The 546,125-nt window shown below is 40.1% G+C and overlaps 1 protein-coding gene and 3 pseudogenes across 2 annotated transcripts; 3 read left to right on the top strand and 1 right to left on the bottom strand.

The window, feature by feature from the left end:
- Positions 1–3,435: 3,435 nt before the first annotated feature.
- LOC148773225 (cardiotrophin-like cytokine factor 1 pseudogene) lies at positions 3,436–6,142 on the top strand (annotated as a pseudogene).
- Positions 6,143–109,282: 103,140 nt separating this feature from the next.
- On the bottom strand, positions 109,283–321,387 carry GLRA2 (glycine receptor alpha 2). Of its 2 annotated transcripts, none has more exons than XM_088833656.1 (9): positions 321,320–321,387; positions 319,057–319,190; positions 273,845–273,912; positions 266,123–266,346; positions 246,621–246,703; positions 243,441–243,578; positions 241,079–241,293; positions 144,358–144,507; positions 109,283–109,561 (listed from the first exon to the last, which is right to left on the bottom strand). In XM_088833656.1, the coding sequence occupies exons 1-9, from the start codon at positions 321,385–321,387 to the stop codon at positions 109,283–109,285; spliced, it is 1,359 nt and encodes a 452-aa protein (XP_088689782.1). The 2 variants fall into 2 exon arrangements, with proteins under 2 accessions (XP_088689782.1, XP_055249573.1); XM_055393598.1 differs by lacking the exon at positions 273,845–273,912 and adding an exon at positions 273,682–273,749.
- A 10,728-nt stretch (positions 321,388–332,115) lies between these two features.
- On the top strand, positions 332,116–350,612 carry LOC129534961 (sorting nexin-9-like; annotated as a pseudogene).
- A 23,818-nt stretch (positions 350,613–374,430) lies between these two features.
- LOC129534870 (large ribosomal subunit protein uL4 pseudogene) lies at positions 374,431–375,670 on the top strand (annotated as a pseudogene).
- Positions 375,671–546,125: the final 170,455 nt, after the last annotated feature.

The following is a 546,125-nucleotide window of genomic DNA, read 5'->3' as shown; positions in this document are numbered from 1 at the left end:
CAGTGGCCACGCCTCTGCACTCCCAATGCAGGGGGCCCATCTTTCATCCTTGGTCAGGGAACTACATCCCATATGCCACAACTAAAGTTCCCATGCTGCAGGGAAGATAGAGGATTCCTCGTGCCACAACGAAGACTTGGTGCAGCTGGATAAACAAACTAGAGAGTAGCCCCCACTCCAACTAGAGAAAGCCCATGTGCAGCAACGAAGACCCAGCACAGCCAAAAATAAATAAATATAATAATTCTTAGAGAACACTTTATTTAAAAAAAAATGCAAAAAAGAAAATGCTCAGAGAGTTACACATACACAAAGAAAGAAGTTCAAACCAAAGCATTTGGCACGGTAAGAAGGGATCTAAAACATTTAAATCATGCAATTTTGAAATACTTATTAATTGAAATTGATTATCTGAATTATTTACCTATATGGTAAATGCATAATATTAAATTTGCCATCTTAATCATTTCTAAGTGTACAGTTCAGTTGTGTTAAGTATATTCACGTTGTTGCGCAATAGATCGCTAGAACTTTTTCATCTTGTGAAACTAAAACTATATTCATTAAGCATGAATTCTCAGTCCTCCTTTTCCTAGCTCTTGTTCTACACTAATAATTCTCAGCCATGGTTGTTGATAAGAACCACCTAAGGACTTCTTAGGGCTATGCTGACCCTAAGCCTCACTCCAAAGATTCTGATGCAGTTGGTCTGGGTTCTGCCTTGGGCCTTCGCGTCAGTTTAAAATCTCCCCCAGTGATTCCGATGTATAGCCAGAGCCAGCGCCTTACAACGAGCAGAAAGTCAGCTTGACCATTTCAGGGGGCACGGCTTCACAGATTTCTCTTTGTCATCTTTCTCTTCGTAATGTAACATGCTTTCATGTACATACAAATCATCTGAGGATCTTGTTCAACTCTACATTCTGACTCGGCAGGTCTCAGGTCGGGCCTGAGACTGCATGTCTGACAAGGTCAAGGGTGATAGTGGTGCTGCTGGTTCATGGACCATACTCTGAAAGACAAGGTGATAAGCAACTTTATGGTATTGTTAAAGTCAGGACTTTTGTGTTGGGGGAAATTCAAGTTTTCAGATATCTTATTGTCCTTCCATAAAATCCTCACAGTCTACTGTGTTTTCTGGTTAGCTAACTGCAAGGTCATCCATCTCTGGCACTGTGCTTTCATTGGTACAGATTCTACACAGAAGTATTGCCGTGCATTGTCTATGTCTCAACACCTTTGGTGATGAAAGGAAAGCCAAAGAGTACATTAGCTTACTCTTACTTCCTTCTTTGCCATTTCCCAATTTAGATTATCTTCCATGCCTTATATCCATAATCATTGTGGAAGGGTATCTTCTCTTTCATTCCAAAGAATGAAAAGTTATGCCAAATACTGAAACAATGGAAAGGCAATGATTGTACAATTCCAGATGACACCTTTTATCCATTAGGTCTTCTATTAAAGGAACATCCAACACAAAACAAACTTACCGTGGAGGAGATGTCATGGTTCCTGTAACTGGTGAGAGGTGTGCAAGCTTGAGATGGCTTGATTCAGCAACTCAGCAGTATATTAAGGTGTACATCTTCACACACCAGGCCGTCTAGAAGGAGGAAGCTTACAGAGAGTGAGGAACCTTCTTTTCCAAAGCATAATCTCTCCTCATGTCTTGCTGCCCACATTCAGCCCTGAAATGGCCTGTGGTCATTGGAATATCCTGTATTGATTGGCTCAGGCCTGGGTTATGAAAGGGAGATTTACCTGCTTCCTGTTTACTACTATTTAAATGATTTTGCGTAGGCATTTGTTATGGATTGAATTGTGTCCTCCCCTCACCTCCCCCGCTCTTCCCAAGACAGATTCAGGTCGTAATCCTTAGTATCTCAGAATGTGACTTAGTTTGGAAATAGAGTTGTTACAGATGTGACTAGTTGTTGTTCAGTTGCTCAGTCATGTCAACTCTTTGTGACCCCATGGACTGGAGCACACCAGGCCTCCCTGTCCATCACCATCTTCTTGCTCAAACTCATGTCCATTGAGTCAGTGATGCCATCCAACCATCTCATTCTCTGTCGTCCCTTTCTCCTCCTGCCTTCAGTCTTTCCCAGAATTAGGGCCTTTTCCACTGAGTCAGCTCTTCGCATGAGGTGGCCAAAGAATTGGAGTTTCAGCTTTAACATCAGTCCTTCCAATTAACACCCAGGATTGATCTCCTTTAGAATGGACTGGTTGGATCTCCTTGCAGTCCAAGGGACTCTCAAGAGTCTTCTCCAACACCACAGTTCAAAAGCATCAATTCTTCAGCACTCAGCTTTCTTTATGAAGTCCAACTCTCACATCAAAACATGACTACTGCAGAAACCATAGTTTTGACTAAACGGGCCTTTGTCAGCAAAGTAACGTCTCTGCTTTTTAATATGTTGTCTAGGTTGGTCATAGCTTTTCTTCCAAGGAGCAAGGGTCTTTTAATTATATGTCTTTAGTCACCATCTGCAGTGATTTTGGAGCCCAAGAAGATAAAGTCTGTCACTGTTTCCATTGTTTCCCCATCTATTTGCCATGAAGTGATGGGACCGGATGCCATAATCTTAGTTTTTTGAATGTTGAGTTTTAAACCAGCTTTTTCACTCTCCTCTTTTACTTTCATCAAGAGGCTTTTTAGTTCCTCTTTGCTTTCTGCCATAAGGGTGGTGTCATCTGCATTTCGGAGGTTATTGATATTTCTCCCGGCAGTCTTGATTCCAGCTTGTGCTCATCCAGCCTGGCATTTTGCATGGTGAACTCTGCGTATAAGTTCAATAAGCAGCTTGACAATATACAGCCTTGACATACTCCTTTCCCAGTTTTGAACTAGTCCCTTGTTCCATGTGAGTGGGTGTAATTTTTAAAATTGTGGAAACTAACATGGAATTGATATCTTTTTGTTTTACCATGTAAAAATGTTTTAAAAAATGGCTCCCACACCTGCATCATTTTGTAGGACAGAATATACTGATGCTAAAAATATAATCTTAGAATGCACATTATTTAAACCGAATAAATTTAGTTTCATAAAAAAAGTCACCATGTTTCTTAATTGTTCTCAATCTCATTGTGCAACACACCAATGGAAACCTAGGGACTGGCCCTTGTCAGTTGATCGGTGTTTAGGAATCATAGATGGGAAGTTTTGAAGGAATTTATGTGAGCATGTGGCACGGTCTGCTTTTTCTTTTACATCTATGGCCCTGTTAGCTGTTTAGAGGCTGGATTGTAAGGGACAAAGAGTAGATTGAAGAGTAGCACTGAGGAGATTGCCAGAGTGGTCTCGGCATGAGATGATGAAGTATTGGTTTAAATTGGGATAAGTAGAACTGAGCCGGGCTGGACTGGGCTGGGTCAGGCAGCGAGAGTCGCTGCTCCCTTGGTGCTTGGCTGGAGCCCACCAGGCTGTCCATGTCGGGGAGCCGATGGCAGGGGACTCATTGGGGATGCTCTCGTGCCTGTGAATCTTGCTCTGGCGCCTCCCCCACCCCACCCCCACCCAGCCCTCGTCTGCATAGAAATCCCAGGGCCTGGCCTCTCCATCTAGAAAACCCGTGATCTCACTGGCTACCTGGACACCAGCTCCACAGCTTGGCCGGGACCTGTCTGAACTACCTGAGCCGCACCCCCCTTCAACGAGCCTGACTTCAACACACCTCCGCTGGGGGCAGAGACTCTGCTCAGGCGCTCTGTCATCCTGGAGGTGTGGCGAAACCTCAGGGACGAACCGCCGCTGACCCAGAACTACGAAGCCTACAGCCACCACCTGTGCTACTCGAGCGGCCTCACCCTCGAGGCCGTCACTGTCAAGCAATGCCACAGCCTGGGTGCCTCTGCCACAGCTGGCTGCCTCTGCACCAGCCTCTAGGGTGTGCTGGGAGACATTGTGGGTGTCACGGCAGCTCTGGGCTACCCACTGCCCAGCCTCTGCCTGGGACTGAGCCCACCTGGGCCCCTGGCTCTGCCCACAGTAACTTCTTCCAGAAGATGGACAGCTTCTGGCTGCGGAAGGGGCTGCAGACCTGCCTGTGACACTTGGCCAAGGACTTCAACTGGCTTAAAAAGAAGATGCAACCTCCGGCCACTGTAGTCATCCTGCCCCTGGAGGTCCATGACTTGTAACCTCTGACCTTCCTTTACCACCTTCTCTTTTCCCTCCTCCTTCAAACCCTGCTCCCATGTTGGGAAGGAGAAACCTATACGCCAACACTCATTGAGCCAGGACACCGAAGCCATGAGCCTTTAGCCCCCCTGGACTTGGAAGAGGATGTGATTCAATAAGACCTATCCACTCCCAGCCTTCCTGACTCCTCCAGGCCTGGGGAAGAGGTGCAGTAGGCCCCATCCCATTTCCACCTGATGTGATGCCCAAAGGAGCCCAAAATGATTGGTGCAAGGCTCTCATAGCTTCATGCTTCCTGCGCACTACTTGCCAGCATCCACCCAACTCCTCAAGTGGCGCTTCCAGGAAGTGTGCCTGTAGGGAAGGGAGTGGGCCACCATCTCATGTACCTTTCTGGCATGAAGCCCTTTGGCTGCCATCCTCTCCTTAGATAACTCAATATATCCAATTCAGGAAACACACATGGTAGCAAGTCGAAACAGGAAGAGATGGGATTAAAAAGGGAAGAGGTGGGGTCTGCGTTGGAGGTAATACTGAAAGCAGAGTGGGAGGGACAGACCAGACACAGGGGTCACCAAGGCAGTTGGTGTCACAGGGTGGCAACCAAAGGGCATTGCTAAGGATTTTCTTGCCATCTTCAGGACCCTTCCCCTCCACCCTCTTTCCCAGAGTGTGTGGGTAGTCAAGGCTGAGAAGGGCAACCATAGCCACAGCCACAGAATTTCATCAAAGTTTATATTGCAATAGCATTTTGAGGCGTGAGGACAGCTCCCCCAAGCCCTAGACCTCAGCCCCACCCACTCATGACTCTTCAGTTTATTTATTTATTTGAAGATGTTATATATTAGATGATATTTATTGCCGAATTTCTATCCTTGTATTAACAAATAAAATGCTTGCCTCAGGAAAAAAAAATTGGCAAAGGTAAAAATGAAGAAGTATGTGACAGAGATACTTAGAATGTATGGTCAACAGGACTTAGTTTTTGATTTATTAATAATTCTTAAAAGGAGAGGCATTGCAATCACTGGAGTTGAGTGTGTATACACACACATACACATGCCTTGACTTACCCTAGACCTGAATCAGAAGGGTCAACCTGGCTGTATGCATTTTTAAAAGCTACAAGTATGAGTCCGTTGTTCACCATTGTTTAAAAACTGATTCATAGATGGTCAGCAGAAGGAGAGGGGGTAACCAAGGAGTGCTCCCAGGTTTTTGAGTTAACGATAGAATGGACATGAATCTGAGCAAACTCCAAGAGATGGTGAAGGACTGAGAAGCCTGGCGTGCTGCAGTCTATGGGGTCGCAGAGTTGGACACGACTGATCGACTGAACAACAACAATGACAGAAATCGTGGTAAAGAATAGCTTGAACTCCTTTAATGAAATTATTTCATTTTATGAAAACAGTATTTTATTGAATAGGCTGAACTCAGTGTAGGCAGTCTTCTTGTTTCTGGAACATCCCTATAGCTTCTTTGGTATTTCTAATACTGAAGAGCAATCTCATTTTCAAGTGTTGAAAAATTCATTCCAATCCATTATCCGCAAAATGAGACTATATAAGAAAGCAAATATAGCATAATTATAGTAAGAACAAAAAAGTACTCCTAACAAGGAAGGTGCAAGACCAGAATGAAGGAAACAAATACTGCTAAAGGACCCTCCCCTCCAAAAAAATTAGTAGTGACACATCTTTTAAAATAGAAACTCAATGTCATTAAGTTGTCAGTTCTCTCTCTGTTCGTTAATGGATATAACCCAGTTCCAATAAAAATACCAGTAGATTTTCTTTGAAACAAGTCGTCCTGATTCTAAAGTTTCTGTGGAAAAATCTGCAAGCCAGAAAACTCTTGAAGATTCTGAAAAAGAAAAGCAAGTGGAGAGTCACCCTACTGGTTATTAAGATGTATAATAAAATTGCTCTTGTTTAGTCACTCAATTGTGTCTGACTCTTTTGCAACTCTATGAACTGTATCCTGTCAGGCCCTCTGTCCATGGGATTTCCCAGGCAGGAATACTGGAGTGGATTGTCATTTCCTTCTCCAGGGGAATCTTCATGACCCTTGGATCAAACCTGTGTTTCCTACATTGCAGGCAAGGTCTTTACCACTGAGCCACCGGGGAAGCCCATATAGTAAAATATCAATGAGGAAAAACGTGTTTCTGGTGTACGCATAGACACACCAGAGTAGAACAGAACAGAAAATTCCGAAATAGAACCAAATGCTTATAAGAATATGTACATTGACAACATTCCACTTCGGTGAGTAAAAGGTGATCCTAGGAAATCCAAGTAGCCATCTGGAGAAGACATGGGAGAATGTGCCCATTACCAGGATCAAAGTTTCAAGTATTAAAAAAGGAAAAAAAAAAACTAGATGAAAATAAGGGATAACTTCCAAAGATTATCAATTTATTTTACAAAGTCCAGAAGCCATAACATTCAGTCACATAAAAAGAAAAACTCAAAACATCTTTATTAAAAAATAAAAAGACAACATGGGAAAGATGTCATTTGTGATCTGGCTTAAAATAAGGACTAACATCTGCAATACAGAGAAGATATCTTGAAAATGGTAAAGGGAACATGTCAATAGGGAAAATGGTGAAGGAAAAAATGAGTGGAGAAGGAGATGCAAATAAACGTTTTAACAACATGTGCAACTTAAAGCAAAAAGAAAAATGTATCCATAAAACTGGACTTTCATTAACAACTTTCAGCTCTGTGATGTTGGTAAACTTTGTGAATGTATGTGTTGTTTCAGCAATCCTAAACCTTGAAATGCATGCTGGAAGAAACTTTCAGACCGGTAGGAAGTTTTGTACATAAAATTCAGTCTACAAATGAAAATAAATAGCAAATACACCTAGTGACAAAAAAACAAACTCTGACTTTCATTTAGCAGTAAAATGAAATACATTTCCACTCTCCCAATGGACAAAACTGGATACACTACAAAAGACATTTTAAAGGATTCAGAGAGCTGTGCAAAGACTGGATGAACTGACATTACAGAAAAGGGAGAGTTGTTCCAAAATGACTCGATAATTGCTGGTCCTTTGTTTATCTCGGGGCAGGCTGTAGATCACGCTTGTTCCAGGCAAAGGGCTTCTGCTTGAAGACAGAGAAGTCAGCAGCCTTTTAGCAGTTGCATAGTACCATAATGACATTGAAATATTAAGGGGCTCTAAAGGCGCATAGTTTTCACCTTGGAATAGTTTCATCTTCGGTGGCTGTAAAAGAAATGGAGGAGCTAGCACAAAACCTTTTAAAAGACAAATATATGAAATATCTTTCAGTTGTACAGTGCTACCAGAGAGGAGCATTTCTTTAAACACATGGTGAGTTTCCCCTTAAAGATATTTCCCAAGTTTTAAAGCTGAGTGAAGTAGGAGGCTAATGGAGGCTGAAAACCTCTGAAAGTCAGAACTATCCATTAGCTTCTAGGGCCAAGGAGATCTGTATTTCTGCAACCTATGAACAGGAATATACTAGGAGACAGGGCCTTACAAAGTTTGCAGTATGTTCCAGATCAAGCTGAATTTCTGATTGGATTGAGTTTATTAGCTACTCACCTTAATTGCATAATAAAAGGGAAACCCTCTTTTCTGTGAAACTTCTGTGGTTTTTCTATTCACACTATCTGGCACAGAGTTAAATTTCTAGATGAGCAAAAAGCAACACTGGCAATTAAGAGGGAAAAAATAGATGTGGATCTATGGATGTTGCTGATACTGAAGTTAGCTTATAAGAGTTCTAAAATATGTTATAGAATATATTTTACATAGAGGATAAGGACAAAAGAGATGAAAGAACAGAAAATTTAAAATGATTGGGATGTCTAAATAATCAAAACCAAAGTTTAGAACTGAAAAAGGCAGTGTCTACAATTTAAAGCATAATGTATGAGTTTGGCATCAGAGGGGACATGGCAGGATGTAGGATTAGTGAACTGGGATATGGGTCAATGGAAAATGCTCAAACTGAAGCAGAGAAAGAGTGGAAAAAAGATTAGTGTATAAGAGACATGTAAGACCTACTCAAATGGTTTAACATTCATGTAATTCACATTCCATAGGAAAAAAGAATGAGGCAAAAGCAATATTTGAAGAGGTCATAGTTGAGAATTTGTTTGAAACTCATTCAAGACATCAACTCAGGGACTCAAGAAACAAGAAACTGCACTTAATATGCGTTAAGGAAAAACAGCTGATAAAGTCAAGTGGAAAATCTGAAAAGGGGTTAGAGAAGAATACATTGCCTTCAAAAGAACAAGAGTATAACCAACAGCCAGTGTCTTATAAGAAACATTGAAACCCAGAAAGCAATGGAATTTCACCTTTAAACTGCTTATAGAAAATAACTGAACTGAAAACTATAGATGTAGCAAAAATATGCTTCAAAAATGAAAATAACATACATACATTTTCAATCAAAGACTAAGGGAATTCATTGCCAGCAGACCTGCTCTAAAATATTAAGGGGATTTCTTCAGGCAAGAACAAAATGATGCTGTATGAAAACATGAAAATTACAGGAGAGAATGAAGAGCATATTCAAAGATAAATAGTAAATATACATGAATCAATATTGTACAAAACAGTTATTGTTATGTCTTCAAATTATTTGTAGAATTAAAATACATGATGACAGAAAAGTGACATTACCAAGATGGCAAAGCAGGACACCCAAGCCTCTGTCTCCCTCCAGAGAACAACAAACAGCAATCCATAAACAAAAATAGCTATGGGAGTACTCAGGAGTCCACTTAGGAAGCTTCAGCAACACACTGGACCACTAACCTGAGAATAACTATATAAAAAAAGAGTAGGAAGAACAGTTCCATTTTGCCTGCATCATTCCAGTCCCAAGTGAACACTGGTCAGTGCCCAGAGGGAGCTCCCTGGCCCAAAACAGTTCCCTTTGCTGGGAGAAGAAGAAAGGAATGAGTGATGAGTGACCAGCTTACCCAGCCTTTCAGGATACTGCACAAAAGACCTGCTTCATTTCATGCTACCCAGAAACTTGCATAGTTGTGACATCTAGAGATGGCTAGGAATATGGAAGATGGGCAGGGGCTACTGGTATCAGCCATGCAGTGGGAGTGAATGTGGTTCCCAGTGACCTGCTCTGCAGATGACCCCAATAGCCTTTGCCACTTGCGGACCCCTGCAGCTTGCACCACTGAGTACCTCATCACAGGCCCCAGCAGACCACTCCCCAGAAGGTCCCAAAAGCTTTTGACATTGAGGAAACCAATGGCCAGCACAGCCACCGTGGCCCCCTGCAGCTTCTGTTCCTGAGGGTTTCATTTTGCCTTTGCAGACAGACGCCAGCTGCCTGAGTCCCTTCCTGTTTTCCTCTGTCTTTGCCCAGAACTTGCTGCAGGATGTCCAGGACCCAGAATCTGCACTGGCAATTAGACACAAATCCCACTCCAGTAGTCCTTGCCTGGAAAATCGCATGGACAGAGGAACCTGGTGGGCTGCAGTCCATGGGGTTGCAAAGAGTCGGGCACGACTGAGTGACTAACACACTTGTGATGGTGTGGGTGCATAATGCCAACTTAGGTCCATGCACTACCACCCTTTGGCTACCTGCAGCTAGCCCCAGTAGATGCATGAGGGTGTGCCGAAAGCCCAGGCAACTCAGCTGCTTATATGCCTGGAGCTGGCCCTGCCTCCTTTGACTGGACCTTACTGCCATGCATGTACCTGCAGCTAGCTCCTGCCGCCACATGAGGGCACATTAAAGAGCCTGGAACCCTGCAGATACTTCTGTGTCCACCATTGGCCCCAACCCTGACATTGGCCCTTGTCCCTGCATGTGTCCCCTCAGCTGGCTTCCACCCCCACAAAGGCACCTACAGCCAATGCCCATAGTCGAACATGTGCACACCACCAGCTCTGGCCAGAACTAATACCAGTCCCAGACCCTCACTTCTGGACCTGGAGGTATCACTGAGGACCCCAACATCCATTGTAGCCACCAGATACCCTGCAGCTCTCACCACAATGGATCCTGGAGTTGTCAACTTTGTGATCAACGACTGATTGAGTCGATGAGATGCTTTGCACCGCCCCAGACCCAGAGACACCACATGCCCCCACACTTGGCACCTCACACCACTCGACCAAATGCCACAGCATGCACCAGCATGCCCTGAGTCACAGGTGAAGGTTTTCCCTTACCAAAATCAGTCCATTAAATCTGGAAGAGGCAACTACTCTGAGTACACAGACAGACAAGGTTTCACAGAGCACAATGAGTTGAGAAACATGACACCACCAAAGGAATACAGTAAACTTCCAGTAACTGATTCCAGAGAAATGGAGATCCACAAACTGCCTGACAGGTAGTCCAAGATAATTGGTCGAAAGTTCAGAGAGCTATAGATTGACAATTTAACAAAAGCAAGGAAAAGATCCAAGAACAAAATGAAGTTCAACAGAGAGACAAAAAACATTAAAAAAAGAACAAATACATTTTGGAGCCGAGGAATATAATGATTGAAATTTAAAAATGCAATAGACAGTTCCAACAGCAGACTTGATCAAGAGAAGTGAACTGGAAGACATTTCATTTGAAATTATCCAGTCAGAGGAAAGAAAAGAATGAAAAGGAATGAAGAAATCTTACAGGACAACTCAAGCCAATTAATATTATAGAAATCCTAAAAGGAAAAAATAGAAAGGAGCAGAAAGCTTATTTAAAGAAATAATGGCCCCAAAAGCCTCAAATCTGGGGAAAGATATGGATGTCCAGGTACATAAAGGTCAAAGGTCCTCAATCAGGTTCAACCCAACCAAGGCTTCATTGAAACATTGTAATAAAACTGTCAAAGACAGAGAGCATTTTTTCCAGAGAAAGCAAGATCAGCAAGAGAAAAGAAGCTCATTACATACAAGAAAAACCACATCCCAATGCCCAGCCCTCAACATAAGTAGGTTTCTCAGCAGAAATCTTGCAGACCAGGGAAGAGCAGGATGGTATATTCAAATTGATAAAAGAGTAATCTGCCAGCCACAAATACTTTGCCCAGCAAAGTTGAGGGACTTCCCTATAGCTGAGATGGTAAACAATCTGCCTGCAATGCAGCAGACCCGGGTTCAATCCCTGGGTCAGGAAGATCCCCTGCAGGAGGAAATGGCAACCCACTCCAGTATTCTTGCCTGGAGAATCCCATGGACAGAGGAGCCTGGCAGGCTACAGTCCATGGGGTCACCAAGAGCTGCACACGACTGAAGTGACTAACACACACATACAGCAAAGCTGAACTTCAGGAATGAAGGAGAGAAAATTACATTCTTAGGCACACAGAAGCTGAAGGAATTCATCACAACTGGACATATTTACAAGAAATGCTAAAGAAGTTCTTCAAGTTGAAAAGAAAGAATGCTAAGTAGTAACATGAAATCATATGAAAGTATAAAACTTACTCGTCAAGGTAAATAGTCAAATTAAGAGTACACTAATATTGTAATGGTGGTATCTGGCTCACTTATAACTTTAGTGTAAAGGTTAAATAATGAAAGTATTAAAAATATAGCTGCAATAATTTGTTATTGGATATGCAATATAAAAGATGTAAATTGTCACATCAAAATCATTAACTGGAAAAGCAGTGTACTCTGGGTGAGAATGTAAATTGATACAGTCACTTTCCTCAAAAAATTCAAAATGGAAATTTAATTGGAATTAAAAAATTCATATTATCCATCAATTCTCACTTCTGGGTGTATATCCAGAGGACATAAAATCAGTTTCTGGAAGAAACATCTGCAATCTCATGTTTATTTCAGCATTATTCACAGCAGGCAAGATATGTCCATTGATGAATGAATAAAGAAAATGTTACATTTATGCAATCAAATATTATTAAGCCTTAAAAAAGAAGGAAATCCTGCCATTTGACAACATGTATAACCTGGAGAACATTATGCCAAATGAAATAAGCCTACAGAGAAAGAGAAATATCACATGATCTAACTTATATGTAAAATTGTTTAAAAAAAAGAAGGAAAAAGTATTGAGCTTATAGTACCAGAGAGTAGATTGGTGTGTACCAGAGGCTGAAGGGCAAAGGAAAGGGAAAAGTGATTGATCAAAGGGTACTAAATTTCTATTATAAGATGAATAAGTCCTGGGAGCCTAGTGTATAGCATGGTGACTGTAGTTAACGTATGTTTGAAATTTGCTAAAAGAGTAGATCTCATGTGCTCAAATCATAGAAGAGAAAACTAACTACAGGGAGGTGATGGAAATGTTAGTTAGATTGTGGTTATCACTTCACACAATATCAATATATGTTGTACATCTTAAAATACAATTTTTTAAATTTATTTATTTTAATTGGAGGCTAATTACATTACTGTATTGGTTTGGCGATACAGTGACATGAATCTGCCCCGGGTGTACATGTGTTCCCCATCTTGAACCCCCTTCCCACCTCCCTCCCCATCCCATCCCTCTGGGTCATCCCAGTACATCAGCCCCGAGCATCCTGTATCATGCATCACACCTGGACTGGCGATTCGTTTCACATATGATAATATACATGTTTCAATGCCATTCTCCCAAATAATCCCACCCTCGCCCTCTCCCACAGAGTCCAAAAGACTGTTCTAGATCTGTGTCTCTTTTGCTATCATTTGAGAAAAATAAGTATATAAATGATTAAAATAGTAATATAAAATGCATTGCAACAATTACAAAGCAGTCTGGAGGGAAATGGATTTTAAGACTGTTAGGGACTACTGAAACAGCAGTGTAAAGCAACTGTACTCCCAATTTTTTTAAAAAATGAGTATTAGGTTCTAAACATATCAGGAAAATGAAAAAAATAATAGTTTGTATTAGGCTATAGTAAGCCAAAAAAAGCATTTTGTAATCTATAAGTTAAACACTAAAGATTAATAGTTGTTTGGATGGCTCAGAAATTCCACTCCTAGGTACTTGAACAATGATATAGATTAAGTTCATAAGCATACTATTGTATTGAACAAAAACATAAATGAGTAAATAATTTATGATTTTATCTATGTGAAGTTCTAGAATAGACAAAATTAATCTATGACTGGGAAGATGTTAACTAGAAAGAGTTATGAACTTTCTGCGACGATAGAAACGTTGTAAATCTTGATTAGAGTGACGGTTACATAAGTATATAATATACATTTGTTAGAAATCATCAAACTGTACCTTTAAATCTGTGCATTTTATTTTATGTAAATTTACCTTGATAAAATATTATTGCTAAAACAAATAGGGAAAGAGTAGTCAAAATGTTATTCATTAAAAAGAAGGCAAGTGAAAAGGAAAGAAGGAACAGAAACCAGATGGGCCAGATAGAAAACAAATACAATAGTAAGATTTTGTCGTTGTTGTTCAGTTGCTTATTTGTGTCCAACTCTTTGCAACCCCATGGACTGTAGCATGCCATCCTTCCTGTCCTTCACTGTCTCCCGGAGTTTGCTCACACTCATGTACATTGAGTCAATGATGCCATCCAACCACCTCATCTTCTGTCTCCCCCTTCTCCTGCCCTTAATCTTTCCCAGCATCAGAGTCTTCTTCAATGAGTCAGCACTTCATGTCAGGTGGCCAAAATATTGTAGATAGTATAGTAAGATAGTAGATATAAATCCAACAGTGTGTCAGTAATTGCATTTAATGTAAATGGATTGAATATTCCAGATAAAAGACACAAGTTGTTATCGTTATTTGTATATTTCTTAGTTTAGGTTTGTCTGTCTTATATATAAGAGTTACACTTTAAATAGTAAGATACAGAAAGGTGAAAAGTAAAAGTATGGACAAAGATATACCATGCCAACATTAAGCCAAAGCAGGCTAGCATAGTGATGTTAATCTGCAGACAGTAAGAATAGAATAATTTTCCAGGTTACATGTTGTCTACAACTGTAGAATACACCCACATATAAAGTTAACACTGAATATTATGTGATCCCCATTTTCACAGTGAAAAACTACCATGGTTCAGGTTTGTGAGAGAGCATTGTAGAAAGAGCAAGCAATGTTTTGCAGAGTCATTAGAGGGAAACAAACTTGGAAATATAGTTAATGGGAATTTTCGAGAGTTGAGAGTCATTTCTCTCAACCCCACACCTGGCTTTAGGAGAGCTCAGATCAAAAATTAATACTTCCAGAACCCTGTGAATTATTTGCAGTGAGTATCAAGTCTTACAGTTGTTGCTGTTCAGTCACTAAATCATGTCCGACTCTTGGCGACCCCATGACTGCAGCCCACCAGGCTTCTCTGTCCTTGTGGTGAAGTTTACTATTTTTGTGAACCCTGCATGGTTCATCGTGGCTTTATTTACTCTCAGCTAATCATGTATGTTATTCTGATTTTAGAAAACAGTCTAAGTTCAAATCTGGGACCCACCACTTTATAGCCAGATATGTTAGGCTAGTTATTCAACCTCCAGGGGCCCAAGTTGCTGTCTGAAGCTCAGCTGAGCTAGGAAGAGCTGAGCTGCCAGGTGTTAGAGTGGCTGATGAAGACAGGCAGCCAAAGAAAAGTAGCATTCAAGCATTTACTCACCTACTGTGATAGTATAAGCAAGAGCAGAGAGAGCGCCAGCGACCTACACTTCCATTTTCCACCGAGGCAGGGCCCACTAGGTGAATCAGCACAGGGAGAGGGGTCATCTGCCTGCTGAGGGAGGCCCACACAAGGGGCTGCTGCTGCTCTATGGACCTGGAAGGGAGAAGGGAAAGGCTAGGAGTGGAAAAGGACTGAGTCTGAGTGGAGGAAAGTGTGTTCAAGGATCTTGTCTTCTTCCCCTGATAAAGAGGTCTCAGGGGAGGCACCAGAGGAAGGCCCCAGATAAGAAGGAGGCCTCTGAATCAAGGTGCCTGGACTAGGGAGTCAGATACACATCAGGACACCCGCCAGGTAAAGCATTTGTAACTGCCTGTGCTTGGGTCTGAAAAATCATGTGTAGGCTTTTGGCCAGAAGCTGGACTCCTCAGTTTCGACTGTAAACTGGGGGATCATAAATGGAATGATGGGGACTTCCCTAGTGCTCCAGTGGTTGGGACTCCACAATTCCAATGCAAGGGGCATGGGTTCAATCCCTGATCGGGGAGCTGGGATCCTACACGATCTATGGACCAGCAAAAATTGAAAAGAGAAAAAAATGGCATGATACATATAAAATGTTTAGGTGAACTCCTGGTTCAGTTCAGTTCAGTTCAGTCACTCAGTCGTGTCCGACTCTTTGCGACCCCATGAATCACAGCACGCCAGGCCTCCCTGTCCATCACCAACTCCCGCAGTTCGCTCAGACTCATGTCCATCGAGTCGGTGATGCCATCCAGCCAACTCATTCTCTGTCATCCCCGACTCCTCCTGCCCCCAATCCCTCCCAGCATCAGAGTCTTTTCCAGTGAGTCAGCTCGTTGCATGAGGTGGCAAAAGTTCCACATGATAAATTCCCAAGTGTCTATTATTTTAGTGTTGTTAGTGTTACCCTTGAGTTAAAACTCCTTACTTGTGATGTTGTGATATATAATAAGAAATATATATATATATATAAATATATGTGTGTGTGTGTGTATATATGTACAGTTTACCTTTGAACAACATGGGTTTGAACCTCAAGGGTCCACTTATGCTAGGATTTTTCTCAGTAGTAAACACTGCAGTATTACGTGATGCTTGGTTGGTTGAATCCAGGAATCCAGAAACAAGGATATGGAAGGATGGCTATAAGTTACACTCTGATTTTTGACTTTGAAGAGAGTAGGCGCCCCTTGCATTGTTCAAGGGTCAACTGTATTTAGTCTTCATCCTCATTTCTGGCGGGCTTCCCAGGTGGTGCTAATGGTAAAGAACCCACCTTCCAATGCAGGAAACATAATGAAATGTGGGTTTGCTCCCTGGGTCGGGAAGATCGATTGGGAAAGGAAATGGCACCCTATTCTAGTATTCTTGCCTGGAGAATGTCATGGACAGAGGAGCCTGACTGGATACTGTCCATTGAGTCGGAAAGAGTCGAACGGGAATGAAGTGATTTACCATGAACATAAGCCTCATTTCTGACACAGAACTCCTAAAATCCTTGGAATTTCTGGTAAGTACAGTTCAGCTGTTCACTTATATTCAGCTCTTTGTGACCCCATGGACTGCAGCACACGAGGCCTCCCTGTCCATCACCAACTCCTGGAGCTTACTTAAACTCATGTCCATTGAGTCGGTGATGCCATCCAACCATCTCATCCTCTGTCGTCCCCTTCTCCTGCCTTCCATCGTTCCCACCATCAGAGTCTTTTCCAGTGAATCAGTTCTTTACATCAGGTGGCCAAGTTATTGGAGCTTCAGCTTCAGTATCAGTCCTTCCAATGAATATTCAGGACTGATTTCCTTTAGGATGGACTGGTTGGATTTCCTTGCAGTCCAAGGAACTCTCAAGAGTCTTCTCCAACACCACAGTTCAAAAGCATCAGTTCTTCAGCGCTCAGCTTTCTTTATAGTCCAACTTTCACATTCATACATGGTTTCTGGAAAAACCATAGCTTTGACTAGACGGACCTTTGTTGGCAAAGTAATGTCTCTGCTTTTTAATATGCTGTCTAGGTTGGTCATAGCTTTTCTTCCAAGGAGCAAGTGTCTTTTAATTTCATGGCTGCACTCACCATCTGCAGTGACTTTGGAGTTCCCCAAAATAAAATCTCTCATTGTTTCCATTGTTTCCCCATCTATTTGCTGTGAAGTGATGAGAAAAGGCAGAGGAACCAGAGATCAAATTGCCAACATCCGCTGGATCATCAAAGAAGCAAGAGAGTTCCAGAAAAACATCTATTTCTGCTTTATTGACTATGCCAGAGTTTGACTGTGTGGATCACAATAAACTGTGGAAAATTCTGAAAGAGATGGGAATACCAGACCACCTGACCTGCCTCGTGAGAAATCTGTATGCAGGTCAGGAAGCAACAGTTAGAACTGCACATGGAACAACAGACTGGTTCCAAATAGGAAAAGGAGTATGTCAAGGTTGTATACTGTCACCCTGCTTATTTAACTTATAAGCAGAGTACATCATGAGAAATGCTGGACTGGATGAAGCACAAGCTGGAATTAAGGTTGCCAGGAGAAATATCAATAACCTCAGACATGCAGATGACACCACCCTTATGGCAGAAAGCAAAGAAGAACTAAAGAGCCTCTTGATGAAAGTGAAAGAGGAGAGTGAAAAAGTTGGCTTAAAGCACAACATTCAGAAAACAAAGATCATGGCATCTGGTCCCATCACTTCATGGGAAATAGATGGGGAAACAGTGGAAAAAGTGGCAGACCTTATATTTGGGGGCTCCAAAATCACTGCAGATGGTGACTGCAGCCATGAAATTAAAAGATGCTTACTCCTTGGAAGGAAAGTTATGACCAACCTAGATAGCATGTTAAAAAGCGGAGATACTGCTTTGCCTACAAAGGTCTACTCAAGGTTTTTCCAGTAGACATGTATGGATATGAGACCTGAACTATAAAGAAAGCTGAGCACTGAAGAATTGATGCTTTTGAACTGTGGTGTTGGAGAAGACTCTTGAGAGTCCCTTGGACTGCAAGGAGATCCAACCTGTCCATCCTAGAGGAGATCAGTCCTCAGTGTTCACTGGAAGGACTGATGTCCTGAAACTCCAATACTTTGGCTACCTGATGCAAAGCACTGACTCATTTGAAAAGATCTTGATGCTGGGAAACATTGAAGGCAGGAGGAGAAGGGGATGACAGAGGATGAGATGATTGGATGGCATTACCGACTCAATGGAAATGAGTTTGAGTAAACTCTGGGAGTTGGTGATGGACAGGGAGTCCTGGCATGCTGTGGTCCATGGCATCCTGAAGAGTTGGACATGACTGAGTGACTGAAGTGAACTGATGGGACCAGATGCCATGATCTTAGTTTTCTGAACGTTGAGTTTTAAGCCAACTTTTTCACTCTCCTATTTCACTTTCATCAAGAGACTCTTTAGTTATTCTTCGCTTTCTGCCCTAAGGATGGTATCATGTGTGTGTCTGAGGTTATTGAAATTTCTCCCGACAATCTTGATTCCAGCTTGTGATTCATCCAGCCCGGCATTTCACATGATGTACTCTGCATATAAGTTAAATAAGCAGGGTGACAATATACAGCCTTGACGTACTCTTTTCCCAATTTGGAACCAGTCTGTTGTTCCATGTGCAGTTCTAACTGTTGCTTCCTGACCTGCATACAGATTTCTCAGGAGGCAGGTCAGGTGGTCTGGTATTCCCATCTCTTTAAGAATGTTCTGCAGTTTGTTGTGATTCACAGGGTCAAAGGCTTTGGTGTAGTCAATAAAACAGAAGGTGATATTTTTCTGGAACTCTCTTGCTTTTTCAATGGTCCAGTGATGTTGGCAATTTGATCTCTGGTTCTTCTGCCTTTTCTAAATCCAGCTTGAACATCTGGAAGTTCATGGTTCTTGTAATGTTGAAGCCTGGCTTGGAGCATTTTGAGCATTACTTTGCTAGCATGTGAGATTAGTGCAATTATGTGGTTGTTTGAACATTCTTTGGCATTGCCTTTCTCTGGGACTGGAATAAAAACTGAGTTTTCCAGTCCTGTGGTCACTGATGAGTTTTCCAAATTCGCTGGCATATTGAGTGCAGCACTTTCACACCATCATCTTTTAGGATTTGCAATAGCTTGAGAAGGCAATGGCAAGCCACTCCAGTACTCTTGCCTAGAAAATCCAATGGATGGAGGAGCCTGGTAGGCTGCAGTCCATGGGATCACTGTGAGTCGGACTTGACTGAGCGACTTCACTTTCACTTTTCACTTTCACACATTGGAGAAGGAAATGGCAACCCACTCCAGTGTTCTTGCCTGGAGAATCCCAGGGACAGGGGAGCCTGGTGGGCTGCCGTCTTTGGGGTCGCACAGAGTTGGACACGACTGAAGTGACTTAGCAGCTGGAATTCTATCACCTCCACTAGCTTTGTTCATAGTGATGCTTCCTAAGGCCCACTTGACTTTGCATTCCAGGATGTCTGGCTCTAGATGGGTGATCACACCATCGTGGTTATCTGGGTCATGAACATATTTTTTGTATAGTTCTTCTGTGTGTGTTCTTGCCACCTCTTCTTAATATCTTCTGCTTCTGTTAGGTCCATACCATTTCTGTCCTTTATTGTGCCCATCTTTTCATGAAATGTTCCCTTGGTATCTCTAATTTTTTTGAAGAGATCTCTAGTCTTTCCCATTCTATTGTTTTCCTCTATTTCTTAGCTGTGATCACCAAAGAAGTCTTCCTTATCTCTCCTTGCTATTCTTATCTTGCTTTGCTATTCTTTGGAATTTCCTGTAAAGAGAGATACAATTGTTAAGGGTCTTCCCTGGTGGCTCAGAGGTTAAAGCATATGCCTGCAATGTGGGAGACCTGGGTTTGATCCCTGGGTCCGGAAGATCCCCTGGAGAAGGAAATGGCAACCTACTCCAGTATTCTTGCCTGGAGAATCCCATGGACAGAGGAGCCTGGTGGGCTACAGTCCATGGGGTTGCAAAGAGTTGGACAGGACTGAGTGACTTCACTTTCTTTTGTTAAGTTAATGAAGTGACCTTTGGACTGCGCTTAAGGATGTGGGCTGGTTGTCAGTGGAGCCAACCTTGTGATTGGAGGGTTGGAAGGTTCAGTCCCACCTCCAACCTCCCCTCCCCTGTAGAGGAGGGGCTGGAGGTTGAGTTCCTTAGCCAGTAGACAGTGATTATATCAGCCTTGCCTACCTAATGAAGCCTCCAGGGTTTGGGGAGCTTGCAGGTTGGTGAACATGTGGGAATTTGGGGAAGGTGGCACCTGAAGAAGGCAAAGAAGCTCTGTGCCCTTTCCCCATACCTTGTCATATGTGTTTCTTTCACCTGGCTGTACCTGAGTTGTATCCTTTTATAATAAATTGGTAAGCTGGGGAGTATATTGGAGAAGGAAATGGCAACCCAGTCCAATATTCTTGCCTGGAGAATCCCATGGACAGAGGAGCCTGGCTATGGTCCATGGGGTTGCAAGAGTTGGACATGACTTAGTGACTAAACCACCAGGCAGTAAATGGGTTTCCTGAGTGTCCTACACTGTGCCATCTCACATCAGATGCCAGTCACAAGCCCAAGTTATTAGACTTTTGTACAGAGAAGGAAATGGCAACCCACTCCAGTATTCTCTCCTGGAGAATCCTATGGACAGAGGAGCCTGGCGGGCTATGGTCCATGGGATTGCAAGAGTCAGACACGACTTAGTGACTAAACCAACAACAGAATTATTATTCCTCTTACCAACCAGTTACATATCAGATGTTCCCATGACCCCTTCCTTGGGTTCCATCAGTTTGCTAGAGATGTGTGAAAACCACCGCCCCCACACTTTGAAATTGGGTCCAAAAACCCAAGAGACTTGTAGTTGCTTATGGGTGTGTGCTCAGTCACTCAGTTGTGTCCGACTCTTTGTGACCCCATGGACCGTAGCCCTCCAGGCTCCTCTGTCCATGGGCTTTTCCAGGCAAGAATACTGCAGTGGGTAGCCATTTCCTTCTCCAGGGGGTCTTTCCATCCCAGGGATTGAACCTGAGTCTCTTACGTTCCTGGGTTTCCCTGGTGGCTCAGTGGTCAACAGTCCTCCTGTCAGTGCAGGAGATGCAGGTTCCATCCCTGTGTCGGGAAGATCCCTTGGAGTAGGAAATGGCAACCCACTCCAGTATTTTTGCCTAGGAAATCCCATGGACAGAGGAGCCTGGTGGGCTGCAGTCCTTAGGGTCAGAAAAGAGTCGGATAGGACTTAGTGACTAAACAACAGCAACAACAGATAGATCTTGTTCCTAATCTCTGAAACCTGTGTCTATTTCAGTGATTGCAGACACCGAAGAGAAGAGAAGGCAGTGTGGCCAAGAGGGCAGAGAATAGAGTGGTGCAGCCACGGTCAAAGGATGCCAACAGCCAAGTTTATGATAGTCTGATTCAATAGCCAGAAGAAACTCGTTCAGAAACTAAAAAAATTACCCCTTATGAAGAATTAGGTGATTGAAACAGAGTTCGGAATAAGATTTTTTCATCGATGATCCTTTTATAATATCTGTTTTGTTAAACAAGGTGAGTATATTTATGTTTAAAATGTAAATCGTAAATCTTTGCTTTAATTCAAAGATTTCCTCTCTTCACAGCTCAGGCTGGGACCCTAGTCATGCAGACCACTGTGAGGAAGGGGAGTGGACAGTATTCTGGACTTCCACTTGCTCCACTGTGCCGGCTGGCTCCTGACGTGGAGATTCAAGACAAAGAGCTTGGCTTTAGCACAGTCTGGCTATTGGTACCTCTGTCCAGGCAGCTGGCCCAACTACAGACTCTTCAACTCCCCACTTGTTTGCATGAGCTCTTTGGAGGCCTTCACCCTGCCATATTCCAGGACCAAGGTGAGAAATGACTTCCTATGATTCCCCTATATCTCCTTCCCTTTGAATCTTGAAGCTGGATGCAGTTCCCACAAGTCTTCCCAGGCTGAATAGTGCTGACTTCTCTTCTTGTATTTACATCACAAAAGGAGTTCAGTAGCTTTTACACAACAATGAAAATGAGTTTCAAGAGTATATTACCCACCTTAGGCACTCCATTCAACATCTGCCTTAACAGGTGATCTATTACACAAGCAGTCAGAAAGTTCTGCCCTTTTCAATGCCAAAAAAAGGCAAAATGTTTCCCAATTCCTTTCAGTGACAATATGTTTCCCAATTCCCTTCATTTATGTCACCACCACCTTGTTCAGGCCACATCTTTCACCTGGATTGTGGTGGTGGCTTCCTAACATTGCCTGCTTTGTCGTGCTCTGGTCCAATCTACATCCCAAACAGTAACCAGAATACTCTTTTCAAATGAAAATCAGATTTTGTCACCTCCTGGTTCAAAACAATTCAGATGCTTCCCACTGACCTCCTAGTGAACCCCTTGACATGATTTTACAAGACCATGGTGGCTGGTCACTATGTATAATACTTCTTCAGCGTTATGTGGCATCCTCCTCCGCCTCCCCCACTGCTGACTAATCATCCCATTCCTTCTTTCCTAGTCCTACCCTCTTCTTTATTTTCCCGTTCTGGCAAATACTCATCGATCAATACCTCTTTCTTCCTCTCTCCCTATCTGGGCTCCCCTCCCAGCCTTCCCCCGTCTTGTTCCCTATCCTGATGCAATCCTCCCTCCATTCCTGACTGGTGTGCGTCCTACTTCTCTGTGTCACGATTCAAAGCCAGTTGATGGGAAAAGTCTTTGCTGATCCCCTCAGGACTAGGTTAGAGTCATGGTTCATATATTCCCACAACTGCTGAACTAATTCTATTGTATTGTAATACCCATCATGTGGGAATTATAATTTCCCATCTCATTTGTTCTTTTTTGTTTGTTTGTTTCACAATTAGAAAGGAAGCTTGTTGAGGGCATGGACTTTTAAGAATTTAATCAATAGGAGGTACAGAATAAAAATGTGATCATTGGAGGTCACATACATGAATAAAACCTAATAGAATTTAATACCAAAAGTAGCTGAACTATTCAATGCAAGAAAGTGGTAATAAATAGCATTTGTAGGGTACAAATCCAGTTAGACCTAGATTTAACCTCCTTGAAGGTTAAATCTAGAAACGACAACTGAGAAATGTAGATGGAAATAATCTCAGCTGTCTAAATTTTTACATAAAAATAGTCTTTTATTACTAAAATACATTTTATTACAGTTGTATAAGATGTTAACGTAAAGAGAGTTTGGAGGACTGGTATACAGGAACTCTATATAGAAACTCAGGGCTTCCCTGGTGGCTCAGGTGGTAAAGAATCCGCCTGCAATGCAGGAGACGTGGGTTTGATCCCTGAGTCAGGAAGATCCCCTGGAGAAGGAAATGGCAACCCACTCCAGTATTCTTGCCTGGAAAATTTCATGGACAGAGGAGCCTGGCAGGCTACAGTCCACAGGGTTGCAAAAGAGTTGGACACGACTGATCGACTAAGCACATATAGGAACTCAGATTTTAAAGTTTTAAAAATGCTTTTTTTGCCTCCATTCTTTCCTTAGCTATGTAATCCCCTTCAAAAAAATAAATTCCACAAATATGTCCAGACAAAAAGAGAACAGTTTTCAAAGTTAATACTGATCTATAAATTCAGATATACATATTTGAAGTACCTAAAATATTCTATTCATTGATTTACTAAAGTATATTTTGATCTGTTACAAATTTCTTTTATTTCTACAAAGATAAATGCAAATACAGAAAATTGATATTTTTTGCCATAAACAGCTTTGAGTCTCAAAATTCCATAATGCCTACAATGGCTAAAATATTATTTAGGTAAGAAACTGTCACATCAATTTAGTTGAAATATACTACAATTTTACCACAATTCAGTAGTAGGTTATATGCCTCAATTACAGAAAACCCTTGAGAGAGGAAAAAAAATCACATGAAAAGTGAAGCCCCATACTGAGGGTATAAGCTTGATAAAAGCCAGTAAAACAGGGAAAAAGACATCTATCTAATTTCATGTTTTCATTATATATATATATATCAGTTCAGTTTAGTTCAGTTCAGTTGCTCAGTCGTGTCCGACTCTTTGCGACCCCATGAATCACAGCACGCCAGGCCTCCCTGTCCATCACCAACTCCCGGAGTTCACTCAAACTCATGTCCATCAAGTCGGTGATGCCATCCAGCCATCTCATTCTCTGTCGTCCCCATCTCCTCCCACCCCCAATCCCTCCCAGAAAATGTTGCCCTCTAACAAATTAACCCTCTGTCATACAGCTGACAAATGAGAATGACATATGACATGACATGGGACTTCCCTGGTGGCTCAGATGGTGAAGAATCTACCTGCAATGCGGGAGACCTGAGTTCAATCCCTGGGTCGGAAGATCCCCTGGAGAAGGGAATGGCTACCCACTCCAGTATTCTTGCGTGGAGAATCCCATAAACAGAGGAGCCTGGGGGGCCACAGTCCATGGGGTCACAAAGAGTTAGGCATGACTGAGCAACTAACACTTATACTTTCATGACATGACATAGAAGATAACAGAATAAGATAAAACATTGAATGTGATATATGATATATATAACCTAATTATTTAAACAGATGATTATTCCAGAAGGTTCTCTTTTAGTGTGCTACAAATTCGTATAGTCACATGACCAGGCCATATTAAACTAATGTCAAGTGATATTCAGTTCAGTTCAGTTTAGTTCAGTCGCTCAGTCGTGTCCGACTCTCCGCGACCCCATGAATCACAGCACGCCAGGCCTCCCTGTCCATCACCAACTCCCGGAGTTCACTCAAACTCATGTCCACAGAGTCGGTGATGCCATCCAGCCATCTCATTCTCCGTCGTCCCCTTCTCCTCCCGCCCCCAACCTTTCCCAGCATCAGAGTCTTTTCCAGTGAGTCAACTCGTCGCATGAGGTGGCCAAAGTATTGCAGTTTCAGCTTTAGCATCAGTCCCTCCAATGAACATCCAGGATTGATCTCCTCTAGAATGGACTGGTTGGATCTCCTTGCAGTATAAGGGACTCTCAAGAGTCTTCTCCAACACCACAGTTCAAAAGCATCGATTCTTCGGCAGTCAGCCTTCTTCACAGTCCAACTCTCACATCCATTAAGTGGGGCTTTTCTTATTGTCTGGGGTGTCCCATAAGCCCCCAGAGCTGAGGCCAACAGGTGTCAAATGTCTAGTCACTCTCTTGGCAGATGATGACTGAATCACATAAGTGGTTGGTTCAGTGCCCACCTCCTACTTCCACCTTATTCAGGAGAAACCCAGAGAGACTTATTAGAAAAATTAGCAGTTTCTCGAAAAGCAATGAGAACAACCTGATATTTTTGTTTTCTTCCTCATCAGGAAGAAAACATATTTGGGGACATGGGAGCATAGGACTAGGAAAGAAGGAATAGGATGATTAGTGAGCAGTGGGGGAGGCAGAGGAAGATGCCACATAATGCTGAAGAAGTATTATACATAGTGACCAGACCACCATGGTCTTGTAAAATCATGTCAAGGGGTTCACTAGGAGGTCAGTGGGAAGCATCTGAATTGTTTTGAACCAGGAGGTGACAAAATCTGATTTGCATTTGGAAAAAGTATTCTGGTTATTGTTTGGGATGTAGATTGGACCAGAGCACGACAAAGCAGGCAATGTTAGGAAGCCACCACCACAATCCAGGTGAAAGATGTGGCCTGAATGAGGTGGTGGCAACGCAAACGAAGGGAATTGGGAAACATTTTGGCATTGAAAAGGGCAGAACTTTCTGATTGCTTGTGTAATAGATTGGCTGTTAAGACAGATATTGAATGGAGTGCCCAAGGTGGGTAATACCCTTGAAACTGATGTTCATTGTTGTGTAAAAGCTACTGACTCCTTTGGTGATGTAAATATATAGGAGAAGGCACCACTATTCAGTGTAGGAAGACACGTGGGAACTGCATGTGCTTCCCAAGATTCAAAGTTAGGAAGACTTAAAAACTTGGGCTAGAACGACCTCTTCTGCAAACCAGTGGTAGAGACAGACAATGGGATCCTATAAATACAGTGAGTGAGGAAAGGGGGCTTGTGACCAGAGACCAGGGAAGGTTTTGGAGTTTATGGAGAAGGGCTGGTTTAGGCATAGTCTATGGCTTTAGCTAGAGGTTCCTCCCGAGCTATTAAGGTCCATGATGTGGCAAGCCTCGTAGCCTGAGATGGGCTGTTGACCAGACTTTGCAGCAGAAGTCAACTGTACAGAACTTGTTTACAACTGCAAAATTGTGGGAGAACTCTGACAGAAAGCAGTTCTCTACTTGCTTCTTTACTGAGTGTTTGTATGAAAAACTAAAACCGTACTTTGTGTCCTGGTCCCACCTCTGGGTAAGGCCCTCGAGGCTGTGGTCAATTGCGGGGAGATGTAATATGGAGGGAGGAAATGGACTTGGTGTTACCAGCAGGGGTAGAGCCTTGAATGTTTAATTGTTCATGTCTGGATTGTCTTCAGTGACGAGGAAACAGGTGACACTGGTTCTAATTGGGTGTTAGGAGTGAAGGAGAAGGAGGAATAAAGGATGTTTCTTAAGATTTTGCTTTGGGATCTGAGTCAACGATGGCACCATTCCCAGACATGTGGAATTTACTTTCTATCTATGTCCTGTACTTGGCTAGGTTTTTATGTCTCTATCCAGATACCAGTTAGTAACTAATATTTGCATAGTGAGTTACCATTTGTCAAGAGTTTTCACGCATTATCAAATGTGGTGCTTTCCAGTGTCCTAGAAGTTCACTGGGCAGTCCACTATTTCTCTTTATTATGATAAGGAAATTGAAGCTCAGAGAGGTGGAGTAAGTTGCTCAAGGTGGTGAGAATTCCAGCTGAATATTACCACCTGAATATTGAACTCAGTTCTTCTAATTCATTTGCTTGGTCCTTTATATATCCATTCTTTATTTCTTACACAAATATTTACTGGATGCTTCCTAGACCAGTTAACAGGTACTCTCCGGAGATACAAAGACGGACATGAAGGTCCTTTCCTGAAGGTCTGGCGCAGTCAGATGTGTTCATACATAAGAAAAACATGAGTAGATTTCTCTGAAAGAGTAGAGGCTTTGTAAGGGCGCAGAGGAGTTCACGTGAATGATTTGTAGGAGATGTCAGATGAAGAGGGAAGAAAGACACGCCAGGCAACTACTTTTTCTTACTACATGTTCTATGGTTCTCTGATTTCAGAATGTTGAATATCACTGAGAGAAGTGTGGAGTTAATGAGACTGAATTTTACCTTTTATGAAAAATTTGGAAAGAAGGACTGAATTGAGGTAAAGCATTGTTTTATACAAATGGTTAAATATAATGAATAAATTCTTCCTTTAAAGTTCTTTTTTTACAAGTCAGCTATGCAATAAAAGGAATTACATTTCCAAGATGGGTAATTTTCTCTATTGTATTTCACAGTTTGAACTCAGAATACTAAACATTCCTCCAAATTACAAAGCAGAGGAAATAGAAGTTTCATAACTAACAAATGAAAAAATCGCAACTGTTCACCAGGGTAGAATGGAAATATATTTGGAGCAAGTGAAAATATGGTGGTCCTGTTGATTCTTGGTGGAAAAATATTATGACATTTCTATGCGAAGAGAAGTTACAAAGTTAGACATTTCTATCCTAATTCAGTTTGAGCACTATTCCTCTCCAAAATTAAATGGTATAATGTGCCATCCATTCATATTGAATTGGATGGCCTCTGGATTTTCTTGCATCATAATTTCTGTCATTTCTATACCTCCACACCCATCTTTTTGTATCAGCTAATGGATGAGAGACCACCACTACCTTCCCTCTCCCAAGCCCTGTGCTGCCTCTAGCACCACCGCTACCATGAAGATTTCTCAGTCATCCCACCTCTCCACAACCCCTTCTTCTCTTTTCCCTTTAAGATATGAATCTAATTACTTTGCTGTTGGTAGTAACAGTAAGATCTTCCTTGAAGAGCATTGTCAGAAGTGGCAAATGAATCATCAAGTGGAAAGAATCTGATTTAGACTGACCCATCTCTGAAGCCAGAACCCTGCCGGTGACACAGGGCGTGACTCTGCTGTGGACAGAGGGCATCTGGGCTTTAGTCCTGGCTGAAATCCTAACAGGGCTCTCTTCCAGGGTGGTCCACCTCAGTTGAATCTAGAATGCAAACACTGAGGCCTTCCTTTGTCTCAGTAAATGTTGACCAAGTGAATGAGGCCCTGGAGCAGACCCCTAACCTGTCTGGTTGTCGCTTACCACATTGGAAACGTTCCTTTGAAGGCTTCTCTGTCCCTGGAAATGAATTAATATCTGTCACTCAAATGGTTTGATCTATTTGTTGGTAAATCCTAAACTCAGAATTAATAGCCTCTCCTTCTGTGTCTCCTCCCCGCTTTCCTCCCTTCCCCTCCTCCTTTCTCTTTCGTTCATAACAATAGACCCTTTGCATTCCCCGGCGTGCCATCTCAAGAACCCATGAACTCCTGGGAACTGCTCTGGACTATAATTTTTCCTGTTAATCCTCATAGAAGAGAGAATAGAGAAAAAGCAAACACAAAACAAACACCCAAACAAAACACAAAACCAGGAAACAAAACCCAGGTCCCTCTGGCTTCTTCAGCCAATGGCCCTTTTTCTGTGTCCCATCTATTCTTCAGTCCTGTCAGTTCTTCTGTTTAACAAACAGCCTCTCAGATCAACTCCTTCCCACTTCCAGTTCCAGTCCTCATTATTTCACATTTTACTTATTACAGTGAACTGTTCCTTGGTCTTCCTGACTTTGCTTTTTGCTCTTTTGTTTTCTCTGTTCTGTTGCAGATTAGTCTCCCTGGAGATCTATTTTTGTCTTGATTATCTCCTTTCTTCCTGGTGAGTAGGAGAGGGTGGAACCCTTTGGTGTACTAACTCATGCAGAGTCTCCCTCCAGGCACTCTGAGTCAGCCATCCGAGGGCCCCGGGTCACCTGGCTGCTCTGCTTCCCACTCCTGACACCCACATCTAGACCTGCAGTGCCTAAAGCATAGCCAGTTTTAGTTTATTTAGTTTTATTTGATTCGTTTTTAAATTTAAGAACTGAAGCACTTTTGTCAATCTGGATGGAATATTAACAGGAAATTATTTTTAGTATTTGATTAAGTTATGGGGAAACTTTTTATGTATATGTATTTGCAACAACTCGGGTAGGTGAATTCATCTTTTCAATTGTAAATTTTACAGAATCTAAGTGCAGATTATTTCTGATGAGTTTAACATCCAAATTGAAGTATGCTGTTGTAAGAATGGGTTAGCATAAGAACGGCCATCTTAGAGGCCGGAAAAACCATTTTTACTGAGTATGTGACTTCAGGGAAGAAGAACTAGATAAAACCTGGGAGACGAGTTAATCTTAAGTACCAAGAATGTGGACTTTGCTTGCTGCTTGTAAAACCAAAGTTACTCCATTTTAAGATAAGGTTGTTTTTAAGTAAAGATTCCTAAAATTGTTTTTGAGTAAGGATGTATAATGACCCCTGGATCAAACTCTACCCATGGAGGAAGATTCCTCCGTTTGAACAACAGAAAAGGGGGGAATGTAAGAATGGGTTAGCATAAGAACGGCCATCTTAGAGGCCGGAAAAACCATTTTTACTGAGTATGTGACTTGAGGGAAGAAGAACTAGACAAAACCTGGGAGACAAGTTAATCTTAAGTGCCAAGAATGTGGGCGGCTGCAACACTGAAAATTAGGTAAACAGGTCTGATAAGTTTATCTCGTTAAGACACCAGGATAGAGATATGCACAGCTGTGTGTGTGTGTGTGGAAAATTCCTGTGAGTTAGGTAATTTAGGAATATCATGATTTGAAAATGCTATATAACCCCTTGGCTCTGAGTGCTCGGGGTCCTTGTTGAAACCCGCTGCGTCGGGCGGACACTTGGACCCCAGCTAGCTGGAAATAAACCTCGCTGTGTGTCTTGCATTATCATGAGTGTCCTCTGTTCCTTTGAGGGAAGGGCGACTCCAGACTCTAACAGCTGTAAGTGTGGACTGAATGTTAGATTTCAGAGACTTAGTACAAAAATGTAGAATATGACATTAATAATTTTTGTATAGAGAGTACATACTGAAATAATATTTTATATGTATTAAGTTAGATAAGATATATTTTAAAAGTGAATTTAATCTGCTTTTTACTTTTTTTAAATAGGGCTGCTAGAAAATTTTAAATTATACATGTAACATGTATTATATTTCTATCAGACAGTGCTAGTCTAGAACAATTGGGCCATTTTATTTATTCTCTCTTCAATTTAGATTTTCCAGGGCAGGTTAAATTTTTAATATTTACTGTAACCACCCCCTCCATCTTCATAAATAATTCATAACTGTTAGATAACCTGTTCGAGTGAATGATTTAGAAAATGTGATCTAGGCTTCCAGCCCCTTCTAGTGTTTTCTAACATTGTTCTCTGCATCTGAAACATCTAACTGAGATGATCTGTCCCACCCAACCTTGACCATTCTTGACCACATGCCATGGGTTGATGTCTCCTATCTCTTAATTCCCAGAGCATCCAGATTTGGTTTCTACGCACTCAGATTCACTGCCACCCTCCACACCACTTTGTATTGTTCTGACTTCTTACATGTAAAACTTTCCTTCTCTTCTAGAAAATTCAGTCACTGAGTCAAGCATCATGCTTTCTCTTTCATTTGACCCATCTAGCAGATTTAAACTATGATTTCCTTTTTGGGCAACACAAAGGCTCAATAAGGACCAGTGCAAGAATATTCCATATAGTTGAATTGTACCGTTACCAAGTTGCCAAATATTAAACTTGGCAATTATAATTAATTAAGGAAATATGTTTATAATTTTGAAGATGCTCTGTAGTGGAAAAGGAGTTTGCCATGGAGTCAGCAAGCTAAGATTTTAGTTCTATTCCTGCCTCCCTGGGCACCTGACCTTGGACAAGTGTACTTCACCTTTCCAGAACTTTCTTCATATAGAAAATAGATTAGCTCTAAGATACATTGCAATTCGCATGTTTTTATAAGTCTGTGATGGAAATCTTTCTCAAATGTCTTGCATACTACTCTGAATTTTTAAAATAGAACATGCTGAGCAGAAATTAGCATTTTTTAAAATGTCAGAGTCATTATTAGGGGTGTCAATTATTATACACTGACAGTGTAATGCAGCTAACCAGAGCAGTGGTTTGTATTTGTTAATTAATGTCTGCTCTTTAATGTCCTTTTTTTAATGTCAGACTGTCACCTGTCACTTATTGCTAACGCTGGTCTTGCCTGTATTAATACCTTCCCTGTCCTCATCCCAGGTAATTTGCGATTCCTAACCTAAAGTGATGTTGGGAAACCCGATCATGGCTTGTTTGACTTCTGTCTGAAATTGGGAATTTAGTCCCTCAACAACCATTTATTGGGTCTCTGTACCTGTGTGCAAGGCACAAGATGGTGCAGGGTCTGAAGAAGAAATCATTTGTGAACCATCTACACAGTGAGAAAAGTGTGTGAACTTCAGTGCAGAGGGTTTATAGGCCTTTTCTTCACTTGTTAGTTTCCAGCTCCTGTCCTGATGGCCAAGTTTCCCAGACAGGTCACCTATAGATAATAGAGGGCCTAAAATAATAATGGTTAATCAACACAGTGAGGAACTCTCACAGTATGCAAAGAGACAGAACAGAACAGAAAGTCAAGATAGGTTCCATGTGTGTGCTTGAATTAGATATATACAAAAGTAGTTTCGAGACAGAAAAGCATGGGCTATTTAGTGTCTCATTCAATTCCTACAAAAAAACCTTGTGAACCAGGTAACACTATTCTCCCCACTTTATAGATTAGACAAAGAGAGGGTCTGAGATTTGTCTAAAGTCTCCATGGTAGATCTGGGAGAAAGTATATTATCGTTGGTCTGTTTCTCCCCTTCCTTAGTACTGAGTCCCATTATATGTTAAATGATCTGAACACTTCTAGAAGTCTATAGAAGCAAATAGAAAAGCAGTTCTCAACCAGTAGTAATTTACCCCCCAGGGACATTTAACATTTAAAAATGTCGAGAGACATTTTTGGTTCTCCAAACTGAAGTGGGAGAGATGTTATTGGTATCCAGTGGATCGAGACCAGGGATACTGCTAAATGTTGTGCAATACAGGACAGCTCCCAAGGATGGTCCAGCTCTAAAGGTCAATAATGCCAAGGGTGAGAAACCTTACAATAGATAAAAAGAAAGCTTAGTCATTCTCTACTACTGTGGATTGGATTAAAATGAATAATTGTTTGAGGTCTGTTTTTCTTTCTTTTTTTTTCTTGGTCACGCCATACTGAAGCAAGGAACAAATAGGAGGAAGGTGGGAAAGAGCTTCTGATGCTTGAAAATACCTGGATACATTTTTATTTTATCTTTTCTATAGAAATATGAGTAAAATCTAAAGATCTGCTACATTTCTGTAGCAAACGATAATAATATTTGCCACCGAGATTTCTCATCTCTTTTGGGGCTGCGGTAAGGGGTGGGGGGCGTGTTCAGCACATGCCTCTTGCAGTTAGGTGTAGTCATGTGACTGAAGTGGGAATTATGGGTGGAAGCCTGTTCATGATTTTCTATGCTCTCATCCTAGACCACAGCAACCATGGGAGTGTATATTGGTATGGAGAAACCATAATATCTAAGCGATGTGGAAAACTATACCAGTGGAGAACAGCAATCCTGCCCAGTCTCCAGGTCTGCTGGACTTTGCATTAGTAATAACCAATCTTTTATTGTGCTATATTATTGAGAATTTTGAAATTATTATTGTAGTGTGTTCTAACTTATCCTGACTAATACATCCAAGTTAATTAGCAAGTACTGTGGGATTCTTGAACCCCACCCACCCAGCCCTGCCAAATTTCTGGGCTGTTGCTTCTGCCTAGGGTTTCACGATGTATTGATATTTTAAATACGGATTCATTCACACTGCCTTCTCAAATTCCGGTTAGCATTGAGGTCCTTGAAAGATGTTAGTCTTTATAAAACTCCAGTGAGTTGACAGTAAGCACCAAATGTTCTCACACATAGTTTCTGGGACTGCGTGTGAAAGAGTATATTTTTTAGACTTTGAAACATACATTTTTATGTCTGAAATGATTTTTGTTGACATTAAAATATGTCCTCAATTGTGACATCTCAGGCTTGATGGCTTTTACCTACTCATTATATAAATTCTGTTATGTAAGCTAGAATGTAAACCTTATTTCGTTTACCTGAGTTTCTAGATTAGAGATTGTGAAAATTCTTGGACAATGGTAATCAACCTCTCGTCTTCTGTTCCACACATTTCTTTCTCTCTAATTTGAATCACAACCATGTCATTATTTCTCTCACCTGTTGGAAACAGTTTACCTTTTTTGGTAAGGTAAGTCTTCAGAAACCAAAGACCAATCTTTTTAGGTTATCGTCAGTCCCCTTGTAACGTTACTTTATATCTATGATCCGGTATGCTTTTTACCACCCCCCTTCTATAAGTTGATCCATTTTAACTTATGTCTAACATATTTATTATTGCATTTATTTACCTGCTCAAAGCATCTATTTACTTCATAGCAATCCTTTAATTTTACTATGAGCTATAAGTGTAACATAAGGGTCAGCTGCCTATAGGAGTTTCTTCTCCTTTTCCTGGGATGTCAAGTAAACTGCCCTGAAGTGCAGTCCCTTGGGTGGGAGAAAATCTAACTTGCTGACTAAAGACATCCAGGCTGTTCTGTGCACCTGACTTTCTTGTGGTCGGTCCACACTGTGGCCTGTTCCCCTGTCACCCCTGGCCAGACAGGGCAGCACTGTCTGTGTGTACACACCCATCAGCAGACTCTTATGGAAGGTGTTGGGGCACCGGAGGGAGTTATCAACAACTCAGGACAGTCACGATGAGCCATATAACATTGCATCACGGGCACGCTGCTTCTGAAGCATGCTGTGGCCATCCTCATTACTGGGAATTCCTCGGTGGGTGTCTTTCTTTTCAGACATAGCATGTCACTGTGATACTGGGCTCTCCTTCATTTTCCCACTCTCCTAACACAGTCTCTACCCTCCTCCTTTCTCAGGGCTGTCCCTCCATCTCTCTCAAGCTCTCCTCACCCCACTCCTTTGAAGCCCAGAATCCCCCCTCTAGTATGTCCTGCACTTTGATTTTCCTAATCTTTAACTCAACCCTAGTCCAGCTTCTTTAGTTTATTTCTTGTTCTGTATATGTTTGGCCACGCAGCTTGCAGGATCTTAGTTCCCTAACCAGGGACTGGACCCCTGCTCTCAGGAGTGAAAGCATGAGTCTTATTTTTTTTTTCAATGCTCAGTATATGGTTTTATTATCAACAACCAGGACTGACTTGAATTGACAACTGATTCTGTTATATAATAGTTTCAGGAAGAATTGGTACAGAGCATTGTTTATCAAACTAATATTCTCAAATATGTAAACATCTCTCCATATTAAATTCCTTATGGAAAGCATCCCTATCTAGCAAGCTACTTACTTGCTTATTTAAGTGTACATATTGTAATTAGAATGTATTGAAAGGTTATGTTACTTTGTGGGAGTCTTACTAAGATATCATGTGGATCAGATAAATATTTGGGTGGCTGCTTTAAATTTTGTCTAAATGAAAGTCCTTTAGGGATATTGATCTATACTTTTGGCACCAACATCTTATAAATGTCTTTATGTTAACATGGCACCTAATCTCTTTCTGAGAAAAATCTTAGCTCTTTCTGGGATTTATTTCTTGGCCTGTCTCTGCAAGTATCAAAACTTATTTTCAGGAATACGTGATTTTTCAACTCCTTGTTCTAACTTGTAATGCTTAGTTGAACCAAAGCATATAGCTGTGTCCTTCACAGGAGCATAGAACAGCTATTTTCCAACTGATTTCAGGAAATATAACCCCAACTTGTAGCTTCATCAAAATTATCAAATCCTTATTTAAGAAGGATTGTCCAAAAACATGCAGTTTATTGATTCATTTAGGTGTTCTGAAATTCATACCTTGACTGCTGAAAACTACATTTTTATGCCACATTGTTTTGACTTTCATAAAATTGCTTTTACAAAATTGTGTTTTACTTTTATCCTCTGTTCATCTTGAAGAATAGAATACAGAAGAGTTCGGTGAATCCTGCTAATAACAATGATATGTTGATAATAATCATGATAATACTCATTATTAATTCTATGATGATAATTCATGAATTCGAAAGCATGAGTCTTAACCACTGCATGACCAGGGAATTCTCCTGCTTCTTTATTTGATAAACTTCAGCCAGAGATTCTGCCAAATAGAGGCCATCTACTCTGGGTATACACCCTTTAGAACCACAGGATTTCAGATTAGTGTTTTCTTTCATTTAGCACATTGTTAGAAATGGAAGTTCCTAATTTCTAGAACAAGAAGAAAGCTATATGAGGCCTCCAGGCATTTGAGGAGCATGAGAAGGAGTAGAGAACTTCGTGGCAAGAAAAAATAGCATGTGAGAGCACGAGAAGCTTGTTGATCTGTAGCCGATGGGGTCAGAGTGGTCAGGATGGCCCGTGCAGTGGAGGCTCTTGGGAAGTATCATGTGGGGGGAAAGCTTTTGAAAGAAATAAAGGAGCAGAATGCCATGCTCAAAACTACATCCTAGAAAGATCACTCTGACTTGGGTGAGAGGGCCACAGTGTCGAGTCAGAGAGAACAGTTATAAGACTTTGATCGCAGAAGGAGCTATAGCGACTTCCCTGGTAGTCCAGTGACTAAGACTCGGTGCTCCCAATGCAGGGGGCCTGGGTTCGATTCCTGGCTAGAGAACTAGGTCCCACGTTCCACAGCTAAGAGTTTGCATGCTCAATAAAGATTCTGCATGCTGCAATGAAGATCAAAGATTGAAGATGCTGAGTGCTACAACTAAGACCCTGTATAGCCAAATAAATAAGTAAAAAGTTTTTTTAAAAGAAGGAACTATAAAATGAGACAGCTGTTGCAGGACAAGGGTAGTGGTGTGAAGTGGATTTGAGAGCTATCGTGCAGTGGGATTGAAGGGGCCCTGCAGCTGTGTGGGCAGATGAATCAGTGAGAGGATGAACCTGGCTTGAGCAGAGGAGGGGTGCTGGTGCCCTCTCTGAGGAGAGGTAACACGGAAGGAGGAGCACTCTGCAGGGGGTGGGAGTGGGGGAAACCATGGATTCGGTTATGCCCATGGTGCATTTGAGGTACCAGTGCCGCCCTCTCAAAGATGTTGAATCAGCAGCTGTAGACCCTCAGATACCAGCACCCATGGATTTAGCATGGTTGGTTTTGAATGTTCTTAAGGAGCATGACGGGGCTTCCCTGGGGGCTCAGACAGTAAAGAATCTGCCTGCAATGCAGGATACCCAGGTTCGATTCCTGGGTCAGAAAGATCTCCTGGAGAAGGGAGTGGCAACCCACTCCAGTCTTCTTGCCTGGGAAATCCCATGGACAGAGGAGCCTGGTGGGTGACAGTCCATGAGGTTGCAAAGAGTCAGACACGACTTAGCAACCAAACCACCACCACCACCACCAAACATGACACTGCTCTACAATACAAATGTATATCCGGAGGCGACGGGTGATGCTTAAGGGCGAATCACTGGTGCTTAAGGGTGAATCATGTAGTCTAGGAGTGAGACTCACACATCTACTTTTTGGGAGATCAGGAGAATTCAGAAAGGATGGGTTCAGAGATAAAAGCCAGAAGTGGTGGCTAGTATGGTGAGAAGGAGGAGACAATAAATACCATCTGAGCCTATGGAATCTGAGTGGACAGAGTGACATAGAAAAGCCACTATAAAGTCAGCATTGGAGCTTGGGTGGTATCAAGACAGGAGCTGTAGGTTAGCAAAACAGAAGTGGGATCCCTTTTGCCAAACTGCAGCCTTTGATGTCTTGATTTCTTACCTCTGCTAAATTGTGTGGAGCCAAGAAGCAGGCCCTTGCCTTTTGAGTTTGCTCACCTTTCTTCCAGGCACCCCTCACGATTGGCAGAGGCAGGTAGTTGTTTAACAATCTGCAGAGGGATTGAGGTAATGAATTTGGAAAAGAGGATGAAATCTAACCCGAGTCAGCAGAACTATATCTGTTATGTCTGTGTGCCAAGGATGGAAAGCAAGCATGGTGTTTGAAACCAGGAACATATTAATTTTTTACTTCTGACACTTTTTCTGATTTTAACTTTACAAATATCTACATGATATTGCCTGTGCCTTCCTCCCCTTTAGCCACCCCCCCAAAAAAAACTCTGCATGAGTTTCTTCTCCTCTCCAACACTCTTCTACCCCCAACCACACCCCCCACCCTACCTACACACAGCCAAAGTTATTACTGGATAATTTAATTTGGAAAGGCATTTCAAAATGTAATTTCTTCATTGATGAGGAAACACATGGTGATCATTTTAAAATATTGAGTGGCGAAGGAATTCCTGAGGTCTTTAAGACAACAGATTAAACTGGAGTCTTGTTCTGCAATAACATTTGCCGGGACCAGGTTTATTGCTGAAATCCAAGTGGCATGTCTGTTTTGCCTCAGCTCCGTATATGCCCATGGCTAATCAACAGACAGGTCTCGAAATTGCTGGGTAATCTGCACATCTTGTCCCTAGGAATAAATATCACTCCCTTTGGGAGAGCTCAAGGCTGAATGAGTCATAACCCAGTCCTTTTGGTGTGTACAAAACAAGTAGCTTTCTTGGAGTCAGAGACAAATTCGTGACTGACTCTTTTCCACCAGTGCAAATGTCTTGGCTCTCAAAATGAAGCTTGGTTTTTATATCCTGGAATGAAGAGAGTTTATTCAACTCTTAGCAGGACCTCGATCTGAAGATAACAACATTGGTGCCCTAATTTTTCCAGAATTTCTTGTATTCACTGCACGCCAAATCTTTTCTTCTTCTGAAATATATTTTCAAGGGCTATAGTAGGAACCACTGCCTGGTGACTTTAAAGGAAAACACTCATTGATTTAAGGCCTATACATTTCTTGAGTTGTTTGATTGCATTTCAGCTTAGAAAGCAAAAGAGGGTACCAAATTCTATTATCTAATATTCTTATTCATTTGGATGTTCTGTAGTCACATGAATTGATTTTAGCCCAAACAGAATTTGTCATTTCTTTCCAGTGTTGCTTCTCCTCCCATAATTCTTGTCCTAATAAATAGTACCACCACCCATGCACATATCCAGTGGAAAAGAATGGGAATTACCCAAGACTCTGCTTCTTCAGCAGTCTCCAAGTTCTCTCATTTACAGAGTGAAGTAAGCCAGAAGAAAAACACCAATACAGTATACTAATGCATATATATGGGATTTAGAAAGATGCAAATGATAACCCTGTATACGAGATAGCAAAAGAGATACAGATGTATAGAACAGTCTTTGGGACTCTGTGGGAGAGGGTGAGGGTGGGATGATTTGGGAGAATGGCATTGAAACATGTATGTTGTCATATGTGAAACGAATCACCAGTTCAGGGTCAATACATGTTACAGGATGCTCGGGGCTGGCATGCGGGGATGACCCAGAGGGAGGATAAAGGGAGGAGGGAGGTGGAAGGGGGGTTCAGGAGGGGGAACTCATGTACACCCGGGGTGGATTCATGTCAATGTATGGCAAAACCAACCAATATAATATTGTAAAATAATTAACCTCCAATAAAAAATAAATTAAAAAAACCCAAATATTTATTTTTACTTTTCAATGTGCTGGATCTTTGTTGCTGCTAGGGGCTACTCTCTATTTGCAGTGTGTAGGCTTCTCATTGTAGTGGCTTCCCTTGATGGGGAGCACGAGCTCTCGGGCATATGTGCTTCAGTGGCAGCAGCGTGTGGGCTTACTTGCCCCATGGCATATGGGATCTTCCCAGACCAGGGATCCCCTGCATTGACAGGCGGATTCCTAACCACTGAACCACCAGGGAAGTTCTCCATATTCTCCTGATTCTATCTCTTTAATTTCTTATTTTCTCCTCTGCTTTCCCACACCAATATAATTAAAGTCCCCACCATGTCTTACCTGATCTAAGGTAATAGTGTTCTGTCAAACTTTCCTACTTTCAAAAGCTTACCATCCCGGATCTCAGCAATCAGCCTTGTGGTCCTTACAAAATGACCCTTCTATGTTGCAAATCTGATTGTTTTATTACAACTTAAGACCCCTCGATGGTTTCCAATGACTTGCTCCTTGGAAGGAAAGTTATGACCAACCTTGATAGTATATTAAAAATCAGAGACATTACTTTGCCAACCAAGGTCCGTCTAGTCAAGGCAATGGTTTTTCCCGTGGTCATGTATGGATGTGAGAGTTGGACTGTGAAGAAGGCTGACCGCCGAAGAATCGATGCTTTTGAACTGTGGTGTTGGAGAAGACTCTTGAGAGTCCCTTATACTGCAAGGAGATCCAACCAGTCCATTCTAGAGGAGATCAATCCTGGATGTTCATTGGAGGGACTGATGCTAAAGCTGAAACTCCAATACTTTGGCCACCTCATGCGACGAGTTGACTCACTGGAAAAGACTCTGATGCTGGGAAAGGTTGGGGGCAGGAGGAGAAGGGGACGACCGAGAATGAGATGGCTGGATGGCATCACCGACTCTGTGGACATGAGTTTGAGTGAACTCCGGGAGTTGGTGATGGACAGGGAGGCCTGGCGTGCTGTGATTCATGGGGTCACGGAGAGTCGGACACGACTGAGCGACTGAACTGAACTGAACCGAGTAATGTCTGAACTCTAGTGTAACTGCCAAGGCTTTTCCTCTATGACCTGGTCTCTGCCTTCGCTCCTTACCCCATGGTCTGACATTCTGCTGTGTGACCCAGTGTTTCAGCCACATCATATGATGCCATGCCATCCTATGACTTGCCAGGCCCCATGGCCTCACCATTCCTTTCATGTGCCCTGCATATTCCATTCTCTGCCTGGAGGGCCCTTCCTCCTCCCCTCTGATGGGGAAACTCCTGGTTATCTTTTAAGAACATCCTTTCCTTGGTAGCAGCTACCTTGTTTTTCTCGAAAGCACTCACATTACCTTACAGTGGTACTATCTGAAATGTCCTGCTTTGCTGTCAGTCTGGGAATACCTTCGGGAGGAGCCATGATCCATTTCTCTTTGACCCTCATGCCTAAATAGCCACAAGAAGAGACTAAGACAGGTCATGTGGCCACAGTCCAAAGGTTTCAAGGAAATTACCAAGCTCTGAAAGGAGAATAAGCCACAAAGCTCTTCTTATTGTCCATCATACTCTTTTCTTTGTGTTTCCGAGGGACTGGAGTCTTTGCACTTTATTTTCCCTAGCAGGCACCAGTGGCCTGGGGACATAGTGTTAATAAAAAGAAGTGGAGATGGGGTGGCTGTGTTAACTGTGCAAGGGGCTAGTGGTCTTTTAGATGAAAGGGAATTTGGGAATCATGATTATGCTTTGAGCTCTGTTTTAATCCCCCCCCCAACAGAAGGATATGCAGTTTTGTTATGATCTAATACACATGCTGCTGCTGCTGCTGCTGCTAAGTCACTTCAGTCGTGTCCGACTCTGTGTGACCCCATAGACGGAAGCCCACCAGGCTCCCCCGTCCCTGGGATTCTCCAGGCAAGAACACACATAAACACATACAAAAACATATGTGAGAAAAACAAGTGAAAAAGACATGGTTAACTTTCCTATACTGCAGGCATTCTGATGTTTCAGTTCTAATTAGTCTAGCCTGGTCTATTCTGTTTTTTAAACATTCTGGTTACAACCCAGCAAGTGATGTTTCAATTCTCCAGTGGGCCAGGATCCCTATTCTGAGGAATCCTGTTGCCAATGCGGCCTCTCTCTGACTCAGGTACCTGCTTAAATGTAGATGAAGACAGCCACATTCCCAGAGGCCCTGCTGACAAATAGCTGTTTGTGGGAGGGAGCCACGCATGGTTGGTGGCATCAGTATCAAACTGAGGATGACAATTCCTTGCAGTTTTAGAGAACTGAAAGAAATGTGCAGTGCAGCTCAATTCTGGCTCTCCCAAGAGCAGAATACAATTGCCTGATTAACAGCTCCTGAGCTCAGTCACTGGAACCGCTGATGACTGACTCTGGTCATAGGGATCTGGAAGCCTCCTCTATGGCTCCAGCAGTTGAGACCGCTTCCAGCAGCCACACTGGGCGGGGATCAGTCTCATCAGTGTTGTACCCCTGTTTTGGTAATTTCCACTGCTGTGGTTCACTGTGCATACCAGGCTGACTGACAATTAGTGACTGAGTATGTAAACAAAGCCCAGACAGAATTTAAATCCCTTACTAATGAGCAGTGATGTTTGTCAAGAGAACATTGTTGTTTTTTCCATTGGATTTCACCTGCAGAAATCTTGTTTGGTATTTTCACAACAACGTGAGAGGGGAAAAGGAAACAGAGATCAAGGCAGAGGCAAGTAGCGCAAAATGACAAGTAGTAGAACTTTTAAGCCAAGTCATAAATGAACTTAGTTAATCATTAGTTAATTTAATCTAATTATTTATTAGATCAAAACATGTATCTATTGTTCTTCCAAGCAGGTACAGAATGTATATAAGTTCAGTGGAAGAGGAAATTTTAGCTAGTATCTATTTCCCATGCTTCCTGTATTCATTTCCTAGAGCTGTTGTAACCGAGTACTACCAACCAGGTGGCTGAAAACAATTGAAATGTGTTCTCTCGCATTGTGGAGGCGAGAAATCTGAAATCAAGGTGTCAGCCAGGCCCTAGGGGAGGGTCCTTCCTTGCCTCTTCCTGACTTCTGGTGGTTTGCGCAGTCCTTGACTTTCCTTGGCTTGTAAATGCATCGCTCTAGTATCTGCCTCTGTCTTCACGTGGCATTCCCCTGTGTATCTCTGTTTCCCCAAAGTATTTGTCTCTCTGTCCCTCTCAGCACAGGGTGACAGTTGTTTGAGAATTGTTATACAATTCTCAAAAATTTCTCAGTCTTCAGGTGAAATTCACAGGCGTCTGAGCCATTAGACATGAGAATCCTCCACAGACCTTTCCTGGATCACAACCTTTCTATTCCTGGCTTTTGCTGAGATGGTTGGTTGGATCCATAAACCATATGTACAGTCCCTTTAACAAACTGTTGTCTGACCACACTCTTGGTGTTCTTACATACTTTCTCATTTTCTGCTGCTCTCTGAATTGGCTGAAAAATTTCCAAATCAAGGGCTGGTCACTTTTTGCTGATCAGTTCTTTCTCAATTTGTCCCTTTGCTCTAGCATTTTATCATAAGCAGCAAGGAGAGCACCTTCCACACTTGCCCTAGATATCTCCTCAGCCAAATATCCAAATTGATCACTTACGAATTCTCCTTTCTATAAAACTCTGGGACACAATTCAACCAAGTTCTTTGCCTCTTTTTAACAAAGAACATCTCTCCTCCACTGTCCAATGACATTTTCCTCATTTCCATCTGTGACCACACTAGAGGCACCTTTAACGTTCGTATTTCTGTTACCATTCTGTTCATGATGACACTGTGTATTCTCAGAGATAATAGAAGCTTTCTCTACTGTGTTCCTCATATCCGTCTGAGCCTTCACCAGAATCACCTTTAATGTCCAGATTCCTACCAACCATCTCTTCAAAGCAGTCTAGGCTTCTTCTGTCCAGCTCTTCAAAATCCCCCAATTTCAAACAGTTTCCACATTTTCAGGTATTTGTTACAGCGACACCCCACTTCCACATACCAAAATTTATATCTGTCAGGGATCTCCAGAGAAACAGAACTAGTAAGATGTATACAGATAAGTCACATGTTTGTTTGTGTGCTCAGTCATGCCCGACTCTTTGTGACCCCATGGACTGCAGCCCACCAGGCTCCTCTCTGTTGGATTTCCCAGGCAAGATACTGGGGTGAGCTGCCATTTCCTCCTCCAGGGGATCTTCCTGACCCAGGGATTGAACCCAAGTCTCTTGCATCTCCTGCATTGGCAGGTGGATTCTTTACCACTGCACCACCTGGGAAGCCTGCAGATATGTTAATCTGTATCTAAATATCAAATATCCTCATCTATATATGTATATCTATCTGTCTGTCTAGTTTCACAGGATGGAAACACAGGCAGCAGTTGATGTTATAGTCTCGAGGCAGAATTTCTTCGTCAAGAAGCCTCAGTTTTTGCTCTTAAGACCTTCAATCCATTAGATGGGACTCAGTCACATTATGAAGGGTAAGCTTAAAGTCAAGTGATTACAGATGTTAGTCACACCTACAAATACCTCCACAGAAACATCTAAATTAGTGTTTGATTAAATAACTATAGCCTAGCCAAGTTGATAAATAAGACTAGCCATCACACCCCCAAAGTCAGACTTGGTCATATTCTGTTATGAATTATTAGTAAGTATCTGATCCTTTATAAACTTGAAGTATCATTTGCTAATATGTTTATTTATGGGAGAAAGCAAAGAGGAACTAAAGAGCCTCTTGATGAGGGTGAAAGAGGAGAGTGAAAAAACTGGCTTAAAACTCAGCATTCAAAAAACCAAGGTCATGGCATCTATGGGATGCCGTCACTTCATGGCACGTTTGTTACTTCATGGCAAATGGATGGAAAAAATAGTGGAAACAGTGACATATTTTATTTTCTTGGGCTCCAGAATCACTGCAGAGAGTGACTTCAGCCACAAAATTAAAAGACTCCTTGGAGGAAAAGCTATGACAAACCTAGACAGTTAATTAAAAAGCAGAGACATCACTTTGCTGATAAAGGTCTGTATAGTTAAAACTATGATTTTTCCAGTAGTCATGTACAGATGTGAGAGTTGGACAGAAGGCTGAACACTGAAGAACTGATGCTTTTGAACTGTGATACTGGAGAAGACTCTTGAGTCCCTTGGACTGCAAGATCAAACCAGTCAATCCTAAAGGAAATCAGTCCTGAATGTTCATAGGAAGGACTGATGCTGAACCCGAATCTCTGATATTTTGGCCACCTGCTGTGAAGAGGCAACTCATTGGAAAAGACCCTGATGCTGGGAAAGATTGAGGACAGGAGGAGAAGGGGGTGACAGAGGATGAGATGGTTAGATAGCATCACTGACTCAACGGACATGAGTTTGAGCAAACTCCGGGAGATAGTGAAGGACAGGGAAGCTTTAATGTGCTACAGTCCATGGGGTCACAAAGAGTTGGACATGACTTAGTGACTGAATAACAACAATAAGTTTGAGGCTTCATACTTAACCAGAAGTCTCTCATATTTGTTTTACTTTATAGCCTTTCTTTGTGATACATATGATTTTGAAAATTCTAGGTATTCAGTGTTCTTCTCTTGAGTATCAGGCCTCTATGTAAAATATATTGCTTGGTTTTTCTCATTAAGAAAGCATTTTGACTATTTAAAAAAAATTAATGAAACTGAGTTCTTTATCAGAGGAAGTTTTCACACCCACTGGCATGATATGATGCAACATTAAGGCTGGTGAAATCCAAATCACAGGGCTGTGTGCTTGCTCGCTGAAGGCTTACTATTAAGAGACAGAAGAGTGGATGCATATGCTAGAGGAAACACTTGGCTGCCCATTAGAATTACCTGGACAGCTTAAGAAAATCCCAGGCTGATTTAATCAGAAGGGCTAGGGGTGGTAGATAGTCCCCCCTCCTTTCTTCAAGAGGTAAAACTTAATTCCTTCAGCTCATTGAGAGTGAGCTGGACTTAGTGACTTGCTTATACCAAGAATATTTGGCTGCAGTGACTGTATGTGACTTCCAATAATACTGTGTCATAAATCACTGTGAAGCTTCCTTCTGGCTTTTTCTTTTTTGAATCACATACTTTTGGAGAAACCAGCTACCACGGTCATGAGGACACCTAAGCAGCCTGAGAGAATCTCATATTATGAGACCTCCCATCAGCAGCCAGCAAGGAACTGGGGCCTTTGTGATGGTTAATTTTATGTGTCAGCTTGACTAGGACACAGGTGCTCAGACATTTGGACAAAGTTATTCCGGGTGTGTCTATGAGGATGTTTCAGGATGAGATTAACATTTGAATAGATAGACTGAGGAAAGGAGATTCCTTCCCTAATGTGGATGGGCTTCATGCAATCAACTAAAGACCTGACTAGAATAAAAAGACTAAGAATGAACTCCTCTTGCCTAATTCCTTGAGCTGGGACATAAGTCTTTCTGCCTTCAGAATCAAACTGAAGCAGTTGTTCTTTTGGGGTCCCAAGCATGCTGGCTTTGGAACTGTAACTGACACCATCAGTTTTCCTGGGTCTTGGGCTTTCGTACTTGAACTGGAACTACAACTCTTGTGGATCTCTGGCTTTTCGACTACAGATCTTGAGACTTCTCAGCCTTTGTAACTGTGCAAGATAATCCTCCATTTTATATATACATTATATCCTATTGGCTCCTCTCTGGAGAATCTTGTATATTGCAGTCTTCTGCCAGTAGCCATATGAGAGAACCATTTTGGAAGCCCCAGTCAAGCCTTCAGATGACTGCAGCCTGAGCTGACATCTTGACTGTGGTCTCATGAGAAATGCTGAACCAGAACCCCCACCTATGCTATTCCCATATTCCTGATCCACAGAAACTGCACAGGGTAGTAAATGTTCTTTGTTTTAGGCTACTAAGTGTTGTGATAATTTGTTATACAGCAATAAATGACTACCACACTAGGTGATTCCAATATGCAGCCAAGTTTAAGGAGCACTACCTTATTCTTCTGTCAGTAAAAATCATGAAATACCTGCTTTTTAGGCACTCAAAGGGATCTTGAGCACTTACTTATATTGTAAGGGGCCTGTCAAATGTCTAGGTAAAGCCACAGATCTGTAGTGCTGACTTTTCTTTGCTTCTGAGTCTTTTCCAGTTTCATCCTTATGTCCAAGCAGAGCCTCCCATCAGTGAGCTTCATACCTAGACCATATTACAATTCCCTGGTCCTTGTCTCTTTGTAGTCAGAATTGATTTCCCAGCTCTAGTAATTCTGTTCCCTCATGTTTGGGTGTAGGCATCTTTGTGTTTGGGACGGGGCAAAAGCCCTTTGAAAGACATAATACTGTTCTAAAATTTTCTGCTGATTTGAAACTTTCCTCTTGATTTTCAGAAGAAAATTCCACAAGAAAAATAATAGATGCCACTAGACACAAATTCTCTTAATTTTCTTGTCATCAAACTGCTTTTGCGCCCAATCTTCTTTCTCTGGCTGTCATTCTTAAAGAGATGTCTTTCATAGGCTGATATTGCCACCTGTGCTGTGCATCACATTGTCTCCCCCTGTTCTCCAGGGCAGGTCCACATCCTCACTGCTCCCTTTCTAGTAGCTTCTTCTCATTGAAACTAATTGTGATTGAAGACTGAACTCTTTCCCCAGCTGAACTGTAGTATTCTAGAAGGCAAGAGCAGTGTCTTGTTAATGAAGAGTCATTGAATGCATGAGTGAATGTATTAATTTTGAAAATACTGAGGCATTTAATAGATAATAAAGTTACTCTTTTTTATTGTCTACTCCCAAATTTGTATTTCATTTTCTTGAAAGAAAAGCTAAGATGGAAATTACAGCCTCTTCACCAGAGATATAGTAAAGGAAGCTACAAAGGTATTAAAACAGAAATGTGTCTGGTTGGTGGTCAACTACCAATTTGGCAATCTAATGGCCACTTTACAGCATTTAAAGGATCATATTGAAACTGAGAAGCTGGAGACCCAAGACACTCTTTCTTTTATTGCTACATAAATGTTCTTGATTTTTCTTTACTTTGCAAAGTCTGAAAGTCACATTCACTCAAAGAGCCTGATGAAATTTTTCCTAGAAAGTAGAGTAACAGACGTTAATAGGTGTGAGAATCACTTTAGCAGGGTGGTTACTGTCTCTCTCTTTCAATCACATCATTTCTTACATTCTTGTGGAATGTAAACTACAAACTGGCTGCATTTGATTTTTCCATCACACCCAATGCTGTACCTATTCTCTCCTCACTCTATAGGCTTTTCATGGAAGAGTCAGTCACTGCCGTGGCTTAGAGAGGGTCAGCAAGACATAGAGGAAAGAATGTAAACTTTGTATTTAATAAGAGTTAGTTGAATCCTGGTTCTACTGCTTAACTAGCTACATAGCTTTGGGGAAGTGATTTAGTCTTTTAAAATTTCAGTGTCCTCATCAGTAAAAATAATGTACAGCTCAGAGTTGTCATGGACATTAAATGAAATAATTTTGAAACCATTTATTATGGTGGCAATTTCTTTGCCTTCTATATTCACAGATGACTTACAAATCTGTATAGCCTCACTTTTCTCCTTAGATCCAAACCCATGATTGTAACTGCATATCTCAAAGGTATCTCATAAAGGCATCTTCACCACAGTAACTCAACTCATTATCTTTCCTTTCATCCTTTCTCCTCTGTTGTTCTCTAGTTTAATTAACAGCAGCATCACTCAGTCATCCAATCTAAAAACCTTTGCATTATCCTCTAGCTTTAATTTTCCTCTCCCTCAGTCTTAATCCCCAGGATCTGTCAGTCAACAACCGGTTGATTCAGCCTTTAAAATTATAACATGTCCTCTTCCTCCCAACTTCTGCCTTGATTCTGACTCTGGACTCTTCAACCTGGACTATTGCCTGGCTCCTGGTAAACAGAAGCATGCCTCTCATTTGATTATACACAAGACACATTTGTAACAGTGTCCTTGAGGACCTCAACATCCCTTGTAACCTCTGTGATCCCTTTACATTGTTCACCAAGGACCATGTATTGGTTGATGCTGTGGTCCCTGGTACCCAGAACAACTAAGTCACCACAGCCCCCCAGAGACAGAGTCTCTGTTTATGCCTGCACCTGGTACCTTTTACCACGAGGCACAGGGTCATTGCATAAACCAGTACGCCCCAGCCACATTGGAGGTCCTTATTTACTAAGGGCAGCCAGTAAAGTCTGGGAGAGATGACTGCTTCTTCAAATGTGTAGACACCTATGGAAGTATACTGGGATCAAAAAGATTCAGGGAAATATGACTCCACCAAAGGGATATAGGAAACCTCTAATAACTGACCCCAAAGAAGTGAAAATACAGGAATTGCCCAACAAATAATGCAATAATTCTTTAAATAATTGAGTAATTATTCTAAAGATGTTCAAAGAACTAGAAAGCAACACAAATAATTAATGAAATCAAGAAAATAATACAAGAACAAAATTAGAAGTTCAATGAAAAGATGGAAAAAAATAAAAGAACCTTTGGAGCTAAAAAATCAATGACTGAACCAAACTTCAGTGAGAGATTCAACAGCAGATAGGACCAAAAGGAGAAAGAATCAGTCAGTTTAAAGACAAATCATCTGAAATTATCTAATCAAAGGAACAAAAAGAAAAAAGAATGAGGGAGTTTCCCTGGTTGCCTAGTGGTTATTATTCCAGGGTTTCATTGCCATGACCCAAGTTCAGTTCTTGGTCAGGAAACTGAGATCTCACAAGCCACACAGTGTGACCAGAAAAAAAAAAAACAACTAAGAGTGAGAAAGAAAAAATAAAAGAAGTGAAGAAAGCCCATGGTCCTTAGAGACACCATTAAATAAATAATCTATGCATCATTGGAGTCCTAGAAGAATAAGAGAAGGAGAAAGAGGGTATAAAGCTTATTTAAAGAAATAATGGCCAAGAACGTCCCAAACCTGGGGAGAGACTTGGAAATTCAAATTCATGAAGCTAATGTTTATTTGCTCAGTTGTGTCCGACTCTTTGAAACTCTGTGGACTGTAGCCCACCAGGCTCCTCTGTCCTTGGTATTCTTCAGGCAACAACACTGGAGTGTGTTGCCATTTCCTTCTTCAGGGGATCTTCCCGACCCAGGGGTCTAACCTGTGTCACCTGCATTGCAGGCAGATTCTTTACCTGGTAACCCATGGGGGAAGCTCATGAAGCTAACAGGCATCCTCAAATTTCAATCCAAAGTGGTCTTCTCCAAGATACATTATAATAAAACTGTCTAAAGTCAAAGATGAGAGATTTTAAACAGCAGAAAAAAAAATTCTCTCTTGTAAGTGAACCCCCATAAGGCTGTCATTGAATTATTCAGTAGAAACCTTGCAGACCAAGAGAGAATGAAATGATCTATTAAAAGGATTGAAAGAAAAAAAAGCCTACCAGTCAAGGATAGTTTACCCAGCACAGTTGTCCTTAAGAAATGAAGGTGAAGGCTTCCTTGGTGGCTCAATGGTAAACAATCCCCCTGCCAGTGCAGGAGACAGGGGTTCAATCCTTAATCCGGGAAGATCCCACATGCCACAGAGCAATTAAATCTCTGCACCACAACTACTAAGATAAAGAAAGATGGCAGAGTAGAAGGATGTGTGCTCATCTTCTCTTGCGAGAACTCCAAAATTTAAAACTTACTGCTGAACAGCCATTGACAGGAGAATGTTGGATCCTACCAAAAGAAGATAGCCCACACCCAAGGTCAAAGGAGAAGCCCCAGCAAGACTGTAGAAGTGGCAAAATCATGTTTAGAATCAAACCCCATAACCGCCAGTGATGCTTGGAGGGCTCAAACAAAACATTGTGCGCACCAGGGAACACCCACAAAGACTGAGCCAGACTTGCCTTTGAGTGTTTGAGTGTCTCCTGCAGAGGTATATGTCATCAGTGGCCTGCCACAGGGGCAGGGGCTGTGGGTGCAGCAAACCTGGGTGTGGCATAAACCCTCTTAGAGGAGGTCACTATTAACCCTACCATAGAGCCACCAGAACTTACACAGGACTGGAGAAACAGACTCTTAGAGTGCACAGACAAATTCTTGTGCGCATCAGGACCTAGGAGAAAGGAGCAGTGACCCCACAAGAGACTGACCCAGACTTGCCTGTTAGTGTCCAGGAGTCTGGCAGAGGTGTAGGTCAGCAGTGTACTGCTGCAGGGTCGGGGGCACTGAGTGCAGCAGTGCTTGCATAGGACCTTTTGAAGGAGGTCACCATTTTCTTCATTACCTCCACCATAGTTTTGTCTCAGGTCAAACAGCAGGGAGGGAACACAGCCCCACCCATCAACAGAAAATTGGATTAAAGATCTACTGAGCATGGCCCTGCCCATCAGAACAAGACCCAGTTTCCCCCACAGTCAGTCTCGCCAATCAGGAAGCTTCCATAAGCCTCTTATCCTTTTCTGTCAGAAGGCAGACAGAATGAAGACCACAATCACAGAAAGCTAATCAAACTGATCACATGGACCACAGCCTTGTCCAACTCAATGAAACTATGAGCCATGCCCTGTAGGACCACCCAAGATGGATGGGTCATGGTGGAGAGTTCTGACAAAACCTGGTCCACTGGAGAAGGGAATGGCCAACCACTTAAGTGTTCTTGCCTTGAGGACCCCATGAGCAGTATGAAAAGGCGAAAAGGTAGGACACTGAAGGTTGAACTCCCTGGGTTGGTAGGTGCCCAGTATGCTACTGGAGATCAGTGGAGAAATAATTCCAGGAAGAATGAAGAGACCGAGCCAAAGCAAAGACAATGCCCAGTTGTTGATGTGACTGGTGATGGAAGTAAAGTCTGATGCTGTAAAGAACAATATTGCATAGGAAACTGGAATGTTCGGTCCATGAATCAAGGAAAATTGGAAGTGGTCAAACCAAAAGATGGCAAGGGTGAACACTGACATTTTATGAATCAGTGAACTAAAATGAACTAGAATGGGTGAATTTAACTCAGATGACCATTGTATCTACTACTGTGGGCAAGAATCCCTTCGAATAAATGGAGTAGCCATCATAGTCAAGAAGAGAGTCCAAAATGCAGCTCTTGGGTGCAATCTCAAAAATGACAGAATGATCTCTGTTCATTTACAAGACAAACCATTCAATATCACAGTAATCCAAGTCTATGCTCCAACTAGTAATGCTGAAGAAGCTGAAGTTGAATGGTTCTATGAAGACCTACAAGACCTTCTAGAACTAACACCCCCAAAAGATGTCCTTTTCATCAAGGGGATTGGAATACAAAAGTAAGAAGTCAAGAGATACCTGGAGTAATAGTCGAATTTGGCCTTGGAGTACAAAATGAAGCAGGGCAAAGGCTAACAGAGTTTTGCCAAGTGAATTCACTGGTCATAGCAAACACCCTCTTCCAACAACACAAGAGAAGTCTGTGCACAAGGACATCACCAGATGGTCAATACCAATATAAGATTGATTATATTCTTTGCAGCCAAAGATGGCAAGCCACTCCAGTACTCTTGCCTAGAAAATCGCATGGACAGAGGAGCCTGGTGGGCTGCAGTCCATGGGGTCGCTACTAGTCGGACACGACTGAGTGACTTCACTTTCACTTTTCACTTTTACACATTGGAGAAGGAAATGGCAACCCACTCCATTGTTCTTGCCTGGAGAATCCCAGGGACGGCGGAGCCTGGTTGGCTGCCATCTATGGGGTCGCGCAGAGTCGGACACCACTGAAGCGACTTAGCAGCAGCAGCAGCAGCCAAAGATGGAGAAGCTGTATATAGTCAGCAAAAAGAAGACCGGGAGCTGACTGTGACTCAGATCATGAACTCCTTAATGCCAAAATCAGACTTAAATTGAAGAAAGTAGGGAAAAACCACTAGAACATTCAGCTATGACCTAAATCAAATCCCTTACAATTATACAGTAGAAGTGGCAAATAGATTCAAGGGATTGTGTCTGATAGACAGAGTGCCTGAAGAACTATGGACAGGAGGTTCATGACATTGTACAGGAGGCAGGGATCAAGACCATCCCCAAGAAAAAGAAATGCAAAAAAGCAAAATGGTTGTCTAAGGAGGCCTAACAAATGGCTGAGAAAAGAAGAGAAGCAAAAGGCAAAGGACAAAAGGAAAGATATGCACATTTGAATGCAGAGTTCCAAAGAATAGCAAGGAGAGATAAGAAAGCCTTCCCCATTGATCAGTACAAAGACATAGAGGAAAACAATAGAATGGGAAAGACTAGAGATCTCTTCAAGAAAATTAGAGATACCAAGGGAACATTTCATGCAAAGATGGGCTCGATAAAGGACAGAAATGCTTCCTAACAGAAGCAGAAGATACTAAGAGGAGGTGGCAAGAATACACAGAAGAACTGTACAAAAAAGATCTTCATGACACAGATAACCACGACGGTGTGATCACTCACCTAGAGCCAGACATCCTGGAATGTGAAGTCAAGTGGGCCTTTGGAAGCATCACTATGAACAAAGTAGTGGAAGTGATGGAATTCCAGTTGAGCTATTTCAAATCCTAAAAGATGATGCTGTGAAAGTGCTGCACTCAATATGCCAGCAAATTTGGAAAACTCAGCAGTGGCCACAGGACTGGAAAAAGTCAGTTTTCATTCCAATCCCAAAGAAAGGCAATGCCGAAGAATGCTCAAACTACCGCTCAGTTGTACTCATCTCACACCTAGTAAAGTAATGCTCAAAATTCTCCAAGCAAGGCTTCAACAGTACATGAACCGTGAACTTCCAGATATTCAAGCTGGATTTAGAAAAGGCAGAAGAACCAGAGATCAAATTGCCAACATCTGTTGGATCATCTAAAAAGCGTTCCAGAAAAAAACATATACTTCTGCTTTATTAACTATGTCAAATCCTTTGACTGTGTGGATCACAACAAACTGTGGAACATTCTTAAAGACATGGGAATGCCAGACCGCCTGACCCGCCTCTTGAGAAATCTGTATGCAGGTTAAGAAGCAACAGTTAGAACTGGACATGGAACAACAGACTGGTTGCAAATTGGGAAAGGAGTATGTCAAGGCTGTATATTGTCACCCTGCTTGTTTAACTTATATGCAGAGTACATCATGAGAAACGCTGGCCTGGAAGAAACACAAGCTGGAATCAAGATTGCCGGGAGAAATATCAATAACCTCAGATATGCAGATGACACCACCCTTATGGCAGAAAGTGAGGAGGAACTAAAGAGCCTCTTGATGAAAGTGAAAGAGGAGATTGAAAATGTTGGCTTAAAACTCAACATTGAGAAAACTAAGATCATGGCATCTGGTCCTATCTCTTCATGGCAAATAGGTGGGGAGACAGTGGAAACAGTGAGAGAGTTTATTTTGAGGGGCTCCAAAATCACTGCAGATGGTGATTGCAGCCATGAAATTAAAAGACGCTTGCTCCTTGGAAGAAAAGCTATGACCAACCTAGACAGCATATTAAAAAGCAGAGACATTACTTTACCAACAAAGGCCTGTCTAGTCAAAACTATGGTTTTTCCAGTAGTCATTTATGGATGTGAGAGTTGGACTATAAAGAAAGCTGAGTGTGAAAGAATTGGTGCTTTTGAACTGTGGTGTTAGAGAAGACTCTTGAGAGTCCCTTGGACTGCAAGGAGATCCAACCAGTCCATCCTAAAGGAAATCAGTCCTGAATATTCATTGGAAGGACTGATGCTGAAGCTCCAATACCTTGACCACCTGAAGTAAAACGCAGATTCATTGGAAAAGACTCTGATGGTGGGAAAGATTGAAGGTAGGAGAAGGGGATGACATGGCTGGATGGCATCACCGACTCTATGGACATGAGTTTGAGTAAGCTGCAGGAGTTGGTGAAGGACAGGCAATCCTGGTATACTGCAGTCCATGGGTTCGCAAAGAGTTGGACATGACTGAGCGACCTAACTGAACCACAACTATTCAACCTGTTCTCTAGAGCCCAGAAACTACAACTAATGAGCTCATATGCTGCAACTACTGAAGCCCATGTGCCCTAGAGCCTGTGCTTCACCCCAAGATAAGCCACTGCAATGAGAAGCCCATATACTGAAACTAGAGAGTAACCTGTGCACAGCAACGACCTAGCACAACCAAATATGAATAAATTAATTTTAAAAAAAGAAATGAAGGGGATATAAAGACTTACCACTACAGCCCCCTTATATTAATGCTGAAAGGAGGTCTTCAAGCTAAAACGATAGCTTATAAATTGACAAGATGGAAATAAGTCCTCACCTATCAATAAGAAAATTTAAGTGGATTAAATTCTCCAATTAAAAGGTGCAGAGTAGCTGAATGGGTTAAAAACAAAACCAAACTATATGCTGCTTACAGAAAACTCATCTTCAGGGACACAGATAAGCTGAAAGTGAGAGGATGGAAGAAGTTACTCCATGAAAAGTTGAAATCGGACAGAGTCACTATATTTACATCAAGTGAAACAGACTTTAAGTCAAATACTGTAATAAGAGATGAGGTAATTATAAAATGATAAATGGATCAATTCAGCAAGAGAATGCAACAATTGTAAATATATATCAACCCAATAGCAGACCTAAATATATTGAGCAAATAGTAATATCTGAAGTAATAAGCAGTGATAAAAAATAGTAAGAGAGTTTAATACCTTACTTTCAAAATGACCTAAGTGTCCATTGACAGATGAATGGATAAACAAAATGTAGTATGTATGTATACAATGGAATATCAGTCATAAAAAAGAAAATCTAGCCATTTTTGATAACATGGATAGATCTTAAAGGCATTATGCTAAGTGAAATAAGTGAAACAGAAAGACAAATACTGTACAATCTCACTTATATATATCGAATCTACAAACATTGAACTCATGGAAACCGTGTGGAATGGAAATTATCAGGGGCTGAGGGGCGGAAGAAATTGAGGGATGTTGGTCAAAGCGTTCAAAGTTCTATTTATAAAATAAATCAGTTCTGGGGATCTAATATACTGCATGGTAACTATAGTTAAAAATATTGTATTTTATACTTGAAAGTTGCAAAAGTAGACCTTTAATGTTCTCCTTGTAAGAACAACAGCAAAATGGTAACTATTTGAGGTGAAGGATGTGTTGACTTGCCTTATTGTGGTAAACATTTTGTGATATATACGTGTTAAATCATCACATGATACACCATAGACTTACACAGTGTTATATATCAATTATATCTCAATAAAGCTGAAAAAATGAAGGAATGAGAATTCATGTTAGAGAGACTTTCCTGGTGGTCCACTGGTTAACACACTTCATGCTCCCAATGTAGGGGTCATGAGTTCGATCCCTGGTTGGTTGGGGAACTAAGATCCCATATGGTGAGCAGCGTGTGGCCAGAAAAGAAAAATGAATTTATGTAAGAAAAATCTGAACTTTAAGTTCCTTATCCAACAACATAGATCCTAAATGGCACATTTCCTTTTTTTAATTTACAGTATTCCAAATGGAAATATTATTTATGACAAAGTGTCCAAATTACTTCCAACTTACTTTTTGTGTTTTAAACTCTTGACAAATCAGAACTCCTTTTACAATGAGGCAATAGGTCTATTTTTTTTTTAAATGAGGCATTGATATTGAAATCCAGCCCTTGATCTCTGTTGGCCAGCAGGGTTCAGTGTATATATTCATCCCAGAAAATGGCTTAGTTTCAGGAAGGACAGGTCAGCCAGGTGGGGAGGGAGAGTCATGTTCTAACCAAAGTAGGGCATGATGACTTCCATGGAGAGCCTTGCTATTTCTTCAGATCAAACATATTCGGTGTCATGAAAACTCTTCTCACTAAGGTGTGCACATATTTCTTTTGAGATTGATGCTTTTGCAAGGAAAGTACAAAATGACAGTGTCTGAGAACAGCAGTTTTAGCAGGATATCCCTGACCCAGTTAAAGAGACTCAAATCTTAGGCAAAAATCCATGCTCCCAATTTCCTTGGCAGTTCTATGACACATTTGAGTGGATGCATTATAATTTTTAAACCTTTCCCAATAAAAATATGAATATAAATGTAAGATATTTAGGTATAACATGGTTGTCATCCATTTTTTGTTTTTGCCATTCTTACCCTGGAAGGAATGGAGGCTGCTCTAGAAACCAGGCTATTAAAATGTCCCTTTGTCAAATGTGTTAACAAATGTAATTTATTCATATAAAAGAGGACATGGAATCTCAATAGCTGCCTTAGGAACAAAAGTTATATTAACAACTGAGAGGATTATAGGAGGGTTTATCACTGCTTTAAGTATAATGAACACACAGAACATATCTTTTGACAGTCTGGGTTATAGTTTTAGCCATTGCAGGTTGTAGTTTTCTCACGCTTTCTTGAAGGGGAGCCGAGAAGCAACAGGGTTATCTCTCAGTTCCAGCACGTCCACCTTCTAAGGAACTCTTTAGAAGATGTTTTTAGTGCCCATGTCACTTCCCTCGCCTGCTTCTAACTTCAGCCATTTCTGTGTCACACAGTTCCTTGCACATGCAGATGAGTCACAGCAGCATGTATATTAGTTTACTAAGGCTGCAGTAACAAAATCCCGTGAACTGAGTGCCTCACACAACAGAAATGAATTGTCTCACAGTTTTGGAGGCTAGAAATTCCAGATCATGGTATTGACAGGCCACGCCCCCTCCAGAGGTGCTAGGGAAGGTCTGTTCCTGGCTGCTCTTCCAGTATCTGGCAGCTCCTTGGCTTGTGGCAGCAGAACTTCCATCCTCACGTGATATTCTCCTTGTGTGCTTATTGTTGTTCTTTAGTCACTAAGTCACGTCCAACTCTTTGTGACCCCATGGACTGTAGCCCACCAGACTCCTCTCTCCATGGAATTCTCCAGGCAAGAATCCTGGACTGGATTGCTATTTCCTCCTCCAGGGGATATTCCTGATCCAGGGATCAAACCCGCATCTCCTGCATTGGCAGGCAGATTCTTTACACTGAGCCACCGGGAAAGCCCAATCTATGTCCAAATTTCCTCCTTTTTCTAAGGATGCCAGTCATGTTGTATTCAGGTGTATCCTAATAGCCTCATTTTAATTTGATTACCTTTGTGAAGAATCTGTCTTCAAATAATGTCACCTTCTGGAGTGCTTGGAGTTAGAATTTCAACATGCAGAGTTTGTGGGGGAACACAGTTCATAGCAGCGTCACACCTTAAATACACATTGCTTTCTGTCTCATGGCCTTATCAGAGCTGAAGCTGTGGAAGCTGCTGGGCTCAGAAGGTGAAGCTGTTGACACTGTTGGTGCAGTCCTCAATCAGTCAGGGACAGGACCCAGTGAAAAAATGCACCAGACTCCTCTCATTTTGATGGATTATTCTGGCACGTATTCCATCTTTTCTCAAAAGTCCTTTTAAGACTGGGTCCCAATTGCTACAACAATAACTTCAGCTACAACAATTGCTTCAACAGTAACTTCACACCCAGATGATGACTTTCTCCCCTGTCTCACTGTTCTTTTCTCTTACTATAACTTCTTGGGATTCCCTCAAACAAATCACCAACACTCTGCTGGCATGATCTCTTTGTCTCCAACTCTGCTCTGGGGACTATCCAAACAGCTGCTTTTTCAATCTTCAGTAGAAAAGCTAAGCAATCCCCTAAAAGGTTACATGTCAAGTTATGCATGAAAGTAGTGCCTCTGATTTGAGCTTCTCAGGTGGCTCAATGGTAAAGAATCTGCTTGCAATGCAGGAGATGCAGGTTTGATCCCTGGGTCGGGAAGATCCCCTGGAGAAGGAAATGGAAACCCACTCCAGTATTCTTGCCTGGGAAATCCCATGAAAGAGGAGCCTGGCGGGCTACAGTACATGTAGTTGCAGAGTCAGACACAACTAGTGACAAAAAAACAATGACAACATTACTCTGATTATGATATTAACTATGAAAAGTTATATTTTTCTACTCTTCATAAGTGTGGCATCTTGCTAGTATGACTATAGTAGATGTGTAGAAATGACTTTATTGCTGATAATACCTACCCCTATTTTGGCAGGTGAGAAAAACTGAAATTCACAGAGTATAATTGATAATACAAGAAGCTTGAAGCAGAGAGAGAACTAGAACCTAGATTCTCTGATACCTAAAGTAGCATCTTTCCCTAGTTAGTTGTCACTACGTAATGTCCGACTCTTTGTGACCCCATGGACTGCAGCACACAAGGCTTCCCTGTCCATCACCAACTCCCGCAGCTTGCTCAAACTCATGTCCATTGAGTCGGTGATGCCATCCAACCATCTCATCCTCTGTCGTCCCCTTCTCCTCCCGCCCTCAATCTTTCCCAGCATCAGGGTCTTTTCCAATCAGTCAGCTCTTTGCATGAGGTGGCTAAAGTATTGGAGCTTCAGCTTCAACATCAGTCCTTCCAATGAATATTCAGAACTGATTTCCCTTAGGATCTCCTTGCAGTCCAAGGGACTCTCAAGAGTCTTCTCCCACACCACAGTTCAAAAGCATCAGTTCCTCAGTGCTCAACTTTCTTTATGGTCCAACTCTCATATCCCACTACATATTTAATTCCTGTTGCCAGGAATACTTCATATGTTCATAAATGTTCCTTTTAGAGGGTGTTTTACATGCTTTTTAATGTAATGGAATATAAAATTTGTAAAGACAGGGAGGATTCCTATTTATATTTGTGAAAAATGGGATAATGTCTTTTATAAAATGGATGCTAATTAGATATAACATTAGTCCCATAATGGCACAGATTTTTGTCTGATATGTTCATTGATATGTTTGAAGAACCTGGGATAGTGTATGGCACATAGTAGGCATTTGACAAACATCTCTTGAGTGAACAAATACCTGTAGACATGCTTGAAAGACAGGAAATAATTGTTTCTGTCTCTTTTGCCTTCTGTTACAGGACCACCTAACGTCCATTAATAATAGCACTATCATACATGTCCAAGAATGTTCAACATTGTTTACATATATCTATGATCTGATTTAATCCTCACAATATCCATATAAGATAAGGAAACTAAGGCTTGGAAGAACTTCAGTTCAGTTCGGTCACTCAGTCATGTCCGACTCTTTGCGACCCCATGAATCATAGCACGCCAGGCCTCCCTGTCCAACACCAACTCCCGGAGTTCACTCAAACTCATGTCCATCGAGTCGGTGATGCCATCCAACCATCTCATCCTCTGTCGTCCCCTTCTCCTCCTGCCCCCAATCCCTCCCAGCATCAGAGTCTTTTCCAGTGAGTCAACTCTTCACATGAGGTGTCCAAAGTATTAGAGTTTCAACTTTAGCATCAGTCCTTCCAATTAACATCCAGGACTGATCTCCTTTAGAATGGACTGGTTGAATCTCCTTGAAGTCCAAGGGACTCTCAAGAGTCTTCTCCAACACCACAGTTCAAAAGCATCAGTTCTATCACAGAGCTAATGACTGACCCAATCATGTTTTGATCATGTGGCCTCTGATTAACGTAACTTAGATAACTGTGTTGTTAATGCAATAGAAAATGAGGACACAAGGAGGTTTAATCTCTATTCATGAATTAAGCAATCATCTTGCAAACAAATCATTCCATTCTCCAGGGGATATTCCTGAACCAGGGATCAAACCTGGGTTTCCCACATTGCAGGCAGATTCTTTACCATCTGAGCCACTAGGGAAACCCGTTTGAAAGGTGTATGATTCAATCCAAGATATTTCTAAACATTGCATCTGATGGAGTGTGATGACTCTACATAAAACCAGAAAGAGCCTTTATTTTTCCTCACTGAGTTGTTGCAAGTCTGCTAGGAGTGAATTCTATTAAAGTAAAATTACTTTCATTGTCATAATTCCTTTTGTTATTAAACACCACTATTAATTGTTGGTTTTCTTGGCCCAATTAATTTTTTTCTGAGGAAATAATGTTCTACCAAACAATGGCAAGAAAATAAAATCTCCTTGTGACAATTTTATAGCCTGAGAAAATATACTCCAGAAATTAAGTCAAGGTTTTGGCCTCAACTGTGTGGCTTTGACAAGTTCCTTACCCACCCTCTGTCGTCAGAATGAGATGGCTGGATGGCATCACCAGCTCGATGGACATGAGTTTGAGTGAACTCCGGGAGTTGGTGATGGACAGGGAGGCCTGGCGTGCTGTGATTCATGGGGTCGCGGAGAGTCGGACACGACTGAGCGACTGAACTGAACTGAACTTACCCACCCTAAATTCCAGGCTCTGTGTCTGTAAGATGGGATCAAAAAAGTACTCAGCTGTTAGTGTTGTGTTATTAAATGAAATCTTGAAACCAAAATACTTTGCACAGGAGCTGGCTCTTAAATGTAAATGCTTAATAAAATATTGCCACTGCCCCACCACCGCATCATCATATTGAAGAAAAGTTCTTTATAAATGACGTAATACCATTATTTGTTTGAAGAAAGAGTGCCTTTGCTACAGTATGGATGGTTCCTCTGGGTCTGAAGATACAACATAGGAAGTGAAACTAATCCAGATGAATTGCGTTCCTTCTTAGGTGATTTAGGGCCTCACCATCTCCTACAACACAGTAGCCACTAGCCACACGTGACTCTTGAACACTCTAAATGCAGCTAGTGCAACTGAGGAACTGAATTTTTAATTTCACTTAATTTTCATGATTTAAACTGAAACTTAAATAGCTGCTTGTTTCTAGTGACAACCAGACTGGACCCTGCTGTGTTTTGTTATGTTGGGGATGAGACTTTGCAAACCTTTGCCAGGCTCTGCCAGTAGGGGGCACTAGAGGGAGACATCAAAGTTGGGAGGAGAAGGCACCTGTTTTTCCTGTCCACTTTAGTTCCTGTCAGTTAGTCACCACAGCAGTGGTTCTTCAGTCTGACAGTGGCGGTTGGTTTCAGCACTTGCCACACTCCTAGTAATATGCCCGTTTGGACCCCTCAGAGATATCAGGACCAGCTGGACGGTGCCCGCCCCTTCCACCAGGTCTGGCTTCCAATTCCGTGGGACTCCAAACCTTTAAATTCCGATAACTCTAACCTCTTCTATAGGGACAGGTTGCTACTTTAGTTTCTTACCTTTCTCTTATGGTTTCTCTGACAACAGTTCAGTCAGTTCTCTAGATTAAATCTTTTCTATTAAAATACCTGGCATGGACCTTCCTGATACCAGCCTCCTGGGATCTCAGTCTGTGTGGGGCATACTCCTGCTATTTCAGCCAGTTGCAACTCCAGCCCTGGGACTTCACCTGGAACTTCACCTCTGACACAATCCAGCCAGATTTCCCCTTTTTTCCTACTAATTCTTAACCTCACCTTTTAACCAAAAAAATTTAAGGTTTATTTTAACCATACCACCTTCAGTTTCTGTTTTTGTTGCTTTTCTCACTGGGTCTCAGTTTGTTATTCATGTTGATTTTCCATTTTCTTTAAATTGAGTTTTTACTTATTACTATTTTTGTTTTGTCTTTTTATTTTCTCCTGTCTTATTCTTGACTTCCTCATTTAAAGTCTCATCTATTTCATTTATTTATCCTTCCTGTTATTTATTTTGAGTGGATTTATTAAAAAAAGCTTTAAAATGAACAAATTAACTTTCTTTTGTTTTTAATTTATCGATTTGTCTTTGCTTTTTCTCTGTTCTTGCCTTCATATATGCTTTATTTTTGAATATTATAGTAAAATACATGCAACGTAAAATTTACCATCTTAACCATTTTTAAGTGCACAGGTCTATGAATTGAATACATTCATGTTGTTGTGTAACCATCACTACCACCCACCCCTGTAATTCTTAACATCTTGTAAAAGGTGAAACTATACCCATTAAACAATAACCCCATATTCTCCCCTCCCCCCAGCCCCAGGCAATCACTATTATACTTTCTACTGTTATTGCTTTGACTACTTTATGTACCTTGTATAAATGGAATCTTATAATATTTATGTTTCTGTGACTGGCTTATTACACTTAGTGTTCTCCAGGTTCATCCATGTTCCTGCATATTGCAGAATTCCTTCCTTTTACTGGCTGAATAATATTCCATAATGTGTATATCCATTCCTCTGTCAATGGATACATGAATTGAGTCCACATTTTGAGCTGTTCTGAATAATGTTGCTGTGAGCATGAGTGTACGTCGTATATGCTTTATTTATTTATTTCTGGCCACACCGAGTCTTTGTTGCTGTACGCGGGCTTTGATGCACATGGGCTCAGTAGTTTTGGCCAGAGGGCTTAGTTGCTCCGTGGCATTTGGAATCTTCCCGGACCAGGGATTGAACCCGTGTCCCCTGAATTGGCAGGCGGATTCCTATCCACTGTACCACCAGAGAAGTCCTGTTTCATATATGTTTTAAATGACCTTTCATGAAGAAAGCAAGAAATGGGGGAGTGTCAGAGGGCACTGATGAGAGAATACTTTCAATGCTGAAGGAAGTGGAGGTATTCCTTCCTCTCACATCCTTGCTTTTAATTCTCTGACTCCCCCTAATGGAGCTCCCAGCCCAGGGTGGCGTGTTCTCCCAAGAAATTCACTATATAGTGACCAAGGCCATATATAAGTTACCTCTCTTCAGAATCATAACCCCCATTTTGCCTTTGACCCATTTTCTTCATTGAAGCATTTTGCATGCTGACCTTTCTCATCATTCAACTCACTGGGCTCTAGATCCATTATCTGTGAAATATATTATCATTGGATTCGAGACAAGGCCTTCTGGTGTCACAAACGTGGAGAACTTGGCACTAAGGAGTTGGCAGCTGAGGCGAGGCTGAACCCGTGGTGTTCTCAGGTGGTCGTAAACTTGACGCTGGTAGAGGCCCGATAATAGATTACGTGGCTGCTTCTTGGACAATTTTACCCAAGTCTGCTGCCTGCCTACTAATTATGGAGCTCCTTGTCCTCACTTTCTTATCAGGGACATGATAAGGCTCATTCAAGGTACACTTTTCCTCAGCAACCTTCCCTTGTCACAAGGGCCTGAGAGAGACTAGATGAAACAGGCATTAGCACAAATGGGAGTTTAAAATAGTTCCTGTCCTTTGGGGGAGGTCCTTGGATTTGTCAGGTTCCATTCTTGGCAACCAATGACAAGGAGAAGGACCAGACCCCACCACTGTTAGGTGTTAGGTCCATGACCCCACAGCTTCCACTTCAGGGCCAGGAACAGTCCTCTCAACATATCAAAGCTACTGGGGCAATGCTTTTAAAAACTTTTGATTGGTTTTGTTTGTTTGTTTACTATTGTCTGGTAGTAGATGCTATCTATCACCCAGGTTTCCTTGGGGACTGAAGCACCAACCCCCTCATCTGCTGGATGCCGAAGTCCCTTTTTGGGAATTGCCTTTCTCTGAAGAGAGCCACATCACAAGGGTCACAGCCCTTCCTCAGGGACAGCCACAGCTGTTGATTAGCTGATGCAGTAGGAATCCCTGGCCCCCTTGCCTTGAGGCAGGACCCTTTAAGGGACCGTCTCAGTTTCAGATTGCTTCACATATGCTCGCCTAAGGCCAAGGTTGTGAAAACATTGCAGTTAACTTCTGTTTGTGCCCAAACCTGCTTTCCTCATACCTTTACGTGTGTTCCCAAGAGCACTCCTACAACCTAAGAGATCTGGTGCCAGAAATGATCTGAGGAAGCTCACTCTAAAATAGAACTTGGAAGGTGGGATTATTAAACTTTCAAAGGTGGCAAACAGGGACAGGATGCTTTTATATCCTGCAGCCAGTTAGGAGAGAAATTGGGGTGACATCACAGCACAGCCCTGCCAGAAGCACTGACCTTCCAAGGGAGAAAGGGGGCTGTGTCCCAAAATTGCTTCAGGAGCCAGCCAACATATGGTGTTAGGATCCACAAGGGAACTATGGTACTGGAGCTTGAGAGTGCTGGATTCAGGAGGAGAGAGCAAAAGTTTGGATTCAAGAGAGGGTATTGATTTGGGAGCACTGTCTGAAGGCTCCAGGGGACACTTTGATCTTAGCCCAAGGAGACCCATTTCAGACTTCTGACCTCCACAATTGTAAGGGAATAGATTTGCGTTTTTAAAAGCCACCGAGTTTGTAGTAGTTTCTTACAGCAGCAATAGGAAACTCGTACTGATCCACACATGTATTGCTAACGTAACATATCTGCATCCATGGGCATTTGCAGCTGCTGCAAACAGCTGAACAGTGAACAGGCAAGTGTCTGACTACTCCAGAACAGTAGTCAGTAACTCCTCTAGTTATGCCCCAGCATTCCCATCCTGAAATATGTATTGTTTTTTATTGTGCATTACAGTCTTTTTTATTCTTTATATATTCTTTTCTTTTGGGTTCAAAATCCTCAAGATCTGTTCCCAAAAATATCCCTCTGGTTTTCATTGCTATAATTTAACAAATTCCTAAAGGTCTCCCATTATAGAAACCTTCTGTTAAGTTTGACACCATCCTCAGCCTCTCTCCCAGGGCATGCTGAACTCTGATTATGGTTGTTGACTGAGTGACAATGATTGGTGGGCTACAAAATATTAATTTGTTCTATGAAGGCACACACTCAGGCAATGTAGTAAGCATTTCTCTGCGCAAGGGTAGGAGAACTGCTCTGCAGACTCACGAGGCCCAGTGGGAAGCACTTCATGGGGAATTGGGGGTTCAGAGTATTCGTCAAAGTGTTCTAGGTATTTCCATTCAAATTGCTAAAATTGCACTCTTTCCAGAGCACTGTCTTCACTCACATCAAAGACATGGCAGGGCTATGAATTCAACTGCTACTGTGATTCAGCAGGCAACTTGAATGTGATCAGACTCAAAGTCAGAGTTAGATTTTTGGGTATTTTATTTTTATTGCTCTAAGAAAGAAAATGTTTTAAAGCATGTTACAGAAAGTCTTTGATTTTAATCTGTACCTCAAGGTGAAAGCTTAGGCATATGAGGCTTTTGTTCTTCATGCTTTCAGTTTGGCACTGCCATCCGGAGCCTCCTACCCTTTAGAGGGGACTGTCTGTGCACGTTCTGCTGGTTTCCAGAGTCCCTGGTGGCATCGAGTCCAGCTGCCCTCAGTAAGGGATATGAGTCCACATACTTTGTTGGCTGTTTCTCTTTTCCATTCTTTCTCTCTCTTCACACTCCTTCACTCCCACTTCCTGGGGTCACCTCCAAAATAGACAACCTGCACCCCCAAACCTTTGCCTGAGCCCTACTTTGGGGACACCCAAAACTAGGACCCTAGTTTGTTGAACCAAACTCACCCCACTGCCTGTTTCTCTGTAGCTCGCTCGTGAGCTGTGAATGATTTTCATGTTAAGTGGTTTAAGAAATCAAAATATTTTGTGACATATGAGAATTACATGAAAATCACATTTCAGTGTAAAGTTTTATTGGAACACGGTTGCACTCGTTAGGTTTTGTATTATCTATAGCTACTTTTGTGCTGCAGAACCATGTTGAGTAATTGTGACAGAAACCATCTGACCTCCAAAACCTCAAATAATTCTTATCTAACTCTTTACGGTGAAAGCTTGCTGACCAATGAATCTGGGCAATACATGTTCTACTAAAATTTAATTATAACACTATCAGGTATACACTAAAATTTAACCTTCTATGTTACATCAGAATCAATTATTTCAGAATATTTTAGGCATTTAAAAAGTTTAGATGTATTTCTACCCAATTATCATTAATAACTTACTTTTTAGGCCTCAGACTAAGATTTAATGTTGTAATGTCTCTCTTCTTGTTATATGTATAGCACATAGACTTAAAAAACCCAGAAAATGATTTCAGTGTTTAACCTTAAGATTTACTTCTTAAGTAATCTTTTTGAATGCTTGGCACATAGTAGGCAGGTAGGGAATAGTCAGGAGAAGGTAATGGCAAGCCACTCCAGTACTCTTGCCTAGAAAATCCCATGGACAGAGGAGCCTGGTAGGCTGCAGTCCATGGGGTCACTACGAGTCAGACATGACTGAGCGACTTCACTTTCACTTTTCACTTTCACACATTGGAGAAGGAAATGGCAACCCACTCCAGTGTTCTTGCCTGGAGAGTCCCAGGGAAGGGAGAGCCTGGTGGGCTTCCGTCTATGGGGTCACACAGAGTCGAACACGACTGAAGTGACCTAGCAGAGCAAACAAAGAATGACCATACTTTTCTGAGAGACCAAGTGTCGATAGTTTTCCTTTCATGTTAGAAACTTAACTTGTTATAGAGAGAAGTGTTTCACTCTGTAAGAATTTTTCATTTTCCTTTATTACATTTTGCTGTACTTGCAAGTTCCCCATTACTTACTAATACACTTGGAAAATATCCAATAACTTACTTTTAGTATCAACTAAGATAAAAAGTCTCCTGATGAAAGTGAAAGAGGAAAGTGAAAAAGTTGGCTTGAAGCTCAACATTCAGAAAACTAAAATCATGGCATCTGGTCCCATCACTTCATGGGAAATAGGTGGGGAAACAGTGGAAACAATGACAGACTTTATTTTTTGGGCTCCAAAATAACTGAGGATGCTGATTGCAGCTATGAAATTAAAAGACGCTTACTCCTTGGAAGGAAAGTTATGACCAAACTTGATAGTATATTAAAAAGCAGAGACATTACTTTGCCAACCAAGGTCCGTCTAGTCAAGGCTATGGTTTTTCCAGTGGTCATGTATGGATGTGAGAGTTGGACTGTGAAGAAAGCTGAGTGCCGAAGAATTGATGCTTTTGAACTGTGGTGCTGGAGAAGACTCTTGAGAGTCCCTTGGACTGCAAGGAGATCCAACCAGTCCATCCTAAAGGAGATCAGTCCTGGGTGTTCATTGGAAGGACTGATGCTAAAGCTGAAACTCCAATACTTTGTCCACCTCATGTGAAGAGTAGACTCACTGGAAAAGACTCTGATGCTGGGAGGGATTGGGGGCGGGAGGAGACGGGGACGACCGAGAATGAGATGGCTGGATGGCATCACCGACTCTGTGGACATGAGTTTGAGTGAACTCCGGGAGTTGGTGATGGACAGGGAGGCCTGGTGTGCCGTGATTCATGGGGTTGCAAAGAGTCGGACACGACTGAGTGACCGAACTGAACTGATCTGGACTGAAGTTTTATTAATGAGGGGATTCCATTTCATGGAGAATTCTCACACTTACTAAAAAAAAAAATGAGGATAGTTTTCCATCGCTCACAGGCTCCATGCAGATTCCTTAGTTGGTCCTGGATGCCACCTATCTTGCTGAGCTTATCTCCCGCGATCCTCCAGTTCAATGTCCTTTTATTTTGAGAAGCATCCCCAACCTCCCTGGCCTCCACACTATCTCTTTACATTAGGTGCCTCTACCAGCAGACTTGGGGACAAGGATTTGTGTGCAAGTGCTTTCTTAAGGAAGTGCTCTCAGGAGAAAAGGGTAAGGGGATGGGGAGTGCAGTATGGGGAAGAGTGGGATTATAGGTAAGCTCCCATAGAGGGTACTCCAGCCTCATCCCATGGGGGCGCTCTGCGGTGGGCGTTGCTTCTCAGCCTTTGCCTTGCCTTGAGAGCAGGAGCTAGACTTCTGCACTTTGAGGAGCCTGAGTTACTGGCTGAGGGCTGCTCAGGGCCAAGTAGAATCCCAGGCACTGTGAGCTTTCCATGTGGGCAGGCCAAGTGACTCTTGGCATCTAAGGATGTCTTCTAAACAAAGTCACAGGTACATCTGTTATGAGCAGAACCGTGCCAAAGCTAGGGAAGGGTGCACAGAAGTGGTATGAGGGATCTCAGTTTCTGTCACATCATTTCCTCCAGCATGTCTGCTGTGTGGCGGGTACCACCTTCTACTTCCTAGTGCCATGGGAAGTAAGCCCTGCAAGTGAATCTTGGCTCCCTACCCAGCCAAGAGACTTTGGTCATGTTTAAACTTCTCTTAGTCTCTTAGACTGGGCTTCTTTAAATAAGCATAGTTCTATATACCTTGGAGGATTACTCTGCAGATTAAAAAAGATACCTAGGAGGGCTTCCCTGGTGGCTTAGTGGTAAAGAATCTGCCTGCCAATGCAGGAGACACGTGTTCGATCCCTGGTCTGGGAAGATCCCACATGTGGAGGGCAGATAAGCCCATGTGCCACAACTATTGAGCCTGTGCTCTAGAGCCCGGGAGCTGCAACTACTGAGCCCACTTGCTGCAACTACTGAATCCTTTGTTCCCAGATCCCATGCTTTGCAACAAAAGAAGCCACTGCAATGAGAAGCCCGTGCAACTAGAGAGTAGCACCTGCTCTCTGCAACTAGAGAAAAGCCTGCAGGCAGCAATGACGACCCAGTACAGCCAAAAATAAATAAGTAAAGTCATTAAAAAATATATCTAGGAAGCTAGCACATAAAAGGTGTTCTGCACACGTCAAATCTGAAGTTGTCCCACTTTGCCAATGTCTGGCAACTCGTACTCTCTCAGCCATAATCTTGAATTAGTCTCTCTTCTGAAACACATGGAATGAATGAAGAGCTTCTCTATTTAGTCCAGTTAAACACCATCCCCAAGGATGCATCATTTGTAATTGAGTTAAGCAGAACTTCCCAACCTCTATTGACATTTTGGACTGGATAATTCTTTGTAATGAGGGGGGCGGGGGCTGTGCTATGCACTGTGAGATATTTATCAGCATCCTCGACATCTACCCAGTACATCCGAGTAGACCTCCCTCAAGTTATGACCACCCAGAATGTCACCAGAGATTGCCAGATGTCCCCTAGGGAGCAAAATCACTTGTGGTTGAGAACCACTTGATGACAGAAATTCCTAGGAACTGTGCAGAGTTGATTTCAGTTTTGGAAACCATGCAGGTTGAATAACAGCAGGACTTTTTAAATTCTGGAAACATTTTCCTCCTTTTTCTCTTTAAATAATGCAATTTTGGTGCATCATTTTGGTGTTTTGGTTGCTGCTGTTTCACTTTGTTTTTGACATTGGAAAAAGTAAAGGGGAAGAAACTCACATATTTCAAATTCAAGAATTTGAGGAGCCATGCTTTGAGCAACATCTGGATCTCCGAGACCAGAGAGCTCGCATATATCATATCTTGAGTCTCTGAAGGAGCCAGGATTTGAGTGGAGACTGCCTTGCTACATCCAGTATTTGAGAAGCAACCATTGACAGACTGATATTGGATAATGATTGATTGTTTCCTTGATAACATTTTATTGGGGACAAGAGGAATAGAATGAATGTTATTGGGTCAGACAGCATGTGCCAATTTCTTATTTAGAAGGAAAGATTGACAGTGTTTTCTGACTTTTATTCTAATGAGGCATATCTAGGAGTAAATATTTCCATACCAAATGTTGTCTAGTAATCTTATCTTTATATGACCTATGGATTCCAATTTCAACTTGTTTCAGTCATACTTGTCAAAGAGAAAGCCAGAGTAATTGAAATCATCAAATTACTATAATTGTAACTTTATCCTAATCCGGTAATTATCCCCTTAATTCAGTTTGCACTGTTGAATATTTATATCTCTATTAGGAGCAGATAGAATTGAAAAAAATATTGAGTGTTGCAAATTTTAATCTCAGGACTCTGAACAGGTACAGAGTCATTACTTCCTCTTTCTAGAAAAATAATTTGCTGTTTTCATGCTTTCCCAAAGTAATGATAGGTAACTGCTGAGAAACTGATCCCAGCAGGTGCCCTAATAGGTAGACCCCTGGGAAAAACCAGCTAATTTACACTACACCATACCTTCATTTAAGAGAGGCTTTTGAATTTGGGGGATTTGGGTTTGTAAACCTTTAAATATTTCAGCACTATAATGATTGTTTTTATTTTGGTAAACCTGCTTTTAGACCTGGGAGTGCCTGGCAAGGTTTCTGAAACAACCTATTCTTACCTGTGGGAAGGCAGAAATATCTGCAGAGAGCAGTAGACAGGGCCAGCGTCTCTGACTACCCCCCTGTAAGGATCTTGTAACTACCCAGATGAACCTCACATGAGTACCGAGGACTCTGCCTGCTTTTCTTCCTCTTTCTACTTCTTTTTCCAGCCTCTTCCCCTAGCTTCATCCCCATGACTGCCCAAAAGCCTGCCCATTCTGGTCCAGATGGCAGGTCTTCAGCCCCTGTGTTAGCAAGCCCCATTTTGCTCCAAATCCTTATTAGGTTCACAGTGGTATGCCTACAAATAAACACCTCCATCTCTTGCTAACGACCATCACTATCCACAGCTCTACTTTGATGTTTTCTTATGAAAACTGTTTTAATCTGGCTACTTGTTGTTGTTTAGTTGCTGAGTCGTATCTGACTCTTTTGGGACCACATGGACTATAGCCCACCAGGCTTCTTTGTCCATGGGATTTCCCAGGCAAGAGTACGGGAGTGGGTTTCCATTTCCTTCTCCAGGGGATCTCTCAGACCCAGGGATTGAACCCCTGTCTTCTGTGTCTCCTGCATTGGCAGACAGGTTCTTTGCCACTTTGTCACCAGGGAATATACAGTATTTTATCTTTCTGCATCTGGCTTATTTCACTTAGCATAATGTGCTCCATTGGTTCATCCATGTTGTCACAAATAATAGAATTTCCTTCTTTTTTAAGGCTCAGTTCAGTTCAGTTGCTCAGTCCTGTCCAACTCTTTGTGACCCCATTGACTTCAGCATGCTGAGCTTTCCTGTCCATCACCACCTCCTGGAGCTTGCTCAAACTCATGTCCATTGAGTTGGTGATGCTATCCAACCATGTCATCCTCTGTCATCCCCTTCTCCTCCTGCCTTCACTCTTTCCCAGCATCAGGGTCTTTTCCAATGAGTCAGTTCTTTGCATCAGAGGCCAAAGTATTGGAGCTTTGGCATCAGCATCAGTCCTTCCAATGAACATTCAGGACTGATCTCCTCTAGGATTGACTGGTTTGATCTCCTTTTAGTCCAAGGGACTCTCAAGAGTCTTCTCCAACACCACATTTCAAAAGCATCAATTCTTTGGCACTCAGCTTTCTTTATGTTCCAACTTTCACATCCATACATCACTACTGGAAAAAACATAGCTTTGACTAGACGGACCTTTGTTGGTAAAGTAATATCTCTGCTTCTTAATACGCTGTCTAGGTTGGTCATAGCTTTTCTTCCAAGGAGCAAGAGTCTTGATTTCATGGCTGCAATCACCATCTGCAGTGATTTTGGAGCCCCCCAAAATAAACTCTCTCACTGTATCCATTGTTTCCCCATCTATTTGCCTTGAAATGATGGGACTGGATGCCATGACCTTAGTTTTTTGAATGTTGAGTTTTAACCCAGCTTTTTCACTCTCCTCTTTCACTTTCATCAAGAGGCTCTTTAGTTCTTTGCTTTCTGCCATAAGGGTGGTGTCATCTGCATATCTGAGGTTATTGATATTTCTCCTGGCAATCTTGATTTCAGCTAGTGCTTCATCCAGCCGGTCATTTGACATGATGTACTCTGCAGATAAGTTAAATAAGCAGGGTGACAATATACAGCCTTGACATACTCCTTTCTCAGTTTGGAACCAGTCTGTTGTTCCATGTCCGGTTCTAACTGTTGTTTCTTGACCTGCATACAGATTTCTCAGGAGGCAGGTCAGGTGTTCTGGTATTTCTGTCTCTTGAAGAATTTCCCACAGTTTGTGGTGATCCACGCAGTCAAAGGCTTTGGCATAGTCAATAAAACAGAAGTAGATGTTTTTCTGGAACTCTCTTGCTTTTTCTATGACCCAGTGGATGTTGGCAATTTGATCTCTGGTTCCTCTGTCTTTTATAAATCCAGCTTGAACATCTAGAAGTTCTCGGTTCATGTACTGTTGAAGCCTGGCTTGGATAACTTTGAGCATTACTTTGCTGGTATGTGAGATGAGTGAAATTATGCGGTAGTTTGAGCATTCTTTGGCATTGACTTTCTTTGGGATTGGAATGAAAACTGACCTTTTCCAGTCCCGTGGCCACTGCTGAGTTTTCCAAATTTGCTGGCATATTGAGTGCAGCACTTTTATGGCATCACCTTTTTATGGCTAGGTGATATTATTAATGCATTGTGTTTTTATAACACATTTTTCTTTGTTCATTCATTGGTTAATGAACAGTTTGGTTGCTTCTGTATCTTGGCTATTGTGAATGGTGCTGCACTGAACATGGCAGTTCAGATACCTGAAGAGACAGATTTCATTTCCTTTGGATAAATATTGTGGTTGCTGGATCATATAGTGGTTTTATTTTTAGGTTTTAGAGCTACCTCCATACTGTTCTCCTAGTGACTGTACAAATTTATACTCCCACCAACAGTGGGTTGGTGGGAGGGTTCCATTTTCTTCACACCCTTGCCAACACTTGTCACCTTTTTGGTAGTAACCCTTCTAGTAGGTGTGAGGTGATATACAGATAGTATGTGTTGAAGTATTACTGAGCAATATAAGACAGATTTTCCCTCCCTCCCTCCATGCCTTTGTTTAGATGTGAGGATCTTACTGTGTGTTGAGTATCCTCTAAATTGTGGTCACAGCCTTTCCACAGATAACTCTTTCTCCTATTCCTCCCCACACCCTTCATGTCAGCCAGACTGCTTTATGACTACACCTTTGTTGCCTTTGCAACCTCTTCCAAGACTCCCAGAGCCTCTCATTTTCTGATTCGAATAGCACTATTTTGATACTTCACCTTTCATAAGAAGTATATTCAGAGTACTCACAACCCTCGCCTTTCTTAACTTGAAATGTTTGTTCAGACTTTCTTCTGAGCTGAAGTTTTGTGCAAGGCATGTGTATGTCCTAGAGCTAGCTCTTCAATCATCATTGAAGTGGGTTTCACTCGACTGCTGTTTTTTAAAACACCTTTTAAAAATAACCTCTTTGTAAATTGCTATATGCTGTATAAGGTTAAAGAAAACTGAAAGTGAATCAATGAAAAGAATCACACAGAAGCCCAATGATGCTGTCCTTGCCTAGCTTATAGACTTGGGACAACTGCTCTTTAAATGTTTGCCTAAATAAAATTACCCCTTATTGGAATTACATAAAGTTTTGATTGTTAAGTCAGCAGGGTTTTACTTTATTTTCCCTGTTTTCTCTTCTGTTTTCATTTAGTATTAACTCAAAATTTGATGTTTTTTGAGGGAAGGACACAAATTTGATTCATTCACCACATTACATATAGGTGCTGACTAATTTATTTAATGGTTAAGTGAATTGTCTTATGTTAGTTTTCCCCAAAGCACCTCCAAAATTTATTGAATGAACAAATAAATGTGTGATTACAGAATGAATAAATGAAAGAGTATAGAATAGATCAATGACCAAAATGTTTTCAAAGGAGAAATTTTCATTTTTTTTCATGGAAAGGCATTTTATTTTAAGTGTAGCCCTATATGCATGTCAGTCCCAACCAACCAAAGGAGAGATTTTCTAAGTACCAGAGAATTATAGCAATCTGACTTGTCAGTATAACAAATTGTTCATTTCTGTTTCTCTTGAGCAGGATATGTCAGCCTTGGCATGGATGACATTTGGGGTCAGATAGTTCTTTGATGTGGGAGTGGACTGTCCTATGCACTGTAGGATGGTTAGAAGAGTCCCGGGGCTCTTCTCACTAGATGCTGGTAGCTTCCACCACCTCTGGCCCCCATTTTGACAACTAAAATTGTCTCCAGAAATTTCCAGGTGTTCACTGGAGGGCAGAACCATCCCAGATGAGAACCACGGGTCTGCAAATCCTTCAGTTCCCCATTTCCTCCTTTCTCTCCAGCAATGTGTTTACTAATATATTTATCGTTTTGAAACATCTTTCCATTCCTCCAGTGGCTGATTGGATCCTGGTGGCTCTCTCAGTTGTCTAATGTGCATTTGCCATTCCCATCTTTGCTTGAGGACTAGCAGGAACTCTTATTTACAACAGACATTGCTTGCCTGTCATAAGCATTTTGGGGTTGAATCAAGCTGTCAGGCTTTGTTATGTTGAAGCTGCCATTACCAACTTCAGTAAGCAGGAACAACAAAAACTGCCTTCTGACTCCTCTAACCAAGAGGTCCTGTTAGACAGATCTAATTCAATCAGATAGATACTGAGGCATTTCAGTAATAAATGACGAGCTCAGCTGTCATTTCTGAGTTGTCTTCTTACTTTTGACTAGAGAAGGTGTTTGCTTCTTATATGATGGAACCGTTCTTGGATTTTGTCTCATTAGAGAGACAGGCTGACTGGCCAAGATAATGGGTAGACAGTTATCTATTGCATTAGTCATTATCTACTGTGTAACAAAGAACTCCATATCCTTAGTGGTTTAAAATAGCAAGCATGTATGATCTCAGTTTCTGTGGGTCAGGAATTCAGGAGCAGCTTAGGCAGGAGATTCTGGTTCACAGTCTTTCCCAAGGTTGCAATCAAGATGTCAGCTATGGCTGCAGTGAGATGAAGATTTGATTGAAGCTGGGCAGAGGAGTTCATTTCACTCACATGGCTGTTGGCAGGTTGAGTTAGCAGATTGTGGAAAACAAACACAAAAACAAAACGGTTACATTTGAATTTCAAATAAACCACAAATAATTTTGCAGTATAACTGTGTTACAAGTAATATTTAGAACATACTCAAATTATTATTCATTGTTCATTCATTATTATTATTGTTTATTCATTATTATTATTGTTTATTCATTATTATTCATTGTTTATTCATTATTATTATTATTCATTATTAGTCATTCAAATTTCTGGCAGTCCTTTTTGCATCTGACAGCCTTATTGGCAGAGGGTCTCACTTTCTTTGCTGTCTCTCTCTAGGGCTTTTTTAGTGTCCTCATAGCATGGTGACCAGGGGTTCCCTGGTGGCTCAGATGGCAAAGAATCTGCTTTCAATTCAGGAGACCCAGGTTTGATCCTTGGGTCGGGAAAATCCCCTGAGAAGGGAATGGTTACCCACTCCAGTATGCTTGCCTGGAGAATCCCATGGACTGACGTCCCAAAGAGTCGGACAGGACGTACTGACTAAACAACAACAGCAATGGCATGGTGGCCAGCCTTCCTGAGAATGAGTGTCAGAGAGGTGGAAAATAAATTGTCTGTTTTGATCTAGCCTCAAAAGTCACATGTCATCATTTCTGTCAATTTCTGTTGGTGACAGACCAACTCTGATACTTTCATTGGGGCTTCCCTGGTGGCTCAGGGATAAAGAATCTGCTTGCAATGCAGAAGCTGCAGGAGACATGGGTTCGATCCCTGGGTCGGGAAGATCCCTTGGAGGAGGAAATGGCAACTCACTCCAGTATTCTTGCCTGGAGAATCCCATGGACAGAGGAACCTGGTAGGCTAGAGTCCATGGAATCACAGAGTCGGACACGACTGAAGCAGCCTAGCAGCAGATACTATAATAAAGCGCTGCAGTGCACAGCCCTTAGCAAGTGGCCATTGCTGTGCACCAGTCAGCCTGTACAGCCTCACGAGGCAACAGTTACCACGAGACCCTTAATGGTTGTTCAGCCATTGGTCAGTGCCACAGTGGGCTCCTACCCCAAGCGAGCAGCTGTCCTTGAGTCGTGGTCCTGCTCAGCCACTGGTCGGCACCGCACTGGGCCCCTCCCCTAAGTGGGCAGCTGTCCCCAAATGACCTTGGTGGGCCAACGGTCAGAGAGTGGCGGTCTGCAGGTGGAGACTGAGGCAACGGGCGGATCCCAGCCTTCTGAGGGGGCAGTTAGTTCACCTGTCCTCCAGCCAGCGGGTGAGCTGGGAGGGCTGGGGGGCCCAGGGGACAGGCTGGGGGCTGTGTCCTGGAGGGCCTCAGAGCCCTGGCCAAGGCCGCCCACTGGCCGGGCCCAGGCCTTGAGATGGCAGTGACCTTCTCCTGTCTCTGCGACCTAATGGCAGCGGCCATCTGCATGGGTCACAGACTGTGGGTCCTGACTGCCCCCCGATTTCGGCTACCTGAGGAGCCTGAGGGCTGGCAGGGCCCTGGGCGCCTGGCTCCCTCAGCGAGGATGGCTAAGCGAGATCTGGGGACCCTGCCCCGAGGGTGCCGCCAGCTGAGATCTGTCTCCTCCGCCAGGCCCGGCACTGGTTGGAAGGACCCAGCCTGGGTGCTGGGTGAATGCTTTGGGGCAGGGTGACCAGCCGGCGCAGGGACCCCCTCCTCTCAGCCAGGACTTGGAGCTCTGAGGGTGAACGTTGAGTCTTGGGACCTTGCCCTTTCTTGTCAGAACAGAGAATAATACTTGTTTGGTGGAGGTTTGCAGGAACTTTGTCACCTGACCTCAAGAACAGGTCTTGACACCAAGACGTTTGCCCCTCCCTCCCCATCCTAGAAAAGGGCTCTGCTGAAAGCTTTTGGGGAGTTGGGGTTTTTAAGGCATGAGCCACCCATCACTTTCCAGGGCCCTGTAGTAAACCTTTCCGTGCTCCGAATTCTGATGTTTTGGTATTGTTTGGTCTCTCTGGGTGTTGGGTACACGGACTGGCATTTTGGTAACACTGCAGCATGGGAGGGGTTTATAGAAGGATCTGATTATAGGTACCATCTTGGAGGCTGGTTCCCTCATCTACATTGTGCAGTTTCATGGCTAGTAAGATGGTCCTCAGTCTCCAAATATTACCCTACAGTTTTAGACCAGATTCTAAGGTAACCCCTAGTTGAGTTATGCCTTTGTATCATACCCTCCCTTGGGATGTGGGCAGAAGCTAGGACTTTCGTCTAGCCAAAAGAATATGACAGAGGTAATGAGATGTCACTACCTTGATTAGGTTATGTTATATGGTCAAGGAGATGAGATTTTATTTGCAAAATTCTTTTGCATTGTCTGAGTCCCTCTTAGCCTACTGAAACAAGAGACTCTTCCCTTGCTGGCCTTGAGGAAGCTGCCCTGTTGAGATGTCGGCTAGAGAGTCTGACAGGGAAGATGGGTGGGCTTTAGGAGTAGAGAAAGTGGCCCTTGGATGACAGTCAGCAAGAAAGTGGAGATCTCAGCCCTACAGTGGCAAGGGACTAAATTCACCCAACAGCTGTGTGAGCTTGGGAGAAGATCCTGGGTCTACTGGGAGAAATACATCCCTGGTGACATGTTGACTTATGCCTTGATCGTGAGGCCCCAGAGCAGAGGACCTGGCTAAACTGGACTTGTGATGCACAGAATCTCTGAGAGAATAAATGTGTGTTGTTTTGAGCTGCTAACCGTGTGATTTGTTACAAAGTGGGAGAGCACTAGTTCATCCTTCCTGTCTTTTGTGCTGCATTAGGGCTGACAGTCTACCTTCGGGAGAGTATGATTAAATCTTACTCCCTTTACATGCCCTCTATTAAGCAGTGTGCACTTTCACAATGTGCCTGAAAAGAGATAGAAAGTCAATTTGCAAAAGCTTGATTCAACAAGTAGTTGTAATTAAATGTGGAGAGTTTGTTAAGATAAGTGAACAACAGTGGGACTGTGAACGTACGCAGGGTTAGTTACAATAAGAGGAATTCAGGAAAGGGCTTCTGGAGGAAGGGATTGTACAAGCTGGAAGAATAAGTCATTTAGGCAGAAAGAAGAGAAGGCAGAGAATTTTTCAAAAGTGTAAACTATTGTGATATGGTAGAAAAAGTACACAAATCCTGTGTGTGGCTTGAAAACGTTTCACAAAGTGACCACCCATGCAACTATCACTCAGCTCAGCAAACAGTACTCCCTGCCTCTGAGGAGCAACCCCCTTGCTCTGCCCACCCCCCTCCCCTTCCCATTCCAGAAAGTAATCTGTCCTCTTTCTCTGCAAGGGTAATCTGGTCTTGACTCATAATGCCATTGTTTAGTTTTGATGTTTTTGTACTTTGTACTTTATACTTAGACTAATATAGCCTGTGCTCTTTCTTCTGTACCTGAGTTTCCCCCCAGTTTTGTTTGTGAGGTCCATTCCTGTTGTTGCATGTAGCTGCAGTTACTTCTTTCTCATGGCTGTGGAGTATTCCCCTTTAAAGAAAAGACCACTTTTATTCATGCTCATCTGGGTGATATGAGTTGTTTGCCATTTGGAGCTGTTACATGCACAGTGCTGCTATGAACATCCTTGCACAGGGCTTTGGTGAACTACAACACATGCTGAGTAGATACTTAGGAGTGAGATTGGGTCATAGGATAAAGGCATTGGCCTTTGAAGTCAAGGAGTGGGGCTTCTAATGTGGTTTACAGGCTACAAAGCAATATAACACCAGCCTACCTTTCCAAAGTCGATTTAGACTACCCTCTGAAATATAAGTATTCAGAGGAGAGGATAATCTACAGAGATGTCAGAAGGGTAGCCCAGTGCTAGATTGCTCCCTGCCCTGCAAGCCAGGTTTGAATTCAACTTTATTCCAAGGAAAAATTTAAAGGCTTAAAGTAAAAAATACATCTTCCTGGCTAAGTTTTAGAGAATGAATTGAAAGGAAGCAAGTCTGGTATGGGCAGACAAATTGACTATTTCAATAATTGTGAACCACAAAAGTATTTGATCTTGAAAGAGTTTATTGAGTCTGGTGCTGATATTTTCTGGTAAAGGACTTTACATTTAATCATTGATTTTTCCTGGATCAGCCAGAAGACTTAGCTGGCATTTTTCATGAAAGAATGGGGAGGTTCGTGGAGCTGCTGGTTTGCTTTTGTTGAGTATAACGCATTTCTCTAGTAGGCAGACATTCTGCAAATGCTACTGTAAAGAACACAGAAAAAGCCTGAGGGCCACTGTCCAAGTGCCTGTGACCATGATTCCAATGCTTTAGTAATGGAAGTGCAGGCCTGTGCTTGGGCAAAGAGGGCATCCTGTATTCTCTCTGGTTAGACATGTGTCTCCTCCATGCACTGAGACAGTTCCATCTAAAATGAACTTTCCTCATGTTAGGATTAGACTGCCCGCAGTGTGCTCTATTTATTCACCCCACCCAGGGTGAGCCATTATGTCTACACTCTGCACACCTTTCGAGCACCTCCTTCTTCACTCTTTTTATAGGAAGCTCACTCTTTAAGGAAGTCCATGCCTGTCCTTACCAGCAAGGATCGTAGCTGTCTGAAACCTGTTTCATGTCTATTCCCCGTGTATCCACTATCCACCCATCATCACCCTCCACTCATTTCCCCTAGTCTGTCATAGTTTTTCTCTCCACCATTCACTAAATCCCATCCACTCTATCTCAGAAAACCCTTTCAAGACCAATGTTTGCTTTCCACACCTACTGCTGACTTTCTACCCCTTTTTTCAGGCACTTACCTTCTCTTGAATGACTTGGACAGAGTGACTCCAGATGACTTCCTTGCCCAGGCTCCCTACCCTGCTTCATTTTTTTTCTTATGTCAGGAAAATAATGTCTTTTGGACACTTTCCTTCCACCTACACCACAGTCAGGATTCACTTTTAGAGTTTCTGAGACTGTTACTGCCCATTCTATAAAACCTATGGTCACTATTCAGAAAAGTGAAGAGATACATGAACCGAGAATAGACTTACTTCCTTGGGGCTCGTCAAAGGAGGCAATTGTTTCTTAGCAATTCTAAAAGTTCAGTCTTTGCCCAGATGTCATAATCATGCTGAACTGAACTGAATCCATTGTCTACACACCTTCCCCCAGTCTGTGAAGGCTTAAGTACCGGGACTCCCTTCAAACCCGTTCCTGGTGTTATCACTTGGGCACTGTGTCCCCAACTCCTTCTGATCTCTCACCCTGTACTCAATCATAAACTGCTCCCCATTCTATTTAAAAAGCTTATGTCATGTTAGCCTTTTTACTTCTTCTTCCATGCTTTCATCTAGGCTCTTATCATCTCTGGAATCATCTGCAACTGACCTCCCTGTCACCACTCCCCGCTTCTGTAATTTATTTACAATTATCTAGACTCTTCCACAAATACTAAACTGCTATGTTACTCTTTAAAACTTTTGAAGATAACCTCTGTAACAATACATATATTTTATTTCTATTTAATTGTATTCATTGTACAGATATACTGTGCTGTGCTGGGCTTCGTCACTGTCGTGTCTGACTCTTTGCCCCCCCATGGAATCTAGCCCGCCAGGCTCCTCTGTCCATGGGGATTCTCCAAGCAAGAATACTGGAGTGGGTTGCCATGCCCTCCTCCAGGGGATCTTCCCAACCCAGGGATCGAACCCAGGTCTCCTGCATTGCAGGTGGGTTCTTTACTGTCTGAGCCAATAGGGAAGCCAAAGAATACTGAAGTGGGTAGCCCATCCCTTCTTCAGGGCAACTTCCTGGCCCAGGAATCAAACCAGGGTCTCCTGCATTGCAGGCAGATTTTTTTTTTACCAGCTGAGCTGTCAGGGAAACCCCATATAGACATACTACATTTTGTTTATCCATATATTCGTGAATGAACATTTCAGCTGTTTCTAGATTTGGGGGATTATGAATAGTGTTTCTATAAATATTTGTGCACAAGTTTTTATTTGAGTACCTTCTATCGGTTCTTTTGGGTATATATTAATACCTGGGAGTAGAATTGGTGGTTGTATCATAACTCTGTGTTTAACTTCTTGAGTAACTACCACAGGGGCTACATTGTTTTACATTCCCCTCAGGGCGGTATTGATCTCAGCGAGGCAGCAGCAAGCAGTGGCATGGAGTGAGATCTTAATTCCCTGCCCAGGAATTGAACCTGGGTAGCCTGGATGAGAACCAGGAATCCTAGCCACCAGACCAGCAAGGGCTGGAGGCTAGAAACTAACTTTCCCTGGATCTTTGCTTCCGGTGAAAAATGCATTTATCATGGAGGCTGCTGCTGCTGCTGCTGCTGCTGCTAAGTCGCTTCAGTCGTGTCCGACTCTGTGCGACCCCATAGACGGCAGCCCACCAGGCTCCGCCATCCCTGGGATTCTCCAGGCAAGAACACTGGAGTGGGTTGCCAGGCAGAAACTGTAAATTCAGGTACAAGTTTATTATTAGAGATATAGCACAGCAACCAGTGGGAGAGTACCTGGAGAAATAGTTTGTTTAGTTGAGATAGAAGCAAGGCAGAGATGCACACTGGGAGAGAAAGGGTGTGGGTGTCCCCTTTAGTGAGGAGGAGTGCAGTGAAGAGAGAGATAAGTCATTTATATTGGTCAGTTCTTCCGGGTTTTTGTCTTCCTTCAGGCCAATGATCTGGTTTCTTTTTCCACACCTGACCTACCCTGGGACCCTCCCCTGGGATGTGCATGCATCCCTCAGCCAAGATGGATCTCAAAGTGAAGGCTTCTGAGATAAGCAAGACTCATTATGGCCTCGACTTTCGACCCACAAAGAGCCTTTCTGCACATGTCTAGTGTCTGGCATGTCCCAAAAGAATGGGAGAGCCACAATGAGATACCATTTCACACCAGTCAGAATGGCTGCTATCCAAAAGTCTACATGCAATAAATGCTGGAGAGGATGTGGAGAGAAAGGAACCCTCTTACACTGTTGGTGGGAATGCAAACTAGTACAGCCACTATGGAGAACAGTGTGAAGATTCCTCAAAAAATTGGAAATAGAACTGCCATATGATCCAGCAATCACACTACTGGGCATACACACCGAGGAAACCAGAAATAAAAGAGACACGTGTACTCCAATGTTCATTGCAGCACTGTTTATAATAGCCAGGACATGGAAGCAACCTAGATGTCCATCTGCAGACGAATGGATAAGAAAGCTTTGGTACATATACACAATGGAGTATTATTCAGCCATTAAAAAGAATACATTTGAATCAGTTCTAATGAGGTGGATGAAACTGGAGCCTATTATACAGAGTGAAGTAAGCCAGAAAGAAAAACACCAATACAGTATACTAACACATATATATGGAATTTAGAAAGGTGCAAATAATAACCCTGTATACGAGACAGCAAAAGAGACACAGATGTATAGAACAGTCTTTGGGACTCTATGGGAGAGGGTGAGGGTGGGATGATTTGGGAGAATGGCATTGAAACACGTATGTTGTCATATGTGAAACGAATCACTAGTTCAGGGTCGATGCATGTTATAGGATGCTTGGGGCTGGCATGCGGGGATGACCCAGAGGGAGGATAAAGGGAGGAGGGAGGTGGGAGGGGGGTTCAGGAGGGGGAACTTATGTAAACCCGGGGCGAACTCATGTCAATGTATGGCAAAACCAACCAATATAATATTGTAAAATAATTTGCCTCCAATAAAAAATAAATTAACTACATAAAAAAAAATAAAAAACAAAACAAAAAAAAAGAATGGGAGAGCCGAGATCCCTTAATCCTTTACTCAGACAGGATTCTGCCCTTCTTTGTCCTTGACTATTACCTTAAGGTGTTTACAAGAGACAGCCACTAGCTATTTACCCTGTTTCTGTTGTTACTTCCATTTTGGAGAGCAAATGGAAGTAAATGCCTCAGTTAGAGCCCACCTATCTTTTGCCTCAGGAAATGCAAATAGGAGGCTGCTTGTAAATGTCTAACCTGCAGCCCAGCAGCAAATGGCACCATAAACGAAGTGAAAATACAGGGCTTTCCAGGTGGCTTAGCGGTAAAGAATCTGCCTGTGATGCAGGAGATGCCATATGTCCCATCTCTGGGTCGGAAGATCCCCTGGAGGAGGGCATGGCAACCCACTCCAGTAGTCTTGCCTTGGGGAATCCCCTGGGCAGAGGAGCCTGGCAAGCCACAGTCCATAGGGTCTCACAGAGTCAGACATGACTGAAGCAACTGAGCACGCATGCAACGTGGAGCCCATCTATTTCCTGCATCAGTATGCCAGTTCTAATATCTCTACATCATTGTCATCTCTACATCTCGTATCTATAGCTGTTATTTTCTGTTTAATTTTTTATTGTAACCATTCTAGTACATGTGAACTGGTACCTCATTTTGGTTTTGACTTGCATTTCCTTAATGATTAATGCCATTGAGCATCTTTTCATATGCTTATTGGCTTTTTGTACATCTTTTTTGAAGAAATGTGTCTTCAAGCCCTTTGCCCATTTACACATAGATTTATCTTTTTTTGTTGCTGTATTTTAAGAGTTCTCTCTGTATTCTGGATATGAGACCTTTATCAGATACATGATTTGCAAATATTTTCTCCCATTCTGTAAGTTGTCTTTCACTTTCTTTATTTTTAAAAATTTTTTGGCTGTGTTGGGTCTTTGCTGCTGTGCACGGACTTTCTCTAGTTGTGATGAGCAGGGGCTCCTCTTCATTGTGGTGCAGGGTATCTCATTGTGGGCTCTAGAACATGGGCTCAGTTGTGGCACACAGGCTTAGTTGCCCTGTGGCATGTGGAATATTTCTGGACAAGAGATCAAACCCATGTTCCCTGCATTGGCAGGCAGATTCTTTACCAGGGAAGTCAAGTCTTCACTTTCTTTATAGTGCCATTTGATGCACTGCTGCTGCTGCTGCTGCTGCTAAGTTGCTTCGGTCGTGTCCGACTCTGTGCGACTCCATAGACGGCAGCCCACCAGGCTCCCCCATCCCTGGGATTCTCCAGGCAAGAATACTGGAGTGGGTTGCCATTTAGTTCTCAATTTTGATGAATTCCAATTAATCTATTTTTTCTTTTGTCGTTTGTGTTTTTGGTATCATAACTAAGAATATATTGCCAAATCCAAGGCCAGACCTACTTTTAATTTCCGTTTCCCACCAAGAACCTTCATCCTGTAGATCGACTAACCAAAGTGAATCTCTAATGAGTCCCTGGATATGCAGCTTCCTTTACCTGGCAAATCTCTTCCTTTCCTTCCAGATCCAATTCAAATATCACCTTAGTGAATTCTCAATGTCCACAAGGAATGTTGCTTTTTCAAATACCTGCCTCCTTCAGGCACTGATCCTGTCTCTGTATTCACCTGGTATGTAAATTTATCTGTGTCTTTTTCTCCTTTTAAGGTTATGGTGCTTTGAGCACAAGGATGGATTTTGTTGTGCTGTGAAGGCTGTCAGTTCAGTTCAGTTGCTCAGTGGTGTTCGACTTTTTGCAAATCCATGGACTGCAGCATGCCAGCCCTCCGTGTCCATCACCAACCCAGAGCTTGCTCAAACTCATGTCCATTGAGTCGGTGATGCCATACACCAATCTTATCCTCTGTCGCCCCCTTTTGCTCCTGCCTACAGTCTTTCCCAGAATCAGGGTCTTTTCCAATAAGTCAGTTCTTCGCATCAGGTGGCCAAAGTGTTGGAGCTTCAGCTTTAGCATCAGTCCTTCCAATGAATATTCAGGACTGACCTCTTCTAGGATTGACTGGTTGGATCTTCTTGCAGTCCAAGGTACTCTCAAGAGTCTTCTCCAACACCACAGTTCAAAAGCATCAATTCTTTGGTGCTCAGCTTTCTTTATGGTTCAACTCTCACATCCATACATGATGACTGGAAAAACCCTATCTTTGACTATATGGGACCTTTGTCAGCAAAGTAATGTCTCTGCTTTTTAATATGCTGTCTCGGTTGGTCATAACTTTTCCTCCAAGGAGCAAGCATCTTTTAATTTCATGGCTGCACTCACCATCTGCAGTGATTTTGGAACCCAAGAAAACAGTCTGTCACCATTTCCATTGTTTCCCCATCTATTTGCCATGAAGTGTTGGGACCGGATGCCATGATCATCATTGTCTTTTGAATGTTGAATTTTAAGCCAGCTTTTTCACTCTCCTCTTTCACTGTCATCAAGAGGCTCTTTAGTTCCTCTTCGCTTTCTGCCATAATGGTGGTGTCATCTGCATATCTGAGGGTATTGATATTTCTCCTGGCAATCTTGATTTCAGCTCGTGCTTCCTCTAGTCTGGCATACCCTTAGTAAATGCTCCGTTTGTGGAATGAATGGATGAATAAGCATTTATGAGAAATAACACATTCTCTTGTCATATAGTTTTAAAAGCCATATAAAATCTATATGTTTTGTGGAAAGGGGAGACATTTCCTACTGCAAGGGTCAGACAGATACAAAACTTATTGAATATGTGGCATTATCATTTGCTACTTAACACAAATCTTCTCAGCTCACCTACTTCCTGTGGTCCTTTTTGGAGACCCTCCAATTCTCTAAGGCTGCTTATGACTCTCTTTACATGAAAAGTCAGGAGAAGGGAATCTCAGAAGAGATCTAACCTATGCTTCATATTTCTAAAGAGGTAGTCCACATCTTATTTAATTTAAAGCTAGGGACATGCTATCAATAAGGGGGAAAAAGTTAGTCATGGGATTCAGAAACTCTTTCGCAGAAGTATATATAAAATGAGTGCTATCCAGCTGCCTGAATTTTTGTATATTTCCTGATTCCAAACATAGTTGTAATAAGACATAAGACTAACTTTACCTTTGCTTCTTAATTCTTTCTTCTTTTGTTTCTCTTCAGTATCTCATGCTCTCTCTTATTCTCCACTTTTGTGTTAGTATTGGGGTAATTAGATTATGCTGTCAATAGAATATCATTTTGTGGACTTAGGTTTTTGTAGTTCGTGATGTTGGGAACATTACCTTTCAGAGGAGCAAGATCTACCCATCTACATTGATAGAGCTCTTCTTAGGTTGAGATGAGATGTGGCTCAGACTTTATACTTGGGCAGCCGTGACTTCACAGAGAAGCTGTACCCTATGTGGTACTAAGCTCAGCTCCTTGTGAAGTAGCATCCATGCCCTTGTGAAGCTGTGGCAGTGTAACCCTTGTGGTATCTTCCATTGTTCTACACGATTCTGCTAATTCACAAAAGCCCTTACATCTCTCTAAGGGGACTAGAGAATGACAGGTCACTCTCTAGCCATGGTAACAATCAAACCTCGGAATAGGATCAGTTTTATTCATCACTAATTACTCTCTGAAGGGCAGCCAATCGGCAACAATCTCACACTTTGACAGTCAGCTGATGGAAAGCTGGTGATTCTTCACATTTCTGAGGCTGACCACTCCTGTCTCTTTGACAAATGTAACCTGAACAAACCCATCCCCTAAATCAGCAGTTTATTATTCTCAGGGAGACTCTACCTGACCTGTAAAACTCTCCCTTACTTATGTAAGAAAGAAATTTAGGCTTTTGGTTTCAGACATTGTGTGACAGTCTTATCCTTTGTCAGCTTTCCATTGTGTCTTGAATGTCTGCCTATGCCAGTATTACAGAGTACTATCTATATCTATATAGGATATATCATGCTAAAAACAATAGTTATGGAACATAAAGGTATAGCTATGCTATATACATGATGCTGTCTTTTCGTTACTGAGCACGAATCAAAGTATGTTTTACACAGTCACCGGTTAAGAGAGGTATTATATCTCTATAAGGGGATTGGATAAGTATTTCTTGTATTCAATTTTTAAATGCTCTCTGTTCTTGTAGGTTGATTTTTTAAATTTTAGTTTAGAAAAGTCAAGTTTTTAAATTTCAAATATGGCCTTTGGGCCTAACTCAGCCTAAAAATGTGCTCTTACAAATACTTAAACCAACATTTAGAAGTCTGGAAATTTTGCACTTAAGTCTAGATTTTGTTATTTATATATATAAAAAAAAATCAGCATGGTATTCCAGGGCCTCCACTGCTACCTAGCAGCACTGAGCATCAGGGAAGGGGAGGATCAGTTTCCGTTTATCAACATTCTCTCTGTGTTGTTTTTCTTGTAATAGGGACCTATTACTCTGCACAGAGGTTTCTGTCATTCAGTTATCTGTGTTGAGTGCATTAAAGCTTCAGCGGGTGAGCATTCCAGTTCATTTACAGCCTTTAAAGTGTGACCCCTTTGACCAGACAAACAATCCAGGTGACAAACCCTTTCCTAGTCAGCTTGTGTTATAGATCCTTTCCCTTACTAGTATTGCATCTTCATTTCAAATTCTTTCAAGTCATACATTTAGGTGTTTGTATATTACTGTTTTGGAGGCTTTTGTCTTGTCATTTCTTCCATTAATAGCAAATTTTCTTTCTTAAAAATGACAACAACAATTTTATCCCCTCATTGAGCTGCTATGATACATTGTGAAAATGGCTACAATTGTTCTACTTCCACCCATGAGAGTACTCTCTCTCACTGACTCCAGGCTGGCCTCATGACTTCCTTAAGTCATCCTTGTCACCCCAGCCTGTGTTCAGTGAATTTCCAGACACATGAAAGAGGGCATCCTAGGCCATCCAGCCTCAGCCAAGGTGGCCAAAACCAGAAGAATTGTTTAGCTGTCTTGCTGAGTTGTGAGAAATGATAGATTTTTCTTCTAATAAATTTTTGTTTTAAACTTCTAAGTTTCAGTTCAGTTCAGTTCAGTTGCTCAGTCGTGTCCGACTCTTTGTGACACCCTGAATCACAGCACACCAGGCCTCCCTGTCCATCACCAACTCCTGGAGTTCACTCAAACTCATGTCCATCGAGTCAGTGATGCCATCCAGCCATCTCATTCTCTGTCGTCCCCTTCTCCTCCCGCCCCCAATCTTTCCTAGCATCAGAGTCTTTTCCAGTGAGTCAACTCGTCGCATGAGGTGGCCAAAGTATTTGAGTTTCAGCTTTAGCATCAGTCCTTCCATTGAACACCCAGGATTGATCTCCTTCAGGATGGACTGGTTGGATCTCCTTGCAGTCCAAGGGACTCTCAAGAGTCTTCTCCAGCACCACAGTTCAAAAGCATCAATTCTTCGGCGATCAGCTTTCTTCACAGTCCAACTCTCACATCCATACATGACCACTGGAAAAACCATAGCCTTGACTAGGCAGACCTTGGTTGGCAAAGTAATGTCTCTGCTTTTTAATATGCTATCTAGGTTGGTCATAACTTTCCTTCCAAGGAGTAAGCGTCTTTTAATTTCATGGCTGCAATCAGCATCTGCAGTGATTTTGGAGCCCCGAAAAATAAAGTCCGACACTGTTTCCACTGTTTCCCCATCTGTTTCCCATGAAGTGATGGGACATGTTGAGCTTCAAGCCAACCTTTTCACTCTCCTCTTTCACTTTCATCAAGAGGCCTTTGAGTTCCTCTTCACTTTCTGCCATAAGGGTGGTGTCATCTGCATATCTGAGGTTATTGATATTTCTCCCGCCAATCTTGATTCCAGCTTGTGCTTCTTCCAGCCCAGTGTTCCTCATGATGTACTCTGCATAGAAGTTAAATAAGCAGGATGACAATATACAACCTTGACGTACTCCTTTTCCTATTTGAGGGATGGTTTGTTATATAGCAGAAACTAACTTGTACAGTCTAAGTCAAAGAATGTTCTATTACCAAAAAGACCTGCATTTTTCAAAAATGTCAGTATCATAGAAGAAAAGAAAGACCAAAGGACAGTTCCAGATTGGAGAAGAGTAAATATGCATGAAAATTAAACGTAACACGTCATACTGGATTAAGTCTTGGACTGGGTGGGGGAAATGTTCTAAAAGACATTGATGGGGATAATCGAAAAAATTGAAATTTGGGTAATAGAATAGATATTTGTGGCAGTATCAATCTTATTATAGTTGGTAATTATACTGTGACTGTAAGAAAATGTCTTTGCTCTTAGGAAATAAACACTGAAGTGTAATGAGGTAAAGTGACATGATTTACACAACCTACTCTCAGAGAAAAATAGCAATAATTATATTTTCTGTTAAAGAGTAAGTAATAATAATAATGTGTATGAGAGAGAGAGAAAGGAGAGAGGGAGAGAAGGAGGAGGAAGAAAGTGGGAGGAAGAGAATTATAAAGCAGTTGGGGCAAATGTTAAAAATTGATCAGCCTGGATAAAGCTATATAAAGGTTTTTTATACTATTCTTGTTTCTTTAAGTTAAAAAATATTTTTAAAAAGAAGAAAGGAAGAACTCAACAATTGAAGAAATAAAATATTAACTGATATAGCTTTCTTCAGAAACCCTTAACAACATTATCTCAATACATTCGTTATAGGCCAAAGCCAAGATAGGAATTTATATAGACATCAGATCTAGGGGCTTATGATTTAAATGGGAAATGGAGGATGCTAGAATCTTGTTCATTTTATGCCCAAGACATGTGGAGGTCAACAGAAGCTCTTGAAGAGGTAGTGAAGAGGCTGAGGGAGAGGGGGCAGAACATCTGGATTTTTGTCTTCTTTCTGCCACAACTATCTTTATGTTTTAAAGCAAGTTACTCAACTCTCTTGGCCTCAGTTTTCTTTATAGATTACATGGGAAAGTAATCTCTCAAGGGTCCTACTAATGCTTGCATTTACAAAATACTTATAAAATGAAGCCAAATGTGTTGGTCAGTGACTTCAAGTGTTATAATCTCAGTGACCCTTTGTTACTATGTAATAACTACACAAGTCATATATTTATGGTTGTAGATAGGTGCCTCATTACATATATAGAAGTATAGTGGGCATGGGCTTGAGTTATTGCATGGTTCCCCCTGTAGATTATCCTGGTGGCTCAGAGGTTAAAGCGTCTGCCTCCAATGCAAGAGACCCAGGTTCGATCCCTGGGTCGGGAAGATCTCCTGGAGAAGGAAATGGTAACCCACTCCAGTATTCTTGCCTGGAGAATCCCATGGAAGGAGAAGCCTTGTAGGCTACAGTCCACAGGGTCGCAAAGAGTCAGACATGACTGAGCAACCTCCCTTTCTTTCTTTCCGCCTGTAGAAGCTAGGCTATCTGGGGTGATATTAGCAGAGAATGACTTTTACATGATCATGATGTTGGAGGGCCTCATTGGTAATCGGGGTAAATGATATAGATTGCAAAGACTGGCATTAGCCAGGATCAACACCTTCTCCTCCCTCTCAATAAACACACATACATACAACGCTGCTGCTGCTGCTTAGTCGCTTGTTGTGTCCGACTCTGCGACCCCATAGACGGCAGCCCACCAGGCTCCTCCATCCATGGGATTTTCCAGGCAAGAGTACTGGAGTGGGTTGCCACTGCCTTCTCCTACATATAACCCTAGCTCCCCAAAATGACACAGGAGAGAAGAATCGCAATGACAGAAATGACAGGGTGGCATATGGAACAGAAAGACACGTTATAATCTGGAAGACATGTAGTGGAGTGCCCATAGGAAAGATTTGTATTTTTAGCAGCATTAAAACTTAGCCCAAATAAGAGTACCAATGTCACTGTGTAACAGTGTCTTGGACCCTTTTGTTATTGTCAGGGATTTGGGATATATAACACAAAATGGCATTTTTTAGAAAAGTGGTAGATATCTCTGGTTCTTGGTACTCTTCAGCCTTGTTATGCATCCTAACCATCTCATCTCTCTCTTTATGGCTTGCTTTCACATTTCTCTCATCCTGATCCTTTTTGCACCCCACCCCTCTTTAAAGGCTGGTGGCACTCAGGAGCAATATTTAAACACTTTGAGAGTCTCTCAAGGGGAGGATGCTATTTGTAAAAAACCTTTTTATTGTTGTAAGTACAGCTTAATGACTTTTCACACACTGAATGGACTTTGTCGCTAGGCACCCACCCCCGTTTCAAAAGAGGACACTACCTGCATCCCATAAGCTGTTCTCACTCTATTCCTAGTCAATGGTTCCCTCTGAAGGTAGCCATCATTCTGACTTCTCATAGCATATAAATTTTGTCTGCTTGGAACTTTATAATTTATTTGCACATGACTTTTATGGCCCAAGACCTTCCATGCCATCTTACATGAAACTTACACTGCTTCTGAAGATGCTGAGGTTTAGAAGGGTTAAGTAAACTGTGCAAAGTCTCGTATTATTTGGATTAGAGCAGAGATTAGAACCCAGCCTGACTTGACTTCAAAACCTGTTGTTGTTATTTTAAATGATACCTTACCATAAGCTTACCATACATCTGATCTCAGATTTAGAGCTATGCCAGACTATTTTCATATGATTTAATGATAAATGGTAGTATCTTTCCAAGCAATGCTCTTTATTTTATTGGTAACATTTCTAGCTATAAAAACTTTTAATGTGTGTATTATCTAGAAATGCTGGGAAAAGAAAAGAATGCAAAATGGTAGAGATCTGTGTTCTCTCTGTTCCCAGGTGAGTCAGAGATGCTACTTGTTTCCCCCAAATTTGAGCTCCCTTGTTGTAGTGTTGAGTTGGTGCTGGCAAACCAGAATCTATGTTTCTTATCTTGGTTGTATCTATTGGAATCACATGACAAATTCTCACTACAGAAATGTATGTGATAGTGATGTGTGTCATCTCCAGGCATAAATGGTTCAAAGCTGGTATTCCTCCTTCTCCCTGTCTTTTTCTGCATATCAGACAGACATAGATAATTCAGTCTGGGCCTTTAAGTCCATGGTGATGCTGAAGCCATCAAGGGAGTCTGAGTCCCAAATCACAGCTTGAAAGAGGTGAAAGCTACCTGCGCATCAGGAATGCCCATTTGGACTTTGCAGGAGTGAAGAACAATAAACTTCTGTTGTGCTAAACCTCTGAGATTTGGGGACTTGTCTATTACAGCAGCTATTGTTGCCTTAGGTCTTCCAAGGTGGCGCTAGCGGTAAAGAACCCACCTTCTAATGTAGGACACAGAAGAGACGTGGGTTCCATCCCTGGGTCAGGAAGATCCCCTGGAGAAGGGCATGGCAACCCGCTCCAGTATTCTTGCCTGGAGAATCCCATGGACAGAGGAGCCCCGTGGGTGGACTATAGTCCATAGGGTTGCAAAGAGTTGGATACAACTAAAGTGACTTAACACACAGAGACACAGTTACCTTAACTAATACACATGGGACATCTCCAGGCTCATCTCATCATTTCCTCCTACTTCCATCATTTGGATTCTGGTACTTTGTTCGTGGCTGAAATCCTAAAGACTTAATTCCCTGCCTTTTCTTACTGGCTAGAATCATAGGAAGTAAATGCTGTGCACTTGTAGGGTCCTGATCTGATCATCTTTGTGAATCATCTTAAGCCCCATTATTTATTGCGTGTGCTGTGACAGTGTGATGTAATTTAATGTAATTTAGCCTTTGAACCTCTTTGTTCTTTGTGAAGAAAGCCATTATAGAATGAAAAAAAAGGCCTTTTCAGTGGCAACAATAGAAAACTTAGTGGAACCTTTTTTATATATATCCATGAATTTGTACAGCTCTTTTATGCTTTTCAAACTTCAGGCCTCACAGAAGCTTTGTGACATGGGACAGGCAGCTTTTATTATCTCCAGTGGGCAGTTGGAGAAAATGAAGTGCAGAGAGGTTCAGTCATGCTGAACTAGAAACCAGACTAGTGACTGCAGTCCACTGTCCTTTGACTCCTCTCTGATGCCGTTATGTCTATGTCAGGAGTCAGAGAACTATGGCAGAATCTACCAAACCTCATTATGATCGGCTATTATTACATTTAAGATTCTTTAATCTGGGTCTGAAGAATTAGTAATTTAAAGAAATCAGTTTCCTAATAATTTCTTTACTGTTGACTTCTTGTGGGTTAATTTTACATGTTAGTTCGCAAAACCTTATTAGACTATCACAAGGCTGTGTTGTACAGCATTGTAGATGGATCACAATATAACCATATCTGGCAGCTCATATGGTCATAACAATGACAATACTCGTCACAAGATCTGGGTAAGGATTTTGGCACATTTTAAGCACATCTATCTGTAGATGGAAGCCCTTCCTCTTTTCTTCTACTTTAAGACTGGGAAACAAGCAAGTTTCCCAAATTCTGATGCTCACTAACTCTTTCTGCTGGCCTTTTTCCTTTTTTCCTCCCAGTTTTATTGACATGAGGTTGACATACAGCACTGTATAGGTTTAAGACGTACAGTGTAATGATTTAACTTATATCATGAAATGATTGCAAGTTTAGTGACCACCCATCATCTCATACAAAATTAAAGAAATATAATTTTTTTTCTCATGATGAAAACTCATAGAATTTACCCTTAAGAACTTTCATATGTAACAGTAGTGTTAATTATATTTATCAAGTTGTTTATCACATTCTTAGTATTCATTTATCTTATTACTGAAGTTTGTGCTTTTTGACTGCCTTTTATCCAGTTCTGCCTCCACTGCCTACCCATTTTTCTTACTTCCAGATTCATTCTGGCTGCCTGCTATAAAGTTTAATGCAAATGTTCCTTCCTTGGTTTGTCTGTCCACCAAGATTTGCCCTTTTTTCTCTGCTGACTTCTCTTCCTTATAGGTACAATTTCTTTGCAAGGCCTTCCCACCCTTAGCTTTCACATGATCTTCAAGTTAATTGACCAAACCATGAAGATTTTAATTCCCATGAGGTGCTGTCCCATCACTGTTTTTCTGTCATATGCCCCTTGTATGTAATGCAATGTATGTAATCCAACCTACTCTTCCTAGCCCTGCTTGAGCCTCACTTTGTATAATCAGAGTTTCTGCAGCCCTTCTCATATTCCTGTCCTCTAAACACTGCCATGGGATGCTGCAGAAGAGCCCTGGAGAAGGGACCAGGAGTCCTGGCTGTACTCTGACACTTCCAAGGACTTTGTGGCCCTGGGCAAGTCACATAGTGCTTCTGAGCCTTGGTTTCCATTTCTACAAAATAAGGGCATTTGGCTGATGACCTCAAAGTTCCCTTCCAGAAAGAAATCCTCTGAATTTAGGCTTGATTTACTATGATGGGATCCAGCCAATTTTGGGGCTCGTGCCCTGTTTAGTTTTCTATAAACACCAGAGCAGATTCAGAAAGTCTTGGTTCATTTCCTAGCAGTAAGTTCCTAAGGATTCAAATCAGTTGAGCTCTTTGGGGAATAATTTGTCATGCATTTAATCTTTCTTCAGCATTCATTTACTGAATGTATTAGTTATCGCTGCACAACAAATTTCCTTAGAATGTAGCAACTTAATACAACTAACATATATTTTCGCCTAGTTTCTGTGGATAAGGAATCTGTACAGGGCTTAACTGGGTCCCCTGGCTCAGAGTCTCTTACAAAGCTGGAAGCAAAGTGTCAGCCAGGACCACAATCAACTCAAGGCTCAAACAGTGGAGGATTTGTTCCCAAGACCATGTATATGATTTGGCAGCCTTCAGTTTCTTATAGGCCTCATAGGGTCTGAAGGGATTCAGTTTCTTACTGGGTATTGACCAGAGACTTCCCTCAGATCTGGCCACATAAGCCTTTCCATAGGGCAGTTTACAACATGGAGCTTGCTTCTTCAGAGCAAGTAAATAAGAAGAGGAGAGAGAGCAAGACAGAAATCACAATCTTTTGTAACCTGACCCCTGAAGTGACATCCTGTCCCTTTTGCCGTATTTAATTTATTACTAGAGACCAGCAAAGAGCTGTCTGCTTTTTCCATTGAGTTGTGAACTAATTAAAAAGTCAGACAGATAGGTAAGGCAGATGGGAAGGCCAAATGCAGACATCTGTTGCTTAATACTGGTTTTCTGTTAGTTAAATTATATGTTCTGCACACAAATTCTAAAGGAGCCCTTTCCCAATTATTTTAAATGGGAAAAAATATTATGTATTACAAATCAACCCATGCCCCCAACCAACTAAAGCACATTAAAATGCCCATATGTAAAGATCAAACTGTCATATCATGAGGTAAAATGCTTAAAACATGGCTTTCTTGACACCAATAGTTAATATGATTGTTAACAAGCAATTGCTTTGTCACAGTCACCTGTTAGTGCCAGCAACATCCTAGCCCTCTGTTGACACTGTGGAGAACGTCACAATGTCTCTGCATGCTTCTGATTCATCCAAACTTGATTTATTCTAAATGCCAATTGTATTAGGAGTGAAACTTGAGAACATTTCTCATGCACTCTTTTGTTAAAAAGGTTGTATTGATTTTTAAGGCATAAATGTAATTTTTTAATACAACCCTCATTCCCCTGTAAAGTATTCAGGTGAAATTTCGATATTAATAACCAAGAGACATTTTCCTGAGAAAACATTAACCAAAGATACATTCTGTGTGGTATATACCTGTGTCACTTTTTTTTGCAAATAGTGCTGATATTGGAAAATGTGATTTACATCTGTGGGTGAGCAGGCTCTAAAAGTCTGCTCTGTAGAATTATTCAGACTTATCTGTTGAGTCATACATCATGCTGAAGAACCGTGGGCTTTCCCTAAAGGGAAATGTTGAAAACATTTCCTTTATGGGAAACATTTCCATTATGTTGAAAGCATATGGCAAGACCAGAGCACAACATGTAATTTTGGAAGATCAGCCATTCCCCAAGAGAAAGGAGAGAGGAGCAGGCAGGAAAACACTTTCGAATTTCCCAATCAGATTCAGTCACTTTTCCAGGAAGGAGCTGAGAGAGGCCAGAAGAAATACCCCAGTAAGTTCTCTCCACGTGTAAAGAAAGCCCCTGAGTTTGGGAGATAAGACCCTTGCTACAAATCCTATAGTTCTAACACTTTACAAACATGAATCTCACAATGGTGTTGCAAATCAGGTGTTGCTATCATTATTGCCATTACAGATAGAGAATTTGAGACTGTAAGAGATTAAGCAACACGTCAAAGGACCTGGGACAAAAAGGGACAGAGAATGACACATTTGAGACTTGAACCCAGTCCTATCCAATGCTAAATCCTATAACCACAGAGTGATAATACTGTATTGTTTTGCGTACAATACTTAAATCTTGATTGTAACCACAAGTGAAATGTTTCTGAATTTTTAGCTGAGAACGTGGTGAATTTAGACCAATTTTAACTAGTAAAAAATTGTATCCGCAATTCTAGGATCTATTTTGTTTATGTCTTTGTCTGCTGCTAAGCTGCTAAGTCACTTCAGTCATGTCCGACTCTGTATGACCCCATAGATGGAAGCCCACCAGGCTCCCCTGTCCCTGGGATTCTCCAGGCAAGAACACTGGAGTGGGTTGCCATTTCCTTCTCCAATGTGTGAAAGCGATGTCTTTGTCTAGGCCAGAAGTTTTCCTCCTTTGCTTAGGTTATGTTCAGCAGTAGATGAATCTTATCAGGTTACAACAGGAATATTTCATTTAAAAACTTTAGAGATCACCTCTCTTTCATCTTTGTCTGATCTCCTTTATACTTTGCAGCCGAAATTATGTACTGAAATGCAAAATCAATCTTGTTCCTCCCCTGCTTAAAACCTTATAATGGCATACCATTACTTACAAGAGAAATCCCAAGGTCCTTAACCAGGCATGCAACTTTATATTTTTCATCCTTGCTTTTTTTTTCCAGACTTATTTCTCATTCCCATTCCAGAATAAGAGCCAGCCATTTTAAGTTATTTGCAGCTGCCATAGTTTCTCTATGAAGGAGGATGTGGAACACTAATAATGAGCACTGAATGATTTAGTAAAAATATAACCATAGAATCAGATCCCCAAAAGGTCTCAAATACAGCTCCAACTTGCCCACTAAGTGCCCCAAAGTACCCCTACAATATTAATAATTAGTTAAGACTGTTTCTTAAAAATCCAGAGTCCCCAGTCATCAATTTCAAGGCTTTTACTGTGTTTAGAAGTGACCATACGCTCCCAGCAAAAACATCGGATTGTGTGTTTGTCCAACTAAATGGGAAAAGTGAATGTCATTGTTGGATTCTGAATAGTTTGGAAGGCAAAGAAGCTGAGAAGATATAGGTGGAATCAAGGAAAAATCATATCCTCAGTGGGGCTAGAAAGGAAAGTGGGACTATTAAGTCAACCTTAATTCATTTTTAATCTGAGGTTTAGAGTTCTATTACCCCTGCAGTCAATGCACAGACTGGATGGAACCACGACACAGTAACTTAAGGTTGATATGTAGCCTGGTGGTGTTGTCTTGCCACTTCATTAACAGCTTGTTAAACCAGTCACCAAAGCCAATAAGAAAATTCCTGGTAAGAGGGAACCAATAGGAGCACCATGCATTGAGCATATTGAATGCCACTTTGATATCTCCCAGAATTCACTAACAGATTTTTTTTTTAGCCTATCTTGATGTGTGATGTTCTGATATTTGCATTCTGCAGACTCTTATATATGAGCCCATTTTAATGACACTGGAGAGCAAAAAAGGGGGAAAAATATAGATCCAGCCAAGGCTTTCTTGAGATCAATACCATAATTACATTTTAGACCCTCCAGGTATTAATCTCTTTTCTTTCAGAAAAGCAATTCCATTTTCCTAGCATTGGTCTTTTAGAAATATTACTGCTTCTTCATGGCTCTGTTGCATTTTTTTCCCCTTGAGGGAGAAGGAAAAGCAAGCTTTTCTTTTCACTGTCTTTGCTCCTATAGCCCTTCTCTTTTTTTAAATTGAATGTTCATTCATGCTCTAAAAAGACCATGCACAGAGAAAGGGCTAATGTGACAATGTTTTATAATATCAGCAGCTTGAACATAAGCTGTTTTCAGTGCTTTCTGACACTCCTTGATTTCATTATTTTATTTAGCAAATGCTGTGTTTTTTCCTCTAAAAATAATGCTAATACTATTTGTTAAGCACTTGTTATGGACTAATGGTTTTTCTAAACACTTGACGTGAATTGACAAATTTAAATCGCATTAGAACTCATGAAATAAGTACTGTTTTCACATTAGAACTCCAACGCACGTAGAGTTTGGAACCTTTGCCCAAAGGCTCATAGCTAGTAAAGGCAGAACTAAGATTTGATCCCAGGCAGTCTCACTCTAGCACCTGCATGCCCAACCACTAAGCTATATCTGGCTGAATCTGTATGTATATTACACTGATACATGCATAGAAGGTTGTAAAAAATTAAACAGTTGGTGCGTATACTGGGTTGAATAGTGTTTCCCCCAAATTCATGTCCACTCAGAACCTCAGATTGTGACTTTGTTTTGAAATTGGATCTTTGTAGATATAATTAGTTAAGATGAGGTCATACTGACCTATACTCTGAAAACTATAAAACACTGATGAATAAAATTGAAATTAATGTAAAAAAATGGAAAGACATCCTGTACTGTTGGATTAGAAGAATTAATATTGCTAAAATGGCCATACTACCCAAAGCAATCTACAGATGTAATGCACTCTCTGTCAAAATACCCATGACATTTTCCAGAGAACTAGAGCAAATAATTTTTAAAAATATATGGAAGCACAGAAGACTAACTTGCCAAAGCAATCTTGAGGAAAAACAAGAAAGCTGGAGGTATTATCTGTCCTGACTTCAGATTATACTACAAAGTTATGGTAATCAAAGCAGTATGGTACTGGCACAAAAACAGACTTATAGATTAATGGAACAGAATCGAGAACCCAGAAATAAACTGAGGCATCTAATCTACTACACTGGAGAAAAGACAATTTCTTCATTAGTGCTGCTGGGAAAACCAGACAGCTACCAATAAAAGAATGAAATTCCAACATTCTCTCATACCATATACAAAAATAAACTAAAAATGGATTAAAGACCTAAATTTAAGCCTAGAAATGATAAAACTCCTAGAATAGAACATAGGCAGAACACTCTTTGACATAAGTTGTAGCAATATTTTTTGGAGCTATCTCCTAAGGCCAAAGAAATAAAAGCAAGATCAAATAAACAAATGGGACCTAATTATACTTAAAGGCTTTTTCACAGCAGAGGACACCACTGATGAAACAAAAAGACAGCTTATGGAATGGGAGAAAATATTTGCAAATTATATGACCTATAGGAGGTTAATATTCAAAATATATAAACAGCTCATACAACTCAACATCAAAAAAACAAACAGCCCAATCAAAAAAAAAAAAAAGGGCCAAAGACCTGAATGGGCATTTTTCAAAGAATACATACAAATGGATAACATGAAAAGATGTTCAGCATTGCTAATTATTAGAGAAATGCACAGCAAAACTACAATGAGATATCACCTCATACCTGTGAGAACGGCTGTCATCAAAAATAACATACGCTGGTGAGGATGTGGAGAAAGGGAACCCTTGTATACTGAATGTAAATTGATGCAGCCAATGGAAAACAGTAGGGATGTTGCTCAAAAAAACTAAAAACAGAAGTACCATATATCTGAAAAAAATGAAAACCCAATTTTGAAAAGATGCATGCCCCCTAATGTTCCTAGTGGCGTTATTTACAGTTGCCAAGATATGGAAGCAACCTAAGTGTCCATCAACAGATGAATGGATAAAGAAGATGTGGTGTGTGTACACACACACACACACACACACACACACACACACACACAAGATTACTACTCATCCATAAAAAGGAATGAAATTCTGCCATTTGTAGCAACATGGGTGGACCTGAGAATATTATGCTTAATGAAATATCAAATACCATATGATATCACTTATATGTGGAATCTAAAAAATAAATGAATATGTATGTAGCAAAACAGAAACAGACTCACAGATACAGAAAACAAAGTAATGGTTACCAGTGGGGAGAGGGAAGAGGGGAAGGGTAATATAGGGATATAGGATTAAGAGATACAAACTACTATGTATAAAATAGATAAGCAACACAGATATGTTGTATAGCACAGGGAATTCTAGATGTTATTTTGTAGTAACTTTTAATGGAGCATACCTATAAAAGTATGGGATCACTATGCTGTACACTCGAAAGTAACATAATATTATAAGTTGACTATACTTTGAATTTTTAAAAAAGATGAGCTCATACTGGATTAAGGTGGCCCATGTACAGTGTTCTCATACGCAGATAGAGTTTTGGAGAGAGAGAGAGATGCAGAGAGAAGACAGCCATATGAAAATGAAGGCAGAAATTGGAGTGATGCAGCACAAGCCAAGGAATGCCAAGGATTGCCAGTCATCACAAGCCGTGAGGCAAGGAAGGATTCTTCCCTAGAACCTTCAGAAGAAATGTGGCCTTGTTCATACATGGATTTCATGTTTCTGGCCTCCAGAATTGTGAGAGAATAAATTTCTCTCTTAATAAATTAAGCCACCTAGTTTGTACTAATTTGTTATAACATCCCTGGGAAACTAATGTAGTACCTTTGAAAGTCTCAGAGACTGTAGGGGAAATGGATGAGGAAATAAATAATTTAAATGACATGATAAAATCTGCCAAAAATAAATATACTATACCCATCATAGGAGAAGGCAATGGCACCCCACTCCAGTACTCTTGCCTGGAAAATCCCATGGACAGAGGAGCCTGGTGGGCTACTGTCTATGGGGTCGCACAGAGTCAGACACAACTGAGTGACTTAGCAGCAGCAGCATACCCATCATGATAATTGTATATATAATTGTATATAAATGTATATCAAGATCACTTTTATATTAAAGATGCAAAAGAACATGACTAAGAGCACAGATTATGCAAAAAGAGTGACTGAATTTGAATCTTGGCTGTGACATTTGATTTATAAACTTTGTGCTCTTGGCAAGTTACTTTACCTCCCTGTGCCCTACTTTCTGCATCCCTAAAAGTTTTCAGATACTTTTGACATCTGTGGTTTCATTTTAGTCTCACAGCATCCTTGAAAGGTGGGCAGGTGAGGCAAATATCATCATCATTCTGCAGACACTGCTAAAACATAGTGTTGTTTCCATTTCTTTATCCCTAGAATGATAATGGCAATGATGATGATTGTTGTCATGCACCACATGCACAGATCAGGCTAGGATCTCTGATGGGAAAACATTCTTCTCTAGTTTACAGGAGAATAAACTGAGGCTATGAGAGAAACTTGCCCAAGGCTACCATGGCTGTGATCACAGGATGATCTGGCAGAATTTTTTTGTGAAAGCAATTTGTAAACTGTCCTGGTGCTGCACAAATGTTAGTTAAATACAGCAAAAGTCCTAATAACTTCCTCCCACTGAACCTGGTATGCCAACTAAAACATTTTCAACACTTCAACCAGGAAAATAGTCTCCTGTCTGTATTAGGTCAAAGTGAAACAATAAGACTTCTGTTTCCCCCTTTTACCAAAGATGTTTGTTCAGACTGACTATAGAAAGGGTCTTTTTACTCTTGGGCTTTTTTATTTTAGATGATAATTTAAAATTGTAAGAGTTAACGGTAGACCACACAAGAATAGATTTCATTCACAGGTGATAGATTCTGAATGATGTCCTAAATGAAATAAAACATTCATTAAAAGTGGACATACAGGGAAATTAGAATTACTGTTTATTCAGGTACCAATTAATTTACCTCTTACCTACAGTTGTAAAAGTAGATATTATTATGTTATATATATTTTACAATATATTTAGTACTGTGTCTTAGAGACATTAAAACTTTGCCCAAGGTCACCCAGACAAAAATGAGACAAAGGGAGAATCTGAACTCAGTTCTCACTCCACAAACTATGCCTTTACAACCATGCTAACTGCCTTCCAAAATAATGGGCAAATAATTGCATAGAGGTAAAGTCATTTGATGGAATTCCAATTGAGGTATTTCAAATCCTGAAGGATGATGCTGTGAAAGTGTCGCACTCAATATGCCAGCAAATTTGGAGAACTCAGCAGTGGCCACAGGACTGGAAAAGGTCAGTCTTCATTCCAATCCCAAAGAAAGGGAATGCCAAAGAATGCTCAAAGTACCGCCCAATTGCACTCATCTCACACACTAGTAAAGTCATGCCCAAAATTCTCCAAGCCAGGCTTCAGCAATATGTGAACCGTGAACTTCCAGATGTTCAAGCAGGTTTTAGAAAAGGCTGAGGAACCAGAGATCAAATTGCCAACATCCGCAGGATCATGGAGAAAGCAAGAGAGTTCCAGAAAAACATCTACTTCTGCTTCATTGACTATGCCAAAGCCTTTGACTGTGTGGATCACAATAAACTGTGGAAAATTCTGAAAGAGATGGGAATACCAGAACACCTGACCTGCCTCTTGAGAAATCTGTATGCAGGTTAGGAGGCAACAGTTAGAACTGGACATGGAACAACAGACTGGTTCCAAATAGGAAAAGGAGTACGTCAAGGCTGTATATTGTCACCCTGCTTATGCAGGTGTGTCACACTTCTATGCAGAGTACATCATGAGGAACGCTGGGCTGGAAGAAGCACAAGCTGGAATCAAGATTGCCAGGAGAAATATCAATAACCTCAGATATGCAGATGACACCACCCTTATGGCAGAAAGTGAAGAGGAACTCAAAAGCCTCTTGATGAAAGTGAAAGAGGAGAGTGAAAACGTTGGCTTGAAGCTCAACATTCAGAAAACAAAGACCATGGCATCTGGTCCCATCACTTCATGGGAAATAGATGGGGAAACAGTGGAAACAGTGTCAGACTTTATTTTTTGGTGCTCCAAAATCACTGCAGATGCTGATTGCAGCCATGAAATTAAAAGACGCTTACTCCTTGGAAGGAAAGTTATGACCAACCTAGATAGCATATTAAAAAGCAGAGACATTACTTTGCCAACCAAGGTCCGTCTAGTCAAGGCTATGGTTTTTCCAGTGGTCATGTATGGATGTGAGAGTTGGACTGTGAAGAAAGCTGATCGCCGAAGAATTGATGCTTTTGAACTGTGGTGCTGGAGAAGACTCTTGAGAGTCCCTTGGACTGCAAGGAGATCCAACCAGTCCATTCTAAAGGAGATCAATCCTGGGTGTTCATTGGAAGGACTGATGCTAAAGCTGAAACTGCAATACTTTGGCCCCCTCATGCGACGAGTTGACTCACTGGAAAAGAGTCTGATGCTGGGAGGGATTGGGGGCAGGAGGAGATGGGACGACAGAGAATGAGATGGCTGGATGGCATCACTGACTCGATGGACGTGAGTTTGAGTGAACTCCGGGAGTTGGTGATGGACAGGGAGGCCTGGTATGCTGTGATTCATGGGGTCACAAAGAGTCGGACACGACTGAGCGACTGAACTGAACTGAACTGAAAGTCATTTAAAGGAGAAAAAGTTCCATTTCTGTTTCTACCTGAGATACATGGAAAAAGCTGGTGGGATATTTTAGAAAGGAACCAAGATAGCATTCAGGGGATTTTGCTTTCTGAGCCCAAAGTTATACCTATATGCTGTGTGGTATGAGGCATGTCACTAATGCTATGTGTCTTGATCCTGTCAAGTTCAGTTCAGTTCAGTCACACGGTCATATCCGACTCTTTGTGACCCCATGGACTGCAGCATGCCAGGCTTCCCTGTCCATCACCAACTCCTGGAGCTTACTCAAACTCATGTCCATAGAGTTGGTGATGCCATCAAACCATCTCATCCTCTGTCATCCCCTTCTCCTTCTGCCTTCAATTTTTCCCAGCATCAGGGTCTTTTTAAATGAGTCTTTTCTTCTCATCAGGTGGCCAAAGTATTGGAGCTTCAGCTTCAGCATCAGTCCTTTCAGTGAATATTCAGGACTGATTTCCCTCAGGATGGACTGGTTGGATCTCCGTGCAGTCCAAGGGACTCTCAAGAGTCTTCTCCAACACCACAGTAAGCATCAATTCTGCGGCACTCACCTTTCTTTATAGTCCAACTATCACATCCATACTCGGTTACTAGAAAAACCATAGCTTTGACTAGACAGATCTTTGTTGGCAAAGTAATGTCTCTGCTTTTTAATATGCTGTCTAAGTTGGTCATAACTTTCCTTCCAAGGAGCAAATGTCTTTTAATGTCATGGCTGCAGTTACCATCTACAGTGATTTTGGAGCCCCCCAAATAAAGCCTGTCACTGTTTCCATTGTTTCCCCATCTATTTGCCATGAAGTGATGGGATTAGATGCCATGATCTTAGTTTGCTGAATGTTGAGTTTTAAGCCAGCTTTTTCACTCTCCTCTTTCACTTTCATCAAGAGGCTCTTTAATTCCTCTTCACTTTCTGCCATAAGGGTGGTGTCATCTGCATATCTGAGGTTATTGATATTTCTCCTGGCAATCTTGATTCCAGTTTGTGCTTCCTCCAGTCTAGCATTTCTCATTATGTACTCTGCATATAAGTTCAATAAGCAGGGTGACAATATACAGCCTTGATGTACTCCTTTCTTGATTTGGAACCAGTCTGTTGTTCCATGTCCAGTTCTAACTGTTGCTTCTTAACCTGCATACAGATATCTTAGGAGGCAGGTCAGGTGTTCTGGTATTCCCATCTCTTTCAGAATTTTCCACAGTTTATTGTGATCCACACAGTCAAATGCTTTGGCATAGTCAGTAAAGCAGAAGTCGATGTTTTTCTGGAACTCTCTTGCTTTTTCAGTGATTCAACAGATGTTGGCAATTTGAACTCTGGCTCCTCTGCCTTTTCTAAATCCAGCTTGAGCATCTGAAAATCATGGTTCACGTCCTGTTCAAGCCTCCATTTGCTTACATATTGTCTTTGTTTTCATACCATAAGAGCAGGGTTGAGTAATGTTAGTAGAGATGGTATGGCCTACAAAGCCTAACCCTTTTACTATCTGGCCTTAAAAAGTTTGACCACTCCTGGTCTAGGGAAAGAGTGCCAGGCAGAAGAAATAGTACCAGCAAAGGCTCTGAGGTAGAAGTGTGGTTGGCATGTTTAGGCACTGGGCACTATGCCTGGAGGGAGGGGGTGGAAAAGGGTTGGGGTGGGGGTCAGATCATGTGACCACAGTGAAGGTTCTGACTTATTCTCTGAGTAAGATGGGACACCATTGGATGTTAAATGTAGAGTGGCATGAGCTGATTTATGCCTGGAAAGGAGCTTTCTTGCTACTGTCTTCCTTTTATCTCTTCTGCCTTTCTCACTCGGAGAAGGCAATGGCAAGCCACTCCAGTACTATTGCCTAGAAAATCCCATGGATGGAGCAGCCTGGTAGGCTGCAGTCCGTGGGGTCGCTAAGGGTCGGACACGACTGAGCGACTTCACTTTCACTTTTCACTTTCCACTTTCACACATTGGAGAAGGAAATGGCAACCCACTCCAGTGTTCTTGCCTGGAGAATCCCAGGGACGGGGGAGCCTGGTGGGCTTCCGTCTATGGGGTCACACAGAGTCGGACACGACTGAAGTGACTTAGCAGCAGCAGCAGCAGCCTTTCTCACTGCCCTGCCCCAAAAGCCTTCTCCTTAGAAAGTAGGGCTAGCTTAAGAAATGATTAGCCATGGAAGGGATGCAGGCTTGATTAGTTCTAATCCTTGCATGTGAAGAGTCTCCTAGCTCTTGATTCTATCGTTTTTGAGGACCGGGAACTTCTGAGAGACTTCAGTGTGTGTGAGGACTGACCGAGCTGTCTACTCCACGACCAGTCCTACTGGGAAAAGGCTGGTGTAGCACACTCTTCACAAAGAGCAACCCAGAGCTTTGCTCTCCTCTTTGAAGACACATTCACCTATTTATGAATCATTTATGCTAAACTAATAGTGAACTTTCTAAATTCTGGTCCATGGTCTAAAAACATCTAATACATACTACCCTCACCTTGGAGGAAGCTGAATTACTTATTATTTTTGAGATGCATTTTCACCAAAGTAGTAATATTGCATCTTTTCTTTAGTAAGGACATGTGTGACAGTGTGAAGGTCATTTTCCCTCCTTCAAAAATGGGAATAAATACCTTCTAAACTAAATTCCATTGGTCTTTTTTTCAACTCCAGTGTGTTTTGGATCATTCAGTAACACAAGACATATACTCTCAGTGAACATATTCTTAATACTATATGCACCATTTGAACTACCTCTCTTAGGCATTTTCAACAGAAATATTGTATGCTGTCCTTTACCAATATATTTTGTTATCCATGAGTGTGGGTCATTGGACAATGACTTTTTACTTTCCAGGCTTTTATTTTCTTAGTGTGGTCTCCAGTGGATCTTCCCAACCCAGGGATCAAACCCAGGTCTCCCACATTGCAGGTGGATTCTTTACAAGTTGAGCCACAAGGGAAGCCCATGGATATAGTAAAAGGAAATAGTCTGAGGAGTTAGGAAACAAACATGGCAGATGTTCAACCTCTAATATGATAGATGACTTGAGTGAGGTATATGATTCATGGAGCTTCTGTTTATTTATCAATTCTTTGTGATCTGGCTACCTTGGACTATAATTAGAATTGAATGCTGTTGTAGACATAAAATCATGTTGATTTGTTGAAAGCACTATATGAATATGAAGTTGTGGTGCTATTTTCTACTTTGTGATCTGTGAAGAGTGTACATTACTTGAATCATTCAGTCTATACTGAAAAAATGAGAAAAAAAGCCAAACCCAAACTGGTAAAAATAAGAAAAAGTTTAAAGCAGAAATTAAAAGTAATTTAAAAAGAGAATTTGCCAGATATATGGCTTAGCTTATATTCATTCAACAAATTGGCTTTAGGCTTAAGCTAGGAGATGTGAAAGTCCTAAAAAATATTCCGAAGATTCTTTTTTTCTTTTTCCAAAGCAGTGAATCATATGATATGGAATTTTATGTTGTGTTTTGGTTAGAACCTACTTATTTGATATTAAAGGAGTAAGCAAAATGTAAAGTGATATTCATTTAATCTTTATGGAAAATTTGCTTTCAGAATTTGACAGTTTTTTTGCAGTGGCATAGATGCAGCATGTGTGTGTATGCTCAGTTATGTCCGACTCTTTGCGACACCATGGACTGTGTCCTGTCAGGCTTCTCTGTCCATAGATGAGGAGCTTAGTGCTAATACTGTTTGGAAGGATTTTTAAAAATCAACAACCAGTCTGGTTTGTAGAATCTGTTTTGGACCAAGGTTTATGAGAGTGCCATAAAGAGTCTTAAGCCTTGAATCATCTCAATCTGTTCTTAAAACCAAGTGGTAGGAATTGAAAAATGTTTAAAGTCAAATCCCCAAGTAATCCATTATTTGAAAAACGGTAGCAGTAGTTGGTTACTTCTCCTTGCTTGATTGGAAAAAAACTTATGTAAACTTTGTCCACCAGGCGCAGCATAACCTCCTTCACCAACTTTTCCCTTAGTGATAGTAATAATACTCATCGAGCTTTTCAGCTTTGGCAGGCAGTGCAAAAAACCCTTAGAAACATAACCATTTTATTCCAGAAGCTTCCAATCTAGTGAAAACTGGTGGTAAATTCTTTTCCTCAGAGCCATGATTTTACTTTTGAACTATTTTCTTATACTACTGTGAAAGAAAAAATGTCCTCAATTCCTCCATTATAAGGGAATTATATATTTTGTCAGAATATGTGGTGCTTAAAATCTTTCCCTTGAGATTTTATTTATTTAACCCAAATTCAAGAGTGATTTCTAATGAAAGACAAATTCCATATGATGTAACTTATGGGTGGAATCTAAAATACAGCACAAATGAACCTATAGACCAAACAAAAACAGACTCACAGATATAGGTAACAGATTTGTGGCTGCCAAGGAGGAGGGGAGGAGGGAGAGAGAAGAATTGGGAGTTTGAGGTTAGTAGATGCAAACTATTTTATATAGGGTGGATAAACAACAAGGTTCTAATGTGTAACACAGGGAGCTGTATTCAATATCTTGTAATAAACCATAATGAAAAAGAATATGAAAATGAATATATGTATATGTATAACTGAGTCACTTAGCTCTACATCAGAGATTGACACAACATTATAAATCAACTATACTTCAATTTTTAAAAAAGTTCTTCCCATTGAATGTGGACTATAGAGAAAAGTCAAGAACACTTCTTGCCATCTAGGATGTCTTTACCTACTTCCGTGGCTGGCAGATACATTTAGAGGTGAATATTTAAACATTTTTTCTAATGTGGGGACTACACCCTCCCTCTGAAAATTATACAGTCAGTATACACTTTGATTAGACATGTTTATTTACCTTTGGATTTTCCACCAAGTGTCTCCCCATCCCACCATATGTAGCCTCAGGGCTCTTTCTAGTACACTTATGGGGTCAGGCCCATCTTTGGGAGGTATTTTAAGCCTCAATTTTCTACTTTTCCTTGGGAGCAAGAGATTTGAGACCAATCTAAGACTTTACCTTATTTGTTTGGGAAGGAGTGAGCAATAAGACAGAAATAGTGTTTCGGGAAAGAGGCAAAAAACATGGCATTAATCTAGCTGAGGCTAGGAATTGTGTAGCTTCTTACCCAGTGCAGTACAATTCATAATTATAATACTAATTTTATTATTATCTGTTAGTTATTGGGAATTTACTATCTGCTAGACACCAAGTTAATGGCTTTACTTGCATTTTTCTCAGTTTATCCTCTTAAAAGTCTCTGAAATAGGAGCTACTCAGAAAAATCAGGTAACTTATCCAAGGTAACCCTGTTGATAGGCGGCTGAGCTAGTCTTTCTATCTCTAAAATTCATGCATTTAGCCATTCTGCAATATTACTTTCTATGGAAATGATTCAATAGTTGAATAGTTTTAAAAGGCCATAAACATAAGCTTACGAATCCACATCTTCCTGAAAATTTTATGATGGATACCTTTAGTTAAGAAAAATCTACAAGGGCCAAGAGGAGTTACCTCTATTTCACTGGGGTTCTCGGAATTATTTTTCATCATGGAACTCTATTTCTGACAAAAGCAGGATGGATAGGTGGACAGGTTGATATTTTAAATTTCTTTTCAGTTTGGTATTTTATGATTCCTAAGTGCTCTTGGACGGAGAAGGCAATGGCAAGCCACTCCAGTGTTCTTGCCTGGAGAATCCCAGGGATGGGGGAGCCTGGTGGGCTTCCGTCTATAGGGTCACACAGAGTCGGACACGACTGAAGTGACTTAGCAGCAGCAGCAAGTGCTCTTGGAAGTGTTCTGTATCTCATGTCCAGTATTAGCTCCTGCTTACAATGACACTAATGCTTCCTTGTCTCCGTTTCCCTGTTTCTACAATAAGAATGATGTACTTTTTCTTTCTTCATGGGGATACTATGAGCTACATTTTTATATTACAACAAAAGTATAATAGCTATGTAAGTACTTCAAGTTTATGAGGAAGACCAGAAACAAAAATCTAAATTACCATTCTCATCTAAATTATTTACATTGTAATGCAAAAGTGGAAAGATTTAGCTTCTGTGGCACACTTAGCTTTATTGAAATTGAACAAATATTTTTAATAACCCCTTTTACAGCACATGTAAAATTTAATTTTTTCATTATATTTTTTACAGGTTGTCTTTTATCTGAGTAAGCAAAAATACGTCTTTTTTTTTTTTTTTCTTACTTAAAACATGTAGCCAGGATTCAAACCACATAGCTCTGGTACCAAAAAGGAAACAGGTTATGAAAATCACAGTACAACTTTAAAATTCTTTAAATTAGTTAAAGATATTTCAAACAATATTCACTTGGATTGACAGTAGAAATCATGGGTCAGTTGACATTAAGATTAATAGTTACACCTACAATGAAAGCAGAAATGGTAAGTTCAAGCTAATAAGAGCTACATTGTTCAGGACACATCATCTTCATAAATACTGTAGCTGAGAGGCTGCAATGGCTAAGTCACACTTGAGCACTTAATTGCACATAAATATAGGCAAAGCGGAGAAAAAATTGTTGTGTGCTAACTTGGATCTAAAAGAAAATGGGCATTCATTTTCAAGAGGGCATATGATCAAATCAGTTTCACAATATACAATTCAAATCCCCAAATTGCATCTAGGAAAGAAAAAGAATATTAAAATGCACACTTACACAGACAGTAAAGTAGAAACCTGTTCTTTGTGATTGGCATGTATTATTATTTTCTCAACAAGTAGAAATTATTTATGACCACAAAAGGATTTCTCAGGTGAAACACTAATTACAGACATTGTAAAGAACATAGCTCAGGAGGCTGTTTTAAAAACAAGGCAGCATTTTCCTGAAAAAGTTTGGTCCTCAACTCACTATAGGCTAGTCACTATGGTCAGATGGTAAGCATTTTCCCTATGTGTGTGTGTGTGTGTGTGTGTGTGTGTGCACATGTGTACACACGTGTGTTCAAACTCTTTTCAGTACCAGAATTAGTCCAAACCAAACCAAAAAACAAATAGCCCTCAAGTACTTGACCTTGCATATCATGTCTGATTAATGCATCATCTGAAAAAGCAATGATAAAGACTATGAATGTAATTATGCTCACGTGATTCTGCAAAACCTTAATTTTGTGCAAACACTTGCCTTCATTGCCCGGATAACTTATCTTTATTCATGTAGGTGCCAGGAAACCCACCCCCATGATCCTCCCTCCCCCCTCCCCTAGTCTTTTCCTCTGTCAAAGTGATATAAAGACAATTTCACTGTGTATTTGCAAGCACAGCAGTTAGGCAAGAAGGTCCCAGGATCTGAAGAGCACATCTATTTCTTATGGACATCTTCATGCCGAATGATCTTGTATGTGATCCAGTAAAAGATGTTGAAAATGAGGAAGGCCAATGGGAAGGCAGCTCGAGAAATCGTGTCAATCCTTTTTGCCCGGTCCACAAACTTCTTCTTGATGGCATCTGCATCTTTGGGGGGCTGTGGGAGCTGGTTGGCAGGTGTGGCCTTGACAGATGTTCCATCTTTCACTTGAAGGCAGTGACCCATTCCATAACCACTGAAATTAAAACGACTTTCACGAGTAACATCTTCTTCCTGGGAGAATAAAGACAGAGGAAGTACAGATTGGTTGTCAGTCAAATCAGATGGAAGATGCTTAAAATTCTTCAGAAGTAAAAGGATAAATCACAGTTAACTGGTAGGTGGGAGGCTTTTGGAATGGGGAGTTGTCTTTCAAGTTCAACTCAATTATGCATGGAACAGATATAGTTCATTAACTTTTCAGGCTCAGAAATTAAGGGTAAGAATAATGACTCTGTGGTCATTTTAATTAAATGAAAAATAGAAACACCTATATTATATTCAGCACTGACTTTCCCGAAATCTAGATTATTAATCCACAGCTTTGGATAGATTTGTTTTTAAAGCCAAGTCTTCAAATCCCAGTACTGTACTCTAACTTTCTAAAGAGGACAGTTCATTCATTCACTCATTCACTTAATCATTCATTTACCCATTCATTCATTCAACAAAGCATTTACTGAATCCTCGTCATGTTCCTGAGCTGTTGTGGCCCATTCACAGCCCAGTTCCTTCCATTAACCTTGGCTTTAATATTAGTGTTAGATTTAAGATTAACTCCTTAAATGTATACCTTTCACCCCTCCAACCCTCTAGTTCATCTCAGGTAGATAGCAGAGATTAAATATTCATTCTTTGGTGTTCAATATTTCTACCATGGCTAATTTTTCTACTGTCAGTTTTTTACATTGCTTCTTTGGCTATTCGTCTCTGCTGCTACTGCTAAGTCACTTCAGTCGTGTCCGACTCTGTGTGACCCCATAGATGGAAGCCCACCAGGCTCCCCCGTCCCTGGGATTCTCCAAGCAAGAACACTGGAGTGGGTTGCCATTTCCTTCTCCAATGTGTGAAAGTGAAAAGTGAAAGTGAAGTCGCTCAGTCGTGTCCGACCCTTAGCGACCCCACGGACTGCAGCCTACCAGGCTGCTCCATCAATGGGATTTTCTAGGCAAGAGTACTGGAGTGGCTTGCCATTGCCTTCTCCGATTCATCTCTACCATATTTAAAAATATGTCATTTTAGCTCATGTCAGTACCTCATTTCTACATAACTCAGATAAAAGACTGCAAAGTTATAACCTCTGGGTAAAGAGAAAATACCCTTCACAGAGACAAAAGTATGGAATTTGGGTGTGTGGTTGGGTTGAAAAGGTAGGATTGAGATGATCTGCTTAATAAAAATTTAATTCTAAATAGTCATGGATTGAATCATCTGCAACTAGATTAGTGCTTTCTACAATACTGTGCCACCCTCTTGACGCACCAAAGATATCACAGTCTTTATCTTTCCAGAGAATAATATTATGTTAATTAATTTGGTTACATTTTTCCAAAAGACAGTAAAATTCGGTATTTTATTTCATCACTGTTTATTGCATGTCAGTTGTGCCTTCACAGATATAAAAGGTATACTGAATGAAGGACTTCTTAAAAAATTTATTGGAGTTTAGTTGATTTACAATGTTATATTAGTTTTAGGTGTAGAGCAAAGTGACTCAGTTATACATCTATGTACATCCATTATTTTTCAGACTTTTTACCCACATAGGTTATTACAGAATATTGAGTAGAGTTCACTGTACTATACAGTAGGTCCTTGTTGGTTATCTATTGTATACATAGTAGTGAGTATATGTTAATCCCAAGCTCCCAATTTATCCCTGCCCCTCCACATTTCTCCTTTGGTAACTGTAAATTTGTTTTTGAAATCTGTGAGTCTGTTTCTGTTTTATAAGTAAGTTCATTTGTATCATTTGAATGAAGGACCGTTAACATAATATTAGTGAGGGAGAGCCCAACTGTAACCCAAATGGTACAACAAAGACAAATTTAGGTTAGCAAAGTCAGGCCAAAGCTCTTCTAATAAAATAACTGTAAAACTACTCCTTTATAAAACCATCTTCCCAGTACTTTTATGTATTTGAGACAGTCCTTCACAAGTTGGTTCAGGATACTCTGTCTCATTTCTTAACAAAATGTAAGTAGGATTTTTCATTCAACAATTAGTTGTTGAGTGTTGAGTTTATGGCAAGCATTTTGCCAGATGCTGGGAGACAGTTAACGAAATTGGACAAGAGCCCTATCTGCATGGAGCTTTTAGAACCCAGTGGAAGTGGCCAAACTAAAGACATTTCCATGTAAGGGATGTGGCTAAGAAAACCCAGCTGGATATTCGACTGCTGCTATGTGCTCAGCTCTATAAGCTCTATAATAGAGACTTCAACTGGCCTCAGATTCAAATAGTAAATCTGCTTTCTTTGTCTTAAAATGGGAATGATATATTTTATAGGTGCAAAAGTTTCAAATAAGTATTTAAAAATGTGGAATAAACAGATACATTAATCATTACAGCATCATTGAAATACTTATTAGTTAGCAAGTAAAAAAAACACACAGGTCTGTAGGAGGAGGGAATGTGTTAGTTATGAGTTACAAGCAGTCTTATTCTTCCTACCTACTAACTTGTAATTAGATCTGAACCAGTGTGTGAGAGAAATAGAAATGGTGTCAATTGGTTTAGTAAATAGATCTAGACTGGGAATTTGGCTGTTTGGGTTCTAAGCGTGGCTCCAAGGGTTATAAGCTGTGTTTTTCTTAGGCAGGATACTTATTCTTTCAAGACTCGGAGACCTCATGCCAAAATATTGAGGCTTGACTAGGTTTGTGGGTCTCAGCTTTGGATGCTAGGGAAATTTTGCAAGTTATATTTATGCCTGCTTCCCCTCCCAGCCTCTTCCAGACCAAGTGAATCACAATCTCTGGGAATGAGAACTGAGAATCCAAATTTTTTTTAAAAAAATCCAATGTCTCTAATACAAATGGTTAGAAACGAGTGGCCTAGATCAGCTCTAATGTCCAGCTCTAAAATGCTGAACCTAGTCTATGTTATTAAGTCTAAGATAACTTTTTAAGTGAAAATCAGCTCTCAAAATATATTTCCCCTTATCCGCCTAAAATTACTGTGCTGTTTTCCCTTTCCATATCTGTAGAACCTTACAAATTGCTGTTCTGTATCAACACTTAGAAATTCATGATTAAGTGTATAGTTCACTGCCTGAGTGAAATAAGATTCTTTTCAAATTCCTGGGTCCCTGAAGAAATAAAAAAGAGTAATTAGCTGGTAACTCGTTTTTAGCACATGAAATAAAAGGAAACCTACATACATCCATGTTTTTTTTCAGACTGACTCATTCATATGATTCCTGTTGTCTATTGACATACTGTGAATGGACAGCTAAAGAGGTTAACTCGTTCAATTAACTAGCAGAACTAGAATAGAATAATTCCGGATTAGGTTATTGTTATATTGTACATTGCCATGCAAACTCTAGGTGCTTAATAAATGTTCATTGGCTAATGAACAAAGGAAGTTTTAAGAGAGTTTTCTCTCTGCTTGAAAATACTTTCCCTTTCCATTCAATGGTATTTCAAATTATACTTCTGAGCATAGTTACAACTGATTAAATCAATTCTTTAAAATTATCCACCACAAAATAAATCTGTCATAGGTAGAAATTATTATTTTTCATGTGCAGGAGATATGAATGCTAGTTTAAGGGTATTCTAATTTACCATTATGACTCATAGAATGCATTTTAAATATAGAACCTTAAATTACCCACATCAAAGGGCTTGATTCAGAAAACATAATTGCAACCACTTTGAATTTTGGTGTTATAATGAATGACTAATTGCCTTTATAGCAGGTTCAGAATAAAATGCTATGGTAATATGGCAAGATTCCTATATGAAGGCAAAATGGAGATGAGCTTGAGTCATGGATAAAGTAAAGCCGAAATAAAGAACAATCTGAAGGCACAGCTTAGTTGAATGTATTCACCGGGAGAGTTGGTGTGATCCTTTCAGTGAGGAAATAATTGCAGGCATATATTCTCCATTTCTTCTAATTAGCCAGGAAACTAATTACTTAATTATTGCTGCTGACCTGCCATCTTCAGTATCTTTGGGCAGTGAATACTTCTAGCTCACTCTGTTTTGTTATTCGCCGATTCAATTTCATAGAAAATGAGTCATCCTGTCGAAGTTTCAATACATGCAATTTCTGTATCCCACTTTGATAAAATCTCCTTAAATCCTGTTTACATAGGAAGAACTGCCATGACACTATGCAATTCATTGGAGACTTATCATCTTATTTTACTTAGCCATTGGTTTTACTTATTATAAGATTTACCCATTCCTGTGTTTGGAACTCTTGTCTAGATGTGAAATTGAACCTAAAGCTCAGCAGAATTGCATGGTACTGAATTGTTTGTTATAAGCAAATAATTTCAATATAATTAAAGATTATGGGATTCATGCAGTGAAAGATTTCAGTGGGACCAGTATTTCTAATTTTTCTTTTATGTCCTAAAAAGGAGGAAATAAAAGGACTCCTATAAACTGAGGTGGGGGAAAACTCCGTTCCATTTCTCACCCAGATTCTTTGATTGAATCTTCAATCTTCTGGGCCAGCATATGGCCCAGTTGGAAGTGAGAGTTGCAGTGAGCTTCAGTCAATGCAAGGACATAATGGAGTCTTCAGCCCTACTTAGGAAACAGTGTGAGTCCAAACACAAGTAAGTTTTCCCCAAGAGAGTCACCTGAGCAAATGAAGCCTTGCATGTGTGCTTTGTTGCTCAGTCATGTCAGACTCTTTGTGACCCTTTGGACTGTGCCCGCCAGACTCCTCAGGCCATGGGATTCTCCAGGCAAGCATATTGGAGTGGGTTGCCATTTCCTTCTCCAGGGGATCTTGCTGGATCTGGGACTGAACCCACATCTCCTGTGTCTCCTGCACTGCTGGTGGATTCTTCCTGCTGAGCCATCAGGGAAGCCCAGTTCTAGGTGGTGCTTAATTGTAGACCTGCTGATTTCTATCACCTAGACTTGGAGAAGCGGGATGGCTTTGAGAAATTCCCAATTCTTATGGCCTCAGTTTTCTTCTCTGTATCACAGGGACTTGGGAGTAGATGCGAATAATAGATACCATGTATTGATTATAATTATAAACCATGCACTTAAAACCACAGTCAATTCTATCACCACACTGTCCCTACAAGTCACAAGGTTTCAGAGGAAACTGAGACTGAGGGAAGTTATATGGTTTCCTGAAGTTATATTGCTAATAAATGTGGAAGCTGAAGTTCAAATCTGATTTGTCAGATCGCCAAACTCTCTGATTCTGAACACTCTGGAAGTCTCTGATTTTTATGAATTTGTCTCTATCAGGCCCCAAATGACTTCCATTCAAGATTATAGATGAAGAATCCAATCGAAATTTGTGGAACAACTGATCTAAAATAAAGTAAGTCAAATATAATCCCTTGTTGCTTAATGATGTGGCGAAATGAATTAAAACTCTTACAGTGTCATTTGGGAGTCCCAAAAGAAAGCCATATCAATGGATCATCTCTTTTTCAATGTAGGATATCATTATTACTGATTTTTCTTTTTAATTTATTTTTAATTTGAGGATAATTGCTTTACAATACTGGATTGGTTTCTATAACCTCCTCTTGAACCTCCTTCCCACCTCCCATCTCATCCCATCCCATCCCTCTAGGTTTGAATTCCCTTAGTCATACAGCAAATGTCCACTGGCTACCTATTTTATATATGGTAGTGTATATGTTTCCATGCTACTCTCTCCATTCCTCCTATTATTATTGATTTTTGAAGGAGAATGAACTTCTGGTGTTCATTTCTTGAGCACTTGCCATTTATGTATTCATATTTCCAGCAAATAATTCCTTGAGCACCTATTATGTGCCAGGTATGTGGTGAGGATACAGCAGTGAACAAGGAGATGAAGTCTCTTCTTTTTTGGAGTTTACATGCTATTGGAGAATACAAGTAACAAGTAGAGAAATCATGTGTACACACACAAACACATATTTATACATATATATACATATACACAGTTAAGACACTCCCACATATTTGTGTACACACACACACACACAGATAACGATGAATGCCTTGAAATAAAACAATCAAGGTAAGACACCTAAGAGAGATGAAAGGCAGAGAAATGGATGTTTTAGATTAAATGGTCAGAAAAGTCCCGTGGACATGCCAGGCACTGTGCCATTTGCCAGGAATCCAGTGACAAGCAAAACAGATCAGACTCTTGCCTTCAGGTAATTCCCAGCCTTGAGATGAAGACAAACATTTATGAAAGAATCATATGAATACAGAATTACTAACTATGATAGGGCTCTGAAGGAAAATTATAGGGTGATATGAGAGCTTATTAATAGTGGTCCTGGTATGATCTGGCAGATAAGAGAAGCTTTTCCTTGGGGAAGTGATATTTCATTAGAGGTTTGAAAAAATGAGAAGCATTAAAGAAGGGACAGCAGAGTTGGGAGATGTCTAGATAGGAAAGTTTCCTGCAGTTGAGAGATGGTAGGATGGCCCATGGAATGCAGAAAGAAAGTGGGGTGAGAAAGTTTCAGAAATGACCAAGGACTGGATCATATAGGGCCTTGCAAGACATGGTGCTGGTTTAAAGCCTTTTATTAGGAACCAAGAGAAGGAAAAAATGAGTAAGACCTTAGATTTTCGGGGGGTCATGAGAACTGAGGAGAATGATATGAAAGAGATTCTTGAGATGTGTACAAAGGTTTATTGGGGCTCAGGTGAGCCTGAAGCCTTTAGAGTTGGTGAGGGTATGAATGGTAATATTATTGAGAGATATACAAGTCAATCTTGAAATCATCTATAATTCCCTGAATCTGAAAGAGAACTCTGTAGCTGCCTATTGATGTTTAGAATTCGTTTCCAATTTTTTTATTATTATTTAAAATTTTTGCTTCCCAATCATATTAAAGAATAGGTAGACAGAGTCTCTGGATTGTGATAGCTGATTCCCACTACTGTCTTCATTAACCAGAGGATAAGCTCTTGAGAGTGTGCCTGAGTCATTTCTGTACCCTTCTTCCCTGGCACAATGCTAGGCCTATGAGTTATTCTAAAACCGTGCTTGGAAAGATCCTCTTGATTCTGAGAAAAGTCTCAGAAAGGATGTGCTCCCTGGGGGCAGGGAGGGAACAGCAATTGTCTCCTAGCTGATTTCCATTTCCTGGTCATTTGCAGTCCTTTCTGCGGCCTCTGGGTCAGTCTTGCCCAAAGAACTTCCATCCTATCCCTTTCACTGCAGACTCACTAGCCTTGACATTGTAGAGGAGACACTGGGATAGAATCTAAAAGGCTCAGATTGAATTCCCTCAGTCTCTCAACATTTTTGGTCTCCAATTTCCTCTTTAAAATAAAGACATTAGCCATTTGGCCATTTTCTGAGTTTGAGTATGGGACTATAATGCTGTCTAGTATATTGCCTCGAGACTAATCTCTAGCTGGTTGATATGCTTAAGACTTTTCTTCTCAACTACAGACTGGACAGTAGGCAAACAAAGATCTTAATGTCTTCTTACTCCCCCTGCCCTGATGCCTTCTGGTAGAGTTGGCCTTGTGGGCAGGCATATGTGCAGTCACACACACCCCAGTGCTTTGAAGGGTCCTATACTTGGTTTAATGCTTTGCTGTAGCCATCTTGAAGTTCGTAATGGTTTTTGAACAAGCATCCCATGTTTTCATTTTGTACCAGGTCCCGCAGATTTTGAAGCAGCCCTACTTTCTGCTCTAGTGAAACTGAAGGAATGCACATTGCTTCCATTCCTGGCTTAATACTTTTCAACAGTTTCTCATCTCCTTAATGACCACTCCCAAGCTCCTTTGTGACTTTCAAGGACCCACTATGTCTTGCCTTATACTTGATTCTCTCATGGTATTTCATGGTCTTTGGCTTAATTTTTTTGCATAGAATAGTCCTCACCTCCCTCTACCTGGTGAGCTCCTGCATGTTCTTCAAGACTCTACTCATCTCACTCAGGATGCCTTTTCTTGGCCCCTGTGCCTGGGCCATGGGTCTGTAGCACTGAAGCTGCCCGCATAATGGAACCTACTGCATCATACATTAAAATTAGCTGCTTATATGTCAGCCTCTTTTATGTGACCTTCAAGTGTAAGGACCCAGTTTTGAATACCTTGATTGCCCCAGTACATAGAACAATACCTGGCTAAAGTTGCCTGTGTTGAATACTGTTGATACCTCAGCTGGTAAAGAATCTCCCTGCAATGCAGGAGACCCCGGTTTGATTCCTGGGTCCGGAAGATCCCTTGGAGAAGGGTTAAGCTACTCACTCCAGTATTCTTGGGCTTCCCTGGTTGCTCAGTTGGTAAAGAATCTGCCTTCAATGTGGGAGACATGGGTTCAATCCCGAGTTGGGTAGATCCCCTGGAGGAGGGCATGGCAACCCACTCCAGTATTCTTACCTGGAGAATCCCCATGGACAAAGCCCTGGCGGGCTACAGTCCATGGGGTCACAGAGAGTCAGATACAACTGAACGACTAAGCACGTATATAAGATAAATGCTTCTTAGATGAATTTTGGAAAAATATTTCATGATATAAAAAATGCTTTCCTAGCTTACTTATTGCATGGTCTGTTTTTCATATTGAATTTATAGAAAATTAGGGCAAACCTAAACTCCACAGTGCCACTCAAGAGTTGAGGTATTTATGATCTATATTTGAAACACTGTCCATTTTTTTTCCAGGGTTAACCTAGTGCGTAGACCAGATACTGTGAAAATATATAAAATTAGATCCATCTTATTAACAATCTTAGCAAAAAATGCATACTTCTTTGCAAAGAAAATAAATGGAATAGACAAGCCAGAATACAAAGAAATAGTTTTTCATTTATTCATCTTACTCACAAATCAAAATAATAAAGCTAGGTAAATGAAAAGCCAGTATGTTTTATATACATGCAAGTATTTCACCAAATAAATGAGACCTTATCAGTTATTACCTATAGCAAAGACTAAGGAATATTTGCACAATATTAAGGGTATTTGAATTCATATGTAATCCATTTGGGTTTGATGAAGAGAGAAAAATTCTTGTAGATCTACAGTCATCACCGAACATCTTTAAGTTTTAAGTCTTGAAATTTTAATTAATAGAACATTTTTCTTCACAAATCTCTTTAAACAAACACCTGCACTGCAGTGCTCTGCACCATTTGCCTGTCATTACACAAAATCTCTTTCATCATCTCAATCACACATTTTATTTTACAAGCTTCTGTATGTGTGTGTGTATATATATATATATATACACAGAAAAAAGGCAGCAGAGTTTCTTATTTAGGACAAAGGTCACTTCTAATAACTGGGAAAAGATATGCGGGCAAGAGAGGACAAACAGGATTCAGCTTTGGTATGAGCTGGGACTCCAAAATTGCTGTTGCCACAGCCTGCAGATGCCTTGCAAGAGTTAGAACACTGGGAACTGAGCTGGGCTAAGACTCCTAGTTATCCATGAAAACCCATCTTTCTTTCTTCCATTAGTGGGTCTTTCTTGAGGTCAAGGTTCCTTACCTATAGCATTGTTGACATTTGGGGCCAGGTAATTATTTTTGTGGTAGAGAACTGTGTTGTATATTTTAGGATATTTAACAGCATCCCTGGTCTCTACCTGCTACAAGAAGTAACACAGTTGTGACAATGAAAAATGTCTCTTGACATTGCCAAATGTCCCTTGGGGGGCAACACTGTGCCTACTCAAGAAGCTCTGCTTTAGTTGTTCATATATGTGCATGACTGTATCTAGCCTCCCCTGCACCTGGCGGGGGGTGGGCAGCGCATGTTACATATCTAGTACTGGGAAGTCTAACCAGCTCAATCTCCAGACCAGAGTCTAGGCACCTCTTACCAGCTCCTCCACTCCATGTTGGTCTGAGCCATCTTACAGTGGTTCATCAGAATCATTTCCACCAGAATCACAGTGATCATCTTCTACCTGATCCCCTGGCTTCTAGACCCTCCTTCCCAACAAGAATGTCTATTCTTAATCCAGCAACTAGAGGGATCCTGTTAAAATGTGAGTCAGGTCAAATCTTCATGAGCTAAAACCTCCAGTGGTTCTCACTTCAATAAAATACAACTCTTTGTAATGTCCCATTTACTTCTCAGGGCTCAGCTCTTATTGCTCTCCCTCTAGTCCGGGTGTCAGCAAACATTTTCCTTAAAGGGCCAGGTGTAAATATGTTAGACTTCATGGGCTATCCTGAAGATATAGGTCCATTTAATGCATATTTTGCATCTAATTTTCTAAAGTGAGCTATATACTTCACTCTACTTTGGACCACACCTCACCTCCAGCACTCTATTTTATTTTTAAATAGACTGGAAGTAATTATTTTAAAATAATTGACTTTTGACTCAAAATCTATAAAGCAGAAATATTTTCACTTAATGTCACCTGCAGTCTTAGAAAGTAGTTTAGAAATCAGTAACATGGTTGTGATGTTTCAGTGCCTCAAGAGGGAAGCAATGCCTTGCATATGGAAATTCTTTTCTAGTAGTCTCTGTTGATTCTGGTCTGGCCAGAATGCTCAGAAGACACACTAAAGTCTAAGAAGCATGAAGGTGAACATCTTCCATCTGGAGTATGAGCTATTCAATTATTAACATAGTTTGCCATCTGTTCAGGGTGTAAGCAAAGCGAGTGTTGAGACTGTCTACACAGCACAGACTGGAGGGGACAGGTGATCAGAGGGTGAGTCCACTGCCAAACTAAAAGCAATGACAAGAGAAACAACAACCCACCATATCAAACACTCACTTGCTTTCTAATGTGAATGACTGTGACTGCCAAATTCTTCAGACTATTGTCATGGTTTGATCTCTATATGTAACATACACACTTGGTGTCAAAAAGTGGTTACTGTGTAAGATTATCTGTTGTTTACCTGACACTTCCACTCCTACAGAAGTGCCTGCCTACAGCTGGAAAAAACTACATTTCCCAGAATTCACTCCTTGATTGGTTCCAGGTAAGGGTTTGCCAGTGACAGGAATTTGGGAGATCTGGAAGGTAGAAGGGAAGGAGAGGCCATTATTTGGGGAGTGTTTGGGGGTCAGATGAGGCTGGTTTGTTGGATGAAGTGGCATTCCACACCTTTCTACGGGCTCCAATTTTATGATCCCGCTTTGGAGGCGAAATATGGTAGCTTCTCAGATTTTCCTGTGAATACCTGCGAATTTTCCTGTGAATACTTCATGAGAAGTTCAACTTAAAGTTCTGTCTTCTGACTGTAGCCTTCCAGACCTTCCTTTCCCCAGGTATTCTTATATTTATATAAATTGAAATTTCATATTTATTTATTTTTTCCTAGGAGTATGTATAGTGTCTCTGTTTTCCTGACTAAACACAGCCAGATATAGATATATAGGTAATCTAGGCTTCCAAGCATCTTGATGCAAGTTACTGTAGTTTACTTCAATTAAGGTTTATTGAGCATCATAATGTACCAAGCATTGGAAAGAAATAAGGGTACAAAAGACAGTCCTGCCCTTGAAGTCATTGTGGGATTGGTGGAAGAGGTCTAGAATATGTGGACCAGTGGCTTTCAACCAAGAGTGATTTTGCCCCCCTACCCCCCAGGGGACATTACACAACGTCTGGAGACATTTTTGGTTGTCACAGTGGAGCAGAGGGTGCTTTTGGCATGTAGTGAGTAGAGGCTGCTAGTGCTGCTGCTGCTAAGTCACTTCAGTCGTGTCCGACTCTGTGCGACCCCATAGAAGGAAGCCCACCAGGTTCCTCCATCCATGGGATTCTCCAGGCAAGAACACTGGAGTGGGTTGCCATTTCCTTCTCCAATGCATGAAAGTGAAAAGTGAAAGTGAAGTCACTCAGTCGTGTCTGACTCTTCGCGACCCCATGGACTGCAGCCCACCAGGCTCCTCCGCCCATGGGATTCTCCAGGCAAGAGTACTGGAGTGGGGTGCCATCGCCTTCTCCAGGGTAGAGGCTAGAACACTGCTAAACACCCTACAATACACAGGACAGCACCTCACAACAAAGCATGAATTATCTAGCTTCAAATGTCAATAGTGCTGAGGCTGGGAAACTATGATTCAGACAAATGATTCCAGTATAATGTGATATCTGCTACCTGGTAAAGGAATGTACAGGCCACAAGATGTGATAGAAGAGGTGATGTTAGGCTAGAGTAATTAAAGGAAAGTTAGATGGCAGGTTTTTTCTTTAATAATACCCTGGAATGCACTGCTTCTGGAAGAATACATGAATATCACAGATATGTTATAGAATGTAAAAGCACTGTCATTTGGTTCACTGACCCTGCTTTGTAGTGCAACTAAACAGCAGCTCAGAGACACCTGTCTGTGCTAGTTAGCCAGGTGAGCTGACTGTGGCTCAGATCATGAACTCCTTATTGCCAAATTCAGACTTAAATTGAAGAAAGTAGGGAAAACCACTAGACCATTCACCTATGACCTAAATCAAATCCCTTACAATTATACAGCGGAAGTGAGAAATAGATTCAAGGGATTAGATCTGATAGACAGAGTGCCTAAAGAACTATGGACAGAAGGTTTGTGACATTGTACAGGAGGCAGGAATCAAGACCATCCGCAAGAAAAAGAAATGCAAAAAGGCAAAATGGTTGTCTGAGGAGGCCTTGCAAATAGCTGAGAAAAGAAGAGAAGCTAAATGTAAAGGAGAAAAGGAAAGATATACCCATTTGAATGTAGAGTTCCAAAGAATAGCAAGGAGAGATAAGAAAGCCTTCCTCAGTGATCAGTGCAAAGAAATAGAGGAAAACAATAGAATGGGAAAGACTAGAGATCTCTTCCACAAAATTAGACATACCAAGGGAAAATTTCATGCAAGGATAGGCTCAATAAAGGACAGAAATGGTATAGACCAAACAGAAGCAGAAGAGACTAAGAAGAGGTGGCAAGAATACACAGAAGAACTATACAAAAAAGATCTTCATGACCCAGATAACCACGGTGGTGTGATCACTCACCTAGAGCCAGACATCCTGGAATGTAAAGTCAAGTGGGCCTTAGGAAACATCACTACGAACAAAGATAGTGGAGGTGATGGAATTCCAGCTAAGCCATTTCAAATCATAAAAGATGATGCCATGAAAGTGCTGCACTCAGTATGCCAGCAAACTTGGAAAACTCAGCAGTGGCCACAGGACTGGAAAAGGTCAGTCTTCATTCCAATCCCAAAGAAAGGTAATACCAATGAATGCTCAAACTACCACGCAATTGCATGTATCTCACACGCTAGCAAAGTAATGCTCAAAATTCTCCAAGCAAGGCTTCAATGGTACGTGAACCATGAACTTCCAGATGGTCAAGCTGGTTTTAGAAAAAGCAGAGGAACCAGAGGTCAAATTGCCAACATCCTCCGGATCATCGAAAAAGCAAGAGAGTTCCAGAGAAACATCAATTTCTGCTTTATTGACTATGCCAAAGCCTTTGACTGTGTGGATCACAATAAGCTGTGGAAAATTATGAAAGAGATGGGAATACCAAACCGTCTGACCTGCCTCCTGAGAAACCTGTATGCAGGTCAGGAAGCAACAGTTAGAACTGGACATGAAACAACAGACTGATTCAAAATTGGGAAATGGGTACATCAAGGCTGTATATTGTCACCCTGCTTGTTTAACTTATATGCAGAGTACATCATGAGAAACGCTGGGCTGGAAGAAGCACAAGCTGGAATTAAGGTTGCCAGGAGAAATATCAATAACTTCAGATATGCAGATGGCACCACCCTTATGGCAGAAAGTGAAGAAGAATTAAAGAGCCTCTTGATGAAAGTGAAAGAGGAGAGTGAAAAAATTGGCTTAAAGCTCAATATTCAGAAAACTAAGATCATGGCATCTGGTCCCATCACTTCATGGCAAGTAGATGGGGAATCTATGGAAACAGTGAGAGATTTTATTATTTCAGACTCCAAAATCACTGCAGATGGTGACTGCAGCCATGAAATTAAAAGACACTTGCTTCTTGGGAGAAAAGGTATGACCAACCTAGACAGCTTATTAAAAATCAGAAACATTACTTTGCCAACAAAGGCCCATCTAGTCAAAGCTATGGTTTTTCCAGTAGTCGTGTATGGATGTGAGAGTTGGACCATGAAGAAAGCTGAGTGCTGAAGAATTGATGCTTTTGAACTGTGGTGTTGGAGAAGACTCTTGAGAGTCCCCTGGACTGCAAGGAGATCCAACCAGTCCTAAAGGAAATCAACCCTGAATATTCATTGGAAGGACTCATGCTGAAGCTGAAGCTCCAATACTTTGGCCACCTGATGTAAAGTACTGACTCATTAGAAAAGACTCTGATGCTGGGAAAGATTGAAGGCGGGAGGAGAAGGGGACGACAGAGGATGAGATGGTTGGATGGCATTGCTGACTCAATGGAAATGAGTTTGAGCAAACTCCGGGTGATAATGAAGGACAGGGAGGCCTGATGTGCTGCAGTCCATGGAGTCGCAGAGTCAGACATGACTGATCGACGGAACTGAACTTCAGTATATTATAACTGTATATAGCTGTATATTCAGTATATTATGACTTAAGTATATTATAATCTTTTTGTATCTTAATGATTAAGGATTTTTTTTTTACAAAGGACAGAAAGCTCATCATGACAACTTAAATGGGGAATTTATTTAAGAAATGACTATAAAAATATTGTAAGAAAATCTGAAGAGTCTTTACCCTTTAACGGTAAGAAACCTGGATTCTAGATCCAGTACTCCTGGTTTCCACCCTTGGCTCTGTTACTAACCATTGTGGGAGCTGGATCAGTTACTTAGATCTCTACGTGCCTCAGTCTCCTCTACAATAAAAAGGAGAATAATGGCATCTTCCTTTGGGAATTTTTGAAAGGATTCGGTGAGCTAATGCACATTAAAGGCTTGTATATAAAGGCTATAAAGGCTGGTGTATAATATGTAATCAGTAAATGTTAACAAGAAGGATGATATTGATGAAGGTGTCAGCAGGGCTACCCAGTCGAGGAACTCTAGTGACCATGTCAGGAAGTGAGATTTATTCACATTCTCTCAGGGCGGTCATTCTCCCACATTTCTGCTTTTCTTCTTTTAGCTTCCTTTCAGTCCAGTTCAGTTCAGTTCAGTCACTCAGTTGTGTCCAACTCTTTGCAACCCCATGAATCACAGTATGCCAGGCCTCCCTGTTCATCACCAACTCCCGGAGTTTACCCAAACTCATGTCCCTCGAGTTGGTGATGCCATCCAACCATCTCATCCTCTGTCATCCCCTTCTCCTCCCTCCTTCAATCCCTTCCAGCATCAGGGTCTTTTCCAATGAGTCAACTCTTCATGAGATGGCCAAAGTATTGGAGTTTCAGCCTCACCATCAGTCCTTGCAATGAACACCCAAGACTGATTTCCTTTAGGATGGACTGGTTGGAACTCCTTGCAGTCCAAGGGACTCTCAAGAGTCTTATCCAACACCACAGTTCAAAAGCATCAATTCTTTGGTGCTCAGCTTTCTTCACAGTCCAACTCTCACATCCATACATGACCACGGGAAAAACCATAGCCTTGACTAGACGGACCTTTGTTGGCAAAGTAATGTCTCTGCTTTTTAATATGCTATCTAAGTTGGTCATAACTTTCCTTCCAAGGAGTAAGCATCTTTTAATTTCATGGCCGCAATCAGCATCTGCAGTGATTTTGCAGCCCCCCAAAATAAAGTCTGACATTGTTTCCACTGTTTCCCCATCTATTTCCCATGAAATGATGGGACCAGATGCCATGATCTTAGTTTTCTGAATGTTGAGCTTTAAGCCAACTTTTTCACTCTCACTTTCATCAAGAGGCTTTTTAGTTCCTATTCACTTTCTGCCATAAGGGTGGTGTCATCTGCATATCTGAGGTTATGATACTTCTCCCGGTAATCTTGATTCCAGCTTGTGCTTCTTCCAGCCCAGCATTTCTCATGATGTACTCTGCATATAAGTTAAATAAGCAGGGTGACAATATACAGCCTTGGCGTACTCCTTTTCCTATTTGGAAACAGCCTGTTGTTCCATGTCCAGTTCTAACTGTTGCTTCATATAGGTTTCTCAAGAGGCAGGTCAGGTGTTCTATGCATATTTCAACTGAGCCACCCCAACTTCAACTCTATGGGAACCTTTTCAGTGCAAGTCTTTACTATTATTAGACCACTCAAAATCTTGAAAGAGCAACTGTTTTGATATCCCAGTTTTGGACTGTTGTCCTTGAATCATTCGATAGGAAAGGGGGTAAGAGATACAGACAGTACAGCCTGAGTGCGGGGTAGGGGGGCAAGGGAACCTTTCCAGGATGCTAAGTGTTCCTGAAAGCACACCAAATGAGGAACCATAGCGGGAACAAGAGAGGCTGGCCTTGAAAACAAATGAGCCCGGTTCATATAACAGGTGTTTTCAGAAAAGGGAAGATTCTTTGCACTAATGATTCCAAGGTCGCTTATCAGAAACAATTGGTTGACATTACAGGGAGACAGAATTCAACTCAATGTGTGGAAGAATTTTAAACAACTCTGTGCCTGAACATGGAGCACAACATCTCAGAAGGTACTGAAGTTTTTGTTGTTAGAGATATTCAAGTGTTTGATCATTTGTTGGCAATGTTGGGTATCAATGTGGGTTAGGGGACGAGATGACTTCTTATGTACCTTCTGATTATGAGAGTTTCTGGTTGTATATGCAAATTGCTAAGAGGTCCAGGAGGGCAAATCACATTGAAGGTGCTGATTCAAGTGCTGGAAAGATGTACTTAGTAAGCTGTGCCCTGCTATGACCCTCATTATCTCCCAGAAGTTTCTGGTCATTCGGATCCCATTTTGAGAAATTCTGCTCTAATATAATCAGCACACAGCAACAGTTTGGTTCTGGTGTATTTTCTCTTTTGATATCTTTGATGTGCATACTATTCTATGTCATGATTTCTAAGGGTTTCACTTAAGCAGCAAGTCCCTTGCTGCTGTTATCATGTTGAAGAAGATTATAATATGTAATATGTGTGTGTTAGTTGTTGAGTTGTGTCCGACTCTTTGCAACCCCATGGACTTTGTAGCCCACCAGTCCCTCTGTCCATGGGATTCTCCAGGCAAGAATACTGGAGTGGGTAGACATTTCCTTCTCAAAATATATAAAATATATAATATGGAATAATTAAAAAAACTGAAAATAGTAATGTGTCACCTCATATTATGTGAACTAGGCACAGAATGGATGTGTTTTTAGAGGTCTGCACGACATGTTTGTGGAGGTCTCTCTTTATCATAGCCAATTTTGACAGCCTAGAGGCTCCATACTATAATAACAGCCTTCCAAATAGCCACTTCTTTCTTTCTATTCTTCCCTCACGCTGCTCCATTTCTGCTGAAAGCTGCTCCGTGGGAGACCAGTCAGTGCCGTTGGCTGTCAAAGTTTGGCAAACTGTTCATTTCTGCAGGGAGCTCAATAAACTTACAAAGTGAGAACTCTGTCCACAGAATTGGACCTATATTTGGTCTTGCCCTTGATCCCTTCCTCCCAACTTTGAAGAGGCAGGTTAACATCATGATGAAATCACCCAGGTGTGACTTGGAGAAGCCTTAGGAAGGTTTGACAGAGGGGCAGTGAGGCATATCCTGAAAAAAGAGACGTCCTTGGTCCATCACTTCATTGCTTTGCACAGTTGCGGAACAAACACGTTTTCTCCAGGTGAAAAACTGTAAACCTACTTTCTGTGACTGATCATATTTTTTTTTTAGAATTTGAATGATCCTCATAAGCTAGATCTACTATGTTGAGTATGGATGGACTATAGGTTCTGTGTGAAAATTAGTAGCAAATGAAGACTGTAAACCAACAGGAGGCACTTTCCTGTTGCTTCTTCCAAGGACATGCAAGGCAGTGAAGTGAACCAGAAACACAATCTATGCTCCATTCTTCTGGATGACTGTTTACCTCTGTAGATCATCTGTGCCTCAGCTTTCTTCATCCTTCCCTGAAACCATTTATTCACTAGCACTTCAGCTGTAGCTTCTTGTAAGCAATTCTTGCAGAAAAAAATTAGGAAAAAGGAAATGGAAAATAACAGAGTTTTTTAAGTATCTGTGCTGCATTTCCAAGATGTCTCCTCCTTCTCTTTCATTACTATGGTTACCAGATCTGAGATTTCAGGCAGAAAATTGTCTGTAGGCCCAGAGGGAAGATTTATTGCAGTAAACTCAAAGATAGAGATTGGGCACAATTTGCAAGTAATACTGGAATCCGTTGATCTAATTGTCCACCAATCAAGTTTCTAATTAAGAGAGTGTACGTGAGGGTAGGTAGCATAGCACATGGCATGTAATGGAGACTCTGCCTCCGTTTCCTTTTCAAAGATGCCAATGCAATAGTTATAATCAGAGTCAAAGAGGAAAACTTAAGTGGTGATAAGAAGATACGTTTTCATAGAAAATTTCATAGAAATCCTGAGTAGATGTATCTCTTCCCCCCAGTGTATGCCTCCTTATGCCACAGCTTCCATGCTACAGACACAGGTTACTTCCTGGTGAACCCACAGGGTCTTGGGCACCACAGTCATCAGGTGGGGTGTGGATGGGGGCTGGTAAGTAGGGCAAGGGGCTCAGTGCTTTGTGGTGAGGTGTAATAGTGAGTGCAAGGTAAGCTGTCCCTGTTGTCATAGCAACCAAATAAGGACCCTGTGCTACTGGAACTTGTGACTGAGTCTTAAGGGTATTTGAGAAAGTTTAGTCCACAAAAGCTCAGATGAACTTGTTTACCTAACCTGCTGTACCCTGAAGTCACTTCTTTGCTGTGACCCAAGATAGAGCATATATTTTCCATTACCAGCCAGGACATACACACACATTCCAAACACATTGATATATCTAACAGAAACAAAAGGTTTGCAAAGTGATATTTAATTTTCCAAAACAGGATGCACTCTATTTTCTAATTTTTTTCTGATTTTTATTTTGCAAAGAAGCTGGTGGTAAGCCACTGAACTGATTTGATGTCCCACAAGTCACTCACAGCCCACAATTTGAAAAGTAGTATGTTTAATGGCCTTGGTTGGTTTCTTTGCTATCATTATTCATTTATCACTTAGTTACTGAGTATGTGCTGTATGATAGGCATGTGCTATGATAGGTACATGCTTGTCATAGTAAAATTTAAAAGAGAGGCTTTCAGATCCACAGAAGAGTCCTGACCAAGAGTCACATGTTCTGTTTAAACACATAGCTGCTGTTATCTGTCATGCTTAAAAAGGTGCTGCGGTTTCACAGGGAAACTGGGAGACAGCCTGCTGTGATCAGCATGGTGGTAGGCCCTGACTTCCTGCTGAGCCCTAGACTCTACCTACATACAGCTTTTGTTTGATTTTACCAATGAGGTAGCAGTAAATGCTTACAAGTTTTTAAGAACCTCTCAGAGGAAACAACATTTTGTTACAAGAAATAAGATCCAGTGATGAAAGTTTCTGAATTCACTTTTCTGGTTATCCATGAACTGATAGTTTCCCACCAGGATAAACATCCAGATCCTGTTTGCACAGATTGCCAGGCCCTTTATAATCAGGCCCTAACAGACTGTTTGAGTTTCATTTTCCATTGTTTCTCATGACATACCCTTTGCTTTAAAAATTCTCTGTTCCCTCAATAACCCAGACTCTTCCTCCTCTCTGGGCCTTCCCATGTCCTCTTCTCTTTCACTTGTCTGCCTGCTGAATGACAATTCAACCTTCCATCCTTAGCTCGAGAGTGATAGCTCCCTCTCAGAGGCACTTCCTCCTGCCACCTCTAGCAGTAGCCACACCTTTTCCCTATTCGCTCCCTTTTTTAGTAGTTGTGAGCCTACATGCTTCCCTTTTTTAGTAGTTGTGAGCTTCCTTCTTATGCACTGAACAGTAGGCAGTGAAATTAATAAAAATAATATGCAGGGTTATTTTCAAGAGTCAGAGGAGCATGTGGAGATACTTTTACATCAAGAACTCAATTATACTATTCCAGGTAACTGTCTATTCCTTTCCCCATAGATTTTTGTGTGGGGCTAGAAGTCAGATGCCAGTGGGCTGGATTCTTGTGAAGACATAATTTTGGATCTTTAAAATGCCCTGCATAAGAAATGACATAACTTCTAATGACTTATTGCTGACTGGTTTCCCACCTTCAGGCCACTGAGCAAGGAGCCCTGAGTTGAAACCAGCAATTCATTCAACGTTTCTCAAGAACCTAGTATGTACTGGACAATGTGACAGGCTCTTCAGATTGAAAGATGAATGATAGCCTCTGTTGTTTAGAAGATTGCTGATGACCTTTTCCTGTGGGCTTAAAAAGAAACAAAACAGACAAAGGAATAGAAAGGAAAAATTTGATGAATGTTGGCTGTGTGTAAACAGGCACTGTGGTTTGCGTGTGAAAAGTGAAAGTCTCTCAGTCATGTCTGACTCTTTGAGACCCCATGGGCTATACAGTCCATGGAATTCTCCAGGCCAGAATATTGGAGTGGGTAGCCTTTCCCTTCTCCCAGCCCAGGAGGGGATCCTTCCAGCCCAGGGACTGAACCCAGGTCTCCTGCATTGCAGGCGAATTCTTTACCATCTGAGCCACAAGGGAAACCCAAGAATACTAGAGTAGGTAGCCTATCCCTTCTCCAGCAGACCTTCCCAACCCAGGAATCAAACTGGTGTCTCCTGTATTTCAGGCATATTCTTTACCAAGTAAGCTATCAGGGAAGCCCCATGCATAATCTTTATTGTTGTTACGTCCTAAAGTCATGTCCGACTCTTTGCAACCCCATGGACTGCAGCACACCAGGCTCCCCTGTCCTCCACTATCTCCTGGAATTTGCTCAGATTTATGTCCATTGAGTCAGTGATGCTATCTAACCATCTCATCCTCTGCTGCCCTCTTCTCCTTTTGCCTTTGATCTTTCCCAGCATGAAAGTCTCTTCCAATAAGTCAGCCCTTGTCATCATGTGGCCAAAGTATTGGAGCTTCAGCTTCAGCATCAGTACTTCCAATGAATATTCAGGGTTGATTTCCTTTAGGATTGACTGGGTTGATCTCCTTGCTGTCCAAGGGACTCTCAAGAGTCTTCTCCAACTCCGCAATTCAAAAGCATCACGTCTTCAGCACCCAGCCTTCTTTATGGTCCAACTCTCACATCTGTATATGACTACCAGAAAAAAACGTGGCTTTGACTATACGGACCTTTGTTGGCAAAATGATGTCTTTGCTTTTTAATACACTATCTAGGTTTGTCATAGCTTTCCTTCCAAGGAGCATGCATCTTTTAATTCCATGGAGTACATCACTTCAAAAAGGTATTTCTACCCTAGGCTTGTTACTCAAACTGGGAGAATACATAGGAATCCTCACCCCTTATACTAGTGCAGGAATTGAGAATAACTAATAACAAATGCACTTTCCCAGTTGCAGACTGTAATCAACAACTCACCGGAGTTGCTGGTGTATGGACTCCATCTTGACTGTCCTCTAGATCAATACTTCTCCAACTTTGATGCACGCGAGCATCATTTGAGGCCGAGATAACATAGCAATTTCCGGGCCCCAGCCCAAGAGATTATGACTTCGTAGGTTAGAGCCTGAGACTTTTCCAACAATTGCGTGCGAGGTAATGCTGATGCTGCTAGTCCAGAGACCCATTCATTGGGTAATGAGGTTCCAGAGAACTTCTAAAATGCCTTTCAGTAATAAAATGCCATGTTTGCCTCACACCTTTGCTATAAATGTGTGCATAATCATGTCAAGAACATTAACCCCACAGATTCCATGTTGGGGAACTAGTCATTGAAAGTTTAACAAACAGAACATACTTTATAAGGATATTTTTAGATTGAAAATGCAAGGCTTCTTTTTTTTGGTCCTTGGATGGAAGTTTTCTTCTTTCAAGATGAAGACAGTGAAACAGTGCATGTTCTCTTCAGTCATTTAGCACTTTTTCCATATTCTGCCACATGTTTGCACAAAGTGTTTAAAGAGGATTTCATAGATCATTAATTAAGGTAACAACTGCTTCCTTAGCAAGCAGGATTTTGAAGAGGTTGTAAATGCTTGCCTGGGAGGTAGGCGGCATGTTTATTTTTTGTCTTAAAGGTTGAGGGGTTTAGATGTGGCTTTAACAGACCTGAGTGGATTAGGAATTTGGACTTAATTGTGAAAACCAGCAAGAAAAAATAAATGTCATGGTGCTTTGTAATTTCCCTATATCATCAAGGTAAAGAACTGGTGCTTGTCAGGGGTATATAGTCCTAAAATATTTTTCAGATGTTCCTTCTTCCAAGTTTTTTCTATTTTGTTAGTTATTGTGATTGACTGTTCTTTTAGAGCATGCAATATGGAATTCCCTTTTGCAAAAAGAAAAGTGACTCGCAGAAGCAGCCTTGCTTCTTAATTTAATCCCTGTCTTTTTATTGCTTTCCTCTAATTCTTTTATCTCAGGCTATTTCCCATTATCTATATTTTCTTTACTACCTTCCTTCCTACTGGGTCATATCTGACTCTGATTTTTTTCTCTTCAAAATTATTGTTTTCCTTTGCTTTGAGACTATTTTAATGATTGATTCATTCATAGACCCAGTTTAGATGTATTGCATACCTTCTATAAGCCATCCTCAAAGTTTGCCTTTGAGATGCTTATAGTCCAGGGAGAGACAGAAAATGTGTCTATGTACATATGATAGAGGCTGTCATGATGATATGACAGAGGCTGTATGTAAACACTGTGGATGCCTCACCCATGTCCCTACAGTACTCACTGTACTATCATGGTTTTCTGCTACAAGCTCTGTTCTACCTTGTTGTGAGGAAAAGGGGAGTGTCGTAGGCCCCAAAAGCATGCTCAAGTTTTGCAGGGCAAGCTGGCAATACTGAGGGCTTACTCCAGAAACAGCCCTCGGTTAATAACAGTTGAGGGAAGGGTGTAAATATCCCAACTTCTTCTTCCCTCTGAGACTTGTTCTACACTGGCTCCCAGGGATTCCAAGAGTGGGACTTTGGGCTTAGCAGATGCAAACTATTATATATATCAGATGGATAGACAACAAGGTCCTACTATATAGCCTCTTGATGAAGGTGAAAGAGGAGAGTGAGAAAGCTGGCTTAAAACTCAGCATTCAAAAAACAAAGATCATGGCCTCCGGTCCCATCACTTCATGGCAAATAGATGGGAAAACAATGGAAACAGTGAGAGACTTTATTTTCTTTGGCTCCAAAATCACTGCAGACAGTGACTGCAGCCATGATATTAAAAGATGATTGCTCCTTGGAAGAAAAGCTATGACAAACCTAGACAGCATATTTGCAGACTAAGGTCTTTATAGTAAAAGCTATGGTTTTTTAGTAGTCATGTACAGATGCAAGAGTTGGACCATAAAGAAGGCTGAGTGCTAAAGAAATGATGCTTTCGAACTGTGGTACTGGAGAAGACTCTTTAGAGTTTCTTGGACAGTAAGGAGATCAAACCAGTCAGTCCTAATGGAAATCAACCCTGAATTTTCATTAGAAGGACTGATGCTGAGGCTGAAGCTCCAGTACTTTGGCCACCTTCTTTGAAGAGCCGACTCATTTCATAAGACCCTGATGCTGGGAAAGATTGAGGGCATGAGGAGAATGGGGTGACAGCAGATGAGATGGTTGGATAGCATCACTGACTCAATGAACATGAATTTGAGCAAACTCCGAGAGATAGGGAAGGATGGTGAAGACTGGCGTGCTGCAGTCAATGGGGTTGCAAAGAGATGGTCACGGCTGAGTGATTGAACAACAACAAGCCTTTGGAGAGGCAGAAAAAGGTGTTCAATTCAGTTCAGTTGCATAGTTGTCTGACTAAGAGAAAGGGAGAGACCTTAAAAAGCAAGATTCTCAAAGGATGACCCTACTCTAATTATAGTTCAATGGATTCCCCATTTGCTTAGATTTGTTTGGTGGTTAGGCTTAGTGGTAGTGACGTCTGCATTTCAGCAGCCTTCTTTTAAAGTCCATTTACATTCTAATTGAATTGGCAGGGTCTTTATTTTGTAGGTAAGAAGCGATTTATTAGAATAGGGTGCTTCCGAGGCTTACAAGCAAACAGACTTGAGGATGGAGTTGGCGGCGTCTTAATGGGCTCTCTGACTTTGAGAAAAGTGGTCTTGTGCTGACTGACTGTGGCTAAACCACCTCTTAGCAGTGGGAGGTAAAATGGAAGAATTCAGGTTACCTTTAATCTTTCTGCTTCTCTTGTGTAGACACTGTAGAGTAAAACCACAAATTCATTGTTTCAACTCTATGATTATAAAAATAGCTGTACATAGGTGACAGCTTGTTGTGCAATCTAATTTCCCTTTGTGAAAGAAAGATAAGAGGAGTAAAAATATGGGAGGGGGCATGTTGGCAGCCTATTACTGTATTCTAAGATAGTTGATTTTAATCTGTAGAATGTGTGTGTGTGTGTGTGTGTGTGTGTGCTCAGTAGCTCGATTGTGTCTGACTCTTTGCAACTTCATGGACTGTAGCCTGTCAGGCTCCTTTGTCCATGGAATCTTCCAGGCAAGAATACTGGATTGGGTTGCCATTTCCTACTCCAGTGGATCTTCCTGACCCAGGGATCGAACCCATGCCTCCTGCATTAGCAAGCAGATTCTTTACCACTGTGTCACATGGGAAGCCCAATGTATAGAATATGTTCTCTCATAAATTAAGCAAAACCTTTCTGATCCTGTCCATAAAGGATACACATACCTTAGAGGTGAAGAAAGTGGATACTCAAACAAGCAATCACTAAACATATAACTTAGCACATGCTAGGGCCTGTTGTCGGAGCTTTACCCATGGAAACTCATTTTCACCACAGTCCTATAAGATAAATACATTTTAACTCTGTTTACAGATGAGAAGACTGAGGTACAGAGACTCTTTTTGAAAAGTAACCTGCCAAAGTCACATAACTGGTAAATTACAGAGCTTCTGTTTGTATGTTGGTGGTTCAAATCATCTTGCAGAATACCATCCTCAAGGTTACTCTGAGACTATGATCAGAGTAGTGAAACAAAACAAGACCACTTTATAATGTTCGCTAAGCACAGATGAGAACAAGGTCATTATGGCACTCAGAAAATACTCAACATCTTTCTTTCAGTTAAAATGAGTGATTCCTTCTTCTTTACCAAATAAAATTTTATTCTAACTCTAGTCTGCCCTCCTATAAATAAGATTTATTGAGATACCTAATCCTAGAATTTCCCCTGCTTTCTGACAGCATCCAGTCTAGAGCAGACCTCTGTTCCCTTAGACTTTCTTCCAAAATTGCCCAGTTTAGAGTCCTCTCTATAGTACACGTTCTTCCTTGCTGCAAAGAACAGTAAGCCTAACTTAACTACTGGCTTGTTCTTGGTGGCCTTTGCTTGAAGGGCATTGGCACCTATTTGTCAGTGTTAAAGAGCTAGATGTGGTAGCTAATTTTCCAGATGACTAAATCACTATCAAGAAGATTAATGCCATCTAAAAAATGGGCCAAATTCAAGGAGGTACAAATTGTAACAACAAATATGAAGTCCTTTGTTTAGGTTTGGAAAAAATCATGCACATAATTAGGAACAGATAACTTGACAGCTACTTGTATTAACAGGAAAAAAGACTCGGGAAATGAACAAGCATTAGCAACATCAAAATGAGTCAAATGCGGAATATGACTACTAAAAAGCACTGCTGTAGTGTACTGTTCTATGAAAAGTGCAGATAAACAGAGGGGATATTACTGGTTTTCTGTGTTACATCCTGATCATGCCTGGACTGTCACATTCTGTGACTCATACTTCAAGATGTCACTAGCAAACTACAGAAAGGGTGGCCAGTATGCTGAGGAGCTATAAGCCGTATCATAGGAAGGACATGATCAGTTTAGCCCAGAAACTTTGAAAAGGCCTTCCAGGTTCACCATGCTTAAGTGTTTAAAGGGATGTCTCCAAGAAGAGAGGAAGTAGACTTTGGTCCTTAAGGAGGAGTATTGGTCTCACTGGGGACATTCCAGGACCCCATGGGTGTGAAAAAGCCACTCCTGGATGAACATCTGCTCTGGGTCCTTGTCTTATGGCCTTCAGCAGTAGGACTCGTATCCCACTGGGGTGGGAAGATCCAAGGGCTTTGAAACATTGGGGAGGAAATAGTGCAGAGCTTCTGGACCTACTGAGTGGAGGGACAGGGCTTCTTCTAAGTTGTTCTCCCCCTGAGGCATGGCACTGGGATTTGAGGCTAAATCTTGGATAATAGTAAAATAGTTACTGTGCTTGTAGGTTTATTCTCCTCTAATAGGTCAATGGGGCTTCCCTGGTGGCTCAGAGGTTAAAGCGTCTGCCTCCAATGTGGGAGACCCGGGTTCGATCCCTGGGTCGGGAAGATCCCCTGGAGAAGGAAACGGTAACCCACTCCAGTATTCTTGCCTGGAGAATCCCATGGATGGAGAAGCCTGGTAGGCTACAGTCCACGGGGTTGCAAAGAGTCGGACACGACTGAGCGACGGAATGGAATAGGTCAATGGGAAGATGACTGGTTGAGAGCAAGACTCAGGTATTTCTAGGTACAGTGTCCTAAATAATACCCACAATACATTTCAATTTCGTATTCTTCTGTAAAACATGCAACAAATGGGTAGAAACCGACACCTTATAAAACGAACAAATTAGGTAATATGGATGCTTGAAAGAATGGCATCCTTTTAGCCCTATAGGATCAGGAAATTATTTTTTTAATTGAAGCATAGTTGACTTAAAATATTGCATTAGTTTCAGGTATCCAGCAAAGTGACTCAGTTAAATGTATACATATTTCAAATTAATAAGAAGTTATCTTTTGAGAAATTAGAAATTTAGCTAAGAATTGAAGGACAGATAAATGATAGGAGGGAAAGAGAAAACTGCAAAAAAATGAGTACTTTCCCAAGTTACTTTCATGTGAGACATTTTTGTCAGGGCCTCACATTCTTACCCTGTTGTCCAATTAGGTTAAGGCCTCTTATTTTCTTCTGGGGAGACTGAAGTCTAAACAGTGTGTTTACAACATTCCCTTTAAAAGTTAGCTCAGCCTTAAGTGGCTTCGAAGCCATAACCGTGTTCTCAAACAGCTTCGATTTCTGTTTAGTCACTGAAAATAAAAAAGTCAGGGCTCTCTGGGTAATTGGAAACCTCTGAAATCAGGCACAATGCCAAAGTCAGGAGTGGTGTGGCCAGATATAAAAAGACAGGGTGAGTGAGGCACAAGTGAGGCTTTAAAGTTCTTATGGGACAGTTGTTAAACTATCACATGGTGTGAAGACTTACTGGAGCTGAGAATATAACATAAAAATAGGATTTTACTACACAGACCCTGGGTATTATCTTCTAATAGACCAAGGTTGGCCCAATCATAGGAATTTGCAGGATCTGTCAGTGAAGATCTTGGCTTGATTGTTACTGAGAAACTCAGCTTTGATAAAATTGGCTGCTTTTTGAGATGTAGAAAAGGAAAAGCAAATGCACCTAGTTGCAAATTGCCTGGCCCCTCCTTGAAAGTGACCCCATTTCATAACTTGTTCAGTAAGCACCAGATACTCTTCCCACATAAGTAATTGTAGTCCCAGGGGCTCCCTCCATAAACACCTTCCTTGAATAAATCATCATGCCAGTGTCACTTTGGGACGTAATCTGTTCTTGGATATCCTTAAGCTGTCTAAAGAATCAACTGTATTGTGCTGGGGAGGTCAGTTTCCTAGTGGGAAACTAGAGTTGCCCTTTTTCACTGGAAACGTTGAACATTTAAAAATGGTGGCTTGATTTTGTTTTATATTCAGGCTACAACCTAGTAGGGTCTATGAGAATTTAATAGTTCGTCACCAACTGGGCTGAAACTAGGGCAAGGTGAGTAAGGTCTCGGGTGCAAAATGTAAGGGGTGCCAAAACCCCAGTACTTCAGGGCATTATTTTAATGCAATATTTGAAAGATTCCTTATTAATGCAAAAATCCGTGGTGAAAAAAAAAACAGATTTAAATAAAAACAAGATCTGATCCTGTACTCATGTGACTAATTGCACTGGCCTCACTCCAACCTCATCCCTGATGGACCAGCCTTAAAAAACATAATAGAAAATATTAGGGTACATTAGAGACGTTTAAGTGTATGAGTGAGCGAGAGATCCTGGATCAGAATGTAAGATGTAACACATGAACTGTGCACAGCAGCAGCTGAGGTCAGGGACACTGGAGGCAAGTTGCCTGCATGTGTGGCTTTGGTTGTTTTACTTAATCTCTCAGCGCTTTCCTCTTGTCATCTGTAGGATGGGGATAAAATACTGCCTTCATTACTGACAGGGTGACCACATTTTATCCCAACAAGGATAGTTTTGATAGTGGAAAGTGGCACGGACCATCCAGCTCTATAATGATGATGCTTTTTTTTATTTTGCAGTAATTATCAAATAATAAAGCAATTACAGATTTAAATGATCAAAAAATCACAAAGCCATTCAATTATGAGCATTCAGATGCCCACAGCAAGACTGTTCAGCCTCTATGATGATGCTCTCATGTTCACCGAACCTATGATTTTCCCGTGTTTTCCACTGACCCCATCAAGTAGTTGCCTAGTGGCTTAATGGGTTTTGCATGCCATGTCATGAGCCAAGGCTGGTGCCCCAAATGCTTATTAGCAGGACAGCAGTATCTCACCACTGACAGACCGAATGAAAGATTTATTTATCCCCAGCCTCTTTTGTCTGAGTGCACTTCATTTTATCAGCAATTTCTGTTCCAGTTATCCTGGAAAGAGTTAGTTCTGACATTGCTTTTGGAAAGGTTCAAGAACAGAGGCCACAGATGGTGATTCTTTTTTTTTTTTTAGATTTCAGCACATGTTGAAGTGAGAACTTGTGTACTGCACCTGTATGCCCCCACCTCAGAAGATCGCACCATGACAGAAAGAGTAAAGGTCCACCAAACCCATCTCAGTTATTTTAATGCAACTATTAATAGGTGTTTTATTTTAGAACTAATAATTCAGGACAAATGCCAAATTACACGGGGCATCAGAAAAATAGGCAGAACTAGAACTTTCTGTAGTAAGCTGGCTGTATGATCACGGCACTCACAGTTGTGGGGATTAAATCAATTCCTGTATGGAAAGTACCTAGATTAGTGCCTGGTTTATAGTAAGCCTTCAATCACTGTGAGTTCTTGTTACCATTTTTTGTTAACATAGTTTAGACTGAAAAAATTTGAAAAGCACTGGCTTGGAAAGATGTCATTTCCTAAGGGATAAATAATTGGAAATGCCTCCTCCTCTTTTTTTTTCCCCCAAATTTAGTTGTCAATGGTAGAAAGAGCCTTGACTACAAAGGGACACACACCTGCTTGTTGTTTTAATTAAAGTTTTAAATTTCAGCTTAAACTTTAAATTCATAACCACAGACCTCAGAGGCAGTCTCCCACTACATCTGCCTCAGCATCCAGACCCCATCTCTCTCTTGAGAGCATTGGTTTTTTTACTCTCCCAAACTACTATTTAATGTCATATCTCTTTCCTACTTAAACTTTCTATATTCCTTCTTTCCATCCCATTTTCAGCTTATAACTTCCCTGATAATCCTTGGAAATGATAGGAGCAATTAGGAGTTCCTACATTGTACCGTCATCAAACTGCCAATGGATCAGCACCCACAGCCTTTTGTCTGTATAGTGGTAAAGCACATGGTCCCTGGAGACAGTATCATACTTCAGGTCTTGCTGTGCTACTTCGTGGCTCATGAGCATGGGCAAATTATTTAACTGTTTTGGTATCCTCATGAATGAATTGACCCTAATTTAAGTCATTATTAAAATGGCTGAAATATCTGTCCCCATGTAAGGCTAACCCTGACCCTTGGCTCTGAATTGTCAACCTTTCTTCTCAAGGTGTTTTTTCCCCCTTGAAATTCTGGTGTTCTTTCACTGCAGTGTTGATTTTTCCCTTCTCGCTACAGTATTCCTATTGTTAAACATGTTCTTTTATCTTCCATTTTGACAAAAGGTTCCTCCCATTATCCCACATTATCTTCCATGCTATCTTCTAGGCTCTCCTGCACAGCAAAGGCAAATGGAAGTGAAGTCTAAACTCTGCCATCATTTCCTTTGTTCTAGACAGGCTTTTTAAATGGTGGAGTGTTCCATTCTCAGAGCTTTTTTTCTTTCCTTTTCTTTAAGGAATGATTTCATTACTCAATGTTGTAATTAAGTTACCCCCCCGCAAACTTTATGATTGACAAATAACAGTTGAGTGTATTTAAGATGTACAGTGTGAGGTTTTGCTATAAGTGTACACTGTGAAATGATTACCACCATCAAACTAATTAACATATCCATCACCTCACATGGTTACCTTTTTTGTGAATTTACACTTAGGAGATGATCTTACCCAGTTTTGTGGATTTAAAACATTGTTTGCTGGTTACTCTCAAAGATCCTTTTTCAGATTTCTTCTCTCCCTTAGGTGTGTTTATGTATATAATTACTTGCTAACCCTACTGGCATGTCTTACAGGCATCTAAATTTAATGGCATCAAAATGACCTGAGTTCCACCCCAAGTCTGCAGTAGTCCGCATCTTAAACACTACCTACCAGGTTGTTGAAGCCAAGAATCTGAGACATATTCCTCTCTTTTCCTCACCTCCCCACATCAAATGCATCAGCATGACCTGTTGGTTTTACCCCAAAAGGATAACCACTAGAATGTAAGGTTCATCATGGAATTGCATTTTGTCTGTGCTGTTCAATTATGTATTCTAATAATGTATGTAGCTCCTGGCACACAATATGAATCAAATATTTTTGGAATGAATGAATGAATCTTGACTCTGACCACTTCGATGACCAGAACAACAGTCTATGCCAGCAACACGTCCCCATATTTCTGTAATAGCCTCCTGACTGATCTGCTGCTGCTTCTCATGAACTACCCACTCAACATCCTGATATTACTATGTTGAATCTAGCCAGTGATTCTAATCCAACCAGAATAGAATCTATTCTTTCATGCTGGTCTACAAAGTCTTATATGAACTTGAAATTACCATTCCTCCAACCTCATTTCCTACTCTTTTATCTTTCTCGTTCTCTACCACCTGCTCTAATACTGCCCACGTTTCCCCCAAACAACCTTATTGTAGGACTCACTGGGATACTTGTGAAAGGCAGTAATGCTCAGTGACCTCCCTGCAGACTCTGTTTCACAAGATTTGGGGTGTGACACTCTCTCTATTCTTCACAAGCATTCCGGGTGACTTATGATAGGATACAGATACAGCCTAAGAATCCTCCACACAGCATTCCATGAAAGTATTCCCAGTTATTCAGAATCAGGGAACAAAATGAAACTTCTTTCCTATTTCTGGTCTGGGAGAGCATACAGTCAGTGGGTAATTACTAAGCTAAACCAGGGAATTCTGAGAATACAATTTATGTAACTGTAAGGAGAAGGGGACGACCAAGAATGAGATGGCTGGATGGCATCACCGACTCTGTGGACATGAATTTGAGTGAACTCCGCGAGTTGGTGATGGACAGGGAGGCCTGGCATGCTGTGATTCATGGGGTCGCGGAGAGTCAGACACGACTGAGCGACTGAACTGAACTGAACTGAACTGAATAACTTTACATTCTAGTAATCTTTCCTGAGTGGCACATGTGACCTCAAACTTCTGCCACTTTGTGCTAGACACCTATGGAAGAGGTTCAAGAAATGGTTATCACCAACAGGGAGGTGAAAATTGAGAGAGGCTTGATATTGACCAATGTGCAGCAAAGGGCATGCATGTGTGTATTGTTTCCTGGGATGAGGGAAAGAGAGAAAGAGGGCAGCACACAGGATACCAGCCCAGAGTATGTGAAGGAAACATTTTGGCACATGCTGTAATGACTCAGTTTTTACACATATAAGCTTGTCAATGTAAGCAACATCTAAATTGCAATGTTCGAACTTCCTTGGTGGTCCAGTGGTTAAGAATATGCCTGCCAATGCAGGGGACATGGGTTTGATCCCTGGTCCAGGAAGAGTCCACATGCCACAGGGCAACTAAGCCCATGCTCTGCCAGTAGAGAAACTACTACAATGAAAAACCCATGTACCGCAACTAGAGAGTAACCCCCACACTCTGCATCTAGAGGAAGCCCTTCGGCAGCAAGGAAGACCTAGCACAACCAAAAATCAATAAATAAAAATTTAAAAAATAGCATACCTTACAATGTTCAGCTTTACATCTAGGTATTTGGAAGCATTAAAATTGACAATGAAACATTTTTGTTTTTGCTCCGACAGAGTAGTATGTAACTATGGCTTTACCAGTGGGTTCAATTAATCATTTTTTAGGGGGAGGAGATTTTGAGAACTATCTTTCATCTCCTGTGTAAAACTTTAACTTCAGTTCTCTAGTGATATCATTACAGGCAGTAATGTTCTACATACCAAAGAGCATATTTCTCTCCTGGAATCTAAAACTGAAAACAAGTGCAAGGCTTCTGGAGTGCTATATGAAATTGAATTATAAACCAGACTGCTGCTGCTGCTAAGTCACTTCCGTCGTGTCCGACTCTGTGTGACCCCATAGACGGAAGCCCACCAGGCTCCCCCGTCCCTGGGATTCTCCAAGCAAGAACACTGGAATGGGTTGCTTCCCAAATGCGTCTGCATATAGAATTACCTGGGGAGCTTCAGAGATGCTCGTGTGCCCCATTCCGAGACTGAGATTAATGGGTATGAGCTATGACCAAGGTTTGGGATTTTTGAAAGATCTCTAGGCTATTCTAATGTGCAAGAAAGTTTGGGAACCACTGAAGTGGAGATTTTGAGCCATCTATTTCCAACTTCAAACTTCTAGGTAATGTAAATTTGGGGTTTCTGCATTAAAATTTAAGTTGAGACAATGAAATCAGTCTAATTGGATTTATCAGGTTGAAATCAACATGATTAGGGACCTTATTTACATAAAGCCAAGCAATTCATGAAAAAGTCAAAATAGTTTTGTGCGCAAAGACACACAAATTATTAATGTTAAAAACAACAAGGTTTTAATTTTGTCAGATGGAATATATATCTTGGACTATAGTTGCTAGGCTGTAGCAAAACACAAGGCTCTCAGTTAGATTTTAATTTCAGATAAACAAGGAATAATGTATTAATATAAGTCTGTTCCATGCAACATCTGGGATGTACTTATACTAAATATTGTTTATCATTTATCTGAAATTCAGGCTTGTGTGCCCTATATATATTTTAATTGGAGTATAGTCAATTTACAATGTTGTGTTAGTTTCAGGTGTACAGCAAAGAGATTCAGTCATACATATGTGTGTATATATATGTAATCTTGTTCAGATTCTTTTTCCATTATCAGTTATTATATGATACTGAGTAAAGTTCCCTGTGCTATACAGTAGGTCCTTTGTCATTTACCTATTTTGTATATAGTAGTATATATATGATTTTGGGCCTCTTTTTAAATTATTAATTGGAGGATAGTTGCTTTATAATGTTGTATTGGTTTCTGCCATACAACAGTGTGAATCAGTCATAAGTATACATATGTCTCCTCCCTAGTGAGCCTCCCTCCCACCCCAACCTGATCCTACCCCTCTAGGTTGTCACAGAGTACTAATTTGAGCTCCCTGTGTTTTAAAGTAACTTCCCACTAGCTATCGAATTTACATATGCTAATGTATATGTTTCAGTGAACCCTCTCAATTTGTCCCACCCTCTCCTTCCCCCGTTTTGTCCAGTTGGTTCTCTATATCTGTGTCTCTCCTCCTGCCCTGCAAATAGATTCATCAGTACAATTTTCTAGATTCCATATATAATGTGTTAATATATGATATTTGTTTTTCTCACTCTGTATAACAGGCTCTAGGTTCATCCACATCACTAGAACTGACTCAAATTTGTTCCTTTTATGGCAGAGTATTATTCCATTGTATATATGTACCATAACTTCTTTATCCATTCATCTGTTGATGGACATCTAGGTTGCCTCCATGTCCTAGCTATTGTAAATAGTGCTGCAGTGAACATTGGGGTACCTGTGCCTTTTTGAATTATGGTTTTCTCCGGGTATATAATGCAGGAGACCCGGGTTCAATCCCTGGGTCAAGAAGATCCTCCAGAGAAGGAAATGGCAACCCACTCCAGAACTCTTGCCTGGAAGATCCCATGGATGGAGGAGCCTGGTGAGCTACAGTCCATGGGGTCACAAAGAGTTGTACGCAACTGAGAAACTTCACTTTCACTTTCAGGGTATATGCCCAGTAGTGGGACTGCTGGGTCATATGGTGGTTTTATTCCTACTTTTTAAGGAAATCTTCACACTGTTCTCCATAGTGAGTAATGTGTACATGTTATTCCCAATCTCCTTATTTATCCCTACTCTCCCTTTGCCCTTTGGTAACCATAAGTTTGTTTTCTATGTCTGTGAGTCTATTTCTGTTTTATAAATAAGTTCATTTGTATCATTTTTTAGATTCCACCTATAAGTGGTATCATACGATATTTGTCTTTCTCTATCTGACTTACTTCATTTAGTATGATAATCTCTAGGTCCATCCATATTGCTCCAAATGGCATTATTCCATTCTTTTTATGGCTGAGTAATATTCCATTGTATATGTATACCACATCTGTTTTATCCATTCATCTCTTGATGAATTTTCTTTGCTAAATTTGACAACTCTGTCCCAATTTTAAAGGACCAACCTGATCAGTAATTCAGTATAGTAGGATGAATCAGGACAAAAATTAACTTTAGCTTCTTGCTCACTATGTGTTGTTCTATTTTCTAAATTACATTGACTGGTTAAACACCTCGAACTCTACCTGACTTTGTCTGCACTCAGAGTCAACAGTACCTTATTTTGCCTCTTCTGTCTTTTCCGGAGCCTCAGAAACTCCTTGTGCTGCCTGGAGACAAAGTTCACTGCTGCATATTCCAGTAAGGCTGCAAACACAAACAGAAGGCACACCGCCATCCAGATGTCAATCGCTTTTACGTAGGAGACCTGAGAGAAAGGGAGAGAGAGAAGCACCATGAAAACTGGTGGGGAAACCAGGTTCCTTATGGTGTGTGCAGCAGACAAAACTCAGTTCCCTTCAGCAAGGATTATTTTCTAGACTTTCCTTAAGAAAATACTTAAGCATTTTCCATCTCACTTTGCAGATTCTGAGCAGAGCAGTGAAAATTACAGCCCCCTCTCCACCCCCCACCCCAGGTCCTTGTTCTGTCTTTCCGGCTCTAGTCCACTGACTCAAGTAGCCCCTGAGACCATCTCTAAAGATAACTACAAGAATTGCCTTCATGAAAAAAAGGAAGACATACAAAACTTTGAGGTAAAACAGAGTCAGGGTTACTCTTGAAACTGCTCATTTCCTTTTATTTTTCTTAACATTTAAAAACTCATTAAGATAATTCTAAAACTCAGATGAGAAATAAACTATTTGTGACCTTGGGTCCTTGAAAAACCAGTTTGTAATTTCCATTCAACTTTTGATCCTAACTGATGTGGAGGCACAATTTTTTTCTTTTTTTAATTTAAATGTACAATAATATAGGTTACAGGTGTACAATACAGTTATTCATAATTTTTAAAGGTTGTGCTCCATCTGTCAGTTCGTTTCCAAAGCAAACCATTCAACATCACAGTAATCCAAGTCTATGCCTCAACCGCTGATGCCAAAGAAGCTGAAGTTGAACGGTTCTATGAAGACCTACAAGACTTTCTAGAATAACAACAAAAAAAAGATGTCCTTTTCATCATAGGAGAATGGAATGCAAAAGCAGGAAGTCAAGAGATACCTGAAGTAACAGGCAAATTTGGCCTTGCAATACAAAATGAAGCAGGGCAAAGGCCTACAGAGTTTTCTCAAGAGAACGTACTGGTCATAGCAAACCCCTTTTCCAAAAACCCAACAGACCACTATACACCTGGACATCACCAGATGGTCAACTCTGAAATCAGATTGATTATATTCTTTGTAGCTGAAGAGGGAGAAACTCTATGCAGTCAGCAAAAACAAGAGCTGAAACTGACTGTGGCTCAGATCATGAGCTCCTTATTGCCAAATTCAAGTTTAAATTTGAAGAAAGTAGGGAAAACCACTAGGCCACTCAGGTATGACCTAAATCAAATCCCTTATGATCATACAGTGGACATAATGAATAGAATCAATAGATTAGATCTGGTGGACAGAATGCCTGAAGAACTATGGACAGAGGTTTATAACATTGTACAGCAGGCAGTGACCAAAACCATCACAAAGAAAAAGAAATGCAAAAAGGCAAAGTGGTTGCCTGAGGAGGTCTTACAAATAGCTGAGAAAAGAAGAGAAGTGAAGGGCAAAGGAGAAAGGGAAAGATATACCCAACAGAATGCAGAGTTCCAGAGAATAGCATAGCAGGGAGAGATAAGAAGACCTTCATAAGTGAACAATGCAAAAAAATAGAAGAAAACAATAGAATGGGAAAGATTAGAGATCTCATTAAGAAAATTGGAAATATCAAGGAAATATTTCATTCAAGGATGGGCACAATAAAGGACAGAAATGGCAAGGACCTAACAGAAGCAGAAGAGACTAAGAAGAGGTGGCAAGAATACACAGAAGAACTGTACAAAAAAGGTCTTAAGGACCCAGATAACCACAATGGTGTGGTCACTCACCTCAAGCCAGACATCCTGGAGTGTGAAGTCAAGTGGGCTTTAAGAAGCATCACTGAGAACAAAGCTAGTGGAGGGGATGGAATTCCAGCTGAGCTGTTTCAAATCCTGAAAGATGATGCTGTCAAAGTGCTGCACTCAATATGCCAGCAAATTTGGAAAACTCAGCAGTGGCCACAGGACTGGAAAAGATCAGTTTTCATTCTAATCCCAAAGAAGGGCAATGCCAAAGAATATTCAAACTACGATGCAATTGCACTCATTTCACCTTCCAGCAAGATAATGCTCAAAAATCTGTCAAGCTAGGCTTCAGCATTATGTGAACTAAGAAATTCGAGATGTACAAACTGGATTTAGAAACTGCAGAGGAATCAGAGATCAAATTGCCAACATCTGTTGGATCATAGAGAAAGCAAGAGAATTCCAGGAAAACATCTACTTTTGCTTCATTGTCTATGCCAAAACTTTTGACTGTGGATCACAACAAACTGTTGACAATTCTTAAAGAGATGGAAATATCAGACAGCCTTACCTGTATCCTAAGAAAGCTGTATGCAGGTCAAGAAGCAACAGCTAGAACTGGACATGGAACAATGGATTGGTTCAGAATTGGGGAAAGAGTATGACAAGGCTGTATATTGTCATCTTGTTTACTTAACTTCTATGCAGAGTACATCATGAGAAATACTAGGTTGGATGAATCACAAGCTGAAATCAAGATTGCTGGGAGAAATATCAGCAACTTCAGATGCTGCAAATAATACCACTCTAACGGCAAGAAGTGAAAAGTTAACTAAAGAGCCTGTTGATAAGGGTGAAAGTGAAAAAGCGCTTTAAAACTCGGTATGCAGAAAATTAAGATGATGGCATCTGGCTGTATCACTTAATGGCAAATAGAAAGAGAGAAAATGGTATCAGTGGCAGATTTTATTTTCATGGGCTCCAAAATCACTGTAGATGGTGACTGCAGCCATGAAATTAAGACACGTGCTCCTTGGAAGAAAAGCTATGACAAACCTGCTGCTGCTGCTGCTGCTAAGTCGCTTCAGTCGTGTCCGACTCTGTGTGACCCCATAGACGGCAGCCCACCAGGCTTCCCCGTCCCTGGGATTCTCCAGGCAAGAACACTGGAGTGGGTTGCCATTTCCTTCTCCAATGTGTGAAAGTGAAGTCGCTCAGCCGTGTCCGACTAGTAGCGACCCCATGGACTGCAGCCCACCAGGCTCCTCTGTCCATGCGATTTTCTAGGCAAGTGTACTGGAGTGGCTTGCCATTGCCTTCTCCGATGACAAACCTAGACAGCATATTAACAAGCAGAGACGTCACTTTGTCGACAAATGTCCGGATAGTCAAAGCTATGGCTTTTCCTGTAGTCACGTATGGATGTGAGAGCTGGACCATAAAGGATGAGCGCTGGAGAATTGATGCTTTTGAACTGTGGTGCTGGAGAAGACTCTTGAGAGTCCCTTGCACAGCAAGGAGATCAAACCAGTCCATCCTAAAGGAAGTCAACCCTGAATATTCATTGGAAGGACTGATGCTGAAGCTGAATGTCCAGTATTTGGCCACCTGATTTGAAGATCTGGCTCCTTGGAAAAGACCCTGATGCTGGAAAAGATTGAGGGCAGGAGAAGGGGATCACAGAGGATGAGATGGTTGGACGGCATCACCAATTCAATGGACATGAATTTGAGCAAACTCGAGATAATAAAGGAGAGAGAAGCCTGGGGTGCTGCAGTCCATGGGGTGGCAAAGAATTGGACACGACTGAACAACAACAACTCTATTTGTAGTTATTGTAAAATATTGGCTATATTCCCTGTGTTGCACAATATATCATTTTAGCTTATTTTATACCTATTAATTGGTACCTCTTAATCCTCTACCCTTAACCTGCCCCTTTCTCCTTCCCTCTCCCCACTGGTAAACCACTTGTTCGTTCTGTATTTCTGTGGGTCTGGTTCTTTTGTGTTATATTCACTAGTTTGTTTCATTTTTATATTCCACATGTAAGTGATCCACATGTAAGTGATATCATGCAGTATTTGTCTTTCTCTGTCAGACTTATTTCACTTAGCATAATGCCAAATTTTGATAAGGATTTCATTCAGTCTGTAGTTTGCTTTGGGTGGTATGATCATTTTAACAATATTAATTCTTCCAATCCAAGAACATGATATATCTGTCCATCTATTTGTATCATCTTCAGTTTCTTTTATCAATGTTTTATAGTTTACAGGTCTTCTACCTCCTTAGGTAAGTTTATTCCTAGGTATTTTATTCTTTTTGATGTGGTGGTAAATGGGATTGTTTCCTTAATTTCTCTTTCTGAATATTCATTGTGAGTATATAGAAATGCAACAGATTTCTCTGTTATTTTTTTTTTTATCCTGCAACTTTACTGAATTCCTTGATGAGCTCTAGTAGTTCAGTTCAGTTCAGTTCAGTCGCTCAGTCGCGACTCTCTGCAACCCCATGAATCACAGCACGCCAGGCCTCCCTGTCCATCACCAACTCCCGGAGTTCACTCAAACTCATGTCCACAGACTCGGTGATGCCATCCAGCCATCTCATTCTCGGTCGTCCCCCTCTCCTCCCGCCCCCAACCTTTCCCAGCATCAGAGTCTTTTCCAGTGAGTTAACTCGTCGCATGAGGTGGCCAAAGCTCTAGTAGTACTGGGTGGCATCTTCAGGACTTTCTATTTATAGTATCATGTGTGAACAGTGACAGTTTTACTTCTTCTTTTTCAATTTGGATTCCTTTTATTTCTTCTTGTCTAGGACTTTTAATACCATGTTAAATAAAGTGAGACTGGGCATCCTTGTCTTGGTCCTTATCTTAAAGGAAATACTTTCAGCTTTTCACCACTGAGTATGATATTAGCTGTCAGTTTGTCATATACAGTTTTTATTATGTTCAAGTTAAATGTTTTTAAGCTATCACAATTCAGGAATATTCAGCCAAAATAAAATATCAGTGTTCTGGGCCTTGGGAAGGTATCTGGTTAGAAAGGAAACTTTCATAACCCTTTGGTGATTGGTTGAATATTTCATATAACTTATAATTTGATAAAGCAGAATCTGAAAGCAAATACTTTTTACTTGCAATGCAAATTTCCCCTCACGTCACTCAACTTCCAATTATTTTTTAAAATATGAGGGGAAAAATAACTAGATAAAGTTGTAATATATTGGACAACAGACTAGAAAGGATTCTTATTCAGCTGTCTGTGTAAATGTGTACTATGCTGTGCTGGGCTTAGTCGCTCAGTTGTGTCCAACTCTTTGCTACCCCATGGACTGTAGCCCGCCAGGCTCCTCTGTCCAGGGGATTCTCCAGGCAAAAATACTAGAGTGGGTTGCTGTGTCCTCCTCCAGGGGATCTTCCCAACTCAGGGATCGAACCCAGGTCTCCTGCATTGCAGGCAGATTTTTTACCATCTGAGCCACCAGGGAAGCTGTGAATGTGTACTATCTAGTTCCAATTTTAAATAGGGTTTCCAAAGTTTTGATAGCTGACACTGAATGTGTGCCAGCCAGAATTTTAAGCATTTTACATATGTTAATTTTCACCAGTATAACAACTGTATTACCCCCACTTTGTTGTGAGGAAACTGGGTTACAGAGAGGTTAAATTATTACTGAAGATCAGAAAGCAAAAAGGTGGCAGAGCTAAGATTGGAACTGGAACTCAGTCTGACTCTGATTCTCCTTTCTGAACAAACACAAACATACTACTAGGATTATACCCTTTGTATCTTACATTTATTTCTCTTTGATCTTTATAATAAGTATTTCTCATGTCATTTAACTTTCTTCTAAATCATAATTTCCAATGCTTGTATAATTGTCTCAGTTCAGTTTAGTTCAGTTGCTCAGTCGTGTCCGACTCTTTGTGACCCCATGAATCGCAGCACACCAGGCCTCCCTGTCCATCACCAACTCCCAGAGTTTACCCAAACTCATGTCCATTGAGTCGGTGATGCCATCCAGCGATCTCATCCTCTGTCATCCCCTTCTCCTCCTGCCCCCAATCCCTCCCAGCATCAGGGTCTTTTCCAGTGAGTCAACTCTTCGCATGAGGTGGCCAAAGTATTGGAGTTTCAGCTTCAGCATCAGTCCTTCCAATGAACACCCAGGACTGATCTCCTTTAGGATGGACTGGTTGGAACTCCTTGCGGTACAAGGGACTCTCAAGAGTCTTCTCCAGCACCACAGTTCAAAAGCATCAATTCTTCAGTGATCAGCTTTCTTCACAGTCCAACTCTCACATCCATATATGACCACAGGAAAAACCATAGCCTTGACTAGACGGAACTTTGTTGGCAAAGTAATGTCTCTGCTTTTTAATATGCTATCTAGGTTGGTCATAACTTTCTTTCCAAGGAGTGTCTTTTAATTTCATGGCTGCAGTCACCATCTGCAGTGATTTTGGAGCCCAAAAAAATAAAGTCTGACACTGTTTCCACTGTTTCCCCATCTATTTCCCATGAAGTGATGGGACTACATGCCATGATCTTTGTTTTCTGAATGTTGAGCTTTAAGCCAACTTTTTCACTCTCCTCTTTTACTTTCAAGAGGCTTTTTAGTTCCTCTTTACCTTCTGCCATAAGGGTGGTGTGTAATTGTCTAAACCATCATTAATTGTTCTGTATGATAGGATTTTAGGTGATTTTTAGTTTTATTTTATGCTACTATAAATTTGGGGGCTATTAATATCCTTCCCCTAATAGTTGACTGTATTTTGTTAGGTCAACTTTTAGACTTGGGACTATGGGAGTAAATTGTAAGAAAATAGGCTTCTGACTTAGAAAGTTATTAGGAACATAGAAGATGTAAACGCAGAAACTCTAGAATAAGATGCCTGAAGTTAAGAAACACTACTCTGTTCCTTACTCTGACTTTGCCAGCTTGTTTAATCTCTCTTTGCCTCCCCTCCTCATCTGTATAAAGGAGAATAATAGTAGCTATTTCATAGAGTTATGTGGGTAAAATCACTTAATGTATGCAGAGTGCTTAGAATAGTGTTTGGCACAGACTGCTATATAAATGTTGGCAATTATTTGACTACATAAGGGTGTGATTTTGTTAAAGAAAAGTCTTGAAAGAGAGAAAAACAAGAAGGAAAATAAAAATCACCTACAGTCCTAATATATTCCAATTATTATTTTAAAGGTTACCACTTGACTTACACTATTTGTCTCCATCAATGTAAACTACTTGTGAGTCCCACGTATGTTGTAACAAAGTGGTACAGCACCTGGGATGCTTATTCTCAGTCTTTCTGATTAACCATTGACTCAGAATCCTTCATGAGTTGGCTCAGATACAAGCTCCTCCCGGAAGCCTCTGTTAAGATTCCTCCTACTTTTATCTCTTCTGGGTTGGGGACCACTTTTCTTTGCTCCCTTATAGCTCTGTTGAACCTGTCTGTTTCATTTTAGTCCACCAGCTTCCCTACCCCACCACTAGACTCACTAGACTGTAAACTTTTTAAAGAAAGATCCTATATAGTATTACTCTTTGTATCACCAGTCCAGGACCTGGCAAATAGTGAGTAAACATTGGATGTGGGATGAATGAATAAATGGATGTTTGAATGACAGAAGGAAGGAATGAAGGAAATACCTCATTGTCTTTCCATTTTTGTCCTGTAATTTCAACAATTCTTTACTATATAACACTACCCACAATTGCATATATTGAATATTTCTGAAAGTGGACTGCTAGTGCAGTTTAAGTCTCTCTGTTCACCAAGCCTTCCTGGAATGTTTCTTTCCTGAATAAGCAATAACTTTTTTTTTTTTTTTTGTATTTGCTGTTCTGGAGCAGTCCTATTCTCCTGTAATAATAGAATATTTCCAATCACAGCATTCCTGGTTATATATTATTCAGATGGCCTTTAAATGTTTTAAGACCTAATAATGAGAAGAATTTGTCAATGCCTGTTAGATGTCCATTTGAAGAAAGTCCAGTAGAATTCACCATCATTCCTCCCCTTCCTGATGTTTACAGCATTCAGTCATTTGTGAACCTAGCCCCCCACCCCACTTCTAGCCATCAGCAGACCAGGCACATAAATGGCTTCTTTTATAACTGCTCGTAAATGAATCCTTCTCATCTCTTAATCATTTTGGTTGGTCTCCAAGTTTCCTCCAAATCATGATCATCTTTCCAGCATTGAAGTGCCAGTATTAAATGCATTATTCACACAGACTTAGAAGGTACTGTGAGACATCTATTACATATGATGGGATGTCCTTCAGTGCTGCTCCCTCAGGACTGAAATACCTTTTTGTTACTTTTATCCAGCTCTGATGTCAGATTCTCTCTCTTTGGCTGCTAATACTTACGTGTTTTAAGCTCATGGTTTTCACTGTCACATTATCTTTATGATTTGGGGGCTTACATGAGCCATTCCTGAACTACTTTACTACAGTCTTGCAAAATACTTTTTATATTAATGAAATTCTCAAAATGATATTATGATTCACAGAATTGTTAGTTTTCCAGGTATATTTAATTCAGAAACATAAACATTGAGGGCCTACTGTGTGAAAGGCACTGTAGTAGGTGCTGAATGGAAGACGGGGCAGAAGATATGACAATAACTAACATGCACATCTATTCTTCTCAGGACTCCCCAGATGAGACTCTGGGGAACCTGTTCACATGGTGCTCCAGAAAATGTCATTCACATAGGTCAGTTCAGTTCAGTCACTCAGTCATGTCCGACTCTTTGCGACCCCATAGACTGCAGCACGCCAGGCCTCCCTGTCCATTACTGACTCCCGGAGTTCACTCAAACTCATGTCCATCGAGGCGGTGATGCCATCCACACATCTCACTCTCTGTCGTCCCCTTCTCCTTCCGCCCCCAATCCCTCCCAGCATCAGAGTCTTTTCCAGTGAGTCAACTCGTCGCATGAGGTGGCCAAAGTATTGCAGTTTCAGCTTTAGCATCAGTCCTTCCAATGAACACCCAGGATTGATCTCCTTTAGAATGGACTGGTTGGATCTCCTTGCAGTCCAAGGGACTCTCAAGAGTCTTCTCCAGCACCACAGTTCAAAAGCATCAATTCTTCGGTGATCAGCTTTCTTCACAGTCCAATTCTCACATCCATACATGACCACAGGAAAAACCATAGCCTTGACTAGATGGACCTTTGTTGGCAAAGTAATGTCTCTGCTTTTTAATATACTATCAAGGTTGGTCATAACTTTCCTTCCAAGGAGTAAGCATCTTTTAATTTCATGGCTGCAGTCAGCATCTGCAGTGATTTTGGAGCCCCGAAAAATAAAGTCTGACACTGTTTCCACTGTTTCCCCATCTATTTCCCATGAAGTGATGGGACTACATGCCATGATCTTTGTTTTCTGAATGTTGCACTTCAAGCCAAACTTTTCACTCTCCTCTTTCACTTTCATCAAGAGGCTTTTTAGTTCCTCTTCACTTACTGCCCTAAGGGTGGTGTCATCTGTATATCTGAGGTTATTGATATTTCTCCCAGCAATCTTGATTCCAGCTTGTGCAGTAGTGTTAAGGTCTGAGAAATTTGGTCTACACTCTTCTCCTAGCAGGGAAGTTCTTCCTCTCTTTTTCTGCTTTCTCTGTTTAGCTCAAAGTCCATCTCCATGCTTTTTCTGCCTAATCTAGGCCACAGTAGTCTTACTCATCTTTAGCATTTGTAGTACACTTACAGTGAAGATCAGATAGTTGAGAGTTTGCTAAATGTTTGCGTGTGTTATGTGTCCAACTAAAGTATAGGATGCCTGGAGGATAAAAACTCAGGGATGTCTTTCGTACCTATACCACCAAGGACAAGTCTTTGTACGTTAAGTGCCTCATAGTTTCAGTTGGTTGACAAGTTATTCAAGCTGCATATAAATTCAAATTCCTTTCACAATCACTAAAGGGAAAAAATTATCTTATATCTTTTAAAGCCAATAACTGATGATATTGAGATTACTCTAGATTTATTTTCACTAAGGGAAAGAAGAATACTTACGAATTTATAATTCGTGTACTTTACAAACATATCTGATGAAACAGCAGAGTCAGTGAAGTTGTTTAGGTTTTTGTGACACTAAATAAACATTTATCTGATATTTGAACAGATTAGTTAGTTGGTACAGTTTACCTCATTGCTCAGTTATTTTAGCATCATATTGACATTTCTTAGAGATATTTTTTATTAGTGTTTTTTTTCCAACACTGTCTAGGTATTTTTGAAAACCCTGGCAGTTTTTCTTGAGGAAATCTTTTCATTTATTATATATTCAGATTAGATTCAAAATGGAGAATTAAGCCACAAATGTGTTTACTTTAGTCCCATAATTTGTTTTGTCTACATTCAAAGACTATACCATTTCTTGTGTCATGAAGCCAGTTATCCATGAGTTGGGCCGTTTTCTACCCAATGCTTATTGCCAGCATAGAAGAGTGGCTTGTTGTTGTATAAAAATTGCCTAAATGTGCTTACAGCATGTATGTCTTCTCCATCCATCATGAGCAAGGCACTCCTATTTGACAGTGTGCCAACTAAAATATATCCACATTCCCAGCCCCTAGGCTGACCCCAGAGAACTGTGACATTCCTCCAGTAGCCAGTCAAGGAGGATGGGTTATGAACAAGAATGGACAGAAGTTCTCTACAATAGAGAAAAATCACAAGTGATTGTGGTAAACCAAATATTATTTTAATAGAAAAGATAAAAAATGGAATTCACAGGGCAGTCTCAAAATACTGTGTTTCTTGCTTTAAGTGGAACGGTGTCTCACACCCATCTGCTTGAGTCAATGTTTAATTATTCTCAAAGTATGCGTACAAGCCCTTGCTAAACTGGAATAGAAGCTTTTCTGCTCTGTACAGTACAGTTTATTTTTATCCAATTTAGAAAGAAAAACTTTAATTAACCCTGATTAATGCAGCTGTTGAAATGGATACCTGTTGGTCACAATAGCCTGACTTGTGCTTCCATTACGCAGAACAAAAGATTTTGGTAGCTTCAGTCAATTTGTCTTTTATTGAGTGCTATGAAGTATACCACCACCCTCTCCATCCTTATTTAATGGGAAGAAAAATAAGTTTATTAAATGCATGTATAACCCTTATACAGGTAACAGTCAACAAAGATGAAAATGAGAATTCTGGCTTTGACTTTCTGTTTTGTCTCTTACCTACATTCAGTCATGGTAAAAAATATCATCAGAAAAAATATAGACAGTCGAATTAATCCTAGTGCCAAAGATTCATGGTGTTGTACATTTTTATCTTTACAAGTTTACTGTCAAGTTGCCATTTTTATTGCCTAATTAAAGAGCTCACATCTGCTGTTTGATGCCAGGAAAATCAGATTTCCTTGGCAGAGAAGGATGGTGGCAGCATTGACTACCTGGCCTGTCCCAGTGTAACCACCCCCACCCCATTTTCTCTCCATGTCTTACGCTCTTACTGGGTTCTGGGTAGAGTACTGAATAAATGAAACTCTTATGAGAGTGCTGTTTGTAGAAACAGCCATTGGGTGGCAGTGCCTCCAAGCCTGGTGCCTGCAGGAACCAACTAGTTACCGGTGATACTCCTTAGATTATCAGGACAGGATTTGAACATCATTCAGGGACCAGATAATTTTGGTGTTGAGTGGCACACAAGTCTAGTTAGCTGGTATTATTTCCAAAGATGAATAAGTTTCATTATGGTAGTCAGAAAACTGTTCAAAGCATAGCACACTATTCATGTGAATTTTGTGAGTGGAGAGGTAGGAGAAGGGCAGAACAGCCAGCCCCAGAATGCACAAGTAATCCTAGGTGACACCTGCTATTAGAGGCATCATAGGGACACCCTTGGCTTCCCTGGTGGCTCAGCAGTAAAGAATCTGCCTGCAGTGCAGGAGATGCCAGTTCAATCTCTGGATTGGGAAGATCTCCTGGAGAAGGAAATGGCAACCCACTCCAGTAATCTTGCCTGGAGAATCCCCTGAACAGAGGAGCCTGGCAGGCTGCAGTCCATGAGGTTGCAAAGAGTTGGACATGACTTAGTGGCTAAACAACAACAAATTGACACCCTAGAAAAAGGCACCCCCAAGGCTCAGCCACTGTAGGCATCTGAGTGAGGGAGCCAAGGTGAGGAGGGAGTGGCATCTGAAGAAGGGGAGGAAGCAGGACAAGGGGAGATCTTCCCTGTGCTTGTGTCTGCCACATATCTCACCATATTCTCAGCTGATAGACAGGAATAGTGACTCCTTCCATAGTCTACTTCATATGGGTGTACCTTCAATGACAAAAGAAGTGCCATACATTGCTTCTTAAGCAAGGGCAGGAATGAGGAGAGAGTTGGGAGCAAATTGCCCAACAGTGTAGAAATAACTGCAGTGAAGAAAAGAACCAATTGGATGATCTCAGTTTTGGAAAGATAACCACAGGGTTTTGCTGGATAATAAGATGATGCTCCACAGAATAGATATCTGTGTAGTCAGTGTGCGTGTGCGTGTGTGTGTGTGTGTGTTAGAGAGAGAGAGAAGGAAGATTGGGGAGAATATGAAGATGGGAAAAGACAGAAGGTAATGAAGAGCTTTGGAGCCAGGCCACCTTGGATTTGAATCCTAGCTGAATGACCAATGAACATTTTGGAATCTCAAGTTTCTCATATTAAACTAGGGACCCAAGGATTCCAGTGTCATTGAGAGATTGAGTAAGACACTTTAGATAAATCTTAATGCTTAATTGGCAGATTGTAAACCCTCAGTCACATTGGTTTGCCAGGGATGTGTTCTGGAAGACATTACATAATTCAAAACTTGCATAATTCAAGACAGTTTTCCCTGGAGGTATAAATGTAAATTTGTTGTATTTTATGTTCTGTGCATGCAGTGAGACTTTATTAGTATTTTTATACTGCCCTATTTCAAATTCACATAAGCTAAGTTCACTTAAAATGGCACCTCATTGTAGTGAGCACTCATACATGTCAGGAGAGCTGAAATGTGCTGTCACAAAAACCAAACAACAGACTTTCACCACCATCATCAGTGAAACGCTTGCAAGCACACAACTCTGAGTTATCTCTGAGACAAAGATAGGAAAGCTTAGCTACTTCTTAACTTTACCAAGATCACACAGCAGAAAAGTGGATGAGTTGCCATTCACATGAACTGTGGCTTGACTCTACCCTCAGGTTTTCTGGTTCCCTGACCCCTGTGGAAACCTCTGTCCCCAAGGAGTGAGTCAGGAGAATTATAGACTGTGATTTCACCAGAGGACAACATCTGCTGTAAAAGAGGTAAGAGAATCCAGGCAGCGGGCTGGCTGAGTACAAAAGAGCACAGTCACACCTGCAGCCATGTAGCTCCCATGAAAAGAAATGTTGAAAGATGAACCAGTTTCTCATTTTCTTTCTCAGCCATGAGTGCTTTTCCTACATCTTTGTTTACTCCACCACCCACCTCACCCCAGGTTCAGATTTCATGCTTGTGAACAAGGAAGCAGAGGAGAGAAGTGTGGTAAAAAAAAAAAAAAAAAAGCTGTCCAGTCTCCTTCTTTGGCCTCAGCCTGAGGGAAAGGCCTTGGAATGGTGGGTAGGTTTTGCAGCGATGGCAACTGTTTTCTCCTGCCCTCCATCTGGTGCTCCCCAGAGAGGAGGCTGGAAAGGAGAGGAAATCTGGAGAAGCTGAGCAGTCTCACCCCCAAGACTGGGCTCATTGATTTATGATTTCCAAGTTGGCTGTGCTCCTTGGAGTAGGATGTGGAGGCCAGATCAGGAAGACAGCACAGGCCAAATCTCTCACCCCAACCATTTCTGAAACCCTGAACCTTAGCAGAGTAAGTGGATGGGCCACTGTGGTACATGCACAGGCTCTGTATCATCCCAGAGCAAACATGGTGGTAGACTTCTGATGCAAGCAAATTTCTGAGATGCTCGGGGTTGGTGAGATAGATGGGCAATGGATGATTCTGGACTACAGAACCATGGCAGTCTGAGAAGCCCATTTCAACCTGCGGTGATAGAAAAGTCATTTCCTCAAGAACATCTGGGATCCTGTGATGACTCTGGGGTACAAAGAGGCTTCTCCAGGTGCTGGACTTTCCCACAATGCACCTGAATTCTCTGAGCACTGGGATGCCACTGCCTATGGATGAGGACGGGTGTTCCTTTGGTGGAGGACCAGAGCGTTTCACAACTGAGATAGCGGTATCAATTGAATGGCAGTTGGTGGTAGCCAAGAAGCTTTGCACCCACCCCTTGGCCTATGACCTGGTTTAGCATCAGCTCTGTACTTTACTGTGAGCTCATGATGCAGGCAGCAGATCAGTGAGGATGGCTCCACAGGAGCCGCCTTGACAGAAACCTTCCCTTCTTGACTTGAGACCCTGGGCACTTATGCCTGGGGCATGCCAACCTCAAGCTCCTGAATCGAATCAACTACCTACTGTCTCATAGCATCCAGAATGAACCTGACATGGAAATATTCCAGGCCCTCATCACATTCAAGTTTACATGTGGGGAGAAGAAAACAAGAAAAAGAGCTCCAGGTCAGTCAGAGGCTGGGAATTAATGTAATACAAGAGTCTCTGGCTGGGCTGGTGATCTCACTTTTTGTTACTGTAAATTACCAAAGAGCTGGTCTCTACTGTGTCCATTTCCTGAGCAGCATTTTGATGCAAGTCAGTTCCATGCCTTTCTCCTCACCACAAAATGAGAAGTTTTACAAACTACCCACTAAAAATTAGACTTACTTAGACTAGATATGAGCCTACAGGAGTCTGTTTGTAATTCAAAAAATATCCTACAGCCTCCTGAATAAAATGACACAGATAAGCAAGCTCTTTGACAAAATTTAAAAGGCCATCCTATCAGGAGTCATTTTAATATTTCAATATGTTAAGTGTACAGAATGCTAGAAAAAAAAAGAAAAAATGGGAATGTGGAAAGATTTGGGTTGTGCTTATTGAACACATCAGTTTCTAATATATGAGCTGCATGTATCTGCTTCACACAGTTTAAATGAGTCCTACTCCTTTGGTGGAAATCAATCCTGTAGCATTACAGAAGCTAAGAAAAGGCAGCAGAGCTGTAATGGAGATAACAATGAGAAGATGCCAGGGATGTGAGTCTTGGCTTGGCCACTGGCTGACATTGCAAACATGACCACGTTATTTCACCCTTCTGGGCCTCAGGTTCCTTCTTGGACATATAAAAGTGTTGGATGATCATCTCTAAGGTTTCTGATAATCTGTGACTCAAGGGAAAGAGAAAGTGATGAGAGAGGAAACCAAGTCAGTAGCAGGATGGGGTCTCAATCTCAAGGTAATAGGGGCCATGAGTACCAGAACCAGCCTCCAGGCTCTCTGCTCTGCCATCTTACAACATTCAGTGTCATCCAGTAATGTGTATTCATTGAGCACCTCAGTGTTCTAGGCAGTGCCTGCCTAAAATGGTGAATTCCTTGCTCAGAAAGAAATTGTATTGATAAAAACATTTATCTGCATAAGACTGTGTGGAACAAATGTGCTACGAATTCATCTGCAAGTTTAGTGAGAAAATCTCCTGTAAATCATCGGCAACTTACTTTAAGCTCTTGAACACTGCTGCTTTTTGCCTAAGAGATTTTTTGGGGGGAGCACTTTATAATAACTTTCAACTTGCATACAAAGAAGCTCTAAACCATGGAGGGATAGGAATTGATAAAGACTGAATTTCTGGTTACTTGGTGGGATAAATCTGATAAGAATTCTATATGATTTTCAAAGGATCCCCAGCAGGATTGAACTGTACTTGCTGTTCATGGTAAATGATCAGTAATAGACTTTATTGGCTTTTCTCCTTCCTTGTTTACTCTCCGTGTTCTCTCACTAGCCCTTTCCTGAGACTGCCTCCCAAACACTTGTTATGCAAGTAACATCCAACACTTGTTATGTGATCTGTAGTTTTCTGAAGCAAGTGGCGCAAACCTACAATTAAATCAAGGAAACCTGATGCGAAAGTGATGCCTGTCATATCATGCACTGTTTAGAACCAGATTAGCAAACAAACCACAGGTCCTCCTGAAAATTCCTTTCCCATTGACAAAAGCACTATACCTGGCTGGTTTGCTCATCATCAATGAGAATGGAATGTCAACACAGTTCAAAAACCAATCTGGAGAACTAAGCATCAAATCAATTTGGGATCTATATTACCTATGCAATTTAACAACCATTACATCCCCTTTTGCTCTTCACAGCTAGTTTTAAATTGACAAAATTAGAATTGTGTAACTATAACAAAAACTAATTTCCAATCTACTACTATGCAATTCTGCATATACCAACCCTCCTGGGGCCAGGGAAATAATGAGAGTAGCTTATTTGTAGAAACATCATAGAAACTGTTCCATGCTAGGTATGCAGTTTGTTAGGGAGACTGAATCACAGTTATATTTTGAGCCTAAAAGGATGTAGCTATTTTTTTATTTTTATTTTTAAAAATTAATTATTTTCGTTGGAGGCTAATTACTCTACAAGATTGTAGTGGTTTTTGCCATACATCGACGTGAATCAGCCATGGGCTGTAGCTATTATGAAGGTGCAAATTACTCCTTGTTGGAGAATGGAGGGAATGAAAATGCCCACAGAACTGAGAAGGCATTTTGAGACCAAAAAATGAGGGAGGCAACTCCATATTATTAATGAATCAGTTTATTATAGGATAGCATACTCACAGGGTGAGATCAGGATCAGGCAGACAATGAACTGGAAGTACCTGCAACTGCACTCCACATGGCCAAGGGGCCACTGGTACAGTTTTATAGTTAATCTAGAATATAGGGGTAGGAGCTTGGAAATAGGACATACCATCCTAAGTCAGAATTCATGAAAGGGTAACTAGTCTGGTGAGTGCCAGGAATATGTCCGCAAAGATTTTCATCATTATTTGGGGACTAATAGACCATATTAAAGAGCAGAGACATTACTTTGCCAACCAAGGTCCGTCTAGTCAAGGCTATGGTTTTTCCAGTGGTCAGGTATGGATGTGAGAGTTGGACTGTGAAGAAAGCTGATCACCAAAGAATTGATGCTTTTGAACTGTAGTGTTGGAGAAGACTCTTGAGAGTCCCTTGGACTGCAAGGAGATCCAACCAGTCCATTCTAAAAGAGATCAGTCCTGGGTGTTCATTGGAAGGACTGATGCTAAAGCTGAAGCTCCAATACTTTGGCCACCTCATACGACGAGTTGACTCACTGGAAAAGACTGATGCTGGGAGGGATTGGGGGCAGGAGGAGAAGGGGATGACAGAGAATGAGATGGCTGGATGGCATCACCGACTCTATGGACATGAGTTTGAGTGAACTCGGAGTTGGTGATAGACAGGGAGGCCTGGCGTGCTGTGATTCATGGGGTTGCAAAGAGTCGGACACGACTGAGCGACTGAACTGAACTGAACTGAATAGACCATAAAGGCCATCTGGGTTCTCATGATTATTAAACAATTGTTGGAGAAGACTCTTGAGAGTCCCTTGGACTGCAAGGAGATCAAACCACTAAGTCCTAAAGGAAATCAATCCTGAATATTAATTGGAAGGACTGATGCTGAAACTCCAATACTTTGACCACCTGATGAAAAGAACCAACTCATTGGCTGCTGCTGCTGCTAAGTCGCTTCAGTCATGTCTGACTCTGTGCGACCCCATAGATGGCAGCCCACTAGGCTCACCCATCCATGGGATTCTCCAGGCAAGAACACTGGAGTGGGTTGCCATTTCCTTCTCCAATGTGTGAAAGTGAAAAGTGAAGTCACTCAGTCGTGCCTGACTCTTAGTGACCACATGGACTGCAGCCTACCAGGCTCCTCCGTCCATGGGATTTTGTAGGCAAGAGTACTGGAGTGGCTTGCCATTGCCTTCTCCCCAACTCATTGGAAAAGACCCTAAATCTGGGAAAGATGGAAGGCAAAAGGAGAAGGGGGCAACAGAGAATGAGATGGTTAGATAGCATCACCATCTTAATGGACATGAATCTGAGCAAACTCCAGGAGACAGTGAAGGACTGGGAAGCCTGGCGTGCTGCAGTCCATGGGGTCACAAAGAGTCGGACATAAGTTAGCGACTGAACAACAGCAGTTAATTACAAAATTTCCTTGACAGAGAAGAGCTTTACTGCATAATATAGTTCTGGGCATGATCAGTGAAAGAACAGAAGAAACTAAGGGCCCAAGATGGCCTCACTTGGGTTAACAGCCATACACTCTGATTGTCAGGACATCAGTTAAAAATGTTAATGGAAGTACACTGAAAGACCAATGAAAACTTGGTTTTACTATCATGTGGTAGGCAACCTTCTAAAATAGACCCCAGTGATTCTTGCCTCCCGGTATTCATATTCTTGGCTAACCCCGTCCGCTTGACTGTGGGCTGGCCCTAGCAACTTGCTTCTGACATACAACAGGGCAAAAATGACAGGAAGTTACTTTCATGATGAGGTTGTAAAAGACTGAGTTTCATCTTTCTTGCTGGCATTCTCTCTGGCTTTCCTCACTGCTTGCCATGACGGAGAGGGTTGCCTGGCAAGGAACTGAGTGTGGCATTCAGTCAATAGTCAGTGAGGAATTGAGGCTTCAGTCCAACAGCCCAGGAGGAACTGAATCTTGCCAACAACTACTTGAGTAAGCTTGAAAGTGAATCCTTTTCTAGTTGGGCCTTAATGTGAGACTGCAGTCCTAGCTGACACCTTGATTTTAGTCTCCTGAGAGACTTTGAAACAGAGATCTCAGCTCTGTTGTGCCTGGACTCCTGACCCATGGAAACTGAGAAAAAAATTTATTGTTTAAGCTTCTAAGTTGGGGCAGGTGGGAATTAGTTAGGCAATAGTAGGTAACTCATAGATGGTGTCATTAGGCGAGGGTGGAAGAGAGAAGATAGATAAATTGTTTACTTTTGACCTCATGAATCTAGAATTTGGTAAGACTTGATGGTTTATTTTGGATTTCTTAGAGTGGAAAAATTTAACTAAGAAAACTAGTAAGATATCTGTGAGTATAATTGATATGAGAACAAGAACCATAATGTGTGTGTGTATTTACTTTTGAACTGAAATAGTCCTTGGGAAATATTTTTTTACCATTTTATCTTGTATTGGGGTGTCGTTAATTAACAATGTTGTGGTAGTTTCATGTGAACAGTGAAAGGACTCAGCCATATGTATACATGTGTCCATTCTCCCCCCCAACCACCCTCCCATCCCTGCTGGCATATAATATTGAGGAGAGTTGCATGTGCTATACAATAGGTCCTTGTTGGTTATCCACTTTAAATATAGCAGTATGTACATGACCTTCCCAAAGTCCATAACTGTCCCTGCCCCCAGCAACCATAAGTTCGTTTTCTAAGTCTTTGATTCTCTTTCTGTTTTGTAAGTAAGTTCATTTGTATCATTTCTTTTTAGATTCCACCTATAAGGCATGTCATACGACATTTCTCCTTCTCTGTCTGACTTACTTCACTCAGTATGACACTCTTTAGATCCATCCATGTTGCTGCAAATGGTATTATTTCATTCTTTTTAATGGCTGAGTAATATTCCATTGTATGTATGTATCACATCTTCTTTATCCATTCCTCTGTTGATGGACATTTAGATTGCTTTCATAACTTCGCTACTATAAACAGTGCTGCAATGAACATTGGGGTGCATGTATCCTTTCAGATCATGTTTTTCTCTGGATATATGCCTAGGAATGGGATTGCAGGGTCATATGTTAGCTCTGTTGTTAGTTTATTAAGGAACCTCCATACTGTTCTCCATAGTGGCTGTACCAATTTGCATTCCTACCAATAGTGTGGGAGGGTTCCCTTCTCTCCACACCCTCTCCAGCATTTGTTGTTTATGGATTTTTGATGATCGCCATTCTGACCGGTGTGAGGTGATATCTCATTGTAGTTTTGATTTGCATTTCTCTAATAACTAGCATTATCAAACATCTTTTCATGTGCCTATTGGCCATCTGTATATCCTCTTCAGAGAAATAGGGAGATGGATTGAAAAAGATGTTGCTGTGATTTATGTCAGAGTGTTCTGCCTATGTTTTCCTCTAGATGTTTCATAGTGTCTGGTCTCACATTTTTAGGTCTTTAATCCTTTTTGAGCTTATTTTTGTGTATGGAGTTAAAGAATGAGCTAATTTCATTTTTTTACATATGTCTGTCCAGTTTTCCCAGCACCATTTATTGAAGAAAGTGTCTTTCCAACATTGTGTAGTCTTGCCGCCTTTGTCATAAATTAATTGACCATAGGTGCATGGTCCTGTTTCTGGGTTTTCTGGCCTGTTCCGTTGATCTGTATTTCTTTTTTTGTGTCAGTACCATACTGTTTTGGTGACTATAGCTTTGTAGAATAGCCTGAGATCAGGGAACCTGATTCCTCCAGCTCCATTTTTCTTTTTCAATATTGCTTTGGCTCTTCAGGGTCTTTTGTGTCTCTATATACATTTTGAGATTTTTTTTGTTTTAGGTCTGTGAAAAATGCCTTTAGTAATTTGATAGGAATTGCACTGAATCTGTAGATTGCCTTGGATAGTATAGTCATTTTGACAATATTGATTCTTTGAGCCCATCAACATGGTATATCTTTTCATTGTTTATGTCTTCTTCAATTTCTTTCATCAGAATTATTTTTACATATGTTCATTCAAAAAAGATCCATGCTTAAACATGTATCAGGTAGTTATTAAGATAAATTTACCCAAAAAATGCCACCCAAAACAAAATTAATTTACCTATCCTGGAGTCCAGGGATTGGCCAACTGTTGCCCATGGGTTAAATCAGTCTTGCTGCCTTCTTTTGTAAATGAAGCCATGCTCATTCTTTTACACATTGTCTGTAGCTCTCTGCTGCTGCTACTGCTAAGTCACTTCAGTCGTGTCCAACTCTGTGTGACCCCATAGACGGAAGCCCACCAGGCTCCCCCGTCCCTGGGATTCTCCAGGCAAGAACACTGGAGTGGGTTGCCATTTCCTTCTCCAATGTGTGAAAGTGAAAAGTGAAAGTGAAGTCGCTCAGTCGTGTCTGACTCTCAGCGACCCCACGGACTGCAGCCTACCAGGCTCCTCCATCCATGGGATTTTCTAGGCAAGAGTACTGGAGTGGCTTGCCATTGCCTTCTCCGCTGTAGCTCTCTATTCTCTACTTAAAGAGTTGAGTAGTTACAGTTGGAATCTTACAGCTCAGAAATCCATCTAGTCCTTTACAGAATATTTTTTTAGTGATTTCCCAATCTAATCATATATTATGGTTCAAGGTAACCACTATCCAAGGTAGTCTAAATTAATAAATTTTCTGTATACTTTGGCTGACATAGAAAATAAAACTGGACAATTCATAATCCAGAACTCCCCTATAGGGTTTTTATTTCTGGAATCACTTACATTCTGTATTTGCCAATACAGATATAGGATCCCAAAATGATTTGCATATTTTTAGCAGTCAGTCCACAAATGATTGTAAACTGTTCCCCATGTATGAAATGCTGAGACATATATCAATATAATTAATATTTGTTTTCTTCCTTTCAGAAACCTGCTTTCTAAAGGTAGAGAAAGATAAGAAAATAGATGATGGGCATGTACTCTGGCAACCCTGGTTTGTTCAGTTCAGTTGCTCAGTCATGTCCTACTTTGTGACCCCATGGACTGCAGCACCCCAGTCTTCTCTCTCCTTTATTATCTCATCGAGTTTGCTCAAACTCATGTCCATTGAATTGGTGATGCCATCCAACCATCTCATCCTCTGTCATCCCCTTCTCCTCCTGCATTCAATCTTGCCCAGCATCAGGGTCTTTTCAAATGACTCAGTTCTTTGCATCTGGTGGCCAAAGGATTGGAGTTTCAGCTTCAGCATCAGTCCTTCCAATAAATATTCAAGACTGATCTTCTTTAGGATGAACTGGTTGGATCTCCTTGCTGTCCAAGGGACTCTCAAGAGTCTTCTCCAGCACCACAGTTCAAAAGCATCTATTCTTCGGCGATCAGCTTTCTTCACAGTCCAACTCTCCCATCCATACATGACCACGGGAAAAACCATAGCCTTGACTAGATGGACCTTTGTTGGCGAAGTAACGTCTCTGCTTTCTAATATGCTGTCTTGGTTGGTCATAATTTTTCTTCCAAGGAGCAAGCGTCTTTTAATTTCATGGCTGCAATCACCATCTGCAGTGATTTTGGAGTCCCAAAAGATAAAGTCTGTCACTGTTTCCACTGTTTCCCCATCTATTTGCCAGACGTGATGGTAAAACCCATTAGCACCAGTGTTTGACTTTGAGAGTCCAAATCAGGTCTTGCCTCTTCCTAGCTGTACACTTTGGACAAGATACTTAATCTCTCTGTGCCTCAGATTTCTCAGCTGAAAAATGGGGACAATAATGGAGCCCCTTTCATGAATCTGCTCTAAGGATTGAGATACACATGAATTAACAAACATGTAGTGCTTAGAACTGGGTCTGGTACCTTGCAAATGCTCAAACATGTCAGTTCTCATCATCATGGCGGAGTTGACCTCTTGAACTCATGTCCTGTCATTAGAGTCGATGCCTTGAGTATTGCAAATTAGTTAGATTAATTAATAGTTTTATCCAATTTAGGATCTTCATTAAAGTTAAATGTGGGAGCCAGCCTTGCATGACTTCTTTCTGAATGGAAGCACTTAAGAGATTTCGAGCAACTGCTGTATCTTGAAATCAATGCCATCATCGAGGGGCTAATTTTTCTGCTATGTTCTTGTTTTAAAGTTACCCTTTGCCCTGAAATAGCTCAGTTCTATATTTATATTCCAAACTGAATTTTCTGAGAACTGGGAAATATTACTCCTGTGGAATTCTAGATAAAAAGGATGCATACTATATGTTCTATCAAATTCTATTTAGCAAATGTTTTTATAATTCATAATTGAATATGATCTTTTATTTAAACTTTGGTTGAGTTTTATCTAATATTATGACTCATGGTGGTAATATTGAAGGCATTTAGTTTATAGGTAACATCATGAAAACAATAAATTTGCATGTTTGTGTTAGTCACTCAGTCGTGTCCAACTCTTTGTGACCCCATGGAGCCTGCCAGGCTCCTCTGCCTATGGGATTTTCAACTTTGTCCAGTTTTCTCTAACATTCTGAAGTGTATTGTCAGCATACATAATTAGTATTATGTATGTTGTATAAGGTACAATGATCTTTCAAAAACATTTCAATATATGATTCATTCTTTCCTGGTGGCTTAGATGCCTGGTAAAGAATCTGCCTGTAATGCAGGAGACCCAGGTTCAATCCCTGGGTTGGGAAAGTCTCCTGGAGAATGGAATTGCAACCCACTCCAGTATTCTTGCCTGGAGAATTCCATGGACAGAAGAGGAGCTTGGCGGGCTACAGTTCATGGGAGTCAGATATGACTGAGTGACTAACATTTCCACTTTCATAATTCATTCTGTCTCCACAGACTACAGTTGTGCAGATATTTAGTTCAGAGAGCTTGAAAGATTTTCCTAATGTCAAAAAACCAGTTAAGAACAAAGGTCTAATCTTGCTCAAATCTTATTTCTACTGTAACGTCACCTATTTATTCTAATTTTAACACCGGAAACATTTTTCTTGTAAATATTGTAATTTTTTCAATATTTTATATCCTAATGTCTTAGATCTATTAATCAGACTATTCGATTAACTGGAATGCTTCTTACAATACCTATTGCCAGGTAATTTATGCCTGTGAAAAGGGTTTGAACCAGATATTCTCTTAGACCCTTCCCCATTCTTTTATGTGTTTTTGGTAATTGATAACAGATTTTTTGGGCTTCCCTGGTGGCTCAGATGGTAAAGAATCTGCCTGTAATGCAGGAGACCTGGGTTCAGTCCTGGGTTGAGAAAATCCCCTGGAGAAGGGAATGGCTGTTTTATTCACTGTTAAGATGATTTTTGCCACGCATCATTGTTGTGGATGGTCAAAGACTGACTATACGACCTATTCCCTAAGTTGAGGATCTGTTGAATTATTTACCTTGCTTGTCCTTATTAATTCTCCAGTGGTGATTGAATCGATTCAGAGTAATTTGTAAAGGGTAGATGACAGAACACTAATCATAGAAATTTAGAACTGAGACAACTTTCTAAATCAATTAATCGAATTCCGTCATTTTTCAGATGAGGAAAATGTAGGAAAAGGGCAAGATTTTATATGTCTGCCTGCTTTAAACTCTGCAGATTCCATGCATTTTGAAAGCATAATTAAGCATGGTGGGGGAGGGGATATTCGGAAGAGATAAGTAGCCACAGGATACGGATTAGCAAGCTCCCATTTGGGGATGAAAAATGAAGTTTATAGAGTCAGTCACAACTCATAGCAGATTACTTTAATAAAACCAATACTCAACTGAGACCAACCTAATTGCCTGGAATTTCCATTGTAGAAGTGAAAAAACAACTGAGGAGGTTTCTGAATGTTGGAACCAGAGCAGTCATATGAGAGTAGTAGCTACTTCAGGGGCAGGGTACAGAATAAGGGATGTATAAAATGCTGGTAATAAAATGGATAACTAACAAGGACCTACTGTATAGCACATGGAACTCTTGGCAGCCTGGATGGGAGGGAAATTTGGGGGAGAATAGGTGCATGTATATGTATGGCTGAGTCACTCTGCTGTGTACCTGAAAGTTTCACAACATTATTAATCGACTATATTGGAGAAGGAAATTGCAACCCACTCCAGTATTCTTGCCTGGAGAATCCTATGGATAGAGAAGCCTGGCAGGCTACAGTCCATGGGATCGCAAGAGTCGGACACGACTTAGCGACTAATCTACCATCACCACCATATTCCAGTATAAAATACAAAGTTTTTTTTAAAAAGAAAGAAAATGCTGATGATAGACACTGGCCACTTTGCAATTTTTCCTAGTCCACTTTTGTGGATGATGTGCTATGGATCACATCTGAGTACCAATATGGTAGATTGCCAGTGTCTGGATGAGAAAATCATAGGACTTGTTTGGAAGACTACCTACTTGCCAGACACCTCCAATCTATCCTTAATATTTTCTTCCCAGTGTCTCACTCCTTTTCTCCAGTCTCTGGATCTAAGAGGAATCCGAAAGAACGGAAAGTTGGGGAAATACTCATCCATTCATTCAACAAATGATTATGAGGCCCTCTGTGTGCCAAGAGCTGTCAGGTTCTGAGAATACAACAGTGAATGAGACATGCTTTCTGTTCTTAAGGACCTTGAATTCATTGACAAGTAAATAAGTAATTATAGTTCAGCACAAGAATTGTTAAAATAGCAGGAAGTACCGGTGGTAGATGAGCAGATAGACAAAGAACTTATCTAGGCTTAGGGTGTACCTGGTTTTAAAACATGTCTCAGAGGAAATGTTCAGTAAGTGGAGACCAGAAGCAGGTACAAATGGAAGACTTCATACCATAATCAATGAATTAATATTTAACTGATATTTTCTAACTCTGTAGAGAATATGGCTTATTTGCACATATCCACAGAATGCTCACAAAACTCAACCATGTGTTAGACTACATAGACAATCTGAATAAATTGCAAAATTTGGAAATAGCCCAGCAAACATTTTCTCATGATAATATGGCAAAACTAGAAATAACAAAATAAAGAATAACAATGCTCAGAATATAAAAAGTCCTTACATTCTCGGGGGGAAAGGAATTTCTTTTAATCCTTGAATCAAAGAGGAAATATAAACTGAAACTGTGTAGTATCTAGAAAATTACAATTTGAAAGACATATTTAGAGCTTACTCTGGAGAAGGAAATGGCAACCCACTCCAGTACTCTTGCCTGGAGAATCTCATGGACAGAGAAGCCTGGTGGGCTACAGTCCACGGGGTCGCAAAGAGTCGGACACGACTGAGTGCCTTCACTTTCACTGAATATTTATATTTACTATTTTAACAGTAAATAATAGAGTATAGGAAAGTAAAAGGAAGGAATTATAAAGATAAAAGCAGGAAGTAATGATTTAGAAAAAAATTATTTGAAAAATAAATGAAAAACTAGCTTTTTATGTAAAATAACAAAAAACTGATAACCAGACTAACATAACTATATAAAATAGGACATGATAATGGGGAATTAAACAAAAAGAAAATTAAGACTCATAAGAGACTACTTTGTTCAATTTAACATATGTATTTCAAAACCTGGATGAAATGGACAATGTTGTAGAAAAATGCAATTTACTGAAAGTGATCTCAGAAGAAATTAAAAAAAAAAAAATCTAAGTAGACCATTTCCCTGGAAGAAATAGAGACATTTCTTCAGGTGCTTCAAGGGCTTTTTCAACATAGAGATAACCATGTGATCGTATGAAGTATTTTAGTATTAGATTTGCTTATAGCAAATTATTGCATTCTTGAATACATCCCACTTGGTAATAACTTACTATTTTTAATACCTTACCAAGTTGTTTGCCACCCAGAATTATCACACTCATTTTCCTAGGTAGGACTTGCCTGCAGTTATCATGTGTGTGTGTCTAATCTTTTGTGGGAACTTTGACATCACTGTTAGGTTTGCTTTATGGTTTAGAAGTTTTTCTTTCATATACTAGGTTCTGTAATAGACAAAACAGAGTAGAATTATTTATTCTTTCAAGGTATACTAGAAGTCTTCTGTGAAACCATCTGGACTTAATATGAAAAACTGTAAGACCATTTACTGATAACATGACAAGCAGGTATTTGTGAAAATTCAACATAAAATCTTAATGAAATATTTAATAGTACTAATTTATAGAAAATACATATGCAAAAGCTGGAACTGTGTTTAACGGGGAAAGGCTGGTAGAATTACAAGTAGTATTAGGAAAAACAGGGATGCCAACATTAACATTATCATGTAACATTGTACTAGAGGTAAACATTAAAGCAATTAAACAAAATAACTTATCTAGAGGTATGAAAATTGCAAAGGTGGTGGTAATATAACTACTTGAGAATTATAGAACAGTCTACCTGGAAAACACAAGAAAATCAACCGATAAATCTACAAGAATTAACAGAATTCAGTATAATTCTCTCAATTATAGCAAAGTATAAAATTAATATATAGAAATAAAAATACTTTTATTCATATAAAATGAAAATATTAATAATATAAAAATAGTAAAGTATTTCAGCAAACTTAACAGGAAATTAAAAGATGCTTGCTCCTTGGGAGAAAAGTTATGACTAACCTGGACAGCATATTAAAAAGCAGAGACATTGTCAACAAAGGTCTGTGTAGTCAAAGCTATGGTTTTTCCAGTGGTCATTTATGGATGTGAGAGTTGGACTATAAAGAAAGCTGAGCGCCGAAGAATTGATGCTTTTGAACTGTGGTGTTGGAGAACACTCTTGAGAGTCCCTTGGACAGCAAGGAGATCCAACCAGTCCATCCTAAAGAAAATCAGCCCTGGATATTCATTGGAAGGACTGATGCTGAAGCTGAAACTCCAATCCTTTGGCTACCTGATGCAAAAAACGGACTCATTTGAAAAGACCCTGATGCTGGGAAGGATTGAAAGCAAGAAGAGAAAGGGACAACAGAGGATGAGATGGTTGGATGGCATCACCAACTCGATAGACATGAGTCTGAGTAAGCTCTGGGAGTTGGCGATTGACAGGGAAGCCTGGCGTGCTGCAGTCCATGGGGTCGCAAAGAGTCGGACATGACTGAGTGACTGAACTGAACTGAACAGGAAATACGTAAGAATGCAAAAGTTGATTTGAACAAATGAGAAGACATTCCATGTACTTGTGTAGGATGGTACAATATTATTTAAGTTTTAACCCTTTTATGTGTTAAATTTGTAACTATAATGTGTTCCTCATAAATAGATGAAATGTTGACCTGTTGAGAGGGATACAAACTTAGGACCTGTGCCTGTGGAAGATGGGATCGGGGGAGACTTTTAAAATTACCTTACATGAGCATTCATGCAAATGTATTACCTGTTCAGAAAATTAAGTAAATATTTTTTAAGCCAGGTGCAATTAAACATCTAAACCCTGGCATTCTTACCAAGATAATTCCTCTATTTTTAAATCATTATTCACACCTAAAATACAGTTTTGAAACTGAGTTAGTTTAAGTGAATTGTGTTGTTCATCTTTCTGTGCAGTAATATATAACTTGAAGTTAATGTGAAAAAATCTGAACTGAGCTTTCTGGAACTCTGAAATCAAGTTAAATCTGTCCCTTTAAGTAAAATTGGCTTGTTGATCATGAATTTTATGTAATAGGTCTTTGTGTGTAAGTGTGTGTGTTTGTGTATACATGCACAAGTGTGTGCTTTGTTCTGCTTCATGAATTTAAAGAGATCAATTTTATAATGTATAATTCACCCTTATTTGTCTGAAGTCACCAAATAGAATTATAGTGACAAACTAATGAGTATCCAGGAAGTAATAAATCCCAGATGTCCTGGCACTTCATTTCTTTCCACCTACCTCCTCTCTCAGTTATGATACAGAAATTAAAAATGAACTATTTATATTATTATTACATTTATTTGGACAGAGTTGTAAATTTTAATAAATCATAGGCTTAATATTATTCAGCTCAAAAATTATTAATAATCTCTGAAAATGTATGTAATCCTTAGATTGGATGATATTGATAAGTTTTTTCTATTTTAAAATTAAGTTTTAGCAGAGCTAAATATTCCTAGAATTTATTTTTTCTCTTGGAGTAACTTTCAGCTATAAGTTTTTCCCAGATGAATTAATTTTTATGCCTTCTTTCTTTGGAATTCAATTTCTTTTATCATCTTGCTTGCCCAGAAATCAACAACCCTTCTTTGATCGATATGAACCATTCTCTTATGACAGGAATAACAAGAATTGGGACTGCCAATGTATTATCTCATAATACAACTAAAATTATGAGAAAGATAGTATACTGCCAAGTTTGAAGGTTGTATTTGATCCTTTACCATGACCTACTTGAACATGTCTTCCTAAGTATCATTAAAGGTAAATGAGATAATTTGAGGTCTTTGTTCTTGCACAGATTGAAAATACTCTTTTCCTAAAGTGCATAAATCAGTCTCATGAAAGTATCTGTCCTTTCATGTATTCATTCAATCATTCCTGTAGCATTTTTGAACATCAGTAAAATACAGTGATCAATAAAAATCAATGAAATTTGCATCTCTAGACAGAACCTTGTATTAACTCCATACTTGTATGCTGCTGCTGCTGCTAAGTCACTTCAGTCGTGTCCGACTCTGTGCAACCCCATAGACGGCAGCCCACCAGGCTCCCCCGTACCTGGGATTCTCCAGGCAAGAACACTGCAATGGGTTGCCATTTCCTTCTCCAATGTGTGAAAGTGAAACGTGAAAGTGAAGTCGCTCAGTCATATCTGACTTGTAGCGACCCCATGGACTGCAGCCCACCAGGCTCCTCCATCCATGGGATTTTCTAGGCAAGAGTACTGGAGTGGCTTGCCATTGCCTTCTCCAATACTTGTATATCCAATGCCAATTGAATAACTCTACTTTTATGTCTAGTGGGCATATGTAGTAACCCATTCTACCTGCCATCTTTATCACGTCATGTTGGTTGGTAACTCCATCATTCTAGATGCTATACTACTTTCTTTCATTTAAATTCCATATCTAACCTATCAGGAAGATGTTGGTTTTCCTTCAATATACATCCACCAGAATGTGACCATTTTTCATCTCCCCACTGCCAGCCACTGGGTCCACTCTCTAACATCTCATTTGAATGACGGTAACAGACTCCTCACTGGTATCCCCACTCCCTTCCTTGGTCTTCCAGAGTCTATAATCAACAAAGCAGCTGTAGTAACCTTTTTAGAACATAAATCATCTTGCTGCTCTATTCAAACCTTCCGTGGCCTGTATTTCACTTAGAATATACAGTGGTCAACAATAATCTCCATGTACCATGGACCATAATTACTTTGACCTCATCTACTATCCCTTTTACTTTCTACTCCAGAAGCAGTCTTCTTTGTTTTTCCTGCCTTAGAGTCTTTGCACTGACTATTCTGTCTGCCTGGAATGTTCTTTCCTAGATATCGATGTGCCTTTCTCTTCACTCCATTTAGTCCTTGCTCAGTAGGAAATGACAATCCACTCTAGTATTCTTGCCTGGAGAATTCCACGGACAGAGAAACCTGGCAGGCTACAGTCCATGGGGTCTCAAAGAGTCGGACACGACTGAGCGACTAACACACACGCGCGCACACACACACACACACACACACAGAGTATCATCTCAATGAAATGAAATCTGACCACACTTTTTAAAATTGCATCCCTTCATTTGTCCTCTTCATCTCCCATCAACTTTTCCTCCGCTCTCCCCAAAGCACATATTACTCTGAAGTACCATATTGTTTACTTATTTACTGTATGTATTGTTTTTTATCTGTCTCCTCCTGCTGGAATGAAACCTGTAAGAGTACAGAGGGTCTTTTTTATTCACAAATCCCAAGAGAATCGGGCACATAATAGATACTCCATAAATATTTCTTGAATGAATTTGCTTGACATAGTTTTCCAGAACCCAGTTCATAACAAATAAATTCACTGAATGACCAGTTTAGCATATTTAACACACTTATCAAATTACCAAATTATTTAAAAACCATTTGTGATGAATTGCTGTTTCCAGTTAATCGCTAGACATACTGTGAGGGTCATCTACTTGAGCAGGAGTCAGCAGACTTTATCTGTAAAAGGCCACATGGTGATTATTTTAGGTTTTGTGGGCCATGCATTCGCTGTTGTGTGTTTGTTTGTGTGCTTAGTTGCTCAGTCATGTCCGACTGTTTGTAACCCCATGGACTGTAGCCCACTAGGCTCCTCTGTCCAGGGGAATTGTCCAGGCAAGAAAACTGGAGTGGGTTGCCATGTCCTCCTCCAGGGATCTTCCCAACCCAGGGATCAAACCCAGGTCTCCTGCATTGCAGGAGGATTCTTTACCATCTGAGCCACCAGGGAAGCCCAAGAATACTAGAGTAGGTAGCCTATCCCTTCTCCAGGGGATCTTCCAGACCCAGGAATCCATCTGGAGTCTCCTGCATTGTAGGCAGATTCTTTACCAGCTGAGCTACCAGGCAAGCCCACATTCGCTGTTAAAACTACTCAATTCTGCCTTTGTAGTACAAAAGCAGCTATAAACACTATGTAAATAAATGACTGTGACTGTCTTCCAGTAAAGTTTTATTTACAAAAAGAGTAAGCTGAATTTGGCCCATGGGCCATCCCTTGTTGACCTCAGCTCTAGAGGACACTGGAGCACTGAAGGGAGGTTGAAGGGACTAGGTCACATATCCAATGGCTAAACTCAAGGATTTTTAATCTACTCAGACTGGATTCAGATTCTGACTCTGCATTCATTTAACCTATCTGGTTAAGTAAATGAGCTAACCTTCATGTTTAAAAATCTTAAAATAGCAAAAATTTAAACCCATCTCTGAGTGGTGATAATAAGTTGAAAGACTACATATGACAAGGGCAAAATATAAGCATATGGATGGCCATTGTGTCTTCTCTTTTTCTTGTAATAGGAAGGTTTTAGTTGATCTTCTGCCTCTGTGGTTAGGTCAGTTGATTCAGCATTCATCCTATTGGCTGTGTAGAACCCAGACAAAAGAAGCCTAAAATATTGTTCAGTTCAGTTCAGTTCAGTCGCTCAGTCGTGTCCGACTCTCCGCGACCCCAAGAATCATAGCACGCCAGGCCTCCCTGTCCATCACCAACTCCTTGTTTATATTGGAAAGGATACAGAGCTATTCAAGAAAGAAAAAAAAAATAAACTGGATTTGGAAAGGATGAGGAAGGAGGCAGAAGGAGAACAAAAACGATACTGGGATGGATTTCAGGGGAAGAGTTTTAGAAGTTTGAAAGAACTGGGTTATTGGAGGAAGCTCTCATGCACTACTTTGTAAGCTGGAGGGTGCATGGGGGGAGTTGGTGAAGGAGGGAAAGGAGGATCCTAAGAAGTATTGCCCTGTATTATGAATGTAATTCTCTTTCTGGAGTTTCTGGAGTATGCAATGAAGAGTAGAACTACAATTTAATTTTACAGCATAGGACTTGAAGTACAATCATTTTATTGCCTGGCCAGGAGGCAGCCTAACTTTATAACAGTTACATAAGTATAGCACTAAGCACAGAGCCTGACACAGAATAAGAATTTTAAAATGGGAATTATGTAGTTTTACTTCTAGTATTAATACCTGATGAAGGGGAGAGAAGGGAATGCTACATAGAGAGTAGACTCTTTAAGTTGAATTTCACAAGCTAAGTTTATGAGCTCAGGCTTTGGAATCAGAAAATCTGGAGTTTCAGATCTCGTTCAGTAACTTCTTGTTGGCCTTTGGATACGTTGTCCAATCTTTGTGTGAAACTCAGATTCCTGGAAGTGAAGATGACAGTAAGAAGACTGTGGAGATCTAATTTGGTAACACATGTGAGGTGCTTAGAAGGGAAATGAAACAGTTAAGTTTATCTTATATTGGTCAATGTTGTTGTAATTATGTATATTTAACCTGCTATACTGGGGACAAATAGCATGTGGAAAAGGTGACACCCATCATGGATATATTAATCATTATCATCATCAAGCACTGTTTCTTTGGGAGCTTATATTTCTGACTTCAGGATTTTGCAGTTAAGACTTCTATAATTGGTACATAAATCTCTGAAACCTAGATGGATTTTGGCAGTTGAACTGTAGAAATAAAACCATGACATCTGAGTGGAGGTAAGTAGTTTAAGAAGCAAGCTGTTGTTGTTCATTCGCTCAGTTGTGTCCAACTCTTTGTGACCCCATGGACTGCAGCACACCAGGCCTCCCTGTTCCTCACCATCTCCCAGAATTTGCCCAAGTTCATGTCCATTGCATCAGTGATGCCATCCAACAATCTCATCCACTGATGCCCTCTTCTCCTTCTGCCCTCAGTCTTTCCTAGCATCAGGCACTTTTCCAATAGTCAGCTGTTCACATCAAATGACCAAAATACTGGAGTTTCAGCTTCAATGTCAGTCCTTCCAACAACTATTCAGAGTTGATTTCCCTTAAGATTGACTGGTTTGATCTCTTTGCTGTCCAAGAGACTCTCAGGAATCTTCTCCAGCACCACAGTTCGAATAATGATGTTCCATATCTTGGCTGGAACAAGAGACTCATGAAATCTGGAACCAGAGCCATGGACTCTAGGCTCAGAGGGTTGACTTTCTCCTGATCCTGATTTTCTGAACCCTTCACAGAGCTTCTATAAATCAGAGAAGAAGAGACAGATGGAAGAGAGTGCCTAAATGGATCTTTCATCACCCAAGAGAGCAGGAGTAAATCCACTGAACTCAAGGCACTGCCTCTTGCAGTGATGGTTTGGGGAGCAGACTCCTGCAGATTCCAAAGTAGAATATTATAGAATATCCCATGGATGGAGGAGCCTGGTAGGCTGTAGTCCATGGTGTCGCTAAGGGTTGGACACGACTGAGCGACCTCACTTTCACACATTGGAGAAGGAAATGGCAACCCACTCTAGTGTTCTTGCCTGGAGAATCCCAGGGACGGGGGAGCCTGGTGGGCTTCCGTCTATGGGGTCACACAGAGTCGGACACGACTGAAGTGACTTAGCAGCAGCAGCAGAGAGGTTGAGCCAATGATGATGATGTTCTGGTTTTCTGTTACTTTTCTGCTGTCCCAAGTATGAGCTAGTTTTGCCTTCAGGTAGTTTATGTTCCTCATAAATACACTTAAAGCTTTGATAGTTTCAAGACTTAAAGAAAGAAATCTCCCTGATTCCTTAAGTCATAGACTAGAGACAATTACAAAGAATCCTGCTGCAATGACCCTTGCCCTCTGTCTCCCCCTTGACCTCTCCTAGCTTTTTTCAGCCGCAAGGTTTTTATTCTTACAGGATCTCAGACTGTGTTTGCTTGGCTGGCTTCTTCCGTCATTCTGATCTCTGCTCAAATGTCCCCTCCTCAGAGTTCTTCTCTGATGACCCAGCTGAGTTAGCTTTTCCCACTCTCACCTAACAGTGTACTACTCTCCATTACTTTACTATGCTTCATTTTTATTAGTGCTTACGACTATCTGTGCCTCTATTCTGCATTCTATTTTTTACTTGCTTGTTTGTTATTCATATCTCATAATGTAAGTTGTAAGAGGACAAGAGCTTTTCTCATCTTTGTTATTTAAGCATGTATCCTCAGTGCCTGGAACAGCACCTAGAACACAATAGATGCTCATAAATATTTGGCAACTGGATGAATGACTAATAACTAATATAAAATCATTCATATTTGACTGATAAAAAATTGACTTCCCAACAAGTTTAGGGGGCTGCCCAAGGTCAAAGATGTCATATCGTGCAAAACTAGGACATGAACCCTAACCTTTTGCTGTAATACCTCCTCAAGCATGAACGTGTGAGTAACCACCATATGTTAAGCACTGTACTGAAGGCAATTTGGAGGACACATAAAAAATAGAAGAGGTGGATTTGACCCTCAAGGATCTTCCAGTCTAACACTGAATACACAACATGTATGACTTTTAACCATACAAATTTTACCTAATGTTGTTTATGCTGCTGCTGCTGCTAAGTTGCTTCAGTCGTGTCTGACTCTGTGCGACCCCATAGATGGCAGCCCACCAGGCTCCCCCATCCCTGGGATTCTCCAGGCAAGAACACTGGAGTGGGTTGCCGTTTCCTTCTCCAATGCATGAAAGTGAAAAGTGAAAGTGAAGTCGCTTGGTCGTGTCCAACTCTTAGCAACCCCATGGACTGCAGCCTACCAGGCTCCTCCACCCATGGGATTTTCCAGGCAAGAGTACTGGAGTGGGGTACCATTGCCTTCTCCGTTGTTTATGCTAGAGAAGTGTTTTTCATCTGTGACTGCCCTTTAAATTAAATATGAAATTTAAACTTTATATTGGGGCTATTCCTCAAGCTAAATTTAGAATCTATAGGAATGGGACCCAACTTTGCTAATTTTTTAGAGTTCTCCATGTGACTGATGTACCATCCCTGCCTCAAAAGCCACTGCTAATGTGCACATGAATCACCTAGGGACCTTGTTAAATTGCAGATGGTGAGGTAAGTCTCAGACAGGGCCTGAGAGCCTACATTTCTAACAAGCTTCCAGGTGATGCCCATACTACTGGTCCTTCACCACAGTATGGAGGTTTCTGAGTACAGGAAGTGATCTATGTTAGAAAATAATGTCTTTATATTGTTATGTATTGCTATGAAATAGATTTGCATAGAACCATGCTATAACTTGGGCTTCCCTGGTGACTCAGATGGTAAAGAATCCGCCTGCAGTGCAGGAGACCTGGGTTCGATCCCTAGGTTGGGAAGATCCCCTGGAGGAGGGCATGACAGCCCATTCCAGTATTCTTTTTTATTTCACTCCAGTATTCTTTCCTGGAGAATCCCATGGACAGAGGAGCCTGGTGGGCTACAGTCCATGGGGTTGCAAAGAGTCAGACATGACTGAGTGACTAAGCATGCATGCATCCTATAACATAGATGGATACATGGCATAGACTACATATTTCACAGTAAAGCTCCCTTATATTTGGGGAAAAATTGAAAAACAACAATGTGAAAATACAAGCAACTCAGCCCACAAATATTAGGAGCATGTAGAGGGAAGCAATTAAGAAAATACCCTAAAGGATTTTAGGATTTATTGTATAGCACAGGGAACTATATTCAATATCTTATAATAAACTATAATGGAAAAGAATATATATATATATATACACACACACACGTGTATAACTGAGTCACTGTTGTACACTTGAAACTAGCACAATATTGTAAATCAACTGCAGTTCATTAAAAAAAATGTTTTTAATGAAAAAAAAAATCCTAAGAACAGGAAATAAGTACCAAGCTATGGGAACCTTCTTCTGGACAGGTTCTGAGAATAGAACAAATTTAAAAGTACAGTTGCAGAAGCTGACTGCAGATTCCTTCAGGGAATAGTGGCCATTGAAGAGTCAGAAAGGGTTTATATAGGAACCCTCAGTTTGGATTATTTTCACCAAAATAACAGATGTCTCATGGGAATCTGATCTGGTCATTACCTTTCCAGATCTACTGTGCTGCCATGCTAAGTTGCTTCAGTTGTGTCTGGCTCTGTGTGACTCCTTGGACTGTAGCCCACCAGGCTCCTCTGTCCATGGGATTCTCCAGGCAAGAATACTGGAGTAGGTTGCCATTTCCTCTTCCAGAGGATCTTCCGGATCCAGGGGTCAAACCCACATCTCTTACATCTCCTGCATTGGCAGGCGGGTTCTTTACCACTACTGCCACCTGGGAAGACCTTACGGATCTACAACAGCGAGTAAATCAGGGATGGCTGAAGAGAAAATGAAGTGAGGCTTGGTCCAGGTGTCCTTGGCCACAGTAGAGGGGAAGAAGGGGTACTCATCACCGCGAGAGTAATAGAGAGCTCTGGCAGGCAACCCTCCCTGCTCACAGATGCACCACACAACCCAGCCTGGCTCTGATCTCTACTGGTTTGTTTTTATCTGGCATCTCCTATTTCCAAAATGAAACCTGTCTTATTGGTGTCTATCCAAACAGCTCTTCTCTACTACATCTCAGAATACCTTGAAAAATCTAAGGTACCACACCTTTCATCCCCAAGTATGTTCAGGATCCGTCATGCTTAGCTCACCAGAGGTGGATGTTGATTTCAGGGACTACGAATGCATTATGGGAGAGAAACATTCACATGCTAACTATGTGTGGAGAGTGAGCTTGGAGAGGGAGACCAAAGCAGTGTACTTCTCCCACCTCAAGGACATCAGGATGACCCTCTGCCTTCATTTACATCCCTGATTTGATTTCTGCTCAGTCAGGCTAAGCACTGACTAGATGACAGCCTTGAGGAAGCAGGCAAAGCAAAGGTAGTTGCCTGTGTTCTAAGTTAGGCTGGTTCCTTGGAGCATTACTTTTCAACAAACCTGATTTTACTGTGGAACATCTGAATACAATAACATGGAATTAAAGCTATAACTGTGTGATATATATATACACTTTGATATAATAACATATTTTAAATTTAAAATTATAGAATGTTACATTACAATGGAAAAACAGTGGACACAGTGTCAGACTTTATTTTTTTGGGCTCCAAAATCACTGCAGATGCTGATTGCAGCCATGAAATTAAAAGACGCTTACTCCTTGGAAGGGAAGTATGACCAACCTTGATAATATATTAAAAAGCAGAGACATTACTTTGCAAACAAAGGTCCGTCTAGTCAAGGCTATGGTTTTTCCAGTGGTCATGTATGGATGTGAGAGCTGGACTGTGAAGAAAGCTGATCACCGAAGAACTGATGCTTTTGAACTGTGGTGTTGGAGAAGACTCCTGAGAGTCCCTTGGACTGCAAGGAGATCCAACCAGTCCATCCTAAAGGAGATCAATCCTGGGTGTTCATTGGAAGGACTGATGCTAAAGCTGAAGCTCCAATACTTTGGCCACCTCATGTGACGAGTTGACTCACTGGAAATGACTCTGATGCTGGGAGGGATTGGGGGTAGGAGGAGGCGGGGACGACCGAGAATGAGATGGCTGGATAGCATTACCCACTCTGTGGACGTGAGTTTGAGTGAACTCCGGGAGCTGGTGATGGACAGGGAGGCCTGGCGTGCTGTGATTCATGGGGTCGCAGAGAGTCGGACACGACTGAGCGACTGAACTGAACATTACAATATACAATATACTATCAGGCCTAGTTTTACTTTGAAATCTCTCACCACTCAGATCTTCACATCTTAAAAAAGCACGTTGCTCCCCATCCAAAGGTTTGGAATTACCAAGTGTGGGATAAACAGTAGTCAAGACTTACAGCCAACCCTTGAACAGTGTTGGGAGTTAGGGGCATTGACCCTCCATGCAGTCAAAAATCTGAGTGCCACTTTACAATCGGCCCTCCATACCCTTGGTTCTGCATCTGTGCATTCAACCAGCTTCACATCATGTAGTACTTTAGTATTTACTATCAGAAAAAAGCCATGTATAAGTGGACCTGTGTGGTGCAAACCCATGTTGTTCAAGGGTCAACTGAACTTAAAAGCTACTGCATGAACTTCATTTATAGGCAGATTCTTCCCGCATGAACAATACTACTTTCACAAATGATTATGGTCTAAGTGTTATTCAAATTCAATAGGAGAAGAAAAAAGAATATATTCAAGTTTGCATGCAGTCATCTCAGAGATGACATGCTCTGTAGTGACTACTCCACTATGATAGTTGAACCGTTGACACACATCTTCTGGAATCAGTTCAGTTCAGCTGCTCAGTCATGTTTGACTCTTTGTGACCCCATGGACTGCAGCATGCCAGGCCTCCCTGTCCATCACCAACTCCTGGAGTTTACTCAAACTCGGGTCCATTGAGTCAGTGATGCCATCCAACCATCACATCCTCTGTCATCCCCTTCTCCTCCTGCCTTCAATCTTTCCCAGCATCAGGGTCTTTTCAGATGAGTAAGCTCTTCTCATCAGGTGGCCAAAGTATTGGAGTTTCAGTTTCAGCATCAGTCCTTCCAATGAATATTCAGGACTTATTTCCTTTAGGATGGGCTGGTTTGATCTCCTTGCAGTCCAAGGGACTCTCAAGAGTCTTCTCCAACACCACAGTTCAAAAGCATCAATTCTTTGGCATTCAGCTTTCTTTATAGTCCAACTTTCACATGACTACTGGAAAAACCATAGCTTTGACTATGTTTTGCCAAGAGAACACACTGGTCATAGCAAATACCCTCTTCCAACTGCACAAGAGAAGACTCTACACATGGACATCACCAGATGGTCAATACTGAAATCAGATTGATTATATTATTTGCAGCCAAAAATAGAGAAGTTCTATACAGTCAGCAAAAACAAGACGAGGAGCTGCCTATGGCTCAGAACATGAACTCCTTATTGCCAAATTCAGACTTAAATTGAAGAAAGTAGGGAAAACCACTAGACCATTCAGGTATGACCTAAATCAAATCCCATATGACTATACAGGGCAAGTGACAAATAGATTCAAGGGATTAGATCTGACAGACAGAGTGCCTGACAAACTATGGATGGATATTTGTGACATTGTACAGGAGGCAGGGATCAAGATCATTCTCAAGAAAAAGAAATGCAAAAAGGCAAAATGGTTGTCTGAGGAGGCCTTACAAACAGCTATGAAAAGAAGAGACGTGAAAGGCAAGGGAGAAAAGGAAAGATATAAGCATCTGAATGCAGAGTTCCAAAGAATAGCAAGGAGAGACAAGAAAGCCTTCCTCAGCGATCAATGCAAAGAAATAGAGGAAAACAACATAATGGGAAAGACTAGAGATCTCTTCAAGAAAATAAGTGATACAAAGGGAACTTTTCATGCAAAGATGGGCATAATAAAGGACAGAAATGGTATGGGCCTAACAGAAGCAGAAAATATTAAGAAGAGGTGGCAAGAATACATAGAAGAACTATATGAAAAGGATCCTCACGACCCAGATAATCATGATGGTATGATCAGTCATCTAGAGCCAGTCTAGTGGGCCTTAGGAAGCATCACTAAGAACAAAGCTAGTGGAGGTGATGGAATTTCAGTTAAGCTATTTCAAATCCTAAAAGATAATGCTGTGAAAGTGCTGCACTCAATATGCCAGCAAACTTGGAAAACTCAGCAGTGGCCACAGGACTGGAAAAGGTTAGTTTTCATTCCAATGCCAAAGAAAGGCAATGCCAAAGAATGCTCAAACCACCGCAAAATTGCAGTCATCTCACATGCTAGCAAAGAAATGCTCAAAGTTCTCCAAGCCAGGCTTCAACAGTAAGTGAACCATGAAATTCCAGATGTTCAAGCTGGATTTAGAAAAGGCAGAGAAACCAGAAACCAAATTTCCAACATCCATTGGATCATCAAAAAAGCAAGAGAGTTCCAGAAAAACACCTGGAATACAGAGTTTTACTAATATCATTACATAGATAATCAAAAGGATATAGGAAAAATCCTTCCTTCTACCTTTCATCCAAGAACACACTTCTCAGCACCCACATTCACAAAACATTCTTTTGATTTTCTAGTTAAGCAGCATAGCACTGATTCTGGATTATAAGTGGATATTTATTAAGTCACTAAAGCAATAAAATCGTATCTCAAAGTGCTTGCCAAGCTTGGGATGTCATAGTTAAGTTTTCTGTAGCCTTAAAAATACAGGAAATGTGGGTCTTTCTGAGGTTTCTTTTGAGGATGCAAATGAAAATGAGACCCTTGTGCACTTGAGGGCATGGGGGTGAAGGTGAGATTGTAATGAAATAGAAGACAAAAGAGTGAGTTGCCTCTACTATAATAAAAACATGCAATGTTCAAGCCACATTTTCTTTTATTGGCCCATGCTGTATAGACAGCTATTAGAATTCCTTGGTGGGTGGTAAAGAGCTGGGATCCACCCTTATGTTTCAAGCTCAGGCTCCATTAGGGAGGAGGCTGAAAGGAGTGGTTGGAGGCACTCTCTAATGAGCCAGGAGACTTCATTGTTTTCCCAAAGGTCAAAGGTACAAGAACATTCTGATATATTTTCCCTTCTTGCGTATTTACTTGATTAACATGTCACTAAAAAACAAAAGAACAGAAGGCAACAAGGGAACAGGGATTTTGTTAAATTTTTTTTCCTGAACAGAGCTTAATTTGCACACCATGAAGAAAAATTGATCCTTTTTCTTATGTCTGCTACTCTGTTGAGAATGGCCTATGCAAAAAAATCAATTTCCTTGTCTCAAGTCGGTTTGCCTATTTAATTAACTTAGAGGCTTAATGGAGACAAACATGAGTAAAACAAAGTTTGAGAAAGGTTTCAAAATTGCCATTTATTATATATATTAATATTTCATCAGAGATTTCCCTATAGTCATTATGGTGTGTTTAGATTTTGTTTTCCCTGTGCCAATGTTTGATTAGTTCTTGAAGGTGATTAGTGCAGGAGTCCTGTGATAATTAGAAACTGAAGTATTCCTATTATGCTTTAATATGTACAGTATAACGTTCCTTGGGCTTCTTGGTTTCATATGAATCTATAACTTGATGTTTTATTTGTCTTATGTAGAATTTTTGTGGGCTTCCCTGATGACTCAGCATTAAAGAATTTGCCTGCCAATACAGGAAATGTGGGAAGATCCCCTGGAGAAGGAAATGGAAACCCACTCCAGTATTCTCACCTAGGAAATCCCATAGACAGAGTAGCCTCACAGACTACAGTGCATATAGTTGAAAAGAGTTGGACACGACTTAGCAACTAAAAAACAACAGAATTCTTGCATTGAATAGTCATTACATTACATATTTGTCAACTAACTAATTTAATACAGTGGTAAAGAATTTTAAACATCAACTTTTTGGAAATCACCAGTTATTCAAATGTTTTGGATAACATTTTTTAGCTCTAGTTTTTTTCTTTTTTTAAGAATAAGTGAGGAGTACGGGAAGATGGCGGAGGAATAGGATGGGGCGGCCACTTTCTCCCCCACAAAATCAGCAAAAGAACATTTGAACGCTGAGTAAATCCCACAAAAAAACTTCTGAATACCGGCAGAGGACATCAGGCACTCAGAAAAGCAGCCCATAGTTGATGAAAGGAGGTAGGAAATAGATAAAAAGAGAGACAAAAGAGGGAGGGACGGAGCTCCGTCCGGGAAGGGAGGCTTAAAAAAAAAAAAAGAAGTTTCCAAACACCTGGAAACACTGGCGAGTGGAACCTCAGAGGGCCGCATAACTGGGAGACAAAAGATACAAATAATTAAAACTCACAGACTAAGTGCCCAGAGGAAACTCTCAGCGGAGAAGCGGCACAGACGCCCACGCCCCTCACTAGCAGGTGGGGGCTGGGCAGGGAGGCGCCGGCAGTGGCGCTTAGAGGGAGAACCGGGCTTGAACGCCCCAGGGCAAACTGAGGGCTCGAACTTAAGATACCAGAGCAGAGGTTGCAGCGGAAGGGCGAGAGGGCTGGAAAAAACCTGCGAAAAGCCCCAAGCCAGCCCCGCCCACAGAACTGGGCGCTGAGCGGAGCGAGCCGACAGCGGGCGGCCCTTCCCCCAGACCGCGCCGTCGCGGGGGTGGGGAGGGCAGCCAGCGCTGGGGCGGGGAGGGCAGCCAGCGCTGGGGCGGGGGCAGCCGCGGCCCCAGAGAAGCTTCCTGTGCCAAGCTGCAGGCAGGCTTCCTTGCTGGCCAGGACTTCTTGGGTTCGGGCCGGTCGATATCCGCCTGAGAAAGTGCGCCGGTTGTACTTCCAGAAAACCGAGCGGCAGGGACCAGGAAGGCGATAAGTCACAGCGACCGCGCTCGCCAAACGCCTGGTCACCTGAGCTGCTCGAACCGGGGAAGGCACAAAACGCAGGCCCAGCCAGGTCTGCGCCTTTGTCGAGTACCCGAGGACCTGAACCTGAGCTGCTCAGACCTGGGAAGTGCATGCAACCCAGCGCCAGCCGCGGACAGCTCAAAGCAGAGCAAACTAAAGCCTAAGCAGCATAAACAGGGAAAGCACACACGCCTCGAGCAGGAGCATTCCCAGTGTAGCCGAGACCATGAGCACTCCCCACAGACGCCAGGGTTATTTGTTAGCTCTTCCTCCCTCCCCATAGCAGGACTGAATAGGAGAGCCGGGGGGGAAAAAAAAGTGTCCACCACCGCATCCTGGTGTCAGGACGGGAATTAGACACTGAGGAGACCAGAAAACAGAAAAGCTTTTTCAACAGAAGGAACTGCCTTGGAAGTAACAGAGGGAGAAGCCTTGAGCCTCCTGCAAGAATAAGACTGAAAACCAGAGGCAGAGGCTTAAGGCCAAATCCTGAGAACACCAGAGATCTCCTTTTCCAGAGAACATTAATTGATAGGTACTCATCAAATGCCTCCATACATACACTGAAACCAGGCACCACCCAAGGGTCAACAAGTTTCAGTGAAAGACATACTATGCAAGCTATCCAGCAACACAGGAGAATAGCACTGAGCTTCAATATACAGGCTGCCCAAAGCCACCCCAAACCCACTGACATCTCAAACTCATTACTGGACACTTCATTGCACTCCAGAGAGAAGAAATCCAGCTCCACCCACCAGAACATCTACTCAAGCTTCCCTAACCAGGGAACCTTGACAAGTCACCCATCCAACCCCACACACAACGAGGTAACTACATAATAAAGAGAACTCCACAAACTGTCAGAAGACGGAAAGGCCACCCCGAACACAGCAATATAAGCAAGATGAAGAAGCAGAGAAATACCCAACAAGTAAAGGAACAGGATAAATGCCCACCAACGCAAACAAAAGAGGAAGATATAGGGAACCTACCCGATAAAGAATTTCGAATCTTAATTGTGAAAATGATTCAAAATCTGGAAAGCAAAATGGAGTTACAGATAAATAAACTGGAGAAAAGGATTGAGAAGATGGAAGAAATGTTCAATAAGGAATTAGAGGAAATAAAAAAGAGTCAATATACAATGAATAATACAATAGATGAGATGAGATCAGAAACACTCTTGAGGGCACAAACAGTAGAATAACGGAGGCAGAAGACAGGATAAGCGAGCTAGAAGATAGAATTGTAGAAATAAATGAAACAGATGAAAAAGAAAAAAGAATTTTAAAAAATGAGGACAATATTAGAGACATATGGGACAATATTAAACGCCCCAACATTCGAATCATAGGAGTCCCAGAAGAAGAAGACAAAAAGAAAGACCATGAGAGAATACTTGAGGAGATAATAGTTGAAAATTTCCCTAAAATGGGGAAGGAAATAATCACCCAAGTCCAAGAAACACAGAGAGTCCCTAACAGGATAAACCCAAGGCGAAATACCCCAAGGCACATATTAATCAAATTAGCAAAGATCAAACACAAAGAAAAAATATTAAAAGCAGCAAGGGAAAAACAACAAATAACACACAAGGGGATCCCCATAAGGATAACAGCTGATCTTTCAGCAGAAACTCTACAGGCCAGGAGGGAATGGCAAGACATACTTAAAGTGATGAAAGAAAATAACCTACAGGCCAGATTACTGTACCCAGCAAGGATCTCATTCAAATATGAAGGAGAAATCAAAAGCTTTACAGACAAGCAAAAGCTGAGAGAATTCAGCATCACCAAACCAGCTCTCCAACAAATACTAAAGGATCTTCTCTAGACTGGAAACACCGAAAGGGTATATAAACTCGAACCCAAAACAAGAAAGAAAATGGCAACGGGATCATACTTATCAATAATCACCTTAAACGTAAATGGGTTGAATGCCCCAACCAAAAGAAAAAGGCTGGCTGAATGGATACAAAAACAAGACCCCCACATATGTTGTCTACAAGAGACCCACCTCAAATCGAGGGACACATACAGACTGAAAGTGAAGAGCTGGAAAAAGATATTCCACGCAAATAGAGACCAAAAGAAAGCAGGAGTAGCAATACTCATATCAGATAAAATAGATTTTAAAACAAAGGCAGTGAAAAGAGACAAAGAAGGAAACTACATAATGATCAAAGGATCAATCCAAGAAGAAGATATAACAATTATAAATATTTATGCACCCAACATAGGAGCACCACAATATGTAAGACAATTACTAACAATTATGAAAGGGGAAATTAACAATAACACAATAATAGTGGGAGACTTTAATACCCCACTTACATCTATGGATAGATCAACTAAACAGAAAATTAACAAGGAAACACAAACTTTAAATGATACAATAGACCAGTTAGACCTAATAGATATCTATAGGACATTTCACCCCAAAACAATGAATTTCACCTTTTTCTCAAGCTCACATGGAACCTTTTCCAGGATAGATCACATCCTGGGCCATAAATCTAGCCTTGGTAAATTCAAAAAAATTGAAATCATTCCAAGCATCTTTTCTGACCACAATGCAGTAAGATTAGATCTCAATTACGGGAGAAAAACTATTAAAAATGCCAACATATGGAGGCTGAACAACACACTGCTGAATAATGAACAAATCATAGAAGAAATCAAAAGAGAAATTAAAATATGCATAGAAATGAATGAAAATGAAAACACAACAACCCAAAACCTCTGGGACACTGTAAAAGCAGTGCTAAGGGGGAAGGTCATAGCAATACAGGCACACCTCAAGAAACAAGAAAAAAGTCAACTAAATAACCTAACTCTACACCTAAAGAAACTAGAAAAGGAAGAAATGAAGAACCACAGGGTTAGCAGAAGGAAAGAAATCATAAAAATTAGGGCAGAGATAAATGCAAAAGAAACAAAAGAGACCATAGCAAAAATCAATAAAGCCAAAAGCTGGTTCTTTGAGAAGGTAAATAAAATTGACAAACCACTATCCAGACTCATCAAGAAAGAAAGGGAGAAGAACCAAATCAATAAATTTAGAAATGAAAATGGAGAGATCACAACTGACAACACAGAAATACAAAGGATTATTAGAGAATACTATCAGCAATTATATGGCAATAAATGAATAACCTGGAAGAAATGGACAAATTCCTAGAAAAGTACACCTTGCCAAAACTGAACCAGGAAGAAATAGAAAATCTGAACAGACCCATCACAAGCACGGAAATAGAGGAAGTAATCGGAAAGCTTCCAGCAAACAAAAGCCCAGGTCCAGACGGCTTCACAGCTGAATTCTACCAAAAATTTAGTAAAGAGCTAACACCTATTCTACTCAAACTTTCAGAAAATTGCTGAGGAAGGAAAACTTCCAAACTCATTCTATGAGGCCACTATCACCTTAATCCCCAAACCTGGTAAAGATCCCACAAAAAAAGAAAACTACAGGCCAATATCACTGATGAACATAGATGCAAAAATCCTTAACAAAATTCTAGCAATCAGAATCCAACAACACATTAAGAAGATCATACATCATGACCAAGTGGGCTTCATCCCAGGAATGCAAGGATTCTTCAATATCCGCAAATCAATCAACGTAATACACCACATCAACAAACTGAAAAATAAAAATCATATGATTATCTCAATAGATGCAGAGAAAGCCTTTGACAAAATACAACATCCATTTATGATAAAAACTCTCCAGAAAGTGGGAATAGAAGGGACATACCTCAACATAATAAAAGCTATATACGACAAACCCACAGCAAACATTATCCTCAATGGTGAAAAACTGAAAGCATTTCCCCTAAAGTCAGGAACAAGACAAGGGTGCCCACTCTCACCACTACTATTCAACATAGTTCTGGAAGTTTTGGCTACAGCAATCAGAGCAGAAAAAGACATAAAAGGAATACAAATTGGAAAAGAAGAAGTAAAACTTTCACTGTTCGCTGATGACATGATCCTCTACACAGAAAACCCTAGAAATTCTACCAGAAAACTACTAGAGCTAATCAATGAATACAGTAAAGTTGCGGGATATAAAATCAACACACAGAAATCCCTTGCATTCCTATACACTAATAATGAGAAAATAGAAAGAGAAATTAAGGAAACTATTCCATTCACTGTTGCAACGAAAAGAATTAAATATTAATTAAAAAGAATTAAATACTTTAAGAATTAAATACTTAAAGGAATATATCTACCTAAGGAAACAAAAGACTTGTACATAGAAAACTATAAAACACTAGTGAAAGTAATCAAAGAGGACACTAATAGATGGAGAAATATACCGTGTTCGTGGATTGGAAGAATAAATATTGTGAAAATGAGTATACTACCCAAAGTAATGTATACATTCAATGCAATCCCTATCAAGCTACCAACGATATTTTTCACAGAACTAGAACAAATAATCTCACAATTTGTATGGAAATACAAAAAACCTCGAATAGCCAAAGCAATCTTGAAGAAGAAAAATGGAACTGGAGGAATTAACCTGCCAGACTTCAGGCTCTACTACAAAGCCACAGTCATCAAGACAGTATGGTACTGGCATAAAGACAGAAATATAGATCAATGGAACAAAATAGAAAGCCCAGAGATAAACCCATGCACCTATGGACACCTTATCTTTGACAAAGGAGGCAAGAATATAAAATGGACAAAAGACAGTCTCTTTAACAAGTGGTGCTGGGAAAACTGGTCAGCCACTTGTAAAAGAATGAACCTAGAACACTTCCTAACACCATACACCAAAATAAACTCAAAATGGATTAGAGAGCTAAATGTAAGACCAGATACTATAAAACTCCTAGAGGAGAACGTAGGCAAAACACTCTCTGACATAAATCACAGCAGGATCCTCCAAGACCCACCTCCCAGAATATTGGAAATAAAAGCAAAAATAAACAAATGGGACCTAATTAAAATAAAAAGCTTCTGCACAGCAAAGGAAACTCTAAGCAAGGTGAAAAGACCTTTGCAGGGTGCAGAATGGGAGGAAATGATAGCAAATGAAGAAACTGATAAAGGATTAATCTCCAAAATATACAAGCAGCTCCTGCAGCTCAATTCCAGAAAACTAAGTGACCCAATCAAAAAATGGGCCAAAGAACTAAACAGATATTTCTCCAAAGAAGACATAAAGATGGCTAAATAAACACATGAAAAAATGCTCAACATCCCTCATAATCAGAGAAATGCAAATCAAAACCACAATGAGATACCATTTCACACCAGTCAGAATGGCTGCTATCCAAAAGTCTATATGCAATAAATGCTGGAGAGGGTGTGGAGAAAAGGGAACCCTCTTACACTGTTGGTGGGAATGCAAACTAGTACAGCCACTATGGAGAACAGTGTGGAGATTCCTCAAAAAACTGGAAATAGAACTGCCATATGATCCAGCAATTGCACTCCTGGGCATACACACCGAAGAAACAAGAATTGAAAGAGACACATGTACTCCAATGTTCATTGCTGCTGCTGCTGCTGCTGCTAAGTCACTTCAGTCGTGTCCGACTCTGTGTGACCCCATAGACGGCAGCCCACCAGGCTCCCCCGTCCCTGGGATTCTCCAGGCAAGAACACTGGAGTGGGTTGCCATTTCCTTCTCCAATGTGTGAAATTGCAGCACTGTTTATAATAGCCAGGACATGGAAGCAACCTAGATATCCATCTGCAGATGAATGGATAAGAAAGCTTTGGTACATATACACAATGGAGTATTTTTCAGCCATCAAAAAGAATGCATTTGAATCAGTTTTAATGAGGTGGATGAAATTGGAGCCAATTATACAGAGTGAAGTAAGCCAGAAAGAAAAACATCAATACAGTATACTAACGCATATATATGGAATTTAGAAAGATGGTAACCTGAACCCTGTATACGAGACTGCAAAAGAGACATAGGCATATAGAACAGTCTTTGGGACTCTGTGGGAGAGGGTGAAGGTTGGATGATTGGGGAGAACGGCATTGTAGCATGTATATTATCATAAGTGACCAGTCCAGGTTTGACGCATGATACAGGATGCTTGGGGCTGGTGCACGGAGATGACATGGAGGGAGGATATGGGGAAGAGGGAGGTGGGAGGGGGGTTCAAGAAAGAGAACACATGTACACCCGGGGCGGACTCATGTCAATGTATGGCAAAACCAACCAATATATTAATGTAAGGTAATTTGCCTCCAATAAAATAAATTAAAAAAAAAAAAGAGTAAGTGAGCAAAATCCATGTATCCCTGACTTATAGAGAAGACGACTTAAACAGGAATATATATTTGGAATCAGATGAGGCAAGTTGGAGAACTCAAATGTTAGGGAGAAAGATGACATTGCATCTTGAACTTTATTTGCTTTAAAAGTTATGTTAGTCCCTTTGCATTACAAACATTTATTTGAAGTTGCCTAAATATTTTAAAATCATTAGGCAGTGAACTTACAGTCCTCTAATTTTTGCTAGCTGTGCTGTATCTACACTGTCAAAGCATAAAGCCATTATGTACTATATTTTCTCCTTTATGGCCTTAATTTAGTTTTAGTTCTGTGAATAAATAAAGACCATCAGTCCTTATACTCTTAAAGTTCATGTTATAGTTATACTACAGTGAGCTTATTCATTCAACTATTGATGAACATTTGGGTTGTGTTCAGTTTTAGAATATCATGAATAATACTACTGTAAACACTTACATGCAAGTCTCTATGTGGATTTATGTCTTATTCTCTTGCATAAATGCCTAGGAGTGGGATTGTTATATAGTTTAAGTGTCTCTTTATCATACACTGCCATATTATTGTCAAATAAGCTTTCACATATTGCATTCCTGGCAGCAATACATGAGGATTTCAGTTGTTCCACATTCCCACTAACATTAGTATAACCAGGGTCATTAACTGTAAGCATTTCAGAGATGTATAATGGTGTCTCATTGTGATTTGATTTTGCATCACCTTAATGACTAATGTTGTCAAGAATCTTTTGTTGTGTGTATTGACTATTTGCATATCTTCTTTGTAGTGTCTATTAAAACTTTTTGGCCCACCATTTTATTGGGTTGTTTCTCTTGTTATTATTGACTTGCACAGCTCTTTTTATATTTTGGATATAAGCTTTCTCTTTAGTTATATATCTTGCAAATATTTTCTCCCAGTCTGTCTTGCATTTCTCATTTTCTTAAATGCCAATTTCAATTTAATAAGGTCCATGTTAGCACTTTTAATTTTATGGTTTATGCTTTTTGTGATTTGTCTGAGAGAACTTTGTCTAATCCAATATCTCAGATTTTCTCCTGTGCTTTGTTAAAGTTTAATAATTCTAACTCCTACATTTTTAGATTTATGGATATTCAAGATTCAGTTCAAGTATCACTTTCCTTGTGACTCTTCGAGGAAGAGTTCATCAAACCATCCTTCTGTACTTTCACAGAACCATATGGACATTTACCTCAGAGCGCTTAATTGCAATTATATAAATGTTTGTTTTCCCCACTAGACTGTGAGCTTCAGTGCATAGTGATAAGTCTTACTCATTTATGAATACCAAGTACCTAGACTATGCCTGATATATAATAGGCCTTCAAATAATACTTGTGACATGAATGGATAAATGAATAAATGAAAGAATGCAATTATATAATATTAATATTTATTCCTTAAATCATATTTTTACAAAGCACTTTAGTATCCGTACATCACCAACATCTTACAAGAAACTCATGAGACAGACATTGTGGTACCTTCACATTTACAAACTGTTGTTGGTTCTCCAAAGCCTAATGAATTAAGATTAAACTATTTAGCTTAATATTCAAAACTGCCTCAGATATTATTCCCCCCATCCTTTCTAGCTTTGTCTTCTGCTTTCCCCTTTCACAAAGCCAATGGAACCGTTGCACTGGGCAATTTATTATTCTTCATTTATGCCCTTGATTTCTGCCTCTTCACATTCATCAGTTCAGTTCAGTTCAGTCGCTCAGACATGTCTGAGTCTTTGTGACCCCATGAATTGCATCACACCAGGCCTCCCTGTCCATCACCAACTCCTGGAGTTTACCCAAACTCATGTCCATCGAGTCGGTGATGCCATCCAGTCATCTCATCCTCTGTCATCCCCTTCTTCTCCCTCCCTCAATCCCTTCCAGCATCAGGGTCTTTTCTAATGAGTCAACTCTTTGCATGAGGTGGCCAAAGTATTGGAGTTTCAGCTTCAGCATCAGTTCTTCCAATGAATATTCAGGACTGATTTCCTTTAGGATGGACTTGTTGGATCTCCTTGCAGTCCAAGGGACTCTAAAGATCTTCTCCAAGATCACAGTTCAAAAGCATCAATTCTTCGGTGCTCAGCTTTTTTTATAGCCCAACTCTCACATCCCTACATGACTACTGGAAAAACCATAGCTTTGACTAGACAGATCTTTGTCGGCAAAGTAATGTCTCTGCTTTTTGACATGCTGTCTAGGTCTGTCATAACTTTCCTTCCAAGGAGTAAGCGTCTTTTAATTTCATGGCTGCAATCACCATCTGCAGTGATTTTGGAGCCCCCCAAAAATAAAGTCTGACACTGTTTCCACTGTTTCCCCATCTATTTCCCATGAAGTGATGGGACCAGATGCCATGATCTTAGTTTTCTGAATGTTAAGCTTTAAGCCAACTTTTTCACTCTCCTCTTTCACTCTCATCAAGAGGCTCTTTAGTTCCTCTTCACTTTCTGCCATAAGGGTGGCATCATCTGAGGTTATTGAGATTTCTCCTGGCAATCTCGATTCCAGCTTGTGCTTCTTCCAGCCCAGCGTTCCTCATGATGTACTCTGCATATAAGTTAAATAAGCCGGGTGACAATATACAGCCTTGACGTGCTCCTTTTCCTATTTCCAAGAGAAACCCAAGTAAGACGGTAGGTGTTGCGAGAGGGCATCAGAGGGCAGACACACTGAAACCATAATCACAGAAAACTAGCCAATCTGATCACACAGACCACAGCCTTGTCTAACTCAATGAAACTAAGCCATGCAGTGTGGGGCCACCCAAGTTGGACAGGTCATGGTGGAGAGGTCTGACAGGATATGGTCCACTGGAGAAGGGAATGGCAAACCACTTCAGTATTCTTGCCTTGAGAACCCTATGAACAGTATGAAAAGGCAAAATGATAGGATACTGAATGAGGAATTCCCCAGGTCAGTAGGTGCCCAGTATGCTACTGGAGCTCAGTGGAGAAATAACTCCAGAAGGAATGAAGGGATGGAGCCAAAGCAAAACCAGTAACCAGTTGTGGATGTGACTGGTGATAGAAGCAAGGTCCGATGCTGTAAAGAGCAATATTGCATAGGAATCTGGAATGTTAGGTCCATGAATCAAGGAAAATTGGAAGTGGTCAAACAGGAGATGGCAAGAGTGAACATCAACATTTTAGGAATCAGTGAACTAAAATGGACTGGAATGGGTGAATTTAACTCAGATGACCATTATATCTACTACTGTGGGCAGGAATCCCTTAGAAGAAATGGAGTAGCCATCATGGTCAACAAAAGAGTCTGAAATGCAGTACTTGGATGGAATCTCAAAAATGACAGAATGATCTCTGTTCGTTTCCAAGGCAAACCATTCAATATCACGGTAATCCAAGCCTATGCCCTAACCAGTAATGCTGAAGAAGCTGAAGTTGAACAGTTCTGTGAAGACCTACGAGACCTTTTAGAACTAATACCGCCCCCCCAAAAAAGATGTCCTTTTCACATTCATACAAGTCATCTTTTCCATCTTGAAATTCTTTCCACTCCATCTCTGCTTGAGAATATCCTACTCATCTCAAAAGCCAATACTTCAGTGTACTTTCCCATGATCTGACCAGGTAAACAACCAGCTAATTGTGACTGCTCCTTCACTTACACAACCACACACTTCCATCTTTCTTACCTTAATTAAAATAAATGGTGTTTGTCCTTAGCTTTAGACCATTTTTCTCTTGGTACCTATGTCCTGGCTGTGACTCTCCTTGATTCTCCATGGGTTCCCCTTGCTCCCCAGCTGTTCCTCCAAGTTGCCCTGTTCAAACTCATATATCCTCAGACCAAGAGTCATGAGATCTGGATCTAACTCTAGCTTTGTCAGGCAGTGGTATTGGGACTTGGGCCCTTAATTGTCTCCTTTGTGAAGGAGATCTAGACCTGCCTCCCTTTGAAGACTGCTCTAGAAATTAAATGATACAATGGATTGAAAGTCACTTGTAAATTTAACATGCCACACAAATGTAAGCTATTATGGCTATTATTGAAATCAACGTTTAGCTTGACTCCTTGCATCTTTCAACTCCCACAGTTGAAGTCAGATGTGTTTGGGAAGAGTGTTTTAGGGCAAGTGTATTTATGGCATTTCCTCAAAATGGCCCTTAATTCCTGAGCCTCCCTGTGGCCATGGTTTGCCCTGAACACCACCCTCTTGTTCATCCCTCTGTTTTGCTTTATGTTTAATTAGACATTTTTGGATCCCTATGGATGATGCTCAACATCTGTGTATGCTTCCTCCTGACAGGCTTTCTCTAGCTAATGTGAAGGAGAATGATGACTTATTTTGCCTGTTTTACTCAGGTTGTTGTAGTTGTAAAGCCTGGCCCAAATGTGGCTGTCATTGTTTTTTATGAGGGCCAGGGATCCAGATGGCAAGAAAGGAAAGCTTTAACTCAGAGTAAACAGTCCTTTCCTGTTTTCACCATGGCTTCCCTGGTGGCTCAGACAGTAAAGAATCTGCCTGCAATGCAGGAGATCCAGGTTCAGTTCCTGGGTTGGGAAGATCCCCTGGAGAAGGGAATGGCTACCCACTCTAGTATTCTTGCCTGGAGAATCTCATGGACAGAGGAGCCTGGTGAGTTACAGTCCATGGGGTTGCAAAGAGTCAGACATGACTGAGCGACTTTCACTTTCATATTTTCAGCACCAGCAAAGGATTGTGCCTCCCTAGGCAAAACTAACTGCGAGGTTATTGCAACTTGGGTGCCCACCTTCCTTGACCAATGGACCCTTCCCACTCTAATTAAACCTTCCCCTATAGACTGTTATCACCCTTGGTCATCTCTGTCACATGTCCACCTGCACATCCCAATTATCTTCTTCTAAGCCCTCTGGATTGATCTGAGACTGAGTCGAGTTCCCCAAATTAAGTTTTCTTTCCTGACTCCTTCTCATGGGGAAGGTTCAAGTTATTAGCTATTTAGTGACACAAGGAGAGGCCATGGTTAAAAGCATAGTCTCTAGTGCAAGATTTTCTGAATTCAAATTCCAGCTTTCCCATACTCTCTTTCTATTGATTGTAAGTTCTTGAACTTCTCTTGCCTTAGTTTATAAAACTGTAAAATTGGCTTCTGAGAGTCCCTACCTCACTCCTTGTTGGACTAAGTGAGTCAATTAAAGGGTTTAATGAGTTAACCACATAAGAGATTCATTAAAGTTTCCAGTACAGTCAGTACAAGTGCTATATGCCTGTCAATTGAATTGAACCTAAAACAGAGGCATAAATCACATGGCTTCTCACCTTTAACTGTCTAGATTCAAATCTTCTTTCTGCCATTTCTTGGTCACACAATCTAAGTCTAAATAATTAATTTTTGTAGGCTGAATTTCTTCATCTGTAATAATAAACTCTATACCATATAGATGTTAAGCATTAAATAACATGTATTATCAAACAAATAACTTTTAGCACCATGCTTGGTACATAAACATGCATTTGAATTGGATGACTAGATGACTAGAATTCCCCTTCCTATTTATTTAATCATAGTCTTCTGGAGCACTGTTCAAATGTCTCCATTTATTCCAGAGGGATGGCTTTCATGGTATATTCATAAAGTCAGGTTAGGTGGTAGAAGAGCTATTTTTGCATAAGCTTGAATTGTGATACTTCTCAACTCACAGAGGATCAACTGAGGTATTGTACAAGGAAGACAAGCAAGCGAACAAGCAAGCAAATGGGCAGTTTTAATTAACCCAACAAATAAAAGCCCTTTAAGTATTTTTCAAAGCAAATCTATCATCTCACACTGTGGGAAAACCAGCCATCTAATATTGCACCAAGTTGGGCAGGCCCCAGGTGGACTTTGTTCCAAAAGCTGTGATGAGTTCTTGTTCTAGTCTTTCCTTTAGATTAATTACAAAGAGGCAAGATAATGGATTGAGAGCTGTCTTTTGTTTAGATCTATGTTCAAAGCATTTTTCTTTGAAAAATGACTCTGTCATTTGCACACATGTTTGTGCACAGTGTGTAATTATGGGTTCAAAGAAGAAAAGTCACAGAAATAGAGTTTACGATTATTTCTCCATGTTTTTCTGTTTTCTATTCCTAAGAGTATAACTTAATTCTTGTCCCAGAGGAAGAGACTGGAAAATATAACACAGTAGGAAAATGGAGCATGTACAGCCATCAGGAACAGAGAAGAGAAAACTGAAGGCGTCAATTAAATGTTCACCTTTACTCTAGTGTAAGAAAAGGAAGAATATTTATTGGACACTTTGATCTGTAGGTATAAAGAGTCTATGACTCACATCAAGGAAAATATACATCCTTCACCTTGCAATTATCTTTTATCTACTCAAGCTGAATAATCAAACCCTGGACAAAGCAAGAATTGGATTTGCTGTTCGCCTTTACCTGCCTATCCCATTACTGTGGATCACAGAAGTCATATCTGTGATATAAAATTGATGTTTCTCACTAATGCTCATAGAATAAAGTTGTTCAGGCCATGTTATTTACACTTTGATCAAAATTGGTCATATGAAGATGAAGGCTTAAGCACTAATATGTTTCAGAGATTGAACAATGAACACTGTTTCCAGTACCCTTTAAAATGCTGTGATGAGTCCTAGAGGTTAGCACTGGAAAGGTATAGGACAAACAAGCAGGCGAGGAATTGCTTTTATCAAACTTTGAAGCCAAAAGCCAATACTGAACTGAATTATCTTCTCCTATTAGTTCCTTTCCCTCAAATAAGTATTTAATTTGACTAGTAAGAATATTTAAGGACAGAGCAATAGTTTAAACAATTTAGAACCACTAGAAGGTTGTAGGGGGTAGATAAGTGTATTCTTCTCTTCGTGGCTTCTTACTTTTGCTCTGTGTTAAACTAATATAGGATGCATACTCCTGATCTACTTATTGTGACACCTATGTTCTGTAGGCTTTAATAATGGATTTTGTAATGATGACGCATGATGTCAGCATGTTCCCATTTCATTGATAAAACTGTCAAAGCATTCCTGATCTTGGCCATGGTGGTAGGGGAATGAGAAAGAGCCCTTCTAAGTTGAAGAAGAAAGGGAAGCACAAAAAGCAAGATGACATTCCTGGTATGATTCAAATTTGAGGAAAAATGACTGTCAAACCCAGCACTTGGTGAACTCTCTTATATTCCCACTAGAAGACTCAATATTCTTTTCCTTGCCCCAATTGTATTGTGATAATTACTATAAAGATGGTGTCAACTGGAGCCTCCTCTTCTTGAAATGACCCCATGATCTCTAATAACCTGTGTTAATCTTTGCATGTTTCTCAGGCCTTTTAATTTTCTCTACCCAATCCTTGCTTGGCCTTTTAAAATAATGCAAAGAGAAGAAACCAGAACTATTAGTTGTTTAATTGCTCTGTAACATGCCACCACAAATTCAGTGGCTTTTAAATAACACCCATTTATTAACTGATTTCTGTAGGTTGGAAGTCAGGCTCAGCATGGCTAGGTTGTTTGCTTAGGGTCTCACAAGGCTGAAGTCGAGTTGTCAGTCAGCTGTGTCCTCATCTGGAACTTGGAGTGCTCTTCCAAGCTCATTCCTATTATTGGCAAAATTCAATTCTTTGTAGCTGTAGACTGAGTTACCTATTCCCTTGATCTCTGTCAACCAGGTGACTCTCTCAGCTCCTTAAGGCTGCCCACACTCCTCTTGTGAACTTCTCTACTCTGTCTTTAAGCCAGAGTTGAATGTTCTGTGTGCTTCAAAACTTGGACTTTCCACAACCAGCCTGGGAAAGGTTTCTGCTTTTAAGGACTCATGTGATTAGATCTGGCCCACCTGGATTATCTACATATGTTAAGGTCAGCTTTGCTATACATCATAAGATAGTCATAGCTGTGAATCTCATCACATGCACATTTTCTGGGGGAAAGGGGCATAGAGTCTTGGTGGGGAAGGGCATTTTTAGAATTCTCACCACCACACTGGGCCAAAGAACATGTGATACAGGGTCCCAGGACTATCTTTCCTTTGAATCAAATAATTCTCAAGAATCATTTTATTAAAATCCATGAAGTCTTAAGTTTTTTTTTTAAACAAAACAAGATAAAAATAACTATCTGCTCAGTGGACGCATTGATAGCAAAAAATCCATGTAGTTATAACTTGAATTGTACAAAAGGAAAAAATCATGACCAAGTGCAAATCATTGCACATTCTTACATGAGTGTTTATGGGACGCTAACATCCTGAAGGCATTGATAATAAACGGTGTGATTCCCCTCAGAAATTAATGAGTTCGCAGAGGAAGGATAGTCAGTCAACCCTGTCCTCTGTCTGAATCGCATCAAGTGACTGAGGAGCTTGGTCACTGTATGTATGTTGTATGTTGAAATATCTCTTTTCTGAAAAATTGTTCCTGACATCATGGTGGCACATGCAAAGGAGTAGAGAAGAAGACTTACTTCTTCCAGTATCAGGAAGAGCAGAATCTCATTAGCAGAAGAACTGCCAGGCATCTAGCCTAGACAGATGGACTTATTGAAAGGAAAAGCTCATGGCCCTCTTTATGTTACTGACAGAGAGGAAGTGCTCTTACTGAGGCAGTTTCTACCCTGCCACATTTGACTTGTGCTCTCTGGCTACTTGGATATCCTTGAATATATAACCTTTAGAGGAGTGTATTATGGATTTTAGAAATTTAGTCTTGTGAAACCCAAGTTCTCATTTTATTACAGTGCTCCTGTGTCTTAGGCTGCCTGAAAGGGGAGCTGTTCTTTTTCTCCTAAATCTTTTATTTCCTATTCAGAGCCAGACTGAACAATTTACAAGTCATGAATATGTATAATTTGGCCTAGGTCCTCCTAACTCATACACCAATGAAGCCATTAGGCATATGTTGGGTCCTCAAAGCCAAATGGACCAGAAAGAACATTTCCAACAGGCTTCAGTGATCATTTCAGTGGTCGTTTCACACAGCCAGTTCTGTCGAATCACATCCAATCTCACAGTTTTTGTTTGAGTGGTCCAGATCCACGTGTGAGTGAGTCCTCAATTCCGTGGATGATGCTTCAGCCTTCTTTTGATTGAACAGACATAATGAAGGCATAATCTGAACCCCCCACCCCGAGTAATGTTTCCAATAATGCTGTGCACTGCACATACTCTAAGAGCTTTATATAGGTTAACCCAAATCATCTCCACTATGAGGCAAGTACTGTCATGATACCCATTATACAGATGAGGTGTCAGAAGCATGTAAGTACAACCAACATCATATGACCTGAATCTAGGCATCTTGGCTTCGGAGTCTATGCTCCGAACTACTAAACTTTTCAGGACTTTTTTTCACTTCTAATAACATATATATAATAATAATATATATAGGATAAGAACCCTATCATATAGAATTCTACACTTTAAAAAAGTCATTTTGAAATTGGATTTTGAAAACCCACCAAAGAGAACTTCTTAAAAGGTAAAAGGTCTTACCTCTGAAAAACCTTATTAGATTGGTTTACTAAAATTATGTAGAACTCAGCATGGTATACTCAGATAATTGAGTTAAACTCAAAAATTATGGTTAGGCAATAACATGACATACAAAAACTTGGCATAAGCACGTCACAAAAGAAGATAAATGACCACTAAGTATATGAAGAGGTGCTCCTCATCGTTAGTCATTAGGGCATGCAAGTAAAAACTGGGTTTCCCAAGTGGCTCAGCGGTAAAAGAATTCACCTGCAATGCAGGTGATGTGGATTCGATCCCTGGGTTGGGAAGATCCCCTACCGGAGGAAATGGCAACCCACTCCAGTATTCTTGCCTGAAAAATCTCATGCATAGAGGAGCCTGGTGGGCTACAGTCCATGGGGTTGCAAAGAGTCGAACACGACTGAGCGACTAAGCATACACACAAGTTAAAACTACAACGAAGTACCTCTAAATACCATCTGAATGGCCAAAATGAAAAAGACTGACATTCATGAGTGTTGACACAGATGTGGAACAACTGGAACTCTCATACATTACTGGGGAAATGTAAATTGTTTCAACTAGTTGGCAAAACTGTCACTATATACTGGAGCCAAGTGTATTCATACCCTGTGGCCCAGCAATTCCATTCATAGATATAGTCTTGAATGAATGTGTATATCCATCAAAAGTTATATATCAAGTGTTCATAGCAGATTTGCTTGCTTGCTTGCTAAGTCACTTCAGTCATGTCCAACTCTGTGTGACCCCATAGACGGCAGCCCACCAGGCTCCCCTATCCCTGGGATTCTCCAGGCAAGAACACTGGAGTGGGTTGCCATTTCCTTCTCCAATGCATGAAAGTGAAAAGTGAAAGTGAAGTCACTCAGTCGTGTCTGACTCTTAGCAACCCCATGGACTGCAGGCTTCCAGGCTTCTCCGTCCATGGGATTTTCCAGGCAAGAGTACTGGAGTAGGGTGCCATTGCCTTCTCCTCATAGCAGATTTAACACTTAATAAACTAAAACCTGGAATTGATGCTGTCAACAGGAAAATGGACAACAAAGAGGAAGAAATTATAGCTACATGAACATGGGAATATTCCACAAACATTACATTCTGTGAAAGAAGCCTGTCATAAAAGAATACATACTGTAAAATTCCACTAATATGAAATTCAAGAAGCGGCAAGACTAACCAATAGTTAAATAAGTCAGAACAGTAGTTACTTCTGAGGGGAGGTGTTGACTGTGAAGGGGAACTAAAACTATCTGAAGTACTGGAAATATTCTCTATTTTGATCTGAAATGTATATACATGTTAAGATTCATTATATTCACTTTATATCAGGGCATTTTAATTTATGTGTTTTTTCAACTCCAGAAAAAAGGGAAAGATTTGTGCCTGGGAAATGTTTTTACATGTGATTAGACAGGGCGTTTTAACACTTTTTAATTTCCTTTTCATTTGCATGATATTCCTCCCCTCATGGTACAATACTCGATTATTTTTCTTATGATGAGTTTATTCTAGGCATCCTTCAAGCAGATTTGTTGAGGCATTGCAATTTTTCTGCCTTAAAAATGCCTGCTATATTTTGCCTATGTCTTGATAAAGAAATGAGCTATTTTCTTTTTTTAGATTTAAAGATTTGTAACCACAAGCACAAATCTTTAAGGGAAGCAAACATTTAAAATTTATATCCATTTAAAATATATGCCCACATGTTGTGGTCTGGGTTGGGTGTCACTCTACTATGGCCGTGCAAAGAGGAGGAAACTGTGCAATGATATGGAAAAATAATTATAAAATATTCTTCCAATGAGGAATTAAAATTGAATTTCCATATTAAAATACTGATTGGATCACCAAATGTATGAAATTCACATATAAGATATACTTGTTCTGTGTGTGTGTGCTCAGTCGTGTCCAACTCTGTGACCCCATAGACTGTTGACCACCAGGCTCCTTTGTCCATGGAATTTTCCAGCCAGGCATACAGGAATGGGTTGCCATTTCCTACTCCAGGGGATCTTTCTGACCCAGGGATCGAACCCGTGTCTCTTGCATCTTCTTCTGGGTGGGTGGATTCTTTACCACTGTGCCACCCAGGAAGCTCATATTTGTTCTATATACCATGCAAAAACTGGTTTTTTTACTATGGCTATTTTGACATCTGTTATAGTAATTCTCCTAATTACTACAAATATTTAAATAATATAAGTTATTTAAAGTTATATGAAAACATTCCCATGAAAAATAAAAGGAGCAAATGTAGCAAACAAAGAATGCTCAAACTACCGCACAATTGCACTCATCTCACACGCTAGTAAAGTCATGCTCAAAATTCTCCAAGCCAGGCTTCAGCAGTATGTAAACCGTGAACTCCCAGATGTTCAAGCAGGTTTTAGAAAAGGCAGAGGCACCAGAGATCAAATTGCCAACATCCGCTGGATCATGGAGAAAGCAAGAGAGTTTCAGAAAAACATCTATTTCTGCTTCATTGACTATGCCAAAGCCTTTGACTGTGTGGATCACAATAAACTGTGGAACATTCTGAAAGAGATAGGAATCCCAGACCACCTGACCTGCCTCTTGAGAAACCTGTATGCAGGTCAGGAAGCAACAGTTAGAACCGGTATTGGAACAACAGACTGGTTCCAAATAGGAAAAGGTGTACGTCAAGGTTGTATATTGTCACCTTGCTTATTTAACTTATATGCAGAGTACATCATGAGGAACGCTGGGCTGGAAGAAGCACAAGCTGGAATCAAGATTGCTGGGAGAAATATCAATAACCTCAGATATGCAGATGACACTACCCTTATGGCAGAAAGTGAAGAGGAACTCAAAAGCCTCTTGATGAAAGTGAAAGAGGAGAGTGAAAAGGTTGGCTTGAAGCTCAACATTCAGAAAACAAAGATCATGGCATCTGGTCCCATCACTTCATGGGAAATAGATGGGAAAACAATGGAAACAGTGTCAGACTTTGTTTTTTTGGGCTCCAAAATCACTGCAGATGCTGATTGCAGCCATGAAATCAAAAGACGCTTGCTCCTTGGAAGGAAAGTTATGACCAACCTTGATAGTATATTAAAAAGCAGAGACATTACTTTGCCGACCAAGGTCCGTCTAGTCAAGGCAATGGTTTTTCCCGTGGTCATGTATGGATGTGAGAGTTGGACTGTGAAGAAAGCTGATCGCCGAAGAATCGATGCTTTTGAACTGTGGTGTTGGAGAAGACTCTTGAGAGTCCCTTATACTGCAAGGAGATCCAACCAGTCCATTCTAAAGGAGATCAATCCTGGATGTTCATTGGAGGGACTGATGCTAAAGCTGAAACTCCAATACTTTGGCCACCTCATGAGACGAGTTGACTCACTGGAAAAGACTCTGATGCTGGGAAAGGTTGGGGGCGGGAGGAGAAGGGGACGACGGAGAATGAGATGGCTGGATGGCATCACCGACTCTGTGGACATGAGTTTGAGTGTACTCCGGGAGTTGGTGATGGACAGGGAGGCCTGGCGTGCTGTGATTCATGGGGTCGCGGAGAGTCGGACACGACTGAGCGACTGAACTGAACTGAACTGAACTATTTAAATAAGATTAAATTCTCAAGTTTTGATAGATTTCAGTCCTTTTGTGGATTTTTTTAGGCTTTTACAAGAGTTTATAATCTTACGGAGGCAACACAAGTCTCAGAATTGCTATTGATGGGGAGCACTTGAGGAGTAGAAAGCAGAGGGGCACAGGACCCAGAACGGAGGAGCTGACTAGCAATCATTCCTGGGGTTCCCATGTGCTCATTTGCTTCCAACTCTTCGCAACCCCATGGACTGTAGCTCGTCAGGCTCCTCTGTCCATGGGATTCTCTAGGCAAGAGTACTGGAGTGGGTTGCCATGCCCTCCTCCAGGGGACCTTTCCGATCCAGGGATTGATCCCGCATCTCCTGCACTGCAGGCGGATTCTTTATCCACTGAACCCCCTGAGAAGCCTAGGGTTCCCACGCTGACACTGAAAGAGAAAAGCAGTGTCACTGAATAGTGAAAACCATAAATAACTGCAGTGCAGGAGGGAATTTATCATGAGTGTTAAATCACCTAATTTGACTGACTATTGAGGATTTCCTTGCCTCCGATGTGAGATTTCCTCCAATGAGAAGTTCCCAGTCTTCCTCTAGTTACTCATTCAACAGATATAAATTGAGCACCTGCTTCATACCAAGCTCTGGGTTATGCTGGGTACACAATGGGTCTCTGCTTTGATGAAGTGTATGGTCTACAGTCTCGTATTTCTCAGCATTGAGGATATGATTCCCATTATGATTCACCTGGGAAGGGAAGTTTGGGTGACTTCCAGAGAAAGGAGTGTGAAGGAGAAAAAAACTATCTTTTATGGAATACACCATGTGACACTTTATTTATAAAATGTCATGTGAAAGCCCACAGTACCCTAAAGAGATAGCTTGATCAAGGGCACTTATGGCTGATAAGGGATTTAGATCCAAGGAAATAGGAACCCTGGATATTTTATCCTGCTACAGAAGGCTACCTTACCACCAACCTTCCCAAAGATCCTTGGCGAACCTTTCTTTTCATAGTCCTCAAGCATCAAAGAAACTGCATATTAAGTAGCTTTGGTGTGCTTCTACCTACATGCTGAAAATGCCAATACAATAACTCCTTTCCATCTGAGACACAGAGTGCTAGAATTTAAGGGCGCTGGATTAGCGATTAGAAGGCATGCAACTGAGACCCTATCCTTTTCATAGTAAAATCTTCTCTAGGTACCTCTCTCTTATCCATAAAAGGCAATAATGTCAATAGTATCTGCCCTGTTTATGTCCAAAACTTGTTTTGATGATTAAAAAAATAACAGATTTGAAGACTAAGAATTATTCTTGATAACAGCGTTAGCCTGTCCTCCAAAACTAGCATAGATACTGTGTAGTTTTCTTTCAATGTTTAAAGTTTTTTTTTCTTTGTTTTCTTCTATGGTTTTTATTTTTGTAGCTCTTATTTTCAGAGCTACATGGCAGTTGACATTTATGTTCTTCAATATATGTTCTATTATATGTGTATCCCTTAAATGAAGCTCACGGGAGCAATTAAGCACTGTAATTCAGAGGTTTTCAGATTTTATTAAGGTAATACTGTAACATATACAATTTATTACATATTACTTCTAGTAGAGCTTAGGGACAATCCTGTAATCAAACACATTAATATTTCTTTGGCAAGTGGTATGAATATTCACACTAAATGGTATCTGTAGAGCCTATAATTAGCCTCACATCAGTTCAGGACAGGTTTGCTGCCAAATGAGCTATGGAAAACCTTTTGGTTTGCAGAGCTTTGAGGGTTTCAGAAGTGTGGATAGGGGTTTTGGACCTGTATATTTTCAGAGGTGCTAAGTATTTGTATTTTATATTAAGTCTGCTCCCCCACCAAATCTTATATGCTTATGGCCATTCTTTATTTTGAGGGAGTTACCCAGCCATCCCCACTGCTCTCCACCCTGTGAGAAACTCCTCTTCCTTGTCCCACCTCCCCATGGCTCGCTACTATCTGCAGGGGGTCTCTGAGCAACCATGTACATACATGTAACTATTTCTTTGATGATAATTGCCTGGAGTGAACAGACAACCGGAGCTGCTAGGGTAATCAGAGTCCTTTCCCTGACCCTGCCTATCACAACTACTGGAAACAGGTGGATTCCTGTCCCGCAGCAGATGACCGAAATGGTTTCCTTTGGAAACCTGGGACTGGACCCAAGAGAAATAACAGTCCCTCTTTAGGTGCCTCAAATTACAAAAATGAACACCCTAGCACAGTCTATAGCCAGGCTCTGTACCCTGTGCAAATAAGAGACAAGTGAGAAAGAAAACAAATCACATCTCTTATTTAGAGACAGCCAAAGAGGTTTCCCCTCGTCCTTTTCATCCCCCAGTCCAGTTTGGATGCCCAGGTACACATCAATTATTAGAGTTATAGGATATTTCAGTTGTTGCAAAATAGGTGTCACATCTCAAAAATAAACTTTAAGAAGTTTAGAATAAATTTAGACTTACAGAAAGTTACCAAGATAACACAGAGAAGTTCTATATACTCTACACCCAGTTTTCTCTGATATTAACGTCTTACTTTGGTATGGTACATTTATTGTGCCTAAGAAACCACTATGGATAGCTTAGTTTTTGCCTAATTTGTTGTTGTTCAAGGATCCAATCCACGGTACTAAGTTGTATTTAGCTCTTGCCTTAGGCTCTCTTTGGCTTTGACAGTTTCTTAGACTTTTCTTGCTTTTATGACCTTGAGAGTTTTGAGGAGTACTGGTTAGGCATTTTGTAGAATGCCCCTCATCTGGGAACTATCTGATGTTTTTCTCCAAATATGACTAGGGTTATGGGTTTGGGGAAGAAAGACAACAGAGGGCAAGTTCCCTTCTCATCACATCATATCAAAGGTTCATACTATCAATATAACTTCTTGCCTTTGATGTTGACCTTGATCATCTGGCTGTCAGGTTTCTCCTCTCCTCTTTATTCCTCTTTCCATATTGTCTTCTTTAGAAAGAAGTCACTATACAGAGCCCACGCTTAAGATTAGTGGAGAACTATGCTGCACCTCCTTGAGGGTAGAATATCTACATAAATTATTTGGAATTCTTCTGCATGGGAGATTTGCCTACTATCCCTCATCTATTTTATCCAATCATTTATTTATATCACTATGGGCTCCTGGATGGGCTTCCCAGGTGGATCAGTGGTAAAGAATCCACCTGCCAGTGTAGGAGACCTGGGTTTGATCCCTGGATCAGGAAGATCCCCTGGAGAAGGGAATGGCAACCCACTGCAGTATTCTTGCCTGGAGAATCCCATGGACAGAGGAGCCTGATGGGCTACATTCCATGAGGTCGCAAAGAGTTGGACACAACTGAGCACAAGCATGCACAGACTCCTGGATATTTATTTTATAATATGGGTTATAATCCAATATTTCTTTATTTTGTTGCTTATGATATTCTAGCTTTGGGCACTGGGAACTCATTCAGTTAACTCCTGTGTCCCTTTGACATACCTCTATGGTCAGTTTTGTTTTGTTTTTTTTCTTTTCTTCTATATCCCAATCTCAGAATGACTAGGGAAGCAGTGATTCTACTTGGGCACAAGGGAGACTATCTCTTTGTTCTCAATTAAAACTGTGATATTTGATCCCCATGACTTGGGGCTAGGACACATGTACAGCACCCAAATCTCCTTCCTAGAGTTTCCAGTAGAGAACATGAGGTACATGTCTCACATGACCAAATTAATTTCACATAACATATTAATACTTCTCTGGAGGCCCCCAAAGAGAGTGACAGAAATTGTCTTACATTTTCATACTGTGAAGCGTACGAAGTGTACATTATATCCTTCTTATATGTATTTCCTTCTATATCCTTCAGAATAGTAACACAGACTGCAGCCCTCATATTTCTCTTAACTTATTTGCTTATTTGGTGATATTTACTAACAAAAAAAGGTTCCAACTCATAAGCTACAACCTATGTACTCTCACAGACACACAGGTGTTATATAAACATATCCTGCTGATGGATAGTGTCACTATTTGCTCCTAGAAAATTTTCCATAAATGACTCTGGGCCCTCTTTTCTCTCAGCCATCCGTGTGTAGTCAGATTCCATTTTTGCTGTCTGTCTTCATTTTCTCAGTTTATATGACAAAGTCGATTTATAATTCTGCAGTTATTTACTCTTGGTGCAGTTCAGAAGGTTCATTTAAATGCTAACTGCTTCATGTTTTTCTTTAAAGAACTGCTAACAAGCTATGTCTTTGTGAAATGCTATACATTCTGTAAAATGATTTCTGTAGGAATACTAGCCCTTGCAAGAGGATTTGAGAATCTTTATCAGCTTTTCTGTCTTTTCAGGTTAAACTTGCCAGAGGCAGTTTTGTCTGCTGTTGCATAATTAATAGAATGCATAAGGTTTTTACTCATTCCTTTAGCTTTATTATTCATTTTAATACCACACTGATTTGATTTTAACCCATTTAGATTATTTCAAATTTCATGCAAAAATGTATTCAAACATAAAGATTAATTCATTTAATTAACCTTTTGATTAAAAAATAAAACCCCAGTACTTATCTGTATGGATTTTTCCCTTGAAATAGACTGTGGAGAATTGCAACTTAGAAGCTGTATTTCAAGTGACTACTAATTACGGTCAAATATACATGATGGAGGAATTAAAGGAATTAACCCATGCACAATTGCAAACTGTCTTACCAAAACCCTTGTTGAAAAATCAAGGTGCTACATGATAATGAGTGAATATTTTCACTCTTTGTCAGCCACCTAGTTTTTAAACTCTTTCTGCAGAGCCTCAGTTTCTTGTAAGTCCAAGTGCTTTGGGCTGCAGTGGATGGTTTCTTTCATTAATCCCATAGATACTTTTGCTCTGCTGCTGAGTTCCATCTCTGTGCTAGAAACAGTGCTGTTTCAAAGATAAGCAACATATAATTATGAGCAATATATAATCCTCACCCTAAAGGTGAAGATTGTCCAGTAGAGAAACAAAAAGAAGTCCCAAAACCACCATACTGTAAGGCAGGATGAGATCATGAACTAAAGAGAGGAGCTAAACCAGTCTGGGCTTCCCTGATAGCTCAGTTGGTGAAGAATCTGCTCACAATGCAAAAGACCCTGGTTCAATTCCTGGGTTGGGAAGATCTGCTAAAGAAGGGATAGGCTACTCACTCCAGTATTCTTGGGCTTCCCTTGTGGCTCAGCTGGTAAGGAATCTGCCTACAATGCAGGAGACCTGGGTTTGATCCATGGGTTGGGAAGATGCCCTGAAGAAGGGATAGCCTACCCACTCCAGTATTCTGGCCTGGAGAATTCCATGGACTATATAGTCCATGGGGTCACAAAGAGTTGGACATGACTAAGCATTTTTTCTGAATGTTGAGCTTCAAGCCAAACTTTTCACTCTCCTCTTTCACTTTCATCAAGAGGCTTTTGAGTTCCTCTTCACTTTCTACCATAAGGGTGGTGTCATCTGCATATCTGAGGTTATTGATATTTCTCCCGGCAATCTTGATTCCAGCTTGTGCTTCTTCCAGCCCAGCTTTCCTCATAATGTACTCTGCATATAAGTTAAATAAGCAGGGTGACAATATACAACCTTGACGTACTCCTTTTCCTATTTGGAACCAGTCTGTTGTTCCATGTCCAGTTCTAACTGTTGCTTCCTGACCTGCATACAGGTTTCTCAAGAGGCAGGTCAGGTGGTCTGGGATTCCCATCTCTTTCAGAATGTTCCACAGTTAATTGTGATCCACACAGTCAAAGGCTTTGGCATAGTCAATGAAGCAGAAATGATGTTTTTCTGGAACTCTCTTGCTTTCTCCATGATCCAGCGGATGTTGGCAATTTGATCTCTGGTTCCTCTGCCTTTTCTAAAACCTGCTTGATGGCATCACTGACTCGATGGACATGAGTTTGAGTGAACTCCGGGAGTTGGTGATGGACAGGGAGGCCTGCTGTGCTGTGATTCATGGGGTCGCAAAGAGTCGGACACAACTGAGCGACTGAACTGAACTGAAGCACTTTTTGGGCCAGTCTAGAGGAGGAAGACATTCTTTCTGTCTGGAATGGGGACATCCAAAGGCCTTACAGTCTCTTACTTTCCTACCTTACTTCTGAGAATGATTAACATCCCAGATAAACAGGACAAGTTACTTCTGTAAGATCTCTAGTGCTTACTCATCTATAATGTTTATTTCAGATCTTCCCCTATCACTTCTGCTTATTGTAGTTCTGTCTAATCTTAATACAGCAATTCAAATATTGCTGCTTCTATTAAATCATTCATTGTTTTTACAAACTACCTATTAAGACGTAAATCTCCCTTCTTTGACATTCCATAGGGCTTACTTTTGGTTATCATTTTAATACATATATTTTTGATGTATTTCTCATCTTCTTCCCATTAGAACAAGAGTTTTATTGGATCACAGCCACGCTCATTTGTTTATGCATTGTCTACTGCTGCCTTGGCACTGCATCTGCAGCGTTGAGTAGTTGTGACAGAGACCTTATGGCCTGCAACACCTAAAGTTTTTACTGTCTGGCCCTTTTCAGAAGTGTGAAGAGGGTTTCTTTGGACCAGTCAGCAAAATAGTGATAAGCGCATACATGTGAGGAAAGTAGCCGAGGCCAAGAAAAGAACCAGATGTGCACATACACAAACAAACACTAGAGGAAGAAGCACTTGGAGTTCTCACAAGCCTGATAATAGTGCTTGTTATTCCCACAAAGCCAGATTAGAACATTTGATTATGCATGGGACATTAGATGGTGTATTCAGAACTAAATTGCTTGACTAAATTGCTGCTCTGAGCCTACCTAACAAATCTTAAAAGCAAAATCAAAAGGGTCAAGTTGTTTCCAAGTAACTTAATTGTGTCTCACCATCTCAGTAATTTCTATGGAAGAGGAAAATGCAGTACCCAACAAAGTAAAAAACCAAAATGCCTGGCATCTAATACAAAATCACTAGGCATGCAAAGAAGCACAAAGAGACACTTAACTGGGAAAAAAAGAAACCAATTGAAACCAAACCAGAATTGACATAGATGTTAGAATTAGAGGATAAGAACATTAAAAGTCATTGTAATTGTATTCTGTCTATTCAAAAAGCTGGAGAAAAGATTGAACAGGGTAATAAGAGACATGGAAGATGTGAAAAAAAAAGACCCAAAATGAACTTCTAGAGAAAAAATATAATGCCTGAGATAAAAAATATAGTATATTTGGATTAGTAGCAGATGATACTTTGAAGAAGAAATGAGTAATGAATTTAAAACTATGACAATAGAAACTAAAACGAAACAGAAAAGGTTACAAAAAGAACAGAGGTTCAGTGAGCTGTGGAACAAGATCAAGTGGCCTAATATACATGTAATTTCATTCTCTGAAGAGAAGACAGAGAGAAGTATAGAAAAATTATTTGAAAAACAAATGGATAAATGTTTTCAAAAATTGGTTAAAACTGTCAAATCTACAAATATGGGAAGCTTGATAAACCCCAAGAAAAATTAAGGAAACAACATTGAGGCACATCATAATCAAATTGTTCAAAAGTAGAAATTGAAAGAAAATAGTTAGGATGGTCAGAGGAAAAAGGACATATACACAGGAAAAAGTAGGATTACAGCAGATTTTTAAACTAGAAACAGTGCAAGGAATGAGACAGTGGAGCAACATCTTTAAAGTACTGACTAGAAAATAGTATTTTATATTCAGTAAAAGTATCTTTCCAAAACAAATGCAAAATAAAAGACTTTTCAGACATACAAAAGCTGGAAAGTATTCATCACCGGTAGATTTGCACTACAAGAAATGTTTAAAAAAAATGTCCCACAGGTAAAAGAAAAATGACACCAGATGGAATTATGTGTCTACCCAAGGAATGAAGCACACTGGAAATGGTAACTCTAAAGGTGAATATACAAGACATTTTCCAAATTATTAGAATCATGTAAAACATAATTGACTGTAGACAAAAAGAATGCTTTATAATGTATTTTGAAATAAAAATATGACAGTAGTGCAAAAACTGTGAGAGATGAAATGGAAGTTTGCTTTGTAGGGCTCTTGTACTATTATAAGAAGCGATATAATATTAGTTGAAGGTAGACTTTGATGAGTTAAACATTTATACTATAAATATTAAAACAACCACAAAAATAATACAAAAAGAGCATGGACAATAGGCCAACAAAAGATATCACGTAACAAGCCTCTAAGGTATTGTGTCCAAAAGAAGGGAGGGAAAGAGGGAAAAGGTTAAAGAATATATGGTACAAATAAAAGACATATAGTAAAATGAAGGTCAGTTGGTAAAGAGTCCTCCTATAATGCAGGAGACCTGGGTTCAATTCCTGGGTTGGGAAGATCCCCTGGAGAAGGAAATGGCAACCCACTCTAGTATTCTTGCCTGGAGAATCCCATGGACTGTAGCCTGCCAGTCTCCTCTGTCCATGGGATCGCAAGAGTTGGACACGACTTAGCGACTAAACCACCACCACCATATCAATAATCATATTAAATGTAAATATTCTAAGCACTCCAATTAAGAAACCTTGGTAGGATTTTCTGCTAAGGACTAATGGTCATGAACCTGACAGGTTGGTGTCATCACAGAAGTGGGGATACAGTTAACTATTTCTTGTTGATGCCAAACAGTAGGCCATGGACTCTCCCACTTCTTTGGTTCAGACAAGCAGTACTCAATCCATGGTACTCTGATGATAACCCTGAGTTGGGAAGTACACTTTGGCACCAATGACACTACTCTTTGATATGTAAGCTGCAAGTCAGTTCTGCTTGTGTTTCCACCACTTTGTGGAGGAGGCTTTCCATGGTTTCTCACAGCTTTCCTTCCCTAGGACTCATGTCTGAGTTAAAAATCCCAGGCTGTACTCAAAAACCTACTTCTTCCAATCCTGAGATGTTTTCCTTGGCTCAAGCCTCTAGGCCCTCATTTTTAATTCCCTTAGGGTGAGTTTTCCTCCAGTTGTTGACTTTGTTTCCATTTCTGTCTCCCCCAATTCCTTACATATATTCATGTGTTTCTTCAGTTCAGTTCAGTTCAGTCGCTCAGTGGTGTCCGACTCTTTGCAACCCCATGAATCACAGCACGCCAGGCCTCCCTGTCCATCACCAACTCCTGGAGTTCACTCAAACTCATGTCCATCGAGTCAGTGATGCCATCCAGCCATCTCATCCTCTGTCATCCCCTTCTCCTCCTGCCCCCAATCCCTCCCAGCGTCTGTGTTTCTTACTACATCGAATTTTACCTCGAAAATTTATCTCAAGTATATCATATCTCTTTATTCCTATCCAAGCTTCCTCTCCATTGCTATTGCTGTCATTCCCCAACTAGTCTCCCTGCGTCCACCCTGGCCCCTCTCAAAGCTCACTCTACAGAATGGTCATCATGGCCCTTTTAAAAAGATAGATCATGTCACAGCCCTATAGGAAGAAAACACAAACATCTTACTGGTGCCTACAAGGCTCTGACTGACCTGGGTGGCTTTGTGTTTGCCACTTTGTTTTAGTTTTCTACATTCTACCATGTTTTCTTTCTAATTCCCTGAAGTTCACTGGCTCTTTCCAACCTCAAAACCTGCAGACCAGCTCTTTGCTTCCCTGGGATCATCCTTTGTCACCTTCACCTAGGCACCTCTTACTTAGCCTCCAAGTCCCACTCAGACTTCACCTCCTTGGGAAAAGTATTCTCCAAGACTCAGAAAAGCACCCATTTCCTTGTTGCATGCTCTCATGGCACCCAGGATTACTTCTTAATATGTATACATGTGTGCTCAGTCGTGTTCGACTCTTTCTGACCCCATGGACTGTAGCCTACCAGGCTCCTCTGTCCATGGGGTTCTCCAGGCAAGAATTCTGGAGTGGGTTGCCATTTTCTCCTCCAGGGGATCTTCCAGACCTGGGGATCAAACCCACATCTCTCACATCTGCTTCATTGGCAGGCGGATTCTTTACCACTCAGCCACCAGGGAAGCCCCTTCTTAATAACTCATCTTCAGCTAATTACATGCTCAATATTTGTCACTCCAATGAGATATGAGGCCAGGGAGCATGTCTATTTTACTGGCTTCTCTATGTCCAGTGTCAAGCATAATGGCACCGCTAAGAAAGAAATGGAGAAGGCAATGTCAACCCACTCCAGTACTCTTGCCTGGAAAATCCCATGGATGGAGGAGCCTGGTAGGCTGCAGTCCATGGGGTTGCAAAGAGTTGGACACAACTGAGCGACTTCACTTTCACTTTTCACTTTCATGCATTGGAGAAGGAAATGGCAACCTACTCCAGTGTTCTTGCCTGGAGAATCCCAGAGAGGGGGGAGCCTGGTGGGCTGCCGTCTATGGGGTCGCACAGAGTCAGACACGACTGAAGCAACTTAGCAGCAAGAAAGAAAACCATCTCCAGTTAAACTCTGATTTGCCTTCAATAGGCTACAATCCAGTCTCACAACTGTGAAAATAGGGGGAAAAAGCATCTTAGATTATATACCGTGAGTAAGTAAATAGACTGAATGAATGGGTAAAAGCTAATCCTATAACACATATTACTGTATTTGCAGAGCATACTTCTTCTGGAGTCTCCCCAAAAGAGTAATCTATGCATATGATTTAGAACCAACAATAAAATTTATGGTTTATGGGGAATGGTTTTCTACATGAACCAGTTACAAAATGTTAATTCCCTTTGCAATTTCTCTTTTACTTAGGGTTACGTGGGGCAAGAAACATTAATAGATACCAATTCCTATTTAATATCTTGTATCTTCATTTTCTCTCCAATGACAGAGAGGTGCTAATTATCCTTTTTATAAGAAAGGATTGTTTAGAAAGTGAGCAGAAAACAGCAGTGGAAAGCAAAATAAAAGGTGGAACTCTTCCAGGGAGAAGTCAGAACTATATGGAAGATTCACTATGATTACTCCAAACTGTGAACTACAACTTAGGGATATGGAAGGAATCTCTAGGTTACTGAATCTTTTGAGCACCATCAATCAAATTTCAAGCATATAAACTACAAGAGGCATAAAGGACATCCACTTTAAAGGTTGAAGGGGTGTGAGTTATTATAGAGTGAGAGGGAGAATAGCATAGTAAGACAAGAATAGAGAGGAGGGCGCCATTAAGTTTGAATTCTGGCTTTGGTACTTATTAGTTGTATAATATTGAGGCTAAATTTACTTATCAGAAAATGGGACCAATAATATCTAGCTCATAGAATTGTTGAGAAGATTAAATAATGCACAGATGAAAAGCACTTAGTAGCAGTCTGGAAAATAGAGTCAATTAGTATCAGCTTGTGTTATTTTCATTCTGAAAAAGGGAGAGGAGGAAACTGCCTAAAGTGTATGCGTATCCTCTATTATTTATTCATTATTGGTGCAATCTGGATTTTTTTTTAACTTCTTTATTAAAATATTTAAAAGTACCAGGATCAAAAGAAGAGAAAGAATGGGCTTGTGCTAAAATGTTCCTCTAAGCTTACTTGGGGAATATTTCTTTGCTTTACCAACTAGCCTTTATTTGTCTTTTTGTAACCACAGTGTCCCATTCATATTGGGAAAACAATGTACAAGGATCACAACTGTCTAATTCAGTGAATCACCACAAAAGGAACACGCCCGTCTAATTGCCACCCAGGTCAAAAAATGGAACATTTCTTGCCCCCATGAAGCTCAGTCCCTCATTGTCCCTCTCAGTCACTAGTCCAACTCTACTTCTCAAATCCCTTCAAAATTCTAGTTTGGGCACCGTAGAAGAATTTTGCCCGTGAATATTTTTTTGTGATTGTTAACTTTTCCTCAATCTTAGATTTGAGAGATTAATCTCTGTTATGTGTGACTGCAGTTCTGACATTTTTATTTCCATCTAGTATTTCTCTGTATGAGTAGGTCACAATTTATTTAACCATTTTATTTTTCATGGTCATCCAACCTACTTTTGTTCAACCTTTTGGTTGACATTAAATGACAGATAATAGTTTCTACCAGGTTGGGCTCTTAACACAATCATACTGATGAAAATGAAGGTTCAAATGACTACAGCTAACACAAGCAATAGACAGCAACTGAGTTCAGTGAGAAAGTCTGCTGAGGATGAACATGTAACAGAAGCCTCAGGAATTATTCTTAATATGAAAGAGAAAGGGCAATCAGGCAAACATTGTCTCTTCATCAAAATGATAAACAAAGTTTCCAACTGCATGTAATAAACTGTGAATGCAGTCTACATAGCCAAAAGATAGGGATTGCAGAGCCTAGAAAAGAATTTACCTCACACTCTAAAGCTTCCACCTGTAATTAGCCTGGTACAGACAATGTGATGACACTTAAAATTCTTAGTTCTTCCTCTGGGAGGATTTGAATCGACCAGTGGTTTGAATATTAGTTCTTCACTTGCTAGCAGCGTAACTGCGGGCAAATTGCTTAACCTCTTGATGTTTCCATTTTCCCTACCTATAAATTGGTGATGTGAAATAGTGCTTATCTCATATATTTTCTGTGGGATAAACTATGTAAAGGGTTTGGCATGGTGCAGGGCATGTTGAAGAAACACAATAACTGTGAAAGGTGGTATGGCATAGTGATGAATTATACCAACTCAGACTCACCTGCCCAGATTCAAGGTCTAGCTCTGTAGAAACTTGAGCCACGTACTTTACCCCTCTGCACCTTAGTATCCTAGTCTACAAAGTGAGGATAATAATGATATGGAGTTCATAATGTTGTAAAGTTTAAATGCGTCTGTGTTCTGACAAATGATAAACACAGTGAATATACTTCCCAAGACAACAAATTTAGAGCCATGGTTCTCACCCTTGGCTACATATTAAAATCACCTGGACAGCTTTAAAAAATGCTGATGCCTAGATCCAACTGCCAGATAGTTTGATTTATCTGTGGTGGAGTCTGGGATAACTTTAAAATCTCTGCTGATTCAAATGTGCAACAGAGGTTGACACACTTGCTTTACTGATACTTCCTTATCAGACCTGCACTTATTCTAATCAGAAAATTAGGAATCATTGAACACAGTCCCCACAAAATAATAACTGCTGAGGGCCTCTTCTATGTAATGTCATGCAGAGTTGAATGATACTTGTTCCTTTCTGCAAAGAGTTTATAAAACATTAGAACAAGTATGTAGGGCTCTAATCACTAAGCCACAAGTTTGAATGCAGTGTGTCATGTAAGACACAAAGTTCCATGGAGACAAGGAAGAGAGAGAGGCCATTTGTATCTGATGGAGATCTGTGTAAGAAGTGGCATCTAATTCAAGGAGATCTTAAAAAATGAGAAGTAATTTTACCTCCTAGCCATCAGTTTTCCTAACCCTAACTAGATTGCTGGAGCCCCCTTTTCTGTTAACAACACAAAAGTTTAAGATTTTATCAGTACATATGTAATTTTGAAAATATTTGGATATTCAAGTTTCATTAAGGCATAGTCAATTTTGAAAAAAGAAAAAACTGAGATCACCCCCCTTTTTTCATTAGGGATGGATTAGGTTTGCTTTAGGTGTATCATGAAGTTTACTTCAGATTGGAGCTCATGGCTTCTTAAGACCTAGATGATGATACAGTCCAAACCAATGCTTAGGTTCAGTTGCACAGATACTGTTTAATGACACATTTAAATCATAGGAAAACAAAAACTCACTTGGTTCTTGTTCAGTAAAGAAAAGGAGATGTTTTCTGATGATTGGACCCCTATGAAAGAGTATGGGGGCTGCACCTCTGGCCCAGAGTGACTGTAGACAGTTCAGGGGAGGAGATCCCTGGATGCCTTTATCAGAATTCAAATAATATATTTGCATCCAAAAAATTGGAGGAGCTAGAAGCAGAGATGAACCCTTGCATCAACACACTGAGAAACCTCCAAATCGGCTGAGATAGTACTGAGGAAGCAAACAAAATGGAGATAAAAGTAGCCCATCTGGGTACCCTCTCACATAAACTATTGCTGCTTTATTAGTGTCTCTTTGGTTACATTATTCGATAAGAAACAGCTATCAAAGGAAAATGAATATACCACTACTTGATACAATCCATGAGAGAAGCAAAACTTTGTAAAAATATTATGTTGGCATGACATAATGTAGTTAGCCGAGATTCTCAGTGGTGAAGAATAGTTGGTTAAGGAAAGATGGGCCCCTGGTTATGTGATTTCCCTTTTATTTGTTCTATCTCCTAGAGAAAGGATAGATGAATTCTTCTCAGTTACTAGACGTTAGAGATGTATTATATATATTCATTAATTCAATCAACATACATTTACTGAGCATATACTATAAGCTAGGTGCTAGTATAGTGGCTGCCCTGATAGCTCAGTTGGTAAAGAATCCGCAATGCAGGAGACCCTGGTTCAATTCCTGGGTTGGGAAGATCCACTGGAGAAGGGATAGGCTACCCACTCCAGTATTCTTAGGCTTCCCTTGTGGCTTAGCTGGTATGGAATCCGCCTGCCCAGGTGGTGCTAGTGGTAAAGAATCTGCCTGCCAATGCAGGAGACGCAAGAGACACGGATTCCATCCCTGGGTCGGGAAGATCTCATGGAGTAGGAAATGGCAACCTACTGCAGTATTCTTGCCTGGAAAATCCCATGGACAAAGAAGCCTGGCAGGCTACAGTCCACGGGGTCACAAAGAGTAGGATACAACTGAGCACACACAAAACAGGTGCTATTATAGGGAGCAAGCCAGATAAAGATCTTTGTTTTCATGGAGCTCATGTTCAAGCTAAATGAAACAGATAATATACAATAAAGACACTGTAATAGGATTTGATACAAATCTGTGTTGCTCTAAAATGATAAAATACAGGGTGAACAAATCGAAAAGAAGAGTTGGGTCAAGGTGTTGATGAGGGCATGGGTGAATGACTAGGGCATCTAGTCATTCTTATCATGCTTACAACAGGTCAGAAGATAAGACTTGAATAAAGACCTGGAAAAGGTAGAGAAGTTACTCATGTGAGTATCTGGGGCCAGCGTGTTCCAGGCACAGAGAACAGTCATTGCAAAGGCCCAGGGATGACAGCATGTACCTAGCATATTTGGAAAACAGCAAGGAGGCTAGTGTGCCTGGAGTAGTGAGCAGGAAAGTTGGTGGTTAGCTGGCTGCCATCTTGGTAGTTGAATAACTGGATCATCTGTCTCTCATCATTCAGCAGGCTAGCCTGGCTTTATTCACATGGTGGTATTCATAGGGTCCCACGAGCAGTAAGAGAAAGCTAGCCACAATGTGCAAGCATTTTTCAAGTCTCCGCTTATGTCACATCTGCCATTGTTCCTTTGACTGAGACAAGTCACATGGTCAAGTTGACCATCAGTGTGGGAGGGGGCTGTTACTCAAAGGGTATGGATACAGAGAGGGGATTATTATAACCATATTTGTTAAAATTCTATCTCATTGCCCTTACTTAACTGAATTATAATCTCCAATTTATGTTTATATCAGTCTGTTTCTTCCTGTCTGTATCCTGAGTGTATAGTACATGCTCCGTAATAGTTCAGTTTTTCCTCACTGTGTGGCATTTGTAAGAACTGAAGTTACTTAGGTTATATGACCCAGATAGCGTTCCCATTTTAGTGAGATGGAAAGAGAATTCAAAATAATCCTGAACCTCAAAACACTGTCCCCCAAATATTTATAAACCTCACCAGGAGGTGAGCAGAGGCATAGCCTGGATAGCTTCTACTACTGTCAACTCCCTGTAAAGGCTCCCAACGACATTCCTGAATTAAAGTAACAGTAGTGCTCCAGCTCTCTCCCAAGAGAATTTGCACACGTCATCTCTTTGCATATTTTTATCACACACTCACTACATCAATTCTTTAGTTTGCTGTGGCTCAGGAAATGTCAGAAGGGAAAGTTTATGAAATCTCCCACGTATGCAGACATCTGGCTGAAGCAAGCAGGCCCAAAGATCAATTTGCCAAAGCTTGGCTTTATTACTTTTCAATATTTTATCCAAGAGCTCAGTAAAATCCTGATTTCTCAAAAGAGAATTATTCCCTGCCTCTTTCAGAAATACCAATGTGACCTAGGAAATTCCTTCCAATTAACTGGGGATTGGGAGCATTTATCTTTATTTTTTAAGAGCTAAAACAGACATCCCCCACAAATCATTATCTCAAAACTTTTGTAGGTATCAATCTTGCTGCTTTCATAGTTTCTCTTCCTGCAGTCTCTAGATAGAAACATTCTCATGGGGAATAAAGCATGACCAAACATGGCAGGACTCTTGTTTTAAATTCCAAGCTGCCTGGGTTTGGCAGCTTCTTGAAATGGCCCAGCTGGTCTTAGTTGACCAGATGGCTGAAAAGTAAGGCAAAATTTCCTTATATAGGAAATAGGGCATCTCAGTTAATAATGGCTAAGGATAATGCCTCTGGAACTTTGCTCCAAGGAGATGGTTATGGACCTGTCAGAGTCACCTGCACACTGCATCCCAACTGTCCCCTATCAGTGCTTGCTCTCAGCTCTACAGCCTCTTGGCTGTAGCCACAAATTAGACTCAAGACACGCTTATGAGTGGCTGCAAATCATTTAGCTGTAATAACAAACAGCATAAAGGAAAAGAATTGTTTAACTCCATTTGGCCACACTCAAAGCCTGCCTGATGTCTCACAGCCTTCTATTCAGTTCATCCTGATATTTTTCTGTGGGTCAGAAAGACAACAACACACCCAGCCTTTAGTCTGCCATTAGGGGTTCTATGCTCTGAACTATTAGAACATAACCAGCAGAACAACTTCTGGACATTGGTAAAAAAAAATGTATATTTCAAAAACCAGTTTTATAGTTTCAAATGCCAAAGTACCTATGGAACAGATATCATGCCGTTATTTCATTTTTCTTTTTTGAGGGAGGAGACTGAACTTCCAAACACCAAACTAAATAAAAACTACAAAAAGCTTTGGTTGGCAGGAAGGCAGGAAATTAACTTGGATTCAATAAACACAATTTCTTACTTGAAATGTGTTTAAAATTTGTGAAGCATGTTGGAAACCTGCCTAGATTGCCTTCTCGAAAAGCTTGTTTTATAAGTGTAGCCCAAATATTATGAATAGTAAAGACCTCATTGCCTGGAATGACCTTTACCTCCTCCTACTTCACCTATTTAGTTGGCTTCATAGATTCAGTTAAGAATCCCTCCTTCAGGTCATGTTCCTAGTGTTGCACTTTCCCTCTTCTCTGGCTCCCTTCCCCTCTCCCCCTTCCCTCTTCTCTCTGTTTCATCCTCCTCCATTTAATAGGTTAGGCATTTTCACTGATGTCCTGTATTCCCCATTGTTTAATAACTAACATTCCACGTATCTGGTATGTCCTTGGCATACCAGATTACAGGCCCCTGAAGGCAGAGACAAGGAATGTTTTTTTTTTTTTTATTTTAATCTTTGGTTTCCCCAGCCCCTAGCACAATGAATAGCACAGGGGAGATATTCGATAAATGTTAAGGTGAATACATGAATGGATGAATGAACCACCAATTAAATTATACTTGGAATACCTCTTGACTGCAAGTCTTTTCAACACTGTTTATTCATTCACTAACCAACTCTTCACTGAGCACCTCCTATGAGCCAGGTGTCATACTAAACGGTGGATATGTAAACATGGGAAAATCAACAGAGTCCTTGCCCTCACAGGGCTAAAACTCTAAAATTAAACATACTTATTTATTTTATAAGGATAATAGCATTGGAGTTGGAGACGCTTATTGTTTCAGAATTTCTACGAAAGACTCACTATGAAGGGAGAATCTACATATATGCTTTCAGGATGCAGGACTTTTTAGAAGAACTGCTATCTAGAGACTTTTATACCTGACACCCTATATTATAGAAGACTAGACATTTGAAAAGAATTAATTGAAATAACGGAATTTGTGGATGTTGACAGTGCTATGGCATTTTCCCTGCTCTTCTAAAGGTAGGAGGAGAGGAGAAGGTTGTTTACCCCTATCACAGTAAGAGAAGACGTTGGCATCTCCTCCACATGTCATATCTGCTGAACTGCTGAAACTCCAAGTTGCCCTGGGATCAGACAGTAAATGAGTTACTAGGAGAACCTGTCTTGTATCCTTAGTAGTTTGGGCTTTGTATGAAAATATGAACACCAGTACTTCTTTCTAACAGTACGACAGGGCTGTCTGCTGTCACCATGTTTGTTTAACCTATATGCTAAGCACATCATGAGAAATGCTGGGCTGGATGAATTACAAGCTGGAATCAAGATAGCTGGGAGAAATATCAACAATCTCATATATGTGGGTGATACCAATCTAATGGCAGAAAGTTAAGAGGAACTAAAGAGCCTCTGGATGAGGGTGAAAGAGGAGAGTGAAAGAGCCAGTTTTAGATTAAATATTTAAAAAATAGCATCATGGTGAAATGCAAAAAAAAAGAAAAAAGAAAGAAACTGTTAAATATTCCAGATGTTAAAATAAATGGTGATTATTCTCTTTAAGAAAATTAGAGATAGCAAGGGAACTTTTCATGCAAAGATGGGCACAATAAAGGACGGAAATGGTATGGACCTAACAGAAGCAGAAGGTATTAAGAAGAGGTGGCAAGAATACACAGAAGAGCTATACTAAAAGATCTTAATGACCAAGATAACCATGATGGTGTGATCACTCACCTAGAGCCAGACATCCTAGAGTGCAAAGTCAAGTGGGCCTTAGGAAGCATCACTATGAACAAAGCTAGTGGAGGTGATGGAGTACAAATCCTAAAAGATGATGCTATGAAAGTGCTGCATTCAATATGCCAGCAAAATTGGAAAACTCAGCAGAGGCCATAGGACTGGAAAAGGTTACTTTTCATTCCAGTCCCAAAGAAAGGCAAAGCCAAAGAATGTTCAAACTACCACAGAATTGCACTCATCTCACACTCTAGCAAAGCTAGCTCAAAGAAAAGCAAAGCTCAAAATTCTTCAAGCCAGACTTCAACAGTACGTGAACCAAGAACTTCCAGATGTTCAAGCTGGATTTAGAAAAGACAGAGGAACCAGAGATCAAATTGGAAACATCATTCGATTATAGAAAAAGCAAGAGAATTCCAAGGAAAAAAGCATCTACTTCTGCTTCATTGACTATGCTAAAGCCTTTGATGGTGTGGATCACAACAAACTGTAGAAAATTCTTCAAGAGATAGGAATACCTACCTGCCTCCTGAGGAATCTGAATGCAGGTCAAGAAGCACCAGTTAGAACTGGACATGGAACAGCAGACTGGTTCCAATTCGGGAAAGGAGTATGTCAAGGCTGTATATTGTCACCCTGCTTATTTAACTTATATGCAGAGTACATCATACAAAATGCCAGGCTGGATGAAGCACAAGCTGGAATCAAGATTGCCAGGAGAAATATCAATAACTTCAGATATGCAGATGACACCACCCTTATGGCAGAAAGCGAAAAGGAACTAAAGAATCTCTTGATGAAAGTGAAAGAGGAGAGTGAAAAAGTTGGCTTAAAAGTAAACATTCAGAAAACTAAAATCATCACTTCATGGGAAATAGATGGGGAAACAATGGAAACAGTGAGAGACTTTATTTTCTTGGGCTCCAAAATCACTGCAGATGGTGACTGCAGCTATGAAATTATAAAACGTTTTTCCCTGGAAGAAAAGCTATGAGAAACCTAGACATTGTACTAAAAAGCAGAGACATTTTTTGCCAACAAATGTTGTTATAGTCAAAGCTATGGTTTTTCCAGTGGTCATGTATGGATGTGAGAGTTGGACTATAAAGAAAACTGAGTGTTGGAGGTTTGATACTTTTGTACTGTGGTGTGGTGTTGGAGAAGACTCTTGAGAGTCCCCTGGACTGCAAGGAAATCAAGCCAGTCAATCCTCAAGGAAATTAGTCCTGAATATTTATTGGAAGGACTGATGCTGAAGCTGAAACTCCAATACTTTGGCCACTTGATGCAAATAACTGATTCATTTGAAAAGACCTTGATGCTGGGAAAGATTGAAGGCAGGAGGAGAAGGGGACAACAGGGGGTGAAATGGTTGGATGGCATCACCAACTCGATGGACATGAGTTTGAGCAAGCTCAGGGAGTTGATGGAAAGGGAAGCCTGGCGTGCTGCATTTCGTGGGTCCACAAAGAATCAGACACAACTGAGCCACTGAACTGAGCTGATTACATCAAATTTACTGTTAAGTTACTGCAAATATAGTCATGATTGATTTGAAGTGGCACATATTAATATATAGAAATGTATTCAACTTTCATCTAAAATTTCTGTTTAGCATGTGTGAGGTTTGGCTCCAAATGTATGTGGAATACACTTGAAGGACATAAATCTAAATATTAATAGTTATATACTGGTTCATTAACGTCAATGATATTTTCTGTGTTTTCTGTCTTATTTATAACAAGCATGTCTTACTTGTTATAGATAATATAGTGCAATGTACATACCTATTCTGTATAGGGCATTGCCATAGGCCCTGGAGGAACTGTGCAATCAGTAGAGTGAAGCACTTTCTCAGGGCCTGCTATGTGCATAAATTAGAATGAGTGTGTGTGTGTAAGTAATTCTTTGTTTTCCATGATTCATTTTTTATCCCATTTTCCTTTCTCACTGTCATGCATATGAGTCACATCTCCCCACAGTCAGTTGAGAGCCAACCATGTTTAATAATAGCCTAATAAAAATACACATAGAAAGATAAACCTATGATAACAAAAGGATAATCATGATGAGTTCAGAGCCTAATATAAATTTTTTTTATTATACTCTCTTTAGGTTTATCTGAATTCCTGATTGCCTCTCATACAAAGATTACTAATCAGTGACCACTTATTTAGCAGTAGTTTTTTAAATTGAAATTACTTGATTTAAATATTATATTAGTTTCACGTGTACAGCATAGCGATTCAGTATTTTATAGATTATACTCCATTATAAGTTATTACAGAATAATGAGTAGAATTCCCTGTGAGGTATGATGTATTCTTGTTGCTTTTTGATTTTATACATAGTACTTTAAATCTCTTAATCCCATAACTCTGTCTTCCCCCACCCACTTCCCTCTCCCCACCGATAACCACTAGTTTGTTCTCTATATCTGTAAGACTGTTTCTGTTTTTCTACATACATTCGTTTTCCTTTTAAGATTCCAAACATAAGTGATATCATACAGTGTTTGTCTTTCTTTCTCTAACTTATTTCACTAAACATAATATTGTCTAGCTCCATCCACATTACTGCAGATGGTAGAAATTCATTCTTTTATACAACTGAGTAATATGTTCTTTATCTATTTGTCTATTGATGAACAATTATGTTACTTCCATATCTTGCCTATTGCAAATAGTGCTGCTATGAACATTGGGGTGCATGTATCTTTTTGAATTGGTGTTATCGATTTTTTTCCGGATATACACCTAAGAGTGAAATTGCTGGATCATGGTCGTTCTATTTTTAGTTTTTTGAGGAATCCCTATATTGTTTTCCCTAATGGCTGCACAAATTTACATTCCCACCAACTATGTATGTATTTATGTATGTATGTATTTACATTCCCCACATCCTCACCAACCAACATTTGTTATATGTAGACTTCTTGATGCTAGCTATTCTGACAGGTGTGAGGTTTTGATTGTGGCTTTGATTTGCATTTCCCTGATGCTTAATGATATTGAGAAACTTTTCACATGCCTGGTGGCCATCTGCTTTTCCTGTTTGGAAAAACGTCTATGTAGGTATTTTGCTACTTTTTGATTGGGTTGTTTAGTTTTTTATATTAAGTTATATGAGCTATTTATTTACTTTGGATATTAACCCCTTGTCAATCATATCATTTGCAAATATTTTCTCCTATTTAGTAAGTTGCCTTTTTTGTTGTTTATGGTTTCTGTTGCTGTGCAAAAGATTTTAAGTTTAATCAGGTTCCATTTGTATATTTTTGCTTTTATTTCTTTTGCCTTAGGAGACAGATCCAAAAAAATAATGCTATGCCTTATGTCAAAGAGTGTTCTGCCTTGGAGTCTTCTTGGAGTTTTGTGTTTTCAGGTCTTACATTTAGGACTTTAATCCATTTTGAGTTTATTCTTACATATGATGTGATGAAACGTTTTAATCTCATTCTTTTCTTTGTAACTGTACAATTTTCTCACCACCAGTTATGAAAGAGACTGTCGTTTCTCCATTGTTTATTCTTGCCTACTTTGTCATAGATTAATTGACTATACATGTTGGGTTTATTTGTGAGCTTTATATTCTGTTCCACAGACCTATGTGTCTGTTTTTGTGCCAGTGCCATGATATTTTGATTACTGTAGCTTGGTCATATTATCTGAAATCAGGAAGTGTGATATCACAGCTTTGTTTTTGGATGTCTTTCCATTCCTTTTTTTTTTTTTTACATTTTATTATGTCATTTATTCATATGCATGAATGTATTCTCTACATATTAACAAAAGAAAAATGTATAGTCAAGTTTTCAATTGCATCAGTGTCTTCACATTTACTTTATTATTTTTTTTTTTGCTTTTTTTTTAATTGGCTAATTATTTCACAATACTATATTGGTTGATTTTGCCATACATTGACATGAATCCGCCCCGGGTGCACACGAGTTCCCCTTCCTGAACCCCCCTCCCACTTCCCTCCACCCCGTTATCCTCCCTCTGGGTCATCCCTGCACACCAGCCCCGAGCATCCTGCAACATGCATTGACCCTGAACTGGCGTTTGTATCATCCTCAGTTTCCTTCATCATTGTTTTATACTTTTCAAAGTACAGGTCTTTTACCTCCTTTGTTAAGCTTTATTTCTGGATATTTTATTCTTTTTGATGTGATTTAAATAGGATTTTTTCTTTCTCTTTCTGATAGTTCATTATTAGTGTATAGAAAAGCAAGAGGTTTCTATATATTAATTTTGTATCCTACAACTTTTCTGAATTTATTTATTTATTCTACTAGTTTTTTGGTGGATACTTTAGGATTTTCTATATAAAGTACCATATAATCTGCAAATAGTGACAGTTTTACTTCTTCCCTTCCAATATGGATTCTTTTTCTTGCTTCCTTTCATCTGAGTACTGTTACTAGCACTTCCAATACTATGTTTAAAAAGGTGAGAAGAATGGGCATCCTTGTCTTGTTTCTGATTTTATTTTATTTTTAGCTTAAATGGAGCAATTTATTTTCTCATGGTTCTGGAGGCTCAGCATCCGAGATCAAAATAGCAGCATGGTTGTTTTGTTCTTTTCTTAAAAATTCATTTATTTATTTTAATTGGAAGCTAATTACTTTACAATATTGTAGTGGTTTTTGCCATACATTGACATGAATCAGCAATGGTGTACATGTGTTTCCCATCCTGAACCCCCCTCCCACTTCCCTCCTCATCCCATCCCTCAGGGTCGTCCCAGTGCACCAGCCCTGAGCACCCTGTCTCATGCATCGAACCTGGAATGGCAATCTGTTTCACATATGATAATATACATGTTTCAGTGCAATTCTCTCAAATCATCCCACCCTAGCCTTCTCTCACAGAGACCAAAAGTCTGTTCTTTACATCTGTGTCTCTTTTGCTGTCTTGCATACAGGGTCATCGTTACCGTCTTTCTAAATTCCATATATATGTGTTAATATACTGTATTGGTGATTTTCTTTCTGACTTATTTCACTCTGTACAATAGGCTACAGTTTCATCCACCTCATTAGAACTGATTCAAATGTATTCTTTTTAATAGCTGAGTAATATTCCATTGTGTATATTTACCACAGTTTTCTTATCCACTCATCTTCTGATGGACATCTAGGTTGCTTCCATGTCCTGGCTATTGTAAACAGTGCTGGGATGAACAGTGGGGGACATGCGTCCCTTTCATTTCTGGTTTCCTCTGTGTGTATGCCCAGTGGGATTGCTGGGTCGTATGGAAGTTCTATTTCCAGTTTTCTAAGGAATCTCCACCCTGTTCTCCATAATGGCTGTACTAGTTTGCATTCCTACCAACAGTGTAAGAGGGTTCCCTTTTCTCTGCACCCTCTCCAGCATTTACTGCTTGTATACTTTTGGATAGCAGCCATTCTGACTGGCGTGAGATAGTATCTCATTGTGGTTTAGATTTACATTTCTCTGATAATGAGTGATGTTGAGCATCTTTTCATGTGTTTGTTAGCCATCTGTATGTCTTCTTGGGAGAAATGTCTATTTAGTTCTTTGGCCCATTTTTTGATTGGGTCATTTATTTTTCTGGAATTGAGTTTCATGAGCTGCTTGTATATTTTTGAGATTATTTGTCAGTTGCTTCTTTGCTATTATTTTCTCCCATTCTGAAGGCTGTCTTTTCACCTTGCTTATAGTTTCCTTCGTTGTGAAAAAGCTTTTAAGTTTAATTTGGTCCCATTTGTTTATATTTGCTTTTATTAGTCTGGGAGGTTGGTCATAGAGGATCCTGCTGTGATTTATGTAAGAGTGTTTTGCCCATGTTTTCCTCTAGGAGTTTTATAGTTTCTGGTCTTACATTTAGCTCTCTAATCCATTTTTAGTTTATTTTTGTGTATGGTGTTAGAAAATGTTTTAGTTTCATTCTTTTACAAGTGGTTGACCAGTTTTCCCAGCATCACTTGTTAAAGAGATTTTCTTTTCTCCATTGTATATTCTTGCCTCCTTTGTCAAAGATAAGGTGTCCATCTGTTCTGTTCTGTTCTGTTCAGTCGCTCAGTCGTGTCCGACTCTTTGCGACCCTGTGGACTGTAGCCTACCAGGCTTCTCCATCCATGGGATTCTCCAGGCAAGAATACTGGAGTGGGTTACCATTTCCTTCTCCAGGGGACTTTCCCGACCCAGGGATCGAACCCAGGTCTCCCGCATTGGAGGCAGATGCGTTAACCTCTGAGCCACCAGGGAAGCCCAATGTGTGTGGATTTATCTCTGGGCTTTCTATTTTGTTCCATTGATCTATATTTCTGTCTTTGTGCCAGTACCATACTGTTTGGATGACTGTAGCTTTGTAGTGTAGTCTGAAGTCAGGCAGGTTGATTCCTCCAGTTCCATTCTTTCTCAAGATTGCTTTGACTATTTGAGGTTTTTTGTATTTCCATACAAATTGTGAAATTATTTGTTCTAGTTCTCTGAAAAATACCATTGGTAGCTTGATATGGATTGCATTGAATCTATAGATTGCTTTGGATAGTATACTCATTTTCACTATATTGATTCTTCCAATCCATGAACACGGTACATTCATCTATTTGTGTCATCTTTGATTTCTTTCATCAGTGTTTTATAGTTTTCTATATATAGGCCTTTTGTTTCTTTAGGTAGATTTATTCCTAAGTATTTTATTCTTCTCGTTGCAATGGTGAATGGAATTATTTCCTTAATTTCTCTTTCTGTTTTCTCATTGTTAGTGTACAGGAATGCAAGGGATTTCTGTGTGTTAATTTTATATCCTGCAGCTTTACTATATTCATTGATTCAGTTCAGTTCAGTTCAGTTGCTCAGTCGTGTCCGACTCTTTGTGACCCCATGAATCACAGCACGCCAGGCCTCCCTGTCCATCACCAACTCCCGGAGTTCACTCAAACTCATGTCCATCAAGTCAGTGATGGATTAGCTCTAGTAATTTTCTGGTGGAGTCTTTAAGGTTTTCTATGTAGAGGACCATGTCATCTGCAAACAGGGAGAGTTTTACTTCTTCTTTTCCAATCAGGATTCCTTTTATTTCTTTTTCTTCTCTGATTGCTGTGACTAAAACTTCCAATACTGTGTTGAATAGTAGTGGTGAGAGTGGGCACCCTTGTCTTGTTCCTGACTTTAGGGGAAATGCTTTAAATTTTTCACCATTGAGGATAATGTTTGCTGTGGGATTATCATATATGGCTTTCATTATGTTGAGGTACATTCCTTCTATGCCTGCTTTCTGGAGGGGTTTTATCATAAATGAATGTTGTTGATTTTTATTTTAAAAGAAAGGCTTTTAGTCTTTCACCATTGAGTATATTGTTAGCTGTGGGTTTGTCATAAATGGTTTTTTATTATATTGAGATATATTCCTTCTATATCCACCTTGATGAGAGTTTTTATTAATATCATGAATGGAAATTGAATTTTTTCAAATGCTATTTGAGATGATTATGTGATTTTTATTCTTCTTTTTGCTAATGTGGTATATCACATTGATTAGCTTGCAAGTATTAAAATATCCTTAAGCCCCTGGAATAAATCCCACTTCATCATGCTATATAATCCTTTTTATATATTGTTGGATTCATTTTGCTAATATTTTGCTGAAGATTTTTGCATCTGTGTTCATCAGTGATATTGGCCTGGATCTTTCTTACTTTGCAATGTCTTTTTCTGGTTTTGGTACCAAGGGTAATGGTGGCTTCATAGATTGAATTAGGAGTGTTCTGTCCACTTCAGTTTTGGGGAATAGTTTGAGAAGGATAGGTAGTATCCCTTCTTTAAATGTTTGGTAGATTTTTCCTGTGAAGCCATCTGGTCCTGGACTTTTGTTTGCTAGTTTTTTAAAAAATTACACATTTAATGGCACTGCTAGTTATTGGTCTTTTCAAATTGTTTCTCCTTGATTCAGTCTTGGCAGGTGTATGCTTCTAGAAATTTGTCCATTTCTTTGAGGTTGTACTATTTGTTGTCATATACCATTAGTAGTATTCTCTTATGATTTTTGTACCTGTGTGGTATTGTCCGTTATTTCTCTTCTTTCACTTACTGTGTCATTTATTTGGGTCCTCTCTCTTTTCTTCTTGGTGAAAGAGCTAAAATTTTATCAAGTTCGTTTATCTTTTTGAAACACCAGCTCTCACTTTCTTTGATATTTTCTTTTGGTTTCTATTTTTATTTCCCCCTTTACCTTTATTATTTCCTTCCTTCTGCTGAATTTGGGCTTTTTTGTTCTTTTTCTAATACCTTTACGTGGTAGGCTGTGTTTTTTTTATTTGAGATTTTTCTTATTTCTGGAGGAAGGTCAGTATTGGTATAAATTTCTTAGAACTGCTTTTGCTGTATCCCATAGATTTTGGAAAGTTGTGGTGGAAAGTTGTGTTTCCCTTTTCATTTATCTTTATTTATTTTCTCATTTCCTCTTTGATTTCTTCATTGACCCATTAGTTTTTTAGTAGCATGTTGTTTAGTCTCCACGTGTTTGTTCTTTTCTCATTTTTCTTTCTGTACCAGATTTTCAACTTCACAGTATTGTGGTCAGAAAAGATGCTTGAAATAATTTCTGTCCTTTTCAACTTGTTGAGACTTATTTTATGGCCTAGCTTGTGATCTGTCCTGTAAGTCAGTCCATGTACACTTGAAAACAATATGTATTCTGCTATTTGGGCATGAAATTTCCTGTAGATATCTATTAAATCTAACTGGTCTATCATGTCATTTAAGACCACTATTACCTTATTGCAGAGAAGGCAATGGCACCCCAATCCAGTACTCTTGCCTGGAAAATCCTGTGGACAGAGGAGCCTGGTAGGCTGCAGTCCATGTGGTCACTAGGAGTTGGACACGACTGAGCAGCTTCACTTTCACTTTTCACTTTCTTGCATTGGAGGAGGAAATGGCAACCCACTCCAGTGTTCTTGCCTGGAGAATCCCAGAGACGGGGGAGCCTGGTGGGCTGCTGTCTATGGGGTCACACAGAGTCGGACACGACTGAAGCGATTTAGCAGCAGCAGCAGCAGCAGCATTGCCTTATTGATTTTCTCTCTGGATGATCTGTTCATTGATGTAAGTGGGACATTTAAGTTCCCTACTCTTATTGTATTATTGTCCATTTCTCCCTTTATTTCTGTTAGTATTTCTTTGTATGTATATATGTTCCTTTATTGGATGCATATTTGTTAATGTGTGTGATATCTTCTTGTATTGATCATTGTATCATTTTATAATGTCTTTCTATGTCTTTTGTTATAGCCTTCATTTGAAAGTCCATTTTCTGTGATATGAGTATTACTACTCCCTCCTTTCTTGTCATTTCCATTTACCTGAAATGTCTTTTTCCATTTCCTATCTTTCAGTCTCATGTCTGTCTTTAGTTCTGAACTGAGTTTTGTAGGCAGCATGAAGATGGGTCTTGTTTTTTTAAAAAAATACAATGAACTACTCTAGTCTTTTGATTGAAACATTCAGTCCTCTAACATTTAGAGTAATTATTGATAGGTATGTTCAGTTCAGTTCAGTCCAGTTGCTCAGTCATGTCTGACTCTTTGTGACCCCATGAATCGCAGCAAGCCAGGCCTCCCTGTCCATCACCAACTCCCGAAGTTTACCCAAACTCATGTCCATTGAGTTGGTGATGCCATCCAGCCATCTCACCCTCTTTCGTCCCCTCCTCCTCCTGCCCCAAACCCCTCCCAGCATCAGGGTGTTTTCCAATGAGTCATCTCTTTGCATGAGGTGGCCAGAGTATTGGAGTTTTAGCTTCAGTATCAGTCCTTCCAATGAACACCCAGGATTGATCTCCTTTAGGATGGACTGGTTGGATCTCCTTGTAGTCCAAGAGACTCTCAAGAGTCTTCTCCAACACCCAGTTCAAAAGCATCAATTCTTCAGTGCTCAGCTTTCTCCACAGTCCAACTCTCACATCCATACATGAACACTGGAAAAACCATAGCTTTGACTAGACGACCTTTGTTGACAAAGTAATGTCTCTGCTTTTTAATATGCTGTCTAGATTGGTCATAACTTTCCTTCCAAGGAGTAAGCGTCTTTTAATTTCATGGCTGAAATGAGCATCTGCAGTGATTTTGGAGCCCAAAAAGTAAAGTCTAACACTGTTTTCACTGTTTCCCCCTCTATTTCCCATGAGGTGATGGGACCAGATGCCATGATCTTAGTTGTTGAGCTTTAAGCCAAATTTTTCACTCTCCTCTTTCACTTTCATCAAGAAGCTTTTTAGTTCCTCTTCACTTTCTCCTATAAGGGTGGTGTCATCTCCATATCTGAGGTTGTTGATGTTTCTCACAGCAATCTTGATTCCAGCTTATGCTTCTTCCAACCCAGCGTTTCCCATGATTTACTCTGCATATAAGTTCAATGAGCAGGGTGACAATATACAACCTTGACGTACTCCTTTTCCTATTTGGAACCAGTCCGTTGTTCCATGTCCAGTTCTAACTGTTGCTTCCTGACCTGCATACAGGTTTCTCAAGAGGCAGGTCAGGTGGTCTCGTATGCCCATCTCCTTCAGAATTTTCCACAGTTTATTCTGATCCACACAGTCAAAGGCTTTGGCGTAGTCAATGAAGCAGAAATAGATGTTTTTCTGGAACTCTCTTGCTTTTTCCATGATCCAGTGGATGTTGGCAATTTGATCTCTGGTTCCCCTGCCTTTTCTAAAATCATCTTGAACATCTGGAAGTTCACGGTTCACGTATTGCTGAAGCCTGGCTCGGAAAATTTTGAGCATGACTTTACTAGTGTGTGAGATGAGTGCAATCGTGCAGTAGTTTGAGCATTCTTTGGAATTGCCTTTCTTTGGGATTGGAATGAAAACTGACGTTTGCATTGAATGAAAACTGACCTTTTCATTTCATATATGATAGGTATGTACTGATTAACATTTTATTACTTATTTTCTGGCTGTTTTTATAGTTTTTTTCTGGTTATTTCTTTTTGTTTCTTTCTTTGTTGTTTGATTATTTTCTTTAGTAATAATATACTTATTTTTCCTTCTCTTTAGTTTTTGCGTTTCTATTGTAGGTTTTTTTATTTGTGGTTTTCATGGGGTTCATATATATTGACCTATAATCAAATCTACCTGTTTTAAACTGATAATCATTTTATTTCAAACACATTTTAAAAGGTCATTATTTACACCTCTCCTCTTTATCTGGTCAATTATTTATTTCTATTTAATTATGGATTTTAATAATTAAAAGAGTATCTCTAACTCTATACAGTCAGCAAAAACAAGACTGGGAGCTGCCTGTGGCTCAGATCATGAACTCCTTATTGTCAAATTCAAACTTAAATTGAAGAAAGTAGGGAAAACCACTACCCATGCAGGTATGAGCTAAATCAAATCCCTTATGATTATACAGTGGAAGTGAGAAATAGATTGAAGAGATTAGATCTGATAGATAGAGTGCCTGATGAACTATGGACAGAGGTTCATGACATAGTACAGGAGAGAGGGATCAAGACCATCCCCAAGAAAAGGAAATGCAAAAAAGCAAAATGGCTGTCTGAGGAGGCCTTACAAATAGCTGTGAAAAGAATAGAAGCCAAAAGCAAAGGAGAAAAGGAAAGATATAAGCATCTGAATGCAGAGTTCCAAAGAATAGCAAGGAGAGATAAAAAAGCCTTCCTCCGCAATCAGTGCAAAGAAATAGAGGAAAACAATAGAATGGGAAAGACTAGAGATCTCTTCAAGAAAATTAGAGATACCAAGGGAACATTTCATGCAAAGATGGGCGTAATAAAGGACAGAAATGGTATGGACCTAACAGAAGCAGAAAATATTAAGAAGTGGCAAGAATACACAGAAGAACTGTACAAAAAAGGTCTTCATGACCCAGATAATCACGATGGTGTGATCACTCACCTAGAGCCAGACATCCTGGAATGCAAAGTCAAGTAGGCCTTAGGAAGCATCACTGAAAAGAAAGCTAGTGGAGGTGATGGAATTTCAGTTGAGCTATTTCAAATCCTAAAAGATGATGCTGTGAAAGTGCTGCATTCAATATGCCAGCAAATTTGGAAAACTCAGCAGTGGCCACAGGACTGGAAAAGTTCAATTTTCATTCCAATATCAGAGAAAGGCAATGCCAAAGATTGTTCAAACTACCACATAATTGCACTCATCTCACATGCTAGTAAAGTAATGCTCAAAATTCTCTAAGCCAGGCTCCAACAGTATGTGAACTGTGAACTTCCAGATGATCAAGCTGGTTTTAGAAAAGTGAAAGGAACCAGAGGTCAAATTGCAAACATCTGTTGGATTATTGAAAAAGAAGAAGAGTTCCAGAAAATATCTACTTCTGCTTTATGGACTGTGCCAAAGCCTTTGACTGTGTGGATCACCACAAACTGTAGAAAATTCTTTAAGTGATGCAGTACCAGACCACCTGACCTGCCTCTTGAGAAATCTGGATGGAGGTCAGGAAGCAACAGTTAGAACTGGACATGGAACAACAGACTGGTTCCAAGTCAGGAAAGGAGTACGTCAAGGCTGTATATTGTCACCCTGCTTATTTAACTTATATGCAGAGTACATCATGAGAAACGCTGGGCTGGATGAAGCACAAGCTGGAATCAAGATTGCTGGGAGAAATATCAATAACCTCAGATATGCAGATGACACCACTGTTATGGCAGAAAGCAAAGAACTAAAGAGCTTCTTGATGAAAGTGAAAGAGGAGAGTGAAAAAGTTGGCTTAAAACACAACATCCAGAAAACAAAGTTCATGGCATCCGGTCCCATCATTTCATGGCAAATAGATGGGGAAACAGCAGAAACAGTGACAGATTTTATTTTGAGGGGCTCCAAAGTCACTGCAGATGGTGACTGCAGCCATGAAATTAAAAGACACTTGGTCCTTTGAAGAAAAGGTATGGCCAACCTAGACAGCATATTAAAAAGTAGCGACATTACTTTGCCAACAAAGGTCCATCTAGTCAAGGCTATGGTTTCTACAGTAGTCTTGTATGGATGTGAGAGTTGGACTATAAAGAAAGCTGAGCAGACCGAAGAATTGATGCTTTTGAACTATGGTGTTGGAGAAGACTCTTGAGAGTCCCTTGGACTGCAAGGAGATCCAACCAGTATATCCAAAAGGAAATTGGTCCTGAATATTCTTTGGAAGGACTGATGCTGAAGTTGAAACTCTAATACTTTGGTCACCTGATGTGAAGAATTGACTCATTTGAAAAGGATTGAAGGCAGGAGGAGTAGGGGATGACAGAGGATGAGATGGTTGGATGGAATCATGGACTCAATGTACATGAGTTTGAGTAAACTCCGGGAGTTGGTGATGGATAGGAAGGCCTGGCATGCTGCAGCCCATGGGATTGCAAAGAGTTGGACAGGACTGAGTGACTGAACTGAACTGACCTGACCTTAATTATGTATTTTCAATGGTTTTTCTCTTACTGTTTCAATTGAGAGTAGTTCCTATGCTTTATTGTTTTCCTTAACTTTCTTTGCTCCTATGAATTTAAGTGTAACAGTTATCTATTCCAGTCTGGAAGACGTGTCATATATGGAAGCGTCCCTATGCAGACTGTGTGTGCCTAATGCCTTTGGAGAGAGAGCAGATTTGACGTGGACATAAGCGAGGTCTTTCCTCAGGTTGTGTTGGTAGCTATTACGTTGATATGAGGCTGGAGACGGAGGGGCTAGAGCTGTAGCTGGGTGTGACTTTCCTTCTACTCAGTGGCCATCACTGCCCTCCAAGTAGCTGGTGTAGAAGCCCTGTGGGTTGGACCTGAGCTGGCTCTGTTCCATTTAGGTGTCTGCTTTCCCCTTTCCCAGCACTGGGACTTTCGCCCCAGAGGTGGGAATTGCTGAAGAAGGGAGCCCACGTGGGCCCTCTCAGCTCATTTTTGCCACAGACAGAGATCTGAGTGGTTTCTAATGTGCTGCCTGTGCAGATGCCAGCAATTATTTCTATCTGTTTAGATGCAGCCTCGGGTCCAAGTCCCGCTTGTCCCTCACTACTGATGAGTTCCCCCAGACTGTGACACGGCTGCCCTTTTGTGGAGCTGCACTGCAGGGCAGGAGGGGCCAGTGTGGGCTCTCTGTGTATCAGAGTTAGCTGTGGTGGAGTAGCTGCCTTCGGAGTTCTGGGCTCCTTCTGATACGGTGCTTGAGTATATGCCAACAATAGTTACTGCTGCCTCACCCAGACTTTGCCCCAGGACTCGGTCCTCTCTGTATCCCATGGCCGAGCTTTTCCCCTGGCTGTGGCAGCCCTAGATCACATCCCACACTAAGACGTGTAGTAAGCTTTGCTGGAGCAAACACCAAGGCAGTTGTGGGAAACTTGACAGCTCCTGAAGCAGCCCTCTAACTATCTTCTCTGCCCTGCCCTGGGGGCAAGCCAGTGCACAAGCACTCCTCAGGATCAGAGACCAGGGTTCCTACAGACCTCCTGTTGGTCCCAGTGTCCTCCAAGCAGCCAAAAGGGCTCATCTACTCTGTGTATGACCCCCGGACTGGAGCGTCCAGTCTGTGGTTTTCACTGCTCACTCCCCAAAGCCGGTGTTTGTTCATGTAATCTCTCTTTTCCTCTGAGAGCCCTCCCAGGGTCACAGGTCCTGACTTGATTGTTTTTCTCCCCTTCCTACTCAATTCCATATGTGTCTTTCTTAGCCTTGCTTGTACAAGAGTCTTTCTGCTAGTTTCCATTTAGTTTTCAATGAATATTGTTCAAATGTATTTTTGATGTATTCATGGCAAGAGGTGACTTCCATGTCCTCCTACTCTACTATCTTGATTAATCTCCTTTTTAGCAATAGTTTTGACCATGATGTAAAATCACAATGGCTAATAAAAATGAATAACAAATTTATAAAATCTTAAGCTCCCATTTTGAAATAAATGACTATTCTTTTTGTATCAATGAGTTGTTGGAGGCTAAAAATCTTATGTTTTGACATTATCTGTTTACAGTGTACCATCAATACTTTAACTATCTATTAAATTGTGCAATATATTTGTGTGTCCTAAGGTTAAATGGCATGGCATACACTGATGGCAGTAACTAATAAATAACGGGAAATAAACAAATGAACCTGTTTGGGAGGAGGCACAGAGTGGATTAAAATTTCTGTTAGGCAGTACTGATATGTGATTATGTAGCTGGAAAAAAAAAGCTGTTACCATGTCTGACATCTGTATTCCAATAGAAATATGACATAGATGTTTTGTACTATTTGTTATCCTATAAAGTAAAAAAGTATCAGAGACATATCTATTCCTTTCTCTATTAGCATACAATATCTAATATTTATCTTTGGAGGCATGAAACTTGAAAAATTAGTATAACTATTTTCCCACTATTCAACCAAACTCCATTAAAGCCATGGAACTCTTCCATATGTCATCTTATCTTCCAACACAGGCGATAATGTGGAACATGATATAACATTTCTTATCATGTCAGTTGCAGCCCAACTAAACATAAGCCCAAGCCAGCAAAGATAGAAGATTACATCTCAGTTACTTTCTGGAACTGGGTTTTGTAGTAACTGCTGAACCAGTATCAGTGTATACCAAATGCTAAATTGAACTCACAGTCCTGGAAATTGAGGCTAATGACTCAATATACTCAGTGAAAGGGGGAAATATACATAGGAACATTCTGAGGTGCTAGGGCATTTCATAAGCAAGATGTTTATCATTATTTTCCTGAGCAATATTTACAAGTACAGACAGCCACTCTTACATAAAAATAGATTATGCAACCATTATGATTTATTGTTCAAGGTACTTCAAAATGTCTTTTTGCCTCTAATATCCACTCCATACTTCTTTGTAAACCTGCCACAGTTGCCAGAATTTTTACCATCTTCAGTGACTCCACTGTTATTCTCTAGTTAACTATGTCACTCAAAATAGTAATGTTATTAGCCATTAAGGTAAATTAAGGCATAGTGAACAAACAGATATCTGATTTGCTGCACCCTGATACTGCACGTTCATTTCCTATGTACACGCATTGCATGTGGCTTTTCTGTGTAAATTTACAGTAGCTTAATTACAGTCCATGGGTTCACAAAGGAGTCGGACACAACTCAGCAACTAAACAAGAACAAATTCAATCTTTCATTACAGTAAATGACTTCACCGAGTATATGAATCACAATAGCCTCCCCAATAAATACTTGACAATACAACATAAGTTCTATCAATCTTACCCCAATTCCTGCAAGCTTCATGCCTCATAAACAACATGAGGTCAAAAGTACTCAAGGGGTTCTGAGAATTCCTGAGCCATGTTTCCTGCCTCCACTCATTCCTCTTCTCTCTCAACCCTGAATCCCCTTTCTCCTAATTAATCTGATTGCAAAGATCCCCCCTTGTTCTAAGAGCGCTAATGCTCTCAAACTCAGCTTTCCACTCTCTTACTGCCTTTGCATCTCCAGCAGTGCCGCACGGGAGCAAACATTTCTGTCTTCACAGAATTCTCCAGCCCGTAAGACCTTTGACAAACTTCTCAGGTCACTTGTTGTCAAGTGAGGAGATTTCTTACCTTTGGCAGAGATGCCCTGGAGCCTGAACTCTGGGTGGTCATTGTTAAGACTGTCGTTATGCCCAGTGCAACTCTGGCAGGGGCTGCATCCATGTTTATCCAAAAAGAGACCCAGGACAAAATGACTATCAACAAACTGGGGATGTACATCTGGATCAAATAATATCCCATCTGGCGTTCCAGGTGAAACTTAACCTCGATGCAGGTAAACTTTCCTGGAAACAGGAAATGATGATTTAAAAGCCAATTTGAAATTATCTTTCCCATTCCAGTCTCCCACTTTATTTTTATTAAAAAAGAACATTATTTTGCCAAATGAAAAAAATACTATAGAATACACAGTTGCAAAAAGCTACATTAAGTTATTTTACAACTGCCTCAAGCTGCAAAAAGAAAAAAAAACCCAATGCCATACCTAAGTTATCCCTCTCTGAAAATAATGCCATTTATATTATAAACCACGTATGGCATTGCGCTTTGTACCATTTATTAAATAAAAATTAAATAAAGAAATAAAACCAAGTAAAAAATGAAAAAAAAATAAAAAAGAACATTAAAGATGGATTTGAAAGATTGCATAAAACACTGACCCTACATATCCAATTCAGCTCTTTTCTACCTCAACCAGTAATGAAAATGACAGTGTGAAAATGAGTGATCTAAAGAGTCACTGGCTCAAAACCATATGGCATATTTAGTTTTCAAATCTGTGCTTGTTGTAGTGTGATTGTTTAGACAGAGCTTCAGAATTTTCTAGACTGTTTGGTAGAAAGAAACTATTCATGTTTTGTGGGAGTTATAGTATGTAATATATAGCATACAATATGTAACCTACAGCGTGTATGTGTAGCATACACTATATCGCATTTAATACGTAACCTATAATATGAAATAATTGAAACCAGGCCTTCCTAAGCAGTGATGTTCATGTGAGGCTCCTAAAGGATTTGGATAATTGTATATCTATCTTCACGTTAGCAATAGCAAGAGAAAAATAGACATTTTTAGAAGCTGTGAATTTAATCTGATCATTGTAAAAATTTCATAATCTCCTGGGTAATTACTTGAGGACATTTAGAATATACCTAGAATCTGTTTACAGTGTTGCATTGCCTCTAAAATAGAGTACATGTAAAGACATTACAACTTGTAACATACTATTAAGAGACAGATGTTCCTGCCCCTTACCACTTCCCTTCCTTTTTAATTGCCTTGGCATTAGAAGCCCAGAAGGTAATTTGGGTTAGCCCACACAAATGATAAGAGATAGGGTTGGGTTCTTCTTGGTCAGGAGGAAGACCTTAGAATCAGATTTTAGTTATTTCATAGAAAGCATTGTTGACTTCTAGAACAAATGTTCATAGACCACTCAGCAGTGACTCCCTGAACAAACCATCATGTCTCAATTGCTTCTCCTTGATCAGCTTTTGTGATACGAAAGACCAGGACATTCACAGGAAAAGCCGTCGACTTTACTGGGTGGGCATAATCTTCCTGGTAACGACAGATGCCCACTTGTTGCTACTACCTCAAACTCTCCCCTTGCACCATGTGTCTGTCAGCACTAGTGACAACACATGAGTTTAGAGCCAGCTGACTTCCCACCGGCTGATTTTCATGCACGCTGTTTCGGACTGGAGAGTACAACAACTGTATTTCTGGGCTTGCAAAGACCTATTATTTCTCTCTTCCACTAAGGCAGAGTGCAAATTTAAAATCGATTTATTAATTTATTTGGCTGCCTCAGGTCTTAATTGTTGTAAGCAGGATCTTCGTTGTGTCATGTGGGATCTTTTGTTGTGGTGCATGGTCTCTCTAGCTGTGGCACGCGGGTTCCACAGCACACAGGCTCAGTAGTTGTGGCACAGTGGGCTTAGTTGCTCCACAGCATGTGGGATCTTAGTTCCCTGACCAGGGACCGAACCCTTGACCCCTGCATTGCAAGTGAATTCTTAACCACTGGCCCACGGAAGTCCTGAAAGTGCAAATTGATCTGAGGAGCCAATGTTAAGAGTGGATGCTGGGAATGGGCCAAAATTTATACATTTCCTGTACCACTTACAAGGTCTCATACATCTTTCCTCAAAGTCATTTGATAGTAGATGGTCAGCAAGAGAATAGCACAAGATTCCCAAGTCTCTTTCTTTCTCTCTCTCTTTTGGAAGAATTACCTGTTGTGCTCTCTGACCCATTCCAAGATGCCCATAGGCATTTTATGTGTTGGAGGGATTTTGAGCCAAGCCCAGGACAGTTCTTTGTAGCTCCACTTTTTTGATCAATATGCAGAAAATAAGATGATAAGATATATACGCCAAGCTGCAGATGGAGCCCATTTGAGTTTAGCAGCTGAAAGGAAACTTACCAGTGTTGTAATGCTTTGTGCAGTAGCCGAGTTCCTTCTCTTCTTTCAAAATAAACTGAGGCAGGGTCAATCCTTCAGCAACTTGAACTGGACCATCACTTAACCACTCAAATATCAGGTCATTCATTGTGTACCCAACTGGAGCAAACAAATCATAGTGAAAAATTGAATGCATCTTTCCAAGAAAGCTTGAAAGTCTAGCCAGGTAAAGATACAATAAAGGGGGTCATCTAAAGCAGGCATGATCGGTCAATTCAAGAGCATTTTTTAATAAAAGAGCTGTGATCATCATGACAACTACATGTCATTGGAGCCAAAGAAATTGAAGAAAAGATATTTCTGAATGATTTTTTTCTGTATAATGAGAGAATGGAATCTATAAAGTCCATTTTTCCTCTGCCTTCTTTACCCACTAAATCTTCTGAAGAACAAACAAGTAAATAAACAGAAATGCTTTGAAGATTGTCTTTACTTGAAAGAGCTGTGTCTGTGGATAGCCAATAAAACAATGCAGTTCATGGCACCAGTCTTAGTATTTCAAATGAAAAGCATTTTTTTTTCCCCAGAGCCATCCTTTCTGCTTCCCTCCAGTTACAATGGAAGAGATAAATCCTAATGTCTAATTTTAATCCCTGCACCCATTCCCTCTTGTCCCTTTAAGAAAATCTTTCCATCTGCTTCCTCTAGATCCTCTATCTCTCTTTTTTTTTCACTTTTTTTTTTATTTTACAATATTATATTGGTTGGTTTTGCAATACATTGAAAAGCATTTTTTAAAAAATGAGGATGGATTCATCACAGCCCTGTTTAAAATATTTCCATTACAAACTTGGCTCCTCTCTTTGGGTCTATTACCTTTCTTTACAGAAAGTTTATGTTCAAGTCCTTATGGTCAATCCTCAATTACTTTAGCAAGTGGGAAAGGCTGTAGGTAGGTAACCTAAGAGAAGTTGTAGAATATGCAAATTAAGCATATTCGTTTGTGCTAGTTTCTTGCTAAAGGGGCCTACTCATCACAATGCTGAATATGAAGTAAAACAGTTTCTCTGTTATATAGTCATATTGTTACATGACTCTTGAACCATTTGAAGGAAGATTATTATCATTTTTGTAAACCAAAGTCAGCTCTTAGTCTCCAAGCTCCTGCTGACTAGGTTGTTATTTCAAGTACTCTTGGATCTTTTTGCACCCTGAAAATGATGGCTACTCTTTTTTCAGGCATCAGTTCTCTCCCCTCTTCCTTTATGTGTGATATGAACTCTAAAAGGAGAGTGAAGCAGACAAGGGTTATTATGTGAGGTTTTGGCTAGCCAGTAACCTCAGCATGTTTATTAAGGTTATAGATTCTTATCCTTGTTTACTGAAAGGTAATGACTCACTAAAGCTACCCAGAAATCAATTGCAAAATTAATTAGAATCTACTTTCCTCTTTCTTTGGACCACCTTTTCCATTCAAAGCCAGAAATTAAAAACAAGCAACGAGTCACAAAGAGGGCTTTGTACAAGCATTGATGGTCCACAGAGAGTGGTCAACCCTATCTCTTCCACATCAGTGCTGTATGAGGACTTCTTGGATATCTCCACAAAATACTAGAGGCTTGCCAAGCACCCTTTTCTTGTTGGCTGCTACAGTTATAGTCCTTGTCAGCCACTTGGAAGCTGCAGCTTGGGGTCAAATAGAAGATGAAAAAGTGTGGGGAAGGAGGGTGTAATATGAGGGTAGAAAAGTAAAGGACACTTCCCACCCTTCACAGTCAAAGTTAGTGGTAAACACATCACTACTTCTAGATCCTGCAAGAACCAAGCATATTTACTAATTGGAGTTTTTAAGCCTTGAAGGGGCCTTCCCTAGTAGCTCAGCTGTTAAAGAATCTGCCTGCAATGTGGGAGACCTGGGTATGATCCCTGTGTTGGTAAGATCCCCTGGAGAAAGGAATGGCTACCCACTCCAGTATTCTGGCCTGGAGAATTCCATGGACTGTATAGTCCGTGGGGTTGCAAAGAGTCGGACACGACTAAGCCTTGAGGAACCTCAGATGATAGCTATGGTTGCTGCTTTATAGAAAAACTAAGTATTAGGTTGAGGCAGGGGAGAGTTTGGAGCAGTAGAGAAGACACAACGAAGGAATCATTACATAAGAAAAAGTTTTTCTTAACTATCTTCTGAAGAGAAGGGGCAATGGGGAAGAAATGAATACATAAACCTATTGTAAATCAGAAATTCTCATTTTATCCCTGACAACCTCTTCAAACAAAGATGTTTCATTATTTTGTTTGTTTTTGTAGGAAGTTTCAAGGGAAATATACAATGATTTTAAATGATCAGAAGAAGTCCCTGTCACCACCTCTTTTTAAATAATCGTTGATGTGTCTTTTTACATTTATTATTTTTCCAAACCAAGAAGTTAAAAGTATTTTCTTGCCCCAGCCTCATTAAATCTCCTAACATCCCTGTAGGTCAGTAGCACTTACTATTCTCTGCATTTTACAAACAGAGCAACTGACAGAGAAAGCCAAAAAAAAATTTCATGCCTGCTGACTGAAAATTCTGTTACCTTGGAGGCATCAGTGACGTATGGCACACAGTAAAGATTTCAGTGGCATCAGAGCCAGGACATAAAGGGCACAAAGTAGTAGCATTTCTCTATTTCCTTCACCTTGTCTTTGTATGTCCATTGCCCATCTAAGGGAGATCCCTTTATTCCATGTCATCTCAATGCCCCTCAGTTTTACATCCTCCTATGACTAAGACCCCTGTATCTCGTCCTCCAATCAATTATCCCTTCCTGCTAAAATTCCTTTGGAGCAAAGGTCTATACAAGCACAAGATAGAAGGAAATACAATTTTCTGACTAGAGAGTGATTCATTATAGAGGTTAAATGACTAATAATCTTAATTTTCCCAGGAGACATTTTCATTTCAAAGAAAACCTTACTAAATCAGGCTTGTTTTGTGAGGAAGGGTAAGTTATTTGGCTTTTTACTTTGAAAAATGGTCCTTGTGCTCTTGGGTATAAGTCATGCACACACACTTTTACTTGTCCTTCCCTTAGGACCTCGGGAGTTGTTAAATAGGTATAGATGGACTCTTATGGGTTTTTTTCTCCTTAATGACACACTGAAAAGAACCAGGTCATTGCTTAAAACAAGCAGGTGGTTATTTCAGTAGTAATGACTTACAACTCTCCAGCTGCATTGTACAAGTCTGGACATCCATTGGAAAATTCTTCAAGTCCATGGGACAGGATAAGGTCAAGGTGAGCCTTAGCAAAGAAAAGAAATGTGAAAACAAGTTTTTAATTTGTGAGGTCTGATTCTTGAGAAGCAAAACCAAAAATATATTTGGTATTAAGCAGAGTGACACTGATACAGATGATGAAATCTCAGCTCTCACTCAGGACAATGTTTTCTAATTTTCAAATGAACAGTAGTCATTGGTAAATTTTTAAAATGCTATAGAATTTTGCTGTAATCTCTTACTCTCCATTTCCCATCTTCCAGTCTCTGACTGTCACCTCCCCAGTAGCACTGGTCTCCAGTTTATTCTAGAATCAAGAAGAGGTTTCTGGGGGGAAGGGATAGTTAGGGATTTTGTGAAGGTCATGTACACACTGCTGTATTAAAACTGGATAACCAACAGAGACCTATTATATAGCACACAGAACTCTGCTCAATATTATGTGCCAACCTGGATGGGAGGGGGGTTTGGGAGAGAATGGCTAAATGTAAATGTACGGCTGAGTCCCTTTGCTGTTCACCTGGAACTACCACAACATTGTTAATCGGCTGTACCCCCAATTACAATACTAAAAGTTTAAAGTTAAAAAATAAGTAAATACATAATTTAGGTGATTGAATAAATAAAGAAAAGAGCATTGAGAAATAGTGTAGCAGGAAAGTGGGCTCTTACGCACACTGATGCCCAAAAGATGTAAAATTTATCATGCTTTGAAGTTAGACAGGTGGGCTTTGCTTCAAGGACAGAAAATGATGTAATAAGCATTATTGGTTGTGGCAAGTATTGGCTCTCCTTCCATCAAATGGGTAAATCCTTCACTATCTTTTCATTTGCTAACTACATGGACAGGTCAATTGTATTTTGTAGCATTCATTCTAGAATTTTCACAAATCTGGAGCAGGTACTTCTGGATCTAAAAAGCCATTTGAGGGTCATAGCTTGTACATAGTCTTCACTTCTCTGCATCCCTGAGGGACTACTGTTTTCCTTTCCTTAACTTTCCAAGCTCCAGCCACCTCTGATCAAGTCTTTTAGCAGGATATCAATTAATTCACTGTCTTTTTTCCACTATTTCCTTTCCTAGTCCTCGAGGAAATGCTGCACACCTCTTGCTCTTCAGTTTTTTTATACCTCAGAGATTAAAAGAAGGCAATTAAGGTTGAGAATCAGCAGATCTGTGTTCCCTTTCAAGAACTGCCTCCAACTGTCTCTGTCCCCAAAGCAAGACATTAAACTCGATAAACATGCATCCTTAAGAATCCACCTGCAATGCGGGAGACCTGGGTTCGATTCCTGGGTTGGGAAGATCCCCTGGAGAAGGGAAAAGCTACCAACTCCAATATTCTGGCCTAGAAAATTCCATGGATTGTATAGGCCATGGGGTCACAAAGAGTTGGACACAACTGAATGACTTTCACTTCACTATCAAATGATGGGGTAGAATCAAATGATGCTTATTGCCATTTAGCTCTAATGCTAGAATCCATGTTATTTTGAAGTTCACTGTTCCAAGTTTCTGTTCGTTTTCTCTCAAATATCTTTTCTATCCATAGACCCCTCTGACTCTTGCACTATTACCTAAACTCTTCCTTTCTGTCATGCTCTCCCTTCCTGATTCCCCTTTCTTTCCTTTCTCAGCTTTGTGTTATACCTGTTCAATCCAAAACAAAATCATCATAATAAAAAATAGTGGCCCAGTTATTTTAAAGAAAGAAAAGATTTGGGATTTGAAGTGAGATTAGACAAAGAATCCATGCTGACAATCTTCAAAATCATTAAAATACAACAATGACAGGGAAAAGCAAGATACAAAAATAGTACAGTGTACTCCCAATCATGTAAAAATGGTTTCAATATTAGAAGTGAACACAGCACTATATTAAGAGTAGTTATTTTTGGTTGGTGGGATGACGCATACTATTTTTTTTAACTCTTTATTCATTTTGTGTTATCTATATTGACAATATAGGCTATTTGAAGATGATCAACTTTATGTTATTAAGCATGCCTTTCTTTAAACAGTAGCTGAAAGGTGAAATTATTAAATTATGTTTTATTCAGTAATGTTTTGCTATTACTATAATTATATTATTATTGTTAAAATTTTGCTACAAACATACAGTATTTCACCTTCATTGCTAAATAAATTACCTACCTTCTGTGAGCTATTCTGAGAACACAAATACCACATTTCTAAAGGAAAAGCAATAGTTTTGAGTTCTAAATATCCAAGTTAAGATAACATTTTAGACAGGAAAAATGATTTTTGTCAGTTGTAGAGTTCATTTACAGATATCAGTATAAATATAGTTAAATATATTTAAATTTCTTCCTAGCATAAAGACTTTTTTTTTGAGGTTTTATTTTATTGAGATCAATGTCATGAACTCTTTAACATAATAGAAGAGTAAAAGAATCAAAATGAAAATCTCTAGTAAGCAGAAATTTTTTAAAAATTGACACTTTATTAAGGGAGGGGAATTTCAAAAGGATCTGTGAGTTTAAAATTGTTATTAACACAGCAAAATCTATTTTTTTTTAAATTTTTTACAGAGGAAATATTTTCATCAAACAAAAATATGTCCATCATATAAAAATAATCAGAGGGCATGTGCATAGTTTAATTGAATCAAAACCAGAAAACCTGGAAATTTCATTATGATTTTGAAAAGTTTACTTTTGAGAAATTAAAAACTAATAATAACAGAAATGAATAGTTTTAAAACATGCAACAAGGAATTCAGTGGTATTTTGTTTGCTATTGGAAATGACCCGATTTTAATATTCTTAATCATAGGTTTGCTTAATTGGATTCTTTTATGAACTTTTCACATTTATTTAGGGAAAAAAGCTTCAGATATGATATTTCTGGCTTTGTGGCAGATGTAACAATCCTACAGAGTTCTTGGGGTCAAAACTATTAACACAATGGAAAAGCCCGACTGAGTGAAATTCCCAAAGAGCATGAAACTCTGAATTTCAGTCTCAGCTGAGAACTGTGTGTGTTTTTCCCTTCTTCCTTATCTATTTTTCTATTTCTCTTTCTAGATAGGTTTTGTATGGGAACCCAATGGGTGTCAATAACAAGGAGGCAGGTTAACAGCTCCCCACTTTGCTAAATCATGTCATCATCTGAGCAAATGCAAAGCGATTGGAAAGATCTAATCAGTTCTTTCATGGACCACAGAGCGTATAATTTATGATGTCTAGTTTACCACACATCTGCAGACCTAAAACACAGACTTGCGTTTTACTTAGTTTTTTTCATTTTTCACTGAAGTATATGTTAAACACAGTAAAAATACACAAATCGTAAGTTACAGCATGACACCGTTTTTACATCTATACCCACCTGTTTAACAAGCACCGAGATCCAGACTTAGAATATTCCCATCACCCCAGAACACTCGCTTGTGCTCTCATCTCAGTCAAGAACCTTCCAAAGTAACCACTATTGATTTTTAAAAGCTATCTTTAAATTTAAAAACATGGGTTTGGGAGAAAAGTGAGCTTGATATTATTTTGTACAGAGATACAGAGTGAAGTGAAAGTCACTCAGTCGTGTCCAACTCTTTGCGACCCCATGGACTATACCGTCCATGGAATTCTCCAGGCCAGAATACTGGAGTGGGTAGCCTTTCCCTTCTCCAGGGGATCTTCCCAACCCATTTGATTTTTCTTAAAGATCTCATTTACTGAAGCATTATCACACATCCCCTTCTGTTATTGTGAAGACATGCAGGTATTCAGAGCACCCCTGCTCCTGTTTGCCCAAGAGAAAGAATAAAGTTCCCTGCTTCTTTATAGAGTTAGAAGGCTGAGTGAACATTTCTGTTTTAAAAGCAAAAGGATAAGACAAAGCACAGGAAATCAGCTTCCCCCATTCCATTCCTTACTACTTTCCTATTTAGTTCACCTTGCTCATCATACCAGCTTAGGTTTATATCTTAAAGTTTAAATTACTGATAGATGCAGACATTGTAAACCTCATTAATATTACAGTTTTTTAAATCAAATGAATTTTTATTTTATTTTATTTTTTTTTATGCGTCGAACCTGGACTGGTCACTTATGATAATATACATGCTACAATTCCATTCTCCCCAATCATTCCACCTTCACCCTCTCCCACAGAGTCCCAAAGACTGTTCTAAATGCCTATGTCTCTTTTGCAGTCTCTTATACAGGGTTCAGGTTACCATTTTTCTAAATTCCATATATATGCGTTAATATACGGTATTGATGTTCTTCTTTCTGGCTTACTTCACTCTGTATAATTGGCTCCAATTTCATCCACCTCATTAAAACTGATTCAAATGCATTTTTTTTGATGGCTGAGAAATACTCCATTGTGTATATGTACCAAAGCTTTCTTATCCATTCATCTGCAGATGGACATCTAGGTTGCTTCCATGTCCTGGCTATTATAAACAGTGCTGCATTGAACATTGGAGTACATGTGTCTCTTTCAATTCTGGTTTCCTCGGTGTGTATGCCCAGGAGTGCGATCGCTGGATCATATGGCAGTTCTATTTCCAGTTTTCTGAGGAATCTCCACACTGTTCTCCATAGTGGCTGTACTAGTTTGCATTCCCACCAACAGTGTAAGAGGGTTCCCTTCTCTCCACACCCTCTCCAGCACTTATTGCATGTAGACTTTTGGATAGCAGCCATTCTGACTGGTGTGAAATGGTATCTCATTGTGGTTTTGATTTGCATTTCTCTGATGATGAGGGATGTTGAGCATTTTTTCATGTGTTTATTAGCCATCTTTATGTCTTCTTTGGTATTCTTCCAATCCACGAACACGGTATATTTCTCCATCTATTCGTGTCCTCTTTGATTACTTTCACTAGTGTTTTATAGTTTTCTATGTAAATCAAATGAATTTTTAAATTTACTTATTTCTCTCCTATGCAAGGTTCTTCCCTTATGCAATAACCACAAAGGCTACAAGTTTCCCTTTTTACCATCTAAAATAATGCCTTGAACAGAGTAGGTATTCAATAAATGTTTGTTGAATGAGCGAATCAGCATCCTCAAGCTCTGTGGGAGAATGTAAGGCTTTTATTCAGCAGAAATGGGAAAACACAAAGGATTTAGAAGAGAAGGAGGGTCATCAGAACCCATGTTGTTCAGTTGCTCCGTCATGTCTGACTCTTTGTCACCCCACGGACTGCAGCAAGTCAGGCTTCCCTGTCCTTCACCATCTCTTGGAGCTTTCTGAACTCATATCCATTGAGTCTGTGATACCATCCAACCATCTCATCCTCTGTCGTCCCCTTCTGCCTCTTAGGAGGCAGGTAAGGTGGTCTGGTATTCATATCTGTTGAAGAACTTTCCACAGTTTGTTGTGAAGTCAACAAACTTTGACTTTGTAAAGTCAAAGGCTTTAGCATAGTCAATGAAGCAGAAATAAATGTCTTTTTCTGGAATTCTCTCGTTTTTTGTATGATCTAACAGATGTTGGCAATTTGATCTCTGGTTCCTCTGCGTTTTATAAATCCAGCTTGAACATCTGGGAGTTCTTGGTTCACTTACTGTTGAAGCCTAGCTTGGAGAATTTTGATCATTACCTTGCTGGTATGTGAGATGAGTGTAATTTTGTGGTGGTTTGAACATCCTTTGGCATGCTTTTCTTTGGGATTGGAATGAAAACTGACCTGTTCCAGTTCTGTGGCCACTGCTGAGCTTTCCAAATTTGCTGGCATATTGAGTGCAGCACTTTAACGGTATCATCTTTTAGGATTTGCAATAGCTCAGCTGGAATTCCATCACCTCCACTAGCTTTGTTCGTAGTGATGCTTCCTCAGGCCCACTTGACTTTGCACTCCATGATGTCTGGCTCTAGGTGAGTTGTCACACCATCATGGTTATCTGGGTCTTTAAGATCTCTTTTGTATAGTTCTTCCTTGTATTCTTGCCACCTCTTCTTAATCTCTTCTGCTTCTGTTAGGTCCATACAGTTTCTGTCCTTTATTGTGCCCATCTTTGCATGAAATGTTCCCTTGGTATCTCTAATTTCCTTGAAGAGCTCTCTAGTCTTTCCCATTCTATTGTTTTCCTCTATTTCTTTACATTGATCCCTTAGGAAGGCTTTCTTATCTCTCCTGTTATTCTTTGGAACTCAGCATTCAGATGGGTATGTGTTTCCTTTTCTCCTTTGCCTTTCATTCTCTTCTTTCTTCAGCTATTTGTAAGGCCTCCTCAGACAGCCATTTTGCCTGTTTGCATTTCTTCTTCTTGGTTATGGTTTTGATCACTGCCTCCTGTATAATGTCACAAACCTCTGTTCATAGTTCTTCAGGCAGTCTGTCTATCAGATCTAATCCCTTGAGTCTGTTTGTCACTTCCACTGTATAATCGTAATTATACAGTGTAAAATCATAATTATATGTAATTGTTATAATTGTACATACGTGTAATTGTAATTATATGTATAAAACCACTCCAGAGCCCATGGGGTGTTGCCAAATTCCAAGACTGGCAAAGGAAGCCAGAAAGCTTGCCTGGCCCCTCTCTGTAAGTTGCTAGCATTTCTAGTGGATACTAGAAATAAGGCAACCCAAATAGAAAGAAAGCCAGAAAGCCATGTCCACCGGTCCTCTAGCCTTGATCAGGTAGCTGGGTTCATGGCCAGGACTGTTCTCATATTGCTAGAAGCATGCATATTAATCACATTATAATTTTATGGTGGACAGAAGGTTACTTGACTTGTAAAACAACTACTCATTCATAAGGAATTCTGTGTAAGTGGAAGACCATTCCCAGTAAAAGATTCTTGAGGGAAGAAAAAGCCATTTGAAGAGAAAATTAATTTTCAGATGGAATTACAAATTGTCATGAGGGATCTTCTTGCCTAAAGAAAATATTTCCAACATTCAAAGAGCGTTAATTCTGATATAGTAGTCTGTCTTGTTTGGAAAGGAAGGGTAAAGAGATGCTTTTGTGCTTTAGGTAAAGCAAGAGTCTCAGGTATATTCCTGCCATTCCTTTCTCAGGGACCATGCGTAGCACACTCTGTGTAGTATATGCAAACCTTTGGTGGTACATGGAAATAGCAGAGGGTATAGAACCTATGTTCTTTTAGGATTAAAATGCTTAATAAGGAAAAATAAAACTTCAAGCGATTTTGATAGTATTTATAATCATTCTGTGAGCACCTGCTGTAGGTCAAGTGCTCTCATTATTTTGCAGTCGTGGAGTACTATCCCAGGAGGCAGAGAGAATCATCTCTGTTTTTGAGATAAGCACATTGGAACTCAGAGAGGTTAAGCCATTTCCCCAAAGTCACAAAAACAGTAAGCAACCAAAGTTAGATTTGAACCCAACTTTAATTGATGTCAAAGTTTGCTTATTATTTTCTACTCTACAATGTTACTTCTTAGAAAAAGAATCTGTTGCTAGTTTATCATCTTCTTTTGTCTGTAACGCTAGCAGAATAGATTGTAGACACCTTGGTTGGCTTCATATTTTCTGCAGTTATCCAGGCTTCCCATGACTTTTCCTTTTAAGAACTCCTCTAGCCTCCCCTGGCCACCTCCTAGAGTAGAAGCATCATTGACTGGAGATCCAGGGGCCTGGGTTGTGGACCAGGCTTATAGAGGAAGAGCAGTTTGACCTTAACTATATCTCTGAGCCTCATTCCTTACCCACAACTCCATCCTGCTCAAAATTTCTAGGATTCTAAACTGCAAGCAAAGGTGACCAGCATAAAAATTTCCTCTTATAGGTGAATTTCCATTCTTGGATGTGATGAAAGCCTTAAGTTTAAATACTAATGCTTCTTAAAATTAGAACTTTCTGGCAATCTGGGTATATATTTGTTGTCCCCGTGGGGCTTTGTCATACCACATCCTGGAACACTATTCGCTCTTTCTCCTAAAATGTTAAGGACAGCCTTACTGTACAGTGCAGGTCATGTAGGTCTGTTGCCTCTATCCTCTCAGGTATACTTGGAAGTTTCTGAATCATGTGACATTCAAATGCCAGGGAGATTTGACAGGATGCATCATGTATTAAACAAGAGTGTCCTTCTTAAGTGAAATTAGCCTGGAGCAAGTTAGAAGTCAAGTTAGACATGCATCATTTATACAACCCACACATATGGGGAGATGGAGGGAAGGAGTTAGAGTGGTCATTGGATTAAAAGATACCATTAGGCTAGTTGTCTGATCAGGGTCTTCTTTAGCACAATGGGTTTCAAACTCTGGTCGATGTAGGTATCATCTGAGGGGCTTGGTAGGAATGCGGATTCTTAGGCCCTCCTGAGAAATAGCTCAGTTAATGCTGGGCTGATCTTGTGGAGCACATTTTAAGAAGCTCTACTTCAGCATGTCCCAACGAGGACTTTAGTTACTGTCCGTGTGATGGACTAAGAGGAGAACATTTTGAAAGAGAAATAGGCAGGGGATTGAGAAAGAGGTCTGTGGTTTTTTCAGTGGCATTAGCACTCTCTTTGGAAAATAAGACTTTCTATTCAAAACCTTGTCTGAACAGTTAGGCTCAAGGAGACTTCTAAGTGATTGGATGAGGGGTAGTGAGACAGTAAGGGAGGTTAGTCATGAAGCTCAGTCACCAGGGAGAGGCATGCTGCTAAGGTCAAGGTCAATTCATTGGCAACCAATAATATGGTAGGTGTTACTAGAAAAAAACTGGGGTAGCTGCTAAGAAGAGTGGAAGGTGCAGCAGAGAAGAACCTAAACCAGATGCTTGTTAACATACACACGTGTGCAAAAGTAGGCAATGGAACTCTACTCAGGGCAGTAGCAGTGTATCAGAGTGCTGTCTCTGGTCTCTGACTAGAAAATCTAATATCCCCGAGAGCCACTGAGAAATTTTAAAGAAAGTTGGGGTGGTGGCTGCAACATTCACTGGATGATCCCCAACTAAGGATTTATAAAAACCCCTGGTACTGGTCAGGGATGAAGACAGAGCATGGAGGGAGACCAGCTCCCTGTCTTTAGTCAGGAGGGATCCATGTTAAACAGAACTCCATCTGGGATATAATCTAATACATCCATTCAGCAATTTTTGGCAAGGATTTATTGGGCATCATGCTTATCAGACACTTGAAATAACAGTTTCTTTGAAGGGAATCATAGTTTAATATTACTAATATATTAATATATGTGTGTATATATGTATACATATATGTATTCTTTTTATGGAGTCTATTCCAATAGTTGTGCATTTATTATTCATCTTTTTAAAGTTGTTTTCAAATTCTCATTTAAAGAATGTTCCAGGTTATGTAAATCAGACATAGCTGAACTCAGTCAACTAAAAGGCTTTTCATTACTCCCTTTCATTACACTGATTGGGTAGAATGGATAACCTACCTTACAGATCTAGATCCTGAGAGGGTCCTTTGGGTCTGTTAGGGAAGTATGACTTACAATAATTATTTGATCATCTTGAATTAAAACTCAAGGTACCCACAAAAGGATCCTTGTCCGGTCCAAGTTTGGCTAGGCAGGCAAGGCATGAAGTTTTTAAGCTCATCTTCTGAAAGCTCTGTAATTAAATGGACACTTTGACCTTGTTCACCATGTAAAGCATAGAGATGGTCTTGCTCATTCCAGCCCTTAGCCGTTCCCCTGGTCCACGGGCAGGTGCAGATGTGGCATTGCCTGGTAAGACTGTTTATATAAGTAAAGGTTGGAAAGTCATGGTGTGGAAATTATTAGGATTCTGGAAAGATTCCAGTGCATGCTCCTGATCAAATTCCTCCCAACTCTTATCCCTGGGTTGGGAAGATCTGCTGGAGAAGGGAATGGCAACCCTCTCAACTATTCTTGCGTGGAGAATCCCATGGACCAAGGAGCCTGGTGGGCTACAGTCCATGGGGTCACAAAGAGTCAGACGTGATTGAGCTACTAACACTTTCATAAAGGGATAATAGACATTTAGCTAAAGGCTTCCCTGACTATTAAGATGAAAATCTAGGGAGAGAGTAGTATTTCAAGTACTGTTAGTCATTTCCTCCTTTGTGTATATGAGTTGATAGATTCTCAGGTTCTTTATCGTATCCCCAAGAGCAGACTTTGATACTGAGAGTATCAAATGAAGCTAGATGGATAACGGGGCTCAAAATCATGTGGCTAGGACACTGGTGAGAAATCATTTCTTCAATTTTATCTAAGATTGAAACTAAACCCAATGTTGGTAGTAAGCTTTGCTATTAGAGTCTATCCTTTTAGTTAATTCCAGATAAGTGTAAGACCTGTTTCTCCATGTTGACCTTGGGTGTTGCAGGGAGTGAATGGCAACAGTGCTGGTTCATCAGCTGTTCTACTCCTCTCCCCTGACTAAAATACCAGTGGCTGACTAGGAAGGATTGTGTTTACCAAACATAAAGGCATCACAGAAAATACCCATATGCAATACTTGCTGGGAAGGACAAAAATACAATATCTGCTCCCATCTGTGCCTTGTCCCTTCAGAAAATGTGCACACATATGGTGGACCCATGTTAATGAAGTCCAAATATGAATTGGATTCAACTTGGAGAGCAACAGATAAATCTGCAGCTAAAACTTTTCCAAATGCTTTGATGCTTCCTGAACGAAAAAGTTTTCAAGGTGTTGAATAGGAGAGGGCTACAATGAACATCAGAAAGAAGAGCTCAGATGATCAAAGATTCAGATAACCAGTTCTGCCCACATTTTAGTTAAGTTTTAAATTTCAGTCATTTAACAGCTACTATTTATTTATACACCAAATATTCATGAAGATAAAATGTTATTACCCTGCACATTAAATTACTGAGAACTAACTTGTCCATGGTTACTCTGTTGTCTGAGTTTACAGCTATTTAATGGTGATGCTGAGTTGAAAATAGCATTGTATAGCAATTCTCTTACTGTTTATTTGGGATTATTTTACTTTTGGCAAAAAATAAAAAGAACTGCCAATGTGATTTTAAGAAAACCAAAGTAACTTTTATCTGCTGACAGCAGATAAAAGAGCAAAACTGTGTTACTTTGCTAGCATTTTCCTTCATTGCGACTTCAGTTGTACTAACTGATGGGAAGTTGTTGGCCACTGTTTCTCCACGGCTAAGGCTGGAGAGAGAATGAAGTATTGGTCAGTTGGAAGGATAGTCCATTCTTGATTAGATAACACTTTGAAACCAAGTACAGTTCCTTAGTTGACTCTTAACAAGAAGCTAACATAGGGGCCTGCTGATTTTTGAGGCTGGACAATATTTTCCCTTTTTAAAATGGGAATGTCCTTCCTTTGGGTTATGTACTATGAGAATGCACTAAAGTAATTTGTGTGTCTCATGAGCATCATGGTGATATTATGTGTGTTTATTTTGGGATTAATGCCATCTAGGAAGCCTTTGAAAAGCAGCACTGTGGACCAGGCAGAAGCCTACATCAACATAAGTTGAGCAGGCTCACCAGGACCTCTGAATTTCCTTTGGTATCCTGTCATAAGAAAATTCAGGCATACTAGCCCTTGAACTCGGAGAAGGCAATGGCAACCCACTCCAGTACTCTTGCCTGGAGAATCCCATGGACGGAGGAGCCTGGTAGGCTGCAGTCCATGGGGTCACTAAGAGTCAGACATGACTTAGCGACTTCACCTTCACTTTTCACTTTCATGCATTGGAGAAGGAAATGGCAACCCACTCCAGTATTCTTGCCTGGAGAATCCCAGGGATAGCAGAGCCTGTTGGGCTGCCGTCTATGGGGTCGCACAGAGTCGGACATGACTGACGTGACTTAGCAGCAGCATCAGCCCTTGAACTCTACTGGTTCAAATCTACTAGGTGATTTCCTTCAGTCTACATATCCAGATAATAATTATCTCAGTCAACCATCTTGTCTGAAAGTATATAAACCCATAATTCATGAACACATTCTAAAATAATATCTCTTGGATACTCCTGATGGTTGAATCAGAGAGTATGCATGATCTAATTTGCGATTGGGAAATTTCTCAGTAGGGAGCTTAGTTTTAAGTATTAGCCTCTGTGCAAACTATATGTTGAATATAAGGCTGCCTCTTAAACAGCGAGTAGTCCAACCTTCCCTACCCCACTCCAAAGTCAGGTTCCTCTCCTCAGAAGTTAGATATTCAGTTTGGGAGAAAAAGGTTAAAAGATCCAAAAGTAGTTTGAGATAGGCCTCACAATTCAGAATCTCCTATTGCTGTCTCCCAAGCCCTAAGGAACATGAAGAACCCACTCATTTTTCCTCATCCCAAAGGAATCTTGTAGTTTGGGAAGGAGATCATTTTGAAAATTGTTATAGACTTAGGACAGAGCCTCAGACTTCATCTAATCTCCTGGTTCAGTCTCATTTTATAGTAAGGAAAGTGAGACTCAGAATGATAAACTGATGGGCTTAGAGAGGCTAGTCTTTGAGCCTAGAGGATACAGTAAATGATGGAAGAAAGTGTGGTGCTCCTGTGCCCTAAGCTACCTTCTTGGTATTCTGTTCTTTGCTCCATCACCTTCAGAGCAAACTCTAATGAATATTAATGCAGTGGAAAGTTACCTCCAAAAAGAGAATAACCTACCGGTTGCTATTGCTAATCCAATCAGGTAAACAGTCAAGGACACGTGGTCATGCCACCTGCCTTGTATTTCATTGCCTAATTCCTCTTTTCCTTCAAACAAGCGTAAAATCCTTACTCTGTTGTGTTTGAACCAGAATTATGCCCTTTAAGTGTGTGTGTATTTCTGAACCCAATCAGGAGTACAGTTTCTCGTGCTGTAAGAGAATCTGTCATGTACAGAACATACTTTCTGGACTTTAATGCTTTTACCCTCAGCTGCACCTTTTTTGAGGCCCACACTCCAAAAGTGCCCCCTCTGCACCACTTAGCTCAGTTTCCTGCTGAAGCCACCAGCGTATATGCATGCCAGCGCCTCCCAGCCTCCTAACCTTGCTTGCCTCTAGGAAGAAGGGAATCGTGGGTTCCATGGTATTTTCCAGGATTTCTCTGAAGCCTCACTGCTTAATTCTGATGTGGGCACTTATGTTACAGTCATTAATTACTGCATTAAGTCAAGTCACAAAACTAATGAGGATTTGGACACAGAGTTGGAAAATGAGAATGTAATTTTGCCTGGATTACAGGATATAAAGATAAACATGGTCCAAATATGCACAGAGAGAAGAAATCACAGCTTTGCATAGCTGCCTTCTAATAGAAAATATGGGCTTATGTGTCTCATCAAAATTGAGAGTAAGATAATCAAAGTATCACCATTGGTAACATTTAGGCAGGTTAGTTCACTGTGCATTCCATTTTCAGCTCTGACATCTAAATAAAGAATGTTCTTTTTTTTTCCTGTGCTATAACAATCATTCTGTAACTGAAGTTGGAATCTTTGAAGTTCTTGCATCAGGCCATAGGATGAGTCAAGAGTAGGAGGTGATGTTAGAAAAGCTGACCTTTTATGTGTGTGGATAAAGACAGGTCATTAGACAGGATTATTTGGGGAGCGCAGCTGGATACTTGTCTAGAAATCTACACTTCACCTACTCTCATTGCTGCCTGTAATCTGTCATCACAGAGAGAGAAGGCATGTCAGTCCCCAAGAGTTCTCTATGACAGCTCAGTTACTACTGGGATTCTGGGACACTGAATTCTCGACACCTGGATTTATGAATTGAATCAAAAGGAATTAACAAGGAAATCACCTCTAACACCATAAAGGAGTAAGTTTCAGCTCAGATTAAGTTGATGACGAGGGTGACGTGGAGTACTGTTGTGGAGGAACAATCGCAGAACTATTTATTGTTTGGAGAACTCTATGTAGTTGGCAGATAGCATAGGACCCCCAGCTACCTGATCAGTCAAATAAGAAGACAGTGAAGGCAAACAGTAATGTCCAGAAGTCGTGGGGATCTATCCTGGTCAGTTTACTCTTTGACTTACAGACTGGGACAGAAAGCACAATCATGAAATTACAAGAAAATACCGAGGGCTCCAGAGCGGAGGGCAATGCCATTTTTTACTATCTATATAGTGTATTCTACTAAAGCTCTTTTAGGCAAATCATCTCTTTTTCAAAGCTGAGGAAATAGAGGTTCAGAGGGAGAACAAATTTTACCTAGGTCACACAGTTAGTTCTGAGGCCAGAGACCCTACTTCAAGGGTATTTGACTCTAAAAGCCTTGTTGACTATAGTATCAGAAGGAACCAAGATAGCATTCAATATCATAAAATTCAGAGTAGGGGCCTCAAACTGTGCAGTAAACTGAAAACTGCAACATGAAGAACTTCTTGGTGCTGATTTTACACACTGTCAAATTAACCGGCAACGTAATATTGGTGACCAAACATATGTCCATTAACTCTGGTGGGATGAAAGTTTATGAAAGCTAAATCAGTGATGTAATCCCTCCATCCTTATAAAAATGGAAGCCATTTGTTTATCATGTTAACAAATGTAGGAAAATTATTTAAGTTGTAGCAAATTTGGTTTAAGTTATATAAGGAAGAATCTCTGGAGGCTTCCCTGGTGGTCCAGTGGTTAAGAATCTGCCTTCCGATACAGGGAGCACGAGTTCGATCCCTGGTTGGGGAACTAAGATCCCACATGCCATGGGATAACTAAGTCCATGCACCACCACTAGAGAAGTCCACAGTCCAAACTACTGAGCCCATGTGCCCTAGAGCCCATGGTAAGCAACTAGAAAAGGTCTGTGCACTGCAACAAAGACCCAGCACAGCCAAAAAATAATAAATAAATTAAAAAGTAATAATTTATGCACAATATTAGAGTAACTTATATAAAATCTGCTTCTTTTATAGTCTTTAAAAATAGAATAAGTTCTCAACAAGTTGCCTGAAGATAAGGAGTTTACTTAAGAACTTTGTTTTGTGTTGTTATTTAGTCGCTAAGTCATGTCTGATTGCTTGCAACCCCATGGACTGTAGCCCGCCAGGCTCCTCTGTCCATGGAATTCTCCAGGCAAGAATCCTGGAGTGGGTTGCTCTTTCCTTCTCCAGGATCCCAGGATGGTAAATTTTTTCAGAAAGTAGATATGCTATATAAACTATACATGCTACATAAAACTATCAAGTGAGCTTCCTGTTTGAAAGGCTTCCCAGGTGACTCAGTGGTGAAGAATCCACCTGCCAATATAGGAGAGGCAAGAGACTCAGGCTCAATCCTGGGTTGGGAAGATCCCCTGGAGTAGAAAATGGCACTCCACTCCAGTATTCTTGCCTGTAGAATCCCATGGACAGAGGAGCCTGGCAGGTTACAGTCCATGGGATCACAAAAATTGAATACGACTGAGCACAAACACAAAATCAAAACTGTGGCATCTTGAATTTAAACAGTCTTTTTGGTCATTTGTGAAATTTCAAGATACTTTATATCCACATCTTAAATCTTACCTCCTTCCTCTGATAGTCCTTTGAAAATTAAGTCCCCAAAAGATTGGTTCCAAAACCATATGTCTTTTGAATTGTATTTGTTTGTGTCTTTAAATTGGAATTGGAGTAAATGAAGAATTAATGTGAGGTAGGAGATGATAGCTCTGAAATAGATGTCAAGAGCTTTGATTGTTGTCCGAGCTTTCCTATTTATGGGCTCCATTATTTTAACTCATTTAACTTTTGAAAGAAGTCACTTCCTTATCAGTAAAACAAGGATATTTTGCAAGGTAATACCTTCAAAAAACAAGTCCTATGCGTCTATAAAAGTCAGCATTCTGGCAGAAAATTCTCAGAAGCAATGAGAAGGAAGGGAAAAAAACAGATATTAGCAAAGACATTGTGGACATTTGAGACCAGCTGCTTCTCTTAAAATGCTCACCCTCTCCCTTTTTCTTTCATATTGCACACCACATGCTATGATGTCCTAACTTCTACTCCAAATTACTATACTTGATTCAGTAAATATTATTTGAACAATAATATGTATGATACTCAAGGCTCACTTCTTTATTTCACTGTGGATTTTGGCCTTTTTAAGTAATATAAATTTAGAATTTGAGTGTCTCTGAAGAGACTGTACAAAGCAAGATGTGTGTCCTTGTTTACCCTTTGGTTAAGAATGGTCAGTACTTAATAGGGTGGGTCAACAGAGAAGCTTCAAAACAGGGTAAGATCAAACATGTCAGGGAAGTGAATAATTAAAAAATAGAAATCAGAGGTTAAGTAGACAGAAACAAATTTGACACTTTTTCGCCAACAGAGACTATGTCCTGAATCACTGTATATTTGCTTAAATTTTACTCAGATACTCCAGGTATTTGAATCTGTAGGACACTTATGGATTTCTGGTCTACTGTTACTCCCTTTTTTAAACTTTTGTCTTCTGATTAACAGATATATTACATTGTGGGAAGTGTGATCTTGCTTGTTATAATTCAGTGGCTGCATAGTTCTCTGTGTTTTGTTTGGCCATCAAAGCCTTGGGCTTTGGTCTCCATGCAGTTAATTCTACCTCTGCTCCTACAAAATTAAGAAAGTGTAGAATTTTTCCTGGATGCAGCGCTTCTATCCATATGCTTTAGGTTTCAGGAAAATTCAAATACGAAGCATAACCATAGGACAGTATTCTTTTTTTAATGTGGACCAAAGTTGAAGTAATTATTGGAATGTGTCAGATGGAGGCAATTCATGAGTTTATCTTTGGTGCTTCTGTTGTATCCCTTCCTTGTATCTTCCTTAACTCTCTTCGTCCTATCTTATTTTTCCTCTCAGGCATCCAACATGCTCATTCCACTATTCTTCACAGACATTAAACCTACTAGCTGAAGGAAAATTTTGTGTCAGTTCTTTGTAGTTTAGCATGAATTGAGGACCACATGTTCCCTCTCCTGCGGGTATTTGCATTGTAACCCTGAGAGCGGAAAGAAAGTCTTTCCTAATAGAATGCCAGCAAGGACTTCCCAGCACCTTTTAGACAGCAGAAACTGATCTTTAAACTTGAGTTGGACCTGTAGCTGGGCAGGTATTAGCATTAATTCCTCCTTACCCTCTAGTTAAGATGGGCCAAGTGACTCAAATAAACAGGTGTAGGTGCCAAGCCCCCAATTCTAACAGTATTTGAGTCACAGAATTCGTTTGCAGAGTTACAGCCACTTTTCTTTCCCTTGTTCCTATTTATTCCTGCTACTTAAATTATCTTATGTGTGCCTGCCTTGTTAGGCTGGAGCCCTTCCAGGGCAGAGACCACATTTTACTCAGCTCTGGATCTCTAGGCATGGCACGGTGTCTGGCTCACTGAAAACCCTTCCTGGCAAATAATTAGATTCCTGCAGTTCAAATCTGCCTAGAGCTATGTTTCCTTAAAATTGTGTGCCCAGTTCTCTTACACCAAGGGTCTTTCCCCTCATTTCATAGAATACCCACCATGAAGGAAAAGTCAAAACTAGTCTGTCACAGAACAAACTCCACCCAACCCAAAACAATTGTTGGGGGTATTTCAGAGCCTACTAGGAAGCAGAGATAGAAGAATTGCCTTTGGATCTAGTCTGACGAACATTATATTCTTTAGGTTCTAGAATGCAAGGGTTTTATAGAACAGAAGGGGGAAAAAAAGCTAGTTTTATTTCAGCAGTGCATGATGCCAGGTATTTACTAGAGCAAATGCCACCCAAGGCCCAGAGGGTTAGCTGGAGCAGCTGATACTCTGTGCTGCTTTTTATAACTCTCCTTCCCAGCACCATGCTCTACGTATGTCCCATTTCATCAGGTCACATCAACTTAGGTTGTGCCCAATACTGCATCTTATACCAAATGTATCACTATGTGGAATATTCTGTTTCCTTAAAAAAATTATAAAAATAAGGTTAAGTTCCTTAAAAATAAAGTAGTGGAAGTTTCCCTGATTCCTTGTGAAAGCAGTGACTTTGACACTTTTTACAAATGAGCAGCCTCTTTCCTTCCAAAAGACATTGCAGCTATCCACTGTCAGCAAGCTGTGAAATTACTAGGTTAAGAATGGAATTACAGTACAGAACTAAATTGTATATAGGGTTGTGAAATATAATTTTGGTGGTGGTGAGTAGTGAGTCTGCAAACTTGTGAAAATCATTTGCAAAGATGCTTGCTGCCCACTTTGTTTTTTGGTAGTAAGATTAGAGAGAAAGGGGGATTCTATAATGTAATATATACAATGTTATATTTAAAATGTCAATATTTATTCAATATATTTGATGTCTCTCTTATACAGCATACAGTCTTGGCCATTTGGGAGGGGGTATAGAAGATGGAAAATCCAAATATCTTGACTTTAAAGGACTTATTATTTTAATTTTAAAATACAGAGAGCCATCATTTCATTTATTGAGAACATACCATGTGTGTCAGGAACTGTGGCAAGTATTTGTATATCCTGTATATCAGGGGTTGGCAAACTATGGCCAAAGGGCTAAATCTAGTCTATCATCTGTTTTTGTAAATAAAGTTTTATTGAAACACAGCCACATCTATTTGTTTGAGTATTGTCTATGACTGTTTTGTGCTATAATGGCAGAGCTGAGTAGCTATGACAACGTTGAAACAGTCTGACCAGCAAAACTAAAATAGTTTCTATCTGCCCCTTATAGAAAATATTTGCTGACCTCTGCTGTATATAATTCATTCTCACAAGAATACTCAGAGATAAATACAGATTTTCCCATTTTCCAATTAAGGTAACTGAAGGTATAGCTTATGTAACTTAGCAAGTGGCAAAGCATGGATTTAATTCTAGATTTATCTGGTTCCCAAAAGTCTATGTTCTTATGCTATATTTGTGTATAAAAGTAGCCAAAATATGGGGTAGGAAGAAGTCAGAGCCTTATAGAGTCACAGAAAAACTATTATTAGGGTTCAGAAAAGAGAGACTATTTTGATCATAGGGTGATAAAGATTCTGGAGAAGATTATATTTGAATGCAAAAGTAAAAATGCATCTGAGGAATTTTCTGTCCCAAGCTCAAGCCCAAGAAAAGTTAACAGATGATGCTCAGATGTTTAGTTAGAAGTACAGCTGGGATTAGAATCAGTTTTCCATTCACTGAGTTCTAAGTATGCCATCAGTGACCATACTGAACCATTGAATCTTTGTGTGTGTGTGTGTGTGTGTGTGTGTGTGTGTGTGTGTGGTTAAATACTATTGAATGGCATAATTATTTGAAGTGTTGAATGAAACATATAAAAACTCATATGTTTTGCTCAGTAGTAATTGAACAAAATGGCCTGCGCTTCCTTTATTGAATCAATCAAAAAACATATTCGTGCAGACATTTATATGATACCACCACCTAACCAACATCCTACCAAATATATTTTGGTTGTGGAAGATTACCCTTCTGAGACAATGAGAACCACTGGCACGCTCAATGACTTTAATTTCAAATAATAAACGAGAGACCACAAAGGATAATATTCATATCCATCTTGCCCTGAAGAATCAGGTGGCTGTAGGTCAGGAGAAAAATGGAGAAGGGAGCAAAGGGTAGCTGAAGGAAGCTTACCTGATACTGTAGAGTACTTTGCCATTTTTTGAAATGCGAAGTAATTTGTTGTCAGTGGTAACATCATGGAAGTTGGCCCCCTTCTCATTGGCAAAGAACAAGTCTGGTTTCCAAATGGAGTCCAGCATCGATGGGTCCAGGTCCAGAGAATCATCAGGGTACTCGCTATATGCCAACCGTGAATCATTCCACTGTTGTCTCAGAAAAATATTCACTCGGTAGTCCTACAGAAACGCCATGCATAAGAGTTATCTATCAACCACTCTGACATATTTTCCCCTCACTCTTCTACCTGATTTGATGCATGCCTTGTTGGTATCTGAATAAACCAGACTGTGTATATCTTGGTCAAAATAAACCACTCAATTCTATTAGGAGTGGGAACAGAGGGGAGAAAGAAAGAAGACTCAACCAAATCAGAACACTAATGGAACAAGTTGAGTTGGTTGGATTTTTATTTAATTTAATCATTCTGGGTGGAAAGAATTTGCCTGCAATGCAGGAGATGTGAGTTTGATCCCTGGGTCAAGAAGATCCCCTGGAGAAGGAAATGACAACCCACTCCAGTATTCTTGCCTGGGAAATCCCACACACAGAGGAACCTGGTGGGCTACAGTCCATAGGGTTGCAAAGTCAGACATGACTTAGCTACTAAACAACAAATAACAACCATCTGATTTTGCTGTAGAAAAAGATAATGGTAAGTACAGCAGTCAGTCTGTGATGGCGGATTGTCAAATAAAACTGATTTATTTTCCAAATCAGAAATGACATGATGTGTTTTCAATCTTCTCAGATGCTTTAGGCAGAAGAAAAGCCACTCTGTAATTTTGTAGTGGAAATCTTATTATAAAACTCTGATATGATGGGGCAGTATTTTTTAAATTCATCAACATAAATATTAAGATGTTTCATGTTGACAAGATAATTCCCTTACAGCTACTTACTTTTGAAACTCTTAAATATTTTATCATTTCTCTGAATGGGTTGTATATACGGTAGTCGACTTGATGCTTCATCAAAACAGAAATCTCTTTCATGTTTTCCTAATCTGAGCACCTTTTGATAAAGATGTTCCTCCCCATGGAAACTCAGGTACACCCTGTCATTCCCACTTGGCCTAGAAATTTTCTTCTGTGCTAATGAACCAGCGTGAGGCAGTAACTTCTCTTCAGAGGATTTTTACTCAAAGGTCTTTAGGTTCATGGAAATTGTTGCTTTGCTTGACAGAGCAGACCCAATAGAGGCTTTAACAGTATTCCCTAGTCAAGCGGGACTATGGTTCAGAGCTAACAGTTGTCCACATCTGCCACCTGTGGGCTTTTAGGGTGATATATACTCATCCCATCTTACTCTCTTTACCTTTTCCACCTTCATTTGCTTTGTCTCCACATCTTTGTTTTGGCATCTGGATTTTGGATAATTGCTTACTTTTCTGAAACAGTGACCGGCATGTCCTAATTTGCCTAAGAACTTTTCCAGTTTAGTCTCAGGAGTCCCACATTCAGGGAACCCATTCAGTCATAGGCAAAACTTGGATGGTTGGTTTTTCTATCAGGTACAATGGAGACCACCTCAGGATGGTCTGTTTTGGTTAATCCCTTTAGAGCCAAAAGAAAAATCGTAACTAGGTTGTAAAGATCAGGGTGAATGAAAGAGCATCAATCTAGTTCCTTCTCCTTAATCACTAAACTCCAAATTCCCATGACTTTTCCCCCATAATACAGCCATTTGACCATCAGGCTGGTAGAGTATTTTGGAAATGGCAGTTCTTAGAAAGAGTGCCCCATGTGGGTTTAAAGAATGCTAGTAATCTAATAGTTACTAACTTCTGGAAATCAGTCATCAAAGCCTAGATTCTTAGGAAAAGCTGAAATATATTTTTAATAATAACTGTATGTTTCTCTATTGTACAACATAAGGACTTTTTGACTTGGAAAATTTTATCAACTGACTTTTATTTGAGATTATTGGACAGAGGAACCTGGCAGAGGAACCATGGGGTCGCAGAGTCGGACACGACTGAACAACTTCATTTTACTTTATACCAGACCTGCGAAGCAAATTCCCAGAACTAAGAGGGTGCTGTTGTGGGCCCAGGGAAGCTTCCATTCCATTCTATTTGCTCATTGGCTGTACCCTCCCTTCAAGAGTGAACCAAGAGAATGGCAAAATCTTAAAAGTTCTCCCCATCACATATTTTGCACTTTTTGAATTATCCAAAGGAATCCGAGGATAGTAACTGGAAATAGATGACCACTTCAGTGTTTCATTGGCAACAGGAGTTACTGGAAGCTTTGGAGTTTTGTGTGAGTAAAGAATGGAAATGTGTGATTTATGGAAAACCAAAACAGGGGCTGTTGAAAATAAAATAATCCAATTTGCATATAAATAGGTACCAGATAGACCAACTGTGATATTTTCTGAAGATTTCCTGAAGGAAAAAATGCAGTGTCTCCACTATGTGACAACTACCCCTTTTATTTCCCTTAAGGTGGAAACCAGTTATCCTTAATAAAATTTTTTGTGTGAAGGTTTATGAGATTGTTTCAGTAGGAGGTAGGAGAGAAGAGGATGTCATCTCTTAGTCAATTGTGGAGGTAGAAACATTCTAAGTATAGGAAGTAATGACAGCTGGAAATAACAGAGATGAATGGGTTAAATTTCTTAGGCCATAGGGAGACGCCCTACCCCAGAAGGAAACATAGAATGAGAGAGGCCATGAAAAGTCAGAGTGAGCATTCAGCAACAAAGTCACCAGGAGAACATCATTGTAGTCCTCCTTTGAACCTGAGAATGATTTAAATAAGCATTTTGAGAGATTTCAGAGAATATTACATTAGTGACATAAAATATGAAACACTGACCTTTTTATGGGGTCGCAAGGAGTCGGACACGACTGAGCGACTGAACTGAACTGAATATAAATTTTCACAGCTAATATAAATCTTTTATTTATTTTTTTCTTTTAAAAAAGTCTTTCCAACAAGTTTTCTTCTCCAGTGTTTCCTACTTTTCTATTTTGATTTTCTTCCAATATTAGAACTTTAAAAAAGATCACTGAATCTATCTTATCACAATAGAACCACTTAAAGTCTAAGAGTTAATTTAAAATAAATTAATTAGCCTGTTCATAAGCAAGGATAAGTGGAAAAGTTAGAGGAGAAAATATATTTTATGCCATAGTGACAGGAATTATATGAAATAAGACTTTTATTAGATCTTTTGGAAGTATTTTTCTTTATAATGTATAGGAATTAAAATTTTCCTTAATTTTGTTCATGATGATAATACATTATTCCAGAATAAATGGCAACCCTTAAAACTTTAAAGAATAGAAAAGAACACCCAAGGATATAGAGAAGTAGATTGCCAAAGAAAAGATCTTCCAGGGCTGTGCCTGTATAATTCTTTCAGTTCACTATCATTTTCAATATAGGGTACAAATTTGACACACGATTTATCCATGCACTGCCTCTGTTTATTTACAGATAAGTTTATTCTCTCAAGATATTCCAAACCACCAAAGATAGTTATATTGCTTTGTCTTTATTTTTGCTTCTAGGTTTAATGAAATATTAAAGGAGAAGTAAATATTGAGAGACATGCCTAAGTGCAGACTGAATTTTCTTTTATACTGCCTTGTCTCTCCAGAGACAGATTCTACTTCAAATAAATGACATATCTCCTTGTATTAAAATTTGATTTTCTATGATTGACTCCCTGGGGACTAGATTAGATAATGGAAACATTTAAATTAAAAATGTATGTGTATGTGTATATATATTTATTTGTGTGTGTGCATGTCTGTATATGTGTAAATGCATACATATATCTTTTATTTTTCAAAAGCTATGTGTAAGTCATAGAATCTTTATATATTCTTAACACAGGTAATACAGGTACCTATATTCCATACTTTTACTTCACATCAAATTTAGAATTTCTATAGTTTTACTTTTTTGGTAACTTCTAATTCTATGCCCATGCAACAGAGATTGTTTCCTTAAATTCAATTATTTTGTTATATTTAATCTAACGTTTGTACTTGGGGATTGCCACTCTATCTCATCCGCATTCATATTAAACTTTACTACTTCTCTCTTTTTGTTTTATATGTATATATTTTTCAGTCCAATTATGTCAAACAGTTTTCAAAGATATGCTTTGTGGATTTTTCACAGACCTATATGGCATTTTGGTTTTAACTTCCAGCTACACTGCAGTAATGTTTTCATCATGTTGAGTTTGTGCTAGCCTGGAATATGGAAAGTTAGCTTTGAATTTGAAATTATGGGAGAAGCAGTTGCTTTATGATGAATTCAGGTTTTAACATTGCATTTTTAATTTAGAGACCAGGTCACCTTGTATCTTAGATTAACAAAATGTTTGGTTGATTCTTGGCTCTCCCTTAAGAAGTTAGAAATAAAGAATGTAGGTACCTGCTATTCCTGGTAAGTTAGCATCTTTTTATGAGTTGTTTATGCAGCTGTAGAATGAAAAAGAGCCTGTAACGTCATTCCAGCAGTTACAGCAACCATACATTCTCCTAAGGGGCTATCTACATACATCTTATCCAGTTCTTTGGGAACATGATTTCAGGTTGAAGATAGAACAGCTCTTCCCCCTGCAGCAGTAACCAGCAGAGGATGTGGAATTTGGGGAAGATTCTGGGGAGTTGGAATCATATTCTGGAGATACTCTCTGAGTAGACACATTTTGTACACTTTCAGCTCTTTCTACCCCTCCCTGCTATTTCCTGCTGCTTTGGCATGAGGAATGTTCCAGCACTCACAGGATCAAGTCACATTCTGTTCACCCACATCCTTCCAGGCAGTTATTTGGAAGGTTTGAGGAGACTGTCTCTTCTCCATTTTCTAATGGCCAACCTTGGGGACAGCTGCATGCAGATGGCATGCAAATATTCTTAACCTTTACTGACGCTATCAGTATTCCCGAACTATGCCTTTGTGATAGGAAGGAGGGGCTTGCAAATACACCCCTCATCCTGTAAATTAACTTGCCATCACTAGCTAAAGAAAAGGGGGAAAGAAAGAAAAGGAAATGGTAAACTTACATTCCAAAACTAAATTATTACCTGTTTCATCATACACCCCTTTCTGGTCTAATGAGTCTTTTGGTGAAGCAATTCTCATGTTCTCATGATCACCTGCATAATGTCTATTTAAATAATGATGCCTTACATCCCAAAATTGACGATCTATGGCCTGTGGGCCAAATTTGGCCAGAATCTGTGTTTATAAGCAAAGAATTTTTTGGAGTATAGCCACACCCATTTCCTTACTATTGTTTATGGCTGCTTTTATGCTGAAAGGGTGGGATTAAGTAGCTGTGACAGAAATTGTCTGGTCCTCAAAGTCTTAAGTATTTACTGTCTGGCGTTTTAGAGAATGTTTGCTAGTCCCTACCCTACACGACATGAGAATTTATTCTTTGATTTAAGCGTGGTAGAGTTTCAAAAAAAGTTTTTTAGTTCACACAACAGCCATGATTGTAGAAAACAAAGATACTTTTTAAAAGCCAAATTCAGTTTGTTATTACATCAGAAGCTAAGAAATAAAATAAAAGAAGCATATAGGCATCATTCTTCTGATCATGCGATTCAATACATCTCATACGGCAGAATAGACAGGCCATTGATATTACGCTTGGGCAATGATTTCCAAGTTTTCTCATAGGAAACATAACAAAGGACACTTTAGTAAGTGGCCATGAAGCACCTAGGCAGCCCATTTATTAAACACCTTCAGTAATTCTTAAAGACACAGGAAAACAAGGATATCCATAGTTTTCATTTTCATCTCCTTAAATGTTTAGCTTTATCTTGCATTAATGAACATTGAAAAGGTTTATATTTACATTTTTGATTGAAGGTAAGATGCAATGAGGAAATTTAATCAAAGCAACTTAGGGGTCTAATTAATGCAATCAGCATTAGGTCGTGCAAGTATTGTCATTGAATGCCATCGTGTGAAGCTGGTGATAGTGATTTGGGCGGCTGGAATATTTGCCCCTCTGTTATCAAGATAAAACCAAGAGGGGAGAGACAGACACTGAAAGCCAAGTCCAAAGTTGGGAGTCTTCTTTCCGTATTGAGTTTTTCTTATGAGTTAATTAATAATCCTATCGAAACTATCTTAGTTGAGTAAAATTCTTAATGCACTACATATGGTCAAAGTCCCAAAAGTTTCATTTCTGGCCAATGCTGTGTCAGAATAATATTAAAATGGATGGTGGAGTTGTATTATGTCTGGCTTGCCAGTGGAAATTAATGTTGAGGTAAATTATTCTTTTCTAACATCAAGGACATTAAGAAGTACAGTAATTTGTTAAACACAATCCTAATAGTCTAAAAGAGAATTCATAAACACAGTGGAACACTGTTTTTTACTTCTCAATGGCACTATGCTTATTATTTCATTTCTTGAGTGTTTTTAGGACATCAGCCACTATAGTCCTTAGTCAAGCTCAACTAACTGTATTTTATTTTGGTCTCATCCAATAATACAGCTGTGTACTTTACAGATACAGGTGGCGCTAGTGGTAAAGAACCCACCTGCCAATGCAGGAGAACTAAGAGACGCTAGTTCAGTTCCTGGGTCGGGAAGATCCCCTAGAGGAGGAAATGGCAACCCACTCCAGTATTCTTGCCTGGAAAATCCCATGGACAGAAACGCCTGGCAGGCCATAGTCCATGGAGTCGCAAAGAGGCGGACATGACTAAAGGGACTTAATACAACAACATACTTTACATAGTCATGAAAATTAGAACCAGTCAGTGGACTTAAATTATAGGGAGGCTAAGAAAATCTTTCACTCAAACTGTAATCTCCACACTATAGCCCAGTACTATAAGGTTACTGATCTAAATAAGCTGTGTCACAGGCAACAACACCACTTTGACACCGATAAGGAGTCTTGGTGAATTTTGAAGTATCTGAAATCTTTTTAATGTACTTGAAAGATGTCTGCACTTAGAGTATGATGGGGTTTTATTAGTTTTATGTTTATTTTTTTGGGGGGAGCCATGCATGTTATGTAATTCCTGTAGACTTGGAACAACTTTCTATTGCCATCAAATTGGTGTGTGTGTGTGTGTGTGTGTGTGTATTTAAGGTCAGCTTCTTGGCATATATTTTAAATGTAGCATGTCTGAAGCTTGACTATGTTAAAGTGTCCCATTATATGAAAATATCTCCTAAACTTTGAAATTTGTATTTCTGAAACATTGGAGATGCAAATATTTAAATATCCTTAATTATGCACCAGCTCATTACTGATAATTTTACCTAAATATAACCAAACATCAAGTGTTTCCAAAATTTATCTGGCATGATGGATGAAAGATTATTGAATTTTAAACAAATGAATATTTGACTAATGAATTCCTAAGGTGAAAGAGTATAACTAATTGCTTTCTAGAGGTGAATGAACTTGGAAATTAGCACTCAGTAAATGTCCCACAAATGTACAACAGTGCTCTTTGATCACACATCCCATTCCTTCACACGATGGCTTCAATGCTCAGTCCCACTCACCATTGTAGTTTCTGCTATTGACCCAAAGCTGTTGATAAATATGTTGCAGGTAACATTTACAGGAGGTCCTGCAGGTTGAACAATAAATAGAAAATTTGACAGGTTGTGTTCATGGCATAATCAAGTCATGTTTTTCTCTTGCCAGTGGCACTGTAGCACTTACCATGGTGGTTTCTGTGACTGATCCAAAACTGTTGATAAAAATATTGCAAGTAACGTTTACTGGAGGACCTGTAGAACGCAATAAGAATGTTGCAATAGACACTGAAGCAAAAATACAGCTCCATCAACATCTGTGCAAATGACTAGAGATGTAAACAAAATTAAAATGATGGTGAGATTGCAAAAAAAAAAAAAGAGGAAGTTTTACCCAGAGAGGTTCACAGTAATAACATTCCCACTAGCGTTTCAAATAATGACAGTTAAGCAATGATAACTTACCCTGAAGAGTTTTGGACTTGGAAAATATAAGCTGAAGACTATTAAATGGAATTCATTGTCAATAGTTGTGATCAAAATTGCCTTTTGGATGAGTGGCTTTCTTTGACGTTAGGCTCATCAACCGTGTAGATGTCAACAGAGGGTACACATGACGATGAAATAGCCTGGCTCATGAGTTCAAATGGACCTACATTTTAAATGGTGGATGGGCCAGGAATATCCACCTCCTTTTGTGGAATACCCTTTAAATCAATGGGTCTAGTTTGATTCTCACGATACCTCTGAATTTACCCCATTCCTTCTTTATACCCTGTGACTGCCTAATGAGAAATGATGTACAGAAATACAGAACCAAAGAAAATTAGCTCACCATATGCGAGACAGCAAAAGAGACACAGATGTATAGAAGAGTCTTTTGGACTCTGCGAGAGGGCGAGGGTGGGATGATTTGGGAGAATGGCATTGAAACATGTAAATTATCACATGTGAAACGAATTGCCAGTCCAGGTTCGATGCATGATACAGGGTGCTCGGGGCTGATGCGCTGGGATGAACCAGAGGGATGGGATGGGGAGGGAGGTGGGAGGGGGGTTCAGGATGGGGGACACGTGTACACCCGTGCTGGATTCATGTCAATGTATGGCCAAACAAATACAATATTGTAAAGTAAAAAAATGAATAAACAGATTAAAAAAAAAAGAAATAAACCCAGCAGTGTCGCTTAATGTCCAGATTGTTACACCAATAAATATAGTATAAAGCAAGGTTTTGTTCCCCTGGTGACTCAGACGGTAAAGAATCTGCCTGCAATGCAGGAGACACAGACATGGGTTTAACCCCTGGGTTGGGAAGATCCCTGGAGAAGGGAATGACTACCCACTCCAGTATTCTTGCCTGGAAAATTCCATGGAGGTCTATTAATCCTAGATGTGCTTTGAACAAAGAGCATGCTTTTTCCTCCAGAGACATAGGGAATAACTCTCTTTTCCTCTTGCCCTTTGTTTCTCCTCCAAGCAAGCACTAACCAGCCTGGCCGTGTTTAGCTTCAGAGGTCGGGTAAAAGCAGGCATGTTCAAAGGGTACAGAGACAAACTCTTTGCCCTCTGGCAATAGGTTAATAACTTTCTGATGACTTCCAGTTTCATGCTATGCTGTGCAATGTATTTGTTGCCCTCATGTAGTTTCCACATAATACTTTCGAAGATACGAAACAGTTCATATTGCCATGAACCATCTATTCATTCATTGCTTTCTCCTGTGGAAATTTGTTTTCACTTAACAAATGCTAAAGCTGAAACTCCAATACTTTGGCCACCTCATGCAAAGAGTTGACTCACTGGAAAAGACTCTGATGCTGGGAGGGATTGGGGGCGAGAGGAGACGGGGACGACAGAGAATGAGATGGCTGGATGGCATCACCGACTCGATGGACATGAGTTTGAGTGAACTCCGGGAGTTGGTGATGGACAGGGAGGCCTGGCGTGCTGTGATTCACGGGGTCGCAAAGAGTTGGTCACGACTGAGCGACTGAACTGAACTGAACAAAGGCTCAGTTATCCTGTCAAGCTACAGCTCAGTTGGCTCTGTTTGCAACAAGCAGGTAGGATCTGAATGAGGAGGAGTTTGGTTTGAAGCCTTCTTCAAAGGCTGATAGTAAAACACAGCTGCAGCAACACTTGAGTGCCATGCATTTACTTCCCAAGTCCATGCTGAGTTCTCAAAATGAAAGAAAGAAAAGGGTTCAACAGCTAATGTAAATTTCCAGGCAAGGAAATTTTGGTAAAAGAAGAAACAAGGAATTTGGATAAAAGAGATGTAGTAAGCTGTTTTTCTTTTTAATATAGCTAACTTCTCTGCTTTTAATGAAAAAAATAATGTTTTTTTTAAAGTGTTTTTGGGCATCAGATAATAAACATCACCATATTACCAAAACATTTTTCAGCCTACAGCTTTGAAATATTCCACATCTTTTTAGTTTATACCCTTGTTATTCATCATCTGCAAAGATGACTTCTTTTCCATGGTCACTTCCTACTCTGCTTTATTTTGTTTTTCTATTTAGGTTACTAAAAAAAAAACCCAGCAAAAAAAAAATAGAGTTTCTTGTTCATAGAATTTTATTCTATAACAAATATATTTTTATGCTAGTAAGAGATAAAGTAGACAAGGTAGAGTCAAGTCATGAGAAATTGTGTGTCTACTTTTTTTCCTCTCTTCACAACAAGATATTTCCTTTTAGATGGTCCAATTCAGGGTAGAAAACTTTCATGAATTTTTATATACGAGATAGAAAACGAATAATGTGGGAAAAGAAACAGGAAAGAGAGAAACATCATCTTAACAGGAGGAATTTGAAAATCCAAATGTAGGTTTTCTTGTACTGTAGATTGTCTGATTGTCTTGCCTCCCCAACTGGCTTGGAACCAATTAGAAGGCCGGGTCATACCATCATACATCTGTTTTATCCTTCCGAGTACATGGCAGTGTGAGTATACTGCTAGAATTCAAAATATTTTTTAAGTTACCACATATTGACACACTGTACTGAGCACATTTAAAAAATTGCCTGTTTTAATCCTCACAAAAGAGGAATTGTTTTAGTGCTCCAATCAATATTTTCAGATGAGGAAACTGGGGGTTAGAGAAATTAAGTAACTTGCTTAAAGTCATGCCACAGTAATTAAAGAAGCTGAGACACAAGGTCTCATCATTCTGATTCCAAAATCCTAAATTTTCAACCACTTTGCTGCACTAGATTCATTACATAATATCCTCTGATCTGCAAACCATGGTCTTTTTCATTGGTTTGTACACTTCTGGGATAATTTGATCCTTTACATCTGATCATTTCAATCTTGGACACTGCCTTAAGAATCATTTGCATTTGGATATAAAACCTTGGAAATGAAAAAAGAAGTAACTTTCACATGCATGTATTAATAATGAGCTCAGTTCAGTTCAGTTCAGTTCAGTTCAGTCGCTCAGTCGTGTCCGACTCTCCGCGACCCCATGAATCACAGCACGCCAGGCCTCCCTGTCCATCACCAACTCCCGGAGTTCACTCAAACTCATGTCCACAGAATCGGTGATGCCATCCAGCCATCTCATTCTCCGTCGTCCCCTTCTCCTCCCGCCCCCAACCTTTCCCAGCATCAGAGTCTTTTCCAGTGAGTCAACTCGTCTCATGAGGTGGCCAAAGTATTGGAGTTTCAGCTTTAGCATCAGTCCCTCCAATGAACATCCAGGATTGGTGGCAGGAATACACAGAAGAACTGTACAAAAAAGATCTTCACGACCAAGATAGTCACGATAATGTGATCACTGACCTAGAGCCAGACATCTTGGAATGTGAAGTCAAGTGGGCCTTAGAAAGCATCACTAGGAACAAAGCTAGTGGAGGTGATGGAATTCCAGTTGAGCTATTTCAAGTCTTGAAAGATGATGCTGTGAAAGTGCTGCACTCAATATGCCAGCAGATTTGGAAAACTCAGCAGTGGCCACAGGACTGGAAGAGGTCAGTCTTCATTCCAATCCCAAAGAAAGGGAATGCCAAAGAATGCTCAAACTACCGCACAATTGCACTCATCTCACACGCTAGTAAAGTCATGCTCAAAATTCTCCAAGCCAGGCTTCAGCAGTATGTAAACCGTGAACTCCCAGATGTTCAAGCAGGTTTTAGAAAAGGCAGAGGCACCAGAGATCAAATTGCCAACATCCGCTGGATCATGGAGAAAGCAAGAGAGTTTCAGAAAAACATCTATTTCTGCTTCATTGACTATGCCAAAGCCTTTGACTGTGTGGATCACAATAATGAGCTCACATATATTAAAACCTTGCTGTATGCCAATAAGTGCCTTATTTCATTCTTCAATAATTAAATGCTACCATGTCTCCCATTCCCATTCCCAGTGAAATGCCCATTCCCATTCCCAGCAAAATGCCAGGCTGGATGAAGCACAAGATGGAATCAAGATTGCAGGGAGAAATATCAATAACCTCAGATACACAGATGATACCACCCTGATGGCAGAAAGCGAAGAGGAACTAAAGAGCCTCTTGATGAAAGTGAAAGGAGAGATTGAAAAAGCTGACTTAAAACTCAACATTCAAAAAACTAATATCATGGCATCCAGTCCCATCACTCCATGGCAAATAGATGGAAAAACAATGGAAACAGTGAGAGACTTTATTTTCTTGGGCTCCAATATCACTGCAGATGGTGATTGCAGCCATGAAATTAAAAGACGCTTACTCCTTGGAAGAAAAGTTATGACCAACCTAGGCATCATGTTAAAAAGCAGAGACAAAGGTCCACCTAGTCAAAGCTATGGATTTTCCAGTAGTCATGTATGGATGTGAGAGTTGGACTATAAAGAAAGCTAGCACTGAAGAACTGATGCTTTTGAACTGTGGTGTTGGAGAAGACTCTTGAGAGTCCCTTGGACTGCAAGGAGATCCAACCAGTCCATTCTAAAGGAAATCAGTCCTGAATATGCAGTCCTGAATAAGGACTGATGCTGAAGCTGAAACTCCAATACTTTGGCCACCTGATGCAAAGAACTGACTCATTGGAAAAGACCCTGATGCTGGGAAAGACTGAAGGCAGGAGGAGAAGGGGACGACAGAGGATGAGATGGTTGGATGGCATCACCAACTGGATGAACATGAGTTTGAGCAAGCTCCAGGAGTTGGTGATGGACAGGGAGGCCTGGCATGCTATAGTCCATGGGGTCGCAAAGAGTCGGACATGACTAAGCAACTGAACTGAATGTCTCCCATCTTATAGATGAGGAAACTGAGGCACAAAGAAAATTCATTAATTTTCCCAAGGTCACAGATTTTGTGACAGACAGAAACTGCCTAACTTTAGGGACACCTTTTTTAACTAGAGGGATAAAATGCCTGAGGCTAATAGAATCACCCTGAGGATAGAAGTTACCTGAATATGGGACAATGCCTGCAAGTTCTTTGGGTTGAATAATAGAATTTTTTTTCACTTTTAAGAGTTATCCTGACAGGTGCCAACACAACCTCCCATCTGTGTTTTAGCCCAATAATTAACTAAGGTGTTCTAACTAACAGTAACACATTCTTAGATGTGATCACCAGCAAATGAATGTGTTCTATAAACTGCAGAAAGAGTTAACACTAGTTAAGCTCATCTAATTGGTTTATCAGCAAATATACTCCAAAGTGATTTTGATGAGAATTTGACTGGCAGAAGAATTATATAGACATCTAATCACTCATATCACTATTCTCTCCTTCCTTCCTCCCTCCTGCCCTCAACAGAACCAAAAGTTAGCTATCTTAAAAGATCAACAAACTTTACAAACTTCCTCTAATGGGATAAATCTCAGTTGGTCATGATGTATAATCCTTTTACTATGCTGTTGAATTTGTGTTGATACTATTTTGTTGTAGATTTTTGCATCTATATCCACAAAGGTTATTTTTCCTTAATTTTATTTTCCTGTGGTGTATTTATCTGTCTTTGGTGTCAAAGTAATTTTGGCCTCATAGAATAAGTTAGGAAGTATTCTTTTCTCTTTTATTTCTTGGACGAGTTTGAGAAGGATTGGTGTTATTTCTTCCTTATGGGTTGTAAGAATTCACCAGTGAAGCCATCTGGTCCTAAACTTTGTTGGAAGGTTTTTGATTTTTCAATAGATTTATTTACTTGTTATAGGTCCAAGATTTTTCTATTTCATCTTGAGTCAGTTTAGGTAAATTATGTATTTCTAGGTATTTGTCCATTTTATCTCAGTCAGTTCAGTTCAGTTGCTCAGTCGTGTCCGACTCTTTGCAACCCCAAGGACTACAGCACGCCAGGCTTCCCTGTCTATCACCAACTCCCGGAGCTTACTGAAACTCATGTCCATCAAGTCGGTGATGCCATCCAACCATCTCATCCTCTGTTGTCCCCTTCTCCTCCTGCCTTCAATCTTTCTCAGCATCAGGGACTTTCCCAATGAGTCAGTTCTTTGCATCAGGTGGCCAAAGTATTGGAGTTTCAGCTTCAGCATCAGTCCTTCCAATGAATATTCAGGACGGATTTCCTTTAGGACTGACTGATTTGATCTCCTTGTGGTCCAAGGGACTCTCAAGAGTCTTCTCCAACACCACAGTTCAAAAGCATCAATTCTTTGACACTCAGCTTTCTTTATAATCCAACTCTCACATCCATACATGACCACTGGAAAAACCATAGCCTTGACTAGAAGGACCTTTGTTGGCAAAGTAATGTCTCTGCTTTTTAATATGCTGTCTATGTGTATCGTCCCTGGTGGCTCGGACGGTAAAGCGTCTGCCTACAGTGCCTACCATGTGGGAGACCCGGGTTCAATCCCTGGGTCGGGAAGATCTCCTGGAGAAGGAAATGGCAACCCAGTCCAGTATTCTTGTCTGGAAAACCCCATGGATGGTGGAATCTGGTAGGCCATGGGGTGGCAAAGAGTCAGACACGACTGAGCGACTTCACTTTCACCTTCACTATGTTTATCATAGCTTTTCTTCCAAGAAGCAAGCGTCTTTTAATTTCATGGCTGCAGTTACCATCTGCAGTGATTTTGGAGCCTAAAAAAATAAAGTCTCTCACTGTTTCCATTGTTTTCCCGTCTATTTGCCATGAAGTGATGGGACCAGAAGCCATGATCTTAGTTTTCAGAATGTTGAGTTTTATTTAGGTTATCTAATTTGTTTACAATCTTCTTTTATAATTCTTTCGTCTTCTGTGAGGTCAGTAGTAATGTCCTCACTTGCATTTTTTATTTTAGTTATTTGAGTCTTTTTTTTTTCTTTGTCATTCTAGGTAAAGGTTTGTAATTTTTGTTGATCTTTTAAAAGAGCCAGATTTTGATTCTCTAATTGCTTTTCTATGTTTTTCTCTACTTTGATCTTTATTATTTATTTCCTCTGCTAGCTTTGGGTTTAGTTTGCTCTTCTTTTTCTAGTTCCTCAAGATGTAATATTACATTATTGATTTGGGGGTCTTTCTTCTTTTTTAGTGCAGGCAATTTACCTTAAAAATTTCCCTCTGAACATTGCTATCAGTGCATCCCATAAGTTTTGGTATGTTGCATTTTTGTTTTCATTCTTCTTTAATTTCCCTTGTGATTTTTTCTATAACCTGTTGGTTGTATAAGAGTGTTATTTTCCAAATATTTGTGAATTTTCTCATTTTCCTGTTTAAAAAATTTTTTTTAATTCTTGTGGCTGTGCCATGCAGCATGCAGAATCTGAGTTCCCTGACCATTATTGAACCCATACCCCCTACAGTGAAAGTATGGAGTCTTAACCACTGGACCACCAGGGAAGTCCCTGGTTTTCCTTTTATTATTGATTTTTAGCTTCATTCGACTGTATTTGGAAAATATATTTTTATAAATTTAATCTTTTAAATTTTATTAATATTTATTTTGTAACCCAATATTGTTGGGCTTCCGTCTATGGGGTCACACAGAGTCGGACACGACTGAAGTGATTTAGCAGCAGCAGCAGCAACCCAATATGTGGTCTATCCTAGAGAATGTTGCATGTACACTTGAGAAGACTGTGTATTCTCCTGTTGTTGGGTGGTGTATTCTTTCTATGTTTGTTAGGTCTAGTTTGTTTATAGTGTTGTTCATATCCTATATATCATACCGATCTCTGTATTGATGTTCTATCTATTACTGAAATGGTGTATTAAAGTTTCCAACTATTACTGTAAAAGTATTATTTTTTTCTACCAATTTTATCAATGTTTACTTCATTATTTTGGGATTCTATAGTTTGGTGCATGTGTTTCTAGGATTGTAATATCATCTTGATGATTTGACTCTTTTATCAATGTGTATTGTCATTCTTTGTCTCTTTTAAGAGATTTTGACTTATGTTAGCATAAGTCCTCCACTCTCTTTTGGTTACTATTTGCATCGAATATCTTTTTCCATCCTTTCACAGTCTACTCATGTCTTTGGATCTAAAGTGAGTCTCTTATAGACAGCATATAATTGGATCATAGTTTGTTTTATAAAGTTTTCCTATCTCCATCCTTTGTGTGAAAGAGTTTAGTACATTTACATGTAAAGTAATTACTTATATAAGGAATGACTTCTGCCATTTGGTATTTGATCTCTATATTTTACAGCATTTTTTGTTTTTCCCTTTGCCTATTGCCATCCTCTTTTGTATGTAGTTGATTTTTTCTTTTAGTAAACCATTTTGATTCTCTTTTATTTCAAAGAGATATACTTTTTAGATATTTTCTTTGTGGTTACTGTGGAGATTACATTTAACATCCTAAATTTATAACAATCTAGTTTGAATTGATACCAACTTAACTTCTATAACATACAAAACCCTACTCTTATACAGTTACATCCTCCTCCTTTTAGGTTTTTCTTGTCACAAATTATTACACATCCAATAGCATAGAACTTTATTTCTTTATTAGGCTTCGAGTTACTGTCCAGCATCCTTGTGTTTCAACCTGAAAGACTCCCTTTATCATTTCCTGTAGGGTAAGTCTAGTTCTAATGAACTCTCTCAGCTTTTGTTTATCTCTGAATGTCTTAATTTATCTTTCATTGGTGAAAGATAATTTTCCTGGACATAAATTTTTAGCTATAGTTTTTTTTTTAATTTCAGCATTTTAAATATATCATCCCTTGCAGTCTGGCTTCCCAGGCTTCTTCTGAGGGATTGGCTAATGATTTTATTGTACTTCCCGTGTGAGTAATGATTTGGTTTTTTTCTTACTGTTTGAAAAATTCTCTCATTGTCTTTGGCTTTCAGTAGTTTGATAGTAAAGTTTCTCAGTGTGAATCTCTTTGGGTTTTCCTACTTGACGTTCATTGAAGATTGTGGATTTGCGGATTTCTATCTTTCATCAAATTTGAGAAGCCATTATTTCTTCAAATATTCTCTTCAAATATTCAAAGATTCTTCCTACCCCTGTCTCACTCTCAGAATGTGTATGTTGGTCTGTTGGTGGTCCATTGGTCCTTTAGATTCTGTTTCATTTTCTTTATTCTTTTTCTTTTATGTGCCGCAAATTCAATAATTCACTTACCGCATCATCACATTCACAGATTCTTTCTTATGCCTGTTCAAATATACTATTAAATTCCTTTGGTGAATTTTCCATTTCTCTTTTTTTCACATTTCAGCTCCAGAACTTCTTTTTGGTTCCTTCTTATAATTTGTAGCTCTTTATTGATATTTTCATTTTATTCATACACCAATCTCCTGATTTCCTTTTATTATTTGGCCTTGTTTTCCTTTAGATTTTTAAGCATATTTAAGACAGTTATTTTACAGAATTTATCTAGTAAATCCAGTGTCTGAAATTCCTCAGGGATGATTATTGTCCATTTATTTTTTACCTTCAAATGGGACATTTTTTCCTGTTTTTTAGTATGCTTTGTGATTTTTGTTGATAACTAAATATTTGACTTTTATAACTGCTAACTCAAGGGGAGAAGGGGAAAGTAGATTCTCCCCCTTTGCCAGAGTTTTCTGGATGCTTTTGACATTGTTGTTAAAAGCTATTGTAAGCCATCCATTTGGTGACTTTCTAATACTATTTTTGCAAAGACTATGTATCTTAACTTTTGTGTGGTCGTTATAGTCTGTTTCTCAGCTTGTACTCTGCTAGGGTTTTGATGAAAATTTTCTTAAACACCAAGGGCTAAAAAAAATCAAACAAATAAACAAAAAATACCTCTCCCAGTTTTTATTATTTATTTATTTATTTTAATTTATTTTATTTTATTTATTGTCTATTTTGGGCTCCAAAATCACTGCGGATGCTGACTGCAGCCATGAAATTAAAAGACGCTTACTCCTTGGAAGGAAAGTTATGACCAACCTAGATAGTATATTAAAAAGCAGAGACATTACTTTGCCAACAAAGGTCCGTCTAGTCAAGGCTATGGTTTTTCCAGTGGTCATGTATGGATGTGAGAATTGGACTGTGAAGAAAGCTGAGCACCAAAGAATTGATGCTTTTGAACTGTGGTGCTGGAGAAGACTCTTCTTGGACTGCAAGGAGATCCAACCAGTCCATTCTAAAGGAGATCAGTCCTGGGTGTTCATTAGAAGGACTGATGCTAAAGCTGAAACTCCAGTACTTTGGCCACCTCATGCGACGAGTTGACTCACTGGAAAAGACTCTGATGCTGGGAAGGATTGGGGGCGGGAGGAGAAGGGGACGACAGAGAATGAGATGGCTGGATGGCATCACCGACTCGATGGACATGAGTTTGAGTGAACTCCTGGATTTGGTGATGGACAGGGAGGCCTGGCGTGCTGTGGTTCATGGGGTCACAAAGAGTCGGACACGACTGAGCGAATGAACTGAACTGATTCTGGAGGCACTCCTTTGATACTTAGACAGTCTTGAACTGAATCTAGCTATCAGCTCAAGGTGAACTCTTAGGATCTGCTCAGATCCTTTCTGAGTATTCATCTTGCCCTGAGAATGCCTATGGCTTTTTTAATTCTCCTGCATGCATGGCTGATTTTGAATTTCTTGATTTCCCTGAGAAACTCTTCTCAGCTTTTGCTCTGAGGCCTTTAAATGGTCTATTGTATGTTCCAACTATAATCTTTTACTCCAGGCATCTGAATGTTTTTAGTTTCTTGCAGTGTGTTTAATCAATATCTACTGCTTTTCTATCCCGAGTTTTACTGGATTAGGTGGAACAAAGATGAGCACTGTTATAGGCTGAATTGTGTTCCTTCAAAATTTATATGTTGAAGTGCTAACCACCAGTACCTCAGAATGTATGTGTATTTGGAGTGAAGGTCTTTAAAGAGGTTCGGTCAGTTCAGTTCAGTTCAGTTCAGTCGCTCCGTCGTGTCTGACTCTCTGCAACCCCATGAATCACAGCACGCCAGGCCTCCCTGTCCATCACCAACTCCTGGAGTTCACTCAAACTCATGTCCATAGAGTTGGTGATGCCATCCAGCCATCTCATTCTCTGTCGTCCCCTTCTCCTCCTACCCCCAATTGCTCCCAGCATCAGAGTCTTTTCAGTGAGTCAACTCGTCGCATGAGGTAGCCAAAGTATTGGAGTTTCAACTTTAGCATCAGTCCTTCCAATGGGTAAATGAGGTCATGAAGGTAGTTCCTAATCTGACATGAATGAGGTCCTTAAAAGAAGAGGGAAAAGAGATGTCAGAGATGTGTTTACATAGAGGAAAAATCATATGAGGACACAGTGAGGATGTAGCAATCTGCAAGCCAGGGAGAGAGTCCTTGGGAGAAACCAATACTGCTATCACATAGATCTTGGATTTCTAGCCTAAAAAATTGTGAGAAAGTCCATTTCTATTGTTTAGGTTACCTCACCTGTGTTATTTTGTTACGAAAGTCCTAGCAAACTAATACAAGCTCTTTGCATATGTCCTTCTGGTAGCACACAGACAGGTGAGAATAGACAGACAGAATAATTTGTGAATAATGTTTGTTTGTTTACTTTGCCCTCTCCAGAATGAGGGACCAGGGTTCCACACTGGAAATGTAGGTTGCCATTGATTCAAAAACAAAATCACTACTGGGGAGGGTATGGGACAAAGACAAGTAAAGACACCACAAACCTTTCCTGCCATTTTCAAGTTAGTTTTTTTTGACTCAGTAGTTTCTTGGTTGCTATAGACTTATGACTATTTTCCAGAATTCTAACAAAATTAGTTCTGACAGTTTTTACTTACTTTTTGACACTTCTGTGGGGGAACAAGAGCTTGGAGCTGCCTGCTCTGTTGTTTTGTTGATGTCAATTTTTTCCTCCCCAAAACTTAAATGCATTCATGTGAATCATTGTGCTTCTAAAGGAGAACAAAGTATGTGTTGTTGTTTCCCAACTTTATTTGAACACTGGAGACTTCATGTTTTTTTTTTTTTAAATAGATCATCTTTTTTTTTTTAAAAAAATGAAGTATAGTTGATTTACAATGTTGTGTCAGTTTCTGGTGCACAGCAAAGTGATTCAGTTATGCATATATACTGTTTTTCATATTCTTTTCCATTATGGCTTGTCAAGGATATTTAATATAGTTCCCTGTGCTATATATAGTAGCATCTTGTTGTTTATCCATTCTCTATATGATGGTTTGCATCTGTTTGTCCCAAACTTCTAATCCAACCCTCCTCCACCCCTCTTCCTTTGGCAACCACAAGTCTGTACTCTATGTAAAATAAACCATCCCATTCATGGAGCACATTTTGAAGATGACATGCATTCTTCAAAACATCATTCTGAAAATGTTGACCTACAGTAATTTATTTATTAATTCAATTAACAAATTCTTATTGAACAATAAATGTATTAGATGAAAATAATAATAAGACTAAAGACAACAGTAGAAGTATTATCAAACATTGTAATCCTACAAGGAGGGAATGTTTTACTGGGGGCTGTAGCATCAGTGCCTATGATGAAGTAATGGAAAAGGAACAAAGAATCAATAACAATCAGCTTAATTTTTTCCAGGTATTTGTCTAAGACTCTCAATTTATGTAATGGTCCTGCAGTCTAGGAATGTAATTCAGGGATGCAAGTCACAAACTCTGCTTGTAATCAGATTTTATAAATATATTAATTTCTAGATGAGTTCTCTTAAAAGCTCAGTGAGCTAAATGTGAGGTCAGCAGCATTTTTTTTTTTTTTTTTGTAAAAGGCCGGATGGTAAATATTTTAGGCTTTGTGGGCCACAAGGTCTCTGTTACAATTACTCAGTTCTGTCTTTGTAGTGAAAGTAGCCACAAAGAATATGTAAATAAATGAATGTGGCTGTGTTACATAGAACTTTATTCACCAAACAGGTGGTGGACTAGATTTGGCTAAGTTTACTCCAGTACTTGGGCCACTTCACATGAAGAGCCAACTCACTGGAAAAGACCCTGATACTGACAAAGATTGAGGGCAAGAGGAGATGGAGGTGGGAGAACATGAGATGGTTGGATGGCATCACTGAGTCAATGGACGTGAGTTTGAGCAAACTCTGGGAGATAGTGGAGGACAGGAAAGCCTGGAGTGTTGCAGTCCATGGGGTCACAAAGAGTAGGACATGACTTAGCAACTGACCAACAACAAGTTTGGTGGGCCTTCCTCTGAACTTTTATAGTCGGAGATTAGGAGCAACAGAAACTGTCCCAGAATTCCATAATCTTTCCATACCTGTAAGTGAGGACTGGCCATGGACATGGAGGATCATAGGGACTGTCTGTAGAGCTATTTATGTGAGTAAATAGTTTTATATCGTGCTTTGTGGCATGAATGAATAAAATCCACTTTAGCAGAAAGGATGTATGGGAAATGGTATTCTTTGGGCCAGCTGCACTGTGGTGGTCCCAGATGAAAACCATCAATTTCTAGTCATACCACTGCATTGTCACAAGAGCTAGGAGGCAGTATGGCAGAAAAGTGAGGCCAGGACAGATCACGTGGATAACAAATATTTGACTCAGCAATTATATTTAATATGACTCAGACTCGCTCATAAAAATGAATCAATGAAAAGAGCACTCTGTATCTTGCATATTTAAAACCTGGAACTGATTTTTATAACTTCTACCATGGTAATGAAAGGTTTATCTATTATTCATAGTGATTATATTAAAATAAGATTATATATATTCATATTGAACAAAACTTTCTAAATTAACAATAAATACTGTTTTTAAAACTTTGTGATGGATTCTATTTAAAAATAATCACCAGAGGCACATATTGTGTGGTGTGACTTATTTGTAAACTCTAAAAAAGCCAAATTCATAGAAACAGAAATTAGAGTGGTGGTTACCAGAGGCTGGAGGATGGGAAATAGGAAGGTGTTGGTCAAAGGATACACACAGTTATAAGATGAGTAAGTTCTGGGAATCTAAGGTACAGCATTAGTGGGGTGGCTATAGTTAACAATACTGTATTATATACTTGAAAGTGCTAAGTGAGTAAATATTAAATGTTCTCACTATAAAAAGGAAATTGTAATTATATGATATAATAGAGGTGTTAGCTAATATGGTAATTATTTTGCAATATATAAGTGTATAGCTCAACACATTGTACACCCTAAATTTACACAGTATTATATGTCAATTTTATCTCAATAAAGCTTGAAAAAGTTTAAATGAGGCCCACAGCATAGGTAATAAGTACTAGGAAAGAGTAGAGGATCTCTGTAACACCAAAACGACTAGTCACTATTCATTAGTTTTGCCTCAGTTATGTTATTTTCCAACATCATTTTAGGGCAAAAGACTTGAGAGCCAGCATTCTTTCAGTTCTAAGATGAAAATGTTATTTTTTCTCTCTTGTCACAAATAGACAAGAATGACATTTTGAATTTGCATTTTATTCCTTTTAAATAATTTAATGTGTCTTCAAGTATCACAGTTGACTTAGTGTGGGGCCTCTGGATGGGAATGCAGTAGTAACTTTATGTGCTTGATATCTATAGAAATTAAATTTCTTTTGGAATAAGAAGATTTTTAGCTAGCAAAAAAAGTCTCACCATTAGCTCAAGTGATAAAGGGATGAAATAAAGAACATAGAGAAGTCAAGAAGATGTATAGTTAATGATGAGAGACTTGTTTGAACATAGGGAAGCAGTGTTTCTTATGACAGCTTCCTGTGTTGTATGGTGCTCTGATGCCCATGAAAGAGAGAGTCTTGGGGGATGAGAGAGTTGCAAAGGGAGGGAGTGGCTTTTCATGGTGGCAGTCCCTTTGTGAGGGGTAATTTGTGGCATCTAATACAAAGAATGGAGAAAAATATTTTTCTTTTAACGTCATGACATTAATTAGAAATGGTCACACAAACTAACTCATTGCATTTTTTAAATCTTCTTGAAAATTCATCACTAACAAATTATATACTATTGATTCTTCTGCCCAACACATGGTCAGAATGATTTTATCAGTTCCACTACGTTCAGTTTAGTTGCTGACATCCAGGTCTGTGCTGATTCCCACAGCCTGATGAGATAGTCTAGCAAACCATTCGCTTTGGACCAGCCTTGTTGATAAAAGGATGCTGACTAGTTTCTGTCTTAGCACACTGTGGGTTTCTCCATGATTAAAAAAGCAGGAATAAGACAGGAGCCAATATATGAAGTATGGTAACTACCAGTCTGTCTTGTTTTTGCCAACAGCTTTGCTTATTATCACCTGTAAACTTTAAATAGAGTATAGAAACTCTCTGGCTTTGTTAATTCTGTAAAATGGGAATAATGGTGCTTACTTTGATGTTAATTATGAGAATTAGTAGTGATGTAAGGAAAGCCCATAATGGTTGTTAAATAAATTGTAGCTTGCTTCCAGAAATTACGCATAAGCATTCTTTGCGTCTGGACAACTAAACAGCATGTAGACTTGGGGTCATTCCTGCTAGCTTCCTTATTTAAGATAGGGTTTTTCAACCTAAGGACTACTGGCATTTGGGGACAGATCATTCTTTGTTGTGGAGTCTGTCCCATGCATTGTAGGATGTTGAGCAGCATCTTGGGTCTCTAGTCACTAGATACCGGCAGCACCCACCTCCCAAAGCCCCTGCTGTGACAACTGAAAACGTCCAGATATTGCCAAGTGCAATATCCTGGGGAGGGGGGACAAAATCACTCCTGGCTGAGAACTACTAAATTATAAAAGTCAGGTAAAAATGCGGGATTAGTGGAAAGGCTACTTAACAAGGATTACGTTATATAACAATGAAAGGAGCTTCAGAATATTCTTCTGCATAGCCAAACAAATGCTAGGTACGTATTATATTTTTGGTCATATGACTTTCTGATGATAAAGTCATCTCATGTGTTTCAACAAAGAATGTGGATTTTAAAAAATATTTAAACATCCTTTGGATGAACACATGGAAGTATTATGGAATTTGTACTCCTTTGTTGGGTGTGTTCATCAATAAATTAAATTTGGTGCCTCTCTGCAGGCATTTGCTAAATTCTGTGCATTTCCATCTTATACCTCTTCATTCACTCACTCAATCAGCAAACATTTATTGGGTATCCATTATATGCTGGTCTTGTACTAATTATCCTTTACATTTAGATGGTGAATTGTGGGACAAAATATAAGAAAATTGGGCATTAAGGACAAGTCAGAAACAATTTGCTGAAAAGCCCTTGAGTCATTCTGCAAGAAATGTCAGATGAAACAAAAAGTGTGTGCTCAACCAAGCATCACAGAGAGGGCATTTTTGTTAAGCCTGTTTCTAATACAAGTGAACTGCTGCTTTTTTGTTCTTTGTAGGATCGTTGTGACCTTAAAGTGAGCAGTTTATGTTCTGGGAGATTTAGGGCACTTTGCTTGTGGTGACAAGGTTCATTTTCTATTTTAAAGATCTCAGATACTAAGTGGAAACCTTCATGTTGGGAATAATTTGTAAGTGTAATCTACATATATTTCTATTTATGCTATAAATAAAATGTCATCAGATGGAGAACTGCTGGAAAACACAAGGTTCTTGCTATCTTGGGATTAGGGTAGATAATAAATAAAGGCCCATTTAGCCTTAGAAGAAGACAATTTTAAATGCCATTTGGAGTTAGTTTTGAAATGAGGAGATCTGAGAATTTCTCATGAACCCAAATTATATTTCCTTTCATTTTAGGAAGTAACAAAAATAGAATTAAAGAGGACTTTCTCTCGTTAATTGAATCCTCTACTACTTTGCAAAATGAACAGCAAGTTCATCAACTTGTTAGGGCTTGACAAATTGAAAATTGATTTGTTTTGCATTAGTTGATTTTTGAAGAAGGAAGTATGCTGTGTTTGAGGTTATGATAATGAAATTGGTGGGTGTAATTTACACATATATGAATATATGTTCACATGTTCAAATCTTCTTATTCTTCAATTAATACTTACTCAGTGAATTTTCCCATGATTCTCCACACTTGAATATCATCTTTCTTGGAACATCCAGAGCCCCATAACCCTTACCATATTGTAATCTAGTCAATTTTTTTCACGCTTTTCTAATTCTTTCTAGTATGCTCTAGACAGAGTATGATTCAAATCTGATTCACTGTAGTGTTTCTCAACGCATTTGTATAGTACTCGGCACATAGTAGTCATTCAATAAATTCTCACTGAATACTGTTGAGCAGAACATAAGCCTTTTTGTGTAAGTAGATGCTAGTGGCATGCCAAGAAATCTGCATTCCCATTCCATTTCAGAGCTACTTTCAACACAAGGCATTTTAACCCCACCAGTTGGCCTCCATCCTTCCAGCTTCAAAGGGGAGTTCATTCAAAAAGTCTTTCATTTAAATCAATAATTTCATCTCAGCCTGTGAAATCAAAAGTGAATTTTGTTTACTCTCTTTCCAAAGTACTCAACAAAATAGGAAATTATGACAAAAACATCACAGTCACCAACGAGCAGCATTACAACATGGCCCTTTGAAACTGCTACTGAGCTGCCATGTTTGAGATTGGGGTAGGGAAACTTCTTGACTGTTGCCCTTCCTCCTGACATCCCTCACCAGTACAACATGGAATAATGGGGATAAACTCATAAACTTCAGAGCTGGAACTGGATTTAAAACCTGGCTCTGCTTTTTACTACTTGTGTAACTCTCTGTAGGCTATTCAATCACTCTGGGCCCTAACTTCCTCATTTATAAAATAAAAAATCTTTGCCTAAATCACAGGCTTGTTGGGAGGACTGAATCTGATACTGTGTGTGAAATGCCACCTTTTTCTTTCTTCTTTCCATCTCCTTTCCCTACCAAGGAAGGGTCTTCCTCTTAAACCTTGAAATTTTCCCCTTTATTTAACAATCAGATGTACTTTTCTCAAGCACCATCTCTCTGCTTTACATTGTATTATGCTCACCCCTACTCACTGTGTTAAGAAAAATACCTGGATTTGAAATAAAAAGACAGCTCTTCTTTTTGGAGATGGAGTATATTACTGAATCTTACAATCATGAGTGTAGGGGGAAATTGTGCTTTAAGAAAAAACTGTGGATTGTCTATAGTATACCCCTTCCTCTCATCTGATTCTCATTCTCTGGGAGCTATTTTACAACTCTTTAAATTGTATAACTGATAGCAATGGGAAATATTGCTTGCTTAGAGATGTGCAAATCCTGGCATGTGCTGTCCCAAAGTTCAAGTGACTTCTCTCCTCCGCTGTGAAAGCATCTGGTTTTTGCCTCTGTTTGCACATTCAGGCCAATATTCTTCATCTATAAATGTGTCTGTTTCTTAGGTTTTTATTTTGAACCAGGCCATCTGCCTGGTTCCCTCATTGATTAAATAAAATCTTTAACATGTATTCATTTTATATCTGCATGAGAGTTGTTATTTTATCTTTTTTTTAAATCATCTTTTTATGTGAATTTTTAGAAACATTATCACCCTTTGGAATTTTTAGACTCAGAGCCAGGCTGTGGAAACTTAAAGACCAAAATCCTGTTCAAGACCATGACAGTGCTGGGCAACCCAGCATTTCCTGTTCCACAGTCAAAACAGATCTTAGAACACAGTGTCTGCCGATGAATAGTACCTAAGCTCTCCCATCCCTCCTCTGTTCATCTGTGGCTTCCACAAATGGGAACTTGTTTCCTTATTAGGCATTCTGCACCATTTCTCGGAGGTAGGAAGGTCACCATTGTACTGGGAGGAAACAGAAGTTTTCTATGTCAGCAAGACATCTAAAAATAGAAACCAGAGTTCCTGACATGCACTCTTCTCTACTAACAACTAGGACAGCTGCTTCCCTACTGCAGAGGGAAGCCCTGAAATCATGGTGCTTGTTGCCTTTCTGTGTGCTCATATTTGACTGATGGGCCCTTTGCATTTATGTAGCAGAGGCTTCCATCTCTCTTATCTCATGCTACACTAGCCAGCTTTGTAACTCAGTCTAATTCAAATGATATTTATTGGACTTTTTCTGTATATTGGGTGCTTACTTAGTTTGGGTTACCCTGGAATCGGGGATTTGGGTAAAAGTAGTTTATAAAGGTGCAGAAGGAAATGGCAACCCACTCCAGTGTTCTTGCCTGGAGAATCCCAGGGACGGGGGAGACTGGTGGGCTGCTCTCTCTGGGGTCGCACAGAGTTGGACACGACTGAAGCGACTTAGCAGCAGCAGCAGTTTATAAAGGAGGTAAGCAATGCACCAGCAGGGATGTGGGGAGGAGATTCAGAGTTGGGAAGGAAGCCAAGGAAAGGTGCTTTAGTGAATCCGTTATCTCCCAAAGGCACATGAAGCTTTATCCCGTAAGTAGCTCTGGCAGACACACTCTTCTGAGCTATTCGGTATCAACACCCATCAGTCATTAGATGGGAATATTCTCGGGGGCATTAATTCATCTTCACTTCTGGTTGGTCACAAGGGTGGGCAAAGTGGCTTAGGTGAGAGAAAGTCCTCAAGCAAAGAAGTTGAAGTGATGGAGTTTGGAAGTCAGACGGTACAGTGGTATGGTAAGGGGTTGGGGATATAGGTTGGGTGCCAACGGTGGTGTCTCTGTGGTGTTGGGAATACCAACATGTACATGATCCTTGAATTCAGTAAACTCACAATCTGTCATGTCAGAAAGACATGAATTAGAATAATTAGGATGTAACATGATAATGTCTAACATGTTAAGAAAATGTAGCAGAGGAGGCAATGAATTGTGCACGGGAAAAGGAGAAAGGGAAAGGAGAAGAAAGATTCTTTGTCGGGATGTTGATGAATTTCTTTATACAGAGGAAGACAGAGATATGGCTCTATTTTACAAAAAGTACATATCACAAGGAAAGTGTAATCAGCCATTGAAAGTTTTACCTGTGTTATTGATCTTTGTATTGCATATCTTCCTTGAAATTCAAAGATCCTCAAATTTTGCTGTTATAGGTTTTTTTAAGTTGTGGGGAAACTTTCCTATGTCTGGATTTTAATATCATATATTTCCACCTCCATCTCAGTGTGACAGGATTTCTGATACTGAGCTGAGTAGAGCTGTCCCTCCGAGAGTCTAGAAGCTAAGTGGCCTTCTTGCATTTAGCACAGCTGAGTTTATGCTTAAAGTGAAAAATGCCTTTCTCCTACAAGATGCCAACACTTATGGGCTCATGACAATGGGCTGCATCATCACCTTGGAACCTCAAGAGGCTTACACTTTGAAGACATGGGAGTTTGAATGGGGGTACAAACAGAACGGGGCTTGTACTCATAATCCTTTCACACTAGAGACAAGATTTGTTGAGGCTTCTAAAAAGGTTCTAATTTGGTGTGTTGTACCAAACACAATAGAGCAGTGTTGCGGCAAAGAAAGTCACTTGGTGAGAAATGGCCCCATTTTCAAACTCTCAGGGAAGGAAGAGAGCATGTCCCTCAAGTTAAAAGGCAAGAATCTTTCTAAGAGAGTCTTCTTTCTTTTTTCTTTTCTTTTTTTATAAATTTGTTTTTAACTGGAGGAAAATTACAATGTTCTGTTGCTTTCTGTTGCTATACAACAACATGAATCAGTCATAATTATATATACATCCCATCCCTCAGGAGCCTCCCTCCCTTCCCTCCATTCACCCTTCTAGGTCTTCTTTCTGAGGTTTAGCCTGAGCCAACACACACCTCTCTCTAAATGTTCCCTTCCAGGCAGATGTGCTGTGTATTTGCAAGCACAGACAGTGGTAGCCTGCCTAGACCACCACAAGGAAGAGTGTGGTGGATAAGTGTGAAGGCTCCAGCCCCAGATAGCTTGGATTTGACTGGCTGCTCTGCCTCTCACAGCTGTACCAGATGTAAGGATTCTGAGCATCAGTTTGTAGATTTAGAAGAAAGGAATTGATAACAGTGGTACTTAGCAATTTTGTCGGGAATAAATGAGATCATGCATGTAACACACTTAACATTTACTTGGCACATCACGATGCACACCGTTGTCTCTGTAAACCCCACCTACACTTCATGTTCTCACTTGTTTCCTACCTCTTCCTTATACTTGAGCGATGAACTCCACTTACTCAGAACTCCTAGTTTCCATGACATCATTCCCTATGTAGCTGCATGTTTATATAGACAAGAATTGGCTTATGTTGCTCAGACTTGTTTTCTGCGTGCAATTTCATTTGCTCCACAAGACACCACATTGCTAGAAGACTGGGGTTGTCTGATACTGCTTTCAGTAAGTTCCCAAAGCCCCTGTAAATTAGGCACAAAATTTTGTGGTTCATCTGTAGCTTGCTACAAAGCAAACTTGACTTTGTACATTAGCACTAAGTGCTTCCTCTGTTTAAGAAACAACCATTTACATTGTTTCAGGTAACAGTCTCAATTCTTTAACACTGCTACCCTAGCAAGTAAGCAGCACTCAGAACATTCCCTCCTCTCCTCCTTGGCAGGCTTGGACTCCTCATATATGTTGGAAAGTAATCATAAAGAGAATCAAATTGCAAGCTTCTGGTCTCAGACTTAGCATTTTCTCCCACTACGCCCAAATGACTGAGATTATTAAATGAAAACATTCCTAGAGCCCAGATAGTAAACTGCACTAGGAAGCAGACTATAGAACTAGAGAAAAATGCCAGATGGAAGGACATGCTTTGGGTATATCATAGTCAGCATTTTCCTGAAATGTATTTAAATGCTTCACACATTTGTACTGAAAGGAGATGTAAATGATGACAAAATGCCATTAGTCAAAGACAGAATCACAGAATGTGTAACCCATCAAGGTAGCAGTTGCTGTATCCCATCTCCTTTGCTCAGCCACTAACTGCCTCCCCCATTCCCCCTCAAACGATCTACAAGCTGGTTCCAATATATTCTAAGCAGAAAGCTGTTGGGTGATTGGAGAGATATCAGCTTTTCTTATTCTTTTAATTATTCATCAAACATTTATGGAGGATTAATAATATGCTTGAATCTGAGGATGCAAATTTGAATAATAAACAGATTCTGAAGCAAAATGTTCAAAGGCTCTTGCAGGCCTCCTAGCATAGCTCTGTAATTAAGAAACAGATATAAGGCTAACTCATGAACTTGGTGTACAATGGACAAATCTGCTAGGCCTTTACCACTGGTAAATGGATGGACTCCTGCCAGATGGCCTGGAATTGAAAGCTAGCTCTGCACCGTTATTACCCATAAAATCATGAGGAAACACATCAGCTCTCTTGTACCAGTTTCTTTATCTCTAAAGCAGAGATAATAATAACATGCATGTACTTCTCTGTAAAGTTATTGGGGGGATTAAATGAATTAATATACAAAGTACTTAGAAGAATGCTTAACATATGGTAATGATTCAAATCGTATAAATAAATAATGTTATCATTATTAATGCTTTCTGAGCTGCTACAATTAAAATGGTGCAAAGTATATGGATGGATGTGGTGAAGTGTTGGTTAAGAAGGAAGACGATGGTTAACTTGACTCTGAGCCCCTTTACTTCCCCCCATCTTCTGTTTAAGTATTGCATCTGATACCTTCTGTCTTCATGTTCTGAGTCTTACATTTAAATGTACAGTAATTAGCCTCCAATTACAATAAATAAATTTTAAAAAATAAAATTAAAAAAAATACATTAAAGCATTCTTCTTACTCAAGAAGCTTACTGAGAAGTACATTTTCGTAGAAAACTCTATTTTATGATGTATTTAAATTTTACAAGTGTTTCCTGAATGTCTGGGTGGTCTGTCCGGATGGTAAAGAAGGCCATCAAGACAAAGCACCAAGGGCCTAGTGCTCTTTTTCAGCTTGATGCTGACTATACTCAGGACCAGCCAGCCCAGCTGGTGGTGGCCCATCTGTGCCAGATGACAGAGCACTGCTTCACCAAGAAAAGAGGCCATTTTAATATTAAAAGGAAAAACAAAACAAAAATCCCCCCTTCCCTCAAACTTTGTGAATTAATATGTAATCTCCCCTTTTCTGTCTGGCATTAGTCTTTTAAATAAGAAATCTACACACACACTTCCTCCCACTTTCTCTGATCTCATTCACTCTATAACCAGCTACAATTTAGGCTTTGGGCTCACTGCTCTAGAGATATCACCCTCACTAAGGTTAAAAATGTCCCACTGACCAAATCCAGTTGCCCATTTCCTTACCTCTTTCTGTTCAGCATTCCTGCTGCACTTGGCAGGTTTGATTTCCTTACTCAAAAGCTTTCTCTTTCCTTGACATCAGTGACTACATCTTTTCCTGATTCTCTTCCAGATGTTCTGACCATGTGTTCATATTTCTTGTCCAGTCCTTCTTTTACCCCCATGCCATCAATGTTCATGTTCATGGAAGTCTCATCCTTACTCCTGTCTTCATTCTACACATTTGAACTGAGTGATCTGAATGAATACTATCATGATCTGATGACTCCATTCCTGCATTGATAGCCCCAACATCTGTTTTTAGTTCCAGATTAACGTTTTCAACAGCAGATTAGACACATGAATTTGTGGTGGTCATCTGAAAACCATGCTCAAAACTGAACTCATTATCTTCCTCAGCATTTCCCTCCTTCAACATCTCCTCTTTGAGTAAATGAGAGCATCATCTGCTCAGTTGCCTAACTTGGAACCTTAAGTCAAACATTACTCTTCCTCTTGTACCCTCTATATCCTTTTTAATGCATTTTGACTTCCATTTATCTTGTTAATTAGTTTCCCTGGTGGCTCAGATGGTAAAATGTCTGCTTGCAATGTGGGAGACCTGGGTTTGATCCCTGGGTCGGGAAGATCCCCTGGAGAAGGCAATGGCAACCCACTCCACTACTCTTACCTGGAAAATCCCATGGATGGAGGAGCCTGGAGGGCTACAGTCCATGGGGTTGTAAAGAGGCAGACATGACTGAACTACTTTAATTTCACTTTCACTTTATCCTATTAATTTAGCCTCTCCTTTCCAATCCCACATATTGCTGAAGCCTGGCTTGGAGAATTTTGAGCATCACTTTACTAGCGAGAACTCCCAGATGTTCAAGCAGGTTTTACAAAAGGCAGAGGCACCACAGATCAAATTGCCAACATCCGCTGGATCATGGAGAAAGCAAGAGAGTTCCAGAAGAGCATCTATTTCTGCTTCATTGACTATGCCAAAGCCTTTGACTGTGTGGATCACAATAAACTGTGGAACATTCTGAAAGAGATGGGAATCCCAGACCACCTGACCTGCCTCTTGAGAAACCTGTATGCAGGTCAGGAAGCAACAGTCAGAACTGGACATGGAACAACAGACTGGTTCCAAATAGGAAAAGGAGCGCGTCAAGGCTGTATATTGTCACCTTGCTTATTTAACTTATATGCAGAGTACATCCTGAGGAACGCTGGGCTGGAAGAAGCACAAGCTGGAATCAAGATAGCCAGGAGAAATATCAATAACCTCAGATATGCAGATGACACCACCCTTATGGCAGAAAGTGAAGAGGAACTCAAAATCCTCTTGATGAAAGTGAAAGAGGAGAGTGAAAAGGTTGGCTTGAAGCTCAACATTCAGAAAACAAAGATCATGGCATCTGGTCCCATCACTTCATGGGAAATAGATGGAAAAACAGTGGAAACAGTGTCAGACTTTATTTTTTGGGCTCCAAAATCACTGCAGATGCTGACTGCAGCCATGAAATTAAAAGATGCTTACTCCTTGGAAGGAAAGTTATGACCAACCTAGATAGCATATTAAAAAGCAGAGACATTACTTTGCCAACCAAGGTCCATCTAGTCAAGGCTATGGTTTTTCCCGTGGTCATGTGGTATGGATGTGACAGTTGGACTGTGAAGAAAGCTGATCGCCGAAGAACTGATGCTTTTGAACTGTGGTGTTGGAGAAGACTCTTGAGAGTCCCTTGTACCGCAAGGAGATCCAACCAGTCCATTCTAAGGGAGATTGATCCTTGGTGTTCATTGGAAGGACTGATGCTGAAGCTGAAACTGCAATACTTTGGCCACCTCATGTGACGAGTTGACTCACTGGAAAAGACTCTGATGCTGGGAAAGTTTGGGGGCGGGAGGAGAGGGGGACAACCGAGAATGAGATGGCTGGATGGCATCACCGACTCTGTGGACATGAGTTTGAGTGACCTCTGGGAGTTGGTGATGGACAGGAAGCCCTGGCATGCTGTGATTCATGGGGTCACGGAGAGTCGAACACGACTGAGTGACTGAACTGAACTGAACTTCCAATCCCACAGCTGAAGCCTGAACTTTCATTTCTCTCTTGTGAATGATTGTCATGATACACTGATCCACCATCTTTCTAGTATATCCTTCTAAAGGCATCTTGAATTATCTTCTTAGAATCTAATCTACATCTAATCATACCTCTTCTCTGCTTAAAAATCTTGATGTGCCTTCCTGTTACCTACAGTTAGATCTGAATGCCTTAATAATCAACTTGACCCTCTAACCCTAACTAGCTTTATTCTCTAGCCGCATTTTTTATGACTTCCCTCCTTTTACTTTCTTTGGGTATACTCATGTTCTGTTATTCCCCAAACTAGCCAAATTCTTTCCAGACATGAGAGTTCCCTCCCTGAAGTTCCCTTTTCCATTCCTTGAATGCCTACTCATCTCTCAAGATCCAGTTAAAACATCACCTTTTATATGAAGCCTAGAGCTACTTCTTTTTCTCCTCTGTAGATTGAGCTCTTACATGTAAAGGGCTCCAGATAAATATAAACATTATCATTAGTGGAAGCTACCTCTTGAGAGTCCCTTGGACTGCAAGGAGATCCAACCAGTCCATTCTAAAGGAGATCAATCCTGGGTGTTCATTGGAAGGACTGATGATAAAGCTGAAACTCCCAATACTTTGGCCACCTCATGCGACGAGTTGACTCACTGGAAAAGACTCTGATGCTGGGAGGGATTGGGGGCAGGAGAAGGGGACGACAGAGAATGAGATGGCTGGATGGCATCGGGTGAACTCTGGGAGTTGGTGATGGACTGGGAGGCCTGGCGTGCTGTGATTCATGGGGTCGCAAAGAGTCGGACATGACTGAGCAACTGAACTGACTGACTGACCTTAGTTGGGCTTCCCAGATTTTATAAAGATTTTTGGTCCATTGATACATAATCTGGGACAATCCCGTAGCTTGAGAACCACTTTTCAATTTTTTATGAGAATGGCAGATGAGGCCCAAAAGGAGAATTCTTTAGAAGAATCAACCACAAGCTCACTAGTTGGAAGGAATTAAGTGCTATAACCATGATGACAGTGAATCTAGCATTGCTTTGTTGTTGTTCAGTCTGTAAGTTGTTTCCAACTCTTAGCGACCCCATGGAATGCAGCATGCCAAACTCCTCTGGCCTCCACTATCTCCTGGAGTTTGCTCAAACTCATTTCCATTGAATCAGTGATATTATCTAAACATCTCATCTTCTGCTGCCCCCGTGTCTTCTTGCCCTCAATCTTTCCCAATATCAGGGTCTTTTCCAAGAAGTCGGCTTTTCGCATCAGGTGGCCAGAGTATTGGAGCTTCAGCTTCAGCATTAGTCCTTAAAATGAATACACAGGGTTGATTTACTTTAGGATCCACTGATTTGATGTCCTTGCTGTCCAAGGGACTCTCAAGAGTCTTCAGCACCACAGTTCCAAAGCATCAATTCTTTGGCACTCAGCCTTCTTTATGGTCCAACTCTCAAATCCCTACATGACTACTGAAAAAACTATAGCTTTGACTGTACAGACCTTTGTTGGCAAAGAGATGTCTCTTCTTTTTAATGTGCTATCTAGGTTTGTCATGGCTTTGCTTCCAAGGAGCAAGTGTCTTTTAATTTTGTGGCTGCAGTCACTGTCCACAGTGATTTTGGAGCCCAAGAAAATAAAGTCTGTCACTGTTTCCACTTTTTCCCCTTCTATTTGCCATGAAGTGATGGGACTGGATGCCATTCTCTTAGTTTTTTGAATGCTGAGTTTTAAGCCAGCTTTTTCACTCTCCTCTTTCACCCTCATCAAGCATTACTTTAGCAGTTGGGAATTAACAATTGGTTATATTTATTTTACTTACTAAACAGTTCAAGCACTGAAGGGGAGAGTTGCCTCAGGCCAGTGGATTCTATTTGGGTAACCTTAATGCCACCATACATCCCTATTCAATATTGGTTATAGAAAATAAAGCTTTTTATGCATGGGATATTGGTCCTGGAATAGTGGTAAAGTAGAAGGGGTTGGCGGAGAAGGCAATGGCAAGCCACTCCAGTACTCTTGCCTGGAAAATCCCATGGATGGAGGAGCCTGGTAGGCTGCAGTCCATGGGGTCGCTAGGGGTCGGACACGACTGAGCGACTTCACTTTCACTTTTCTCTTTCACATATTGGAGAAGGAAATGGCAACCCACTCCAGTGTTCTTGCCTGGAGAATCCCAGGGACGGGGGAGCCTGGTGGGCTTCCATCTATGGGGTCACACAGAGTCGGACACGACTGAAGCGACTTAGCAGCAGCAGCAGCAGCAGAAGGGGTTGGGGCTTCCATCTATGGGGTCACACAGAGTTGGACACGACTGAAGTGACTTAGCAGCAGCAGCAGAAGGGGCTGGATAGAAAGGCTGGGGATAAGAATGCTGCTACATTAACAATTCTTAATTCTCCTTTACTTGATACCTAGTACAAGGCCATGTGCATAGTAAATGCTTGATATGTATCTATATGTGAATGAATCCATTCATTCAGGGTTAAACATTTGTTAAGCTCCTACAAAGATAGGAAATACACAAAACCCTGCAACTTTGAAGATAAATTAGAATCATTCTGTAAAATAGAAAAGGGGGGGGACATCGGTGTTAAAAATACATTCAATAAAGTATTGCAGGTCAAGAATGAGTGTCATTGTCATCATTACCCAAATGGTGACTTATATTCCTCTCTATGTTAGGCTGTATGTAACTGGAGAGCTAGTGTTGATCTAAATCCTGTCTGGCAATAAGATAACTTCAGTTCAGTTCAGTTCAGTTCAGTCGCTCAGTCATGTCCGACTCTCTGCGACCCCATGAATCACAGCACGCCAGGCCTCCCTGTCCATCACCAACTCCCGGAGTTCACTCAAACTCATGTCCATCGAGTCGGTGATGCCATCCAGCTATCTCATTCTCTGTCGTCCCCGTCTCCTCCCACCCTCAACCCCTCCCAGCATCTGACTCTTTTCCAGTGAGTCAACTCGTCACATGAGGTGCCCAAAGTATTGGAGTTTCAGCTTTAGCATCAGTCCTTCCAATTAGCAAGAATGATAAGCAAAATTACAGCTGCTTTCCATTATGAGAAATGCCTAAGGAGTGAAATGAGATAATATATGGGAAAAGACTTCATGCATTTCGAAAGAATCACAAATATTAGATAATAATTTATTCTTTTAGTTCAGTTGCTCACACCCACCCACTTTTCAGATTCTGGGATTAATAATTGGTGTTATGAATTCTTACATTCATTTGATACTTGTCTATTGGCTCCTTGTCTACTGTCATGTGTTGGAGGGAAACAATGAAGAAGGAGATAAGCCCAGTCTATGGCCTCCTTGACCTGGTCTAGGAGGGGAAGGGACAAGGAGGCAGCCAATCACAAGAGAGTAGGCTGCGCATGTAAGAGAGGATGGACTTAGCAGTTTAAAGGAAGCTTTCTAGAAGAAATGTTACTGATGCTGAAGTCTGTAGGATGAGTAAGAATGAGGCTGGTGAAAAGGCAGGCATGGTAAAGGGAAATGAAAGTGCCAATGAAAGTTATGAGGAACAGGAAACAGGGTATTGAGGTTGGAACAGAGTGGGAAGGAATGGCTTGGGATGCGGCATAATGACGTTGAAGAGGATGATCCAAGGCCCTTGGATCCCAATTACCATCTTGTGCCTCTCATCTCAGTATGCTTTTTTTTGGAAAATTGAAGTAGAGTTGATGTAAACTATTAGTTACAGGTGTACAGGGCTTCCCAGGTAGTGCCAGTGATAAAGAACCCGCCTGCCAATGCAGGAGACATAAGAGTCTGGGATTTGATCCCTAGGTCAGGAAGATCCCCGGAAGGAGGGCCAGGCAACCCATGGAGAATCCCATGAACAGAGGAGCCTGGCAGGCTACTGCCCACAGGGTCACAAAGAGTCGGACACGACTGAGCAACTGAGCACGCATGCACGCACAGGTGTGCAATATAGGATTCCACAGTTGTTAAAGGTCATACTCCATTTATAGTCATTAAAAATGTTGACTATATTCCTCATGTCCTACAGTATATCCTTGTAGTTTATTTTATACATAATAGTTTGTTTCTCTTAATCCACTACTCCTGTATTACCCCTTCACCATTCCCTCTTCCCACTGGCAACCAGGAGTTTGTTCTCTAGATCTGTGAGTCTGCTTCTTTTCTTGATATATTCCTTAGTTTGTTGTATTTTTTAGATTCCACATGTAAATCATATCATACAGTATTTGTCTTTCTCTGTTTGACTTATCTCAGCACAATACCCTCCAAGTCCATCCATGTTGCTGCATGTGGCAAAATGTCATGCTTTTGCTTCCAGTAGCCAGAACAGGTACTCTTGCCTGGAGAATCCCATGGACGGAGTAGCCTGGGAGGCTACAGTCCATGGGGTCGCTAAGAGTTGGACATGACTGAGCGACTTCACTTTCACTTTTCACTTTCATGCATTGCAGAAGGAAATGGCAACCCACTCCAGTGTTCTTACCTGGAGAATCCCAGGGACGGGGGAGCCTGGTAGGCTGCAGTCCATGGGGTCGCTAAGAGTCGGACACGACTGAGCGACTTCACTTTCACTTTTCACTTTCATGCCCTGGAGAAGGAAATGGCAACCCACTCCAGTGTTCTTGCCTGGAGAATCCCAGGGATGGGGGAGCCTGGTGGGCTGCCATCTATGGGGTTGCGCAGAGTCGGACACGACTGAAGTGACTTAGCAGCAGCAGCCAGAACATGTGCTTTTTCACAGAGGCCTGTTCCAGAGCTATTTGAGCTCACTTTACCCACCTTCTCTCTGGGAATTTACTCTCCCCACCCACCCATACACATCCTGAGAGTCATCTTTACCCAATAACCAACAGAGGGGGATGTGAATAATCAGCTCTCTTACCTCTAGTCAGAACAACTCTGGGGTATATCTTACAATTCAGAGTTCCCTTGAGGGATCAGGTCACACTCACCTACTATTGGGCTTGGCTTGAGATCATGCTCTTAACTGGGTTTTTACCACCCGTTGTTGTCTGATTTCATCACTCTCTTATATGTCTCCCTTGCTCAGTTATCCTTAGTAAATCACTTCCACACAGCATCTGCTTCTCAGAAACCCAACCTCAAACAGATGTGGTCAAAAGTCTAACCGTGAAAACCCCAGTAAGCCATGTACAGGTGTATAGACTTTATCTGGAAGTGATGAGAAGTCCCAGGAGAGTTTTAGGAGTCATGGAAGGGTCTAGAAATTCAAGAATACTAGTATTTTGAGCTCTTCACTCCCTCGGATGACAGCTCAGCTTGCTTTTCCTATGCATTCAGATAGAGCCATAGCCAGAGAGGCACCCCAGAGCAGCTGCACTATGGATTTTCTAAAAAAAGTATAAGGGTTTATTTCTGATCTTAGCTTTCCTTAAGAAACTATTTATTATTCACTCTATATTTCTTTGCTTTATTTGCACCTGCCACATCTCCCTCAAAAATCTGTGACTTTTTTCAGAGGCATTATTATTCTGTGATTTATATGGAATGTTGCATGATGTCACTAGTGGATACTTTTTGTTAATACCTTCAACTGCTTTGCTTCGTCACTGAAGCGGATAATTTATTCCGACATGTATGTGGAAAGGTAGACACTGAGGTGATACCTGCTTCCTTGAGACTTTACATATGCAGTTTATTGTGGCAGATGTTCTTAGCATCTGGTTTCAGATTCTTATGTAATAATTACGCTTTCAATGTATGGAGGAGTGAGGAAGGTCCCATGGTAGAGGACACATAACTCAATCATGGACACTTCACATGTTCATCCACTTGCACTGAGTTCTTCAAAGATTCCTTCACACAGGCTATATATTGCTGTTAATTGTACACTGATATCTCTTAAATGAATTCAGTTGAGGTGAATGGATGCTTTAGAAGGCTTTTTACCTAGGGCCGCATGCAAGCCCAGTTTGCCATAGGCAGGAAATAAAAAATGTGCATGTGTGTGTGTCTATGTGTGTGTGTGTGTGATTATGCCATTTGCAAAGTCTTGTTGACAAGTAGAAATGTGGAATTTTCCCCTTTGAGATAAGTGTATTCTCTTGCTGAGGAAATTCTTTTTTTATGGGCTTTTGGATATTTGCCCCAAGTCAGAGATTTATACATTTTGCTGAAAGCCCTCCATGTTACAAACTTGGTTGGCATCAAAGCTGTGGAACAGGAAGCTGCCTGCTGAGTTTTCAGTGGGAATATTTGCTCTGAAGATTTGAATAAAGGATGAGCTTAAATGAGGCATATGTGCACAATAAACAAATGTGAATATCGAAAATGTAGGTGCTTGAGGGAAATGGCAACCCACTCCAGTGTTCTTGCCTGGAGAATCCCAGGGATGGGGGAGCCTGGTGGGCTTCCGTCTATGGGGTCACACAGAGTCGGACACGACTGAAGTGACTTAGCAGTAGCACTTAGCAGGTGCTTGGGGGAAATAAAAGGAATACATATCCCAGACTGTGGGTAATTCCTCCTATTTTGAACTAGAGAAACATGTCTGATAATATAGGATTAGTCTAGCAAGGGTCAGATCAAGTATGCCACTGGTCCCAGAGAGGTCACTAACTCAAGAAAATAAAATAGGAATATTCCAGAGAAAATCAACGCTGAATAGTATAGCAACCTTATTGTTAACAAGCTATGAACTCATATTTTAGAGAGAACAAGCACAGTGGCATTTTATCTATTAAAAAAAACCTTCCTGTAAAAAATAGAAATGGTGGTGCCGAGGTTTTCTATTCACAAGGTGTGGCATTGGACCTCTGTGACATTTCTTTTCAAACAGAGATGATCTTAAATTTGTATACTTTGAGAAGACACTACAGACATCATTTTACTATCAAATTTCAGAAAACACTAGAGAAAATGTTATCCTTATGTTCATATCCCATGACTTCTATAACTAAGGATTCAGCAAAGCCATCGCCTCATCCCCCAGTATAATGCCACTATCTGCCTCCTAGAAATGGAGAAGCTGCAGTGATACTGGAATGATAGCAACGAATGTGAGTCAGGCACTCAGGCTACATGATACAAAATCTGAAACCAGAGCAAGCAAACTGTGTGTGTGTAAATCACTCCTTTATAGTTCATCTTCACTCAGCTCCTCTTCTAGGTCCAATATATACTAACCTTCAATGAACAGTGAAGCTGAAAAATTGCTAGTCACTCAGTCGTGTCTGACTCTTTACGACCCCATGAACTGTATAGTCCATGGAATTCTCCAGGCCAGAATACTGGAGTGGGTAGCCTTTCCCTTCTCCAGGAGATCTTCCCAACCCAGGGATCGAACCCAGGTCTCCCACATGGCAGACGGATTCTTTACCACCTGAGCCACCAGGGAAGCCCAAGAATACTGGAGTGGGTAGCCTATCCCTTCTCCAGGGGATCTTCCCGACCCAGAAATCAAACCAGGGTCTCTTGCATTGCATGTGGATTCTTTACCAACTGAGCTATGAGGGAAGCCCTCAATGACCAGAAAAGCTGAAAATTGCTGTTCCATTATCTGTGGGTTGTACAGTGGACTATCAGCACCAATGCCATTACATGGATACCTTTTAAGGGGCTTGTTTGCTATAGAATGAGTAGCAGTTCCATCATCAATGTGTCTTCATCTACTGTATGAGATACAGTTGACCCTTGAACAAGATGAGTTTGAACTATATGGATCCACTTATATGCAATATTTTTTCAATAAAAGCCTACTAGTGGCATACAATCCACTCTCTTTGGTTGAATCCACCCATGCAGAACTTGAATAACAGAGGGCCCACTGTAAAGTTACACATGGACTTTCAACTGCTGGGATTTGGCACCCCAACCCCACATGTTCAAGAGTCAATTGTAAATGATATGAATCAGGAGCCATTCAGGCTAAGGTAGCTTTAGTATTGGGCTTCTCTGGTGGCTTAATGGTAAAGAATCCACCTGCCAATGCAGGAAATGTGAGTTCCATCCCTGGGTTGGGAAGATCCCGTGGAGTATGAAATAACAACCTACTCCAGTATTCTTGCCTGGAAAATTCCATGGACAGAGGAGCCTGGCGGGCTACAGTCCATAGCGTCACATAGAGTCAGACATGCCTGAACACACATGCACAGGTTTGGTATTTCCCCACCCCCTACTTTGTTTTCTAAAGTTTACTAAGACCTTGAAATAAGAAGCAGGAAGAAAAAAAATCACACTTGTTTATTTGACAAATTCAGAGAAAGTATAAGGGAAGAACTAGTAATTAAAAAGTTTTATATATAGGTAACTCTTTTCTCAAGACATTTAGTGATATTTCAAAGACATTTCTCTTTCTGCATCTATCTTCTTTGAAAACAATTTTCAATAGTTCTTCCTGGGAATTTATATCTAACTACATGAAGCATCAATTTTGAGCAGACCAACTTAGAATATATTTTAATACTATGAATACCTTAACCCTAAATCTACACACATTGAGATAAATACTACATAATTTCAATTGTTAAATGAAGTTTTTTTTAGTATGCATTCAAATTTTTTTAATTTCAAAGAAGTGATGGGGAAAAAAATTCTTAACGAACAGTTCAATGGAAATCATATGAGATTTATTCATCTTGGAAAACTGCCTGAAAGAGAATGGCAATCCAAAAGGAAATTTTCCATGTATCCATGAAATTTTGACATGTTCTGCTGAAAAAAATGTCTTCAGTTCAAGGTTAAAGGTCATTTGTTTAAGTGTATATTTGTCACTCAGCATTCAAAAATCATAAAGACTAAAACAGAAGGTGATTATCAGATCAAAGTATTTTGCTGTACTGACTAATGTCTTCTCTTTTGTTTCCGATGTTTGTTTTTTCAAAATGCCACTGTTTGCTTATTTATTCATGTAAATGAAGCAGGAGATAAATAGTCTACAATAATAATCTAACTTGTAGCGTAATTCTCTTGTGGCATCGGAATGCTAATGTTGACCATGTATCAAAACAAAAGCCATGTTTACTGAATTCTGGGGCCTTCCCACTCTTATGAATATTATCTTTCTAGCATATAATCATATATATAATATATATATATATGCTGCTGCTGCTGCTGCTAAGTCACTTCAGTCGTGTCTGACTCTGTGTGACCCCATAGACAGAAGCCCACCAGGCTCCCCCGTCCCTGGGATTCTCCAGGCAAGAACACTGGAGTGGGTTGCCATTTCCTTCTCCAATGTGTGAAAGTGAAAAGTGAAAGTGAAGTCGCTCAGTCGTGTCTGACCCCTAGCGACCCCATGGACTGCAGCCTACCAGGCTCCTCCATCCATGGGATTTTCCAGGCAATAGTACTGGAGTGGCTTGCCATTGCCTTCTCCGATATATATATATATGTAGGTTTCCCATCAGCAGCAGCTATTTTCATGTTAAAAAACATTTCAGTTGGTCCATAGTTTTCACCAAGACCACATTTTCCAAAAGTATAGTCTGTAAAACACTAGTTCCCGAGAATGTTACTCATTTAAGGAATCTATGATCAAATAAGTAGAGGATAAGCCCTTGTGTTAAAAAGAAAAGTTTTTAAAATATTTATTTGCATATTTTTTACTGTAGCTTTTTTTCAAAACATTTTAAAATGCTAATGAATATTGGGAGTCTCTTAGAGGATGTTTTGCAGAATTTCCATTCTTATTTTACATTTTAAACCTTATATCTGAGAACATTTCATGGAACTAGTGTTTTGAGAAATGTCTTTGACCAGATGCTGAACTAAAGAAACATGATAGCTATTTTTCCTAGAAGCAGACTCTGTACATGAATTTGCTACATGCAAACCTTTTAAGAGCAGGAAAAAAATTGTGAATGGCTGACTCCTTCACTAATCCTCTCAGAAGCTTCCAGAGTCTTCCAGAGAATAATGATCATCCTTGAAATATTGGGAGTTGAAATAAGATATAAGCAACTGTGAAGAATTCTGGGCAGAATAATTTCTCAGAGACCCGTTCTCTGGGAAGATTGGTTGCATCCAAGCTCTTTTGTGGGTGAATCAATAATTTAGAAAGGGACATACTCAAAAATATTAACTTAGACTGTAAAGACTAGGGACTGTCCAAATTAGAAGTGAAATAGACATCTTGGTCCAAGTCTTTTATTTTGGAGATGACAAGAATTAATCCCGGAGAGGTTGGGTGGCTTGCTTTAGGTCACAGTAGGTAAAACTGTAATTAAAACAAGGCCTCATGAGTCTCAGTTTAGATTTTTTTTTTCTTGTAGGATGTCCCCCACCTTTATTTGGTAAAGCAATGCTGGAGCACAGTATCTTGAGGAAAAATACTGTAAGGAAGATATTATTCTTCAGATACGGGAGCAAAAATTTCCCATTCTGGACCTGCAGTTCTTAAACTATAGGGAGTAATGAATTTGTTAAAGTGAGTGTTTAAACAGCCCATCATTCACTGATTCTAGAGAGGCCGAGTTGGGAAGGTGGGACCAGCTCTGTGCCTTTTTAACAGTACTTGCATGGCTTTAAAGCAGGTGTTCTGAAAAGCGTGGTTTGAGAAACACATCTGCCTGGTTTCCAGTTTGGTTTAGCATTAAATCCTAAGTCATTTGACTTGGCATACTCTATACAACATTCACATATTAAAACCACAGTTAATTCAAAAGAAAAAGTAGAATATGAGAAATCCGTTGTGAGAACTCCAGTATATATATAAATTATCCTGAATTATATCATCTTTCTGGAGTTGTTACAGTGTGGTTTACCAAATGTGTGTATCCTTCACTTTTCAGACTTGGAGGTTCAAAGCCAAATAAATAGACTCCTTGTTTTCTGAATACATTTAAGGGGGAAGGGTGCAAAGAATGTTATTGCTAAGAGAAAGCCTGATAAAAGAAATCTCAGCTGCCTTGTCGGGCATGAATTTGTTCTTAGAAACCCACATCTTGAAGTATTTAAATGTAAATAAATCGGAAGAAGATAGATTGTCTTCTATGTACACTTGGGTTTTAAAAGTGAAAGAAAAATTAGGTGGTAAAGTGGTTCTGAGGTTTTCCTAAAGTAGTTAGAATTGCCATGATAAGTAGCTGTATTTCAGGTGCAGTAATCAAACCAACCAAGCAGTGGAAAACAAGAAACTGTCCCTGAGACCCACCATTTCCTCAGAATACACACTTCTCTGCCCCTAGGCTTCTAACACTTCTTCAGCTCTGTACAGACAGAAGAGCAAGGAGGAAAGGCTGTATCTCAGAAATGCTGCCCCAAGAGACTTGGCATTTAAGTCATGTGCTTCAAATCTAAGCCCACAACACATTGCAGCGTGGGAAGCCCAGGGCGGGGGAGGGGGCGGATTACTGAGGGGCAAACACAACAATATTAGCAAACATATAAACATGTTAAATCAGAGAGAAAGGAAACAATATTATTTTTGTATATTCCACAGGAAGACCGCTCTCTCCTCCCTTTTTCCCTCTTCGCCCCCACCCCTTTGCACCAACTCGTCTGTTTAGGAAACAGAACTGTCACGTTCCATTATCTTCCTCTCTCTCCTCTGCTTTTGGAGGTATCATGTATCTATCAGGAGAATATATCCAGGTGGTATCCCGTTCTCATTTCCTTCCTTTCCCGAGAGTGACAAAGGAAGGCTTATTAAACCTATTGTCAGTTTGGGAACTGTCTGGTCACCCGAAGTTGAAGGGTGGCTCTGCTCAGAAGCTGACTTCATGCTGATTATCTTCCACTCCCCACCCACCTCAATATTCTGTCTTCTCTGTTTTGTTCTTCTCTGTATTCTGGGAAGCTGACCTTCTGGGTTTACATCATTGAGCTCCCTTGCCCTCAGACTTCTAGTTGGATTTGGCCAACGAGAGGTTCCGCAAGAAAATGGAATGCAGGAGGAGAGTGAGGTCAGAATATTTATTCACTAGCTTCTTCCTTGCTAAGCCAGCACATATTGACTCCATTGCTCCATAGATCTCACTGCGTGGCTTCTCTTTACAGCCACTCTCTCTGGGTTCTGGCAGCTATTCCCTTTCTCGCCTCTTCAGGTCTCCTGTTGACAGTCCCAGAGTACTACATTCTCCCTTTAGGGATTGTTTTTTTCCAAACTCTCCCACACCCTGTTGGAGTGTGCCATCTCTTTCCTGCAGAGATCCTGGATGGTACAGCATTAAACTTACAAATTATATTCCAGCTTTTACTGAAGTGAGAACTGACATTTAAAAGCTTAACTTTCTGTTTACCACTGTATACTTAGCAAGGAACATGGCTCCTGGCACATAGATACTGCTCACTGCTTATTTATTAAAGGAATAAACAAAAGAGTTGCGTGTTTAGATTGAAATATAAAGACGGAAAACCTTTACATGTAATTTTTTGTGCTCATATATGTGCTCCCTTGCTGCAAATTTATTCTGTTGCTTTGACAATGCATGGGCAGGTGTAGCTTATTTTTCCTCAAGAAAGTATGAACCACCTCACAACAGAAAAAAAAAATAGAAAACAAGACTTATTCAGTCACATTCACGGTAACTGCCTATTCGGTTTCCACATTTTGACTTGACCCAGGATTTTATTTTTCCCTCTTGGATGGATATGTTAATGGAACAAAGCCACCATTTGGTGTACTCATGTACTTTATAAAGGAGTGGAGGGTGCATAAGCCAGGACATGAGTCAGAGAGAGTGTCCAGTTTCCCTCTTGTACTTGCCCCCGACCACATCTGGTTGGCTAGCCAGACTAGAGCTCCAAAATGGAGATCTAGTTATTTTATTCTTACAGGTCCTTCACAGTTAAGAATACCAGTTAGAGACCTATTCTTTTTACTCATGTGCCTCCTTTAGTGAGCTTCACATGGCTTAAAGTATGTGCAATCAGTCACAAGTGTTCAGAGTAGTCCTCTCAAGAAAAAAGTCAATGGGAAAATGTTGCCTCCTACAGTCAAGACAGCCTCTTAGGTGTTAACTCCGAGGAGAACAAAGAATGCTTCCAAAGACCTTATAATGAGGCTTAATCAACTATATTTTCATTTTTAAGACCAAACATGTCTGATCCAACACACCAAGAAAAATATCCAACACCACCAAGAACAAGGTAATAACTATTTTTCTCTAAACCTGATTATATCAACTAGACACATTATAATGTCCACACTTTAAGTACCGAGACACCCTGATATATATGCCATTATTTCTTAAAACGAGGTCTCAGATTATCAACAAAATGGACTGAATTGTTCTTCAGCATGGGGAGTAACAGAAAGCACTATAGAACTCAGGATAACATGTTTAGGCTCTTTCAATAATGAAAATTAAGGATATGAAGTCACACAGAATCAACCAAGGAGCAATACATTCTCAAAAACTAAATTATGGGCTTCCATTTCCAGTGCTCTTAACCTGCCATGTTGCAGAGACTAAATGTTCTTTTTAAAATACTTATTCTAAAATTGGAAATCAATTCAGCACGTTTGTGCAGTGACCCCTTGCAACTGCAGTAACTGGACAAGAAAATACATCAGAAATGACAGTCACATATCTTGCAGCAAATTCAGAGTCCTTTCTAGACCAAGCAAAATTGGTTCTATGTCTTTTACTTGGTTCATTTAAAAAATGAATCTAAGAAAATAATAAAGGATAAAATTTGAATAAAGATTTGATAAAGATAATTCCTTCACACAAATGGCTCCCTCTTGTTTCATATTTAGGAATATGAAATAGCCCTCTGAGGTTGAAAATCTTCCCACTGGACTAATAAAAAAAGAACCAGCTGAGACATATGACATCTACATCCTGGTTACTGTGGTAAGACTCTAAAATGCTAGAACTTCTTTGACACTTTTTTCCCATTAAAAAAAAAATTCAAACAACTTTTAAGGACCAAATCACCATGAAGGGTAAGTTTTGAGAATACATCGTCAGTGTCAGTTATAATAGAGAAATGGAAGACTGGTAATAATAATTCAAATTACTTGTAATAATTTTAATAGAAGCAAATCATTAAGATTTATGATTTCATTGGATATTCAGAACAACCCAAATGAGGTAAGCAAAGTCAGAATAAAACCTGAGTCATAGAGAGATGGAGACATCTCTTCTCCAAAGTGGCTGAGCCAGGACATGTACCTGGGTTTTCTGGATCCAAGTCCAAGACCCCTCCCACTCTACTACTCTGACTCCATGAAATGGAAGACGTACTTCAATAAATGAACTTATACTTTGGAATAGACATTGTCAGAGTGTGTTAGAATACTGTAGATGCCTCCTTCTTGATGTTACCTCAAATTCCTGACAAGCACCTTGCAGGCCCATCATAGCAGCCTAGTATATGCAAATGAAGCTAAAATAAATTGTGACACAGCTAGTAGATTTTGGATATTAAAAAGTCTTCATCTACATCCAACCTGAATAAAACTATCATATATAAATTTCTCTTTGATACATCCAGACTTTCCCTTCAGTAACCATCTCCCCCTTTCATCTCCTATGGTGTGATTCTAACATGGCTGTACCCTTTTAGGTGTCTGAAGGTTTCGACTGCTTTCTGCATTCAAGTCAAATACTTCTGCAAAAAATATTTCTGATACTTGTAAGCATTCTATTCTTTTTCTCAGATTCCATGGTAATATCTGATGCCTGCATCTACCAGGGTGATCAAAGAAATGATTACGCTAGGGCTTCATTACCACCAACTGAGAGAATCACTCTTTCCAAGTGTCCCTGCTGGACATCTGTGCTCAGGTCATGCCCTACAGGGGTTGATAAGCACAACACATGATCTTGAGCTCATGTTGGCTACAGACAAGAGATTTTTCAAGGGGAGAAACCTGAAGACTTCGAGGTTTTTGGAAGTGAATCTGTTTCTTACTTGCATCTGAAACACCTTTTGAGCTGATAACTCCTTGGAAAATAAAGGAAACCATATTGCATGCAAATATAGGTTTTAATGTCACACATCACACTTTCAAATTTAGGTCTCCAGATATGGGAAAAAAGTTAGTGTGCATGGCATGAACAAAAAAGTGGAGGGAATAATTACCTCCTGGCATTATCTATTCCAGATCCTCTCCCAAAATGAATGTTCTGGTGAAATGCATTTATTCACATTGGGATGAAACTTAGGATATAACTCTAAGTTAATTTTGTTTTCAAAGAAAATTTCGTTAAAATAGATAAAGGCTTTGTTTCAAAGAAAGAAAATCAGAACTAATGCATTTTGCCCAGGTTTGAGCATTTCATTTGGCTTCTTGAAAAGCTTAATGTTTAAAATAGCATTTTCAAGATACAATAATACTGACAAAGGAATATCTGATAGGATGATGGAATAACACCATGATAAATCAACTGAGAATGAGACAAATCACCCAAGTGGGGAAAGAGGCTTCTCTGTTGACATAGAATCAACATTTACCATGGTTTCAACACAGGTAATTGTGAGCAGATATAGCTTGTGTTTTTATCCAAAGTGAGGATTTTCAAAATTTATGTTTTGATGAGATCTGACCCAAGTCTCTGTGGATCTCACAGATGGAATGCAATTGGCAGCTCTGACTCATGACTTTGTTTATACACTATGCTTCAGCACATCAGAAAAGCTATTTTTCTTCGATAGTTTCTAAGAATGGCTCTCAATTACAGAGTCTAAGTCTGAATCATTTCTGGCTCCCTTTTCTAGCATACATCCATCTTCCTTCCTTGTATATATGCCCATTACGACATCTTTCAGAGCCCATTAGGGATATGGAATAGACATGAAATATTTTACTGACTTGAAATTATGCAGGAAAAATTTCTTCCAATAAGAAAAATTGTGCATATACACTTTTTTTCCCATGCCAGTACATGGCATCAAAGAAAACAGAGAAATATGCTATTATTTCTTACAGCTTCTAGAAAAGCCATTCCCTTTTTCTCAACAGCCCATATGTGGCTTTTGCTTGTATTCTTGTGATCAGATTTTGCCCTTTTGTCTTCTTATTAATCATCATTATTGTTATTTTCAATATCATTGTCTTCATTGTCACCATGTTTATTGTTATCATAGTCAGTTTGGTTTTGGCATTTACAGGGAGTCTATCCCTATTCCAGATACAATCACATTTCCTAATCACCTTTCATATCTATCTACTATATAAAATTTCTCACTGATACATTGCTAATCAGTTATAGCAAGTACTATTGCAGATGACACCACCCTTATGGCAGAAAGTGAAGAGGAACTAAAAAGCCTCTTGATGAAAGTGAAAGAGGAGAGGGAAAAGGTTGGCTTGAAGCTCAACATTCAGAAAACAAAGATCATGGCATCTGGTCCCATCACTTCATGGGAAATAGATGGGGAAACAGTGGAAACAGTGTCAGACTTTATTTTTTTGGGCTCCAAAATCACTGCGGATGCTGATTGCAGCCATGAAATTGAAAGACGCTTACTCCTTGGAAGGAAAGTTATGACCAAACTAGATAGTATATTAAAAAGCAGAGACATTACTTTGCCAACAAAGGTCCGTCTAGTCAAGGCTATGGTTTTTCCAGTGGTCATGTATGGATGTGAGAGTTGGACTGTGAAGAAAGCTGATCACCGAAGAATTGATGCTTTTGAACTGTGGTGTTGGGAGAAGACTCTTGAGAGTCTCTTGGACTGCAAGGAGATCCAACCAGTCCATCCTAAAGGAGATCAATCCTGGGTGTTCATTGGAAGGACTGATGCTAAAGCTGAAACTGCAATACTTTGGCCACCTCATGCGACGAGTTGACTCACTGGAAAAGACTCTGATGCTGGGAAGGATTGGGAGCGGGAGGAGAAGGGGACGACAGAGAATGAGATGGCTGGATGGCATCACCGACTCGATGGACATGAGGTTGGGTGAACTCCGGGAGTTGGTGATGGACAGGGAGGCCTGGCGTGCTATGATTCATGGGGTCACGGAGAGTCGGACACGACTGAGCGACTGAACTGAACTGAACTGATTGTTTTCCTAGTCTCCTTATTGCTACAAGTTCCTTATTGTCTCTTTTATTTCTGTCTCCTCAACTCAGCTAAAATCATCTTTGCTAGCCACTAGAACCACTGGTGGGTTCCTCGGAAGTTCCCACCCCTTGCCAATATCTGATAGTAACCTATATCTGATAGTAACCTATAATGGAATATAATCTGCAAAAAAACCTGAATCACTATGCTGTACACCTAAAACTAACAAATACTGTGAGTGAATTATACTTCATTTCTTAAAAATGTTCCCTCCGACCTCAACTTCTACTACAATTTATTGTAAGCACTAATTTTCAAAAATTGATCTGCATTTTCCTTTTATTCTTGGTCCTTATTTCCTCGTTCTGGAAAAAAGGATGGTTTCTTTTCATATATATATATATATAATAAGGTGTGGTATGGGGACGGGTTGATAAATCATAAATATGAAATAGAACTATATTAGACATGTAAAGTTCCATGGGAACACTAATGAGGGAAGATCATGTCTGTCTAAAATAGTGGGGAATGTTTTACATCCAGGAAAAACCAAAATCCTCACAGTAAAGAGAATTGTGGGAGCTGTTCTGTAATTGTTCTGATATAGACGGTCCATATAAGTAACATTTATGAAAGAGTATCAGGGTTCATTGACGTGAGAGTTAAAGGAAAAGGGAGAGAAAAGTCAGTAAAGTTCATTAATGTTAAGAGTCCTAAGTGATGTTCATCTATTTCCCTTTGATAAGTCTTTAAAACATCCTGTACTCAGGTCTTTAGGACAGTTCTCAAAAACATGGCCATGCTTTGCTATACTTGATATTCTCCTTATTTATTTATTCTTTAGAATCATGAGAAATGTCATTTCCAAAGAGTGACATCCCCAAAAGAACCAGAAAAAAATGGTGTGGAAATTATTGCTTATTCTATGTGGTCACTTAAAGTAGATGCTAAGAACTGACTCACTGGAAAAGATCCTGATGCTGGGAAAGATTGAAGGTGGGAGGAGAAGGGGACGACAGAGGATGAAATGGTTGGATGGCATCACTGACTCGATGGACATGAGTTTGAGGAAGCTCCGGGAGTTGGTGATGGACAGGGAAGCCTGGCGCGCTGCAGTCCATGGGGTCGCAGAGTTGGTCATGGCTGAGCAACTGAACTGAACTGAACTGAAAGTAGCACTAACACCATGGGTGTTTGTTTTATTACTCTTTGCACTTTTCTTCCCTTTTAAAAAATTATGTCTGGAAAACAATGTTAATAACTGCTATTAAACAGGATTCTCATAAACTTGAAACAATTCCATCTCTGGTCCTTCACTATGAAACTTTCCATGAATAGCTTAATAGTAAATCATCTTTCCTTTTGTTGGAATCCTGTAGTATTTTATCTGTACTTCCTAATGTTACTTAACTATTAACTAGTTATCTCTTTCTATCTAGTATTATGTATTATATTATTATACATGTATTTATGTAACATCTGCTCTCTTCACTGAAATTTTTGGTGGTAGCATCCAAACCTGTTACATCTCTCAAGTTTTCAAAGCATGCCATAGTTAGTTTTTTGCGTGTAGTTCAGATTAAAAAGTTATTAGACGACTCAGTGAATAAATGTATGAGTGAGCAGTCTCATTGACAAAGCTGATTCTCAACTAGTTACTCATAGGATTTTATTTCAAATATTGACTTCCAGTGACCATAAAATTAATATGAAATGGGGTGAACATGAAAATTTTTAGGAAAACCAAGCTTTGAACTAAGTTCTGTTGTCTCTTTTTTATATTTAATCTATAAATAGAAATATTTGTTTTGTCAAAAATCTGATATGTTTCTTTAAGTAATGTGCCCTTCGCTGGGTATATTCAGAGGTGCAACATTTAAAAAAGAAAGGAATTTAGAATTTAGTTTTCATGCTCATATTTGCCAATAATAAAAATTAATCAACCCTCAAGGAAAGCAATCCAATTAAATAGTTAATAAGCAAAACCAAAGCAATGCATGAATTATGACATAATACCTAGACTATCATAGGTTTATCCTTTTATAAAATATTATAAATATTTCACACACATTATTTTAAATTGAATTACAAAATAAAATGCACTTATTTAAAATACATTTTAAAATTAAAACATCAAAACAATTCAGTAAATAACTGGTTCTTTCTTATTTCAGTATTTTTCTGATTCAGAATAAAAATTAATCAAATATATCAAAAATAACTTTTGCAGACTATTAATTACATTTTTGTAATGCTAAACATACAAAAACACCAAATTTTTGGTTTGTTTCTAATCGAACAAAGAAAGTATCCACCATCTTTGACATATGCACTTTACAATTCTATGATCTTCTTTGTTAATTTCTGATAAATAATTTCAAATAAACAATGAGAATGCTTAAATAAGAGGAACCAATAGTTTGTAATATATTCAGTTAGAGCCTTTTCTTACAAGGTTTAAAAATGAGGGCTTGAAAGTATATATAATGGCATGTTATATATTGAATTTTAAACTTCATTTTAGGAGTAGGTATTTAAAACCCAAACCAAAGACCTTGGTGTAATCATTCATATAAATCAAGTTCATCATTTGCTCTTACATTCGTTTCTGGTCACACTCCCACTCAAGATAACATAAGGAATGTGGCAATAATCTCAGATTTTAGTTTTCCTTGTGGAACATAACACAAATGAGGAAAGTTTTTGCAAGTTTATGTGTTTGTGTGCAAACAACACATAAAATTTAAGCTATTAAATCAACTATTTTGAAAGAATGGGAAAATGAAATGAATACTGTGCTTTTTGTTTTCATTTTGTAATAAAAAGTCCTGAAAACTTGTTTTTAGTGTATTCGAACATCTGGACTTCCCATAGACTTAATTAACATAAGTTTAAGTGGAACCTACCTTTAAAATTTGGCCTGATTCTTGCGTCGTATCCTGATGTCCTTCCCATTAATTTGTCCAAGAAATCTGAAGGAGATAGGGTCTGTGAAGGTTGTTTTCCAGACCTGGAGTCATGGTCTTTGCAGAAAGCCGCCCTAAACACATCATTAACTCTTTTAGCAACAATTCCATTCTTATCACCTGAGAACTAATGTTCACAGAATGTTTGACATCGTGTTTTATAAATATATTTGATATGTTAATAAGAAGAAAAAAATCATAAACTTTTTGGTCAACTTCCTAACTTGTATATGGTCTTGAGGTAACTTTAAGTGATGAAGGGTATAAATCCTAAGTCGTATTTCCTGTTACCAAACTTTGCCATAAGATGTTTAAGATGACACAGCATGCATAGCTTTAGGTTATAGGTTTTATGGATATATAAAGCTCTTTCTAGTGTCATCAGGGAAATGATGATAATTTCTAAAATTTATGTGATTGTCTCATTTCCCCATGATTTTCAAAATATTCTTCCAGCATTTCAGCCCTTAATGTAAGTCCTCTACATATATAAATGTATATATATAAATAATAAGGTGGGCAGAACAAAGTAAACCATGAACTAATTATCCCATTGTTTATTTTCTCACCTGCTAGATTCTGTTCCAACTTTCAGCTATTTTCAATGTGTTGTCTAAAAGAAAATCTTCACTTGTAAATTTAACTTCGTTCTAAAATAGGTCAACAATGAGCATGTCTGTACTTCTATTTTATTTTATCATTGTTATTTATATATTAGCATTTAAATTGTTGACTTTCTAGTAAAGCATTCATGAAAAAGAACTTCTAAATCAGTTTGTCTTTTGCATTGTTAAGACACTAAATGGTAATTGGACAACTTCTCAGATTTTTATTTTTCTTAAAAGGCTTTTAAAAAGAGCATACTTGGTTTGTAATGAAATGAATTCTTTCACAATACATAGTTGTTGACTGAATGTTGATCTCTTCCACTAAGTATGTATTTTCAAGCTTTATTTTCAATAGTTTAACAAATAATCTTGTGAATTCTTATCACTAAGAAAATACCATATTCTTGACAGTTTTTCAAAGAAGTAATATTAAATATAAGTGCAAAGATGATATAAACATTTGGTAAAAGTTAAAATTTATACAATCACCTAGAAATACTCACATTCCCATAAGCAGATTCATCTGATTAATCAAGTATTATTTGATTATAATGGTGATGGTGGTGGTGATGAAGATGATGATGATGATGATTCTAATAAAACCCAGACTACGATTTTTCTTAATCATAGTAGGAGGTGTGAACCTGAAAGGAACATAGAGGGTTTTCCCAGTACTCATAGCATTATTGCTATATGTTCCATTTCTGTTGGTTCTGTGAAAAAATACCATAAAATTTGGTGAAAATTAAATGAAGAGTCCTATACTTTGTTGTACGAACATCTCTTATCTCTATCTTGTCTTAGACCCTCTTAGCCATTAGGATGGCTATTTCACTTACTGATAATAATCTGATATTTTGAGGTATCAATTGATTAAATGATTTATAAATTAAGTAGAAAATGCAAGCATGCAAATAATGATTTCTTGCTTATTTTAATTATGCCTGGTCCATTTCTTATGCATGGATAAATACAAAGATGTCATATTAATTTAGTTTTGATAGGCAATAACATTTCTAAATGTATTGAACAGTAGACTACAGTGATAGAATGAGTTTTTAAATGTCTTTGATGTTTCAAGAAATTTCCTGAATTGTAGTTCTCATAGTATGCAGCTAGTTATTGAAATACAATAAAAGTCCCAAGTTGGCTAAGAATTTGGGTTCTTCTATATTTTATATAAAATGAGCATGCTCCTAGCAAATTAATTCAATCAGTTGCACCATATGAAAAGCATTGCATTCAATAATCCCTTTAAATGACTTGCAGAAGAATTTGAAAACAAGAAAATCACCATTATATAAAAATATAAAGAGCATGCAACTCATCAGAGTATCTTACTATCACATTGACTGTGAAAAAGCATTCAAGTGCATAAAGTAGGATTATGCATCGTAAAACTTGCCTTTGTGAAAATTTACCACCTTCCCACCATAATTAAGCTTTTTAAAAGAACAAAAGAACTCTAACTCTCCTTTATAAAATTAGCATAATATGGTCCAGGACATAGAAAAATAGATAAAAATTACATGACACGTTCTCTTTCAAACAGTTTTCATGTGGAAAACATCAGCATGCAAAGTCGTTTCACCTACCTGAAGTGATTTGTCTCTAAGAAAAATGCAAACAAGGTTGTCAAAATGTTCACTAGCTGCCGGTTCATTCCTGTATCTGTGATGCTTGTGGAAAATATTCCCGAAATGATTCCAGAAAGAAGCTAGGACAAAGTATCTGTTTATTGTCCAGACTCAAAATTTGGCAGGAATCTAGTTTCCTTGAAAATCAAAAAGAGATTTGGGTTTGTACAGTTTGCTGAGAAAAAAAAAAAAGTACCAGTACTAGGCATCATGGTCAGGTCAAACTGGAGCTTAGGACCATCAGTTAACCCAGGAGAGACAAAGCCTTAGAACTGATGGATCCCTAGCTGCTTATCTTGAATAATAAAAATGCTGCTACCTTAATCACATCACCATGCAAAGGGGGCTGGTGACAATGCCATGCTGGAAGTCGGTTGCAGTGGCTTTTGTTTTATGTCCTTTCTATTTAGCGAATCTCTTTTCTCTAGAAAATGTTCTCTTTTTAAAAGAAGTTGTAAATGAGGGATAAGAAAGGACTTTGCGTGCTAGAGTGGGTAGGAAGAAGAGGGCAAAATTGCTGAGATCCTGTGCTGGAATGAGGGCTACAGAAAGAGACGGAGACGTGATCTTACCCAGCCGATAAATTTCAGCACTCGGACAGCTCCTAGCTCTGAAGTGCGCATGTTTCCTTTTTCAGTCGCTTGGGGCGGGGGTCGGGGAGAGGCATTCCAGAGCGGACATGCCTGCTATTTGAAGGGAAAGAGTGACTGGCTGTTCAGCGAAGAGGTGCTGAAGGGGTGCAGTGATGATCAGAGAGGAGCAGAAGTCAGGATAGATGGAAAGGGTGAAGGGGGTTAGGGTCTGAGCTCCTGGAAATGCGAGTCTGTTGGTGGGTGGGCGGGACGGGAGTTTGAAGCTGAAGAAAGAAGGGAATACGATCTAGGCGTGGGAAAAGAAAACTGGGCGAAGCAGAGAACAGAATCGATAGTACTGAAATTACAGTAGGGGAGTGGGTAGTCTACTCCTTATCAGTGGAACCTAGAGGCAAAAGAGGAATCCTGTGCTGAAAAGGAGGGGACATTTCCTTGGCATAGAGAAGCCCATATGCAAAAAATGATTCTTGAGGATCGATAATGTAATTTAGAAGCCCTTTGTACCTTCCTCGCCCCTTGAGTGTTTTCATTTGATTTTAGCTGCCTGTTCCCAAAGAATCTCTCTACTTCTTTACTAGGGAAAGCCCCTTCGCTGAGCTTTCTTTAGCGGCTCAAAATCCTTGGGCATCCTCTTCAAGTCACGGATTTGTAATTGAGAAAAAATAAAATGGGCCGGCAGGGGGCAGTAGCAATCTTTTCGTGCCCTGGTTAAAGGTTAGAGTAGGGCTCCCACTTAAGAGCTGGAGCAAGGAAGGGTGAGACTGCAGGTTGAGTTTCTTCTGCCCATTACAGATGTTAATCACCAGGGATGAGTCATGTAATAAAGTGTAAATGTTCTTCTCCTAAATTGGCTAAAGAGACAGAAAATAGTGCAAGTTTATAAATCCTGTACAAAAAGCATGACAGGTAACCTTGCTATTTCAAATTAAACTTACAAATATTATTAATAAAAAAGAAGAAGGATAAATAGTTCGATGTAAGTAATTATCAACTTCTGGCAAGGGGAGATGAAAAATTCATGTTCTGCCATGAGCTGGGTGAGTAACCTACTGTTTGTCTGCAAAATATACTTTGTTCGTCTCCTTGGCACTCCAGTGCAGGTCTTAATTTTAAAGCAAAATAAAATGATTAATTTTTATTCCATAAATGACTAATATGCACATGGATAAGTTTAAATATCATAGCAGAGTAACAAGGAATTCTGTGATTTTAAAAAGGAAATTCTGAGAAAAAAACGCACGTTCTTTTTACCTTTTAATCTTAACATAAATCACTTGATGGTCTTATTGAAATGCATATTCTGATCTGGTAGGTCCGAGGTGGTGCCTGAGATTCTGCATTTCTAACAAGTTCCTAGCTGATGTTGATGGTGCTGGCCCCACTGATCACACTTTGAGTGGCAATGTTACATATGCCCTTTTATCAAATTTCTATCTTACCAAGACAGTGAGAATATAGGACCTTTCTTTAGATGAAAAGCAGCAGTACACAAGCATTCTGTTTACATACAAAATCAGTTCTTTGGAAGTGTTCTCTTAACTCATAAATCCCAGAAAAAGTGATTCAGTTTAAAAGAAAAGCAGTCTAGTGTAAAGTGAGACATCCCTGGACTGCAGTTTGAATCTGTTCACTTCCAAATTCATCCACATGGAAACTCTAGATCTGATTTTATCCCTGCAGTCCTGACCCCAAAAATAAAATCAATTCCTGCAAATATATTTCTTCAGTTGCTGCCACGGAAAAATCATACAAGATCTTTTTGTGCTCAAGATTCTTTCCAAAAGCAAAACTATATATGTAAAAGTATAGGAAAATTATTTGTCCAAAATTTTTTTGAGGTTGTAATGATGCTTCAAGTAATAAAGTCTTTGCCAGTCATTTCTTTCAATGTTAGTAACCAAGAGTAGGATGAGTAGGGAAATCTGTGACAAAGGAAGATTCTGGCTAGCAGCATGAAATCAAAGTATATATTATTTTAGAGTTGGAGGGAACTTTAGAGAAGACTTAATGTAACCTCCTCATTATACTTCTCAGCTCACCTCTATCTGGATTGCAGCTCTGTCAATCTATAGAAACAGCTCTCCCTGAGTTTGCCAATGAATTCCTTGTAACTAAGGCCGAAGGATATTTTTTCTGTTGTCATCTTACTTGACGTTTCCACAACACTTAACATCTCTTTTCCCTTCTTTTATTTAAATTTATTTTTCTTTTATTGTGGAAAGAGCTTTTTACTTGAAATTTACTCCCTCAACAGATTTTTTAGTGTAAAGTACAATGTTCTTAACTAGAGGCTCAGAACTGTACAGTGCATCTCTAGAACTTATTCATCTTACACCACTGAAACTCTACGCAGTGATTAGCAGCTCCTCGTTTCTTCCTGTCCTCTACCCCTAGCAGCCACCATGCTGTTCTCTTCAAGGGCTTTCTTCTCCAGGCCGTGTGACACAGTACACTCCTGGCTTGCCTAGTGTATTGTCTCCTTGGCATGCGTTTCCTCATCCTCCTGGGTTGGATTTTCTAAAGTGTGTAATCAGGTCCTCTCATCTTCTCATCCTGCACTCTCTTAGACAATACAATACACATCTATAACTTGCATTTTCCTTTTATGCAGATGACACACAGATATATATTTCTATGCAGACCTACACATCCAACTTCTTCCTAAACAATTCCCGTTGAAAGTCTCAAAGGTTCCATAAAGTCCACATGTCCAAACCAAGGTTTTAATACTTCCTTTAAATCCTGTTTCTGTTCTGCTGCTCCTATTTCATTATCACCAAACAAAAACTAAGGCATCAACTCTAAGACTCTCTCTCCATCACCTACCGTATTTAGTCTTTACCTGGCCCTATTGATTTTCTCTCTCAAATATTTACCAAGTCTGTCCACTTCTTTCCGTCTCAGCCTCCATGACCCTAGTTGAGCTATCCTTTCTCTTGCTTGGATTGCAGCAATAGTTACCTTACTTCTCTACCCGCACCAACAGCAGATCCTCCACCACCTCATTATTACACTGCAGGCAGAACAATTATTCAGAAATCAAAATCTGATTATGTCATGCCCTCTGATTAACATGATGACTCTCTATTGATATTTGGGTAGAACAAGAAGAGTACTTAACATGATCTGAAAGTGCCGCATGGTCTGGCCTACATTGTCCTTCATCTTATTCCTTCTCTTCTAACCATACTGGTCTTTTTTTTAGTCCCTCACACTTGCCATTTTGCTTAATCCCAGAGAGTGCTCATGCCTCTCATTTTGTCTTTTTTGCATATCTTATTTCTCAAATCTCTTTTCAAATGTCATTTCTTCAAGAAGGGCTTTCCTGACCTGCATGACTCTGTCAACTCTCCCTATTACAGATTTCTTTACTACTTAGCAACTTTGATTCAAAGAGCTTGTCACCATTGCATGTATACATGTGTGCAATTATTGCTTAGATAATGAGCTTTGTGGGGCTTCCCTGATAGCTCAGTTGGTAAAGAATCTGCCTGCAATGCAGGAGACTCCAGTTCAATTCCTGGAGAAGGAATAGGCTACCCTCTCCAATATTCTGGGTTTCCCTTGTGGCTCAGCTGGTAAAGAATCTGCCTGCGATGTGGGAGACCTGGGTTCGATCCCTGGGTTAGGAAGATCCCCTGGAGAAGGGAAAGGCTACCCACTCCAGTATTCTGGCCTGGAGAATTCCATGGACTTGTATAGTCCATGGGGTCACAAAGACTTGGACACGACTGAGCAACTTTCATTTTTTCAGTGAGCTTAGTAATGGATCGGGGAGGGGAGGGCCTCTGGTTTTTTTCTACCATAATATATCCATCCATTCAATGTTAATGACAGAAATCATAATGGTATTGATGGTGATTAGAATGTAGTTTTTTTAATGCACCCAAAAGTGCTGCTTAAAAAAACCAATATACTTTAATATGTATCGTTTTGTCAAAAATTACTTGTTAGGGGAATAACAAGTTGAGAACTATAATTATTTGAAAGAAAAGCCAGCTCAGTGGCTCGGGGGTCTATACCATGAAATGAAAATACAAATAGGAGACTATGAACCAGATGTCCTTAATTCAGGTACCACCTCTAACACTGATCAGTTATATGAATGACCTTAGGCAAGTCATTTAATTCCACTGAGCTTCACTGTCATAATATATAAAATATGGATGATAATATTGCTATATAAAATATAGAATACTCTTGAAAGTCTTATGAAATCATAGCTGACTGTGTGTTCTTAATCTCAGTTCTTAGCATCTATTGTCTGCTAAAATTCATGTTTTCACTCTGTCCCTTGGACAATTCCACTTTCAAGGAGAGTAAGCCTCTGGAGTTTGAAACAGGTCATATTTGCAGTGCAATGGAATCCCGAAGTCAAATCCACCTATGGTTCCAATTCACTAAATCACAGCTGGTTAAGGTATGTGTTACCCTCAGTTTATACTCATCAGAGAATTGAGAAGATTCTGACCCATCCTATAACATCATAAGGATCAATACACAGTATGTGGTCTATATCATACTACATGTTTAAAAATTCTAAATAGATGTAAACAAAGAGACGTTTCTTATGAGCATCAATATCATTTGAACATAAGTCTTATTTACAGACATTGATAAATTTCTAACATGCATAGTGCTTTGTAGCATAGAAACATACGTACCATGTGGGAGGGAGAACAATGATTTCTCACTATTCTTCCCAGTGAGGAATTTGTTGTTGCTGTTGTTCAGTCTCTCAGTTGTGTCTGACTCTGTGACCCCGTGGACTGAAGCATGCCGGGCTTCCCTGTAAAGCTCATGTAAGTTGATCAGTTCTCCCAAGTCCACATGACCGTTAAGTGACAAAGTCATCCTTTCTATATTCCCTATCCAGGAAACGGACTTATTTCTTATATATGTATGACTGGTATTTTTCAAGTCACTGAGAAGCTACTATATACCCAACTCTTTTAAAACTATGTTTATAATTCCATTGCAGTAATGCCCCTTTCTTGATGGAATTTTGGTCTCCATTAAATTCATACACACAAATGTCAAAGGAAAACCCATTATTAAGAGTCTCAAAGTCTATTTCCTTAGGAAAAGAGTTGAAAGATGTCTAATAGATCAATATCCTGCATCAGGTTGCCTCATGAACTCTTACAGGTCTTTGTGAAGAGACATGGTCCTTCTCAAATATGAGCATCCTGTCTTCCATTGAAAAGATGAAGTAGTGATTAAGAAAGGAATCATTAATTTATAATTGACACCAACTGAGAAGCAGAGGTTTGAGGTAAATTAGAGAGTGGAAGAAGTTGTTTTACCAAATCTTTAGTTGCTTAAGGATGCTTCCTCACAGAAAATGATAAAGCCAATTTCATTTTGATAAAATGCACCTTCTGAATTTTAGGAGAAATTCTTCTGCCTCCAACAGACCTTCTCACTAGAGGGCCCTAGGTTAAAATAGATTTCTGAGTGAGAAAATCTTTTGACATGAGCCTGCATGGTTATTATGATACTTATTAAAATGTATAGCTTGTGAGATCAATGATTAGTGATTGCCATTTTTAAAAAATTTTCTTTCTTTATTTTGGCTGAGCTGGGTCTTAGTTGCTGTGCAGGTGTTTCTCTAGTTGCGAGGTGTGGGGGCTCCTCTCTAGTTGCGGTGCATGGACTTCTCATTGCAGAGGCTTCTCTTGTTGTGGAGCACAGGCTCTAGAGCACAGGCTTCAGTAGTATGGCACGTGGCCTCAGTAGTCTTGGCTCCTGGGCTCCAGAGGATGGGCTCAATAGTTGTGGCCCACAGGCTTAGATGCCCCGTGGCATGTGGGATCTTCCCAGACCAGCGATCAAACCTGTGTCTCCTGCATTGGCAGGCAGATTCTTTACTACTGAGCCACCAGGGAAGCTCCTGACATTTTTTTTTTGGGGGGGGGTCCTATATGTAATATCTCAGGGATCAGGTAGAGAGTCTGTCTCTCAAATCCTAGATCTCTAAGCTACCACTGCAGAGTCAACAACTGGCTTTCAACTTGCATGGCCCCTTATGGCCCTTTATGTCCTTTATCTCCTTGCAGTGGTTATATTGCAAATAAAAGGCACACTGTAGAGCCCATTTCATTGGGTTAAATAAATTGATAGGAGGGCTGGAATTTTAACAGGGAGGTAAAAAAATGAAACATTGTTCCCACTGCTACTAGTATTCATGACTTTAAAGCTGTCTTTAATGTCCAACATTGTCTACAGAGCAAGGATGCCTAAAGAGCTGATGTCACCCTGCATTTATTCTTTTTAAGTTTTAGAAATCCAGCTAACTTCTCTCTTCTTAATCTTGTGGTATGAATAAAGATGCTCCGCATACAGAGAGGCAAGCTTCAAGACCATGAAGTATAAATGTGAAATCACTGCTCTTCTTGGTTCCATGCAGACAATTGGATGTCTGTCCAGAGCATTTCTGGATTAAATGACTTAGAAATCAGAAAAATCATTTTATGATTGGAATTCTTCTGCTTATTAGTGCTCAATGTTTACAGACCACAAATGTGTTCAGCACTTGAAACAATTTCTATTTCCAGTGATGATTCATACAAATGATTGCTTCTCTGTTGGCTAATGTGAAAAATGCAGCATTTCTTTTCATAAACATGAAGGAGGTAAACAATAATTTGGAGGATAAATCAAATATAGTCCCTCTTGAATGTATTAGAAAGGTTCTTTCTTTGGTACAATTCTCAAAATGAAAATAATGAATAACAATAAGATTGACTGCTACAGTATCACTTGTCTTATACTTTCCTAGGTTTGGTTCTGCAACTGATGCAAAAACCATCTTGACATCACCTTAGTTATTATTATACTCTTACTGAAATTTTCTTCTGGAGAGTTCTCAGGTTTTAACTTTTTATTATTGACTTGATGATGTTTGCTCCCGCCCATAGAAAATGCCTCATCTAAGTTCACAGAAGACTGAAAAGAAGCTGATTTTGAAAGAGTGAATTATTTTAAGTTGGACAATAGCAATAGTTTTGCATTTGCAAGTAATCTAGCAATTATTAGTTGAAATGGAGTTCCATTCATTATATTCAATGATGGCATTTTTATTATTGTTGTAAAGTATAGTATAGATACTGACAGTAAAGAATACAGATAATAACAGTTCTGTTACTCAACCAGTCAACAAATATTAATCAAGCATTTACTATATACAAAATACAGTGTATTTCTCTGAAGATGAGGCAAAGTAATACGACATTATTTTGGCCCTCCACAGACTTATGATCTACATGTGAAGGTAAGAAAAATAAATACTATGGAATCAGGTCTCTAGGTCAGGGTATCATCTGGGGAGATCAGCTTCCTGACACCTAAGAGCTTCAAAATGTGGCATTCACCTGTGGATTCTTCAGTTTAAACTTTGGTTATTAGCTTGACTGGTTCACAAAATTAATCTTATCTGTGCCCCAAATATGTTAGGATGTGACATACTAACTATATATCATATAAACCACATAGAATGAAAATGTGCTATCAGGCTGCCAAGTAACCCATGTGGACTGAATGATGTGTAAGCTTCTTGTGTGCACTCTGCCTGGAAAGTTTCATGATAAACAGGGCTAAACAGGAAATTAGAGATATTAGAGGTATAGGATCTCTACCATACGGTTGAAATGTGAAAAAGTTGAGTAGATCCTATCTCAAATGGACTGATAGAGACATCTCAAGCTCTCAGACTACTCTTTTTCATGCTCTATTTCTAATCAACTCCACTGCTAATTAATAGGGCTTTCCAGCTGGCACAGTGGTAAAGAATCCACCTGCCAATGCAGGAGATGCAGGTTTCATCTCTGGATCGCGAAGATCCCCTGGAGGAGGAAATGGCAACTCATTCCAATATTCTTGCCTGGGAAATCTCATGAACAGAGGAGCCTGGTGGGCTTCACTCCATGGGGTCACAAAGAGGACACAACTGAGCTCTCACTCATAGGCCAGGCTGATTAATACTTTAAGTTGCTTTTTGAAAATGGTATATTATGAAATATAACATTTTTATTAAAATATGTATGTGAAATATTTATAGAATATGCATAATAATGCTAAAACAAATTTCTATGTAACCACATATGGTGTAAGACATAGAAAACCAAAACTTCTGAAGCCCCCTGAATGCTAACGTACGATCTCATCATTTTCTTGCTTTGCTTTATTATCTAACACACACATTCACACATATTGTGTAGTTTCTCATGTTTTGATGCATACATAAATTGAATGAGATTGTATTTTTCTGTGACTTATTTTGTTTGGTCCATATTGTGTTTTTGCACATGGCAAGAAGTCATTCATTTTCACACTGTATTGCTCCGTTCTCTGAGCATTTCACAATTTATTCATCCATTCTACTGCTGATGGATGGGCTTTTGGGTTGTTTCCAGGTTTTCTGCTATGATAAATAATGCTGTGTAATATTCTTATACACTTCTCCGGTACATGTGCATATTTAGAGGAAGAATTACTGAAACCTAAAGTATGCACAGCTTCATTTTATTAAATGATACCATGTTGTTTCTCACAGTGTTCTAGGAATTTATACTCTACCAGAGTAGAGAAAGTTTCTAGTTTCTTTATATACTCACCAACATTTGGCATTGTCAGACTTCTTAATTTCTGCCAATGTTAAATAGCATCTCATTGTGCGTTTAGTCTGTATATGTTTATTTATCTAATTACTAATTAGCCTGAATACCTTTTCAATATGTTTACTGACCATTTGTGTTATATCTATGAAAAATCTGTTTATTTCTTTTGAAAACTATTCAATTAGGTTGTTTCTTTTTCCTTATTTATGTGTAAAATCTATTTTATAGCAGTCTTTTGCTAGTAATATATGTTACAGATATCTTTTTCCAGTTTCTGGCTTTTCACATTTATTGTACTGTTGTTGTTCAGTCATCAAGTTGTGTCTGACTCTTTGAGACCCCATGGACTGCAACATGCCAGGCTGTTGTGTTCTTCACTATCTCCTGGAGTTTGCACAAATTCATGTCCATTGAGTTGGTGATACTATCCAACCATCTCATCCTCTGCCGGCCCCATGTCCTCCTGCCCTCAATCTTTACCACCATCAGAGTCTTTTCCAATGAATCAGCTCTTTGCATCAGATGGCCAAAGTATTAAAGTTTCTGCTTCAGCCACAGTCCTTGCAGTGGATATTCAGGGTTGATTTCCTTTAGAAATGACTGGTTTGATCTCCTTGCTGTCCAAGGGACTCTCAAGAGTCTTCTCCAGCACTATAATTAGAAAGCATCAGTTCTTCACCTGTCAATATTCTGTATGGTCCAACTCTCACATACATACAGGACGACTGGAAAAACCATAGCTTTGACTATACAGACCTTAGTCGGCAAAGTGATGTCTCTGCTTTTTAATATGATGTCTAGGTTTGTCATAGCTTCCCTTCCAAGGAGCAAGTGGCTTTTAATTTCATGGCTGTAGTCACCGTCTGCAGTGATTTTGGAGCACAAGAAAATAAAATCTGTCACTATTTCCACTTTTTACCCCTTCTATTTTCCATGAAGTGATGGGATCTGATGCCTTGATCTTAGTTTTTTGAATGTTGTTTCAAGTCAGCTTTTTCACTCACCTCTTTCACCCTTATCAGTTCAATTCAGTCGTGTCCAACTCCTTGTGACCCCATGGACTACAGCACGGCAGGCTTCCCTGTCCATCACCAACTCCCGGAACTTGCTCAAACTCATGTCGAGTGGTTGATGCCATCCAACCATCTCATCTCTCATCCCCTTCTCCTGCCTTCAGTCTTTCCCAGCATTAGCGTCTTTTCCAATGAGTCAGTTCTTCATATCAGGTGGCCAAAATATTGGAGCTTCAGCTTCAGCATCAGTCCTTCCAATGAATATTCAGGACTGATTCCTTTAGGATTGACTGGTTTGATCTCCTTGCAGTCCAAGGGACTATCAAGAGTCTTCTCCAACACCACAGTTCAAAAGCATCAATTCTTCGGTGCTCAGCTTTCTTTATACTCCAACTCTCACGATCAGTCCTGGGTGTTCATTGGAAGGACTGATGTTGAAGCTGAAGCTCCAATATTTTGGCCACCTGGCTCGGCCGGCGGGTGCAGGGGCCACGCAGCCGGGGAGTTCCAGGACCTGGAGCAGTGGGGCGGCGGCTGGAGGCGCCCAGAGCTGAGACTCACGGCCGGGGCGGAGCCGCCGCCGTGCCGGGGCCCAGCCGGAGCCGCCGCCGCCCTCGCTTTCGTCCGGCCGCCTGGGGCCGAGAGCCGTGGCGCAGGAGAGGAGCCGAGCATCCTGGGCCAAGGGCGGGGGGCAGATCCGCCCGCCATGGCCACCAAGGCTCGGGTTATGTATGATTTTTCTGCTGAACCTGGAAATAATGAACTGACGGTTACTGAAGGCGAAATCATCACAATTACAAATCCAGATGTTGGTGGAGGATGGCTGGAAGGAAGAAACAGCAAAGGAGACCGAGGGCTTGTTCCAACAGACTACGTTGAGATTTTGCCCAGTGATGGAAAAGATCAGTTTGCTTGTGGAAATTCAGTGGCCGACCAGGCCTTCCTCGACTCCCTGTCAGCAAGTACAGCCCAAGCCAACGCGTCAGCTGCCAACAGCAACAACCAGGTCAGCAGTAGCAGGTCAGCAGCCTGGATTGCTTCCAAACCTGCAAACTGGGAAAGCTCGGAGGGCTGGGGAGCCAAGCTGGAGGGGGCCGCAGCCCAGAGAAGCGCTGCCAACAACTGGGACTCGGCCTTTGGTCATCCCCAGGCCTACCAAGGACCAGCAACTGGTGATGACGATGACCGGGACGAAGTCTGGGATGAGCCCAAGTCGTCTCCTTACTTCAAGGATTCAGAGTCGGCGGAAGCAGGAGGTGCTCAGTGAGGAAACAGCTGGGCCAGCAGCTCTTCCATGAAGCTGCCACTTAACAAATTTCCTGGATTTGCAAAACCTGGGATGGAACAGTATTTGTTGGCCAAGCAACTGGCAAAACCCAAAGAGAAAATTCCTATCATTGTTGGAGATTATGGCCCGATGTGGGTTTACCCTACCTCTACGTTTGACTGTGTGGTAGCAGATCCCAGGAAAGGCTCCAAAATGTACGGTCTGAAGAGCTACATTCAGTATCAGTTAACCCCCACCAACACTAATCGATCGGTTAACCACAGGTATAAACACTTTGGCTGGTTATATGAGCGTCTGCTGGTTAAGTTTGGGTCAGCCATTCCAATCCCTTCTCTTCCAGACAAGCAGGTCACAGGTCGCTTTGAAGAAGAGTTTATCAAAATGCGCATGGAGCGGCTTCAGGACTGGATGACCAGAATGTGTTGTCACCCGGTAATCTCAGAGAGTGCGGTCTTCCAGCAGTTTCTAAATTTCTGAGATGAGAAGGAATGGAAAACTGGGAAAAGGAAGGCTGAGAAAGATGAGCTGGTGTGAGTTATGATATTCTCCATCATGGAGCCAGAGGCACCTGACCTGGACTTAGTAGAAATAGAACAGAAGTGTGATGCTGTCGGCAAGTTCACCAAAGCCATGGACGATGGCGTGAAGGAGCTGCTGAACGTGGGGCAGGAGCACTGGAAGCGGTGCACAGGACCATTACCCAAGGAATATCAGAAGATAGGGAAGGCCTTGCAGAGCTTAGCCACAGTCTTCAGCTCTAGTGGTTATCAAGGTGAAACAGATCTCAATGACGCGATAACTGAAGCAGGGAAGACTTACGAAGAAATTGCCAGCCTTGTGGCAGAACAGCCAAAGAAAGATCTCCATTTCCTGATGGAATGTAATCATGGATATAAAGGTTTCCTTGGCTGCTTCCCTGACATTCTTGGCGCTCACAAGGGAGCAATAGAAAAAGTGAAAGAAAGTGATAAACTGGTTGCAACTAGTAAGATCACCCCCCAAGACAAACAGAACATGGTGAAGTGTGTTGGGACAATGTCTTACACTTTGCAAGCCGAGATGAATCACTTCCACAGTAACCGGATCTACGACTACAACAGCGTCATCCGCCTGTACCTGGAGCAGCAGGTGCAGTTCTATGAGACGGTGAGTTGGCCTGTTCCCTGGGCTCCCTGTGAAGCCGGCGTACCTGTGGTTTTTAACCCTAACTGAGGCCTGGCATGCTGTGATTCATGGGGTCGCAAAGAGTCGGACACGACTGAGTGACTGAACTGAACTGAACTGAACTGATGCAAAGAGCTGATTCATTTGAAAAGACCCTGATGCTGGGAAAGATTGAAGGCAGGAGAAGAAGGGGATGACAGGAGATGAGATGGTTGGATGGTATCACTGATTCAAGGGACATGAGTTTAGGTAAACTCCAGGAATTGGCGATGGAGAGGAAGGCCTGGCATGCTGCAGTCCATGAGGTTGCAAAGAGTTGGACATGACTGAGTGACTGAACTGAAGTGAACTCACATCCATACATGACTACTGGAAAAACCATAGCTTTGATTAGATGAACCTTTGTCAGCAAAGTAATGTCTCTGATTTTTAATATGCCCTTTAGTTCCTTTTCACTTTCTGCTGTTAGAGTGGTATCATCTGCATATCTGAGGTTGTTAATATTTCTCCTGGCAATCTTGATTCCAGCTTATGATTCTTCCAGCCTGACATTTTGCATGATGTACCCTGTATATAAGTTAAACAAGCAGGGTGACAATATACAGCCTTGACATACTCCTTTCCCAATTTGGAAGCAGTCCATTGTTCCATGTATGGTTCTAAATGTTGCTTCTTGACCTGAATACAGGTTTCTCAGAAGACAGGTAAGGTGATCTGGTACTGCCATCTCTTTAAGAATGTTCCACAGTTTGTTGTGATCCACATAGTCAAAGGCTTTAGTGTAGCCAATGAATCAGAAGTATTTCTGGAATTTTCTCCTTTTCTCTATGATCCAACAAATGTTGGCAATTTGATCTCTTGTTCCTCTGCCTTTGGTAAACCTAACTTGTACATCTGGAAGTTCTTGGTTCACAAACTGCTGAAACCTAACATGAAGGATTTTGAGCATAACTACACTAGCATGTTAAATGAGCACAACTGTATGGTAGTTTGAACATTCTTTGGGACTGGAATGAAAACTAACCTTTTCCAGTCCTGTGGCTCACTGCTGAGTTTTCCAAATTTGCTGACATATTTTGTGTAGCATTTGAACAGTCATCTTTCATGAAATTAAATAGCTCATTTGGAATTTCATCACTTCCACTAGCTTTGTTCATAGTAATGCTTACTAAGGACCACTTGATGACACACTCCAGGATATCTGGCTCTAGGTGAGTGACCACATCATCATGGTTATCCAGGTCATTAAATCTTTTTTGTGTATGGTTCCTCTGTGTATTCTTGCCACCTCTTCTTATTCTCTTCTGCTTCTATTAGGTCCTTGCTCTTTCTGTCCTTTATCATGCCCATTCTTGCATTAAATGTTCCCTGATATCTCCAATTTTCTTGAAGAGATCTCTAATCTTTCTCATTTTATTGTTTCCCTCTATTTCTTTGCATTGTTCACTTAACAAGTCTTTCTTATCTCTCCTTGCTATTCTCTGGATCTCTCCATTCAGTTGGATACATCTTTCCCTTTCTTCCTTGCCTTTCACTTCTCTTCTTGTCTCAGCTATTTGTAAAGCTTCCTCAGACAATCACTTTGCCTTCTTGCATTTCTTTTTCTTGGGGATGGTTTTGGTCACCACCTCCTTTACAGTGTTATAAACCTCCATCCATAGATCTTTAAGCACTCTGTCTACCAGATCTAAGGCTTCCATGGTGACTCAGATGGTAGAGAGCCTGCCTTCAATGTGGGAGATCTGGGTTCGATCCCTGGGTCAGGAAGATCCTCTGGAGAAGTAAATGGCAACCCATTTCAGTATTCTTGCTTGGAAAATCCCATGGATGTTGGAACCTGGCAGGCTACAGTCCATGGGACTGCAACGAGTTGGACATGACTGAGCAGTTATTTCTTTCACCAGGTCTAACCCCTTGAATTTATTCATCTCCTCCACTATATATCATAAGGGATTTGATTTAGGTCATACCTGAATGGCCTACTGGTTTTCCCTACTTTCTTCAGTTTAAGCTTGAATTTTATAATAATGAGCTGATCTGAGTTGCAGTCAGCTCCAGGTCTTGTTTTTGCAGAATGTATAGAGCTTCTCCATCTTTGGCTACAAAGAATATGAACAATCTTATTTCGGTATTTACCATATGATGATGTCCTTGTGTGGAGTTTGTTTCTTGGGTTGTTGGGAAAAAATGTGTTCTCTTGACAAAACTCCATTAACCTTTGTGGCCCTGCATGGTATGGCTCATAGCTTCATTGAGTTATGCAAGCCCTTTTGCCACGACAAACCTGTGATCTATGAAGGAGTTATTGTATTACTAATATAAATTCATTCAGTTCAGTTCAGTTCAGTCACTCAGTCGTATCCGACTCTTTGTGACCCCATGAATCACAGCACGCCAGGCCTCCCTGTCTATCACCAAATCCCAGAGTTCACTCAAACTCATGTCCATCAAGTTGGTGATGCTATCCAGCCATCTCATTCTCTGTCGTCCCCTTCTCCTCCTACCCCCAATCCTTCCCAGCATCAGACTCTTTTCCAGTGAGTCAGTTCGTCTCATGAGGTGGCCAAAGTATTGGAGTTTCTGCTTTAGCATCAGTCCTTCCAATGAACACCCAAGATTGATCTCCTTTGGAATGGACTGGTTGGATCACCTGCAGTTCAAGGGACTCTCAAGAGTCTTCTCCAGCACCACAGTTCAAAAGCATCAATTCTTTGGTGCTCAGCTTAATATTCCCCTTATGATTTTTGTTATTTTTGGCTTACAAGTAGCAATATTGTGATTATGAAGATGTGTTCTTCTATTATCTTCTAAGTTTCTAATGTCATTCACACTTAAAATGATTAATACCTAGAGCAAATGTTATCTATTTTAATTGTGTATGTGACTGTCATGCACATTTAGTTGTTAATTGGTGGGTGTAGATCATATATGAAAACCGAAATTGGATGCTGTCCTTCTAAGGATTTGGAAATTAAAATGTCCTATGATATTAGCATGGCACATCATAGCCTAATTTTGCAAAGGCACTTCAAAAGATAAAAATGGCTGCTAATCCAAAAAAGACTTAAATGTTGTTCTGATAATATGTGATTGTATAATATAGTACTCCCAAACTTTTATGGTTTAAAATAGCTATTAGTAATGGATACAGAAGTTGTGATACATATACACAATGGAATATTACTTAGTCATAAAAAGGAATGCATTTGAATCAGTTCTAATGAGGTGGATGAATCTAGAGCCTATTACACAGAGTGAAGTGAGTCAGAAAGAGAATGATAAATATCATATATTAGCGCATATATACAGAATCTAGAAAGATGGTACCGAAGAATTTATTTGCAGGGCAGCAATGGAGAAACAGACATGGAGAACAGACTTCTGGACCTGGGGAAAGGGGAGGAGAGGGTGAGATGGATGGAGAGAGTAACGTGGAAACTGACATTCCCACATGTAAAATAGACAGCCAATGGGGATTTGCTGTATGACTCAGGGAACTCAAACAGGGGCTCTGTACCAACCTAGAGGGGTGGGATGGGGAGGAAGATGAGAGGGAGGTTCAAGAGGGAGGGGACATATGGATACTTATGGCTGATTCATGTTGAGGTTTGACAGAAAACAACAAAATTCTGTAAAGCAATTATCCTTCAATTAAAAATAAATTTTTAAAAATGTTAGATTTATAGTAAGGAAGGGAAATAATATAATAATTTTTAAAAAGAAACAAACTTCCATATAAAATCATAATAAATGTGCAAAAATATTAACTCTGGTTTTGGATGATGAAACTACTGAATTTTTTTGTATTTCTGTTTTAAATATAAGTTCTAATTTGTCTATTATGAACATATTTAACTTTTATAATTAGGAAAAGATAAAGTACTTTAGAAAACTCAGAAAGTAGCATATTTACTTTGATAACAATTCATGCTTTTCTGCCTATGTGAAAAATATATAAAATAACAATTGCCAATTTATATTTCTTCCAAGACTACAAGTACAATTATAGACTCCTGGAAATCCCATGGGCAGAGGAGCCTAGCGGGTTACAGTCCATGGATCGCAAAAGAGTCAGACACGACTTAGTGACTTAATGACAACAAAGATGTCTAAGTAGAATGCTATTACATACAATTCAATAAATTTTGATTTAAAAACAAAAAAACAAAAAAAAATATTAGAATTACTGTCTCTCAAGTTTCTGTATGTGGAATGGGTTCATCTGGACATTCTTGTCAAAGATCTCTCAAGCTGTAGTGTGGAAGCTGAGGCTTGAGTCGTCTGAGGGCTCAATTAGGTCAGACTTCCAGATGGCTTCTTTGCATGACTGGTATTAATATTGCATATTAGGTATTAGATGATAACTCAGCTGGGACAGTCAACCAGAGGATCTACACATGGCCTTTCCCTAAGATTTGGGCTTCATACACCATGGTGCCATAAGTTCTGAGAAGGTGAGTCTCAACAGTTAGCATTCTAAGAGAATAAGGAAGATACTGCTTCAAGGATTCTTATGACCCAGGTTTGGGAGTCATGCTGTGTCACTTCTGCTGCATATTACTGGTTACACATGGCCAACTCAGTTTCAATATGGAAGGAGACTTCTCCAGGTTATGAATACTAGGGGGTATGGTTCACTGGGCAGTTGTCTTTGAAAATTAACTATAGGAACCATGTCAAAGGATTGTCAGTATTGTTTGCAGAGAGTGTTGTGTCATCTTCCAATTCAAACAATAAAGAGTAGATAGAGTAAAAAACCTCTTAAGACAAAACACCTAAAATTTGTGGATAGAATATGTTTTTAAAAGCAAAGTTGAATGGGCCATGAACTGAGAGAAACTCTCAGAGACCCAAAACAAGAGAGCATGAATCCAGACTAAAATTTAAATGCTAAAGACGGGAGTTGCCCTGGAGTATCTCTTTATTTCCCAAGATTTATCACTTCAGTTTTAATGGCAGCTTGGTGGGTTGGGAGAGGGAGAATGAGGGAGAAAGCCTAGATCCTAGACAAGGTGGGTGGTCTATTTGGAGACCCTCTGTATAAACCACAGAAAAGGAGAGAGAATGCAGCAGCATTTGCCTACCTAAAACTTGACTCTAAATAAAACTAAAACATATCTGAGAATTTGTAACCACAGGAAGACATCATATGGGCTTGTGATACCACATATATACTTCAAGCACCTCAAACCAAGGACTTACTTAAAGTTGTTCTAAGTTGATAGCTTGAGGTTCCTCTGGTGGAAATGATGCTAGTCCACTTGGGAGAGACAAATTTCAACACACACTTCAAAGATTTCTTTCAGCTAAAGTTATAAGATATGATTTGCAAACAAAAATCACAGTACATATGATGAAAGAAGGCCTCCAAAAGAGCCAAGAGAAGCAATGAATAATAAAGGCACTCACACACTTCAGATATTAAAAGTATCAAACTTAGAATAAATGTATTAATCATGTTTAACAATTATAGAAGCAAAGGATGAGTGAGAAATAAGTGGCTCAAGAAGAACTATATACAATACCTAGAAATTAAAACTGTAATAATTTATATTTACAAATCAATGAGCTATTTAAATATCATATTAGATATAGCATATGAGATTACTATCGAACTGCAAGAGAGACCAAAGATATTATCTGGAAAGATAGCACAAGGAGACAAAGAATTTGAAAACATGAAAGAGATGTTAAGAAATATAGAGGATGGAGTGAGTAGATCTATCACATGACAAGTAAGAGTTTCAAAGAAATAATAGATTTCAGGAGTGGTGATTTGTGAAGAAGCGATGACTAAAATTTTTCAGAATTGATGAAAAACTTGAATCATCAGAATTAGAAATTCTAATAAAATCCAAGCAGAATAAACGAGAAAATGATGACACCTAAATAAATTGTACTGAAAGTGAAACTAAAGACACTCAAGGCAAAGAAAAGACCTTGAGATCAGTCAGGAATCAATTTTTTAAACATTACTAAGTGATCACAATTAGATGGACAGCTGAATTCTCAGCAATAAGAGGACAAGAAGATAATGAAGTTAATTATTCATTATACTGAGGGAATATAGCTATCAATCTAGAATTATATATCTGCAAAAGTGAAAGTGAAGTTGCTCAGTTGTGTCCAACTCTTCGCGACCCCATGGACTGTCGCCTACCAGGCTCCTCTGTCCATGGGATTTTCCTGGCAAGAGTACTGGAGTGGGGTGCCATTTCCTTCTCCAGGGGATCTTCCCGACCCAGGGATCGAACCCGGGTCTCCTGCATTACAGGCAGACGCTTTACCGTCTGAGCCACCAAGGAAGCCCACTGATTCTTTTTAAAACAAAAGTGAAAGAAATATATTTCTGAATGAAACCAAGCCTGTTTACTGACAATGGAAATGTCAAGAAAGGAGTGAAAGAGAAATGGGAACTTTCCTGGTGGTCCAGTGGCTAATACTCCAGGCTCTCAATTCAGGGGGGCTGGGTTAGGTCCCTGGTCAAGAAACTAGATTCCACATGTCACAACTAAATCTCCTGAATGCCTCAACTAAGGCCCAGCATCAGGAAACTTCCATAAACCTCTTATCCTTATCCAACAGAGGCCAGACAGAATGAAAACTACACAGAAAATGAATCAAACTGATCACACAGACCACAGCCTTGTCTAACTCAATGAAACTATGAGCCATGCCCTGTAGGGCTGCCCAAGACGGCCAGGTCATGGTGGAGAGTTCTGACAAAACATGGTCCACTGGAGAAGGGAATGGCAAACCACTTCAGTATTCTTGCCTTGAGAACCCCATGAACAGTATGAAAAGGCCAAAAGATAAGACACTGAAAGAGGAACTCCCCAGGTTGGTAGGTGCCCAATATGCTACTGGAGAAAAGGGAAGGAAAAGGGAAAGTGAAGTCACTCAGTCATGTCCAACTCTTTGCAACCCAATGTTCTGTATCCTACCGGGCTCCTTCGTCCATGGGATTTTCTGGGCAAAGGTACTGGAGTGGGCTGCCATTTCCTTCTCCAGAGGATCTTCCTGACCCAGGGATTGAACCCAGGTCTCCTGCATTGCAGGCAGACGCTTTACCACTGAGCCACTACAACGGATGCTACTGGAGAAGAGTGGAGAAATAACTCCAGATATGACTGGTGATGGAAGTAAAGTCCTATGCTGTAAAGAAGTTGCATAGGAACCTGGAATGTTAGGTCCATGAATCAAGGTAAATTGGAAGTGGTCAAACAGGAGATGGCAAGAGTGAACATCAACATTTTAGGAATCAGTGAACTAAAATGGACTGGAATGGGTGAATTTAATTCAGATGACCATTGTATCTACTAGTGTGGGCAAGAATCCCTTAGAAGAAATGGAGTAGCCATCATAGTCAACAAGAATCCAAAATGCAGTCCTTGGATGCAGTCTCAAAAATGACAGAATGATCTCTGTTCATTTCCAAGGCAAACCATTCAGTATCACAGTAATCCTAGTTTATGCCCCAACCAGTAACGCTGAAGAAGCTGAAGTTGAATGGTTCTATGAAGACCTACAAGACCTTCTAGAACTAACACCCCCAAAAGATGTCCTTTTCATCATAGGGGACTGGGATGCAAAAGTGGGAAGTCAAGAGGTACCTGGAATAACAGGGAAATTTGGCCTTGGAGTACAACATGAAGCATGGCAAAGGCTAAGAGTTTTGCCAAGAGAACGCACTGGTCATAGCAAACACCCTCTTCCAACAACACAAGAGAAGTCTCTACACATGGACATCACCAGATGGTCAGCACTGAAATCAGATTGATTATATTCTTTGCAGCCAAAATGGAGAAGTTGTATACAGTCAGCATAAACAAGACTGGGTGGCTCAGATCATGAACTCCTTATTGCAAAACTCAAATTGAAGAAAGTAGGGAAAACTTTCAGGTATGACCTAAATCAAGTCCCTTAAAATTATACAGTGGAAGTAACAAATAGATTCCAGGGATTAGATCTAATAGACAGAATGCCTGAAGAACTATAGATGGAGCTTTGTGACATTGTACAGGAGGCAGTGATCAAGACCATCCCCAAGAAAAAGAAATGCGAAAAGGCAAAATGGTTGTCTGAGGAGGCCTTAAGATATCTGAGGAAAGAAGAGAAGCTAAAGGAAAAGGAAAAAAGGAAAGATATACCATTTGAATGCTGAGTTCCAAAGAATAGCAAGGAGGGATAAGAAAGCCTTCCTCAGTGATCAATGCAAAGAAATAAAGGAAAACAATAGAATGGGAAAGACGAGAGATCTCTTCAAGAAAATTAGAGATACCAAGAGAATATTTCATGCAAAGATGGGCACAGTAAAGGACAGAAATGGTATGGACCTAATAGAAGCAGAAGATATTAAGAATACACAGAAGAACTATACAAAAAAGATCTTCATGACCCACTTAACTATGATGGTGTGATCACTCGCCTAGAGCCAGACATCCTGGAATGTGAAATCAAGTGGGACTTAGGAAGTATCACTACAGACAAAGCTAGTGGAAGTGATGTAATTCCAGTTAAACTCTTTAAAATCCTAAACGACGATGCTGTTAAAGTGCTGCACGCAATATGCCAGCAAATTTGGGAAAATTCAGCAATAGCCACAGGACTGGAAAAAGACAGTTTTCATTCCAGTCCTAAAGAAAGACAATGCCAAAGGATGTTCAAACTACCACACAATTACAATCAATTCACATGCTAGCAAAGTAGTGATCAAAATTCTCCAAGCCAGTCTTAAACAGTATGTGAACCATGAACCTCCAGGTGTCTAAGCTAGATTTAGAAAAGACAGAGGAACCAGAGATCAAATTGCCAACATCTGTTGGATTATAGAAAAAACATAAGAGTTCCAGAAAAAGTTCTGCTTTATTGACTATGCCAAAGCCTTTGACTGTGTGGGTCACAACAAACTGTGGAAAATTCTTAAAGAGATGGAAACACCAGACCACCTTACCTGCCTCCTGAGAAATCTGTGTGCATGTCAAGAAGCAACAGTTAGAACCAGACATGGAACAACAGACAGGTTCCCGAATTGGGAAAAGAGTATATTGTCACCCTGCTTATTTAACTTATATGCAGAGTATATCATGCGAAATGCTGGGTTGGATGAAGCACAAGCTGGAATCAAGATTGCCGGGAGAAATATCAATAACCTCAGATATGCAGATGATACCACCCTTATGGCAGAAAGTGAAGAAGAACTAAAGAGCCTCTTGATGAAAGTGAAAGAGGAGAGTGAAAAAGTTGGCTTAAAACCCAACATTCAGAGAGCTAACTAAGATCATGGCATCCAGTCCCATAACTTCATGACAGTTAGATGGGGAAACAATGGAAACAGTGTGAGACTTTATTTTTCTGGGCTCCAAAATCACTGCAGATGCTGATTGCAGCCATGAAATTAAGAGACGGTTGGTCCTTGGAAGAAAAGTTATGACCACCTTAGACAGCGTATTAAAAATCTGAGACATCACTTTGCCAACAATGGTCCGTCTAGTCAAGGCTATGTTTTTTCCAGTAGTCATGTATGGATGTGAGAGTTGGACCACAAAGAAAGCTAGCACAGAGGAATTGATGCTCTTGAACTGTGGTGTTGGAGAAGACTCTTTAGAGTCCCTTGGACTGCAAGGAGATCAAACCAAGCAGTCCTGAATGTTCATTGGAAGGACTGATGCTGAAGCTGAAACTCCAATACTTTGGCCACCTGATGCAAAGAACTGACTCGTTGGAAACGACCCTAATGCTGGGAAAGATTGAAGGTGGGAGGAGAAGGGGACGACACAGGATGAGATGGTTGGATGGCATCACCCACTCAATGGAGATGAGTTTGAGCAAGCTCCAGGAGTTGGTGATGGACAGGGAGGCCTGACGTGCTGCAGTCCATGGGGTCACAAGGAGTCAGACGCGACTGACACGACAAACTGAACTGTACTGAAGACTCAGTCAGCCAAATGTGTGTGTGTGTGTGTGTTTAAAAAAGAGATAAAATAGAAGTAAAATTTAGAGGTAAATAGTATTTCAAACGGAGAAAGCAATGGAACCCCACTCCAGTACTCTTGCCTGGAAAATCCCATGGATGGAGGAGCCTGGTAGGCTGCAGTCCATGGGGTCACTAAGAGTCGGACACAACTGAGCTACTTCACTTTCACTTTTCATACATTGGAGAAGGAAATGGCAACCCACTCCAGTGTTCTTGCCTGGAGAGTCCCAGGGATAGGGGAGCCTGGTGGGCTGCCGTCTATGGGGTCACACAGAGTCAGACACAACTGAAGTGAATTAGCAGCAGCAGCAGTATTTCAAAAAAAGAAAATGACTGCAGAAGGAAGGTATAAGATACAAGTAAAAGTAGTGAACATAGAAATTGCTATATAGATTAGTAAATATGAATAAATAATATCAGTACCAGTTTTATCAAGACCTACACGACCTTCTAGAACTAACACCAAAAAAAGATGTCCTTTTTCATCATAGGGGATTTCCCAGTGGCTCAGTTGGTAAAGAATCTGCCTCCAATTCAGGAGACCTGGGTTTGATCCCTGGGTAGGGAAGATCCTCTGGAGAAGGAAATGGCAGCCCACTCCAGTACTCTTGCCTGGAGAATTCCATGGACAGAGGAATGGGGCAGGCTACAGTCTGTGGGATCGCAAAGAGTCGGACACAACTGAGTGATTATCTTTTCATCATAGGGGATTGGAATGAAAAAGTTGGAAGTCAAGAGGTACCTGGAGTAACAGGCAGGTTTGGCCTTGGAGTAAAAAATGAAGCAGGGCAACAGCTAACAGAGTTTTTTCAAGAGAACACACTGGTCATAACAAAGACCCAGACGACTCTACACGTGGACACCACCAGATGGTCATACAGAAATCTGATTATATTCTTTGCAGCTGAAGATGGAGATGCTCTATGCAGTCAGCAGAAACAAGACCAGGAGCTGACTGTGGCTCAGTTCATGAACTCCTTATTGCCCTCTAGGCCATACATCACTTGGCCAACAAAGTCCGTATAATGAAAGCTATTATTGTTCCAGTATGAATGTGAAAATTGGACCATAAAGAAGGCTAAAGAGTGCTGAAGAATTGATGCTTTCAAGTTGTGGTGCTGGAGAAAACTCTTGAGAGTCCCTTAGACAGCAAGAGGGTCAAACCAGTCAATCCAAAAGGAAATCAACCCTGAACATTCATTGGGAGGACTAATGCTGAAGCTCTAATCCTTTGGCCACCTGATGTGAAGAACTGACTCAATAAAAAAGACCCTCATGTTGGGAAAGATTGAAGGCAGGAGGAACAGGGGGTGACAGAGGATGGGATGGTTTGATAGTATCACTGACTCAAGGGACATGAATTTTCGCAAACTCCAGGAGATAGTGAAGGACACGATAGCCTAGCATGCTGCAGTCCATGGGGTCACAGAGAATCAGACACGACTTAGTGACTGAACAACAGCAGCAGCAAATGTTAATTTGAGACAAAGTAAATTTTAAGGTGAAAAAATATCTTACTGCAGAGAGCCAGGAATAGTACCCATATCATCTGGAATAAAACTATGCTATGACAACCCACTCGAATAGAACAGAAAGAAAAATTAAGATGAAGATGAGCAGAGTTAATAAAAGAAGTAGAAAGTCAGAGGGGCATCCTGACAAGTTATTAAATGCTAGGGGGAAAAAAAGTTAAATAGGATTAATGTATTCAACATATTCGTCAAAAGTTCCTCTTCTCCTCCTCCTCCTCATCCTTCCCTTTTCCCTTTTTTCCTCCTCTCACCCTGCTCTACCATGTAACTCCAGGTTCTCAGAGACCAAGATGCTGGAATTAGTTCACTTCATATAAGAATGTTAAAGGACGATGTAATTCTTGCCCTCAAGAATATAAAGTCTGTTATCTAATATATGCCAGAGCTGATTCATCTCTATGTTTAAGGACAGTCATGTAGTAGCCATGGATGGATCTAGGATACATAAATGATGGGAAATCCTGGTAAATTGGATGGAAAAACTGGATGGAATCTCCATTAAGAGAACCTTAAAAAACACATGTGGGTCAGTCATAAACCTTCTAATTTCCCTTCAAGCTTGTACATTTATGGCACATGATATTGAGAATTGAGAAGATGGATATCCAAATTCTAGTTCCTGCTTACTAGCTCTAAAATCAAAGACAAATTACTCTGCGCTCCATTTTCCATTCAGTAAAATAGGAGATGTATCACCTTCCTTGTCTACCACCCCTGTTTGGGTTCAGTTCAGTCACTCAGTCGTGTCCGACTCTTTGCAACCCCAAGAATCGCAGCACGCCAGGCCTCCCTGTCCATCACCAACTCCCGGAGTTCACTCAAACTCATGTCCATCAAGTTGGTGATGCCATCCAGCCATCTCATTCTCTGTCGTCCCCTTCTCCTCCTGCCCCCAATCCTTCCCAGCATCAGAGTCTTTTCCAGTGAGTCAACTCTTCGCATGAGGTGGCCAATAGTGGGCCATATAAACTTTGAGGACTCCAGCAATGTAAGCTATTGTTATTCTTGAATAAATGCTTCCACTATCACAGTCACTTGAGGCCATTTAATAGTTTACTTAATAATGTACTTAATTCTGAGGAGAGGATAGTGGCCTTCCCAGGTGGCTCAGTGGTAAAGAATCTGCCTGCCAACGCTGGAGATGCAGGAGATGTGGGTTCAACCCCTCTGTCAGGGGAAAATCCCCTGGAGAAAGAAATGGCAACCCACTCCAGTATTCTTGCCTGGAGAATCCCATGGACAGAGGAGCCCAGTTGGCTACACTCCATGGGGTCTCAAAGAGTCGGATGACTGAGCAACTGAGCACAAAGAGAGGATTATCATTTGTATTCAATGTTTCGCATTAGTTTAGGAAAACAGGGGCAAAAAAGATATTTTTCATTGATGATGGATAGTGTATACAAAATATTTGTAGGTGAAGAAAGTAAGATCCTATTATTTTTCAGACGGGAAATTATCATATGAGCTTCTGGAAAGAAAACCTAATTCAACTTTAAAGTTCTTAACTTTAATAATAAAAGCATGTTGAATAATCATGCCAAATGACTTGGATCAATTGCTAAATATGAATGAGGGGAGAATTAAATTGACACAAAGGAAAGGTTGTCTTGTCAGAGAAAAATTTGTGAAGGGAGCTAGAGATAATTTAATGTAATCATAAGACTGACTCTGAGGAAAATATGGAGTTGTGTTTGCTTCTTGACCAGCACACCAAGAAATGTAATCAACTAAAGAGATGGAAACAGTTGAGTAACCATTTTTCTTTCTCATTTTAAGGAAAACTATTTTTGTTATGGAATGCAGTGCTTTCAAGATAAGGCCAAACTATATTGTAAAACTAAATCAGTTTTTAAGTAAATACTAGATAAATCTAGTTGCACAGGCTCCCATCATATATTTAGAAAATAAGTTTTTCTGTTTATTTATAGGTTCCCATAAAGAAAGGGTAAATGCAATTGTCAGTGTCATGTATACAAAGTTACACTGATACAGATAAAAATGAAAATAAAATGTGAATAATGGATGATAAATCATTTTCTTGGGTCTCCAGAAGCCACTTAAAAATTGAAATGAAAGGCTGCCATGATTAATCTTTTGTTATTTAATATATAAGGACATTGAAAGCAATCTTAATGTGGACTTAAGACCCCTTGATTCCATTGTGTTGCATAGACATATTATCCTCAGGGGGCATGTCCTTTCACCATGGAGTCATAGCTTTTTGCACCAGGATTTCATACTACTTTCCAGTTCTGTCTGGCAATCCATTCTCTTCCCAGCATCTCCTCATCAAGAATCTATAGGGCCATTGGGCACTCTCTTTTCCTTATGTGTCCCTCCAGCTTCTGGAGATGGTTGACAATGGGCTACACAAATTCGGTTTTATTGACAACTGGTTTCCAGGTGATTTCAGCCAATAGGAATAAGCAGGAGATCAGAGTTGGGAAGGAAAGAGAGTTGGAATATTTATTCCATCAGCCGCCTCCAAGCTGAGCAGAAATTTGCTAGTGGCTTTTTTTTTTTAATTGAAGCCAAATTCAAAGAGATAGAAAATAGATGAGTGTTTCCCAGTAACTTAGGAGAGAGGAAAGTGGGGAGTGATTACTAATGCATATGGGGCTTTTGTGAGTGCTAAAAATATTCTTGAGTTGGATAGTGGTGATAGTTGCAAAGCTTTGCAGATATGCTGAGACCATTTAATTGTGTATATTAAAAGGGTGGATTTTATGATGTGTGAATTATATCTCAATTGAAAATGGATAGAAAATATACAATGGAATATTATTCAGGCATAAAGAAGAATGAAATCTTACCATTTCCAGCAATAGGGATGGACCTTGAAGGCATTATGCTACGTAAAATGTCAGACAGAGAAAGACAAATACCATATGATCTCACTTATATGTGGAATTTTAAAAAAATGAGTTCATGAATACAGAGAATAGATTGGTGGTTGCCGGAAGTGGGGGGAGGAGGCAATGATGAAGGAGGTTAAAGTTACAAGCTTCCAGTTATAGAATAAACAAGTCATGGGGATATAATATACAGCATGGTGACTGTAGTTAACAACAGTATCTTACATATTTGCTACTATAATAATAATACTCTATTGCAAGTTGCTAAGAGGATGGATCTTAAAAATTCCCATGATAAGAAAAAAATGTTGTAACTATGTATGGTAACAGATGTTACCTAGACTTATTGTGGTGATCATTCCACAATGTATATAAATATTGAATTATTATGTTGGACACATGAAGTTAATATAGTTGTATGTTAAGTATACCTCAATAAGAAATGGATAGAAAAGTTGCAAACCAAACTTTTATAGCACACAACAAAAAATATGAATAAACAAAAGAGGAAAGACTAAAAAATTAAAAATCATAACATAAAAATTGCAGATGAAGAAAAACATATCAGTTAAAATACATCAACAGAAAGGACACACACATACACACACACACACACCCCCCACAGAGTTCCTGGGAACTATTTTGCAAGGTACTTGCTCTTCTTCCTTATCAGCTTTAATACATGTTTTCTATGCTGTATTATGACTTTGCACTTGATTTTAAATTAATATATAATTATTTAGTTAAGTGTAAGACATATTGCATGTATAGATGACAGAGAAATTCATTCTTTTACTTTTCATAGCTTTTAGTCCAGGAAGAGGCACTAGTTAGGAGCAAGATTTGAAATTTTAGCTCATTATTTCTTGATTTGCTTCTTTTCTTTTCTAGCCTTTCTTATTTTCTTCCAGTCTTAACCAATGCTTTCATCCCTATTTTTCTCCTGAACCCAATTCTTTTTTTTTTTTTTTAGTTTGGTAGTTTTATTATTCTATTTATAATTCTAGTAGTTTTTGACAGTAACTTTTTTTTTAACCCAATTCTTACAACCCTTTAAGTCCTCAGCATCCCTTTATAAAGCCACTAAATTAGATTATTGATGACAAACAAAAGGAATCAGAGTTTATGAGTCTGCAAGTCCTTTGCTCTCTCAGTATAACAAAGTCTGAATTTTTCAACCTTCAGGGTACAGCATAGAGCTCATCTTAAACATTCTTTTTGGCTGATCAAAGAAAGGAGGTCAACTTACTTGGAAGGTGCTTTCATGTTTACTTAAACTAAACACTGTTGTTAGTTCTCTTACTGTATTTTAAAAAAATTCAAGTGAAAGATGCTCAAGGGTCGTATAGTACACGAGACTGTTGAAACAGGGAGGATAAAGATGAGACTGGAATGGATTTTTAGTACCAGATTCCACTTTGGCTTTATACTTCAATCTGTTGCACTAATGTCTCCTTTTGTACTCCCGAGAACCAGCTTATGTTCTTCAAGACATGGCCAGAACACATTCTGTAGAGGATGATAGAGGGAGGACTTATTTGCCCATAGGAGAAGGGTTCAATTCTATTCTCATGGTAATAAGCTTAGGAGGCACCACTATATACTCCTCTTTAGGGAAGAGTGAGAGCAGTAAGGGGTAACTCAGTCCCATGGAGTCTGAGGAGGGGGGCATTGTGGGGCCACCGCATCTATGGAGGGCATGGCAATTGTTTCTGATGTCATCTCTGCGGCATGCTATAGTAGAATGAGCCTTGAACTCTATGGTGCTGTTTGAATCCTGGTTCAGTCATTTACTAGAACCAGACATGGTGGGTAGTACTAGATTTCTGGAGGGATTCTAGCTTTGGCGACCTTGGAGTTATGTATTCACCCAGCAAATATTTTATTGAGTGCCTGCTATGTTCCAGGCTCTATTCTGGACATGGAATATATTTTAAAAAATGGAAGTAATATGGAGTCCCTAACCTCACCAAATTTACCATGACTTTGGAGGCTGGCCCCCTCTCCAGCCATCAATTGACCCTAAAAAGGGCTAGATGGAACATTGCCCCACCTGTGTCCATATGCAATCATGCAAAATGCACTAATTAAATGTCTCCATAATGACTGTGTGCTTCAGGAATGGCCTGGCACTAATGCCTTGAAAAAGACTGCTCCAAATGCCGCTCTTGTCCTGAAGCTAATGGATAAAGTGACCACAGCATACGCCTAGAATTGATTGTTTTCTTTGGATTTAATCAAGATCTCCTCTCCCCCTCCCCTGAAAATGTTAATGCTTTCTCTCTACTACAGCCACTATACCTTAATATGAAGAGAATTAAATTTCCCCTCTGACTTTTAATTATCCCCTGACAGCTTTGGGAAATGGCATGGCTAACACAAATCAGAAATGCCAATCGGCCTTGGAATGCATCCTGCATGCTTTGAAACAGATTTTCTGAGTTATGTTTTGAACAAATGTTAATGTTCATTTGTGTTTTTTTAACAGACACCAACAAATGAGCAGAAAAGGGAAGAAAGTTCTTCGCAAATGTAATGGTGTTATAGGAGGACTTTCAAGGATCAACAATACCATGAAGGTAATTGGCCAGCAGAAAAGGGAGAGGTCATATACTATTTCTTAAGAATGTCTCTCCAGCTGACGTATGCGAAACTGTACATCAGATATTTCTTCAACTGAGGTCTCGTTTATATCAGGGCTTCTCTCAGTATACTTGGAAATTGAATCATTTTTAAAAAGGAATTTTCTAGTCTAAAAGTTTCTGAATGGTACCTCTCAATTTTTGTACTCCTTTTTCCATCACAGACCAGCAATGAGAAAACTAGCCCTGGTCCATAAATCGCAATTTGATTAGCCCTGTTCTATATAATAGGCAGCACCTTTTAATGGGTAGGCATTATGCCAAATATTTGATAAATATCAAAATTTAGTCTTCACAACAATCCTATGAGGCAGTTCTTCTTTTCTGTTTTGCATATGGAAAAATGAGGTTTAGAGAGTTTAGGTTACAGGCTGAAAGTCTCAAAATCAATCATTGGTGAAATATTTCTTCCTGAGTCACATCTGTCCACAACCATCTTTCCTTAAGGATCAGCATGGAGCAAGGTTGGATAGTTTGTAATATGCAAGGGTTATTGACAGATAATGACACCAAGAAGGATTGGATCCAACAGGCCAAGGTCATAAATTGGAAGCAAATTTATAATAAGAAATTATTATTACTTATAATAAACTATTGTTACTTATAATACTGGAAGCAAAAGACCAGGAGAACCAGGTCAGACATGAGTCAGGTACTAGGTAACTGAAGATAAGAATGGTTGAAACTGAGTTGGCTGCCAGGGTACAGAATGTTCCTGATAAGCAGCTACCCCAGTAAAAAAAAAAAAAAACCAAAAAAACTTATTAACAGCTGTCACCTGATTATTCTACCACCTTCCAGTGTACTATCTGGATCTCACTATAACTCAGTGGTCCTGATTCTTTTAAGGCAATAAGGTCGTCAATATCTATCCATAACACTTTACATGGCAGAGGGAAGAACACATCCTTTGGCACTGTTAGAGGTGCAATTGGAGGGTCTTTATCCTCAGGGATAAAGCCTTCGGAGAAGGCAATGGCAAGCCACTCCAGTACTGTTGCCTAGAAAATCCCATGGATGGAGGAGCCTGGTAGGCTGCAGTCCATGGGGTCGCTAAGGGTCGGACACGACTGAGCGACTTCACTTTCACTTCACTATCCTCAGGGAGACCAAATAATATACTCTTTAGAGTCAACAAATTGAAGAACTTGTGTCTTCTTCATCAGAACATCCTCTTTACAGTAAAACATAACAGAACTGGGAGTAGATCATCCCCTATGGCTGGGAGTGACTACTAAGCTATTTTCAGGTAAAAAAGAGGACTTCACCAGGTTATTAGCACCTGGAGATACCCACTGGAAACAAAGTGTGGTGTCTTAGGGCTGGATCAGTCCCCTGAAAGCAGGGGACACTGAAACGAATAATAAAAACTCACACTGCAAGCTAAAGTAGGAAAGTGCATTGTCAAATTAGCGATGTAAGACAAAGGAGGGGGAGGCCAAGGAAAAAGTCTCTGAGCAGGGGGAGATAGTAGGTCAAATGTAATAGCCCAGACGAAAGCATGTCCAAGCCCCAGAGATAAGTATTACATTCAAATTATAGAAAATATAGAAAGGCACTCTCACACATGCACACATCAGACGCACCAGAAGAAATCAGTTGCCCATATTCCTGCAATCCAGACATGATCTTTTCTGTACATTATTTGACTTGGAGAATAAGCAAAGCCCAATTGAGCTGATTCCTTGACTGTGTTCTGACTAGTGAGTGTGTTGGAGAGACAGAGAGATATTGAGGCCAGGACCCTGAAAAAAAAGGGGCAGCTAATCCGGTTCTGAAAAATAGTGATAATGTTGCAGATGGCCAAGGCATCATGGAATTTCTGACCCAGAGAGAACTTGATGCTCATCCAGTTGGTGGTTTTAAAGGTCTGTTCTTCAGAGCAGTATAGGTTCCACACAGATGTCTCAGGGGCTGTCTGGTGCAGAAAAGGGTAAGGTTGAGTGTAGAGCAAAGTGGTCAGAGTTACAGGTCCCCAACCTGACTTCAACCCAGTGGCTCTGCATTAGCTCCTGGATATTTTCCTTCCTGGCTAAGATTTCATTTGAAGAAAGGATTCTGCTACTCTTAAAAGAGAAAAATAAAAATGATTGAAAGCCAAGTAATCATTTTGCTGATAAAGAAACTGAAATCCAAAGAGAGGAAAGGACATTTAAAAGGCCCCATGGTCTGTTATGGTAGTTGTAAGGAGCATTCTTGATTCCCTAGCCCTTCTATGACATTTGCCTTGAAATCAGCTGTGTCATTTTACTTCTTCTGTAGAAGAGGCCTCTTTTTATTCAGAAAACCACTGGTCTTGGCTCAGTATTATACAGCAGTAGGGTACTCTACTGTCCCCATTTTCCTTGGTCTGAGAGATTGCCCTGGGTGTAGGACTCAGTGCTAAAACAGAAAGTCCAAGACAAACCGGGACAGTTGGTCACCCTATCAGAAAGCCCCTGATGCCCAGATGTTTCTTTACCAACCACTCTGTTTTAGTTGCTAGAATCCTGAGTAAGTTTCTGTCTCACTTTAGAGTCTCACAGAGTCCTTCAACCTTTGGAGCCCAGTCTTTGAGCCTAGCTTTCTCAATTCTGCCTTCTGACCCCAAGCTTTCTGATTCTTACTCAGGTAGATGCTTTCTGACTGCTGGCTTCTGTCTGTCATGGACAAAACCCTCTATCTAGCCTTGACTGTTTTTTCCCCTTTGGGGTCTGATCACATGGAATTGTTGAAGATGTCACTGAGTGCCATTCGCTATCCATGCAAATTGCAAATAACTGCTGGCTATTTTCCTAATCAGTCTGTTAAGCTTCTCATACATTCTGGAAGATCTTAGACCCACATTCAGACTTTTGTCAGAGCTCCATTCCATCAGCATTTCTCTTCACTACTGACAATTTTGGAAAACACTGTATCTTGGCTGGTAGAAGTCAACTACAGATTTTATCCCCCATGAGTCCCTGACCTGAGTGCTTGGACCTTCAGATTAGCAGGGGATAATTTTTTTTTAAATCCTTTTATCAAATAGTTAAAGAGTCTATTCAGACCACTGTTAATTTAGATTCAGTATATCTAAATTATTCTCACTACTTAGTTTTACCTTAAGAAGACCTGCTACATATCATCCAAGGAGGATTTTGTTAAGTAACTAGAGCATGGACTTTTAGCATCTTCTTTGATAACTCCACCAAAGTGCTCCTGTTCCTTCACTCAGCGTTTGGCCTGCGGAGAGAACCTTGTGGCCTCTGCTCTGCTCATCTGCCTACTCGTATCTATTCTAGCCTTACTTGGTAGATTCTGATCTGAACTATTTTTTTGAGTCCCAGACATGTTCTTTTTCAAAAACAAAAAAACCTGATTTGGCTCAATTCTGTGTGTTTCCTTCCCTCTCCAGCTACAGTGATGCTACTCAGACCTCGGTGCTCAAGGGATGCGGTTAGAGACGTGAAATGGCATTGAACTTCACACCATAGAGTGTTCAAGTTCAGCTAGCATGTGAGAGATCATAGTAGTTTTCTTCCCATTCAGTAAACACAGAGTTATATTTTTGCCCCTTCACTTTTAGTTTCTTTGGAAGGGAAAATCACTTTACTTTCTACCAAACCTTAAATAATGAGAGAGACATCAGCAATATTGTCATCGTGCCATAGGGAAGAAAATCTTAGTAGCTATATCAGTGGAAGAAATATTGGAAGGGGATGTGCCCTGGCAATTTTGAAATAGATTTGAGGATTGTAGCTCATAGCACACTGTGTTGGGAGTCATCAGATTCCAACATCTTTTTCTACAGAAGAGGAAAGTGAGATTCAGATCAAAGTGATGATTCTCCACTCTGCTGCACAGAAAATCTCACTGAGAGCTTTAGAAAACAGGGGTGTCTGTGCCCCACCTCTAAAGACAACCTGATTGATCAGGGGTGTAGCCTAACATTGATAACTTTTTATTGTTACTTTTTTTTTAATTTGGTTCAAGTATAGACATATGATATTATATTAGTTTCAGGTGTACACCATGTCTTAACATTTAAATACGTTATGAATTGATCACAATAAGTCTAGTAATCATCTGTCACCATACAAAGTTATTATAGTATTATTGACTGTATTCCTTTTGCTATAAATTACATCCTTGTGACTTATTTTGTAACTGAAAGTTTGTACCTCTAAATCTTCTTCATGTAATTTGCCCAACCCCTGACCCCTTCACCTCTGGCAACCACCAGTTTGTTCTCTGTGTCTATGAGTCTTTTACTATTTCGTTTTGTTTTTTAGATTCCACATGTAAGTGAAATCATATAGTATTTGTCTTTGTGTATGCAAGTTATTTCACTTAGTATAATACCCTGTAGGTTCATCCATGTTGCTGCAATGACATTATTTCATTATTATTTATGGCCAAGTAGTAGTCCATTGGGAGAAGGTGATGGCATCACACTCCAGTGCTCTTGCCTGGAAAATTCCATGGATGGAGGAGCCTGGTAGGCTGCAGTCCATGGGGTCACGAAGAGTCGGACACAACTGAGTGACTTCACTTTCACTTTTCACTTGCGTGCATTGGAGAAGGAAATGGCAACCCACTCCAGTGTTCTTGCCTGGAGAATTCCATGGACGGGGGAGCCTGGTGGGCTGCCATCTATGGGGTCACACAGAGTTGGACACGACTGAAGCAACTTAGCAGCAGCAGCAGCAGCAGTCCATTGTGTATATGTACCACATCTTTATCCATTCATCTGTCGATGGGCATTTAGGTTGTTTCCATGTCTTGGCTATTATGAACAGTGCTGCTATGAATATAGGGGTGCATGTTTCTTTTTGAATTATAGTTCGTTTTCATTTTCTTCAGATAAATACCCAGAAGTAGAACTGCCAGATTGTGTGGTAGTTGTATTTTTAGTTTTTTGAGGAACTGTCCTACTGTTTTCTGTAGTATTATGATTCCATAGTATTAATAGCTGTACCGGTTTACATCCCCAGAAACAGTCCATGAGGGTTCCCTTTTCTTCACACCCTCTCCATCTCTTGTTATTTCTTATCTTTTGATAAGAGCCATTCTGACAGGTGTGAGGTGATATCTCCTTGTGATTTTGATTTGTATTTCCTTGAGTAGACAATCGAATATTATGTTACCTGTGGGTTTGTCATATATGGCCTATATTAGGTTGAGGTATGTTCCCTTTATACTCACTTTTGGTTAGTTTTAATCATAAATGGATGTTGAGTTTTGTCAAATGCCTTTTCTGCATCTATTGAGATGATCAAGTGATTTTTTTCTTCATTTTGTTAATGTGGTGTAGGGTGTTGATTGATTTGTGGATATTGAATCACACTGATGGTTTTTTAAAAAGCCTCCCTCCAGGTGGTTTTCACACACAGCCAGTGTTCTGAATCCCTGTTTTAATGTTCAGTGGCAGAATGGAGTAGAACAAAGCCCAATTGCCCCACGCTGCCACCTTGCAGAATGCTGGCTGCTGGCACTGCAGATAATACTGAAAGTAGGCGAGTCACAGTCACACAAGAGAAGGAAAGGGTTGCATCCAGGAATTGAGTCAGAGGGAGAAGGCTAGTTCCATGTAAGTCAGTTGCAAGCATTTCCTGGGAGACACATAATACACAAGGACACGCTGACATGCTAGATAGCTTGGACTTCAGTAGTGTCAGGGTACCCTGATTGTGGTACCCACTGGAAAGGGATACTAATCATTCAGCAAATGGAGTGATGGAGAAGCTCCTTCAAGAGGCACATGCTTGGAATCCTTTCCTTTCCAGAAGATTCCAGGAATCAAAACATTCCTGTTAACTGCCTAAGTCAGCAGGTCATTCACTGAACTCCTCTCTTCCCACCCTATCACTCTCTACTGGCTAGACAGTAAGCATCACTGAAGAAACTATGAATGGAACTACTTGAAGATAGTGTCTTTAAAGAGGTAATTAAGGTTCAATGAGATCATCGGGGTTAGCCATAGTCCAGTATGACTGGTGTCCCTTTAACAAGAGAAGATGAGGACACTGACATGTACAGAGGAAAGACCATGTGAAGACACAGGGAGAAGATGGCCATCTATAAGCCCTTAGAAGAAACCACACCTGCTGACAGCTTGATCTTGGATCTCTACCTTTTAGAAACACGAGGAAATAAATTTCTATTGTTTAAGCCACTTAGCCCGTGGTACTACAAGGTAATACAGCTATAGTGATATTAACAGTACCAGTGCCTGACAGCTAAATAAGACATGGCCCCAGACTCCAAATCACTCAGAGTCTAGCCACTTGTCAGAATCCACTGGAGGCAGTTTTCTCCAGGGAAGGAGGAGTAAGATTATGAATGAGTCTGTGACTAAATCTAGAATTTTGGAACTGCCTGTAGGAATGGGGCAAGGAAGAAAAAGTGCTGGGTCTTGGGCCAGAACCAAGTGGGACATAAAGGTGGCCAAGCTAGAACAAAGCACCAGGAGGGGTGCCAACTCACAGAATTACAAACAAAATGGGGAGGAGCTCTGCTGGATGAGAAACAAGCCAAGTGATCCAGCCAAGAAAGAGGACCAGGTCACAAAGGCAAATGTTTAAAAAGCAGAGCCAAGGTAAAAGACAATGGGAAAGGGATCATAAGGACTGCTTCCTGGGTCCATAGCCCATCTGAGACCCAGTTGGCCAATGACATATAGTTTTAAAAAGCTTAAACTCACTTTCCTTTCGTGCTCTCTTATCTGTATAAAAGCCAGTGTTGAAACTGAATTCTGGCATCCCCATTAAAATATGGTTGAGGGACAGACTGTTCATAATTGTGTCATGTTGGATTCCCCACAAGCAAACTCCGAGAAAAAGATTCTGGATTACAGTAATTTTTAATAATAGGGAGGATACATCTCTCCTTATTTACTACCTTCTCAAAAACATTCTTGGCAAATTGCATACTTGATTTTATTAAATTCATTCTTGTTGCATGTCTGACTCTTTGTGACCCCACAGTCTGCAGTACGCCAGGCTTCTCCATCCATGGGATTCTCCAGACAAGAATACTAGAGTGGGTTGCCATGTCCTCCTCCAGGGGATCTTCCCAACCCAGTGACTGAACCCTTGTTTCTTATGTCTCCTGCATTGTCAGGCAGGTTCTTTACCACTAGCGCCACCTGGGAAGCCCCTCAGTTCAGTTCAGTTCAGTCGCTCAGTCGTGTCCGACTCTCCGCGACCCCATGAATCACAGCACGCCAGGCCTCGCTGTCCATCACCAATTCCCGGAGTTCACTCACACTCATAGCCCCTATACATTCTTAAATTGTTTTAAATTTAAAAAGAAACCCTGTTTTGTTTCTGATTGAAATTATATGGAGTTGATATATTTATTTGAAAAGGATAAACATTTTAATTACATTATGACTTTCTATCCAGGAGCATGGTATCTCTCTATATTCAGGTCTTGTTTTACATTGCTCAATGAAATTTATAGCTCTCTCTCAAATAAATCTTACATTTCTTTGTTAAATTTTCCCCTGTATATTTTGTGGCTTTTGTCTCTATTTTTAATGGGATGTATATGGAATTTTTTCCCCATTTTCATTTTTATCTGGTTTCTACTAGTAAATGAATTGATTTTTAAAATATTTGTCCTGGTAACCAGTACCTTACTAAATTATTTTACCTGCAATCCAATAATTTACTTTTAATTGTGCCTGATGTTTTTCTAGGAAATGATCATATCATTTGCAAATCAGGGTAATATGACTCTTTCAATATTTACATAGCTTCTTTACTTTTTAAGGCTTATTATATTAGCTACAACTCTGAAGAAATTAAAAATAGCAGCATCTTTTTCTTGAGTGAGCATAAGCTGCTGCTGCTGCTGCTAAGTCACTTCAGTCGTGTCCGACTCTGTGTGACCCCATAGACGGAAGCCCACCAGGCTCCCCCTTCCCTGGGATTCTCCAGACAAGAACACTGGAGTGGGTTGCCATTTCCTTCTCCAATGTGTGAAAGTGAAAAGTGAAAGTGAAGTCGCTCAGTCGTGTCCGACCCTTAGCGACCCCATGGACTGTAGCTTACCAGGCTCCTCCATCCATGGGATTTTCTAGGCAAGAGTACTGGAGTGGCTTGCCATTGCCTTCTCTGGAGCATAAGCTACTGGCTGTTATTTATGAGTTGTAATTGTGACAGCAGTTACTTTGTCTGTAATCCCTTCTGCAGTCTGTCAGCAGGATATCAGGATGATATTGCATAGTCAGAGTGCTTCCCTGGGCAGAACCACATGGAATCAGAGGGGTTTTAAGGGACACATTTTGATAGAGTTCTTCTGCCTATCTGTGAGGTTGAGTGGGGCTGGGGAAGGGGGCACACAGGGCAGGCATGAATTACATCTCAGGGATTGATTGTCCCACACAATTTTTAAAATTATTTTAAACAGCTTTATTGAAGTATAGTTAACATACAATAAGAGCAGACATTTTTAATTTTGGTGAAATGAAATTTATCTAGTTTTTATTTTATAATTTTTTTGTGTGTCATATCTCTGAAATCTTTGTTTAACCCATGCTCACATGGACTTTTGGTGTATATTTTCCTCTAGCACTTTCATAGTTTTAGACTTTTCATTTAGCTCTATGCTATATTTTGTGGCAATTTAGGGGGATGGTGTGAAGCCTTATTCAAAGTTCATGTATTTGCATGCAGATTTCCAATTGTTTCAGCAACTTTTGTTGAAAAAGATTATTCTTTCTCTGTGCACCCCTGTTGCAAATCAGTCATCTATACATGTCTGAGTATATTTCTTGAATCTATATGTTTTTTCATTGATAGTTTTTTTTTCATCGTTTCTACTTATACCACATTGATTAGTATAGTTTTATAATAAGACTTGAGTAGACACACTTTTAAAAATGTAGAAAGTTTGAACTTTTTACTTGTGAGGTCTGGTCAAAATGCCCACTCTTTAAACAGAATGGAGTGAAAACACTGCCAGCAGCATATGCAGAGCTGATGGGAAGCTGGAGGTTCAGTCGGCCCTCCCTGCCTATGTGTAAGGACTGTGCTGCCGGCCTGTAGCTCTGCTGTTGTTTTCAAGTCCCAGGACTGCATCTCACACCCTCCTCTTTCCTCAAAGACAAAACCCACTTCCCATAACCAGGGCTGTGTGGATCTACACGGCTGCACAGAGCTTGTTTTCCTCCTCTTACTCACCTTTCTGCTTCCCTGTTTTGAAATCACCAGGCAAGTGCAGAGCAGGCAAGATCAAGTCACCTGGGTTATTGATGATTACTGTCTTCCACCTTGACCCCTCACCATCCCCTTTACGTCATCTTTCCACGTGGTATAAGTATTTATTTGAGTGCCCTGGGCTTGATGTTCTCCACGGCAAGCAGCTATACTTTCTTTTCATCTCTTCTGTGTGCTGACACCTGTAATAATTATCAGCCTAAAATTAATCTAATCCATCAGATGCACACTGGTTGCTCCTCAAAGCTTTTCGTTTTCCCTGGCCTATCCTCAATGGAATGGCATTGTACTAAACTAAATTTAATGTGTGTACAATGAGAAGATTTTGCCTCATTTTTATAGGACTTTGATGCTCTGGTATTTCGAACCAGCCAGGCAGTGACAGCTCAAGTTGCCTAGTAACCATCCAAAGACCAGCACCAGAGTGAAACCCAGAGAAGTCACATTCAATAATAAAGAGAGCAATAACCAGGAATGAACAGGTCCAGGGTCATGGCTGGGCTGGATCCTTACTCCTTTGAGGATGCAGCTGGCACATCTTTGGTTAAGCTGCTCAAATCCTCCATCTGTAAAATGGGCCTGACATTTGAGAGCGGGTACCTCCTGTATATAATGTGAGGAATAATAAAGAATCCAGAAAACAGTTTGAATCCTTCAAACTAAATGCACTTGGGAAATATGTTGGATTTATAATAATTTGGTGCTGACATGCAGATAATGTTGGGAAGCAGGATCAGTTCAATCAATGATTTCCAAGATTCTAAGACAAATACAGTAGTATCAGTCTCTATGCTTGACTTCTAGCTGAGATAACTGTCTGGACACATCTCAAGGATGGAAAGTAGTGAAAAATACATTGAATATTGAGGGGAAAATGAATCCAAGTACTCAAAAACTACCTGAGTTATGATGTCTGAGGTCAATACACATATATGGGATTTACTCACATTTAATTTGGCTAATTTTAGAGAAGTCTGTCACTTCAAAGGGTAGAAACTTGGGATAAAGGTCTATAGCACCACAAATAGAATGTAAAATGGCTTCGTTTGGGTTTCAGTCACCTCTCTCAATGCCAAGGTAGAAATTGGGGTCATCTGAGCCAATATGCCTTAGCTGGGGTTCAAGCCTGCTCTCCTTGCTCCAATCTGGGCATCTCCTTTTTCCCATCACCATCACCACAGGCAGACCTTGCATTTTGCTCATGTTGATTTATTTCTTCTCCCCTTCAAATATACTGAAGTCCTTACTGTTGCAAACATCAAGGCTCACCATCTTCAGCCTTTTAACTTTTTTCATAGTCCTCTTGAATGATCTGAAACAAAATTATCCTGAAAACCCCAGCCCAAGTGCTCCTTTGTAAAATGGACTGAATCATTTCCCAGGCCCACATGGGTCATAAAGCCCCTGATGAATCACCAGGCACCAAGATGAACTGGCTTCGAATCTTTTCTCTATTGTTTTCTGTGCATATCTAAGGCAAATTACTTCATCTCACTCTCAGATTATCGTGTTTAAAACAAATCATAATATACTCAAAGGTTGTTGAGAAGATTAAACAAGGATTTATATAATAAATGTGTACATATGTATCCTTACATGTGTGTATATGTGTAAGGACAACCGATATAGACTTGGAAACAGACATATATGGTCAGATATCTATATAGGTACACAACACACACAGTCAGGAATTTTGTAAGTAACATGCTCGGTAAGCTTGTTATCAATTATATTCTCTCTCTGCCTTTTTTCTCGGAGAAGGCAATGGCACCCCACTCCAGTACTCTTGCCTGGAAAACCCCATGGATGGAGGAGCCTGGTAGGCTGCAGTCCATGGGGTCACGAAGAGTCGGACACAACTGAGCGACTTCACTTTCACTTTTCACTTGCATGCATTGGAGAAGGAAATGGCAACCCACTCCAGTGTTCTTGCCTGGAGAATCCCAGGGACAGGGGAGCCTGGTGGGCTGCCATCTATGGGGTCGCACAGAGTTGGGCACGACTGATGTGACTTAGCAGTGCAGCAGCAGCCCTTTTTCTAGCTCTTGTACCAATCATGGCAGCTTTTCCAGAGGCTAGAGTTGGACCCTACATCACCTAACATAATCCGCTTGTAGATGTATTCCTTTGGAGGAGGTTTAAAACCACGTTAAAAAGTAAAACATGCCCACTAGCCTGTAATGTCCACTAGTCTGCATTATAATTTTCTACAATTTTAGAGACTCCGACCACTGTGTCTGTTTCTCCACCCCATGCTGAGATCATTAGTTAATCACAAGTGCAAAAAGCATGGTTATGAAATAAGACAAAGAAACCACCTATTTTTTTTTTTTAAAGGAAGCATGTCTTAGTCCTTTCTCAAGGGGACAAGTTTTGTTTGTCTTATAGAGAATATTTTTAAGTGATGTTTACCGGTTACAAGAGAAAAACTTCAAAACTCACTGTTCTGGAGAAAAACCACCACACTGAAAGCCCTCCCCCTGGGCCATTTGTGCCTTCTCTCTGGGCATTAGGGAACGCATTGTACAGCGACACATGATTGCCTTGACAACATCTGATCCACCAGCAAGGACTCTGAAAGGCATTCATTTAATCACTTGTTCTGAAATCACCGCTGAAATTGCAGCCAGCTGAAGTGACAGGAAACCAAGTCCCTGCACCTAGTGTGGGAGACGAAAAGAGAAATCATATGGGACTGATTAAAGGCCAGGTCTATGGTGGCCCTCATCCTCAGAACACCAGGGATATTCTTTTTTAAATTTACTTTTTTTGTGTGCATGTATCATTTATTTTTTATTTTTTTATTGGAGGCTAATTATTTTACAATATTATATTGGTTGGTTTTGCCATACATTGACATGAATCTGCCCCGGGTGTACATGAGTTCCCCCTCCCGAACCCCCCTCCCACCTCCCTCCTCCCTTTATCCTCCCTCTGGGTCATCCCCTCACACCAGCCCCGAGCATCATGTAACATGCATTGACCCTGAACTGGTGATTTGTTTCACATATGACTACATACATGTTTCAATGCCATTCTCCCAAATCACCCCACCCTCACCCTCTCCCACCCAGTCCCAAGGACTGTTCTATACATCTGTGTCTCTTTTGCTGTCTCGTATACAGGGTTATCATTTGCATCTTTCTAAATTCCATATGTATGCGTTAGTATACTGTATTGGTGTTTTTCTTTCTGGCTTACTTCACTCTGTATAATAGGCTCCAGTTTCATCCACCTCATTAGAACTGATTCAAATGCATTCTTTTTAATGGCTGAGTTCTTGCCTGGAGAATCCCAGGGACGGGGGAGCCTGGTGGGCTTCCATCTATGGGGTCACACAGAGTTGGACACGACTGAAGTGACTTAGCAGCAGCAGCAATACTCCATTGTATATATGTACCAAAGCTTTCTTATCCACTCGTCTGCAGATGGACATCTAGGTTGCTTCCATGTCCTGGCTATTATAAACAGTGCTGCAGTGAACATTGGAGTACACGTGTCTCTTTCAATTCTGGTTTCCTCAGTGTGTATGCCCAGGAGTGCGATTGCTGGATCATATGGCAGTTCTATTTCCAGTTTTTTGAGGAATCTCCATACTGTTCTCCATAGTGGCTGTACTAGTTTGCATTCCCACCAACAGTGTAAGAGGGTTCCCTTTTCTCCACACCCTCTCCAGCATTTATTGCATGTAGACTTTTGGATAGCAGCCATTCTGACTGGTGTGAAATGGTATCTCATTGTGGTTTTGATTTGCATTTCTCTGATTATGAGGGATGTTGAGCATTTTTTCATGTGTTTGTTAGCCATCTTTTTTTTTTTTATTTCTAAAAAAGAATTTTATTAAAAAAGCACAAATGCAAAGAAATGAACAGAGGAAAATTTATGCGTCGAACCTGGACTGGTCACTTATGATAATATACATGCTACATGTTAGCCATCTTTATGTCTTCTTTGGAGAAATATCTGTTTAGTTCTTTGGCCCATTTTTTGATTGGGTCATTTATTTTTCTGGAATTGAGCTGCAGGAGCTGCTTGTGTATTTTGGAGATTAATCCTTTATCAGTTGCTTCATTTGCTATTATTATTCTACTCAAACTCTTCCAGAAAATTGCTGAGGAAGGGAAACTTCCAAACTCATTCTATGAGGCCTGCTGCTGCTAAGTCACGTCAGTCATGTCCGACTCTGTGTGACCCCATAGACGGAAGCCCACCAGGCTCCCCCGTCCCTGGGATTCTCCAGGCAAGAACACTGGAGTGGGTTGCCACATCACCCTAATCCCAAAACCTGGTAAAGACCCCACAAAAAAATAAAACTACAGGCCAATATCATTGATGAACATAGATGCAAAAATCCTTAACAAAATTCTAGCAATCAGAATCCAACAACACATTAAGAAGATCATACATCATGACCAAGTGGCCTTTATCCCAGGAATGCAAGGATTCTTCAATATCCGCAAATCAATCAACGTAATACACCACATTAACAAACTGAAAAATAAAAATCATATGATTATCTCAACAGATGCAGAGAAAGCCTTCGACAAAATTCAACATCCATTTAAATTTCCTTTTAATTGGAGGATGATTGCTTTACAGTATTGTGTTTGTTTCTACCAAATATCAGCATTGGATTAGCCATAGGTTTGCCTTTGTCCCCTCCCACTTGAACCTCCCTCCCCTCTCCTTCCCCATCCCAGCCCTCTAGGTTGTTACTAAGCCCAGGTTTGAGTTCCCCGAGTCATAGAGCAAATTCCTATTGGCTATCATTTACATATGGTAATGTATATGTTTACATGTTACCCTCTCCATACATCCCACCCTATGTATATTCCCAGTATATTGAAGTATAACATAGAAAAAGTACACTAATCAAAAGGTCACAGCTTGATGAATTTTTACAAACTGAGCAGACCCATATCAACAGCACCCAGATAAAGAATAAAGCATTACCAAAAAACAGAAAGAAAGAAGTAGGGTACTACCATTACCCCAATAGGAGGACTTGTGTCCCCTTTCAGTCATGAGCCCACCAAGGGTAAATGTTTCCACAACTTCTAACACCTTAGTGTTTGCCTGATTTTGAATTTCATATAAATGAAATCATCTAGTACGCACACTTTAATATTTGCTTTCTTAAAATTCAGTGTTATTTTTGTGAGAGTAGACCACATTATTATGTGTAGTTGCAATTCGTTAATTCCCATTAGATTAGCATACAACATTTTATTTATCCATTACATTGTTGGCTATTTTTTAATTAATTAATTTGAAATATAGTTGATTTACAATGTTGTGTTAGTTTCAGGTGTACAACAAAGTGATTCAGTTATATATACATAGAAATCTATTCTTTTTCAGATTCTTTTCCATCAGAGGTTATTACAAGATTTTGAGTATAGTTCTCTGTGCTATAGAGTAGGACTTTGTTGTTTATCCATTTTATATATATCAGTGTGTATATGTTAATCCCAAACTCCTAGTTTATCCCTCCTCCCCTCTCTTTCCCCTCTGTTAACCATAAGTTTGCTTTCTGTGTTTGTGAGTCTATTTCTCTTTTGTAAATAAATTCATTCGTATCATTTTTTAAGATTTGAACTATTGTGAATAGTATTACAACAGACACTATCATGCATGTCTTTGGGTGAACAAATGTTGGCTATAAACCAAAAAGTAGTATGACTGGGTCCTGGAATATGTGTATATTCAGCGTTAGTACAACTCTTTTTTATTTTTAAATTTACATACAGTGAAATTCACTTTTGTTTTGGCATGAAGTTCTGTAAGTCTTGACAAATGAATAGAGTCTTATAACCACTACAATCAGGATTAAACAGCAAAAAATCCCCCCAAATTCCATCATGCTGCTCCTTTATAGTCAACCCTTAACCTACACTTTCCCCTGACAAACCACTGATCACTCTAAAAGTTTTGGTTTTGGGTTTTTTTTAATAAACGGAAATACCCAGTATGTAACCCCTTTTAGATTGGTTTATTCAGTGCAATGTATTTGAGATTCATTTGTGTTGTTTATATTGTTGTTCAGTCACTCAGTCATGTCTGACTCTTTGCAACTCCATGAACTGCGGCACGCCAGGCTTCCCTGTCCTTCACTGTAAAGTCTTAATTCAATCCTTTTTATTACTGAGTCAGTTCAGTTCAGTTGCTCAGTTGTGTCCGACTCTTTGTGACCCCATAGACTGCCGCATGCCAGGCTTCCCTGTCCATCACCAATTCCCGGAGCTAGCTCAAACTCATGTCTATCAAGTCAGTGATGCCCTCCAACCATCTTATCCTCTTTCGTCCCCTTCTCCTGCCTTCAGTCTTTCCCAGCATCAGGGTCTTTTCCAGTGAGTCAGTTCTTTGCATCAGGTGGCCAAAGTATTGGAGCTTCAGCTTCAGCATCAGTCCTTCCAATGAATATTCACAACTGATTTCCTTTAGGACTGTTACTGAGTTCCATTCCATTATTTGGATCACAATTTGTTAGTTCATCCATCTGTTGAAAGACATTGTTTTTTTCTTTTTAAGGCTTCTATAAGCATTCACATACAGGTTTGTGTGTGAATGTAACTTTCATTTCTCTAGGATAATCACTTAGGAATGGTTTATTTGGTATTTTGTTAGCCTTTATAAGAAACAGCAAATTTGTTTTCTGGAATGACTGTCCCATTTTGAGTTCCCATGAGGAATATATTAGAGTTCGTGTTGCTCTGCATCCTCATTGGCACTTGGTATTGTCAGGTTATTTTATAAGCCATTCTGATATTTGTGTAATGATTTCTTATTGTGGTTTTCGTTTACATTTCCTTAATGATTAATGTTGTTGGCCATACTTCTGTGTGTTTACTTGCAATTCTCAGAGAGTTACTTTATGTATTTTCAGTTGTAATTCATGGGAGGATAGGGTGAATTGTGCTTCCTTCATTTCAACCAGATCAGAAGTCCTCAATATCTTTTGAATTTAATTTATTATATGCTTCAGAGCATGTGCTTTCTGTTACTCTCACAGCCAGCCCAGCAAATAAATGGACCATTAACAGCACTAGGACTCCAGATGATATAAATACATCTCAGTGACACTCAAGGACACCTATTATCCTTTGAATCATGTCTGCCAGTTTGTTGAGAGCCTGCTGTTCTATATGATAAGTTCCTACAAAATTCAAGTGGACAAAAGAACTGATGTGAGTTCATTTTAAATGTACCCCACACTTTTCTGATTGTCACCCCCATTTTGCTTCCCACAGAAGCAAGTTCACCCATTCCTCTTGGCTTATGGTGTTTTAAACTGCTATCATAGAAAGTAACTGGATCTGCTTAGGTTCTTTCTCCCTTTTCCACAGTTCTATTGTAATGATCTCATGTTTGGTTTGACTTAGTAGTTCTCAAGGTAGGGAAGCAGGCTTTCCCCTGCTTCTTAGTTAGGCTGCCTTAACAACAGAATTGGTAGACATGGGTCATGATGGTGGCAACACATTTGTCAAACTGGAGCTGGTCTCAAAACATACTGTTTCTGGTATAGCCAAAGCTTAAGACTTAAGATGCCTTAATATTGATATCCATTCTAGTTTATTAGGCAGGATTACTTGAACCCACAGATAATCCTCTAGCAGGATGTCAAGTGTTTCAAATGGCTCTATGTATTCATCCAGGCCATGAGAATAATGCTACTCAAAGTGTGGTCTGCAGACCAGCAGTGTCAGCATCACCTGGGAGCCTGTTAGAAACCCCAGTGTCCAGGCAACCGCTGCTGAATAAGATCTCTGATGGTGGGCACAGGAATCTGGATTTGAACAAGCTTTCCATGGTACTCTTATGCATTCTAAAGTTCAAGAATCACTGCTTATTCACTTATACTTATAACAAAGCTGAATTTAAAAGTTGGTAAGAGGAAATGAGATGCCTCTCCCAATATTTTCAAATTTCTGAGTGTTGGTTTATTACTCTTTTAGGACCAGACTTCCCTAAACCTAAAAAAAGATCTAAAATGACTTCAGTAATAGCAGTTAGCGAGACTGTCAGCTTACAGGAGAGTGTGTGGCACTCCTTTTACAATTATAGGTGGCAAAATATTATTGTGCAATGTAGGTTTAAAAAAACCTTATTTTTGAACTGTTTTAGAGTACATGTCCACCATAAAGTAATTTTAAAACAAAGACAGTTTCTTATTTTCCCTATAATTCATGTTTTAAAAAATAATATTCAGAAAACAGGAAAAACAAACAAAGCTATTGGTAGTGTACTTCCCTCAGGAAAGAAATTATTTTCTGAGCATAAGACCAGGGCAAAGTGAGTAAGTTTTAGAGTAATTCAAACTATCTTCTCAGTCTTGAGCCTTGTTAAAAGAATTCTGAGAGCTGAAATCAAGTAGAGATGGCATGGGAAGCTGGCAAAAAAATAAAAAAAGACAGAAGCAGTCTTCTAAATTGGTCTCGAATTGGTCAGATGCTGTTAATAAATATTTATTGGGTGCTTATTATGTGTGGAATGTGTGCTTCATACTGAAGCCAGCCATCATTATACCAGTTTAGAAGTATGCTACCAATTTGGAAGTATGCTAAGCTAGCCTTATAAAATATCCACCAAACCCATGTAGGCAATGGAAGGCAAAGAAGTTTTCTTCTTTCCCTCTGTACTCTTCCTCGACTCCTCTGCAATCTCCCCACCCCTTATCAAGTTATGTTTTCTTCCACAGGAAGCTGTTAGTACTGAGTCAGCATCAGGGGCACTTTCATTGTTTCTGTTTCATCCAGCCATGAAGATTCACCCTCCCCCTTCCAGTTAACACCAAAAACACGCCTTTTGCAAGCTGATGAAGTGAAATCCGAAGGGTAAAGGGTGGACATGAGCTAAAAGAAGTTATTATCCAGAAGGAATTTATTTTTTGGAGAATTATCTGTTCCTGCTGTTTGAACTTCAAGCAAAAGATACATATCATATAAATCTTGTATCTGTTTTTCCAATTAATGTCCCTATGAAAAAATCCAATAGAAGTGAGTTAATAATGGCATCTTCTCTCTTGAGCTTGGGACTGGAGCTCAGGTTCACCAGCGGTTTTAGTGCTTACTCTGCCCCCCCTGGACTTCAACTGCAGCTTACTGAAGATAGTGACTGTTTAACCAGAACCACAGAGCTATTTGGCACATTGCACATGCTGCCTCTGAAGGAATCATAGCTGACTACTCATCTTCCTACAACTTGAATCTCAGGCAGATGAGTAGCCTGAGAAAGAGGCAGATTATCTGAAAAGTGAGGGTGCTGGCTAACACATTAACTGGGCACTGCCTCCATTTAGGAACATCTAGAGAAGTCCAAAACAGGACAAGGGCATGCTTGGGGGAGAGACTCAATGGTCAGGTTCTGGGGTCCCTTTATTTCTCATCGTGTTCCCTCTAAGTGCTATTCTTCCCTTCTCTTTGGAAAGAAATTGTGGTGGTAAAGGGTTTTTCAGAAAGAAGAAGGAAACAATCACTTTATATCAGCAGAGCGTTTTTTCCTTTGGTTGTGAGAGGGTTTTGCTCATTTTCCTTTAACATTACAGACATCTGTCTCAGATTCTGCTCCAACAATATTGTAATGTCATCAGGGATCAGAAATGGCTTCCGTTGATCAAGGATTCGGAAAGTTCATTTGCAGATATTAATTCAAGATGGGGGAGAAGCCAGGTTTTCATGTCTTAGACCAGAGTTTGCTAATTCTTGTGAATTTGAGGAACCTTTTATACCATCAGGAAAATTTCCAAGTCATCATATAATTTTGCCTATGTTTCTAGTATTAGTTGATGGAGCAAATGCTTGTACTAGGAAAAGAAGTGGCTATCATTTCAAAAACAATCTTAAATGATTCTTATTTGATCAGTAACAAGACCTGAAGACCTTTGAAAGTAGTAGTCAATATATTGGAACATCTATTTTTATTCATTATGCAGTCAATACTTGGTGAGCAGAGGGATTAAAGATCTTTTCACATAGCAGTTAAAGTTCCTGAGTGTCCACAGTGCACAGATTTGAAAGCAATGACTTAGACAACAAATACTATCAGATAAACAAATTAATGAATAAATACAAGAAATAAATGATGGGGGGAAAAAACAAACCTGGACTTTAAAACAGAAAGAAGAAGATTTCTATTGATTCTCAAATTAGAATTACTTTGATTGGTAAATGGGAAATTATTTTGTGATAATTCTTGTTACTACCCTGAGCATCTGTGATGAATTTAGGGGTATTTGTTGCTTTGAGGTGGAGAAGGCAATGGCAAGCCACTCCAGTACTCTTGCCTAGAAAATCGCATGGACAGAGGAGCCTGGTGGGCTGCAGTCTATGGGGTCGTTACTAGTTGGACACGACTGAGTGACTTCACTTTCACTTTTCACTTCACACATTGGAGAAGGAAATGGCAACCCACTCCAGTGTTCTTGCCTGGAGAATCCCAGGGATGGCGGAGCCTGGTCGGCTGCCGTCTCTGGGGTCGCACAGAGTCGGACACGACTGAAGCGATTTAGCAGCAGCAGCAGTTGCTTTGAGGTAATCAAACTATATTAGTAGAGAAATCAGATAAAAATAAGTCTCCTTTAGAAGTAAATTTTAACTATTAAAATGGTTTTAAAAGATGGTTTTTCCTTAGGGATTCAGGAGTACAGAGCATGCAAACATTCATGGCTTTGAGATGTAACTTCCAGGATAGATAGGAATATCCCAAGAGTCCTGATCAAGGATAGAAGGTAACTTGATGCTTCCTTCTGTACTGCCTCTAGTGTTGATGGAATGACGAATACCTATAAGGTGAGAGAGACACCTACTTAAAGAGGGATGGCGGCTCCTCACAGAGCAGTGTTAATAGCTAAGAGTAGGCTCATGACTCCTACTTCTCTACCTTCTCATTCAACTCTGAATCATGAATCCCCATCTGGGATCACTGGGGATGAAGATGGGACATCAAGTGCCATTAAATGGAACCTGGAGCCAAGGATAAAGTATCACCTGAATCTTATCTTGGTTCATCCATTCTCTTCTCCTTGAAGTCCTTAAAGTCACTCTGCCCACAGTGGACAATAGCAAGGGCTGCTGCTGCTGCTGCTGCTAAGTCACTTCAGTTGTGTCCGGCTCTGTGTGACCCCATAGACGGAAGCCCAACAGGCTCCCCTGCCCCTGGGATTCTTCAGGCAAGAACACTGGAGTGGGTTGCCATTTCCTTCTCCAATGTGTGAAAATGAAAAGTGAAAGTGAAGTCACTCAGTTGTGTCCGACCCTTAGCGACCCCATGGACTGCAGCCTACCAGGCTCCTCCATCCATGGGATTTTCTAGGCAAGAGTACTGGAGTGGCTTGCCATTGCCTTCTCTGATGGCAAGGGCAGAAAGGCTTTATTTCTTTACAGTGAGCCTGTGCCTGAAACTCCAGTGCAGAGCTTTCTAGGCAACTAGACAAAAATCCATGACTGAGACCTGGGCTGGGGGTTGAGAGCTCAATTTTCCTCTAATGGCAAGGCCCGCTTTTAAATTTTACCACCTTTATGGAAATTGTATTAGGAATGTAAGGCATGGGTTTAGAACATCCAACTGTATGTGAGATAGCAAAAAAAAAAGGAAAGGAAGCCAGAGCCCAAAGCCAGATTCTCCTCCATGGAGGCAAGACAGAGAAATACACCTGTATATTTGACCCTCTGACACACAGGGTGAAACTCACACTGAAGTGTCAGAGTCTCAGCCACTCAGATTAGCAACACATGCTTTGGTGAGGACCTACAGAGTAGACAGGAAGAAGGAAGAGAGTTCCTTTCTCATTCTAGAAGACCACTGTCCTCTTATGAACTCCACCCCGGAGGATACCTAACTTTGGAAATCACACAATGAAATTTTTTGGCAGATGAAATCTGCTCACAACCCTAATGGTACAAGAAACTGCATGGAAACAGTCTTTAACTTCCTGAAGCAGAAGAAATAATCAGGCTCATGCTGGCATTTGATGAGTTAAGTGCACTGAAGTATGAAGTCTGACAAATTTGTTCGTGGGATTTCCTTCAATCAAGAGGAGAAACAAAATCCATAGGAAGTAAATCTTTGCTTCCTCTCCTACTGCTGTTATTGAAAGAATTATGGAGACCTTTTCATTTTTTTGCAGAAAAGCAATGTATTGCCTCTTTTTATTAAAATGGATAAAAGCAGTGTCTAACTCTAAGGAGACAAGGATGTTCTAGAACAGTGTTGCCCAGTATTCTATACTTTCCAATATGGTAGCTAGCAGTCATGTGTGATTATTAAGCATTTGAAATGTGGCAGTATGGCTGAGGCATGAAATATTTACTCTTATTTCATTTGAAGTAATTTGATTTTAAATAGCCAAATGTGTCTAGAGACGACCATATTGTAACACACAGTTATAGAAGAACTGTTTTATTCATGGGTGTTTTATTTTTATGAAATATAGACATAAAAGAATATATAATATATACAGTTTAAATAATATTGAAATAATTCACATGCCCTCTAACCCTTCCTAAGAAAGAGAATATTACACAAACCTCTGAAGTTCCCCAAATGCCCCTGCCCAATCTCTTTGTATCCCATCGCACCTCCAGAGCTAACTATTATCCTAAATTTTCTGTTCATTGTTCCCTTAGTTTTTTGGTATGTTTTTACCAAAATTTCTGTGCATTCTAGATATTAATCATTTGCCAGTCATATATACTGCAAATATCTTCTCCCTATTTATGGATTGTCTTCTTATTTTATGGTCTATTTACTAAACCAGAATTCTCAATTTCAGTGTGGTTAAATTTAGCATATATTTCCTTTGCTTGTGCATTTGTTATTGTTAAAATATCCTCCCCACTGCCGAGGCTGTAACATCTTTTCTCCTATATTTTCTTCTTTGTTTTAGTTTTCTGTTTGCCTTTATGTCTTTGATCTGACTTTATTTATGATATAAAATGGGGATACAAAGTCATTTCTTTCCACAGGGATAGCTATTCCACTATTAGCTATTGAGCAGGTGGATTATTTACTAACTTATCTTCCATGCCAACTCTTGTTTAAGTGGGCCGACTCTAGGCCCTCTCTTTTCACGTAGCTTTCATCTCTTTTCAAGTAGCTTTCATCTCTTTTCATCTTTCCATGTATCTTTTCGTCCCTCCTTTGTGTATGTGGGCACAATTCCAGATACTGACTTCTGTTCCATTGGTCTGTTTGTCTAATCCTGAGACAACACAGCTGTCTCTTAATTACTCCAATGCAGAAAATAACAACCAATCTATACTTCCATTTACTTTTAAAATTCAAAGCAGAATGCTTCACATTCTTTCCAGTGAGGCATAGAGAAGAGCAAGAGAAGAAATCATAGAAGTACTGGCTGGGACCGATTTGGGAGTGAGATGGAAGCCACTAGAAGATTTTCAAGTGACAGGACCTAGCTTATGTCTTCAAAGTAGCACTCTGGAGCTTAACTGAGAGTAGACCTTTGTGAGGCAAGAGTGGAAGCAGGAATGCAAACCAGGTGAGAGAAGATAGCAGATAAGACTAGAGTGGAGGGAGTAAATGTAGTGACATGTGGTCAGATTCCAAGTATATTATGAAGACCAGGCTGATCATACTTTCTGATGAATCCATTGTGAGGAATAAAATAGGAGAGGCATCAAAAGAAGAGAGTTATCAAGAATGATGACCCAGAGGGATGGGATGGGGAGGGAGGTGGGAGGGGGGTTCAAGATGGGGAACACATGTACACCTGGGGCGGATTCATGTCAATGTATGGCAAAACCAATACAATATTGTAAAGTAATTAGCCTCCAATTAAAATAAATTTAAAAAAAAAGAATGATGCATTAGTTAAAAAAAAAAGAATGAAATAATGCCATTTGCAACAATGTGGATGGACCTAGATATTATTATACTAAGTGAAGTAAGATAAATATAAAGACAAAGATAAATATCATATATCACTTATATGTGGAATCTAAGAAAATGATACAAATGAACTTATATACAAAACAGTAACAGACTCATAGACTTCAAAAACAAACTTAAGGTTACCAAAGGGGAAGAGGAGGAGGGATAAATGTGGAGTTTGGGAGTGACAGATACACACCACCACATATAAAGCAGGTAAACAACAGGGACCTAGTGTCTTAGCGCCTGGAACTGTGCTCAATTATACCTGCTTTTCCTGTGGGAGCCGCCAGAGTGAGGAGCGTGATCTTCTCCTCTCCTCACCATGGCGTGTGCTCATCCACGGATAGCAGTGTACTCCGAAAAGGGGGAGTCATCTGGCAACAGTGTCATTTTGCCTGCTGTGTTCAAGGCTCCCATTCGACCAGGTATTGTTAACTTTGTCCACACCAACTTGTGCAAAAATGACAGACAGCCCTATGCTGTCTGTGAATTAGCAGGTCATCAAATCAGTGCTGACTCTTGGGGTACCGGCAGATCTGTGGCTCAAATTCCCAGGGTTTGAGGTAGTAGGACTCACTGTTCTGGCCAGGGTGCTTCAGGAAATAGGTGTTGCGGGGGTTTCATGTTTGTGCCAACCAAGACCTGGTGATGTTGGCACCTCAGAGTGAATACAACACAGAAGTGATATGCCACCTGCTCTGCACTGGCTGCGATTGCATTATCAATGCTGGTCATGGCTAAAGATTATCATCTAAAGGAAGCTCCTGAACTTTCTTTGGTGGTTGAAGGCTATAAGAAGACCATGGAGGCTGTTTTGTGTCTCAAGAGACTTAAAGTCTGAGATGATATAAAAAAAAGTCTATGCCTCTCAGAGAATGAGAGCTGCCAAAGGTTAGATGAAAATTCATCACCATATCCAGCACATGGGACCTTCCATCACCGATAATGAGGATGGTGGTATCATCAAGGCCTTCAGAAACATCCCTGGAATTACTCTGCTTAATGTAAGCAAACTGAACACTTTGAAACTTGCTCCTGGTACTCATGTGGGATGCATATACATTTTGATGGGAAATGCTTTCTGCAAGTTAAATGAGCTGTATGGCACTTGATGTAAAGCAGCCTCCCTCAAGAGTCACTACAACCTCCCCCATGCACAAGATGCTCAATACAGAGCTTAGCAGGATCTTGAAAAGCCAGAGATCTAAAGAGCCCTCCAAACACCATGCGATAAGATTCATCACAGAGTCCTGAAAAAGAATCCACTGGAAAACCTGACAGTCATGTTGAGGCTAACCCCATATGCAGAAATCATGCCAAGAACCACAAAATTTGGATGAATAGGACAGCAGCAGCACTAGAAGCCAAATCAGATGAGAAGAGGGTTCGAGGCAAGAAGCCTGTCGTGGGAAACACAGGAAAGAAGGCTGTTGGCATTAAGGAGGTGAAGTAGACTGGTGGGTAAAAAAGCTGCAAGGACCAAGAAACCAGCAGCTAAAGAGAAGCCCACAGGAAAGAAACCCACCATAGAAGAAAAGAAGGCTGCTGCATAAACTTCAATTTGCTTATCCCGTAAAGGTCAAATCATTTTGGACAGCTGATTTTGAATAAAGACCTGATCAAAGAGGCAGTTAGAAAAAATATCTTATAATAACTTTAATGACAAAGAATCTGAAAGAGAATATATATATGTCTGTATGTATAACTGAATCACTTTGCTGTACACTTGAAACTAACACCACATTGTAAATTAACTCTACTTCAGTTTTTTAAAAAAATTATACATTAATATTTTTGGCTGAGCAATTGTAAGAAAATATTATATATATATATATATATATACACTGTATATATCACATATATGGAATATACATAAGCTACACACACACACGTAGTGCCTAGTACAGGTTTGGGACATGATGTGTGTGTGTGTGTGTGTGTGTGTGTGTGTGTGTGTTCCCTGGAGGCTCAGACGGTAAAGTCTGCCTGCAATGCGGGAGACCAGAGTTCTGTCCTTGAGTTGGGAAGATCCCCGGGAGAAGGAAATGGCAACCCACTCCAGTATTCTTGCCTGGAAAATCCCATTGACAGAGGAGACTGGAGGGATACAGTCCATAGAGTAGCAAAGAGTTGGACATGACCGAGCAACTTCACTTTCATACACACACACACGTACAGATATGTGTGTGCGTGTATGTGTTTAACAAATAGTCCCTCTCTCTCTCATGGAACACAGACATAAACGACATCCTAGTTCATTAAAGGTAAAGATACCCTCACACTTAAGTGGTCACCCTGATTAAGCATTATCAGTGCTTGCCTGATAATGGAAGTGGTGGTGGAAGAGTGATGTCTGTAAGCCTTGATTCTTAGGCATTTGATGGGCACGGACAGTGATGCCCATCTTTGAAAACAGAGTAAACAAGAGTCACTGTAATAATGTGGCTTCCAATAGAACATTTTTTAAATAATAAAAAAAAAGTTGAGTGCTATTTTAGCATGTGCCTGAGGGTGAATGTTTACAGTAGAGGGCTTTGAGATTTCTGTGTTATCTGGATATAAATAGAACATTTGAGCCCTTTGGAAGAAAGCTTAGGTATTTCCCAAGTTGACCACTATTTTCTGCTGCTGACCAGTGAAAGGCTTTCCAAATGTTTTTCTGATTGTATCAGCCCTTTAAGATGGATGTTTTGATATGACCTCATTGACTAGGTGACTTTCAGAGATGACAGACCCATCACCAACATGACACAGTATCTCCCCACACATCTCAGTCTGCAAAACCAGGACCAGGCATTTGTTTTCAGGTTAACATTATGAACACCAAATTAATGTGTGGTTTATACAGAAACCGTGCTTTCTCCTTTCTTGGGTTTATAATAGATGTCTAACCGAAAGACTTGGTCAAGAACTGCATTCCCCTGGGTCATTCTCATGCGTCCTGTACCTGTCATCACTCATATCCCTAAAGACTCATATAACTATGCCCAAATTCTACTCTCCATTCAGTTGGGTTAATTGCTAATAGAAGGTCAGCAACATTGTGTTCTTAAGTTGGGTGTTATTTTTAAGACATTTTAAAAAATGCAAGATGTTAATAAGCAGCAAACATTGACTAGATTGAAAAAAAACCTTTCCTTCAAGGTAATGCCAAGTATGTAAGAGGTGCTTTAAAGTGATTTGAAGATTCTTTTCAACTTGCATCATCAATCAAGTACAACAGTTATGTTTATATCGTCATGACTCTAGCCTTTGAAATTTGTAAAACTAGTATGAAGATGATCAGGGTACAAAATAAAAGGTCTTCCCTGTCACTGGTACCTTCTCAATGGAATAAGACATAATGGAGTTCTTTTACATTAAAAGGCAATTTTGCCAGGGACTAGGAGGTATAAAAAGATAGAAGATGGCACCCACCATTAAGGAGTTTATTATCATGGGGAGATAGAGTTGGAAGCCAGTGGTTTTAAAGACAGCAAAGGTCCAATGATCACTTCCAGGGGACAGTTTCTTGGTGAATAAGAAATGAATGCTACTAATCAGATAATAATATACATTCAGATTTATTGCATAGTTCTCTGTGTTCCATGTAACATCTCATTCAAACTTTACTACAACCCTATGAAGTAGGATATTATTTGTACCACAGTTTTGCAGTCAGGGAAAAGGTACAGTCAGGTTACGTGACTTCCCAAGGCATACAGGTAGCAAGTGGTACAGCCAAGATCTAGAAAAACTGAAGAAGTTCTGTTTCAGAATCTGCATCACAATCTCTGTGTTGTTTTGCCATTTTGATGTCAAAGTGGGAAAATCAATTTTACCACTTACTGTAGTAACAAAAAATGGGTGAAAAGAGAGAACTTTTTATTTTGTGCCCTGGTCTGTCTGTACACCACTTTTACAAATTTGGAAAGCAGGAGTCATGATAATGTAAAAATAGTTGCTTCTTGACTAGTCAAGTAATGGTAAAAGGATCTTAAATCACATTTGGATACCTCTTTCACGTTCTGTGTTGGAAGAGGGTTGCCCTTCAGCCTACAAATGTTTCTTGCATGCTTCATACCTTAGATGTGTTATCTTAGGAAGAATGCCACATTAAAAACACTGAAGGTTGCTGGCTCCATAGTGACAGATAACTGGATAAATAGCACAATTTGGAGTTTAGTGGTATATATTCAGCTGCTCTAAGACTTAGTTTGGTCCCTTGTAAAAGGAGAATAATGGTATCTACCTTATAGGGTCTTTGTAAATATTAAATGAGCTATTGAGAGTAAAATGCTTAACTTTATGCCTGGCACATAAAAAAATACTCCATGATAATGACAATGAAGATGATAATGATGATAGTGATGGTGATGATGATAAAACTCTCTCTGCTGATGGCAAGCTCAATTTTCAGTCAGTTCAGACACACCTTTTGAAGGAGGTCACCAGTTTCTTCATTACCTCCACCATAGTTTGGTCTTAGGTCCAACGACAGGGAGGGAACACAGCCCCGCCCATCAGCAGAAAAGTAAAGATGCTCAGTCGTGCCTGACTGTTTGCAATCCCATGGACTGGTTCCTCTGTCTATGGGATTTTCCAGGCAAGAGTATTGGAGTGGGTTGCCATTTCCTCCTCCAGGAGATCTTCCCCACCCAGGGATTGACCCTGGGTCTCCTGCATTATAGATAGACACTTTACCCTCTGAGCCACCAGAGATCAACAGAAAATTGGATTAAAGATTTACTGAGAATGGCCCTGCCCATCAGAACAAGACCCAGTTTCCCCCACAGTCTCTCCCATCAGGAAGCTTCCATAAACCTCTTATCCTTCTCTATCAGAGGGCAGACAGAATGAAAACCGCAGTCACAGAAAACTAATCAAACTGATCACATGGACCTCAGTCATGTCCAAGTCTTTGCAACCCCACGGACTGCAGCATCCCAGGCTTCTCTGTCCATCACCAAGTCCCAGAGCTTGCTCAAACTCATGTGCATTGAGTTGGTGATGCCATCCAACCATCTCATCCTCTGTTGTCTCCTTCTCCTCCTGCCTTCAATCTTTCCCAGCATCAGGGTCTTTTTCAATGAGTCAGTTCTTTGCATCAGGTGGCCAAAGTATTGGAGTTTCAGCTTCAGCATCAGTCCTTCCAATGAATATTCAGGACTGATTTCCTTTAGGATGGACTGGTTGGATCTCCTTGCAGTCCTAGGAACTGTCAAGAGTCTTCTCCAACATCACAGTTCAAAAGCATCAATTCTTCGGCTCTGTTTTCTTTACATACAACTCTCACATCCATACATGATTGCTGGAAAAGCCATAGCTTTGACTAGATGGACCTTTGTCGGCAAAGTGATGTCTCTGCTTTTTAATAGCTGTCTATGTTGGTCATAGCTTTTCTTCCAAGGAGTAAGTGTCTTTTAATTTCATGGCTGCAGAAACCATCTGCAGTGATTTTGGAGCCCAAGAAAATAAAGTCTGTCACTGTTTCCATTGTTTCCCCATCTATTTGCCATGAAGTGATGAGACATGATTTTTGGATGTTGAGTTTTATGCCAGCTTTTTCACTCTCCTCTTTCACCTTTATCAAGAGGCTCTTTCATTGCTCTTCACTTTCTGCCATAAGTGTGGTGTCATGGGCGTCTCTAAAATTATTGATATTTCTCCTGGTAATCTTGATACCAGCTTGTGCCTCATCCAGTCTGACATTTCGCATGATGTTCTCTGCATATAAGCTAAATAAGCAGGGTGACGATATACATCCTTGACGTACTCCTTTCTCAGTTTGGAACCAGTCCATTGTTCCATGTCCGGTTCTAACTGTTGCTTCTTGACCTGCATACAGATTTCCTCAGGAGGCAGGTAAGGTGGTCTGGTGTTCCCATCTCTTGAAGAATTATCCAGAGTTTGTTGTGATCCACATAGTCAAAGGCTTTAGTGTAGTCAATGAAGCAGAAGTAGATGTTTTTCTGGAATTTTCTTGCTTTTTCTATGATCCAACAGATGTTGGCAATTTGATCTCTGGTTCCTCTTCCAGATTTTAGAATCTTAAATTTTAGGACACTGAGGTGAGATGTTCTATGTATTTTGCTTATGAATATAATATTTATAATATAGAAATTATCCTTCAGTCAGTTCTTCTATCATCCATTAATGACTTCCACATGCTTAATCCCTGCCATCTCTCTGATATCTTATAAAAGAGTTTAAAAGAAAATTTTACCAATTACCCTATAACTGGAGTTGAGCAAAACTGGGTGAGAGGATTTTTGCTTAGATGAAAGTTTCTTTCCCCTCCGCCACTGCCCCCTCTGCCTGAGTATTAGAATCTACAGAACATGATTCTGAACAATCTTGTAAACAGATTAGAACATTTCTGGAGATAAAAGAAATAGTGTGATAATGTTGCCTGTAAATGGAATATCTCACCTCATTCATTATGCATACTATACATACATCTACTTCCAATCAGTATTGTCCACTGTAACCAGGCACACTGAATTTCAATAAATAATTCCCTGGACATTCTTTATCTAAATTAGTTTATAATTGTGTTCACTGTGCATTATGTGTTCTTTGTGATTAGAGATGAGACATCAAGAAAGGCTTCTTCAGATTCCAGAATTCCTTCCATTCACTATCACAGAAAGTATACTCTCAGATTCTAGAATACTAATTGAAAGTTAAGGCACACTTAAAAAAATCTGGAATATATAATTAAACCAAATGGTTAGTCCTACTTGCTATTGTGTGCATATATAAGCATTTTATTTGTATTCAGTTCTATAAAAAAGAAGCATTTAGTTGCTTTTTTTTCTTTCATCTTTCCAAAGCAATATTTACAGTGTATTCTTAGATATGAGAGGGGGCTAAAACACAGACTTATAAATAGGACAAAATTTCATTGAATTGGAAGAAAACTTTACCACCAAGAGGGTGTGTATGTGTATGTGTGTTATTTTTATGCCCAAACATTGCCATCACTCTTCAGAGTCTGAAATGATGAGACTATTTTTGTGGATCTCATGTAATTCATTTACAGTCACAGCATGTAGGAAAATCTCTCCAGATCAGCATATTAGAGTGTATAGTGGGGAGAAGTAATATAGCTTTAATTTTAGTAATGAAGATTGGGTGATTTTCTGTCTTTTAGTCTTTCTTTCAGCATAGGCCTCACTTTCCCTGCCAGTAAACCTTCATTGTTAAGATGTGAACGAGCATGAGGGACAGGCAGCTGGATTTTCACTTTAAATTGCTAGCTTGCATGCACTGCCAGCTGCCAATATCAAGTGTTCGTTCCTGTCTCGTGACTCGCCATTGACCTCAGTGAGATAAACCATCGGGTGCGGGCCTAATACTGACTTATCCCTGGCTTTGTGGCTTAGTTAAGGTTAGGAGAGTCCACCAAGGCATTAATTAGGCCAGTAGGTGAAAAGTGGAATCCAGCAACAGATCAGCAGTAAAGCCAAAAGATGCACTGGAAACAAACAAAAAATACCTTCCTGAATATAGCAATATTAAATCTGATTCAGTTAAAGAAGCTTTTTAAATGATGATCCCTCAGTGGTGTAAAAACTGAGAACAAACTCTGTCTCTGATATTTGGCACTTGGCATACTTCCCTCTAAGTACCCAATAAATCTCTGGGGGATAACTGAAAGGATGAATGTGACTGTTGAAAGCCCGGTTTAGTGTTGCATCCTCCGCTTTGTCTATCCATTTTCCTGCATGCCTACTTCTGTCTTCTCTGACTCTTATGTTTTCTCTCTCTCTGTCTATCCCTCTCTTGACTGATATTCCCTCCTCCCCCACCCATGTAACATGACCATATCATGACTTAACTCCTGAGTTAATATCTCTATTGCAAAGACCAACCCAAATGGAACAAAATTTCTTAGTATAAATTCCAAATAATCTGTGCCCCACCCTCTCAAAAGAAAAGTACTGGGGTCAACTTAAAATAAAAATGCACAGACACTTGAATCCAGGCTAGGCAAAAGGAATTTAAATTATGATCAGGAATCATATAAAGAAAATGAGATTATAATAGGAATAAAATAATGAAATGACATAGTCACCATAACTGACGTGTAACTTTACCTGGCAGGCAAGGTAATTAGAGAAACATTACAGATCATAAAACTGCCACCCCTAATAGAAGAAATTATCATTTTTTAAAAAAACAGCTCTTATCATGATATTTGACACATAGTAGGTACTCAGTAAACATTTGTCAGATAACTGAAAGAAGATAAACAGTTTCATGGAAAAAATGTAACACAGAAACACACAGACCACATTCACATGCAGACAAACACATTCACACAAATAAGATATAAGTCAATGTGAGTATTTTTCATCCAACTAGCAATACAACAGGGGCTACTTCATATCTCTATACAAAATGTGGATATCTTTTCTGTAAGAATTCTGATCCTAGCTGAGAGATAACATGAGATAGTAGTTCAGAGAAGGCCCTAGTCCTGCTTACAACAACTTTGGCTATATAGCAAAAATGGAATCAAGTGGACCCAAACAAGTATAAACTAAATAGCCATCATTTATTATTAAGATACAATAGCATGGACCTCAAAGGCCTTGGCCATAGATTAGAATGAAAGCTAAAGACACTATCTACATTCTATGCCTATCTCATCTCTATCCATTCTGCAAGTCTTCCTCATTTCTTTCTCTTTTTCTCAAAGTTTCTGTATCTCTCTCCTCTTCTTGGGATCCTCTGTTTTTTAATCCACGTGCACCCCACCAATCATGGGTTTATGTTGTCTCCTTTTAAATAAGACGTCCTGGTGGAAACTGGAAACTCAATCCAAATTCCAAATTTTCAGAGAACATCCTCTATTTTGTTTAGTCAGACATTCAAGTCTGGACCAGTCAACTGCACAGGAAGCCAAGGCCATATCAGAGAAAATGGTTGCTAGGGGACTACTCTTACCTTTCAGGTGGGAATGGGTGTCCTGAAGGAAGGATTCTACAGCAGGCAAGATAATATTATTGAATTCATTGCTTTCAGTGGGTGGAACACTTAACACATGACTAGAAGCAAGAGATCCTAGAATTACTGGTGGAAAACAGATCACGTCTTGCAAGTATAACCCTTCCCAACCCACAATTTTGGCCAAAGCTTCATTTCAGTACAAAAATAAGCTTTCCAATGGGCATCTGATAGGTATACACATTCTGTTTCTGAAAGAAACAGACCCTATAATCTTGCTTTCAAATAACTATGTGGAAAATTTAAATAAGCATCATTTTTTAAATTTTAGAACCTGGTTTGTATTCTCACTGAGATAAAAAGTCATCTTACCTTTATTTTTTTAATTTTTAAAAATTTTTTATTGGAGCATAGTTAATATGTAATGTTGTATTAGTTTCTGCTGTGCAGTACAGTGAATCAGTTATACATATACATATATCTACTCTTTTTGAGATTCTTTTCCCATATAGATCATTACAGGGTATTGAGTATAGTTCCCTATGCTATACCGTACGTCATTATTAGTTATTTATTTTATTATAGTAGAATGTATCTGTTAATCCTAATCTCCCAATTTCTCCCAATCCCCACTTTCTACCCTGGTAACCATAAGATTGTTTTCTACATCTGTGATACTATTTCTGTTGTGTAAATAAGTTCATTTAATCCTACCTTTAAACACCCTCTTCCAAAAACACAAGAGAAGACTCTACACATGGACATTACCAGAGGGCCAACACCGAAACCAGATTGATTATATTCTTTGCAGCCAAAGATGGAGAAGCTCTATACAGTCAGCAAAAACAAGACTGGGAGCTGACTGTAGCTCAGATCATGAATTTCTTATTGCAAAATTCAGACTTAAATTGAAGAAACTAGGGAAAACCACTAGACCATGCACGTATGACCTAAATAAAATCCTTTGTGATTTATACAGTGGAAGTGACAAATAGATTTAAGGGACTAGATCTGATTGAGTGCCTGATGAACTATGGACAGAGGTTCGTGACATTGTACAGGAGGCAGTGATCAAGACCATCCCCAAGAAAAAGAAACGCAGAAAAGCAAAACAGTTGTCTGAGGAGGCCTTACAAACAGCTGTGTAAAGAAGAGAAGCCAAAAGCAAAGGAGAAAAGGAAAGATATACCCATTTGAATGCAGAGTTCCAAAGAATAACAAGGAGAGATAAGAAAGCCTTCCTCAGTGATCAGTGCAAAGAAATAGAGGAAAACAATAGAATGGAAAAGACCAGAGATCTCTTCAAGAAAATTAGAGATACCAAGGGAATATTTCATGCAAAGATGGGCTCAATAAAGGACAGAAATGGTATGGACCTAACAGAAGCAGAAGAGATTAAGAAGAGGTGGCAAGAATACACAGAAGAACTGTATAAAAAAGATCTTCATGACCCAGATAATCATGATGGAATGATCACTCACCTAGAGCCGGACATCCTGGAATGTGAAGTCAAGTGAGCCTTAGGAAGCATCACTATGAACAAACCTAATGGAGGTGATGGAATACCAGTTGAACTATTTCAAATCATAAAAGATGATGCTGTGAAAGTGCTGCACTCAATATGCCAACAAATCTGGAAAACTCAGCAGTGGCCACAGGACTGGAAAAGGTCGGTTTTCATTCCAATCCCAAAGAAAGGCAATGCCAAAGAATATTCAAACTACCACACAACTGCACTCATCTCACATGCTAGTAAAGTCATGCTCAAAATTCTCCAAGCCAGGCTTCAGCAATATGTGAACCGTGAACTCCCAGATGTTCAAGTAGGTTTTAGAAAAGGCAGAGGCACCAGAGATCAAATTGCCAACATCCGCTGGATCATGGAGAAAGCAAGAGAGTTCCAGAAGAGCATCTATTTCTGCTTCATTGACTATGCCAAAGCCTTTGACTGTGTGGATCACAATAAACTGTGGAAAATTCTGAAGGAGATAGAAATAACAGATCACCTGACCTGCCTCTTGAGAAATCTGTATACAGGTCAGGAAGCAACAGTTAGAAGTGGCCATGGAACAGCAGATTTGTTCCAAATAGGAAAAGGAGTATGTCAAGGCTATATATTGTCACCCTGCTTATTTAACTTCTATGCAGAGTACATCATGAGAAACTGTGGGCTGGGTGAAGCACAAGCTGGAATCAAGATTGCCAGGAGAAATATCAATAACCTCAGATATGCAGATGACACCACCCTTATGGCAGAAAGTGAAGAAGAAGTAAAAAGCCTCTTGATGAAAGTGAAAGAGGAGAGTGAAAAAGTTGGCTTAAAGCTCAACATTCAGAAAACTAAGATCATGGCATCTGGCCCCATCACACTTCATGGCAAATAGATGGGGAGACAGTGGAAACAGTGTCAGACTTTATTTTTCTGGGCTCCAAAATCACTGCAGATGGTGACTTCAGCCATGAAATTAAAAGACACTTACTCCTTGGAAGGAAAGTTATGACCAACTTAGACAGCATATTAAAAAGCAGAGACATTACTTTGTCAACAAAGGTCTGTCTAGTCAAGGGTATGGTTTTTCCAGTAGTGATGTATGGATGTGAGAGTTGGACTATAAAGAAAACTGAGCGCCAAAGAATTGATGCTTTTGAACTGTGGTGTTGGAGAAGACTCTTGAGAGTCCCTTGGACTGCAAGGAGATCCAACTAGTCCATCCTAAAGGAGATCAGTCCTGAGTGTTCATTGGAAGGGCTGATTTTGAAGCTGGAACTCCCAACACTTTGGCCACCTGATGTGAAGAGCTAACTCATTTGAAAAGACCCTGATGCTGGGAAAGATTGAAGGTAGGAGGAGAATGGGATGACAGAGGATGAGATGGCTGGATGGCATCACCAACTCAATGGACATGAGTTTGGGTAAACTCTGGGAGTTGGTGATGGACAGGGAGGCCTGGCGTGCTGCGGTCCATGGGGTCACAAAGAGTCGTACGTGACTAAGCGACTGAACTGAACTGAGCTTAAATGGAAATCGGCCTCAGATGGACTTGAGCACAGAGTCCAATTTTTTCTCAAAGCAGAATTTAAAATCCACCCTGAGTCCAGCATGAGAACTCAGAGATTCCATCCATACCCCAAATAAACAGATTATAGGATATAGGAGAGAGATTTTAACTATGAGAAGTTTACTGGAAAGGTGTTAGAGTCAACTGCCATGAGCAACAGAGCAGCCTTGTGGTCCCGAGGACTGTGTGGGTCACAAGTGAAAGAGATAAAATATGTGATGACATCAGATTCCCAAATATCTTTCCCTTGAATGCATTCATGACATAGGTGTTAAATCAGCTTATAGTAACCAAGAGATGGCAATTGAGTATAGTTGGGCCAGAATGCAGCATTCTTAGGATAGGAATGAGTCCCCATATAGCAAAACATTCAAAGCTGGTTCATTCCTACCATGGGTAACAACAGAATTTTCAAGGAGGTCCAGACTTATCTGTGTCCCCCTTCCTCTTTCTTCACAGCCAAAAAACAAACCGGATAGAAGTCACATTAATGCACTGGGAGGAAAGAAGGTAATACATCAGTAATAACTTGTCCTTTGTCCAGTTCCCAACAAACATATAAAATTTCCAAAACCGTTTCACTCTCTGATTGTTGTAGTGAAATTTCCAAAAGCACAAGGCACAGTAATAAACACAGGCCAAAAGATTCAGACTGAGACCTAGCAGACCCTTGGAGGAAGAAATGATTAATAGTATCAGAATGACATCCTTGAGAAGCTGATCTCCTATCTCTGAGACAATAATCTAACTTTACAGAACAAACAGCACCAATAGACTGGGACTTGAGCCATCTTAGTGCATTCTGAAGAAACGGAGGAACTAAAAGAACAGCTTTAGAATCGCAGTCAGGAAACCTGCCAGTAAGACAATGGTTGGAGTGCACTTGGCAGGCTTTAGGGAAACGCCAGCTGAATCCAATATGTTCATTACACAATGCAAGCGAAATCTGAGCAAGTGGAAACCCAGCTGAAGTAAATGTAGTTGGAAAGCAGTAATAAAAAAAAAAAAACAATCAGGAAATGGGGCAAATGTGGTTAGAAAGCAGTAATAAAAATCAGTCAGGGAACTTGCGGATTTCTTAGGACTTGTGGACCAAATAAAAGAGATTGGAATATATAGGGCAGTGGTTCTCAAAGGAGCAGCATCAGTCTGCCAACTTGTTATAAATGCAATTTCTTAGCCTTGTCCCTGTCTTGCTGAATCAGAAGCTCTGGGGGTGGGACTCAGAAAGTTGTGATTTTTTACAAGTACTCCAGGTGAATGGTTATGCAGAGGCATTTATATTGTTCACTTGATTTGTCATTGGTGATGACAAATCCAGGGGGGTAGTTGGGATAGAAACCAGATGCCTCTCAGTATACCAGAATTCTAGCGAGTTTGTACTTCCTGGCCCCACTGTGTTCACCATCTGACTAATTTGGACCAATGAGTTGTAAGGGGAAGTTATATGAATCCCTTTGGGGTTGAATATTTCATGATAACATTTAGAGCCGCTTCCCTCTACCACAGCATCCACCAAGTTTCATGGACTGTTCCTTCATTTGGATGAGCCCAAACTGAGGAGATGTGTATAAAAGAAAGTGAATCTTTCTCATTATAAAAAAAAGAGGCATTTATTAAGCATTATATATTTTCCAGGTATGGATAGGAGGAGAAACAAAAATGTTTGAATAAATGCATATTCCCTAGAGTTCTGATTTTTAAAACCAGGCACATTATTGGGTCATGAAATATATCTGAGTCATGGATCAGCATGTAGAAAACTTGATTAGAAAACATCTATTGAATTTAGGATATTTTCTTCTCAAAACCTTCTTTTCAGTCATCTGTCTTTGTGTATATATATGTATGTGTGTGTGCAGTAAAAATTATTTATTATCTTGGATAAAGGTCAAAATGTTACAAAAGCCTCTTTTCTAAGACAGAGATTCTCTTTCTTAAAAATGTATTTTATTGAAGTATAGTTATTTATACTGTTGTGTTCATTTCTGCTATACAGCAAATAGATTCATATATATATATATTCTTTTTCCTAATCCTTTCCATTATGTTTTATCACAGGATATTGAATATTGTTCCCTGTGCTTGTTGTTTATCCATCCTATATATAATAGTTTGTATCTGCTAATCCCAAATTCCCAATACATCCTTCCCTCACCCCTCCCCTTTCCCTATGACTAAGACAGTGATTCTTAAATTTTAAGGTACATAAGAAGCACCCAAGTGTGTTAAAGATGAATTTCCAGACCCCAGGCAGAGAATGTGGTACACTAGACCTGAGGTGGACCCAGGAATCTGCATTTTAACCAGTGCCCTAGATGATTCTGATTCAGGTGGTCTGCAGATCCATTTTGAGCAACAAGTTTCTAGGCTAGACATTGTAACTGACATTAATGACAAAAATTAACAATTCAGATTAAATATTTTTGAGCCCCAATTAAAGATAAGCTAAAGGTTGTGGAGTGTGTAAAGTTGAATTTGATTTGGATCCTTCCCTCAAAGACATAAAAAAAGAAACAGTCTTTATTGTTGGGCCTGCCTGATTTGGAAAGCCTGCAAAAGACAAAAAGGCTAAAATATCCCTGGGGATATTATTTGCCACTTACAATTCAGTTAGCAAGAAAAAATATACTGGGGCAATCAGAATCTCTGCTAGCACATATAGTGTCTTTGTGAGTTGTAAAAAGGGGTGCCTATTCTGGGTAAATGAACTAGGAAAACACACACCTAATGGGTGGACCATCTAGAAAGACTTGCCCCTTCCTCCATATTAATATAGGCTCTGACACCACCATCTTTGTTCTGTGTGGGACACAGAACATTCTTTCTACCCATACTCTTTGATGCTGCCCTTCCCCACTAGTTCTGGACTGTTGTTAAAACTTGATTTGGCCAACAGGACATCAGCAAACATGATGCAAGCAGAGACTTGAAAAAGGTTTATACATTGGAGTTTGCCCTCTTGCTGCTGTTGGTAACTTTTCCTACCATGCAGAGTCCATCCAGGTTAGCAAGGGGGATGTCTGTAAGGGGAGAGGTCTCAGTCATCCCAGCCATCCCAGTTGAGGCCATCCTAAACCAGCCAGCTCCAGGCTATTCATTAACTGACTATAGGTGAAAAAGCAAGCTAGCCAAGATCAGCCAAGCCTAGAAGAACCACCCAACTGAGCCCAACCCAGATTGCCAATCTATAATAATGAACAAAAATAATGGTTACTGTTTTAAACCACAAATGTTAGAAGTATTTGGGTATTTGGTGAAGGTTCATGAGCCACCTAATGGGCTTTCCTGGTGGCTCAGACAGTAAAGAATCCACCTGCAATGCAGGAGACTTGGGTTCTATCCCTGGGTTGAGAAGATCCCCCAGAGGAGGGCATAGCAACCCACTCCAGTATTCTTGCCTGGAGAATCCCCATGGACAGAGGAGCCTGGTGGGCTACAGTCCATAGTGTCACAAAGAGTTGGACATGATTGAGTGACTAAACACAGCAATGAGCCACCTAGACAGTAATCTCTAGTTGGAGACAGTCCTTCATTATTCAAGCCCACAAGCCCAACAGTCTGTGGAGGACACAAGCTGCATCATTACACATGACAGCCTGAGGTGCAAAGTATGTTAAGTCAGATTAAGTTTTATAGGCTGCAGTCATGTCCAACTCTTTGTGACCCTATGGACTGTAGCCCACAAGACTCCTCTGTCCATGGGATTCTCCAGGCAAGAATACTGGAGTGGGTTGCTATGCCCTCCTCCAGGGGATCTTCCCAACCTAGGAATTGAACCCACATCTCTTATGTCTCCTGTATTGGCAAGTGGGTTCTTTACCCACTAGCACCACCTGGGAAGCCCAGGCTGCAGGATAACCACCAAGAAATCTCTGCCTGGTAGAGTGATTAGAGTCTGTCTATCTGGTCATTCATGAAAGAGTGAAATGACTCAAGAAGAGCCTGCTGAAATGGAAAATTAGATGGTCTAATGATGAGATCAGACTCAATGAATGCATAATGGATGGTACAGCACAAAAATTCCAGACTGACTGTTGTAATGAAGGCAGTCATTGTAAACACAAAGCCTCCTTAGCCGAAGGATTGCTTTGGTCTATTTTTATTAAGAAAACTATGCATGTTTAGAAGATATAATTGGGTTTCACTGGTGGCTCAGATGGTACAGAATCAGAATGCAGTGTAGGAGACCCAGGCTTAATTCCTGGGTTGGGGAAGATTCCCTGGAGAAGGGAATGGCTATCCACTCCAGTGTTTTTGCCTGAAGAATTCCATGGACAGAGGAGCCTGGTGAGCTACAGTCCATGTGCTTTGAAGAATTACTTTAGTGTTTTATTACCCATCTGGATCCTGAGCAAAATCATTCATAAAATGTGTTCCTATGTAACAGAGCAGCAGGAAACAACCAGACAAGCTCCAGTGGCAATTTCCCTTCACTCTCTACTCCTTATCATGCCATCAAATGTGAAGGGAAAAAACTGTAATCTCACTTCCATATTTTCTTCAATTTGGAAAGTTTTTCTTTTAAAATCTGAAACAGTTTCCTTTCATAATATCCACAAATACCTGCATTGGTCACATAAAAAAAGAAATCATATCCCTGCACATTCCCCTGTGTACAGAAATGAAGTCTGAGCCAGCTGGTTTATCATTCTAAAGTAGAAGTGGAAAACTGTTGAATGAGAGATGAGTTGCATGTGGAGAAAGTGACAAGACACAGAGATGTCCACAACACAAAGGTAGCACCTTATACACCTATTAGGGATCAGAGGAAACCCGGAACAACCCTGAGAGCAAGCAACAATTCTGGTGTTCTTTAATGAGGTCAGTGAATAGGCCATAGCTGGAATGCAGAACCTCTGGGATTAAGCGCAACAATTCATGTGAACGAATTGTGTGCTTTTATCTGTGGAGAAGGTTCAGTTGCTTTCATCAGATTCCTAAAGGGATCTTTGTCTTCCCTACCTTTCCCCAAAAGGTTAAAAATCATTACAGTAATGGAATCTTAATTTGTGAGCCTCTCACTTCATTAGAGGATGACAGTTTTCCTTATCTTTTCTTTTCTTTGACAGCTTCATTGAGGTATAAATGATGTACAAAAAACTGCTCATGTTTAATATATGCAGTTTGATGAGTTCTGACATATGCATTCACCCGTGATACTATCCCCACAATCAAGGAAATAACCATATCAATCACTTCCAAAAGTTTCTATGTGTCCCTTTTGTGTGTACGTGGTAAGAAAATTTAACGTGAAATCTACTGTCTTAAGAAATGTTTAAGGGCACAACACCAAGTTGTTAACTATAGATAGTATGTTGTATAGCAGATCTCTAAAACTTACTCATCTTTCATACCTGAGACTTAATACCCATTGAACAAAAATACACGGGGACCTCTTATTCAATTGTTTTTCTTTTTAAACCAGAGCCTTTTACACATAAGTACTTTTACACATAAGTACTTTAGAAGACTCTTGAGAGTCCCTTGTACTGCAAGGAGATCCAACCAGTCCATTCTAAAGGAGATCAATCCTGGGTGTTCATTGGAAGGACTGATGCTAAAGCTGAAACTGCAATACTTTGGCCACCTCATGCAACGAGTTGACTCACTGGAAAAGACTCTGATGCTGGGAGGGATTTTGGGCAGGAGGAGAAGGGGAAAACACAGGATGAGATGGCTGGATAGCATAACCGACTCTATGGACATGAGTTTGAGTGAACTCCAGGAGTTGGTGATGGACAGGGAGGCCTGGCGTGCTGTGATTCATGGGGTCGCAGAGTCGGACACGACTGAGTGACTGAACTGAACTGAACTTTTACACATAAGTACTTTTCACTCAATGTGTAACATGGATCTTTTCTTTCCCTTGATAGATGGGTCAATATCGAAATCAGATTGATTATATTCTTTGCAGCCAAAGGTGGACAAGCTCTATACAGTCAGCAAAAACAAGACCGGGAGCTGACTATGGCCCAGATCATGAATTCCTTATTGCAAAATTCAGACTTAAATTGAAGAAACTAAGGAAAACCACTAGACCATACAGATATGACCTAAATCAAATCCTTACGATTATACACTGGAAATGACAAATAGTTTCTAGGGATTAGATCTGATAGACAAAGTGCCTGAAGAACTATGGGCGGAGATGCAAAAAGGAGGTTTGAAATGCAAAAAGGCAAAATGGCTGTCCGAGGAGGCCTTACAACTAACTGTGAAAGGAAGAGAAGTGAAAGGCAAAGGAGAAAAGGAAAGATATACCCATTTGAATGCAGAGTTCCAAAGAGTAGCAAGGAGAGATCAGAAAGCCTTCCTCAGCTATCAATGCAAAGAAATAGAGGAAAACATAGAATGGGAAAGACTAGAGATCTCTTCAAGAAAATGAGAGATACCAAGGTAAAATTTCATGCAAAGATGGGCTCAATAAAGGAGAGAAATGGTGTGGCCCTAACAGAAGCAGAAGTGATTAAGAAGAGGTGGCAAGAATACACAGAAGAACTATACAAAAAAGATCTTCATGACCCAGATAACCACAATGGTGTGATCACTCACCTAGAGCCAGACATCCTGGAATGTGAAGTCAAGTGGGCCTTAAGAAGCATCACTATGAACAAAGCTAATGGAGGTGATAGAATTTCAGTTGAGCTATTTCAAATCCTAAAAGATGATGCTGTTATAGTGCTGCGCTCAATATGCCAGCAAATTTGAAAAACTCAACAGTGGCCACAGGACTGGAAAAGGTCAGTTTTCATTCCAATCCCAAAGAAAGGCAATGCCAAAGAATGCTCAAACTACCACACAATTCCACTCATCTCACACGCTAGTAAAGTCATGCTCAAAATTCTCCAAGCCAGGCTTCAACAGTACATGAACCGTGAACTTCCAGATGTTCAAGCTGGACTGAGAAAAGGCAGAGGAACCAGAGATCAAATTGCCAACATCTGTTGGATAATTGAAAAAACAAGAGAGTTCCAGAAAACATTTGACTGTGTGGATAACAACAAACTGTGGAAAACTCTTCAAGAGTGGGAATACCAGACCACCTTACCTGCCTTCTGAGTAATCTGTATGCATGTCAAGAAGCAACAGTTAGAACTGGACATGGAACAACAGACTTGTTCCAAATTGGGAAAGGAGTACGTCAAGGTTGTATATTGTCACCCTGCTTATTTAACTTATATGCAGAGTATATCATTAGAAATACTGGGCTGGAAGAAGCACAAGCTTGAATCAAGACTGCTGGGAGAAATATCAATAACCTCAGATATGCAGATGACACCACCCTTATGGCAGAAAGCAAAGAAGAACTAAAGAGCGTCTTGATGAAAGTGAAAGAGGAGAGTAAAAATTCTGGTTTAAAACTCATCATTCAAAAAGTGAACATGCGCGGGAGACGCCCGGCTCCGGCGGCGCAACCGACCACGTGCAGAATCGTGGCTGAGATGAGCTACCCTGCGCCCAGGGTTAGGGCGGTGGCCGAGAGGAGCTGTACCACGTTCAGGAGGCGGTGGCTGCTTGGGCACCGGAGGGCCGAGAGGAGCTGATCTACATTCAAAGCAGGAGGCGCGGCCTTGAGGAGATACCCCTCGTCCAAGGTAAGGTACAGCGGCTGTGCCTTGCTGGAGCAGCTGGGAAGAGATACTCCACGACCAAGTGGAATATAAGAATCTAGTGTTCTGGGGAGGAAGAAACAAGATGGCAGAGGGATAAGATGGCAAGACCACTTTCTCCCCCACAAATTCATCAAAAGAACATTTGAACGCGGAGTAAAGTCCACAAAACAACTTCTGAATACTGGCAGAGGACATCAGGCTCCCAGAAAAGCAGCCCATTGTCTTCTAAAGGAGAGAGAAGAAATCCAGCTCCACCCACCAGAACACCGACACATGCTTCCCTAACCAGGGAACCCGGACAAGTCACCCGTCCAACCCCACACACAGTGAAGAAACTACGTAATAAAGAGAACTCCACAAACTGCAAGAAGAGGGAAAGGCCACCCCAAGCAAAGCAATATAAGCAAGATGAAGAGGCAGAGAAATACCCAGCAAGTAAAGGAACAAGATAATTGCCCACCAACACAAACAAAAGAAGAAGATATAGGGAATTTACCTGATAAAGAATTTCAAATTTTGATGGTGAAAATGATTCAAAATCTTGAAAGCAAAATGGAGTTACAGATAAATAACCTGGAGAAAAGGATTGAGAAGATGGAAGAAAGATTTAATAAGGACTTAGAAGAAATAAAAAAAAGTCAATATACAATGAATAATGCAATAGATGAGATCAGAAACACTCTGGAGGGAACAAACAGTAGAATAACAGAGGCAGAAGACAGGATAAGCGAACTAGAAGATAGAATTGTAGAAATAAATGAAACAGAGAGGAAAAAAGAAAAACGAATTAAAAGAAATGAGGACAATATTAGAGACCTCTGGGACAATGTTAAACGCTCCAACATTCGAATCATAGGAGTCCCAGAAGAAGAAGACAAAAAGAAAGACCATGAGAGAATACTTGAGGAGATAATAGTTGAAAACTTCCCTAAAATGGGGAAAGAAATAATCACCCAAGTCCAAGAAACCCAGAGAGTCCCCAACAGGATAAACCCAAGGCGAAATACTCCAAGACACATATTAATCAAATTAACAAAGATCAAACACAAAGAACAAATATTAAAAGCAGCAAGGGAAAAGCAGCAAATAACACATAAGGGGATTCCCATAAGGATAACAGCTGATCTTTCAACAGAAACTCTTCAGGCCAGAAGGGAGTGGCAAGACATACTTAAAGTGATGAAAGAAAATACCCTACAGCCCAGATTACTATACCCAGCAAGGATCTCATTCAAATATGAAGGAGAAATCAAAAGCTTTACAGACAAGCAAAAGCTGAAGGAATTCAGCATCACCAAACCAGCTCTCCAACAAATACTAAAGGATCTTCTATAGACAGGATACACAGAAAGAGTGTATAAACTTGAACACAAAGCAATAAAGAAAATGGCTACGGGATCGTACTTATCAATAATTACCTTAAACGTAAATGGGTTGAAATTTTCAAAAAGGCTAGGAAACAATTCTCATAGCCATCAATAGTTCAGTGTTGAGTTCATGAATAGTTTTTAAAGTTTGGGACAAACTGTAGTATTTGCTATTTGAAGTACTATTTGTAATTGGCATATTACGATGTAACATTGGTCTTCATTTCCATCTTAAAACGCCTAAAAATGCCTAACAGGTTTTTAGATTTGTGAATTTTAGTTGAAATGTATTTTACGATGTTACTAAACCTGCAGAAATATTGAAAAAAAATAAAATAAAATCACCTGATTCAACCCCCCAAAATAAATAAATAAATAAAAAGGTTTCTTAAAAAAAAAAAAAAGTGAACATGATGGCATCTGGTCCCATCACTTCATGGCAAATAGATGGGAAACAATGGAAAGAGTGAGAGATTTTATATTTCGGGGTTCCAAAATCACTGCACATGGTGACTATTGCCATTAAATTAAAAGACGCTTGCTCCTTGGAAGAAAAGCTATGGCAAACCTAGACAGCTTATTAAAAAGCAGAGACATCACTTTGCCGACAAAGGTCTGTCTAGTCAAAGCTATGGTTTTTCCAGTAGTCATGTATGGATGTGAAAGTTGGACTATAAAGAAGGCTGAGCACCAAAGAATTGATACTTTTGAACTGTGGTGTTGGAGAAGACTCTAGAGAGTCCCTGGGACAGCAAGGAGATCCAACCAGTCCATCCTAAAGGAGATGAGTCCTGCATATTCATTGGAAGGACTGATGCTGAAAGTGAAACTTCAATACTTTGGCCACCTGATGAGAAGAACTGACTCATATGAAAAGGCCCTGATGCTGGGAAAGATTGAAGGCAGGAGAAAGGGATGACAGAGGATGATATGGTTGGATGACATCACTGTCTCGATGGACTTGAATTTGAGCGAATTCCAGGATTTAGTGATGGACAGGGAGGCCTGGCATGCTGCAGTCCATGGGATCACAAAGAGTCGGACACAACTGAGCGACTGAACTAAACTGAACCCACTTTATAATGAAATTAGATGTGTGCTCCAAACAGGTAAGAAAAAAAAAAAAAAAGAAGCTTTCAGTTGTTACTTTTAAATGTCTTGACAAGAAAAAAGTCAAGTGAAGAGAGTTAATTCTCTCCCCTAATCTCCTCTCCTCTCCAATTTCCTGATGGCCTCTTTTTAATTTCTTCTGTGTTCCTTTCACCCATTAGAACATTTTTTTGTGTGACTTTAGGACACACCTGATGCCCTTTGCCTCTCCCCATGGACTAAAGGAATTGAATTGGGTCCTGAGCATCCTTTGTGATCCCCTGGTTTACTTTAGCTGCCAGAGCTCTGCTGTCTTCCTGTATGTGAATATTTGGGAAAACTGAGATATTTAATATATTGGCCTTCCCCTCACATCCCCGACACACAAATGACGCACCTGACTTGAAGGTCTTCAAGTTTGACGTGTGATACAAAGTATGGTGTAGTACAAAGTATGGATCAGTCCCCTTTGTCATCTGAATCTGTGAGTTCAAAACAGTGACTATTTGTCTCATTTAACCAAACGCATCTAACAGCCCTTTATAGAAGAGATGCTATGCAGAATTATCAAAAGTTTCTCCATTTTACCCTTCTCAGTGCTCTTAGAAAGGATCTGTAAGCAGGGAATTATGGAAGTCTTCATGAATATCTTTCAGCAACAGACTAGCCAACCAGGAATCTTCAGTAGGGGGCAGGGGGCAAACTTGATTCCAGAGCCCAAAGCTCATTTGGGAATATATGCAGTCTATTTTAACAATGAAGCTGATTTGGTCATACATTCTGAGCAACTTCAGATTAAGGTGAGGTAGGACCTCTCCATTCTTAAGAGAGGTAAAGAGAAGAGGAACTTATTTGGTGGCTTCCATTGTGTGCTCAGTCATGTCTGACTCTCTGCGACCTCGTGGAGTGTAGCTCACGAGACTCCTCTGTCCGTGGAATTCTCCAGGCAAGAATACTGGAGTGGATTGCCATTTCCTCCTCCAGGGGATTTTCCTGACCCAGGGATTGAACCCACGTCTCTGGTATCTCATGCATTGGCAGGCAGATTCTTTACCACTGTGCCACCTAAGAAGCCTGGCTTCCATTGCTTCTCATTTTAAAAGCAACCAAACCACATCACAAAAGAGAAAAAAATTGGAACAAGATAAAGAATAAAAAAGAACTCCCAACTTCACCCATAGTCTACCACTTGTACACAACAAAATTAAGTTGTTGCTGTGTCTTAATCATGCAATGCAATCTACTTTTTCAATGTGTATGTATAAAACTTAATTATTGTTGGTTCTCAGGTGATTCCACTCTAGGGACATCTATAATAGTTTATGATTCTCCCCCAGAATTTCAAATTAACTGGAAATATATGGGAAAACATCTTCCAGTCAATGAAATGAGGCTACGGGATAAAATTGACTAGACTGCCTCATTTATTAGCTGTGTAATCTGGACCATTGCTTACCACCTATATGTATTGGATTTTTCTTATAAAATGAAGATAGTAATGATCACTAGCTAAATGTACTGTTGTAGCATTAAATAAGACAATCTTTTTTTATTGAAATATAGTTGGTTTCTAGTGCTGTTTTAGTTATTGATGTACAGGTATACAGTAAAGTGATTCAGTTATATATATATGTCTCTCTGTGTGTGTGTATTCTTTTTCAGTTTCTTTTCCATTATAGGTTATTCAGTTCAGTTTAGTTCAGTCACTTAGTCGTGACTGACTCTTTGCGCCCCCATGGACTGCAGCATGCCAGGCTTCCCTGTCCATCACCAACTCCCAGAGACTACTCAAACTCATGTCCATTGCATCGGTGATGCCATCCAACCATCTCATCCTCCGTTGTCCCTTTCTCCTGCCTTCAATCTTTCCCAGCAGGGTCTTTTCCAATGAGTCAGTTCTTTGCATCAGGTGGCCACAATATTGAAATTTCAGCTTTAGCATCAGTCCTTCCAATGAATATTCAGGACTGATTTCCTTTAGGATTAACTGGTTGGATCTCCTTGCAGTCCAAGGGACTCTCAAGAGTCTTCTCCAACACCACAGTTCAAAAGCATCAATTCTTTGGCATTCAGCTTTCTTTATAGTCCAACTCTCACATCCATACATGACTACTGGAAAAACCATAGTTTGACTAGACAGACCTTTGTTGGTAAAGTAATATCTCTGCTTTTGAATATGCTGTCTAGGTTGGTTATAGCTTTTCTTCTAAGGAGCAAGCATCTTTTAATTTCATGGCTTCTGTCACCATCTCCTGTGATTTTGGAGCCCTGCCAAAAAAAAGTATTTCACTGTTTCCATTGTTTCCCCATCTATTTGCCATGAAGTGATGGGACCAGATGCCATGATTATAGGTTATTACAGGATATTGAATATAGTTCTCTGTGCTCTCTATACAGTAGGATCTTATTATTTTATATATAGTGGTGTGTATCTATTAATCCCAAACTCCTAATTTATCCTTTCTCCCACTGTCTTTCCCCTTTGGTTACCATAAGTTTGTTTTCTATGTCTGTGAGTCTGTTTCTGTTTCATAAATAAGTTCATTCGTATTATAGTTTAGATTCCACATATAAGTGATATCATAAGATATTCGTCTTCCTTTGACTTCCTTCACTTAGTATGATAATCTCTAGGCCCATCTATGTTGCTGCAAATGACATCATTTCATTCCTTTTTATGGCTGAGAAATCTTTTAAGACACATAGCAGATTACCTAGAAAGTAATAAAGTGAAAGTGAAAGTCGCTCAGTTGTGTCTGACTCTTTGTGACCCCATGGACTATACAGTCCATGGGATTCACCAGGCCGGAATACTGGAGTAGGTAGCCATTCCCTTCTCCAGGGGATCTTCCCAACTCAGGGATCAAACCCAGGTCTCTCACTGCAGGCAGATTCTTTACCAGCTGAGCCACAAGAATGTAATAAGTCTTCAATAAATACTGGCTGTTAGGATTAGTGATAGCCTACCCCAGCGTTTGTTGATTTATGTTTCCCACATACTGTTTAGATCCCCCAAGCCAGGAGCACAGAGCCTCTGAGTCAAAAAGAAGAAAGAGGACTATAGTAATCACATTGTGACCTGTAGTGTCACAACTAGTACTTAAGTGAGAATAGAGTCCATGTATTACGCTCTCAGCCTTATGTTTGTTCAAGACACTGTGATATCACGTTGGTTGAAGGTGCCCTTGCAAGCCTGCTCTGCGCTACTACTGCTTTCTATCACCATCAATCAGAGCCACACATGTTAATTAAGCACTTTACTGTTTTTGCACATGATTTATTAGATCTCTTTTCATTAATGTGTTTGATCAAAAAGAAAAGTAATTAAGTGGGGAACAGTGGTGGCAAAACATACTCGGCATCAATTATTAAAAATAAAAATTCTTAGGATGAGAGCCTGATCATTCATCCTTAAGCCATCTGTGGGTCTCAGCTGATGGCAAACCATCTGAACCATTACTACCTCTAATTCTTAGATTCACAATTAATTTTTTAAGAATATTAAAGGGAAATATATTTTTATGTTTACAGTCAAAATACCAGTAGTTGGCAAAGGAAGAAGGGCATTGCATGCTCTTCTTTTTATCCCTTAATCACAGAAAATCAATAATACTCCTCTCCAATCAAAAACCTGTGATTTGTCCCTTAAATATCCATAACACAACTTTGTAAGATAGGCTTCTCAGAAAATAAGGAGTGCACAATTTTAATGGGGAAAAACACATTTTAAGGGAAACAATACCCACCATTTCTTCCTTCAATAACTTGTTTTTATAATGGAAAGATTCAAAACAAGTTAAAAGGCAACCCCAGGGGTCATTGTGTGCATTCCTCATTTTTAAAGGCAGGGTTATAAACAAAATCTTCTAGATTTTGTTCTCACTGTTTCAATAAAGTACCCAATGTGGAGACTATTATTCAAGTATTATGATTAATTCTGGTATTCTGATGAATCTATAAAATGAAAATCATCATCTCCTACCCTCAGAGATATTTAAGAGGCTATGGGTTCTCAATATCTTAAAGCTGATGAGTTTTAATTATTGGAGTCAATTTAAAGACACTTAGAGGGTCACCATCAATTGTGTCTGCAACAGGATAGGGTATAAATATACAAATAAATTGGATCCCACTGCCAAGGAGTATTCAGATATGACAAGAATTTAGCCTTTTAGATTATAAGAATAATGTACTGACTATAATAATGAAGCTAATTTTCTACTGTGCAATTTATTACTATCCTTCATTTTGAGACTTTTTAAGCTTCAGTGTTTTATCATATCAGAAAAATTTTGTATTTGAAGGTCCTTATTTAAATGGGCCAAATGTGAAAGCAACATGACCATATGCAAACTGGAATATGAGATCTGCTGAATGGGAGGTAAAAATCTTGACAAGGATGAACAGAGTATAGGAGGATATACTTTGACTCTAGAAGGATCTCTGCTGCTGCTGCTGCTAAGTCACTTATGTTGTGTCCGACTCTGTGTGACCCCATAGACGGCAGCCCACCAGGCTCCCCCGTCCCTGGGATTCTCCAGGCAAGAACACTGGAGTGGGTTGCCATTTCCTTCTCCAATGTGTGAAAATGGAAAGTGAAAAGTGAAAGTGAAGTCGCTCAGTCATGTCTGACTCCTAGCGACCCCATGGACTGCAGCCTACCAGGCTCCTCCGTCCATGGGATTTTCTAGGCAAGAGTACTGGAGTGGCTTGCCATTACCTTCTCCGAGAAGGATCTTTATGAAAGTATTAATGGTTGTGATGCTTAATAATTATAACTTTTTGTGCTCTTCCGTATTTTTCAAATAAAATTCTATAATAAAAGTACATTGATTTTGGAATTAGATTAAGAGGCTATTTTTTAAGACAAATTTTATCAAGTTAAAACAGGAAGAAATTAAAAATAGTATAAACCTCACTTTTTAAATTTCAGTTTTTGATGTAGGTATGATTTCTAGATATTCCTGATTTAACTTCCATAGTAGGATATTGTAGGCTTCCCTGGTGGCTCAGACAGTAAAGAATGTGCCTACAATGCAGGAGACTCAGGTTCGATCCCTGGGCTGGGAATATTCCCTGGAGAAAGGAATGGCTACTCACTCTAGTATTCTTGCCTGGTGAATTCCATGGACAGAGGAGCCTGGTGGGCTGCTGTCCATAGGGTTGCTAAGAGTTGGACACAACCGATTAGGATATTGTACCAAAAATGGAAGTAGCCTTAGAAAGCATTTTTATTTCTCAAAGTAAATTCTATAAACATTAATCTTTTTAAATGGTCTTTGTAAAAAGGAGAAGAGGGCAGCAGAGGATGAGATGGTTGGATGGCATCACTGACTCAATGGACATGAATATGAGCAAACTCCAGGAGATGGGGAAGGAAAGGGAAACCTGGCGTACTGCAATATGCTGGGTCGCAAACAGTCAGACATGACTTAGTGACTGAACAATAACAAAAAGGGTTCCACAATCAAATAAGTGGGGTAATTCCTGCTCTTCATATTCAGAGGCTCCAGGTAAAGAATGCAAGATACTTGTTTCTAATGAAACCTGTTTAAGTGTACCTCACCCAAAATCTGCATACCTCATTTGACCACAGACAGTATTTTTCCACATAACTTCAATTAACGTCCTGTCACACTTTGAGAAACACTAATTTCTATTAATCCTGTCAAGAGAGAAACTTTAGAGAGCTGTTGCTCAAGGTCCAACAGCTAGTTAATAGAGACATTGGCCCTGGAACTCTGACATTCTGACTCCCTGTCCAGGGCTTGTTTTTATTAAACCCAAGTGTTCAACACTTTCACTCAAAGGTGAAGAGAGACCAATTCCTCCTTCAATATCCATCCAACAGTCCTTTTCTCACCTCAGGGAAACAGAGCAGGGAAGATTCCTTCTGACATTTCCTTCCAAGATTCAAGCCAGTCTAACGCTGTGATACATCCTCATGTCTTAGAACATTTGGATGATTATAAACAGACTTGAATAGTTCATCAGCTGGCCCACTTAAGAAGGAAAATTCTGCCTCACACTTTGCTATTCCCATTTCCGCTAATTTAAATGCTCCTCCCAACCCCAATAACCTTGAAGTAAAGCATTTTTTTTTACTCTTTAAACACTAATGCCTCTTGAAGGCCATTTATGTCACACTTTAGGAGTTTTTTTCTCATTACCTGAAGAACCATGAGAGAGTGAAAATCTCTATCCATCTGGGAACTGAAATGGAATCCATGTTCAGAGCAGTTACTGCTTTTCTCTACTAGTTCTATTTTCTTATAGTACATAGCTAAATGATCAGCTACCCAAGCCCATCACATCACCATACCTTCAATTTGGAGTGTTTTGTTCTGTGGTAGTAAATTATTTGTTGTACACTTACTGTCTGAAAACCCAGACCTTCCCATATTTCCTTCATTGTCTGGTTAATTTCTTCTTTTCCTTTACTTTTTTTTTCCTTTTTAATATTCTAAGAGCTTTAAAGAATAGCACCTTTGTGCAACAATATGGCTTTACTCCTCATACTAAGATCTGTGGGAGAGCAGTTCGGCTATCACTTTGGGAGTTGTTTAGAAATGTAGAGCTACTGAGTCAGACTCTGCATTTTAACACAATCCCCGTGGGGTTGTGTATACCTTAACATCAGGAAAGCATTGGTCTAGGATATGTTCCAATGCAAGGAATTAATTTGAGAGGCAGAAGCTGGAAAGAATTATGTTTACTTGCCAACTCCTTCTGAACTCCTGCATTCTTTTCAGTTCTGAAATAGACACCAAAGCTAATATATTAGGTGTGTGCACTTTTAAATAAGTCGGTGAGACAGAAACAAACCTAGAGACTCTCTGAAACATTTGAAAGGAAGCATCAAAATACAGCTCAGGTGACTAATGTAGTCAATTTCACTTTGATGTAAAGTAAGCTAACAGGCAGCCTCCTTTCCCTCTAGGAACTGACAACTGGGCAGCACAGCTCAGCATCAACTAGAGTTATAGAGGGGTGTGGATGGAATAAATGCAGCCCTCTCATTTCCCCCTGCAGAGCCATCCTAGGCGAGGCATTAGCATGCATGCACAGCCCCAGGCTTTCTTCTACCTGGGCATTCCCACTCTTGTGATTTCCCTGCTGCTATCTTCTTGGGACTAATGGGGAAAAGGGGATCAAGTCTTTAATGCTTCCTTGATTTAAACAAAACCCCCCAAAAGTATGATTTTCCTCAGAATGCTAAGTAGTGGTATGTGACTATGGACTCATCTTATTTGATAAGGCCGAGATTGATTTCTTTTTCCATGCATTTTGAAGTGCTGTATCTTAGCAGTAGCTTTCTCTAAGAAACTTTCCACAAGCAGCTCATTACACTATGAAAAAAAATCCCTGGGAAGTAAAGGGATCAATATGTATTATGCTCAGTCTTAGAGCAGTTGAAGACAATGCATGGAGAGAGCTAAACGTGGTGAGTTGAATTTCAGACTACTAGCTCTTAGCTGTATACTCATGGCAGTGGCGTCCCTAGACTCCATCTTTTAGAATTAAGGAAAACTAACTTCTTTGTTTCATTAACTTTGCTATTAGACAGTCCTAACCATCCTCTCAGTTTATAATAAGGAAGTAGATGGATGCCAGGCAGCCATGAAGATGCATTTTTGTCAATACAAATTTCAAGGGTAATGAATAAGTTTCCACGCTTTTGGTTCTATGCATGCTGATGGCCCTGTTATTTGGTTCTTAATTACTTAGTTAACTTTTCACTGGCTTGTCTGTGCTCAGTGGACATTCATGTACCCTCAAGTCTACGTCTAGTGTGGGGATTTGAATTTTCCACTCAGAAGTTCACAATCCATGGTTAAACATCCAAAATCAAATAGGCAAGGAAATTTGAGGCAGAAATTAGGTGTAAGTTGCCTTTGTTTTGTTGCCTAGCATGGAATAAAATCTAGAATACAAAGTCTGGAATAAAACAATAAGAACTGATATATTTCTCAAGGGCAAGCATTTGGGCCTATTTGCATTTGAATTTGAAATCCGTGGGTATATATCCCACCAGGATGTCCAGCAATCTGTTCAGACTAAACAAAATTGTGATAAGGCAAAATGGAGAGTGTGACATTCCTTCCATAAAGCATATTTTTACTTTACCTCCATATTTTTACTTTACTTCCAAAGAAGTGATTAACTGGTGGAATTCATTCTTATTGAGATCAAGAAGTAGTAAAGAATTTGAAGTGAAGAGGCTTTGGTTCCCTTCAGTACACGTCATCCAAGTATTTAAAACAAGCCTTACTGAAACTAGAGGACACTTAAGAGAATGAGACCTCATTTTTCCCACACCTAGGATAGAATATGAGCTTTCTTAAATACAGATACTTTTTTGATACAATAGCTGATATAGTTAAGTATTTTCAAATTATGCTTACCCCAAGGCATTCAAAATCATGCGAAAGAATTACAGTTATATGTCAATAGCTTTGAAAATATGCATGATTGGAATAGTTTTCAAAGAAAACAAAAATTAACTTTGACCCAAGTACAGTTAAAAAGACTGAATAGACCATAAAATTTTTTTTTTAATCATCAAAATTCTCCCTTGCCCTGCACAAGCCATTATGCCAGCTAGTTCTATGGAACAGTACTATCATATATTTTTTTTTTAAAAAAGGTTATATGTGTTCTACTTAAACTGTCCCAAAGCTAAGAAAAAGATAAAAGTCCAAATTTATTTCTAAGAAACTAAGGTGACATACTAGTCAGATAAGGACAGCCCTGTCCTCGAAAGAAAATTATTGACCGGTCTCAGTAATGAATATATTGCCAACATTAGCAAATTGAATATTAAAGTGTATTCTAAAAGAATAATATATCACACATGAGAAATATAAGGATAGTTCAACATGAGGAGACAGTTTACACATGAAGGAGAAAAAAGCCATATGATAATTTTAATAGGTTTATGTGTTAAAATTAACAGAAATTCAGGATAAGATTATTATTAAGTAATGAATAGAAAAATATCTCTTTAACTAGAGCAAACATATTTATCAGGGACAAAGAATAAATTTCTTACCAAATAATAAAATAGAGACATTTCCATTAAAACAGTGTCAAGACAATGATCTCTAACATCAAACAATTCTTCAGTATCTTCCTGGGCTGTAAGAAACATTCATTCAGTTATCAAAATCACTGTTGAAACATCACTTTTAGTCAAGCAAATGGATTATTGAGCCTTCCTTAGTCATATTTTATCCTCAAAAATTTTTACCAAATAATTTCTTAACTATATTGTCGTTAACTAAAGAGAAATTATCTTTCACCTTTGATAAACACACAATGTCATTGCCCTATGTGATTTTCCAGATGCTTTTCTGAAATGGTGCTGACACTTGGTTCTAGCTTGTCCTGACATGTAGACTCTGATTATCTTCTATTTGTCAAAGATATCTACCATCAGAGAGTTGAAAAACCTATCCTCACACTCTCCTATTGCTTTCTACCTCCTATAGTTTCAGAAATAGCAATATACCCCGTGTTACAAAGCAGGTTTATATCTTTGATCCATCACTCTGAATTGTAGTGGCTCTGATTTAGAAGCAAAGTTACTAGTCCAGCTGCAACAGAGAATCGGTTTAGCACATCACGATTCATCCTGAACAGAAGAAATAAAGACATAACAGTGACAGATTAACAGAACAAACACATTAGGCTCAACATTTACATAAGTAATGTCTACAGAATTCTAATTGGAAGCATATTAATGAGGAATGTTGAATATATAAAACTTGGAGTGAAAGAGCTATTTTTAGAACTTTGCTTTTCTTTAAATGTCACTTTTATATATATTTCATATTCTTCCTTCATTCTATGAATCACAGTATATTAGAGATGAAGATGGCTTTATTTCAAGTGCTTTGTGTTTGTATTGATGTCAACAGGCTGTTTTCTTAGCCTAGTGAAGCATGTGTAATTAGGAGGGACAGTGGTGTTTGTAAACCAAGATGACATGGTGGATGGGGATCACTGTAGTTTTCCTATCTAATGACACTGAGAAAATATCAATAAGGGTGAATATATTTTGTTTTACCTTGAGGCCTTACATTTAATTTCAGGAAAGAAGACAAAAATCATAATGGCCTTGAGCAGGAAAAAGAAAAGTTATAATCTCCTGAAAGCTTGCTCAAAACAAACCATTCATACTCTCAAAGTATGTGAATCTGAACTAGTTTTTTTTTTTTTTACTTTTTCTTTTGAGATAAATATAGATACACTTTCAGTTTTAGGGGATGATACAGAGATATCCTAGGAACATTTTATTCAGTCTTACTCAATAATATCTTATAAAACCAAAATTTCTCCCAAAAAGCCAGGAGAAATATCAATAACCTCAGATATACTGGTGACACCACCCTTATGGCAAAAAGTGAAGAGGAACTAAAGAGCCTCTTGATGAAGGTGAAAGAAAAGAGTGAAAAAGCTGACTTAAAATTCAACATTCAGGGGAGAATGGCATTGAAACATGTATATTATCATATGTGAAACGAATCACCAGTCCAGGTTCAATGCATGATACAGGATGCTCGGGGCTGGTGTACTGGGATGAACCAGAGGGATGGGATGGGGAGGGAGGTGGGAGGGGGGTTCGGGATGGGAAGCACATGTATACCCAGGGCAGATTCATGTCAATGTATGGCAGAACCAATACAATAATGTAAAGTAATTAGACTCCAATTAAAATAAATAAATTTAAATTAAAAAAAATTCAACATTCAAAAAACAAAGATCATCACTTCATGGCAAATAGATGGGGAAACAATGGAAACAGTGACAGACTTTATTTTCCCGGGCTCCAAAATCACTGTGGACAGTGACTACAGCCATGGAATTAAAACGTTTGCTCTTTGGAAGAAAAGCTATGAGCGACCTAGACAGCATATTAAAAAAGCAGAGACATTACTTTGCCGATATATAGTCAAAGCTATGGTTTTTCCAGTAGTCATGTATGGATGTGAGAGTTGGACCATAAAGAAAGCTGAGTGCAGAGATTTAATGCTCTTGAACTGTGGTGCTGGAGAAGACTCTTGAGAGTCCCTTGGACTGCAAGGAGATCAAACCTGTCAATCCTAAAGGAAATCAACCCTGAATATTCATTGGAAGAACTGATGCTAAAGCTGAAGCTCCAATACTTTGGCCACCTGATACGAAGAGCTGACTCATTAGAAAAGACCCTGATGCTGGAAAAGATTGAAGGCAGGAGAAGGGGACAACAGAGGATGAGATGGTTGGATGACATCAACAACTCAATGGACAGGAGTTTGAGCAAGCTCCGGGAGTTGGTGATGGACAGGAAAGCCTGGTGTGCTGCAGTCCAGGAGGTCACAAAGAGTCAGGCACAACTGAGCGACTGAACAATAACAACAAAAGCCAAAATACAATATCACAACCAGGCTATTTCCCTTTACTTGTACTCATTGGTGTGTGTGTGTGTGTGTGTGTGTGTATTTAGTTCCACTGGTTAGGTGTGTCTAGCCACCTCTATAGTCAGCATCCTGAATAGTTCTGTCACTGCAAGAATCCTCTGTATTGCCCTATTCAAAGCACATCTACCTTCTACCTGCTCCCCTGTCTTGTTTCCCTGTCTTTAACACCTGGCAATCACTAATCTATTCTCCACTTATACATTCCATTTATATAACAGGTCAAGAATGTTAGATAAATGGAATCCTATAGCATTTAGCCTTTTGGGATTTGCTTTTTACACTCAGCATACTTCTCAGGAGATGCGTCCAAGTTGTTGCATATATCCATAGTCTCTTATTTTTACTGCTAAGTAATATTCTATGGTATGGATGTGAGAGGGTGACAGGTAGGAAGGCCACAGGTCCCCAAGGGGCAGGAGGAAATAAACTGTAAGTGGCAGATGTTTTTGTTTCCTTGTCTACACAAAATTAAAAGAAGCTTCTTTTAATACTGTGTTGAAGGCACCTGGTTCTGCCTTGAACTAACCAATGCATTTTTCTTATGGAAATGTTTTTCTTAACCTTTGTTAATGAAACTATGTATTTGCTTTGGAATCTGCCTTTCTTCAAAATGGTTCCGCCTAACCCCATCTTCTTTTCTCAAACCTTGGGCTGATAATGACTCAACAAACCAGTATCATGTGAATTATTTTATGGCCAGGGATGACACACCTTGTTCCGTCCTATCTCAAAAATGTATATTGTGGGAGAGGGGCCTGGAGAAACTCCCTCAGCCTTGAGGTATTTCTTTTATCTGATTAGAAGCTTGCTGACTCACTGGAAAAGACTCTGATGCTGGGAAAGGTTGGGGGCGGGAGGAGAAGGGGACGACGGAGAATGAGATGGCTGGATGGCATCACCGACTCTGTGGACATGAGTTTGAGTGAACTCCGGGAGTTGGTGATGGACAGGGAGGCCTGGCGTGCTGTGATTCATGGGGTCGCGGAGAGTCGGACACGACTGAGCGACTGAACAGAACTGAACTGAACTGAACCAACATAAAATGCCTTGCTAAAAACTAGAAAGTGGGCATTCTTTCTGCCCCCTTCTGATACCTATCCTATGTCAGAAGCTTTCTCTGTCTCTCTTATACTTTAATAAAATTCTGTTACGCAAAAAGCTCCAGTGGTCAAGCCTGGTCTCTGGCCCCGGGTCGAAATCCTCTCCTCCAGAGATCATGAATCCCAGCGTAGCACACGGCTTCGCAGCAGCAACCTTTCAGAAGTAGCATAGTTTGTTTTACCATTCATACATTGAAGAACATCTGTGTTATTTCCAGTTATTATGAATAGAGCTTCTTTGAATATTTGTGCCCAGGTTATGTAGGAAGATACATTTTCATTTCTCTTGATTAAATGCCCAAGAATGCAATTGCAGAGTCTTATGATGATTACAGGTAGAGTTGCACAAGAAACCATCAATCTGTTTCCCTGAATGACTATACCATTCATACATTCCCACCAGCAGTGCATGAGTGATCCTCTTGTATCTCTACATCCTTGCCAGCACTCGATGTGTCACTATATTTTATTTCAACCAGTCTGATTGGTGTGGAGTGTATTTTTCATCCAGTGTATTTCTCATCCTCAGCACTACTGGCACGTTAGATGGGGTAATTCTTTGGTGTTGGGTAGGGGGAAGGGTTGTTCTATGTATTGTAGAATGTTTAGCCACATCCCTGTCCTCTGTTAGATGCCAGTACCTCCTTGCCCCCATTGTGACAAGCAAAAATGTCTTCAGATACTGCTAAATGTCCCCTTGGGGACAAAATTTTCCCCTCTTAAGAATCACTGTTAAAGAAAGGATCACTAATCCATCATGACAGTCTAAGTAAAACAAGATCACTAATGCTCATTTATCTCCTCTGGGCTCTTTCCCTTTTTTTGGATGTTAAAAACTTTTCTTAGCACCCACTTCCCTCCTGTTTTCCAACCAAACTCTTCAACTCACTAACCAGATATGTAAGATGATAAGGCTGCTCTGATGACTTACTAGACTAAGACCAAAGTGAAATTGCCTTCATGTGATTTTAACTATTAAGTCTTGCCCAGACTATTAATTCTCAAATCGTCTGCATTAGCTCTGAATGTGCCTGCTCCAGTTTGTTTATAAGATGCTAATCTCATGAAGGAGAAAATTCAGAACAATTAAGAGATGAGAAAGGAGAGAAAAATCTGGACAACAGGCCTTCTTAAAGAAGCACATGTATACCCAGGGCAGGTTCATGTCAATGTATGGCAGATCAGAATTAATCCAGGTGAAAACAGATAATGCTACAAGTTGGGAAAAGCTAGAATTCCACTGGCTATACCTCCAGAGTTTTACCTCCAAGCATACAACTCTGCCTGTAGCTTCAGGTATATGTCAAAACACTAATTCCCTCACTTCCCAGTCTATTAAAATGCTTCTCATCTTCCAAAGGTCAGATCAAGTGTTGTCTCTTCTGTAATACCTTCTCCAATCCTCCTAGCTGGAACAGAATCATCTTTCCCCTGGATTCCGCCAACGTTTATCTCCACCTTGATCATTTCGACCATGCTTTGATACGTGTGCATCTTCCTCCACAGTGAGATGGCCAGCTTCTTGAAGCTTATTTAACAGTGACTGAAAGATCAGAGCAAGAATGCGCTTACAGCAGGCACGGTGGGCTGCATAATAGGCAAGTGTGGAGAAGCAACCAACAGCTGAAAGGAAGTGGAAAAGGGGTGATTTCTAAATCTGCATATACAGGGGGCTTAGATGCTAATCCCATCTTGGAATTTGAATCCAGGTAATCTCTAGGGTGGGAGAAGAAAGCTGTTTACTGTGAAATAAGGGCAAAAGATCTCCTGTGTCAATGGCTCTCAAGCCAAATCACTTGTAAAGCTTCTTAATACACAGATTGCTGGACCCCACCCCTAGAAATTTTGATTTGGGGTCAGGAATGGGACTGAGAATATGCATCTTTAACAACTTTCCAGGTGATGCTGATGTTGGTAGTCCAGCACCAACTTGGAGAACCACTGTCCAGGCTGGCTGTGTTGACGGCATGGGCTTCGCATCAGGGGTCCAACATAGCTGCACTGCAGTGGAGAGCCATTGGGGGAAGGACTTGTATAGGGGACCAAACTGGGGAGCACCTCCTCTTTGCTCAGACAAGTCTAGAATCTCCCCATGAGCATGGGCTCTGGACATCCTTTAATGACGTTAACTAACAAACATTCAATGAGATTCGTATTCATCTTTGTATTTCTGGAATGCTTTGCATGGGTAAGTGGAGGACACTCAATAAATGCTAGCTAAAAAGCAGATAGATGAACTTAATCTCCTTTTAGTCCTTGCATGTTCCTAAAACAGGGAAGTTAGTTGCCCAGTAAAAGTTTGTTGGTCTTGCTGCTGCTGCCATAATATCCTTCTCAATCTGGTACCAAACAAACTGCTATCTATGGAAGACAGAGGATGAGGAAATAGCGGAATGAATAATCAGTTTTGAGGCACTAAAGGTCTATAAAGCTAATCTATGCTGCAGATATTTCCCATGCGCTATTTACCTAAGTAGTGGAATCTTAATAAATATGCATAGATAGGTAGATGGATGGATGGACGGACAGATAAGTAGACAGAGAGATATACCCACTCCCCTTTCATGGGTCCTGTGGCAGGCAAACTTCTAACATGGCCCCAAGGATCGCCACCTCTTGGTATTCACGCCCATGTATAACCCATCTCCTTTGAGTATGCCTGGGCCACTAGAGCAAGTTGTTTAAAAATTGAATACAAAAAAGTAATAGGATGTTATATTCTCAGTTGAGATGCCCTGTGGAGAGGCCACTTGGCAAGGAACTGAGGGAGGCCTCTGACCCACAGACTATGAGGAACTGAGGCCCCAGGCCAGCAAGGGTCCAACAATCTCATGAGTGAACTAGGAAGCAAATCCTTCTAAGTTAGCCTTGAGAGGACTGCGGCCTTCTTAGAAACCCTGATATGGGGAGCCAGTTATGCCATATAAGGATTCCTGATCCACAGAAGTGATGTGATGATAAATGTGTACTATTTTAAGCTACCAAAATAGTAATTTGGGGGTAATTTGTGATGCAGCAATAGATAATGAATGCAGATTCTTTTCTAAGAATGCCAAATAATTAGTATCTCTTGCATATCATCAAAGAAGTAGTGTGTGTATATATATACGTGTCGGGGGGGAGGGAGCAAAGAAGGGAAGAGATCAGGCAGGATTCCAAAAAGATTTTTTATTTTCCTATTTCCTTATTTCCTCTCACAAGAGATTTGTTGCCAATCTGATCCCTTAAAAAAGTAAACAGCAAAATTTCCAGGATTAATTAGGGTTGTAATTGTCATTATTTTTCAAATTTCCCAGTCCTAATCGGGCCATCCCTCTCACCTTACTCACAAGTAATTGACAGAACTGTGATATTTGTAATTATTTTTAGTCTTACTCTTGCTGACTTACATTTCTAGCTCCACTTATATCTTTTTGGAGACTTAACTAAGTCTCAAGAAGAATGTGGCTTCACCCCAGCTGTGGCCAAAGTCTCAAGTACTCCAACCATACATAAACACTTTTACACATCCAGAATGACAGACAGCATCCACTGAGTTATCCATTTAATTTTTGACTGATGTTAATTTACTGCCTACTAGGACATGGGTTTGAGTGAACTCCGGGAGTTGGTGATGGACAGGGAGGCCTGGCGTGCTGTGATTCATGGGGTCGCAAAGAGTCGGACACGACTGAGTGACTGAACTGAACTGAACTGAGGAGCAATGTGCTAGGAACAATAAGACCATATGTCATGCATTCCTGATGTATATTCGGCCATAATGTATTTACACTCCCTTTTAAGTTTACAGTAACCATTGCACATACCCCCACCCCATGGCGATTTCTTTGTAATAGCATCTTGTATAGCAAATATGGCAAGAACATGACCATTTGTGAAATACCATTGGTGAAAATGTTGATTCTCAGGAATAGACAAGAAGTCTGTCATTGTCATGTACTTTGACCAGCCTTTAAAAATTAAACACCAGCAACGTGCCCCTTTAGCTATTGCTTGCATGGTACCTGATTTGAGATTTGAAACTCTGGCTGGCTCTTCCCCATAGTACCAGCCTGAAGGCTAAGGGAAGATCATAAGGGCCTCTCTTTCAGGATGAATCCCAGCAAGGCAGACACAAGTGTGTGTCTGACATGGATTCATCTCTGCTTACACAGCCAGCAGGTAGCACAATGGCAATTCATAACATCCCATGACCCTCAGTGTTCCCAGAGATCAAGGGAAGTAAACAAGAGACAGAACATGCTCTTGAGGCACCCTGCTTATAAGTGAAAAGCAATATATAAGTATTAAAATAAATCCTTAAGAGGCAATTTGGCAATGCATATGAAAAGACTTAATTTGTAGTTTGCATATCTTTTGATCTAGCAAAGCCACTTCTAGGAATTTATCCTAAAGGGGGAAAAAAAATCACAGGGCTTTGAAAATCTAGTTACATGGGTACTTGCTAAAATTACCTTCATGAGGAAAGAAATTGGAAACAGCTTAAATATGCACCAAGTATGAACTGAGTAAATGAATTATTATATAATTCACAATGGAATGTAATTCAGCCCCTGAAATAATACTGTGAAAGAATAATTTAAAAGAATATAAAAGGGAAGTGTTGATGTTTATTATATATTATAAAGTGAAAAAGTAGGCTAATAAATGACATGTACAATATTATGTTTAAAAATGTGTGTGGCTACATCTGTGTATCATATATGTGTATGCATACATACAGAGAGAGAGAAGATTCTAATAGTGGTTCTTTCTAGGTGTTGAGTTTATGGATAATTTGAATACTGTTATTTAACTATGGTCTATTTTTATAATGAGTATATATTATTGAAATTAAGGACAATTCAAATTTTATTAATTTTATTTGACTGTTTTCTATATTTTCAACAATGACCATACATTGTTTAGAAAGCATTAAATTATTATTAGAAAAAGGGATCAATTAACTGTAAGTGTACACTAAAGGGGTTCTTAAACCGAATCTTGAGGTTTTAGGTACACACAAAAAAAGGGAATATATGTAGGCATCTTAATTCTATGTTCTGCCCAGAGACTTGGCTATCATTCAAAGGCAATAGAAAGTTAAAGGGTTCCAAACGTCACTAACTATCAGATAACAACTCTAGATCCTGTTAGCTTCTGTCATCGGGACTTTCCTTTTGCCAATGACTCAATCAAAAGGAACTTGTCTTGGGATTTGGGGAGACAAAGGAAATGGCCTTTCAAGGAGGAAGGAGAGAGGACAGTCCCTTAGGTAAAGACAAATGCCAGCTAAGGAAGACACATACGTGAGGCTGCTACTCAGGAGAGGTAGGTCCTCAAAGGCAGTTCAGAAATAGATGCTTTCTGTTCAAGGACAGTGGGGAGTTTTCCTTTCCTTTAAAAAAAAATCTTAATAGGGAAATAATTCAAAGAAACTGAAATTGTAGAAGATGTAAATGTAATAGGTGTAGGAAACACTTGGTCTCTTCCTGAGATCCAGCAAAACCTGGTATTTACCAGGCAACTGATTTTTATTTTAAATCAAAATAATACTTCACATTTAAGCAATTTTCCCCTCTGAAAAATTTTCCATTTCTTTGATCTGAGTAAAAAGAAAGCTTTCCAACCAGAGTTCAGTAGAAGCATACCGAAAATATCTAAATAGACAAGAAGCATCTAATTTAACAAATGCTTTGACTCTATTAGGTTGCCTCTTCCTGGGAGACACAAAACGCGAAAAGATATATACTCACTAAGTGTGCAGATAAATAATCTATCCATTTACTCATTTAACGTGAATTTACTTACCATTCACTGGTAAGTGTCCAGGATAAAAAAATAAATAAAGACCGGTGCTGCCCCACAGAAATTGCCTTCTGTTGTTCCAGAGCACTGGGAGAGAATAGGCAGAGCAGTTGAGAAAGAAGATTTGTTCAAGTAAAGTAGATAAGGAAATCCTGGTTTCAACACCATGTATTAAATGCTTTCATTAATGCACAGCGTGAATGCTATGGAAGACCAGGGGACAGATATTTTTTAAATGCCCAACAGAAGGAGGCATTAGTGAGACTTCCAGAGGAAGAAAGACTTGCTGAATCTTGAAAGGATGGAAGATTAACCCAAGAGATGAGTGGGGCATTCTTCTAAGGGCTCACTAGCAAGGATCACTAGCTAGATTTGGAAGTTGTAAATGATATGGCAGTAAAAATGGACAGAAGTCAATAATATTAGGAGATAGGCTCAGCTGTTCTAACAATGACATCAAAATATCAGTGGCTTTAACATGATAGACATTCATTTTCCCTCTTGTAACTCAAGTCATAAATCATCCAGGGAGATAAGACAGATTTACAGTGTGGGATACCAGGCCCTTTCCATCTTGTTACTCTGTAATCTCCAACCCATGGCTTCCATCTCGTGATCTGAATGGCCACTCCAACTCCCACCAGCATGTCTGTATTCCATGAAGAATGTAGAAGGCATGCTCCTTTCCTTTAAAGTGAATGAACCAGATATTTCACTCATCACTTCTGCTCATACCCTTTTGGCCAGCACCAAGTAATATGACTGCAAGAGAGAATGGAAATGCAGTCTTTATCTGGTCAGTCATGTGCACAGCAAAAACTCAGGGATATTATTACTAAAGTTCAAAGGGAAGAATGGATAGTGGGGGAATTAGCAGTTTCAGACACAATTATCCAGTTGGTAAATGAGTTGGATTGTGTGATCTGGCTGGAAAGTAGGAGGAATGGCATTATCACATTTATATTTTTGAAAAATCACTTATGGTATGGAATTTGGATTTGAGGGGATCGAGTCAGGAATTATGGAGATAGATCAATTAGGAGGCAAGTGCAATAGACAGATGAAAAATGAGGGAAGCCTGAACTCTGAAAAGAAGTGGTCCGATTCGAGGGAATTTTAGGAGCAGTAATCCATAGCACCTGGGGACTGACTGAGTACAAGGAGTGACTGAAAGAAGGAAATAATCGTCAAGAATGTTTCCTAGACTTCTGCATGGAGATTTGGATGGACCATTCCCAGAGACTGGGGAGAGTAGGGAGGGAGTCAGTTTGGTCATCTTGGAGTTGTGGTGAAGTGACGTTGTAAGAATGGACAAGTGAATACAATGAATTCTGGACTCATAAGAGAGCTTGTCACTCTCTTGTGAAGTGTGGCCTGGATAAATATGACAAAGGAATTCCTAGGGCAGCATAAACATACCTGTTAATTTCTGTTGTTTCCCTGAAACAGAATTTGATTATATGTTGGCAGTTAACAAGCTAATATGGTTCAAGAACTTGTAAGATTTCCCAACTGTGGTGTTTGAAGTTATTGGTTTTTTTTTAAGATTTATTTATTTATTGGCTGTACTGTGTCTCTGTTGTTGTGTGTGGACTTTCTCTAGTTACACTGAGTGGGGGCTACTCTTCACTGCAGTGTGTGGGCTTCTCATTGCAGTGGCTTCTCTTGTTGCAGAGCACAGGCTTTAAGGCGCATGGGCTTCAGCAGTTGCAGCTCCCAGGCTCTAGAGCTCAGGCTTTGTAGCTGTGGCACACAGGTTTAGTTGCTCCTCGGCATGTGGGATCTTCCTGGACCAGGGATCAAACTTGTGTCCCCTTGCGTTGCAAGGTGGATTCTTAACGACTAGACCATCAGGGAAGCCCTGAAGTTATTATAAAAAATTATTTACTGACCCTTCTCCATTTTTGTGGGTGGAGTGCACTTGCCCATCCCTTGACTAGGGGTTTGTCCATTTACTTGCATTAGATGGTGGGATGTCAGAAGACATGAGACCTAAAAACACTTGAAAGACTGGGCTCTCTCAATTGTACCTCTGCTATTACCATGAGAAGAACTATCTCCTTGTTCCTGGGAAGAAAATAAGCCACAGAGAGCACAATCTCCCCATCCCACTCCTTCCCAGATCAGTCATCCCGAAGTTCATCTTCAAACTTGTGGGCTTATTGCTGTATGCCTCTGAGATTTCATGGTTGTTTGTTATGAAGCAGTATTGTGATCATAGTAACTGATACATCAATTAAAAATATTTCCTGATATCATGCCTACAATTTCAACTTAAATGAGAAACTTATCACAGTTTTATATTGTGTTACTGTGTGATATGTGAGTTTTGATTGGAGAGAATTAATACAGAGTTTAGTTGAGATGAATGCCCAGACACCTTAAAGAATTTGTGAAATTCCTGGGCTTTGGGTGGTAGGAAAGGAGGGAGAAGACAAAAAAGAAAGAGGGAGAGAGAGAATAGGAATAAAACATATTTACCCTCCTTACATATTTTTTCAGGAAAAATCTGGCATTCAACTGTTTGGTTTAGCAGAGGAGGGAGTAGACAGATATTTTAAAACTTTATTCCTGCTCCTATATACTATATATACTATATTCATGGATTAGAATACTCAATACTGTAAAGGTAGTATTTATCTCCAAATGGATGCAAAAATTTGATGCCATTTCAGTCATTGTGAAGATCCAGAAAACCGACTATAACATTTATACGGAAATGCAAAGGCCATGATATCTGTGGCAATTTTTTTCCATAATTTTATTTATTTATTTATTTTTGGCTGTGCTGGGTCTTCTGTGGTGGCTTCTCTTGTTTCAGAGTGTGGGCTCTAGGGCTCATGGGCTCAGTAGTTGTAGCCCACAGGCTTAATTACTCCGCAGCATATGGGATCTTCCCGGACCAGGGATTGAACCCATGTCTCCCGTGTTAGCAGGCAGACTCTCCACCAGTGAGCCACCAAGGAAGCCCTGTGGCAATCCTGAAGAAACACAGAGCTGGAAAACATGGCCAGATGTCAAGATTTGTCATAAAGCTAAAGGGATGAAGCCCATGTGCTGTTGGTGCAGAGAAAGACAAACAGACCTATTGGACCAAAATAGTAAAAAAACAGACCCATACGTATACAGTCACATGATTTATGGCAAAGTTGACTCTGCTGTGCAATGGGAGAAAGGATATTGTCAATAAGTGGTCCTGGATTATTTAAATACCCAAATGGAAAAAACAGTGAATCTTGATCACTATCCCACATCATCCCCCAAATTAATTTCAGACAGAAGATAGATGTAAATATAAAAGTAGAGCAATGAAGAAAATATAGGATACTATTTTCCTGACATATGAATAGGCAAAAAGTTCTTGTATAGGATCATAAACAAAATGACAATTTGGATTATAATTCTAATCATCCAATTTTGAGGTGACTCTACCAGTACCATTTCAAGGGTGAAATGTGGACCGGAAGGCATTACTTCATTTATGGAAGAGACACTTAAATGTGTTATTGCCACTTCAGGCCTCATTGTATAACATCCCCAATCTCTGATAGAAAAAATAAAAACTTTCTTTACTAGTGATACGGCTGGTGAGTATGAAGTGAATGAGTGTCCTTTCTAATATCAGATATTACTCACTGGTATGAGGGAGCAATCCTAAAGAACTCATTTTTTTCCTTCTCCAGTATTAGCATGCTCACCACAGAGAGACATCACAGAGCAAAGAGAGAATGCCTCCTAACCCCTGGAGTATTGCATTAAAGGCCCCTGTGAATAGCAGACTTCCTTAGTGCATTGCGAGGGTCTACAGATCACTGACTACTTGACTGACTGGTGGTGGCAAATCGCAAGTGCTGGATCAATCTGAAATGAAAAGAAAACATTACACATGATGATCTGAGTCAAGGGGAAAGAAGATTAAACCTGTATAAGCAATACTTAAGAGCATCCATCAGATACAAGAAGGTAAACATATTCAATTTCAGGCATTTCAAGAGCTGAGAGGTTCTTTGGAAGGGGAGACTCAAAAGATTAACTGCCAAAGAAGCATGGAAATGAACCCAGGAGAGAACAGCTAGCGCAGGAGCCCGGTGCTCTCTGTGCTCTGTGATGTTCCCAACAGGCAGGGCGCAGACCTCACCTGAAGTGGCCCAGAGGCTGCCAAAAAAGGCTGCGCCTGAGTAAATGCAACGGTGAGCTATTTTTTCCCCTGCAGATGTGTGTCACGATGGATCTGTAGTCCCAACGGGGGGAGTCAGAGCATCAGCACTGAAGTCATTCCATAGCAAGACGTCAGCACACCCCACAGAGAACCCTTCCTCCCTAACACGCATGCTCACTGGCGTCACACAGCCGACCTTGATTCCAAATGAGGCCTGGCACAATCCAAAAGTTCTGATTGCAAAGGGTGTATGTGTGTGTGTTTCTATCACTTACAACGGGACAGGAGGTGTTTTACAGATTACTGCATGGCGGTACTCAGACACAACAGTATTTTTTTACTGAAGTATGGTTTGTTTACAGTGTTGTGTTCATTTCTGCTGTACAGCCAGATGTTTCAGTCATACATGTATGCACATTCTTTTTTATATTCTTTTTTTTTTATGATTTATTATAGGATATGGAATATAGTTCCCTGTGCTATACAGTAGGACCTTATTGTTTATCCATCCTATATATAATAGTTTACATCTTCTCACCCCAAACTGTCACTCCATGCCTCCCCTAACCACCTCCAGCTTGGCAACCACAAGTTTGTCCTCGATGACTGCAGCCACAACAGTACTGAGGCGCATAGCCAAAAGCTCCCTATCAACGATTGATCTTTTATTTCTATGGGAAAAGAAAGAGACACAGACCTCCCAGGAGAGAAAGCAATGTATATTATCAACATTAAAGAAATATTGTCAAGAGGTCATTTTTAAAACATCCCCCTTCGCCTGCCCCAATTAAGCCACTACAGTGACAGGCACCACCAAACAGTAGCTTCTGCCCTGTCCATTTAACCTGCTCAGATCTTGGGTTAAATTAGTTAGCCTCTTCTGGATTTCTTTACCTGAAAAATTAAAATATAAAGTATTTGTTTTACATTGACATGAATCCGCCCCAGGTGTACATGTGTTCCCCATCTTGAACCCCTCTCCCACCTCCCTCCCCATCCCATCCCTCTGGTTCATCCCATTGCACCAGCCCCAAGCATCCTGTATCATGCATCGAACCTGGATTGGCGATTCATTTCACATATGATAATATACATGTTTCTTGTCAATGTATGGCAAAACCAATACAATAATGTAATTAGCCTCCAATTAAAATAATTTTAAAAAATTTCATGAAGCATGAAAAAAAATAAAGTGTTTGTTAATTGCCTGCCTCAAGGTCTCCCCCCAAATTAAGAACCTATGAACGTTTAAACTTGGCTGATGGCTTTCTGTTCTGCCAACTCACTGCAATAACATGCTAATACTCAAATGTACTTAACCTTGGCAAAGACTAATTGAGGGACTTAAATGACTTCAGGTTTTATTTTAAAAGTGCACAAGTGCAAAATATTTACAACCTTTTCTGAGAGAGCCTTGATGATTTATTTCTGTATAGCAGAACCAAAAGAAATTTCATTTAAAAAGGAACTGCTTCTTAATCAGAAAATGACTTTTCTTTTTTAATTAAAAAAAAAAATCAGCCTCTCATAGGAGACTCATGCATAAGTGGCTATGTGTTAAATACACTAAATAGACTTAGAGGGTGAATAATATATTTAGAGATTTTAACACAATTAAGAGGACCTCCCATTCCCTTTAAACATTTCCCGCAACTCGAATCCCAAATGGACTCAGAAATAGAAGACAGTTTGTCAGTTCTGAAATACTGTATAATATGGATAATCTTGAGAAACAGAGACTCTGTGAAGCTAACATGACAATCTGTGTGTCTACAAGACAACCCTGCAATGGATTTAGCAAAACACGTTAAGATTCTGGCATTGCTAGTTCTGAAAAGATGTGAGAAGAACATGGCTTTTTGTTTTGTCTGATCAGTGTAAGTTACAGTGGTCATCAGCCTTCCAATCTGTCCCCCCAGTCACTGTCTCTGTCCCTGCTTCTTCTTTTGATCAAATGGAGTTGGCTACATTCTGATGGGCCATGGAGATTAATTCCGGATATGTGCAGAGTCCACCTGGCAAACCCGATAAAGGCAGCTTCCAAGAGTAGAAACAGAACAAAGGCATGAATAATAACACAGGGGATTTACAAAGGACAAAAATATGGGTCACCATTTGAAAGTGACAGTAGTTACTTAAGTAAATGTCAAAACTCTTGAAAGAAACAAGAGGAAGACAAGTCATGAATATTTAAAGTTGAAACATGCCATTCTATTGATGTGCTATTTAGAAAGAGATCCTTCTTCTTACATTAGCTCAGGTAGTGTTTTTTGGAAGTGGTGTGAAGCCTATCTATCTTTATAATGGGCAAACTGACTCATAAATGATACAAAATCCACACATATTTTACCCAGTCCCTTAGTGCCTTGCTACACAAAAGGCTAGCAGCCTTGGCCCCAGCTGGGAGCTTGCTAGAAATGCAGAATCTCGTATCCCATCACACACCTACTGATTCAGAACCTGCATCTTAACAAGATCCCCAGGTGGTTTGTGCGTGGTAAAGATTGAAATACCCAGTCTCAGAACATTTTTAAATGGCATCTTTTCAGTGATGCGTTGTTCCAGTCTTCTGCATTTAGAATACCTTAGTGGACAGTAAAAGGTTGCAGTTGCCTCAGAGAATAAAATGATAAATAATTTGCTAACCTACCTGGTCTGGTCATAAATAGGTTCCTAACTATCCAAACGTGGTAATTTAGAAGAGAACCCCTGAAGAATATGTAATCCCATAGAGGTTCACAGCTTTCAAGAAGAAAAAGCTGCCAACTATTAATGCATTAAGGATAAAATTCCTGCTACATAAAGACAGTCCTTCATCTCCTTATTTTCTTAGTGTAACATTTTCTTAAAAGAAATTTAGATTCCAAGTACTGATGGAAGGTAATCAAAATATTTATGTCCTCAAACAGTAGGCCAAATCAAAACAGTACCAAGAAAAGTACAGTGTGCCCTGAATCATCAACTATTTGACCTGGCAATCACTTTAGAAATCAACTAGCACACCACCACCCTATTTTGACCATGCAGAAAATAATTTCCCACATGGCGAAATGACATGTTCAGGACTTCACAAATAATTGATGACAGAGCCAGAATTACAGGTCCAGTCTTATGAATCAAATCAGGGCTGTTTCTCTGCTCAACATGCATGGATGTGATCTGCATGATGACTGAGTCCTGCAAGTGGAAAAGAAGCCCCAGTTTTTCCTTCTCCAGTCACATCACCCAGGGCTTCAACAGTGCCTCTACCTGCTCATTTGGAAACAGTTATTTTTAAGTGAATTTCAAAAGCAGTGTCCAAAAATAAAAAAGGGGTGTAGCCCTTAAAAAATAGAACTGTTTCAAAAGGAGCCAGGTGCCTGTTTGAATGGTTAATGGATAATCTTGAGCATCTGATTGAAGTTAGCATTTATAACAATTATGTGTGCCAACGTAAGCTTCTTTGAAGAAAAGAAGAGGTGGTGTGAGTGAATTACTTTCTCAACTTGAGACCTGAAAAGTCACAATAAGTTCTGTGATTTTTTCCCCTTGCGTTTGCCACATGGATAAGAGGACCCAAGGAAGTTAGAAGGGCAGGCAAGTTCTCCTCCCTGAGCAAGGGAGAGTCTATGTACAGAATGCTCAGCTAGCAGAGTGAGATAAGAAAGCCAATGTGCTGCTCCTCTGAGACCTCCAGAGGCCTGGGCTGGTCCCAGAAACACTGACTGTCACAAAAGGATCATGGTAAACTGCTTTTTTCAACTTCGATTAATTACTTTATTCAACTTTAGAAGACTCCTTAATTTAGGAGTTGGATTAAGCCATAGTTACATTTGGTGATAGATTTGGTTTTGCATGTATTTCCCTAATCACCAGGGAGTGTTTCATTAGAATGTCTCATTCCTTTAAAATATTTTATGTCCTTTACACGAGTAAATAAATTATGTGCTAATTTATAATACCCACTATCTTCCACAAGGGTGAGTCCTAATCACATCAGCCAGTCACAGTTTTTATCACTTCATAGGGTTGCAAAGAGTCGGACACGGCTAAGCAAGAGAGCATAAAGGAATATGTAACTTCCTAAGCATTAGTCACTTAATTTTTTTGTATCAGGATATTAAAATGAAACTCTCTCAGTTTTAATGAGAGACTGGAGAACAAAACAATCATTGGCAACAATTCCCACATTCCAGACTGAGGAGCTTTACCATTTCTTGAGGACTTGGAAAGGAGGGATCTGAAAGCATCAATGAGTTACCTTCTCACCCAGCACTCCTTGGGAACTGATACTCCACTTTTGCTTTGGTCTCCCACGAGTTAACCCATCGTTACTGGAAATGGAATTTGCCACCCAGCCCAGTCTTAACCAGGTAGAGTGATTTGATTCTATTGCTCTATGCAGGGAACCAAGCATCTATCTGATTTTGAGAAAATGCCACAATAGTCCTGAAATGAACTCTAGAGAAAGTGAAAGTGAAGTCACTCAGTGTCCGACTCTTTACAACCCCATGTACTGAAGCCTACCAGGCTCCTCTGTCCATTGGATTTTCCAGGCAATAGTACTGGAGTGGATTGCCATTTCCTTCTCCAGGGGATCTTCCCAACCCAGGGATTGAACCTGGGTCTCCTGCATTGTAGACAGACACTTTACCGTCTGAGCCACCGGGGAAGTCCAAACTCTAGAGAACTTCCACTGCCTTAATCTGATAGAATGAAACTCTGAGCATAGTTTTTCTGGTTATGTAACAAAGAGAGATATTTTACAGAGAATGTCTTCATAGCACTCCTGAAATCACAGTGTTCTCTCCGACTTTCATCAAATGGACAAGGATTTGTGGTAGATTGTTAAATAATGGTTCCCAATTCATCATACCTCCCTGAGGTCTTGCCCTGTTTTGTCCTCTCCCTCTTGGACTCTGGACTTGGCCATGTGCCTTGCTTTGGCCATCAGAACATCAATACATGTGATTCAAGCAGAGATTTGATCCATGCTTATGCAGTGAGTTTCGCTCTCCCGGAACCCTAAGACCATGGTGGAGAAGCTGACATTGAAAGACCACATGAAAAGAGAGGCCCAGCCATCCAAGCATAGTCATCAGCTGACTTCAGTGAGCTCTAGTGAGAGCATAGAAATTCCCAGTCAACCCACAGAACTGTGAGAAGTAATACATTCTTGCTGTTCTAAGCCACTATATCTTGGGATAGCTTATATTGCAGAAATAGATAATTGAAGCACAATCTAAGGAAATTGTTTACTACATCCATTTAAAAAAGCAACTAATCAGCAAATGCATGAACTATAAATTCTAAAGTTGATCTTAGAGATGAAAAGTAAGACATCTAAACTTTGAGTAAATTTACACCTCTGCATAATGGATTCAGGGCTTCCCAGGTAGCTGAGTGGTAAAGAATCCACCTGCCAATGCAGGAGACACAGGATATGTGGGTTCAATCCCTGGGTTGGAAAGATCCTCTGGAGGAGAAAATGGCAACCTACTCCAGTTTTCTTGCCTGGAGAATCCCATGGACAGAGGAGCCTGATGGGCTACAGTCCACAGGGTTCCAAAGAGTCGGACATGACTGAGCAACTGAGTGTGTGCCCCCCCACCCCCTCATTCAAGGATTTTCTTATTTCAACCCTTTAGTACCTAAACAAGTCTCTGACTTCCAGGTCCTTTTAAGATTTTAAAATTTCCTTCCTGAATGTTTTTTATAATTTTATACTTTTTTTTTTGGCTGTGCTGAGTCTTGCCGTGGAGGCTGCTCTCTAGTCACGGTGCAAAGGCTTTTCATTGGGGTGGCTTCTCTTGGTGCAGAGCACAGGCTCTGGAGCATGAGGGCTTCAGTAGTTGTGGCTCCTAGGCTCTAGAGCACAGGCTCAACAGTCGTGCTGCACAGGCTTCATTGCTCCATGGCATGTGGGATCTTCCCTGACCAGGGATCAAACCTGTGTCTCCTGCATTGGCAGGTGGATTCTTTACCACTGAGCCACCAGGGAAGCCCCATCTTGAATGTTTTTAATATGAAAGGTCCCCCAAATATCATTTAATATGTATGTGTGTGTGAGCCAGAAAGGTCAAATTATTTACTGAGACAACTTAGTTAGTAGCAGAATTATATGTCTCAAATCTGATAATCTTGAGTCACACCTTTTCTTTGCTCATCATGCTTCTTAAACTGCTGCTGCTGCTGCTAAGTCACTTCAGTTGTGTCCTAAACTACTATACTTTTATTCTTGGAGATGTCAGGCAGAGTACCAAAGGACTTGGGAAACTACAGGAAAGCCATGGTGCATCTTTCTGGCATGTTATTTTTACTTGATAGAATTTAGTTTGATGCTGTTTTTTAAAATAAAAAAGTATTAACATAATAAGAAAGTATAAATGTAATGTTCACAAAAGACTTAGCTCAAAAAAATAATAAGCCAGCAGTTCCCTGAGAATAGATTCTGTTTTTTACCTTAATGAATACCTTGGTGGAATAATTCAGAAGCACTACACTAGGCTGATACTCCTATGCTTCTTGTGATCTCTCATTATCATCATGGTAAAGGAAAGAATTCCATGCTGAGAGGCTTTGGAATTGTGAACGTTTCCTTGATAAGTCACTGCTCTACAAAGTATGCATGTAGAGAAGGAAGGTGAAGACTCGTATCAATTAGATGATCTTTGTTCAACACTGTGTATACATTATCACAAATAATAAGTCAAACTGCTATTTCTTTAGATGATAATCATTTATTTCATACATTCACAGAATATTTACAGAGGACTGGCATGCACTTGGCCACCAAAGTCACTGGTTATTAAATATCCAAACTTGTACCAAACACCTGAGAGATATCAGTGGTTTTCACACTCAGAGATTCTGATGTAATTAGACTTGGATGGGACATAGGCATTGGTATTTTTAAAGTTTCCAGGCTTGTCTCTTATCATAGGACGAATTTTTATGATTATACTAGATACTGAAAATAAGAGCTCTTCAATTTGTTTATTGTCCTAACTAGGGTTGGCAGTATTTTCCAGATCTGTTTTTCATACTTCTTCAAGTCTTAAGAATACCCAGGGTAAAAGGGGAGGCGGAATAGAGTTGACAGTCTCTGACATAATCTCTTTTATGTCAAGAATGTCTTTGTACTAATAGTGGGTGAGGCTTTAAAGTCAAGAAGTTAATTTTTCTTGACCCATCTTAAATACCAGCCCTATCTTGAAACTGCCCAGATGGTTACCGTCTAAATTTTATTTTCTACAATACCTTCAATATTACCATTCTAAAAAACACATGCTGCATTGTGATTGCCCTTCTCACAAATGAGGAACGGTTGTCCATTTAAGAAAGCCACAGATTTCTTCGTCTAATATTCAAGACCCATACTGAGAACCAAACAATTCTTTATGCCAAATTCCAATGACCCAAGACACCAATCTCTTCTATTGTTATTATTAGACTATGTATGACACTTCCACTATAAGTGACTTTGCCAAGAATTTTCTTCTTTCCTCTCTCTCCCTTTTCATGCTTCAAAGCCCTAGGCAAATGCTACCACCTGCATTAAAACATCTCTAACCCGAATCAGAATGAATAGTTCTTCTACCTGCCCAGAATTGATTTGCATCACAACTAGTGTTTGTTGCACAGTGGCTTTTCATTATTAGTATTTATGTGTCTCCCTTTCTTCCTAGATGACAGCAGTAGAAAAAAGACAGTAAAAAAGAATATTTATCAACCACTTTTTTTTTGCCAGCTGCTAAGCTAAATGCTGTCTATATTTCATACTTTAATTGTCACAACAGCTCCTTCATTGACACCATTTTATAGATGTAGAAACTGTGGCTTAGAGAATTTAAGTAGATCAATTCAAAGTCATGTAAGCTAGGAAGCTGTAGCTCTCACTTAGCTTTATCTCAGACCAGGATCTAAACTTTTAGCCACTGTGCTATTTTACTTGTAGTCAGGGGCAGTGTATAATCCTCTGTGTATCCTTTGCCATCTCCCAATATCTGGGATAATTCCTTAATCATAGAGACTCCCAAAGGTTTATTAAATTGTAGATTTTGAAAGAGATAAAATTTACTCCATTCAATGTAAACAACAGCAAATTTTTTCCCACAGACAAATAAATCATTTGTGTCTTATAATTCAAAATATAGTCTTAGTTATCTTGGCTGGCATGGGAATGGCAGAGGGATAGATTTTCAATAAAGGTATATCATGGACACAAAGAAGTCTAGTGGGGAGAGGAGGCTTGGGAGAGAGTATTTGGTGGCTTTATAAACTCCCCACAGGGCATATTTACGTAGGAGTTTAGTTAAATAGGCTAAGGGACCATGAGTATTTGTGAAGGGCAAACAGTGAGGTCATCCTCTGTTTGGGAAACTCAGTTATCCATGTTTGATGTGACTCCTCTGAGTGCAACAAGCTAACCCTAAATGGAATTACTAGAATTTACACCGGAGAAGGCAATGGCAAGCCACTCCAGTGTTCTTGCCTGGAGAATCCCAGGGACGGGGGAGCCTGGTGGGCTGCCGTCTATGGGGTCGCAAAGAGTCGGACACCACTGAAATGACTTAGCAGCAGCAAAATTTACACATTGGCATTCAAAACATGTTGGGCATGCATAACACCTACCATCTCTCTGAGGGAATCAAACTTGGAAGAGAAAATTTCCTAGATGCTAGGCCGCTCGTGGCCCCTTCTGCATACAGAGTTTGAATAATCCATCTGTCGTTTCCAGTCATGACAATGAGCCACAACGCCTATCAGTGCCGGCCGTGCTAATTCACAAATGGAGGTATAATTACTACCGAAAACTGCCAGGAGGAGGGAGGGAAGGCTTTTGAATAAGTTTTGAGAGGAGAAAATTATCTAAAATCTAGCTGTTTAATCAGTTTGTGGAATCTGTACATGTGATTATGAACAAATCACCTGAAAACAGGGAGAGGCATTTAGTTTTATGGCTTCTCAGTACCTTTGAGCTAAATTCCCCTAAAACCACAGAAATAAACCTTCAAGCTTAGTGCTGTCCAATACATAGCCACCTGTCACATGTAACTTTTGACTGTTTGGAAAGTGATTAGTCTGAATGGCAATAGGTTACAAGTGTGAAATACTGATGTCAAAGGCCTTGTATGGAAAAATAATATAAAATAACTCATTAACAATGTTTTTGGAGAAGGCAATGGCAAGCCACTCCAGTACTATTGCCTAGAAAATCCCATGGATGGAGGAGCCTGGTAGGCTGCAGTCCGTGGGGTGGCTAAGGGTTGGACACGACTGAGCGACTTCACTTTCACTTTTCACTTTCTTGCATTGGAGAAGGAAATGGCAACCCACTCCAGTGTTCTTGCCTGGAGAATCCCAGGGATGGGGGAGCCTGGTGGGCTGCCATCTATGGGGTTACACAGAGTTGGACATGACTGAAGTGACTTAGCAGCAGCAGCAGCAGCAGCAACAACAATGTTTTATATTGGTTAAAGGTTGAAGTAATAATATTTTGTCTGTATTGGGTTAAGTGAAAAATTATTTAAATCAATTTCACCTGTTTTCTTTCTTTTCTTGCTTTTTTACTTTTTTTCATGTGGCTATAGAAAATGTTTAATTTTTTATGGGGTTCACATTATATTTCTATTGGACAGCTGTGGTCTACATAAAGGATCTGATATTGCCTAGGTTTTAATGCTGGCTTCATCACACACTAGCTGTATGTCCTTGGGAAGATTAATGACCTTCTCCGTACCTCACATTTCTTCATATGGAAATAGCAATAATAATGCTACCTCATAAGGCTTCCCAGGTGGTGCTAGTGGTAAAGAACCTGTCTGCCAATGCAGGAGATGTGGGTTTGATCCCTGTGTTGGGAAGCTCCCCTGCAGTATTCTTACCTGGAAAATTCCATGGACAGAGGTGCCTGGCGGGCTACAGTGCATAGGGTCGCAAAGAGTTAGACACGACTGAAGCAACTTAGTGTGCATAAGATTTCTGGGAGGATGAAAGAAGTTCATGACCACAAAATGCTCCACTTGGCACTTGGCTCATGGTTGAAAGTTCAGTAAGGTTAGGAATTTTTTAAGCTTCAACAGTAGCTTGAACACTGATCATCTCCTTTACAAGAACTCTTCAGTTGTTTTCCCTTGCCCACAGGCCCCTAAGCACCTCAGCGTGTCTAAAAGGAAGCACCTACAAAGGCTGACCCCAGCCCAGCTCTCCAGCCTCCTGTTCTTAATCCCACCTTGAAATGACCTTCTGCATTCCACTGTCACTTCTTTAACACACCACATTCTTGGTTGCTTCTTGCAGTTTTGACATTATTAGCTCTTTCTCCTAGGTTTAATCTCTTTCCTCTTTTCTCTGCCTGCACAAGTCCCTCACCACCTATGTAGAGGTTACTTACTTTGTCAAACTCTCCATAATTCTCACCCTCACATTGCAATCTTGAGGAGTTACACACCGTACAAATGCAATCTGTATAACTGTTATTGTAAATGTCATACTGCATTGTAGCTAGGGGTTTACCTGTTAACCTTCCTCACTCAAGTGGTGTTCGTGAGGATAACAACCACATTTTACTTTTGTGTGTGCCCAGCATTTAACACAACTCTTTGGCTCATGATAGATTCACAGGAAAGGTTTACTAAAATTGATACAAACTTGAGCTAATCTATTGGTGGAGGGGGTAATTCTCTGCTAATATGATTTGTAGATTCCTGAAATTTCCTCTGTCTCCCAAACATACTGCACTTTGTTCTCTACATTTCCCAATGATTATGCTTCTCTGTGAGTTATTCTGACCAATGTATCTTGAGTAGAAGTGTTGTTTCACATTCAGTCCCAGGAAGTTAAGAATGGGTTACCTCCTCCAGTCTTTCTCACGCTTATGTCCACACAACTAGAAGCAACAGACTCTAAGATGGTAGAGTCGCAAAATAAAAGTCACTAGTCCCTGCATTGGTATTTGGAAGAAAGGCATGCAAGAGAAGCCCCCGATCCACATGAATCTGTGGTCTAAATGTCTTTACTGTGTCAATCCATTGAAATTTGGAGGTCTGTTACTACAGCAGAGCTTTCCCTATCCTAATAAACTCACCATGGTAAATAGAGTTAGAAAATTTGATCTGCACAATAGTCTCTTAATTGCCAATGCTCTTGGGAAGAGGAATAATACATGAACATCTACCCTGATAACCACAGATTTTCCTCCTTCCAAGCAAAATCCAAGAAACAGAAGATGTCTTAGGGTCTTAGGGGGCTTATGAGGGGGGTCTGTGAAAGGAGAAGATTGAGCAGAGAGCTTAGGAAGCAGTACTTTGGGGTTTTAGGCCATCAGAGACAGTCCTTGTCTTTAGATAATTAAAAATTATACCAAAGGAAAATAAATTAAAAAGGAATTATTATGTACCACCCAGCTCACTCATGCTACTGCTTCCTTTTATTTTATTTTATGCTAGATAAAACTGAGCAGTTGTATAAATAGAAATGACTGGAGCCTTTATGTCTAATAGCAGAACTCATTTTTCTTTCTTTTTTGGCCTCTTGATAAAGCGAAAGGATAAAGTCTTTTTTAGAAAGCTTTTATTTTGGATCTGTTAGGCTGTTCTGTTCTAAAATGTCATCAATATTCTTTAAGGTATCAAAACTAATTTTAGCAAAAAGCCCCAGGAGTTGACTGTTGCTGGTCTGATAATGGATAGCAATTTTTAAAACTTAAAACAACTAAAAGCTCCTAAAAAAACCTCCATAAACCAAGCAGACTTCCCTCCTCAAACACTGAGCTCCATGCTTTTATCACTCTCCACAGCTGTACCTCTTCCTATAAGCTACAGGAGCCGTATCTGAACCATGACAATGATATAATCCCTTTCATCTTGGACTTTTCACATTTTCCAGTTCATTTGATCTTCTGGCCAGAGGAGAGTAACCAAACCAAGATTCCAATGTTTATTTCAACAAGCCATATTGACATATGTTTAGATACACATGCAGTTACCGGCTGTCTTCATTTTCGACATCTTTTTATTCTGTTCCCCCCTCTTTCCCCAACATGGTTGTGTAGTGAAGAATTTGACCCAAAGAGAATATCTGGCATTTGCCCTGTTTCTGGGTAGTAATCTCTGGGCTCTTGTAATGTTCTGCCTGATAGGAGTGTCCTTATATGCCTGGGTGCCTTGAGTCATACTGGGTAGTCTAACAAAGTGGTTTAGGGTGGGATATGGCCACACCATCAGTTCAGTCGCTCAGTCGTGTCCGACTCTTTGCAACCCCATGAATCACAGCACGACAGGCCTCCCTGTCCATCACCAACTCCCGGAGGTCACTCAAACTCATGTCCACAGAGTTGGTGATGCCATCCAGCCATCTCATTCTCTGTCGTCCCCTTCTCCTCCCACCCCCAACCTTTCCCGGCATCAGAGTCTTTTCCAGTGAGTCAACTCGTTGCATGAGGTGGCCAAAGTATTGCAGTTTCAGCTTTAGCATCAGTCCTTCCAAGGAACACCCAGGATTGATCTCCTTTAGAATGGACTTGTTGGATCTCCTTGCAGTCCAAGGGACTCTCAAGAGTCTTCTCCAACACCACAGTTCAAAAGCATCAATTCTTTGGCGATCAGCTTTCTTCACAGTCCAACTCTCACATCCATACATGACCATGGGAAAAACCATAGCCTTGACTAGACGGACCTTTGTTGGCAAAGTAATGTCTCTGCTTTTTAATATACTATCTAGGTTGGTCATAACTTTCCTTCCAAGGAGTAAGTGTCTTTTAATTTTAATGGCCTCACCATAGACTCTTTATTTTTTAGATAAGAAAGTTAGTAGCATCTTTATTCACGAGAGCAAATGATTATAAACCACTCAGATTTTCAGAAAATTAACAGAAGAATGGAAAACAAAGTATGGCAAAATTAAACAGTGGAAGAATTTTAAACAATTGAAAGAATAAACTTGATAAATGCAACTGCAGAGGTAAATCTCAAAACATACTGAGAGAAAGAAGCCCTGCAAAAAGAACTACAGATGGTGTGATTTTATTAAATTCTAGAAATCATACACCAAATTTATTTGATAGAAGTCAGATCATTATTTGCTCGGGGCTGGGTTTCTGGAGGCACACCCATATAGTCTTAAGGTGAGGGCTGGCCTTGCCAGAAAGACGAACAATGTAATTTAGGGTATGGGCTTTGGGTTGTGTGGCATCAGCTGGCCTGGAGACTGAGATAAACCATGTAGGGAACTGATCAATCTGCTTACACAATGGATCCCCAGTCAAAGCTGAATGCTGAGGCTTGAGTTAGCTTCCCCAGCTGGTGATACTACACGTGTGCTGTCCCATACCGATATCTGGAAAGCAGCATATTTTGACTTCAGCAGGAGAGGTTAGTGCAAGTTCTGTGTTTGGAACCTTCCTGTACTCAGCCCTTTGCATGTCTTCCCCTGACTGACTTTAATCTGTCTCCTTTTCCTATAATAAACCATAAGCATGAATATGGCCTTCCCTTGTGGCTCAAAGGTAAAGCGTCTACCTATAATGAGGGAGACCCGGGTTCAATCCCTGGGTCGGGAAGTTCCCCTGGAGAAGGAAATGGCAACCCACTCCAGTATTCTTGCTTGGAAAATCCCATGGACGGAGGAGCCCAGTAGGCTACAGTCCATGGGGTCGCAAAGAGTCGGACAAGACTGAGCAACTTCACTTCACTTCACTTCAAGCATGAATATAAGAAATGGACATGAGTTTGGGTAAACTCCGCGAGTTGGTGATGGACAGGGAGGCCTGGCGTGCTGCAGTCCATGGGGTCACAGAGTCGAACACGACTGAGCGACTGAACTGAACTGATGAATATAAGAGCTTTCAGTGAGTTCAGTGAGTTGAACCTGAGGGTGCTTTGCGGAACCCCTCTCAAACTTCCAGCTGGTGTCAGAAGTGAAAGTAATCTTGGGCACTATACCCTCTGATTTCACATGCTGACCTAAACTCTTCACGCTGGTATAATATAACTGGCAAAGATTCGGGGGCAGAAAATCCAGGTTCAATGGCAGGCTCTATGATTCACTAGCTGTGTGCATTTGGGCAATTTTTTTACTCTCTCTGTGCCTCAGTGTCCTTATCTAAGAAATAGCTGTTTAATTGTTTAGAGTCCCAGATTAGTAGAAGCATGTACAGACTTTCAGATTTAGAAAGTTGTGGAGTCATTGCTTATTTGAACCAAGTTAAGATATAAAGTTGGGATATATCCCAACCAATTTGGGATATAAAGTTAATTAAGAAAATTATGGCCTCTAACATTAATAACATCATAGTGTAGCCAAAGATGTATTTTTTGCCAAATTAGGCATTCCTTATCTTTACCTAAAATAAATTTGGTAACTCCTACCAAAGTTATATATAGTAAATTAATTAAAGTATTAATTCACCCATTCATCAGTTATTTATGGAGCATCTATTATGTGCCAGCAGTGGTGCTGGGACTGGGAATGCAACAGTATATGAATCAGGAGCAGCCTCTACCCTCTTGAGCCCTGCAGTGAAAATCAGTAAAACAAAAAATGCCCTCTAAAGGGAAGGAAAGCATATGAGGGAAGCAGGTGAATGAGTTGAGAAGAGATGGGTGTGGAGAGAGAATAATCTGTGTGAGGTCATAGAAGAGCTGGAGAAAGCAAGATGGCTCAGAAAGGCTGAGCGGAGTGGGCAAGGGGAAAGGTGAGTGAAGTAGAACAGCCAGGCTGCAGCCAAATCGTGGAAGACTCCATGAGCTGGGTTAAGGCATCTGACCTTTGTTGTAAAGGCTTTAGGATGCATCAGAAGGTTTCAAAGAAAGGTGATATGAATGTATTTGTGTTTAGATAACCAGAGAATGGAGAATGTACTAGAGGAAAGTGAAATTTTCAGGGAGGGGACCAATTAGGAAGTCATGACAGTGGTCCCTAAAAAGAATCCTGTCTGAACCAGAGTGGTGGTGTCTATGGAGAGAAGATAAACTTGAGAGACGGGGAAGTGGGAAAGAATGCAGATTCAGCAATCAGTTGAACATGGAATGTGGCTAATTCAGTTGAGCGGGTGGTGGTTCATTTATAGGGCTGTGAAATACTGGAAGAGAAATGTTTCTGTGTGTGTGCATGTGTGTCAGAATTTGATGGCTCGGTTTTGGATTTATGTTTGAGACATCCATGGAGAGATGACATGACTAATGGGAATATGCTGATTTGTAGCTCAAAGGAGAGGTATAAAAATATTCAAACTGCCCAAAGAAAGGAAAGTATTATATCCATTAAACAAACTAAAATGTTCCATGTTCCTTTATCACTTGAATTATTTGTCCTCCACCCTCTTCCTGTTCTGGTAATTGGATACAAATAATTAACTCAAATTGGTAGGCAATAGGAATGTTCTCTTGAATGCATATTTATTATTTGCTTTTTATGACTCAATATGGATAGAATGCCATCCACAGACTCAGCTGGTCCCAATTTAGTAATTATTGCTTACTTTTGGATGTTCAATTTGTTTCAGCATGCCTGAGAGGGACCCTTTTAAGGGCCTTCAACAAGATATTCCAGATTTATTTTGAGTTCTCTTATCCCCAAAGAGACAAATATCTGGGTATCAGGGAGAGTACATCGTATTATTTCACAAGAGAGTTCAAAGCAAAACAACGTGACATGGGACCTTCAAACAACCTCAAATATCAGATGTATTTTTTACCTTTCTCTAATGTGAAAGTTTATTAACCCAGTTTATTTATTCCTTCCATTAACTCCTGAAGGGAAAGTGTTAGTTGCTCAATCGTGTCCGACTCTTTGCGACCCCATGGACTGTAGCCCACCAGGTTCCTCTGTCCATGGAGCTCCTGATGTACCAGGCCATATTTTGTTACCGCAGACAATGCTCTTGATTTATATTGTTGCTCCAGATTTAAGAGTCTTTATTTTTTCTTCTTTCTCTTTTGCTCAAGCGTAATGAAATTGACCCCAAAGTATGAGAATCTAGATGAGGAGTCAGCAAACTACACCCCATAAGCCATATCTGGCCCACGGCCTCGTGTTTAAAATAAAATTTTATTAGAATGCAGCCATGCCCATTTGTTTACATGTTGTCTGTGGTTGTTTTTGCACTTGAAGGGCAGAATTGAATGGTCATGATAGAGATTATCTAGCCCACAAAACCAAAGATGTTTCCCACCTTGCCTTTTACAGAAAACATTATCTAACCCTTAGTCTGAACGAACTCCCTTGTCTGTACCTCTCAGTCACCAATTTCTAAAAAGAGAAACGAATCCAAACATTCAACATTCTTCCAAGAGAACACAAAAGAATACAGAAACACAGGCTACCCAGTGTCTCAGCCAGATTCTCATAACTTTGCCAGCAATAACAAGGAATGGGTCAATACAGGTAACTATAAACCATTAAGGTTTTCCCCAAAACTCTTTAACTTTTTAATGTTCTGGGTCATAGTGTCATGAGTTATCATTTATCATTGGAACCTTAATATTGAATGGCAACTTTTAAAGGCCTTTGTGTTTATATATTAATATATTTAGTAGATTGATTCTATTCAGAGTCCTAGCTTTTCACTTGCATTCCCCTTCTCGTGTCCATACCCTTTCATTGTCGTCACTCAGTCACCAAGTCGTGTCCAACCCTTTGGGACCCCATGGATTGCAGCATGCCAGACTTCCCTCCCCCTCACCATCTCCCGGGGTTTGCCCACGTTCATGTCCATTGAATCAGTGATGCCATCCAACCATCTCATCCTCTGTTGTCCATACCCTTTGCCATGTTGCTTTGCAGTTTCTCTCACTAGAGAGGCATAATGTGTTTTCCCATCTTTTTTTAATCTGAGTTGGCCTTATGACATGCTTTAGCCACTAGGATTTGGTAAAGATGATAGGGTGTCATTTCTGAACCAGGTTCTCAAGAAGCCTTGTATATTTCTGCTGTCTCCCTTGCATCTCTGCCCCTGTCATAAAAACATACCCAGGAGGGTGAAAGCTATGTGTGACATATTTGAGTTGCCCCATTTAACAAGCCACAGGCAGACAAGGTCAACCAATAGGGAACAATACCCACATGTGTAGGCGAGCCTAGGCAAGAATGGCAGAGCCCATTTAACCAGCCACTAGAGATGTGTAAAAACAATAAACACTGTTTTATGCTACTGAGGTTTTTTGTTTGTTTGTCATGCAACATTATTGTAGCAATAGATAACTGGTGCAAAAAATATTGAAATTACTTATTTGGTTGTTCTACCAGTCTATTTTTTCAAAAACTACTTAAAAGTGTTCCAGAATACAACCAAACTGATATTGAGAAGTTTGAGATACTTACAAAACTTAACCCTAAGACATCAGGTAGAATAATTTTTATGAATTGTCAAAATTCTACGAGAGTCAACCAGGAAAACACTAGCACATTTGGATTGCGGCAAATTTCACTTGTAATTCTATAATCACATTACATTTAAATATCCCCAAATCCCTGTACAATCAATTCCCAACATTTTTGGATATATCCCAGAAGTTTTAATCCAAATACGAAACAAATGAGAATTCAACAAATTGTAGCTGTAGAATGTTGTGATGTAATTATCCATATTTTGCAGGGATTTTGGCCCATCTAATGCTTAATTCTGTGTACAACTACTACAGACTAGGACTAAATCAGTGACTTTTTTCTAGAGAACTTGGTGAATATGGTGTGATAAGATTTCCAAATGTGAGTTACAGCTTTGCCAAAATCCAAACAGCCCCATCGCAAGTTGGGATTCCTACTTGGTTCTAGACAAGATGAGGAGAAAGTAATTTATTTTGATAGTTTGGTAGTCTATGTAGTTCAGACTTTATGATCTCCAATAATTTAACTGACTTGAATGCTACTTGCTTGGGATCTGGTGAGGGACTCTCCACATGTATAATTAGCATCTGGATTCAGGTAGGGGTAACATACCTAAGAGCCATGTGGTTTCACTTACAGATCTCCTTTTGTATATCTTGTTATATCACTTACAGATATCTGCTAATGGCACTGCTCTGTTGGGGTGAGGGGATGTCTCCATCTTCAGCCTATCACATTGAAAGACTAAATCTCTCTTCCCTTTGGAGATCCAACGTTCTCAAAAATTTCTTATTTGAGCTGTATTTCCTCCCTGGTCACCCTACCTTCTCTCGGGATTCTTTTTAATTCCTAAGGAAGAACTTCTTTTCTTTCCAAATAATTTAAAATCTAATCTTATTTAGCCACACTTCTTTTGGGGGACTTCCCCAACTTTGAATCATCTTTTATTGAAAATGTGGAGGTGAGGAGAGAAGCCGTCACCAAACCCCCATGCACCTTCTTAGTTTCGAGTCAAAAATTCTAAATATTCCAGACAGGAAGAAGTAGTTGGTCTTTTTCCAAGACCAAAAAGATCTGGACTTTGATTCAGTGTCTTTGTTTATTTTAGTTTGTTCTTACCCAAGAAGATCGTCTTTTCTTAAACAAAATTTTGTCTGCAAATATTAGTTGTTTGACACTTTGGTTGCATTGTTTTGAGTCAATTTCAAATCAGTATACTTAGGAACCATGTCTCACCTTGGATGTAATTATGAATATAGTTTGTGACTTCTCAGACATTCTTAGTACGGTAATTCACCAGGTTATCTGCACATCTCTTAAACAGAGTTTTCAAAAAGAGATTACTTTTGTTAAAAAGATTGCTTTTTTACTTAAAAGATTACTTTTTTAACCATTGGCAGTTTCGTGTTTTAATGAAATACGTCTGAGTTTTCCATTTAAAATGTATTTGGTTCACATAGTAAATTATTTCTGATACCCAAGCTTTTGTATGCCATTAAAAATATGTGTATGCTTGAATCATCCAAAGTTGGAGTTCCAAGTCCATAGCACTTTTTCAAATGAGGAGATTTTTAAAGATCTGATATATAGATAAGCTACATATGATAAACTCAGCATAGCTTACAGTCATAACAAAATTTTGATGTTATTTTTTCCCGTGAGCTCTTCCTCCTTGGGTTTGTGACAGTAAGCATATTCCACCTCCTTTCTTCCCCTCTTACACTTAAACCCAAATTTGCCTCATAAAGTTCAGTTTTATTACTGACTGGAAAAGGTCAGTTTTCATTCCAATCCCAAAGAAAGGCAATGCCAAAGAATGTACAAACTACTGCACAATTACACTCATCTCACATGCTAACAAAGTAATGCTCAAATTCTCCAAGTCAGGCTTCCACAGTACATGTACCATAAACTTCTAGATGTTCAAGCTGGATTTAGAAAAGGCAGAGGAACAAGAAATAAAATTGCCAACATCTGTTGGATCATCGAAAAAGCAAGAGAGTTCCAGAAAAACATCCACTTATGCTTTATTGACTACACCAAAGCCTTCGACTGTGTGGATCACAACAAACTGGAAAATCCTTAAAGAGATGGGAATACCAAACCACCTTAGCAGCCTCCTGAGAAATCTGTATGCAGGTCAGGAAGCAACAGTTAGAACTATACATGGAACAACAGACTGGTTCCAAATCAGGAAAGGAATACATCAAGGCTGTATATTGTCACCCTGCTTATTTAACTTCTTTGAAGAATACATCATGCGAAATGCTGGAGTGGATGAAGCAAAGCTGGACTCAAGATTGCTGGGAGTAATATCAATAACCTCAGATATACAGATGACACCACCCTTATGGCAGAAAGTGAAGAAGAACTAAAGAGCCTCTTGATGAAAGTGAAAGAGGAGAGTGAAAAAGTTGGCTTAAAACGCAACATCCAGAAAACTATGATCATGGCATCCAGTCCCATCACTTTATGGCAAATAGATAGGGAAACAATGGAAACAGAGTCAGACTTTATTTTTCTGGGCTCCAAAATCACTGCAGATTGTGACTGAAGCCATGAAATTAAAAGATGCTTGCTCCTTGGAAGAAAAGCTGTGACCAACCTAGACAACATGTCAAAAAGCAGAGACATTACTTTGCCGGCAAAGATCTGTCTAGTCAAAGCTATGGTGTTTCCAGTAGTCAGGTATGGATGTGAGAGTTGGGCTATAAAAAAACCTGAGCACCAAAGAATTGATGCTTTTGAACTGTGATGTTGGAGAAGACTCTTGAGAGTCCCTTGGACTGCAAGGAGATTCAACTAGTCCATCCTAAGGGAAATCAGTCCTGAATATTCATTGGAAGGACTGATGCTGAAGCTGAAACTCCAATACTTTGGCCACCTGATGCGAAGATCTGACTCATTTGAAAAGACCCTGATGCTGGGAAAGATTGAGGGCAGGAGGAGAAGGGGACGACAGAGGATGAGATGGTTGGATGGCATCACCGACTTGATGGACATGAGTTTGAGTAAGCTCTGGGGGTTAATGATGGACAGCGAGGCCTGGCGTGCTGCAGTCCATGGGGTCACAAAGAGTCGGATACAACTGAGCAACTGAACTGAACTTGCCTAATAAACAACCGTTTATCAGTCTACAGGATGTTGTTTTGGAGGTACTTCCCTCCTATATGTACTTTCCTCCTATACTACCCTATATGTTCCGGATGGGTCTATTCTAGGATCAGCATCATTATTTTAATGTCAGTTTTCCTTAACAGTCAGACATTAATCCATGTTCAGTTCAGTTCAGTCACTCAGTCATGTCTGACTCTTTGCGACCCCATGGATCAGAGCACGCCAGGCCTCCCTGTCTATCACCAACTCCTGGAGTTCATTCAAACTCATGTCCATCAAGTCGGTGATGCCATCCAGCCATCTCCTTCTCCGTCGTCCCCTTCTCCTCCTGCCCCCAATCCCTCCCAGCATCAGAGTCTTTTCCAGTGAGTCAACTCTTCGCGTGAGGTGGCCATCTTACATTTCCCCATTTCCTCCCAATTCTCTCAGCCCTAGGGAACCACTAGTCTTTCTGTATCTACATATTTGCCTATTTTAGATATTCCATGTAAGTGGATTCATTAACTATGTGATTTTCTGTGCCTACATTCTTCTATCAGTATAACATTTTTGTTTGTTTGTTTGTTTTTGGCCATGCTGTGTAGCACATGGGATTCCCCACCCAGGGATAAAACCCATGCCCACTGCAGTGGAAGCACAGAGCCTTAACCACTGGACTGCCAGAGAAGTCCAAAATAAGGTTTTCAAGATTCATGCAAGTTGTAGCACAGATTAATCCTGCATTCCTCCTCTTATTTTTTTGGCAGAGTCATAATCCATTGTATAGATATACCATGTTTTGTTTATACATTCAGTCAATGCTGAACATTTGGGTTGGTTCCACTTTGGGCTATTATGAACAATGTTGCTATGCGGACATAAAGAACAGACTTTTGGACACAGTGGGAAAGCCGAAGGTGGGATGATTTGAGAGAATAGCACTGAAACGTGTATACATTACCATATGTAAAATAGATGGAGGGAACCCAAAGCTGGTGCTCTGTGACAGCCTAGAGGGGTTGGAGGGGAGTTCAAGAGGGAGGGGACATATGTATACCTATGGCCAATTCATGTTAATGCATGGCAAAAACCATCACAATATTGTTAAGTAATTATCCTCTAATTGAAAATAGAAAATAAAGAGGATAAAAAAATAATGTCGCTATGAGCATTAATGTGCAAGTTTTATGTGCACATATGTTTTCATTCCTCTTGGGCATATACCTAGAGTAGATTGTGAGTCATATGGTAACTAAGAAATTGACAGACTGGTTTCCACCAGTGACTTCTGTTCCCACCTGTAATGTGTGAGAATTCCAATTTCTCTACAACCTCCTCAACACTTACTGTTTTTTTTTTTCTTTTTGATTATAGTCATCCTATTGGATATGAAAGTGGTATCTCATTATGGTTTTGATTCTGCAATGCAATTTTAATGTTCTTATCAGTTAAAAGCTACAATGCAGGTGCTGAAATGGATGCAGAAATCTAATACTTTGTGCGGTCATTAGTGCAGCTTACTTGGGGCTCTAATGCCTTCCAAGTCCTATGGCAGATTGCATTTACTGAATGCCTTGCAGTGAGGTGTAGCCAAGTGGCCTGCTCTGGCTGATGAGTTGTGAGAATGAAAGCAGTCAGTACCTGTCGCTTCTATGCCAAAGCATTGAATTGCTGATGCAGGACCATCCAGAACTCTTCCCTTCTACTTTGAGAACCAACAGTTTTCAAGACAGTGGCAGTTTTGATAGCCTTAGTCATGGGGTATGAGGACATTCAATGGAACTGACCTCTGATGCACATGTCATGTGAGTGAGAAACAAGCATTTGTTATTAACAAATGGGTTTTGTTAGTTACTGGGCTTCCCTAGTAGTGCAATTGGTAACGAATCTGCCTGCAATGCAGGAGACCCCGTTTCAATTCCTGAGTCAGGAAGATCCACTGGAGAAGGGATAGGCTACCCACTCCAGTATTCTGGCCTGGAGAATTCCATGGACTGTATAGTCCATGGGGTCACAAAGAGTCAGACACGACTGAGTTACTTTCACTTTTACTTTGTTGGTTACTGCAGCATAGAAGGCGATGGCACCCCACTCCAGTGTTTTTGCCTGGAGAATCCCATGGATAGAGGAGCCTGGTGGGCTGCAGTCCATGGGGTCGCTAAGCATTGGACACGGCTGAGCAACTTCACTTTCACTTTTCACCTTCATGCATTGGAGAAGGAAATGGCAACCCACTCCAGTGTTCTTGCCTGGAGAATCCCAAGGATGGGGAACCTGGTGCACTGCTGTCTATGGGGTTGCACAGAGTCAGACATAACTGAAGCGACTTAGCAGCAGCAGCAGCATAACTGTTTGAATCCCATGTGATAAAATAATCTTTATTTCATTAAGATATTAGAGTTCAACAGATGTGGGAAATAATTTAGCATCTCTAAGCCTCAAGTTCCTCTAAACATGGGTGTCATAATACTACTTCACACAATTGCTTAAAGTTAAGCAAGAAAATGTGTTGTTCAATAATGCTTAGCACAGTGCATAATACAAAGCAGGTTCTTAAGAAATTATTATTATTAATAGAAGGGCAGTGAAGTGAGTACTATGATATTGGAGCTAATTTTATGCACAAGTTGATGAGCTAGCCTTTGCAGGAGCAACCCATAGAAGCAAGGAGGCATGGGGAAGATAGTTTTTCTTGGGGTAGTTTTTCTTGGGGTAGTTTGTTTGAGCCTCGCAGCAAGCATGCCTGGCAAACATTCTCATTGATGTATATATGCATAAAATTATTGCAGGTGGGAAGACCTTCTTTTTGGTCTTGATTTTTCTTCCCAGAAGAGAAGAAATGGCCACAGTATTCTGACTCATTTCATGGAATGAGAAGCACACAATTTAGAATGTAATTACATTTAAAATATGCTGGAAAGTGATTTCATGAATCCAAAATTATTAATCACTCTTCAGAATGACAGGCAAAGGGGAAAATGCCAAAACAATTCCCTTGAGAACATTTAGATCAATATAAAATATTTTTTCTTTATATGCATGCCTTCCTTGAAACGTAATGAAGCAGGAACCTGGTTCAGTCTGGCAAAAGACAATTAACACAATTAGTTAATAACATGCAAATATTACCATACAGGGTGAGAGGAAAGAGAATTCAAAAAACCCAAACAGTCATTTCTATCCACTGAGCATTGGTGTCCATGAATTTTCTCTTTCCTTGCTTTGTCTCTACTTTCGTCTCTTCTGTTCTTAGATGCTTGACTGTTCCTCCCTGTTCTTTAACTAATTTGCTGTCCTCCTCTGTCTGTATTTTAAATGCTAGTATTCCACCGATCAAGCATAAGTCTTGTTCTCTTCTCATCCTACAAACCCTCCCTCAAAGTTCTCACTTTCTTCCATGGTGTTACCTGTCTCTGTCGGTTGATAACTTCTACAAGGCCTTGTTTCTGGGTGCATGTTTCTACCTGTTTATTAGAAACCTTCACCTGGATGTCTTATAATATTTAACCTGCCTTATTCCTTCTTTTGGAAACATTATTTTATGTTCACCAGTCTCACTCCTTCAGATATCCTTTTAAACTTTACCTCAAGGTATTGTTTCTTGAGACTGAGATCTGAGAACAGTATCCAGACACTCCATGATGTTTTTCTTAAGAAATTCAGAGCTAGTTGTTTTAAATTACAAATTTATGAGGTTATTCTGTTTTCTCTTTCATGCTAGACTTTTTGCTCTGTGAAGACAAATGAAGTATCTGCTTTGATTTCCATTAGATTCCCAGTTCCTAGAACATGGTAGCCACTCAGTAAAACTTTGTTAAAGAAATGAATCAATGATGTCATCTAGCCCCATAAGACTCAGTGCTTCTCCTGTTTCTATTTATATAATCCTGGACATAGTGAACATATTCTCAAGTTATGCAATTAGTCCAACCAGAATCTGGGAGTCATCTTGTTTACCACTATCCGCTTCACTTGTAACATCTAAACATATACCATTCCTCTTAAAGAACTTGTGAATCCATTCTTTCTTTCTTTTTTTTTTTCCTCTCTCTCTCTGTATAGCAGTTGTTTTGTTTAGGTTCTTGTCATTTTTATAAATTCATTTCCTTCTATTCCTTCACCATCACTGTAAAACATTAGATTAAAATACTAATCTGACCATTTACTCTGATACTTACAACCCTTCATTAGACTCTCCGTTGCCTTGAAGGTAAAGTTCAAATCCTTAAGCCAAATCTACATAACCTTCCACAGTCTGACAATCTGGTTTTAGTCTTCCTTGCCTGACCTCTTTCATCCTCTCCCGCTCCTTCTACTCATCCAGAATGAATGATTCCCAAATCTACCCTCCTGCCTTTACACAAATTATCCTTGCCTACAACGTTCCTTAATAGATGTTCTATACCTACTCTTCACATTTCAAAACAAAGCTTTAAGTTCCCTTCCTCTGGGAAATCCTTCCAAGTTTTTGCAGGCAGAGTTTAATGCATTTTCCTCTGCACTCCATGGCACTTTGCAAGAGTCTCAATTGTAGCCCCCCAAATCTTCAGTGATTATTTTTGTTCAGTTATTATTATTTTATTATTTATTGTCCTGACCCCTTCATTGAACTGTGAGCTCCCAGAAGCAGGATCTAGCTCTTAATCGCCTCCAAATCCACTGGAATCCTAGGTCTATATTTGTAAACTATTACTCTGATAAAAGACTTGGACCCAGACTATATAAAGAACTCTCAAACACAATAAAAAATAAATAAGTATCCCAGTATAAAATAGGCAAAAATTGAACACACTTCATCAAAGAAGATATACACATGACAAATGAGCAATAAAAATATGTTCAGTGTCATTTGTCACTGCAGAAATGAAAATTAAAACCTCAGTGAGGTACTCCCATACTTATTCAAAGGTCTAAACTAACAAAGACTGAACATACCAAGTGGTGACAAGAATGTGGAGAAATAGGATTTTCATAGCCTGCTGGTGGGAATGTACAATGGTGCAGAGAGAACAACTTGTGGCAATTTCTTAAAAGTTAAACACCTACCATGTGATTTGACCATTCTACTCCTAGATATTTGTCCTATAACAATGAAAACATATTCATGCCCATACAAAGACTATCATATTTGCTAAATCATTTCAGTCGCGTCTAACTCTACGACCCTATGGGCATAGCCCTCCAGGTTCCTCTGTCCGTTGGATTCTCCAGGCAAGAATACTGGAGTTGATTGCCTGCCCTCCTCCAGGGAATCTTCCCACCCAGAGACGTAACCCAAATCTCTTATGTCTCCTGCATTGGCAGACAGGTTTGTTTGTTTGTTTTTTTTCACCACTAGCACCACCTAGGAAGCCCGAAACACTATCATAGAAGCTTTATTTGTGATAGGCCCAAATTGGAATCAACTCAAATGTCTATCAACAGGTTCATGGTTAAACAAACTAAGATATACCCATAAATGGAATATTACTCAGCAAGGAAAAGCATGAACACACAGCAACATGCATGAATCTCAAAATAATTATGCTGAGTGAAGTCAATCCAAAAAGCACATACTTTCAGACTCTATTGATATAAGATTCAGTAGAATGCAAACTAATCTATAGTGACAGAAAGCAAAGCAAATATTTCCTGGGGTTGGGAGATGTGATGCAGAGGGCATGAAGAGGTATTAGAAAGGGTCACAAGGAACCTTGGGAATGATGAATATGTTTATTATTTTGATTGTGGTAATGTTTTTACTAGTAAATACATATGTCAAAATTTAAATTGCACTCCTTAAGTATATGATATTTATATGTCGATTTTAATCCCAATAAATGTGTTTTAAAATAACCCTTAATTTTTTAACCATGTTGTCAAGAATTACCTTTTTAAATTTTCAAGGGCTCTTTTATTACAATTTTTAATTCATTTTCAGTTCAGTTCAGTTCAGTAGCTCAGTCGTGTCCGACTCTCCGCGACCCCATGAATCACAGCACGCCAGCCCTCCCTGTCCATCACCAACTCCCGGAGTTCACTCAAACTCATGTCCACAGAGTCGGTGATGCCATCCAGCCATCTCATTCTCTGTTGTCCCCGTCTCCTCCCACCCCCAATCCCTCCCAGCATCAGAGTCTTTTCCAGTGAGTCAACTCGTCGCATGAGGTGGCCAAAGTATTGCAGTTTCAGCTTTAGCATCAGTCCTTCCAATGAACACCCAGGATCGATCTCCTTTAGAATGGACTGGTTGGATCTCCTTGCAGTCCAAGGGACTCTCAAGAGTCTTCTCCAGCACCGCAGTTCATTTTACAGACTCATTAAATCTTGCCTTCACTTTGTACATGAGACACCCACCTAGGCAAAGGAACACTGGCTAAGTTCTCCTGCCTCCCTGCCCTTTACCTCCTTCACATTCTCTTCTCCATCCTGACAGAAGGGAATTTGGCTGTTTTTTCATAGCTCCTATTATCTTCTCTGCAATGTCTTACACATGACTAGTACTCGACGTGGTGCTTCACAAGTGTTTGTCAACAATGTGTGCGTAGACGCGGGGAGATCGTATTGCCCTGGATGGAAAAGTTTCACTTTCCCAGATGATTAAAATTAACCAGCTCTAGGTCAAGAGGCTGGCTTTAGTCTCATGCATAGAAACATGCTGTGTTTTTCAGCTCCAGGATAATTTAGCCTGTAAATAAGGGAACGTTAATGATGTGGCTGCAATTGATACTGGAATAAGTTCCTCAAGAATGTACATTTTACCGTCACTAGCAGGGTAAAGAAGGTGAGGACAAATAGGAAGGATGAAGTAAGTGTAGGACAGGAACAACTCTGAGAGGAGAAAGGAGCGCCCTTAGGAAGCAAACCTTTAGAAATCGAGTGCATTCACATTTATAGCAATGGAATCCAAATGTGAGGATACTGAAACTAAGGGATTAGTTTTCTGAAAAGAGACATCAATCATGTTTACATTGAATGAAGAAGGAGCAAATGAAAAGCAACTCAACTTGGCAGCAGTGGAACTAGGCAGCCTCCATTAGAAACACAGGCAGCATTGCTTGGCGCTTGGAGGAGCAAAAACCATAATGCAGTTGATCTCCCCTCAAGCAACCCTGGCCAGGAGATTCCTGAGCAGTTACTTTCAAGATTAAAAAAAAAAAATACCACTTTCAGCCTTTTTGCTTCAGTAGTAGCTCCCTCCCCAAACCCTGGTAGCAATTTTTTTTTTTCTCTACATTTCTCCAGCCTCCACTCACCTTTATTCTTATCACTGGGAGCAAGCCAAGGGTGAGAAATGATCTCTTCCCACTAAATTATCTGGGAAGAAAGCCCACTTTATCATTAATTACATTACCTAGCAGCCTCTTGATCATCAAAATGTGGTCCTTGGATCAGCAGCAGTGGCACCATCTGAGGGCTCATCTCGGGCCTCATTCTAGAGCTCCAGAATCAGAATCTGCATTTAAATAAGGTGCCCGAGTGGTTTGTGTGCACATTCAGTTTCAGAAGTGCTTGTCTAACTCTCAGAACATTCTGTGTAAGGTAAGGATTACTCATTTCAGAAAATGAGAACAGGGAGTAAAATGACTTGACAAGGACTAAATGACTAGAAAGGGCCAGTGTTGAGATTTTTACGGTAGTTCCCACAATTCTAAATGCCAAGGCCTCCTTCTTTCCACTATGTGTCTCTCCATATGAAATGAATTCAGTAGTTCCAGTCATAACCACCTCACTCTCAACCTCATCCGTTGATTTATTGCTAAAACACAAACTCTTACTCTCAGATGTGTATGATTTAGATTAAACATTGCCCATCCTTTGAAATATTTTAAACACCAGTATCTATGGAGAGAGGGACTTAGTAAATCCCTTAAGTCTGGTGGCTCAGACGGTAAAGCGTCTGCCTTCAATGCAGGAGACCCGGGTTCAATCCCTGGGTTGGGGAAGATACCCTGGAGAAAGAAATGGCACTCCAGTACTCTTGCCTGGAAAATTTCCATGGAGTGAGGAGCCTGGTTGGCTACAGTCCATGGGGTTGCAAAGAGTTGAACATGACTGAGCAACTTCACTTTCTTTCTTTTCTCAAGTCTTAATGTTTAGGAACTCGATCAGACTGCTGCCTTCACCCACTGATGGGAAGAGTAAAGCAGCTAGAGGTTGACACTGTACCCTGAGGCAAAGAAAGAAGGAAAAGGACTGAAGGAGAAGGAGGAAGGAAAAGTGCCCCCAGGTTTATAATTCAGCCTTTCAAAGGACGTTGGCTGCCTTGCAGGTTTCTGTAGCTGCTGACTTGAACTTGTTCCATTGCTTCTGTCATGGATTTCTGAATATTCTGAACTAGGTTTCTCTATGGTATTTCTAGGGAGATGTATGCAGAAATCCTTGCAGATGTTTGCCACTGCTACCCAGGGTAACGGAGAAGAAATATGAAGCAGTTGTGCTTACCAGTGCTCAAGGCAGCAGCGTCATTACAAAAATTACTCCAAGACTCTATGGTTACCAATAGTAGCTATAATTTTTGAGATTCTACTATATGCCAGACACTGTGCTAGATACTTAACAAATATTCCCCACAATAGACTTGAAAGTATGTATTATTTAGTAAATGCAGCTGGTGAGGAATGGAACCTGGCTTCTAACCAGTGTTGTTTGAGGCGAGTGAGTGTTCTTTCTGTCATAACACACTTACTCTGACATGCTTCAGCTAACTTCCTGAAGAAAAGAAAGTGAAGTCGCTCAGTTGTGCCCAACTCCTTGTGACCCCATGGACTGAAGCCCACCAGGCTTCTCCATCCATGGAATTTTCCAGGCAAGAATACTGGAGGGGGTTGCCATTTCTTTCTCCAGGGGTTCTTCCCTACTCAACCTTTAATGCATGGCTTAAATAACCCCTTCACTAGGCAACTCTCTCTCAGTGACTTTGGGGAGATCTTTTCTCTGTAGCCCTGACTTGGCACTTTTCATATGATACCTTGAAGTCTTGCTTCCTCTTTTATATACATTCATTCTCCCCCAAGTTGCAATTATATTTATACCTATGTCTCCCCACCCTCATTCCAAAATCTTGAGCCCTTAGATGTATTTTGGGTCACTGGAGAAGGAAATGGCAACCCACTCCAGTGTTCTTGCCTGGAGAATCCCAGGGACGGGGGAGCCTGATGGGCTGCCGTCTATGGGGTTACACAGAGTTGGACACGACTGTAGTGACTTAGCAGCAGCAGCAGCACCCCAGCATCATAAGAGGAGTTCGGTGATAGCATCAGTTGACATGTAAACTGAGTTAGGCACAAAGTCCACTGTCTAGAAACATCTGGAAGTCAAACATTTGCTGTTAGTCGAGCCACTCCATGTTATTTACATGTGGCCTTAATAGCCTCAATATTCATTGGAAGGACTGTTGCTGAAGCAGAAGTCCCAATACTTTGGCCACCTGACGTGAAGAGCTAACTCATTTGAAAAGCCCCTGATGCTGGGAAAGATTGAAGGCAGGAGGAGAAGGGGACGACAGAGGATGAGATGGTTGGATGGCATCACCGACTCAATGCACATGAGTTTGAGCAAGTTCCGGGAGGTAGTGATGGACAGGGGAGCCCAATGTGTACGACTTAATGCAACAGCAACTCTAATAGCCATCAGCACACCTCCTTGTAGTAATGGCTTACCCTTGGGAATTTTGTACCCATTTATGAGTTGCTTTTACACTGGTTTTGTGCTGCTTTTCTCTCCTCTCATTCTCTCCCAAGAGGAGACCATGGCTTGGGTTCTCTTTACACATGGCTACTCCTCCCTCTGATAGTCTTCACACTTTGGTTGTTGTTGCTGACTCACTAAGTCATGCCCAATTCTTTTGCAACCCCATGGACTATAGCCTACCAGGCTCCTCTGTCCATGGGACTTCCCAGGCAAGAATACTGGAATGGGTTGCCATTGCCTTCTCCAGGGGATCTTCCCAATCCAGGGGTCAAACCTGCATCTCCTACATTGCAGGCAGATTCTTTACCTCTGAGCCACCAGGGAAGCCCTTACACTTTGGACTCTAGGAGAATAAAGGAAGGAAATAGAGCTTCTAGTGGATCGCGTCCTCTCTTGTGTACTTACTTTCACTTATTCTTTCTTTAACATTTGAGGGACTTTCCTGGTGGTCCAGTGGTTAAGACTTTGCCTTCCTATGCAAGGGTAATGGTTCAATCCCTGGTCAAAGAGCTAAGATCTCACATGCCTCTGCTGCTGCTGCTGCTGCTAAGTCACTTCAGTCGTGTCTGACTCTGTGTGACCCCATAGACGGCAGCCCACCAGGCTCCACCATCCCTGGGATTCAGCAGGCCTCATGGCCCCCCAAAACCAAAAGATAAAACAGAAGCAATATTGTAACAAATTCAATAAAGACATAAAAATAGTCCACATCAAAAAAAAATCTTTTAAAAAAATTTGAGGATTTACTATATCTGAGACATTGTGCCAACTATTTTGCATATATCATTTAACTCTAATACAAACAACCCTGTGAAATATGCACTGTTATTCTCCACATTTTTCCCAAGAGGACTCTCAAGTGTAGAGAAGTTAGGTTAAGTTGTACATGATCACACAGCCAAGAAATGTGAAGGGAGGCTACGTGCTGCTGTCAGTCACTCGTCAACTGATGTCATTGAGAAACACAAGTGAAATATGGCAAGTGCAGAAGCATAGACCAGTATGATTGTGGGTAGCATGTGGATTACCAAGGAAGCGGGATCTCTAGACTTATAACCAGTCCCTGACTGGGCCCTGTCTTCCCACCTTCTGTTACAGGTGCTCAGAGAATATAGATAAATTTTTATTAGTTTGAGTGGAGCTCTGAAAAGTGTAGCATCATCAACCTAGTGAGTGTTGATGTTACTATTATTTTTCTTATAAATAATTTACTAGGGGAAGAATGTAGCTGCCACTAATATCTTCCCAAATTCAATATAAATGATTTCTGAATAATTCAAATGTTGGATTATTCATACCCACTTGACCTTCTCCAGTAGCAGAAATCTTTAAGAGTTGATGATTTGCAAGTATTTGAAGAAGCCATTATGCAAATGAAAATATCATGTACTCTAAAGATATTTGTGGTAGGCATTACAGCAGATACAAAAAGCATAATGTATTTTCTCAAAAGTTCACCATCTTTTTTGAGAAAATATACCTGATACATTTTTCTCATTAAATAACAATAAAACTTTTAAATGGCTCTTTGATGAGTTGATGACAATCACAGGATAATGCATGATTGTACCAATAGCAATTCAGAGAAGAGATATGTACCTTTTAGCTGAAATAAGGGACAAGTTTGGTGGAACAGATGGATTTTAAACTAAACTTTAAAAGGCTGATGGAATTAAAGAAAAGAACAATGAAAGGGAGGACAAAACGGGTTGAGTAGAACAGCCTGGGAGACTAAACAATCCATAATAGAGAATGTCTTTATGCATAAACAAATTAGCATCATTATTACACTTCCAGTTTGAACTCTGTTACTCTCAGCCCAGGGATTTTTCCCCAGTTCTTTTAGTAACAAAGTTCAGCACTGCAGAGGAAACAACAACTGTTGCTTGTCTTTGCAGGGCTAGACCTCAGATTGCATCAGACGGACTATCAGCTTTGGAGAAACACTGCCTAGCATCACCCAGTCTTACTCCAGTAGGCCTCCGGAAGGACCTTGTATTTTTTACTTTAGAGTAAGATGTTTGATCCAGCAATCCCAATCCTAGGCATATATCTGGACAAAACTATAATTCAAAGAGATACATGCTCCCCAGTGCTCATTGCAACACCATTCACAATAGCCAAGACATGGAGACAGCCTAAATGTCCATCGACAGATGAATGGATAAAGAAAATGTGGTATATACATACAGCGGAGTATTACTCAGCCATCAAAGAATGGAATAATGCCATCTACAGCAACATGGATGCAACTAGAGATGATCAGACTAAGCAAAGTAAGCCAAAAAGAGAAAGAGAAATACCATATGATATCACTTATATGTAGAATCTAAGCTAGGACATAAACAAACAAATCTATGAAACAGAAACAGCCTCACAGACATAGTGAACAGACTTGTGTTTGCCAAGGGGGAGGGGGGTAAAGGAGAGAAAGAATGGGAGTTTGGGGCCAGCAGAAGCAAACTATTATATATAGGATGGATAAACAGCCAGGTCCTACTCTGTAGCACAGGAAACTATATTCAATATACTGTGACAAACCATAAGGGAAAATAATGTGAAAAAAAATGTGTGTGTGTGTGTAGCACTGAGTCGCTTTGCTATACAGAAGAAATTAACGCAGCATTGTAAATCAAATATATGTCAATGAAACTGTTTTAAAAAGAATCAAGGTCATCTAGAGAAGCTGTCCATAATGGGCACAGAGAAGAATATAGAACTTAGTTGGGCCTCAGACAAAGGAATGTGCTAATGGTTCTCTGAACCTTTGATTTAGGATAAAAATCTTTTGTCATCATGAAAAGAGGATTCATTAAGACATGGTCTTAGACATTCATGCTCTGAATATTTGTATTTGAGGAGGGAATACAAGCAAAACTTCTGTGGTCAAATTCACATGGTAGAGAAAAACAGAAAGAGATTGTTTCTGATGAAATAATATCCATCAAGTATAGTAGTGTGGTTCCCAAGGATGCAAGATGGAGGTGGGTTGGAGTCTCTGCTTTTGCCCTTCTGTTACCAAAAGTTATTACTCTCTCCTTCCTAAGTTTTTTTTTTTTTTACAAAGGAATTCCAAACATGGGTGCATTTTATTTTTTATTTTTTTAATTGATTGATGATTGCTTTATGATTTTTGCAGAGCTCTTCTTCAATGTGTTTTGTGCCCTTCCATTTTAGGTAATCATAGGGAACGTATTTATAGAGTCTGGTATAGCACCATGGAAATGCTAAGTTTCAAGCATCAGCTGTGTCAGTTGGAAAGAAGGTATCACTTGCCTTGAAAAGAAAACTTTGAAAATGTATAGACATTCTTTTAAAACCCGACTTAAGTATACTATCTTATTTCAGAGACTTAGGTTGTGTTTTGTGTTTCTAAAATCTTGTACCTCTGCATATATGAAAATAATGGGAAATCTTTACATTTACTAGGCTTCCCTGGTGACTCAGATGGTAAAGAATCCACCTGCAATGCTGGAGACCTGGTTTTGATCCCTGGGTCAGGAAGATCCCCTGGAGAAGGGAATGGCAACTGACTCCAGTCTTCTTGCCTGGGAAATCCCATGGACAGAGGAGCCTGGCAGAAGTCACAAAAAGTCAGACACGACTGAGCAATTAACACTTTACCCCTTTACAATATTAGTTTGATTTCTGCCATACATCAACATGAATTAGCCATAGATGTACATATGTCCCCTCCCTCTAAAACCTCTCTCCCACCTCCCACCCTTTCCCACCCCTCTAGGTTGTTACTGAACTCTGGTCCTTTCCTAGTATTTTATTAATGATTTTTTTTAAACTTTTTTTCAGATGACCAAATGACTAGGTCTCACACTACCCATGGAACTCCACACTACCCATGGAACTTCCACAATCAAAAAAAATGTGATGATCATTAATAAGGAGACAAGTGCAATCTTAATCACCAAATCTAATCATCATTTCAATAAAGGTAAAGAGTGGCTGGATTTTGGTCTGTTAATAAACAGGGGAGCAGGTAAAAATTTCTGGAGTATTAGACACCTCCAGAGTGGAGCAGGCATTACATTTACAGAAGTCCTAAGGCTGCCCAAGCCTACCAGAGGCAGGTGATAAGCAGTCCTTCAGCCAGGCAGCACCCCATTCAAGAAGCATATTTGGCCCACAGGGAAGACTGTCTTCTCTAGGGCTTCACTTAGCCTCCTCCTGGGTCACTTTCTTGAACCTCAGACACAACACCAGTGGGCACACACTCCTCTTTTTCTAAACCTAGACTCACTATCTAATTTATGTGAGTCTAATTCCTTACTCTGTAAATGAATGAATGATCTCCCCAAACAAGGCAGAGATGAGTTAAAAATTTCATATACTCCTTTGGGGGTTTTTTAAGAGCAGTAATAGATTAAATCAGTTCACATTCTATTGGCTCTTCTCACTAAAATTCAGAACACCTCTACTTTCTCATCCATGCCTACCTCTCCTTTGATATCTAGTTTTTCACGAATGAAATATAATAACTAGTATGGCATTCTTGAGGGCTATTTATAAAGCTCATGCATACAAATAAAAACTTCCAATCACCAGTTTTGGCTGTGACACATGATAAAGTAGAGGTGTTAGTGGAAGGCTTCAGCTGGTACTATAACCAGTTGCTCCCTTATTTCACAATGAAGCTCATGACTTTCTTGAGAAAAATCCTCTCTGGGTGGGCTTAACCATTAGCTTTATTCATTCCAACAACCTGAAAGGCAAGTACTGACAACAACAACAAAAAAAAACAAACAAACTAGTCTAACCGGAAACCTGCTAACCTAGGGTACACTTCACTAAAAATTAGAATCAAACCCTCTAGGAGTGAAAAGATGCTGATTGCAGCCATGAAATTAAAAGACGCTTCCTCCTTGGAAGGAAAGTTATGACCAACCTAGATAGCATATTAAAAAGCAAAAAAATAAAAATAAAAATAAAAAGCAGAGACATTACTTTGCCAAGCAAGGTCCGTCTAGTCAAGTTATGGTTTTTCCAGTGGTCATGTATGGATGTGAGAGTTGGACTGTGAAGAAAGCTGATCACTGAAGAATTGATGCTTTTGAACTGTGGTGTTGCAGAAGACTCTTGAGAGTCCCTTGGACTGCAAGGAGATCCAACCAGTCCATCCTGAAGGAAATCAGTCCTGAATATTCTTTGGAAGGACTGATGCTGAAGATGAAGATCCAATACTTTGGCCACCTGATGCGAAGAGCTGACTCATTGGAAAAGACCCTGATGCTGGGAAAGATTAAAGGCGGGAGGAGAAGGGGACGACAGAGGAGAGATGGTTGGATGGCATCACTGACTCAATGGACATGAGTTTGAGTGAACTCCGGGAGTTGGTGATGGACAGGGAGGCCTGGCGTGCTGCAGTCCATGGGGTCGCAAAGAGTCAGACACGACTGAGCGACTGAACTGAACTGAACTGAAACTTTCTACAAATTGTACGCTTTGTCCTTCTGAAACTTGCTGTCTTCATTCAGTATTAAACTTAGATCTTCGTCTGTGTGGATACATGTAGCTCTGGGCCCATGGATTTTTCATTGCTATATATTGTTCTGTGGGATAGATAATACAATAATTGAAACATTCTCTTAATGATTGACATTTAAGTTCTTCTCATTTTTGCTATGAAGAAGTTGCTACCAATAGTAGTGTTGTGTCTACATGTGTGTGTGTGAGAGTTTATCAAGCATGTAGACCTAAGAGTAGAATCTCTGAGTAATAGGTTAGAGTTGACATTGATATGTATTGCCAAGTTGATTTCTGAATTTTTATACAGATTTGTACTTCTAGCGTCAGTGTATTCAGACCATAAATAATATGAACAGGTTTTAATTTTCATTTACTTGATTACCAGTGAATGTGAGAAAACTTTTTACATGCACATATATATGCTTGCAGCTTGTAAGTTGTGCGTAAGTTAATTTTGTTTAATTTTTATTTATTTATTTTGGCTGTGCTGGGTCTTTGTTTTTCTGCATGGGCTTTCTCTAGTTAAGGCAAGCAGGTGATGCTCTGTACATGCCATGCAGAGGTTTCTCTTTGTGGTCGCTTCCCTTGTTGCAGATCATGGGCTCTAGGACATGTGGGCTTCAGTAGTTGTGGTGCATTAGTTGCTTCATGGCACGTGGAATCTTCCTGGACCAGAGACTGAACGCATGACCCCTGCATTGCAGGTGGAATCTTCACCAGTGGGCCACAAGGGAAGTCCCTGCCTGTTTGTTGTTGTTCAGTCACTCAGTCGTGTCTGACCTTTATGACCCCATGGACTGCAGCACACCAGGCTTCCCTGTCTTTCACCATTTCCTGGAGTTCACTCAAACTCATGTCCATCGAGTCGATGATGCCACCCAACCATCTCATCCTCTGTCATCCACTTCTCCTCCTGCCTTCAGTCTTTCCCAGTATCAAGGTCTTTTACAATGAGTCAGCTCTTCACATCAAGTGGCCAAAGCATTGGAATTTGAGCATCAGTCCTTCCAATGAATATTCAGGGTTGCTTTCCTTTAGAATTGACTGATTTCATCTCCTTGCAGTCCAAGGGACTCTCAAGAGTCTTCTCCAACACCACAGTTCAAAAGCATCAACTCTTCGGCACTCAGCCTTCTTTATGGTCCAACTCTCACATCCATACATGACTACTGGAAAAACCATAGTTTTGACTAGATGGACCTTTGTCATCAACGTAATGTCTCTTCTTTTTAATATGCTGTTTAGATTTGTCATAGCTTTTCTTCCAAGGAGCAAGTATCTTTTAATTTCATGGCTGCAGTCACTGTCCACAGTGATTTTGGAGCCCAAGAAAATAAAGTCTTTCACTATCTCCATTGTTTCTCTATCTATTTGCCATGAAGTGGTGGGAACAGATGCCATAATCTTAGTTTTTTGAATGTTGAGTTTTAAGCCAGCTTTTTCACTCTCCTCCTTCGACTAAGTTTGAGAGTAGAACAAAACTGCATAGGCAGAATGTGATAGTTGGATGCTGCTGTGGGACAGGCAGAATACCTGCCCATGTCCTGGATCCTTCTCTAAAAAAGGTGAAAACCATCTGCCATGGGAATGGTGGGGTGGGGCAGAGGGAGAGGAGGATATATATTAGTATATATCCTTTTAACAGCAATCTAATAGAAAATTTCCCTAGGATGCTACCCGTGATGCTACTGGAACTATTAGCCTTATCTTTCAAGTATTGTATGATATATAATATGAATTCTATAAATATACTATCAGAAAAGGAGGTTGCTTAGTAAATGAAAGACAAATTTGGACTCTGACGTCAACACAATTTTATAATTCAGTTAGCTCCTTGAAAATTTATTTTAAATGGTGATGCTGTGGGAAGACAAATAATTGAGTTGATCTTTTACTTTTCACCTGCGTGTATCATTGCTATAAAGACTGAGGCTTGGAAGGCTGGGCTTAATTCATAGCAACCTACTCTGACGCAAATTAAAAAAGAGTGAACTTTCAGTGTTTGGCTTTCTGACCAGAAGAAAAAAAGAGAAGTAGGTTCAATAACATGACCTTGTTTCCATTTCAAGATCACTAGGAATATAAGAAGACTAGGAAATTTTATGTATGAAATAAAGTATTGCTGATGAAGTAGAAAGATTAAAAACCTTTTACTTATCTCAAATATTGTGTATTATTGGATCTTAGATAATAGAACTTGTGAGATGTACTATTGGTTTAATAAGAGCTTTATAGAGTTTCTTTTTAGGGGGAAAGAAATGATGTAAAAAAATGTACATGTAGATTATAAGTCCCAGTCCAGTTGTGGAAGGAAAACAAGTATGAAACTTAGGATGAAAGAAGTACAGTGGGGGCTTTAGGAATTCTTACCACTATTTATACTGTATACATAATTTTTGTAATTGAGAAGCAAAATTTGTATGTAATAAGTAAATGTATGGGCTTCCCAGGTAGCTCAGCTGGTACAGAATCTGCCTGCAGTGCAGGAGACCCTGGTTTGATTCCTGAGTTGGGAAGATCCCCTGGAGAATGGATAGGCTACCCACTCCAGTATTCTTGGGCTTCCCTGGTGCCTCAGATGGTAAAGAATCTGCCTGCAATGCGGGAGACCTAAGTTCGCTCCCTGGGTTGGGAAGATCCCCTGGAGGAAGGCATGGCAACCCACTCTAGTGTTCTTGCCTGGAGAATCCCCATGGACAGAGGAGCCTGGCGGGTTACAGTCCATGGGGTCATAAAGAGTCAGACATGACTGATCCCTGCCTAACCACTTAGCTCTTCTAAGAGGACAGAGGAAAAGGAAATTGGAGAGAATGCATAAAGATAGTAATTCTAACTCATTAACTTGAGGGAAATATGATTAAGTACTGTATAAAGTGCTCAGCCCTAAAGGTGGAAAGAGTATTCACTCAAGAAAGATAAGCTGCAAAAGATTTTTTAAGGAAAATAAAGATAGCTTCTCATAAAAGTAATAGGCCACTTACAGTGTTCTGTGAGGTTACTTGAGCACCCCTTCACATACCACTCCTTAATTCACTGTCTCTGGGCTTTGGGGGATACGTAGACCACACAATCCAGCTTATTAGAAGTGTGTGTAAAGTTAAGAGTAAATAAGTTTTGAGGTTGGTCTGAATATCTTTCCTATGAGCAAAGAGAAGGGGTATTGGTACTTTGATCACTCAGAGACATTTTTATAACTTATTTTTTGTTCTTGGCTATGTTCCTGATAGGTGACAACTTGAGAACTGAAAAAATGAGAAAATTTCTTTATTTCTTATAAATTTCAGTAGACTTTTAATAGCTTATTCTCCAAAAATAAGCATTAATATGTAAAAGAACTGGAGGGAGATATTTCTCTCCCCAATAAGCCAAGAAGAGAATATATTAATACTCTTTTATAAAATCAAAGAAATAATAACCACTAAGCATCCAAGTTGTTACTGTGTATGGCCTCAAATTTTATATTCACAGTGACATGATATGATACACATAACAACTCAGCAGTAATCTGTGAGATCAAAAGAATGATTGCACATCAAGGTTTGAATCTCAGGATATCCTTGCAATCTCAGAGTATCTTTTCCAATAGATAAAATATATTTATATTTTAAATTAATTTATTCTTTAATTGAAGGATAACTGCTTTACAGACTTGTGCTGATTTCTGCCAAACATAAACATGAATGAATCAGCCGTAGGTATACATGTGTCCCCTCCCTCTTGAACGTCCCTCTCCCTCCCTCCCCACCCCACCCCTCTAGGTTGTTACAGAGCCCCGACTTGAGTTCCCTGAGTCATACAGCAAATTGTCGTCCAATATATAAAATATTTTTAAGTGACAACTAGGTCATATAGGTAGTTCCAAAAGACTGTATAAACCATGTTTTAGCCAGAACCTAGTACTGGATTACTTAAGATGTTAGGAGGAAGAAAAAAATGACCTTTAACTTTCGAACATAATAGGCAGGACAAGGAAGCAACCCAGATGTCCATCTGCAGACGAATGGATAAGAAAGCTGTGGTACATATACACAATGGAGTATTACTCAGCAATTAAAAAGAATACATTTGAATCAGTTCTAATGAGGTGGATGAAACTGGAGCCTATTATACAGAGTGAAGTAAGCCAGAAAGAAAAACACCAATACAGTATACTAATGCATATATATGGAATTTAGAAAGATGATAACGATAACCCTGTATATGAGACAGCAAAAGAGACACAGATGTATAGAACAGTCTTTTGGACTTTGTGGGAGAGGGCGAGGGTGGGATGATTTGGGAGAATAGCATTGAAACATGTTTATTATCATATGTGAAACGGATCTTCAGTCCAGGTTCGATGCATGATACAGGATGCTTGGGGCTGGTGTACTAGGATGAACCAGAGGGATGGGATGGGAAGGGAGGTGGGAGGGGGGTTCAAGATGGGGAACACATGTACACCCGGGGCGGATTCATGTCAATGTATGGCAAAACCAATACAATAATGAAAAAAAAAGAACATACCTGACTCTTTATGAATCCTATATTGCCTTTTTTGCTCCTCTCTTAAGCATATCTGTATTTTCATGTTGTTCAAAATCCTCCATCCCTTCCCAGTTAAAGCTCTGACACTCTAAGTCACTCAGTGAAACTGAGATAATATTAAAACAGTCTGATTGAACTAATTCACACTAATGTGAAAATGGCTTCTTAAGAGAGTTCCAGAAAAACATGTATTTCTGCCTCATTGACTATGCCAAAGCCTTTGACTGTGTGGATCACAATAAACTGTGGAATATTCTGAAAGAGATGGGAATACCAGACCACCTGACCTGCCTCTTGAGAAACCTATATGCAGGTCAGGAAGCAACAGTTAGAACTGGACATGGAACAACAGACTGGTTCCAGATAGGAAAAGGAGTACGTCAAGGTTGTATATTGTCACCCTGCTTATTTAACTTATATGCAGAGTCCATCATGAGGAATGCTGGGCTGGAAGAAGCACAAGCTGGAATCAGGATTGCCGGGAGAAATATTGATAACCTCAGATATGCAGATACCACCACCCTTATGTAGAAAGTGAAGAGGAACTAAAAAACCTCTTTATGAAAGTGGAAGAGGAGAGTGAAAAGTTTGGCTTGAAGCTCAACATTCAGAAAACGAAGATCATGGCATCTGGTCCCATCACTTCATGGAAGTGGAAACAGTGTCAGGCTTTATTTTGGGGGGCTCCAAAATCACTGCAGATGCTGATTGCAGCCATGAAATTAAAAGACCCTTACTCCTTGGAAGGAAAGTTATGAACAACCTAGATAGCATATTGAAAAGCAGAGACATTACTTTGCCAACAAAGGTCTGTCTAGTCAAGGCTATGGTTTTTCCAGTGGTCATGTATGGATGTGAGAGTTGGACTGTGAAGAAAGCCAAGCGCTGAAGAATTGATGCTTTTGAACTGTGGTGCTGGAGAAGACTCTTGAGAATCCCATGGACTGCAAGGAGATCCAACCAGTCCATTCTAAAGGAGATCAATCCTGGGTGTTCATTGGAAGGACTGATGCTAAAGCTGAAACTCCAATACTTTGGCCACCTCATGCGATGAGTTGACTCACTGGAAAAGACTCTGATGCTGGGAGGGATTGGGGGCGGGAGGAGACGGGGACGACAGAGAATGAGATGGCTGGATGGCATCACCGACTCTATGGACATGAGTTTGAATGAACTCTGGGTGTTGGTGATGGACAGGGAGGCCTGGTGTGCTGTGATTCATTTGGTCGCAAAGAGTTGGACACGACTGAGCGACTGAACTGAACTGAATCCTTCCAAAGGAATTTGAATTATTAAAATATAGCTTTGATAAGCTAATTGAATTTTCAGTATCAGTATTTCAGGCACATTAAGCAAGTAGAAAATTCAATTAATATTTGGTGAGATATTTGGAGTGATGGGAAATAACTTAGATATCATCACTGCCTTAGGAATTGCTGTTCATAATCTCTTCTCTCCCGATAATAGAGATGTTAAAATTTCTCCGATAATATCTACTTCCCATAATAATAATAGATATATCTGGAGAGGGCTTTTTAAATGGTCATGTTCATATATTTGTGTCAAAGACTGGTATACGAGGGCTTCTTTCAGAAGATAGAAATTAACACTTTTGAAATGTTTGTGGTTTTTTTTCCTTTTGAAATTAGTCTTTTAGGCTTTGTTTTGTATCTTCTTGGTGGAGCTGATGGGAAGTAATAGTTTGTAGACTCTGAAAAGAAAACACTTTGTCTTTTATGCTCCCTCTCATTCTGACTCCACCAATAAATAAAGAAAAAAATGGGAAGCGAAGGATAAAAGAAGCGAAGACAACCTACATATCAGAAGTAATTATTCATCCTAGATCCTGACATAGAAGGAAAGCTTTAAAAAGAGGCTTGTCTCTATGTCTTGCAGTAAAAATGAATATTAGCATGAAAGGATGTTATCTGAAAAAGGAGCACAAGATTAATCTTAAAGCTAAAAGGAAATAGAATCAAGTTTCACGTGATCATAAAAATATACTGGGCACAATTCCAAACCTGGTCTTCTCGTCAATGAATACCTGATTTCTTGAAATAAATGGTTTTAGAGACAGCAATGTAAGGAGTAACTTGACATGATGGTTATGAAATCTAAATTGTATTATTGATTCATAGTCCAGTGAGTCCACGCTCACTTTGTACTTGATGACAGGACAACTTTTCTTTGACAAAATGGTGACATGTGTCCTAAGCCTTTTCTAAGTCCTGCTGGAGGTCACTGATCGAGAAGAAATAGAAAATGATTCTGGCTCATCTTTTAAAGATTCCTTTGTTTCATCCAAGCATTCTCATTGATTGAATCTCATTACTATGCCTGCACTGATGTCTCGTAAACCATGCCTGTCTTCCTCTTTCTCTTTTCTGGCTTGTTTGGCTCAGACCCTTCTTTGAACGAGGCTGAGTTGAAAGAGAAGTTTGGGTTTCTACTTCACTATTGTTTTCACTTCTCAAGGATCAGAATTTTCCCAAACACTATTTATTTTTTATTTTTTTATTTATCTTTTTATTTTTTTAATTTTTATTGGCAAAACCAACCAATATAATATTGTAAAATAATTAGCCACCATTTATTTTTTTAAAGGAGAAACATCCTTCAGGAGTTGTTCCATTCTTAAAACTGATGGCAAAAATCTGATGTTAAGCACAGCTTCAGTCAGAGAATTCCATTAATGAATGAGGTGCTTAATTTGTTCATTCATTTGTTCACAAAGATTTATTAAGCCCCTACGTATGCCAAGTACTAGAATAATTGCTAGACAGAAAGCAGTGGGCAAGAGAGACAGTCTCACATCTTAGAAGCCTTAGCACAGAGAGAGAAAGACAGAGCTTGAACAATAATTAGGAGATTGAGGATGTTATTTTTTTCCTTCTTCTTTTAAAAATTGAAATATAGTTGATTGTATTTCAGGTGTACAGCAAAGTGATTCAGATATATATATATATCTATATAATGAAAAACACACTTTTCCGTTTATTTTCCATTATAGGTTATTATAGGATATTGAGTATATTTCCCTGTGCTAAGCAGTAGGTCCTTGTTTTTTATCTATTTTATACATACTTGTGTGTATCTGTTAATCCCAATCTCCTAATTTATCCCTCCTTCCCTTTCCCCTTTGGTAACCATAGGGATGTTATAAAGTGAAAAGTGCGTGTATCATCAGGGTGTACAGAGTAAAGGCCTTTGTGAAGCACGCATTTAAGCAGAGACCAGAAGATCAGTAAAAATGGCAAATGCTAAAGTGTGGAGGGGTTATGCAGAAAGAACAGCCTGTATGAATGCTTTGAGGTAAAAGAGAATATGACCCATTTGTGTGCTTAGTCGCTCAGTTGTGTCCGACTCTTTGTGACCCCAGGGACTGTAGCCTCCCAGGCTCTTCTGTCCATGGGATTCTCCAGGCAAGAATACTGGACTGGGTTGCCATGCCCTCCTATTTACAGAAAAGCAATTCTTTATGGCCAGAACATGGAGAATGAGGTCAAGAGTGCAAGTGTGAAATTTTGGAGATAGGTATGATTTGTATCATGGGGGACCTTGTAGTCATGCCAAGGAGTTGGTCTTTTTCCTTAGGGGCCATGACAAGATTTTTTTTTTTTTTTGGAGAAGGGAATGGTAATCCACTCCAGTATTTTTGCCTGGAGAATCCCATGGACAGAGGAACCTGATGGCTTATAGTCCATAGGGTCACACAGGATCGGACACAACTGAAGCAACTTAGCATGGCATGAGAAATTTTTAAGTTGGGAAGTAACATTTTCTTTTCCAAATTATCTCTCTGGCTGTAATTGTAAAAACAGATCTGAGAACTGTGAGATTGTATGTAAGGAATACAGTTACAAAGTTATTACAAACCTTTGGTTCTAGAAACATGGTAGCCTAAGATAGCAGAAAAAAAATTCTTGCTATAAATTGCTAGATGTTCTGAAAAGAAAAAATAATTAAGTATGTATAGTCATAAGAAATACAGATGACAGAAGTAAAGAAGCTAAAATCCCAGAGAACCCAACAAGTGAGCCAGCACTGGGTGTCTATTTGAGTTGATAATACTTGGTCATTTGAAAGCTTAGGTTTAATACCTAGGAAGGGGCAAAGGAGTTGTCCTGAGCGTGAATGAGGTGACAAGTTGGAACTAAGATCTCAAAGGGCTGCATCCTCAATGAAAAGGCAAAATAGGAAAAAAATCCACCCTTCAGCAGAGGGATGCAAGATGAAACCTTGAGCTCCTGTCTTTCTTAAGCTCACCTTGAGAAAGGGTGCTCTCATTTGAGAGTTTTAGCTCCTGGTCCTTCACCTCACACAGATTTGGGGTTCATGTTTATACTACTATCTTGAACCAAGAACACCCAAGAAACTAAACACAAAATGCTTCTGAGAAATGTCCCCATACCACAGTGGTAAAGAATCCGCCTGCATGCAGGAGACACAAGGGATGTGGGTTTGATCCCTGGGTCAGGAAGATCCCCTGGAGGAGGGCATGATAACCCACTTCAGTATTCTTGCCTGGAAAATTCCATGGACAGAGGAGCCTGGAAGGCTACAGTCCGTGGGGTAGCAAGAGGCTGACACCACTGAGCGACTGAGCACACATGCACACAGTTTATTATGGATGAGAATCATTGGTGATAACAATCCACGTATTTAAACTGGAAAGAACTCAGAAAAATGAATATGAAATTAGTATGCATAAATAGCATAAAAGAAGAAACAAATTTAGGACTTTTCTAGTTGTCTGGTGGCTAAGACGCTGCACTTCCAATGCAGAGGGCCCAGGTTTAATCCCTGAAGTGACTTAGCACACATGCATGTTAACCAGGTAAGACTTTTTTTTCACCTTTTAAAAAATTGTGACATAATTAACATACTGTAAAATTCACCCATTGAAATTGTACAACTTAGTAGGTTTTAGCATATCCACAAGTTATACAGCTGTTGTTGTTGTTATTTAGTCACCAAGTCGTGTCCAACTCTTTTGTGACCCCATGGACTGTAGCCCACCAGAGGCTCCTCTTTCCATGGAATTCTCCAGGCAAGAATACTGAGTAGGTTGCCATTTCCTTCTCCAGCATATCTTCCCAACCCAGGGATTGAACCTCCATTTCTTACATTGGCAGGCGGATTCTTTACCACTGAGCCACAGGAGAAGCCCATACAACTCTTCAGTCAGTTCAGTTCAGTTCAGTCACTCAGTCGTGTCCGACTCTTTGCAACCCCGTGAATCGCAGCACACCAGGCCTCCCTGTCCATCACCAACTCCCGGAGCTTACCCAAACTAATGTCTATCGAGTCAGTGATGCCATCCAGCCATCTCATTCTCTGTCGTCCCCTTCTCCTCCCACCCCCAACCTTTCCCAGCATCAGAGTCTTTTCCAGTGAGTCACCTCTTCCCATGAGGTGGCCAAAGTATTGGAGTTTTGGCTTCAGCATCAGTCCTTCCAATGAACACCCAGGACTGATCTCCTTTAGGATGGACTGGTTGGATCTCCTTGCAGTCCAAGGGACTCTCAAGCGTCTTCTCTAGCACCACAGTTCAAAAGCATCAATTCTTTGGCTATCAGCTTTCTTCACAGTCCAACTCTCACTGTTTACCATTATCTAATTCCAGAACTCCAGAAAGAACCTCTGTATCTGTTAGTGATCACTGTCCATTCCATGTCTCCCCCCAACCCAGGGCAACCGTGAATCTATTTTCTGTCTCTATGAATTTGCTAATTCTGAACATTTAACACAAGTGAATCATGTAATGTATGGCCTTTTGTATCTGACTTCTTTCATTTAGCATAATGCTTCAAGATTCGGTACTCCACTCATTTTTATTGCCAAGAATCGATGCTTTTGAACTGTGGTGTTGGAGAAGACTCTTGAGAGTCCCTTGGACTGCAAGGAGATCCAACCAGTCCATTCTAAAGGAGATCAATCCTGGGTGTTCATTGGAGGGACTGATGCTCAAGCTGAAACTCCAATACTTTGGCCACCTCATGCGACGAGTTGACTCACTGGAAAAGACTCTGATGCTGGGAAAGGTTGGGGGCGGGAGAAGAAGGGGACGACGGAGAATGAGATGGCTGGATGGCATCACCGACTCTGTGGACGAGTTTGAGTGAACTCCGGGAGTTGGTGATGGACAGGGAGGCCTGGTGTGCTGTGATTCATGGGGTCGCGGAGAGTCGGACACGACTGAGCGACTGAACTGAACTGAACTGAACTGAATATTCCGTTGTGTGGAAATGCCACATTTTGTTTATCCATTCCTCAGTTGATGGACATTTGGGTTATTTTCACTTTTTGATGATTATGAGTAATGCTTCTATAAACATTTGTGCATAAAGTTTTGTGCGAACACATGCTTTTTATTTTCTTTAATATATTCTTAGGAGTACAATTGTTGGGTCATATGATAACTCTACATTTAGCATTTTAAGAAAACTGCCTAGAAAGATGGTACTGCTGAACCTACTTGCAGGGCAACAGTGGAGACGCAGATATAGAGAACAGACTGGCGGACATAAGGCAGAGGAAGGAGGGGGGACGAATGAAGAAAGTAGCGTGGAAACATAGACTACCAGATGTGAAATAGATCAGCAGTGGGAATTTGCTGTATGACTCAGGGAAAGCAAACCAGAGTTTTGTGATGACCTCGAAGGGTGGGATGGAGTGGAAGGTGGGAGGGAGGCTTAAGAGGGAGGGGACATGAGTATACTTATGGCTGATACGTGTTGATGTACGGCAGAAACCAGCACAATATTGTAAAGCAATGATCCTCCAATTAAAAATAAATACATTTAAAAGAGGAAAGCTACCAAACTGTCTCCACAGCAGCTGCACCCTTTTACCTGTGTGTAGGTATGTGTGCATGCATAAGGGAAGGAGAAATGGAGGGAGAGAAATACTTATATCAGGTTCGTGACAGTGGCCAAAAAGAAAAGCAGTGGCGCTCGAGTCAGAATAGCACGAATGAAACCCCAAAGATGAAACAATTGTATTTTGCACTGAAGGACATAGAAATTGTTTGGTATTGCTGAAGCAAAAAATTGCAAGGCAGGAGGTCAGAGGATTTAGAGATTTAAGACAAGCAAGATTGTTACCACCTGTTATGTCACCTTGGGCAATTCAGGTAACATCTCTGAGCTCTGGTTTATTCATCTGAAAAGTGGGATTAACTTTTCTTATCCTGTCAGCTTCCCAGGATTATAAGAATCAAATAGCAGAGGCTACAAAAGTGCTCATAAGACTGAGGCTGTAGTAATAGCAGAAAGCTATTAATAGCTCCAACATAAGCATAACAAGGTTGATGTCCAGGCGCAGCCTCAGTGTAGCTCATATAGTTTTGATCTCCAACAAGGTCATAAATTCATCCTGTTTTTCACTTCCTAAGTGAAAAACACCGATACACCCCAACCACACTTCAGAAAGCAATTCATGCTGCCTGTCCTTCTGGTAAGCATCAGAAATAATTATTTATCAATTCACATCAACTTTACAATCTGTTGAATTATTCTTTGGTGAAGAACTAACATGTAATTTTTCTACCTCAGTTGTTCCACAGTATTTCATTTAGTGTTAAATACAGCAGCACTCTAATAAGCGAACCCAAAATCTCAGAGGTTTAATACAATAATCATTTATTATTTGTTTACATAATAATACAAGATGCTCAGGCTTCCCTGGTGACTCAGACAGTAAAGAATCTGTCTGCAATGCAGGAGACCTGGGTTTGATCCCTGGGTCAGGAAGATCCCCTGGAGGAGGGCATGGCAACTCACTCCAGTATTCTTGCCTGAGAAATCCCATGGACAGAGGGGCCTGATGGGCTACAGTCCATGGGGTCACAAAGAGTCAGACACAACTGAGCAACAAACACACACACACACACACACAAGATGGTCAACCAGGGTGTGCGAAGATGGGGAACACGTGAGAAGGCTCTGTTCCCTTTCAGTCATTCTGGAACCTAGGATATATTTCTTTCTTGCTGGGAGCTTCCAGTATCATAAGAAAAATGAGGCGTAACAATAAATAATGTCAAATAAGTATATGAGCCGCCACATGATTTTGGGGTCTGTGAGAGTGCCATGGAAGGAGCAGGTCCAAGGCTTGGAGCAGTCTGTGATGAATTCCTGTCTAAAGATGAATGCCTTAACATAGTGGAGAGGTAGTCCATGAAGGAGACATGAGATGAGCAAAATTTTGGAGGTGGAAGAAGTTAAAGTGATTTCAAATGAGAAAAACATTTCTCAGTTTTTAGAAGTCTGCCATAGTTGTGTAAGATGTTAACATTAGGGGAAGCTGGGTGAAGTATATACAGGAATCCTCTGTACTTTGCAACTCTTATGTAAATATAAAATATTTTAAAAGTTTTAAATAATTCTGTGTGTATTGGGGGCAGGGGGTTGTGTGTGCCTGTGAGGAATGCCATGAAGGACACAATTAGGAAGGAGGAATGGGAGAATCATAGTTGTCCTGAGGCAATTGACACAAAGAACAACTGTGTGTCCAAAGTCACATCGCCACTTAGAAGCAAAACTGTGACTAGCCTACTCTATTTCTTGCATAGAATAAAACAAACTTGAAAATGAGCTTGAAAAATGGGATAGATCTGTGAGTAGAGAGTATTTGCAACCAAATACAATGTCAGTAAATTTGTGCTCATTGTGGCTTCAGACTGTACAAGTTAAGTCATGGGAAGCAAACTTCCAAAAATGATGGATGTCAAATTTAACAAATTAAGAATTAAAATATGCTCTTTCTCATAAATAACCTACACGATGATTTTCTTCACCATATGTGACTAATGTTCTGATTTTAATCAGCAGCATATTGCATAGCAAATGCTTACCTGTGAACTGGCCTATTAACATTAATTGGTAAACATGGTTGTATTTTTAGAATGTAATTGCAAATTTATTAATGAAGGCATGAAACAGCCTCTTATACTTTCATGTCTGCCAATCGGAATTTCATAAGGGCATTGGATAATATTATTAGAAGGCCCAGGGTGGAGCCCTGACATTGCATTCTAAATTATGTTGTTTTCATAGTTTCTTGAATGGAGATGGGGATGATAGACATTGGGAAAAGTTACTGTAAATATGCAACAAGGAAAAATATGTGTGTGTGTGTGTGTGTGTGTATATATATGTATTTATGTATTTAAAATTATACATATATACTATATATTTGATCTGTAGATTTAATCATCCTCTGTTTGAATCAATTTGGTTTAGTTCAGTCGCTCAGTCATGTCCAACTCTTTGCGACTCAATTGACTGCAGCACGCCAGGCTTCCCTGTCCATCACCAACTCTTGGAGCTTGCTCAAACTCATGTCCATTGAGTCAGTGATGCCATCCAACTATCTCATCCTCTGTTGTCTCCTTCTCCTCCTGCCCCCAATCCCTCCCAGCATCAGAGTCTTTTCCAGTGAGTCAATTCGTCACATGAGGTGGCCAAAGTATTGGAGTTTCAGCTTCAGCATCAGTCCTTCCAATGAATATTCAGGACTGATCTCCTTTAGGATGGACTGGTTGGATCTCCTTGCAGTGCAAGGAATTCTCAAGAGTTTTCTCCAGCACCACAGTTCAAAAGCATCAATTCTTCAGCGCTCAGCTTTCTTCATAGTCCAACTCTCACATCCATACATGACCAGTGGAAAAGCCATAGCCTTGACTAGACAAACCTTTGTTGGCAAAGTAACATCTCTGCTTTTTAATATGCTGTTGGTCATAGCTTTTCTTCCAAGGAACAATTGTCTTTTAATTTCATGGCTGCAATCACCATCTGCAGTGATTTTGGAGCCCCCCAAAATAAACTCTTACTATTTCCACTGTTTTCCCATCTATTTGCCATAAAGTGATAGGACCAGATGCCATGATCTTAGTTTTCTGAACGTTGAGTTTTAAGTCAACTTTTGAATAGTCACTAAAAATGTTAACAATAATAATTTATTTTATATATTTATATAATAACTATCACATATAGACTTTTTATATGCAAGGTACAGTTTAAGCCATTCAGATGCATCATCTCATGAAGTTCAGGGAATGCCTGAACAAGTTATTACCCTATAGACGACCTCATTCCCAGTGCACAGGACCCTACACAAGACCATTAGATGACTACCTGCCATGGAAAGAAAGCCACCGGGGAATGAATGGTAAATTTTCTCCAGATTCATGTCTTAGAAGAATAAAAAATACAGGTAATAGCTTCCCAGGTGGCGCAGTAGTAAAGAATCCACCTGCCAGTGCAGGAGATGCAAGAGACTCAGGTTCTATCCCTGGCTCAGGAAGATTCCCTGGAGGAGGAAATGACAACCCAGTTCAGTATTCTTGCCTGGAAAATTCCATGGACAGAGGAACCTGGTGAGCTACTGTCCATGGGATCGGCATAGAGTGAAACATGATTGAGTGACTCACACACACACACACACACACACACACACGCACGCAGGGGCGTTTAGGAGGCCTGATTAGGATGAAACTCATCGGTTATTGTGCTCTACCATGTCCCTTCCCATCCCTGCGTCCCCTGCGGTCACACATACCACATCCCTGTGTCAATCTCCTTGCCCTCCAAAGCTGCCTAAATGTTTCTCTTCAGCTGTATATGCTTGAAGATTTGCCAATAACAAATTTACCTGTAATAGCAAGAATTCTCTTAAAAAAAATACTTCCCCAGCCTAAGATATTAGAGTACTAATCAAACAAAAATTCCTGTGGATTCATTCAAGGGAAATTATCCTTCTTCCTACTTGGTAAAAGAATGTTTGCTAGAGGGGCTAAGTCCCATAAACAAGGCAGTAAAAAGAAATAATGAGTGAGTGAGGGTGATGGGGAGTAAGATGTCCTAGCATACAACACAATATTACTCGGCCATGAAAAAAATAATGCCATTTGCAACAACACAGATGGACCCAGAGATTGATGTACTGAATGAAATGAGGCAGACAGAAAAGGACAAATATCATATGATATCACTTGTGTGTGTACTCTGAAGAAATGGTACAGAGGAACTTATTAACAAAACAGAAATAGAGTCACAGGTGTAGAAAACAAATTGGTGGTTATAGGGGGGTAAAGGGGATAGGAGATTGTGATTGACATATACACACTCATATATATAAAATAAATAACCAGCAAGAACCTACTGTATAGCACAGGGACCTCTACTTACTACTCTGTAATGACTTATATGAAAAAAAGAATCTAAAAAAGAGTGGATATATATATATATGTATAACTGATCCACTTTACTGTACACTTGAAACTAACACGACATTGTAAATCAACTACATTCCAATAAAAAAATAATAAATAAAAAATTTGAAATCAGATAAAAGATAAATGCAAAAAAAAAAAAAATAAGCTTCTCAAGAAAGACCTCACCAAGATGAGACAAGCCTTGTGCATACTGGGGAAAGAAAGTTTTCAGGCAAAGGGAAGAAGACAAGAGTTGGTTTAGCGTACAGGTAAGTTAGCCTGTGGCAAGCAATGACAAGAATCTTGTAGGAGAGGCTTGTGGTTCTACCAAAGTAGCAACGCATAGGTGGAAGTGGCTGTATTTGTTGAAGGATCAGATGTGAGGTGTGAGAGAAAGAAGAATCACCAATAACACCAAGATGGTTTCTAAGAAACCAGAACCATTAAGTTACTATTATCTGAGATGTGGTAAGAGAAGGTATTGGGAAAAAGATCAGAAGCCCAGTTGTGTACATGTAGAGTTTGAGATGTCAGTTATTCAGGGGGAAACTGAGAAAAGAGTGGAATAGGAGAGCAAAAGTAACTACAAAATTATGTGCCATCTTAAAAACTTGCAGGACTATCAGGATATCCCGAGGAAAGTTTTCCCTTATATATTATCAAACCAGTAGAATACAAGCATTTGGAGATCATGTATGACAGTCTTGAATAGGCTACTAAAGATGAGCTGAAAGCTTCACTAAGACAAAGGCAAAGAAGTGAAGATAGACAAGCATCAGAGACAAACTTCAACCATTTTAAATATTGCTCTGAAAGAAAAAAAAAATTAATCCCTGTCTTGCATGTTCCCTCTGCATGCCATGGACTCCTGTGCTACCCCACTTTCCAGAATTCATACTAATGCCACTAGCTTCTGGGGCTCCCTCATCTCCCAGGAAACCAGTAGTTGTTTTTTTTTTTTTTTTGTAACATTGTTTCTATGGATGATTTCAAACGATGCCCACTTCACTTGCAAATACCACACTGCCTGCATTTTAAAAGTAAAAGCATCCCTGACTAGGTGATTCAGTTCACATCTCAAATTGTCTGGTCTCCTTTACTTGCAGTTTTCTCCTCATATAGCTGCCGGTCATCCTTAGAGGGCATGTGTGTGCTGCAAACAGAAAGGTGACGGGGCTTCCCCATCTTGCAGCAACTCCCCACCTTCTGGGAATAGAATGCTCTGTCACTGCTAGATTTAGTGACAGCTCAGAGTCCTACACCACCAACCCCCCAACCATACTGTCTCCAAAATTCTTCTTTTGCATTAATGAATTAATTAGAATTTTGTTTGGGGAGAATGTTGTGACATCTCTTGAGATAATTGGAGACGTCCTGGGGAGTTGCAGAGCCAGAGTCAGAAATCACTTCTCTGAGCTATTTTCATGTGAAAACGGAGGAAACTGACACAAGAAAACTAGGCAACTGGGGAAAAAAAGGGTCTCTAACCCAGAAGCTGAGTGAAAGGACAGATACTTAATGATACAGAATGATCAACCCAGTTCTGATGATCAGCTGAACAAGTTGAGATGGAGGTTCTGGTCTCAGAGTTGTTTGTGGGTTTAACACATAGACACACGATCCAAGAAGTATGTAGTTGCTTTGCCATGAATATGTAAGTGCTAAGAAGGCACAGTAGGAAAGCCCCCAATTTTCCGGTAGAGATGATGGAAGGATCGTTATTATCAACCTAGTGCTGCTTCACTTCTTCTCAAATGTAAATATGGATCTCCATTATTCATGGAAGTCTATTAGGGCTTAGATTTCACTCCCCGCACCTCCAGTCCAGCACCAGCCAGAACCCCATACAGAATGAATAATTGCTAAACTGGAACATGATTTGCAACGTTGTAAACCTTTATTTTGATGGCTTCTGGCAAATGTCAAAAACGTTAACAATTTAGATTGTTTTGAGGGTTTTCTTTTGCTCTGACCTCCATCTTGTACTTGGTCTACCAGATTTTCAGTCTAGGTCCAAAATCGAATAATATAAGTGAAGCTAATTTTGATACTAAGGGGGAAGGGAAAGGGTGCCATGATTTAAACTCAGTGTTAGCCCCCAAAGTCATTCATTAGATATAAAATCCATGAGTTAACATAATCAGAAGCTCAGCTCACTTCTAATGCTGGCAAAACTCCCACTTCCTTCCCTGTTCCCCTCTGCTACAGGACTGGCTATTCATACCTTTAGCCTGGGAGCTGGTTAAATGAAAGAAGAGACTGAGTCATGTTGTATAGTCATCAAAGAACATCTAAAAGGAGATAAGAACTCATAAAATAATAATTTCACAGTTGAAAAAAAAAGTGTAATGTTCTCCAATCCAACCCCCTTATTTTATAGATGAGAAGTAAATTTGAGAGAGGCAGAGCAACTTGTCTAAGATATAAAAGCTGGTTAGATGGAATGCCACTAAGCAATAGAAAGGAAGGAACTATTGATATCTGCAACAAGGTGCATGGATCTCCAGGGAATTATGCTGAGTGCAAGAAGTCAATCCTCAAAAGCTACATACTATATAATTTCATGTATAGGACTTTCTTCAAATGACAAAATTAGAGAGCTGAAGAAGAGATTAGTGGTTGTCAGGAGATGAGGGCAGTGAGTAGGTGTTGCTATAAAAGGTCATGGGGAAATCCTTGTGGTGATGTAAATGTTCTATAGTTTGCATCATTATTGTCAGCATCCTTATGATATTGTACTATAGTTTTACAAGATTTTATTAGTGGTAGAAACTGGGTAAAGGGTATATAAAGGATATGTGAGATTTCTCTGTGTTATTTCTTAAAAGTGCTTGTGAAAAATGCAGTTATTTCCAAAATTAAAATTTGAATTTAAAAAAGCACAGTTCAAACCAGCAGTGCTACACTTACGACCATTTATGAAAATGTTTCCTGAATCTTGATTAAGTGGTAATTGCAACATTGTATAGGTTTCTTAGTCTTCTCAAACTATATACTTAATATCTGGGCATTTATTGTATGCAAATTATATCTCAGTAAAAAAAAGAAATACAACTATGCAGCATGATTGTTGCTTCAACATTTGGACTTGAAAGCTGGACAAACCTTGCATGAAAAGATATTTTCCTCTGACTTGTCTTCTTATTCAGGACCAGTATATATCCTATTTGCATACTACCACCACTTCTTTAAAAAGAAAAGGCAAATCAGAGACAGAGCAGGGACTGCAGCATGGATAGTATGACTCTTCAGAGAGAGTGCCCATCCTAGGGCTAGGCAGAGATATGTCCAAAATGGCCTCAATTCATGAGTTACACTCTACAGGGTTACAGATTCTGAGTAAAAGGATGGTGAAGTGGCTCTGGGATTAAAAAAAAACAAACAGGATGATGCAATGTAAATATAAAGCCAGATGTGAGTAACTAGCTACAGAAATAGACTTTTTGGTGGGTCTGAAGTTTGAGATCTCTTGTTTTTCCTATTCTGTTGTTTTCCTCTATTTCCTTGCACTGATCACTGAGGAAGGCTTTCTTAAATCTCCTTGCTATTCTTTGGAACTCTGCATTCAGATGCTTATATCTTTCCTTTTCTCCTTTGCTTTTCGCTTCTCTTCTTTTCACAGCTATTTGTAAGGCCTCCTTAGACAGCCATTTTGCTTTTTTGCATTTCTTTTCCACGGGGATGGTCTTGATCCCTGTCTCCTGTACAATGTCATGAACCTCCGTCCAGAGTTCATCAGGCACTCTATCTATCAGATCTAGTCCCTTAAATCTATTTCTCACTTCCACTGTATAATCAGAAGGGATTTGATTTAGGTCATACCTGAATGGTCTAGTGGTTTTCCCTACTTTCTTCAATTTAAGTCTGAATTTGGCAATAAGGTGTTCATGATCTGAGCCACAGTCAGCTCCTGGTCTTGTTTTTGCTAACTGTATAGAGCTTCTCCATCTTTGGCTGCAAATAATATGATCAATCTGATTTTGGTGTGGACCATCTGGTAATGTCCATGTGTAGAGTCTTCTCTTGTGTTGTTGGAAGAGGGTGTTTGCTATGACCAGTGCATTCTCTTGACAAAACTCTATTAGCCTTTGCCCTGCTTCATTCTGTGCTCCAAGGCCAAATTTGCCTGTTACTCCAGGTGTTTCTTGACTTCCTACTTTTGCATTCCAGTCCCCTATAATGAAAAGGACATCTTTTTTGGGTGTTAGTTCTAAAAGGTCTTGTAGGTCTTCATAGAACCGTTCAACTTCGGCTTCTTCAGCATTACTGGTTGGGGCTAGGCCTGGATTACTGTAATATTGAATGGTTTGCCTTGGAAACGAACAGAAATCATTCTGTCGTTTTTAAGATTGCATCCAAGTACTGCATTTCGGACTCTTTTGTTGACCATGATGGCTACTCCATTTCTTCTAAGGGATTCCTGCCCACAGTAGTAAATAAAATAAGAAGAGGTGGCAAGAATACACAGAAGAACTGTACAAAAAAGATCTTCACGACCAAGATAGTCATGATAATGTGATCACTGACCTAGAGCCAGACATCTTGGAATGTGAAGTCAAGTGGGCCTTAGAAAGCATCACTACTAACAAAGCTAGTGGAGGTGATGGAATTCCAGTTGAGCTATTTCAAATCTTGAAAGATGATGCTGTGAAAGTGCTGCACTCAATATGCCAGCACATTTGGAAAACTCAGCAGTGGCCACAGGACTGGAAAAGGTCAGTCTTCATCCCAATCCCAAAGAAAGGCAATGCCAAAGAATGCTCAAACTACCACACAATTGAACTCATCTCACATGCTAGTAAAGTCATGCTCAAAATTCTCCAAGCCAGGCTTCAGCAATATGTGAACCGTGAACTCCCAGATGTTCAAGCAGGTTTTAGAAAAGGCAGAGGCACCAGAGATCAAATTGCCAACATCCGCTGGATCATGGAGAAAGCAAGAGAGTTCCAGAAAAACATCTATTTCTGCTTCATTGACTATGCCAAAGCCTTTGACTGTGTGGATCACAGCAAACTGTGGAAAATTCTGAAAGAGATGGGAATACCAGACCACCTGACCTGCCTCTTGAGAAACCTGTATGCAGGTCAGGAAGAAACAGTCAGAACTGTACATGGAACAACAGACTGGTTCCAAATAGGAAAAGGAGTGTGTCAAGGTTGTATATTGTCACCCTGCTTATTTAACTTAAATGCAGAGTACATCATGAGGAACGCTGGGCTGGAAGAAACACAAGCTGAAATCAAGATTGCTGGGAGAAATATCAATAACCTCAAATATGCAGATGACACCACCCTTATGGCAGAAAGTGAAGAGGAACTCAAAAGCCTTTTGATGAAAGTGAAAGAGGAGAGTGAAAAGGTTGACTTGAAGCTCAACATTCAGAAAACAAAGATCATGGCATCTGGTCCCATCACTTCATGGGAAATAGATGGAAAAACAGTGGAGACACTGTCAGACTTTATTTTTTTGGGCTCCAAAATTACTGCAGATGCTGATTGCAGCCATGAAATTAAAAGACGCTTACTCCTTGGAAGGAAAGTTATGACCAACCTAGATAGCACATTAAAAAGCAGAGACATTACTTTGCCAACCAAGGTCCGTCTAGTCAAGGCTATGGTTTTTCCCGTGGTCATGTATGGATGTGAGAGTTGGACTGTGAAGAAAGCTGATCGCCGAAGAACTGACGCTTTTGACCTGTGGTGCTGGAGAAGACTCTTGAGAGTCCCTTGGACTGCAAAGAGATCCAACCAGTCCATTCTAAAGGAGATCAATCCTGGGTGTTCACTGGAGGGACTGATGCTAAAGCTGAAACTGCAATACTTTGGCCACCTCAAGCGACCAGTTGACTCACTGGAAAAGACTCTGATGCCGGGAAAGGTTGGGGGCGGGAGGAGAAGGGGACGACAGAGAATGAGATGGCTGGATGGCATCACCGGCTCTATGGACATGAGTTTGAGTGAACTCCGGGAGTTGGTGATGGACAGGGAGGCCTGCCGTGCTTTGATTCATGGGTTCGCAAAGAGACGGACATGACTGATCGACTGAACTGAACTGAACTGAACTGAAGTTCGAGACTGCTAAGAGGGCAATTTGCAAGTGAAATTGACTTGAGAAAATCACCTTCACTTCAACCAGGCTTGCCACTATGTTAGTTGTCATTACCAATTATTTGCACCAATGCCTTGGGTAGACATATGATCAGAGGCACTAGAGTAGTCAGAAGAGTAAGAATAGAGAGCTTTCAAAGGACCTGAAGGAGTTTTACCTCACTCAGGTGATCTTGCCGGGGGTCTGTAAGCCACAGAAGATTGCCCCTTTGCCTGGACAGCTGCTGGATCCCCTGCTCTGTGTGTTCACATGTCGCCATCTGTAGGCAACGTCTCCTTTTCCCCCTGCACCTCACATCACTACCTCTTCATGACAGCTGTGCCAGAATCACTGTTGCAGTTCAAACAAAAAGGTGCTGGTAGGGTGATCAATTCATTTTGGTTTGCCTAGCACTGGTTCCACTCCAGTACTCTAGCCTGGAAAATCCCATGGACAGAGGAGCCTGGTGGGTTGCAGTCCACGGGGTTGCGAGTCGGACATGACTGAGTGACTTCACTTTCACTTTTAACTTTCATGCATTGGAGAAGGAAATGGTAACCCACTCCAGTGTTCTTGCCTGGAGAATCCCAGGGACTAGGGAGCCTGGTGGGCTGCCATCTATGGGGTCGCACAGACACGACTGAAGCGACTTAGCAGCAGCAGCAGCAGCACTGGTTCAGTTTTAGTATTGAATATTCTATGTCCAGAAAGCCCTTGTAATCCTAGGCATTTCAGGGACAGCTGGTTACCCTAGGAGTTGGTCAAGGCTGAAGGTCACCAGAGAAAGTTGCTTGTCACTAAAAGGTTTCCCACCATGTCATTTAAGCTGACAAACTCACCCCAGTCCAGGCATAGAAACTTGATTTTTATTCCCCACACTGAAAGTAGATCCATCTCATGGGAAGACTCACATCCTTTATTGAAACTGACACAAAAATCCAAATACCACTGGAAAGCTGACCTGGCAGATCAGGGCATTCTCTCCTCATAGGGAAGCTTCATGCAAAGACAAATGACTGACAGAAATTTTTCAGGTGAGCAGGGAATCAGAAGGGGCCTAAACTTTATGATCCATGACAGATTATGCTGAAACAGAGAGAAAAGGGCTGGAGTTCAGGGACAGATACGCATACCCAAGGACACACAAACACGCACATGTACCTCAACTGAAAGAAAAGTCTCACTGAACAGTTCTCACCTTTGCAACATATGATACCTTCAGATATTTTCTATTTTGTTCTATTCTATTTGATTTTTAAAATATTGGTAGTTTTGAAATGTCTGAGAAGCACTATGATGGTGGGTTTCCCCACTGGCTCAGTGGATAAAGAATCCATATGATTAGACCTGACATTCATAGGATCATAGCCTTCTTCCAAACAGGTTAGGTAACAATGGATTGGGTTTCTGCCACTTAAATGGCACTCACTTTCCTACTCAGCCTCCATGTATGCTCAAGTCACTGTGGCTGAACTTTTGTGTCAAACTCTGCTATCTGACAAGATGCAAGTTTCCCCCCTTGCTTTACCCCTGTATATTCTCTGTGCATGATTGTGTGTATGTGTGTGTAATTAGATTAATGCTCATTGAAACACCTTCTTTCCAGCTTCCTGGGAAGCATCTCACTCTTGCCCCCAAGGCACATCCTGCAATAGATTACTCATTTTCTAGAACTTGACAATTAACAAAGTACATTGTTATATGATATTACTTGTGGTGGTGTAATCGCTAAGTCATGTCTGACTCTTGTGACCCCATGGACTGTAACCCACCAGGCTCCTCTGGGAGCCCATGGGTTTCTCTGGGTAAGAATAATGGAGTAGGTTGCCATTTCCTTCTTGAAGAATCCCCCTAACCCAGGAATCGAACCTGGGTCTCCTGCATTGCAGATTTCTTACCAACTGAGCTATGAGGGAAGCTCATATGTTATTACTTGAGTATTCATGAAATAGATAAATCAAATAGTATTGGCTGCAAATTTTACAGATATAGAAACTACGGCTAAAAGAAAGTAAGTGATTTTCCCAAAAAGCATAGCCAGTAAATGATAGAAATTAGATAAATCAAGTATTATTGGCTGCAAATTTTACAGATATAGAAACTACGGCTTAAAGAAAGTGATTTTCCCAAAAAGCATAGCCAGTAAATGATAGAAATTCTCTCCACTCATAGGATCAGTGCTAAGATCTCAGACAGAAGACTTGATAAGACTTTGTATTATTTCACCTCCCAGTGGGTGTCCTGGCACCCACTTCTGTACACCCTCTTCACCTTTCTCCAAAGAATACACCCTTGTGTATCACAGCCTTGTTCTGAGGAGGGACCAGAGGAGAAGCCAACATGTATGTATTCTTCATGCTCCAGACTCTGCTTCTATGTCTGCATCCTCTTTGTTATCTTACCTTTGACCTCCTCTACTTTACCCCCTCCATCCCACTCCGTCATCCCACATACACTAACTCAGTTCTCTCCCACTACCCCTCATCGGTCTCTCTAGTTTATAAAATCTTTTCTCATCAATCTGCTTTATGTATGGAACCATGGTCAGGAGCAGCACTTTCTGGTTCCAAAGATGGTTGAAGCTCACCACAGACCATCACTGATTTATAATTTATGTGTCAAGGGCCACATGGCATTAACATGTCCCAGAAATAAGAAATGCTGGGCTTAATAATGGGCAGCCACGATGACAGGCAAACCATTTTGTAAATTATCCTGGGATACTCTCTCCCTCACCGATACTCTCGTCTGTGAAAACTGGTTATATTCACTGCTTTCCAAGTTTGTTTTGCTCTGGACCTTCAGATTTCTAGTTTTCTCCACCAGAAGGGCCTCCCCTGGGGAGAGTTTGTTACTGCCCATTCCACCACCACTTCCAGGAGGTTAAAAAAAAACTGGATGTTCACCTCCTATGGTTAACTGAATACTTACTAGAATTTAATTTTTGAAAATTCTTCTCTGCTTACCACCCTGGCTTTATAGTACCACAGTGTGCCTCCAGTTAACTTGAGGAGAAAGAAGAAATGTACAAATGAATATTAGCTTTAGTATAGAAATCATAGGCATTTTCAGAGGAGAAGAATGGTGTCATCAAATCAAATTGTATTAATAGTTTGTGACTTCAAATTTGTTAGGAACCATTGTTTCAGGGAACTGTTACTATAGCATTTGCAGACTAGGGAATGTTGCTTGGTGAATTTGAACATATATTCATAATAATAATAAAATTTAAATTATATGTGTCAAAATACATAGCAGAGTACTAGTATATGTGGAGTTCTTTTGAGGGTGAGAAACTTTATCATGTGCACATTCACATTGTTCAGGGATTGATTGGTTGATAATGTTTTTAATGCCCAAAGCAGAAAAAAAAAATGTACCCCAAGCTCTTAGACGCTAGCAAAGTAATGCTGAAATTTTTCCAAGCAAGGCTTCGACAGTACGTGAACCGAGAGTTTCCAGGTGTTCAAACTGGATTTAGAAAAGGCAGAGGAACCAGAGATCAAATTGCCAACATCTCCTGGATCTTAGAAAAAGAAATCGAGTTCCATAAAAACATCTATTTCTGCTTTATTGGCTATGCCAAAGCCTTTGAGTGTGTGGATCACAAGAAACTGTGGAAAATTCTTAAAAGATGGAAATAACAGACCACCTCACCTGCCTCCTGAGAAATGTGTGCAGGTCAAGAAGTAACAGAACTGGACATGGAACAACAGACTGGTTCCAAATAGGAAAAGGAGTACATCAAGGCTGTATATTGGCACCCTGCTTATTTAACTTATATGCAGAGTACATCATGTGAAATGCTGGACTGGATGAAGCACAAGCTGGAATCAAGATTGCCGGGAGAGATATCAATAACCTCAGATTCGCAGATGACACCACCCTTATGGCAGAAAGTGAAGAGGAACTAAAGAGCCTCTTGATGAAAGTGAAAGAGGAGAGTGAAAAAGTTGGCTTAAAGCTCAACATTCAAAAAACTAAGATCATGGCATCCAGTGCCATCACTTCATGGCAAATGGATAGGGAAACAGTGGAAACAGTGACAGACTATTTTCTTGGGCTCCAAAATCACTGCAGATGGTGACTGTAGACATGAAATTAAAAGACCCTTGCTCCTTGGAAGAAAAGCACTTTCATGCTATGGCTCCAGGTTTATTCCCTGCTTGGGGAACTAAGATCTGGCAAGCCATGCAGTGTTGCTAAAACAAAAGAAAAACATCGATGATACCCCAATTTGAGAACTACTGTAAAATGAAATGAGTTAATATATTTGTGACTCCTGGCATATATAAAATGCTCAGTAAATGGAAGTTATGATTCTTTTCCTCTGTGGAAGAAAATGATTTATAAAAAGAATTTTCATTCACCTCTTAAAATAGTGAAAGATAAGGTAGTAATCATCCTACATCCTGCAGTCTTCAGTCTTTTTTTTCCCTCTATTCTCTTCAAACCAAACCTGTTTGGATTCTTTAGTTTTTCTCATACAGTTTACATCCTTGCTAACATTTGGGGGTATGCTGGCTCCTGATTCTGGTAAAGCAGAAGTGAGTAGTTTATAGAAGATTCATCCTGGACCTGCCACTAAATAGAGTGTAAATTTAGGCAGCCTCTTTAGTTCTTTAATCCTCTTATCTATTAAATTAAAAGTGGATAATTGTAGAGAGGAGTAAAATGGGAAAGTATGTAAAAGTGATTTGTTTAGCACCAATGGCTCTCTAACAGTTAGTAAGAATTGATAACGATATTACCATTGATTTAATAGAATTTTCAGCTCTAGAAATGTATTCATAGCTATACATAATACTTTCTTAAAATATATGGAATTTAGAAAGATGCAAATGATAACCCTGTATACGAGACAGCAAAAGAGACACAGATGTATAGAACAGTCTTTGGGACTCTGTGGGAGAGGGTGAGGGTGGGATGATTTGGGAGAATGGCATTGAAACATGTATATTATCATATGTGAAAGGAATCGCCAGTTCAGGGTCGATACATGTTACAGGATGCTCGGGGCTGGTATGCAGGGATGACCCAGAGGGAGGATAAGGGGAGGAGGGAGGTGGGAGGAGGGTTCGGGAGGGGGAACTCATGTACACCCGGGGGGAATTCATGTCAATGTATGGCAAAACCAACCAATATAATATTGTAAAATAATTAGCCTCCAATAAAAAAAATTAAAAAGGAAGAAAAAAAAAAGAAAAAAAATACTGTTCACAAACCTTATTTGCCTTGTAGTCCTCTTTCATAAAAATATATAACAATCATGTAAACCTCATTTGGACATTTTAAAAATCACTTAAGCTATTTTCCTGTAAGAGGCAGAGAAACAGTTTTAAGTAAAAATGTGCACATAGGCTTTACTTAAGATCATTATACTGTTAAATAATTTAATAGAAAGTTTAATTGAAATACAGTAATAGTCATAATTCATAAAGACAAATTTTACTTTTTCCCATTTAAGGGTGATATAAGCATTTGATTGATTTAAAATACATACTTAAACAAAAATGTATAATTTATTAACAAATTAAATTCAGAAATTATATAAATATTTGATTTGGTGATTGAAGAGACAAACCATGGATTAATATTGAACAATGTGTTATGGTATTTAAAATTGTTAAGAATCATTTCAATGGCGTGCTATTTAGAATGCTTACATTTTGTATTTAAATACTCAATTGGCTTATTTGTATAATTTGAAGTTTGTGGCTAAGGACGTCAAGTAGAGGTAGCCATTGCTTTTTGCAGTTGTAAGTGTGCAAATAATACCTGGCAGCTGTGGAGGGTCTTCATTTTCAATGAATGAAAAGTGACAGTTATGCAATTTTCACCACTTAATTTTTCACACTGTCTTTGAGAGTCCTAGAGTAATCTTCATGTGCAAATTGAGAATTTGGACCAAATAGATGCAGCTCATGGCTCTGATGGAGGTCATCTTTAGGCTAACCCACAGAACTGTTATCCTTTCTATGCTCTTCACAAACCAGTGTTCAGCATCAGTATGTTTTATAAATTCTGCCTTACCCATCAGTCCATTATTACACCAACTTAAATTAGCTTAATGATATTTGACTCAGGATAGTTTGAAACTTTGGTTGTTGTTGTGTCCAACTCTTTGCAAGCCCATGGACTGCAGCACGCGACTCCCCTGTCCTTCATTTCCCTGTCTCCCATTTGCTCTTCTTATTCTGTTTCCTTGGATGGAAATTCTTTCATTTGCTGCTTTTGTTGTCTCTCCTTCATCATTGAATTTTGTTAAATGTGTAGAAATTTGGGCTTCAATAATTAACTTTGTAATCAAAATCTCTTCATAGACAAGAGATGCTATAGTGAATTATATTTTCAGTGCATTTAAAGTAAGACTAGTGGATGGACAGCTGAACTGCCAGGCACTGAACCTCACCAGTTTGTCTCCCATGATTGATTTTCCTGTCCCTCTCAGGGGTACCACTTTCTTCTTTCATTCAAGCTGCCACAAGAGACTGATAGACCTTCCCCTTTGCTAGTGTGTGGCTCAGTTCATGCAGGAATAATCTCTGACTACTCATGCTGTTGCCTTACACTAAGTAACATGTAGGAGTCAGCCCCTTTCTGCACCCGGGATCATAGGAAGGGAGATTTCTTAGCATCGTTCTCTCCTTTTGATATGGGCCTCTCTTCCAAGTATCTGGGTCTGCCATTTCCTTTTTCAATATAATTCTCTTGGTTTTCCACATTTCAGAGCTTTCTCAGAGTTTCTGATTTGCCAATATTCTTTTTGTTTGTTTGTTTTTGTGATTGACTATGCAAGAAAATTAGAGATATCAAGGGAACATTTCATGCAAAGATAGGCTCAATAAAGGACAGAAATGGTATGGACCTAACAGAAGCAGAAGATAATTAAGAAGAGGTGGCAAGAATACACAGAACAACTGTACAAAAGATCTTCACGACCAAGATAATCACGATGGCGTGATCACTCACCTGGAGCCAGACATCTTGGAATGTGAAGTCAAGTGGGCCTTAGAGAGCATCATTACAAACAAAGCTAGTGGAGGTGATGGAATTCCAATTGAGCTATTTCAAATCCTAAAAGATGATGCTGTGAAAGTGCTGCACTCAATATGCCAGCACATTTGGAAAACTCAGCAGTGGCCACAGGACTGGAAAAGGTCAGTCTTCATCCCAATCCCAAAGAAAGGCAATGCCAAAGAATGCTCAAGCTACCGCACAATTGCACTCATCTCACACGCTAGTAAAGTCATGCTCAAAATTCTCCAAGCCAGGCTTCAGCAATACGTGAACCGTGAACTTCCAGATGTTCAAGCAGGTTGTAGAAAAGGCAGAGGCACCAGAGATCAAATTGCCAACATCCGCTGGATCATGGAGAAAGCAAGAGAGTTCCAGAAAAACATCTATTTCTGCTTCATTGACTATGCCAAAGCTTTTGACTGTGTGGATCACAGCAAACTGTGGAAAATTCTGAAAGAGATGGGCATACCAGACCACCTGACCTGCCTCTTGAGAAACCTGTATGCAGGTCAGGAAACAACAGTTAGAACTGGACATGGAACAACAGACTGGTTCCAAATAGGAAAAGGAGTGTGTCAAGGTTGTATATTGTCACCCTGCTTATTTAACTTAAATGCAGAGTACATCATGAGGAACGCTGGGCTGGAAGAAGCACAAGCTGGAATCAAGATTGCCGGGAGAAATATCAATAACCTCAGATATGCAGATGACACCACCCTTATGGCAGAAAGTGAAGAGGAACTAAAAAGCCTCTTGATGAAAGAGGAGAGTGAAAAAGTTGGCTTGAAGCTCAACATTCAGAAAACTAAGATCATGGCATCTTGTCCCATCACTTCATGGGAAATAGATGGGGAAACAGTGGAAGCAGTGTCAGACTTTATTTTTTTGGGCTCCAAAATCACTGTGGATGCTGATTGCAGCCATGAAATTAAAAGACGCTTAGTCCTTGGAAGGAAAGTTATGACCAACCTAGATAGCATATTAAAAAGCAGAGACATTACTTTGCCAACCAAGGTCCGTCTAGTCAAAGCTATGGTTTTTCCCATGGTCATGTATGGATGTGAGAGTTGGACTGTGAAGAAGGCTGATCGCTGAAGAATCGATGCTTTTGAACTGTGGTGCTGGAGAAGACTCTTGAGAGTCCCTTGGACTGCAAGGAGATCCAACCAGTCCATTCTAGAGGAGATCAATCCTGGGTGTTCATTGGAAGGACTGATGCTGAAGCTGAAGCTCCAATACTTTGGCCACCTCATGCAACAAGTTGACTCACTGGAAAAGACTCTGATGCTGGGAGGGATTGGGGGCGGGAGGAGACAGGGATGACAGAGAATGAGATGGTTGGATGGCATCACCGGCTCTATGGACATGAGTTTGAGTGAACTCCAGGAGTTGGTGATGGACAGGGAGGCCTGGGTTGCTGTGATTCTTGGGTTCGCAAAGAGTCGGACACACTGAGCGACTGAACTGAACTGAACTGATGCATTCATTAGTTTATCTTATGTTTTCTGTCATTTCTAGAGATTTTATTAAGGAGGGGGATGCTATGTGTTCGGTACAGAATCTGAAACAGAATTAATCATTACTTTTTTCCCACTAATGTTATTACATTTTATTTATATTATATAATATTTAATAGTGTATAATAGCTGATATGAAAGTAAGAGTCAATAGAAAGTGTTTTACAGGAGGAGTCTATCTGGTGCATCAAAAGAGGCATATTAATCATTTCTTCAAATACTAATATATCACAAGAAGTCATTCCCCTTTCAGGTCACAAGCTAATGCTTCTGCTAACAAATTAATGTAATGAGTTAATGCTACCAGTACAGTAAGAACTACTTAATTGTCATAATTAATTGAAGCTAAACATAATCATTGCATAATCAAGCAAGGTACATTTCTAATGTTGTTTCATTGATTTTTCATGGTGGTTTCTCATTCCCTGAACTTAATGATAAAACTGAGCAGTTCACAGGGTGCCTCTCAGCAGTTAGTTCCAATTAGTCAAATTTAAATTCTGTCATGAGTCATGCGCCTTGTTTCTTGTTATATTTCTCCAGTATGATCTAGAACTCAGGGATATGTACCCGTTAATTAAGAAAATCATATTTAATTTATAAAATATATTCTCAATAATTTTAATCTTGTCATTTATTATAAAATATTTGGTGAATACAAATCAGTATGTGTATCATGTAAAATATTAATAAAATAAGCTCTTGTGTACCAATCACCAGGCTAAGAAATGTAACATATCCAAACTTTGAATCCTTTTATTTGTCCTTTCTTGACTCCTCTCTTATTCCTCCAGGGTAGTCATTATCCAGATTTAGCATTTGTATTGTTGTGTTCTCTTTAAGATTCCTGCGGCTCATGTAGACATATTAATACATATGCGTTCTAAAAACTCAAGGAGTTAAACTGGTTTTTAAACTTCGTATAAATGGTATTCCTCTGCCATTTGCTTTTTTATTCAGTATTGTTTCTATGATTAATCCATGTTGAAAAGTTTAGTACTAGGTTGTTAATTTTCCCTGCTGCAGAGAGTTCCGTTCTATTATTATTCCAAAATGTTCTCAACCTTTCTTCTAAAACAGGCATTTATATTTAGTGTTGCTGCTGTTCTTGATTTTTGCTTTGTTTGTGGGTTTTTTCTGTTCTAAAATGTGCCTAAAAACATTTTTGTTTATGTTTCCTATGTACACATAGAAGAGATTCTGTAGGGTAATAGCAAGAAGTAGAATATCTGGGTTATAGGTTACACTATTTTAAAAATTACTCAATAGTGCCAAATTTTCTAAGAACTTATTTCTAATTCTACTAGGCATTTATAAGATTTCCCCTCACTCATATGCACACTACTTGATATTGTCAGACTTTAAAATGTTTTGCCTGTCTTAGTAAGCTTGAGCTACCGTTAACAGATTACCATAGGCTGGGTGGCTTAAGTGACAAAAACTTATTTTCTCATAATTCTAGAGCCTGAACCTATGTCAGGTTACCAGCATAGTTGGGTTCTAATGAAGGCACTCTTCCTGGCTTACGTCTTCTATCTCTGTCCTCACTAGGCAGAGAGAGGAGGGAGAAAGAGAGAGAGAACACTCTTCGTGTATTTTCTTATAAGAAAATGGCATGCTTAGTCGTTGAGTCATGTCCTGACTCTTGTGACCCCATGGACTGTATCCCACCAGGCTCCTCTGTTCATGGGATTCTCCAGGCAGGGATACTGGAGTGGGTTGTCATTTCCTTAAAATTTCCCCAATATATAATGGGATCAAGCATGTTTTTTCAAGTTTATTGATCACTGAGGTTTCTGTAAATGTCCTTTGATCATACTTCCTTAGTTTGCTTATCTTTGTATGGACTTATACAGAATTTTCCTGGAGGAGGAAATGGCAACCCACTCCAGTATTCTTGCCTGGGAAATCCCATGGACAGATGGGCTTGGCAGGCTACAGTCCATGGGGTCGCATAGAGTTGGATATGACTGAAGTGACTGAGTACATACACAATTTTATATCTTTATATGAATCTTTAAATGAATTTTTATAATTTATTTTTTAATTCATTTATTTTAATTGGAGGCTAATTACTTCACATTATTGTATTGGTTTTGCCATACATTGACATGAATCCGCCCCAGGTGTACATGTGTTCCCCATCTTGAACCCCCTTCCCACCTCCCTCGAATTTTTATAATTTCTTAATGTATTTTGGATAATAATTTTGTTGATGTTATAAGTTTCAAATATTTTCTCCTAGTTTGTGGCTTATATTTTCACTTTCTTTATGGTATATTTTGATTACCAAAGGTTCTTTATTTTTTTATTTTATTTTATTTTTTTATTTTTATTTAATTTTTTTAATTTTTTTTTTTTATTTTACAATATTATATTGGTTGGTTTTGCCATACATTGACATGAATTCGCCTCGGGTTTACATAAGTTCCCCCTCCTGAACCCCCCTCCCACCTCCCTCCTCCCTTTATCCTCCCTCTGGGTCATCCCCGCATGCCAGCCCCGAGCATCCTATAACATGCATTGACCCTGAACTACTGATTCATTTCACATATGACAACATACGTATTTCAATGCCATTCTCCCAAATCATCCCACCCTCACCCTCTCCCACAGAGTCCCAAAGACTGATCTATACATCTGTGTCTCTTTTGCTGTCTCGTATACAGGGTTATCATTTGCATCTTTCTAAATTCCATATATATATATGCGTTAGTATGCTGTATTGGTGTTTTTCTTTCTGGCTTACTTCACTCTGTATAATAGACTCCAGTTTCATCCACCTCATTAGAACTGATTCAAATGTATTCTTTTTAATGGCTGAATAATACTCCATTGTGTATATGTACCAAAGCTTTCTTATCCATTCGTCTGCAGAAGGACATCTAGGTTGCTTCCATGTCCTGGCTATTATAAACAGTGCTGCAGTGAACATTGGAGTACATGTGTCTCTTTCAATTAATTCTGGTTTCCGCGGTGTGTATGCCCAGGAGTGCGATTGCTGGGTCATATGGCAGTTCTATTTCCAGTTTTTTGAGGAATCTCCACACTGTTCTCCATAGTGGCTGTACTAGTTTGCATTCCCACCAACAGTGTAAGAGGGTTCCTTTCTCTCCACATCCTCTCCAGCATTTATTGCATGTAGACTTTTGGATAGCAGCCATTCTGACAGGTGTGAAATGGTATCTCATTGTGGTTTTGATTTGCATCTCTCTGATTATGAGGGATGTTGAGCATTTTTTCATGTGTTTGTTAGCCATCTGTATGTCTTCTTTGGAGAAATGTCTGTTTAGTTCTTTGGCCCATTTTTTGATTGGGTCATTTATTTTTCTGGAATTGAGCTGCAGGAGCTGCTTGTATATTTTGGAGATTAATCCTTTATCAGTTGCTTCATTTGCTATTACTTTCTCCCATTCTGAAGGCTGTCTTTTCACCTTGCTTAGAGTTTCCTTTGCTGTGCAGAAGCTTTTGATTTTAATTAGGTCCCATTTGTTTATTTTTGCTTTTATTTCCAATATTCTGGGAGGTGGGTCTTGGAAGATCCTGCTGTGATTTATGTCAGAGAGTGTTTTGCCTACGTTCTCCTCTAGGAGTTTTATAGTTTCTGGTCTTACATTTAGCTCTCTAATCCATTTTGAGTTTATTTTTGTGTATGGTGTTAGGAAGTGTTCTAGTTTCATTCTTTTACAAGTGGCTGACCAGTTTTCCCAGCACCACTTGTTAAAGAGACTGTCTTTTCTCCATTTTATATTCTTGCCTCCTTTGTCAAAGATGAGGTGTCCATAGGTACGTGGATTTATCTCTGGGCTTTCTATTTTGTTCCATTGATCTATATTTCTGTCTTTATGCCAGTACCATACTGTCTTGATGACTGTGGCTTTGTAGTAGAGCCTGAAGTCCGGCAGGTTAATTCCCCCAGTTCCATTTTTCTTCCTCAAGATTGCTTTGGCTATTCGAGGTTTTTTGTATTTCCATACAAATTGTGAGATTATTTGTTCTAGTTCTGTGAAAAATATCATTGGTAGCTTGATAGGGATTGCATTGAATGTATAAATTACTTTGGGTAGTATACTCATTTTTACAATATTTATTCTTCCAATCCATGAGCATGGTATATTTCTCCATCTATTAGTGTCCTCTTTGATTGCTTTCAGTAGTGTTTTATAGTTTTCTATGTACAAGTCTTTTGTTTCCTTAGGTAGATATATTCCTAAGTATTTAATTCTTTTCGTTGCAACAGTGAATGGAATAGTTTCCTTAATTTCTCTTTCTATTTTCTCATTATTAGTGTATAGGAATGCAAGGGATTTCTGTGTGTTGATTTTATATCCTGCAACATTACTGTAATCATTGATTAGTTCTAGTAGTTTTCTGGTAGAGTCTCTAGGGTTTTCTGTGTAGAGGATCATGTCATCAGCGAACAGTGAAAGTTTTACTTCTTCTTTTCCAATTTGTATTCCTTTTATGTCTTTTTCTGCTCTGATTGCTGTGGCCAAAACTTCCAGAACTATGTTGAATAGTAGTGGTGAGAGTGGGCACCCTTGTCTTGTTCCTGACTTTAGGGGAAATGCTTTCAGTTTTTCACCATTGAGGATAATGTTTGCTGTGGGTTTGTCATATATAGCTTTTATTATGTTGAGGTATGTCCCTTCTATTCCCACTTTCTGGAGGGTTTTTATCATAAATGGATGTTGAATTTTGTCAAAGGCTTTCTCTGCATCTATTGAGATAATCATATGTTTTTTATTTTTCAGTTTGTTAATGTGGTGTATTACGTTGATTGATTTGCGGATATTGAAGAATCCTTGCATTCCTGGGATAAAGCCCACTTGGTCATGATGTATGATCTTCTTAATATGTTGTTGGATTCTGATTGCTAGAATTTTGTTAAGGATTTTTGCATCTATGTTCATCAGTGATATTGGCCTGTAGTTTTCTTTTTTTGTGGAGTCTTTACCAGGTTTTGGGATTAGGGTGATGGTGGCCTCATAGAATGAGTTTGGAAGTTTCCCTTCCTCAGCAATTTTCTGGAAGAGTTTGAGTAGAATAGGTGTTAGCTCTTCTCTAAATTTTTGGTAGAATTCAGCTGTGAAGCCGTCTGGACCTGGGCTTTTGTTTGCTGGAAGATTCCTGATTACAGCCTCTAGTTCTGTGCTTGTGATGGGTCTGTTCAGATTTTCTATTTCTTCCTGGTTCAGTTTTGGAAAGTTGTACTTTTCTAGGAATTTGTCCATTTTTTCCAGGTTATTCATTTTATTGCCATATAATTGCTGATAGTATTCTCTAATAATCCTTTGTATTTCTGTGTTGTCAGTTGTGATCTCTCCATTTTCATTTCTAATTTTGTTGATTTGGTTCTTCTCCCTTTGTTTCTTGATAAGTCTGGCTAGCGGTTTGTCAATTTTATTTACCTTCTCGAAGAACCAGCTTTTGGCTTTGTTGATTTTTGCTATGGTCTCTTTTGTTTCTTTTGCATTTATCTCTGCCCTAATTTTTACAATTTCTTTCCTTCTACTGACCCTGGGGTTCTTCATTTCTTCCTTTTCTAGTTGCTTTAGATGTAGAGTTAGATTATTTAGTTGACTTTTTTCTTGTTTCTTGAGGTGTGCCTGTATTGCTCTGAACTTCCCCCTTAGCACTGCTTTTACAGTGTCCCAGAGGTTTTGTGTTGTTGTGTTTTCATTTTCATTCATTTCTATGCATATTTTGATTTCTCTTTTGATTTCTTCTATGATTTGTTCATTATTCAGCAGCGTGTTGTTCAGCCTCCATATGTTGGCATTTTTAATAGTTTTTCTCTTGTAATTGAGATCTAATCTTACTGCATTGTGGTCAGAAAAGATGCATGGAATGATTTCAACTTTTTTGAATTTACCAAGGCTAGATTTATGGCCCAGGATGTGATCTATCCTGGAAAAGGTTCCGTATGCACTTGAGAAAAAGGTGAAATTCATTGTTTTGGGGTGAAATATCCTATAGAGATCTATTAGGTCTAATTGGTCTATTGTATCATTTAAAGTTTGTGTTTCCTTGTTAATTTTCTGTTTAGTTGATCTAGCCATAGATGTAAGTGGGGTATTAAAATCTCCCACTATTATTGCATTATTGTTAATTTCCCCTTTCATACTTGTTACTAATTGTCTTACATATTGCGGTGCTCCTATGTTGGGTGCATAAATATTTATAATTGTTATATCTTCATCTTGGATTGATCCTTTGATCATTATGTAGTTTCCTTCTTTGTCTCTTTTCACAGCCTTTGTTTTAAAGTCTATTTTATCTGATATGAGTATTGCTACTCCTGCTTTCTTTTGGTCTCTATTTGCATGGAATATCTTTTTCCAGCCCTTCACTTTCAGTCTGTGTGTGTCCCTCGTTTTGAGGTGGGTCTCTTGCAGACAACATATATGGGGGTCTTGTTTTTGTATCCATTCAGCCAGCCTTTGTCTTTTGGTTGGGGCATTCAGCCCATTTACGTTTAAGGTAATTATTGATAAGTACGATCCCGTAGCCATTTTCTTTATTGCTTTGGGTTCGAGTTTATACACCCTTTCTGTGTTTCCTGTCTAGAAAAGATCCTTTAGCATTTGTTGGAGAGCTGGTTTGGTAATGCTGAATTCTCTCAGCTTTTGCTTGTCTGTAAAGCTTTTGATTTCTCCTTCATATTTGAATGAGATCCTTGCTGGGTACAGTAGTCTGGGCTGTAGGTTATTTTCTTTCATCACTTTAAGTATGTCTTGCCATTCCCTCCTGGCCTGAAGAGTTTCTGTTGAAAGATCAGCTGTTATCCTTATGGGAATCCCCTTGTGTGTTATTTGCTGTTTTTCCCTTGCTGCTTTTAATATTTGTTCTTTGTGTTTGATCTTTGTTAATTTGATTAATATGTGTCTTGGAGTATTTCACCTTCGGTTTATCCTGTTGGGGACTCTCTGGGTTTCTTGGACTTGGGTGATTATTTCTTTCCCTATTTTAGGCCTTTCCCTCTTCTGGCCGTTTGTGGAGTTCTCTTTATTATGTAGTTTCCTCGTTGTTTGTGGGGTTGGACAGGTGACTTGTCAAGGTTCCCTGGTTACAGAAGCTTGTGTCGGTGTTCTGGTGGGTGGAGCTGGATTTGTTCTCTATTTGTTCCCTATTATCTCCTCAAGTATTCTTTCATGGTCTTTCTTTTTGTCTTCTTCTTCTGGGATTCCTATGATTCGGATGTTGGAGCATTTAACATTGTCCCAGAGGTCTCTAATATTGTTCTCATTTCTTTTAATTTGTTTTTCTTTTTTCTTCTCTGTTTCATTTATTTCTACAATTCTGTCTTCTAACTCGCTTATCCTGTCTTCTGCCTCTGTTATTCTACTGTTTGTTCCTTCCAGAGTGTTTCTGATCTCATCTATTGCATTATTCATTGTATATTGACTCTTTTTTATTTCCTCTAAGTCCTTATTAAACCTTTCTTCCATCTTCTCAATCTTTTTCTCCAGGTTATTTATCTGTAATTCCATTTTGCTTTCAAGATTTTGAATCATTTTCACCATCAAAATTCGAAATTCTTTATCAGGTAGACTCCCTATATCTTCCTCTTTTGTTTGTGTTGATGGGCATTTATCTTGTTCCTTTACTTGCTGGGTATTTCTCTGCCTCTTCATTTTGCTTATAATGCTTTGCTTGGGGTGGCCTTTCCCTCTTCTGGCCGTTTGTGGAGTTCTCTTTATTATGTAGTTTCCTCGTTGTTTGTGGGGTTGGACAGGTGACTTGTCAAGGTTCCCTGGTTACGGAAGCTTGTGTCGGTGTTCTGGTGGGTGGAGCTGGATTTGTTCTCTCTGGAGTGCAATGAAGTGTCCAGTAATGAGTTATGAGATGTCAGTGGGTTTGGAGTGACTTTGGGCAGCCTGTATATTGAAGCTCAGGGCTAGTTTCCTGTGTTACTGGAGAATTTGCGTGGTATGTCTTGCTCTGGAACTTGTTGACCCTTGGGTGGTGCTTGGTTTTAGTGTAGGTATGGAGACGTATGATGAGCTCCTATCGATTAATGTTCCCTGGAGTCAGGAGTTCTCTGGTGTTCTCGGGATTCGGGCTTAAGCCTCTTGCCTCTGGTTTTTGGTCTTATTCTTGGAGTAGCCTCTAGACATCTCTATCTGTCATTTCCAAGGTGGTTCCCTCTGTTTTAGCTTCTATTTGCTGGTCTCTTCAGTGTCTAATTTCCGCCCTGATATTAGGGGGTGGGTGGACACTTTTTAAGGCTCAGTTGTTCAGTCCTGTTCTGGGAAGGGAGGAACGCTGCAGACAAATATCTCTGGCGTCTGTGGGGAGTGCTCGCAGCGACTCGGCCACACTGGGTTTGCCCCTGCTCACAGCGCGTGTGCTGTCCCAGTCTACACTGCACAGGCTCTAGGTTGCTCTGCCGGGAACTGTCTGAGGCCGGCGCCAGGTTGTATGCACTTCCCAGGTCTGAGCGGCTCAAGTTCAGGTTCTCAGGTACTCGACAAAGGCACAGACTTGGTTGGGCCTGCGTTTTGTGCCTTCCCTGATCCGAGCAGTTCAGGGGACCAGGTGTTTGGCGAGCGCTGTCTCTGTGACTTATCGCCTCCCCAGTCCCCGCCACTCAGTTTTCTGGGTGTACAACCAGCGCACCTTCTCAGGGGGATATCGACCGGCCCGAGCCCAAGAAGTCCTGATTAGCAACAAGCCTGTCTGCAGTTTGTGTCAGATGCCTTTCTGGGGCCGCGGTTGCCCACTCCGGCTCTGGCTGTGCTCCCTGCCTGTCTCGGCGGGGGATGGGGGATGGGCCGACCGCAGCCGGCTCGCTCTGCTCAGTCCTTTATTCTGTGAGTGGGGCTGGCCGAATCTTAGGTTAGAGCTTTCCGCCTTTTCGTGGGGAAGCTATCCCACAGTCTGCTTTGCTCTCCCCAGTTCTCTCAAATTGTTCTCGCGGCATTCAAGCCCAGTCCTCTCTCTAAGCAGTTCAGCCGGCTCCTCCCTGCCCAGCCCCTGCTTGCTAATGGCGTATGCAGGCGTCTGCGCTGCTTCTCCGCTGGGAGTTACCGTTTGGCGGGTAGTCTGTGGGTTTTAAAAAAATCTTAAAAAAAAAAAGAGGGTTATGTGGCCCTCTGATCTTCCAAGGCTCGCCACAGATTCGCCAGTGAGAGTGTTTCCTGGTGTTTGGAAACTTTTCTCTTTTTAAAGCCTCCCTTCCCAGGACGGAGCTCCGTCCTTACTTCTTTTGTCTCGCTTTTTATCTTTTATGTTTTTTCCTACCTCCTTTCGAAGACAATGGGCTGCTTTTCTGGGTGCCTGACGTCCTCTGCCAGCATTCAGAAGTTGTTTTGTGGACTTTACTCCGCGTTCAAATGTTCTTTTGATGAATTTGTGGAGGAGAGAGTGGTCTCGCCGTCCTATTCCTCCGCCATCTTGTTCCGTCTCCCCTCTTTATTTTTTTAAATGTAGTCACATTTATTAGTTGTTTGTTTCATTAACAGTTTATACTTTTATATGTAGTTTATAAAACTCTTTTCCACCCAGTGCTCATAAAGATAGTCTCTTATTTTTCTTCTAGAAATTTTAAAATTTTGCTTTCCTCACTTAACTTTTTAAACTACCTGAAACTGATTGTGTGGATGACCTGTAATTAGGATCCTTTGATTTCTTTGTAGATTAATTAATTAGTCAGACCACCATTCATTGTGAAGCCTATCCATTTTCCACTGATCTGAAATGCCCTCTTGGTATCTGTTTCTGGGCTCTCCTGTTTCATTGGTCTATTTTTTTCTACCCCTTTGTGAATTCTTATTATTATATAGTAATATCTTCCATAGTAAATAAGCTCACCCTATTTTTCCTCATTAATGTAAAGACAAGTTTGACTCCTTTCTCTTCCATATAAACTTTTGAATTAAAAAGAATCTGTTGCGATTTTCATTGAACTTCCATTGATTTCTACAGACCAATTTGAAGAGAGGCAGTATATTTACATTGTTTTGAGTTTCTAACCATAAACAACTGTTTGGTGTCCTTTGGTAACTTTTAATAAACTCCTAAAATTTTTCATGTATAGCTTTTGCCCAACTTTTATTACATGCATATGATTCCAGGTCCATAATCTAAAACAGAGGGTCCAGAACTTGAACTGTTCAGTAATACTGTGGTTAAAAAAATATATGGATCTAAGTGGATGGCATTTGGGGAACCATAATACAGGATCTCCCCAATAATCTCGCAGTTGCCCCATCCACTAGAAAAATAGAGAAGGGGCTCTACACAAAGAAAATTCCAATCCTGGTTTTGTAATTAAATCACTGTGCCTTTGGTGTTGTTGTTCAGTCCCTAAGTTGTGTCCAATGCTTTGCTACTGCATGGACTGCAGCACACAAGGCTCCTCTGTCCTCCACTATCTCCCAGAGTTTGCTCAAATTCATGTCCATCGAGTTGGTGATGCCATCCAACCATCTCATCCTCTGTCATCCCCTTCTCTGCCTGCCTTCAATCTTTCCCAGCATCAAGATCTTTTCCAATGAATCAGCTCTTCACATCAGGTGGCCAAACTATTGGAGTTCCAGCATCAGTCCTTCCAATGAATATTCAGGGTTGATTTCCTTTAGGATTGATTGATTTGATCTCTTTGCAGTCCAAGGGGCTCTCTAAAGAGTCTTCCCCAGCACTACAACTAGAAAGCATCAGTTCTTCGGCACTCAGCCTTCTTTATGATCCAACTCTCACATCCATACGTGACTCCTGGAAAAACCATAGCTTTGACTATACAGACCTTTGTCAGCAAAGTGGTGTCTCTGCTTTTTTAAACACACTGTCTAGATTTGTCATAGCTTTTCTTCCAAGGAGCAAACGTCTGTTAATTTCATGGCTGCAGTCACTGTCCACAGTGATTTTAGAGCTCAAGAAAATAAAATCTGCCATTGTTTCCATTTTCTCCCCATCTATTTGCCAAGAAGTGATGGGACCAGATGCCATGATCTTAGTTTTCTGAATGTTGAGCTTTAAACCAGTTCCTTCACTCTCCTTTTTCACCCTCATCAAGAGACTCTTTAATTCCTCTTTGCTTTCTGCCAGTAGAGTGGTATCATCTGCATATCTGAGGTTGTTGATATTTCTCCCGGCAATCTTGATTCCAGATTGTGATTCATCCAGCCCAACATTTCACATAATGTACTCTCCACATAAGTTAAATAAGTAAGGTGACAGTATACAACCTTGTCGTACCCCTTTCCCAATTTTGAACCAGTCCATTGTTGCATGTCCGGTTCTAACTGTTGCTTCTTGACCTGCATACAGATTTCTCAGGAGGCAGGTAAGGTGGTCTGATACTCCCGTCTCTAAGAATTTCCTAGTTTGTTATGATTCACACAGTCAAAGGCTTTAGTGCAGCCAGTGAAGCAGAAGTAGGTGTTTTTTCTGCAATTCCCTTGCTTTTCCTATGATCCAATGGATGTTGGCAACTTGATCTCTGGTTCCTCTGCCTTTTCTAAATCCAGCTTGTACATCTGGAAGTTCTCAGTTCATGTACTTTTGAAGCCAAGTTTGAAAGATTTTGAGTATTACCTTCCTAGCATGTGAAATGAGAGCAATTGTACAGTAGTTTGAACATTCTTTGGCATTTCCTTTCTTTGGGATTGGAATGAAAACTGACTTTTTCTAGTGCTGTGCTGAGTTTTCCAAATTTGCTGGCATATTGAGTGCCTTTTGGTTAGTATTTTGCATGTTTAAAACTCAGCTTACTTATCTGAGAAATGAGAATGTAAAATAAACCCCAGTGTTTCAGTCTAGCATTATATGAATCTTATTAGGAGAACGAGTAAAGAGAAGGACTAAGAGGATCATGAAACTTTGAAATATCTTCTGACTTAACTTTCTTACAATAACAAATAACCTTCATTTACAGTAATTTATAGGAATAAACTTTTTTTCCTTGCCTGCAAGTCATTAGTTATGGGTTAGTGATGGCTGCTATAGCTCTGATCAGCTCTGCAGCTTTTGCAAATGTACCCTGGAACTCTCCCTGTGAAATACTGTCCCAAAGCACTACTTCCTAACCTAACAGTCTTTCACATGAATTGTCGATAAAATTTTAAATTGTTGTAATTGCAGTGTATTTGTTCTGCTTATAAGAGCAATATGACTTAACAAAGGGCATCTGGAATCCATAAAAAATAGGAAGATAATGCAAGTGATCCATAAATCCAGTAGCTTCATATAACTAATGTTGATTTTTTTTCTTTTAGTTTTCACCTTGGAGTCAATATATATATATATATAGGCTTTAATAAAACCAGAATTATGTTGTGCAAGTCATTCTGCAATCTTATAACAAAACCTAACATATATTGTAATCATATATTTATTTGTCTTTATGAACTTTAAAAACAGGAATTTAAGTGGCTGCCTAATATCCCAGAATATACATGGTCCATAACTTAGCTAACCCTTTTTTCCATTATTAAAGCGTTTCCTTTGTTCTGCTACTATAAGTAAGGCTGCAATTCATGTTATTGTAAATAAATTAGAATATTGGTCATTTATGACATCTTTACGAAAAATTTCTGGAAGAGTAACATGAATTCTGGTCTTGAAGTGAATTTATGTCAAAGATCAAATAAACCTGACATCTCAGTGTAATGGAGGATAAATATGCTTGTGGTTTAAGTCACATGACTGTGAGTTATCTAATTGTTGAGAGTAAACCTAAAGGCAGGCCAGGTTTGATTGACTGGGGTGAAGGGTTTGGTTGTAGGAGGTAGATAATGAAGTAATGTAGGAAAGAGATCTTGCATTAAGAGAATCCCATTTTTATTCCAGGCACTGTTTTGTTTCTGAGTTGTCTTTTCTGCCTTCCTGCTAGCATTAAATCCTCCTCTTGCCTTGGTCTTCACATTAGTATTTAGAGTATCTGACCAGCCAGTCACATATCCTTGATGGGCACACACTTACAACTTATCTTCCATACACACAACACATTTTAATTATTCTCATATATCTAAACATGAGTTTGGGTGAACTCTGGGAGTTGGTGATGGACAGGGAGGCCTGGGGTGCTGTGATTCATGGGGTCACGGAGAGTCGGACACGACTGAGCAACTGAACTGAACTGAACTGAAACATCTGAAATATATCTTATGACAACCAATAGGGACCATATCAGTTTACCTATGCAGGACCAGTTTTTACTATAAGTATTTGTTCTTAGTTAGAGTCAAAACTATATTTAGATCATATGCTATTTGCCTTTTAGAAAGTTTGACAACAAAGATATGGTGCTTCATACAGACACCGTATATTTTAATAGCACTAGATCTTTAGGAAATGATTAAGTAGCAATCATAATTTAGGGCAATGCAGGTGAGAGAGTCTTCTCTCAAGGTCAGATCCGCATAATGAGATAATTATTACTAGAAAGGAAAGAATCTTGATTGGCTTCAACTGGCCAGGTAGAATACATTTGTTACAAAATTTTATTTGTTTATATATTTATTTATTTTTAATTTCTTTTGTTAAAGTATAGTTGATTTACAGTGTTGTGTTATTTTCTGCTGTACAGCAAAATGGTTCAGTAATACACACACACACACACATATATATATTCTTTTTCATATTCTTTTCCGTTATTGTTGATCACAGGATATTGAATAGCCTGTGCTGTGCAGTAGAATCTTGTTGTTTATTCATTCTGTATATAATAGTCTGCATCCTCTAATCTCAAACTCCCAATCCATTCCTCCCCCAGCCCTTCCCCCTTGGCAACCATAAGTCTGTTCTCTATGCCTGTAAGTCTGTTTCTGTTTCATAGGTAAGTTTAATTGTGTCATATTTTAGAGTGCACATAGAAGTGATATCATATAGTATTTGTCTTGGCTGGCTTACCTCATCTAGTATGGCAGTCTCTAGGTCCATCCATGTTGCTGCAGAAGATATTATTTCATTCTTTTTAATGGCTGAGTAGTATTCCATTATATGTGTATACATGTTTATTTGTATATATGTTTGCATATATATGTATATACCCCGCACTTCTTTATCTATTCATCTGTCAATAGACATTTAGGTTGCTTCCATGTCTTGGCTGTTGTAAACAGTGCTGCTATGAGCATAGGGGGAGCACATATCTTTTAAAATTATAATTTGTCTAGATAAATGCTCAAGAGTGGGATTGCTGAATCATATGATCATTTTAGATTTATCATCTTTCTATCCCATAAAACGAGCAGGAATACAAACTGTAAAAAAGAATCTGTGGAAGAATAGGAAATGGGAGAGGCTGGCCTGCCTTGGTCAAAGACCAAGAGTATCTACCTCTATCTTCTCCCTCCTCCCCAATTTTCCTCTCCGACTCTGGGAGACTTCTCATAAGGAGTTTGCATTTCAGGCAATTTTTCAAAGCAGTGTTCACACTTAGAGATTTTACACAAGAATCTCCCTTTAGACTCACAGAGAGATGGATAAAACTCCAACCCAGCCTTTTATACAGTTTTTAAAACACTCTGTACATTTGTAATAAGAGATTCTTAGGTAGAGAAATATATTATCCCAATTTTGAAATGTTTGAAATCAGAGAATGGGCAGCCTTTCCTTAGGTGTTTTGTTCTCATCAGGACATAGTTGCTTTTGAAGCTACTCAGAGAAAGAATGTCAGGAGAAACATTATAGAGGAAAACTACCATGTCTAGTGTCCCTGGAAGTATTCACTGAGAGGACCTTCTTAAATTGAAAAATCTGATGAACTAACTCACATTTGGAGCTAGTTAGCAGAGCAAAAGTGATGTAGGAGCACAATATAGAAAAGTGACAACGGCGACAACCACAGGTCAGATGTCACGTGAAGATAGCATGGAGAACTTCTGAGAGGTGCAGAGCAGGATGAACTGCTGCAAAAATCATTTAACTGTGCCCTGGAGAATCATGCAAACTGTTGGCATGATTGCAACTTCCATGATATGAGCTAAAGTTTAAACACACTGTTACTTAGAAATGCAAAGAAAATATAGCTTTATTAAATTTGTTTAAAAGTGTGTGTGTGTCATATATATATGATTTTATATAGAAGCATGAAGGTGAATATGTATTAATATATGCTCTTTGTAGTCAAGGGTCAGCCAATTTTTTCTGTAGAGAGCCAGAGAGTAAATGTTTCCAGCTTCTGGACCCTATGGTCTCTGTTGCAACTACTTAATTGTGCCCTTGTAGGTGAAAGCAGCTACAGACAATACATAAATGAATGAGCAGGACTGTTTCAATAAAACTTTATTTACAAAAACAGATGGTGAACTGCCCACAGGCAGTTACCAAAGAAGAAGGGGGAAAAGGATAAATTAGGAATTTGGGATCAAGAGATATACACACTACTATATATGAAAAGGATAACCAACAAGGGCTTAACCATATAGTGTAGGGAACTATATTCAGTATCTTATAATAACCTACAATGAAAGAGAATGTTAAAAAAAAGAATATATATATACATATATATATAAAACTGAATCACTTTGCTGTACATCTGAAACTAAAACAACATTGTGAATCAACTATATTTCAATAGAAACTTTTAAAAATTAAAATAAATGATCTCTTGCTCTCACTCTTTCTTTCTTTCTCTCTTACACACACATCCACACATGAAATGTTCTAACACTCTCTGCAGCAATGCCTGTCATCCATCAGTCCCTAGAATCACCATCACCCGCATGCTAAACTCAATCTGCTGCTGAGGACAAATTTAAGAGTTTCGTTTTTTAGCTGGAGAGATGCCCAATCTTTATAAAAGGAAAACTCTTCTTATAAACTTCCAGTTACATCTTACATTATTTTTATCATCATGTTATATAGTATATAAAAACATAATACATGAATAGGTCTCCTGTGTTGAGTTCTTTCTAAGAGCCAGGAATTCTTCAGTGCCTAAGTTTGTTTTGTCTGCACAAAAATCTTACGATATCAAAACAATTATTATCTCTATTTTCTAGGAGCCAGTTTTCAAACATAGGCACAATCATTGCAGATATATGACCTTAACCAGTATTTTCCTCCTAAATGTTTATTCCTTTGAAACAAAGATAACAAGAAAACATAGTTAAAGACTGCATGTGAACAAAACAGTGAAACCAATAAAACTAAAAGAACACACCCATGTATACACACCATACATGCATACTCATACATGTGCAGGTATATACGTGTGTGTATGTGTGTGGAGAGAGAGACAAAAAGAGAAGGAGAGAGACTGAGACAGAGAGAGAGAGGAGGGAGACAAGATGATGGCAGCTTGTCATTTCGTTGCAAGAAAGGGACCCCTTCCAGGGCCCGAAAGTGGACTCTTGTCTAACACTCGGAATTGAATTGTCCAAGGAGACACACGTGCTGACAAAGCAAGAGACTTTATTGGGAAAGGTTCCCCGGGCGGAGAGCAGTAGGGTAAGGGAACACAGGAGAACTGCTCTGCCACGTGGCTCATAGTCTCGGGTTTTCTGGGGATGGGATTAGTTTCCAGGTTGTCTTTAACCAATCATTCTGACTCAGAGTCCTTCCTAGTGGTGCGTGCCTTGCTCATCCAAGATGGATGGCAGCGAGAAGGATTCTGGGAGGTGGTTGGACACGTGGTGTCACCTTTTGACCTTTCCTGAACTCTCCCTGTTGATGGTGGCTTATTAGTTCCACGTTCCTTACCAGGACCTCCTGTTGTAAAACAGCGCATGCAAATAGTTACTATGGTGCCAGGCCCAGGTGGGTGGTTTCAGTCAATGTGCTTCCCCTAACAATTTCTGTATACCAATTTCTGTGTTAGTCACTTCTGCTTGCAGTGACAAACAGTCCCCCAGAACTTAATGGCTTACAATCATAAACATTTATTTCTCACTCACGTTGCATGTGGGAAGCGACAAGTTTGCTGTGGGTTGGTTGCATGGCCTGTGGCTTTGCTCAGCTCTTATTGGCTCTGCTTCGCTTCGCTTGTCTTCCTTATCTAGCTCTTGAGGCAGGGTCTGCCTGTTTCTGGCCAAAGTGAAAGTGAAGTCGCTCAGTCGTGTCCAACTCTATGCGACCCCATGGACTGTAGCCTATCAGGTTCCTCAGTCCATGGAATTTTCCAGGCAAGAGTACTGGAGTGGGTTGCCATTTCCTGCTCCAAAAGAATGTGCAAAAGGCTAAGACAAACCACACAACCATACTCAAAACTTTTGTTTGAACTTGGTTTACATCACATGACCTCTTATTCCATTGGTCAAACTAAGTTATGTGACCAAGTCTAGAATCAGTGGTGCAGAAAGGTCCTCTGAGAAGGAGGCAAAGGAATGAATAGTTGTGAACAGTATAGTACAATACACCTCCTCTCTGCTCACCGCACGAAAGGCCAAAGAATTCAAGAGACAAGGTGTTGAGGCAAGGAAGAGACTTGAACTGGGGAGTGGGCAGACTGAGAAGATGGCAGGCTAGTGCCTCAAAATAAATATCTTATTAGAGTCTGGATGCCAGGTTCTTTTATAGATGGGAGGCCAAGAAGCAATGAGGAACTAAAGTCACAAAGCAGAATAGAGAGGGAGATGCACTGAAGAAGTAAAGTGAAAGGATCTTCAGTCTTGCAAAACATCTCCAAGGGAATTTTCCAGCCTTCAAAAGGGGTATGTTATTCTCTCCTATTCACAGATGGGCAGGGACAAACTATCTCTCCATCAGCTGAACAAAGGCACTTTAGTTTACAGTCAAGCAGAGGGGCAGGGTACTCCATTAAGTATGATTATAACAAAAGTAAGGAAAAGCAAGTCAAACAAACAGTTTCCAACATGGAGTCAGAATTGGCTTCCTCCCTGCAACATCTTCATATGCTTAAAGATTGCAAGGCAAAATTCTGCTATTAGCTACCCCACAGCTGACTTACCTTATGCTGTCATCACAATCCATGCTTATTGACTAAGGGAGCTAGTTCACCCAGGACAAGTTTCTCTGAAATAAGTTTGTGTGCACTGCTTTTACCTTTCCTATTAATTGCAAAGATTTGTGTATTATCAGCATGCTAATTTGAAAGAACTTTAAAGGACTGAAATATATATATATGTTTTTTAATCTTGTCACTTTCTTGCTTCTGTATTAGCACAATGTATTCTGCACAGGCTCCAGCTAGAGGGGTTCTTCAAATCAAAGGGGTTTTAGGATGCATTCAGAGAATCATATACTTTTACATCCTTTTTTGTTACCTTAATTACTTTCCTATTTGCATTCCAAATGCTACTTTATTGAAATCTGATTCAAATTCAGTTTATGGTCTCAGGTTAAAAAGGCGTTGCTAACCTGTGCTTATTGTAATAAATGGCCCTTGGAGGAATCTGAAGCTTCTGTTGTGTTACCTTAAAAATTGGAATGTTCCTTTTGATCCAGAAGAGGACAAGCTGAACTAGAATGCCTATTGCAGTAGGAAGCTGACATTCTAAAGAAGAATATGATTTTTGTAAAACTCATTTATTTGACCATTACATCACCAGCACTGGCTCAATTTGATATTAAAGTTTAATTCAGAATGTCCATTTTGCTAAGCAAATGAGAAATCCTGCTGTTAACTTTTCGAGTAATTCAACTTTCTATAATGCATTTTCCTTTCATTGGAGCTTTTAAGGTATTCGACTTCAATCTATCCCATCCACACCCCATTTTTTTTCCTGTATGGATCATTGGTTCCCAGGGGACATGGGACAACCTTCTGAAATCATTTCTTTCTTTTATTGTGTCCCTGGATATTCTTCATCAACTTCAGAACTTTAGTCTCAGTATATATGAACCCTCAGGAACTCAGGACTAAATCAGAAAAGCCAAATTGACAGTGAAGTAAGACTTGGTTGGTACAAATGGAGCTCTCAAATTTTATTGTAGGTGGATATGTCTAGCCAGACAATGGAACAAGAAGTACAAGTGCCTACCTCAAAATATGACACCTTGGCATATGTAATATTTTAAACTGGAGCAATTTGAGAAATGGCAAGTACTGGAAGGACTCTCTGGACTTTCCCCTGAAGCAGATTATAAAATCTTCACGTGAAAGGTACCCCCCTATACCCTGGAATGTGAAGTCAAGTGGGCCTTAGGAAGCATCACTACAAACAAAGCTAGTGGAGGTGATGGAATTCCAGTTGAGCTATTTCAAATCCTGAAAGATGATGCTGTGAAAGTGCTGCACTCAATATGCCAGAAAATTTGGAAAACTCAGCAGTGGCTGCAGGACTGGAAAAGGTCAGTTTTCATTCCAATCCCTAAGAAAGGCAATGCCAAAGAATACTCAAAAAAATGACCGCACAATTGCACTTATCTCACACACTAGCAAAGTAATGCTCAAAATTCTCCAAGCTAGGCTTCAACAATACGTGAACCATGAATTTTGTTGTTCAACCTGGTTTTAGAAAAGGCAGAGGAACCAGAGATCAAATTACCAACATCCGCTGGATCATCAAAAAAGCAAGAGAGTTCCAGAAAAACATCTATTTCTGTTTTATTGACTATGCCAAAGCCTTTGACTGTGTGAATCACAATAAACTGTGGAAAATTCTGAAAGAGATGGGCATACCAGACCACCTGACCTGCCTCTTGAGAAACCTTTATGCAGGTCAGGAAGCAACAATTAGAACTGGACATGGAACAACAGACTGGTCCCAAATAGGAAAAGGAGTACATCAAGGCTGTATATTGTCACCCTGCTTATTTAAATTATATGCAGAGTACATCATGAGAAACGCTAGGCTGGAGGAAGCACATGCTGGAATCAAGATTGCCAGGAGAAATATCAATAACCTCAGATATGCAGATGACACCACCCTTATAGCAGAAAGTGAAGAAGAACTAAAGAGCCTCTTGATGAAAGTGAAAGAGGAGAGTGAAAAAGTTGGCTTAAAACACAACATTCATAAAACTAAGATCATGGCATTCAGTCCCATCACTTCATGGCAAATAGATGGAGAAAAAGTGGAAACAGTGTCAGACTTTACTTTTGGGGGCTCCAAAATCACTGTAGATAGTGACTGCAGCCATGAAATTAAAAGACACTTACTCCTTGGAAGAAAAGTTATGACCAACCTAGAAAGCATATTTAAAAATGGAGACATTACTTTGCCAACAAAGATCCGTCTAGTCAAGGCTATGGTTTTTCCAGTGGTCATGTATGGATATGAGAGACTGTGAAGAAAGCTGATCACCTAAGAATTGATGCTTTTGAACTGTGGTGTTGGAGAAGACTCTTGAGAGTCCCTTGGACTGCAAGGAGATCCAACCAGTCCATCCTAAAGGAAATCAGTCCTGAACATTTATTGGAAGGACTGATGCTGAAGCTGAAACTCCAATACTTTGGCCACCTGATGCGAAGAGCTGACTCATTTGAAAAGACCCTGATGCTGGGCAAGATTGAAGGCGGGAGGAGAAGGGGACGACAGAGGATGAGATGGTTGGATGGCATCACCGACTCAATGGACATGAGTTTGAGTAAGCTGCGGGAGTTGGTGATGGACAGGGAGGCCTGGCGTGCTGCAGTCCATGCAGTCGCAAAGAGTTGGACACAACTGAGCAACTGAACTGAACTGATACCTGAAGGAAAGGAACATCCTTATCTCCATAGATGGAGGAACGCCAAGAGGAATCTCAACACACAGGCCTTGTTGAGTTTCCCCGAGTTGACTACTTGTAGCTCATACACTTTTGTCATATTGTATAGGACACAACTTTACACTCTTCATCAAGCCTATCAGAGAAACACTCAAATGTAACTGCTTCTTCAGGTCTTCATTTCCTTTTACAAGATTTCCATGTCATGTAAAACTCATATTAAATACATTAGTTTGCTTTTCTCTTCTTTAATCTGTCTTTTATAACAGAGACATAGCTGAGACCCTAAGATGGGTAGAGGAAAGCTATTTTTCCTCCCCTGTAGAGGAAATGTGTCATCGGTCATGTTCAATCTTTAATAAACAGGAAGTGTGTCAAATTTCAATATCTTATTTGATGTATAAGTTTATAGTGGGAAATTAGGCTGGTACACTGAAGCAGGCAAAATGTTATATACTGCATAATTGCTACTCAGATTTCATATGCAAAACAGTAGCAGCATCACCTCAGCAGTTGTTAGAAATGCAGAATATTGGGACTGATTCTTGACCTTCTGAGTAAGAATCTGAATTTTTATTGGTTCCCAAAGGTATGTAGAACACTAAAGTTTGAGAAGAGCATACCAGAGGATTCGCCACACCATTTCCTCAGAGTGTCGTTGTTGTTCAGTCGATCAGTCATGAAGTTACATCTATATGGTGTGTGGTATGAGGCATGTCACTAATGCTATGTGTCTTGGTCCTGTTCAGTTTAGTTCAGTTCAGTCGCTCAGTTGTGTTCAACTCTTTGTAACCCCTTGGACTGCAGCATGCCAGGCTTCCCTGTCTATCACCAACTCCTGGAGCTTACTCAAACTCATATCCATTGAGTCAGTGATGCCATCAACGATCTCATCCTCTGTCTTCCCCTTCTCCTCCTGCCTTCAATCTCTCCCAGCATTAGGGTCTTTTCTAATGAGTCAGCTCTTCTCATCAGGTGGCCGAAATATTGGAGCTTCAGCATCAGTCCTTCCAATGAATATTCAGGACTAATCTTCTTTAGGATGGACTGGTTGGATCTCCTTGCAGTCCAAGGGACTCTCAAGTCTTCTCCAACACCACTGTTCAAAACCATCAATTCTTCAGCGCTAACCTTCTTTATGGACCAACTCTCACATTCATACATGACTACTGGAAAAACCATAGCTTTAACTATATGGACCTTTGTTGGCAAAGTAATGTCTCTGCTTTTTAATATGCTGTCTAGGTTGGTCATATCTTTTCTTCTAAAGAGCAAGCATCTTTTCCTGACTATGAATAGACCAAGGGTGGAGTATAATGATGGAGATTTTTGTTCTTTTGGTACAGAGTATTTCTGGTACCGAAACTCCTCTTCCACCACTGTCTTTCCCTTTGCTTCTGTCCCAGTCCCATCCCACCTACTCTGGTCTCTAGTTTCCAAAGCCTCCCAGGTGCTTTGTCCATCCAAGGTGTCCCCAAAGCCCTCACCAAGACCAGGTCTCCATCTAAGCTGTACAGTGGAATCACCATAAAAGCTTGAAAAGATTGATACCAGAGCCTAACCCATAGAGATTCTAAATTAATTAATCTGCTAGAAGTTCTTATGTGCAATGCAAGTTGAGACCTTGTCCACTAGTTCTGCTCTTTAAGTCTCTTAGGAGACACCTGGATTGCTTTTCTATTCTCCACACTAAAAGGTGTATAGATGGTAATGATTTACTTGATAAATCCAAAGAGTGTTTGCATCTTGACTGGGGAATGACCTTAACCAAGAGACTAATTGGTTTTGAATTTCCTATTCCTCAGGGGGCTACTCCAGTCAAACAAGGAGATAGCTGCTATCTTCTATGGAGGCTGAGGGCTTACTGAGGATATTCAGAGTGTGACTTGATATCTTCACATTGGGATAAAGAATCGCCTTTGTTTTAATGATATGGAAGCAGGGTCTGTTCTCTCAGGCCCACGAATGAGGAGTCCTGACTCCTTGGTACACTCTGGCTGCCTGGGTGGCAAATACCTATGTTGCTCCCCTCTTCCTAGAATGGTTAAGAAGACAGAGAAATCCAAAAGGTCAGAAATGATCAACTTTGATGATACTTATCATCTGTCTGTATGGCTCATGACTTGGAAAAGAATGTGTGGAAGGGCCTCCTCTTCTCAGGAGAAATTTAGTTCGATTCTGCTGCCAAAGAGGAACCAATGAATCATCTAAAGCATCTTCTGCTTTGTCTCTACTCTTCAGTGGTTATTTGGTTTTTGCCTAACCAGCAGCTAGTCCATACTTTTCTCCCAGTTGTATCCTATTATGGAGAAGCTGGGCTTTTTGAGGGGAATTATTCTCTGTGCCAGCTCTTATGGTTAGTCCTAATTGGCCTAAAGCAAACATTTGTCCTTTTAATTGGCTCAGAGATGAGTTGTAACCTAGCCCTAAGCCAGTCTTTAGGCACTCTCCTGGCCAGTTACCAAATGTTGTGATCTGAATGTTTGTGTCCCCTCCCTCCCCCAAATTCATATGCTGAAGTCCTACCCCTCATTGTGATGATATTTGGAGGCACGGCCTTTGTGAGGTAATTAAGTTTAGAGTAGGTCTTAAGACTGTTGTCCCCATGATGGGATTGGTGGTCTTATAAGTAGAGGAAGAGAGACAAGAGCCCTATCTCTCCACATGCACACCCCCAGAGAAAGACCATGTGAGCACACAGCAAGAAGGCAACCCAGGAAATGGACTTTCACCAAACACTGAATCTGTTGACACCTTGATCTTGGACTTTCCAGCCTCTAGAACTGTAAGAAAGAAATCTCTGTTGCTTACACCACCCAGTCTGGAGTATTTTGTTACAGCAGCCTGAGCTAAGGCAGCTAGTGATTGGTTACTACATAGATGGGTGACACAATAATAAATTGACCCAATCAAAGCAAATGCAGGATGCTGTCCAGTAGTTGAAGGAAAGAAAGGAAAGCGTATAGCCCCAGGTGCTTCTGGGATATGCTCCTAGAACTGCCAACAATGACACTAAGGGTGGCAGCATGGAGAGTCAGAAAGAATCCTGCCATTGAACATGCCCTTTTTGTGACACTACAAATGATCTTATCATGTGAACTGGTGTGAATCAGAATTTCTGTTGCTTTGAAACTGAAAATATCTTAACTGATACATATCTTGATCTGGACTAAATGTCCTCAGCTCTTACAATGGTGTGATTATCTCTTTGAGGGATTGGGGGTGGGAGGAGACGGGGACGACAGAGAATGAGATGGCTGGATGGCATCACTGACTCTATGGACATGAGTTTGAGTGAACTCCGGGAGTTGGTGATGGACAGGGAGGCCTGGCGTGCTGTGATTCATGGGGTCACAAAGAGTCGGACATGACTGAGCAACTGAACTGAACGGAACTGAACTGAATGAGAATAATGCTGATTTACCAAGAATGCCCTCAAAACACTTGTTCTCAAACTTAGCTGCACATTGAAATCACCCAGCAATTTCAGAAGATATCAAGGCCTGTGTATCATCCCGCAGAGATTGTGATTTAATTATTTTAAGTATGATTGTGGTTTTGTGTATCTATTTGTCTTAGTTCCTTGATTTTGGTGGTGAGAGGGCAAGTGGCAACTAAAAAGAAGTGGGAAACTTTGATATAACAAATAAGCAAGTTTAAAATTTTAATATTACCATGCCCAGGATGCTTCTTCTCCTAGCCATGACCCCCAGGACTCTGGGAAAAGAGAAAGAAGAAATAATCCCAGTTGGTAGAATCTTGAAGGTATTCATTGACCTTGTGATACTCAGAAAACCAAGTCAGTGAATGATGCTGTTTCCTGAGTTAATTTCTGAGAAGCAAATGTTCACAAAGATTTTATAGGTCCCAGTATGACAATATCTTCTCAGGTCTCTTCACTGTTCTCCATCTCTTTGCCCGTCACCATGACAACCCACATAGGTATTAGCCAAGAAACCTGGAAGGGACATTTTTAGTGTTTTACCTCATCTCTTTTCTTAGATATTTCACAGAATGATACATATTTGAGAATGTCCTAGGATAGATGAATTAGAGATTTTCAAGCTCCAAAATTATAACAGATCATGGCAAGGGGCATATCCCTATCAGAGAGCCATTGAAAATGTAGCAGTGGTACACCGTAACAAATATTAGTTGCAATAAAAGCAAGAAAAAGGAAGGCAATCTCTATGCAAATATAGAACCACTTAACTTTAGAGAAGAAATGTCAGAGGCTTTATTCAGATCTCAAGAAAAGAAGAGTTAAGAGTGTTCTACCTAAATTCACTGTGATTTTGCTTTCATACCAGACTTCTATATGATCAATATAAAAATACCTTTAGCATTAGGCCTCAGCAACCTTAACTTGCTAATGTTCTTTAACATCTATTTATGGAGAAGTTGGGCTTCCCTGGTAGCTCAGACAGTAAAGAATCTGCCTGCAATGCAGGAGACCCTGGTTCTATCCCTGGGTTGGGAAGATCCCCTGGAGAAGGAAATGGCAACTCACTCCAGTATTCTTGCCTGGAGAATTCCATGGACTGAGGAAACTGGTGGTCTATAATTCATGGGATCATAAAAGAGTCAGACACAACTTAGCAACTAACACTTCAAAAAAAAAAAAGAAGTATGCCTCAGAGTTGTTGTTTAGTCACTAAGTCATATCCAACTCTTTTGCAACCCCTAGCCTACCAGGCTCCTCTGTCCCTGGGGTTTCCCAAGCAAGAATACTGGAGTGGGTTGCCATTTCCTTCTCCAGCGGATCTTCCCAACCCAGGGATAGAGCCCAGGTCTCCTGCATTGCAGGCAGATTCTTTACCACTGAGCCACCTGAGAAGGCTGTGCCTCAGTATACACATAGTAATTTTCTTTCCTCAGCAGCTTTGTGATGTATCTATTAGCTACTACTGTTTAACAAACAATTCGAAAGCTCATTGGCATACAACAATAAACATTTATGCACAATCATAGGTCTAAGAATTGGCTGGAATGGCTCTGCTTCAGGTTCTGGATTAGAAGTTCAGTTCCAGTGGCTCTGCTCCATATTCTTTTCATTTTTATGCTGTGAGGGATGTGTCCTTCTAGTAACAATGACAGAAATACAAGGAAGAAAAGCAAAAACATGTAGTTTTTATCATTGCCAAGGCTTAGAACATGTGCTCTATCACTTTCCTCCATGTTCCATTGACCAAAGCAAGTCATATGGCCTAAGCCCAACATCAATGAAGCAGAAAAACATACTCCACCCAGTGGTATGAAATTCAAAGTCACATGACAAGAGTATGACATCAAGGAGAAAAAGAGAATGGGAACAATAATGTGGTCTATCACACACGATCATGTCTGGACTCCAAATCAGAGGTTGGCATTTTTTTTCTGCAATAATGGAGACAGTAAATATTTTAGGCTTTGTGGGCCATATGGTCTCCGTCACAACTATTCAACTCTGCCATTTACCATCGTAGTGCAAAAACAGCCATAGATAATACATAAATGAATGAGCATGGCTGTATTCCAATAAAACTTAATTTATTGACACTGAAATTTGAATTTTATGTCATTTTCACGTTACAAAATATTCTTCTTTACATTTTTTCCAACCATTTAAAAATACAGAAAGCATTATGAATTCACAGGTTGCACAAAAATAAACAGTAGGCCAGAAGTGACCCATGAGCCATAGTTTGACCCCCAACCCCGCCCCTCAGTTGTCTGCTGCCTTTCAAGTCTCATCTGTCATCTAACATTCCAATGATATGAAAACATAGTTTCCCAAACAATGCATTCGATATACTGATGTCTTAACCCTTGTGTTTGTTCTTGCCTGCCCCCAGAATGTCCTTCCCCTCTCCCTTTGTTTAGGAAACTTCTAGTCCTTCTTCTACTTCATTGAGTGTTTTCACATCTGCAGTACCTTCCCAGATTCCCTGGGACTAAGGTGATTCATCTTCTATACCCTCATTGCGTTAGACACATGTGTTAGTCTGGGTAGATGAGCTGTTGTAGTAAACAGCACTGAAATTTAAATGGCTTAGCACAATAAATGTTTCTTTCTCACTCACATAATGGGGCCATGGAATCAGTTAAGCATTTGAGCTCTACTCTGTTCAATCATTTAATGACTCAGTCTCCTGTGTTGTGAATCGTTCCTGTTCTGCAGTCAAATGAAGAAGAGAGTAAGGGCTGTGAGTGACTGGTTGTATGGGCCGGGCTTGGAGCACATCCTCTCTGCTGGTGTCCCATTGGTGAGGGCCCCATCCTTTGGCCACATGTAACAGCAGAGGGAGCTAGAGAGGACGTTGAATGAATGAATGAATGAGTGACTTGTGAGTTTTGGAAAATTTCATTCATTTGGCTCTTGGTAGATGACTGAAACACTAACACCAACTGAACTTGCTAAAAAGCCAACAGGACTGAGTTATATCCAGTTCAAGTAAATTTCATGTTCCCTTTTCCCCTGTGTTTTTAGAGTTGTTGTAGGTCTTTTGCAAAATGTGTCCTCCTCTATGTGAATTTCCTTTCACCAGTTAACAGAATGATTTCACTCAGGCCTGCCTTAGCTTTGTCCTTCCTCTAATAGTGTGTTTGCTCATGTTGGGGACGACCAATGACTTACAGGCATAACAGTTTTGTTAGGCAGTTTCCTCCCCACCTGCTCCCCAAATTCCACCCACAGCCCCCTACTTTGCTGCCATGAGTGTGGCCTTGCCTCTCCAGCCCATCTGCACTCGCTCTTGACTGAAAGGGAATTAATGGCATTCACTGCTTACTTGTTTGTCTCACACAGCTCCAAGATGTGTCCCTTTGTCCCTTTGTCGGCATGCTGGCTCATAAAACAGCTGCTTCTTTCAGTCATCCCTATTGAGAGAAAACAATGGTGCTTCCTGTTGATAGAGTTCCTTTGCTCTGAATCAAAGAAAAGATGTTAAGGCCATGGAATCCTATTTAATGCTGTCTCTGGGAGCCATTGGTTTTTTAATCATACATACACTTGCTAAGATTAAATCCAGCATGGTATATTCTGAAAGCGGTTGTAAAGCACAAAGGGGAGAAAAAATAACATGATGAGTCCGATTTTTTAAATTTTTATTTTATATTAGAATATAGTTAATTGCAATTTGTGTTAGTTTCAGGTGTACAGCAAAGTGATACTAATACATACTTATGTATCTATTTTTTTCAGATTCTTTTCCCATATAGGTTATTATAGAATATTGAGTATAGTTCCCTGTGCTGTACAGTAGGTCATTATTGATTATCTATTTTATATGATGGGTTCCCTTATGCTTCTGTGAGGAATCCATTCCCTACTTCCCAAGTCATCTGACCCACAGAACACAGAACAACTGGTAGCTGAGATTTATGTGCCTTTCTTTACCTGTGACATGGCATGGAAAATTCCAGAAAGCAGGACCATATCCCTTCCTAGCTGTTATTCTTCTGTTTGATACAGCCCCTCTTTATCTCTCTGTACCCAAGCAGTCAGTTCTGTTCTGGATTCTTCTTGTTCAGAGATGTTGCTGCAAGCGGTGTCAATCTGAATGTCTGGCTGTGGCTCTAGGGACTGATCTATAATAACACTCCATGTTCCCACCTGGGATGCTGATGTGTAGTTTTAATATGAAGCTGACACTTTTTGAGGGCTGTGTGCCAGACTCTGTGCTAAGTGTTCTGCCTGTATTATATCATTCAGTCTTCACCAGTACCCAAGAGTTGGCTCTGTTTCCTCCCATTTTGTAAATGAGGAAACTGAGATTTGGACTAAATACCCAGGTCAAGGCCATATAGCGGGGAGGGGGCAGGGCGGTGATTCAAAGTCAGTTCTCTGCAACTTCAGAATTTTTGATCCAGAATTCTGTGCTGCTGCCTGTCAAGCTAGTATAGCTATAATAAATCTAAGACAGTTTCCAGAATCTTAATACCAGAGTGTGGTCTATAGACCAGGAGATCGGTATCACCTTGGAGTTGATATTAGAAATGCAGAATCTCAAGAAATCCATATCCAAACGTGCATTTTAGCAAGACCAATGTCATTTGTAGGCACATGAAAGTTTAAGAAACTCTGATTTAGAATTCCTCCTTGTACAGAAGAGTAAATGTGTCAAATGATGGGCCTTGGCTCCATCAGCTATTGCAGACGCAGGACTGAAATCCAGGCTCAGTCCAAATCCATCTCTCCAGCCACAGAGATGGGACGGAGGATGCATTCCATGTAGAGAGGGCGGGGTGAGACAAGAGAGTTGGTGGTGTCTTAAACTGTGTTCATAGTCAACAGCCTCTGAGATGCAGATTTGAGTAGATGGGGCAATTGTTAGGATGTGTACTAGGGACAGAATTTCTAAAGGAGGTGGGGAGAAGCAAGATTGAGCAGAGGGGGAATTTGAACTTCATTCTTGCATTAGAGGACCCGACAGACAACATAGAAGCTGGGATGGCCTTTCAGGGTCGTCCTATGTCAAGGCAAGGGGGACAGACCTTTGTACCCCCCTGCATTGACCAGCCATTAGATGATAATTGCCCCTGACTGAGGGTGATTCCCAGGGTGAGATAGTTGTGAACCTTGTGTCAGCCAAATGGGAGATGAATGCCTTGATCCTGAAGGAAGGGGGTCCAGGCATTGCCCTGTGATTTTCACCACAGAGGAGAGGCTGCAGAAAGGTTTTAAGCTTTCTGCCAAGAACAACAGGAAATCATTCAGTATGACATAATAAAATTTGCATTTGATAACAGTTCCTTTGGCTCCTGTGTGGCAGTGGATCAGAAGGAACCAGAATCAAAGAAAAGTGATCTGTTAGTGAACAGTGGTCGCTCAGACAAAAGGAGTAACCACCTTTAGAAGTGGCAAAATTCAAGAGACACTTTGTGCTTAGAAAGTACAAGATAGTGTGATTCATTTTCAGGTGAAATGTGGAGAAAGAAGGGTCCTGATGGGCCATGGGCTTCTGGAAGGGTTCACTGGCAGAATTAAGGTCAGTTTCTAGGAATGGAATCACTGGTCACTGAAGAAGATTGACAAAAAGATGTTAAAGTCTTCTTAAGTAATTTAGTAAAACTCAATTTGCCACAAAATTTTAAACTATTATTGGACTCATCTTGTTTAGAATTATCATCCCCAGAAACCACAGTTCCTCTAGCATGCATGATGGATATTGAGGGACTGTTCTCCAGATGTCCTCAAGAAAACTTGAAGCTTCTGGAATTTTTGTTTGTTTGCTTTTCCCATTGTTGTTTTATTTAACTATATCTTACAAATGCTTTTGGTGAAATAGTTCTAAATTACCACTTTGTTGAGCATAAAAAATAAAAGAACAATCATAAGAAAATCAATTTGACATAAGATTGTTCTATCTAAAAGAACACACCTGTAAAATTATACCAAAACTACTATATAAACAAAGGACACTAAGAAAATAGTATCAAAGCAGAGTTTCTGGTGGTATATGTGTATGAGTTTGTGTGTATTCCTTTTTTACTCATTCTAAAGCCAAATCAAGCCTCTGTACCCTGACACCCAACTAAATCTTGGAGACAGAGCTTTGGGCAAAGTAGAAAAAAAATAGTTTCATTGCTTTGCCAGTCAAAGGGGGCCACAGTGGACTACTGCCCTCAAAACTGTGTCCCAGCCTCAAGGGATAAGTAAGGAGTTTTATGATAATAGTTCATAGAGGGTGTGGTCAGCTCATGGGCAGTCTTCTGACTGGTTGGTGGTGAGGTAAGTGGGAGTCAGCATCAGCAACCTTCTGGTTCCCACAGGTCTGGGTTCTAGTGCTGGTGGGCAGCACGCAGTTAACTTCTCCCACCTGGTGAGGGTTTCAGTGTCTGTGAAACAGCTCAAAAATATTGTTCCGTATATCCCTTAAGGGAGTTTTCCAGGCTGCTGCCCCAAGGCTGCACTATTGTTTCTTTTGACTATTCCTCCTGTCAGGCGAGTGTATGTTTCTCGGTTCTTGTCTCATCACAACAATGATTTGGGGCGACGGACATTAAAGCCCTTGGCGCGTCACAGCTCTCGGGTCTTGAACAAACCTTGTCATAGCTCTTAGACAAATCAGTGTTACAGCTCTATTTTATTTAGAAGAGAGCAGGAGAATCCATCCTCGAAGAAGAGAAGAGAGTGGAGGAGTGCGCCAGCGCGTGTGGTGGGGAGGGGGTGGGGGTAGAGAGAGAGAGAAAGAGTGTAGGCACATGGGAGAGAGGGAGAGCAAGAGAGCGCTTGGCTCCTCCTTTTATATGTTTTCTTCCCCCTGGGCCTGCCCTTTGCAAATTGGGCTCAGCCAGGAGTGCTGTTCTACCTGAAGTCCTCACTCCAGTCCTCGGACCTTCCTTTGTTCTATTTTCACGGGCTTTTCCCTTCCTTGTCTTTTTGCCACCGCCATTTTGGACTCCTTTTCCCTATTCTAACTACCTAACACTCCCTTCTCTCCTCATTCCCTCCCTTCGGTAATTAGCATGTGTTTGAACCTACTCCTTGGAACTCAGGAAAGGTCTTGGAGGCTGAATGAAGCTTATTTCCTGTAATCAAGAAATGGGGGAGCAATTCCCTGGTGGTCTGGTGGTTAGAACTTAGTGCTTTCACTGCTGAGGATGGCGGTTTGAAACCGAGTGGGGTTCCTGGGCACAGAGCCCTTTTCTGTCCCCCGTTTCTTGTAGGCAGGACTCTAGACTCCAGCCTCCATGACCTTCCCTGAGTTCCAAAGAGCAGCTTCAGTTGCTAGTCAAGGGAGGAACAGCCAAGAAACTGTTACCAAGTCCAGGCTCGCTCTGCTCACCACACGATAGGCCAGTGAATCCGAGAGACAAGGTGTTGAAGCAAGGAAGAGACTTTAATTGGGGAGCTGGCAGACCGAGAAGATGGCAGGCTAGTGCCTTAAAATAACCATCTTATTGGGGTCTGGATTCCAGGTTCTTTTATAGATGGGGGGGGGGCAAGAAGCAATGAGGAACTAAAGTCAAAAGGCAGAATAGAGAGGGAGATACAGTGAGGAAGTAAAGTGAAAGGGTTCAGGCTTGCAAAACATCTTCAAGGGAATATCCAGCCTTCAGAAGGGGTGTGTTAATCTCTTCAATTCGCAGGTGGGCAGGGACAAACTATCTCTCCATCAGCTGAACAAAGGCACTTTAGTTTACAGTCAAGCAAAGGGGCCAAGGGGGCGAAAAGAGTTGGACAGGATTATAAACGACTGAATTGAGAGGGGCAGGATCCTCCAGGGAAGCCATTGAGTGTGATTATAATAACAAAAGCAACGAAAAGCAAGTCAAACACACAGTCTCCAACATGGAGTCAGAACTGGCTTCCTTCCTGCAGCAAAGCCACCTGAGGCAAGATTAAAGGGAAGCTCATCAACATTAGGAGACCTGACCACCTGAGACCCTGCACACACCCTAATCTTGACAGCAACCCCACCCTTGAACCATTGCCATAAAACTCCTCATCAGAGGCCCCTGGGGTGGCTAACATTTTGAGGCTGGCGTCCGCTGAGTTTTTGCCTGGCAAAGCAAAAAGCTGTTCTTTACTACTTCATCCAAAACTGTCTCTAAAATTCGATTTAACAGTGGTGCACACAGAGGCTGAACTTTGGGCATCAGGTTCAGTGCCTGGTGGGGGAACTACTGCAAGCTGTGAGGCCAAAAAATAAATAAATAAATAGGGGACTCAGAAAGGCTTTTGTGCCCAGGGGCCCCACAGGGTCCTGCTCAGTTTCACTTCTCTATTGTTTTAATCACCCTAGTTGGCAAAGCCAAGCACTCAATAAATATATACCATTATGCATTCAAACTCACATACTTCAATTACAGTTGAGCACCAGTGTTGTGGGGTGCAGAGGAAATAGAGATGAATGGGTCCATTTCTACTCTTGAGCTCACAGCACAGAGATAAATATTTTTCTTTTATAAATTATAATTAAATTTAATAAATGTTAAAATAAATTAATTATCCTTAATACTAAGTGATCTTTTTTAGATTTTAATATTTATGAAATCAATATGCACTCTGAAACATAATTTTAGATGAGAGAGAAAATGCTGTGTTGTTAGCCTGAATATTTGAATTTAGCCATGTATTGAATCTGTTCATGTGATTGCCACCTCCATTGAGATATTTGCTTTGAAAGTGCTATACATAGTTGAATTTTAATTTATATTTACATTCTTGTTTTTTTTAATAAACTCTCAATTTTAAATAGTTTTATAGACGCTTACTCCTTGGAAGAAAAGTTATGACCAACCTAGATAGTATATTAAAAAGCAGAGACGTTACTTTGCCAACAAAGGTCCATCTAGTCAAGGCTATGGTTTTTCCCGTGGTCATATATGGATGTGAGAGTTGGACTGTGAAGAAAGCTGATCGCCGAAGAATTGGTGCTTTTGAACTGTGGTGCTGGAGAAGACTCTTGAGAGTCCCTTGGACTGCAAGGAGATCCAACCAGTCCATTCTAAAGGAGACCAGTCCTGGGCATTCTAAAGCTGAAACTCCAATACTTTGGCCACCTCATGCGATGAGTTGACTCACTGGACAAGACTCTGATGCTGGCAGGGATTGCGGACAGGAGAAGGGGACGACAGAGAATGAGATGGCTGGATGGCATCACGGACTCGATGGACATGAGTTTGAGTGATCTCTGGGAGTTGGTGATGGACAGGGAGGCCTGGTGTGCTGTGATTCATGGGGTCACAAAGAACAACTGAGCAACTGAACTGAACTGAACACATATAGAAAAGTTGGAGTGTAATACAGAGTCCTGCATATCCCATAACCAGTTTCTCCTATTATTATTTTATCATACTAGCATGTTACATTTGTCTCAATTAATGAAACAATATTGATACATTATTACTAACTGAAGTCCATATCATGTTTCCCTAGTTTTCCCCTAATACCCTATTTCTTTTTCAGAATCCCATCCAGGATACCACAGTACATTGATTTGTTGTATCTTCTTAGACTCTTTTTGGCTAGGACACTTTCTCCAAATTTCCTTGTTGTTGATAATCTTGAGATTTTTGAGGAGGACTGGTTAACTGTTTTGTAAAATGTCTCTCTGGTGAAATTCATCTGATGTTTGTCTCAAAATTAGATTAGAGATGTGACTTTTGCGAGAGAAGTGTTCAGAGGTAATGTACTATTCTTAGAGCATCACCCAAGCTATCAAAAGGACTTAACATGACTGATGTTCACCTTGATCGCCTGACTGAGATAGTATTTGTATTTGATGGTGTCTGCATCATAAAGTTACTCTCTTTTCTGTCTCTATGTTGTACTTTTTGGAAGGAAGTCACTTTGCATAGCCCACACTTAAGTAGGGAATAATGCTTTACTTCTTTGAGGATGGAGTATACATATAAATTATTTGAAATTTTTCTGCAAGGGATGTGGGACTTGCTGCTTTTCCTCTAGTTAGGTATTTAGTTACTTAGTAATCCAATCATTTACTATTATTTCTATTCATATTGGACTCTTGGATATTTATTCTATACTTTGGATTATAATCCTATACTACTTTATTTTGTTGCTCAAAGTATTGCAACTTTGTCCATCAGGAACTTTCAGTTGCCTCCTGCATCTCTCAACATACTTGCATCATTGTACGTGTGTGTGTTGTTTTTAAGCATTTTCTTTATTTCTGTCTCTGAAGGAGGAAACAGATGGAACAGGCTCCATCTTGAAAGCAGGACTTCCTTCCTTTTCCTTTGTGCTGGGTCTCTAGTTTCAGAGAATTTGGGGAGGTGAGTTTGAGCACGTACACTTAGGGTATATAAGGTTTTCACAAAAACTGGTCGGGGTCCTTGGCTAAGAGGAGACTCTGCCTTGGGCCCACCGGTGTAATCAACTGCACTCCACTATCTGCATTGTCCTTCTGAGTGAGTTTGTTTCCTGGATCGTGTGGCTACAACATCTCGACAAAATGCTCCAGACTTGTCTTGTGTATTTCCTGGCCCAGTCCTAGAATCAACTATTGGCTCAAAAAGTCCTAGCTCCTTTTATTGGAGAATGATATTACAAACAAAGATTTGGGCAGTAGGTACTTTATCTTTTAAAATGGCTTTTAAAAATATTCCACTCATATTGCATTGGAAAGAAACATTGCCATGCAAACAGAAGATTTCTTGTGACCAGGACATGCAACAAAGGCAGAATCTCAGAAGCAACCACAGGATTTTGAAAGCCAAGAGTGGTTGTTGTGACAAGGGACTATTTCCCAGGCACCAAAGAGCAATTAATCTAAAGCTTCTGGCTGACTTTTAGAAGAAGCTTATTCTCTTCCAGCAAAAAATGGGATTTGATTAAAGGAAAAAATGAAACCAAAATTTATCCAAATGAGAAATATAGGCATAGCATTGGCATTCTTAAATAGTCCTCCAAATATACTGTCATCCTACTGGTGGAGAAGTCAAGTCCAGCAGCTCAGATATTGAAAGCAGCCCATCACTGTGTGCTGTGCATCACTGCAGCCACTGAAAATGAGCCCCTGGAAGTTTTAGACTCTGAAGTGTAAAGAAGGCTTAGATGCAATCTGGTGATATTGAAAGGTGTGGTATATTAGTATATGAGTGCCTGATTTCTTATTTTAGGTACATTTAGTGTAGATTTTTTAATCCCTAAAATATCTATAATTAAATTGATGGTTTTACAGTCAATGGATGTTTAGAATCAAGGAAATACTTCTTTCCTCCAGGCCATTCATTCCTGAACAGTGGGAGTTCCAGAAGGCTCAAGACCTTCTCCTGGCCTCCCACTAAGGCTAATAAAATTTAGTTTTCCTTAGATCCATTTTGTGAAGTCCTTGTGAAATCACCAGTGTCTCCCTCTCCCTCACTTTCTCTTTTGCTCTCTCCAGCCTGTGAAAATCTTTTTGAATGTCAGGTGTGCTTGTCAGCATTACTCTGGCTTCTGGCTTTGTAAAAAGATGAAATGTTCTGTTTTTTCTCTATTCCTTGCAACTGTCTCAATGGTTTAGGAATATTTGAAACTTAGGATTTGAAAAAATGCTTCTGTGAAAACGTTTTTCTCAGTTTCTCCTACTGCTATTGATCTCTTAGAGCATTTTACGTCTTTCTGCATCATTTTTTACAAATATGTAGTCCTGGAAATTTTTCCTTTTTGTCCAGGTTATTTAAATTATTAGCATAAAAGTGTGTAGAATATTTGTATAATTATTTACTGTTTCCTCTGGATATATGATGCTCCTATTATATTCCTAATTTTGTTTGCTGAGTTTCATCTTTTTTTCTTAATTAGACCAGTAAATGGTTCATTTGCAGTCTCATTTGGCTAATGTTGACTTCCTCTGAGAGGACTTACACCAACACGCCACACCTCCCAGGATTGCTGCTGCCAGTGTCCCTGACCTGCAGCAGGCCACTGTCAACCCACGCCTCCACAGGAGACTCCCAAATACTCACCACTTCTTCATTGACTACGCTAAAGTCTTGAACTGTGTGGATCACAACAAACTGTAGAAAATTCTTAGAGATGGGAATACCAGATCACCTTATCTGCCTTCTGGGAAACCTGTATGCAGATCAAAAAGTAATAGTTAGAACTGGACATGGAACAATGGACTGGTTCAAAATTGGGAAAGGAGTACATCAAGGTTGTATATTGTCACCCTACTTATTTAACTTATATGCAGAGTACATCATGTGAAATGCCGGGCTGGATGAATCACAAGCTGGAATCAAGATTGCAGGGAGAAATATCAGTAATCTCAGATATGCAGATGATACCATTCTAATGGCAGAAAGTGAAGAGGAACTGAAGAGCCTCTAGATGAAGGTGAAAGAGAAGAGGGAAAAAGCTGGCTTAGAACTCAACATTCAATAGCTAACATCATGGCATTTTGTCCCATCACTTCATGACAAATAGAAGGGGAAAAACATGGAAACAGTGACAGACTTCATTTTCTTGGGCTCCAAAATCACTGTGGACAGTGACTGCAGCCATGAATTAAGACACTTGCTCCTTGGAAGAAAAGCTATGACAAACTTAGTGTATTAAAAAGCTATGACCAACCTAGACAGCATATTAAAAAGCAAAGACATCCCTTTGCCAACAAAAGTCCATCTAGTCAAAGCTATAGTTTTTCCAGTAGTCATGTATGGATGTGAGAATTGGAACATAAAGAAGGCTGAACGCTGAAGAATTGATGGTTTTGAACTGTGGTTTTGGAGAAGACTTGAGAGTCCCTTGGACAGCAAGGAGATCCAATCAGTCAATCCTGAAGGGAACAAACCCTGAATATTTATTGGAAGGACTGATACTGAAGCTCCAATATTTCGGCCACCTGATGTGAAGAACCAACTCATTGGAAAAGACCCTGATACTGGGAAAGACTGAGGGCATGAGGAGAAGGGGACAACAGAGAATGAGATGGCATCTTTGACTCAGTGGACATGAGTTTGAGCAAACTCCGGGAGATAGTGAACGACAGGGAAGCTTGGCATGCTGCAGTCCATGGAGGTGCAAAGAGTTGGACCTGACTGAGTGACTGAACAATGAACAACGTATATGTCAAATTAAAACATGGTGTACATGCCACTATGGACTTACAGCATAACAAATAAGCATGTGTATGTGTGTGTGTGCATATATGTGTTAAGGATAAAATAAACTACATTTTAATATATGGAAAACAAAATACATGTATGTACCCATGAATTATATAACACTCTACTGCGTCACAAAGAGTATGTCTCAGTTGATGCTATTAAGACCCTAGGATGTTCCCAGAGACAAATTCATAAAACAATCTTTCAACAAAAAAACAGTGAAACCTAACCTGGGAGGAAACTAACTAGCAGTCATCCTCCATACCATCACAGATAGCTTTTTCTGCTGTGTTTTTGTTGGAGTATGGCTTCTACTCCAGTGTTTACTAAACACATCTGCAGTTTAGAATCATCATCTGCTGCTGCTAAGTTGCGTCAGTCTGTCTGGCTCTGTGCGACCCCATAGACGGCAGCCCACCAGGCTCTGCCATCCCTGGGATTCTCCAGACAAGAACACTGGAGTGGGTTGCCATTTCCTTCTCCAATAAGTTTTTTTAACATTTCAAAGCCCAGGCATACCTCAGAACAATTAAATGCAATCTTTGCATAGGACACAGACATCAGTATTTTTGACATACCCCAGGTGATTCCAACATGGCAACATAGTAGGACCCATGCACACAGTCTAGGACCACACAGCTAAACCTTGCTTGCAATTCATCCTCGGTGTTGTGAAGCAGTAGTTCTCAAGCTTGATCTGTATATCAGAATCACTAGAAAGGCTTATTAAAACAGATATCTGGGCTCAACCCCACACCAAGTGATTCAGTAAGTGTGGGATATAGCCCAAGAGTTGACATCTCTAACAAGATCCATGGCAATACTGATGCTGGTGCTCTTCAGACCATAGTTTGAGAACCCTTATTGTAAAGTATTGGCTTTAGTTTCAGAAAGGAAAAAAAGTATTTGAAATTTAACTGTGGTATGAATTCTTTCAAGAAGCTGCCATGGCTAAACTTTTTAAAAAGAAAACATATTGAGTACATTTTTAAAGACCATATTTTTTTGGGCTCCAAAATCACTGCAAGCGCTGATTGCAGCCATGAAATTAAAAGACGCTTGCTCCTTGGAAGGAAAGTTATGACCAACCTTGATAGTATATTAAAAAGCAGAGACATTACTTTGCAAACCAAGGTCTGTATAGTCAAGGCAATGGTTTTTCCCGTGGTCATGTATGGATGTGAGAGTTGGACTGTGAAGAAAGCTGATCGCCGAAGAATCAATGCTTTTGAACTGTGGTGTTGGAGAAGACTCTTGAGAGTCCCTTATACGGCAAGGAGATCCAACCAGTCCATTCTAAAGGAGATCAATCCTGGATGTTCATTGGAGGGACTGATGCTAAAACTGAAACTGCAATACTTTGGCCACCTCATGCGACGAGTTGACTCACTGGAAAAGACTCTGATGCTGGGAAAGGTTGGGGGCGGGAGGAGAAGGGGACGACGGAGAATGAGATGGCTGGATGGCATCACCGACTCGATGGACATGAGTTTGAGTGAACTCCGGGAGTTGGTGCTGAACAGGGAGGCCTGGCGTGCTGTGATTCATGGGGTCACGGAGAGTCGGACACAACTGAGCGACTGAACTGAACTGACTGAAACTTACATTTTCTAAACCTGCTTTAATCTCATTTAATAGAAGTCTTTATGAAGTATTTATTAACAAATACTTTGTAGGCAATGGAGCTAATTGCCATATTAACAATTCAAGTGTGATGCAGTTGCTTCAATCTAAGAACTTCATTTAGCATTTTAGCATTAATTTCTAATTAACTGCTAATGTTGTCTTATGTTTTTTTATGAGCCCATCTACATGTAGATTAATTCTTAATCTGCACTGATTTCTGTAGAGGAAGGGCTAAATGTCTCTTTTCTCTCTAAGGATATATAATAGTAACCTGAATAAAAGAAAACCTCTCTATGGTGACTGAGCATCTGTGTGTGAACATGGGTGTGTCAGCAGGTGTGAACACTAATACAGCGCTGTGAAGTCTGGTACTTAAGGACAACAGTCCAGTTGCAGATGAAAGGTTTTGAATTCTTATGCTGTACAGGTCACTAAAACTTACAAGAAATAGTAATGTTCCCTGGTAGCTTAGACCCTAAGACATGGGGCAACAAATTAGGCCCATAGACCAAACTCAATCCGTACTTATTTTGTAAATTATGATTTACTGGAAACCAGCCATGCTCACATTTTTATATATTATGTAGGGCTGCTCTTGGGGCTTCCCAGGTGGCGCTAGTGGTTCAGTTCAGTTCAGTTCAGTTCAGTCGCTCAGTCGTGTCCGACTCTCCGCGACCCCGTGAATCACAGCACGCCAGGCCTCCCTGTCCATCACCAACTCCCGGAGTACACTCAAACTCATGTCCACAGAGTCGGTGATGCCATCCAGCCATCTCATTCTCCGTCGTCCCCTTCTCCTCCAACCCCCAACCTTTCCCAGCATCAGAGTCTTTTCCAGTGAGTCAACTCGTCACATGAGGTGGCCAAAGTATTGGAGTTTCAGCTTTAGCATCAGTCCTTCCAATGAACACCCAGGATTGCTCTCCTCTAGAATGGACTGGTTGGATCTCCTTGCAGTCCAAGGGACTCTCAAGAGTCTTCTCCAACACCACAGTTCAAAAGCATCAATTCTTCGGCGATCAGCTTTCTTCACAGTCCAACTCTCACATCCATACATGACCACGGGAAAAACCACAGCCTTGACTAGATGGACCTTTGTTGGCAAAGTAATGTCTCTGCTTTTTAATATATTATCAAGGTTGGTCATAACTTTCCTTCCAAGGAGTAAGCGTCTTTTAATTTCATGGCTGCAATCAGCATCTGCAGTGATTTTGGAGCCCAAAAAAATAGTCTGACACTGTCTCCACTGTTTTTCCATCTATTTCACATGAAGTGATGGGACCAGAGGTCATGATCTTAGTTTTCTGAATGTTGAGCTTCAAGCCAACCTTTTCACTCTCCTCTTTCACTTTCATCAAGAGGCTTTTGAGTTCTTCTTCACTTTCTGCCATAAGGGTCGTGTCATCAGCATATCTGAGATTATTGATATTTCTCCCAGCAATCTTGATTCCAGCCTGTACTTCTTCCAGCCCAGCATTCCTCATGATGTACTCTGCATATAAGTTAAATAAGCAAGGTGACAATATACAGCCTTGACGTACTCCTTTTCCTATTTGGAACCAGTCTGTTGTTCCATGTACAGTTCTGACTGTTGCTTCCTGACCTGCATACAGGTTTCTTAAGAGGCAGGTCAGGTGGTCTGGTATTCCCATTTCTTTCAGAATTTTCCACAGTTTCTTGTGATCCACACAGTCAAAGGCTTTGGCATAGTCAATGAAGCAGAAATAGATGCTCTTCTGGAACTCTCTTGTTTTCTCCATGATCCAGCGGATGTTGGCAATTTGATCTCTGGTGTCTCTGCCTTTTCTAAAACCTGCTTGAACATCTGGGAGTTCACGGTTCACATATTGCTGAAGCCTGGCTTGGAGAATTTTGAGCATGACTTTACTAGTGTGTGAGATGAGTGCAATTGTGCGGTAGTTTGAGCATTCTTTGGCATTTCCTTTCATTGGGAGTAAAGAGACCTAAAAATTTGATCCCTGAGTAGGGATGATCTCCTGGAGGAGTGCATGGCAACCCACTGCAGTATTCTTGCCTGAAGAAGCCCATGGACAAAGGAGCCTGGTGGGCGACAGTCCATAGGATAACAAAGAGTTGGACACGACTGTAGCAACTTAGCACCCACACATGCTCAGGGCTGCTCTTGGGCTACAATGGTAGGTCTGAGTAGTTTGGGCTACAAGTTCAGTTCAGTTCAGTCACTCAGTCGTGTCCAACTCTTTGTGACCCCATGAATCACAGCACGCCAGGCCTCCCTGTCCATCACCAACTCCCCGAGTTTACTCAGACTCATGTCCATTGAGTCGGTGATGCCATCCAGCCATCTCATCTTCTGTCGTCCCCATCTCCCTAAAATAATTACTAACTGGCCCTTTATTAAAAAAGAAATTTAACATTTCTAGCCCTACAGATCAACTTTGTATGTGCTGGAGTAATTATGCATCCACAAAATTATGCAGCCATAGGATCATCCTAGCTGTTGGGTTGGTCAAAAAGTTCATTTGGGTTTTTCCATAAGCTGTTACAGAAAACCCAAACAAAGTTTTTGACCAACCCAATATATTCTCCCTCATGGTTCTCACGACTACCAAGGAAGCTTTGTCAAGTGTTTTACTCAGGTCTTGGTCTTGTAAATTTGTCAAAGAGGTAAATGGGGCTACTTTAGCATGTTGTATGAATACTGAACCTTTTACTGGCTGGGAATAGTGGCTCACCTAGCATTCATCCTGTCACTTTGAGAATCTAAGAGTTATCTTGCTGAATCAGAGTCCTAGTTGACTAACTCTAATGTTCTTTGTGGGGAATTTCTGAGAAATACTTTTTGCATGGGTTGTTCTTACTACTCATCCACGTGATAAACAGTAGTTGACCTCAGGGGCAGTTGGTGAAAGATCAAGAAGAAATGTTAGAATAGCAATAGTGAGAATCATGAAAGTGGATCCATGTGCGGAGAGGACAATATTAGCCTCCGTGGGCTTAAAGATATGAGAGCAATAACTGACTATTTCATTACAACTTGCTATTAAAATGAGTTATATAAGGATAGGATTAGCATTTCCTGTTAGATAAGACACTTAAATTAATAATAACTTGTGGGACAAAAAAAAAATAAGTAGATGGAAAAGCAAATAGGTGGATGGAAAGGTGACTAGCAAATTTCAGCTTGCGTGTCCTAAGAGGAAGATTCTGCAATACATGAGAATCTGTGTATGGAGTGAGGTGAGGTATGTGATTGAGGAAGCAGCTATAGCAAGAGGAAAGTAATTACAAAGTGAGAGGGGCGATTAAGAAAAGTCAATAACAACTTGGAAATTAACGTGATAAGATGGCAAAAAGGAAGCCAGCCAACTGAAGGAAGCTGGAGTCATCTTGTGCCTCACTGCTCTAGAGATTGTACCCTGAATACCAGATTTAGCTCTGTTGTGAGACGTCAAGGATTTGCAGAAGACATGAGACTAGTAATGAAAATTACTGAGCCCTGAGAAAAAGTAATTTATAGATAAAACAGTGCATTACTTCTTATCAGATGAGTGACGAGAACAGTGCAGTGAAAAGGCGGAGGGGTGGGGTGGTGTTGAAATAAATACTCCTGCCTCACTAAGAAAATAAGGTAGACTCATGCCCATTATTCTTGTGTTTATATTGTATTTTTGTGACCACCATGCATAAGTAGAATCACATAGCAAAGTTCAAATCCTTCTCCCTTGCTTCTACTGAAGAAGAAAGGAAAGGAAAGGGGTAAAGGTGACTTGGTGGAAATATTTGATGCTATTTCATCTGTAATCAGAGATTTAAGTGACAAGGGAAGCACATGCTAATATTGATTGATTTTATTGTGCATTTTCCATTTAAATTTACTTATTGAGACCTTGCTTGTTAGATTTTTATTGTACATTTTACATTTAAACTTACCTATCACAGTCCCTGCTGTTGCCAGGCATTGTACAAGGAAGTGACCAAGTAAGACACAGTCTCTGTCCTCAAAGACTTATGGAGAGTCAGATAAGTAGTTAGATATTTAATATATGTGCTCTCATGATGAGGTCCAGAGGAGAGACATCTGGAGGAATCTAGGAAAGCTTCCCAGATGTGACCCCTAAACTGAGACCAGAGGGGAAATTCAGTTCAGTTCAGTTCAGTTCAGTCGCTCAGTCGTGTCCGACTCTCCGCGACCCCATGAACCACAGCATGCCAGGCCTCCCTGTCCATCACCAACTCCCGGAGCCTACTCAAACTCATGTCCATCGAGTCGGTGATGCCATCCAACCAGCTCATCTTCTGTCATCCCCTTCTCCTCCTGCCTTCAATCTTTCCGAGTATCAGGGTCTTTTCCAGTGAGTCAGTTCTTCGCATCAGGTGGCCAAAGTATTGGAGCTTCAGCTTCAACATCAGTCTTTCCAATGAATATTCAGGACTGATTTCCTTTAGGATGGACTGGTTGGATCTCCTTGCAGTCCAAAGGACTCTCAAGAGTCTTCTCCAACACCACAGTTCAAAACCATCAATTCTTTGGTGCTCAGCTTTCTTTATAGTCCAACTGTCACATCCATACATGACTACTGGAAAAACCATAGCTTTGACTAGACGGACCTTTGATGGCAAAGTAATGTCTCTACTTTTTAATATGCTGTCTAGGTTGGTCATAGCTTTTCTTCCAAGGAGCAAGCATCTTTTAATTTCATGGCTGCAGTCACCATCTGCAGTGATTTTGGAGCCCAAAAGTAAAGTCTCTCACTGTTTCCCCATCTGTTTACCATGAAGTGATGGGACTGGATGCCATGATATTAGTTTTCTGAATGTTGAGTTTTAAGCCAACTTTTTCACTCTCCTCTTTCACTTTCATCAAGAGGCTCTTTAGTTCTTTGCTTTCTGCCATAAGGTATCATATGTCATGTTCTGCCATAGTGTCATCTGCATATCTGAGGTTATTGATATTTCTCCCGGCAATCTTGATTCCCACTTGTGATTCATCCAGCCTGGCATTTCGCATGATGTACTCTGCATATAAGTTAAATAAGGAGGGTGATAATATACAGCCTTAACATACTTGTTTCCCGATTTGGAACCAGTCTGTTGTTCCATGTCCATTTCTAACTGTTGCTTCTTGACCTGCATACAGATTTCTCAGGAGGCAGGTCAGGTGGTCTGGTATTCCCATCTCTGGAGATACCTGGGCAATTGTCAGCCTACAGCTGGTACTTGAAACCACTTAAACATTTACTGAGCACCTAATATGTGTCATATGCTGAAGTTTGTGCTGGGAATATGGAAGTTGGCAATACAGACTAGGCTATATAATCTAGTGGAGAGGGTTCAACATTGGTCAGATAATCACACAGTTATAAATGTAGTGTTTTAGGTACTAAAAGATACAGTTAACCATGAGTATATAACAAAGAAACTTGATCTAGTCTAAAGAATAAAGGAATAATTCCTGGGAATAAAAGAGGGGGGATGACTTAAGTAAGGATCTGAATTATGAGAGGTGTTTCTGAAGTCACATGGAGAGATGGAGTTGGAAAAGAAAGTGTTCCACAAAACATGACAGGAGCAGTGAACCTAGTTTGTATGCATGTTCAGTCACTCAGCCTTGTCCGACTCTTTGCAACCCCATGGACTGTAGCGCACCAGGCTCCTCTGTCCATGGGATTTCCCAGGCAAAAATGCTGGAGTGCATTGCATTTCCTCCTCCAGAGGATATTCTGAGCCAGGGGTCAAAGCTGAAGCTCCTGCATTGGCAGGCGGATTCTTTACCACTGAGCCACCTGGGAAGCCTGAACCTAGTTTAAAGGCCTCTGAAATCAGTATGGCAGGATCACAAGGAGTGGGGTTGGAAGGAAAATTGGCACAAAATATGTATAGAGCTTCCCCAGTATTCTTGCCTTGGAAATTCCATGGACAGAGGAGCCTGGTGCGCTACAGTCCATGGGGTTACAAAGAATTGGACAAGGCTGAGTGACTGAACATGCGTACAATCCATGGGGTCACAGAAGAGTTGCACATAACTGAGTGAGACAGCAAAAATGTAGGGAGGGGTATTGGTAGATATGGAGAGAAATGGACAGATTTGCAAGGTATTTAAGAGGCAAAACTGACAAGACAACAAGCAGGATTATAGGGAGAGGGAGGAGAAATTATTGTTATAAATTTATATTTATATGTATAAGTATATAATTAAAATTATAAATTTGGTGCAGGGAGTGTTGTTTTGTGTATCTGAATGGATGATGGTGTGATTCATTGAAATGGAAAACAATGGGGAACTAGAACTAGATCTAGATGTAGACACAAAATGCAAGATATCAGTTTGGGAAATATTGAATTGGAGAAGCCTTTAAAATATCCAAGTGGCAAAGCTGAGGGAAAAATTGGAGCTCAGAAGGGATATCGGATCAGATATTTAATAAATTTGTGGATCATCAGGATTTAAATAGTAACCAAAGTCAAGGGCAGGGAGACTTTGAAGGGAAAAAAAAGGATTCTTAGAACCAAGCCTTGAAAAGCTCAATATTTAATAGACAGATATTCTAAAATGAGCCCACAGAGTAGCATAGATAGTCAGAGAAGGGGATGGGACGTGTTGGTTAGAGAATCCAAGGCTGTTTTAATAAACACACACTCCACAGTCTTTAGGCTAAGTTGTCAGGGGAAAGATAGATAAAATATCCACTAGATTTAGCCATGGGAAGTTTATCAATGACCTTCTCAAGAGTCACCCTGGTGGAGTGGTGAGAGTGGAAGCCAGTATGTTAGAATGGGCTGAAGAAAAAGTGGGAGATGAGGAACTGGAGGAACACTTGTAGGTAATTATCAGAAATTTTGGCTAAGAAGGAACAGCAAAGTATATAGATCACATAGCAAAGGTTGAAAGATTTTTGTTGTTGATGATGCTGTTCATTTGTTTGTTTTTGATGGGAGAGATTTGGGCTTGGGGCTGAAAGAATTCATAAGAAAATGACATATGGAAGAAAAAGTGGAAGAATCCAAAGAAGTAGATGAGATCACTTAAGAAAAATATATAGAAGGACAGGAGATGATCTACGAAGAAATATTTAAGAGATATGATCATTTTGATGGTTATCCTTAAATGGAATATTATGCTACCAGTAAAAATAACCCTGAATAATATATAATGATGTACAAAGATGGCCAGGATATTTCATTCTATGGATAACTATTATCTGTTTAACTAAGATAAGATGTAGAATATTATTCCAGTTTTATTTTTAAAAATTAAAAATATATACACAGTAGAAAGTATGGAAAGATATGTACTGATATACTTTTTTGTAGTTACTAAAAAAATAAGAGAGAAATATCATCATTTAAGGGAATGCAGAGGACAAACATACTGAGATCTAGATAGTGATAGGAGAAAAAGCAGAATGTCATTCCAGCGAAGCCATGGGAACAGAATATTTCAAGGAGAGGGAGACCCACAGGGTCAAATGTGCTAAGAGGTCAAAGGTGATGGCTGTTGGCTTCAGTCAGTGGTCAGAAAGGCCTGGGATAAGATTGGTTCCTTGGAGCATTGGGATGAGTCCAGATTCCAGTGGATTAAAGTATGTGTGGACAGCCATTTCACAGAGAACTTTCATGAAGAGGAGAGTGAGCCTGAAGATGAACAAGAAGTTACATAGAGCCATGGGGGTTTGCTTTGGTATTTGTAAGTTGGAAGAGACTTGAATGTAACTCCGTGTTGATGAGAAGGAAGAGACTGAATATACAAAGACTGGGGATTGGGGTTTCTGTATATAGAGAGTGAGGTTTATGATAATGGAGGAGAGAGCAAGTTGAAGGGGTAGACTCAGGAGAGGGGAGATATTACTCTCCTGGGGAAACTGTAAACAGGACGAAATGGTGATGAAAGCAAGGATGCTTGTCTTATTGATGGCAGAACATTGAGGGAGTTACAACATGGTGGGCTTTTCTTTTTTTTTTTTCTTTTTAAAATAAGAGACAATATCACCTCCTAAGAAAGAATAAAGAATAGTATACAGAAAATTTCAGCTGTCTTTGCAATGTTTTCTTTCCTGAGTGGGTGGTGGATATGCAGGTGAGCTTCATTCTTTATACTTTTGCCTATGTCTGAAATATTTTATTTTGAATAAAAGAATAATGGGAAGTATGGTAGAGACTGAAATTTGGGAAACAGTAAGATTTAAAATAACGGATAGAAGAGAAAGAGCTGGTTAGGGAACCATAAGATGCTGGGCAGGTAGCATCCCAGTTGATTTTAAAGACCATGAATTTACAGTGGACAGACAATTGTTCACCAAATCACTTATTTTTCTCTATGGTTGCCAGATAAACTGGATTTTCCAACCTATGATGCAACCAAATCATTGAGTCTGAACCAAAAGAAAATGAGACAAAGGGATGTAATCTCCCTACATGACCTGCCACAGTCCTCACGAATGTTGCCTTTCCTTTTCTTTCTCCACTAGATGACTGAATAGAGGGAACTCCAAGGACTTAGAGGAAGATGGAGCCACAACTTGGCAGGAGCCTGGGTTCCTGAGCCAGCAATTCAAAAGGAGGCTCCCAGAAGAGTCATCGGAGTGATAATACACATGATGTTCTCTTATGTAAGTGAGACCTTCATATTTGCTATGTTACTCTCATGAAGTTTGAGGATGGTTCGTCATAGCAGTTGGGCTTTCCAGGTGGTGCTAGTGGTAAAGAGCCCACCTGCCAATGCAGGAGATATAAGAAACACTGGTTCAATCCCTGGGTTGGGAAGATGCCCAGGAATAGGAAATGGCAACCCACTTCAGTATTCTTGCCTGGGAAATCCCATGGACAAAGGAGTCTGCTGGGCTACAGTCCATGGGGTTGCGAAGAGTCAGACAGGACTGAGGGAAATACATCTCTCAACAACACTGTAGCAGTTACTCTGCCCTTGTACTCATCTTCACATGTGCGTATTTTTTTGAGAATGATGTTGAACACCCACATGCAGATGCTGAGACCTGTTCAATTACATTCCCTGTATTACATAATTGAATGGGATGGCCCAAAGGGCAAAAGAACACAAGGAGTAATGAATAAACGACTGGATATGTGAACAATTACATTCTTTGAATAATGAGTACTTAACTAATTAGAATTCCCATTTGGAGTCAGAGGACTGGAGAGACTTCAATAGAATGGTATAAAGATTACATTTCAGAAACATAAAACAGATTCCTGTCCTCAGGAAGGTACTCGAGAGGGTGCTCCCCACCTGGCTAAGCTGGATTTATGATAGGTAATACTGGGTTCCATCCAACCACAATCCCTGAGGAGTCCTGAATGGCACAACCCGAAGATCTCCCTGCCGAGAGTCCAGAAGATAAAGATGCCTCCTCCAGCTGTGTCCAGGGTGCTCTGTGTGGGAGAACCACCTCTGCCAGCAGGGAAGGGCTTCTGGCCCAAGCTCAAGACACAGAGTTCACAGGTCCTAGTGGCTTTCCTGCAGGAAAGGGCATGCTCTCAGCTACCGACCACCATACACACTCAGAGTGAGGGGACAGCCTCATCTGTAGAGGCCGAAAGCCTGTAGAATCTGTAAGTGGACAGGCATTCATCTTATCATAACTTACCGGCTCCAGGGAAATCTTCATAGGTCATGCACTGCCCAGTCTCCAGGCCCTAAACTCCTGAATAACCATACTGCAGAGGCAGACAAACTTCCCCTACTTCTTCCTGCAAGGCTTCCCATGGTGAGATCATTCTCAGGGCCTCGGCGGAGGCCCCTCAAACTCGATGAAAGCAGTAGAACCACTTGGGACATACCCAGCTTCCTGCATAGGTGTCTGCCTTTCCTATTCTCCTTCCTGCCCAATGGGTCTTCATTTGCATCTCAGAACCCACCTAATATAGAATAGTGGACCGAGGAGCCTGGCAGGCTACTGTCCATGGGGTCACTGGAGTCGGACATGACTTAGCGAGTACACCACCACCACCACCAGACTTGAGTTCCATCACTTACCAGTTGTGTGGTCTTGAGCGGGTCATATGATGAATCTTAAATGAGGATTAAATCGCTCCCAGGATCATTTTAAATGTTGTCAATGATGTATGTAAAAATTTCTGGAACATAGTAGATCGTCATAAATGGTGATTTTTGTTGTTGTTTGGTGGGTGTTTAATGGACCAATTTCAAGCATCAGGCTTAAAGTTTCTGAAAGGGAAAGAGGGAGGAGAGTATGATTAGGTTGAAGGCTGCCCTAAAGAAGTGCCCATCCATGCTAGCCTAGGTGTTCCATCCGTCCGCTGTCTTTCAGTTCAGTTCAGTTCAGTCGCTCAGTCGTGTCCGACTCTCCGCGACCCCGTGAATCACAGCACGCCAGGCCTCCCTGTCCATCACCAACTCCCGGAGTTCACTCAAACTCATGTCCACAGAGTAGGTAATGCCATCCAGCCATCTCATTCTCTGTCGTCCCCTTCTCCTCCCACCGCCAACCTTTCCCAGCATCAGAGTCTTTTCCAGTGAGTCAACTCGTCGCATGAGGTGGCCAAAGTATTGCAGTTTCAGCTTTAGCATCAGTCCTTCCAATGAACACCCAGGACTGATCTCCTCTAGAATGGACTGGTTGGATCTCCTTGCAGTCCAAGGGACTCTCAAGAGTCTTCTCCAACACCACAGTTCAAAAGCATCAATTCTTCGGCACTCAGCTTTCTTCACAGTCCAACTCTCACATCCATACATGACCACGGGAAAAACCATAGCCTTGACTAGACGGACCTGCTGCTGCTGCTGCTGCTAAGTCACTTCAGTCATGTCCGACTCTGTGCGACCCCATAGACGGCAGCCAACCAGGCTCCGCTGTCCCTGGGATTCTCCAGGCAAGAACACTGGAGTGGGTTGCCATTTCCTTCTCCAATGTGTGAAAGTGAAAAGTGAAAGTGAAGTCGCTCAGTCGTGTCTGACTAGTAGCGACCCCATGGACTGCAGCCCACCAGGCTTCTCTGTCCATGCGATTTTCTAGGCAAGAGTACTGGAGTGGCTTGCCATTGCCTTCTCCGTAGACGGACCTACTTACCCCCAATACCTGTGCACATGCTTTCCTTCTTCCTGTCTCCTCCAAAACTGGTCCATGCCTCTTTTTCTCACTTTATTCCAGTCTTCCCTCCAAAGTGACATCCCTAGAGAGGCCTTCTCTCTCATCCTGTCTCTCTGTAGTAGCATCCTCTTGTTGTCGCTCTCTATTCCCTTCAGTTCAGTTCAGTCGCTCAGTCGTGTCCGACTCTTTACAACCCCATGAATCACAGCACGCCAGGCCTCCCTGTCCATCACCAACTCCCAGAGTTCACTCAAACTCGTGTCCATCGAGTCAGTGATGCCATCCAGCCATCTCATTCTCTGTCGTCCCCGTCTCCTCCCGCCTCCAAACCTTCCCAGCATCAGAGTCTTTTCCAGTGAGTCAACTCTTGCCCTGCTTTAATTTACTTTATGAAAATTGTCACAACTTGAAAGTTATCTATGTATTTCTTTACTTGTTTATTACTCCCCTACTAGAATATAAGATCCGTCAGAGCATAGACCTCTTGTATCTCCACAGTGTCTCCAGTGCCTGTCAGATAGTAGAGGCACAATGAATATTTTTTCAATGATGATTTTGGTAGATGCTTCTGAATGGATAAAAATTGCTGTATCAAATAAAGTATTTAATTTTAATTTTAAGTATTTAATTTATATTTTAATTTTCATTCATTTAAAAAATATTTGTGGCACATTTATTCAAATCATCATAAAAACCATTTTTAGCCATATAATTTTTCTCAGAATAAAGGACTAATTAATATAAATATATAATATTTTCTCATAATATATAATTTTCTCTATCTTTTTTTTTTCATGGTGGACCATAAATACACCTTCCATTTCCACAAAAAAAAAAACCTTTTGATTTACTGTAACAGGGGTCCCTGGCTGGGACAGATTTCAAAGTTTGGTAGATAAGACACACACTCATGCACACGCATGCACACACACACATATTTATTTGTTTATATCTGCATACTTACTTGGGGACTGGAAAGTAGGGGTGAGGTATATTTAACTTTGCGCATAACTTGAGTTCAGATATGTCTAAGCAAGTTCAACATCCTGGCAAGACTCCAGAGAAGGCTGGATTGCAGGGAAGCCTGACCTGTGCCCTTGGCATAAATTTATGATGAGGGAGATGACCTCTAGAGTAACCAGTCAGACTCAGGAACATGGCCTGAGGGTGGGAGGAAATAGTAGCTTTAGTTTTTCTGGAAACTTAACACCCTTGTGGTACGGATAAACCCACAAAGGCAGAAGAGCCATGAGTGGGAGTGGAGTGGAAACTGCAAGTGCCCTCAACCTTGTGGCCATTTAGTTCCCAAGTAGACTTGCTGTGGAACAAACTGAGTCTTCTCTTCACTCTGAAGCCCCCTATTTGGAGGGTGATATTAAGTGACCCACGGGAATGAAGTTTTGAAGCAGAAACTACAACTCTTTCTTGGGGGGAGTGGAAGTGACATACCGCTGCAGGACTGTCAGGGCCAGCAGAGTCATGGAAAGTTCCACAGAGGCAGCAAATCTTCAGCTCAGCAACATTGAGGTGACAGAGGCAGCTATAGACGGTGTAATGACACCACCACACAGCCCTGCTAGGAGATTTAGGACCTGCACATTCAGAGACCCCACTTGGCTGGCAGCCACGCAGCAAGCCAGGCCTGAAGCTGATAAATGGGCACCTGCAAGGCAGCCATCAGGACCCCCAAAATGCCTGGGAAGGGGAAATATGCAAGGCACTGATATTTTCATATAAGCAGATGAAAACTGGGAGCCAAGGGGAATCCAGTATTAATATTAATAAATCTGTATTTGTAGCTAGTACCCATGAAACTACATTTGTCCTCACAAGCTGGTAGAAATGGGAACATTCAAGGCTGCTTAGAGCCACAGACAAGGCTAAACTCTTTTGATTGCTGCAGCCTCAGAATAGAACCCACGCTCTCCACACCCTCCTGCACCCACGTGAACGATGCAAAAGGTTCAGATCCATTTGGAAGACATATTATATACACCTCTTGCTGGCTTCAGGAAAAAAAAATTCCAGCACATTCTAATGAAAGTCTGGAAGAGAAAGGCGGCTTCGACATTTGAGTCAAATAGAGACATTTAATTCTCTATTAGGTGAAGTTCAGTTTTATTAAATTGAAAACAATTTGAAAAAAACTCAATAAGATTGGAATCTTATTTAAACTAATGAGTAATGCTTATTACTCAGTGCCATTTATATGACTCTCAGATGGTGAGCTGTTTGCAAGGAAAGAGTTTTAACAAGGCTGTGCAGCAGTGAAATTAGAAAAAATAAGTTTAAGATATATTATTATAATACAAAAATGTATTGTGATAAGATTTTTTTATTAAGCAAAAATATCTGTAGGGAAAATAAAACCTTACTGCGTCTCTAATACAAAAACATAGCAAAGTAACTTAAGTTCTAAGTCAGGAGGAGGCAAACATTTTCTGTGAGGGGCAGATAGTAAATATTTGTGACTTTGTGTTCCTTACAGCCTCTGTCACAAAGAGTCCACTCTATTTGTGTTGCCACAGACAATATGTAAACCAATGAGTGTGACTGTGTCCCATGAAAACTTTACTACAGATGACTGAAGTGTGAATTTCATGTAATTTTCATGTGTTACAATTATTAATCTTTTTTTTACCATTTAAAAAGATAAACCATTCTTAGCCTGTGAACCATACAAAAACAGAGGCAATCCAGATTTGGTCTGTGGGCTATAGTTTTTCAACTCCTGTTCTAAGTGGTTGACTCTTCAAGACCTCCTTCAAGTTATTCGATTTTGCAGGTGCTCTTGCGCACAACTTTCCATGGTAGCTCAGCTGGTAAAGAATCCGCCTGCAATGCAGGAGACCGTGATTCAATTCCCGAGTCAGGAAGATCTGCTGGAGAAGGGATAGGTTACCCACCCCAGTATTCTTGGGCTTCCCTAGTGGCTCACCAGGTAAAGAACACACCTGCAATGCAGGAAACCTGGGTTCAATCCCTGGGCTGGGAAGATCCCTTGAAGAAGGGAAAGGCTACCCACTCCAGTATTCTGACCTAGAGAATTCCATGGACTATATAGTCCATGGGGTTGCAAAGAGTCAGACATGACTGAGCGACTCTTTCTCTTTCTCTCTTGTGGACACCTACTGTTGGTAGGTGCTTTACTTTAATTTCTAGTCTACCTGCTTTCTGTTAAGGTTCATCTCAAAGTCTGGTTTGAAATGATGATCCTTGTTTTCCTTCTAACCTTCCTCTCATCATCTTTGCCCCAAACTTCTTGGGTTTACTCTACTTACAAACTCTTAACACCTTCCAACAACCCAGTCACCTCCCAGATGTCTTAGTAGATGCACTGTGTTGTGTGGTATAATCAATGATATGGGCTGAAAGAGAGCCATTCTGAGTTATAGAGAGTGAGCTAAATTACACTTTGTTTGAAAGAGCCAGTCAATTCAGTGAGAAGACTTTCCTGATAAGAACACCATTTCTAGACTTTTGTTGCCCATCCTTTCCTACTTAGGTCATTTGAATTGCAGGCCAACATGGATTACTATAGTAACTGAGCATCTTACAATTGCATTTTAAGAGCAGGGAAAATGACTTTCATGTTCACCTTCCCAGAAAAACACAAATGTGATTCATCCAAAATGAATTCAGTTCAGTTCAGTTCAGTCGCTCAGTCGTGTCCGACTCTTTGCGACCCCATGAAGCACAGCACGCCAGGCCTCCCTGTCCATCACCAACTCCCGGAGTTCACTCAAACTCATGTCCATCGAGTCGGTGATGCCACCCAGCCATCTCATTCTCTGTCGTCCCCATATCCTCCTACCCCCAATCCCTCCCATCATCAGAGTCTTTTCCAGTGAGTCAACTCGTCGCATGAGATGGTCAAAGTATTGGAGTTTCAGCTTTAGCGTCAGTCCTTCCAATGAACATCCAGGATTGATCTCCTTTAAAATGGACTGGTTGGATTTCCTTGCAGTCCAAGGGACTCTCAAGAGTCTTCTCCAACACCACAGTTCAAAAGCATCAATTCTTCGGTGATCAGCTTTCTTCACAGTCCAACTCTCACATCCATACATGACCACGGGAAAAACCATAGCCTTGACTAAACGGACTTTGGTTGGCAAAGTAATGTCTCTGCTTTTTAATATGCTATCTAGGCTGGTCATAACTTTCCTTCCAAGGAGTAAGCGTCTTTTAATTTCATGGCTGCAATCAGCATCCGCAGTGATTTTGGAGCCCAGAAAAATAAAGTCTGACACTGTTTCCACTGTTTTCCCATCTATTTCCCATGAAGTGATGGGACCAAATGCCATGATCTTTGTTTTCTGAATGTTGAACTTCAAGCCAACCTTTTCACTCTCCTCTTCCTGTAAAATACTCCAATGACCTTGCCTTGAAAGGGAAAAAAATGTTTATGTGTGTGTGTTTCTGTAGGAGTGTGTGTGTGTATATATGTGAGAGAGAGAATTCAACCAAGGAAAGACTCTCTGCTGTGACATTAATGAAAGCTGAGCTTGGCCTTCCTGATTTCTTATTTACATGTTTGCTTGTTTATAATTTCTGGGTATATATCTTCCTGATTTATTCATCAGAGTAAATTTATTGAGTGTCTACTGTGTGCCAGGCACAGTTATAGGAACTTGGGGTCCGTTAGTGAACTAGACAAATATCCCTTGCCTTGGAGTGTTTATATTGTAGAGAGGAGAGACAGGAATAAATGATAGATAATGGTTAAGTCAACTGAAATGTGTTAAAAGTTGATGAGTTTTAAAACAAAGCAAAGTGGTTCAAAAGTTCTGGAGTTTGGGGCTTCTAATTTTAAATAAGGTAGTCAGATTAGGCCCATTCAGAGGTTGACATTTGAGCAAAGATTTCAGGAGGTTAAGGAATTTTGCGTGTTGATATCTCAGTTTAGAATATTTAGGCAAACTCTAATTAATGCTGTGTGGTGACTTAAATGGAAAGGGAATCTAAAAAAGAGGCTATATATGTATATGTATACACATACACTGATTCACTGTTCTTCTGTACAGCAGAAACTAATGTAACATTGTAAAGCAATTACACTCCAATAAAAATTAATTAAAAAAAAAGAATATTCAGGCAGAGTGAATAGCTAGTACAAAGGCCCTGAGATTTCAGTATGCATGGTGTTACCTTTTGTGAGCTATTCCTGAATAAGAAAATTTTAACCTTGAGTCTTTATCTCTCACTAAATCACTAACATTGCTAGACCCACTCCCAAATAAAGTAACTCAGACTTGTTCTTTGACTACTCCCTTTACTCTATCTTACTCTATCTTACTCTATCTTACTCTAATTGGATAATACCATAGTACAGTCATACCTCAGTGATATTGCAGGTTCAGTTCCAGAACACCACAATAAAGTGAATATCACAGGAAAGCAAATCACATGAATTGTTTGGTTTCCAAGTGCATATAAAAGTTATTTTTACACTGTATTATACTTTATCAAGTGCGCAACATTATGTCCTTAAAAAACAATGTACACACCTTAATAAAAAACACTTTGTTGCTAAAAAATGCTAACCATCATCTGAGCTGACAGCAAATTATACTCAACTTCTTCCAAATGCCTCTGACTATTGATAGCTTGACCTCTTCTTGCAGTCACAAATGTTCTTAATGGCATCTAGAATGGTAAATCCTTCCCAGAAGGTTTTCAATTGACCTTCCTCGGATCCACCAGAGGAATCTATAGCCTTATGAAATGTATTTGTTAAATAATAAGACTTGAAAGTAAAAATTACTCCTTTATCCATGAGCTGAAGAATGAGTGCTGTGTTCAGTTCAGTTCAATTCAGTCGCTCAGTTGTGTCCGACTCTTTGTGACCCCATGAACCGCAGCACGCCAGGCCTCCCTGTCCATCACCAACTCCTGGAGTCCAGCCAAACCCATGTCCACTGAGTCGGTGATGCCATCAAACCATCTTATCCTCTGTCATCCCCTTCTCCTCCTGCCCTCAATCTTTACCAGCATCAGTATCTTTTCCAATGAGTCAGCTCTTCGCATAAGGTGGCCAAAGTATTGGACTTTCGGCTTCAACGTCAGTCCTTCCAATGAACACCCAGGACTGATCTCCTTTAGGATGGACTGGTTGGATCTCCTTGCAGTCCAAGGGACTCTCAAGAGTCTTCTCCAACACCACAGTTCAAAAGGATCAATTCTTCAATGATCAGCTTTTTTTATAGTCCAACTCTTACATCCATACATGACCACTGGAAAAATCATAGCCTTGACTAGATGGACCTTTCTTGACAAAGTAATGTCTCTGCTTTTTAATATGCTATCTAGTTTGGTCATAACTTTCCTTCCAATGAGTAAGCATCTTTTACTTTCATGGCTACAATCACCATCTGCAGTGATTTTGGAGGCCAGAAAAATAAAGTCAGCCTCTGTCTCCACTGTTTTCCCGTCTATTTGCCATAAAGTGATGGGACCGGATGCCATGATCTTAGTTTTCTGAATGTTGAGCTTTAAGGCAACTTTTTCACTCTCCTCTTTCACTTTCATCAAGAGGCTCTTTAGTTCTTCTTCACTTTCTGCCATAAAGGTGGTGTCATCTGCGTATCTGAGGTTATTGATATTTCTCCTGGCAATATTGATTCCAGCTTGTGCTTCATCCAGCCCAGCATTTTGCATGATGTACTCTGCATATAAGTTAAATAAGTAGTGTGACAATATACAGCCTTGATGTACTCCTTTCCCGACTTGGAACCAGTCTGTTGTTCTATGTCCAGTTCTAACTGTTGCTTCCTGACCTGCATACAGATTTCTCAGGAGGCGGGTCAGGTGGTCTGGTATTCCCATCTCTTTCAGAATTTTGCACAGTTTATTGTGATCCACACAGTCAAAGGCTTTGGCATAATCAATAAAGCAGAAGTAGATTTTTTTTCCTGGAACTCTCTTGCTTTTTCGATGATCCAGTGGATGTTGGAAATTTAATCTCTGGTTCCTCTGTCTTTTCTAAATCCAGCTAGGCGACCATGAGCAGGTTATATTTTGAAAGGAATCATTTATCCTGCGTAGTATATCTCAACTGTGGGCTTAAAATATTCAGCAAATCATGTCGTAAACAGATGTGCTGTCAGCCAGATTTTACTGTTACATTTATAGAGCACACGCAGAATAGATTTACCATAATTCTCATGGGCCTTAGGATTTTCAGAATGATATGTGAACATTGACTACAACTTGAAGTCACCAGCCGCATTAGCCTCTAACAAGAGTGTCAGCCTGTCCTTTGAAGCTTTGAAGTCAGACATTGACTTCTCCTCTCTAGCTATGGAAGTCCTAGATGGCATCTTCTTCCCATAAAAGGCTGTTTCATCTACACTGAAAATTTGTTACTTAATGTAGCCACCTTCATTCATTATGTTAGCTAGGTCCTCTGGATAACCTGCTGCAGCTTCTGTCTGCGTCAGCATTTGATGCTTCACTTTGCACTTCTATGTTAGGAGATGGCTTCTTTCCTCAAATCTGATGGACCAGTCTCTGCAAGTTTCAGACTTTTGTTCTGCAGCTTCCTCACCTCTCTCAGTCTTCACAGGACTGAAGAGAGTTAGGGACTTTGCTCTGGATTAGGCTTTGACTGGAGAGAATGTTATGGCTGATGTGGTCTATCCAGACCAGTAAAACGTTCTCCACATCAGCGATAAGGCTGTTTTGCTTTCTTACCATTTGTGTGTTCACTGAACTTTTAATTTCCTTCAAGAACTTTTCCTTGGCATTTATAACTTGGATAACTGTTTGGTGCAAGAGCCTAGCTTTTGGCCTATCTTGGTTTCTGACATGCCTCCCTCATTAACCTTAATCATTTCTAGATTTTGACTAACAGTGAGAGACGTATGACTCTTCTTTTCACTTGAATGTTTTAGTACGGTTATGAATTGGCCTAATTTTGATATTGCTGTGTCTCAGTAAATAGGGAGACCCAAGGAGAGGGACAGAGATGAGGAACAGCCTGTCGGTGGAACAGTCAGAACATACAATATTTGATTAGATTTGCCATCTTAAGAGGGTTAGGTTCATGAAGCCCTAAAACAATTATAATAGTAACATCAAAGATCACAGATCACTATCCCAAATATAATAAGGAAAAATTTTGACATAGAAACATGAAGTGAGCAAATACTGTTGTAAAATATGATGCTCACAGTCTTGCTCAACACAGGGTTACCACAAACTTTCAATTTGTGGAAAATGCAATATCTGCAAAGAACAATAAAGGTAAAGTGCAATAAAATGAGATCTGCCTGTGAAAGTTTCTGATCTGAAGCTTAACTGACTCCCTAGAATCCCCTCTCTTATTCTGGGGTGAGAAGTAGCAAAAGAAAGAAACTAAGATCTAAACTTATAGGTGAAGATTTAAATCCCAATTCTGCCTAATAAAAGGCATGGGACTTTGAGCAATCTGCAAGCTTTAGTTGCCTTAACTCTAAAATGGACAAAATAATAATAATACCTAAATCACGTGGATTTTTATATGGATTAAATAGAATATTAAATAGCATCAGTTCAGTTCAGTTCAGTTCAATCGCTCAGTCATGTCCGACTCTCCGCAACCCCATGAATCACAGCACGCCAGGCCTCCCTATCCATCACCAACTCCCGGAGTTCACTCAAACTCAAGTCCACAGAGTCGGTGATGCCATCCAGCCATCTCATTCTCTGTCGTCCCCTTCTCCTCCCACCCCCAACCTTTCCCAGCATCAGAGTCTTTTCCAGTGAGTCAACTCGTCGCATGAGGTGGCCAAAATATTGCAGTTTCAGCTTTAGCATCAGTCCTTCCAATGAACACCCAGGATCGATCTCCCTTAGAATGGACTGGTTGGATCTCCTTGCAGTACAAGGGACTCTCAAGAGTCTTCTCCAACACCACAGTTCAAAAGCATAGTGCATGTCAAAATAATAATTATACAGTGGGAGGAAACCTTGGAAGGTGATGAATATGTTTATTGCCTTGATGATGATGATGGTAGTTTTCTAAATGCATTTTTATCCCCAAACTCATCAAATTTTATACATTAAAAGTGTACAGCTTTTGACATGTCAGTCATACCTCAATTAAGTGGCTTATACAATATCAATAAACGTTTGAATAGTGCATGTAAAACATTTGGCACAGGGTCAGCCACATATATTTTTTACTATCATTAGGTATTATTTTTGTACTTTCTGCCTTGAAAAAATAACTTTGATGTTTCATAAGGAATTTAATAGAAGAAATTTCATTGCTCAAGATTTTCATTTTGAATTTGTCCAAAGCAATTTATCTTAAGTGGTAAATTAGGAGCTCCTAACCTCCTCGTGGACTTATAAATGAATATGCCTGCACTACTAATATTATTATCCTTTGTTTTTCTGATGAACCTTGTATGTAAAACTATTATTTTCCTAAATGCAAAAGCTTACTATGTACATAAATCTACACTCAAGGCAGGGGGTGTAGAATGATAATGAAACCAGCTGCTTAGTTAAAAAAAATACCTTTATGATATTTTCCTCCCTTTTCATTTTGTAGAATTTTGAAATTACATGATCAAAATCTCTTCCAGAGAAAATTGCCCAAGATGAGAATCTTGCCATCTACAGTGAAAAGATGAATCCTGTGATGTGGTACAAGTAATTGCCATAAAGTTTAATGAAAATCTGTTCCAATACAGTGAAAATCAAAGAGCAAGAAATATCTACCTTGCTGGAAGCAGCAGTGAGAGGGAGGAAAACCTACCATGTTTCAGAAATAAATGTGAGGATTTGAACTAGCAGGCATAAGAAAGGGAGGAAATAATGACAACACCATGCCTCAGAGAATGTTATCTAATTAAGCAAAATGATAAACCTCCAGTCAGGACACAGTCTCACGTTCTTAGCAATTTACACTAAGAGGGAAGGAAGGAGCCAAAGCAATAACTAGACGGAGATAAATTAGTGTTTTCATTTCTGGTGAGCGTTCGCACACACATTAGTGTCAGCATCAGTACACTTAGTTCTCTGTGTGCTTTTAAAAATGGAGAGACCAAGCAGAGAAAAACATTTTATTCTCATTTCACATTCAACAGGCTAATTGCATTACGTGAACAGAAACACATAACCTTCCTGCAAAGGTTTTCAAATCTTTCCAAACAAAAGCTTTGTTCCATGATGCATCCACCAGACACATTTAAAGGGACTTCTCCCCAAAGCTGGGTTTTTTCCACCAGGCTGAGGAAAAGGAGTGAAGGAGGAAGGCCATCAGAGGCAGACAGACTAGGCTCCCAAGCTTTGCCACTCAGCCACTGTGTGATCTTCAGCAATTTACTTGGACTTCAGAGTTTCTATTTCCTCATCTCTGAAAAGGAAGGAAATGATACTGTCTTCCAATAGCAACCTCCCATAGGTGACTTGGGATACTCTGAGGACCTCCGTAATTTCCATTAACCACCCATCCACAAAGTCATCACAAGTAAAGATAAACTAAGTACAAATAGTGTGATTGCCCTGAAAACAGAGCTTCAGGCTAAATATTTAAACTCTTTCTTCTTCTCATTTCCTGCATCCATCCCACAGGGAACTGGATCACTGTTTCTAAGACACTCCATGGAATGAGTCTTAGTTACAAGACTTTGGTTGTAAGATATAAAAGTCCATTCAAGCCAGCTAAACAAATGTTTCTTAGAAGGGTGCTAGCATATCTCTTGGAGCCCACAGAAGATCAGAACTTGGAAGTGGAAAACCATTAGCCACCCAGGCAGATCTCTGGGTTCCTCCTCCTGCTTCTCTCTACATATGTATTTCCAAATTTGATGTTTTAAAATCCAAAAAGGACTCTAGGACACAAACTTTAGAATATTAAACATGAAAAATAATTTTCCTTGGATTTGACAATTCTGATCAATTCTAGAAACAGGGGCCACAGATTTTAGGTAGGTAATTTGAATGCCTTCTATGTAGCTGTTGTTCAGTCGCTAAGTTGTGTCCAACTTTTTGCGACCCATGGATTATAGCATACCAGGCTCCTCTGTCCTCCACTGTCTCCCAGAGTTTGCCCAAATTCATGTCCATTGAGTGGGTGATGCCATCCAACCATCTTGTCCTCTGCCACCCTCTTCTTTTGCCTTTCATCTTTCCCAGCATCAGGGTCTTTTCCAATGAACTTTGCATCAGGTGGCCAAAGTATTAGAGCTTCAGCAACAGTCCTTCCAATGAATATTCAAGGTTGATTTCTTTTAGGATTGACTGGTTGAATCTCCTCACAGCCCAAGGGACTCTCAAGAGTCTTCTCCAACACCACAGTTCAAAAGCATCAGTTCTTCAGCACTCAGCTGAAGCACTCTTCAGCACTTCTTATATTCTAACTCTCCCATCCATACATGACTACTGGAAAAACCATAGCTTTGACCATACAGATTTTTGTCAACAAAGTGATGTCTCTGCTTTTTAATATGCTGTCTACGTTTGTCATAGCTTTTCTTCCAAGGAGCAAGCGTCTTTTAATTTCATGGCTGCAGTCACTATCCACAGTGATTTTGGATCCCAAGAAAATAAAATCTGTCACTTTCTCCCCTTCCATATTTGCCATGAAGTGATGAGACAAGATGCCTTGATCATAGGTTTTTGAATGCTGAGTTAAGCCTGTTTTTCCACTCTTCTCTTTCACCCTCATCAAGAGGTTCTTTAGTTCCTCTTCACTTTCTGCCATTAGAGTGATATCATCTGCATATCTTAGGCTC

Source organism: Moschus berezovskii, chromosome X, assembly GCF_049115385.1.
Source record: "Moschus berezovskii isolate FMDL1 chromosome X, NW_MosBer_1.0, whole genome shotgun sequence".
NCBI lineage: Eukaryota > Metazoa > Chordata > Mammalia > Artiodactyla > Moschidae > Moschus > Moschus berezovskii.
Note: the sequence above shows the minus strand (reverse complement) of the source record. Positions and strands in the feature narration are given on the sequence as shown.

Bases quoted from the DNA above. Each gene is read 5' to 3' on its own strand.
- GLRA2 (XM_088833656.1), bottom strand. From the start codon at position 321,387: ATGAACCGGCAGCTAGTGAACATTTTGACAACCTTGTTTGCATTTTTC. The intron at 144,508-241,078 runs GTAAGAAATCTC...CCTTTCTCTCAG, and splicing joins CCAGGGCATCTCTGCCAAAG to GTCTCCTACGTAAAAGCGAT. The intron at 109,562-144,357 runs GTACTGTTGACT...TTATTCTCCCAG, and splicing joins GACAGAAGAGGCAAAATAAG to GAAGAAGATGTTACTCGTGA.